The 542,724-nt window shown below is 41.9% G+C and overlaps 7 protein-coding genes, 2 long non-coding RNA genes and 1 other non-coding gene across 24 annotated transcripts; 5 read left to right on the forward strand and 5 right to left on the reverse strand.

The window, feature by feature from the left end:
- Nucleotides 1-44,964: 44,964 nt before the first annotated feature.
- Nucleotides 44,965-133,842, reverse strand: TTC27 (tetratricopeptide repeat domain 27). 3 transcript variants are annotated; one of them, XM_028724278.2, is made up of 20 exons: nucleotides 133,598-133,839; nucleotides 131,319-131,502; nucleotides 129,209-129,338; nucleotides 128,508-128,648; nucleotides 124,328-124,430; nucleotides 121,304-121,468; nucleotides 115,814-115,950; nucleotides 113,467-113,579; nucleotides 112,569-112,635; nucleotides 100,091-100,204; nucleotides 87,865-87,960; nucleotides 85,932-86,054; nucleotides 79,117-79,344; nucleotides 75,106-75,204; nucleotides 72,589-72,641; nucleotides 69,421-69,586; nucleotides 60,106-60,303; nucleotides 51,036-51,147; nucleotides 49,721-49,821; nucleotides 44,965-48,170 (listed from the first exon to the last, which is right to left on the reverse strand). In XM_028724278.2, exons 1-20 carry the CDS (start codon nucleotides 133,686-133,688, stop codon nucleotides 48,048-48,050), a joined length of 2,544 nt encoding a protein of 847 aa, XP_028580111.2. In that variant the 5' UTR covers nucleotides 133,689-133,839; the 3' UTR covers nucleotides 44,965-48,047. The 3 variants fall into 3 exon arrangements, with proteins under 3 accessions (XP_028580111.2, XP_077781817.1, XP_077781816.1); XM_077925691.1 differs by lacking the exon at nucleotides 128,508-128,648 and having other exon boundaries at nucleotides 133,598-133,840; XM_077925690.1 differs by lacking the exons at nucleotides 44,965-48,170; nucleotides 49,721-49,821; nucleotides 51,036-51,147 and adding an exon at nucleotides 58,478-59,547 and having other exon boundaries at nucleotides 133,598-133,842.
- A 118-nt stretch (nucleotides 133,843-133,960) lies between these two features.
- LOC144327235 (uncharacterized) lies at nucleotides 133,961-159,425 on the forward strand. The gene is made up of 3 exons (XR_013392179.1): nucleotides 133,961-134,486; nucleotides 154,558-154,670; nucleotides 159,227-159,425. It is a non-coding gene; the product is annotated as an uncharacterized LOC144327235 (long non-coding RNA).
- Nucleotides 159,426-160,231: 806 nt separating this feature from the next.
- On the reverse strand, nucleotides 160,232-299,696 carry BIRC6 (baculoviral IAP repeat containing 6). 8 transcript variants are annotated; one of them, XM_028724267.2, is made up of 74 exons: nucleotides 299,275-299,696; nucleotides 291,171-291,352; nucleotides 288,321-288,458; nucleotides 286,578-286,771; nucleotides 285,452-285,563; nucleotides 282,873-282,955; nucleotides 281,970-282,192; nucleotides 281,723-281,883; nucleotides 280,572-280,630; nucleotides 277,738-279,132; nucleotides 273,272-273,421; nucleotides 269,743-269,968; nucleotides 269,160-269,320; nucleotides 267,622-267,753; nucleotides 266,014-266,145; nucleotides 265,609-265,787; nucleotides 263,547-263,677; nucleotides 262,729-262,890; nucleotides 262,508-262,639; nucleotides 262,198-262,295; nucleotides 261,591-261,738; nucleotides 259,633-259,766; nucleotides 258,588-258,734; nucleotides 258,005-258,192; nucleotides 256,405-256,719; nucleotides 255,913-256,012; nucleotides 255,280-255,494; nucleotides 254,921-255,129; nucleotides 254,309-254,655; nucleotides 253,224-253,443; nucleotides 252,603-252,736; nucleotides 251,313-251,450; nucleotides 249,674-249,801; nucleotides 248,845-248,976; nucleotides 244,641-244,856; nucleotides 242,183-242,366; nucleotides 240,081-240,236; nucleotides 238,226-238,395; nucleotides 237,480-237,633; nucleotides 236,700-236,816; nucleotides 235,827-235,981; nucleotides 234,771-234,897; nucleotides 234,158-234,268; nucleotides 232,185-232,318; nucleotides 231,499-231,626; nucleotides 230,021-230,583; nucleotides 229,164-229,339; nucleotides 227,273-227,369; nucleotides 226,148-226,342; nucleotides 224,874-225,074; nucleotides 222,833-223,112; nucleotides 221,936-222,192; nucleotides 221,485-221,593; nucleotides 220,343-220,564; nucleotides 219,054-219,834; nucleotides 217,092-217,235; nucleotides 215,688-215,817; nucleotides 214,240-214,371; nucleotides 213,522-213,689; nucleotides 212,861-213,034; nucleotides 211,821-212,017; nucleotides 210,865-211,165; nucleotides 207,874-208,091; nucleotides 204,193-204,351; nucleotides 203,448-203,616; nucleotides 179,380-179,590; nucleotides 177,189-177,334; nucleotides 173,558-173,668; nucleotides 169,638-169,855; nucleotides 168,462-168,623; nucleotides 167,849-167,926; nucleotides 166,502-166,690; nucleotides 162,290-162,424; nucleotides 160,232-160,910 (listed from the first exon to the last, which is right to left on the reverse strand). In XM_028724267.2, the coding sequence occupies exons 1-74, from the start codon at nucleotides 299,519-299,521 to the stop codon at nucleotides 160,731-160,733; spliced, it is 14,607 nt and encodes a 4,868-aa protein (XP_028580100.2). In that variant the 5' UTR covers nucleotides 299,522-299,696; the 3' UTR covers nucleotides 160,232-160,730. The 8 variants fall into 8 exon arrangements, with proteins under 8 accessions (XP_028580100.2, XP_028580105.2, XP_028580103.2 ...); XM_028724272.2 differs by having other exon boundaries at nucleotides 204,193-204,357; nucleotides 258,104-258,192; nucleotides 258,600-258,734; nucleotides 299,275-299,695; XM_028724270.2 differs by having other exon boundaries at nucleotides 204,193-204,357; nucleotides 238,226-238,359; nucleotides 258,600-258,734; nucleotides 299,275-299,695.
- Nucleotides 299,697-302,195: 2,499 nt separating this feature from the next.
- YIPF4 (Yip1 domain family member 4) lies at nucleotides 302,196-312,389 on the reverse strand. 2 transcript variants are annotated; one of them, XM_028724276.2, is made up of 6 exons: nucleotides 312,103-312,385; nucleotides 310,981-311,143; nucleotides 309,359-309,530; nucleotides 307,321-307,398; nucleotides 306,656-306,769; nucleotides 302,196-305,486 (listed from the first exon to the last, which is right to left on the reverse strand). In XM_028724276.2, exons 1-6 carry the CDS (start codon nucleotides 312,206-312,208, stop codon nucleotides 305,349-305,351), a joined length of 771 nt encoding a protein of 256 aa, XP_028580109.1. In that variant the 5' UTR covers nucleotides 312,209-312,385; the 3' UTR covers nucleotides 302,196-305,348. The 2 variants fall into 2 exon arrangements, with proteins under 2 accessions (XP_028580109.1, XP_028580110.1); XM_028724277.2 differs by lacking the exon at nucleotides 307,321-307,398 and having other exon boundaries at nucleotides 312,103-312,389.
- A 2,377-nt stretch (nucleotides 312,390-314,766) lies between these two features.
- On the forward strand, nucleotides 314,767-318,551 carry NLRC4 (NLR family CARD domain containing 4). The gene is given in 5 exon segments (XM_077925693.1): nucleotides 314,767-315,587; nucleotides 315,590-315,710; nucleotides 315,712-315,895; nucleotides 315,897-315,966; nucleotides 315,969-318,551. Coding segments are annotated over 5 exon segments (912 nt in total). The 5' UTR covers nucleotides 314,767-315,415; the 3' UTR covers nucleotides 316,334-318,551.
- Nucleotides 318,552-381,133: 62,582 nt separating this feature from the next.
- CDC42EP3 (CDC42 effector protein 3) lies at nucleotides 381,134-442,651 on the reverse strand. 2 transcript variants are annotated; one of them, XM_077925694.1, is made up of 3 exons: nucleotides 442,534-442,651; nucleotides 386,127-386,183; nucleotides 381,134-383,387 (listed from the first exon to the last, which is right to left on the reverse strand). In XM_077925694.1, exon 3 carries the CDS (start codon nucleotides 383,103-383,105, stop codon nucleotides 382,338-382,340), a length of 768 nt encoding a protein of 255 aa, XP_077781820.1. In that variant the 5' UTR covers nucleotides 383,106-383,387; nucleotides 386,127-386,183; nucleotides 442,534-442,651; the 3' UTR covers nucleotides 381,134-382,337. The 2 variants fall into 2 exon arrangements, with proteins under 2 accessions (XP_077781820.1, XP_028580096.2); XM_028724263.2 differs by lacking the exon at nucleotides 442,534-442,651 and adding an exon at nucleotides 412,529-412,661.
- On the forward strand, nucleotides 412,798-420,145 carry LOC114594497 (uncharacterized). Its single transcript, XR_003705998.2, has 3 exons — nucleotides 412,798-412,899; nucleotides 414,934-415,090; nucleotides 420,017-420,145. It is a non-coding gene; the product is annotated as an uncharacterized LOC114594497 (long non-coding RNA).
- Nucleotides 442,652-476,271: 33,620 nt separating the features above from the next.
- On the forward strand, nucleotides 476,272-502,571 carry RMDN2 (regulator of microtubule dynamics 2). 3 transcript variants are annotated; one of them, XM_028724246.2, is made up of 12 exons: nucleotides 476,281-476,568; nucleotides 477,153-477,301; nucleotides 478,000-478,466; nucleotides 482,224-482,419; nucleotides 482,964-483,066; nucleotides 483,782-483,842; nucleotides 490,550-490,625; nucleotides 491,282-491,359; nucleotides 495,894-495,992; nucleotides 497,093-497,146; nucleotides 497,246-497,326; nucleotides 502,248-502,571. In XM_028724246.2, the coding sequence occupies exons 3-12, from the start codon at nucleotides 478,012-478,014 to the stop codon at nucleotides 502,299-502,301; spliced, it is 1,257 nt and encodes a 418-aa protein (XP_028580079.2). In that variant the 5' UTR covers nucleotides 476,281-476,568; nucleotides 477,153-477,301; nucleotides 478,000-478,011; the 3' UTR covers nucleotides 502,302-502,571. The 3 variants fall into 3 exon arrangements, with proteins under 3 accessions (XP_077781822.1, XP_028580079.2, XP_028580078.2); XM_028724245.2 differs by lacking the exon at nucleotides 477,153-477,301 and having other exon boundaries at nucleotides 476,287-476,568; XM_077925696.1 differs by lacking the exons at nucleotides 477,153-477,301; nucleotides 495,894-495,992 and having other exon boundaries at nucleotides 476,272-476,568.
- LOC144327361 (U6 spliceosomal RNA) lies at nucleotides 484,042-484,148 on the forward strand. The gene has a single exon (XR_013392454.1). It is a non-coding gene; the product is annotated as a U6 spliceosomal RNA (small nuclear RNA).
- Nucleotides 502,572-514,505: 11,934 nt separating the features above from the next.
- CYP1B1 (cytochrome P450 family 1 subfamily B member 1) lies at nucleotides 514,506-525,116 on the reverse strand. Of its 2 annotated transcripts, XM_028724236.2 has the most exons (3): nucleotides 524,359-525,116; nucleotides 519,894-520,889; nucleotides 514,506-518,027 (listed from the first exon to the last, which is right to left on the reverse strand). In XM_028724236.2, exons 1-3 carry the CDS (start codon nucleotides 524,394-524,396, stop codon nucleotides 517,421-517,423), a joined length of 1,641 nt encoding a protein of 546 aa, XP_028580069.2. In that variant the 5' UTR covers nucleotides 524,397-525,116; the 3' UTR covers nucleotides 514,506-517,420. The 2 variants fall into 2 exon arrangements, with proteins under 2 accessions (XP_028580069.2, XP_028580068.2); XM_028724235.2 differs by lacking the exon at nucleotides 524,359-525,116 and having other exon boundaries at nucleotides 519,894-522,094.
- Nucleotides 525,117-542,724: the final 17,608 nt, after the last annotated feature.

The raw sequence follows: 542,724 nt of genomic DNA on the forward strand, positions 1-542,724 counted from the left end.
CTGAAGGTCAGTTTCTCTTCAGGCTAGGTTGCTAAAACAATTTTACTGGTAGTTGAAAAATCTGAGCTTGATAGATCAAAGTAAACTTATCCAGACAGCTTTTCTGTAATCTAGTTTCAATAAGCCTTACAAAACCTGAACTGCTTGTTTTCAGTGTAAGGTTTTGAGATGAGATGGTTGTTAGCTCAGGTATTTCAAGGAGGTCTTGCTAGGCCTTTTAAGAACAAGATGAATGGGGGATGCCATAATCAAAATTAGTTTTGAATCAGAACATTAGGCTGAAATTCACTAACGACACCGAATCATTGAGTTTGTGATTAGAAATATGATTGGAATGAATGCAAATAGTAAACTATATATTGGTTTTACTTTTTTTTTATAATGAGCCAGAGAGCAGGGATTGGGAGTAGGCTAGATATTATTTTGTGCATAAATCTGCATTCATTTAAAAAAAAATGCTATACAGAGCTACACAGGAGCCCGTACTAGGAAAGACAGTGAACTTACTTCTTTATCTAGTGGCTCTACCTGTCCCAACTGCTTTGTCCACTGTCCCAGAAGCTCCAGTGCTTACTGGGTGTCACTGCACATTACCATCCAGAGGGGGCCACTAAGCTCAGAATTATCTATCTGTACCACTGGTTTCAATAGAGAGGCATGCATACATCACTACTAGTCCTCCTCTGGAATGGGTAGTTCTAGTCAAGCCTTTTTCCAGCCTTGCAGTGCTGAGGCTGATGGGAGTCATAATCCAAACCATCTGTTGAGCACCAGGTTGCCTAAAACTAGTCTCCAGCCTCTGTGAGCAAAGAGGATGTAAAGCCCTAGACTGAGGTTGGCTGTGACTCTTGGAGCACTAATAACCCTGGGAGATGACATTTAGGACCTGGCTAACAATTATTTACATATTTATGGAATAAGAAGCTTCATGGGACAGATTTTTATGTGAAATACTGTAGCTTAGGCAGACGGCCCCCAGACTGGAGCTTTGACATTTATGGGGCACACTTGATTATTCATATGCTAAGCCCTATGCTGTGTCCAAAACCAAATTTCAATAGACTGTATAATCCCAGGGAAGATCTTGGAATGTTTTCATAGTTTGATTTTCCAGGACATCTCAAAGAGTGTGAGTTGTGAAGTCTAGCCACTTGTGGCAGATGAATAATACCAAGCTGACCTTTAGTGGAGTGTGATAAGACAAAAAGTACCCTGAGGGATCTTGGTAGAGTTGCATTTTCATATTTCAACTGCCTGGGTTGTGATTTTGAAGATTTGTACGGTTATATGTTTGTGAGCGTTCTGGAGAACGGTTCAGTAACTCGATTGTTTATCTGCATCAGTTATAACAGTTTTATTGGGGTGCTGACAAAAGCATTCTCCTTACATCTGATTCCCATAAGACAGCATTACCCAGCAGCTAAATTTTATATAATGATATGCATTAAAAACAATACCTCATGTTAGCAGGCAGATGTATATAAAGCTTCTGCATGGTTATTTATTGGCACCTTAAAAGCATTTGCTCATTGTATAATTATAATAGCTAATTATACAAAAACCGCTTGATTTGCATCATTTGTAATTTGGAGTGCAGAGCCCAGAGTTGGACATCTGGATAAAGTGCTATTATAGGGGGGGGGGGGGTTCAATGAATTTGGAAAAGATTTGGACAACTAAATTTGGATACTTAGGTTCCCATTATACTCACTAAAAAGCTGTTATACGAATACAATAGAATCTAAATTAGAAAGCCTGTGGAGAGAGTTTCAAAGGAGTTCCTTGATTCAAATGTTCTAAAAAAAACCACCACCCTACTGTGTAATGTGCAAAATAAGCATATGTTTTAAGTTCACATTTCAGTGTATGTCTGGCACTTAAAACCATGGGCAATTATATCTAAATATGAAGTGGGAGAACCTGAAGATAGGAAACTACTTGTTTAAATCCATGCATGCCCACAGTCTCATAGTTCAAAAGTGGTTGAATGTTGGCACTACTGTTAGGAATATAATCAAGGCTAAAAAACTTTGTCTACACCAAATATATACTAAACAATTGCTGTAATGTCTGGAACACAATACGTGCAGTCTCCTTTTTCTCTCCAAAACGTTTAACGAAGACCGGGCCAGATTTAGTTCTACGTGTATGTAAGTTTAAGAAAAATTGCTGAGTGTATTATGTCATTAGGTAATTGGTCCTAGCAGTGACAGAAAACAGTTTGCTTAGAAAAAGAAAAAGAAATGAAGCATAATTAAACCCTCCCTGTGATAATAGAAGACTAACCTCACCAAAATAAGACCAATAAGCAAGGTCAAGAGGCCAACGTACACATGGCCATTTACATATTAGTAGCTTAAAACCCAGTGAAGTCGTTTCCCCTGCTGTGTTTCAAGTCACATTTTTATGTTATATTTTTATGTACATTTTTATGTACACACCAGAGAAGCTTTGGGAAGTCATCACATGATGCACATTACAGTCATACCTCATGTTACGTTTGCTTCATGTTACGTTTTTTCAGGTTGAGTCCCACGGTGACCCGGAAGTACCGGAAAGGGTTACTTCCGGGTTTCGACGCTAGCACATGCACAGACACACAAAATGCTGTCGCGCGCATGCGCAGAAGCGGAGAATCGCAACCCGCAGACGTGCCACTGCGGGTTGCGTTCTTTTCATGTTGCGAATGGGCCTCCGGAACGGATCCTGTTCACAACCAGAGGTACCACTGTACCTGATTTTTCTCCCCACGCCCGCAACTCCCCATAACTCCTGTTCAGTAAAAGGTATCTTCTGCACATGTGCTGGCATCTGTGCCTGCACAACAGCTGTCTCAAATGTACACACCACAGAAGAAGTCACAGCTTTCGTTTTCAAATTGGATGGAAGCCCATTTGAGGGAAATTGCACCAAACACCAGTATTTCTCAAGAAACAACAGGCTACATACATGGATTATGGCTAATGTCGTGTGTAACTGGCTTCAAAAACCAACAGTGGGGGCATACTGGAGATGGAGTAGACAGTAATGCGTACACAGCCTATGTCAGTGGTTGTGTCAATTCAAGGTACCTCCCTGGCAATTAAGTTATTCTGGCAAGGCTTATTCGCCATTCCTTCTTGGGTGACCAGTTATGCATTGCTTTAAAAAAGGGCAAAAGGGAGCACCAATGTGCATAATAATAATAATAATAATAATAATAATAATAATAATAATAATTTATTATTTATACCCCGCCCATCTGGCTGGGTTTCCCCAGCCACTCTGGGCGGCTTCCAACTGAATATTAAAAACAGTACAGCATCAAACATTAAAAACTTCCCTAAAGAGGGCTGCCTTCAGATGACTTTTAAAAGTAAAATAGTTGTTTATTGCTTTGACATCTGCTGGGAGGGCGTTCCACAGGGCAGGAGCCACTACCGAGAAGGCCCTCTGCCTGGTTCCCTGTAACCTTACTTCTCGCAATGAGGGAACCGCCAGAAGGCCCTCGGCGCTGGATCTCAGTGTCCGTGCTGAACGATGGGGGTGGAGACGCTCCTTCAGATATACTGGACCGAGGCCGTTTAGGGCTTTAAAGGTCAGCACCAACACTTTGAATTGTGCTCGGAAACGTACTGGGAGCCAATGCAGATCTCTCAGAACTGGTGTTATGTGGTCCCGGCGGCCACTCCCAGTCACCAGTCTAGCGGCCGCATTCTGGATTAATTGCAGTTTCCGGGTCACCTTCAAAGGTAGCCCCACGTAGAGCGCGTTGCAGTAGTCCAAGCGGGAGATAACTAGAGCATGCACCACTCTGGCAAGACAGTCTGCGGGCAGGTAGGGTCTTAGCCTGCGTACCAGGTGGAGCTGGTAGACAGCTGCCCTGGACACAGAATTAACCTGTGCCTCCATGGACAGCTGTGAGTCCAAAATGACTCCCAGGCTGCGCACCTGGTCCTTCAGGGGCACAGTTACCCCATTCAGGACCAGGGAATCCCCCACACCCGCCCGCCCCCTGTCCCCCAAAAACAGTACTTCTGTCTTGTCAGGATTCAGCCTCAATCTGTTAGCCGCCATCCATCCTCCAACAGCCTCCAGGCACTCACACAGGACCTTCACCGCCTTCACTGGTTCTGATTTAAAGGAGAGGTAGAGCTGGGTGTCATCTGCATACTGATGAACACCCAGCCCAAACCCCCTGATGATCTCTCCCAGCGGCTTCATATAGATATTAAAAAGCATGGGGGAGAGGACGGAACCCTGAGGCACCCCACAAGTGAGAGCCCAGGGGTCTGAACACTCATCCCCCACCACCACTTTCTGGACACGGCCCAGGAGAAAGGAGCGGAACCACCGTATAACAGTGCCCCCAGCTCCCAGCCCCTCTAGACGGTCCAGAAGGATGTTATGGTCGATGGTGTCAAAGGCCGCTGAGAGATCCAGCAGAACTAGGAAACAGCTCTCACCTTTGTCCCTAGCCCGACGGAGATCATCAACCAGCGCGACCAAGGCAGTTTCAGTCCCATGGTGAGGCCTGAATCCCGATTGGAAGGGATCCAAATGGTCCGCATCCTCCAGGCGTGCTTGGAGTTGTCTGGCAACCACCCGCTCAATCACCTTGCCCAAGAATGGTAAATTTGAGACTGGGCGATAATTGGCCAAATTGGCTGGGTCTAAAGATGCTTTTTTAAGAAGCGGTTTAATGACCGCCTCTTTCAGCGGGTCTGGGAAGGCTCCCTCATAGAGGGAAGCATTCACCACCCCGCAGAGCCCATCGCCCAGCCCTTCCCGGCTCGCTTTTATCAGCCAGGATGGGCAAGGATCCAGGAGACAGGTGGTCAGTTTCACTTGTCCAAGCAGCCTGTCCACATCCTCGGAGGTAACAGATTGGAATTGATCCCATGTAACAGGACCAGACAGAACTCTAGCACTCTCCCACCCTGGCCCTGCTCCCACGGTGGAGTCTACCTCCTTCTGAATCTGAGCGACTTTATCTGCAAAAAACTTTGCAAAAGCATTGCAGGAGATCTTGGGGTCCCTACCAGGCCCCGGTGGTGCAGGTGGTTCCGATAGATTGCGAACTACCTGAAAAAGTCTCCTGCTGCTGTTTTCTGCAGATGCAATGGAGGCGGTGAAGAAGGCCCTCTTCGCCGTCGCCATTGCCACTTGGTAGGCTCGACGTTGAGCTCTAGCCCGTGTCCGGTCTGATTCAGAATGAGTTTTCCGCCACCGGCGCTCTAGCCGTCTCAACGATTGTTTCATCACCCTCAGCTCCGGGGGAAACCACGGGGCTGTCCGGGCTCCATGCAATCGGAGAGGGCGCTTCGGAGCCAGACAGTCAATAGCCCTGGTTAACTCCGCATTCCAGCGGGCCACCAGGGAATCAGCTGAAAGGCCATCAACTTGGGATAAAACATCCCCTACCACTCTCTGGAAGCCAATTGGATCCATTAAGTGGCGGGGGCGGACCATCCGAATCGGTCCCACCTCCCTGCAGAGGGGAAGGGTCGCGGAGAAGTCCAGTTGCACCAGGAAGTGATCTGACCATGGCACTTCTTTTGTTTCGCTTTTAGATAATGTCAGATCACCAACATCTGTAGAGGTAAACACCAAGTCTAAGGCATGTCCGTGGCTATGAGTTGGGCCAAACTTATTCAGGGACAGCCCCATGGAGGCCATGCTTTCCACGAAGTCCCGAGCGGCCCCTTGTAAGGTCGTGTCGGCATGGATGTTAAAATCCCCCAGGACAACCAAGCTAGGTGTCTCCAGGAGCATATCCGCCACGACCTGAAGCAGCTCGGGCAGGGAATCCTTGGTGCAGCGGGGAGGTCGGTACACCAATAGGAATCCTGTACTGCCCCTATTGCCCAACTTCCAGAACATGCACTCAGAAAATTGCGTCTTCCCAATAGGACGCCCGGTGCAGACTAATGACTTCCTAAAAATCACTGCAACCCCCCCTCCCCGCCCACATGACCTGGGTTGCTGTGCGTAAGAGAAACCTGGTGGGCAAGCAGCGGCAAGGACAGGCCCATCTGCCTCATCCAACCAGGTCTCTGTCACACATGCCAGGTCAAATCCTCCATCCACAATCAGGTCGTGGATGGCAGTGGTTTTATTCATCATTGACCTGGCATTGCACAGCAACACTTTCAGGTCATGTGGGTTTCCCTTGCTGATTCCAGTATCATAACATTTGTATAGAATGCATATGTATAAATGCAAATTTAAAACTATATATTAATATACCTCACTTTAAATAAAAAGGCCCAGTTAACTTGTGTACCTGCTCAGTCTGCTGCTGCTAACTGTAGAGAGGAGATGGCTGCTTTTCCTTTTTTATGGTTCCTTCTCTTTAATCCAGATTCGGAATCTGTTCCCAAACAGAGGATGCCTCAAATAGGCCTGTCCTTGATAAAGTAGGACCCCTGGCCACTCTTATTCCTTCCTTCTCTGGAGAGCAGAGAAGGGGGGCTGTTTTAGCTTTGGATTGTCCTTCTGGAAGATGTAGAACAATGTTCTCCCTTGCTGAGGTTTTTTTTTTCATTTCCAGAAAGTAAGGTCTACTTGTTCTAGTTAGGATTTGGAAGTGAAATTAATTATGTGGTTTTAATTTCAGCCATTTTATACTGATTTTTTCAATTTAGTTTTGATTAGCTATGTTTTGGTAAGCTGCCTCAAGCAAACTAAAACACTCCCAATGTTGTAACTTTTCCTCATAGGGGAGTTGCCCAAAAACTTTGATCATTTTGGCTGCCCCTTTCTGCACACTGCATTCCAAGTACAGTCGCACCATGGATATGCATAGAGGCGTTATTCTATCAGCTGTTTCTCTCCATGCATACATGCCAAAAAGCAGCAGCTATCAGGTCTTGTACAATAACCTTCAACTGATAAAAGGCTCTGATCCTGACTGAATGGTTCCTTGTGCTGGCCCTTCCTGTATGGTTCCTATGGGCATAGTTGTCAACTTACAGATTTGAAAATAAGGGACCAGCAACCTTGAAAATAAGGGACTAGCAGCCAAAATAAAGGACCTGCAGCCTCACCTGTTCCAGGCACTCCAGTCTTCCTGTCCTCCTGCAGTCTGGTCAAACTCATGCTGGTAGCTTCGAGAACACTGTCCAACCAACTTTGTAACCAGATTCAGAATAGAATCTGAATCACATGCTCCACAAGGCCTATGCAGCCTTAACTTAAGATGGCTCCCCAGCCTCGCTTTGCACTGCAAAGTTTGCAGCAGCACGTGCAACAAAATGGCGTCCAGCATTCAAAAACCTCCTCCGCTTGCATTAACTAGCCACACACAAGGCATGCAAGCTCCACCCCCCCAGTTGTTCTTAGACTTCTTCTTGGGTGAGCAACTCAGCCAAGCAACACAGTTGGAGCCTCCCTCCTCCCTGGCCGGCAGGGAGGCAGGGAGAGGAGCTGCTTCCTTTGAAATTTAAGGGACATCATTTAAGGGACATTTAAGGGACATCCATCAATAAGGGACAGCAGCGGGACATGACGCTGGAATAAGGGACTGTCCCTTCAAATAAGGGACACTTGACAGCTATGCCTATGGGGCTTAGCTGGACTAAAACTTGCAAATTCCCTTAGTCGGAACCATAATTATATAAAGCAATATAGTAATTGCTCATATAGAGCTAAATGTGTATGCAATTTGTTCAACACATAGACAATGTGAAACTCAAATCCAAAGAGCAAGGTTAGACCTTTCTGGCTTACAAACTTTGTGGTTAGCCCAGTCCTCTAATCCACAAAAGTGCTAGAGACCTCAGAGTTGCTTCTTTGCAAATAGCTTTAGTCCCAAAGTAACAAGACCTCGTCAAACAGCAGAATTATCATTTGCAGTTTGAAGGGTGCTACTTTATGGGCCTCCAAACAAATCTGTGAGAAAAAGATGTGGACTGATTTCCCATCCCCCTTGGTAATTAACCATGCCTATGCATAATTTGGGGATGCAGGCCTAGGACTTGCTGATCAGAAGGTCGGCGGTTCGAATCCCCACAACGGGGTGAGCTCCCGTTGCTCAGTCCCTGCTCCTGCCAACCTAGCAGTTCGAAAGCACGTCAAAGTGCAAGTAGATAAATAGGCACCGCTCCGGCGGGAAGGTAAACGGCGTTTCCGTGTGCTGCTTTGGTTCGCCAGAAGCAGCTTAGTCATGCTGGCCACATGACCCGGAAGCTGTACGCCGGCTCCCTTGGCCAATAAAGCGAGATGAGCGCCGGAACCCCAGAGTCGGCCACGACTGGACCTAATGGTCAGGGGTCCTTTTACCCTTTACCTATGCGTAATTTGTTTACTTCATATAAGGTGATAAGAGCCCATAAATATTATTCAACTCTCCAGCAGAACAGGTTTTCTAGCCTTCTAGCTCTATGCTGAGTGACTTGGTCCTAACTAGGCTATATCAAGCCATTCAGCAGTGTTACATGTATCTTCAGCAGTCTATTCAATAGCTTTCTCATTCAGTTCAGTGGAGATTCATCCCCTTCCAGACACAGAATGTCCTCTTCCATTTAAGGGAATGAGGAAGCTCTCCCATACGGGAGTCCTATGTGTGCCTTGGGGTATCTATGCTATGCAGCTTTGAAGCAGTGGCTATGTCTGCAATCCAGACCTATCAATAGCACTTCTCTCAAGAGACAAGCACACACACACACCTGGGGGTTCTCTTTCCATTTTCACTTCAGAGGCTTTGTTTGCCAAGCCACAAACCACTGTTTAAATTTCTCTGGCTTGGCAGTTCAGAAAGGGGAACAGTGGAAGCAAAAAAAGGGGAGAGCCCCACCATGTCGGCCCATGTCTGTGCAGCTCATGCCAGGTCTATTTAAGCTATCAACACAAATGCAAACGCAACACTCTGGCTAATAACTGGTAATGGATATATAATCAATTGAAGAAGCGTCTCCAGCCCCATCGTTCTACCCAGACACTGAGGTCCAGCACCGAGGGCCTTCTGGCGGTTCCCTCACTGCGAGAAGCCAAGTTACAGGGAACCAGGCAGAGGGCCTTCTCAGTAGTGGCGCCTTCCCTATGGAACACCCTCCCACCAGATGTCAAAGAGAACAACAACTACCAGGCTTTTAGAAGACATCTGAAGGCAGCCCTGTTTCGGGAAGCTTTTAATGTTTGATGTATTATAGTATTTTAATATTCTTTTGGAAGCCGCCCAGAGTGGCTGGGGAGGCCCAGCCAGCTGGGCGGGGTATAAATAATAAATTATTATTATTATTATTATTATTACAATGTCATTCAAAATATACTAATATGCCACTTCAAAATAATGTATATATCATACAGTACATCTCACAAAATATACAAGTGACTGTAAGTTGTTGTATATATAAGAGTCAAATGAGGAGTCAAGTCAATGAATGGTGAGGAACGCCAAGCTGTCTCTCAAAGGAAGACGTCCTGTAAAAGTCTCAAAGGAAGACGTCTATCAGAAATGTTAAAAGGAAGTCTCAAGAGGACAGTGTGTCCGGAATAGTTCACTGTTTCGGAATAAAGTCTTCATCAGCAAATAACTATCGATGAAAAATTTTCATACTACAGTCATACCTCGGGTTACAGCCGCTTCAGGTTGCGTTTTTTCCAGGTTACGGACTGCCAAAACCCGGAAGGACCCGAGTTACTTCTGGGTTTTGGCGGTCGCGCATGCGCACAAGTGCTAAATTGTGCTTTGTGCATGCGCAGAAGCACCAAATCGCAACCTGCGCATGCACAGACGTGGGTTGCGAACGTGCATCCCACACGGATCACGTTCGCAACCCGAGCATCCACTGTAGTGGGAATCTTGCTAGTGGATTCAGCAGCAGCTACACTATCCAGTGAGCACTGATCCAGGGAGCAACTATTTTGTTGATTGTTACATTTTGCAACGCTGTGGTTTGTGTTTGTCCACAGGTCTATTTAAGCTGACTGGTGGGACTGCTGAAGCAGCCGCATACTTGGAGCTTGTGGAAAGTCTTAGGGAAGGGGAAGTGTCTGGCACAGCTTCCCACACAGAAGTGACCAGCATAAACCTGCAATTCAGAGCGGTCCTTTTCATTCCCCATCTTACTTGCACAGATGATGGTCCTATCAGAGCAACATCTAATCATGTGTGTGTGCAGTCTCAGGAACTGGAACAGGGACAATCCCAGAGATGCTAAAGTGCCGCATTTTGAATGGAAGTCCCACTGCATGGTAACTGAAAAAGCCTCTCAGCCCATATGAACAAGTTAGAGAACATGTTTATGATTGGTTGCATTATTTTCAGGTTAATGAAATGTTTTTAAAAGATATTAAAGAAAGTGGTTATGCAGAAAAAGACTCAAAGTTTCAAACAGATATAATAAATAATGATTGGAAAATTCTGTCAAAAATGTATAAGATATTGTTGGAATGGCATATGAAAGATGAAGAAGTTAAATCGGTAATGATACAATGGGCCAAAGATTTTGGTTATAATATATAATTTGATGACTGGGAAAAACTATAGAAGGAAAATTTAAGATTTACTGCTTGTACGGCTTTAAAGGAAAATGTTATGAAAATGTTTTATAGATGGTACATCACACCGGTAAAATTAGCAAAAATGTATAAGACATGTAATAAGTGTTGGAAAAGAAGGAACGTTTTGCCATATGTGGTGGGACTGTAAGAAAGTGAAGGGTTTCTGGGAGATAATATATAATGAAATGAAAAAGATGTTAAAATATACATTTGTAAAGAAACCAGAGGCCTTTCTTTTAGGGATTACAGGAAAGGAAATAAGAAGAAAGGATTGCAAACTTTTCCAATACGCAGTTACAGCAGCTAGAATTTTACTGGCCCAGAAATGGAAACAAGAGGAAATACCGACGATAGAAGAATGGAGAATGAAACTGACAGACTATGCAGAACTGGACAAACTAACTGGGAAAATCAGATATCTTCGAGACCAAAAGTTCATCGAGGACTGGGGAAAATTTGTTGAATATCTGAAAAGTGTATGTGATGTGCAAACAACGCTAGTGGGGTTTAAAGAAGCACTGTGAAAGTTGAGATATATTGTTAAAAAGAAATAGATAGTGGGAGGGAAGACTAATGGCAATAAAAAACAGAAGAAATGCGTAATTGAGAGGCAAATACGGAAGATTGTCAGAGAAGCTGAAGGAAGTCCAAACAGAGTTAAATTTGTGAAAATTTGGATAAGATTGTATATTTGTGTTGAAAATTAATAAAAATTATTTAAAAAAAGAAAAGAAAAAGCCTCTCAGCTATTATATTCCTTTGTGCTGGGACTCTTGGGCCAAACTAGACATTATCTGAATTGTGTGATGGGAATTAATGTGTCTAGTTTGTTTGTTTTTAAATTAGCTAATAACTGCTAATCATTGGAATGGTAATCCTCCCGGCCAAAACAAGGGTGTAAATGGAACATTAAGTGAACCTGGCCTCTCCAGGGTACATTTTCAAAATTTATTCTGTGGGAGGGAAATCACCTATACGGTAATTGGAATCTTGCAGCCGGTTCATTCTTGTCTAGCAGTAGGGAGAAACCCCACACTCGCTCTCCAGCCATTTTAAAGCTGTATGCATCACAAACAACCCACACGAGAATATACCAGAGTCAGTACATGGAAACTGTAGACAGGAAGCAGAAAAAGCAGGTCTCTCATACATACAGTGCACACAATCCTAAATATAAAAGGCTATAAATGTGCTGGAGAGTAAATTAGTGAGTGAAACATTTCAAGAAAATGCTAAGGGGAACAATGGAAGAAAAGCAGACCAGCCCACAGGGAATTCTGTTTTACTCAGTCATAAAACACACACACACAACCTCTTCTGGTTTCCCCTGCCTGGAAAAGCTGCTCACAATGCTGGGAACAATATGTGTTTTTTTTGCTTTTGTTTTTTTTAAAGTACTAAACAGCAGATTTCTGTTTAAAAAGATGTAAAAATGCAAAGAATTAAGTGACTGGACAGAACAGGAAAGCTAAGCAAAAAAGGTGCTTGCATTCAGTGGCCTTGTTTGTACTTCACTTTAACCCATAGTTAAATGAAGTGTGGTGTGTGAATTAGGGTGGGGAGGTGTTCAGAGGCTTCAGAGATGTCAGGGGAAGACCTAAAGGGTATCATGTAAGGGGGAAAAAACTCCTCAAAATTTTCAATTAACTTCCCACCCTTAAAGCTAGATTCTAGTCATACACCAGAGCATCTTAAAAAAACCCAACCTATCTCTGACAGAAATATTAAAAAAGAAACATGAAGAAACCTTCAATGGGGACTCAGCTACATTAGTGAATAAAAAGTGTTTTAAATGCATTACAACACTGCGATGGCGCTGTGGAGTTCCATCTTTCAGCAACATGATTTCCCATTATGAGGCTTACCTGTTTCCCTGAAACTTTTTTTGATGTGTCTAGATCCAGCCTGGTTTGCTTTCTCAGAAGTTCTCTACTTTTCTGACTGCTGATCCTTGTGAAACACAAGTACAGCAGCACCATCAACACAAAATAGAGAAGTATTAGCATATGTTCTACCTGGACACTGAGGTCCAGCGCCGAGGGCCCTCTGGCGGTTCCCTCGCTGCGAGAAGCCAAGTTACAGGGAACCAGGCAGAGGGCCTTATCGGTAGTGGCACCTGCCCTGTGGAACGCCTTCCCACCAGATGTCAAAGAGAAAAATAACTACCAAACTTTTAGAAGACATCTGAAGACAGCCCTGTTTAGGGAAGCTTTTAATGTTTAATAGGTTATTGTATTTTAGTGTTTTATTGGAAGCCGCCCAGAGTGGCTGGGGAAACCCAGCCGTTTCCCCAGGGGCGGGGTATAAATTATTTATTTATTATTATTATTATTATTATTATTATTATTATTATATGCAGTGGGCATGAAATGTGACTGGTCAGTGGGTGGAAAAGAGGGAGAATGGAATGGAGCATGCTGGAAAAAGACATGGCTGCCCAGTTAGAACCCTGGAAGGAGCTCTCCATACTGCAACTTTTTGTTGTAGCCCTCCTTATTCCTGACCACAAAATATTTTTCTAATCATTTCCAGGCAAGCTTCAACTAATTATCACTCCTAACCTCTATGTTTCAATCAAGTGTTTACAAGCTGTATACATGGGAGAGCTCTCTGTGATATGTCCTGATTGTTTTCAATATATAGATTGCATGGAAAAAGTATAGGTCAGCTGAGCATGCAAAACTGGAAATCCAATGGCGTCTAAATGAATTCAGACAAAAGTCATTTGTGTCTCATGTAGGCCCATTAAATACATAATGGAAAAGATCAGATGTGTACATATTTTAAATCCTACGGGCAATCCTGCTTTGCATATACTGTATTAAAGGTACCCCTGCCCGTACGGCAGTGGCGTAGCGTGGGGGGTGCAGGGGGGGCCGGCCGCACCGGGCGCAACATCTGGGGTTAGGGCAAATCCATGGGTTAGGGGGCGCAAATTACTTGCCTTGCCCCGGGTGCTGACAACGCACGCTTCGCAACTGCCGTACGGGCCAGTCTTGACAGACTCTAGGGTTGTGCGCCCATCTCACTCAAGAGGCCGGGGACCAGCGCTGTCCGCAGACACTTCCGGGTCACGTGGCCAGCGTGACATCGCTGCTCTGGCGAGCCAGAGCCGCACAAGGAAACACCGTTTACCTTCCCGCTAGTACGCGGTCCCTATTTATCTACTTGCACCCGGGGGTGCTTTCGAACTGCTAGGTTGACAGGCGCTGGGACCAAACGACGGGAGCGCACCCCGCCGCGGGGATTCGAACCGCCAACCTTACGATCGGCAAGCCCTAGGCGCTGAGGCTTTTACCCACAGCGCCACCCGCGTCCCCATATACTGTATTATATAGATTAAAATAAATGAAATCAATTAGTGCTGTCAGTTATAGGGACTTGATGCCCAGCTCAGGGAAGACTGTGGGCAGGATTGTTGTCTTGCAGGGGGTTGGACTAGATGACCCTTGGGTCCCTTCCAACTCTACAATTCTATGGTTTTATGTAAATTGGAATTTACAATAAATAAATAGAAATATGGGCCCAATTTACCCATCTTTCATGGCTACTTTGTGCAAATGCAGCTTTAAATTAGCACAGTGATTACAAGTTCAGCGAAAAATCAATTGTGTTTTTGCTCCAGCTGTACATGTCACAGCAAGAAACTATTAGTGAAACTAATTTTTAACACAGCAAGTATCTCAATATGAGACTTGTGCCCCAGCCAGCTCTGTAAAAGAAATGCAGGAGGTGGGGAGAGGGAGAGAAAAGCATTTATGTACCTGTGTTTGGTTTTATTCATTATGGGTATACTGTAACTCATTAGGGAGGACTTTTAGATAAAAGCATTAATCTGAAATCAAAGCCTGCCCAGTTATGCAAAGCACTCAAACTGTGGCCACATTACGGAGTCTAGAAGCTTCATTGTTGTGGCTGGAAGGGAAGCTGAAAACTACTAAAAATGTTTCAACATAATTTTGGGGAAGATGTAATCTATAGCCTTATTTAAAATTAACCAGCCTCACTTTTTAATTTATGCCCTAAGCAATTTATTCAATGTCATTTACTTGCCTAAAGAAGGAAATTGGAGGAAATGAGCTTTACTCTCTCATGTAAATAAATGGAATATGTAAGTTCTTTAACTTGGGTAGGATCAAGCCCAAATCTGTCTCTTCCACAGGTGATGAAGAGGCAGTAAGAACCATTTCTATGTACAGTTTGTGTGTTGAAAATTAATCCTGTTTTGAAAACCCTGGACATTGCCGATGGAGTACAGTGGTGCCCTGCAAGACGAATGCCTTGCAAGACGAAAAACTCGCTAGACGAAAGAGTTTTCCGTTTTTTGAGTCGTTCCACAAGATGAATTCCACAAGATGTGAGTTCTTGCAAGTTTGTTTCCTTTTTCTTAAAGTCGCTAAGCCGTTAATAGCCGCTAAGCCGCTAATAGCCGTGCTTCGCAAGACGAAAAAACCGCAAGACGAAGAGACTCGCGGAACGGATTAATTTCGTCTTGCGAGGCACCACTGTACTATGGGTTGTGCATTCTCCACTAATTTGGTCAAATGTGTGTGATTTGATGCTTGCACTGTTTTAAATGAGTTATACTGTTAATGTGGAGCTACGCGCATGGCTGCAACAGCATTTATTCACATGGTCACTGGTTGTGCACCTGCAATCTGACCTGGATAGGATCACCTCTTACATATGTAGTTTTCCTGCTGATTCTTGATGGTACTGTGCTGATTTTGTGCAAAATGTTATTAAGATTTAAGCTAGTAACAAAAGTGTTTATGTCAGTCCTTTGTTTATGCTGACCCAAATAAAAATATTTGAAATTTATGATGTTCCAGCCACAAGACATACTCTATTTTACTAGGCTACTCAAATGGGAAAGGGCTGCATTGCATGGTTGCATGAGCAGAGCTCTACGGATGCAATACTGTATTCCTCCACCTGATTCCAAGTGATTACACTGCAGCCCTGTTTAACACAAAAAAACTTTTCAGGAACCCCACCTGACCGTTTGGAAAGGTTTTCTTCAAGGGGTGGTACAGTGGGTTTCAGAGGAAAGCAGGGAAAGACGTCTCAGTTGTGTAATCTGCCTTCCACTTGCACAACCACTGGATACAACCCAAGGTTTTTAATGAAAAAGCAGTAAAATAATGTTTACTTGTAATCACAAGTTTCCGCTGTAACCAAAGATTCTTGGATTACAGAGGCCTCCCCAAATCACTGCTAAACATCATTAAAATCAAATTGTCTATAGCACTGTTTATGGGTTGATCCCAGAGAATTATAGAGGCCAAGCAATCTTTCAGTGGACTCCCACCAAAAGCAGGTGGCCCAGTAAACTAGTTCATCTTACCTTTGTCATTGTGCTTATTAAAACTAATTGGAGAGATAAATTGCCTCCTAGAAAGCCATTACCTCCTAGAAAGCACATTAATTTGAAGCTGAAAGACTTTATTGAAGTTACATTAGACTCTATTCAGCTGCGATCCTAATACTTATGTTCCAATTATCTCCAAGTGATAATCAAATTTTAAAAATCTCATTGGACAGGATTGACATACAATTTTGAAATGGCTCTCTTATGCTTTTTATATTAGCACATTAATAACCTAGAGAGGAGGTTTTGCCATTACATTTTGCTGTAATGTTTTCAAAAGTTAACAACACTGTTCATATGCATAGTCCAAAGGTCCAGGTGCAAAATGCATGTTATATTGAAGGTGTGTTGCATTAATCTTTAATACTTAAGAAAGCACCTGTGGGGTAATCAGGGCTGCAGGCTGTTTGTCTTTCGTTGTTGTTTGAATTGCTATGTATTATATTTTTGATATTGTTTTGCTGTAAGCTGCTCAGGGAATATTTATTGACATGGCCACATACATCTCATAATACTACTAATAAGCAATAATAATAAATAATAATAAAATAATCAATAGTAATAACAACTACTCCCTGGATTGGCTTGCCAGCCCATGAAGCGCAAAGTGCTTTTGCCTTGTGGGAACACACCGGTCCAGCAAATTTTGGCAAGCCAAAGGCCCAGTGCTGTGGCAGGGGGAACGCGTCCTGTTTCCCAGTCTGAGGCAAAATGGGAAGTACTGCTTTGCCCTGCTGCCATCACTGCTCCTACCACCATCTATCTGCTCCCGCTCACGTTGCCTTCTCTGGCACCACTGCATGCTACTGGCGGGGAAGCAGTATTGCCAGTTTGCCCATGATCTTGTCCCAAATCAGTGCCACCAGTGAAGAGGCAGGCGTACCCTGGGAGGCTTCTGCCACTAAAAGCGAGCAGTACATCACCAAATGTAATTTAGAGCAGACAGTCCTAAGAAACTACTGAGCATCAGCAAATAAAATAAGTAACAACGATGCTGCCACCTTTGTGGTTAAGAATCCAGAAACGTAAAGCCAAGCCTCAAATTCACTGCATAATCCATACAGCACAAGGAGCATTGTGAAATAGATGGCCCTCCCCCACCCTGAGTTTCTCATCTGTTTGTAGCAGCTATGAAAAGCCAGCATACTTGTGGGTGGCCTGCTGTGGCCTTCATTCGGTTTTATTCAATTATTCACTTGATTACACTTGAAAGAGCTATAAAAAGGGCATCTTAATTGCTCAGTGTTACTCACAAGCTTTTCAAAGCCAGCAAAGTGCGGCGCATGATTGCGATGTCCCTTTTGTGAATTCACAAATTTATCCCTACTGCAAGCCAATAAATAGATGGAATTACAAGTTTAGCACATATACAACCCCCCCCTCGAAAAAATACCAATTAGTTCTAGACAGGCATTTCTTGTTGGCTCCCCCAATCTGCAGTACTACATTGTGCAGTACAGTACATCCACAGTTTGTCATGGAACCGGGTTTACATCTCAATGTTTTCAACTTTGAACAGGAGATATTGAACAGGAGATGCAGGACAGAACTGGGTACTCAAAGGTTGTAGTAAGATCTGTCTTCTACTTGGTAGGAGAAAGACAGAAAAAATATGGCAATCGTAAGTGATGTAGGTTCAAAGATATGCAGTTTCCTTTTTATTCAGGCTATGACACATGCACCAATGGCCCCTGTTAATCAGAGTCACTCCTTATTTTCTGCGTCCCCCCAGAAACAAAGAACTGGATCTCTGGCTGATTTGCAGTAGATCACCAGGGAATCCTTTATCTCAATGGCTGCTCCCATTAAGCACCTTTCCTCATATTTATTAGTATTATTTTTATATCCAACCAGTGCTAACATTACTGAAAGCATCTACAAATGAAATCTTAAGAGTAATGCTTTCCTCATTATTTTGGTTTCCTTCTGATTTTAAGATACATTTTGAGTCAGTGTGATACCTGTATATCCAATTATAAAGTCAGTTACTATATAGATCTTCCAGATATTAACAGAGATGCCAGAAACTTTAGATAGAAAGGAAAATGCAGCAGTCAAAATTTGGGTGAATGAATCAATTAGTAAAATCTGAAGGGAGAATTTATCAAATCTAGGTGTTGAAAATGTTTCACAACTTCCATGTTAGTAAGACTAATTTTGGAGACAATCTATGGAGATATTTGCTTTAAACCAGAAAAAGCCCCAAGTAGGATTGCTATTCCTGACTGAAAGGTAAGTGGAAAATATATTAGCAGTGGTTTTATTATCTTTCTATGCACATCAGGCAAAAGCTTTAGGAACTTGTGTTAGAGGCTATTTTTGGAATCATTTGATACTGGAGTTACCTGCTTATGTTCCTGCAGGCTTTCAAAACAGTTGTTAAATAGCATAGCCATGGATTTAACCACAGAAAGCGGACCTACCATCACAAAATAGCTTTTTATAAATCTGATCAGCATTATAGGCTACTAAGGGAACACAGATGGAAGCCCAGTTCTCAATCCAGAGAAAGTGTTGTGAGGAATTCCCATGGCATCCCAATACAAGATTATCACTTGGGATACCCCTACTTCCGTATTCTCTGCTAGGGCTAAAAGTTTAGGGCACAATCCACTGAAATGCTCAAGCCTCTTTGAAATTAATGGCACAGTGCAAGAACATGGTGGATTGTGTTTCTATATTTATTATGTTTTGATATTCTGCTGGAAGCCACCCAGAGAAGCTATGGAAACCTAGCCAGATAGGTGGGGTATAAATAATCAAATTATTGTTGTTGGTCCTGGTTTGTGTCTTTTGCTCTTGTGCCCTAAGCCACAAGAAAGGCACCATTCGCCCAAGAGGAAAATGCCTTTCTGCAGCATATTTATTCCAGTAACAGTGGACCAGTACTGGTTGATTCTGGGTCCACAGACAGGCTAAAGTAATGAGCAACAGCTTGGAATAGCTTTATATGCTCAGCAACTTCTTATACAAACTTGAGCAACAACTTCACCTTTGAAACTAGACTAAGCCATGTGACTATAGGGCAAGTCCATTTCATTAATACTGAGGGGGTAGCTTTATAAACTCTAATTTATAAGCTCTATCATTACATGGTAGCATCTATTGTTCTGGTGCAAGGTCTGCTTTCAAGACTGGTGAAAAGTAGACCTTCGTACCAGTACAATTTCACCGTTACAAGGATAAATATAGTTTATGGAACCTTTTGCCAGTGCTGGAAGTCAACAGCACTGGAGTAGCCAACACTTATTTACCCTTAGTTATTTTTTGTTGACAATCTGAATTTTTGTTTTCAAAAAGGAAAATTGTAGAACTTCAGTATAAAATATTCACATCTAAACATCAATACAGTTTAGAACTATGATTCCTCATAAATATATTCAGCTGGGTTTGAATGTTTAGTTTGCAAATTTTATTTACAGGGGGAAAGGATTAGTCAGATGTTTCCAAGTGTTGATGATAAATTGTCTCTCTATTTTATTTCACATTTAATAAATCATTGGGTATCTTATTTCCAATGCAGAATAACAACAACAAAAACAGCCACACTTATTTTCCATGCACAGAAGTCTAAAATAGTTGAACTTTGAAACTTTGGCATATAAATAGGACAAACTGTGGAGCAAACACATGTCTAAGCTTGAAGAAACATTATGGTGGATAAAAATAAGGCCAAAAGCCAATCCAGTCATGCTTACTTGCATGTTCTAAGATTTTTTTTTTTTATGTTCTGGTCTTTTCTGATCTACTTGTCTAGGCTGGAAAATAAAAAGGAGATGGAAGGTGCCCAGAAAATGTTCACAGCTCATTGAGTAGCAAATTACTTATATATTCAATAAGCACAATGTGTGGAATTAAACTAATGAGCCCTATCAGCAGGCCTCTTGAAAGTGAATTATACCATCATAATTTGGGTCTCCCTTAAGAGCAATTGAAGTTGATGGAATTGCATCATATGCTTTGAAGGCTATCGCAAAATAATCTCTTTAACAATGGTCTTTTATTTCTTTCTGGGGGGAAATGTAGCTTTTCAGACTCTTGTGGGCAACTGAAAAATTATATAGAATATTTTATTAATGCGTTAGTTTATTTCAAGGGAATGACTGAGAAGCTCAACTCTCACAGAATGGATCCAATTATTTAAGAAAGGAGGAAGATGAACTTCAAACTCTTCCCCCTTTTACAGCATACATGTTAAAGAAGGGCAAAAAATGGTTGTGGGCAATGATCAGGTCCTGGCACCTTTCCTGAGAGGAAGGACTGAGGATGCTGGTGCTTTAAGCAGTGTTATGCTTAGATAATTTTAGACTGTTGATTTAATGGTCTTTTGCAGGGAGGATTTTTCTTTTTAAAAAAATGTTATGTTAAGGTATGTTATATGGTGCTTTTTAACCCAAAGGCCCTTACAACAGTGAACAGCACATTGAGGGTGGATCTGTCTCAGTTTTGCATGTCTCAGTTTTCCAGTTTTAAATTACGTTCTTCACATTTTGCAATGATTTACAAGATTGTTAAAAAAATCCTCATGAAAATTCACCAGATTTTAGCACGATGGTTTTCCTAACACACACATTTTTATATGCAGTTTTGACTAATGTACACATTTCTGCAAGTAATTTACCCTAATATAATGCACGTTTGTATTTTATTTTCATATTTATGTACAGCTTTCCCTAACATATGCATATATATTTTTTTGTAAAAACTGGTTGGAGAACTGCACTGTGAAATTCAGATGTGCAAATTTCAAAGGACAGCTGTGTTTCAGTTCACATATTGTTTCAAAAAGCGGAAAAAGATTTGCCTTTAAATGTGTACTAAATCAAATTATTTTTCCATCCCTAAGCATATTAATGCAGAATAAAGGTGCAATAAATCAAATTATTTTTCCATCCCCAAGCATACTAATGCAGAATAAAGGTGCAATAGGACAGAAAATAATAATCTTTGCTGCAACAATAAATGAAGAAACCTAAAATTAACCAATTTTTAAGGGTTAAGACAAACCTAATATTAAAGGAGAGCTCACAGTTTGTCCCTGTTTTCCATCTTCAGAACACATATACCTGTCATTTCAGTGAACTGAATACTAGCTCAGTCTTGCCCTTCCCCCATTTCAAAGTGTTGCAAGAATAGTAATGGACATATGCGTTCATTTGTTGCTCTCTCTTACTATAACTGTACATCTATATATGGATGTTTTGCTAAGTGCAAAGCAGGTCTAGGACAGGAGGGCTAGGAAGGCTTCTTGATGACATTTTAGGGGTCCTGCCAGTCAACACCATGAACAGCCAGCATCTACCTAAAACTTGCAGGATGGATTTTCACCCCTGGAAAAGAAATGCACATTTGAACCATGGGTGCTTCCAGAGCCTGGAATTGAAAGCCTAACATTTTCCCATCAGTGTTTTGACCCAGACAAAATGTATGTATATTTCTGTGGGTGATGCGCACGGCTATTCTGAGCACATCCAAGTTTTTGTTTGATTTCTTGGGTTCTTTCTAGAAGAATGTAGCTGAAACCCCCCCGTTTCCATCTCGCTGATCAAAATTTCCATGATTTCCAGTTCTGAAATACCACCCTCTCCCTTAGTCATATTTCAGTTCTGCCACTTACCCTCATATGTGCTCACTTAAATTTAACTCTGCAAGTTGAAAATCATGCTTTGTTTCCACGTGTTTCCCCCCTTTTGGCACTCACTATAACATAGTTGCATGGCAAAGTCACATACAGCCCCATATGTACTCTATTTTGCGAACTGCAAGGAATCTGTTTCAGCCAGTGAAAGAGTAAACTTATTCGAGCAAACTCATGAGGTGAGACAGATCATATAATACAATGATTAGTCATAGGAAAGTATGTGTTCCAGGACCAAACAAATGGCTATCACTTGCACAGATGAGTAGGGAGGAATAATAATCAAGATTTTTTTATTTAAATGTCTATTAATTTACACTAGAGATGGGAGAGAAGTTCGGGGGAGGGGAGGGAGGGAGCGGCCAGGGAAAGGTGGCACCTTACCATTTCATCTCAGGGTGTTGAACTGGGCCAAGCCGGGCCGGTGCACCAGAAGCTGTGCATTCAGTATTGTAGACCAAATTCTGTGGCACTTCTTCCTCGCTGCGATTAGACAAGACGACTCCTTGTTGAACTTCTATTGAACCTTTCTATTTCAGCAGGCAATTTTAAGGACGTTTTCTGTTTTTCTGTTTAATTTCAATTGATAAATCTACTGCAAGCTTTTTAAAAAAAATTTATATACACCACTTAGAAAATTCACTAGGTAAGCAGTATATAAACAGCTTAAATAAACAAAAGCCTGTAAAGCATAGCAATTATTTATAAATTTGCATCTATAGGTAACCCATGCTGTAATCCTTATTAGGAGCAGGGAAGAGGCATTGTAAAAGCCAACAGAGGGCCCATAATCTGACCCCCTCCCCTTTTCTCCACAGTAGTGGAGCATGCTCACTAACTTTTTTCTTGTAGGAGAATTCCGGAAGCCAGCTTGGAGGAGAAGGCAGAGAGCTTGGAAGAGGCCTGGATGTTTTGCCTGCTTCAAGAGTTACAGATTTGTCCAGGTTCCTGCTCTACCATCAGATGTTTTTGGAGAGAGAGTGCCTGTAAGGAACTGTAAGTGTTGCTCTGACTTGGAACTCTGAGGTCATTTCAATTGTTGGATCTACAAATTGCTTTGTTCTTCTTTGGTTCAGTAAAAAGGTAAAGGTAAAGGGCCCCTGGGCAGTTAAGTCCTGTCAAAGGTGACTATGGGGTTGCGGTGCTCATCTCGTTTTTAGGCCGAGGGAGCCGGCGTTTGTCCACACACAGCTTTTCGGGTCATGTGGCCAGCAGGACTAAACCACTTCTGGCGCAGCGGAACACCATGATGGAAGCCAGAGCACACGGAAATGCCGTTTACCTTTCCGCTGTAGCGGTACCTATTTATCTGCTTGCACTGGTGTGCTTTTGAACTGCTAGGTTGGCAGGAGCTGGGGCAGAGCAATGGGAGCTCACCCCATCATGGGGATTCAAACCGCTGACCTTCCGATCTGCAAGCCCAAGAGGCCCAGTGGTTTAGACACAGCGCCACCCATGTCCCTACTGCTGAAGATACTGTACAATCCTGCATGGTATACAATTCAGTGAGCCATAATGGCATATTTGCATATATAAATAAGTATATGTTTACTTTCGTAGATTTTCACGGGTACAGGAATGCAGGTTTTGGTGTCCTCGGGTATATGTTATATTATGTTATATTATATGTTATATTATAAACTAAAGTATATGTTTAGTTTATAATTTATGGCTTGCATTTTATTCATTTGATAGGCTGGTGCAGCCATGGGTGGGAGGTCCATTTTACAGACGGGACAGAATTTGGTTACCATTGGTGAATAGTGGTTACAAAAAAAATTCATATAAATTAGCACATACATTTCCCCCCTTGTTAATCTGTGGCCTCTTTTGGGTGTGTGAGATGCATTTCTCCTTTTTGGGTGGTCATTGTATGAAGTCCACTTGAAGTCCCTTACTTTTCATGATCCAGCAAAGTGTCTCCTTAGTTCTTATAGAGCAGGGTTTCCCACACTTGGTTCTCCAGCTATTTTTGGACTACAGTTCCCATCATCCCTAACAAGAGAGACCAGTGGTCAAGGATGATGGGAATTGTAGTCCAACTGGAGACCCACATTTGGGAAACCTTGTTATAGAATGAGCAGCAGAGAGGAAAGCAATATTATTCCCTAATATTATTCCTTTGTGATACATCAAGCCAGTGTTGGGAAAATCAAGACTATTTTTCTCCCCACTCCGTCCCCCCCATTCCACCCCTTGCCCTCAACTGGCTTTTCTCACAAGGTAATATTGCTCTCTCTTCCCTAAACATGAACCAACGTCAGTAAGCAACAAATCTGGAAATCTCTCTAGGAGCCAAATCCCAGCTGGGACACTAAATCATTTCACAAGAATGTGTCCTATTGAGAGGTATTTGTATCCCAGTCTCATTACGCCATGCAAAAGCGCATTCCTTTTAAATAAAACATGTTTTTTAGTCCACATGGCTAGGCGATCATAAAATTGCTACCAATAACAATCGCGACTGACAGTCTCATAATGATCAGAGAAACATTCTGGGCAGGTCTATCACTTAAAGAATTGCTTTAATGCTCAGGGAGAAAACAGATAATAGCACTTTGTGCAGTCATCTGTGCAGAAAGGAGAACATTAAACACACACACGTGTTTTGAGAAAAAGGCAAGACAGAATTTTTCCTCAGAAATATCAGCCACAGTGTGAACATAGTAAAAAAAAAGCAACAAAAGTATAGAGGAAGGAGATTTCTAAAATAATCATTCACACTATTGGAGAATGATGAAATCACTTGGCATGTTTGCCTATGTTTCCTGAGTGCCAGCCTCAAATCATAGCTTGCTTCAGCCATTTTGTCACTTCAGGGGAACAGTGAAGCTTATTTGCTATTATTGGCTGGGAAATTTAAAAAAAAAATGCATAAAGAGAAAGAGAATTCCCTGGGTACCAAGAACCAGGCTTGGTGCAAGTACTCTTTGGTAAGAGAATGCCAGCAGAGATTTAAAATCACAAAATATGAAGCACAGTAAAGCATGGGAATATAGCCTATTAGACCTTTAAAATATACCTTCCAAAGTTCTCCACTTCCCCTAGCATAGAAAAAGATCACGTTTGATAAGTTAAAAATGGTTTACTTACACTTCTTCCAAGGTCAGATTCATGTGATTTTCCATAGAGCAGTCAGAAAAAAGCAGGCAGCAAAACTTAGGTTAGTTCCAAAGTGGTGAAAGTTCCAAAATTATTTGTATAGGAACATAAGGATGGCTTTGTAAAAAAAAGGGGGGGCATGCAGTGTGAGCTTGGAGCAACCACTAGCTTGCCTGGTATTCTACTATTTCCTAAAACCAGACAAAAATGAATGGATTGGAAATGAATGGATTGGAATATTTTGCCTGCTGAAATAAAATTTCCTCGGCCCTTGTTTTCGGTTATGCAAACATAGACCTGCTATTTAGCATAGAAGTCTCAGATGGTAGAAGTTTACAATCCAAAAGGCTGCTTTCATCAGCCTTCTGGCTTTTCCACAATTTCATAGGGGAGGGGATAAATGGTTACAACACTTGGGGGCATGAGTTGCTTTGGCTATTCAATATTGGAAACCCAAATTTATTGGGGCAGCTTTGCACATGGAAGGAAGCATAAAACAGCAGGGTCATCCTGTCAACTCCCAACCCTTCATTCTCCGCATTCAATGTAACATTTGTTAATATTGGAGGCAAGAGAACTGCACTGTTAACTTGAGCAATAAATGTTCCTTTAACACAAACGCCTGTCTGCACGAACATACTGTTGTAGTTGCTTCTAAACCACCACCTTCTACATATGTTTTTGTGTAGTTGTATACACACAGGGTGCAATTAAGTACAATCTTACTTGCCAAACCCTCCCTCCCTCCAGCTTAGTGGCTTTTGTGAACTGTTGGCAGACACAACAGAAGTACAGGTATTTATGACTACCTTGTGGGATTTATTTAGCAGGTGAAAGACTGCCTGCCACCTGTTTCCATCCTAGCAGCCGTAAAACAAGAATATTTCTAATTTGCATGCAAGGTTGGAAATAACATTTAGGGTTATAGCCATGTTCTGAATAGACCCATTGAAATTAATGGTCCTAGGTTAGTCAGGCGGCAGGGGGAGAGTAAATGGTGGAGGGCTAACCATGTGTCATTCAGACTGTCCTAAGCCAAGCTCTGAACCAGTCGCACTCCCCTAAATCTGTCTCTGCCATGCCCTCCAAGATAGTCCTGTGGCCTCAAGTGTGGTAGAGGTGTTAGTGTAGTCTGAAAACCAACTTGAAATTATCCTTGAATAGTTTTGCCGCTAGCAAGTTTGATCCTAGCAACAAATTTTCTCCCCAGTGACAGACTTCTGTATGAGAAAACCTCTGAAAGTGTGTGCTGGTCACTCTGTCCGGATGGTTGAAGAGCAGAGAGGAAGAATGATTCTCTGTACTGTATATAGTTCTGTTTTATTTTCCTTAGGCCAGTAGTTATACAAGCTATAGTGTTAATTCTTCAATAAATACTTCAAAGCAGAACTGGAATGGGTGAGGTGTTTATTCCCACATGGGAAATCGCCAACAGATGAGCTGAACTGAGAAAGAAGATTCGGGAAGACTTTAGGCTGACTGAAAAAGGAACCCCAAATGATTGGCATAGTGCACTGACAAGAGGTTGATTGATGTCTGTCACACCAGTGTTGAAGAAAAAGGTGACTTCTAGTCCAGGTGACTCTAGTCTGTGGAATTGAAAGGTCACAATCTTGTGAAATGTCTGACTAGCCTTGAGAAGTGTAGTTAGTATGGAAAACAGCAACAACCTTCTCTGTTGTGATGCCTATATTATAGAAAAGTCTCTCAGGAGAGGTTCAGCTAGCCAGCCTCCTATTTGACTATTTTTAAATTGGTTCTTAAGACCATTTTGTTCCTGTTGACATTTTCCACTTAGAGCTTGCAATTATGTATTTATAAACTGTTTGCTGAAAAGTCTTTTTTTAATGCAGTTTTATTTCTGATGTTGGTCTGCTGTTTTATTGTAAATTATTGTACTTTAAATTTGTGATAATACATATATTATTCTTTACTTTGTGAGCAGCTTTTCCCCATATGCTTTGTCCTAGGAAGGCAAAATATATTTAGTTAGTTATTGCCTTGTGAGAAATTTAAAAAAGGCAGAACCCCTCCTTAAAAATAAAAAGGGGTTCAAGCTGGGGTGTGGAAATGTGTCTCTTTTTAGGGATGTTACAGTCACAGATCACTGGCCATGATGTTTCATAGTCACCTTATCCAGATGGAAAATCAGATTTAAGCAACAACCTTGAAGATTAGTACGAGTACGAGGTGGAGGGGGAAGAAGAGGAGAGAACAGCAATGATGGCGAGTCCTTGATGGAGAATGACTTCACCCATTTACCCTTCCCAAAAATTAATATTTGTAAGGAACCACAGGGAGGTCTTGTCCCATTGTGAGGTCTTGTTCTCATAATCACTCAACCTTCATGGAATGCTTATTAGGTTCTCAAAGACACTTGGGCTACATGGATATTTGCCTGATCCTCAAAGCAGTTCTTAGGTAATAATATTTTAGTTATAGGATTTGTATTATTGATTTATCAGTATCTGTAATTAAAGCATAGATCTGTAAAACATAATGTTTAATTGTTTTTTTTTTTAAATAATTGCACTTCTTTCCCTATGTTTTTAGCTGGTTCCATTTTAGGTGTAAGGGGCATTGAGTCCCTGTCAGGGAAAAGTTGGGATAAGTAAATAAATAAATAATCATAATTGATCACAATTGCAAAGTAAAATTCATATTAATGGCCCTACGGCGTGGTCTGAGAGGACCTGATTTGGGTCAGGTTTGGGTCTGGTCAAGGCTTGGATGAGAAACTGCCTGGGAACCAGACAGTATCTATGAGGGAAGAAAGGTGGGATTTAAATGCACCAAATAAATTAATGCAGAGTAATTAGTGATTTTTGTTTGTATTTTTTTTTTAAAAAGAAGTCTAGAAGCCTCCCTGAAAATTCTCCAGCATTTTCATGGAGAATTTCACCTAATAAATACATTTTTGTATGCAATGTTGTCTATTGCACACAGAGCATAAAGACACCATAGTCTCTCCAAAGGAAATATGAACCCTTGGTAAGTGCCTAAACCCCTAGAAACTCGGACCACTCAGAGATTAGGGTGGCGTGTAAGAATATGCTACAAAATGCTGGAAACCAAAGTGAGAGGCATGGCTGATTTACCCATCACTGGCTGTCACTTGGCATCCAAAGAAAACCACTCACAGCTATTCCAGGTTATGGAAGATTCTAAAGGACACATTGCTAATTCTAGAAAAGCATGCTGCCCAAAATTGTCCTGATAGTTGCCTCCCAACCCACCCACCTTTTTCCTTTTTAAAGTTTTGAGCATCTGCTCTGACCATCTTAGCTTCAAGGAGGATTATGTGACCTTTTGTCAATGGACGTTAAAAATAACAGCACCAAGCTGATAGATTTTGCACAGGCTTTGGGTGATGACTTTTTCTACCAGCAAATACGAAAAAGAAGAAGTCAATAATGGGTGGTTAAAACAAAACAAAACAAAACATTTACCCATTCTACCCTGTAGAATAAAACTGGGGAACAATAATTCAAATAATTTTTTAAGAATATTTAAGTATCACGTACCAAATTGCTTCCTTTAACAGTCCTGTCTCATTACAGGGGAGTGGGGATTTATGACAGGACTGTTCATCTATAGCACTTAGATTGTTAAATACCTCCCCCAAAGAGGTCCTTCACTGATTTTTCAGCATGCAACCAGAACCAGACTTTTCTTCAAAAAAAATTCTGCAGTCTTAGAGCAGCTGTTTAAGGAATTTATTTTCAACAGCTGTTGAAATTTTTGCTAATGTTAAAATTTCATTCCATTTTTATTTTATAGTTTTAAATGCACTTTAAAGCTCCTTAATCCTGCCCACCTAGCAGTTCGAAAGCACCCTTAAGCGCAAGTAGATAAATAGGTACCGCTTTATAGCGGGAAGGTAAACGGCGTTTCCGTGTGCTGCTCTGGTGCTGGTTCGCCAGATGCAGCTTGTCACGCTGGCCACATGACCCGGAAGTGTCTTCAGACGGCGCTGGCTCCCGGCCTCTAGAGTGAGATGAGTGCACAACCCTAGAGTCTGCCAAGACTGGCCCGTACCGGCAGGGGTACCTTTACCTTTACCTTTTAAAGCTCCTTAAGCAGTTTACAGAAAAGCAGGGTATAGCTAAGAGTAAACATGGAAATCATGCTTAAGTAAATGAGCCAGCATGTACAGTGATAAAAGACTGGTCTAGTACCAGGGGTGCCAACCTGAGTAAAACTTAGGGCATCAGTGGCGAACCTAGGGCACATCGAGGCCTCACTGGTGGCACATGCGCCATCGGCCCATCCGCACTGTTGTTTTGTTGTTTTTTCCATTTGTGCTCCCACTCCTCCCCATACTACTGTATGCATCCACTGCTTAAACCTGGAACTCCCCCCCCCCCCCTTGCTGGAAGCTGGTGATTGTTTTCAGCGATTGTTCTGTTTTTCAATTGGCTGTGGCAGCGGCTGTTTCTGATTGGGCATAACAGCGTTCATTATTTGACCCTCATGATTTTTCCCCTGCACTTTTTTTGATGCTGCGTGGTAGTTCCCAGCTCCCCCCTCCAAACCAGGCCTTGCCCATTCCCTTCTGCCCCCCCCCCCACCCCGCTCCAATACTCCACAGGCCTGACCTGTCAAAGCCAAGCCTATTCACAGGGTTCTTGTGAGGATAAAACTGGAAGGGGAGATCAACCTTGCCACTCTGATCTCACTGGAGGAAGAATGGTAGAGAAATGGAGTAAATAAGCATCTGAAGCACATGCAACTAAGCTATGGATTTCAGCAGCTCTCCAGATAGATTTTCAGAACTGAATAGCATCCAATGCACTCTATTTTATTTCTAGCAGATGTCATTATTCCTTGTCAGAGAGCACAGTCTCTCTGTTACAGCGTATGAATCTAGTTTCCTACAGTTATGTAAGAACAAAGGATAGTAGCCAGACACAGGCTTTTTCTCTGGAAGGAAGAATTGACTGAAATTGAAGATTTCGAGAGATCACTGTGGTAATTTAACAATGTTCATCAACCTTGGGTTCCCAGATGTCGTTGGGATACGTAATGGTAGTTGTAGTGCAACAACATCTAAGGACCCAAGGTTGAAGAACATCGATTGTGAGTACATTTTCGTTATCATTTTAAACGAAAGTAAATAAAACATCCAGAGCTGAGTATTAAGAAGAGGAAGAGCAGTAAGGGGAAGTTACCGATTCAACAGTTGAGCTGAATAGACTTTTAATCAAAACCATATTATCATGCCTGCATTTGGGCAGAAATATAGTTGAAGAAACATCACAGAGCTACAGCAGGTGTATAGCAAATGATCATTGTTGACACACCCACTGTTACTTTGGGATTTATGATTTAATAGCAATAAATAAAGACCAAAAAAAACCAAAAAATTAAGTTGTAATCAACTCTTCCCTTATGACTACAGAGCATGTGGATTACACAAAATGTGGTGCCATGGTTGGATAACTTGAGAGGCCATTCTATCTGACCTAGGCTTTGACAGTGTCATATATCAACATGGCAAAAAATAACGACTTAATAAACACATTTTCCAGTTTAGTCTCTCTTTAGATCAATAATCCCTGTCAAAACATCTTTATTTATACCTCAGTTATTTCTGTGCTCTAGTTGCATAAGAGATAAAGATGTCAGAACTTTTGGTTTGTATTTAGAGATTCTCTTGGACAGTCAGATTCAAAAGGTTTTCTAAAAGGAAAAGTTAGATCAAAATGCACAATGCAGTTTTTTAAAATAAATCTCATTATTGTCAAATGCCAGTTTATGGGGGAAGGGGGAGAGCAGTCTTCCAGCTGCTATCACTGCTTCTGCCAGAAGTCTACCATAAAGCTAAATCAAATGGCAATAAATTACCGTTAAGCACAAAGTTTAGGAACGCAGTTAGCACAATTTAAATTATTTCAAGCAAGGAAATGTCTTTTGATGGTCACAAAGAAGCAGACGACTCTAAACAAAACTCCGTAAGCTTAGTAAGCTTAGACTCTATACTTAGCTTTTATATTTATGAATTAAAATGCAGAATGTTTTACAAAAGTCAATGAAATGCAGACCATGACATGGAGAAAATAATGCAAAACATAAAACAACAAAAGTAAAATGCACACCAGAACCTTAAAAAATCAGGGTCAAACCAGACAGTATTTTTAAAATGAAATGCAGCCCTTGGAGACTCCCAGTTTAAGTGGAAGAATGGTGTGAGAAAGGGGATACTTAACCCTTCCCCTTCCTGCTATTTTCTCTGCCAAAAATAACCACCTCAAGGGAAGGGGAAAGAATATATAAAAATACAGAATAATTTTATAGGGTAATTCTTCTATAGGGTATACAATAAAAAGGCTTGGATAGTCTGCTTATTTTATTTTAGCAAATCTTCATTCTCTAGTTCCATTTGCAAATCTGCTTCCAAATGAGACATCTCCGCTGATTTGGTGTCCTGAACCCCTGGCCTACCTGGCTGCAAGTTGGTATGTCGAGTCCAAAGTCCAGGGGTGAAGCCACACAAGCAAAGTGCAAAGGTCGGGAAACACAATCCAAGGTCAATCCAGGTAGCTAGGTCTGAAGTCCTGCAGTCAGGATACCATCCAGAGTCAAACCCAAAGCGCAGTCCCATAGAGGTCCAGCAGCATCCAAACCAAGTTCCATTGACAGTGAGCAAACACAGCCCCTCAGCTCTGCTTCCCTTTTGTACTTTGCTGATTGCAGCATCTGGGCTTGATGAGGCAGGTGACCCTCACCTGCTCCAAGTCTACTCCAGCTGAGCAATCACACCCCTCCTCCCAGAGCTAATGAGCCCCGCCTGGCCAACTAAAGAGCTGGGCTGCGGGCCCTTGCCTGTCTCAGCCTCCTAGAGTGCCACTCCTGCTGCTCTCTACACCTCAGAGCCCAGCCTTGTCGACCCCCGACCTAGTGTGATACAGAGCGGGCCCCTTCTTCCCCCAATGGCCATTGATTCCCACTTCAACTATTGGGTAAGATTGATTGGATTCTTCCCCACTTGTTTCTGATGTAGATCTTCACTCTCCCCTTCTTTCTTGACTCAGGGGGTGGGCACCACTTCACTTCAGGTGCCAAAATGTCTTGGGAAGAGTGGCGCTCTCCATCCCTCATTCCAGTCAGATGTGAAATAGGGCCACACAGGAGAGCACCTGTTGATTAACTTTGGTCAGGCCGGGTCATATTAGAGAAGGTATCATGGTCCCAAATTGTGCAGAGCTTTAACAGCCGTAACAATTTCAATGTTTCTATTTTGTTGTCTACTTCTATGTTTTCATTAATCCTCTAGGAGTAACAGGTAGATGTGATTTTGCAACCCATCAGTATTGTTCCAGCTTAATGTCATATCCCTGGCTGGAGAACCAGGGTGCAAAATATCAGAAATGAGGCTTGTGGCATTAAGCTAGCAGGACAGAAACCTAGACCTCTCAACACTTACATTAAATTCTTGGAAAGATTTCTGAAGTTTGTTAAAACCTGCACCACAAAAGGTGTATTTCAAAAATTTTAAATAAATACTGATACCAAATATATATGCTGGGCAGCACTTCTGTAAATAAATTGCTTGACAAGACAAGTACAGTATACATCATTTTTATTTTATTTTTTACGGACAAATCCACAACCTGAGTAACCCAAAGGCTTTTCATTTAAAACGATCTGTTGAAGCCAAAGGGACTGAATTGGCTGAAATCCAAATGCTTCAGGTGAACTGGGTTGTGAATTGGGCTACCCATCAATCAAACAACTATACACAGCCAGTATGAAATAAATCACTTCATTCACTTTTGCAGAGGCTAAATCAGAAACCCACAAAATCCAGTGATACTACTTTTTAAAACACTTCTGTTTTTAATTAACTTAGATGACATGGGTGTGGTGACTATTGGAATTATTGGTCAGTACAGCCAAGCTCTGATTCTTAGTAGAACTGCTGCTTAGCATTCAAATATTCTAAGAAATACCCCTTTTGTAGTGAAATCAGCATAAAATATATAGTGAGATGCTATTGTCCATTTTGTTCGTAAAAGAAAATCCTTGCATTGAAGACTGTGGAAGCTTTAGTGCTTGATTTAGAGAACAAACGAGATGCACCTTGATAAATAATTTTAAATAGGACAAATGTGCAAAGATCTTAACAGATCTATTGAACCAGATACCTGGATATTGAACCTAACATTATGACATATTAGGTTAGATTACTGTAATGTGTTATACATGGGGCTGCCTTTGGAAACTATAGCTATTCAGTAGCCAGCTTCAGGACTGGCCCAAGATATTTGGGGGGTATGGCAACCTGCCCCCCCCCCCAAAACTCATAACAATATTATACCAATTTGGGGTTGACTGTATTGGGTACTGGTTAGTTTCTCAGCACAGTTTAAGAGCAGTTTTTGACCTATAAAACATTTTATGGTTCAAGACCCCAGTAACTCCTGGGCCATCTCTCCCCATATGAACCTGTCTATGGATTTTGTAGTCTTAATCAGAGATCCTCCTTCATGTGCTCAGTTTTAGGGAGGTGCAAAGGGTGACCACAAAACAGCAGATATCTTCAGTGGTGGCCCTGCTCTCCATTTGTGGAATGCTGTCCCCAGGGAAATACATCTAGCGCCATCATTGTTTGTTTTTAGACACCAAGCTAAGCCATTTTTATTTACCAAGGCCTTTGATAGTTAGGTTTTGCTGATATTTTAGTGGTAGTGAGGTAAGACTGGTTGGATGATCATTTTATAAATGTATTGTACATTGTTTTTAAACTTTATGGCTTAAAATTAATTGTATTTGTTTGTATCTTATGATAAATTCCTTTGAGACTTATTTGTATAAAACAACCGACAAATATAAATGGTGGTGGTGGTGGTGGTGGTGATGATGATGATGATAATAATAATAATACAGTGGTACCTCGGTTCTTGAATAGAATCCATTCCTGAAGACTGTTTGACTTCTGAAACGTTTGAAAACTGAGGCGCAAAGGGCTGGCTGCAAGTTCAGTTGGAAAAATTGAAAAACACGCAGCGGAAGCTGTTCCACTTCCAAAGCATGTTCAAAAATGGAAGTAATTACTTCTGGGTTTTCAGCATTTGAAAACCAAAACGTTTGGCTTCCGAGACACTCGAAAACCGAGGTACTACTGTATAGTCGATAAGTCTTGTACCCATGAGGGCAGGAGGAAACATCATAATGGGTGGGAGGCATAATCATGGTGAAATTATGGTTTAAATCAAACTATGACTTAGCATGATATGCAAACCATTTTGTTACTGTAAACGTTTTCTGTGTTCAGCCTTTTTTTTTAGTAATCAAGATGTCTTAGACTATCTGTGTAACCAATGCCAGCTTTCAATGAAAATACCCAAACACTGTATATTATCTTCATCAGTAAGTGGCTCCCAAGTGTCTTGTAAATTATGGGTCAGGAAGAATGGAATGTTATTGATCTTCTGAGTATTTGCATTTTTATTTTACCTAACATCTATGCCAATCTTATTGGAGTATTTTATTATACCACAGTGTATCCAAGTGTGAGCTCAGTTTTCTATGTTTGGTCACTATGGAGTCCTTCTTTAACACACCGTAAATTGTTCCACCAAACCCGTGAAAAAAATAAAGAGAAAAAAGAGAGAGCTGAACTAACAAACAGAATGATTAATAATACAAAGGAATAATTTTAGAGACAAGGTTAACACATAAAATGATGATGTCACACGCAAAACATAGGTGAAGTTGTGGCAACTTAAAGACCAACTTTTTTTTTAATGGTGTAGGTTTTGTGGTCTATACTCCACTTTATCTGAAGCATGTTGTGCAGCCCTGAACTGGCAAGCACAAATACACGTGTAGGGTGTGGCACGTGGAAAAGTGAATTTAGAGGGAAATTAAATGACAACATTTACCTGAAAGTCAAAAAGTTACCCTGACCAGTTAACACAACAGTGCGGTGACCATATAGTGAGGCAGCGTTGGTGATAAAACAAATAACCTGGCATTGGTAAGCCAATAATCACATGCAATGTGATTAAAAACAAAACAATATTGATTCAAGCCACCGGTGACATAACTGAATTGCCTGATAAATTGCAATTAACAGTTTCCTACTGGAGTTTTCTGTTGAAGTATCTGTGTTCTTGTAGGGCCATTTTAAGGTCAGTTACAGAGTGCCCAAGTATGTTAAAATGTTCTCTGGATATTGCTATTTCTGATGTCCTCTTCATGTCCATTCATTGTTTTTGTGGAGGCTGGCTTGTTCTATGCACAGTGCAGATGGGCATTGCTGGCATATGACTGTATGCACCACTGGAAAATGAGCAAGTGAGTAGTGTGGTGTCTGACATTATTAGCTTTGGTAAGAGTGTTTCCCAAGTCGATATGGGGGCAAAGTTGGCATCCTGGTTTGCTGCTGGGCCTGGACCCTGTGTTTGTGTCTGTATTATCTGGCTTTCTGTGGCTAGGAAGTAGCTGTTTTAGATCATTGTGGATGAGAGGGAGGAAGGGCTGCTATATTCTCCTCTAACTGTTGGGTCTTAAAGATTTTGGAGGTGTTTTTAATCTGAAAAAGTATTGATTTTCCCCCCAGTGCACAGATTGATTGATTGATTGATTGATTGAATGAATGTGTTGCAAAGGGGATGGTGAAGCATTTCAAGTTGTGTGAGAAAAACCCATGGGTGGGCCAGCATACAGTTTTTGTGGTAATTTAGTCATAGGGTCAAGTCGTACTGCATGTTCCTCATGAAGACAACCAGTCTGTAAGGGGATAACACATTTTCCTACATTAAATAAATCTCTCAAATTTACTACTTGAATCAACCTTTCGTAAGGAGTCACCAGCCATTGCAGTCATGAGCTGCTCCCACACAGAAGAGAACACACTTGGGCTTCTTCTTTTCTCAGCTAATTTAATTCACACTTCATTTTTCATGCCTTCTTAATTCTTGTCAGAAATGTTGCTTTCAAACAAGCCAACACCCATCTCCTCTGTATTCAGCAACCAGTTAGCCAGTCAAGACTCATGAAGCAGACTGAATTAATAATCACTGAGATTGTCCAAAAATATTGTACCAGGTATATTATGGAAATCTGGAAAGTATGTTCTGCAGTAAATTACTCTATAGAGTAATAAACAAAATTAAATTACTGAGATTCAAGTACAGTAGTTGCTGTCCTGATCAGTTGTAGTGTCTGTTTAAAAAGGAAGGCAATCAGGTCAAATAATCCCAGTAACACAGACCAAAGGAGGTTAAAGTATAGCTTTAATAAGCAGTTATTTGATACAGAGGCCTCTGATTAACTTTCATTCCACACGTCCCTTCCTCCCAGTAGTATGTAAATAAAATGTCTTAATTTGAACACGCTACACCTGGCTAGAGACTGTTTATGTCAGGCTGATCATCCTCCCAGTTGGGTGCAAGTATTTTTAACAGTTCGTGATTAATGATAAATACAGCAGACATAGTGCACCTTATATTTAACTAAGCCAGTTGTTTTCTATACCCAAAGATACACTTGAACATATAGTTGCCTGGAGATGAACACTGTGCAGCCAGACCTATTAACATGCCAGCCACTCCTATCCTTGCATATGCAAATCATTGAGACTTAACGCAGTTTCAGTATTTCCCCATGGTGTAAATATGATATCTAATATTTTAGTATTTATATGTTGTTATTAAAAGATGGCGAGGCAAATTACTGGAGGACAAGGCAATCAAAGGCTACTAGCTGCAATGGCTGTGTTTTACTTGCACTTTCAGAGGTAGTATGTCTCTGAATGCTGGATGCTGGGAGTCACAAGTGGGCAGAATGCCATCGTGCTCAAGTGCTGCTTGCATGTTTCCAACAGTCACCTGGATGGCCACTCTGAGAGCAGAATGCTGGACTTGGTGCGCCATTGGCCGGATCCAGCAAGGCTCTTTTTACATTCTGATGCTGAGGTTGAGACAGAAAACACAGACAAATCCAGACATATCAATGCTACATTACCAATACGTTACCAACACTAGTGGCTTGCGTTGTATCTGGATGTCAGAATCCCTGACTTGTATCCCTGTTTCATCGCACTGTGTTTTATTGTATTTTGTAAACTGCCCTGAAATTCGGCAATGAAGTGTGATATTTCAAATTTTTTATTAGAAAAATGGAGACCAGTAATGGAAAAACCAATACTGGTCACAAAGTGAGATAAATACTCTTATCATTTAATTGACCAAGTTCAAAGGACAAATGCTGCTAATATAGTAAATAACATACAGCTTATGATGTAATGAACAGTAGAAATAAGGATTAATGTATAGAGTATTTTGATTCTGAAACAAGTTTTTTTTTGTAGCAAATTGTAATACAGTAATGTGGTACCTCAGATCACATACGCTTCAGGTTACATACGCTTCAGGTTACAGACTCTGCTAACCCAGAAATAGTGCTTCAGGTTAAGAACTTTGCTTCAGGATGAGAACAGAAATTGTGCTCCGGTGGTGCGGTGGCAGAAGGCCCCATTAGCTAAAGTGGTACTTCAGGTTAAGAACAGTTTCAGGTTAAGAACGGACCTCCGGAACGAATTAAGTACTTAACTGGAGGCACCACTGTAATGTGATTCCTAAACCTGAACTAACAATATGGAGGGGGCCTTACTTTGGACTGTGTGGGAGCCCTCTCCTGTTTTGAGAATATGCCCTCTCTAAAGACCAGAGCTAGACTGCAGTGCCATGATGATCTTGTAACTTTTTTAGAGCAGGGATGGGAAACCTGTGACTCTCCAGATGTGGCTGGAGTACAACTCTCATAATCCATGGCCTTTGCCCATGGTGGCTGGAGCATCTGATGGGAGCTGGAGTGTAACAGCATCTGGAAAGTGACAGGATCTCCACTCTTGCTTTAGAGGCGTCCATGCAGGGACTCAGCTTGTCTTGGTAGCTGTATTGTACGTACCACGCCCTCTGAGAAGCTTAGTAGTGTGGAGACCTGAAACTACTGCAAGAAGCTATCATCTAGCACTTCACAGGCACCTACCTCATCACTGGTTGTTTCCTCTGACTGCCCCCACAAAATAATTGTGAGTGCCCTAAATGTCATCATCATAAAAAAACTCAGGTTTCATCTTAGAAAATATTCAGCATATGAGTATGAAGGTCAGTTAAAGTGAAACCATTCCAAATGTTCTTGTCTTGAAAGTGTCGAGCTCAGTTAGCAGCTGAAGGGAGGACAGGGGTATACATTTCACAAGTCCCTTCGCATTGCACTCTTGGTGTTTACACCAGACTTCAAACAGAAGCTTAGGGAGGATCTTCTGTTTGCCTTTGGGAACAGCGACTATAAATCTTTCCCTGCTGAAGTCAAGGTATGACATTTTAAAATATGGGATAGATGCCTTGGAGTAAAATAATATTGCTATAACTTAGGTGTCAAGCTGATGCTTGCTGGGTGTGATAGATCCATTTTAAGGGCTCTCTGGAAAGGGATTGTATCTGGCCAATTTTTTATGAATAACTTGAGATAAAGGACTGTCAAGAAAAGAGCTCAATGTTAATTTTAAGGCTGCAATCCTGGACACGCTTGTATGGAGTTAAGGCCCTCTGAATGGGCTTACTGTTGAGGAAGTAAATTTAGGATCGGTGGATAGGGTTCTGGATGCAGAAAGTAAAAAAGGGTAGGTAAATGAAGCTGGGAAGAAAGCTTTTTGAAGATCATGCACAGAAGAGGAAGAAGAGTTAACCAAAGAGTGCTTTTCTGTTTTTTGGTATCCTGTAACACTTACTTGAAGAACTATTCAAATCCCCAGCTGGCACACAAAAATTATTACATTCACATTGCACAAAATAATGTTTTCCCCACTATAGGGTGGGGCCACCCTTGTGGGCACCGGATACATGAAGTGGGGAGACGCTAAGATTCGGAACCAGGTGATGCCTCCCTCTCTACACCAGCCATGTTAGAGTTAGGAAAAAGGAGCCTAACAATTTTTGTGATGTAACATTGCATTCTAATGCAGGAAAAACTGTTTTGCTCTGTTGTCTCCTGCATGGTTTGGAATGAGAGATTTGCCCTTTTCATCTATTCTCTGCTACCATATAAGAAGGAAAAGTGAATGTGCCCATTTCCCAATTATCCTTTCCATCTACTCACATCCCACAAGTATACTCAGAGAAAGACCATTCTAAAGCAAACCACAAAGTACCAATTTTCATTTTTATTTTTGTTCTGGAAAAAAAGAGAATGGGGGAAAATTGGGCAGCGGGGCTGATCTGGCAATGTTTTTGGGTTTTTTTCTGGCAGAAGCACTGGCAGATGCTGACAGGTTTTCCAGGCCATGTATGCAAACTGCGACTTCATAGCTGGGGGGTGTTGCCTTAGGTCAACATTTAGGAGAGACTTATGCACAACATCCCAATCCTTGCTCTTCAGCAGTAAAGCACAACTCTCAGAGCTGAACTGAGATCATTGGGGAGGGCAATGAGCACAAACCAGCAAGGCAGGAAATTAAAAAGCAATACTCTTGTCAAGGACATGGTTTGCCAAATGGAAAGGGTAAAATTGGTGGAGACACCCCTTTCATTTTCCATTATGCTGGGCTTCTCTCCCTCCCTCTCTCTCTCTCTCTCTCTCTCCCTCCCTCCCTCCCTCCCTCCCCCCATACACTTTAACTCTGGTAAATGATAACAGTTAAAAGAGTTCTAAACTATTAATAGTCTCAGAAATGAAAATATATTACACTCATTTTGGGATTTCGTTCAAAATCAACAGATCAAAGCGTTGCTTATATACGGCTGTACAGCAGTGTCACATTCAGACACTTACCAGGCCCTCACCTGCCTAACTTAAGAGCTAAAAATACTTAAAAGAGCTGCCATTCTCTTGGGCCTCAAGCATTTTAACTAATCTTTTCTAGTGCATACTATTCATTTATTTAAGACATTTCTAGACCACTTACTGATTTGCATTTCTAATCAGCGTACAACTAATCCATAGAAAGTGGAATAATAAAGATTTATCATAAAAGCAAACTGGGTGAAATTTAATGTAGCGTGCAAGGAATTGGAGTATGTGTGCATGGAACAAGGTTTGCTCATGCAGTGAGACTTCTCCCCTTTTTCTGGGTTCCCCCCAACCCTCCAGAGCAGATTTTAGGGGGCATGGGGGAAGAGACAGGGGAGGTCCTATTGTGTGAGTGGACCTTGTTCCATGCATGCAACAACTTAATTAAATCTCTCCAAATACCGGTACCTTAAAATGCTTGCTGGTAGAAGAAAGTCTTAGCCGTGCTCCTGAAGTTCGTAAAGCTTCGTAGCTGGGCCATTTTTATTGGTTTATATATCAGTTTCACAGAAGTGTTCCTGGTAAAAACTGTAAATGAGCATTGATCTGAATATTCACAAGCAAAAGGAGCAGGTAGTATTGTTGCACAAAACTAGCAAAGGAGTTCATTAAGTGCTTTAATAGGTACTATCCTGTATTGTAGACCAGTATTATCATCTTATTGCCTGTGAAAGGGAAAAACACATGTTGCCTTTAGGCGCCTGAGAGGCAAGATATGAACACAGGACTTCCGGATTCATACTATAGCCACTACAATACACTAGTTTGCACTGTATGTGCTGATGTTTCAAAATTGCTGTAATGTAGCATCTCTGCAGGTTTTTTCATGTTACAGTAATTGGAACATAAAAAGCCTTATTGTCCAAGTCACCCACACTGTCTTTTCACTGCCTTGTCATTCAAAAGCCCCAAACCTCTAATTAATATAGTAAGAAGATCTAACAAAACTGCACCTATATTTGCATTTACTTGGATCACATATATTCCAACACGGTGTGTCCAGGTGCAAAAGATTAGAATACCGTTCACATTTCCTTCCCAGGCTTCTGCAACATGGCAGTAGCTCAGACAACGATTGCGAAGAGTTTACAGATGGCAGCTTTTGTTTACCACAGGTTTTGCTGATTTTGTTCTTTTTCCTTTCTATGAATTTTGTTTTGGCCAGCTTTAATAATTACATTTTTTTGGTCCTACAGAGATTTCTGACCACCGTCACTGCAAGTGGATTCATTTGTGGGATGGGCAATAAAAGCAAAATCCAAGCCAAGTAAAAGAAGAAGAACCACCCCTCCCACTCCTCCAGCTGCTGCCTTCCATCCTAGACAAAGCTGCCAACAGTTTGACCCTTATCTTAAAGGAAAATAAGGTGAAAAATATGTGTGGAGAAGTAAGTCAGACTGACCTGAGTAGAAAGTAAGGGAGTGTCAAAAGCAGGCAGCCCTCCAAAAACAGCGAAGCAGCAAAAGGAAACACATTTGGGTGCATCCCTGTCATTAAGGCTGAAAAAACATAGTATTTGAGCAGATCTGGAAAATGCCAGCCATCCTAGGGTTAATTCCCTGAGTCCCCTGCTAATGATATTAAATTGTTTGTTTTAGTTGTGATGCCTCTAAATATTCCAACTCCCTTTTATATAAGCAAGCACTTTAGCACCATTAATACTGTACTGGCTGTCAGAAAACTTGGCTGCTATTCTTTTGCAGAGATCATTGCATTTGTTTTGGGCCAAGGGATGGTGTAGATCAGGGATGTCCAACCAGTAGATCGTGATCTACTGGTAGATCCCCAGCTGATCCTAGTAGATCACAGGATCCTTATAATGTACAAAAAGTTATGGGGGGAAAGTTTAAAAACTCTGTGCAGTCCTCCCCCCAAAAGCTCAACTCTGGGCACTCCTCTCCTTAAAAAAGCTCAACAATTCTGGGCAATCCACCCACCCCACGCACCAATGGCAATTGGTAGATCACTCCCAGTGTTTTTATACTGGCAGTAGATCACAGTCTCTTGGGAGTTGGATATGCCTGGTGTAGATGACTAAGACTTGCAGGTTACTAGAGTTTACAGTAAGGCAGGAAGAAGGGGGGGGGGGGAGGCTGATAGCAGCCACGAGGAAAATATTTTGCGATGATGCAGGCAAGGAAAATTGCATTCAGGTAACAAGAAACTACAAAACCCACAAAGGGTCTTTTTTAAATATGAGAGCAAGCTTAAAGAGACATTTATACAAAGCAGTTTTCATGAGAAATTATTCAATTTCTTAATAAAGTTTCTTTAAAAACAAACAAACATGAATGCAAGTCAGATAATATCCATATTTAGAACTAGGCCAGAGAACAATCTTATGCGTATACGTGTAATAATGCAAGTACTCCACAGGATTCATTTATCTCTGCACGAGTCTCCAGTGGTCTAGCCTTTCCTAACCTTGTGTCTTCCAGATGCTTTGGACTACAACTTCCATACTGTCTGCCTGTTGTCCATGCTGCCTGGGGCTGATGGGAGCTGTAGTCCCAAACATCTGAAGGTTAGCAACTTCAAAGGCAGCTCTAAGCCACATTAACTGTACTGGAGCAGATCCACATATTATACGCAACAAGGGACTGCCATGGAAGCCAGCATCTTATGGCAAGTTTCCCCCCTCTCCTTTGAAATGTGCAAGATCATTTATATTCAGATGCTCATCTGCAGCTTCAATGCCCCCACCCTCATAACCTGCCATCCCCAGATAATTGGCTGCTGCTGGCAAGGGTGGAGGAAGCACGTAATGTGAGTGACCCCTACCTGTTTGTGGGGATATTTGACATTTGGTTACTTAGTTAAATTTCTAATATTAAAATAATAAACCATAAAAGAGGGGGATCCCAAAACAATGAGCAGCAAGAACAGACATTCTGCAGTAAATCCAGTCATGACTGAGTAACCACTCAAAATGTTTGGGTAAGCAGGTGGGGCTTAGCCTGGTGCTGGAATGTAAATAAAGTTGACTTTGGGACGATGGCATTCAAGAGTTGGGTTACCACCATGAAGAAGGCCCTCTTGTGTCACCACTTAATATACTGTGGTACCTCGGGTTAAGTACTTAATTCGTTCCGGAGGTCCGTTCTTAACCTGAAACTGTTCTTAACCTGAAGCACCACTTTAGCTAATGGGGCCTCCCGCTGCCACCATGCCGCCGGAGCATGATTTCTGTTCTCATCCTGAAGCAAAGTTCTTAACCTGAAGCACTATTTCTGGGTTAGTGGAGTCTGTAACCTGAAGCGTATGTAACCTGAAGCATATGTAACCCGAGGTACCCCTGACAGTAGAATGAGATGGGGTTCTCTCCTATGAACTAAGGACACAGACAGGCTGATAACAGGCTTGGGTGTTCCATTAGCTGCCTAATTCTCAAGTTGCTTAGGGTTTTGTAGATCAACACCTGCACCTTAATTTCAGCCCAGAAATGAAGTTCTTTCAGGATTGGTATTATGTGGTTATGCTGCACTCAGCAGGGGCTTTGTGCTAAGTATGACACCAAGTCCTGCCTGGAGCCAGTGGCAATGGTAATTATGTTGCTACAAATACAATTTATTTACTAAAAAAATTTGGGGGGGTCAAACAGCGTATTCTGAATAGGTATTGGGGAGAAAATGTTCTACAGCTTTAAAAAACCCACATTAATCTCACATGCATGTTAATTATTCTCAACTAGAGAAATGCCTATTCCACAACCATTTTAATGAGATCTCAAGTTAGTTTAAGCTGAATGGAACTTCTTGCTCAAATTTAATACAATTGTTATTAGGCTTAAATAATAGGAGTTGAACTATCTGCAGTCTGGAAGGATCACTCTTTTATTAGCATAGCCGAGGGATTAGCAGAAATGTTTGTCTAATGAATGCTGCTACTATATTTGAGTGCATGCCTGAATGAGCTTCTTGTTGATTGAAACCTATCTATTTATAAGCACTTCTAAACATTTAAGAAAAACCTTCCTGTGTCTCACAGCACTGTTGCTTGGACCGTTATGAGTTCATTGTTTTTCCATTTGTGACAGATGTCCTTTTAGGAGGTTTTAGACATTGTTGAACAATCTGTGTGCCAAATTATAGGTAATCACAGAGAAAATTTACCACATATCCACGTTTGCAGAAATAGAGGAGTGGCAATTTTCACCAATTGGAAGGATGTTACAGCCACTGGGCTTACCAAGTATTTGGATGTGCACTGTGGAATGTTACCACTTGGTAAATAGCAAGCACACTCATTTTCTCCTGCTTTCTTAAGGTGGCTTGGCCGATCTTATTCTTTACCACTCCCGGGATGGAATTCCAGGTTTGAGAACACCTGTGTAGTGCCACTGTCACCTGTTTTCCTTCACAGCTCTCCTCAAAACCTACTGTTCCATGAAGCCCTCACAACCCCCTGCTCTGTCTCAATGTCCAGCCACAAAAAGTACATGTAACTGCATTTGCTCTCATACATTCCTGTTCCCTTGCCGACTCCCCATCCTGAACCTTTCTTGCTCACTTTCAAACTTCAGATTGTGAGAACTTTGGGCAAGGACTGTACATGGATAGTGTTGCATGAATATATCCATATGTATCATTCGAGTCCTATCACACATTAAATTATCTGTATGCCTAATACATTTAATTGCCTTAAAACAGAGGCATGGAATGAATGGCCAGAGTTATGACCTAGCAACACCTGGAGGGCTATGTGTTCCCTTCACTCCTGCCTTATCAGAAAATAAAGCATCAAAACTCTTAGTAGTTATGGCAAAAGTAGCCTTCTAAGCCAAGAAGGGTGGGGAAATGTTCCCTAGGGATTTAGTACTGATTGAAAGCTTTTGCAGTAGCTGAAGTTTAATGTATACCTTGGCACATTAACTGCAGGTTTTGTGATAGGTGTTACTGGCAATTCATTCAACAAAAGGTATAAATGCCATGACACCGGTTCTCAAAAGATGGGCCAAAACCCAAAGTGTGTTTCAAGGACCTTATGATCATCTTACCAAGATACAATCACTCGCATTACAAACCATTCAGATCACCTTACTAGAAAAGTGGGTCAGAAAGACATACCGGTAAGTATTCCTAATAAATTAAATGTTGTGCTATGCTTTTGTAACAGGACGATAGCATCCAAACACTATACATAATGGATAAACAGATTTACTGCTTTAAAAGTTTAAGTGTATCCTCTTTGTACTAGCCCTTCCTTTGTTACAAACACACAAGCACAGTATTTTAAAATAATATTTTCCAGTCACCATAGGCATTTAAAAATGATCTTTGGAACAGGCAGCAGCCAATCTGAGTAATCTTACTGACAAGAATTCCAGATTAGTTAGGCCTGTCCCCAGTTTAATTTTTTCCTAGACACACTCCAGTTTATTTAAGTACTAAGAATCCAAAGTGTGTGCCACTAATCCCTATTTTTTGTTCTCTCATTTGTTCCTTTAACACTATTCGGATCTTGGCAACTGAAGACAGAAATATCACTGATATTTATAATTACTCAGCAAAGCAGAGATTTGTTAATTTCCCAGTATCACAGAACCACATATATTGGAAACCAAAACTTTGAAAAAGGTGGTTTTATTTAAAATGTTTGGAAGATACCCTGATGAAACCATTAAATCTTGATATCAATTCTTTTGTAGGGAAATGATCCAAATGCCTAGAATTTACAATTATCACATTTTTACTTCTCCTCTTCAATCAATATACCATTTTCTGGATGGTGAGTATAAAGAAATCTGAATAATAAAAATCCTAGAACTAAATGTTAATGCTGCTTGGTTTTACAGATAGAAAGATGCAAGAAACTGGCAGAAAGTGTTGTTCAGTGGTATAGCAGATGTTTCCAGGAATTAAACGCCAGGTTCAGTCCTGGGCATCCCTATGTAGCATTGATGATGATTTATTGAATTTATATACCGCCCTATACCTGGGGGGTCTCAGGGTGGTTCACAGAATAGAATCAAGATATAAAACCACAAAATACATAATAAAAACAACAACAACAACAACAAAGCCCCCTCCCCGAAACACATTTTAAGAGTATAGGATATAAATTAGATTGAGGAGATTCCATGTCTGCAACACTGAAGCGCTATTGTCAGTCAGTGTAGGTAGGCAATACTGAGCTAGACAGACCATGGTCAGATTCACTACAAGGCAAATTTCTATGTTCATATCCCCTTGGGAAGGTTGTGTGCACTGACCCTAGGTCAATGTCCTTCCACCATCCCCAGTCCCTGCTGCCCATCTACATTATTTCCACTTGGGACCCTTTATAGGAGCTGTTGAACTTATGAGGTTGAGATCTTTATGAGACTGGGAACAGAAAGAGGAAGAAGTGGGTCAGAAACCATACATTAGTCGCTGGAGTGAGGTATACTACTGGAGTTGGTCCCCCTTTTCAGCCTTCTCAGCACAGCCCTTTAAGTACAAAACGACTCAGCCTAGAAAGTTTTGGTTACTGATTTTTTCTTGTGTGGATCCTGCAACTTTTTACACCAAGTTATGATGGGAGTGGGGGGGATGCACAAACTGATGACAGAGGACTCACTGAACTCTCCTTGGAGTGACTTCACCATCCGTGAACGTTAATTATCATTCCTGGAGAAAGCACCATTCCAAGGATGCTTGCAACCCAGGCCTTATTATAGAACTGTTGCACGAGAAAGGTCATCTGCTGCTATGCTGCAGCTGGACGCTCTACAGCCGGCTTTTGCAGTGTGAATATCCCCTCCCACTTCATCTGTAAGCAGAAAAGGAAACAGCAGGATGCCCTATCATGGCTCCTCTGGGACGTGGAAATAGTGCAACAGGAAAAGGAAAAAAGGCTTTCCAAATTCCAAACGTGGCTCACAATCCAGGCTTCCTCACACACTTGGGGGTTTTTTGGATGTAGACAAAATGTACTGCATTTCCACCTAAAAACGTTAAGTGTGAACGTGAAAAACAAAAGCGGAAAGACGAAAACTTAGTGGTGGAGGTTGTGCTTTGCATGCAAATGGCCCCAGGCTCAATTTGTGGTGTTTCATTGAAATGATCGAGGCCTTGCAGAGACTATACCAGGCCAAGTGGGTAGTTTTTGAGTTAGGCAACTATGTGTTCACTCAAAGGCTACTCTGTCCCCAATGTGGCAGCGTCTTCAAAGGCTCTGTATTCTACTACTGCACCCTTTTCGAAAGTGGGAAGGGAGCTATCTCAGCCTTGAAACGTACATAGGGGTGAGGAAGGAAGTGGGAAGTGTCTCTTTCCCTCTTTTCTCTCCCAATTCTACTAACTTTTCCAGGATGACTTTGGCAGCAAGCAGAGGGAACAATGGTGGGGGAGGATGTGGAGAAGGGAAAGTGTCCTGTAAAAATGTTTATGACAGAAAGTAGAATGTAAGAGTCAGCTGACTTGATTTGATGGGGGAGGAGAGGAAAAGAACGAACAGAGTATTTTTGTGTTTTGCTCTCTGAATGTTGTATTCTCTCAAGACACCAGTGGGAGCTATGTGCATCAACCCACCCACCCACCCCTCATGCATATCCTAGTTTATGAAGTAAGGATATGATTGTGAGAACCAGGTCCTTCAAACAAACTGACGCTAGAAACTTTCACAAAGGATTTGATAAATTCATAGAGTATAGGCTGATGGCAATTAAACCATGACACTAAGACTGACACCTCCACTTTAAAAGGCAATATATGTCATACTAACATCCTGGTGATAAACAAGAGGGATAGTTAAAAGGCTTGGGGCTGGGGCACCTGACTTGTCAATGCTAGAAACAGAATAAATAGCCTTGGTCAGGTTTAGAAAAGGTGGCTCTTGTAGGCACCCATATTTAGGTTAATGAGGAAGGAAAGCTGGAACCCATTTCCAGATCAAGTCCAGTAGCTGCTATTGGTCAAACTTAGGAAAGTGGGACTATGGATTGCCCCATTACATTTGAACCTCAAAGGCTGATAGAAAACCAGAAAAGCAACACACCATTTCCCAGAAAGAAAAGGAAATGGTGGGGATTAGGATGCAAGCTATTGTTTGTGCTGCCTTTGTTGTGTAGCTTTATTGGGAAAGTGCTGCCCATTTTCTGCAAATGCTTAAGCTTTGAAAACCACAAAACCAAAGGATAACACAACTGACACATCCTTCACAATTACATTTGTTTTAAATTCCACAGAAGAGAGCCATTTGGTTTTTTGTTTGGTTTTCTCAATCTTTCTGACCTTCCCCCAATCTCAATTAGAAACAAGAGCAAAGTGCCCCCATCCCTTTTCCCTTCTAACATCAACAGGACTTAATCTCTCCTATCTGCAAAGTGCACATCAGTGGACAGAAGCCAATTACGTGGTGCACTCGAGCAGAACTAATCCTAAATAAAAGGGCCTTCTAAATAAAAACCAGTTAGTTTTGTTCTATAAAACCCAGGCCAACAGAAATCACACAAACACCGAAAATGACAATGAACAGGCCTGACCTTAAAAACACTTTACAGTTCTAGCAATGCTGGCTGCAATTAGAAGCTACGTTATATGGAAAAATATTTATTAGAGAGTGGCTTGGGGTGTCTGATTTACTGCAAACTCATTAGCACAAACTGTAGCCAATGAAGTTTGCCAACTTTGCCCTTCCTTCCTTCCAGGAAACTGGATCTTCTTTTTCTCAGGTCTGATTTCTTAGCTGGTTGCTAAGTTCCTGCAATTCCACTATCAAGTTCTCCATAGCTGCCACTTCTTCAGCTAGGTCACTGGAAACTTCACCACTCACTGTGTCTGCAAAAAGTTGCTGCAGAAGAGGGAAAAAAAGATTTGTAACAGAAAGTTTCTTCTTAACCAAAGACAATAAAATCATCCTAAATGCAGATTAAAAATAAAAAGTACTGCAACATTGTTAAAACACACCAGTGTCACCCTGTGGACAAATTAATGACAGCTCTGTCCGCTTCATCCTTTTTGGACAAGACCTAGAATTACTGATTTGTGCAAGGATACAATCCAATTTTGCAGGAATTCCACAAAGTCAATGCTTGGACCTACTTGTGTGTCACTGGTACTCATCTGCACCTATAAACCCAAGTGGCCAAACAGTGAACATTAGGCTTTCCCCCACCTTTGATTACAGTACTTGTAAAAGCAGCAGGAGTGGCCTAACCCTATTTAGGCTGCAGTCTGATTTGGGGCCTGGGATACTACTGAACATGCCTTGAAGTGAATCATTTCCTCATAAACTAAAACCCATTCTAGTTTTGGAGCAGGTTCTGAAGATCAGACCCTCTCAATCACCACCTTCTCTTTTGATTGACTGGGTGAGGAGGGGTAAGTGTGGCGGGAAAAACTAGACCCTGCTCCAAGTCTTAGCGATGCAATTTCCTTAGTGCTACACCATGACACTTCAGGTCACTTGCACCTGTTGGCTGATATGTACACATTGCAGTATTAAACGTCACAATGGGTGGGTTGTATTGAATGGGCAATTTTCATTCATTCGTGGGAAGACACAATAAAGAAATGTAATAAAGTTGCCCTCCTGTCCTCTTTGGGGAGACAGTGTTACTCCATGCAATTGCCAGCTCACAGCCCAATTTTTGGCAGGTGCAGCAGAACCAGAAGGCTTTTTCCTGAGAGATGGAAGCTTTCACGAAGGATCCTTTGTGACAGCTGTCAATCATGTTGTTGTTTTTTTAAGTTTTTGGCTACCCAATGTGAAGAAGTTGGGGAGGAAGGATGGTGTCTGGCTCAGCTTTCTCTCTCTTATTTGGTATTCATTGAGCTGAAGTCCAAAAGAAGCCTTGCTGAAGCTACAGAGCTCTCTGGGGATTATGGACGATTGTGTGAGAATCTGTACAGCCAGACAAATGGGTGTCATCTGCCCTCCTGGCTTTGATGGAAGAACACTGTTGAGCTACGCTCCTTCTGTACTGTCCTGCTTTTCCAATCAGGGAAAATCATGCTGAGAGATGTCCTGAGGGAGCAATGCCAGTTTCCCCATCTCTCTCTCTCTCTCTCTCTCTCTCTCTCTCTCTCTCACACACACACACACACACACACACACACATAACACTTTCTCCAAAAGTAGACTGTGCCCTGTTCCTTGCACAGAGACAACTGTCGGATATGTCTAGGAAATTAGTCCAGTAAAGTGATCACAGATTAAACATACCAAAAATATCTACTCCATCTCCTTTCCATTACAGTATTTTTCTGGTTAGAATGGAAGAGTTAAAAGTAAAGTGCCTGTAGCAGTACTTGAGAACATAAGCCATGAGACAGGGAGCCCTTTGCTGACCCTGCCTCTCTGTTAAAAGACTATTTTAAGGATGCCCATCTCAGTCTCACCTTTGCTCTGGCTGCCAAGCTACGTAAGTTGAGTCGAGCCGAAGAGAGAATTTGCAGTGCCTCTTGGTGATTAGACTTGGTTTTGCTGCACTTCATTGCCACTGCAAGATGAATTTTAAAAAGGCAAAACAAAAGTCTGGTGATTACTGTGATAACACGGCAGACATAAATTACTACTAAAGCTTTCAGCCAGTTCTCTTCGCGAGGAAGCTCATTAAAAGGAGCATCCATAGAAATGGTAAGGGGGCAGGTATTCTGAACTGCAACATGAATCACTGAAACAACACAGCATTGTTTCTGTAAAAGGAGAATAAAATACCGTAACAAAATATTGCTGTGTGGAGTGCTGCTGAAATCCCACCCTCTTTCCCGCTACTTCATTCCACTCCACCTCTTCAACCCCAGTTAGTTCTTCCTCTTAGGGATTTTCCCTAAAGCTTTTCTGTACTTCTGATATCTTCTCCTCCTTGCATGCAGAGGGCTCTGTTTTGGCGACACACTTTTGAACTTCAGAAATGAGTAAGTGAGGTCTTGAGGCAAAATGGTGTGGGGTGGAGGGAGACTGCCCATGACTGAATGTGTGTTATTATAATATCTCTGTGTTTCTTGCCTCACAGTCACAGTCCATTCCATGGACACTGGGCCCTCATTTTTTTGGTGGTGGGGGGAACGATCCCTCCCTTTGAGGGTTCTCCCCCTAATTATTTGTTGTACTTAGTGCTAACCTTGGGCTTATCTCAAGTTGCCCTATAACTTGTCCATTTTGGACAAATGAATTGGAATGAAAATACTGGCTGATACAAGTGCTGAATGTCAGCGATATACTGATTTAAGGGATTTTATACCCTGCTTTTCGGCCACATGAATGCCACTCCAGGGACAGAGCGTGAACGGAGCCCACACTGCCCGCCCGCCTCCCGGTGCCAAGCAGGGCTGTGCTTTGCTGTGCCCTTGGCAGGCACACTCACACCGCCTTCCAGTCCCGCTTGTGTGTTTGAAAGAGCTTCTGTACAGTGATTAAAATGATCTGTCTCTGATCCTTGCGGATCCAGATGGGTTTCTGAGGGAATTTTCTGCATGTATGGCTGGTGGTCCTGTTGAGACTTTACACTGATCTCTGGAAACGGAAAGCGACTTGGTCATTTAACACAATCTCTCCTGAACATCCTTTTCCCTACTGTAGAACTAAGGCAGCTCTGTTTTTCTGGGGATTTGTTTTTAAGTATTAGCAAGTGTGGCATGTTACAGCCAAATGAACCTTTTAAAGTAACCCACCAATAATGATTTCTGCCAAAAAAATTCATACAGGACATACCATGTGCAAGCTCTAAAGCTCCTTTTACTACGTTCTTAAAAGAGAAAATATCTTTGTCCCAGTCCTTTGACTGGATTTCACATTTGTGTGCTTTGCTGAGATACTGTAGCACCTGTAAAGACAGAAGAGTCAAATTAGAAAAGAACCTTAGTTCGGCTTTATCTTAATATGTAAAGCCAAAGTCACTCTAAAAAAAGAGTTCTGATTGGTAATACGTTAGTTTCTCAGTATTAGTTTTTCAGTCTTCCTCCCCTGCAACTGTATTCTGCAGCTGTAGCACAGATGTTTTTCGCTGTTATTGCCTTTCAAGTATGACAGACATATAAGTAACACGTGTTTAAAAGATAATTTTTTACCTTTAAAAAAAAAATCTGTCTAGACTGATGGATATGACCCATATTTTGCTAGGTCACAATGACTAAATGCACATGAAAGCAGGAAAACACTTGTATTTTAATATTTTAAGCCATTATGCATCTAAGGAATGCAATAAATTGCTCAAATATATACAAAGATTAAGATGCCCGTTTTATTCTGTATTGGTTCCCCAATGTGGAAAAAAGCAAGAAGACGTGGATTCTGCAAAACGGAGAAAATAAAAAGCAATTGCCCAAACCTAAGCAGAAGCAAATGAGCCACAGCAAAAACAAGTGTTAGGAAAGATTTTCCCCCTAAATCCAAATGTTTACTTACCCTTTTTTAAAGTAAAAAAACCTGAGCACTTAAGTCCCATTGGTCTTAATGGAAGAGTTGAAAGAATTGGCTTAATTCTCCAACGAACACCAATGAGAGATCTTTGCTTTCTGAGGTGACCCAAAAGGTGGCTGTTTGATTCTCACCTGGGACTAGTTAGAGAGACCACACAATTGCTATGTACCAAGACTTGCTTCCATATGCTATTTTTTATTTTCTTTCTTCAAAACAAGCCAAGTCAAGCACACCTAATCCACATGAATTCCCCGTCCCACTAATTAAGATCTGCAAAGGGGATTCTGTTGTGCTTGCCATCTTTTAAGGAACCCTATTTTGCGATAACAGAGAATGCCTTTCTCTTGACTAAGCGTGAAGCAGCCAGGCAAGCCATTGCTAGCAACAGGAAATCTTTGAAGTTTGTTGATGTATTGTACAGTGGTACCTTGGAAGTCAAACAGAATCCGTTCCAGAAGTCTGTTCGACTTCCAAAACATTTGGAAACCAAAGCGCAGCTTCTGATTGACTGCAGAGAGCTCCTGTAGCCAATCGGAAGCCCCGTTGGACATTTGGGTTCCAAAGAACATTTGCAAACCAGAACACTCACTTCTGGGTTTGCAGGGTTCGGGAGCCAAAACGACTGAGTACCAAGGCGTTCGGGATCCAAGGTATGACTAATGTGATAGAAAAACGGACTTGTGATATAGCATTTCTAACTAAATGTGAATATCATAAACGAAATAAGGAAGGAAGGGCACCAAATATATTTATTTAATGCTGGGAGTTCATTTATAAATCTATGGAACACAAAATTGCAAGACAACTTCCACCTTCACACTCCCCCCCCCCCCATTTATATGGATTTCTTGATACAGTTAATTAACTGATTGATACAGTTTTATAATTAGGATACACAACAACTATCTCATGGTTTTTTTGTGCCTGATGTGAAATTACTTGCTCTCTTTGTGATAGAGTGCTGCATTTATGGAATCACTTTTCTTGTGAAGAGCCTACTCTCCTTTTCAATTTTAGCAAGTTGCTATATCAGACATTTTGAATATGTTAATACTGCTACGGTTTTATATCATTTTATGGTGTTAGTATTTGCTTTGGGTACTTTTTGGCAGGAAAACTGAGTTAAGCTCACATCTCTGTTGATGCACTGAGAGATTCATGTGGACCTTGAAACATACGGAACATTGGAGAGATGATGCTTCCTACGGTGAAAACCCTTCATAGAGTGCAACACCAGTTCAATTTTAGATATGAAATAAGAGTGTGATACCACTCTTGTCCTCATCACTTTCTCTCTAACAAAGGGGAGACGGAAATGTGGGTGGGGGAGATGACCATATACAGCCACATCTCCTAAACTAGTTTTGTAATCAGAACGTACATTTGAAAGTGTAGTTTTCCACCTCTGAGTTGCTAGGGACAGAAAATCACAAACAATGGCAGTTCTCCCCCCCCTTTTTTTTTTTGCCAGAAGCTTGCCTCTTCAGTCTCTCTCTAGCCTTTCTTAAGTCAACAGAGGAAGACTATTAAGTTTATTACCTGCTGATCTCAGTGTCATCAATATTTGAGGCTGGCACTTTGCGGGGCGGGGAATCACTATTTGAATGGAGCTATAATTGCACATAAATTACACAAAATAACACAACTGAGAATGATTCATACCAGCATTTTACATTATTTCACCTTTGATCAAATATTAAAACAAAGAAGCATACTGTGGCATTCAAATGTCAAGCAAATTACCGGGTTGTAGAGCTAAACTAGAACTTTAAAGGGATAGAATGGTTACAGGTGTTTCCTGGGCAGCAGAATACAAAGTGAAACAAAGTGGTTTTGACTCCTGGGAAATGCTAATTGGAATGGACAGTATAGGATCATAGACCTGTAGAGTTGGAAGGGACCATGAGGGTCATCTAGTCAAATCCCCTGCAATGCATGAATCTTTTTGCCCAATGTTTGGCTTGAACCCACCAACCTGAGATTAAGAGTCCCCTGCTCTACCAACTATCCCAGGTAGATTCCTGCCTTTGCAAAGCACCATGGAGGATTCCATGTGGTGGTCGAGAGATAGCTGGCATGGTTGAATGCTGAGAAGATTACTGAACTGGGGGTATGTTAAATAGCAGTATGGAATACGACGAGTTAAGGGCAGAATAAGTAATCAGAAGGTACAGAATTGTGTTACTTAAAAACGCATTAACTGTTTAAAAAATATATAATGCTAATAATGTCCCTGCCAACCAGCATTACATTTGGGCAATATGAAAAAAAAAGATAAAGGAGGGAGAAACAGTGTTGGTGGCTATTTGCTTTTTGGCACCCAACTGGATCTGCCCCTGGACAAAACCAACAAAGGAAACTCAGGCAAATACCAGGAAAATCTTTATTATGGTTACACAGTTTACCGTACTTTTCGGACCATAACACGCAGTTTTTCCCCACTAAAAGATAAAGGGAAATGTGTGTGCGTGTTATGGAGCGAATGCAGGCGGGAGCAGCCGCTCTTGCTGGCTTTTCTGCAGCCTCTCCTCTTCCTCCGTCACTGGGAGGCAAGCCGCCAACAGCTGAGTGCAGCGTGTCTGCCTGCTTGCCGGCTTGCCTACTCTATGGCTTTTCTGCAGCCTCTCCTCATCCCTCGCTGGGAAGCAAGCCGGCAAAGCTGAGTGCAGCGTGTCTGCCTGCTTGCCGGCTTGCCTACTCTATGGCTTTTCTGCAGCCTCTCCTCATCCCTCGCTGGGAAGCAAGCCGGCAAAGCTGAGTGCAGCGTGTCTGCCTGCTTGCCGGCTTGCCTACTCTATGGCTTTTCTGCAGCCTCTCCTCATCCCTCGCTGGGAAGCAAGCCGGCAAAGCTGAGTGCAGCGTGTCTGCCTGCTTGCCGGCTTGCCTACTCTATGGCTTTTCTGCAGCCTCTCCTCATCCCTCGCTGGGAAGCAAGCCGGCAAAGCTGAGTGCAGCGTGTCTGCCTGCTTGCCGGCTTGCCTACTCTATGGCTTTTCTGCAGCCTCTCCTCATCCCTCGCTGGGAAGCAAGCCGGCAAAGCTGAGTGCAGCGTGTCTGTCTGCTTGCCGGCTTGCCTACTCTATGGCTTTTCTGCAGCCTCTCCTCATCCCTCGCTGGGAAGCAAGCCGGCAAAGCTGAGTGCAGCGTGTCTGTCTGCTTGCCGGCTTGCCTACTCTATGGCTTTTCTGCAGCCTCTCCTCATCCCTCGCTGGGAAGCAAGCCGGCAAAGCGTCGCTGGGAGGCAAGCCGGCAACAGCTGAGCGCATTCAGATTCTCAGTGTCTGCCTGCTCTATGGCTCTCCCTTACACACATGTAAGCAGCTCTACTTTCTTTACAATGAGCCGGAAGGAGGGACAAAGAGGGCATCCCTTTCCGTCCATCCCCCAGCACCTCACCGGTAAATTCAAACAAAGCGGCTTACAAGGCTCGTGTCCCTGTGTCTCCTCCTCCTCTTTTTGCTCCCATTCGAGGCAAGGCAGCTGCACAAATGTGAGTTCCCCCCCCTCTCTCTTCCTTCCCTCCCTCCCTTCCTCTTCCAACTTCAAACAATATTGGGGGGCAGCCAGGTAAGCCCCACCTCACATACCACAATGGGGGGTGGGGGATGACTCCCTCAAATATTCACCGTAATGGGGGGGGGGTGAAGGCACCTAGGCCCATAGGAGTTGGCTGCTTTGCCTAGGAGAAATGTGAGCTCTCCCTCCCTCTTCCAACTTCAATAAAATATTGGGGGGGGGCAGGTACAGGTAAGCCCCATCTCACAGACTGCAATGATCTCAAGACAAAGTGCATGCACACTGGTACCTTATATGAATGGCAATGCCCATTGGCATGGGGGGAGGATGACTCCCTCAAATATTAATGGGGGGGGGGGGTGAAGGCACCTAGGCCCATAGGAGTTGGCTGCTTTGCATAGGAGAAATGTGAGCTCCCCCCCCCTTCCTTCATCACTGTATTGGAGATACCATACATTACTGACAGTTCCTTCATCATTTTCTTGCAGAAAACTGTACTGGTATTTTCTTGCAGAAAACCTCCCCTGTTCTGATAAGCATGATAAAGCAGAGAAGACTAGCATATAAGATTCCTTTTAAACTAGAGGTAGTAAAATATGCTAAGGAGCATGGAAACAGAGCAGCAGAGAGACATTTTGGGCCACCTCCAACAGAAAGAATGATAAGAGATTGGAGGAAACAGGAGGATCAACTGCAAAAAGCAGATAAAAATAAGCACACTTTTCGTGGACATGCTGCAAAGTGGCCACAGTTGGACGTGGCCATGAAAGAATGGATCACACGTCACCGCAATAATGGCTTCACAGTCTCCACAAAAATGATAATATATGAAGCCAAACGCATTGCTTTAGAGAAAGGCATTCATGATTTTACTGGCTCACCATCATGGTGCTACAGATTTATGAAGCGATGTGGCCTTTCTATGCGCACGAAAACTAGAATTGCACAAAAAATGCCAGAAGAATATGAATCTAAGATTCTGTCTTTTCATAAATTTGTAATTGATGCTAGGAAGAGAAATGGATTTGAAATTGGCCAGATTGGGAATATGGATGAGGTCCCGCTAACCTTTGATGTGCCATCTAATAGGACTGTTGATCTGAAAGGTGCCAAAACTATTGCTGTGAAAACCTCCGGACATGAGAAAACCCACTACACGGTTGTGTTGTCTTGCTGTGCAGACGGCACCAAATTGCCACCCATGTTAATTTTCAAAAGGAAAACATTTCCAAAAGAAGTGATTCCACGAGGAATTGTTGTACATGTTCATGAGAAAGGATGGATGGACGAAAATGGAATGAGAGTATGGGTTGAAAAAGTGTGGTCCAAACGTCCTGGAGGGCTTTTGAAAAAACCTGCCTTATTAGTACTGGACCAGTTTAGAGCACATATTAGCGAAACTACAAAAAAGTGCTTTAAAGAAGCGAAGACTCATCTAGCTGTAATTCCTGGAGGTCTTACCAGCCAGTTGCAACCTCTCGACGTTTCCATCAACAAGCCATTTAAGGTATTTATGCGAGAAGAGTGGAACAAATGGATGGCTGCTGGTAATCATGATCTGACACCTACAGGACGAATGAAGAGGCCCACTATCACTCAAGTTTGTGAATGGGTGAAAACATCATGGCACTCGGTGAAGGAGGAAATCGTTGCACAGTCATTCAAAAAATGTGGCATTAGCAATGGTTTGGATGCAAAAGAAGATGAGATTTTATATGAAGATGGCGAAGAAAGTGATGCCAGTGATTGTGAGGAGCTGAACTTCATAGATTCTGACTCTAGCACTGATGAGTTCTTGGGGTTCACAGAAGACTATAAGAGTACTCGAACCTAAAATTCTCTCTTCATTTGTTAATGACAGTGATGATGATTCTTAATGCCACTGTTGACTGCTGTTCACTTTACATGGTTGTAATATGATTCTGATATACTGGTTGTTTATTAAATAGTTTAGTACAACATTTGATTCAGAATATTTTTTTTCTTGTTTTCCTCCTTTAAAAACTAGGTGCGTGTTATGGTCAGGTGCGTGTTATAGAGCGAAAAATACGGTAGGTTGTATGCTATGCTGCTTCATAGAAAAAGAGAGGCTGTATAGGGCACGTTGCTAACATTTAAACACAGACACACCTAACCTAAATGAAGAAATTTCTGGTAACACTCTCAAGGGAGCAAGCTCTTACAGGAAAATGGGTCAGGATAATTTAGCAAGATCTTTCCGTCACAATATTCTACCATGTTTTGAAAGCTGGAAGTATTCATTTTATATTCAGAGTTTGATGCTTCTTTCACACTATGTGGCTCCTTGAAAAATTGCCACCGGGAGTTTGCTTTGATTTAATAGCTGAAGCACACATCTCATAACCTTGGCTACAGCACAAAGATGAAATGCTTGCTTGTAGTTCTTCCAGTTTTCTATAGCAAAATGAAAACAGCAAGCACCGCTACTAGAAAATGTTTCTTTTGTATTATAATGTGTAGGCACAGGGGACAAAAGATGTAAGTCCTGATGACTTCTCTATATTCTCTTACCCCCAAAACTGGCTCTATTACTATGGGCCTACAAACATGGTTCTCGGTTATTAAGACATCCTGGAGCAGTGGTTCCTAAACCATTTTTCACATTGGTCATCTGTAAATGGTTAAGGATCTTTGTGGACCAGAGTGGTTTTTTTGCCTGTTGTAGAAACTGGAATGCACTATGCTTGATGATATGCGATTTTTTAATTGTATTTTACTGCTTTTTAATTTATATTGTATTTTACTGCCTTACCATTATAATTCTATGCAGTTTCTATCTTTTTGATTGTGCCCACGTGATGTTTTCTGTTATTTCCAATACCCACTTCATTGTTAGTCCCCCCCCCCCCCCCCGGAGTCTCCATGTAGTTTAGAAGCTTTGTGACTATGTGGCAGATTTTAAAGCTTTCTTTAGATTCTCTAAATATCTAGAAGATTTCAACAACCTTTTTGGGCCTGTGGGCACATTTGCAAGCACCTGGGATTGATTGATTGATTGATTGACTGATTGATGCTTTTTGTGATGTGTGTGTGTGTGATCTTCTGGAAAACAGAGATAGAGAGGGCAGAGTTAACTCTCCCTTCCTAGCTGAAATCTCAAGGAAGATCACTCTTCCCTCCCCTCTGCAACAGCAAAGCTTGAAAAAAGCCAATAGATTTCCCCCCAAGGCTAATTGCAGGAAGAGGTTTTTTGTGGGGGGTGGGAGGCAGGTGAAGCTGGGAAGGGTTAAGCCTTCCCTCCCCAGCCCGCCTCCCAAACCCCTGCTTAGCTTCAGACCTCAAATGCTCTCACTCCATTTCCTGGGTCCAATGCCAATTTTATAATCTGAAAACGGTACTAAAGTAGGCAGGACAGAAGGTCCCTCAGGAATATACTTAATTTCTAGATGACTCGTTTCAGAAACGCTATTTACTAGCTTCTGCTATTACATCTCAAGGTGTAACATCCCTGGCATTATAAAGGGGAATTCTGTCTCTCTCACTGAGCACAAGAACCAGGGTAATGAGAATTTCCAGCAGCATCTACTCACAGGGGATGCAAAGCTGAGAAAACTGAACTTGCATCTCCTGGTAGAAAGTGGGTGAAGGAAACAAGCCTTGTTGTACGAAAACTCTTTTTCTGAGAGGGAGGGGAAATCTATCTTTTAAAAATAAAATAAAAAAGCCAAAACAAGGGAAGGTTAGAAATAGTTCAAAGACATAGTTGATATGCAATCCAACAGCAGCAGCACTGTAAGAAATGCACAAATCCCTTTAACTTGTCTTTTTGATTCTTCCTGACTAATCTCATGTCAATCTCCTTCACTCTTTTTCCTTTCCAGCTAGTTTTTCTAATCTTGCTGCTTCTCCTTTTCCTCTTCTGCATTCCGCCAAGCTTCTCCTTCCCTCCCTCCTCCTCTCTGGCAGATTCACAAACCTCCTCTCTCGTAACTTCCTTATCTTTGCTACTTTCCCCTATATGCCTGTTAGCTCTCTCCTTGCTCTCCCACTTCACAGTTCATCTATATGTTTGAATCCAGCTTCTTCATATGTTTGCAAGGGAGATGCCACACTTACTCCCACCTGAAGAGCAATATTTATCTGTCAGCAGGTGGTGTTGAAGGAGCAGGCTGACCTTGCAGAACAGCTTAATAGGTGATCCCACGGCTGCAGTACACAGTTGCATGGCACTAGGTTGTAATAGTTTGATGACTGAGAACATTCTTTTCCCCTGAGTGCTGCTGCTGCCTTCAGATAATGCTTTAGCCACCTGAATTCCGTAGAAAAACTGAAAGGTGCAAATCCATTTAGAAAAGTCATATTGCTTAAAATAACCTTTTAGTGCCCCGCTCTGGATTATGCACATTAAATATACAGAACGCAATTCTGAGACAGATACATATGCTTAAGACTGAATTGAACAGAAGTAACCTTCTGTGGATTGTATCCTTAAACTTGACCTATTTCTTAAGTGCATTCTCACAATAAGAATGATGAAAAACAAGATTTCACCTGTCTTGGGTGTTAATCTTTCTTATTCCAGTGCTGCAGCTTGAACATTCTGCATTATCCTCCCTCCCTTTAATGGCCTGCTTTGTTCTTTTTCTTCTTTATCAAGTTAAGCTTGATTTGCTGATTGGCTTGTCAAAGACAGAAGTACCGATGATAAGTGAAATTGGCTTAAACCGATTCCTTTACAATATTTTTATTTTATTTTATTTTGTGAGTTGGGGAAACCAAACAGTCACAAACCAAGCATCATGATCCTAATACCAAAATTTGGGTAGAGAGTAAATTTCCTATATCATTACTAATTTAAAATCACACTCTTACCATTAGCACTTACCTTCTCTGTATCTTCATGGTTATCACTCTGCCCATTCCCATAGAGTCTTGCATATAGTCTCCAGATTTCTCCATCGCTTGTCACTCTAGAAGTCACTCTGCCAAAGAGTCCCTGCAGTTTCCCCTTTAACCCTGTTGCAGTTTCTCCATTACGATCGGTCACTCCATCCATAACTACTTTTACTAGTATCTTTAGCACCTTTGAGAGAAGATAATTTTGGTTATAATTGGACTAACACTACAAGTCAAATTAGTGAATGTGTGCAACATGTGAGTTCAACAGCTGCTTTGATTTTGGGCTTTTTTTTACAATCAAACAGATCTTATACAATAACATAATTTGTAGGAGTCTGAATTATTTTTATGTTATTTATTTATTAAATTTGTATGCCACCCTTCACCCATAGGTCTCAGGGTGGTTCGCAACATAAAAAATACAAGATAAAAAAAAAGATGCATAAAAAAACCCAAACCCACAGAACCAATAATCCCGCTTCCCTTTTCTCCTGGTGCCTAAAGGTGTATAAGGGAAGGCAGCAGCCAAACCTCCCAGGGGAGAACATTCCACAAACAAGAGAAAAAGAGATAAAAATAGCAAGGGAAAAGAAAAACAATGTTCCCCAGTGGTAATAGCAATTCTATGAAAGCTTCTTCTCCAAAATTTGAATAAGGGTTCTATATTACATAATTGGGCACCACTTAAAACTATAATCTAACCAGAAGTTGTTAAGTCCCATTGTTCTTAATAGGGTTTATTCCCATGCAAATGTATAGGATTATTTTATGGAATTAATCTATTAAAATGTAATGTAGCTTTCCTATGTACCATAGATGCAGAAACACCATACTTGTTTAAGAATGCTAGCAACTTATTTTCTTGGAATATAATGAGTTCTTGAAAAACTAATAGAATTTAAACACTTCTAAATGACTTTGCCATTTACTGGTGCTATATCCAGCAGCTAAAAAACTTGTTCTTAAGTTGTCAAATTTATTATCAGTAGGTTACAAAATCAATGTTGTAAGTTATATTACATTTTTCCAGATAACTTAATCATTTAGTGCATCAAATAAAGTTATGCATTCATGCAAGTACATTCAGTTTTTATGCATGTCTCTTAGAGGTCATAGGATCATTACAGAGGATCAAACAACACACCAGTGAAGCCGGTTTGTTGTTCTTCCCCCATAACCTTCCTAGATGTTTTTGTGCCCACAATGACTTTGTCGAAACCTAAACCCCGTATTTCCAAACATCTGAGCTGTAACTAGTTATCACTGTACAGTTACAAAGCCCCTTTGATATAAAATTTCAGCCTGTCAAAACATGTTTCCCAGGCTACCTTGATGCTCAGCAAAGCTGACAGGCTTCACGAGGGGGAAATGGTTTTAGAGATCAGTTCTCACATGATAAGCCATCAGTCTACAGAGTACCACGCTGTAAATGGCTCCCGATGTTACGGCTTAAAAACAAGGAAATGGCCATTAGCAGGTACAGGTGTCTCCTTGAACCTATTAATTCTGCTTCCTCCTCAAGCTCTGAAATCTATTTCTGAAATTGAAGGGACAGAAAAAGTTTTGCTTTTGCCTTTCCAGTAGAAAGGATTCTGGACAGAAAGACATCAGGATCTGGCTGGATGAGGAGGAATGGTGGGAGTCTGCAGCTAGGGAAACAGTGCTGGATTACCGAATAGGCAGTGGTCTGTGGGCCCCACAACTTTTAGGGGCCCTGTGAAAATGGATCAAAGTAACATTGATTGGATCTTGAAAGAAAATTGCAATCTAGCTTTCTTAGTTCAATGTAATCCCACTAGAGCATGCGCATGAGAGGTGCCTAAGGGGTGCTACATGTAGCAGGACAAAAGGCACAGAGAGACCCTCCTTGAAGGAGTTTGTGACTGCTGGGAAGGCTCAGATCCTCAGTTCTGGCGACTGCCTCCTTGGGGTAGTCCCGTCTGTAGAGTTCTCTCTTAGGTTTTGTCTCTCTGAATAAAGCATCAACCTTACTGCTTATCTCTGAGTTTATGTGCTGACAAAAGATGACATAGTGGCGTTTTCTCTGCTGGTGTCTGTCTTCCATTAACTCCTGTTTTGAACACATATGTATATCCTGCTCAAGAAACAAATAAAATTGAGCTGTGCACTGTAGAGTGAAGCAGACTGCTTAAAAAAGCCACAATGCATTTGATGCTTCTGTCATTCTTAGCAAGCCAGCATTAGAGCAACAGCAACTGCTGAGCTTCAACGGTGAGACAGAGGACAATTAGCATTGCTAAAGTAGTGTCTGATCCTCCTTACTCTCTTGGTCAAAGGTGATTGTTGTGAACTGTGACTTAGCTCTTGCCAAAAAATGTTTGGCATATATGGTGTAAATCCTGAAGTTGACAGAAGTAGCAAATTGCACTGCCAGATAAAATCCCACACCACAAATGCAGGACAGTAGCTATCTGCAGTAGTAAAACCTGCACCCAGGGCTGCCAACAGGTACTGAACCATAAGCCAGCAGGGCCCCCCGATTCTTAGCTTCCTTTTCCTCTCTTTTTTTGGAAAAAGACAATGTAATTCAATTAGACATTTCTGCAGAAAGAGCACAAAACACAAAGGCTTCAACACTTGGCAGGCAACAACACTGCTGTAAATATCAGGACTATGGGCTGTTTCTTACTTCTCCACCCAGGAGCTCAAGGTTGCACACATTATCCCCGCCCCCTTTTATCATTGCAATAAAATCCACTCTATTCCTGTAATTATTTGTTTTAAAACTGTTTTTAATAATTTCTAAATTGTTGCAACCCACCCTAGGACCCTACGGGGAAGCATGGGTAAGAAATCCAATAAATAATCATAACAGTGGCAGCCTGGTGTGGTAGGCTAGGCTAAACTAATATATTTACATCCTCAGCAGTTATTGCCAGTAGATTGCTTGAGGGGGGGCTATCCATATGCAATGTACCAGACCCAGGAAATCCTGTGGGCATCCATGCCTGCCTGTGATTTTGCTTTGTTGCATACATTTTGATGTAGCACTTTTTACAAAATTAAGAGCCAGCCACAAGGAGATGCTTTAAAAAATGTGTTTTTATCAAGGGGTACTCGAGAATAACAACAAAGGTACGATTACTGTGTAAACAGTGTGGCACTTATTGTAACAACTTCATGGTGAGTAATGGCACCTAATATTTCTAGGGAAAAAACCCTTATTTATCGGACAACTGAGATAGTCAGCTACATGCAGCTACCATCTGAAAGAGCAACTAGTGAATACAGCAGCAAGGAATCTGTTGAGGAAGGAAACAATCCACATCTAATTTATTTTGTGGGAAAAGACCATTAGACTGTGCCCACAAGCCTGAACTTCTGAAAATCCAACAGCAGATTTTTATAACTGATTTTGAAGTTTCACTGCTCCTTAATGAATTTAAAAAAAAGGAAAATCCCAGTTTGTTCATTCAGATAACATTCCTAAATGCTAAAGGCTAAAACATCCACTGACACTGCCCAGGAATTCAGGCTGAGCAGTAGGACGAAAACACTATTTTAAGGCAGGGAATGTCCACTGGCATCATCATGTTCCAACGTAATATTGTCCCCTGTCACACAAACAGTCTACTACTGATTTCCTACCAGGTTCAGTGTACAGAGAAGGACACTGTAAAGGCTAAATTGCCATGGTTTCCTCCACAAGGACAGAAGTTTCTCCTTATGCTCTTCTGTTTCCATGAACTAAAAATCACCAACAACTGGTTATGCTGGTTGGAGCTAATATGAGCTGTACTCTAGCATCTGGAGGGCACCAAGTTGGCTACTGGGAGCCAGTGTGGTGTAGTGGTTAAGAGCGGTAGACTCGTAATCTGGTGAACGGGGTTTGTGTCTCCGCTCTTCCACATGCAGCTGCTGGGTGACCTTGAGCTAGTCAACCTTCTCTGAAGTCTCTCAGCCCCACTTACCTCACAGAGTGTTTGTTGTGGGGGAAGAAGGGAAAGGAGAACGTTAGCCACTTTGAGACTCCTGAGGGTAGTGATAAAGCGGGATATCAAATCCAAACTCCTCTTCTTCTTCTTGTTGGTGTAAAGCAGAGTTCCGTGCCCAGCGGAAGGATGAGGAGTACGTACTACATACTCAGTATTGCTTTATTTACAGTTCAAAGCAGATATATTACAGAAAGACATCTTGCCTCTGCATCCTCTCTCCTCGACAGCTTGGAGAGAATCACACAGTGAAAAACAGGAAACCAGTGTACGTCACATCCAGTCTCCCTTTCCCGTGAGAAACTCCAACAGTACAGACTGTGGAATGTAAACACCTGTCTCGTGACAAGCCCTTTCGCTGCACAGTGAAGGAAAGCAGAAACCAACATCCTCCCCCTTTCTGTGAACATCACTGGGCAGCGTGTTCGTACAATATCAGTACAAACCCAACTTCTGCACATAGGTACAGTGTTGATCCCTTGATACAACCTTGGACAATACATCAGCAGGAATTTCATTACCTGGCATATAGGACACCGTTATGAGTCCCTTCTGAATACATTCCCTAGCATGCTGCAACTTTAATTGCAAGTGCTTCGTGCTTTGCTTACAACCTTCAGACTTCAGCAAAGCCAAACATGCTTTGTTGTCCTGGTAAACCTGGATTGGACATTTGACAGGAATTTTCATATCTTTGCACAATTGTATCAACCATTCACAATCTTTAAGTGAATAAGACAGTGCATTCAGTTCAGCTTCACAAGTACTTAAGCTAACTGTAGTTTGCTTCTTGCATGACCAATCAAACAGACCCTGATTGTACATGTAGCAAACTCCAGACGTACTTTTCCTGTCTGCAATGTCACTTCCAAAACTTGCATCTGCAAATATCTCAAGACCACCAGACTTCTGATTGTTAAATCTCAGTCTGTAATGCATAGTGCCTTTCAAATACCGCGCTATGCGTTTCAGAGCTTTCCAATCCTTGACACTAGGATTGTTGACTTGTCTGCTCAGCAAATTACAGCTAACAGCAATGTCTGGTCTTGAACATCTGGCAATGAAGTTTAGCTTGCCTAGCACACTTCTGTACAGTGTAGTGTCAGAAAATGCTTCTTCAGTGTCATCTACCTGATAACCTGTTGTCATTGGTGTGTCTACAGGGTTAGCATCCATCAGGTTTAGCTTGCTTAACACATCAGCAATTTTCCGTGACTGGTGTACTAGAATGTTACCATCTTGATCTCTCTCTATTTCCAGAGATAAGTAGTTGTTTACCTCACCAAGATCTTTCATGTCAAAGTGCTCTTTCAGTTGAGCTAGGGCGTTATTGTACATTGCGACATCTTTCCAAAAGAATAATAAATCATCAACATAAAACAAACAGTACAGTTTCTTTTGCCCCTCCTCTTTGACAAATACACATGGATCAGCTTTCCCTTGCTGAAAACCTAGAGAAAACAATACTTCAGTGAGTTTTGTGTGCCAACACCGTGCACTTTGTTTGAGACCATAAAGGGATTTCTTCAGAGCACAAACAAATCCCTGTTTTACCTGTACGCCATCAGGTGGAAGCATATAAAGTGATTCACCTAGAGATCCGTACAGAAAAGCTGTATTAATATCATGGTGACTAATGTGTAGATTTTGCTCTGCAGCTAGCTTGAGCATAAGCCTAATGCTTTCATACCTCACTGTGGGTGAGTATGTCTCGTGATAGTCTTCACCTGGTACCTGTGCAAAACCTCTGGCTACCAATCTGGCTTTGTGTCTGACTATCTTGCCATTTTGATCTGTCTTCGCTTTGAAGACCCATTTGCTTCCAAGCAGTTTCATTCCTGGAACTACTGGAACTAGCTCCCATGTTTTGTTCCTTTCCAAGGAATCAAGCTCAGCCTTCATGGCATTTAACCATGGCTCAGCTTCCTTTGAATCCAAACCCTGGATTTCTTGGAAACTTGAAGGTTCAAATACCTTCTTGGAGCTTTTAACAGCTGTTACTGCTATCGTAGCAAACTCATCAGCAAATCTCTTTGGAGGTTTGCCTTTTGTGGCTCTCTGTGACCTACGAATTAGCCTTAAGTCTTCAACACTCTCCTCTTCCTTCTTGGGAGAAAAACGACCTATTGTGAACAATGGTTCCTCCAATTCTTGATCAGAGCTTTCAGAGGGTCGCATAGAGGCTTTCGCACTCTTGAAATCCTCTGAATCACCTGATTCAGTTTCAGACTCAGACTCAGAACCTTCATCAGTGGGTTGTTGTGGTCGCTTTTGACTATCCTCAGTCTCATCACCATCATCAGGATAACATTGGAAAATTCCCACATTCTCCCCCCACTTTGCATTGTACTCAACACTTCTCGTGAGCTTAATTGTCTTAGAGTCAGTCATCATTATTCTGTAAGACCCTTTCTGATAACCTAGAAAGATACCATGCAATCCACGCTTGTCTAACTTGGAGTTTTGTGGTGAGTGAACCCACATGTCAGAACCAAATATTTTCATGTGTTTGATGTATGGCTTCTTGCCAAACATCTTCTCATAGGGGGTACAACCAATCGCTGAAGATAACCTGCGATTGTAACTGTAAACAAAACACGAGAGAGATTCGGCCCAATAACTCTCTGGAAGATTGGCATCATGCAGCAAGGTTTTTAACCCTTGAAGCAATGTCTGATTTGCCCGTTCCGCAAGTCCATTCTGCCATGGCGAGCGAGGACTAGACAAATCGTGTTGAATTCCTTTCTCAGTCAGAAAAGCTTCAAACTGCTGAGAAGTGAATTCCCCCCCGCGATCACTGAAAAGAGTCTTTATCTTCTTACCATGCACATTTTCCAACCAAGCACAGAATTCCTTGAACCTAGGAAAAGCCTCTGATTTCTGCTTGAGATTGTACACAAAAATATACCTCGAAAATGCGTCAATGAGAACCATGAAGTACCTATTTCCACCCAAAGAGGGCGCTAGTGGTCCAACCAAATCAGCATGAACAATTTGGTATGGTTCCGTAGCTTGCCTACTAGACACCTTACCTTTCGCAGCCATTTTCACCTTGTTTGCTGCGCATGCTTTGCACTTCATGTGGTACCTGCAGGGTTTAATAGTCATACCTTCAACTAAGGCAGGCATTTTAGATACTGCCTCAAAATGCAAATGACCAAATTTTCGATGAAAATCATGAATACATTCTGCATGCAAACTTTTGTTAGAACCTGCAATGCAACAAGTGTCATCCTGCACAACATCATCATAATACAAAACAAACAAACGATCAACATATTCAGCATGCAATTCATAGTCATTTTTCTTTGTGATGATGCACTTCTTGTTCTTGAAGGACACGTCAATGTTCCGCTCATTTAGCTGTCCAACGCTGAGAAGATTATGTTTGGCGTCTGGCACGTAAAGGACATTCTGTATCGATAAGTCCAAACTGTGAAGAACAACAGTTCCGTAGCCTTTACTGGGAATAGTGTGGTCATCCGCCTGGTGAATCGCACCTTCCTGCGGTGTAAAAGACACAAACAGTCTTTTATCGTTGCACATGTGGTGGGTCGCCGCCGAATCAACAACGAAGAAAGATCTAGTCTTCTTCTGGACCTCTGCAACCTTTGGAGTGAAGCGTGAAACCATAGCCTTGTGCTGCGTTGTCCTAGACACCGGACCTTTGCCTTTGCCTCGGCCTTTTCCGCGCGATGAGCTTTCGCTGCGCTGCTCTGTCTTGGCCTTGGGATATCTGCATTCCCTCTTCATATGGCCTAGACGTCCACATGAGTAGCATTTCACTGCCTTCAAAGCTTTGGCGCCATCTGGTGGTTCCACTGCACTATGGGATGACGTCTGTGAAGACTCCCCCTTGCCCATGCAGCTAGCACCCCGGCGATCTGCTTCATTTTGAATCACGGCAGTAACAAAGTTCACTGTCAGCTGAGCTGTTGGCTGCACAGCAATCTGGGTTGCAACAGACTCCCAACCTGAACCCAAAGATTGTAGTATCATGAAAGAATACACAGCCTCTGGAAAGTTGAGTCCTCTCTGTTGCAGCTCATGTCTCAGATTTTGCATCTCCATCAGATGTAAACGCACATCTCCACCTTCTGCAAGAGCCATATTATGCAGCTTGTTAAAGTAAAACATAGTAGATCCAGCTTCTGTCCTTAAGTGAGCCTGTCTCAAAGAATCCCAAATTTCTCTGGCTGAGGTCTTATCACGCAATAGACAGAGCTCTTCTGGGGATACTATCAATGTAAGTGCTCCCCGTGCTTTGGAATCCTTAGTTTTCCATGCATCTGTAACTGGAGCTGGGGGGGTTTCTGTAATCACCTCAAACAAACCCTCTTTCCGCAGAATTGCCTCTGCATACTGAACCCAGTCCGCATAATTTTTCTTGTTGAGCTTAGGAATCCCACAAGCATCCTGAAGGGCCATCATGACTCTGGCATTAGCCTTCAGCGTCATATATTGCTGCTTTAATTCTTGCTGCGTCACTGCTGCAGCTGCTTCATTCCAAAAGCGCTTTTAAAAGTTACTTTCGATTTCCCCAGCATAGTAACTTGTGCCTGGGAGCCTTTTGCGTATTCCCGGCAAAACGGCTTTAAAAGTTCAAAGTCCAGCCATAAAGCCATTAACTAGAAGCTGGCAGGCTGCCCGGAGCAGTAGTACATACCTCATCAATCATGTTTACGCGCAGAGCAGATTCCAATCCGATCTGTCCCTCTGCATTCCGATCCTTTGCCGGCACTCCGATGCGACTTCTGGAGCCCATAACCACGTGTTGGTGTAAAGCAGAGTTCCGTGCCCAGCGGAAGGATGAGGAGTACGTACTACATACTCAGTATTGCTTTATTTACAGTTCAAAGCAGATATATTACAGAAAGACATCTTGCCTCTGCATCCTCTCTCCTCGACAGCTTGGAGAGAATCACACAGTGAAAAACAGGAAACCAGTGTACGTCACATCCAGTCTCCCTTTCCCGTGAGAAACTCCAACAGTACAGACTGTGGAATGTAAACACCTGTCTCGTGACAAGCCCTTTCGCTGCACAGTGAAGGAAAGCAGAAACCAACACTTCTACCCCTGTTCTACTGCAAAGGATTGGAACAGCTGCTGGGCTCATAGTAGAAGGCATTCTCACTGAATGCCATCATGGTCAGGGATGGACTGAATGTGCAACTTCCGTTTAAGTCTTGATTTGGCTTGACATTTTTATAGAAGAAACAGAGGTACCCTACAACTTCGCTATAAGATGGGAGGCTCTTTAATCGCTGTCCTGAGTATGACCTGTTTTCATGAACCATGTTTGAAATCATTAAAACTGGACACTTGAATAAAAAGAGACACAACCCACCTGGACATCTTTATACTTTTCTTGTAAGTCCATAAGCCTGTGATAAGCTTTAATAGCTTCTGAAAACTCTCCAACGTCTGTACTGGTGAGAATGTAATTTTCCCAAATCTGCCAGTGCTCATAATTACACTTGAGAGCTTCCTGAAGGGTCCGGAATGCTTTAATTCTGGTTCAAAATTAAATAAGTTAAAACACACAATGATTTTTGCTTGCCATTCAATTCCCGCCCCCTCACCCCACCCTTATTCACTTCTTTAGAAGGTTTATCATTTTAAAAATTGTATTTAGAAAGAAGACAACAATCTTAAGAGTTGCTTTTCTGATTTGACAAGAGATGGATGATTCCCTTCCCTTTATATATGCTTCATGCCATAACCTTTATTGCTGTTATCTGTTGGCAGGGCTCCCCATCACACATAATCACAGTGACATGAGAGATGCTTCCCTGTTGTGTGATCCCATACAGCTGAGTGCAGCACCTGTCTGCAAAAGAGGCTGCCAATTGCAAAGGAACAATCCACATTATTGTATCATTTGCATTCAGGGCACGACATTGCAGGAGAGAGACTGCTCCACAGGGAAACAACTCTCACGGTGCTGGGCTATATGTGAAGGGGTTCTAGATTTTCCAGTGACACCATTTGAATGTAGTAAAAATCGCTTTCCAACAATTATTTTGCTGTATTCCCCCCACCTTGAAATCTATTATACCAGGGGGGAAACCATACACGTATAAGACAATCCATTTTGTTATTTTTCCGTGAAATATCTGCTAGTCTAGAATTTATGGAAGATTACTACACTTGTCCTTTACAAATAGGCTAAAGCAGATAAACAAGCAGAGAATGTTGCTTGTTTAAAGATGAATATATGTGCTTCTCTCAGCCAGGATGAAAAACAAAAGGTTTTGACATTCTTAAACTATAGTACTCACAGATTTGCTATTTGCCACCTACTATTCTTAATTGCGTTGTTAGAATGTTAAAAATTTTCCATGTTATTTTAATCCCATTGGCATAGACCAGGGGTCAGCAACCTTTTTCAGCCGTGGGCTGGTCAACCATCCCTCAGACCATGTGGTGGGCTGGACTATATTTTGAAAAAAAAATATGAACGAATTCCTATGCCCCACAAACAACCCAGAGATGCATCTTAAATAAAAGGACACATTCTACTCATGTAAAAACATGCTGATTCCTGGACTGTCCGCGGGCTGGACTGAGAAGGCGATTGGGCCGGATCCGGCCCCCGGGCCTTAGGTTGCCTACCCCTGGCATAGACAGTTCCCCTCTTACTTCTTACACTGTATTTTGTAAGTCTTGATTAAATGGTAAGTCATCTTGATTTTGTTTTGCGAATGAGAAATTAAATAGTAGCTTTCAATGACAGAAACTGATCAAGTGTTAAATATGGAACACCATTTTTTGTGCAAATCTCTGCCAGGTGAAATTTCACCACAGCTCTTGCTCTGTGAGCTAATTTATGAGAAGAGATAAGAGACACAAGATGGGGATGTCATTCCAGTTAAGGGAACAATACAGGTACATAAAGAGTCCAGAAATTGCACCATGGCATGTGAAGGGAGAACAAAGGGATCAGATTAATCACTCTCTGGATAAAATAAAATTTACTTGCTGACTTAAAAATTAGCCACCTTAGAAACCTATGTAGCCTCCACAGAGAGATTAAGAAGTTCTAGTCTGATAAATGTTCTAGTCTGATTTTCTTCATTTAGGTAATTGGCTATAAAGTTTCTCGGGGATACTTCTACATACTCTGAAAGTTGCTGAAAAGGACATTTGTCTGAAAAGGACACTTGAACAAACATTTGTATCTCTTTACATCTTTTTTTTTTTTTTTTTTTTTTGCTCCTTGCAGTCTCCGTAGCAACTGCATCTTTCAGTCTGTATGTTCCATAAATATGTCTAAGGGCCTCTTGAACTTATTTATGGCTTTTGGTTCAATGCACTTTCTTGGCAATTTGTTTCCTGTGTCCACAACTTTGTGAACTCCCTGTTCATTTTCTCATTTTCAGTTTGCTTCCAGAAAGCAGATAAATTGTTCACAGTGATGCAAGGGGGTGGGGAGAGAGAGAGGAATCAAGAATTATTTTTTTTAACTCTCATTTTTCTCCCTTGCCTTTTTAAGTTGCATTCTTTTTGGTAGATGATTAATGGGACACAGCCTGAGCAACCAAAAAAATTATCTTGACAACTTACTTACGATACCGAACTTCTGAAAGAACTGCATTATCAAAAAGGTATCTACTCCAGACATCATTACATAAACTGAGCAAGCATACAGAACTAAGAAATCGGGTCCCTTCACAAGATTTATTAATGGCTTCTTCTAGGGAGCAGAAAACAAGTGGCTTATTATGCAGGTTGATACCATCTGCTACCATGAGGCTAGTACTAAAACTGCCAACTTCCCCCTTGATTATGTGACTACAATAGGCATCCTTAGCTATATATTTTTTCCAAAGGGACTGAAATCAGATTTAGATGCCAGCTTGCTTTTTTTTAAAAGTAAGAATACAGTTATGTACATAAATATTTATATGCCCCATTCTCTGCCATTTGCACACCACCTGAAACTGACCAAAAGCAGAATTCACAATAAACCCTGCAACTAACAAGTAATAAAAACAGCCAGCTAAAAATTCCACAGTTAATGACATTACAGTTATTAAGAATACTGAAACGCATTTTGGAAAAGCCAGGTGGGTCAGTGGGAGGGGATATGCACCCCATAGATACAGCACTCTGTAGCGTGGGGGTCCACAATACAGAAAAGCGTGGGCATTTGATTCCGCAGAGCTCTTTTGTATAAAGGGTCAGGATGCAGAGCAGGGCCTCCCTTGCACGATGAAGTCAGTACAGCACTTGTAATTAACAGCCTCCTGTGCAATAAATTCTATACTGCGACACCCAGTTTGGGGAGGAATCTAAACAGTTGCTTTTCCTTTCCAAAGGCTTTTCAATGATATCTCTACCTTTCTAATGCCCCTCGTGGTGGGAGGCTTGTCCTAGAGGTGACCATAAAGTGGATCACGAGGAGGGAAGCATGCCCAGGAGCTGGGAGGAATTGGGGGGAAAGCTGGAGAGGGAGGAAACCAGCACTGTTTACTTTGGAAGCAGCAGTTACTAATCCCTTTGATGTACTTACTTCTGTTTTAATCTGATATATGCAGTTGATAAGTTGTTCCAAGCCTCGGCGTTCTGTGGGGAAAACAAATTCATGAAGGAGAGAGCAAACATACAGGAGTAAGGATACCTATTTAAACACTGAGCACATTAAATTTGTGTTTTTATCGGAAAACACTGATTTGTGTCTCAACATACAGTGGTGCCCCGCAAGACGAAATTAATTCGTTCCGCAAGTTTTGCCGTCTAGCGAATTTTTCGTCTTGCGAATTATTATTTAGACAAAGGAAACAAAGTCGCGAGACGTTTTCGTCTTGCGAAGCAAGCCCATAGGGGAATTCGTCTTGCGAGGCAACTCGAAAACGGAAAAACCTTTCGTCTAGCAAGTTTTTTGTCTTGCAAGGCATTCGTCTTGCGAGGTACCACTGTATTTGACATTCATAAATTTGACCGTTAAATTATAGCACCAATCAATAGGCATAATCGAGCCGGAGCTAGACGTTTTAAAGACCTGCTGATTTTGAGAGAATTTTAAAGCATATGCCACTCAAGGGCTTACCTTTGCTTGATTCACAGCCATTAGGAGTATGGCAAGTTTTAGGATAGTGCCCATATTTTTTAAAAAAAATTAGGTTGTTGCAGTATAAAATTAGTGTAACAGTAGAAACAGTGGCATACCAGGCAGTATTATTTAACCTTAAAAATAGTCTGAGAATTTGGGAGATATTAGAAGAGCACAGAACTGACTAGGCCTGGGCAATATATCAATGTATCACCCAGGGCTGGTATGAGGAGCAGAATGTGATGTCGGTTTCACTCAGCGATATATTGCTGGCGAAACCGCCACCTCTCCTGAGTCCTTCCACTAGCAGCGTCCGCTGGAAGAAGTCAATAGTTCCTTCCTCCAGTGGGTGCTGCTGGTAGAGGGACAGATATATCGCTGAGTGAAATCGCCATCCCACTCTGCCCTCATACGATGGGAGAAACAAGCTGTATCAACGAGGGGCTGATACAGCTTGTTCCTCTCTCTGCATCTTTAAACTGCTCTACTGAGGAGTGTTGCCGCTCTTTGCAGCAAGCAGTCAAAGGAGCCCCGATGCTCCACTGGGGGGGGGGGGGAGTGTTCCCTTCCCCCAGCTGAGCGGTGCAAACAAGCTGCATTGTCCCAGCCTGTAAGCCTGGGTGAAATTGCCTCAGCTCTTGAGGTGAGAGCTGGAGCAGTTTTACCCGGGCAGAGGCCAATGCATCTTGTTTTTTCAACATTGCAGTATATCGCTAAACTGTGATGTTTAGCTGGTGATACCGCAATGTTGAAAAGCTGATATTGCCCAGCCCTAGACCTGACACACTTTCTCAGAATGAGAATGATTATAATTTCATTTGGGGCAATGCTCCAATGTTGAATTACTGATTTCGCCCAGTTTAACATTAAGGAGGATAAACCACAGCAAGCCATGGGTTTTGTGTCCTCTCTCCACAACCCACCAGCTGTGAGGAGGCTGGAAACCTTCACTTCTGTTTTAGATTAACCAGTTTAGTGTTACACCTGAACCATAAGAACATAAGAATAGCCTCAATGGCCCATCTAGTCCAGCATCCTGTTCTCAGTGTGGCCAACCAGGTGCCTGTGAGAAACCAGCAAGCAGAACAGGGGACCAACAGCACACTCCCCTCTTGTAGTTTCCAGCAACTGGTATTTGGAAGTAGCACTCGCCACAAACTGTGGGTGATCTCAACTATGTGATGCAGAAACAAGCCAGCTTCTTAAACTTTGGTTTGCCGTTGTCTCATTTCAACAAGACATAGTTAAAATGAATCACAGCTTGGCAACATGGCAAGCTATAGTTAATATAAAACACAAGGAAAGACTTTGGAACTCCTCTTCACAGCTGCACTGGGTGGGTGGGAAGAATTGAGCAGAGGCTTGCTTTGTCTTGTTCTTGTAACACTAAACTATGGTTACAATCAGGGGAAGAGAAGAGGAGGAATGAAACAGGGCTCTGTGCTGCTCTGACAATCCCTGCATGTTGTGGCAGCTACACCCAACTCAGAAATGGATTGTTGTAGTTGCTGTCTCATAGATAAAAATATTTTTAAATAAACAAGCTTAAAACTTAGTCTACGAAAGCATGACAATGATAACCAATATCTTTTTAATCAAATGCTTTCCTGGGTTTAATCAAAACGCCTTCCTTAAGTATCCTCCTCCCATGACAGAAAGCCGAACAGGAATGGTCTTTTTCTGTGGTGGCTCCATGGCTTTGCAATTCTTTCCCATCAGATCTGTATTAGGGTAAACATGTTGCATGGATTTCAGAAGGCACTGCAAATGTATATTTTTATATTAGCCTTCCAGATGTGGTATTGTTTTACAGGCTAGATTATATAGCTTTATTTTGTTTTTACTGGCTTGTTTATTGATCAGTCTATTTATTATTCAACTCACATTGGATGGGCTTGCCCAGAAAAGTGATTAAAAAAAATACTGTTAAACAGAATCAAAGCAACACCAATGTTACCTTAAACTTATTGTACTTACGTCAGGTTCCAATATCACGCAGCGCTGAAATGCTCTGGCAGCACCTTCATAATCTTCCAAAGCTAAGTAGGCACAGCCCAAGGAAAACCACACACCTAACTGAAAGGTCAGCAAGGGGGAGCATACAAAAACAAAACAACAATTGCAGTGTTTGCCTGGAAAACTGGTTCTGTTTTCTTGTGCAAAAAGGCCACATCACTTTTCTTGGCGTTACCCCAAGGTATGTTATCTAACTAAAGCCATAGGTCTGATGGAGCTTCAAGAGTCAATCTGCAGGTTGGACACTCGACAAAGATACAGCAGCCACTTCTTGGCTGTGATGCCACCATCAGACAGGGCAATAAGGGGATGCAGCTGTGATGATGCAAATAACCCCTGAGAAGCAGCAGATGTCTCCACAGAGACACCAGTTTGTACAATACATTCTTCTTGCAAATGTGATTGTTGTGGAAACTGAAGGAGCAGGATGTAGTGGCAAAACTAACCAAGAATAGGTTCCAACAAAAATCTTGTAAATGACATATTTATGTAAAATTCATTGTGCGGAAATAGCATTTTGCCACTGCCAGCCCACCATAATCACCTTCATTGTTTCATTATTAATACTTTGTCACATAGAGATAATAAAACCGCATTAAATTGATTTTTAAAAGAAGAGCAGGTGTCCCTGAGGGGAAATAATTACCAAAACTAACATTCTGCTTTCAAAAGGGTCTCTTTCTGACACAGCTGACCTGGTCCAACAAACCAAGTTTTGTTTGCTGGGTTACAAGCTCCTGGTCCCTCTTCCCCTCCTGCACCAGCCTCTCTCGGTTTCCTAAATTATAGTTTCCCATGAAATCTTAACCGGGAAATGAGTTTAAAGGTTCAGCTACCCCCCAACTGCAGAGAGCTTCTCTCTAAAACAGCGCCACTTGTAAGCTGGCCCTACAGCGCCATATGCTAGGCTGTGCCTGCATCTTTGCATAGGTCAGAAGAGAGCTATTTTTCAACGGTATCAATGATGAAATACAGAATGGAGTAATCTTAGGCTGTTAAAATTTGAAAGTCCAGATAAAGCAGTATTGGGGGTTTTTCCTGCCAAAAGGAGGCCTGTGTGTGTGTGTGTGTGTGTGTGTGTGTGTGTGTGTGCCTCTGTCTAATTAGAGGCAGCATTGGAATGATTCTATAGAGACACATTTTTCTGAGGAAGAAAGGGTACTGCCACTGAATTGCAGGAAGTATGTTTAAGTCATCTTTGTAGGAGATGGAGGCCTTTAGAGGGCCCAACAGTGAAATAATTGCAAAGAAAAGCTGGAGTGAGAGAAACCATGACTTCCGTAGGCAATTATGTTGGTTGGAATGGGATCTGGCAAATCACTCACAACTGCAAAAAAAACCAAAAAACCCTGAGGCTCTGAATAATCACTAAATGCAGGGGGATGTTTCTGGTAGCAAACTATTTCCCTGAACCGCAGTTGCAAACAAGAGGGAATACAGCATGAGAAACATTTCAAGGGAAATTTTCACCTAGAACAAGCTTCCTACCTTCCTACTTTAAACCCCCCCCCCCCCAAAGTGGCTTATATATTTGCACTACTGATTGCAGAGAATAAGTACTAATTAGTAGCCTCGTTTTGTCAATCTCTTGATTGGTTTTGGTATGCCTTGCATCCTTGTGGCCACTACTTGCCACATGGGTACGGACACTATGAATTTCTATTTGGATTTCATGTTTAAGATACCATATTCTATGTATGGTTCAAGAGTATATTGCTTCTCCACTGCCTAAGCAGTTTGCTAACACAAACTAGAATCACACCTCTTAAATGGGTTCATGTCAGTAGTTCTTCAAATAACTCTTTATCATGTAAGCGAAGGAATTCAAGCTTACAACGTGCAGATGTGTGAAAAAAAGGTCAGAATTAATTCTGCTTTTGAAACTGCTACTTTGATTGAAGTGTTAACTTTGGAACTACACTCAAGAACAAAGCAAATGTTGGCACATGCATCTCACGTTAAAAAAAAGAGCTTTACAATGGCAGTTTGTGGTTTTATTCTTGTTCTTGTGTTTGGTTTTAATATATCTTGTTGTTTCTATTATTACATTGTTAAGTCACTTTGACACATTTTCATGTAAAATAAATGGTGAATGGATATAATAAATAATGATGGAGCCTAGACTAAGCACATTTATTACAAATGCCCAAAGGAAGTGGAAATATTAATTGTTTTATATTATGGCTTATTTATATACCACTCTTTGATCAAAGAGTGACCCATAGCAGTGAATGGTGTATTAATAAAAAAAAAGTCACTTTAAAATGCAACAATTGCACAGTCAAACATCAAAACAGCAGCAACACAATACTTGATAGTGGCCTACTTACAGTGAATTGGCCCAAATGTGATGATGATAGATGTCTCATTTAACCCAGCCACTCCTTTTTGCCTCAACCTTTAATTTAGGGTCTAATTAAGTAGATTTCAAACTCAAATTTTCAGTTGCTGACCTTCAATGCATCATAATAGTGGTTTCCCCAACAGCAGAAACGTGCAAACATGGGTTGCATGAAAATATTATGTAAGGCTGTTTGCACAGCATGGATTTCCTACCCAGTCCTTCCTAATATAGCTGCCTAAGAAGCCTCTCCCAGAGGGCTGAATCATAGAGATAGAAGGACCCACAAGGGTCATCTACTCCAACCCCCTGCAATGCAGGAATCTTTTGTCAAATATGTGGCTCATACCCATGACTCTGAGATTAAGAGTCTCATGCTCTACTGACTGAGATATCCCAGTAACATGGAAGGCCTCTGATGTAGGTATGGGAAGCTGCAATGCAACGGGGCAGGGATCTCTGAAAACTAGGTGGTGGCAGCTGCACAAATGAGAATATCTGAATGAAACGTTTTGCCTATACTGTACTTGAAAAAAATAAATTCATGATTAGACCACTACTTCTTCAAAGTGATGGAAAATATTTTTATTAGTTACCAACTGCTCTTTACGTAGCTTTGAATGAATCACCTTACATAACGGGCCCAGCTCACACGTCACAGTAAACCACAGTTAATGGTTTACTATGAAGTGCCAAGCTGGGCTGGCTGTCTCCTCCCCACTAGCATGTGGAGGAAACAAACCAGGATCCGTAGCTCAGCATTACATCCAGACCAGAGACTGCGGTTTGCTTTGCTCCAACAAACTATATTTTATGACTTCTGCCATGAAGTTCTGTGGGTGGTTTAAATAAAGAAGTCCAAAATAACCAAAATACAAAGCAAACCATAGAACCATTAATCTTTTTAGCTACTGGTGATTTTAATAAGCTTCTGAAAATTTTAAATATCTGTTTTTAATTGCTTTTAATTGACAATTTTAATGTTTCATTTTATATTTTTGTAAGCCACTTAAAGGTGTTCTGACAATTCAAGTGATATATAAATTTTGTTAAATAGATAGATAGATAAATAAATAAATAAATAAATAAGGGGAAAAACTTATTCAAACACAACAGAGCATTAAAAACAGAGTGCCAGGTTACCAAAGTCATCTAAAGAAAGCCACAAATACGGTGACAGACAATCCTCCCTGGGAAGGCTATTCCATATCCAGGGTGCTACTACTGAAAAGGTCCTATCCCTGGTGGTTGCCCACCTCGCTTCATTTGGTGGGCCCAACTAGAACAGGGTATCTGAAGAGGATTTTAAGGTTTAGGTAAGTACATATTGGAGAAGGAAGTCTTTTAGGTAACCATGTCCTAAGACTTTTAGGACTTTAAAAGGATATATATGGCAGGAGATGTGACACTTAAGACACACACCATTATTATTATTATTATTATTATTATTATTATTATTATTATTATTACCCCGCCATCTGGTTGGGTTTCCCCAGCCACACTGGGCACCTTACAGCATATCTAAAAACAAAGCGTTGAGAAGAGGGCTGCCTTCAGATGTCTTCTAAAAGTTGTGTAATTCTTCAGAAGCCAGCACACAAATATATTGTAAAAAGTTCTTATTGTCTTACCTGCATGGGGTTAATCTGCACGGATTGCTCAAAGCACTCTATACATTCCTTGAAGTTCCTGTTGCGAAGGTGGAGAAGGCCTTTGGAGCGCTGAGCCCGGGCACTTCGGTGCTTTGACAATTCCCAAGCTTTGTCGTAGTAATAATGGTCTTTAAGGACATCTCCAAGCAAGCAATATAAACTCGGTGTTTCTTTCTTCTCTATCTCCCGCCTCAAAATTTCTTCTGCCTATGGAAAGAAAGCACCATTTTTAACACCGCTTTCAGAGAGAGGATCACTTGGTTCACCTTGGTTAGCTGCCAGGTGTGTGAGGTAGAAGGTAGTCTTCCAGAAGCCCAGAAAAGGCTATAATTATATTGGACAGGTGTGTGTGTTGTTTTCATTTTCTACAAGAACTTGATTCAGAAATGTCAGCATGCACAATACTCTTTAGCAGTATTGGCTTCAGATTTTGAGGGCCCCTGGGCAGGCTGACTTCAGTGGGTTCCCCAAGGCACTGACCACCCCTCACGCCTCTGATTCATAATGCTATACAACAGGGGTTGTCAACCAATGTGCCACGGCACCCTGGGGTGCCTTGAATGATGGTCAGGGGTGCTGTGGGCAACACTGGCCTCTGTCCCTCTTCCCTTCCTCCTCTGATGCCCTCTTGTGTCCCTGCCTCACCAAGGTTTGCACAGCCATTTAGTGCAGCAGCCCTGGCTATAAGCTCCACAGGCGAATGGCGCCACTGGGAGGCAGATCTCTTTAGCGCGGAGGGTGGGGGTGGCTTCCCAGAGGCCTCCCAAGAAGAGGGGAGAGAAGGCTGAGGGGACACTCCACAAGGGAGGGCGTTCGAAAAGGGGTGAGGGGTTGCCAGCTCTGCAGGCAAGGGGTGACACAACTGGGCTCCTGAGCCCCACAGGGGTGCCGCAGAAAGAATGTAGATGTTGAAGGGAGCAGTGGACTCAAAAAGGTTGAAAGCCTCTGCTATACAATTTGGCACCTGGGCCTATATCCTGCTTCCCTATAAGTTCTACTGAATTCAAGCAATATTTGTTGTCATTAGGGAGTTGGTTTCAGACTTGTGTCCATTCTGAAACATATTTTGCAACCAAGAGCAATGCACATGGGGGGGAGGACTTCTTACGTTTTGCAAGAAAAATACAAGACTGAATCAAATCAAAGGTGAAAATGGCATGATTGCTGCAAAACCTGCTTGTCGAGAATTATTAAGGCTGCACAATAAGTTTTCTAAAGGAACAAGAAACAGCTTGAGTTAGAGAGCAGCCATGGTGAGGCAGTTAAAGATCCAGGCAATTCTTTCTCCCCCCCCCCCTCTCTCTTTGGAGCAACAGTCTACAGTGTGAATAAACATCTCTGAGGTGAAAAGTGCACAGCGACCTGCTCCTTTCCCTCATCCTTGCATAAGACTCTCTCAAATCCAGGTCACTGAGTGGTAGTGCCTAGTACTGTATGCTAGATATGCAGGCCAGCCATTCAGTAATATTAAACATTCTAGTTCACAAAATTGTACCTCTGAGCAGGCCTGGACTAAATCTGTAGTGAATTCTTTTTCCTATCTGAAGTGGAGGGGTACAGTTCAGTGATATGCCTAGCTTCAAACCCTGGCAACTCCAAGCAAAAGATGGTGCAAGACTGAGTTAAGCCAAGCAAACACAAGACCTAATTTTCAAGCCTACTCTGTGGTAGTGATGACCTCAAGGTGACAATACTACTTTGTCACCATCGTATCTACTCAGTGGTGTCCATTGGAGTCCCCCCCCCCCAAAAAAAAACTATTCAAGGTCTTCTCTAGCTTGGTCTGCAGAGTGATGTAAAGAAGTGTCCCAGTAGTCTGTTGCAACTTATTTGCTAGGCATTTGGGGGATAAAGTTGCTCATATCCGCCTAAACTCGTATGCCACTAATTCTACTGTTAAGTCTTTGGATGTGTCCAGTAAAATGTTTTGCCCTGTTTTATTTAACAAGTTCCACTCGTGGAGGCCTGGTGATGTGGACGAGATCTTGGTGGGGTGAGGCTATCACTCATTTGCATAACCCTTGCCCTTTTTGTCTTCTAATATTCAGCAGCACTAGAATGACAAGCAGAGTCCAGGAAATAATTAATGCCTCCTTATGAGAAGCAATTAGGAGACGGCTCCTAAAAGATTTTAACACCCATGCCACGGTTGATCATAAATATCTACTTTTGAGGAATGTTAACTGGATGGTTGCTGTGCAGCTCCAGACACCATTGTTTTCAGTTACCAGATCTGAGCTGAACTCAGAGACCTCTCACACAAAAGCCCACTCCTGCTTAGCTTTCTTCACTTCAGCAGACTAATTTACTTGGAAAAAGTAATTTTGCTGTTGCTATTATTAAACCATTGGAAGTCAGAAACCCTTGCTGATCTACTGCAAATCACCCAGAGGTCCACCAGCAGATCCCAAAGTACCTTCTCCCTACCATACAGTATCAGTAATAAATGCAAGTTGCCTACTATGTCTACATTACTGACTTTTTGTAATCTCCTGGCCACCAAATTATTCCAAGGAAACAATGCTGGAATCCTACCCTGGCCATGTACTGATCATATCCAAATATTTCCCTCTTGTCCCCCCCCCCCCCCCCGCTTAGTGACATGCTGCTTTTTATAGAAAGTTGTTTTTATAAGTTGGTTTGAGTTCATTTTTTTTGAAAGAAGTGACTAATAAATAAAACAAATAAAAACAAAATAAAATACTACTCTGACCACTGAAAAAACAATTTAAAGAAGAATCACTACGTAATGGTGATAACTATCTGTTTGATTTTTAAAAGGAAAATAATGAACTTTAACAGAAGCTCTTCATTTCAAAAAGTTCTTCTGACTAAGCACAAATTAAAGGTAAAGGTAAAGGGACCCCTGACCATTAGGTCCAGTCGCGGACAACTCTGGGGTTGCGGTGCTCATCTTGCTTTATTGGCCAAGGGAGCCGGCGTACAGCTTATCTACTTGCACTTTGACATGCTTTTGAACTCTAGGTGGGCAGGAGTTGAGACCAAGCAACAGGAGCTCACCCTGTTGCGGGAATTCGAACCACCGACCTTCTGATCGGCAAGCCCTAGGTTCTGTGGTTTAGACCACAGCGCCACCCGTGTCCCTCTAAGCACAAATTAAATTGCCCTTAAAGCTTACAGATAAAGAGCTCCCAGTTGTGTTTCACACAGAACTTGAAGCCTTGTTCCCAGTATTCTAAAGTCTTATCGCAGAATTAGTTGAATGTATTTTCAAAAATTACGCAATTGCCAATTATGAAATATTTTAATCCAGATGCCTTCCTTATCCACTCTCCAAATACTGTTTTCCTATCTCTTGACACAAATGGAAAATATTGGCCTAAACTTTTATTCTTGATAGGATTCTCATATTGCTCTGGCACAAGCAAGGAGCCCAACAGAATTTGGCACCAAGACACATACTTGTTCATTTTGTAATTACCAGATTTAGATATTTACTCAGAATAGTATGCAAAGCATGGGAGAAATTCCATATTATTTATATCAGTCATTATTTATATTTTTGCAGTTTGGGCTGCAATCCTAATACCATTTACCTGGGAGTAAGCCCCATTGAATCCAGTAGGGTATTTCTGAGTATATAGGGTTAGAGATTTCTATCCAAAATCCTTCAATCTATTGTTTAACTGCAGCCTCTACACCTATGCAACTAAATATCTATGGGCAGGGGAAGATGAAGTGAAGATAGTGGAATATGTATTTCTGAAAAATGAAAATCACAACAGAGTCTAATGTTCTAGTCTCTGCAAGTATAACTTCCTTTTAAATAGTTTTGTTGAAGAACTGCTGTTGCCTTTGTGACACAAGATGTAAGGAAATTCATGAAAATATGTAATTACAGTGGTACCTCGGGTTAAGTACTTAATTCGTTCCAGAGGTCCGTTCTTAACCTGAAACTGTTCTTAACCTGAAGCACCACTTTAGCTAATGGGGCCTCCTGCTGCCGTCGCGCCGCCGAAGCACAATTTCTGTTCTCTTCCTGAAGCAAAGTTCTTAACCCAAGGTAATACTTCTGGGTTAGCAGAGCCTGTAACCTGAAGCGTATGTAACCCGAGGTACCACTGTATTAGCTTATAAAAGAATGACCCTCCACACACACACACACACACACACACACACACACCCCAGCTCTCTAGAGCATCAGAAATTGCAAACACTAGACACAGTATGCTGGGTATACTGGACATTTGTCAAGACACAGAACCAACAAGATGTCTGAGAAACCCAATGTCTGAAAAATTAAAATACACACTAGTCAGTCTACATATCCAGCTGTTAGGGAAGCAAATATGTGGATACAGATGGCAATTAATAAATGTAGACACTGGATGGTTTCCCCAGAACATCCTGTCTGGTTTCCAAGCTCATGCATTTTTTTGGAATTCACACTAAGAAACGCTTTTCTGTGATGTTTTACAGAGCAGGATTGCTATTTCTGGGCCAAAATTCATGGACAAGCCCCTCCTCATATGTGGTGTGTGTGTGTGTATGTGTGTGTGTGTGTGTGTGTAGAGATGAGCTAAAATCCATGCAACAACATCAACATAAATTTTAAGCAAAATAAAACAAATCCTTCCAGTAGCACCTTAGAGACCAACTAAGTTTGTTATTGGTATAAGCTTTTGTGTGTATCTGAAGAAGTGTGCATGCACATGAAAGCTCATACCAGTAACAAACGTAAGGTGCTACTGGAAGGATTTTTTTTATTTTGTTTTGACTACGGCAGACCAACACGGCTACCTACCTGTAACTGTAAATTTTAAGGTTCTGTTTCCCCAGACTTCTTTGCCCCCATACAGAAAATCCAGAGACTAAGAATGCAACATAGTGGGTTTCCAAGATGCCCTAAGTGCCACTCAGCACAGTATAGACTAGCTGGTTGGAAAGTGGCAGTGAGAGAAACATTGTGCTTAAGAAGCTAGTGGGCCACCTGTGTAAAGGTTTGTGGAATTCCTGCATTATAGACAACTTTGTTACAGGAATGCTTGGTTCAATTGGAACTCTGCATGCATCCCAGAATTGTTTGTCTGTTTTGGCTCTGCTGCGAGCAACGAGTGAAACACCACTGCAAATCAATCAGAGGAAGCTGTGGCCATTCAAGCAAAGTATATTTCTATCAGGAAAAGTTCTAGTGATTCCTGCCAAATAACCTCTCCATAGTAGTTGATGTGCAGGAAAATTTCCTCACCGTAACCAGTGTGCATAATGACGATACGTCCAAGCTTAATTAGTCCCTCTGTCATATCTAGTGCAGACAGATGCCCTTATTTAGCACTATTTAGTTCCTAAGGCAATGACAGTAAGGTATCCTTTTAGCAAGCATCTTCCAGTGGGGTAAGTGGATCATTCCTAAATTGCCTGGGAAATGCCTTTTCCTTCCCCCACACCTCATTCATCTGGCTGCAAGTTCTGATTGGTCAGAGATCCTTTGTGATCTCCCAGACACAACTTGGTGGGGAATTCATATTGTGATGTTTAATGGCATCATACTACTGGTATTCTTTGCCATGCAATGACCCTTGCACCCCAGTCCTGTCCTTAATGAGATCACAACCATTAGGCAATCCCGTTCCTATAACAGGGCACCACTTCGTTCAGCCTTCTGCCCAGGAGACTGCTTCAAGGCACTCTTCAAACCTGCGCCAGCCCTGCAGATTCCTGTAGGTGCAAGACCTCTACTTCATTTCCACTCTTATCCCCAATCTTCCCCACTCTCTTTCCCTTCAGCATTTCCCCATTTGTCTTTTTCTATGAACAAACGGCTGATGTAGACATCAAGATTGAGGCTGCAGAATTCTGAGGTGGAAGAATGAACTAGCCTTTGTGGGTACCATTTTTAAAAATGCTCTTCTATGTAAGTTGCCAGCAAATACATGAAGGAGACATATTGCAAAGAACTCCCTCCCTTTGTGCTAGTTTATTATTGGCATGGATTTTTTTAATTTTTATTTTTACCCTCTACCAGTGGTGGTCTGAAATGGAACAACCTGTTCAGTTCTTCACCTCAGTTCTCTGCCACCTCATTCTGTTGTTTTCATAGGCAATTCTTGTGTTGTTGGAGGTTAAATTAGCCTTGCCGCCTTAGCCAGTTCCTTTTGTATGCCAGACTTGACCCTGTGGGAAGGGGATACTTGCAGAAGTGGGAAGATATGGATGGCTTTGGTACTAAGCACTCTTTCAATTTCTAGGGAGGATCTTAACAGTAGCCCTGGGACCATGGGAGGAAGGAAGAAGAGGAGAGGAAAGCATGAGAGAAAGAAGGTCACAGGCAAGAAAGTCAGGAGCCCCAAAACCTCTAATCAGAGAGACCAGAAGGAAGTCCTTTGCCTCTCTGTCATTTTGTAGAGTTTTTACAATGAGTTTTCGCAATGACAAATATCATCCGACCTGGCTCATTTGCTTCAGCTATCTGGAATTGCCTCCCACTCATTCACTCCTGCTCTCTGTTTACAAGAACATTGTGGTACAGATCTTGGCTCAACTTAGTAGTTGCACTTCATGATCTTCTGGTACTTTTCAGTTCTGGGATTCTAGGGAAGACCTTTCATGCAAGTCCATTACATTAGTCTTTGCAGCAGTACATAAATACTGTTCTGAATAATTTTATAAAAATTTATGGGAAGCAGTTTTCCTTCTCATAATGACCCTTACCATGTGTTCCAGTGAAAGGAAGTTGCTTCCTGCAGGGCGCTGATGTGCATGTACTTGTGCATGTACGCAACTCTGGCGTACATTATGTATAAACACAGTGAAAATAAGTAGATGTACTCTACCTTTCCATGCTGTCCTGCTCTTTCATAGCAGATAACTACATCCTCCCACATTTCAAGCTTTTCAAAGATCTGCAGAGCTGAACTGGTACATCCAAGGTCAAATAGTAAGCTTGCAAGCTGCCGCTGCAAAAGAAGATAGTGAAAAATTCAAATCCAGAATTTCCCCCTAGAAAGCCATTTAGCAGAATATATATAAGGTGGAAAATAATTTTAAGTGTTTCAAGTTGAGCTTAGAAGGGCATGGGAATTCAAAAAAATAAGTCTTTAATATACGATAGCTAAAGAAATCAAGCATAAAAATCTACTGAGTTACCACTGATAATCTTTTAAAATCAACACAAGCAGAGATTAGGCACAGGTCTTACAATCTTAATTCACTAAGAACTAAATCATAAACACAGTCAGCAGCTCCCTCCTCTCCACAGTATTTTTCTAGACCTGCATTTCCGAAACTTTGGTCTCCAGCTGTTTTTGGACTACAACTCCCATCATCCCTAGCTAGCAGGACCAGTGGTCAGGGATGATGGAGCTACCAGATGTGGGCTACAACTCCCATCTGCTGCAGCCGGCATGGCCAACCGTCAGGAATGATGGGAGGCATAGTTCAGTAACATCTGTAGGGCCACAGGTTCCTCACTTCTCTTCTAGACTGTGCTTTGATAATGGAACTGGATGGAGAAATGTCCCTATCAGCCAAGTTGCTGCACAGATGACCAGCAACCATTCCTAGTTGAGACTATGGCTGGCCATTGTTGACTTCCTCTGCCTTGAGTCTGGGTCATACTGGCGCTTCTCCGTATGCAGTTGGGTTAAGGTGTAACACTGACTGCTGGGAATTCTATCAGCATGTTACCTACTGCCTTGTAGATCAGCCACTTTCATTTAACCTACCTCCCGCTGACACGGAGAAGCAACAAAGTTGACTGGGGACTTAACCAGGATCAAGGAAAAGCAAATAGGTAGGAAACAGGCAGGCTGACAATATAGGATTCAGGGAGATAGAACAAACAAAAGAATGGGTGAGATGTTGGAACGCAGCAAAAGAGCCCCTAAGAGTGAAGTGATGACAAATGCATCACAAGTCTCTTCCCATTTCCTTTTACACGGGTTTCTGGGAGTGAAAGAGAGGAAAGCAGCTTGTGGCCTCAGGTGACCTTGCATTCTACGGAAGGCCAGGATGGAGGAGTTACGATTCCTGACACATGTATGATTTACATGCAATAGTTCTTAGGTTAAGTATGGGAGAAATGTATGAAATGGGCAGTGCTACTTAGGAAAATATTGCAACCACTGTAAATAATAAATCACCAATATACCTCTCAGTAGGACTCGGAATATTGGTTTGGCCAGAAAAGCTAGAAATTAAAACCACACTGGGTTTTTTGTGAACTGGAAGGTTAAAAAAAAAATTTAAAGGGGGAAAATCCTAGGGGGAAATGTTAAAATGGTTTCTACTGTGTCAGAGAAATACAAACAGATTGCAAATCTAAGTTAGAAGCTGAAAGAAGTCTCTTGACCACAGTATCTTAACTATTAAGCTGGATTTTAAAGCTCTCAATTTGTGGTTATGTGTGTCCCCACTGATAATATGTTAAGACAGTTTAAAAGCGGGGTGGGGAGACAGTTTAATTTCTTTCCTGGATCATGACTTATTGAACATTTGTGAAAGTATTATTCTTTAAGCTAAATCATTATGTTTGTTTGGGGAGGGAGAAGAGACTGTTAACAAACAATTCAATACTGGAGGAGAAATCAAAAGCTGGGGGAAATATATTTAAAACGGAGAGAAATCTGTAACATTCTTCATGTTAACAAAACAAGCAATCATTTCCCCAGTGCAATATCTCAGCTGGGACATTTCAAAAAGGAAATGCTTAAAAATCAAATGTAATGTGAATTCTAACTAAAACATTATGCACCAGTTATTCTGTACCTGGATAGCCCAATGTGGAGGAACTTGGCAACTGTAGAATAGTTTCATACGTTCACAAATTGATGTTTTCTTGTCTTCAAATTGGTCTGCAAGAGCCTGAGAATACAAAACACTATGTATATAAATGGAAGTTTAACAGTATTTACAATTCTGTCTAGGACTGAAACAAAACTACAACAGCACAGCTCTTAAGGCTGCTATTCTAAGCACTCAAACAAGGAAGTAAGTCCCATTGGACACAGTACACTGGAAAAATGAATGGGATGGTACTGTAAATGTCAACATGCCATAAAATTTATGAAATAAACCACTTCTTACACAGGGAGACAGCCAAAGTTGAAGAGCTTGTAGTCTCAGTGGTCAGCAAAGGAGGCAACAGCAACAGGAGATAACAGAAGGGCAACACAGCTATCATGGCCTATCACATAAACCACTGATGGACTCCACATTATAATTTCACTTAACAAAGCACACCTCTCTCATTTTTTTAGATTCCCATGTTTCACATTTGAAGCGAACATATCCTCAACTTTATAATCACACTAGTTCTACTTGGTGATGCTATCTCATGTTCCTACTCAAAGTTGGCTGCTGCACTAGCTAATAAAGACAGGAGTGTTTCGATTTTACAGTTTTAGAGAATGCGGTTTTTGCTATGGACACACTAGTCCCATTCAGAAGTAATTCTCATACAATGATTCAAGGTGTGAGTGGGGCTGCGCCAATGAGCCCCACCTCTGACTTTACGCACACTGACTTGCCCACTGTCAAATGCGTATGTGTTCGGTATAAACGTTTGCAGCGAGGGAGGATTCATGAATACATGAAGTGTATTTATAGAGGTGCTGAGGATCAAGATCCCAACTTCAAGCTGAGACTTGATGCCCATGTTCATCCATGAGGGGACAAGGAGATTGTTCCCATTTATTACCTGAAAATGACTTTTTGATTCTGTCAACTTCACCACTCTGAAGCCCAATTCAGAAGTATACACAAAGGCATTATCACCCACTAAAGTTGGTGCCAGGAGTGGGTCAAAGCAGCATGCATAACTGAAAGTTGGGCTAGTTGGTGAGGTTCTGCTCCACTCCCTGCTAATGTGTTGAAACACACAAACTTTTCTTCTGAATAGGGCTGCTTAGTGTTCAAGTGTGTAAATCGAAGATGAATTGAAGAAAGGCAAGAGGTGTCATGTGTTCCAAGTTCCAGGAGGTGGGAAGATAGCCTGTTCCACACAGGGCTGCATTTTTCTGGAAAAAAACAGGTCTGTATCTTGGGAGTTGTCACTGAAGGATCAGGTGGCCTTAGTGGCTGGGAGCACATATTTCAAATTCAGGCCAGCCACTTTTAGACTTGGTCACTGTACTCCATACTCTGTTAGCACCTAGATTAAAATATTGCAATGCTTCAACTTGTCCAAATTCAACAGCCAGATTACTGGCTGGAGTTCTATTCATAAATCATATAATACCATGTTAAAACAGCTGCAGTGGCTGCCAGTTTGTTTCCAGGCACAATTCAAGGTGCTTACATTAGTGTTTAAAGCCCTAAACAACTTAGGCCCCAAATATGTGAAAGGCAACTCATTCCCTACAGACCCTCATATTTAGGGGCACATCCACGGGAGGAGGAGAGGGGGGAAAGTTCCATTGTCCAAGTGGAAATCCTTAGTGCTGCTTTGGATACAAGCCATTCACTACCAGTTCAAACCCCATGTGTATAAATGAGCATTTTGCCCTAATGTGCATTAATTTACATTTGTTTGCATTCACTTGCACGTGCCATTTTAATGCCCATTTGCAGTTTTTAGAGAGATGCTTTCGGAGCTCCTATGCATTGCATTTTTGTTTTAACCACCCTAAACAATTTTGTGTCATCAGCAAACTTGACCACCTCACTGCTCACCTCTAGCTCTACGTAATTTATGAGCAAGTTGAAAAGCACAGGTCCCAATACAGATCATGGTTGCATGGATCCTGGCCTAAGATTTGCTGTACCAGCGTTATGTATTTTGAGTACACCATCAACTGGCTTTCAAATATATATGTCTAAAGATAGCAAGGTGACTTTCAGAAGTAAAAAAAACACACACAGCAGATATCACCAACACTATTACAAGATTATAACTCAGGCCTAAACACTTTTAAAAGGAATGCATGAACCACAATTCTCAACATATATATAGCCTCAACAGATTCAGCTGAAAAATTCTTGTGCATGCTGTGTAACTTTAAATATCTTTATTGCCATAAACAAACATCCACCTCATGAAGGCAATCACACATTTTTGCTAGTCATTAATCAGCTATCTGATCAGAGAAGATAGCTAATAAATTATAGCAGCAGATTGATTATATTCATTCATCCGACACCAGTATACTGTACCGTATCTATGGTTACAGCTGAACTGCAGAGTGTGGATAAGCCTTATTTTGATTCCTAGCCTCAAAACAGACCAATCCACCCATATAACAGGGTCATTTTAAACAATACTTTAAAGGATCTTCTTTGCCATATTTCAGAAATTGATGATTCGCTGTTTTTATAGAGAAAACAGTGATTTAACTGTTTGGATCAGAGTACCACTCACGGAAATAGGTAACTTAGTAGGTAGGCCCTTTACGTACATCAGAAAACCCCACAAACATCAGTTGTTGACTTGTATCTAACACCTATGATTTCAAAGTAGGGAACCCCATGGAGGAGGACATGAGTGAAGGAAGGATACTTTGAGCAGTTGACACTCTAGACTCCCAAGAAGACACTTGCTACACTGAGAAAGGTAAGGACTGATACCCCACTGATTGCCAGATTGATGTGTCAATGACTACTAGCTAAAGCTGTGTCAGAGCATTCAACTTGCTGCTGACACTGGCAACACTTGGCTATTGTACCAAGGCATGAGGAAAGAATCAACAGTCAGGAAAACTGCATTGCTGAAAAGCTTGTCGGGAGGGATAATCACAGACCACAGCAAGCAGATGAAGCAATGTGCAGAGCACTATCAAGAACTGTACTTGCAGGGAAACATGGTCCTTGACACAGCAATCAACAGAATCCAGAGTCTGCCTGCCTTGGAAGAGCTGGATGTCCCCCCCTCTTTGATAAGCTGAAGAACGCCATCAACTCTCAGGCATGTGGCAAAGCCCCAGAAAAGGACGGAATCCCAAGAGAAGTGCTGAAAGCTGGCTTCAATTCCTCCCTCATGACAAAATTCCTCCCTCTTGCATTGTTGGGAACCAAGGATCTCTGCAGCACCGAAGTGACCTCTCTGAGGCGGAAGCGTGAGCAGTGAGTATGGAGGTCCTGGGCTGCCCAGAAAAGACCTCCCTCTCAGCCTCGCTGATGTGGTCCATGGGAAAGCAAAGCAATACATTTTGTACCAGCTTGGCTGCAGAAGTTGCCAGAAAGAAGCATGCATATAAAACACAAACCAAGACCAAAACGATGCAGGAAATTGGTGGTGAAGTTGCCAAGAACTAGAGCATCAAGCCTATGCACCAGAAAAATATATGGAAGCACAAACAACATGTGCTGAATAAACTTTCAGGATGAAAATAAGGCAAACTGGGGTATCACATGTATAAGGGAACATTCTTAAGAAGTATGATAGAATGGGTGCTATGACCTCACGGAATGGCTACTGGGTAAGTCCTGGTTCCTCATTTGGAGTAGTCCTGATTCAGCCTTCCTGGGTTCAAAAACTAAGTATTAGTTTTAGGCTGTTTTCTTGTAATGGATAAACCTGTTCAATCCTCACCCAGGCACGATATATGTTAAATTCAATATTTGCACCCTATATCTTTGCATAAGATTTTGTTTCTTTCCTACTGCTCTGTGGTCACAAAAATGTAAAAGGTAAGGAACAGATTCTGCTTTTAACACTGTAAAGCAAGCAGTTAGGGAAAACAGTGCCGTGAATTATGTGCTGTCTAATCAATTTATATTAAGTTTCAATACTGTGATGCTATTTAGCTACACAAGGAATTTACTTAGATTTAGCCAGCTTAAAAGCCACATCATCTGGCTCCTCAGATGAAATTTTGGTCTGGGTAACTAAAAACAGCTTTAGGAAAATAACATTGGAGCAATGGATGGACTGTTACAAAACTAACAATGCTGTTTGCAAAACCAAGTAGCAACTGTATTTTGCCTCTTCTGCAGTTAATACATTGCAACACATGCAAGCAAATGGAGATTAAAGGCTCCCTTGCTAAAAATGAATTTAATAGACCAGAGGTGTCACTGCAACATACAGATGAAGTACTTTCAAGGGTGTTGTGGGAGCTACAGATCTGTTACAGATAAGTATGTTGGCAAGCTGAGAATAATAATCCCTTGTAGATAGCTGGACCATGAATTCCTAATAATGCAACTGAATTTTAAAAAGACTGTAGTTTTGTATGCATCCCGAGAAATGTAGCTTCATTTCACTGATTGCTTCAAAGCTTCTGATTTGAATTTACTGCAAATACTGTCGAGGGCATACAGAGTTTAACAATATAGAATTTTGCATACAAGTAGGTGCAGAACGATCTTCTTTCCATAACCATGAATAAGGTACGTGATTCTATTCCAGTGGGTACATCTCTGAGCTGCCACAAATTTAATCTCTGTGGTCACTAAAAGAAGAAGAGGCTCTCAAAGATGCAAAATGAACTGGAGTGCTTGAGGTTGTGTGCCCACCGCAACCACCAACTTGTAGCGTTGACACAGGACACTACAGTGGGGCTAGGAAGAGAAGCAACAGGTTTGGGCTAGCAAACAAGCAAGCTGGCAATCTGGATTTTAATGTGTGGAGACACTGGGCATACAGAACAGGTGTTCCTGTGCTTGTCAAAGGGAAAGTATTGAGACAATACAAGCGTGGATTTTGGCAAAAAGAAATTCTGTTTCTACAATCCCACAGGATTCTTTTATTTTGCTTCTAACGTGGCTCACTAGCCCAGGTCTTTCATTTGTGGGAGCATCTCACACACACCCCAGTGCCAATCCTTGGTATGTACATGGATTAAGGCTAGTGTGCAAGATAGGGTAATTCCTTCACTCCATCTTCCCCACAAGGGAAAACACACATTTGGTTAGGAAATAAAGCTTTGACCTTTCTGATCTTCTTGTTTATCCTGGTATTATTATTAGTAGCATTAGTATTAGGAGAAATTCTTATACTCTTCCCATCTGACAGGGTTGCTCCGGCCACTTGGGGCGGCTTCCAACAAAATTACAGGAAAAACAAGCATCATCATCATCATCATCATCATCATCAAACACTGAAAGCTTCCTGAAACAGGGCTGCCTTCAGATGCCTACAAAAAACTATATAGCTGTCTAACTCTTTGACATCTGCCAGGTGGGCAGTCCACAGGGTGGAGGCGACCACCGAAAAGGTCTTCTGTCTGGTTCCCTGTAGTTTCACTTCTCGCTGTGAGGGACCCTTGTGGTCCCCTTGCAAAGGAAGAAACCTGGCTGGGTGCATCTCAAGCCTGATCAGCTTGTCTGTCTGTCTGTCTGTCTGTCTGTCTGTCTCTCTCTCTCTCTCTCTCTCTCTCACACACACACACACCAAGGTTGTTTCAAGTTCACTTTCCAGTTCTACCTCAAACTGGGTTGTGACAGCATGCCATGCCTGGAAACACCATAGTGGTGGAAATGGTTACACTGGATCCAGCTAACAATGCGCAGAGTGAAAAACTGGGGCCAATAATGACCTGCTAAATACAGATAAGGCATCAAGAAATATGTGAGTGCATATCAGTACTTACACCAGTCCTCATACGGGAAGTTGTAGTGACATTTTAAGGAAATCTTGATGGAGCACAGAAAATAATAATTCAGCTTTCCAATTCAAACCCCTCCTGCCTGCCTCTGTATTAAATCACAGGCAAGTTGCATATGGTACATTATTTGGGATCTTGTCTGTTGATGTTAAACTGCTCCTATTTTGAAACATTACTTAAAGCTCTTCACTTAAAAAAAAAAAAGCTATGGATTCCTGAGGTCACAAGGAAACATTTAGCATAACTGGCCGACCCCAGAGGTCCTCTAATCAAGGCAGTCAGGGGGAAGAAAAGACATAACCAGACTTAAAAATTCACTGGAGGCCAAAATATTGAATTTTTCTGGCTCTCCCCCAATGAAATGGAATAACAATATGATAAGAGGGAGGATACGACCGCACAGTGCTATTTTGTTAATGGGTGGGATCTAATTCCTGGCTGATAACATGTGGATACAATAGAAAAGATGATGAAAACTGCATAGAATAGATCACACAATCGCTTTATGAAAGTTAAAAAATGTATCTCATTCTCTTACCAGCGCATGCATCTATTAGAATGAAAAATCTCTAAAATCTCCAAATAACTTATTTTGATTAATATTAAAATTAATCATTTTCTTACAAACATTTAAAGAAAGCCAAACCTCACCATCTGCTCCTTCCTTTCCCAGTTAAATCTCTGCATTTTAATGCAGTGCTTTAATACTTAAGTGATAAAATTCTGCAACAAAGCAAGTACAAAGCTTCAAGCACAATTCCTACATCTGGGGTTAGGCACGGAGAACCACCTTTCTCTAATTAACAGGGGAGGATGTAAGACACTGTGTGCTGTTGACAACTATTATTACAGACAGGGTGACTCATACGCAACGCCAATGTCATCCAACATTAAGAGACCCTAACATTCCGCAGGTATGGCAAGGTGAACAAAACACAGGCTTTCCAAACCAGCAAAGGTTATACATATTGCCTGCATAAGAGACTACAATTGGAGTTAATTAAGGAACACCTCTGTTCTTCCTATGAGCATGACTGACTTGCTTCCTGATCTTTGAATTTGGGGGGTGGGGTGGGGAGAGGTCACCTGGTTGCATCCTCACCATTCATTCTTCCATACAGCTGTGGCATTTAGTATGCAAACTAAATTTAACTGGGACCTTCCTCCAAAAGGTCACCACATGGTATTCCATAAATCAGATGAGCTAATGCTATCTGCTGCTTTCACAGTGATGTTTTATGAAAAGAGCATTGCTGAAATCCATTAAGCTACAGAGCTGAATTGCACGGACCACCTACTAGGAAAATGGTAATAGGTATGAGATGAAGCCAGAAAACATTTTAAACGCTGCATGCTAAGCTGTGGGGGTGGGGAGACTGTCTGGGTGCAGCGGTTAGGTGAGCTTTCCTAAGGAGGTGTATTAACCTCAACCAACTTTGAACTCAATAACAGAGAGGCATGCAAAATATACTCATGGCCAATGATAAAATACTTTTGAAAACAAAATGGAAATGTGCACCAGTATGCAGCTTTTGGCTTAAACAAAGAGAATTAAACAAAAACAAAAAGCCTACCTATTTATTTTAAACAAGACAGGCGAAACAACATGTACTGGAAGTCTAACTCAACCTTTTTATGGTGTCAGGAACTGCAATTTGCTGAGTGCAAGAGAAGATCAGGCTGGAATGGTTTAAATCACGGCAATGTATAAATCACTGAGGCAACTGATCTCAATTGAGAAACTCAATTTGAATAATTCTGAAATATATTACCTGAAAGAACAATCTCTTGAATGTAGTTCGGTGCTATTAACCAGGGAAATGTAATTGTTTACCACTACCTGGAATTTATATAGCCTAAAGCAAAATTACAAAACTCTGGCCATACAATCAACATTTATTAGCACTGCAGAATTCTATCTTCTGAGAGAACAGAGACAGGTTTCTGGATCCTATGAACACTTATTTGGATGCAAGTCCTATTAAGCAAAATGGAGATTTACTTCCAATTAAAAATGCATAGGATCAGACTGTAAACAAATGTCCAGACCTTTGCAGAAGCAATGACTGACAGTTAATGGGCAAAATAGAGTTTCTTAAATCATAGAATTGTAGAACTGTAGAGTTGGAAGGGACCACAAGAATCATCTAGTACAATCCCTGCAATGAAGGAATCTTTTATCCAACGTGGGGCTCGAACCCATGACCCCACTATCCAATGTAACAGAGTAGTTCCATGGTGTAGTATTTTGAGATGGTTTTTTATTGTCTTGTTGTGGCTTTTTTTTTTTTAAGATGTAACTCTGGGAACTTAAGGTGAAGGGCAGTTAAGAAATGTAATAAATTAATAACAATGTCTAATTAGATAACATAAAGTAGAAGTTCATTTATATGGGCTCCAAGGATAATCCTAATGCAGCTCAGTTTAGCAAAGTACAACACAAAGGCTTGCCAGGCCAGGCCCACCATGGGTGTGTGTGTGTGTGTGTGAAGCAACCACCTTGGTTGGCAGAAGCCCTTGTGGCTGCACCCTGGGGGGGCACCCTGCCCACCCAACCTTCCCAGAAATCGGTGTTGATGCTGGCATTGCTTCTCCTCCAGTAGGGCAGTGGCAGGGCGGCACTTCCCATTTCACCTCAAGCGGCTCAAGGGGACATGCTGGCCCTGATGGCTGCAATCTTATCTATACAGTGGTACCTCGGGTTAAGTACTTAATTCGTTCCGGAGGTCCATTCTTAACCTGAAACTGTTCTTAACCTGAAGCACCACTTTAGCTAATGGGGCCTTTTGCTGCTGCTGCGCTGCCTGAGCACGATTTCTTTTCTCATCCTGAAGCAAAGTTCTTAACCCGAGGTAATATTTCTGGGTTAGCGGAGTCTGTAACCTGAAGCGTATGTAACCCAAGGTACCACTGTATTTACTTGGGAATAAGCTCTATTAAATGGATAGGATTGCACTGTGCATGTTAAAAGAGTGCTTAACCACAGAAGTCACAGATTTCCCTCCCTCCATGATCCTTGCATTTAGATACTTTAGGGAGGGCAGGGGTGGTCAACTCCCAAGAGACTGCGATCTACTTACAGAATTAAAAACTTGCAGTGATCTACCCGTTTTTTGGGAGTTCAGGTCAAAGTTGTTGAGGGAAAAGAGGAACAGCCACTCACCAACAAATTGCTGGGGAAACAAACAGCCTCACTGAGTAAACACCGTCTTCTGTTCTGGAGGGTGGGGCGAGGGGGTGGGGCCGGATTTGATTTAAGGAAAGGGACTCAGCGATCAACCGCGATCTACAAAAATCTCCTGGGGATCTACCAGTAGATCGTGGTCAACCTGTTGGACATCCCTGCTTTAGGGGACACTTCCAACAGCTTACATTTTGAATCCCCTGGCATTTCTAGGGTCTGCTGAAGGAGTTAAACAAATGGGCTTGGGAGAAAGACTCTTGCTTTGCAGGGTGTTGGGAAGAAATGATACTCACGATTCCTTCCAACTCTATGATTCTATGAATATTGGAAGCCTAGAAACATGGCTCATTTACGAAGACCTCCATGTGCTTTTACTTCATTTTATCTTGTTTCCATCAATTTCCAGTGCAAACTATGAGATAAAAGATTCTGTGTACAAAAGTAATATTTATTGGTTACCTCTATAGAATGCAGAGGGAACCAATTTAGTGATTGCTAAAAAAGCGTTTTAAATTAAGATCACTGTATTTTAAAATATAACATTCCATTCTTGTTTACCCATATGAGGATGTGATTACCACATAAAGTGAAAAGGGTTTATGACACTCACAGGATTTTAGGCCCCTCTGCTGAAATAAGACCACTTTTTATATTAGGAATACAGTCAACATAAAAACAAAGAGCTCAAAGTTTCATTCTGTCGAACACACATTTCCAATGAATCTTTTGAACTATTCAGTGATGATAAATTATACCGTAACTTGTTTTAATTGCCAACATTGCTTCTCTTTTGAAGAAACCACAAAAAAGTAACAGCTGCAGCTGATTAAAAAAAACACCCCAAACTTGCTAGTCTAATGTTGCAAAACCTTAAGCTACTGGAATTCTCTTAGAACTATCCAGAATTTTATAGGAGCCAGAAGACAGCAAAACTATCTGTCAAGGAAGAACTTCTGAATTTCTAGTTTTCATTTATTTGAGGATATGCAAGGGAAGCATGCTTTGGGGGGCTGGAGAGCACATGACACTGGTCTTGAAAGACCTACATTGGCTCCCAGTACGTTTACGAGCAAAATTCAAAGTGTTGGTGTTGAATTTTAAAAAGCCCTAAACGACCTCGGCCCAGTATACCTGAAGGAGCGTCTCCACCCCATCGTTCTGCCCGGACACTGAGGTCCAGCACTGAGGACCTTCTGGTGGTTCCCTCATTGCGAGAAGCAAAGCTACAGGGAACCAGGCAGAGGGCCTTCTCGGTAGTGGCACCCGCCCTCCCACCAGATGTCAAAGAGAACAACAACTACCAGACTTTTAGAAGACATCTGAAGGCAGCCCTGTTTAGGGAAGTTTTTAATGTGTGACATTTTAATGTATTTTAAATCTTTGTTGGAAGCTGCCCAGAGTGGCTGGGGAGACCCAGCCAAATGAGCGGGCTACTACTACTACTACTAATAATAATAATAATAACAAATAATAATAATAATAATAATAATAATAATAATAATAATAATAATAGGAACCCCCAGTTTTCAGGAATGGCTTTTCTAATGGTGGGGTTTGCGACAGGAGAGAGGGCTGCAAGTCTTCTTTCTGATCCTGAGAGAGCAGCAATGGGTGGGAGACAGCACTCCAGCACTCCTGTTACAAACATCACCATCAACATCATCATTTATTTGTATGCCACCTTTCCACAGTTAAAACAATGCTCAAGGCGGCTTACAATATGAAAAGCTTTACATAATTACAAATATAGCAAAGTAGTCATACAAATAAAACACATTAAAAACTACGTAACCAAACCGAACAATGTCCACTTAAAATTAAGATACAAAAACACCACTAACAACAAATTAATTCAATTGAATCAAATGTTCAAGAAATGCTTTTCGGGAAGAATTTTGGCCAGATTCACTACAATAGTGACTGGACAGCCACACTTATTCTTAACCAAATAAGTGGCAAATCGTTGCTCCCCTTTTTGCCCCCTATACAAAGTGATAATTATTGCAGAAAATGACACTAAAAGAGACCATTTTTAGTAATGAATTACCATTTGACACAAGCTACCACAACCACATCTGTGTTTGATTAAGGGGGGAAAATAGTCTTGGGTGACCTTTCAGTCTTAAAGACAGACAGCCCTACCCATTAGAATACCAGTTTGCTTGCTAAGCAATTTTTAAAGGCACCTTTGGTATGACACACCACTTGCCTCCTTAATAGGAAAATTGTTTAGCTGTGAATGAAACACATACAAGAAATCCTAAATAGGAAAATTTCCATGATTCAGCAGCAAAGAAAATATAAAACTATCGAATGCTAACAGGCACAATAACTGCATTATAAAAGCAAAGATATGATTAGGTGGGAACAGTGTTGGCTGCACGAGATTCTTGTGTAATAATCATACAGATCAAAACTTGTATCTGCTTGTAATTCCCACGAAGACAGGCAATGACAGATTTCTGACAGGTAACTAAAACTACAGCATTATCACTTTAGGCAGCCTGAAAAGTAACAAATCAACAAATTCCTTAACATGGCTTTGAATGAGACTTCAATATTTTTTTAAAAAAAACTTGCCTTAAAATCCTTAGCCTGGTTCAAGAAAATAGCATGTGTACACCAAAATAAAGGCAATATATTTTCATAACAATATTAATCTGTCAGCATTTTTTGGATTTTGCATTAAACATTGCAGAAACCTTACTAGCGATATCAACTATTGCTCAATCCTGTATGTTCACCCAGAAATTCCACAGAGCTTGATGGAACTTTTCCCCTAAGTAAATGTCCATAGGCCTGCAGCTGTAATCAGTAAAAATACTTCAGCAGTTTTTCAAAAGATATTTTTGACATTTCAGTTTGTTCTCTACACTTCTAATATCTTTTGATCTTCCTGAACATTTTGTCCTTGTGCTTGCTACCAGTAGCTATTTGGCCAATACTGTACAGAGGCAGAACATCATCTGCCACAATCTAATAATGGTGATCCAAGCAGAAACAGGTTTCCATCCCTGGGTATCCTTCACCAAGACTGCAGAAAAGCTTCAGCTCTAAATAGCCTACAGAAAATTTTTGTTCGCTGCATTTAGAAATAACTAAAGTATGCAAGTAATTCAAGTGTTATGAAAAGCCCTGAATATTTATATTGTTTCTTTATTTGAAAGAAGAATAAAGAAAGCACTTCAAATAGCAAGAGTAGAAAATTGGAAGAGAGATTTAACTATATACCAAAAAACCCTATATACCAAAAAAACCCTCTTACCTGAGTCTGTTTCATTGCCCGTTCTACTCGACGAATGCTTCCTCTCTCAAGTTTCGTTCGGAGAAGCAGAGCAGAAGTTTGAATTGCCCAGAATTTTGGTTGTGAAAGCAGATACTGGGGAAAACGGAAAGAAAAAGGACGAAGCATTTATTTTTAGGAAGTGGAAGATGAGACATCTTACTGTGTGGTACCCCAGGATACTTGAGTTACAGTAGGTAGTCAACTATAACCAATATCTGACAATTAATATGACTCTTGATATCTAACTGGCGATTCAAAGATCTATACCAATACAACAAAGTCAGCATTAATTTATTGTAGCATTATAACTACATACTGGAGATTATTTGTTGTGTATTATGTTGCTCCTGCCAACCTAGCAGTTCGAAAGCACATCAAGTGCAAGTAGATAAATAGGTACCGCTTTGGCAGGAAGGTAAACGGCGTTTCCGTGTGCTGCTCTGGTTCGCCAGAACCGGCTTAGTCATGCTGGCCACATGACCTGGAAGCTGTACGCCGGCTCCCTCGGCCAATAAAGCGAGATGAGCGCCACAACCCCAGAGTTGGCCACGACTAGACCTAATGGTCAGGGGTCCCTTTACCTTTATTATGTCGCTGGTATCAATGCATTTCAAAATAGCATTTCATGCATTTATGTGGCACAAAAGGAACCATTAAATGACTGTACTCTTTCTTAGTAGAAGATAATTTGCCATTTTTAGCTGAGTAAGGCTAATTGCTTAAATTGCGGGTAGAAAAAAATAGCAAAAAAGAGGTAACATTTCCATTTGCCACTGAAGGAAACCATCAAATGCTAAACAAAAGGCTGTATCAAATTTGAATGGTTTGGATCTAACAGCACTATGTGCAAGCGTAAATGTACTTCCATTCATATAAGGTACCCCCTTCCAGAGGTTCCCCACTGTGCTATACCCTACACCAGAGCTTTCCAAACTGTGTGTCGTGACACATTAGTGTGATGCCTACAGTATGTAGGTGTGTCGCGCAAATGCTCACTGTGCTCCTGTCGGGGCTGGAAAGGGGTTAGTTTAACCTCCGGTTTGCTAGTAAAACTGAATTACTGTGTCGCGAAATGATGCACGTCTAAAAAGCGTGTCACCAACATGAAAAGTTTGGAAAGCTCTGGCCTACACTATTCAGGGGCTGCGTTGAAGAGGAAAGGGAGGGAAACTTTACTGTGGAACTGTAGTTCAGTTTGCACGTCTCAGGATCCAAGCCAATTATTCGAGACATACTTCTGTGTCCACACAATTCTTGACTTCAAAAGCTAATAAGAGATTGTTTCAATGGCCCAGTTACGTGGAAGCTTTTCTTTCACTGGCTGCTATCTTGACAATGTGGTGAAGCGACCATCATAAATGAGAGTTGCCGGATGATGAAAATTTGAAATGCTATTGAATAATCCTTGCCACCACGGCAGTAATAGCATGACTATTGTATGATTGTCCCAGACCCAGTATTTAATGGACTGCAGTTACCTAAAGCAGCTCAAGACTTTTTACACACTGTTGGTTTTATTCTGCTAATTTTACAGTTAAGAGGCGTTTTTAAGAGTTATGGAGCACGACGCTTTATTGCCTTGCCTCCAATATCTTGATGCACTGGATAGGAAGGCCTTGAACAATTATTTCAACCAGGAAACTTTTCAAAGGGGGAGACTATCTGGTCAGACTTTGAAATTGGTTACTGTATCTAATGATCTTTGCGAGACGCGACACAGAAGGAAGGGAAGAGGATAGCAGCAAAATGGATTAACTTTAGTAACAGAATGACAACATGAGTCAATGCGTAAATGGCAGGAGCACAAGCACAGCTACTGAAAGCCAAACAAGCTGAAGAACAGGCTATGAGTCATTATGGCACTTGAAGAGGGAGTCATCTCCATGAGCAAGCACCAAGCACCTACATTGTAGAGAGAATCCCAAAGCTAAATCCACCAAACATGAGATGACAATTCTGCAATCATCAGCATGCTCTGCTGCTCGACTAAAAGATTTTTCTTTCTTATATATATCTATTACCTCTTAGTTATTGTCTATAATGCAATCTTTTTAACTACAGTGGTACCTCGGGTTACATACACTTCAGGTTACATACGCTTCAGGTTACAGACTCCGCTAACCCAGAAATATTGCTTCATGTTAAGAACTTTGCTTCAGGATGAGAACAGAAATTGTGCTCTGGCGGCGCGGCGGCAGCAGGAGGCCCCATTAGCTAAAGTGGTGCTTCAGGTTAAGTACGGACCTCCGGAACGAATTAAGTACTTAACTCGAGGTACCACTGTATTGGGCAACTCTGGTTCTTCGTTTTGTCCTGTAAGTCTCTTTTCTATTGCATTCTCAAACTTTTAGTATCTAAGCTTTTGCCAACAACGATTTTAGAATATGGTAGCCAGAGCCAAACACAATACTCTTTGTTTTTTGTTAGGTTTTTAAAAGAAACAAACACACATTTCTAAAGTATACAGTGCAATGGAACTTTCCCTCCCTCTCTTCCCTTGTGCACTGCTCACACCTCCCCAATCTTCTCTGGGGGGTTGTAGAGAACCCAAAGCAGATCTGGCAGAATGCAGGGACACACAAGGAGAGAGGGGGGGGAGTCAAATTGCCTGAGTGGAGAGATTAGAGAGGCCCTACCTGCTTACCCTTTTCCAACAGCCACCTTAGCACCCTTTTATAGAAGGCTGCAGTCAAGCTATGATTTGGCTAGTTTGGGGGATGGGGCTACCTTTCCCCTACCATAATTCAAGCACTGCCTATAGTCCCTTATAAAGCGGAGCTTCTGGAGACACTGAAAAGCAACAAGAGTCACCTCTCCCATTTCCAAGTACGTTCCGTCCCAACAAAGGAATCACTTATAGATACTGCTGTGTCCCTCCAAATCACGATATGCAAATCCATTATTGCTGTATTCAGATTGTTCACATCCCATCAGTCCGGCAAAGCATCGCAAAACAGATCACAAAATGTAGTCCAGGAAAACAATAATACTGAGTCCCAGTCATATTTGTCCAAATGGTTCTCGGTGTCTTATCAAAACTGTATTAAAATCCACTGGGGAGTAATGTGGTGTCCAAAGCCTGACAGACACTTGCGTGGCAATCAACCCAAATGCATATGCTGGACCCAGATGGACGTCGCAGCAACATACACAATGCACTACAGCTGGTATCTTTTGACTGATTTGGCACCTACGGGCAGCCTCTTTCCAGCTACTATGCTCTTTGTGTCACGTGAATGGCAAAACAAGCTAGGATTCAAAAGAAGCCAAAATGTGAAACCATTGTATGATGGCTTCCTATCTTGGCTTGTCTGGAAACAATTAACCAGTTTATGAATTTGTAGATAATGGGAAGCCATGGTGAACTGTTGGATCCTGTTTCTGCAATGCAGTGCTGCTTGTGCATTGGGAAAAGCCAAGTGACAGGAATGGGGCAGCCAGTGTGTGTCCAGTGGGATTATCGAGTTCCTCACATTCTACCGGCAGTCTTACAAACCATGCCACACATTTGTTTTGAAACTGCCCTCAGTTTTAAAAGATGGGTTGCCACATGTGATGGGAAACTGCTGTTTCAGAAACACATCCGAGAAATTGGTTTATGTAGCTGCTTTGATCCAGGCTGACATACTTAACTGTGCCCAGTATCTTAGCTTCCAAAGCTGCATTTGATAATTTACTTTAGAACAGGTAGCTTTAGATAGCATTTCAGCTGATTGGTTGGCCAATCATTTAGAAGAAAGGCATCTAAGTGTTATAAAATATTCAAGTGCCTTGGAGAGTAATATTCTACATCAGGGTAGCCACTGTGATGCCCTCCAGAATGGTGAGCTATAATGGGACATGTAGTCTAACAACACTCAGGCGGGGCACCTTGTTGGCTATCCTCATTTCATATATAAAATTCATACTTAGTAATGCCAACATTTTTGCATCTGCCTACACCTTTTAGTGCAGATTATTCTTGATAGGTCAATAGCCTCTAGGATTTTTCTTGCAATACCTTTTATAACAGAGACTTACATCCTGTTCATGGGCAACGTTAGGAGATGAGCAAGCTATTGTGGTATAGCTGGCATCAACTATTCTTGGTTTTAATTTGCTGCAAAGCAGTGCCAAAGTTTTACAGCCAAGACCAGGGAAATTTCTTCAAACTCCTACAGCTCTTATTGGGAATCTTAATTCATTTTTGACAGGGTTTCAATACACATTTCAGTTCTGGAATATGCTTTTCATCAGAAGAGACTTGCAATTAACCTTTTTTTCATGCGAGGAAAATGAGTCCGTTCACTATTTTGTTTAAAGAATTGGTTTTCAATAATGAGTGAAGGCTAAAGCTACACAAGGCGTGGATTCCATTTGCACTTCAAGTGGAGCTGAGCCATTTTACCAACATGTACCTTACTCCAAACATATCATTTATTCTGTGTTAGGCTGAAAGCCACTTTAGCCATGTTTGACTGCAACACTGTCTTCCCACCCCAACTAGATGTTTAGATTGGACCAGCTCCTGAAACCAAGCAAGCGCAGCCTTCCATACCACATCATAGTGCATCAGTATGTATTTCTGAAGGCCCAATCTCAACAGCAATAAATCAGGAATTTGGATTTCTATGAAAAGGGTTTAACTTTTCAATGCCAGAGTTCAAGGATTTTCATAGACAATAGCTAACAGTACAACAGGAATTCCTAAATGAATGCAGTGCATGCTAATATTGTACTTAATCCCTGGGGAATACGGAGTTGGAAATGAAGAGGTCTTCGAGCGAGTCATTTAGAAAGAAAATGTGTGAATTAATTTCTGTCTTACACCTTTTAAAAACAGTTTTAACATTTCTCTAATATTAAATAGACTGTTCTAATGTTATTTATTTTAGACAGTGAACTGGAACAAAGCATGTATTATTTCAAGAAGGTCAGCCATGCTTCAGATTCAATCAGTACTTGCAATATTTCAGTGCAAGCCATTTCTCCTTTTAATTTTTTTAAAAATTACTCCACCCCCTCCCCCGCTAGCTGGTCTGCCATTGCCGGGCACCCAGAACACCAAACAAGTCAGAGCCAACACAAATTGAGACTTGTGTCAAATACTTCCCCTGGGGGTGTTCCTGCAACTTCAGAGTTAGGAGGAGGCCTAGGAATCATGCTGGCCAGAGGCTCTCTTGGTACTCACCATGGTAAGCAAAACTGTGGATCCCCCATGTATGAACAAATCCATTCTCCCAGTACACCAAAATCATTTGCCCAACAAAACTTAATAAAAAGGAAAGTTGATAGACTACATATGTAAAAGTTCTTTAAAAGTGTTTCCTCAGGCCTCTCCAGTATACATGAGCCACCAATAATCAAGTGGGGGAAAAGAATTGTCTTAAGAAAAATTCCTAAGATGTCATTTGAAACTTCAGTTTTAAGACAGAACATAAAAGCACCTCTTATGGTTACACCAGAGACTGGGGTAAACCAGGATGAAAGGTTGGAAAAGTGAGACATTTTAAAGAACGAACTGTTTCAGCATTCTAAAACACTATGCCAGATCAAACAGCACTCTGTTGTAATCCTGTTTTCATGCTATAAAGAAGTCAAAGTCTTTCCTGACCAAATGACTCACAGAAGATACAGCTGGCCAAAGACAAACGAGAGGGAGAAGATCTTTAGGTACACACCAGGCCAGTTGTCTACCAGGCTGCCAGAGAAAATAGTGACATAGGGAAAGAAAGCATGAAGAAACAAGAGAGCTTTGTCAGGGGAAGCCTAATTTCACACACAGTACCAGCATTTTACATTGCTAAGGTTTCGGGAATAGAAGACCGCCACAAATTAACTGGCGTGACATAAAAGCACAAAGACAGAATGGAGAGAGAAAAAGTTTAACAGAAGGGAGAAAGGACAGCCAATGTTTTCATGTGAGATCTTCACCAAGCTCATTTCACTAGAATTATTTGTATTATAACACCTGTAGAGAGGGGACAGAATGCTTCTCCAAATAATGTTGCCTAACCTAAAACCTCTGTAGTGGTGCTTTTACAATCTTCTAGTCAAGACAAATGGGTTTGAACATATAGGTTATTCTTAGCAGGTGTACAAAAAGTGAACTGCATTGGGGAAGGCACATTCAGTAACAGCAATCAGTAGTGCTCATGTCACAGCCACTGGCGGTTGGCGAGTTTGGGACTCCAGCTCACAGGACCAAAACAGCTCTTTGAAAGGCTTCAGTCTGGAGCAATTCATAACACTGAAGAGCTGTTAGGTAAGGCAAGAAGCAAGAAAGGACACCGGGCTCAGCTAGGCAGTTCTCTGCTAAACTCCCATTAGAACCAGAGATGTGGCTGTTTGTTCTGATGTGCCACTAGGACACTTCCTCCTGCCTTGCATTACAGCCGATTGGCAAACACCACAGCCCTATTCTGGCATTACTCACCATGGGTACAAGCAGGGCTTCAAGGCTATGCTTTTATTTAGCCTGCCCAAATTATCACCCAGTTCTTCCCAGATCCTCTTGTGTTTGATACCCGAGGATGCTACCCCCACAATTAAAAACCCCTGGGAAATCAGGGTGTCTCTGCTGTAAACATTCACCTTAAATGCACATGGAGAGGGAAGGGGAATCCCAGCAACATCAGGGGCAAAACCAAGCATACAACTCAGTGGCCTCTGTTTAAATAGCACTGATGAGAGATGATAGTTCTGTTCTACACCTGTCAGTGCTGCAAGTTAAAAAAACTATCAGTGTGTTCTTGGATGGGAACCACAGTGTTACTTAAAAAGAAGAGATTTTGTGCCCATAGAAATTAGATCTACCTGCATTTGAATTTATTCATTTTGGATACAAAAGTGCCTGTCTATATATGGAAGATGTCCTACTCACTGAAAGGCTGTTTCATATCTTATGCTAGAGCCTTTTGTAAGAAAATATGTTCTTCTATTTCCAAAACCTCTCCACCAAACAGTAGCATGGAAACTACAGGGATCACATAATATGCAACTAAGTCTTAGGCGAGGTTTTGCAAGAAATATTAGTTAATATTTTCCTTCTTTTCATGTTTCTTTGGAGCCAACCCACTTTTTAAAAAAATTAACAACACACCCCTGTTAATTCACCCTATATAATACAATAGTTGCTAAGAGAGATTCTTTAAAAATGGAGTCTCTGGGGAAATTATGAAATGTATCCAGACTAGAGGAGGTGCAGAGGTGAGAAAAAGTATGTATGGATCTTTTTCCTTCCCATATGTCAACAGGATTTGAACATTTATGAAAAATAAGGATCAACGAGGTGGAATGCAGAGCTATTTTCACCATCTGGTTCACCTTTGAACCAGACAATATTCTATCAGTTTTGACAGCTCTCTCGTCCCCTTGATCTTACCCCTTTTAATACCGTTATCTGATTTTTAAAATGTTTTCCTATGTTTCACCAAGCAAGTGGAGGCAAGCAGCAGAAACAGAACATAAAGACAAAAAGTTTAAACTGTAATACTATTAAAAGTCTCCCGTATAAATTAGAAATATTTGAACAAAGAACACGGGCTAGTGTTCTAGCCCAAATTTATATACTTTGGAGAAAAACAGTGACTTGCTCTATATACTTTTAAGATATTAAAATTGAGTTTATCAAAAGCACAATTGTTTTCATCGCTGGGTCCTCAAGCATGGCCAAATGTAATAAAACGAGAAGGACAAACTGATTTAAGTTTATTTCTATTTAAGTTGACAATATAAAAATAGATACAAGATCAGCATTACAATTGTATTTTTGCTTCAATTGTTTTTAAAATTATTTCCTTAAAAACTGCTCTTAATGGTTTCCTAGGGCATTAATCCATTCATATTAAGGCGCCAGTTTCAATCTCAAAAGAATTGATAAAAGCTCAGTAGGGCAGATTTATCTTTAAAAACACAATTATATGGAAAATTTCAGACTGTTTTAGAAACTGTATGTAATTTGATTTTTCATTAAAAACCAATTTTGACTCTGGCTTTGTTCCTCAATTGCCCTCACAATATTCTGCTTTCAGCATATGCTAAAGACGTTTGTATCGGTCATTGTGAAAAGTACTAAACTGCATCCTGTGTCCTTTATATGCCATTTTCTATTGCACATTTTATCCTTTACATAATACTTTGGAATTTTTAAATGTTGAGAGGTTTACAAGAACTCTAAACAAAGAATAATTAAACAAACACACTTGAGGAAGATCCTATGGACCAGCAGAGCTCTTTGTGCTGTGAAGGAAAATGCTCGTTCCAATTTACCCCATACAACCCGTTATGCTGTTTTGAAAAGGTCTTTCCAATCCCTCACAGCAGATTTTTCGGCAGCGCTGAGTGGCAGCTGGGGGGTGGGGGAGTCTGTAATGAGCAACTATCCACAAAACAAGAATCCATACAAGCCTTTCCACATCACAGATAAAATTGCTTTTGAAGCTCAAGGAATTTCAAGAGCAATTTGTGGCAGAGGATTCTGCTGTAGATCAAAGCAACTCCTGCCTACAGTACAACACCACCTCATTGGATTGTGGATGAAGTATGAAAAATCTATTTACCTAGGTGTGGGTCTGTATCAATACTGTCTCTAGAGTATGGAGTGGAAATTTTCTGGCATGAAGGCTTCAACAGGCCTCCCCACTTAGCCCCTGAGGGCAAAGCCACACCCATCTTCCCTACACCTGATGTCACAGCAAATGGCTGATAAGAGCCAGACTTGGCTGAAAGGGTGTTGGAAGGCAGTGCCAATGGGTGACTTCTTCAGAAGCTCCACTCAAAAGTGCTATCTAGCCCTGCGCTTTGAACGGGGCTTCTGTCAGATCTTCAGAAGTTCCTCTTCTAAGTGCTATGAAAGGGGCTTTGGAAGACTCCCGATGGCAAAAGAAAAGGCCACTTGATGTTATTGCAGTGTCAAGTGATTGACAGGTGGGCAGCAGCGCCCACCTTTCAAACCTGGCCTGAGGTCACCACAGTCTAGTTTGCTGGACTAGAGAAGTTCCCCACTACTGTTGCACAGCAAGAACTGCAATTATATATTTTGTTTTCAGCAGGGAGCATGAGGCAGTTCACATGCAACAGAACCACATAATGGATAAAAAAAATATGATTAGGTATGCTTCTATCCCATTATTTATTTATTTTAAAAAAACCTTTGCTTCTGAATGTTGCAATATTATTCACCTTTTTGTAGTTAGAAGCCACCTGGAACAGGAGATACAAATGTCTGAAATAAATAAAGTACCAGATATGCTGCCTCTAAGGCACTGTCTGTGAATGCCTCCCGTCTTCAGCCCATTTGGGCCTTGTGGCCAAGAAGAAACATGGCCGGGCTGGAAGTTGGCTGAAAGGATGGGGATGGAAATATAGGCCTCCCCCACCCTTATGAGGAGACTCAGGTGAACAGCAAAAGGGGAAGCAACAGCCATACAGTTGGGAATTGTTACCAATTATTGTGGAAGGAAAGCTAAATGAAAGAGATAAGTATTCCAGATGGAGGAGACTGTGAGTTATGGATTGCCACAGCTCTGATGGAGTGCAAGGAGGGAGGGAATAAGAGAAATCAAGTGTATATTGAATGAAGTGGCCAACCAATATAATTTGAAACTTAAGGTTCCTGATGAGAAAAGACTGGGACTTCCTCTAGTGATAACAGCCAGCTCAACTCAAAAACCCTGAGAAAGACTACGGGTATGGAAGGAACATAGGCTGCTGAAAGTTAAGTTGGACCTCTCTTGAAGCAGCAGCAACAACAACAATTACCCATCCTTCACTGTTTCCCCTGGCCTTTTGTTCAAATGCAGGTGTTCGATACACAAAAAAAGTCATTGGGTTCATCAAAACATCACCAACCTTGATCTGGATTTTTGTGTGCTGACAGATCAACATGGTTACTGGGATTCTGAGCTACAATGCCCACAATGAAGTGGTGACTCACGACTCACTTTAAAAAGAGCTGTATGGATGCTGATGCTTCAAGGTATCTTGAAACGTCTCATATTTAAGTAGATATCAGATGTATGTATGACAACCATCTAACCAGCCTGCAGATTTAGGAATCCACATGTAGGCTGAGAAGATGCCTGCTCACACATACACACAACAGTGTATATGATGTTAGAGGAGCTAGGATCAAACATCAATCTTGGCTTTACTGAAAAACTCTCTTTCTGTAATTATTATTTTTTGCATAAACCAAGAAGATGCTTATGGTGTTGGCAAATATAATTGGAGGCTTCTAACCAAAAGCACCTGAGAACTAGAAACTTTCATTTTATTTTTCCACAACTTCCTGAAGTACAGTGAAGGTTAGAGACTTAGCGCAAAAGAAAGATGCTTTGAGAAGGTTCTTCCCCCATGGCCAATTTCTGCATCAACGAATTGACAAATAATATGATCAGTATTAACACTAGCAATAAGTATAATGGCTGACAACAGGCAATACATCGTTCACGGGCAGCAAAAGTTTCCTTGAAATTTCCTTCACAGAGCGACTGAAGGGGCACTGATGCACTTGTATTCAAATAATCAGCCACTAGATGGCACAGTAGTAATAACTTTCAGAGGGGCAGCCTTGCTAGCCATTTGCAGACAAAACGAGTATAGTGGCACCTTAAAGTCTACACAATGTATTTTGGAATAAGCTTCTCTAGACTTGTTTCAGTATACATGTTCCCTACATGAAGACTTTGCCCAAAATAAGAGCTTCATTACTTCAAGACACACAAATAAAACTGGGTATGAAAAATACCATATATACAAGCCTACACTTCTGCTACAAGTGGCTATTATTGTCCGTTTTCTCCCCATTATTATCTCAAATGCAGTATTCAGTAAAAGCTTTAGTAGGCATAGGAACAAAGCAATTCATAAAGCCAACCTCTTAATCAAGCCTTTCTGGTTTCATAATTTTAAAACAGCTAGAATAGAAATCAAGGAAACCAGAATGCACTCATTCAGTTCACTTGGGGGAGAATTCCTGTATTTTTCCTGTAATGAAACGGTGCACAAAGCAAAATACAAATATAGATGGGAATTCTTATGGATATAAAGGAGCTTCTAAATACTGTAACATTTTATTCTATTTCAACCATGAGAAGAATACTTCTTTGATAAATGTGCTCATTAAGGTAGTATCATACCAAAAGCTGGAAGCTAGCCACATTTCCAGCTTCCCCCAAGTCTCCCACCATCAGCCCCCAAAGCCTGTCGAACTGATCCCAGAAACAACTTTGAACTCTGAACAGCTTTTGGACATGTATTTGAACTTGTCAAAATACTAGGTAATCTCTGTCACCGAACACCACTCCTGGTCAGTGGGGATTGAGCATGTAAAGCAATTTGTCCAAGACAATTTTGTCAGGCAATTACTCCAAGTGTAACACTTAGCTCGCGGGATTAGATTGCTTTCCCATACAACTATTAGGAATGTGACTACATGCCACACACAAACTGAAGATGGCACTTTAGACAAACAGCATACTGCATGGATGGGGGACCCTTCTTCCTCAGGGCCACATTCTCTTCTGGCCGCTTGCTAGCGATGGCTGGAGCAACATATGTACATTTTACTTTTGTACAGCAGGCTAGTTTTTAAAAACTTGCACACCCCTCAGTGCTGCTGCTGACCTTTAAAGCCCTAAATGGCCTCGGCCCAGTATACCTGAAAGAGCGTCTCTACCCCCATCGTTCTGCCCAGACACCTTCTGGCGGTTCCCTCCCTGCAAGAAGTGAGGTTACAGTGAACCAGGCAGAGGGCCTTCTCGGTAGTGGCGCCCGCCCTGTGGAACGTCCTCCCACCAGATGTCAAGGAAATAAACAACTATCTGACTTTTAGAAAACATCTGAAGGCAGCCCTGTTTATGGAAGTTTTTAATGTTTGATGCTTTATTGTGTTTTTAATATTCTGTTGGAAGCCGCCCAGAGTGGCTGGAGAGGCCTGGCCAGATGGGCGGGGTGTAAGTAATAAATGATGATGATGGTTGTTATTATTGCCAGAAAAGAGGCATTGTCAGTGCTCAAGGGCACATCCCAGCCAGGCAAATACATTGAGGTGCAGAGCAGGGTCAGGGAAGGGGGCTGCCTGGGGAAGAGTTCAAAGAGCCAGACAGAAGGGCTTGCTTGGAGGGCCACAATTTCACACATAGGACTGAGGTTCCCAATACCTGATAGAGAGCCATGAACAGTTTGCGATGCAAATGAAAAGTGGTTTAGGAAATACTTTTGCATAATCTATACAGATCCCTGCACACAACTGTGAAACTTAATCACCCAGGATTTCCAGCTGTGCACAAGGGCCTCTGTGTGTTCAACAATATGGGCACAGAATGCATTTTCAGACCATCCCATGAACAAGAGGAGACTGACGGAGGCAGGACCACCAAGGCCCAATCTGGCTGCTCCTTCTACTATGTGCAGAGGGAGAAGCGATTAAACAATGTTTAAACACAATGCAAGTGGAGATAGGTAAGTGTCTTACTGATGAAAAAGCAAGCAGCTCCTCTTCTGTGAGCTTATGAACCGGGTTGTTCTTCTGAAAGTCTATGCTGCGTAGAAGGGGGGGAAATCACATTCTGAGCCTTACTGGTTTTTGCATTTTATATCGTTAATCACATCAGGCAACTTTGGATGAAGATTTTGGGTACAGCTAAAATAAAATTATTGCTAATCAATTAAATGCATTAAGTTGTCTGACAATTACAATACAGTATTAAAAATACAATACACAATAGTCAACAACATTTTCAGCTGGATTTAACATATAATTAAGATGTCCAGCTGAAGAAAAAGGAGAGATGCCCAGAGAATAACCTCCAAAGAGGGATTAATGAAATTAATCCAACACCTGCCAATCAGTCAAATTTTACTGTCTGTTAAATATAAACATTCTGAAATTCATTTTCAAAACTTGTGAGGCAGCTATAAATATCATGTACAAAACTTTCAGATTATCAGATCAGATATATTTTATAATACACCAAGCTGTTAAAGCGAAAGAGCAGTCAAATCACATGAAATTCAATGTCACTCTAAGCAGAACATTTCATCTGCACAAACATTTCTGCTTTCTAGATGGTATAATCTTCCTTCTCTTCTCCCAAGCAGATTATGGGGGAGAAGTTCCATTGCACTATGGGACTCATTGCATTGACTTCCAATAGCTCCACAACTGAGTTTAACCTGGCCCTTAGTCTCCTGCTTTGTGTGAAGAAGGTACAAATAGAAGGAATCTTCAACCAGCCCTACAGGCAAGTGCATGTGTGGATCTAACCTCATCCCCAAAAGTACTTCACCAACAAGTTATTATGGAATCATCATTTTGCTGCAGCCATACACTTGAGAGAGTGACGAAGTGGAACCAAGGGATATCATCTTACCAAATTCCAAGGATAACAGCAAGCTCTTCTGCACATAAGTCAGGCATCTGGTTCTGATGAGATTCTGCAAACTTTATTTCATTTAACACTGTGTCATCATTTAAATCATAATTCTGTTGGGTGGGGGAAAAAATCACATAAGTGATCATTCACATTAAAATTGCTCAGCTATTTGAAAATTACAATTAAAAAAACCCTTAACAGCAGCATTGGTGTTGAACTCTGCCAAAAATATAAATTCTCATATTGACTTATCAGTAAAAAGAAAAGTATTCTCTTTCCTAATAGAAGAACAACTATATTGAAGATGATTTATTTTAATAATGCAGGGCTACTGAAGGAGCTGTAGAACCATGAATGGAAAACATAATTAACACACACAGGTTCTGCAATGGTTACTAAAGGGTTTTTCAGTAAAGCTGATGTGGATAATTATTCATGAGAATATAAAGTTAGAAAACCACTGTGCTAGACTGATTAATATTATTGATATCTAATGACTTAGCTTTTAAATGTACATGTACACCAAGTGGCATTTTTTAAACATGTCACACTGGATCCTAGTTAATGGCTTGCTGTGAATGTGGCAATCTGGGCTGCTTTGCTCCTCTTTGCAAGCATGTGAAGGAAATAACAACCCCCAGTTTATCATTATATCTAATCAGAAAACTATGAACAAACCTTAAGAGACAGATCACATCTAGAGCAAAACAAACCAGTATCCCTTGTTCAGACTTAATGCTAAGCCATGTGCAAGTGTGGAGGAACACATGGGCCATAAAGCAGAGAGCTGCATGTCTACCTCAGCATGCTGCTCCAGGTTGCAATACAAGCTGCTGTGAACTTTCCCTGTACTCTGTATGGCCTACACATATGTTACTGGAGATAGCGCTAAGGCAAACATTCTGACAGCACGATGATTTATTCCTGTACAATGAAACGTTCTCTCCCTCTCCTCCCTGCATGCACCCCTAAATTTGTTCTGAGTTTCCCCGCAACCCTCCAAAGCAGGTTGAGGATGGTGCAACAGCATAAGAATATCACTGCACTAGTAGCAATGCTTGCATGCAGAGACGGAGCAACCTGCTCCGGGACCTGGAGCTGTGCGCATCCCGGGAGGCGTGGTGTGCCGTCTGTGGGGTGTGTGGCGTGCGTTGGGGGTGCACAGCAAGCACCCTAGGAGGTGCCGCCGATTGGGGGTCGGCATTTTGTCACCCCCCCCCCTGGAATGGCACCTGGGGCGGACGCCCTTCCCCGCCCAGAACACCCCCTGCTTGCATGCATGCAACTATTTCATTGAATACTGCCCTAGAATAGCAAAGGCTATTCACTGAAACTGCTGCTTTCAACAACAAATCCATGGTAACACAGGATACTGTTTCCACATCTTCCCGCAGTAGTCTGAATCTAGTTTGAGTCACTGCTAGTGAAAGGCAAACAACCATACTGGCAATGCTTATCAGTAGAGCACCAGCCCAAACACAATGCTCCTGAACAGGAAACTGCCTCTGTAAACAAACAAGTGAGCACACATGCATGCTGGCACTCTCCCTTGCTCCTCTCTGATTTAAGGTGGCAGCAGTTTCTAAGGATGTTGCACCAAATATATATTTGAAACCACACAGCAGTATGAAAGAATTTTTTGTGTGTGTATCATTAGGCTCCAGGAAAGTTCTTGCTAAAATGGCCAAAGCTTTGTGGATTTATCCACCACACTGGCCTTGGTCCAGTATATCTGAAGGAGCGTCTCCACCCCCATCGTTCTGCCCGGACACTGAGGTCCAGCTCCGAGGGCCTTCTGGCGGTTCCCTCACTACGAGAGGTCAAGTTACAGGGAACCAGGCAGAGGGCCTTCTCGGTAGTGGCGCCCGTCCTGTGGAACGCCCTCCCATCAGATGTCAAAGCGATAAACAACTACCTGACATTCAGAAGACATCTGAAGGCAGCCCTGTTCAGGGAAGTTTTTAATATGTGACATTTTAGTGTATTTTTTATCTTTGTTGGAAGCCGCCCAGAGTGGCTGGGGAAACCCAGCCAGATGGGCGGGGTACAAATAATAAATTATTATTATTATTATTATTATAAGTACATACATACATAAATATATACATACATGCTGTATATATAAAATCTGCCATTACCATTTTACAGCACACAATGAGGTAAGATTTATACATTATAAAAGAAATGCTACTATAACTGTACCTTTCATACACATTATGCAGTCTTAATTTCTATTGGCCTTCAAAATCCCCTTTATTCTTTTTTTATAAGACATACACAGGCAAGCATGGCAATCTACTTATTTTGAACAACACATTACATTTCAAAAGAAAAATTCCTATACCTTTGTTAAATCTTCAAGTGGGGAAGGTGCTGGACTAAGCTCACGGTGAGGAAGGAGGATGCCATCTTCCCTTTGAACATCTAATATGAGCTGTGCTACATATTTTTCCTGAAATCTTGTCCTTTTTCCCAGGGCACCTGCAGAAAGTTAGCCATCAAGAGGAAACAGAAATTCTAGTTACATATATCGAAGTTACACTTTAAGAGACACATATACATATTTCACAGAGTATGAGGGTATGTTCTCAAGGTACAAGATGTGACATCTTTGCCGATAGATTATGCAGGTGTGAGTCTGGTCAGTGCCTGGAAGGGAAATGGACTAGAAACAGCATGTATGCCATCCTGAGTTCCCTACAGAGCAAAGAACGGGTATAAATGTCATAGTAGATAAATAAAATTTACAACAAAGCACAAATACATATTAGTACCCCTCCCCACCTTCTCACTATATAGAAGGATCTGGCAACTTCTGTTTCAGTGTATCTGAAGAAGTGTGCATGCACACGAAAGCTCATACCAAGAACTAACTTAGTTGGTCTTTAAGGTGCTACTGGAAGGAATTTTGTTTTGTTTTGACTATGGCAGACCAACACGGCTACCTATCTGTAACCTTCTGTGGTAGTTACAGACTTCCTAGAGGCAGGTTCCAGGAAGCAGTACTGAGGAAACCTGTGGCCTTCCAGGTGTTGTTGGTCTATAGTTCCCATTGATCCTGTCCACTGGCCATGCTGGCTGGGGTTGATGGGATTTGGAGTCCTACAACATCTGCAAGGCCATCCCTGCCTTATGGGGTCCAATATGGTTTCATTTTAGCTTCTACCCCATTTAGCACTACATGAAACCACTGGGAGAGATTGTCAGGCAACCGGAATGTGCTCTCCTCAATTATACTGCCTTAGGGACTTATAAGCAGCAGCCCTGGATAATATATTGACTGCAGCAACAGTTTCCAGAGATTCTGATAGTGGCCAGATAGAATCAGAGCCTTGACAGTTCAGATTTCAAATAAAATACAGAATTATGTATGTGGAGCTGTAACTTATATAGTAATTAGAATTAAATTATAATAAAACAATTAGGAATAATTATTCTTCCAAAATGTATCCCAAGTGGAATTACAATTTCACAAACATAGCTAAGTACAAAATTAATAAGTCATTTATCATATTTAATCATACTCGAGAAACTATGCAAAGCACTTGGGGGGGCTATTTTTACCATGCAGTTTCAAAGAGATGCTATAGTTTTGGCCACTTTATAAGGCAAGCTTCTCTAATTATAGCACGGTGGCACCACTAAATTATGGATCATCGCTACTCCAGCTTGAGCCCTGTTGAGTACAGATTTATAGCTAACTCATAAAATATTCAGTCTGACAATGCTCATTTAAAACCCAAACAGAATGGAAACAGAAAATACTTTTCTCCTTTCCGTTGGCAGAAAAATATGCTTTTGAAAAACACTAAATTTGTGTTCATTCAAGTTACAGCAAGTCAGACCACAAAGCCTCAAAAGCAGCTGTTTACCTCTCTAGTAAATCAGCATGTAAAGTGGGTCAAAACAAAATCTATCAGCTCTTAACATATTGCATTAACATCTTCTATTGTTACAAATTTGGATGCCACCACTCTCCCTACTGATGGGTCCAAACTCAGCTGAAAGAAATCCATTCAGACTTGCCTGGACTTAGTTTTGCTTTTTACTGACATGACACCACTGTGATAAAATACAGCCTTTCCCCTTCACCCTCAGCACTAAAGCACTTACGAGAGACCTTCATTAGCTCACACTGAGGCCACAGCAACAGATCTTCTCTTTGACATTGGCAAGTCCCACTTAACTTCACTAATCTGGGTACTGACACCCAAATAACCTATTCCTTCACTCTGACCATAAATAAATGCACACGTTTTGGATCTTTACTCAGCTTCCTCCTATGCTACTGATTTAAACAGAGTGTATTGCATTTAAGGGCAGACTGTCATGATATATTTTTGGACCACCATAACAATGTGAAATGTCCTCAAAAATGTGTTAACAGGAGTTTCCACTGAGCAGGCTTCTTTCTAGCCAAGAACACCCAATGTTGCCTTCACGGTGCATAAAGGAGCAGTACTACTGACGTGTTACTCATGATTATCCAAAGGAAGGCCAACTGGGGGTAACATAAAATGCATATTTGCATTTAAAAAAACAAGCATGTTAATGTAAATATGATCAGGCAGACTTAATTATTGAGATAACGTGTGGAATGGCAATTTAACCTCCGCCCCTGCAATGGTCCTTCTCCTTCATTGGGAGAAAATTCCCCATTAACACCATCAGTCACTAATTTACATTACAAAAAAATGTGTACCTCAAATGCCAAGATGCGTTTGGTGCCACGTCCAGTTTGGCCCCAACTTTCAATAGCTCTTGACCAACCTGAACCAGTTCCAAACTTTAGAAGTACCCAAAAATATAACAACTGTTGGTTTTCAACGTATGCTTATTAGGCTCTAAACTGACACAGAATAAATCAGCTTTGGACTGTGCAAGAGCTGTACCGTGTTAACTTAGCTTATGGCACCCTTGGGAAGTTGTGCGTAACTTGCCAATTGACATCAACACACTAAATAATTTAAAGTACAGCAGGTGCTACATGCTCTTTAAAATTAAACTGTACAATTCTTCTTCCACTCTTTTCTGGCACGAATTCACAGGAAACTTCTGTGAGGACAATTATATTAAGACAAATGTCCTTGTAGTTGAAAACTCGGCAAGTTTCAATCAATCAGAGTTGATTATTTGTTGATTTTTTCACCCTGTTACGAGTTCCACTTGGCCTGCTCATTAAGGCACGGATAAAGGCCAAGTATAGTTTGAAACCTTGATTATTTTAAATTCAACTGAAAAATAGGCATTTACTTCTAAGGCATTATCTTGCAGCATAAAACCTATGCTAACCTGAGCATGTAGTCAAACAGAACCTGGATTCTAGCTCTGTAAGACAATCATGAATACTTACAAGTTTATCCATAGATGCAAATAAATTCATGAGTTGTGTGCAGATAGGCAGAACTAGCCCAAATAAGAGCAAAGATTAGGCGCAACAAACAGGACAGAAGAATGGCTCATGAACCAGCTATGTCCTAATCCTGATTTAAGTATTCATTGTAATTAATCTTGAGAATTTTATGCCCCTAGAATCACAGCAACGCCTGTCATAACATACTTGGTAGGTGCTCTCTGATGCATTTCTGAGAATATAAAGAGGTGACAGCTCTCTTAAGCAAAGTCAGGCAATTGGTCCATCTAGGCCAGTTCAGTTTATCCTTACTGACATGGTTCTGCAAAGTCTTGCACACAGAGTCCTTTCCCAGCCCTACCTCTGAAATTTTCTTAATAGAAGGAGCTGGAAATTGAACCTAAATGAAAAAATATGTGCTATGACTCTTCTCCCCAATGGTATATAATGCTGGTGCTCCTGATGCTGTGTGTGATAGGTGCTTCCTCAACAAGATGTGTCAGGTCAGCAGATCACTAATAGCTTTGTACATTATTAACAGGTAAAAGCAGTAACTCAGTGTTGCCTCTTGGTCAAGCTTACATTCCTAAAGGATGAGAAGCCAACACTTTCTTGTTGCAAAAAGCCCCAATTATTTTTTTTATTGTATTGTTGTACCTTGCAACTGATAAACGAGTAATTTCATTCACCATTATTAAACTGTGTGCTTGTCACTTGCAAACGAAGATCTCTGTTCTCTTCCAGGATTGTACATGACATCCTCACACTTCACAACTTACTTAGGCTCAATGACATTAAAATTGGAAAGAGCAAGGCAGAGATCAAAGCAAGCAGACTCCCAACTGAGTCATGTTTATACAAACCACAGCTGTATTTTGATGTGCTAATACTTACTCTAAATGCTCCCAACTCCAGTATTCCTTTTTCACCCAAAGCTTACCAGCTGCAAGTCGTAAACCCATCCCACAATATTGGCAATTCCTCCAGATCATACAGCTTTTTACAGAACATGCCAGTTAAAAGATAAAACAAGAGAAGGCAGTGGGGAGTGGGGAGAGAAATAAGGCAAAGCAGAACCAGCACCAAAACAATTAGCTGAAAAAGACAGAGAACCACCAAATAGTCAATTATCATGGAAGAATCCTAGAATTGTAGAATTGGAAGGTACCCCGCGGGTCATCTAGTCCAACCCCCTGCAATGCAGGAATCTTTTGCCCAACATGGGTCTCAAATCCACGACCCTCAGATTAAGAGCCTCATGCTCTACCAACTGAGACAGGGGTTTATTTTTAGAGGCAATGAATGGTGAGATAGTTCATGCACCAAGTTCCTAAAGACATATAAGCCTTCTGAACTGAAGAGGGGATTTCTGTCCATTTCCCACTTCCCTCTGTGCCAGCAACCAGTATTCAAGGAAACATATGCAATCTAATGAACAGGCATCCTACGCAGAAAACTAAAAGAAGCACCAAGTTCAGAAAAGGGCAATCAAAATGATCAAGGGGTTGGAGCTACTCCTCCATGAGGTAAGGTTGCAGCATTTGGGACTTTTACTTGAGAGAAAAGGTGAAGATGAGGTCATGTGATGTAAGTTTGTAAAATCACACATGGCATGAGAAAGTGGAAAAAAAGTTTCTCTCATTCACAACACTAGAACTTGGGGATATCAATGAAGCTGAATGAACATTAGAAGGTTCAGGGTAGATGAAAGGACATAGTTTTCCCCCACACAGGACACATTTAGACTATGAAACTTGCTTCCACGGAAGGCAGTGATGACCACCAACTTAGAAGGTTTTGAAAGATTAGGCAAATTCATGGAGGATATGGCTACCAGTGGCTTCTAGCCACAATGGCCACCTCAGCTGTTAAGAGGCAATATGCACCTGAATTCCAGTTGTGGGAATCACAGGAAGAGGGAGTGTTCTTGAGCTCTGATCTTGCATACTGCCTTGTAGGTTTCCCACAAAGATCTGGTTAGCCACTGTGAGAATAAGCCAATGTGTTAAACAAGATGGGCCACTGGAATGATCCAGTAGGTATAACAACAACAACAACAACAACAATTATTTATTATTTATACCCCCCCACCCATCTGGCTGGGCTTTCCCAGCCACTCTGGGCGGCTTCCAACAAAATATTAAAATACGGTAATGCATCAAACATTAAAAGCTTCCCTAAACATACTTCTTATGTTAGAAATTATACTTGTAGAACGAAACCAAAAATTTTAGTTGAGATTCCTGCATTGAAGGAAGGTTGGATTAGATGATTCTCGGGGTCTCTTGCAACTCTACTATTCTATAATTTTATTCTGTGGTTCTAGGATTTCATCGAAGGTAATTCCCAAATAAAGCACCACAGAAACAGGTTAGCACTCTTGAACACTTTCTCTATTATCTTCCTTTTCCAACTTTCAAGTAACACAAAACCTAGTTAGTGTTAAATATTAATGTTCAAGATGTGGGAAAAGAAACATACCTGTTAAATTAATCTGTAGCTTGGTTATGTCTTTGGCTGCAAGAAAGTGTTCTTTGGCTTTTTTATACTCATAGTAATGCAAAAACGTGTAAGCGCACTCCAGGTGGAACTGAACAGCAAGATGCCAGCACTCGTCATCAGTAAATAAAGTTTCAATTTCAGACACTGCAAAACAAAACAAAAAAGGGTGTTGAGGCGACTAGGAAATGGGACTGAGAAGGAAACAAAAAATGAGAAGCAGAGGAAAAACACCTTGTGTATTGCCACCCAATACAAGACAACACCAACATCAGTTTTTTAAATTTAAAGTGGCTCCTTTGTCCTCTAGGTTTTCACACACTTTGGATAGCAATATAATAAGTAGCAGCAGTAGTAGTACTCCACTGTAATCAAATTTAGAAAAGCAGGGGTGGGGGATATGCAAGAAAGAAAGGGAGGGCAAAGGTAAACCTGAGTTCATGGGCCATTCCCATCTCAACCATGATCAAAATGACTGGGAATCATGCCTGCAATGGGAAAAACAGTGCCAGCCTTGAAAAACAAGTCTAGGATTATTAGAAGTCAGGGACCACATGCAAGGTTATAGTCCTTAAATGGTACCAAGCATTTCATCCAAATATCAATTTCTGAAAATACCGGATTATTTTCTAGTGCAGTTTATTAAATAAGCTGCCAAACTATTTACAAGAATGGATCGATCTCATGCATATATACATCCCAAACAGCCCCATTTTCCCATAATGAAAGCACTTTATAAAGGTTTACATTCTTAGAAGCTGGTCAAGGTTGTAGACCAGACAGAGCAGTAATATAATCCTACCACAGTAACAGAATAGTAAGTATGCAATAATGCTTTGCCTTTATATCCTGGATATTTATAGATTTGGCATCAAGAAGCTGGACTGGGGTGTGTGTGTGTGTGTGTGTGTGTGTGTGTGTGTTTAAGTAAAAAATTACTGCTCTGCACTTATGAATTGAATGATAGCTCTAGTAAAGATTTTCTATTTAAGAAACTGGCTGAGCTCCATGGTACATTTTTTAAAAAAGAAAAAGTTACAAGATATTAGTAATAGCCGAATGATGTAATTTTTTATAAAAAGATGCTTAGCGTACCTGCCAAGTATAATTTATTTCAACATACTGCTTTCAAGTATGAAAAATCTTGGTATCAAACCAGAATATGTTGTCATATAAAGCTAATTTGTTTTATCTTCCAATTAATCTTCACAGTCATCACTAACCACATCCTATTTCAAACAGAGGTTGTTGTTAAAGCCGAAAAACATGAAGCCGTATCTTTATCTGCCCCACTGATATCAGCAACTGAGATCATAATACTTTGCTGTTATCCACAAAGCTGAGATGGGTACATTAAACAGAAAGAGAAAACACCCAAGTTTATCTATCTGCCAGCAAAACAGACCTGCACTCTCACAATGGGACTTTCCCATGCTCTCCTCCCATTGCATCTCCCTGCATGCCCCCATAATCTGCTCCAGTCAAGTTTTATCTTGCTTCCTACACAAATGATAAAGAAACTTACAAAGCTAAGAACATTTCTAGAAATCATTTACAGCTGATTGAATAAGTACCTGTCAGATTACAAGACTGTACACATCTTTTCAATTAATTCCTAATATTGCTGTTAGCTGGCTGCTATTTAAAGACAACCTTTTTAAGAAGAATAGGTAACTCAGGAGATTTATGGGGAATTTGAGCTTGTATTTGAAAAGCATTTCAAGCTTTCAAGGGTTACAAAACATCCGTCCAGGAAGAAGAGAAGGATAAAATATACCCAACCACACAACGAGGTCACAAAGACTGCAACACTTACTGGCTTGGTATGACAGAATCATCTACATCATTACAATCATTACAGCATCTCTACTCTTGACTTGGAATGGCTAGGAGCCCGCCCACCTGCTCCCAGGGCGGCCAACATCCTTTACTGCTCTGGGCGGCCAACATCTCCTTGCCAATGGCACAAAGGATGGGTTGAGGCACCAATATGGCTCCTTGCCAAGGACGCAAAGGAGCCTAGATATGCCTCTGTTCCAGGTGGTTACTGTGGGAAATAGTATGATGAAATATGCGAGTCTTTGATCTCATCAAGCAGGGTTCTTGTGTTCAGTGGGATTTTATTCTAACTAATCATTAACACTATCATCCCCCTCTTTTCTGAAAAGAGTTCCTAGAGATCATTTTGTTTTTATTTCTTCAATCCTGCATATACTTACATATACATATACTTGAACAAAGTGTGACTTACTTCCAAATCAAAATGGACCAATATCCATAAAAACTGTGTGGTAACCACTGTACAGCGCTGCCTGCAGTGAGGTTAAATGCCATTGGATGGACATCTAATTAATCTTTTCTCTAAAGAATCTTCTTTCTATTCCTACAATTACTATGTTAATAATAGCCTTCCTTGTCAGGCTGCTTCAGGATGAAGGAGAACATTGCTTTGTATTGCTCACTGAAAGCAACTTTCCAATTATACACTGATGTTTAGGGCATTAATTGCATCCATTAAAATCACGCCATTTCAAATGCAAATTTAATTGAATACAGAAGGTGCATAGATCCTAGTAACGCTCAACCTGACGTTTTTTTTAATGCCATTTTTACATGTGTTTAGAGCAGGGATCGTCAGATCCTCCAGAGGAGATTATGCATGGGGAGGGAAGAAGAAGAAGAAGGGGAATTCCCCTTGGCAGATCTTTCCACATGCAGTGTTGAATATAATCCTAAAGTATAGTGTGACATCAAAATACAGCCAGTGAGCAAATGTCTTACAAATAAATAGCAGGGTCCATGGAAATTCATTTGTTTTCATAGTTCTCTCAGGTTATGAGAGAAGTCCTAAAAAATTGTTCCCATGAAACTTTTTATGATTGGCTTTCTGGACTAAGCAATCAAACAAACCCACAAATAACCCCAAAAATAAGAAAAGAATGGTCATCCAAATAGAATGCAACATGTGATTCTCCCACTAATATCCAATGTCAATTTTAAGTATACCTTGTTGTATACAGGCCTGGGCAATATCAAAGAGTTCAGGTGATCTTTCTTCTAACAACTGCTGATGGATATTCACACACCGTAGAGTCCACCAAGGCAATGTCTAAAAATGGCAACGAAGAATATTGTAAACATTAAATCCACTTGGTTTCAAATCCCCACGTTTCTATTTTATTATGAGCACATCCACATGTCAATTGTACCTTATCACACAGCCAATTCATCGTAACAGTGAGATCATCTGACCTGGAAAAATATATTCTACAAAGATCACAGGGTTCATATTCCTAGAAAGGGAACTTGTATAGGGGGATAGGAAGGAAAGGGTGCAATTCAGTGGTAGATGATATATGGAAGGTCCTAAGGAGGGCTATGAATTACTCCTGTCTGAAATCTCAGGAAGCCAATGCCAGTCAGCACAGACGTAGAAAAACTAATGATCTGAATCAATCTAAGGCAGTTTCCTATGAGAATCTAGTTCAAGAATGGAAACTGTAGAGAAAGAAACAACAATATAGCTAGTATAGGAAAACAGAGGCCCAGAGGAATGACAGAAATTGCAAACCTTGGAATATTCTGAAAACTGTTAATGTCACTGAAATAAGACAACAGAGGTTCTTATGGAGTGACAGAATACCATTTTTAGAGCATCTAATGGGAAATTTAGTTAGCCATCGAGTCTTGATTTTGCCACTTCTGCTCAGTGCAAGACAATTATGGTATAACACGCCTGCAATCGGCATCATAAGGACTGCATGATTTGAGGGCAAAAATATCTCAAGGAACAGTCACATGCTGTTTATTAAAACTGTTCTAGAAACACCTGTCAGGCTGGATATTGTATTGTCTCACACAGGACACAATGAAATATGACTTATGCTATCAAGCTGAATAAAATAAGATACTTATTCAGGAGACACTGTTAGAGAGGTCAGCTCTTACATTTTGACACTTTATTCAGGAACCTACAAGGCAGTTTATGTTAAGACTGTAAATGCTGTTTGCCACCCTGCAGTTAATGCTACAAACAGTTTTCCACAGGGATTCAAAAAAGCAGTGTTTTGTTAGCCAAAGCTTGCAATACAAAAAACATGCCTTGAGGAAAATTGTACACACAACCCAGATAAAAAACACTTGTTTTTTAAAAGTACCTTTTGGCCTCTTTTGGATGTTCACTAATATTTCGGCTTTTCATTTATCAAGCATCACTATGTGAACACAATAAAAACAAACGACTATGTATTGCAGCCCAATATGGAATTTTTTTAAGACTGTGACTGATATTTAAACAACTCCCAACACCCAGAACAACAAGGTCACAAAACCAGTTTATTATGGACAGGCCTGAAAGCAATGTGGTGCTAGGAGTCATTGGACTAGAACTCCCATCATCCCTGACCATTTGGCCATTCTGGTTTGTTCAAACCACACAATGTACAACAAGGTTTGGTGGTTCAATTCACTTGGACTGAATTATTCAAACCACAGTTTGAAAAATAGGAAACCACAAATGGAAGGTTTAAACTTCCTCTTCTCATCTGCGGAGGAGTGTACAAACTCATTCCTGCTCTTCCTCATAACACTACACCATGTTTTATTATCATTTCTGTATTAAGGCCGTAGATTTACTCTGGCTTTGGTTGGAAAGATAAGTAAAAGAAAGTGGCTATTAGTAAAAGGGGGGTGGGAATCCTGAACTTCCCAGTCCACCTAGTCCAGCATCCTGTTCTCGTAGTAGCTAACCAGATGCCTTTGGGAAATTCGCAAGGAGGACCTGAGTATAACAGCACTCTCCACTCCTGTGGTCTCCAGCAACTCGCATTCGCAAGCGTTACTGCCTCCAATCATGTAGGCAGCCATTTTGGCTAGCAGTGATAGTCATCTCCTTGAATATGTCTAGTTCAGCTCCTGCCTTCTGTGATGCCTGTGTCGGTGATCAGGCAGAAAATGCAAGACCCCTGGGTGTAACAGGGATTAGTTCCTCAAGGGAATATGACTCAGCTGATGCCATCTTGTGGGGTGTGGGTATGCGTCTGGCTCTGCCCATGTTAGTGCTAGGGCCTGGGTTCAGCACCCTTGCTGTTTGCCCTGCTGGTCTTCATGATCCTCTGTGTCAGAGTCCTGACTGCTGATAAGTAGCAAAAATATTTCCAGGGGCTTCCACTTCCTTCTCTGTGGGAAGCGTTCATGAGATCATGCTTTCAGAAAGTGCCCTTGGTCACTTAATATAAAATACAATATTAGGATCCACATGAGACTGTGATTTTTTTTTAAGTTGTGCATAAGAAATTGAAACAACAGATATACCATTATAAGAACAATGACTGTGCATATGCTGCCAAACTGCAGTTGAGGACATAAGGAACTCCATCTTATACTTCCTACCATGTAAACCCCCCTAGAGATTATTTTCAGTCGGGACTCTATTGCAGTCTGCTGGGATTTACAGACTGAAAAGATATGCTCCATGCTGTCCAATCAGAAGAAATTTGTCACTTAAAATTTATAATCTGCACTTCACCAAATGGTCTTAGAGCAGGAATATATATCATTAAAGTACAGCACAGAAAAAATACATAGAGTACTGTAAAAATTATCATTAAAATAAACAGAATCAACAATACACTGAAAAGGCAAAGAATATTCACAGCTGAATGGCTGATTTTGTCTGAAGACATAATGTCCTGCAATTACCATAAGGGTGATATTGGTTTGCTACTGTATTTGCAGAAGTATTTCCCTTTTCTGAGCACAGACCGGAAAGAGTTTTGTTATGACTTGGTTGAAAGAAATACAGTAATAGAATTGCATTTAAAGCATTTCACCTATTCCATGGTGGCATTTAGAGGCCCAAGGCAAGAAATGAATGTTCATAAATGCACAATGAGTGGAACAGCAATGTGTTACCAGTGAAGGGGGGAAAATAGGTTTTAATATTGTGCATCAGGGATCCTTCACAGTACTTTGCCACAACTCACAAGTGCTTCACAGTACTCTGTCACAGCCCACAGAACTAGCCCAGCACAGGAATATAAGACAGAGCCTCCTTCAGGCACTAAGGAGCACAGATCCAACCATCTCCAGGTTGATTGTTCACAAGGTAAAAATACTGCAGAATAGCCTACTCAAAATGCCAAAGCTATCTGGGACATTATACTGCTTTATTAGTTTTGGGTTGCATTTTTGTTAACTCATTTTCTTTTTCTTTTTACAAGTTGTACAAAATTATACATTTTTTTAGTATGTATTTTAAAAGTAGTATTAAAATTATAGAATTTTTAAAAAACATGAAGCAGTTTAGAAACACTTTTAAATGAATGAATGAAGAGTTCAGAGCCTGTGACTGGACACCAGGAACAGCATCATGTAAATCATCATCAACCACTGTGTAGCTGAACTTGGGGGAAGAAGCCAGGTGCTAACTAATGAGGTTTTGAGTCACTCTGAGAAAGCACACCAAGTGGGGTCAGAGAGCCAGACAGTAAATATGAGTGGCTGCCTCAGGAACAATAAGCAAGGAAGCCTTGTTCCTGCAGCTACCACAGAAGCTACTACAACTGAGGATTTGCTTGCTTTCTGCTTCCTCCCAACTTGCTCCCAGGCTACAACTCAGTACAGTGGTGCCTCGCAAGACGAAAAGAATCCGTTCCGAGAGTCTCTTCGTCTTGCGGTTTTTTCGTCTTGCGAAGCAAGCCCATTAGTGGCTTAGCGGATTAGCGCTATTAGCGGCTTAGCGGATCAGCTGATCAGCTGTTAAGCGGCTTAGCGGATCAGCTGTTTAGCGGCTTAGCGGATCAGCTGATAAGCGGCTTAGCGGCTTGGGAAAAAGGGGGACGGGAACCCTGCAGGAACTCACAAGACATTTTCGTCTTGCGAAGCAAGCCCATAGGAAATTCGTTTTGCGAAGCACCTCCAAAACGGAAAACCCTTTCGTCTAGCGGGTTTTCCGTCTTGCGAGGCATTCGTCTTGCGGGGCACCACTGTACCCACTCACTAATTTGACCCTGCATGCCATACCCTTTCACTACGCTGTGCCTTTGAACCTCCAAGTCTTAGTCCTATTTCCCCCAGTTACTCAAGAAACGCATATGGTACAAGGAACAATATGAATAATATAAGCCCACTGATAGCTGGAAACAAACATAAGTATTTCCTTGTGTGTCCCCCCCCCCCCCCTTACCTGTATAGCTTCTAGCTTATGCTTTGAATTCACAAGCACTGCTCTAGCTAGCATCAGCAAGACACTATGGGAAGTCAGGCTATAGATCGATTCACCATCTAGAACCAGCAGACTCAGCACAGCTGTAGACAATGTACTGGGCTGGAAGGAGAAAACAAGAAACTCACTTTAGGCAACTTCAAATTAATCTTCAAGAGGTAGCAAAATTTGCGTGCCGCACAGACCAATTTACCTTAGCCCATTCACCTCAAAATGTTTTTATACAATACAGAAATTCAAACACAGGTGAAAGTTCACATTGCAAATGGTGCTTTGAAACCATGAGTCCTTCCTCTCACCTCTCATTGTCAATAATTCCTGAACTTATACATGGCATGCTGTATGCAAATTGCCCATTAAAATCAAAGCAAAATGGATTCTTCCACTGCAGGTTTAAGGTTTCTCTCTAATGTACACCTAAGCTGAGCACAATCTCTATACATCTTTAACTTCTGTGACGATGCCGAACCATTTCTGAGGAGCAGTTTCAGCATGAGGAAAATAAAAGATCACCTGCAGCAATTCTCCCCATTTTTTTTTCTTCACCTAGCAAGATAAGATCAGCATGATGTGCATATCAATATTTTTCCACTAAAAGACGGTGACTACACTATTGTCCTGGGGAGTTGGGTGGTGGTGGTAGAGAGAGAAGAGAACAGTACCTCGTCGTATTGTTCTAGTAACACAGTTTGCAAAAAGTCCTGAGGTTGCAATTCAACAGGAGGCCCAGTCCAGTTGCTCTGTACAAACAACTGCAGGCTCCCCACACCAAGTAGAAACACCACACTTTGCCTGCAAGACAATAAACAATTCCATTTTTATTGATACGGTCATACATATATAAATAAATAGTAGGTAGAAACTGTCCTGTTCCTTCTATACAAGTCTTTAGTTTACAAATCTGCATGAAAAAATATCCATCTGAAGAACATTTAACTCAATTGTTCAAGGAAGGCTGTAAGATTTTATTTTCCTGATGTGCTTCAAGTACTGAACTGACTTATTAATTATTATTTTTTTGCTGACAGATAAAAATGGTTTCCAAACTTAGCAGAAGCAATGGAGGAATCCTCTACCCTTTTCCCAAACCAGAAGGAGGGCAGGAAATCTCCCTCAAACTGAGAAAATAAAATTATCTCTGGATTTATCAGAGGTTGTTGCATGGCTAGATGCATAAGGCGATGGAACATAAAAGGCCGAAATTGCCTGTACACATTCTAAAACATGTAGGGCAGCACAGAGTCAGCTATGCTCATTCACCCAATGCACCAAACAAATCTTATTGTGCACCTAACCTCTTAAAATAGGAATGCCATCAATGAGAAGCACCGTCCTGCCCCATCTGCACAGGTTGTCAGTTTAGATAGGCCATGGAAAAGCAATCTGTGCATCACAACAGTTGCCAATTATAACAATCAAGACCAAGACATAAAAATAATGAGTTTGATCCCAATAACCAGACGCATATTTATTCCTCAGATGGGGCTATTGCACATGACTCCACCTGGGTGAGACCCAAATGTGGCAGCCTGCTTACACAATGGAAATCTGCTTGTGCAATAGAACTTGTAGTATCTCTCCTCCCGCATGCACAGCTTTAAAATCTGCTCTGTGGGGTCCCCAACCCTCCTGTGCAAATTCTGGGGGTGCTTGGGGAGCTGTGAGTGGGGAGAAGAGGAAGGAGAAGCCCAGTTGTGCAAGTGGATGTCCACTCAGGATACATTGGATCTCACTCATTATGCTTCCATTGGTCTCTTATTTATCTTCACAGCTCTTCATTTCTGTTTTTCTGCTTCTGTTCTCTGCCTTTGTTTATGCCTCCCTTAAATACCAGGGAAGCCTTAAAAAAAACAACCCACTTTGAAATCTCAACATTAAAGTTCTTAGCAATTGCAATGCAAACAGCAGCAACAACGACGCAAGAAGCATACTTAAGATTTGAATTAAGAAGCAGCTTGGTTTTTCATGAATACAACTGATTGCAGTAGAACTTTTTAATAAGCCCAACTATGTGCACACATACTTCTTTGTTAGACTGTTGTCACAGAGGACAAATAGAGCTGTTCAGTTTTGATTCAGAATATTTCAATGTGTTCTCCCATGTGGTCGCCCACCAAGAACTAGGAAATCATAACAAATCAGCCCCAATATATGGCTAAAAAACCACGATACAAACCAAAAGGCTCAAGAGGTACACATAGGAAAATGGTACAAAGTGCCTCATATGTAAGTCTCATAGTCATAGTAAATCCTTGCAGTTTTCTTACGGCAGATGTACAGTTACTAGGGTTACTGAAAATATGTTGCAGGATTTGCAGATTTGCATTGATCCTACAAATTATTTTCATAATTCATGTTGTTTTTTTTAAACCCTCTGTCAACAGGTAAGGTGAAACATGAGACGTTAAACTATGACAGCTCTGAAAAAAATAAAACTTTTGTTTTATAATTAACTCCATAATTCCATGTTCAAGGCAGGCCTCAACAATAACTGGCCATTGCCTTGTGACGTGTTAACCCCTCCCCATTAATTTAGTAGGGTGGAAACAATGTTTTTTGTTCTTACAGGTTTTGGGGTCAGTTCTGCCCCACTGGTATGCCTGAGAAACTGAAAAATCTGAACACTAAATATTCAAAAGATTTAACAACCCATAATTTCTTAGATAGTACACTAGGATGTGTTCAGAATAGCTGTTTTATTTTGAGATTGTTATTAATTTTTATACCGTCAAGTATGAAAAATAAATTTCTTCTTCAAATAATTATTTTTACCTTTCCATAGGATCCGTATCTGCAGAAGAACAGTCCAGATAATCTTGAATCTGCTTTTCTAAGTAGCTGGCAATGGTATCCTCTTCTGTTACTTCAGGTGTTGTGAAAATATCCTGAACTGCTTTACTTAGTAAAACGGCCTCATAATTCCCTTCCAACAACAACTGCAACAAGGACCCACTCTCTAAAATAAAACACAATGAAAGTCTTAGGAATCCTATCTTGTTTAATGTATACTTGAGGCAAGCGTAACTTACTTCAAAGAGACTTAATCCTATACAAATATAGTGTTGCATTCTAAGACATCTCATATCAAAGGAAAATAATTTTGGATGCTTTAAAAAAATACTCATTGGCATTTACTAAATTAAAACAGCATTCATACTGGACTCTTATGGTGTGCTTACAACAAAGATTTTAAAGAGACTGAAATTTGTAAACAAGAACCAGCTGTCCAGACATTAGGTTTCTAATCATTTGCTCTTAACCCTCAAACATTCTTTGCAAGCAGCAGTGCAGCTAGGTAATTTTAGATTCTGGACTTGAAGGTCCTACAAGGCCCTCTTTCAGACAGCAATGTGTATTATATCTAACTATCGTTACTATATGCTGTCCTTCCCTGAAGACCCCGGAGTGGCTAACCACACACACAGCATCACAGAACAGTCATTTAAAACATTGACTGATTAGGAACAACCTTTAAGACACAAAGTGGTGGACAAAAAAACGCCCTCTGTTAAAACATGCAGCTAGCTACCAAAACCCTGGAAAAATAAATATGTTTTATGTTGGCATCTAAATATACAGGTGACAAATGAATCTTCGTTCAGAGGGAGTGCCATAGCCCAAAAGGGGAGGGCATCGTGCTTGAAGGCACTCCTTCACGTACTTGGGCCCAAGGATGTCAACTTGAATACAATATTTGGAAGATAAGCCCTACTCACATAATTGATCACAGTACACTGTGCACTCACTCTATTTGAATGGCAATGTTCATCAACTTTGGGGGCCCCTGGCCCCCTCAAATATTTTATTTTGGGAGGGGCAAAGGGACCTTGGCCCTTAGGAGTTGGCTCCTATGCAGAGTTCCCCAGCTTGGATGCAGCAGGGAACTGTAGTATAGGACAGTAGCTACAGAACTGGATTTCACACAGAAGCCAGTGTGCAATGGGAGAAGGGAAGAGGCAGGGAAAGAGTGCTTGGGCCAAATGCTCATTCACAGGCTCATAAACCAAGGTTTCTGAAACCTTGAATGATAATCCAAACTGGGCCTCTATGTTAGAAATCCAACCTGATATCTACTGTCACCTTTACAGACTTCTAATAACCAAAGTTAAGGAATAACTTTCTGGCACCTCTCAAGTTACAGCCATTGCCATTCTAAAGAGAATGAGAGAGGTGCTCGTGGTGGGTTCTGGCCCCTCTTTTTCTAGAAAAACAGCACTGCTCAAAACACCAGTTAAAAGCAACTTGTCATGCAAGCGCATCTCATGAGGAGATTTACAAAATATTGCACTGTTAATACGTGGCTATTGCATTCCATGATCAGGAAAATTCTGAACTGGAAACAGTCTCTGTGGCAACAACAGTATTGAGAGGAGGATCACTAAAGGCTTTTGCGACTTCACGGAGCCTATCTGTAATGGTCAGACAGTAAGCATGAAATAGCATGACGTACTTAAGTTATTTAGCAAAAGCTTGTCAGATCAATCATTTGCAAAGCAACGCAGTTACCCAGCATCCCGGGGCAGTCTATATCATAACGAGCGACATTCGTACCCACTACTGAAGCTCAAATACGTGAAACCTCCATTTTATTTTTCGGGGGAGAGGAGAAAAAGTGACAATGCTATCTACTGATTGTTGGGTGTCAGACTCACTGCCTCTCCACGCCCCCATGACTCCCTGTCTCCTATCCATCCCGGAACACAAGCAGGCAGCACTGACAACCGCCTCTTAGATGGGTTAAGCTTGATGTCTTAGGTTCAGCCGGATCTCACCGAGCCCTATACCCTTCGCACTTCCAACGACTGCCAGGGCTGCAGCAGCCCCGCAAAGAAATAACTCCCTTTGGGAGACACACGCGGACACGCCGCCCGCTGTTCCCACTTCCCACTCAAGGAGGTACCAGGGCAAGGGGAGGCAGGATGGAGGAAAGGGAGCCCCGCCGGCAGGTGAAGCGCCGCTTTGACAGGGCTCCCACCCGGCTGCCAGGGCGAGAGGCAACGCGCGCCTGAGGATAAGCGACGAAGGCTGGCTCTGGCTCGCCGAAGCCTTACCTTCAGCCGAAGCCGCCTCGTTCTGCTTCCACCGCGGCGACTCCGCAGCGCTGGGGAAGCCCCTCAGCAACACACGCTCCAACGCCCGCATTTTCTTAGCGCGCTCCTGCTCTGCAGACGAGACGGAGGAGAAACCGCTTCCTTTACTTTCCCTTTTTTTTTTTTTTTTTGACGCGTGGCTAGTCTAACCCATGTGCACTAAGCGGCCTTAGGGAGCCGCCATGCTAGTCGCGCGAAGCAACCTGGGAGAGGTGGGCGGGTCGGTCGGTGGGAGAGAGCGCAGCAACGCATGCGCAATCACGCCGTTCGGCGTCAGGTGCTGGCGGAAAACCTCTTCCAGGGCCGGGAGATATGGGTGGGAGGGAAAGGGTTGCGCGCGCACGCCGCACGTGGAAAGGAACGCGGAGCCCTGTGCGGCTCGAGCTGGCACGTGTTGGTTGCGCGGGGAGACTCCCAAGCAGCGTGTAGACGCGCGCGAGGGATGTTGGCGCGGCAACTCGACCAGAGCCCTAAACCCGCTTATTGCAAGCGAGGCTTCCTCCATAGCTGCATCACGAGTTGTAGGTGCTTGCATTAGTTTTTCTCACTAAGAGGCGTATGAGTTCAAGGTGTCTGCAATCAGTGCCTGGTTTTTTTCCTAGAAAAGGAGGTGCCAGAACTCACCATGAACACCTGTTCTCTCAGACTGGCAATGGCTCCCACCTGAGAGGTCCTGGAATTGAGTTCTCGTGAGTTCCCAATATCTGTGTCTGCCTACCAGTGTAGAGGGGAGCAAAGAGGACGTAGGCAGAGTCGGCCCTACCATTGGCCTGAGCAAGGTGGCTTCTCCGGCAGGAGGTGCTGAGGGATGAGGAGCTGTACACAGGCCTTTTAGAGCACTAAGCTGCAGGTGGGTTCCTTCTTTAAGTCGGACTGCCTTCCTTCAAGGCAGGATAAAGTGTCCCCTCCCCAGTGCTAAATCAAAATTAAACTGCTACTCCAGTTGGCTTCTATATGGGGAAAGAGAGTGGGAGGCAGCATTTTGTCCTTTGCTATTTATTGGACCAGCCTTGGACGGAAGGGTGTGTTTAATATGGGTTTTTATTTGCTGCTTTGAGAGGATTCTTTCCCCCACTTTTTTAAAAAAGTAGTGTGTGTGTATCTCTGTGTATGTGTATATATGTGTGTGTGTGTGTGTGTGTGTGTGTGTGTGTGTAGAAATTAAATAATATGTGTTCAGGTGAGGCAAGTGTTTTGCTCTTGGAGTCTGCATAAGGCAACTTTGGCACTTTCCCTTCCTAAGGATGAACACTTTGCAAAGAGGAAGAGGGTGGTAGGACATCCTTGCCTGGTGTTGAAGCACACACCTCTCATACACACTGTCCGCAATCCAATCAAAATATGCCTATCCTTTTTGCAATCAGTGAACTTAAGTGTGTAATTCTGTTGGGTTGCTGCTTTGCTTTTTGGTAGCAGCTCCAGAGCCACGGAATAGAAAGTCCATCGCTCTCCCAGATTGTCACTGGGGCAGTGCAAGCAGTTGTGTGGCTGGGGGTGGTTAGTGGCTCTGCTTCTCTCCAGTTCTCCTTGTGGCACCACTGTCATCTTCTCCCCTGCCCACCCATTCCTTCTCGTTGACTTTTTTTTTTTGGCCACCACCATATTAGCAGTGGCACCAATGGTTTATTCAGTACTCCCTCCACCACCTCGTTATTGCTTTGCTCTGAGGAAGGGCCAAGTGAGTCCCTCCTCAGAGGGAAGAGGTGGAAAGGGCACTTCTTGCCTCACCAAGTCAGTGGGTGATGGCACTGGCAGCACCAGCAGCATTGGTGGCCGATAGTGATATGAGTGAAGGGCCAAGGCGTGTGCCAATTTGCCACTTCTCTCTCCCCCACCCCCCCGCCATCTCCCACCCAGCCATCTAAGTGGTCTCATTACCTCTCATGATTGGGTCAGCCCTGTGCAGTTCTCTTATTTTTATTGGAGACACATCAAAGCCACAGAACAGAGCAGAGTGGACAGTAGAGGAGCAGGTTATGACTCCAAGAACATTCATGTGGACAAGGCTTAGGAGAGCAATGCATGTAAACACCTTACTGGAAACTCAACCAGATTATAATGTCTTGTTTCCAGTTCTAGGGTTTTCCTGCATTTCCTCTTCCACCACCCAAACTCCTTATTGCAGCCACAAGGACTAGAAAGTTTAATTGATTAAGATAGTATACTTAAACAGGTATTATTAGAGTGGCTTTCACACAAATATATATATAACAATAGCAAGCTAAAACAAATAATTCATTAAATAAGTAAATAAGCAACCTGACAGAATTGAAACAACAATCCAAAAGACATGGGGAAATAAAAGTGCACATCACAGCAGTTCTGCTGCTGCTCATGGGAAAAGTTGGTACTGACGAACACGTTCTGTTTCTAAAATCATTTTTCAGCCTGTCCTAAGATTTCAGAGCCATTTACACTATACCTGGAGATAAACCTTATTCTGGTGTTGAGAAAATAGGATGGCGTATTAATGGCACCGTGACATGTTTTGATGTTGTACCCTAATTATCACAGTTACAGATGGGTAGCCGTGTTGGTCTGCCATAGTCAAAACAAAAAAAATTCCTTGCAGTAGCACCTTAAAGACCAACTAAGTTAGTTCTTGGTATGAGCTTTCGTGTGCATGCACACTTCTTCAGATACCCTGATGGACTTCCATTTCATGCGGCTCAATGTGGTGCCTTCCATAGTTCCAGTTACAGATGGGTAGCCGTGTTGGTCTGCCATAGTCAAAACAAAAAAAATTCCTTGCAGTAGCACCTTAAAGACCAACTAAGTTAGTTCTTGGTATGAGCTTTCGTGTGCATGCACACTTCTTCAGATACCATGGTATCTGAAGAAGTGTGCATGCACACGAAAGCTCATACCAAGAACTAACTTAGTTGGTCTTTAAGGTGCTACTGCAAGGAATTTTTTTTGTTTTGCCTAATTATCACAGTGAGAGTTGCACCAAACAATTGTCACAGTTGTTTCAAGAGCTTTTCCATAAGTGTGGTGTCCCCACTCCAGTATCTGTGTGTGTGTGTGTGTGTGTGTGTGTGTGTGTGTGTGGTGAGGCATAGCCAACCTCCTGACAGTGGTGTGACAGCTGTTTACTTGAACATGGTTGGAACGGTTGAACCGCCCTGAGACCTGAGGGTATAGAGCGGTATATAAATTTAAATAATAATAATAAATAACAGGGCAGTGGCGAGATCATGGTCATGTGATTGCATCAGTAGGATCACCGCCAATCTTGTGTTCTCACTGGTGTACCGTCACAGCCCCAACCTGACTACCATTCAGCCCTGTCCTGCTAAGCAGCATTGGGGGAAGTGTTGGAAGGGCAGCTCCACCCCACCTGTGTGCTACTACTCCTCTGCCACCTGCCTTTTCACTCATTGATATTTAATGTGGCAGAGCTCCCTTCTGGTGTCTGATACTGGTACAGCAACATCAAAATACTCTGCTGAACCATTGAAACACCATTGGGGCCAGTCCTGCATTTCTGTTTTGTAAGCAGTTCATAATATCCAGTCATTAACATCATACTGCCACACCAGTGAATGTATTTCACAAGCACCTCTAGAATTTTTCTTCTGCTGCTGAACAGACAACCCCTTTGGAAGTAGGTGGTGATAATCCAACTTTTGTAGGATTTATATGGAAAATAACTTTTTGGAATATGTGTCACAAGCATATCATCCAATCACAACATAGTGACTATGTGCAAAACGTAGCTTATAAGGCTTTTATAAACAGCATAATAGGGAATCAGTCCGCATGAATAATAGTAAGATAAGTAATGGAATATTCTAATTAAACCATTTACAGTTAAATGAAATGCCCAACTGAATACTCTTTCATTGGAGCATGTATGGGTTTCCTGCTCTATAAAAATAATAGTGTGGCCTCTGGCTCTCCTAAAGAGAAGGGAATAAGAAGATTCTAATTTAAGGGATAATTTAAAAATCAAAATAGGTAGTCATTCAAGTACAATCAAGAGTACTTACTGTTCAATGTACTTTTAAAAGATCCCTAACCTATACTTAGTGCTGGTTCCATGTTTTAGTACTCCCCTTACATCCACTGGAGCCCCTTGATAGCTTACATATGCATGTGCCTGTTGAAGACTTTCCTCTTTCAATAAGCTTTACAAGTGGAGATTTTTGCTCCAATCTTTATCTGTATTGTATTTGAACTTTTAAAAAATATATGTATTTTTAAACTTTTATTGTAATCCCCCCCCCCGTATGCATTCTTTTCTATATGTTTTAATGTATTGGGCCATCACTTTGAGATGCTTCAAAGGAAATTATTTATAAATTAAATAAATCATAATGATTTGCACATCTCTGTGTTTGCAACCGAAGCAGGCAGGTTACTATCTTGCATGGACATCTTTGGTTCTAGGGTTTAGGCCATATGGTAGTAAGGTATCAAGACTAGGTCTCCATAAGTTTTCTCTTACTTCCAGTGGTTTTGAATCAGGTGGTATCTCTGTTGCAGAGACAACTCAGTGGTGGTCATCTGAATTGAACTGCTTTGCAAGTTATTGTTCCAATTTTTCATTAAGACTGTAGATTTGTGCTTCCTAAAATACGTGTGTAGATCAGTTGTCGTTTTACACACATACTGAACATGTCACCATAGACATTTCCACTCAGCGATGTAAATTACATTGCAGGACCTGCAAGTGATGTTTTGTTTGATATAGTAAGGTCTTCCAGTCATAATATGCTTGAAGGTAACTGTCTCCCTCAGATAAACATAGGTGATAACCAATTTGCAAAGATGTGATCCAGGATTGCTGATTTGTGGTTTAAGTACAGTTATTGATAGTATGCATTGATTTTGAGCCTATGGAATACTATAGCAGAAGGCTTGCTGACTGATTTAAAAAGACATTCCAGTTGCCTGAGAATGTGTTGTTATCTCTGTTTGCCAGGGTGTGTGGGTGTATTGATCATATATCCAGCCTCTTTATTCTATTTCCCTTTCCCACTCAGTTGTCATTCCCTCACTCTCCAGTCTCTCAACATTCCTTGGAGTTATGCATGGAATTATTTTGGAGTTCCCATTTTCATTTTCACCCTTGCACTGTACATTTTCACCCCTGTACTTGTGTGTACCTCAGCATTACCTTGAGTCTTCTGTACTTTTGTGCACCAGTGCTCCGGTTTTGGCTACATAAGCACAAGCACAAGACAGCTCAAATTGGTACATCGATTATTTCCTTTAGGATTATGAAATTTGTCTTAAAATCATGAAGATGGCTGAGGCAGAACCACTTGTTATTTATCTTCAGTCTTTAGTTATTTAGCAGCTCTTTCACAGAGAATTTCAAAACTTTTGGCTGAAGAGCAAGTCCTTGATGGATTGTCATTCTCTGGCAATCCAGAGATTTCATGCAAAAGCACGCCTGGCAATGTGACCTTTTTCTGTTTTGTGAAGACCCAAGCTTGGATTTCAAGCTATAGACAAAGAAAGCCTGCTTTAGTGTATATGGTTTGTTCTCCTTGGATCAGGACCTGTGTCTCCTGCCAACTTCTTGTCTGAAACACAAGTTACTTGAGGAATGAGGGCTACAAATTATAATCACTGGCAGGAAGCCAGCTTTATTGACATTCAGCCAACCCCATCAATCAATCTAAATCTTTATTTTCCCTTTTTGATGGACCAGAGGAGGGCAGGAAGATGTCAAGGGCCTCCTTCTGTTGACAGTTTTGACTCCATATTAAATGAGTGCATCTCAAGGTTGGCTGTCTTATAACATTGACTAATGAGCCATATATTCATTGGGGGCGGGGAAAGAAAAAATCTTGAACACAAAGGAGGTCACCGTCTCTTTTCCAAGACAGTCCTTCATAAAGGTTGTCAAGGTCTTTGGTAAACGAGGAGAGCTGAATGTCCTTTCTGCTATTAGACATGATTACAACTTGGCTGGGATCGCTTGCTGTTTTAATATTGAGCTCTATGACTCTTTATTAATGTTAATTGCTATTGGTGTTTTGTCCAAGAGGCAGTCGTGTACTGCATTCTTGGACAAATTGTGCACTATTATTTCTTTAAAAAAATGTATAATAGCCAATTTTAGAATGCAGTAATTTTTTGACATGCTTCCACATTTGAACAGAATCTTACAGGGAGGCAAAGGTCATGACTTTCTGTCATCCGTGATGTGGACAGATTGTACTCTAACACCATTTGTTCGTTTCTGAAACAAAATAAGGGTCATTTCTATTTAAATCTCATTCGCAGGTTGTTAATATATTACTTGTGAAAATACTAAGCAATGGAAATGAGAAGAGAGACTATGTTTCTTTCTGCAAAAACAATTTCTCACTTTAAATGGAAAACAGTGGCATCTAGAGCTGTATCGCTCTGATGTGGTAGAAAAGAGGTGCTGCCAGGAATGGGGAAAGAAATTAAATTCAGTTTACATTTAAAGGTGAACCTACCAAATGTACACTTTCCAAATCAATAATCAAACCAAAACACAGCCAGTCATCCTTTGAAATTTACACTTCTCTGAATTTTGAAACGTAGTTCTCCAGTCAAGTAATGTGTATACTGGTGTACATAAAAGTTGCAAATAGTAGCATACACACACACACACACACACACAATTTGCATTATATATGTTTTTCAAAAATTGGTACGTTGGCAAAAATTGCATACAAATTGTGTGTATTAGGAGAAATTTGCACTAAAATACAGATGAATTTTCATGAGAAATTTCTTTAAAAAGAATTCACAAACTGATGTGGAAATGCGGGGAACTGAACTGAAGATGGGGAAAAGTGAGAAACCAAAATTGCCAAATAGATCCCATCCCTAGGTCCCATCCAAATCTTTCTCCATAATACTTAGGTTTGACTTCTGTGAAACTTAAGCACATCACACCCTAGCTACTTTTGCACTAAGCCACACTACTTAATTTTGTCTCCAACATTGCCCCTAATAGCAGCATCATTCTATTTCTAAACAGAACTAAGCTTGTGATTCCAAACCCACTTATTATGGACAGAGGTATTACTGAAGAGGGAGACTTGTTTTGGAGTAAAGATGGTGATACTTGCACAGCACAACTATTTTAAATTAATGTAGCTAATATAGTATTTTTTCAAAGAATAGTTGACCAATACAGGGGTACCTTGGGTTACATATGCTTCAGGTTACAGACGCTTCAGGTTACAGACTCCGCTAACCCAGAAATAGTACCTCAGGTTAAGAACTTTGCTTCATGATGAGAACAGAAATCGTGCTCTGGCAGCGCGGCGGCAGCAGGAGGCCCCATTAGCTAAAGTGCTGTTTCAGGTTAAGAACAGTTTCAGGTTAAGAACGGACCTCCGGAACGAATTAAGTACTTAACCCGAGGTACCACTGTAGTAACAATACATCTAGGTAGCTCATATGTATCTTAAGTTGCAGGTCATAGAGCCAGGAAGAAGATCTATATCAGTTCTTCAGAGACACTTAACTTGTCAAAGCCTCATTAGGTTTAGTAAAAAAAAAAAAAAAAAAGACAAAAGCAAAGGGGAGACACCTCAGAGTTGGATGATCAGCTAAATCTGCAGGAGGCTATCAGTATAGGGGCTACTACTGAAACTGCAGATTGGAGGAGACCCACAAAGTATATATAGAGGAGATGGCTAGCCTGCTACCTGAGACAGAAAGTAGGAAGGTGGCTCATTTCCTGACTTACCGTTACAAACCCCCAAGGCTTGACATCAGCTGGTCAAAGCACCTGCAGATTTATTCATGTATTTATTTCCATTTATTAATTGCTTCCTAGGAAACCTCCCAAAGTGATTTAACAATAAACGTAATGATAATTAAAAGCAACCCTGGTTTTCTTCTCCAACTAGCCATCATGGCAGTTCAGGGAGTAAGAAACTGATGCCACAGGAAATTATAATATTGTTGCACACCACCCCAATCACCAAGCAGTGTGAGATTCCAGGGGTTCCAGGCGCTTACCCAGTATTTGGTTTCCTTGGAACGAGGGTAAGCTTTGAGGACTTTGCCCATCCCTGGTACCAAACCTAATCTTCTGCATTAGGGTGTTTGATTTTCATCGTCTTGCATCTAAAACTGTGGACTCCTCAACCGAGTTTGGAGGACCTGTTTATGTTTTCTGCAGTGATGCTTCTTAACACCTTTCACTCATTTTAGGAGATGAAAGAATAAGAGATAACTAGGCAAGAACTTAAATATTCTCGATAGCCAGATGCTCCTTCATTTTGCATGCAGGGAGCTTCCAAGCCCTGTCAACTTGACAAATGAACTTAGTTCTAAATGTGTCCCTTGTTTACTTTAACAACAGAGTGTTCCAGTATTCCAAAGTGTGTGTTCCCTGGCTGCACTAAAAACTAAGATCTGCTATCAAAAAGACTGTATATTTATTCATTGCATATATACTATTTCTGCTTTATTGCTCTCTGAAATTGTTGAAATGATTGCCATAAATCATGACATCACTGTTGTAGCTTTCCTTGCCCTGCCTTTTGCATTCACAATCTTCTGAACCAGTTTTAAATAGGGCATTGATTCAGTGTACCAGGATGGAACCATAGTATTCCTCCCATATTCTCCCATAGCCTCTAACTGACATACGTATTGGAATCAATGGCAGCAACATAGATCCCAGGAAGAGAAAAGGGAAAATTCTGTACTACCATCCAATCTATCCTATTGTGGTGGTCCTGAAGGGGCTCTGGATATGGTCATTTATCCATCTTCAGTTTTCTCTCACCCTTACAAGGGAGTAATTAAGGCTTAAAGGTAAAGGTACCCCTGCCCGTACGGGCCAGTCTTGCCAGATTCTAGGGTTGTGCGCTCATCTCACTCTATAGGCTGGGAGCCAGCGCTGTCCGCAGACACTTCCGGGTCACGTGGCCAGCGTGACAAGCTGCATCTGGCGAGCCAGCGCAGCACACGGAACGCCGTTTACCTTCCCGCTGGTAAGCGGTCCCTATTTATCTACTTGCACCTGGGGGTGCTTTCGAACTGCTAGGTTGGCAGGCGCTGGGACCGAATGACGGGAGCGCACCCCGCCGCGGGGATTCGAACCGCCGACCATGCGATCGGCAAGTCCTAGGCGCTGAGGTTTTACCCACAGCGCCACCCACGTCCCTACAGCGCCACCCGCCAGAAGTAAGGCTTACTTCTGAATAAACATTCTTAGGATTGTGTGCTTAAGTTACATGTAAAATGCAAATATGAATCATGCAGTTTTCCTGTGTGTCTCTCTCTTTGTGTCACCAACCCTAATTAAATCTGGTTAGGGGGTGAGAAGGAGGTCCATGCAGATCACTCACCTTTTGACAGTCGCAGCTCAGTTCTGGTCAACCCAATTCAACCTGGGGCAATTTGAGGTTGCCTTAACCCAACCCGACTGTAGTACAATTGTATATTGGCTTTACATTGTGCTTTAGAGAGAAACAAGCCACAAGTGCTAATCCAGACATCATGCTAAGCCAACCTTTGCCAACCTGGAATGCCCTACACATGCTGTTGTAGTACAACTCTCAGCAGCATGGCTGGCTGGTTGTAGTTCAACAATAACTGGAGGGCACCAGGTTGTTGAAAAAGTAGCGAGAGGGAGCGAAGCAATCAGAGTGAGTGGTGCTTTCAAAATTCCAAAGATTGGTGACCGCTAAAGTAACATTTCTCACCTCCGTCCTGGGCATCCACAGTGCATGATAATGAGCACAGCTGCTCATGTGCAAGAGTACATAATTGTTTGAACCTTCCTTCTAACTATCGAAAATCCGATATGCTTGAAATTCAGATTCCATGCTACTGTATGTGAGGATCCCTAGATCAAAACCAATGTCTATTACAGAATTCTTTGGGTGTTTATCCAAAGGTCTGTAATTCCAGAGGCCTGTTTTGTGTAACAGCTTGTAAAAACAAATATGTAAAGCTCTATAAAACTGTTATCAATGATCTGTGAAAATGATCAGTATAAAATATGAGGCATTAAGTACAATAATTACATTATCATTATACTCACTGATTAAATAATGCCCTGTAAGGAGGAATCTCATAGGGCCAAGCACAGCCCAAATCTCTGCCAAGGCACAATCTGGAAAGGAGCCATTTCATCTCCAGGAAATGATCCTGCCAAGGGCTTGGACTCTTGACAGAGGGGCGAGGGCTCTCTTCCTAAATAAATAGCTTTCACAATCCATTTCACTAGCACAAATTCATAAAACTGGATTGGCTCCACATTCCAAAGCACATAACATTTCTGTATCAGTAATTCCTCCTTGTTGAAGGCAGCAAAGAGGAATGAACGGAAAAACTCCAACAGGAATGTGTGGAATTTCTTCAAGTTCAACTTCATGGAGGATGAAGCTTCCAGCAATGGCCAAATGCTACTTCCAAGACCAGAGACACCGTGTCTCTGATATCAGTCACTGAGGTACAACAGTGGGAGAAGGCTGTCATGCTGAAGTTCTGTTTGTGGTCTTAGCATAGGCTTCTGTTTGGCCACTGTGGGAAAGGGGGTTATGGACTAGATATGTCTTTAATTTTGAGTCACCAGTGCTCTTCTTGTGAGCTACCATATGGCTCACTTCATACTGTTAGGTTTGCTCCTCTTCCTGGTGAGAAGTTACGTGAGTAGAGTACTTGCCCTGGTTTGGTTTCATTGGGAAAGAGATCACTGGCAGTTTATGGCCTTTTGTAAAACTTGAATTTATTTACCAATGTACAGGTTGAGCGTAAGTGAATGCAGAGCTTAAAACACTCCAATAGACAGTCACATCAGATCTTAAGAGAGATCTGATTCAACACAGTACATCTCTAGAGACAGAAAGCTTTCTGTGAAGACACTTTCCTGCATGTACAGAACACAGAATTCTGTCCCTATCTCAACTGTTCCTTCTCTCTCTCTCTCTTTCTCTCTCTCTCTCACACACAAATACAAATCTAGGTTACAACATCCTAAGTGTGTGGGGTGAGAGAAGGTGAGATATAGTTTTTCCAGTTCAGTACATCCCAGATTGGTCCTGTATCAAGAAGCAAATCTCTAACAACTATCTCCCATGGAAACACATCACCTTTTAATTTTGGAAATTTTTTGTTTGTTACTCCAATATGTGAAAATTATCTGTAACCTAATGGCAAAATCAATATAGTTCTTGAGGTCATTTTTGTTCCAGACACTTTGTGTACATTTTTTGCATACAGAAAGAAAATTTAATGACAAGTGTTTGAAATGTGGGGACATGGTTTACTACTCTGCAGGTATCATAGAAGGACTATATTCAAGGTCTTTTCTGTGTAGAATCTGCATCCAAAAGTGCACTGCATTAAAATGTCACTCCTAAGGTTTGTGGCCAGTGTTCGAAACTCCCATTGTTCTAGGCGCATATTGCGACAGAGAATTTCATTAGTGCGAGCAGTATCTGAGCTCTGGACGCAGTACTGCGCCAAAGATTTCAGATTAAAACTGCAGAGTGGAAGGAAAGGAGGACCTTTTCCTGCCTCCCCACTTTCAGCTACTCTCTGAAGACTGGAGAAGAGTTATTTTAAAAAGCACGCCTAGACATTCCATTGTTGCTCCCATAACTAGGTTTAAGGTGCCATTTAGCTCCTAGTTTTCATATCTCCATTTCTAACACTTTATGTCAGTTCCAAGGCTCTGGCCAGGGATTGTGTTAAGACCAACCCACAGTGATCATCCTCTTCACAGAAATATGATAGTAAACCCAAGGCAAGATGGCTTAACCAGAAATGGGGAGTCTGTGGCCCTCCAGATGTTGTTATACTAAAGTTCTGTATAGAATGCAACTGCCAAAGTTCTGTTGGAGGTGAGGTGGTTAACATATGCAACACATTTATTATAACAGCTGCACTGGTTATTGGCGTGTTTCCAGAACTAGTTCAAAGTGCTGGTTTTGAACTTGTAAAACCCAAATGGATTGAGTTCAAGCTTTTTTAACTAGACTGCCTGTACCCCTATTTCCTGCACTCTTAAGATCTGTTTTGATGGTTCTCCTAGTTTGCTCACCCACTAGGTCAGTCAGGTGTGGGGCACAAGGGAGAAGAAGTACTGTATCGTGGTTCCATGGCCATGGAACTCTTCCCCACTCGTCTTGTGCCAGCTTTTTATGCTGTAGGTGGTTTTCTGCATCACAAGTGTGATACTCATTTGCCCATCTTCTTCTGTTCCTTTACCAAGTAGCACTTGAAGATAGCCCTCAGAGCCTTCATTGTAGCCTGGTCAAGAGGAAAGACCTATGAAGAAGTCCTCCTGGGGGGTTTGCTTGGCATCCCTTTTCTTTCCTTTGATGCTCACTGAGAAGCAACCAAAGAAGCAGCAGAGGAGGGGGCCAGAGTCGTATCATAAGAACAATACTATTATTTGACTCCCATGGAGGGCTGTATTTTCTTCAGTCTAGTTTTTTGCATCATGAAGGTACCTTTTGTATTTCCTGCCTCTCCCTGGGAAGGGCAATAACAAGCAAAGGAAATGAATTTGGAGTGGGCTTGCTCTTGCAATGCCTGGCTGCTTGGCAGTTAATACAATGTAAAAAAAACCTGTGCTGAGTATTATCAAAACTTCTAAGCTGTGGTAGGGTGTTTGAAAGTTGTTTGAACAAGATGTCCACCTTCTGGAACCTTCCGTCTTTAATTATACTTACATTTCACCAGCAAATAAAAAGAGATTGGCGAATTCTCTTGACTGTACTAGCTTGACTCACGCAAAAAGGATCAGTGCCTACAAATATTAATCCTTAGATACTTACACAAATAGATTGCATAATTTCTTTGGGCGTGAGTGAATTCCAAACATCTGTAAGCTTCATGGGTTTGAGAACAAAATGAGGTAAAATTAGATTGAACTTTAAATAAAGCTAATGTTATTTCTCCCTCAGCTAATATTGCAGTGTTTCCCTCCCCTCCCACTTAATGTGGAGAAATAGATTAGTAAAGTATATGCCCTTGAAAAAAAATCTATATTGCCATGACTTCATCTAAAACTCTACTACTTTTCAGAAGCTCTTCTTAAAAAAACTATTCATCAGAAAGTTGCTAAAAAATTAAGGATGCTTTCCAGAGAAGCTCTAATCTCCAGAGAAAGTTTTTTCGTATTTACCTTTCTGAGGAGAATCTACTAAGTGGAAAGAAAGCAGGCATTAACGGTCCCCCAGATGTAACTACACCTCGACGCTGCTTCTTGCCAGCCAGCTTCAAATTTCAAACACTTCTACTCTCTACCTGATCTTGGGAGGAAGACTTTTAGTTACATCTCCTGGTAGAACAGTGGTGTCCTTACCTAGTGAGAACAAGGCTGTACCCATATTTCAGTGTCTTTAGCTAGTGAAGTCATAGCAATGACTGGCATTTAGGAAAGCAGATAAGAATGTAGGAACATAAGAGCCTGCTGGATCAGGCCAATGGTCCTTATAGTCCAGCATCTGTTCTCAGAGTGGCCAACTAGATGTCTGTGGGAAACCCTCAAGCAGGATTCAAGCCAAAGAGCACTCTCCCCTCTAGTGGTCTCCAGACGCTGGTATTCAGACGCATTACTGCCTTCGGTTGTGGAGGCAGAGTATAGCCATCATGACTAGCAGCCATTGATCGCTTTCTCCTCCATGAATTTGTCCAGTCGTCTTTTAAAGCCATCTAAGTTGGTGGCCTCTTGTGCAAGAGAGTTTCTTAGTTTAACTGTGTGCTGCATGGAGAAGTACTTGCTTTTTATCTGTCCTGAAACTTCTGTCATGTTGCCTGTTAGTCAGCTTTTTTTCTAAACTTAAAAGTCCTAAATGTTGCAACCCTTTTTCTTAGGGGAGTCGCTCCATCTAGTTCTAGTATTATGAGACAGGGAGAAAAACTTTTCTCTTATCCGCTTCATTCAATGCATTGTTATCTTTCTAACATATTCTCTCTGTGTGGTTTTCTTCTGATTTTGCAAACATTTTAAAAATTACATTTAAAAAACGTCAGTGCAGGTAAAGTCCACCATTGTACCTATATTGCAGGAATGCAGCTGAGACTCTGTAGGTACTTACATGAGTCCTTCAAAGTAACCAGGTGTGTTTTTTTTTCCTGAAGGAAGGGGGAAGGCAGTGTATGACAATCCCAAAGTGTAGTTCAGTGTTGTTAACCTAGAAAGCGCAGTCAGAAGGCTGTGAAGATGATCGTAGCAGCATTGCTATTAATTAAGGGCTGGAGGAGGTAAAAGGAGCCAGAGGAAGAAGGAAGGGTTCCAGCAATGAGTGGAAAGACATTATCTGGATGCCATGTCCAACCATAGGTGGACAGCAGGTCTACCCACTTGGGAACCAATAGAGGAGTAGGCCTGGAATACATTTTTTTCCAGAGACCCAGTCTACTGGGCCTACCTGGTCTCCATGAGTTACATATGTTTATTTAGATTATTTACTGCCCTGCCTTTCAGAAAATATCCACCTATAAAGAGAAACTGAATAGTAAGGGAGAATGACCCATAAGAGGCAATGTGACAGAACTGTACTTTGGAATTCTTAACACCTGCAAATTTCAAAATGGGGAACATCTGAATAACTCTGCATGAGTGACTTCGATAGTAGACCATGCAGAACACCACCACCAGTGTTCTGGGCCAGATTCTGTCAGTGGAAGAACTGGGGAAGGATTTCTGCTTGTGCAATGCAACTTTCCTCCCTGTGCACCCCTGAAATTGGCTTGCTGGGATCGGGAGAACCCCAGAACCAGCAAATGAGTGGAGGGGGGAATTGTTCTCTCTGGCAAGCTGGACAGATGGGAATGTTTGTTCATTGAATTCCACCTAATACGTCTGAACATCACCAATAGTTGCCAGTTCAGCTTTTCCACTGAAATCTCTAGGAAAGGTGACCCCATGATTTGCTTAAGCAGTTGACTCCATTGCTGAACTGCTTACAGAAACAATGTTTTTGTCTTGATGATTAACCTATCTTCCTGTAGTTTAATTTTCGTAGGTTTTTTGCTTTTTGTCCTATCCTGAGTGGCTGCAATTAGCAATTTGTACCACTTCCTTCTCTCTTCTTTTTTGAGATCCATTTAGATCTGTGAAAACTGCCAGCATATGCCTCCTTTAATCTTCTTTTCTCCAGGGTAAACAGACCCAGTTCCTTCAGCTTGTCTTGACACAACTTGCCTTGGAGACCTGTTCCTCTTGTGACACTCTCCTGAATCCATTCCAGCTTGTCTGCAGTCTTTCTCTGCAGATGCAAATTTATACAATTTTTCTCCAGACTGGTTTTATGTTTTTCCCTGGCTGAACTTCAGTGCATTTGACAGAAAAATGTTTAAAATGAGATTCGGAGAGGGGGAGTGAATAAAAAATAGTTCCAGCTTGTAGAATGTAGAAGAAACTAGGGAAATGTTTCCTACAGCTGTGTTTATTTGCTTTAAAATAATTTGCCAGATTTCTACTGCTGTAGTAAATAGTGATGGGGCTTCATGTGAAGCCTGTCACTTTTTGTCACCATCAAGAACAAAAGCTTGCAGATGCAATTGTTAATCAAAATAGAAGAAAGAAAAACATTTCAAACAGTACAGGACTGCTGCAACTTTCTCTAAAAATTGATTTATTGCAGTTACTCTGTGATGGGAGGGGGTTTGGTCTGAATGATATCTCTAGGAACGACCCCTCCCCCCAAAAAAATTCTCATCGTAAAGGCTTATTTGTTTTTTATAATCACAGAATAAAAGTTTACTGACAACCCCAGCAATACTATTAAGTAGCCCAGTAGAACATTAGTCAAGAGTGAAGATTTCTTTGTTTTTTGCAGGCACATCTTGAGGCCATCCAAAAGTGCCACCGGGTGTGACTGAACTCTAGAGCATTAACCCTCTTCGTCCCATCTGTCTTTGGTGCTGCTTAGGGTATCGGGACCTGTAGCCCTTCAGATGTTATTTGACTACAACTCCCATCATTCCTAACCATGGGCTACATTGGCCAGGACTGATAGGAGTTAGAGTCTAACAACATGTGAAGGGCCACAGGTTGCCCAGTACCTAATGTAAAACGACTCAGATGAGATCTAGTCTTTGCTAGTATGTAAGTATAATTTGCAACTGCTTTTCTTCTGCTTCAAACCTTTAAACTTTGTCATGATCTCACCAAATGTTTGATTTCCCATTAACTGCTCATTCAGTAGGCTTGAGCAGGAGCAGAAAGGAGTGGATTTTTGCTCTTAGATTGAAACAGAGTTTTGTTGTTGTTGTTGTTATTATTATTATTATTATTATTATTAATAATAATAATAATAATAAAGAGTGCATCTCGTTCCAGGTCTTAGGTTGTGACTTTTCCCATTCAGACTCTCATATGTGCGCCACCCATCTTGATAAACCTTGGAAATATAATTTTTGCAGAAATTAAAGCATGTAGCTCTTGCCAGCAACTGGCACAAAACATTCCCATCCTAACTAACCTTCAAAACATACAGTGTTCCCATACAAGGAATTTATAAGCATGTCTATTTAGGTGATCTGACATCAGACTGGACAATAAAGTGATTTAAATGGAACAATCTATTGCTACTGCTTTTAGACAAAATGAGTTTGTGGTGATTAATTGCTTTACTGTAAGGATAAAAGGTGCTTGGACGTAGTTGGTCACTTAAATGTGCTCTGTTCTTTATAAATTCACCCCGCTTCTCCCCTTTAATTAATTCAAGAAATAACCTATTTTAATATAAGATACGTGAAGGATGTTTTAAAATGAAGAGAGGCTTTACAACCTAATTGAGGGAGTGGTGTGTGTGTGTGTGTGTAACAATCCTGTGTCCTTTCAAACTTGTAGTAGATTTAAGCAAGCTTTTTCTTCTTCTCCCTCTTTCCTAAGCTCATGGCAAGCTCTTCAGGCTGCTTCAGCCAATACAAAAGAACAATTTAATTAATGCCCTAAAGACTTGGGCTTGTCTTTCTCAAACAGCAGCTCTTCATAACATAAGGCAAACCCATTTGAGCAAGAGGTATTGTCAGGTTTGAGGGGGGCTGGTCAAGGTGACCACCCACTTCCCAGTGCTTACCTATCTGCTCATCCATGCTTTATTTCCTTGCCACTAATGCACCACTTTTCCCACAATGCCCTCATGCTCTCAGTTCTCCTATCTTATTTTCTCTTTCCCTAGCAAGCTCGTCCCAGAAGCCTGCCTACTAGCTCCTAAAAACATGAGGTAACCACATCACTGCTTGATGAGCCTGCCAGGCCAAGTGCACCTTCTCCTCACCGTTGCTTTGAGATTTGGATGTACCTGTTTTCTTTAATGTAGCAAATAAATCCCTGTAAGGCAGAGCTGCAGCAGCAGCAGCAGCAGCAACAACCCAAGACAGAGACATGCTCTGTTTGTGGAGAAGAGTCCCTTTAGCCATTTTTAGAAGTGGTTGTATAGCAAGCTAGAATTCAGCACATCAAAACTTTGGGAAATGCATCTGTTTTGAAGGGGAAGCTAAGCTGAAACCCATTGGTGAACCCCTCTCTGGGAGCAGGTATGGAAAATATATTCTCCTCCCGAAGTTGCCTGACCCCGTTGCTCATTTTGGCTGGGTTAAAGGGCTTTGGGATTCCAACCAACATCTGGAGAGCCACAAGAGTCTCACCCCTGAGATAAGTGAACAACTGAGTTGCGCCTTCCATCTTACAAAGATAGCAATATCAATCCTTCAGAGATAGACTCTACCCTGGAGAAAGAGGTGTTGTTGTTGTTGTTGTTGTTGTTGTTGTTGTGGCTGTTGTTATTATATTTGTATACTGCCCTTCATCCAAAGATCACAGCGTGGTTCACAATATAAAAATACAAAATACCACTGCAAAAAGCCCTGTTTCTTGTGTTGCCGCCTTTTACCCCTCCCATGGGGGCGGCACACAAAGATGGGCCTCAGATAATGATTGCAGGGTCCGGGTCTGTTCATATGGGGAGAAGTGGTCCTTGAGGTGCAATCCTGAGCCAATTAAGGCTTTATAGGTCAAAACCAGCACTTTGAATTGGAAACTAATTGGTAGCCAGTGCAGTTGGACCAGGGTTGGCATTATATGCTCAAACCATCTTGCCCCAGTGAGCAACTTGGCTGCTGAATTCTGCACAACGTGAAGTTTCTGAACTGTCTTCAGAGGCAGCCCCACATATAACGTGTTGCAGTAATCTAACTCAGAGGTTGTCAGAGCATAGACGACAGAAATTAGACTATCCCTGCCCAGATGTGGCGCAGCTGGGCCACCAGCCAAAGCTGATAGAAGGCACTCTGCACCACTGAGGCCACCTGAGCCTCAAATGATAGCAAGACCCAGAAGTACCCCCAAGCTGTGTACCTGCTCCTTCAGAGGGAGTGTAACCCCATCAAGAGCAGGCAACCTCCCACCCATCTGGTCTAGGGAACCACCCACTAATAGTGCCTCAGTCTTATCTGGATTGAGCTTCAGTTTGTTGGCTCTCATCCAATTGATTTCCGAGGCAAGACAAAGGTCCAGCACATCTACTGCCACTCTGGAAGATGTAAAGGAGAAGCATATTTCTGACAATGTGCTCTAAAACTTTGGATGACCCCGCTCAGCGGTTTCATGTAGATGTTACATACAGGATAGATTGGCACCCTAAGGAATGTCCAAGCTAACATTTTAATGTTGCAAGTGTTACCTCAAAGCTAATGAAGAGTGACAGCAACCACACTTTTCTCCCTCCCTCCTCCTCTCCGTCTTGCAGGCAGGCAAGTTGGCAAGTCTGCTAGCCCACACTCTCTGCAAATTGCTGTCCTAGCAAGCTCCGTTGAGGCTTCAGCTGCCTAGCATTTTAATTTTAAATATTGCTAGAGCCAGGGGCGAAAGTAGCAGTGAATTCTACCATTCAGGTACCAGCTTTAGGGTTGTGGGGTCAATGAGAATACCGGAGCAGCAAGCCTTCTCAACCTGCCCTGTTGCTGGTTTCATTGGCCCTGCAATACCAAAGGTTGTGTTTGATTGGCTTAGCTTCCTGCCAGTGTTGCCTTGAGAGTAATTTTTAACCTTAGCTGTGGATGCATTCATTTCTTTCATTGTGCACTGAGGAATCTTAGGGGTTGTTTGGCGTTCTGTTGGGCTGCACCGCACCCTGGCCCTATACCCAGTAGCCCAGAAAGTGTGCTCATAGTGGCCAGGTAACAGAAACTGAGACTGCCCTAATCATCTGCTTGCCATGGAAAGAGCTGAAGATTGTGTCTAATTTTTGCTTACCTACCTAAGCAGTTCATCAGTAGCGATAGGGGGATTTTAAAATAACAAAAAACCAGCTAAGAATGTGAACCCCTGACTGTTGGATTGGGGTAAGGTGCAGTGTGTGTGTGGCCCCTAGCTGGGTTGGGACATCTGATCTTAGACATCATTGCTTTTCTTTTAGGAGAATTAAAAAAATGGACTTCCCAAGTGAAATTAATATTTTGTGCACATATTGATAAATAAGAGCAGATCTTTATGAGGTGATGAGGTTCAGGGCCAGATGGAGGATCATAATGTCCCAGACAAGGGGAAGTACCTCTTCACATAACAATGAATGCTTTGTGACATGCTTTGTTTTAATTCATAACTAATTATCTAGAGATGTACAACCCTACATTTTTCTTGGGAACCAGGATAGCATTTAAGGATTTGTTAATTCTGGAGAATGTGGAAAACTAAAATGCTGCAACTAACGAAAACGAATAGGGGAAAATCTCATTTATTTATATAATACTGATTAAAGAAAGAAGTTTTGACTATTGCCATCACGATGTTCATGTCCTTGACTGCTACCATAACATGACAATTATTTTAAACCCTGGAGGACTGGAATATAAATCTAGTTAATATAATTTATGATAAAAGCATAAGCTAACAACCCAAGGATTTTGTCTCTTTCAATTTATTCAGTTCAGAAATCCAGATCAGGCTGTTTGTTTTCTCTTTCAGAAGACGAACATAAATTAAGAAGATTTAGAAAGAGAAACAAAATAAATGTCCCATTCATTTAAGTACTTAAAAAACAACATATTTCTTTCTGGACATGTCTGTTACTTGGAGCTTTGCCATTAGTACAAAATGAAGCATGCATGTTCATTAAAGAAAAAGTAATGTGAAAATATACTTTTTAATATATCTTTGGTTCTGACTTAAGTTTTGTTTTCATTAAGCATTTAAACAATATTTTTCTTCACCGGCCTAGATTTCATGTTTCATGTGACACACATAAAAACCTCTCCAGGCATCCAGTTTCAAAGGGCCAAGGGACCAAGCACAAGATAAGTCTGGCCTCCTTGATGGTGAATAATACCTGACACACATTTCCCAACCAGCCTTAGTCTGGCTGCCTTATTCATGGGTAGGGTTTCCAAGATGGGAAACCGAAATGTTGGTCAATCAAGGAAGCTTTCCCAGGAAAGCTCTACACAGAGGCAAAGCAGCCACCTTCAGAATAATGTCAAATACAGTGGTACCTCGAGTTACATACGCTTCAGGTTACATACGTTTCAGGTTACAGACTCCGCTAACCCAGAAATAGTGCTTCAGGTTAATAACTTTGCTTCAGAATGAGAACAGAAATTGTGCTCTGGCGGTGCAGCGGTGGCAGCGGGAGGCCCCATTAGCTAAAGTGGTGCTTCAGGTTAAGAACAGTTTCAGGTTAAGTACGGACCTCCAGAACGAATTAAGTACTTAACCTGAGGTACCACTGTATGCTTTACAGTTTTTTTCAGAGATGGAATACTGAAACATGTTATTATGGTAGCGCTTCACAAATGCAACTCCATGCATGGCAAAATACCACAATGGTGGGGGTGGGAAACGAACTAAGGACTATGATAGAGGCATGTATAAAGCTAGTCCCCCCCCCCCCCCCGAATCTACTTTATCTTGTGTACACATTCTGCTTGGAAGAGCAACTAAGTCACTACGACCTGAGAGATGGTGCATCATTGTGTAACTATCTTAATTTGTCACTTTTCAGAAAATCAGATGAGGAAAAAAAGAATGGCAGCATTCATCCCATAAAAACCAAGATTTCACAAACTGATGTGTTTTGGCTGTTAACTTTTACCTTCCTGTCTCAGCTAGAAACAGGTAAGAATTAAATGGTATTTCTGTAGGAACTGCTTTTAAAGCTCAGAACTTTTATCTTAAACTCACATCTTGAAGCGATGACATGTCACCACAGTTGAGATATTGAGATGCTAACTGAAACTAAAAAACTTTGAGAATGAAAGCCATGGTAGGAAGAAAAGGAAGGATGGCAAATTAAAACTGTAGGCTAATACGCATTTTGTGCATTTGTGAGTGGTTGTGTTTAAATAATCAGAAATGGCTACAACTAGCAAATTGGAATTAAGAGTGCTGGATATGGCCATAAGAATATAAATGTATGATAAATTAATCATGTAAACCTAGCCAGATCCCATCTTCTACACCAGACATGATTAATTTGTAATGGGCAACATCCATCTAGACATGACTATGTAATAATTTAACAGTTCAATTACCGTGTATAAGAGATTGACTTGAGTGACAGTGTCTGCCACAGAGTTTACGGGGTGAAAAGTTCAGGGCTTGGTTGAATGCAGTTATTCTGGTACCTGCAGCTCTTCAGACCTGTAGTATGATTATTGCTGCACTCCTCTCTCATAGCATCCCTGTTTAGTCAGCTGATTATGGGGATGCAAAGATCTTGTAAAAAACCAAATGCATTCCTTAGCTCGCTATAACACAGAAGCCAGAGGCAAAGTAACACATTGTGTGGCTAGCATACACAACAGGGTTTAAAATGGGGAGGGGGGAGAACCCCTTCTAGATGCAGGTGAGCATTTTAATCATGGCTACATGGCACATAGGAGTTTTAAACCTTCCCAGACACAGTACTGACAAAAATCCCCTCCTCCAGGCTGCAGTTAGCCTTAGGGGAAAAGTTCTCATTAGTGCAATGGGAGCTCTTTTCAAGGGCTAACTATAAATGCATGGAGTTTTTATTTTTTAGGACTACAGCTAGGGAGGGAACAAATAAACTTCCTCTCCCTGCATGTTGCAGTCCCATGAAAACCAGGCTTTATTTTCCTGATATGACTGACCTAAGAGATTGTGCAGTGAAGCAGAACTCAGGTTCAAATTCTGCCTTTCCCATGAAATCTGTAGGGCGCCTTAAGCAGAACCTCATCTACACCCCCTCAATTGCAATTCGTGGTTAATACAGGCAGCTTTTACAGGTTATATTTTAAGGTTACTGAGAAAGTGTGTGTGATGGCTTGAACATACGGGTGGATTTTGTGCTAACCCAATCAAGACACGATGAACATGCATCTCAGAGGGACTTGCACCCTTATTACTTCATAAAAGCTTGGCAGAGGGACATGCCTATATTGTCCCTGTCAGGGTAGTAATTGCCTAAAATCTAGAGCTTGTCTTGCCACTTCTACTTAGGGTGTCCTACTAAAGGCCTTTGCAAACTACCGTATGCAGAGAAACATGCCTCCATAGAAGAAAGTGCACTAAGCAAATTTCTGTGTCAGTCAAAACCACTGTGCCGCATCTCTCCACATTCCTTGAGCTGAGGCTACTTCACTCCTAACATCCATAAAACCATGAGTATTGAGTGACATATCCCCTGTATTAACTTTTAATAATTAAAATGCTTGGCAAGTATCCTTTGTCCCAATTTCCAATTATGTCATGGAAATTCCTAGACAATTACTAACCTGCATTTGAAATGTATGGTAGCACGTTTTTGGCTTCAGTGAACAATGAACGATGGCTGTGTGGGGGCTGTAGCTATATAAGGAAGATGTTTTAAAAACCAACACTTTGCTTGAACAAGCTTTTTACATGTTGCAATACCTTAAGCAACCACACTTAAACAGTTAGCTCTAACAATTAGTGATAAAAGCCTCTTGTCTTTCTCTGCCCCCTAGAAACATTAAGAACAAAAGATCCCTGCTGGATCAAACCAAACCTGGATCTAGTCCTGCATCCTGTTTCCCCACAGCAGCCAATCAGTTGCCTGTGGGAAGCAAATAAGCAAGACATGAGCGCAGTAGCTCCGCTCTATTCATAGAATGGTAGAGTTGGAAGGTATTGGCAAAACCTATTTGGTATTTCGCAACTTTCTGACTAGTTGCAGGACCTTAGCCAGACCTAGCAGAGTAAACGCAGAATCCACGGAAGCAATTGACTTGGCTGCAGACAGGATAGACAAAGCAGGAACTAGGAACTTGTAGTTAGGTGTTTATTATATACAGTGGACTATTTACAGGAACAGAACAGAACACGGATCTTTAACTGACTCTGTCATACACGACTCACAACTCTCAACCTCCAGCTCCTACACTGACACTCGTACTAGTTAGTAGGCCATTAATCATTATTCCCGTGAGAGAGCTTGACCAACCATGGAGCTGTCTCCATGCCTCTGTATCACCAGGCAGACTTACTCCTTCACATGACCTTTTGGCTGTCTGCCAAACCTTAATTGACTCTGTGTGAGTAGCTGCACGTATTCAGATTCCCAACAGAAGGAACCCCCAAGAGTCATCTGGTCCACCCCTCTGCATTGCAGGAATCCTGCCCACTATTGTCCTTGGGTGGGCTTGAACCATCAACCTTCTGGTTGTTTCCTAGAGGCTATTAAGAGGCATGTTTCCCCTGATCCTGGAGACAGAACATTACTAGTAGCAACTGATAGCCTTATTCTCTAGGAATTGTCTAATCTTTTAAATATTTCTGGGTTGGTGGCCATCACCACACCTTGTAAAAGTGAATTCTGTATATGCTTTGTGAAGTACTTGGCTTTTCCTGTTGTCTGTGTTGAATATCCTACCATTCAGTTTCATTGGATCACCCCAGGTTCTAGTATCACGAGAGGCAGAAACACTTCTATGTACTTTCTCTATATCATGCACAATTTTATAAATCTCTAGCATGTCGTTCCAAACTTGTCCCCCCCCCCCTTAAACTTAAAAGACCCAAACACTGTAACCTTGGCATATAAGTCTCCTGATCATTTTGATTTCCCTTTTTCTGCACTCGCCCCAGTTCTACAATACCCCTTTTCAGATGCAGAGGCTAGAATTCTAACTGGCATTCCAAATGGGCATTATGAAGGCATGATGATATTGGCAGGGTTTTTAAATACCTTTTACTAATGAATCCACGCCTTCCACTGCTGTTGCATACTGGGTCACCATTTTCATTGAGCTATCCATCAGAATTCAATATTTCCTTCCTGTATAGCTAGTGCTAGCTTAGAATCCATCAGTATAAATGAGAAGTTTGGCTTTTTTGCCCCAGTGTACACTATTTTTATTCACATTAACACACATTTGTTTTTTAACTCAGTTTGGAGAGAATGTTTTGGAGTTATTAATGATGCTTTTTTGTTTTTAGTAACCTAAATAATTTGATGTCATCAGCAAACTTGGCCTCCACACTGTTCACCCATAACTCTAGGTCATTTTTGAACAAGTTAAAAAGCAGACGAGTCATTACAGATCTTTGGGGACTCCACTTTTTATATAATTGTGAGAACAGTCTATTTAGTCTTACTCTATTTTCTTCTGTCCATTTATTCTTAAATTCATTATTGATCCTTAATAGACTGTCATCTGTGATCCTTAATAGGCTGTCATTTTATATTGAGCTTGTCAAATATGTGTCTCAGTGGATGCCATTGGGTTCCAGCTCCCATTAGCCCATGGCCAGGGGCCAGGGGCCAGGGATGATGGGACATGACCCAGATACTTTTGGAGAGGATCTTCACTGAAAGCTTTGTGAAAGTCTGAGTAGGCAGTGTCTACAGACTCACCACTAGGACATGCTTATTAAGACTCTCTCAAAAGGTTATACAGATAGAGCATGCTCTTGTAGAAGCCATGCTGGCTCTTCTTCAGCAATACTTGTTCTTCTAAATATGTATTAAATAATGTTTCCCACCAATTTACATGGAACAAAAGGCCTGCTACTTCCAGGATTGCCTTTTAAAAATTGGAATTATATTGGCGACTTTCCCATGTTTGGATATAGCAGCTGATCTTAGGGCAACACATATTTTGTAAAACCTCAGCGCCTAGGACTTGCTAATCGTCAGGTCAGCGGTTCGAATCCCCACGGCGGGGTGCGCTCCCGTTGCTCGGTCCCAGCGCTTGCCAACCTAGCAGTTCGAAAGCACCCCCGGTTGCAAGTAGATAAATAGGGACCGCTTACTAGCGGGAAGGTAAACGGCGTTTCTGTGTGCTGCGCTGGCTCGCCAGATGCAGCTTGTCACGCTGGCCACGTGACCCGGAAGTGTCTGCGCTGGCTCCCGGCCTCTTAAGCGAGATGGGCGCGCAACCCCAGAGTCGGACACGACTGGCCCGTACGGGCAGGGGTACCTTTACCTTTTATTAGCATTTTCACTTTTCCATCCAACTGTAGATGGATGAAATTACTTGTTAACTTTTGTTAGTAATGCCTTCACATGTCACCACTCTGCCTCGGTTCTTGAAACTCCATACACTTACTTGAACTTAAAACCTAAGCTGAATTTACAGTGACATGGAAAAAGCTAATCCTACAGTTGTTATAAGCTAGCTGACTTTCCCTCTTGCTAGGTCTGAACTGTGTATAACTATATTACTTTCTGCCCCATTTCTGTCTAGGTTAACTGCAACCGCTCAAGGCTTCCCTGATAAAGGAGAGCAGCATGAACTGTAAGTTTCTACAGAATTACCTCCTCTAAGTTTCAGGTCTTGAACGGTTTAGGATACCACACCACACCCCGCTTGCAATTTAGCTCCTGGCATACACAGTGTCATTTGCTGTGTCCTTATTTCAGTTTCAATTGATTAATTAAAAAATGAGTAGCACCTACCTTCTGCTTGCATTTGTGTTTAATTCGCCCATGTGCATAACAGTTTACCTCAGTGCTTCATCACTAGGGCTAACGTGCTTTGCCAGCTGCGGTTTCCCAAGTGCTCACAGAGTATATGACACAGGTCTAGAGAACTGGTGGCCCTCCAGAAGTTGATGAGCTCCAGTTAGCCCAAGCCAGCACGGCCAGTGATAAGCGATGACTGACCAACAATGTTCTTGTGGCCTTAAGTGCCACAGGAAGAGATATTACTGAAAATTAGAGACTCTTTGGCTGCTGCTTTTATCTTGAAGCCACAACACACCTGGCCCGATCCTTTGAACTAGATAAGAAACCTTCAAAATTATTCAGTATGCAATATTGCGTCTGCCAGAAACTGCTTAAAAATTGACAGATAGCTCTGGAAACATAATATGTAACTAACACAATTGCTCCACAACTAGACTATTATGTTTTAATGGTGTTAGTCATTAGGAAGGACCAGAAGGTAACAACTTCCACTGGGGTTTCCTCATGTAAAATTACTTAATGAATTCATTGTCATAACATCCTTTTGCTCTTCTTGAGCAGAAGTCACCCAGCTGTTAATAAAGAGTTATGAAAGATGAATCCAGCAGTCCACATTTTGGCTGAGGTAAAACCATGTGCATTTATTTTATCCGCATTTTTAGAATTAGTTAAGCATAAAATTAAATATGTTGACTGTAATAAATTCAGTCATACAAGTGCAAGTCTCCAACTATAATGAATGGCAGATTATTTTAAAAAAGGTACCAGTAAATCATAAGAGGGAGCATGTCCATTTGACCTTTATTGAAGTATACAGGAGGTTCTTTTTAGAAATCAAATATGAGAATGGAGATATGGCCAAACGTAAAATCTATCAAATTCAGTGAAAACTGTCCGACTTTAAATAGTAGCTGTAAGAATGACCAATATATATTCTTTGTTACAACCGCCCTCACTCTACAAGTAAAAAAAAAATTATAAACATTCAGTAAACATTCTTTCCTAAGGTAGCTTCCCTTATATAGCAGTGATTTATCCATTCTTGTATACATAACTTTTTAAACATACCAATCAGTGGTTCTCACAATTGGAAATAAAAGCACAAAAAAGTTTACACTCTTGTACAGGTAAATAAAAGATCATCTTGAATTAATCTGTATATCCTGAAGGGCATAGTATAGTTTCATTACCTATTACATAATTAGCTTCTTAGATACAAATATTGACATATTTGGCTTGTGCTTCAAAGCCTCGTGTGTCTATCAAGTCCATGTCAACGCAGCTCATAATTTGAAGTCACTTGGGAGGTCTTTACTGCTGCTCGGTTTGACTTGCTCGTGCAAGAGAGCATCCTCAGCACTTGTCATGGCACTGCATTTCTCAGCTGAATCATCAGCATCTGGGTCCAGGCCTTCGGGACAGGGGAGTTTCTGAAGCTCTTCCCGCAGTTGAGCTGTGTGACGCTGTGCACATACAAATTCATAGTGAGGAAAGGGGCTCACTCACAGCAATTTAGGTGCAGTCATACTGCAATACTTTCACAGACAAAATGAGAAACTGCTGCAATAAAAGCTTTGGAGTCTTCATGTGGTGATACGGTAGTTGTTATTTTTGCTTTTCCCTACTACTAGTGGGAGCTGCAGGAAGATTATTAATTAAGAGTAATTAATAATCAGCAGGTCTTTGTGCTCATATCATAAAGCAAGAACCAGTTCTGAAAGCAGCACAGGGGATTTTCAGTAGAACCCACTTTGAACCTTTAGACCTTCCGGGTCAATGCAACCAACTCGTGGGTGGGGATGTCGGGTTGGGTTCACCACGTAGGCACAGCAGCACCACATGAGCTATTTAAGCCCAGTTCTAATAATGCTTGAACAGGGTTATAGACTCTTAGCGTATAGGTGTGCCTGCAATGTGCAGAACTATGCCATTGGTTTTCTACAAACCTTGCCTGTTGTATTTAAACCACACACAAAGTGAATTAGGGTACGTCTTAGTGAAGCCATTGCATGCCATATACCTCGATGACTGGGCAGCCGACATTCACACTTGCAGACATCAAAGTGATGCCAAGATCGCATAAGGCTATGCAGGGGGATGGGACTCCTATGGCCCTCCAGATATTGTTAGACTACAATTTCCATCACCTTTGACCTTTGCCCATGCTGGCTGGGGCTGATGGTAGTTGGAGTCCAACAACCTCTGCAGACCATAGATTCCTCGTGCTATAGGCAAGGATTTACAAGTGCAACAATGTTTTATTTAAATGGCTTTGGTGGACAGTTGCAAATATTAATATAGAAAATATAACCAGACCAACAATGAAAGCTAGTAGTTTGTGATTTGGCCAACCTGTTGTTGAAAGTAGCAGGCCCCACAGCTGCCTCTCTTACCCTTTGAAACATTTAGTAAGGCAAAGTGTGTGACATGACACTGGGTTGTGAGCTTCCACATCCCTGCTCCTCTCCACTGGCTGCTGTTGGCAGGAATGGGAAAACTTAGTTGTGCCTTATTAATCACTAATGGAGGCAAGATGGAGGGGACACATAGCTACCATTCTCCCCTGACACAGATGAACTCCTTTTTTATTTAACTGCTTTAAATAAAAATGGGTGCAAGTTAGTTGATGCATTCCAGTATGTTCTAATTACAAGAAAGGCATATGGTGGTGGGAGGAGCAAGAAAAATGTGGACGCAAATTATTTACTTTTTTTGTAAAGTGCCATCATCTTTAGAGTGTGTGCAGTGAATGCTTTTAACAGCTCTTATGACTGAAGTTAGTAGTCAGGCATCAAAAAGGTTTTACTGAATCATGGGCAGTAATCTCATCTGTGAACCTTACCTTTAGAGCGGCAGCGTGATGAGACATAGTCCTGCCTACCCGTTTATCGCTGCTGTACTGTTGTATATCTGCTATCCACTCCTCACACTGAGCCATGATTTCTACTCTCTTCAAGTAGAAGTGTTTGTGTATAACCTGTAAAAAGGCAGATTGAAGGTTAAAAAGATAGTGGTACAAATTACAGAACTGTAACAACATTTTAATTGTGCGCTCTCCCCTAACAGACAAGCTTTGAATGTATTATTCTACTGCTGCGTGAATCTGAAGTTAAAGCACCATATTTAGATACCAGAAATGGCCAACTATATGATGCCAAAGTAACAACTGTTTAGACTGTTGTATCATAATATACCTGGAGAATGTCCTCATTTCTTTGCCACGTTTCCTTCTTTTGTGGGAAAAGCCATATATATATCTGAACAGACTGAAATAATGTGCTTAATATGCACATAAGCAAAGATGCCTCTGGGTGATGTCTCTTGGGACACCTTGAGATTGTGGGATCAAATGGGTTACTATCCAGGGTTTTGTAAAAGTAGAAATTCCCTTAACTGCAAACCCAATTGGCTTCTGCCAATTTTCATAAAAATCAATATTTATCATGAATAAATGGTATCTTCACTTGAATACCAAAGGGGTGATTTATAACTACAGATTAATGAGAGCTAGATTAAAATTTGGCATTTTGCCAAAACTAGATCAGAAATCCAAATATGCACCCAACACAGAAATATAAAATATCAGCAAAATTCTCTAATACAAACAATACTTTTGAAAATAATTTCAATATTTAAAAATTAGCAGACAATTCAACATTTTTGTCCTCTTCTTAAGGGCAAACATATCCGCAAATGAATAAAGAAATCTTCTGTTAGCATACTTATTGTACGTATTGGCTCTTTGGTATAATATTTAGTAAGTAATACTAATTTCATTGGGCAGACTGATATTTGTGCAGTAAGTTCCCCATTATGATTAGTTATATTTAACAAATACAACAGTGTCCCAAAGTTGTACTTTTACACACTTTGTAAAGGTAAAGGGAAGCTGTACCTCAGTTTATATATTTTAACTGATATTTGTGTGTGTGTTTGTGACATTATATCAAATTACCTAATCTGTTCAACAAATTATTTTTAAAATTCCATTTAAACAAAAGCATGGAATAGCTTCACATAGTGTTTCTGCATTTAACACATATTTGATAATCAATTTGGTAAACGAGCTTTTGATTTTAATCAATAAATTTATTACTGGTTTAAATCTCCATTTTGTCTGAAATAAAACAGGTGCTTATTCTGATTTACCTCTATGGCAGTGTATGTGTGCGCACTGACTCATAACTAAAAAGCAATTTAGAGCAGAACACAAGATCAAGTGCAACCCTACTACTTGTTCCACGGTGGTGTGAATTCCTTTTGCCTTTCGACAGGGTTAAACTTGCACTAGCACCGACTTTAACAATGGCTAAAAACAGCTGCTTTCAAAATCCTCATATTAACAATGAACTTTATGATCATGTGGCACAATCCACATCCCTGAACTGCAATTTGCATGTACTTGGTCTATTTATTTCCATTAGGTTAATGTCTGAAACTGGACAATTTGCATGGTAAGGCAGTTTACATACCTGCAGCCTCCAGAAAGCTAAGATAATATGCATTATTGTACCCAGTACAATTATGTACTGCATAATATGTACATATATACAAATGTGCCTGCATTGTGTGGGTGCTAGAATTAAGACTGCTATACAGAAATATCTACTGTAACAATGGGGGCCTCTTGGATTTCACACCCCCTTTACATAATTGCGTATGTGGCTGGCAAATGGATGATGGGAGGCAAGAGAGTTTGTGTTGTGGGACTTGAAGAAATCCAAGGCAGTGTATTATCAACTCCTGCCCCAGATGCAAGCCTGCAAGGTCACTTCCAAGTCTGGCAATAAGCCAAGAAGAATGGGAACCTACATCTAATACAGAGAAAGGGCCAAGTATGTATTTTATTAGAGTGTCTTAAGTGCTTCATACCCTTAAAAAGCAGAAGCTAGTGCTCTGGCTTGTCCTTGCCACGCTGTAAAGGGTCAAAGGCATTTTCAGTGTAGCACTGAGTCTGAGACTCTTCGTTATTTTACTTACAGCAAGTGAAGTGCAAAGGGAGGAAATCACAAGGGAGCGCCTGTGAGTAGGGTTTAATTACTTCTTCAGCAAAAAGCATTACTGGCATTCTTATGGTGCCCCCTGACCATAAAAGAAGTTAAGATTTTTCACTGCAATCGCTATCTACTAGTCATGAACGCTAATCTTGTTGCAGGACAGGACAGGAGGGGTATTGCTCAGGCCTAGGATATTATTATGTGTACCTATGGCCAATATATTGTGTGCACCACTCAAGTTTTCATAACCTGTAACCTGTTCATAAAATGCAAAAAGTCCTGTTGGCTATGAACAAAACATATTTTTTTATAATTCAAATTTATAGCTCAATTTTGTATGTAAGTGGTTTAAAAATTAGGTAAAAGTATGTGGGAAGACATGCTGCAACTATAGCATGAGACTGGCTCCCCCCACCCCAATATAATTTTCCAGGCATGTCTGTATCACCGTTATTGCATTAATCACCCTTGGTCCAATTTCCTTGGATGCTAGGCAAGGTACTAAATTCCCTACTGCAAAATAACCTTAATTTTTGACATATACACCTTTATAGTCAATTAGAGGCATGAAATTATCAAGGAAAATTTATGACAAATGTCAGAACTCTCGCTTGGCTACATTATTAGCCAATTTATTAGCAGTATCAAATATCATTGGGGAGGAAGTAGATCACAGCCTGATGGCATCTTAATTAAAATACTGAAATAAAAGGGAATCTAGATGATTTACTACTAGCGATAGAAACTATTTTTCTTCAGACTCAGGTTTTGTCCATCCTCCCCCCCCCCCCAAACCAAACAGAGAAGTTCCCTGTGGCCATTTTCACATCAAGGGGAAAAGGGAGAAACACTACATACCAACATTAGAAAGAAAATTAAGCCATTCAGCTGTTCATATTAGTCAGCTATTTCCATTTGCCACACAATCCTCACTTTAAGCACACCAATATGGGATGGATTCACAGTTTGAGATGCAAGTAGTATTTTTTTTCCTGCTCAAACATTTTTTTGGTTAAAGTTGATAGGCAGAATAAGTATTTTAAGATGGAAGCAGTTATCCTGACCAAAACAGGTTTTGCAGAGGTATATAAGGGCTGTATGTGAACTCATGCATTTGACATTACTTCAAATTGCACCTACCTGACTATTCAAAATTTGGCTCTGGCAATGTGGCACACAGTGGCAGACCACATTCAATTCTAACTGTGAGACAATTATTGATATGTTTTCCTGTAACACAGAACTCCTGAGAAACTGATGACCAGGGTGGGGGCCCACAAATACCAGGTTTGCTTACAACCCAGGCTTTATTTGTCCTTGCTACCAACAGGCCTTCTGGGATTGCTCAAATGACTTTAAGACGACGTATGGATACAGAAGCTTGAGGAAGGCAAGAAATAGAAGGAAACGCTCCTGCTGTGTCTTCCTTCCTCTCATGTGCTGGAAGATGTGGATAAGCAAGATTTTCTTCTGCTATTTCTACCATTCTCCATACATCTGCCTCTGAAGAGCCTTCTGCAGTTGCTAAAAGTCTTTGGAGTCATGGGATCTCTTTTCACTTGTGCAGCAATTTTGGAGAAGGGAAGAAAGAGCAGGGGAAACTCCTGTTACTTCTTTCCTTTTCCTAACTGGAAAACAAGCGGAGTCTGTCACAGGCTACTGGGAGACCTCGCAGGCAAAGGCAAACTCTGGCCCTCCGGACGTTTGGGACTACAATTCCCACCATCCCTAGCTCACAGGACCAGTGGTCAGGGATGATGGGAATTGTAGTCCCAAACGTCTGGAGGGACGGAGTTTGCCTATGCCTGCCTAAGGGACAAATACACCTTCCTACATGTTCTGCTTTTGGGCTTCCCAGAGACATCTAGTTGGTCAATGTGAGAAACTGGATTGGTTCTTATCCTGACTTTTTGACTAAAACCAATGCAGCCCAATTGCCACAATAAACCTGAATTTATGCTATTATCCCTATCCCTGTTATCAAGGTAACAGACGTTTCTCAGGATTCTACATTTAAAATGGATGGATCATAAGCAGGTATGGCACAAAGCACTAACCTCTTTAAAACACGGTGAAGGATTTCTGATTTGTTCAAGCATAGCCCATTTGACTGTTGCTTGCCGTATATTTCCATCGTATTCTCTGGAACTCTGTGTGCCGCTTGGAGTCCCTCTCGATCTTTCGTATCCTGGTTCATTGAAATAGGGCTCTGCAACTAATATGAGGGATTGCACAGACACCAATACCTATGGACAGACACAGTTGGATGAGTTTGCAAGCAGTAAAAAGAACAAAACAGACCATTGCCAAGGTCAGAATAAAAACAACAACCTAAACCTGTCCTCTTATTGTCATACTTTAGCATAGATTGACCCAATGGTGGCAATGCTTTGCACCTGCCATTTGCAGTGCCAAAGAAGGATCTATTTGTTTCAATGGATTCTCTTTAATAATATAATGGACCATTAGAGAGAGAGAGAGAGTGAGTGTGTGTGTGTATGTATATATATAAAACATACATTCATTTTCAATGAGTAATTACGCTATGGCTGTTGAACAATGGCTCTTGCCATTTGCTAATGTTAATCAATACTAGGTTAAAGTCTGGAAAAGCCAATCTTAGTCCCTTAAGGTTTTGCTCTTGAGGTCTTGACAAATTCATTTAAATGCTTTATTTGCTAGGAGTGCGCTTGATAAATATAATTATATGATTACAAGCATATTAATATTAATATGACACCACATATAAATATTAATATGGAACTTAACTGCAGCAGCCAAGTTGAATAAGGGAATATTTACATAAAGTAAATTAATATTGGGGAAGCATGATTCAGTGGTGGATATTTAGTGTACATTAATATGAGCAGTTAATACAGTTTGGAGTTATCATCACAACATCAATATAAAAAGAAAATTAGGTCATCAGATCGCAATTTTACAACAGTAAGCTGAATATATTTAAGGCATATTCTAGACATGACAACATTCATTACAAAAACACTTCATTTTAACTTGAACACACATACTAATTCTTCTTGTTGGAAAGTATATTTCTATTGATTTTTTGAGCTATTTCAATATATAGACTGGGATCTCATAATTCTCAAACATACTTTCCAAAGTGCACCTTGAGCTGCACCAAGACTCCCCAATTTTCAGGATTTTTTTTTTGTACTGCTGCATAAAAAGTGCATAAAAAGTGACTGCACTGAAGTAAATACAAGATCATCGAATGATAATTTAGATTGTCCCACGTTTATTTATTTGAAATGATATCAGAGAACAAGGTGCAGTGCTGGAAATACATTGGCTTTTGAGGCTTTTGTCTTGCAGAAAAAAACTGTTTTCTGAATTATTTACACACCCACCCTCCAGCTTCCACACTGAAGAAAGCCACATACTTGTAAAAAGCTTGATGTCTGGGGATTCCACTTCTCTTCTGGTCTTCCATGCCAGGTGTTAAGAATACTTAAGCAAACCTGAAGATAAAGGTTTTGAACAGTTATATATATAAATATCATGGTTGCACTTTATACATTGTTCTAATCCACAGATTTTATATGATTTTCATATATGAGTTGACTGGTGCTGTCTAATTCAACATCGTCATCCCTATTCTCTCTTCAGTAGAGCAGGATCCCTCTTTCATTACTACAGTACAGTTTGCTTCCAGAAAGGCAATCCATACATGGATTCCTGCATCCATTCACTGACAGGCTTTTGTGAGACACTGCCAAGCAACTGGACTATATCCTAGAGTAAAGCAGACAGGCTTCTTGAAAAAAAGAAATCAACGTGTTACCGTATGTACTCAAGCATAATGTGCCATCAAATCTAATGTGCACCTTAATTTTCGCAACATAATTTGGCCAAAAAAGGTAAGCATAAGATTCAAGTAAATAGGGTATATGGTTACCCATGTAAGTTAAGCTATCCATAGGTACCTATTTACTCAGAATGACTAGAAATTGTTTCAACCACATTAGCCTGCAATAAAATAGGAAAACTATTTACCTTGCCATCATTGTAAAGATTTGGATTGAATCTCACACTGTGTCCTCCAGTTGTTTCCAGATTTACAAGTGGAGGTGAATTAGGATAGTCTTGCGGAAAATACACATCAAATTCAAAACAGCCATTTGCATAAGGTGTGTCTGCTGGGCCAGTTATCAAAACCTATTGAAAAAGACAAATAATGTTATAGCAACCAGTTTGGGAAACTAGTATATCATATACAACACTTTAGAACTAGGGTTGGACAAATCCTGTCAGTTTGTTTCTCTCAGCTTCTCATTTTTCCATTCTTGCATCCACTTTGCCCCATTTCTGAATTACTTTGTGATTTTTGAAAAAGAAAAGTCTGCACAAAAATCTATGTGTTTTTTGCAAGGAATTGGGTATTATAAGCATTTTTTGTGCTCTCTTTTGCTTGTGGATTTTGAAGGATAGCTGTATTTGGTTTGCAGATTTGTTTTGGGAAGTGCAAATTAAGTGGTTCTGCATTTTTAATATGAACCAAACACATTTTCCCTCTGTCTCTAATTAGAACTGCAAGTGCTCACTGGACCAGGTCTTATTCAAGAGAAATATCATTGACAAGTCCAATGCTATCTTGCATGTTTACTCCCTCAATGAAGACATAGCCCCTCTCCCCATAAGCCACATGATCTCCTCCAGGACGCCCACTTCTTATAGGATTCTAGTGTCACACCTGCACATCTTTCCCTCTCTCCTCCAACTTCGTTTCCTTGAATCAAAGAGTAGTAAACATCTAGCAAAGGGGGATAAGTATCAGGCAGCCAGTGGGCCAAATCTCACCTGCATACCTGTCAGCCAAGAAGTAAAAATAAAATAAAAGGCACAACAGAAACAGCAACTGTTGCAAGAAGACTTAGCAATAGGCTAATTTGGTAGGAAAGTTTATGTCCCTCCATCCCCACCCCAGCTAAAGAGAACTTCTGGCAAAAAATAGGTGCTGACCAGGCTTTTAGGAAGATGCACTTTTTCAAATTTATCATCAATGCCCTGGAAGTTTCTGAAGTGGAGGCGAGCAGGAGCAGTACATTAAAAAGTTCCCTCTCCTTCTCCAAGTCCCGTAGAAGCAGAATAAACCATGCAAAATAAGCATTAACGTGATTTAGACACATCAGAGACCTCTGCTGTTTTTGGAAAACAAGTGATTTTTTTTACCTTCATGATGTCTAGTCTCTCCTCATCACAGCGGACAAAGACACTGGATGAAGAGGAAAGAGGCAGCGATGTAGAAAGTGTCACAGCTTCTTGAGCAAGACGTCTGGCTCTGGCAGCACTGTTTGCATCACTAGCATTTTTCACCTGTGACATGTAGTGGTAATTTACTTTAAACACCAGTTTTCCATCGTCATCTTCTGAAACCATCTCAAAGGTATCTAAAGGAGTGAAAAGTAACATTTTAATTTATTAGAATATAATTAAATTGTACGAAGTATCAAAATTAATGGAAAAATCAGTCTGTATATAAATATTTCATTTCCCCCCTCCCCATAGCAACAAGCAATTCAATACAGTAAGATAAATAGGCAGACCCAAATACCTTCCCATTGTTAAAAAGATATGTAAGATACCTTGCTAGTCTTGCTAATACACACTATTATACTAAAATTATTCTAATTGGGCATCATTAAAGAGTCACTTGACAATAGTGTGAAACTGCATTATTGATAAATGATCATAGGAGAAAACAAAATTAACACATTATACTTTATGGACCAAAAGTACATCTCTAGGTCTCCTGAACTTATTTTCTGTCTCATTAGCAGAATTCAGCTTACCCGCTTGGCAGGTATTTATGCAGTTTAACTGCAAACATCACTACTCTTCCTTACCCCAAATATACAAGCAAGATTTTTTACACAACACAAACCAAGCAGCATCTAACAGAGACCAAGCTGATATATGTGGAACATCTGAATACTCTAAAGGGGGGGAAATGTATCAGTTCTAAGCATCAGTATTATCATTAGCCATATGGAGCTTGTACAAGACAGGAAACGTACCCAAGCAGAGGACTTTCAGAAATAGGGTTACAAAACAAGGCTAGTTTAATTGCCACACAAACAATTGTTTACTTTCATTATTGTCCTTAGTTAATGTGAAAAAAGAAGAACTGAAGAAAAATTAAAAATCAAGTTTTCACTAGCTGAAGCTAATATCATGATCCTTCTTAGAGATTAACTAGTATCTTGGATAAACTCTAAAATACTATCACTGGCTGATACATCTAGGACCTCCCAAAGCTACTGATAAATGCTGATTTTTAAACATTCTCTCCTTGAGAAAGACAGCCACAGCATGACAAATCTGATGGATTATTTGAAGATTATCTCCAGCATCTATGGATTGGCTGCTACGTTTCCTCATAAATGACAGAGAGCAGTCTTACTGCAAAAACCAGGAAAAATTTACACATACTGACTTATTAACATGTTCTTCTTGGATCATAAATTACTTGTGCATTCTCTTTCAGCTTCAGGCTACGTAGAAAAATTGCTGATAATTTCCTAGAGATGTTAAGTGTCTTTGTTCTGTTTTCTAAGCAAGAATTAAGACTGCATACTACTTAACCTTCAAATAGTAAGTACTGGTTCTGTCTGGTTTGCCAGCTACAGCCATTCCTGGACAGAGATAGCTTGACCTGTAGTCCATGTAGGGGTAATCTCAAGACTGGATTAGTGCAATGTCTTCTATGTGGGGTTGGTTCAGAAGCCCAACTGGGGCAAAATGCAGCGGCCAGACTTCTGATTTGGGGAGGGGGGCACACGGCTGGCAACATGTGACACCATTGTTAAAACATTTGCACTGGCTTCCCATCTACTGCTGAGCCAGGTTTAAGGTTCTTATATTATAGGGTTGCCAGAGGCTGAAATAGAACCTGGGCCTGGGTTACCCGACCTGCCATATTCACACCTTTTTTTTAAACCCCAGAAACCCAGACATTTGCTTGAAATTGTAAAGATTCCCCCAAATGGGCATGTAGACCTCTCTCGCCCTGACCTAGCCACTGTGATCCACGCGACGGTCACCTCCAGACTGGATTATTGTAACTCGCTCTACGTGGGGCTGCCCTTGAGACTGACCCAGAAACTCCAGCGGGTGCAGAATGCTGCAGCGAGACTCCTTACGAGGTCTTCGCTGCGAGATCACATTCATCCGGTGCTATACCAGCTGCACTGGCTCCCAGTGGAGTACAGGATCAGGTTTAAGGTGCTGGTTTTAACCTTTAAAGCCCTATATGGCCTAGGACCCTCGTACCTACAGGACCGCCTCTCCTGGTATGCCCCACAGAGAAACTTACGGTCTTCAAATAAAAACATCTTGAAGGTCCCAGGCCACAGAGAAGTTAGGCTGGCCTCAACTAGAGCCAGGGCTTTTTCGGCTGTGGCTCCGATCTGGTGGAACACTCTGTCACAAGAGACCAGGGCCCTGCGGGACTTGACATCTTTCCGCAGGGCCTGCAAGACAGAGCTGTTCCACCAGGCCTTTGGCCAGGGCACAGCCTGACTCCCTCCCTCGGCAATCTTCGCGGAACTCTGGCCCAATGGTTGCTAGTGCCTTGAATTAATTAATTTTTATAATGAATGATTTTAGAATGTTGTTTATGTTGTACTTTTGTACTGTTTTATTGTTGTTAGCCGCCCTGAGCCCGGCTTCGGCTGGGGAGGGCGGGATATAAATAAAATTTATTATTATTATTATTATTATTATTATTATTATTATTATTATTATTATATGTCCAGGATTTCCCAGATGTATGGCAACCCTACTATGCAAGCACTGAATTACTTAGGTCCAGTGTACCTTAAAAGGTAAAGGTATCCCTGACCGTTAGGTCCAGTCGCGGACAAATCTGGGGTTGCGGCGCTCATCTCGCTCTAGGCTGAGGGAGCCGGCGTTTGTCCGCAGACAGCTTCCGGGTCGTGTGGCCTGCATGACTAAGCCACTTCTAGCAAAACCAGAGCAGCGCACGGAAACGCCGTTTACCTTCTCCCTGGAGCGATACCTATTTATCTACTTGCACTTTGACATGCTTTCAAACTGCTAAGTTGGCAGGAGCAGGGACCAAGCAATGGGAGCTCACCCTGTTGCAGGGATTTGAACCGCCAACCTTCCGATCAGCAAGCCCTAGGCTCTGTGGTTTAGACCACAGCGCCACCAGCGTACCTTAAGGACTGCCTAAACTTTTATCCCCGGCTTGATCACAGAGACCATCTGCAGAGCTTTGCTGGTTATTGCTTAAAGTTGGCAAGGCATATCTGACAGCAACAAGCAATTGAGCCTTTAGTTCCTTCGGCCAATTCCTGTGAAATGCTCTGCCAATAGAGATTCAGCAGGTGCCTCTGTTTTAACCTTAAATGCCTGCTAAGAACTTTTCTATGCCACCAAGCTTATGCAGGTAATTAAGAAAACATATTTCTGTAGTTTATGGTGGTTGATGTTTTCTGATGTTATATTTTATAATTTTACATGGTTTCAATATATATAGGTATTCTTGTTGTAAACAGCTTTGATTATTAAAGATTATATAATAAATATATAAATAAATAATTGATCCACTAGCTTTCCAGAGATTTTGTACAGTGGAGTTACTAACACTTTTATGTTTAGATACATTTACATTCCTCTAGCTCCACAAACCTGGGGCCTCCTCTTCACTCAGAAGATGTTGTAGAACTCCAACTCCCACCAGTCCTAGCAAGCATGACCAATGGCCAGGAATGAGGGGAGGTATCGTTCAAAAACATATGAGGGTACTACATTGGCTAACCCTGGTCTAATTTGGCTTCTGAACCTAAGCAAATGTAACCAACAAATTTCTCTCTATTTGCTCTGCCTCCACTTTTTCTCATTTTTCATTCATCTGTACTTCATCCCCTGTGTAAAATTCTAAATTGTAAGCTTCCTAGGAAGGGAATCCATCTTCGTGTGTTCATATGCACACTGAAGGCATATAATATCTTCAATCTCTTACTCATGTTCATACACATAGATATGCAGGTTTTCCATTGTGACTTTGACCCCAGACATGCATTTTGTGTTTCAATACAGAAGGTTCAGACTGATTTTCAACTTACCAAACTGGAGCTTTTTCATTACAACCACATATTTTTCTTCAAGGGATCTTAAAACCGACAAGGGCTTGGGCTTCACGGCAGCTTTTTTAGAGTATTCAGCCAATTTTTTCTCTGTGTAAGAAAAAAATCATATTAAAGAAACCGCATAAGCCAAAACTGATTTATATGAAATTTATCTCACATGTTTCCCTTTGGTCAGGGGTTGGGAACCTCTGGCCTATGAGCAAATACTGGCTTGCCAAGGGTTTTATTTGACACATGAGGCTGTTTTTGCCAAACTATCTCTATCTGCCCACCGGCTGATGTTACTGATGATTGTCAGCTGATTGGGAGCATGGAGGGCAGGGTTTAATCCTGCACTGAATATGTTCCTGCTCCCAGCAGGGAACACAAATGTGCAGCCAAGGAAGCAATCTTTTCTGTCCCCACTCATCAGCTAATGAGCAGGTGTTAAAGCCCTTTGCAAAAGTGCTCTCTGAAATAGCTCTGTGCTTCTCTTTTAAGGAAGCAGGTGGTAGGGGAGAGGAGAAAACAGCCTGTGCAAATAGGCCTTTCCCCCCTCTTCCTGACACCCACTTAAAGGAGAAGTGCAGGGCTGCTTCAGAGAGTACTTTGGCTAAGGGCTTTAAAACAGCCCCCCCCCCACGCTTTTGCAAAGGAGTTTCTGTTCCTTTCCAAGCACAATTCAAAGTGTTGGTGCTGACCTTTAAAGCCCTAAACAGCCTCGGCCCAGTATACAGTGGTGCCTCGCAAGACGAAAATAATCCGTTCCGCGAGTCTCTTCGTCTAGCGGTTTTTTCGTCTTGCGAAGCAACCCTATTAGCGGCTTAGCGGATTAGCGCTATTAGTGGCTTAGTGGCTATTAAAGGCTTAGCGGCTTAAAGGCTATTAGCGGCTTAGAAAAGGGGGGGGGGAGCGGAAAAAAATCGCAAGACTCGCAAGACGCAAGTCTTGCGAAGCAACTCAAAAACGGAAAACCCTTTCGTCTAGCGGGTTTTTCGTCTTGCGAGGCATTCATCTTGCGGGGCACCACTGTACCTGAAGGAGCGTCTCCACCCCCATCGTTCTGCCTGGACACTGAGGTCCAGCGCTGAGGGCCTTCTGGTGGTTCCCTCGCTACAAGAAGCCAAGTTACAGGGAACCAGGCAGAGGACCTTCTCGGTAGTGGCGCCCTCCCTGTGGAACGCCCTCCCACCAGATGTCAAAGAGAAAAATAACTACCAATCTTTTAGAAGACATCTGAAGGCAGCCCTGTTTAGGGAAGCTTTTCATGTTTAATAGGTTATTGTATTTTAGTGTTCTGTTGGAAGCCGCCCAGAGTGGCTGGGGAAACCCAGCCAGATTTGGGGGGGGGGGGTATAAACAATAAATAATAATTATTATTATTATTATTATTATTATTATTATTATTATTATTATTATTATTATTCCTCTTTCAGCCTATAGAGGCTCAAGCAGGAGCTGTTTTAAAGCTCTTCACAAACAGCAAGAGGGCCTTGAAGCCACTGTGGGTTCCCAAGGTCCCTCCCACCTTCATAGTTGGCTCACAATGCCAATCCTGTAAATGTGTAACCACACCTGTGGAGCAAAATCAAGATCTGACAACTTAACCTTATACCATGCTTAATTTGGATCCAACCTATTTTTGGTTTAGTTCCAGTCCTACCATCAAAGTATTGATGAGGATGTTTTATAAGGAAAGGTTGTATGTGTCATTGACAAAAGCGTTTACAAGTTTTGCCTCAATTGCATTATTCACCTTGGTATTGCCCTGTGGAACTTCCTACTGTGGTAGCCCTGCTCGATGGTGGGAATTATAATTATACTGATATTTTTAAAGTAGTATAAATATTAAGAAACCAGTAGTTTTATCCATTTGCTTATATGTTTATTCTTGATGTGCCTCTTCCGCAAGAGGTCTAGAGAGCAGCAGCATGAGAACAAGCCTTTTTTTGTGGGGCCTCCCTGTTTGTTGAATGCTCTTCCCAGGGAGGTTTGCCTGGTGCCTTTGTTAAGTATCTTTTGGTGCCAGGCAAAAACATTCCTCTTCTCCTAGGCCTTTGGCTAATTAAACAAACGACGGCCTTTTAAACTGTGTGTGGTGGGGTTATTGCTTTTGTTTGTTACTATTTGTTACCATCGACCATAACATCCTTCTGGAACGTCTTGAGGGGCTGGGAGCTGGGGGCACTGTCATACAGTGGTTCCGCTCCTTCCTCCTGGGTCGTGTACAGAAAGTGGTGGGGGGGGGGATGAGTGTTCAGACCCCTGGGCTCTCACTTGTGGGGTGCCTCAGGGTTCTGTCCTCTCCCCCATGCTTTTCAACATTTACATGCAGCCGCTGGGAGAGATCATCAGGAGGTTTGGGCTGGGTGTTCATCAGTATGCAGATGATACCCAGCTCTACCTCTCTTTTAAATCAGAACCAGTGAAGGCGGTGAAGGTCCTGTGTGAGTGTCTGGAGGCGGTTGGAGGATGGATGGTGGCTAACAGATTGAGATTGAATCCTGACAAGACAGGAGTACTGTTTTTGGGGGACAGGAGGCGGGCAGGTGTGGAGGATTCCCTGGTCCTGAATAGGGTAACTGTGCCCCTGAAGGACCAGGTGCGCAGCCTGGGAGTCATTTTGGACTCACAGCTGTCCATGGAGGCACAGGTCAAATCTGTGTCCAGGGCAGCTGTTTACCAGCTCCATCTGGTACGTAGGCTGAGACCCTATCTGCCTGCGGACTGTCTCGCCAGAGTGGTGCATGCTCTGGTTATCTCCTGCTTGGACTACTGCAATGTGCTCTACGTGGGGCTACCTTTGAAGGTGACTCGGAAACTACAACTAATCCAGAATGCGGCAGCTAGACTGGTGACTGGGGGCGGCCGCCGAGACCACATAACACCAGTCTTGAAAGACCTACATTGGCTCCCAGTACGTTTCCGAGCACAATTCAAAGTGTTGGTGCTGACCTTTAAAGCCCTAAACAGCCTCGGTCTGGTATACCTGAAGGAGCGTCTCCTCCCCCATCGTTCTGCCCGGACGCTGAGGTCCAGCTCCGAAGGCCTTCTGGCAGTTCCCTCATTGCGAGAAGCAAAGCTACAGGGAAGCAGGCAGAAGGCCTTCTCGGTAGTGGCGCCCGCCCTGTGGAACGCCCTCCCACGAGATGTCAAAGCGATAAACAACTACCTGACATTCAGAAGACATCTTAAGGCAGCCCTGTTCAGGGAAGTTTTTAACGTGTGATATTTTAGTGTATTTTTGGTTTCTATGGAAGCCGCCCAGAGTGGCTGGGGAGGCCCAGCCAGATGGGCGGGGTATAAATAAATTATTATTATTATTATTGTTGTTGTTGTTTTTGTTGTTGTTGTTGTTGTTTCATATTGTAAACAGCTATGTGATCCTTGGATGAAGGTCAGTATAGAGGAGGAGGAAGAGGAGCAGCAGTAGTAGTAGTTGTTGTTAATGCCCCTAATTAACCATTCTTATATCCTTTTGTTTAAAGTCAGGTTGTTTTTACAGTTTATGTATATGTACATTTAGAGATTATTGTAATTAAGTGGTGTATATAAATTGGTCAGGTAAATAAATAAATAAATACTCCAGGTAGGTCTGCAGCAAAGATGTGCTGCTGACATTGTTTACCTTGGTTTGCCTGGCGCAAACTTGTTGTAGCAGCATAAACTATCTCAGCAGTCCTTTGGATATCTGGTACCAAAAGCGTCAGTCCCTCTGGCTCTTGATCTGAAGTATCTGACTTCACTCCAGTTTTAGTCTTGTCCTTTTTAGACCTACAAAATAAGAAATGACTAGGGTTTTAGGGAAAACTGTAAATGGAAATGCAGATTCCCTCTACTACCAATTGCTGTGTATTTGCCATTAAATATATAAAAAAATTAAAATTGTCCAGTAGTACCTTAGAGACCAACTAAGTTTGTTCATTAAATATAATGACTTCCCAGGTCAGCAAAAGTGTGTTTAATGTTAAGGGAATGGTGGAAAGTATAATGCCAATAGAAGAAATCCTGCCAAAATATGAAAACCATACAGAAGATTTTGAACTTGGAGAATTTGGTTCAAGGTTCCTACTTAATCATCCTGGACAACTCAGAAGCCTCATTTACAATGTAGCAAGGTGCATATGCACAAGTGACTAGTCTTCTGGTATATCAAGGGAAACTAAAAAAAGAACCTGGTATGTGTCTAAAAAGGAAATAAAAACTAAAACAAAATTATGTCTCACAAATTCTAGAAAAGTCAACCAGAATTTATAAAATGAAAACATTCTATAGCCAGCCAACAACATCCATTACATACAAACTTATAATCCATTAAATTTTATTAGGTGCTCAATGAAACAATATTATTGTCTTGTTTGTTATTATATTATGCATTTTTGTGTCTTTATATTCTAAACGGCCCTGTGATCCTTGGCTGACGGGTGATATAGAACATATTGGAATTATAATGGTAAAATGCTTAGAACCTCCTTTTTTACATTCAGCTCAAAGCATGCTGCTTTTGATTTCAAATGGACAGCTTCTTTTTCAGTTTACCTAAGCAGACTAAAACAGAACAAGCCCAACAGATTCTCCTCTAACCAAGCAGTTCCTAACCAAGTTGAACTTTAGGATACCCTATTCAAATTTCAGCTTTTAAAGCTGGAATGGGAAACCTTTTTGGCTATGTGAGCCTGATCTTTATCACATGTAGCCTTGCAGGTCAAATTTGATGGGTGAGGCCACCCACCTGTCAATAATTTGACATCACAATGACATTACAATACATGGAATTTTTTACTGCAAAAAAAATGTTGCTGGGACCTCTGGAGAAATCTCCAGTTTCTCAGTGGAAGACGTGTCTGGAAAATGGAGTGCAACTATAATTCTGCTGTTGCCAGGCACGTCTTCCATCAAGAAATGGTCTCAGATCAACAGTGTCAACCTTTGTCAACAGACCTAACAGCAAAATTGTGCATGTGTTATTTCAAAAGCCTGGCAGACCTTAGGTGTTTCTCATTTTACCATTTTATATATGAACTAGTAAGAAGCTATGCACTTGCTGCTCAGCTTCGAGGCTCATAGTCATAGAAGATCTGGCTGCAGAGATTTACACGAGAGATTTACTGTACTTGGCCGGTCTGCAAGCAAACTTGGTGACTGCCAACTCTGGAAACCAAGGTATCAGGCAGAAGGGGCCTCTGGAATTACCTTCTAGTTAATAGTTGATAGTAAACACAACTTCCTGTCCAAGAGACTGGCAGATTCTGAGAGGGCAAGGAACTCCTCTGGTCTAAAAACTCCAGTCTTCTAAACAAGAGGTGCTGTATCCTTGGTTAAATGCTGTCTTCTCAAACCTGGTACCCTATAGGTGTTGTTGGACTCCAGTTCCCATCTGCCCAGGCAGCATGAATAATAAACTGGGACGATGAGAGTTGGGAGTCCAATAATACCTGGAGAGTGCCAGGATGAGGAAGACTGGTTAAAAGACTGTCAGATGCTGACAGCTGTGAGAGAATTTTTGTTAAAGATATGCTTTTTTTTTTTTTTTTTTTTTGCATTTAATCTACAATACACCCCAGTAAATACATACTGCAACCTGTGTTTAAGATAGGAAATAAACAATATATAGTTTAGTTGACAACGATGTGGTAAACCTGTGTCTTATCTATGTACAGGGAATTATTTTCCAAAAACAAGCATTTAATTCTGAGAATCCTAACTTGCAGTCAGAAGTGGTACAGCACAGATACAAGTTTCTAACCTTAGTGAGAACAGTTCTGAGTGAAAATGGGAACACATGGTATTCTTAAAATGCTACGAGGTTAAGAAAATACCTCAGTCGGTTAGTATAAGTATCAACACACGTCTTCATTTTAGCCAACAGAGTTCCAACTGAAGTCTGGGACTCCAGTTGCTCTTCATCCTCTTCTCCATTTTCCCCAGACAGAGGCAGCAACAATGGCACCATAGATGTGCATGAAGCAATAGCTCGGAGAAGCTCTAACAGAGCTCTGTATAGGGGAACATGCCTGGCCATATCTAAAACTAGGAAAGAGGAAAAACAACATGGTTAAAATTCCAACCAACTAAATAAATCCTATGCAGCAGAAATAGTTACCTATCATTATCTAAATTTATTTCCTGCCCTTTTTCCCCAAAGGAACCTGGGGCAGCAAGTAACAAAATAACAAAGCAATATATTTAAAAATAGAATCATATCTAGAAGTACCAGGAAAATTTGAAAACATTTAAAACCATTAAGAGCATCCAAACATTTTGAGAACCTTAGTTCAAGGGTGCTTGCAAGTTGAATAGGCAATAGGTAAAGTGGCCTAGATCACAGGTAGCCACCAGAGTGCTCTCCAGATGACTACAACTCCAATCCTCCCTGACTATTGGCCATGCTGATAGGAGTTGGGAGTACACATAGCCAGAGGGCACCACCCTGGACTACAGTCCAGAGAAAACACAAGGACCAGCTTGAAGAACTGGATGTTCTCAAGTAGAGAGAAGTGATGATTAAGAAATGCAACGCTGGACAATACTGAACTATTTCCATTTAAAGAACAGAAGTGGCCATGCAGCTTTAGGATAAACATCAGGAAGCAATTCTCACGAAACTGTCTTCTATCAGAACATGCTGCTTAGGGACATTACAGAATTTTCTTCCTTGGAAATTCCCAAGATCAGGCTGGCCACACATGTACTATGCATTTGAGAACATAGGATGAAGTTAACAAGCAACAATTTTGGGAGTTCCTAACACAATCTTTGCTTCTAAATGAAATCCAGTTCAGGAACACACACCCCAAAAAATTATCACAGTGAGTGGCAATATTTCCCTCTGCAGATGACAGAGTATAATCAAGACAAGGTAAGATAAAACAAAACAAAAGCAGTGGTCTTGGCCTAGAAACAAACAGTTCAAAGGGGTGAATGCCCAAATGAGATGGTAGAATCATATGCTCCCAGAAAAGGCAAGCATGACAAACTAAAGAACGACCAGAGAGGGGGCTTGTTTCTCCTATCCAGCTATCTTCCAATCAAGCCTGAGCATGAAACTATTTGGTAGAATGGAGCAGCCAAGTTACGCATGGGCTTTCTGGCCCTCAAACACCATGAAGTGATCCAACACTTTGCTTCTGCACAAGGAGAACAGGCCTGGTTTTCTTATTCTGTTGTTCTTTTTGGTTAAAATATTTTGAGGGATTGTTCAGTTGGGTTAACTATGGTCAACAACAAATCATGGCTTTACACTGTACTCTGCTGCCAGAAAACACATTTTCTGGCAACAAGTCATGGTTTGTTGTTGACTTCTGACCCATGGTTTCTTTTAATTATGGCTTGGAATTTTGTCTGAACCTAACAGCCTTGTTTAACCATGGCTTGTTTGGCCACCCCACCCTACCCTTACCATGGGAAGAACATCTGAAAACAAAACTATGGAGAAAGAATTCATGGCTTGCTTGCTGATCTGTATGTTTGTGGTTTATTAAACAAACTACACTTAAAATAACCCATGGCTTAGTGTTATGTGGAAACATAATATGTATTCATGTTTTGGTTACTTTTTAAAAAAACAGAATACTACAGAAATATTATTTTGTTTTTTACTATTTAAAACAATATATTGCCAATATCATATCACATCACGCAGCAGGGATGGTGCATTATTCCTAACTATTGGCCATACTGGCTGGCTGAGACTGACAGAAGTTGGAGTCATACAATATCTGGAGAGCAGCTTCTTAGCTACTCATATCCTAAAGGCAAATGGTGCTCATTAGAAGACAATAAAATAATTTAAAATGACTATGAATCCCAATCTATCCATGTGCATGTACAATTTCCTAAACCTTTACATGCCAGTGGAAGCAATGACCCTGTATCTACAGAAAGTATGAATAGTTACAATAGGACTGTTACTTCACATGGAATAACCCACAGCTTCACACAAATAAGCTTTGTGAAAACATCTTAGAAGCAAACACACTGTTACATGAAACCTAGTTTTGCTAGATCTACAGCCACATTACTTACGTAAATACCAATTAAAATTAAGGTTAGCAGTATTAAATATGAAATAAAGTACAAGGCATTGCAACATACAAAATTTTAAAAAGCAGATTAAACTTTATGTGAACAAAGAATCGCCAGTAATTTGAAGGGGTTGACAAAAACTGTAGTTAATATACTGTATTCAGAAATTAGAAAGTCTTCTATATCCCTAGAGAAAGGCAATGATCAAATTCAAAATATGGAAAGGTAAATTAGTTCCTAACACCATTTTTTAGCTGGACAGAAAAGCCTAACCACCTCCATTTTCAAGAAGGGCTGAATCCGTCAGTAGCACTTCCTATTTTATTAGTACATTTGATCTTGAAGTCATCTTCTGTTTCACTATGAAACGGGTTGGCAATTTTTTTGGACCAGTGTGCACATTTCAAACTTCAAGACAGCATTGTTGGCACCAATAGCTGCCATGGGGACATAACACAACATTTCACTTAGACACAGAACAGGAATTGGTACATGGATATAGCTTGTCTGGTGTCATGACCTGTGCAGTACCCTCTGCTGAAGAGACTACAAGTCAAGGTGTTTCTTCTTCTTTGTTTATAAAAACACATAAACAAATGAAATTTAGCAGAGAAAGCACTTGAACCGGCAATTCAAACACTGGTAATTTTAAAAAGCAATGGATCTCGACCTAATGCTAAATTCTCTTTACGTGCAATCTAAGGTAAATGGTCTCTGATGAACAAAGTCTCCTAAGAACGAGGACAAAGCAGAGTTGCTCACTAGAATTAATTTTTCTATTTTGTGTTACTTTGGGGGGGGGGGAAATCATCATCATCATCATTTTATTTGTATGCCACCTATTCATAGTTGAAACTATGCTCAAGGCGGCTTACAACAGGACAAGATTTACATAATTACAAACATAACAGAAGTCATAAACAATAAATAAAACACATCAAAAAGTGCACAACCAAATGTAAACAATTTCCACATAAATCATAAGATGTAAAACTAAAGATACAACAATAATATCAGTTAACACCCACAAGCTCTCTCAACCGCCCATAAACAACACTCCAGCCCAAGAATCTGTTCAGCAGCCTCAGCTTTTGTAGCTGGAGTCAGTCAGCACTCCACTCTCCCAAGCTAGATGGGAAAAGGCCAGCAAGGCAGGGTGCAGGTCTTCCAGGGATCACAGCCAAGATGCTCTCATTTAAAACAACACAGATAAAAATTTAAAACAATTTAAAAGAGGAGCCCTCTCTGCTGAGCAGCCACCACAGTCCTTGTGAAGCCTATCAAGCCCTGTCCCAAGCCAGGTGGAGAGAGGCAAGGACAGGGCCCTTCATGCCCTCAGCAGGCAGTCCTCCTGGGCAGCAGCAGCAAGAGCGGCAGTCCTTAAGAGCCTTCCGGTGATGTAGGTTAGAGAATGACTGGCCAAAGCTCACCCATGAACCTTCATCTCTGAGTGGGGATTTGAACCTAAGTCTCCCAGGCCTTGTCGAGCACTCCAGTCACTGCACCACATTGCCTTGTTGAGTGAAATGGTTGAAGTAAATGCACAGGAAAGCTGCCCATAAACGTGCAATTTTCTAGAAATAAAGTTCTAGAAAGCATTAAAACTAGGCAAATCTTACTCCTTGTTGAAAGTTCTTCCTGTCACTAAAAAGGAAAAGGACCCCTGACAAGTCCAGCCGCAGACGACTCTGGGGTTGTGGCGCTCATCTCGCTTTACTGGCCAAGGAAGCCGACGTTTGTCTGCAGTTTTTCCGGGTCATGTGGCCAGCATGACTAAACCGCTTCTGGTGAAACCAGAGCAGCGCACAGAAATGCCGTTTATCTTCCCGCCGGAGCGGTACCTATTTATCTACTTGCACTTTTGGCGTGCTTTTGAACTGCTAGGTTGGCAGGAGCAGGGACTGAGCAATGGGAGCTCACCCCATCGCAGGGATTCGAACCACCGACCTTCTGATCGGCAAACCCAAGAGACTCCGTGGTTTAGTGCCACTCACATCCCTAGGACACCTTTATTTGGCATTATGAAATCTGTCTTCATTTTCTTTATACTTGCCCTTGAAAGAAGAAAACACATTGTGACTACAGTTGATAGCCTGCTGTGTGCTGCTTCATGCCCTTTGGAAACGGGTAAGTCCTTCTAAACTTTTTTTCATTCTATTTACATGTGATTTATTATACATTTTAAATTACATGAGGCTGTTCATTTCCAAGATACTGTTTCTGTTTGAATCATTATTGCTAACTGACAGCTCCCTAAGATAAACATAGCATCCCTGTCCACATCTGTTGCTTGCTAATCTGTCTCCTCCTTCACGGTTCAGCCTTGCTACACCAGCAAATGTCATAATGAAAACCGTGCTGGATTGATACTCAGGCTTCAGAAGCAAGACAGCTCTCAAGAACTCAGGGTTCTCAATGTCAATTCTGCCGTGATCCAGATTTCACAGTCACCTTTCTCGCTTCCTGCTTTTAGACTATTTAATTGATGCTGATTTATGGCACAAAATCTGGCCTTTAGATACACATTCATTTGAGGTGCATAATTAGAATGCTATGTGAAAGCAACTCTTTATTAAATCCAGTTACAAAATTCAGGAGGCACAAACTAAATATATATTAAAAAAAACTTTAAGGCACATAAAACATACTTAATTTTAAAAACACCACATCACTCAAGCCCTAACACTAAGTGGTGCTTATTTTATTAACTTTTACCTGCTTACACAGGGGAAGCAGTGATTGTGGCTCAGCACATAGTGGGCACTAAATAAATGGCAAGAACTAGTACCAAACTAGTGTTTAACATTGGTCTTTTTGTCCAATAAGGGGGCTTTTTGTCACATGGGGCTGGTTTGCACAATTTGTAGTACATAATGCTGCAGCATGGTTGATGACATGCGACACCCCGTCAGCATATAACACCTCTGCTCAGAGATCTGCACAGGTTGCAAATTTGCTATTGTTGGTATATAAAGCCCTCAATGGCTTCAGACTTTCCCAGTTAGATTTAGGAATGACTCAAATGACATTCCTAGATTCTTCAAGATTAAAACTAGGGCCTGTATCCAATAAAGTGATCACATTCATGCAATAGCTTCTGTTTACGCAAGGGACATTCTGTCCCTTTCCTTGCTCTATGTGTCCTTGCAAATCTGTCCTGGATTTCTCCAGAAGCCTCCAGAACATTTTTTTTTTTTTGGGGGGGGGGTATGTCTGTGCAGAGGGATGAGTCCCATTGTTCAAGCAGAAGTTCTTCCACAAGAAGAAGAAGAAGAGTTTGGATTTGATATCCCGCTTTATCACTACCCGAAGGAGTCTCAAAGCGGCTAACATTCTCCTTTCCCTTCCTCCCCCACAACAAACACTCTGTGAGGTGAGTGGGGTTGAGAGACTTCAAAGAAGTGTGACTGGCCCAAGGTCACCCAGCAGCTGCATGTGGAGGAGCGGAGACGCGAACCCAGTTCCCCAGATTACGGGACTACCGCTCTTAACCACTACACCACACTGGAAAGCACAAGGGCTTTCCTGGATACAAGCTGATCGTTTCCTAAAACTTCATATGTAAAGTAGTCCAAAAACCAGGAAGTAAGCTGCTGCCAGAAACATGGGAAATTATTCATATTCTATGCAGTGATATACCTTGAATGAAGCCAGACAAATTTTGCTTGGAACTACCAAAAATCTCAATCAGTGGGCTTGTCTGTATGTGTCTTTCCATAAGGAGAGACCCTGGTGGCAGAGCTGGTTAATGTGAAAGGATGTCAGCCATAAGAATGTGCCTTCTTTTCTGACCTGTGTCAGCTTTAGTAGAATGCTGCATTGCTTATTTCACACAAACACATCTCAGCTATATCCATATGCCTGAATATGCAAAGCAAGCAAAAATCAGTGCCTGTGAATACTACTGTTGTTATTTATTACCCGCCCTAAGGTCCCAGGGCAGGTTACAACAATTAAAACACAACATTAATATTAAAACACAATACAGTGGTACCTCGGGTTAAGAACTTAATTCGTTCCGGAGGTCCATTCTTAACCTGAAACTGTTCTTAACCTGAAGCACCACTTTAGCTAATGGGGCCTCCTGCTGCCGCCGCACCGCCACTGCACGATTTCTGTTCTCATTCTGAAGCAAAGTTCTTAACCTGAGGTACTATTTCTGGGTTAGCGGAGTCTATAACCTGAAGAATCTGCAACCTGAAACGTTTGTAACCCGAGGTATCACTGTATTTAAAACTGTTTAAAACAACATAAATTTACAAAAATGAGGTGGGTCCTAAAAATACACATCTCAAGTGTCAAAAGCCAGGGTGATCAGGTGCCATCTTCAACAACAGCTGAAAGCTGTATAATGGAATTGCAAGGTGCACCTCTGTAGGAAGGGAGTTCCACAACTCAGTTGTTCTAGCACTGCTACACAGAATCCAAGCCCACACGAAACACAGCATTCATTGAAAAACAGCACATTCATTCATATCATGGAATTTTATTCTCTCTAAAGTCTAACAATTTAGCTGGAGGGATGGAGGAAGAGGTTGGAAAACAGCCTTAACCAATACAAAATAAAAATCTGAACAGCCTGTCTGCTGGAAAAAAATTATCTAGATGGTAGATATAGCAGTTCATGCAAATGGCTCCTTTCTTGTCCTCCATATCAGTTTTACAAACTTCAGTTTAACTCCCATCATGAGGCATCCGTGTACATAGTATTTTTATTTCACTATAGAAATATATATATATTTAAAGAGCTTTAGTATCTTACAAAGCTTACATTCAGGAACTGAAGATAATAAAGAAGTTGGGCCGAAGCTACACATTACCTGATATAATAAAAATAGTTTGTACACAGTTATTTCCTCATTCACTGTGGGATTGACAGTACATTTAATCTTGGATATTTATACTAGTTTTGACAAAAGTATATTAAAGATATCAGTAAGAACAGGAACAGTGCTTTCAACAATACATCAAAAGAAGACATCTCTAAACATAACTATTCTTTTGCTCTCCTGAACATTCCAGGAGACTCCAAACTAAGAATAACCAAGCCTAATGGACCATGAAATAGATAATATTGAGCAGCTCTAAATTCTTTTTCCAAACCATTTAACATAGCTTAATTGGCTACAGATGACAATAAAAAACCCTTTTATACCACTGAAATGTATATTCTCAAAGAACAGGATGAACAGAGCATATGGAACCAAAATGGAAAATAAGACAAACAATGGCTATCATGCAGTATCACCTATTATACTAAAAAAACCCAAAAAAATCCAAAAACAAACAACAACAACAAACAAACAAAAAAACATACAAGAGACAGAATTGATGGAAAGTTAAGTCTAAAAAATAATTCTCACACCTTCTAGCAGCTACACTGGGTGTTAAAACCTGTTTTCCTGAACTTCCTTGCTCCAACTACATGTAACTGTAATAACTGGCTGTGGATGTTTTATAAATGAAAAAAAATTAAAAAAAAATGACTTCACAACACAAGGCAAGTTGGGACTATGGGGTACCATTTCCAGTGGCAGCCCGTATACATTCACTGTAATGTCAAGTTTGACGTAAAGAGTGTAAAGTGAATTCTTCCTGCGATGAATGCATTGTTCCCCATCTTTTTATTTTTTTAACTCAATCCAGTTCCTGTACCACATACCACATTATGAAGTGTCGCTATTTATTCATGCAGATTTAATTCCCACCTTTTTATCATTTAGCTATTGAAGGCAACTTTGAAACAAGTTAAATGAAGTTTGCAGTCTCAGCAAGGGAGAGAGATTCCAAGGCCAAACATCCACCCTAGAACAATGCAACACACTTCCCCACCCTACACCCAGGTTCTGGTCCCCTTGGCTAATGTAGCCTCCTCCTGTGTGGATTCTAATAGTCATCGGGTTAGCTTTCTGAGGGAAGAGATGTGGCGCAAAAGCAGCCCTGTCCTCCTGACCTGGATGCTGTCGCCTGCTCTGGCTCCAGGATGAGTGCCAGGAGGGGCTGCTATTTGTCAAGGGTCACCCAGAACTGCCAATATTTGCTGCTCTTCTAGGTGGCCAGAAATCTACATGAACAGAACTATATAGCTGCTCCCTCCTATTTCTTTTTCCTTGTTTTGTCACATCTTTAGATTGTGAGCCCAAGAACGGGGGCCACCCCAGTATTGATTTTTCTAAGCGGCTCTGAGAGCCTTTTTGCATAAAGGTATAAAAGAGCTGGATATAAATGTCATAAATAAAAGCAAAAAACACTTAAGTGCTACCCACCCACCCAATAAAATCCAGAGCCGCTAATAATCTGGGGTCAGGTTTCATGGCTGCTCCTGAATTTCAGTCAAAGCAGCAGGCATCACACAGGGATGTTTTGAAAAATCCCCACACCGCATTTTGAAAAATCGCGGCTGGTTTTCGCAATACAAAAGCACCCCAGAAACGTTGAGGTGTGCTATTTCTGAGAATTTCGGGAGAACTGGTTGACATTAGAGGCACTCTTTATGCCTCAATTGTGTATACTGTCAGTGTGTTGGAAGAGGTTTGAAAGAGCAGATGGGGAACCTGGTCAAGTGCCCTAATTCACTCTTTCATAGTCTTTCCAGCTTGTACTGTCAAGCCTGCACAGGGAAATCTTTGGGGAGGAAATTCAGGGCGCAAAGGAAGTTTAGAAATTTACACCCACCTATGAAATTTACAGAACCACCACTTTTGTGGAGAAGTAAAAGGCCTCCCAGAATTGGGGGTGGGGTTAACCTTGGAAGGTCACTAGATTCTACAGAACTCATACAACTATAGCAAACAGTCACCTATCCAACACAAGGCAATGCTTTGGATGAGGCTTTTAAACAGAAAAAAATTCTCAAAAACCTGAATGCTGTTTAAGGGAATGTTGCACATCTCCGTCAACATTGCTCTAAGAATAATACAACTAGCCTCATCTGAAAACCATTTTTGAGTGAATGAAGTATGAAATGAAAAGAGATTGGTGTCTTTGTAAGTCTCTGTTCCTCAAGTGCCAAAAGGCATAAGCATCACAATCCATGCTTACCAAAGCAAACAAAACAAAAATTAAGTTAGACATTCATTCCTAATACTACAAAAATACAAAAAAATGTGCTATGCAGCACAAAGCAAAGAAAATCTCCAAAGAGCATCTTTCTGGAGCAACTGTGCCATCCACTGAATACTATGTGATAACTTCAGTCATTCTTGAGGACTTCATAGTCATGAACCAATAATGCTAATGAGCCTGAAACCTTTAGAGTCTGTTAGCTAATTAGATCCCTGAAAATCCCATTAACACGCCAAAGATTTAAAATAGTGACCATAGTACTTAAAAAGGAAAGACAGCACAGTTTTCGTTATTTTATTAAAGTGTTTAATAGCAATCTTGTTCTATAGGAACAGCCAAATATTTAGCACTTCAGAAAATACGTTTCTTAACAAATGTCAAGCTTCTGTTTCCTGTTTCCAAATAATTCAGAATTGCAGCCTTTCCTGATTTCTGCTTCCTTACTGCACCTTTTCAAACATACGATATATGAACACAGTCTAAGCTAGAGGCTATAGTGTCAGTTCCAAATACTTCACGCTCTACTGCCTTTTGCTTTTTCTATTTAAGCAACAACCGGAGGCTAGTCTTTTATGAAATGTCTAATTAACACTCTATAGTCCTGTTGCTTTTGAAAGAAGAGCTTGCCTAGAGAACTCTGTACAAGATAGGTGTGGCATCATTTATCTAATAGAGAAAAAGGAAAAAGAAAGAAGGAAACATGTTCGTTCTTTTCAGATAGCTTAGCAGCTCTATCTGTGCCAAAAAATGCCACTATATTCCAATTTTAATATCAAAACGTTGAGTAAAAAGCTAGGTGAGGTAAATGCACTTCTGCCATCATTAGCAAGGACTCCGGAACCATTTAATAAGACAAAGCTGCAATCACTTTATATTCCTTTAAAAACTTCAATTAAGAATGCTGGTAAAGTAAAGTAAACTTGGTGCTGTAACCAAAGTCTCTACAGTTTCTAGAAAAATATAGTACTATAGATGTGTGTCTTTTTACTACTGATTATTTTAACAATTGCTCGATTCTGAAAATGGCATCAAATCATTGTTTGCAAGAAAACAACTGGGACTTGTTAGTTTCAAAGGCATGGCTAGCATTCTGTTTATTAGGTTTGTGTAAATTATCATTTCCCTATTTTGCACAATTCATTCTGCAATGTCATAGAAAAGGGAAGGGGCATGGAAACACTTCTTCCCAACTACCAAAATTCTTATTTGGTAATTCCTCTGGTTTTTTGAGATTTCAGCAGCCCTTGTCCACATACTTTCAAGCAACCATAGGGACTTGAAACTTGTTTATTTTCCCCCAAAAATGAGAGTAATGATTCACTGAAAGCAGAAGTCTACTTTCAATACCACATTCTGTGCTCCCATGGAACAGCAGTACATTCACAGCCCTGCCTATTGGCATTTGTGCAATTATTCTTTTTAATTCCATTTTTTTTAATTCACTGTTTCTCATCAAGTTTATCTAAATCACCCTTTATGCTTCTTTAAAAAACAGGCATTCAATAATTCTCTTCAGTAAGGTATAATTAGATCTAAAGTACAAAAAGTATTAGAAAATTTGCCATGGATTATTGCAACAATGAGGTTATTGGCAAGTGGTTATTTAAGGCGGCAGATTGGCAAGAGCACTGTAATCATTTGAACTGTGATGAGTGGTCGCCCAGACAGATTTAAGGTGAGCAATGAAAGTGTAAGAATAACTATGCCTTATTTATGCCTTCATTGTTTCCTGTGTGATTTACAGAGACACAGAAAACTAAGCTATCTAGATAGAAGATATTTTAATGATAGGGTTGGGAATTTGTATTGCAGTCTAAAGTTTGTTGCTACAATGTTATAGTGTGTTTTAGTTCTTCAGGTAAAATATTTTAAAACCAGATTCTGTTCTCTTACCATACTGCACTTGGTTGGACCCTACAAATTTTGGCACACTGTTACCCATGTCAGTGCTGAATTCCAACTGCTTAATTTTCCCAACACAAGAAAATGTGCAATGTCTGCACAGTCCACTCTTATGTAAAATAATCCTTAGAATATTCATATTTCCCAACATACACTGTTCATGATGTAAATTTATCACTCCTCAAATCATGTAATGAAATCCATTTGATTGGATGTAAATATGCCATGAAATATTGCCTGAAGTTCTGGAAATATCCGATTTTATACAGAAGCTAACAAATGTTCTTAGGATCTATAGAAGGTTAAAATGACATAAAGAACTAAAACTGGACAAATACCATAGTAATAAATGGTCTGCTGGATGTTGAGAAACGTGTGATTTACTTGTAAAACAACAAAACAAATGTTTGGATGGGGGTTGACTGTATTTACAAAAATATTTCCTTTGTCTATCGTAGAATGTATTTCACCAGAGTTTTAATGGTATCAAAATTGTCACAAGAATACAGCTCCAGCTGTTATTTAAGATGGGGGTTACTTGCTACCTTAGTTGCATAATGCTGCTTTAGCTGCTTTGTAGATAATTGATTGGCTTCATTCAATACCACTGCACAAGATTTAACCTGTAATCTTGGACTCTCATGAATTAAAACGAGGTCACAATGTTAAAAGTCCTTCAATAGGCTGTTATAGCTAAATAGCTGTTGCACATTGAACTATTTCATTAGCCAGCAACCAGATGAATTCTTAAATGCAAGGTTGTCGTCATCATTGTGGGTTTTCCCCTCCAATGCTGTAAGCCATGTTGGATGGCGTTGCCCAGAAAAGCAACTTAAAAGCATTGCTAAATAAATAAATAAATAAATAAATAAATAAATATTCCCAAGTGCATTGTCCTTGGGCCTTTAGCAACTTAGAAGATGGAACGATGGGTTGCAGCATGATCCAAGGTGAGTCACAACAGGAGCACTACCACCATGCAAGTATATGGTAAAAGGTTAAAAAATGGCTCGCCAAATGCACATTTGGTTTGTCAATACCTGCTCTAGAAAAGAGGAGAGAGTCTTGTGGCTCAAAAAAAAGGGGGGTGAAAGAGCTTATATTTGGAGAAGTGTTGTTGTTTTTATTTAAAAAGTAACAAACTGATGTACTGATGGTGTTGACATGTTAATCTAAATTACACTCATATGCTCTCCCTCCTGATTTTCATTAAACGCACTTTATCATGCCATTCAAACGATAAACTGTGGCTAATGCTAAGTTAAGTCACAGTTTGAAGTGAACTTCTTTCACACATTAATCATACTATGACTTGGGTAACAGAACAAGCTGTGGCTAAGCAAAACCAGAAACATAACTTGTGCTGGGGCAGGAAGGGGGAAAGTGTGGGGCTTGCAGCGACTTATTTTTGTCACGCTAAGTTTAGTGTGACTTCTGAAATCTTATTGTGTTATATCTGAAATATAGAAATGGGAGGCTAAAATCAGTAATAGATTGCCTTTTCCTTCTGTAAACAAGCCTGTATGAGATGCTGTTGTTGATGTCAGCAGTCCCTTCACACAGAAAAGTTGTGGAGTATGGTGGGTAGGAAGATGTGCTCAATTTAAGAAGAGAAAACGTCAAACAATTCTCATTCAGGATAACCACTGCCAACAGAGGCTATGGGAGGGGGGTAGAATCACTTAAGTATTTCTTAATTCAGTAATAGTAAATAACATTAGTTATTAATTGAGCAGTGGGAGATGCAGAGCTACCAATATCGGCAGCTTAGCTGATAAGCCACCTCCACCCCTCATCAATTGTCACCTGGCACTCCATCAAGCTGCAGCAGAGCAGGGAAGAAAAAGGATTCAGGGCCAGACCCGAAACTTTTGGCTCCTGTTCTCCTTGAACTGTTAAAATTCCAGCAGATTGTGCAAGATACTGGCACCCAAGAACTGGTACTTAAATTTGCTTATTTCCTTCTCTTTTCCAATCCATTTGCCTTTTGTGCTGTATCTTTTCCGATTGCAAGCTTGAGGGCAGGGATTGTCTGTTTTTATAGCTCTGCATGCTGCTTCAGGAGTTCAGGAGCAAATATTATTTACCTAAATGTTAGACATGTACATTTAACTTGAACAATATTGATATCTGACTTTACTACCAATAGTAAATTGATTGTTTTGATCAACCACGCACATTTTTGGATTCCAGAGAACTCAGATATACGGCTGAAGACAGATTAGTATAAATATAGTGGGGTTTTTGTTTTTACCAGTAAATCCACTTAAAATAGATAAAGAATAGAGGCATTCAGGTCTGGAAATTCAAGCTTCATATTAGCACATGGAGACTTCTTTGCTATTGCACATCGATTTGTATTACAGAACAGGATGCTGACTGATTTATTATAAGGATATTACTTAAATTCTTTCCAAAATGAAATATTATTTCTAGCCAATAAACATATATACCAGACAACTGTTGATAATTCCTTACATGCATTTAAATTCCATGTATTTTTAAAGCTTATTTTAAAGAGGATTGTTTTGCAGGAATCAATCACATACAGATCAACATATGGACTCTGTTTTAGTACTCATGCTTGAACATGCACCCTCTTTTTAAAATAGGAATAGGATATATGATTGAACTCATGTCATGTAAACAATAACACATGTCTAAATACCATTTCCCCAGTTGCTTTTGAACATGAAAATGTCTTAAGATTCTTCATGTCAAGCTTAGTTAATATTAAGAATCTCAGTTATATAAAAAAATGTGTTGCTTTACATTGAAGAAGGCCATACTATTAGTACTGCAGTTTTAGAATATGTTTCCATTTTATTGCGGACTCTGCTACATATCAAGTTTTAAACAGCAACACTATTCTTTTGTTCTGCATACACCTTTTGAGGCTTTTAATTCCTTTAAAAGGAAAATCACAGAAACCACAAGGTTTTCCTAGGAGGAGCCCCTCCTAAAAAAATGTTCACCGAAAAACACATCTGTAGACAAGGAAAGCCAGTTGTACATCACACAGACGCTGCATGCAAGCAAACACAGTTTTCATTCAATAGCATTCTCCATGTATCTGTTAATGAATAAATACTGAAATGCCTTCCGTGAGACAGCCACCTACAAAAGTTAACTATAAATACTCAAAAAAAATACTGAACAAGTATTACACACAAATCTCACACACCAGCCTGAAAAACACTAAGATCTAGAATTCATACATCAAATTATTTCAAGTTAATGCTTCCTACCACAATAGATGGCGAACATTTTCTTTTGTAAATTGTATTATGTTGACAACGTTCACACTGACCTGTATTCTTCGGGTAGAGCACAGGAGAGGAATGAATGCACATTAAAAGGAAATTCCATCCCAAAACAATAGCCTACAAGAAGCAGAAGGAAAGGGACCAAAAAAACAACAGCACCCAGGCAGTCTGTTTCAGCATGAATGCCGTAATGTCATCTATTTGTAACAGAGCACATTGTCAGAAAACCCTGACACACAGCTAACTTGGCTTTATTCTACACAGTACACTTTCACAGTTGTTACTGGATTAAAATGTGACTGGCCTGACAATGAAACAGCAGAACCACCGTGTATTGTTATGCAATTCACTGTCTGCAAGGGTGACTTGTAGCTTGTTCTTTATTCAGCAAGTGCCAACTGCATGTTTAATCAATGTCACCACTCACTACAGCATGCAACTGAAGCCACTGTCATTCCACTCCTCAGATTTGACTGGCTGCTAAGTTATGCAATGCTCCGAAGAATGCCTTGGAATTATTTGTTAGATGCTTTGAATGCAGGTGTGCAACACTCCTAACCCCAGAGGAAACAAGAAACTTCCTTCCTTCTGGACAAAAATGTAAACAGACTAATATCTGCTACATTTGGATTTACAACTCAGCTACACGAGAGAAACATATCCAGAGAGTTATCCACATCGAGAAGATGTCAAATGACCATTCCATTGGAATGTCTTGGGGAACAGCTACATATACAGGACAAGAAGTGGGAGATTAACTGGAGCCTTAATGCTATAATCACTGTTTGCACAGAAAATGTTTCATCTTATGGAAGATTTCAATATTTAAACAGGGAAGAAACATACAACCTGGATATGCAGAGCAGAGGTTTCTTTACTAACAGCGCATCGTTTCAGTGGATAACCAAAAGAATGCCTACATTTCTCGGAAGATTTTGTAATATTATCGCATCCACAGATTAATCTATCAAGAAACTGTTCATGCATGCATATGATTTCTGCTTTGAGTGAAAAGAACAGCCCTCCATGAAGATAAGGCTGTTTCTCCACTGCAGTGAGGAGTAAGCAGCATGTCTGATGAGATTTTATTCCTGATGCAATGTAGGGTAAGAGAGGCTTTTAAAAATCTTTATTCAAAAATGAATTTATTTATTTTGATTGCTACCAGCATTTTACCTTTAAATGCAAGGGTAATAATAAAAAGATCCATGAGACTTCAGGAGAAGCCAAGACCATTGTAACATAGAATGTCTTTCTGAATGTTAAGTGTGTAAACAGGCACAACCATTAGGCATAACATTCTGACCACACTAACAAAAATTTTCAACAGTAACATTTAAAGGCAACAGACAGCAAATAAGTAAAATTGCACACTTGATACCAAAACACATTAAGATTATAGGCAGAACTATGCAGCTAAAAGCTTTAACTACAGCACAGTCACATACTCAGAAGAAAGCCCTACTGAGTTCAGGGGGCTTCAGGTAAATGTGTACAGGATGCAGCTTAAATGTATTTCAGTATCACAGAAAACAGACAATTTACCAAATGGCTGATATTCCACACGAGACACACACTTTCCAAACCTTTCTAACGCTGTAACGTATGAAAACATGTATGAAAATCACGTGAAAACATCTTTACGATGTATTTTTCTTTCAGGGGGATTGCATGCATTCTGTATTTTGTGTTTGTTCGAGAAGCACACAATTGTGGGGATTTATAAAGCCTATTAAAACTAGCCTACTTTTTCACAAGGAAGACTAACCACACTTACCATTTCTACATTAGGAAATTTGCACTTCAGTATCCCATCATAAAGATATATAAACACCTGGCTATTTCCAGTGATTGGGCTATCAGTGGAGAGACAACTGATAACAACTTTCTTAAAATAGGAAGTACAGCTGTATTAAAGCAGAGAAGGTACAGGTTCCTAATTTAAATCATCCTGCATTTCCCATTCTCTATTGTGAAAAACAAAATACCACACTATAACAGTATAGACACACAGAGAGACTGAGGAGGGGAGGGGGCAAATGACCAAGGGTGTGTGGAAGAGAGAGTGAGTGTGAACCAATTCCAAGTTACTATGTGGAGTAATTTTTCCTTCTCCCTTTTAGCCAGCTGTAGGAACACTGGTGAAGACATTTGCAGGGAAAATGAGGAGCTCTGCCATCACAACACTAGAAGACGTAAAAAGGCAAGAAGAGAGTGAGGAAAAGGAGGAATCTGTTTTAGCTCTCCTGGGAATCATCGGAACAGTGCTTAATCTATTTGTAATTGTTTTTGTTTACATCTACACAACACTCTGATGGTTTTCTAAGCAACTCGGAGCAGCACATAGTGCAAAAAGACCAGCAATGGCAAGCAAGGTTGGTGAACACTACCCAACAGGAAACAGAGTCTATCAAACACATTCCAGTGAGAAGTGCCTATTTAGAGGCACAAGACCAGTGACTGCAAAACACGTCTGTGAACCCAGTTAAGACTATTAAATTATAGAAATGACAGATATTCAACTTCTCACTGATGACTGCGGAAGCTCAAATACTGGAGGTGCGTATGGCATTCTACTGCCAATGAATATGCAAGGCATATAAAGCAGGTAAAAAAAAAAAAAAAGATAATGGTGCCATACAACCTTCCTCCAAGATGTTTTATTTACTTGACCCGATTATGCTTTTGGATATGTGACTATGTACCTCTGTGTAGGTGGACAACCAGGGTGGGAGGAGTCCAGTTCGTTTTAAAACTATCATTATGTGCTAAAATTTACACAACTATATATGAAGTGTAGAAAAAAGAGCACTGTAAAGTACTGTATTATGAGAAAATAAAATTTTAAATGACTATTCTTCAGCAATACTTTTAATCATTATACAGCTGTCAATCATGTCAATATATTTGCCTTTGGGTATCAATTTTTCACCCATGCCTGTGAGAGATGTTCTATACAAAAGAGAACATTTAAAAATATTTGTACTACAAAACATAGTTTGCATTTCTTTGGAAAGGTTCAACCATTTTTTAAAAATGACCTCAATTTTTTTTAAGGCTCTCTCAAAGCTTAAAGTGAACAAAGTGTTTGAAAGAAGCTACAGAAATTCTTAATTCAGCTAGATTCAGAAAACAAATACAATGAGCTGGAACTTGTGTTACGTGAACTTTGTTTTCCACTGAAATCAATGTGGCAAGTTCCATTTATTTAAATAGGACTGAAGTCCAACTAATTTAGTTGGGATTAAACTTGATTAATTGGAATTTTGAGTTGGATGTAAGTAACCAAACCAGAAAGCTTCTTTCTCCAAGTTGCATACTGCCTATGGCCTGGGTTAACATACTTAAAATTCCATCGAAGAAATCAAAGGAAGTTATTGTAGAGTTTGGAAGGATACAAACTTAAGCTGCAATCAAATTCACACTTACTTGGGACTAATCTACATTGAACCCATTGGGTTTGCCTTCTAACAGGCATAGGGCTGTGCTGTTGGGCCACTATTATTTCTGAAGGAAAATGTACATACAATTCCATTTTTTCACATTCTACTTTCAAACCAAACCAATTCTTTAAAAGGACCATCTTCATAGTGCTGCCAGGCCATCCTCTGAATAAAGCTTTTAAAATTCAGAATAATTCGGAAACCAGGGCTCCATGCTTCTAGTTCCAGTATGCTATCTTTGGTGGGGGGAGCAATTTATTAAATGAGAGATATAGATACACACACACACACACTTTTTAAAAATAAAATATTTATAATAAGAGTAGATATAGAACAAGGCTGTTGCCATCTATTGCTATTTAATCTTTTACATAATGCTCATTCCTAAAGCACCATGAAGGTCACTTTATAGGTGGGGAACTGGGGCCTAGAGATAGGTGGGTTGATCTCATTCCTCCCAGGAACCAAATTCTCTACCCAGTGAAAGCACTGATTCCTTAATCTAAATTAAACCATGTTTATTGTGAACATCTAAACTAATGCATGGGAGACTAGCCAAGTACTCAGAGATATAAAAAGGATTTTAGGAGCACAGAGGAGCTTTATTTCTCTGGCATGCAACAGGGAGGCCATATTTGGGATCAGAAAGAAAGAAGTGGGCCATGAATAAAGGCAAGATGATACAAGCAGAAGCTGGACACATAGTTATAGTTTTAAGTGGAATAAGCCATATTACAATGCTAAACAATGTTTCCTTGATTTACTTCTAAGCTCAAACTACAGCATCATGAAGGATATTGTACCAAAGACTATACATCAAATGCAAAGCACAAGTAACCATGTTTGTTTGTGTAAATAGATGTTAATAGCCTTCATCAACCCAACCTTCCATAATTCTCACAGCAGCCACAATTAAAACACTGCCCACATTCACCACTTCCCCTAAGCCATACAATTAGGATACAACAGGAGGATACACCCCCCCACCTATTTTTAAACAAACAAGAGGTGAATTCCAATGTTGGGTGAAAAGAATGAGGTTTCACCTCCCTCTCCTCCCTCTGCAGCCCCCTGTAGAGTGATTTCAGGGGCATATGGGGGAAAGAGAGGAAGGTGAAATCCAAACCATGAATAGCTGTCCTGCTCATGCATGCATGAATATCACTAGATTTTACCCTAGACATAGAGAAAACAAGTAATCACCCCTCCATATAAACAACATTAGTAAAAATGTGTGACTATTTGTAACTGTGCCAGTCCGATAAGCAGCAATTACCACAGCATGTTTTTGTAACATTTTAATTGAATGAGCAGGTCTAAACCAATCAACAAAGCATATACAATGCAAGGGGAAAATGCAAAGAGAAGGGCTTAGTATTAGGAGCTATCTGAAGGTATTTTAGAACGATTTCAATTATGATTTAAGATACAGGGTTTGAGTGATTCATCAGTACAAGAAATTGATTAAGCTATTAAGCCTGGCCCATCACTTAAGTAGGTAGGAATTTCATTATTGCTGCAGCAAATTGATGCCATCTACAGACCAAACACATTGAAAATGCAACCACATTTTGGACTCTTATGTGGGAGCACATTTCATCATGGCTGGGGAACCTCAGGCCCATGGTCTGAATGAGCCCTCCATGCATCTGTTTGCCCTCAGACAAGCCTCTCCCAAGCCACCCCCCTCATTGGTCCTGCTTGGCATTTCAAGTGTTTTTGCCTACCTGGAATGTGTCCTGATAATGCCTCTTGCTTGTCTGGATAGAGAATACAGAGGGTGTGTGGGTGTGTAAACCAGCTTACCGTACAAAGGCAACATTGGCACAAGCTACTCTCTCCACCATTGGTGTATGGCCCCCAGAGGGCTGCCCAGAAGGGAATGCAGCCCTCAAGCTGAAATACATTCCCCACTCCTTTCAAATCTAACCAGCTACATATTGGACATGGGTTTCCCCCCCCTCCCGTTTTCATTCTGAAGCTCACTAACAGTATAGATCTGGGACTGGTGTTATTAATTGGCCAAGCTAACTAGGATGCATAGCATTCTACAAACAATGTGTTGTGGGTTTGCAATATGTATGTTTGTGTTGTTTTCCTAATTTAAATGATGCCTCTGTTGGAAGCCAGAAACTTAACTGGCTAAAACAGCTGGCAACTATAAGTTGGCAACTATAAATGCATTATTATATAGGAGATCCAAAAAGGGATGCTTTGTTTCACTTTTGTTCAAAATACTGTATTGGGCAGGGACTGTGGCTTACTCAGGGCAAGAAAGGACAGGGCAGCCACAAACCACAAGGAGACAATTAGGCGGCTTCAGGGAGCTGTGTACATGAACTGCTCTGTACTTGAATTGTGGAGCTTGTGAATGCTGTTGTCCATGTAACCAAAACAGCACCACCCATGCACAAAAAAGAGATAGCTGCAGGCTTGGAAGAATCCCAAAGTTTGCAGAAGTACAAAAATGTTTAGGGGAAAACCCTGTGAGGATCCCCAAAACAGCCACATGAAGACTTAGCATGCTCAGTGGACACAGAATATTGACTGGCTGCTGTGGGGCAGAATGAAAAACCAGGTGGGAAAACACAGAATGGAGCACTGTGGAAAGTGTGTTTAGCTAGCTGGAACAGTGAACAGGAACCCTCCACACTGCAAACAAGTCTCCCCGTTTTCCATCCACCAAGTTCAGTATTCCCATGACTGGTTCCTGCCACTTGCTTGGCTGATAGGCGATCTTTTATGGCTTCCTAGTTTTCCAGCCAGCCCACTCTTCTACACTTCCGCTGTAGACACATGCATCCTTCAGACAGTGTGGAGCAGTGGCTGCTGTGGTCAACTTGGGTTTATCAATCCCAAGTTCAAATTTCTCATTGAGCAATGAAGCTCCCTGGGTTATCTGGGTCAGACACTATCACTTTGCTTAAGGTACTACACAGGGTGGCTGCAATGATAAAATGGCAGACATTTCAGTTGGCATGCCGCCCTGAGCTCCTTAGAGGGTATGCAGAATGAAAAGGAAACAAATCAGTGCACTGGGATCTTGTAGTAGACCAACTCGTTCATTTGCCACATTTACAGAATAAGCCTCTTAAAGTAAAATAAGTCTAATGTATGAATGCATAGTTTTTACTGTGAGCTGCCTTGAAAGGACCTCAGTCCTGAAAAAACAGCATTAAGATATTTTAAATATGCAGCTTAGTTACAACTGAATGTATTTTAAAGACTTTTGGTGTAGCTGGAGAGTGGCACTAGGCATAACACTTGAATGAGTGTTAATCATATTAATGAGAAAATAATGGCAAATATTGGGGAGAAACACATTATTTTCATCAACAACAGCAATATAATTTCCTTCATCCCATTCAAAAAGCAAGGAGTTGCTTTTCTTTCCAGCAGACCTTGTTCTGGCACTGATATAGTTCGTGTAAGAGGGAGGATGGCCTTCATATCAAGGTTTTTAAAAATCTAACACTGGGAAATGGAATAAAGATATGCTTGCCAATGTTAATCATTCTCAATTTCTTATGCCTCACAATCCTCCAAATTGTCTAAAATACAGAACTTATGCACCTTGCCCAACACTGAAATGAAACAGTTAACCCCACAATGAAGGAAGGCAAGAAAGATAATGGGGAGTTTGACAGGAGGCTCAAGGCAACCGTGCTTCCCATTCGCTATCAAAATCCAAACAGCCAAGCCATCTGCTGTGATTCAGCTCAAGTGTTTAACAGAAATAGGTCAGACCACCTAATTATGCTGAGTGATATCCATTCAAGTCATACTCAGAGAAAACCCATCTAAAACAATGGATTCATTTGAGTGGGTTTATTCTGAGTAGAACACATTAGAACACATTACCACTTTAAGGAAAGCCCAGCTGGATCAGAAGAGAGACCCATTTAGTCCAACTCTGTGCTCCCCACAGCGGCCAACCAGATACTGGATGTGGACCTCAGGGCAATAGCTGCTCCCTATTAACTGCTTCTATGTCCATAACTATTGGTTTAAATGTAGGTTGCTTCCTCTGTTAGTCTATAAATGGTCAAATGGCATTTCAAGATGCACACCTGTGTCATGTTGACCTAAGCTGGGCTAACACCAGTAGCAATACCACCAGTTCATCAGTTTTCACTTGTGTATTTTTCTAAGAAGACAAAAGTATAAACTGTATAAATTTATACAGTGGATTTAGATATCTATATCTGGATGAAAAGTGGGTTCTCTTGGGCTAACTGGATGCTTGGTTTTTAAAAGGTTCAAGACTCCTGCTTCTATCTGCTTATTTCAACAAAGCATGGAAAGATCTGAATTTGTGTAGAACTGCTTCATTTGAGATCATGGCATTAACAATTCGAGTCACATGCTTAGAAATAGGAGACAATAAACCTTAAATGAGACTCCATGGGATCCATAATACAGTGGTACCTTGGTTTACGAACTTAATCCGTTCCGGAGGTCTGTTCTTAAACCGAAACCATTCTTAAACGGAGGCACACTTTCCCTAATGAGGCCTCCCGCCGCTGGTGCCCTTCCACCATTCCAATTCCATTCTTAGACTACAGTAAAGTTCTCAAAACAAGACACTATTTCCGGTTTTACAGAGTTTGTAAACCAAATCGTTCTTAAACCAAGGTACAATTGTACAGGGAAAGGGAACCTGTGGCCCTCCACTTATTCTTTGATTCCCAACTTCCATCAGCCCCAGCCAGCATGGCCAGTGGTCAGAGATAATGAGTCTGAGTACAACATCTGAAGAGTCACAGGTTCCCCATCCCTGGCAATATAAATGCTAACCTACTGATACCTTATGAACCACTGGATAATCTTGTTTGGCAGGGCAAAAAGATGACGTCTGCAACCCTAAGCATACTTATGGAAGCAGTTGCATGAAAATTGACAGTACTGACTGACTTCTAAGTAGATATGATCAGAATCTGGGTTAAAATTAACCAGAAACTTGAAAATGTATAGATAATATTGATATAGAATGTAGATATAAAAAAAATTTTTTTGTAATAGGAAATGCGTATTGCTAAGGAGCTAGCTACAGAAACGGCTGGCAAAATATACTACCGAGTACTCTGGAAAGATCATATGGGAAGTATAGTGAGTACTCATGCAACATACAAGAATTAATTTTAAAAGGCCAGTGAACCTGACAAAGCATTTGGGCAATGGCAAAAAAAAAACTTGCAAGAGCCTTATTAATGAAATTAAACTTCAAATCACAGTAACTCTCATCATGAAGAAAAAGCAGTAGAGTGCAAGTCAAGTCCAAAAACACCTATGGGGTGGTATTCAACTAAATAATTGTGCAAGTCTATGCAATGGGACTTTCTCTCAACTCCCTCTTTGCTATCCACAAATCTGCTCCACAAGGCTGAGAGAACCGATTTAGGTTTCATTCAGGGAGAGGACAGGGAGAGAAAGTTCCATTGCACAGGAAGAAATCCTTGCACTGACAGAATATTTGCTATAGCACTACACTGAATTTGAACCTTAGTTCAGCAGTTGTAGGATTATCGAATTGTGCTCAAATAGGGCTGGGATCTTTCCTTATGGCCGAACAAACAGAATTCAACTAATTCAAAAACCCTACACTAAAGTGCTTTAATGTGCACACAGGGCAAGTCCTCTTTCCACTTTTGACAAATTCCTCGTGCTTAATTGCACTTCAGCAAGAGCTTCAAAGGTCAACAGAAGCAGCTTTGCAGAAAGCAAGGATGCACACACCCAACAGGAAGAGGAACTATATATATTTGGTAACTGCTGACATTGGAATGAGACATAACATGCTGACAGACTCTCAACCTGCAACAATTCTGAGTCCTACTGCCAAAAGATAGCATTGTATAGTGTTTGTGGAAGCTTCTAGTGCTTATCACTGCAGTACTTGCATATAGACGGTGGACATGAAAGTTAAATAGTACACATTTACATAAGAAAATAGGAATAAGAAGTGGGAAATATGGACTGGCAACACAAAATACCTCGCAGCCAAACTGCACTTCTACTTGCTTCTAGACTAATTATGTTCAGCTTCAAGCCACTAATTTCTCACACATTACCCAAACTTCAAATGCTACATTTGAATTTGGTATCTAAAGCAACTTTTATAAAAACCTGAAATGTATTTACCAGACTAGAACACGGTGTTTTTAAAAACAAAGAGCAGTACATTACCTGAATCATTGCGGAGATAAGATGACATTGCTGGAATAAGACATGATTGACTAAGTAGTTCTAGCAGAACTGACGGAAGGGCATTGCTGTTTTGTCCTCTACTTTCGTGGCTGGACTGGACATCTCCATTTGATGTGCTGCCTGCAGGATTTATGTAGCTAGCCAAAACCTGAGCAGTTTAAAAAGACCGAGTCAAAATTAGATTAATAACAGTAGAACATGTCATATAGAATGTGAGCTGAAAGATAACAATTAGACTCTTATTAAACTGAGTATGTCATATATCTGATGAATAAGAAATCCAATATTATAAACTTTTTATTACTAGGCAGACAAAAAAATATATATTTAGAACAAAAAAGTTCAGAATTCTTTATGATTTTAAAACGGCAATTTTAATGGGGAATTTAAGAACTCCCATTACAAACACCACCTTAAAAAATGTCAGATTTCATTCCCTCCTCCCAAAGAAGGGAGGAGCTACAAATGTGCTGCAAATAATATTTTTCAAACATCCAAGTGTTTTAAAAGGTTCATTATGCAACACAGTGTCTGAAAGGAAGAGAGGAATAATGAAGCTCAGTTTCATGCCCAAGAATTAGACAGAAGGTTCTCTGAATTGCGGACAGGGTCTTTTGACCATGCAAGTGGATAATGCACTAAAGCACAACTAAACAGCCAATACACGTAAGAAACCAAATGGTATTTTTTGGCAATGTATGAATGTTGTGCTGTTCTCCAGTACCTGTAAGAGACACGTGACGTGTTCTTCTTCCAGTCTTTGTTTAGTTAAAGCTTGTTCCACATCCCATCCAGAAGCAGTAGAACCAGTTCCAAACCCAGTCCCTTTAGCCCAGTAAAGCTGCTGTTCTTCTGTGGTTGCACTGTTATGTGTGCTTGACACCTGTGGCTAGTAAAAAGAAAAATAAATCACCCTACTATTTAGAATCACTTCGTTTCATCTTCAGGAATCAGAAGCCAAATAATATCCTAGTAAATGCTAGATTCTCTTTATTCTGATTCTTTGAGCATGGGTTGTTAAAAGTCCCTCTTAACCCTGATTCGAAGCAGCTTTGGTAAGTGGCTTTCATCCTCAGAATCTATGCTATAGGATGTGTGCGTGCTAGAAGAGATGAGATCACAAACTGTGAAACAAACCAACTGCAAAGACTTTAAGGTTTGAAATTGAGATAAGACTTCATTCAGTGAAAAAGACGGGAGGGGGGGAGGCAAGCCCATGGTTTCTTCATTTAAAGTTTTCTTCTCTACATTTATGATTCAGTAACCCTCCCCTGAATGTTAGTTCAAATTATATTTGTAAAAGCGAGGATGGAAGAAATTGGATTATAAACGTGGAATATAACATCAAATGGAACTGTGTGCATAAAAAAAAAAGGAAAAAGGGAGGGAAGCTATTTTGCAAAAGGTTTACGATGGAAACCTAGAGCTGACTCTTCTCCATCCTTTATTATTTACAAAGTGAACTGAATAACGCTAAGAGGACTTGGAATTTAATTTAACTGGAAGTATAATTGCTCATATTATCTTCAGTTGGAAGAAAGGATGAAAAAAGTCTTTGAACTGCCAAGGAACTGATAAGGTTCTTTATTAAGTCATCTGCAGTTCAAGACCGCTCTTCTTCCCAGGCTGAGAGAAAAATGGTGACAACAGGTTATTTACTGGGACAGAGTGACTTTTGCAACTGTTGTTAAAGCACGGGATGGAGCGATAGAGAAATTTCGGGAACAACAATGGGATATCAGCTCCACCCAAGGCATAACAGCAACAACTGGCGGAAAGAAAGACATAACATCTTACAAGGACAGGTAGAAACACCACGGACAGAATAATTGCCACACACAGAAAGATCAAGGATATTGTTTGAGCTCCTCACCTGTAGTTTTATAAATCATTTAATGTGTCAACATAAATAGAAGTTATTAATATTGCAGGTCTTGTATAAGGAATTTTTATTATATTTTATATGACTGGAATGTAATTAAAATTAGTAAGATTTTGGAATGCAAAAATAAAGAAAATCACCAAACCATCAAATCTAGCATGCAGGAGGCCACTTAATATAAATTATATAATTCGGTATTTGAATGATTGGTATTAATAATTGCATTATATATTGGTATTGTTATAATGAGGCCATTATTGGACTGTAATTGAAAACTAATAGAAATTATTATATAAAAAAAACAAACAAAAATATGTTACCGACTTGAGCACAGAACAATGTTAGTTACTCAGAATATCAAAACTACCTGGTGACTGACACACTATTGTGTATGTTATGTAGCAATTTCTAATGGATTCCCCCACCTACTGACAATTTTAATTGCTCTCAGATAGCAATCTTATAAGACAATGTTCAGGTTGCAATACAACAATAAAGTGTCTTACATAAGGATGCTTCAACTTTAATGAAATCTTATGGACTTTAAATCTCCTAGGTCTTACTGGAACATAAGCATCTTGATTTTCTAATGCACTTAGACATATAAGGTTACCTCTATGGACATCAGAGCATTGCTTATTATTTAAAATAACACTTGTTTTGTTTAATGGCCCAGAAGAATCACACAGCATAGAAAAGATGATACAGCAATCACTTTACACAGTAGTGTTCTCACTAGAGGATCATTTTGCCAAATGAAGCTGTCAGCAGGAAGCATTCTCAGCAGGTTCTTTGAACCTTATCACAACTCTCATTGTATCCCTTGTCACTGTATATGGTCAAGTCATCTACCATGTCCTGAAATGCCTGTTCCAAATTCCTTAAATCTCTCTAATGAAGGTTATTTGTCCAATGTAAAGAGAAGATCGGTGTGGCTGCAATATTTGTAGATGAAGCTTGCTTAGGCATTATGGATTTTGTAGCATGTTCAGTGGCCTGGAACTAGTTGACTAGATGCCAGCTTTGGCTACACTTTAAAAAACTACAATCAGTCCAAATAAGTTTATTCTAAGGAGCCACATACAGTATCTCCTATTGCGAGTTTTTGTGGTCTATGACTGCATAGTGGCATGCTGCATACATCAGGAACCCTAACCTGAGCCCGGCCTTGGCTGGGGTATAAATAAAAATTATTATTATTATTATTATTATTATTATTATTATTATTATTATTATTATTACCTCCAAATTGTGGTCTGTAAAGCTAATTAAAACTACTCTAATCTCTTGCTAGATGTATATTATAACCCTTTTCAAAAAGCATTTTAATATGGCCTCCCCACAAAATCCATTTTGTGCTGTGGAAGCAGTCATTTAAACCCTGTGTTCATACTGTTTATACGTATTAGGGAGAAAGACTGGCATAATGTGGTGGATGATCAAACCCTGGAACATGTTAGAGTCAGATCTCTAACAGTTAATTTATTTATAAAAATATGTATATGCCGCTAATTCATAAATAAAATACAGTTCCCAACAACTGTATGTAAAACCTATACAATAAAAGGCACATAAAAAGTTAAAATCAGAACTCAAATGACTATTGCGTAAAGATGCATTCTTAACTGTCTGCGTAAACCTAATGGAACAGAAATGTTTTCAGCAGGTGTTTAAAAGTTGGAACAGAAGAAACCTGCTGAATCCCTATTAGTAGAGTACTCCACAAGTCTGGCCAATGACCCTCAAGGTTTGGTTCCCTGTTGTTGTCAAATGAGCATCTCCAACTTGGGGTACGACTAACAAGGTTCCAACATATTATCTCAGTGACTGAGCTGGAATGTAAGGGTTCAAGCAGTTCCTGAATTATGTGGATCCCAAGTTGTTCAGGGATCTGTAGATTAATACAAGAACCTCAAACCTGACAGATGCTTTAACTATGGTGACACATGTTGTTGGCCAGATGCCCTCATCAAAAATCTTGCCTCCTGCACCTGCTGGAGCTTCCAAACCAGGCCAGAGGGCACTTCCGCACAAAGCACATTACAGCAGTTTAGCTGCAAGGTTATCAGCGCATGGACCACAGCGTTCTTCCTATCCCTGTACAGGAACAGTCGTAGCTGGAGAACCCGACAAAACAGATGAAAGGCGCTCCGAGCCACACTTGGACTTTTGATGACAAAGATGCATCAAGGAATACCCCCAAGCTAAGTTGCTTTGCTGTAAGGGTAACAGGTATGCTTTGTAAACAACTTATGGTTTGGAGAAACCATTTCTGACCATAAATATTAACCACCTCTTTGATATTAGATACTGTCATGTTTCAATATGTCAGCTATAGACATGCCACTTCCTAGTATGACATCATAACAATTGAATCAAAAGTTACACATTTTATATCTATGGAAGCAAGTACAGATTTGACCATTATTCTGAATACATGGAAGAAAGGATAAGTTGGCTTAACCCCCCCCTCCAAATCCCATCTTTATATTTCTGATCCTATTATTCTGAAGCAAAACTGACCTCCGTCTGGTTAGAACTAGAATTGGGGACTCTTGGAGCATGGTGGCTAAGAGCAGACAGACAGGCAAGGATAAGATGTATTGCCCCAATTTCTAATGCCATTCGCCTGAGGAGTACTCCATCATCAGTAGTCAAAGGTGTGGTGCTGAACAAGCTGCGCAGCACATGAAACGGAAGGGTTGGAAGCACATTAGCGGAAGGAGACTGCAGAATATGACCTAGATGGAGAGAGAAAACAAGTGTTAACATTTCTGTCAGCACACGGCATTAAGCTTAAAGCATATTACAGGTATTTCATTAAGTTTTAAAATACTATTTCTTGTTTGTTATTTCTAAACAATTGTAAGTGACTGTGGGAACTGGAGAAGGACAGAAAGAGGAAAATGCGATCATACTGTCATTATGAAGTAGGTATAGAACGTAATATTAATTTTCTTGAAAGTGGCACAAGGAAAGAAGGTATCTGGTAAATAACAAGGCTGGACTCTACTGGGCTGAGTAAACTTAGTCCTTAGCCTTCATGAAACATGGTTGGACTAAGTGTTGCTCACTTTGCATAGGATTATCATGTGGATAATATGTGTTAGAGATTTTAGAGTGCTTCTGCATGAAAGAATTCCTTAGTGCAGGAAGCTAGATTCTTGTAGACATAGATTAATTTAACAAAAAATTAAACAGCATTGCCATTTTTTCTGAATCTACATTTAGCCCTATTACACAAAATTTGCTCCACATCTGAGAGTAATATTATGACATTACTGTGAAGTGTTGCAAGACTGCATATGAGGAACATTTTGTAATGTGGGAATATCAATGTTCTTTAAGTCCAGGCGTACAGATTAGATCTGAGAAATCCCAGAACACGCCACCTGATTAAACATTTGCTTGAAACTGTTCTGCCATTAAGTCCCAGTGTGTATGAAACATTTCTCCACCTCTTTACCACTGTTAAGAGACATGAAACAAATGGCAGGCTCAGATGTTCCTTTTCTCCTACAGGAATGAACTATGGCATGTCATGACACCTGTTTTAGGATGGTTAGCATCAATAATGCTACAACACAACACTAAAAGGGATGGTAGAACATGCGCCTCAGGCTCTAGTCTAGTGTTCTCTTTGCTACAATAACAAGTTTGCAAAACATTATAGCTGCGCTGGGTTTTACCATTTGAATTTTGGATATTTTATTTTTCTGCAGCACTGATGCTAATCTATTTTTCTTTAAATGTATGAATCTAGCAACGTTTATATTGGTCAGAATGGTGTGATCTAAGTTTGCAGCTTGGGGCTACTCCTGGATCTGGCTGGGGCTTAGTTACATCATAACTGGATGGATTACTGCAGTGCACTATATGAGGCTGTCTTTAAAAGCAGTCTGGAAACTTCAGCTGGCCTGGAATGCTAAGGCCACGTTGTTGACTGGGGGTCCCAACATCAGAAGCATGTTACTTCTTCAGAGCAACTTCACAGCCTTTCAGCTTATTTCTGGACCCAATTTAAAGTTCTGGTTAACAACCTTTCAAGCCCTCCATGACTTGGGATATATAAGGGAAGTTCTACGCTATTTAAGTTCTTCTACAGAGACTATTCTCTGTGGCCATACCAACATCTGAATTGCATTTGGTTGGGAAGAAGGAAAAGGTATTTTTCTGTAGTTGCATCAAGACACTGTAACTGTTTGCCAAGCAGGCTGCATCACCTTCCTGACAGCTTTTCACCACTGCACAAACATCTTTTTCTTAAATGCGTCTGGCATGCTAGTTCCCCACCTCTTCCTGCCTTATTTATGTGCTTTATTTGGTAGCCTCTGCCTTTAGTTGTGAATGTTTTGTATGTTGTATCGTTATTTTAATTGATTTTTCATTATGCAAGCAGTCTTGACTACACTTCAGTGGAAAAGTGAGGCAACAGCTTTCAACAAATAAATTAGTAGTGTGTCTCTAGTAACAAATGAAAACAACATATCCTATGTGAAGCATTTGAAATGCTTTGATACTTTGAGTACTTTGATGGTACTCATGAGTATTAACTTCTACAGCTCTTTTTATCAGACAGTGAAGTGTTAATGTGTTGAAACTCAGGGTTTCTCTGCTGTAGCTGCAGTCTACTAAAACTATCAAACATCTCTAAATACACACAACCAACTAATGAAAATACAGAGAAAATACTGCCATGTGGAGGAAATGAAGTACGAGACCATTGCCATTAGAGACAGTGCATCAGAACAATCAGTGAGAAAACAGAAACAGAAAAAGTTTGGAATTACAATGAGCATCAACATTTTCAGACCATATGAAAGGAGGAGATAAGCAACAAGCAGAATGACAGTGGTCAAGAAGCGAGGGAAATAGGTGATTTATAATCAAGTATGTTTTCGCACACCAATTGGAGGGAATATCTACACAGAAACTTTCTGGTAACCTTGGTTCATATTGTCTCCCACCCTGTGCATAACATAATAAAAGTTGCAACACAAACCTAGGGAAAGGGAAGCAAAAGCAGAAAATCAAGGTGCCAGTTAAGATTATTTTGCCCTTTCTTATTACTTACGACAACCTGTCTACATTTGGATGGATCCAAACGAGAGCAGAAATAAGCGTCAGATAAAAAACTAGGCCAATGTCTAGATATTTTAACTTTACAAGGCCATCAAAATCTGGTTTATTTAACATGAAAGGACAGAGATTTCCTGAAATTAAGTTGAACAGTTATTGCTCTTAATCAAGTTTCCATTAGAGGCCCTGTTAAAAAATAAAATAAAATTCTATTAGCTCTGACCAATTTTTCTGTGCAATGAAGGTTAAAAAAAAAAACCCAAATCTGCACTTCAGGACCGATTTTGACTCTCATATACTTTTGTTCCAAAGCCAGAAGAGATATGGAATTTCACAAAAGCCAGTTTTATCTCTTTCAAATACTTGTAAACTTGTACAGTCAAGAGAAATCTTTAGCAGTAGTCCCCAAATATATTTAGTAGTTACAGTACATACTTCCTTCACCATCATCTGTAACTCCCAACACCAATCTAAGCAGACACTGGGCATGTTTCCTCTCTTTAAGTAGCACCTCAGCATAGCCTGGGAGGCGAAGAAATAATCCAAAAGCAGCCAAAGAATGAGCAGGTATGGGAGACATAGTTTGAACTGTTGATTTGATTGGTGGAGGTTCTGCAGCAATTGTTTCTGGGGCTTCATAAACCAGCTCTCCCGATTGTTCAATGGTAACCCATTCAAACTGATCACTGTCCTTCTGCTTCTCCTGGGTGGTGGATGTAACCACTGGAGCACTCACCTTCAGAAAGAAAAGAAGAGGCTTAATACTATCCTCTGAAGCAGCTACTTAAGAACATTTTCTGATGCAAACAACAACATTAGAAAATCCCTAGACTAATTCAGTTAGGATAATGAAATTACACCAATGTAAAATAAAATCAGCGCAGGTGGCGCTGTGGGTTAAAGCCTCAGCACCTAGGACTTGCCGATCGAAAGGTCGGCAGTTCGAATCCCTGCGGCGGGGTGCGCTCCCATTGCTCGGTCCCAGCGCCTGCCAACCTAGCAGTTCGAAAGCACACCCGGGTGCAAGTAGATAAATAGGGACCGCTTACCAGCAGAAAGGTAAACAGCATTCTGTGTGTGCTGCGCTGGCTCGCCAGATGCAGCTTGTCACGCTGGCCACGTGACTTGGAAGTGTCTGCAGACAGCGCTGGCCCCTGGCCTATAGAGTGAGATGGGCGCACAACCCTAGAGTCTGGCAAGACTGGCCCATACGGGCAGGGGTACCTTTACTAAAATAAAATCAAAGATTTCCCAACTGCTATCAGAAATGAAAACCGTAGCCTTATGCAGACTGTGAACAGGTCTACAGCATATTTAATTATAAAACACAAGTAAGAACTTCTCTGCTTATTAAAGGAAGGCAAAATACAAGTAGTAAGGATTTGACTTACTTGCTGAATTACATCTGGGTAAAGCATAGGAAGCCTTTCTGCGATGAGGGCCAGGCCACCCATACCAGCAAAAACTTGCAATGGAGACTGAATGGGACACACTTCAAGAAAGGATTCATCCAGCACAGCATCCATGCACTCTTCCCCTGGTGTGACTGCTTCATCTTCGGTGCAAGGCCCCAACAAATCTGCATGTTCTATATACACACAGATTTTTAAAAAGGCAATTGTTCAGTGAAATTATATTATTAAATAAAAGGCCCTTGCACAGACACTGTTAATCTGGAATACCCAGTAAATTTTGGAACACAGGCTAAAGCAATCTGGAAAAAAAAAGCTTGCACAGTTTATTCTATTTTTAGGGTAGGGGCATGTGGCTCCTCTTTCAGTTAAATAGCAGTTATCCATCTCTGAAGAAGTAGGCAAAAAATGAAGTGACTTTTGAATAAAAGAATCAGTGGGCAAAAGATATGGGTGACTAGAATACTTTGCCCATATGAATTATAATATCTATAAATCAATGTTTTTAATATAATGTCATCTATGTATATTGCACAAAGAACAGGTATGACGGAGGGGAAAAGAGAGGCATGCTTACACACTGAAGGGAAGGAGCGAAAAGGCAGAGGGGTTGATAATGTGGAGGAGAGGATGGGTAACAACAGGGGAGATTGTCAGAAAGGGGCAGTATCAAAGGAGCATGTGCAGGGGTTAGATGAGAATAACAAGCTTGCGATTGTGACAGGAGAGAAGGCAGAAAGGGTAGGAGGAGGTGCGAGAGGAGGGAGAGGTGGAAGAGAGAGCCAGAGACACCAGAGCAGGTGGCTTCAATTTTAGCACCGAAGGGGTCAAAATCTTAAGCAGAGAAAGAAGGGGGAAGAGGAGTTCTTAGCAGGGCATCAAAGGTAGAGAAGAGCCACTTGGCAATTCCCAGAATTCAGATGGATGAGAGGTGTTGATTAACTAGGCTGACTGCAGAGGAGAAAGAGCGGAATGAGAAGTTAGGAAAACATGATGAAAACAGATAATTCAGTGGATACCTTTTTCAGTGTGGAGGCGCTTGAACGAGTCTGTTTTTGAAAGGCTTGGATCTGAGATCACCTTGGAGCCCAGCTTAACTGCCAAGTCTATGGATCGGTATCCTTGAGGGAGTTTGCGGTCATACAGCAGAGTCAGAAGCTGGGCAAGGGTCATCTCGGGCGGCAGTGGCTGACCTATAGAACATTAACTAGTTAACAAACAACTTTAAAGAATGGTTTGTACGTTTAGAAGTTCAAATGATGCTTTGGATGCTCAAATGTGCTTAATGCAAACCATGGTTTTGGTGTGATGCGCTTTTGTCATTTCAAGCTTTCACATTTTTATTTCTTATAGTATTGACAATGCTTAGACTTTGGACTCTTTCCTCAGATTTTCAGCTAATTTTGAGAAACTTCTGGATTATAAAGCAAACACATTATTTTTCTGGATAAATATTTAGATGCTACAATACTGCCTTCATTTGTTTGTTTACTTGAAGATGCATATAGCACAACCTCCTGGGCAACAACCGCACACCAGCAGCTTACATAATACGGAATCCCAACCAGCAATATAAAACATAAGGACAGAACAAAAACTATTTATAATGCCACCATTTGGGTGAATGGATAGATCCAGGACTTTATATGACTCAGAATGCTGGAAAATATGGAACATTACCTGGTAGCAGTTTATGGTACAGGTGAAAAACAGGAACACTAATAGTTTTGCTGGAAGTGTCGCCTCCAGTGGAGGAGTTGCCTACTTTATCTGCCATCACTCTCCCTCGTCTTGAGGGGGGGCGAGGGGGGGTAGAGGATACAGCCCTTTTCGACTGAGACTTCAAACCTGTAACAGAAATGAAGTAGCGTTCTAAAGGCGTATATAACAACACAGCTTGAATAAATGAGATTCTACCTGCATGAGAAATGCCCACAAATCATTCCACATGGCACCATCTCATGTTTGAAGAACTTTTAACCTGTGTGGCAGACCTATGAATGCACTGCTTGCATGCCAAGGCAATTCTACCTGGAAGGCAGAGGGCTGTATGCATGGGAGCTGGTGTGAGGATTTAGAAACCTTTAAAACTAATGCAGAAACATGTGGAACCTTCCACAGCTACGTGTCACACCCAGTGTCCTATTCAATTCAGTTCCAATTGTTTAACAGATACTACAATCTTTATTTCAGTGTGTTTACGCCTGTGTTGGCCAAGGAGTACAAAGGGACTGACATTATATATTTTTAAACAACTTGGGAGTACTTATATTTAACTTGTTGCTGTTTTGAACTGAGCAACAATGACTACATTGTGGTGTGCTCTCAGCCCCTTTCTCCACCCCATCCCAAGCATACCCGATAACTTTACATCAACGCTGAACAAGTAAACACATACCGGAGGCAACAACAACACTGTAATTGTCCTGAAACCCATTTTCTGCTTTAACTTTTTCTTTCTCTTCGTAGTTCTTTTTCTCCTTATCTTCTTTTTGTTCACTGATTAATTTTGCGGTTATGCTTGGGGTATCTGAAAAATAAAGATTACTGTATATGAAGAAATGTTAACCAGGATTTTCATTAGCTGACTACCTGTTCACTCAAGAGCAATTATCTGGTTTTCCCTTCTCTCATGGCTTCAAGTACTGAATGCCCCCAAAACGTTCCTATGAACTGTTCAATCCATATGTGCCTTTGGATATATGGAGTGTACCAGTATGCCCTACAATGGCCTGACATTCACATTCTGTGTGCACTGGAGCATATGTATGGAGAGGAGTGTCTAATGCACTTTAAACTGTTCTGTGTTATCTCCACATTTGTCCAATATCTACATGCACTAGGATCTACACGTGTGAAGGCAAAGTAGGGTGTGAACATGCACGAGAGGAGCAAGGTGGGCTGGTGTGATCTGAACTGATCTAACAATTGCAGCAACATCAATCATCATCAATGGAGGTCTGCTCCCAAATAAATGGGTATAGCATTGCAGCCTAAGGTATTTCCTCCCTGAATGCATCTCAGATGTTTTACATTTTAATTTTTAAAAAGATTGTAAATCACTGAGGATTTCAATTGAAAGTTTTAATACAGTTTGTACACTGTACGTTTTATTGTTGTAAGCCATGTTGAGACCTACATGGTGAAAAATGGAATATAATTTTAAAAATAAAAAATAAGGAATTCAACATCATGCTAGGGTAAGCATTCGAGCTTGCCAGACTGAATTATCCCGCTTCTCCCCCAAGTGCTGCTCCAGGGCTTTTTAGGGGTTGCAGGGCAGCACAAGGGGGACAGCCCTGTTCTGCCAGCGGAAGTCCTTGCATAGGGCTTTCACTGACAGACTCATTAGTTGAATCATAGAATGATAGAGTTGGAAGGTGCCGCAAGGGTCATCTGCTCCAACCCCCCTGAAATGCAGGAAGCTTTTGCCCAACATGGGGCATACATTTAGACCATGTTTCAACGCCATCAACTATATTCATTTTCTGCCCCTACATATATCGTTAAATATCAAATCAAAATGTTTTTGTTTACTCAGGCTTTTGGTTTGTAATTTGTTTCACCCCAAGAGAGTTGATTGGCATTTTTGCTGCTGCTCAGTTGTGTGTTAATGGAACGTAACAATTTTATGTTCACTTATTTTAGATGGCTGTTTTAAGTATTTCTGATATTAAATCCCCCCATGGTTTGGACTGGAGAAAGGGTCGAGTATAAGACATCTAACAGATAATAAGTAAAGTGTATGAAACTTACTTTCATTGGTATGGTTGAAATCTAGGTCTAAAATTTCATTAAATACAACAAAAAGGACATTAAAAAAATTAAGAATAATAAGCAACTTGCCTGACACTCGATCAAGAACCTCTGCCAGTGTTGTTGAGACTGGTAAAAGAAGAGTGCGGAACTTGTGTCCTGCCCCATACATTGGATGCTGAATTACATGGCTGGTTGCATTAATTCTACCTTTGTACAACTAGAAGACAGAAAACATAAAATTTTATCAAGCATTTAGAAATAAAACATAAATATAAGTTTCAAGATGCTATACATAAACGTTTCTCGCTGGCAGCGATATAGGGTGGCACCCCAGTAAGGTTTCTTAGAGGAGACCCACTGAAATAAAAAATATGACAAAGTTAGGGCCATCCATTTCAATGGGTCTATTCCAAGTAAATCTTAGCTGCCTGCCACCCAAAATAGCCTTTATTGCAATACAGTGGTACCTCTGGATGCGAATGGGATCTGTTCTGGAGCCCCGTTCGCATCCTGAAGCAAATGCAACCCGCGTCTGCGCATGCCGCGATTCGCCGCTTCCACGCGTGATGTCATTTTGAGCGTCTGCGCACGCACGAGCGGCGAAACCCAGAAGTAACGTGCTCCATTACTTCCGGGTCGCCGCAGAGCGTAACCTGAAAACACTCAACCTGAAGCACATTTAACCCATGACTGTACCAATGCTTTATAGGATGTGAGATTCAGGGTGATTTTAACAGCTTAGAAAACCTTTTTTCACTGTCAACTACAAAATAATTTTCATTGCGATATTATTCAAATACTTTATTTTGAATGGATACTTCCAAGAAACCTGTACTACAGTTGAAGGACTGTTTATCTGAAAGTGAGAAGGTGGCATCAGGATCTGCCCGCCGAAAAAGAAACAAGCCACCGGGCCAAATAGGTCAAGTAATTAAAACAGAATGGAATTAATCAGTAACTGTGCTACAGCTAATGTTAAAAGACATTAGCATTTTGGCCTCATGAGGAGCTGGGTAACCAAGAGTCCCCTTGTAGTGTTTCTTTCAAATACTCAAACACCTTCTGCTGTAGGTCTATGAATCATTCTTGGTAACTGACACATATGCAGACACATAGTAGTAAGGTTTTCAAAATACTTCCCACTCATTTTTTAAAAATAACCAGTGCTTCTGTTAAAAACGCTTATAGCACAGAATTTCTAATAAAGCAAAAAGCATAAACGCATGCAATACACCAGACTAAAAAGAAGAAAATCATCCCAGGGTTATTTTCATTATAATCAACATCAACCTACTATTATAAAAAGATATTAGTTTTTAAAAAGTGCATCACTGTCTCTACGTCTTTGGGGCTGGAAAAACACTGCACATGTTTTGACACCGACTCCCACGGGGGGGGGGGGGTGATATCAAACCATTGAAAAGCATCCAATATCTAGTTACATACAGATTGTTCCAGTCCGAGGTGGGGGCGCAGAGAGAAGTAACTTACTGGACAAGGTGACTGAAGGAACATTGTGACTTTTTCATCCTCTAGCATCAACTGCAAAAACAGCCTTCTAATGAATCCTGAAATATTTCCTGATGTTGGGAGGTTGCTTCTTTGAGGAGAGGAGTGGAAGAGTTCACAGAGAACCTAAGAAGGGAGGGGAGGAATCATTTGTTTATTAGAATACCAGAACATGTGAACAATACTTGTGCTCTTATTAACTGGCAAAACAACTTTCCCCTCCATTTGTCTTAAAGCTCACAGGGCTTCTACAGCTGCTAAAATGACACTAAGTATTTAAATGAAACACTTGGGGGCAGCAAACAGGTTTTTATGTTACAAAGACTAAGAACCAATTTATTTGTACAGTCGTACCTTGGATCCCGAGCGCCCTGGAACTCAGACGTTTTGGCTCCCAAACGCCGCAAACCCAGAAGTGATTGTTCCGGTTTGTGAACATTCTTTTGGAACTAGAATGTCTGACAGGGCTTCCATAGCTTCTGATTGGCTGCAGGAGCTTCCTGCAGCCAATCAGAAGCTGCGCTTTGGTTTCCAAACGTTTTGGAAGTCGAAGGACTTATGGAACGGATTCCGTTCAACTTCCAAGGTACGATTCTACATACATGCCTTAACCTGAGGTTTAACAACTGGCGGCCATGGATGGGCATCATCTGCTGCCCCAGAGTCCACAGCCATTCATCCTTGACTCAAGAGTGCATGGAAGGGAGTGAGCAGAGTGTTCCAAGTCGGAATGAGTCAGAGAGCCCCAAAGAATGCACTCTCTTCATTTCACATACTCAGCCCACTGGACTTAAAAGACCAATGTGATATTATTCACGCTTCTTCTTGCCTGGTTGGTATACTGTGAAAAATGAAGTGAGCCCTAGATGATGACTCTGGATTTCATTCCAAATTTTGTACAAGACAGCAAACAGCCAGACAAAAAACAAAGTCGCCTGCCCTGCAAGTGGTGCAGTGAGATAATTCTGAGGCACACTTCAACTTTGCAAGCCATTCCCCTCCAGTCTGCATCTTCTTTTGATGTATATCAGGAAAAAGGGGGATACTGGCAGAGAAGATGATGAGGAATCATCCTTCTCCACCACCTGATATCGCCTATAAAGAATGGCTCACAGGCAACATTGTCAAATGGACCCTTAACCATTTGGCTAATAGTCAATACAAATGTTATTTTCTTCGTTAATACAAATGTTATATTCTTTGTTATCCTACTTGCTTCACTAAGTTGTGGGCAGCTTACAAAATACAAGAATGACACACTATAATTAGAATAAAGTTTAAACATTAAAATCCCTTCCAGTGTCTGCCTGATCAGGAATGCATTGCATCACCTTCAGAATGCCAGTGAATCTCTGAAGTGAAACGATTCCAAACTGTTGGGGCCACCAAAGAAAAGACTGGGTGTCAGGTCTTGCATTGACCGCACTCACCAAGCAAAAGGAGGTATTTCCCCATTTGCATGTAATAACAAACAGGCTCACGAGGAAGCTATCTTCGCAATGGCATCAGAAATCGCTGCTATCATGGAAGCTGTGTGTGCTGGGAGGAATCCATATTGCGAGGGACTTCCATGTTATAGTCCCCTATTACAGCAACCCTTGGCATGATGATTATAATGTCTGAACATTACATCAATGTCTAGGTTTTAACTTTCTCTGGGGTTGTGGCTTGAAAGAGTTGCAGATTTTTGATGGGGGCAGCATCACACATTATCCAGCAGCAAAGGCATATAAACCCCAGCAAATCCAGTAGCTTTATTTTGAAAAGGAATCTAGTCAGTTCTGCAACACACCCTAAAGACTCTGCTCTTATCATAGGCAACACACAAAAGGAGGTCTGGGGAGCCTCAGTCGCAGCCCCCACATGCTCAGCCAGTCCTTCAAATCCAGCTAAACTGATCTTTTAATAAATATCAACTACTCAACATGTGAATTTGTTGATTACCTGAGCCATCAACCTCTGGTTATTAGGATGGCAAGAGATGCACTGCAAGAAGAACGCAACTGTGGCATTTTCAACTGCGGTCCTTTGCTGAGTCGTCAGTCCTGTTCCAGAAGCTGAAGAAAGTAAAGTTGACCTAGCACTAGTCTGCTGAGTCACCCCACCATGTCCACCAGAAGTAGCACCAGAATGGCAAAGGAGAAACAAAAGTGCTGTCCACAGTGGGTTGACTTCAGAGCTGCCCAGCCAGTCCTTCATAAGGTTGCTGTTTCCAACGTCTGTCAAAAACCTGAGAACAGGAGCAACTAAGTCGGCTGTGATGGGCATCTTGTTAAAGTGCTGCGGGACGTGGTGTCTTCTGAGCTTGTCTTGGGAACTGTCCGTTGACTGAGTGTTGCAGTCATAGGCAGAGGTATGGTTAAAGCAGAAACTCGCAAGGCTTCTTACAAGAAGAGAGGGCAAACCTGAGTCCAACAGCTGTTTAATAGCTTCAGGAGACTGAGACGAGGCAGCAAGGGTGGCCAGGTGAGACTCTGTTAGTGCAAGAGGTGCTTGTGCATTTTTAGAGTCATCTGTTAAAGATGAACTGAGGTCCTGCTTTTTGCTGTCATCTGTCATAGACAGTCTGTGTTGCAACTGCACAGGGGGAGGAGTAATACCCATCCAGCCCATGAGTAAGGAAAAATAGTTTGGGTGAATGTGGCACATTGAACAAAGCAGACTGTCAACAGCTTTCTTCAAAACCATATTGCAGGGAAGAGACATGGACCAATTAAAGAGAGACCTAAGGAAGAAGGGGAAAGTAATTAGAATTTAACATGCACTCAATTCCCCTAGTTAACAAAAAAGAATCCTAAATATCACCCTGTTCAATATGGCAGACAGAAGCAGATATCGTCGGTCTCTAACTCCCATCGGCCCCAGCAGCATGGCCAATAGTCCAGAATGATGAGCATTATATATAGCTCACCAACTAAAAGTGCTCCCCATCCCCGATTTAAAACTTCCAATACAAGAAATGTATGAAATTAGCTGTCAAAGTCACTTAAAACATCTCATATAAAAAGAAGGAAGGTGAAAAGTGATAATCAGTAGATCTGATTTCCTTTGTAGAATCTATTTTTGAAGAAGAAAGTCTTGCATCATGTTAGTAGTATATAACCATGCACTGGTTTCTTAAGTACAAATGGAAAAAAAATGCGGTTCACTGTTGCTCTGTAGGACTAAAGCTTAAAGGTTTTTGAAAGAAATATAGTTTGGAGATAGCGCAGGTGTTTAGTTAAGCTACTTACTCAAAGAGCTCTCTGTTCAGCAATGCTGGCAAGTCGTACTCTACAAGCAATTCATAGCTGTGCCATAAAATTGCTGCTACACAGTGCAAATGAGAAGGAGATGGCATCAGAAGACCATACTCTCTTGTAGAGCTGTTTGGACAGATGTAGTTAATTCGGCCACTTTTTTTCATAGCAGCTACTCTTGCCGAATCACTGACCCACTTCAATAGGGCTTGAATTCTAGAAGATGGACACACATAATTTCAAGGTTAAACTTAGTCACATATTACACAGGCTCAAGGTACAAGGAATAATGTGCTATGGAACAGAGAGAAAATGAAATGAATGGTAGGTGTGCATACTGAATATCAACCAGCAGACAAACTAAAAATAATTCCAACATGTCAGTCTAAGATCAAATGGGCAGTATTTTAGCAAATCTCAGGTGACACCTACCAGTTACGCAGCATTCAAGCACTCATTTTAGTAAAACTAGCTTCATGAGCCCAGAGTCAAAATAAATCAGACACTGACAATTCAGTATTTTCCCAGGGGGTCTGATTAACAGACATGGCAACTGCAAGTCATTAGCATAGGCATTTTTCTAAGGTAGATGTGCCTAAATTAACTGCAAATAATTTGTCAATGGCTTGACTTATAGCATTAACAGGGGAAGTATTTGCAAATATCAAATATTCTGTCTTGTATGGCCATTTCATTTCCCTTCCAACTATAAACAGAAGCTGTGCAAGGGGAAAAGGAGTGCAGGAATGGCTTAAGTCTGAAAAAAGCAATTGCAACCTCACACACATCTAAAAGGCAGTTTGCTCTGGCTTCTGTTGGTTGGCTACCTTGGACTCTCAAAGATTTACACACTCATGTCCCTCTACGGCATGTATATATAACACTAGTGTTGTGGAATTTAGTTGTATGCTTTATCTCATATACAAGGAAAACATCAGGCCGCTAGCACTGCCCCTACTTCCAAACACCTTTTACCAGTCTCCACTGATATGCCTACAAACTGGTAGTGTCCAGATTACCCAGATCTGCATTTGTGGTCCCTTCGAGGGCATCGCTGTAATAATCCCTGCAATCCATGACCCCCACATTTTGTGTGTGTGTGCTTGTGTGTATTAGAAACAATGCACATTGTTTACCTATCTTTCGTTCCAGGGTCCTGAGTAGTCCCAAGCTGATAGAGGATGTCAATGGTAGAGTCAGATGACAGGCCATTTAATCTCCCAAAAAGTAAGGGGCTATTCAAATCTTCTCACATAAAAGAAAAGTAGATTTGTTAATGTCTTGAGGAACATGCAATTCACTAGCTAACTAAGTGTTGTTTAACGGACTGAATAATAAAACAAACCTTAAACTTTTATCTTAACTATAGTAGTATAATTATCATCGATACAAAGAAAGGTAGCTGGACAACTTAACTGCAAATTATCTTACACTGTTGAGAACTTTAAAATCACTTATGTTTAAACTACTAAACTAAATGCTTTTCATTATTCTGATACAGTTATTCATTTCTTTAAACAAGGAAAGGCTGTAAGACTCTTTATCAAGTCACCAGATTATTAAAACAGGAAACAGCCCCATTCTTACCTGTAGGATCACTCCCTGATGCAGAACAGTTTCTTAAAAGAATGTCTATCAGTTTCAGGCCTATTCTGGTAGACTGAAGTCCAATTTTTACAAGCACTGCCTCAATGTTTGGAGAATGCATGCCACAGTATGGAGACATCAGTAGAGCAGCACATGTCTGCAACAGGTTGGCAGTGGGTGCAGCGGCACTTGCCATCATTCCTTCTAAATCACTTATGTGAGTGAGGCAATGGTGCAACAACCTTAGCCATCCAATGCTGGGAAAGCAGAAAAACCAAAACTTAATTAAAACAAGCTTAAAAATGGAAGGAAGGGTACTGTCAACTTCAGTGCTAACAGTGGAGAAGCTTTGCAATGCAGAAAACGACAACATAGATTCAAGAAAGCATACTAATTCCATGTAAGCCAATAATAGACCAAAATAGAAAAATGAAAAGTACTTTATCCCTAGGACTGTGATAGGCAGAGGCTTTGCTTTTTGAATAGGAAATTGATTTTAAACATATATATGCATAGATATTACATAAATTATTTTGCTGAGGTTGGTGTTTTAATTCAACAAAGAAAAACACAAGTGAAATCTATGGAGTTGCAAAGCAGCTGAAAGTAGCTTCTATGTGTTTCTGGCCTACAACATTGCTGACATCTCATAACCTGGTGCATAATGGAGGAAACGCAAGGATACTGACCATACAGAGGGCCTTCTCGGTAGTGGCACCTACCCTGTGGAATGCCCTCCCATCAGATGTTAATGAGATGAGTAATTATATAACATTTAGGAAACATCTGAAGGCAGCCCTGTATAGGGAAGCTTTTTAAAGGTTTAATGTTTGATTATGTTTTTATATATGCTGAAAGATGGGCAGGGTACAAACAAGTTGTTGTTATTATACATACCTCGTTTTGGATACCTGGTCTTCAGAAGGAAGGAATGGATTGTTGACGGTTGCAGATGAAGTGTTACCAAAGGCAGTGAGCCCAAGTAATTTAATCTGAGATAGTCCTAACGTGCTAGCATCTCGTGGGCGGTGAAGGCGAAGACAAACGGCGGAGGCAACTTCAGCTTTTACAAGCTGTATTTTTATGTACGTAAGACCACTTGTGATAACAGGCGTAGACAAAGGTAACATGTTCACCCCATCTGCGCTAATTTCAACAGATACTGACGAAGGACATGCTGCAGACAGAGGCAGGAAAACCATACAGTTACTTAGATTTGTGTTATAAACTTGAAGGCATCAAATTCGTTACTTTTAAATGTTAAGTAAAATTATTCAACATGTAAAACAATGTATGCTGCACACACTAGCACTACCTAAATAGTTGGTCAAATAACCAAAGAGAGGCAACCCTGGACTTAATAAGAAGTGGCATCCAGGACCTGGTGCAAAAGAGACCATTTGATTCTTACCTGTGAAAGAGATTTCTTAATGCATGTAGGAGATTGTTTTAAAATGGGAGTTCTTTATTAAAAAAATAAAAATAAAATGGGCATTCTTGCTCCAGCTAGTGGTGCCAGGCTGTAATTTTGCCTGTTACCACTAGGTGGAGCAAGAATACTGATTTTGAGATCATCTCCACAAGCATCCGTGAACATTAGTGTTGAACTGATTGGAAACAGGGACGACAGTGCTATCAAATTCAACAAATGGTTAAGTGAGCAATCGTCAAGGGAGTCCAACGTCAAAAGAAAAAAAGTACGAAAAAGAAGTGGGCTAGTGAAAATGATGAAAGGAAAAACAAAGAAGCCAAAGAAGCCAAAGAAGCCAAATAAATAAATAAATAAATAAATAAATAAATAAATAAATAAATAAATAAATGTCAAATCTCTGCAGAAAGCATGAGGATTATTCAAAACTACAATCAACAGATGGTCAGCTAGAATGTATACTGCAGATCAGGAAAGCTACCACCAAGATTAAGAAAACCAAAAGGACTATGTTCCAATGTTATCTAGTAAAGCTGATTGGTGGGATAGTCAGAACATATGGAAGGAAGCACTTTTCTCATGGCACATCTATGAAATTCACTGCCATTTATCCATTTATATGGCTTTTAATGGGAAATAGCCTTATCCTCAGTCCACAGATTTGTGCATCAAGGGGTAAGTGTCCAGTTTGCTACATGCTACCTCCAGGTTCAGAGGAACTATGTCTCTGAATAGCTGTGCCAAGCAACAAGTCCTGCTTGTAGGCGTTACATGGGCATCTGGCTGCCCACTGTGGGAAGCAGGATGCTGGGTGAGACAGGCCTTTGGTCTGATGCAGGAAGGCTTTTCTTATGTCATTTAACAATCCTGCTTAACAAATGGTAGCATGTCACCCATTAAGTAAAACATTTCTACAAGGCACAGGCATTCTGTAGTGAACTACAGCACAGGTCTTGGCCAAACTGCAAAGGTAACTGGTGTATCGAAAAGATCATCTAGTTGGTACAACATGCGACTTGCCGTTTTCTTTGCAACTGCTGCATTCATTCATTGGGGTCATGCACATTGTACCCCCTTAGCATGAAGCTTTGTACCAACAAAGTTAAGGCCTGTGTGATACGCTGAATAATTGGTTAGTGGAGGGAAAGGAAAGTGAGACTGAGATGCAGACTGATATTAAAAGTTATAAAAAGCAATATGTTACAGTATTGGACAGAGAGAGCAAAGTGACTGTATCAGATATACTTGCCAACTAGCCTTTTCTCAAATCTAAACAAATAGCTTCAAAAACAAGGAATTCTATATTGGATTCAAGATACCATAAAACACAAACTGTAGTTACATGGGCCAACACAAATTTATTAAACCAAGATGTGAACTGTTTGACTCATGTGAATATTGCCTTTGTGGACAGCATTCTTATTTACTGAAATAATTGATAATTAAATATTTAATTAAAAACACCCCCTTTATCCTACAAGATAAATTGTGTTCTCAAAATATACTTACTTGCAAGAGATGCAAGATGAGGCTGAATGTGTATTTCTTTTAACAATACTGCAGCTGGAAGATGAATTGTAAGGTCGCACCAAGCTTCCTCAGGCAAAAAGATGTAAGACCAGGCAGCAGACCGAGCTCTTCTGTGGGGAGGAGTCGCTTGCAGCAACACTTCGGCAGGCTGGGCTGTAGGACTGCTTGATGTGATTGAACCTTTAACAAATGAATGGCACAAATGTGTGAATGATTTCAAAATAAGAGATGACAGAAACATACCAGTGTCAAGCTAAACTAGTACAGTATTATACATAATCTTTTTATAAGTAATTTTAATTTCAGTCACTATTATATATATAAAAAAATTACTCTTTGAATCAGCTGGGGATTCAGAATATACCACCTTCTACACCTGATTAACCATAGGCATATCGTATTTACTAGTAAAATACTTAAAACAAAATGCGGAAATGTGGAGTGATCCTGCTCAGGACTTCAGCCCATAACATTTCAGTTATCTTCCCCTTGGGTTTCTCAGCCAGCATTCCATAGCCATTGAGCAAGCCTCCAGCAGTCCCTCTCCTCTCCACCTCATTCCCTGAACAGGTTTTCCACTGGATGTGCTCATTCACCTCTCCTTTCTTGGAGGTTTTTAAGCAGATGTTGGAAGACCATCTATCAGGGATGCTTTAATTGAGATTCCTGCATTGCATGGAGTTGACTAGATGACCGTTGGGGTACTTTCCAACTCATATTCTATGATATGCTTTGGGATTTTTCTTCTTATTCTAGGATGGGTGGACCCTGTTGTGCCTGATTCCAGCTACAATAAAATCTGAAGATTTCTCTACAGATTTCTCAGGACAGCTCTCACTTCTTCACCCACAGGGACATTTATATATAGCTTCACTGTGAACTAAGAAATGACTTATCCTGAAAAAATGAGATGATTCTCTATATGCTTTTATATTTATATGTCCCTGCCTTTACCTGCCTTTTCCAGTCAATCGCTGGAGAGGGGCTTTCTCCCTACCACCTGGATTGTAGCTTTCCCCCCTCTTAGTTAATTCACATCCCACGATCCCAATGGATTGTTTGGGTTCTTTTGTACTGTTATCTGTTGATACCTGCCCCTTGTGTGGGGGTGGTGCTATTTTGGCTACATTTGCAGGAGAACATGAACACTTGAATCAGAAACAGAGGAGGTTGTTATTACTATAGCATCTGCAATGTCACTGAAAAACTCAGGGGGCTTCAACATGGCAGTCTTAAAATGGCACATAACATACCCAATGGTGCAAAGTTGTGGATTCCTTCTGCATTATCGGGTTCAGAAGCTAGCACTCTTGCTTTCAAACTACTGTCTGTTGCCTTGCTAGGGCCTGAGTCTAGAAATTTCATAATAGTTGAAACCATGCTTCTTGCTGTGTTTACTATGGCTCTGGTACTTGTCACCATGTTATTGCAAATAAGCTGAACTCCTCCTATAATAAAACAGAAAGTTAATGAAGGTTACAGCAAGTGACATGAAGCAAACAACAACAAAAACCCAAGTCCCCTCTTTTTAAACAAGCAAGACACAACACTGCAAATTTGGTCCTTTAACTGGTTGTTATTGATGGAGTTCAAACACAATTCCAATTGCAATTACCCATACTATTGTTTCACTGAGAACCTAGAAATTAAGAAATTGTGGTGCACACACAAAGTGAAGTAAAGTAAAAGTAAAGGACCTCTGGACGGTTAAGTCCAGTCAAAGGCGACTCTGGGGTTGCGGCGCTCATCTTGCTTTCAGGCCAAGGGAGCTGGCATTTGTCCACAGACAGCTTTCCAGGTCATGTGGCCAGCATGACTAAACCGCTACTGGCGCACGGAGGACCGTGATGAATGCCAGAGTGCACGGAAACGCCGTTTACCTTCCCGCTGCAGCGGCACCTATTTATCTACTTGCACTGGCATGCTTTCGAACTGCAAGGTTGGCAGCAGCTGGGAAAGAGCAACGGGAGCTGACTCCGTAGCAGGGATGTAAACCGCCGACCTTCTGATCAGCAAGCCCAAGAGGCTCAATGGTTTACACATAGTTGTAGGCCAATATTGATATGTAAAATCAGATTCCATGTATGTAACCTGTATTTATATGTAAAGTGTAAAATCAGATGTAAGTCAGATTCCAAACAGTCATGCGTCCATGTATGCATACTGGGACCAACACAAGTGCCACAGCAGTCTCTTGAACCACACCCCCAAAAGTAACTCCTGATGGTCAGGGAACCTCTTCAACAGCATATGTTACTCTGTAGAGTTCCACAGACTGAGAGAGGGAGGGGAGAGAGTGAAGATTCTCACACACAAGGCTGTTTTTATCCCAACCTTAGTATTCTTCCAGACAGATTTTCCCAGGCAAAAAGACTCACCCATATCATGAAATGCTTTCAGTGCCTCGCTGGTATCCAGCACTCTTAAGATGAACCACAGTAGTGGCTCGGACAACTGGCAAGTGGCAAGAGAACCCTGGTGGAAATACAAAAAATCATATAGTTTTAAATAAACATGATTATACTATTTTGATTTTTTTTTTGACAGAAATTGCTTCCAAATGATCAGACTTTTATGGTTTATTTCTTCATACTAAAAGGGAACAATGCATGCCGCCCACTTTTTTCAAACCAAACATTAAGGAATAGGTGATGGAACATTCAATTGTAATGCCTGACCAATATACTAATGAGATGAGAAAATTACGACCAATTATTTGACTAGAACTGCAGCAGAAGTGAAACAAAGAAATCTAATAATACCTGTAATGAAAAAGCATGTAAAAAATCTACTAATGAAGTAAAATTATTTAATAAAACCAAAAGCAAATCCAAAAACTAGTTAATACTTGCATGTTGATCCAGGATTTAGGGAGTTCTCCATTTTTAATCACAAAGATTAACAGAGATTCCAAAAATCACTATCAGCTGCCAGATTAGCCAAGCTAATCAGTCATCCAAATATTTAGATAGTTTTACTTTTATTGACTACGCCACGTCTGGGGGAACCCAGTCAGATGTGCAGCAAATAAATATTATTTTTTAAAAGAAATCGTAAGGAAATTTAAAAACAATGTTAAAACAGAACAAAATACTACTAAAACTGGCATGAGCTAATGTAAGAAAACCCCCGCTGTAAACAGGCCATTAAAAGCAGAAGAATAGCTATCCATCAACCCATATCCCCAACGGATCAAATTACGTAATATGGACTCCAGTGCATCACAAGCAGATAAAAGGTGCTTGCAGAACAGCTTTAGAATATTCAGGTAGATCTAGTCCTGCCACATGTTGCACAGAAGGCAAAAAGCCGAAAATGGCCATAGACCAATCAATCTGTTTCAGGTTTTAGAGAAAATTCCTTTGCACTCTCAATATGATGCTCAGTCATGCACATGAGCAGTAGAAATCCAACGAGTCATCCAAAAACACTTTTTACAGTGCAGCACCACACTACTAATAAACTGCTATTAGTTGTGGGTCTTCTTCTGCTTCCTCTGGTCCATTAAGATTAGATAGGGAAGTCCCTCCACAGAGCTTGAAATGGCTTCATGCAGCACAGTGTAAAATAATTAAGTCAACGAACATGTAGAGGAAAACCAAAAAATATACAATATCCCATTTCACCAGAGCTTGCTTAAAGGATTATCAGCGCTTCCCTATCTCTACTAGAACTACTACTCACACATCCAAGGATTGCATTCGCTCACTTTGTAGCCATTTGAAACTACATTCTGCAGCATGTTCAAAGCTGTTCTGGTAGCAGCATCCTGAGCCCACACAAAAGTTATGAAGAAGACACATTTGTCTCCATCTAAATTGGCCTCAATCTAGTGATCTTCAGGACATGGAAGGAGAATTATCAGTTGGCAACACAGCTGGTCTTGACACAGCCTGCTGCACAAGAACACACACTGTATGCCACAGGAGGGAAGGGCTCCACAAGCAGCACACTCAGGAGCCTGGATTCAATTGTCAACAACCTTGCATAGGAAATGCAAAAGACACTCAGGCCATTGGTCCATCTAACTCAGTATTGTCTACCATGACTGGAAGCAGCTCTCCAGGATTATAGACTGATTCTCTCCCAGCCCAACCTAGAGGTCTTGGGTATTGAACCTGGAACTTTTGACACTCAGAGCATGTGCAATGACACTCTAAGTTGCATATGATATTGTACAATTGTATATACAGAGTTTCCAAATGCCTTAGGCAGGGACCGGATCAGGCCCATTCAACGCAATTACAAAGTAATATTTGAAACACTTACTTGTCTCCCCATATACCCACAGGCCATGTAGGTAAGAATTGGCTGAAGCATCACCTGCACCGTAGTGGCTTTTTTACTGAGTGTTGTTAGTATGGTAAACAATCCATCTCCAACCGAAATGGCATCCAATCCACCGTGAAAATTCTCGTGTTTTGTAAGATGTAAACCACTTGCACCTAGGAGCAATTAAATATTTCTATCAGCTTGAGGGACTAAAACAACCCTTGCTAAACAGTGAAGATAAGCTTTGCCCCCACTTAATCTTGGGTGCCCTTTAAACTATTGCGAATAGAATATATACTGTAAAATCTATTCCCCAAGAAGTGCATATCATATAAATAACCCTCTGACAGCATAATATTAACAAATCATGTAATTCTGTTGAGACTTTGGGTGCATTTGAAAGCAAGAAAGGGGTTATTTGGCCTTATCTAGAGATATATTTGGGGTTTACACCCCCTCCCCCAAATTAGGAGACTAATTTTAATTCAGAAAAATTAAGCTACTGACAGAAGGATGATGCACTGAGAAATTGATGAGGTGAGTTTAACACTGGGATTTAAGGGCCCAAGTACTCACGTGAGTGCTCATGTACCAGATACTTATTTAGGATACAATAATTTTAATATAGGCCACTCCGTGCTGTGTTAAAATATTACAAATTAAATCAAACAAATCAAATTAAAGCCTTTAAATTAGAAGCCCAGAGCCACTAGGCTCTACAAATACAAGCAGGATCTGGTCCTATAATATGCTAGCATGAGAAACTGTCTAAGAACTGAGTGTACAACTGCTTTAAGCTTTTTAGCAAACAAGCTAGATATAAAAATAAGTACATTCACTGTTAAAATACCTACCAATTATCATTGCCATAGCACTGCTGTTACACTGGCCCAGAGCAGAAAGAATCTGGCTCATAATCTGCTGGTTAGCTAAGACTAGGTCAGCCACATATGCTGTTGAGCCTTGAGTACTGCCACTGTTTCCATTGCTATCTTTTCCACCTGAAACCTTTTCTTCATCGGAAACGCTGTCCGTAGTGCTGCTGGCCATTTGAGCCCGAGCGCTATATTCTCTGTTGCTTGAAAGTGGCAGCTGCACTAGGATGTTGACCAGCTTGAGCAAATCGAACATGAGCTGATCCCTCGTCATCTCTCCACAGACTGCTTTGGCATCCCCTGGCCGGATGATATTAGCAAAAAGCCCTCCAAAACATGCTCTAGCACCCACTGAACTGTCGGACCCACTGCGAGACATAACTTTGTCAGCACACGTAATGTAATGGTGCACAAGAAATGTGATGGATTCAATAACAGCAGAAATGGTGCTCACTGAGACAACTTCAAAATTCTGCTCAAGGGTAAATTCCAGAAGCTTCACTTGTGCATCCAGAGGCCCCTGGCCAGCCTGGAAAGCACCTCTAGAAGGGAAGGAAATTCAAATTAGGATTATTTTCGCTCATGAAAACCAACAATTTACGCACATTGAAATTGTGCATGTAACAAATGGTTGCCCGCTCTTCCTGTTTGCTTTTCCAATTCCTATGGTTGTATTTTTTTATTACTTCAGAATCTTTCTAGAGATTAGAAGGTAGGGTATACATTTTTACATCGGTAAAAATAGTAAGTGCAACTCCTGATCAGAAGAAGAAGAAGAGAAGAGTTTGGATTTGATATCCCACCTTTCACTCCCTTTAAGGAGTCTCAAAGCAGCTAACGTTCTCCTTTTTCTTCCTCCCCCACAACAAACACTCTGTGAGATGAGTGGGGCTGAGAGACTTCAGAGAAGTATGACTGGCCCAAGGTCACCCAGCAGCTGCATGTGGAGGAGGAACTGATCACATGCAGTTCATGCTGCTCTCTCCTTCTAGGGCCAGTAACAGTGGTTGAGAGTGTTGGATTAGGTACTGAGAGACCAGGGTCCAAATCCTAACTAGCCAGGAAGCTTTCTGGGTAATCTTGAAGCCGTGTCACCATCTTTCAACCTAACCTACCTCAAAAGGTTGACCTCATTGGAGGCAAGGTGTGATATTATTGTAATAATAAGTAAAAAGAAAGAGCATAGTCCCTTCCACCTCTACAATTCCGTGAAATGCTGAAAATCTGACAGTAAAAAATTATCTTGTTTCTTTTTATAAATTTAGATTTCAACTAGAGATGCGAAGGCTTGGAAAAAAACCTGGGGAAAATGTGTGTGTGTTGGGGGGACGGACCTGGAAAAATTGGGACAACAGAGTGGGGGGTGGGGAATCCAATCCACCCCCGACCTTCACACCTTTAATTTTAACCCAACTTTGAACCTTAAATAAAAGTATTTATAATAATCAAAAGTTTACCTCTCCGTTGAAAGAATATGTATTAATTTTAATAAAAATTCACTGAACATCTGAGGGCACGTTGAAGAAAGGTGCACTTGTAAACGAGTAAGAAATTCTTGCATAGCTTGAGTAGCTGTTGGACCAACCTAGGGGGAGGGAAAGATTTAAAAAGGTATTTTGATTATGTTCTGAAGAATGGCATTTTCTGAAACAGTTCCCAAGCCCTTGTCATTATAGATGGCTGGATAAAGAGTCTTACAAGCTCAATCAGAACTGAGGCTGGTGACAATGCTATCCCACTTTCAGTGGAACATGCACTCTATGCTCCACATGACTAATAACGTGTGATGAGATAGTGGAGTACATGAGAAATCCTTTCCCACTGTGTCTTCGAGAAAAGGCCTGAAGGGAGGGGGGGGGGGGGAGCCTGCCAAATGTTCATAGGCAGTCCTTGAGAGCTGGAACCCTGCACATGCTAACTCCTTCTTAAGATTCACATGTACATGGTGGAAGGCAGTAAATAGTTTTATACTATTGACAAAGCTGGTACACAGTCATTATGATTAAGAAACAGACAAGTAGAGAATGCTGACAGGAAGCAATCAGTCTTCAATCATTCAGTGTTATTTCACACACAAGCTTTTCACCATCCTTAGGTGAGCTGAATGCCACCAACATTTGTTTACAGCAAATAAAAATAATACCTGTGGACTATGTTGATTTGTTCCATGAGGGTTGGTTCCCGAAAGAAACTTCACTAAAACATGAATGAGGTTGGAATCTGACACCAACAGTTGGGCAGTACTTTCCTGAGATGTAATGGCACTGCTGGGACCAGCTGTAAGACAAAGTTTTTAAAAAGTAAAATTCCCAAATAGCTACACTGTTTCATCCAGTATAGAAAAGGCCGTGTCTTATAGCACCAGACAAAGGTTTAGTCAAAGTTTCTGTGGAAATGTTTACCCAAAAACTGTTTAGATTTTGTTGTCGTTCTAACTCATGTTGCTGAGCCTGTGAGTGTTCCAACCTTTCCTGTTTCATCCTTTATTTTGAGCTTTTGAATAATAAATTTTCATTTCGTTTCTCTTTCATACTCTATTTTTGTAAGGAAAAATGCTGCTGGGCTGCAGTTTGCATGGCCGCCGATACGAGCTGCAGGGTGACTACAGAACTACAGGCAGATGCCTCAGGCAGCCAAGTGGGAGCAAGAAGGAGGTAACCAGCGGCAGGCAGGTGGGTAAATCAGCACAGTGTGGCTTTGCAAACCTTTCTGTTCTCCCTCTGTTGCTGGCTGGTTTGGGAGACAGGGTGCAAGGGAGCAGGCAACGGAGGAAGGGGGCAGGCAAGTGGCCAAGACACGCCTTCCCATGCCCTTCCAGTCTCCCCTTTGTCTGCCCCTTACTTACAGAAGGAAAAGTGCATTTAAAAATGCACACTTTCTTCCGGCCGTGGCGCAAGAGCAGTGAAGGGCAGAAATACTTCCACATCTTCATTCCCCTCCTCATCACCCAGTGGCAGCAGTGACAGGGGGATCTTCGGATTGGGGGTGGGCTGGGGGGGGGAGTTTTGAGCGAACTGTGAGGGGATGGAGATTGGCAATGGGGTGGCGGCTTTGGTTGGTAAGCTGCAATGGAAGAATTAGGGTGGGTTAAAGGAAGCAGTGAGGGGGTGGGAGCTGAAGGGAGCGGGGGGGGGGCTGGCCATGGTACAAAGGTAGGCAGCGTTGGCAAGGGGTGAGTGGGTTGGCAACCAAAGCAAACAGGAGCAGAGGCCCCCAGTTAATAAATTTCCAATTAGCCTAAATTAATTTGAACTTCCCTATTTTTGAGCCCAAGGTGCTATCTGGCAGTTTCTAAATGCCAAGGGGTGATACTATGAATTGCGTTCTTCTACATTTAGAAGAATATTAAGGCTGTGTACTTTTGGCTGTTCTGGTGAAGGCAGTGGCTCTCACACATGCAGTCAAAGACTCTTGTCAAGAAGCTACTGGACCCATATCACGCCCCTGTTCACTCTTGGGCACAGATCCTGCCTGCAAGTCAACCTCTACAACTTTCAGAGCCAAAGAAAGGTCCATCAGCAAAGAAGATGAAGCTGCAGCTCTGTTGCTACTTATAGCCAAGCTGGTCCCAGGAGGAACAACAAATGCAATTAAGTAGGAAACTAGAAATTCCGTTACGGAACTTGAAGTGGCCATTTTCAGGCTTGCAATTTGGTATGAGCTTCTGAGGCTGATATCTGCTACCCAGAGAAAATGAGTTAAATGAGTAACTCGGTGAAGATCTCTGTGCAAATGCAGCCTCTCCATCCACTTAAACAGCATGTTACGATCCCTGTATCTTCTTTGCACAAGGAAAAAAACCACCAAGTTTTTCATAATATAAAACATGGTTCCTTAAGTATTTAAATATTTAACTCAAACACCCCATGATACCCCATGAAGGCTTTTATTTTAAATTTGCTATTACTTATACTGCTACATAATGGACTGATAATGCTAGATAAGAGCCTCCTTGTTAAGTTTTTATTGACTTAGAACAGATGTGCTGGCATGTCTATCACTTACATTCAAACTAAATCAAACCAATTTAAAGATTTAGTATTTTTAAAAAATAAATAAATCAAAATTATATTTTTAACATAGGCTTTAGAAGTGCAACATTCCAGAGGAACTTACAGTTGAATTGCATGTTCGTCATGAGGGTTAGACTATGGAGTACAAGGCACCATGTTCTCAGTAAGGTATTAGGATACCATGCCAGGACAGTCAGGAAGCTAGTTACTGATGCTGTAATAAATACACAGTTCAAAACACAACATATCACAACAGATAGTTGAAGGGGTTTTTTTAATTACTGGAAACTTCAGTTATGGGGGGAGAGGAGAATGAAAATATCACTTTTTATAAAGGCAAAAGCTGGCAAATATCTGGATCTCTCAAACTGGAGAATGCACTGAACAACCAATTTGAGTAATAAGCACATGGGTAGGAGATTAAACTGATGTGAGCAAGGCCAGATAAGAAATTTCACAGGTTCACCAGCACCCAAGAACAAAAATTAACTGCAGAACTCATCCACAGCAGAGAGCTGCCTAGCCTCAACTTTGCCATTTCTTTGCAGAATAAATTAAGGCGAAGATTATGATTTTTTTGGAACCTTGCCTAGAGGACAAGAGGGGCCCAAGTGGTGGGAAGCTGCTGCAGACCTTCACAAGTACATCACTACACCAATCGTGTAAAAATGCTGTCTTACACTGTGAAGAAATACACACACACTGATGCTGCTTACCTTGATTTAAGGGAATGACAGGTGTCCGGTTGGCATTATACAAGAAAACATCAGTGCAGTTGTCTTTAGTCCCAGTGGACCCTGAATTCAGGCTTAATGTGAGCCATAACTGTAGAAGGGATTCGAGCTAGAGGATAATGGATAATCAGTTGTCATTTTCCAAACATATTTAGGAAAAGGTTATGGAACTCGGAAGTCAGGGATGTGTAATAAAAAGTCAAGAAGTCCAACATTAATTTGTCTCCTATGCTCTCTTGTGACACACTACTACTATTGTAGGATGTCTTTACTGCATTCCATGTCATTTTGATCTTAAGTAAGCCAACAAGCATATGGTTGGCAAAAGGCAAAGAAAGAAGAGTCGTCTCACTGATGTAACAGTAACTATAACAACCAGTTCAGTTTCTGGAAACTTAGTATTGTTTTTTAAATAATAAAAAATCCAGCATTAGCAAGTTTCACTCTTCCAATGTTGTAAGCAAACCTATACAAACACCAGTTGAACAAGCTGCATTGCACTATTAAGCTAAAGAGCCTATCTGAAATTGCCTCAGCATCTGCAGACACAGCACACGTATTTTAGAAACACAAATTGCTTTTATAGTTTGCCACTGCAGGCATAAGCACACTGTCCAAAATGATAAAGCTTAGTTTCTCTAAGGTTTTTCTAATATTGTGACCTCAAAGTGCAACAGTTATTGTTCAAAAATTATTTTTATATGCCTGTAATATAACAGCACTACAGTGGAAACTAAGCTCTGGATCAATTCTTCGCCCAACAGGAAACCTGCCAGCTCTGCACTATATTGCTTGCTCTAAGATGGAACAGTACAGCTATAAAAAGGTGTACCAAAGAGCAAGACCACCTAGCTATAAGGATCTGGAAATACACCTGAGGCAATTTTTGTGTGTGTAAGTTAAACCAACATGTGATCAGACATACCGCCCTAACACCAGCAGAGAAGAATTAACTTACTAAAGGTATTGCACCCGTTAATGCATGTATGTCATTCTCAGAGGCCAACAAAGTAAAACTCTCTACAAACAATTACATACCTGAACATGATGGACTTGTAGCATAGAGAACAGTTTGTTGAAGCATGCACTTAACATTGGTATGGAGGACAGCTGGATAATAAACTGGTTGTTCTGATTTGATGCATGCAGCCCCTGTAACAATGAATCATCTGTTCCACTCGGAGACTGAGTTACTGAAAGAAAACACACGCACCAAGGTAAGTTATTTTTAAATGAAAAAGAGAAACTGCATCTTTATCTTTGTCACCAAATACATTAATTTACTCTTTCACAATATGCAGAACAATTCCCCACAATACAAATTGAATACAGTAATAAGATCTTTAAAAGGACAGCACATGAAGATACTTTGGGTTACACAACAGCTGTGGAAACAGAAGGCTACTTGCACAATGGGGCTTTCCCACCCCAGCCTCACTACCACAGCCCCCTGACCCACTACTAAGGGTCAGATGATTCTCAGAAATGGCCTGGCATGTGGCACACTGGCTGCAATGGAAGGCAGAACCCAAGAAAATCAAGCAGAAGCAGCTTTCACAAGTACAGTTCATGCAAATAGCTATTTTGGTCTTTGCCCTCTTTAAGGTGTGAGGGTGTGTATGCAACTGCTTATTTCCATATGACTAAAAAACCTCAACAAATTAATCAGATAATTAATCCCACTCACTTCTGAAAAATCACAGATAGTTAAAGGGCACAGGCCTGGTTATAGAGGAGTTTTCTCCCCTGGTGCCTAAAGATATGTTGTTCATGCGTCCTCAGCTAGTAAGGGTAGTTAAAGTGCTTTGCATTCTAGCTAGCTACCAGATAACTGAGCTTTTAGCATGTTGGTTAGCGAGAAAAGATTACCGCAACATTCAGAGATGTTTATTTTTAACTGTGCAAATTTACATGTAGGAGATGTGTTGGTTAATGCCTGCAGAATGGAATCAGCTTCCAGAGTAGACATCATTTTCAGCATCAGTTCTGCTTGTTGTTCAAGTCCAACCTCTAAGCGCGCATCTAAAGCTTTGGAAAGCAGCATAATGTCAGCATTTAAATTACAAATTTGTGACCTATTACACATTTAAACAGTAAACATTTTATCGTAAAATGTTTAGGCCTATGGTACTGACTGTTTCTGTTGCTAGATATGGGGCTTGGTGTATGAACTATGGTGTATGAAAAAAGTAGGACACATAATGCAGATAAGTAAAAGCAGGTTTTAAGTAAATCCAGAGACTTAGGTCAACAAAGTCAGGTGTCTGCCCTCAACCTACAACTGTTATTTTCGGGAGCAAGATTCAGTTCAATAATTTTTGGAACAAATACCAACTGAATGGGCCTTTTTACTGAACACAACTGGGTTTTTACACTGTAGTCACAATACAGAGAACCACATGTCTAGCAGGACACTGGACTTTCCCGAACCACCCCCTTTCCTCAATAATCCACAGGGCTTCTGGGAACTGGGGAACCTTCCAGTTTTCACTGTGTCACAGGTATGCCAAATATAGCTCTTTGGAAACATGCATTTGTATACCTTTAATTATATCTCAAAAGTCTGGCATAGAACACTGCATAATTCAAATATCTAAATAATCATATTGTGACTGTCACATTAGCAAAAGCAACAGCAGCTCCTCCAACAAGCCAAAAAGTACACAAGGTAAAATTATGGCTATTGCTTACCTTGAGAGACTGATACGCTCACAGTTTGTGACCCATTCTTCTCTGTTGTAACTGGTGGTTTTGCCACAGAGATTCCAACACCTCCAATGTAAGGGTTGTAATTATATGTACCGTAGTCAGCACCCCAGTAATCATACCACGTGCTGCTTATAGGCTTTATAAAATAAAATGAGATACAAATTTATTATTCAGATTATTTCTATTTAAAAAACCTACTTTTTTCTACTGCTACATTTTGAAGTAGGATTATAAATGGTACTTTAGAAGTTATAATAAATTGGAATAGCGACATGTTTTGCTAGGCATTGCAGAGAAGCAAATGACAGTAGTATCCTCTAAAGTGTTTTCAAATTAAGCCACAGTACAGAAGAAGAGGAGGAGGAGGAGGAGGAGGAGGAGGAGAAGAAGAAGAAGAAGAAGAAGAAGAAGAAGAAGAAAGCACCCAAATACATCATGATGAGAGGCTATGTTTCCAAATGCTGATGAATTTTTATTAAAAAGCCCAATGCATTTGAGCATTGAAGGAGGTATTTTCCAGGTATCTCTGAAAGTAGATGAAACTCCGAAAGACAGCCTTTTGGCGGAAACACCATGGGCATTTAATAAAAATTCACCAGCATCTTGAGACTTTCTCTTTATCTGGCAGTTCATTCTGTATCACACGTACAAGACTAAGGGGATAACTTTGGAAAAAATTGCACTGTGTTAAAGATATAAGCTTTTTTGAAAGCTCATGCATGCCATACCTTGAAGACTTTCGCTGCCAGGGGATCTTTCTCTAAGTCAATATCTAAAGGATCAATATCGACTTCCATCAGGTCTTGTAGTAACTCAAGATCAATGTCTTTATCTTTTTCCAAAGATGATAGAGGTGGAGTACCTTTAGGTGATTCAAAGAGCTTAATACCACCATGCTCTGTAAAGGTTCATAACAGACAAAACTGGCAAAAGGCTGTGTAACTTAATGGTCAACCAGTCTACCTAGCCCAGAACTCACATGAATGATTTCTAGAAGGTTTAACAGGCTCTGGTTTTCTACCCATCCTCTGTCACTATAGCTAGTGCACCAACCCCGCCCCCCACAACCTTTGTTTCATCAAGGGGCATAAACTCTGAACTTGTTATTTACTCTAGAGATCTGGTGTACCACTGCAGCTGCCATGGGCAGGATCAAGTTATCAAATATTTAAGACTGTATTAAAGAACCAAACAGTGTTTGAAACTCCCATTGTTCTAGGCGCATTTTGCGACAGGGAATTTCATTAGTGCAAGCAGTTTCTGAGCTCTGGGTGCAGTACTGTGCTTAAGATTTCAGTTTAAAACAGCAGAGTGGAAGGAAAGGAAGACCTTTTTCTGCCTCCCCACTTCCAGCTACTTTCTGAAGACTGGAGAAGAGACCCTGTGTGTGTGTGTGTAGTGTAGTTAAGAATATTAGGGGAGTGGGCAGGGGAAGGACTAGACCATGTGAAAAATGAACATAATATTTTAGCTGCAGTTCATTCATTTTTAGCTTTGTTATTCTTGTTATAAAAAAAAGCACGCCTAGACATTCTGTTGCTGCGCCCATAACCTAGGTTTAAGGTGCCATTTAGCTCCTAGCTTTCATATCTCAGTTTCTAACACTGGAACCAGACTAGTAAAAGGGCATTTTTTGGACCTGCTATTTAAAACATAGCAATATTCCAATACACAGAGTGTTAAAGGTAAAGGTAAAGGTACCCCTGCCCGTACGGGCCAGTCTTGACAGACTCTAGGGTTGTGCGCCCATCTCACTCAAGAGGCCGGGGGCCAGCGCTGTCTGCAGACACTTCCAGGTCACGTGGCCAGCGTGACATCGCTGCTCTGGCGAGCCAGAGCCACACACGGAAACGCCGTTTACCTTCCCGCTAGTAAGCGGTCCCTATTTATCTACTTGCACCCGGAGGTGCTTTCGAACTGCTAGGTTGGCAGGCGCTGGGACCGAACAACAGGAGCGCACCCCGCCGCGGGGATTCGAACCGCCGACCTTTCGATCGGCAAGCCCTAGGCGCTGAGGCTTTTAACCACAGCGCCACCCGCGTCCCTACACAGAGTGTTAGGCATCTGTAAAACATCTGTCTCACAATGAATAACTTTGTTAATTTAAGTTACAGGTAATGATGTCCCGCTTGGGACATTGGCATGTCTTCTTGAACAATATGAGAAGAGACACAGGAGGCTGATGGGGGAAAGAGAGAATTGCCCTGGCTGATTTTGGGCGAGTCTACCACCCTCTGCACCTATTCCCATAAAGTCTAGAAGAGTCACATGACACTCTGGAGAGGCTTTCTGGGGATGCATGTGAGTCAGAAAACTTTACTTCCAGGAACCTCCTTAAGTTTATTTATAAGATCTAAGCCAATGCTTTTCATCTTTATTTGAATCACTGCAAACACTGTTTTAACTAAAAACACACACACAAACACTATTATTGACAGAACCAGTTTAGTTATTTGTTACCCTTTTTAAAATTCTGATTTTTTAAACTGCTTCTGAAATGGTGGTAAATCTATTGGTTAGATGGCAAAACTGTAGCAACAGCTTGGAAAAGGCTCATTACCCCTCTGCAAAGTATATATTTACCTGTGATGTCATGTGTCAAAGGCTCATCAATAGTTTCTACTAACTGAACTGCAGACTGCTGAAGAGCATCATCCGAGTCTGCAGCTGAAGCGCCTGCCTCTTCTCCCATTGCAGCTTCCTCCATGGCTTCAGCAGCTATAGGAGCCAACAATTCTCCTGAATATGCCAGAGCACAATTAATTTACTGAAGTGATCAAAGAAAAACAATCTGGTGCATATTGCTTGAATACTAGCATTACTCAATTCCATGTTCTGAACTAATAATAATAATAAATAATAATAAATTTTATTTATATCCCGCCCTCCCCAGCCGAAGCCGGGCTCAGGGCGGCTAACAACACTAAAACAGTACAACATTATAAATACATTCTAAAAATTAATTAAAATACAAATTGATGGCAACCATAGACTAAAGCTTTGTAGAGATTGCCAAAGGAGGGAGTCAGGCTGCGCCCTGACCAAAGGCCTGGTGGAACAGCTCTGTCTTACAGGCCCTGCGAAAAGATGTCAAGTCCTGCAGGGCCCTTGTCTCTTGCGACAGGGCGTTCCACCAGGTTGGAGCCGCAGCCGAAAAAGCTCTGGCTCTAGTTGAGGCCAGCCTAACCTCTCTGTGGCCTGGGACCTTCAAGATGTTTTTATTTGAAGACCATAAGTTCCTCTGTGGGGCATACCAGGAGAGGCGGTCCCGTAGGTACGAGGGTCCTAGGCCGTATAGGGCTTTGAAGGTTAAAACCAGCACCTTAAACCTGATCCTGTACTCCACCGGGAGCCAGTGCAGCTGGTATAGCACCGGATGAATGTGATCTCGCAGCGAAGACCCCATAAGGAGTCTCGCTGCGGCATTCTGCACCCGCTGGAGTTTCTGGGTCAGTCTCAAGGGCAGCCCCACGTAGAACGAGTTACAATAATCCAGTCTGGAGGTGACCGTCGCGTGGATCACAGTGGCTAGGTCAGGGCGAGAGAGGTAAGGAGCCAACTGCTTAGCCTGGCGGAGATGAAAAAATGCCGCCTTTGTTATAGCTGCAATCTGCGCCTCCATGGAGAGGGAGGTATCGAAGATTACACCCAAACTCTTAACGGACGGTGCTGGCATTAATTGCACCCCCGCAAGAGAAGGGAGTTGCCCCCTCAATCTCATATCGTCCCGTCCCAGCCAGAGGACCTCTGTCTTTGAAGGATTTAACTTCAACCGGCTCCCACGTAACCATCCAGCCACAGCTTCCAAGCATCTGATCAGTGTGTCTGGGGCCGAGTCAGGATGGCCATCCATCAACAGATAGAGTTGGGTGTCATCAGCATACTGATGGCAGCCCAGCCCAAAACTCCGGACAAGCTGGGCAAGGGGGCGCATAAAGATGTTAAAAAGCATCGGGGAGAGAATCGCACCCTGAGGCACTCCACACACCAAGGAGTGGCGGGATGACAATTCCCCCCCAAGCGCCACCCTCTGTCCCCGACCAGAGAGAAACGAGCGCAGCCATTGAAGGGCTGTGCCCTGGATCCCCATGTCGGCAAGGCGGTGGTCCAGGAGTTCGTGATCGACCATGTCGAAGGCTGCTGACAGGTCTAGAAGACTAAGAAGGTTATCATTTCAACATAGACCAGAGAGCACAATAGCACTCAAAACTGACCATACAAGTTGCATTTGCTTTTATGCCCAATCTAACCTTTCCAGAAAACTTGCAAGAAAACGTACATACCTCAATAATTCTGTCTACGCAGGACAACCCCAACAAGATCAGACCACATGGTCAAGCAGGAATCTTATTTCTAAATGTTGATGTGGAGGGTGGAAGACCTAGAATATCTCACAGCTGGAGACACAGACCACCCTTCTCCAAACCATCTTTGGGCCTCAGCATTGTCTGTCACTATCTGCTCCCCTCCCACTGTTTTCTACACCAGACAGGCTAGTTGCCATTTACTGAGGCAGCTGGATGCTACCACATGAGGGTCCTGCCAAACTGCTGGAAGTCAACTAGTCAATAAAGTTGTGGCTCATATTCACCCCATGTTAGTATGTTGGCTATTACATCTTCCATGCTCCCCACTGTATGCACTACTATCATTCTGCTTAATAAGTGTCTGGAGTTTCAACAAACCTGCTAGGATGTCTTGCAGCATACACGTCAGAGAATACTGAGCCCATGCTCCTCCCCAAGAGATATCGCCTCTGTTAAAGTCTGTCCCAACCAGAAGCAACAGTAGCCTTTCCAGCTGAGCTTCGTTCACAATTTCACACAAATGAATTGTAGGTCTTGTAGCATTGGCAATTCTAGCAAGAACCTGGAATGGAATTTCAGAAATGAAAGGTTGCATGCATAATTCTACCTGCAGATGTTTGCTTACAACCATTTATTTATTATGCCTAATTTATAATCCACTTTTCTTCTCTGAAGGGAGCCAAGGGCAGCTATGGGGTATAACATTTCTACAAAAGTAAGACCTGAATGACTATAATGGATGGAGCCTCAGGTATACAGCCTAGTATAACTCAAAGGGACTCTCTCGCTGGAAATCTATGCAACAGCTTCAAGACAGGTAAACAGTCAATATCAGGAATGGCTTACCCAATTATGTTTGTCATAAAAATAAACGTTGCTATTAGTCTTGTATCTTGGAAAATGTATGATTTAAGAAATACACAAGTATTGCATAAACTAGAAAATATGGTCATATATATTATAGTGGAAGATGCATTCAGCAGAGTAAGCTGTACAGGATAAATGCATAACACTTCTGGCATGACATCTCATGAAGATGCCCTCCTTCCCTCCTAGTTGGAGCTAGGTGTGAGGAAAGAAGTCTCTGTCCTAAGGGAGCCCTCCTTTCTATTTCTGAATATCCATTATTTTCCATTTTATCTCGGGAGCAGTTTTTAGGAGAAGATGGGTCTTAAGTAGGTATGGAAGGATTGGCAAATGACTTAGCTCAGTGGGTAGAGCACAAGACTCTTAATCTCACAGCCCTGGGTTCAAGCCCCACATTGGGCAAGATTCCTACACTGCAGAGGGTTGCACTGGTTGACCCTCGTGGTCCCTTCCAACTCTACAATTCTATGATTCTATGACTAAGACTTGCATGAATGAAAGCCTTTCCACTAAGGCAAAGCCACAATCTGATATAACCCATTGTTTTTCCTTTCAGCATGAGTGCAGAGAGAAAAATGAAATGTTTGTTTTTACATGGACATATCAGGAAAAGGAGCAATGACACACACTTAGTTGAAGATTCACCATGTTTGAAAAACATGTCTCCCAGATATCTTCCTTCTGTCATATAAAACATGCGCAGGCAATGGGCAATACCTAATTATGCCCACCCACAAGGAAAACAGATTTCCATGACAAAAGGAGACTTTCCCTCCCTCCCTCCCACCCTCCCTTCCTTGGATGACTATGCTATCAAGTAGGAAATAGCTCCTATTATTATTATTATTATTATTATTATTATTATTATTACTATTCCGTCCTATACCCAGGGGTCTCAGGGCGGTTCACAGAACAAACACCTAGTGTTTGAAGGCCAAAAACACAGAGGACTTGTGGAAGTAGGTTGCTCTCCTCTTCCTCAAGCTTCAGTTAGTTCCCTGCCTTTGTCCAGAGCAGACAGGAACATAGGAAGCTGCCTTACATAGCTCTGGGCTGCTCTGATTTGCAGTAGGATTGTACAGGTAGTACAAAGGAGGATTCTTCATGAGTTACTCTTTCTGTTATAAGGAAGCAGCTGCTGTGGCCTGGTTTCTTTTCTTCTATATGTTGCCTGTCTGATGCCAACGAGAGATGCTTTCCTGGCTTTGACATTAAGTGAACTGAAGCCTGAGGGAGTGGGGAAACACCAACTCCCTTCCAAGGAGAAATTCCCTTCAGGCGAGACCAACAGTCCCTTCCTCTGCAGTCTCCCATGTACCCTAAACTCTTTTCTGAAGGGTTGGGGGACCCTCCAAAGCAGATGTGGGGCTGCAGTGGGGTTGTGCAAGCAGACATCCACTCACGCAGCACTGGATACCAACCTATTATTTTACACCATGGGATTTGTCTTTGGAAGATCATGCAATTGCAACAAAATGTGTAGGACACCAAGTTTAGTGTTTGAAACCTTAGTTTGTCCATCAAATTATTTTCCTTTTGTTCTAAGGGGCTCGTGACAGTAAATGTTAGCCAATGTTATCTCCACGGTAACTTTGCAATGGAGATTAGGCTAGGAGGTGATAAACTTTATGGCCAAAACAAGAAGGGGACAAGAACCCAAGTCTCCCAACACATATCCACTACACTGGTTCTCGAAAATCATAGGTAAATATAAAAAGCGTAGCTTGCTGAAACGAAGGCTTCAGGACTTGATATACAGGTGGCAACCATTTGACATGGGAGTTCCATTCCCGGCCCCCACGTGCATCAGCAGAGCATACTGTGTATGTGTGCCCCATCCTGCCCCCGCCTCCATTCTGCCTTCTTCCGCACGTTGGTGTTGAGCATCAATTGGACGCGCCTAAAATGATCACCGCCTGTACTGGTCTTCCCCTTACCGCACAGGATAATCATGTAATATATTGCATACCTTACACACAAACAGCAGTAGATCAGCATGACAAGTAAAATCCATCGACAAAAGAAAAAGTGCCAACTTTTGCACAACTGAAATACAGCGTTCATGTGCCAACGTAAATGGAAGGGGTTCAATTTCTGGAGTTTCTTTTGCAGTTGATACTTCGGTGTCTAATGTAGAACGAGGCCACTCTGCGGTCCGACGTAAACGAATCAGATCCTTAAAGTGCTGTGTGAGTCAAAAGCACAGAATGTGTTTGCAATTATCCAACTATTTTTTTATTAAACAGAAGTTAATATGTTAACATGAAACAATACATAACGAGTTGAATCCAGACTGTCAGCTCCATGAAATGGAAGGGCTCCTTCTGTTCACAGAAGTTAACTTCAGTATAGGAGGCGACTCCCAATGGAGAAGAGGGGGAAGGAGATTTTGACCTTTCCCTACAGCTGCAGGCATCACTCACATGCTGTTCCAGAAGACCCTGCAACATACACCACTGGGAAGCCTGGGGTGTTTTCCCCCCCACAAAAAAATCACTGATGATTGCTTCTTTCTACTTCTACCTAAAGGAGCATCCAGTTCCATTGCTGGCAAGTCTGAATCCAGTCCGTTATTTAACAATTTCAAATATAATAATATACTTCTAAGAATACAAAACCTCTCTTATTTCACTATTATAGTACTTCTAATAATAACAATAATAATAGAACATTACTTTTAATTTATCATTAAGGATGAATAAGGCACTATCTTCAAACTTTTGTCAAAAGGAAATAAAGTGATTGTTATTCCACAAGGTAATTTTCATGGATCTACCTTCTCATACCTTCTCATATAGTCATTTCAGTTTAGAAATGAACACTATGACTCATATTCCATAACATTAACAGGCTAATCATATTTTCCATTGTGATTCAACCGGCCATCAAGCAATCAGTAGCCATTCCTATATCTGTATTCTCAAATCTATCCATTTAAGTCGCTGAGGAGAACTTGAAAAGGAAGCTACAGGACCACATATCCCTAAATATGTTAAAGACTAAAATGCCAGAACTTTCTTTCCCAAGTGCCATTAGAATAGATATGTGATTCCTCACACTGCCAACACTTGTCCTGCACCAGATTCAAAACAGACTTTTGTTGAGTGAGGCATCATTGAGGTGGTACCTTAAAAGTAATTCTGTTTCAAATGCTCTGCTATAGGTTTCTTATCTATCCTCTTGCCAAGTCATTATCTTTGCTTGGTATGTCCCAATTTCTTCACTGGCAGTTTGCATTTTTTGGTGCAGAAGGTATTGATCTGATGTGTAGAGATCCTTCCTATTCTAATTGATTCAAGAGGGTTCTGGAAGCTTCTCTGTGCGTTACAAGCTGGAAGTTTAAAGCTAACAAGCAAGCTTCTATTCTGGCCTTCAGAGAAGCTGAACAGCTGGTTTAAAATGGTTCTGTTATCTCTTTCACTCAAGTTGATGCTGAATATAAGAACAGGCCAGAAGAAGCTTGAGTTTTACTTTCTGTCTTTCCTTCTGGTGTGGTGTTCCTTGTGGTGTGGTGTTCTGTACATGCTTAGGTGTTAAGGTTTTAACTTATTAAAACTTATATATTTAAGTATGATTTCTTATGGACTGTGCCGATCCTGAAGATGTATTAGATTTGTGACCATTAAGCTCATTTGTCTTCAGTAGTAAAACTCTGCTGGACGAAGCTAATTGCCTCTGGTCTATTTTCTGGGAATCCTGCAACGTGTTACTCTGCTAACTATACGCTGGGATCTGCTCTGGATCAATATGAGAACAATTCATGACATTTACCATTTTTTTCTGATATGGCAGCAGACCATCAAGTTTGAATGCTAAGAAGGAATGTATTAAGGGGCGGGGGCGGGATGAGTAACTTATAGGCCTCCATCCATTGCTAAATCTAATCAGCAATGACCAGGATGCCAAAGGTTTAGGAATCATGGAAGCTGTTATCTAAAAGCATATGGAGGGCCACAGGTTAGTTCCCCTGGTATGCATTTACCATATTATCCTTCACTGGCCAAAATAGGAAGAATAACTTCTCTATTAGTTGGTGTTCTAACTAGGCCATGCTTCATGGTTAATACAACATCATCATCATGTAAAAATATCCAAACAGACTAGGGGTTGCATCCAAAGGTGCCAGTCATCCAATAGTGTATCAGATAGTAAAACTTCTCTCAGCGTAACAGGAGTGGAAGTAATTTTCAACTATTCTCTTTATCCCCTGCAGCCCCTCTGCACCCCATCTAAATCTTCTCTGGGAGGTCCACCAATCCTCCTGAGTACTGAAAGGGTGTCAGGGGGCTGTAAGGGGGAGGGTTGACTCCCTTCATGGTCTGCTGACAGAGACCTTACCAGCAGCTGAGTGACACTGCTGGATAGAGCACTATGAGTGTGCTGGTTCACCTTCACTACAACTTATGCATAAAGTGGTATCAACCTCCAATTCTTTCAAAAGGTCTTACTTTTTCATCTAGACAGATTGCCCAATACGCCTATTATGTTAACCTGATAGTATATGCCAGGCATGTCCAACTCTATAGAGACTGCGATCTACTCCCAGTATAAGAAAACTGGCAGTGATCTACCTATTGTCATTGCACATAGTTGTTGGCGTTTTTTTAGGGGGAGAGGCCAGAGTTGTTGAACTTTTTTGGGGGGACGGGTTTAATTATATCACTCATCCAACAGTCTGAACCCCTCCCTTCTTCCCCCACCCTGCAGCAGACAAAGGGAGAAAAAATCTTTAACAGCGCCGATGGGACATAGTGCTGGGGGCGGGGTGTGTCATGAACACTCAGGAGCAACCAGGCAATCTCTTTTTTAACTACCGCGATCGACCTGGAGAACCCTGCAGATCTACCTGTCGATCGCAGTTGACTGGTTGGACATTGCTGGTATAGACTGTAGAGATGGATATTCACCTTTCTGCTTCATCTTGTTTCAGCCATGTAGGGCAGACCCAGTCTCTCATAACTGCCAAACTAGAAGTGTCTAAAATAGGGAAGCTAACTTCTCCAGGTATTTAGGGCCTCCTTGGCATTGTAAGGGCAACTGTTGGCAGTTTTCTCCTCCTGTGTTAAGTTTCTACAAAGTATCTGCCAGTACTTTAAAGCACACTTCCCAACTCACAAGGGGATAGAAAGAATCCTTCAATTCTTCATTTTCCACAAACACTGCATTAGCAAAATAAAAGTACACCCTAGATCTGAAGAACATACAGTGCATGGAGACAGCAGAAATCCATGAAGTCTGTAGCTTGCATAACCCTTCAGGTGACTAAGTTATAACTGAACTACCTACTTCATGTGAAAGAATCCAATATGTCAGCAGCAGCAGGGAGATTTGCAGGTTGGAGAATTTTTTTGTTAATATACGGTTTAGGCGCTACTCGTAAATTTACAGAATTACTTACTACAGATAAGTTCTTAGTATTTCCCAGGTGATGCTGAAGCTGCTAATTTAGGCACATCCAAGAGATTAAAAGCTGCACCTCCTGAAATTGTGAGTGTATTCCTTTGAACAGCATACTTCTATGCTATATCACAACTGCTTTTGAAAGTCCCCCTCAGTTTCAAAAGCAGTTTGCTATGCAAACCAGGAAGGGAGGGGCCTGCTGTTTGAGATACGCAAAGCCAAACCCACGTTAGGCCACAATACACTGGGTTTTAATAGAATGTTTGAAATCATCTTTGGCTTATTAATATTCTACAGCCTTTTAAATGTGTCTGTGGAAAAGGGGTGTTATTGTTTTGTTGCTTTGTTTTAATTATCTACTTGTTTTTATCCTCTATTTTATTCTTTGAACTGCCCTGAAATATTATGATGAAGGGAGGTATATAAATTTAACAAATAATTTAAAAATAACATTTAAATGCATCTAATCTTTGCATTATTCTATAAGCAGATTCATAAGTAGTGCTGCAGGTTATTTATCATAGACCAACACCGTACTAGGTAAGTCTCCAAAATAGTTTTTATCATGAGGAACTAACAGGTGCCTATGTAAGAATTAAATGAGGAGCAGTTCCAAAACCAGATATACATCAGGTGATTGAATTAGCAAGCAGATTGGGCCTTAAGAGGCATAATGGAATGATTTTTGTAAAAAATGAACCTAGAACATATTTGAATTTGCAGAAACAGTTCTTTCTGCACAAGACAATAAGTATAATTGCAGAACATCATACCTTTGACGTGGCCTGTTTTAGTTTTGCCTGTTCTACTAAAAGTTTATAGGATGATCCTTTGTTGCTTTGTATTTTCTCTTTTTCCATCTGTTCCACCAAAGCCTTCTGTTTTGCTTTTAGTAAGTTAAGTTGCTAAAAGAAAATGTTAACAGACGTAATATGAAAATGTAAGCAATAAGATGCAAGATAGATATGCACTTTCATATGATGGTCAAGTTAAAGTTTTTAATTTTTAGTTTTTATATTTCCAAAACTTTAACAGACTGCCAACAGAACTGAACTATAAAACCAGTTCAAACAGCAGCTTTAAAGCTACAGAAACTGGTGAGCCTTCACTGACTGCAAAAAGCAGTGAGTATTTGCCATATACTTCTCTGTCCTCAAGGCCTAGAATTTTAGATGGCTGGACAGGGAATAGTTAAATAATTGCCATATGTAAACCAGTGGTTTCTAAACGTTTTTACCACATTCCTCCCACCAAAGTTTCAGACTCATGTGAGCTCCTGTTCTCCCCAAGTGGTGGAAATCTACTCCACCCTGCAGAGCACACATAGGATCTCCTCAGGTCCCTTGTCTGCAATTATTGTATTGTCAATATTTGCCACACTTGCACAACTTTCAGATAGGTTCATGGTTGCTGTGGGAAAGCCAGGCACCTGGAATTTCCTCCAACTTGTCCCTTTGCCTCAGTGATCTCCGGCTATATGTTTGCTCACTTGCAAAACCCTACCCCACGGTGTACAAAATCAGGAAATCACGCCTCAAAATCAAAACAGGGTTATCAATCATAACAGAAATCTCAAAAGCACTACTATGAACTGGAAGTTACCTGTTTGTGATGAACAAGCTGCTTTCTGATCTTTCTGGAATATAATCTATCTAAGCTACTGTTGCCTTTTGAAGACCTATTGAGGCTTTGTGTGTGTAGATTATTATTAATGAAACTCCACTGATTGCCTACAAGAAAAGAGTATGTTATTTAACAGTTGACAGAAAAAGCAAGATTTTTGACACGTACAAACCAAACACCCATTATGCATGTCTAGGACAGCAAAGATAACCTGTAATTTTCAGATTCTTTAACAAAATGAGATCTATTATATATTATGCACATAAAAAAAGTGTTAAGATTAATCTACATAGACAACAGACCTAATCCAAAGCCTCCCACCCACCAACAGCATGATGAATCCCCACCTATAACATACGATAGATTTCCAGAGTGCATAATGGAGCCTTCAACTGCTGATCCTCAGACAGGTACACCACAAAGCACACAGTCATTTCTTCCAACAGAACAGTCGTAAGCACAAGTAACCTGCATGCACAACACTAGAAGGAACAGGGTCATGGGATCTACATATGCAGGTGGCATTCCCACTGGAACAAATGGTTGCATGTGCCATCAGAATCAGCTGTGCACATAGGTGCCAGCTCCGTAGGGCCCTGGGTGCCCTAGCACCCAGAAAATTCCTCATGAAGGGGCCAGGCACCCACAAATTTCAGTGCCGGGGCCATGCACACTGCATGCCACCCACGGCCCCGGGCATGCACAGTCGCAGGGCCAAGCTGGCACTCCTGCTTGTGTATAGCTAAGGGCTGCCAAGAAAGGCGGTGGTAAGGACTCCAATATGTCCTACAGAGACTCACCCTGCACATATTCCAAATTCTTCTATTTTTCTTCTAGGGGTGGTATCCAACCAAGTACTTCTGCTAGCGCAAGGATTTCACTTGTGCAACTGAACCTTCCCTCCCTCTTCTCTCTCCATGCACCCTCTGCAAATCTGCTCTGGAGGGCTGGGGGAACCCCCAGAACATATTTAGGGGGCACAGGGGGTGCACATGGAAAGGAGAGGGAAGGCAAGCTCTGTTACCCAGCCAGAAGTCCTTGCGGTAGAAGAATTCCTTTGTTGAAGGGTCTTTTCCTGGGGCTCAGAATTATCCTTAAAAATAAAGGACTCATCCCAGGATTTTCTTGTCTGATGGGATGCCTTTCTCCTCCACAGACCAGGAGTAGCAATAAAGCACACTTATAAAATTATTGTGCTACTTCTAGTTTAAAGTTGACCACCACTTGCACAAGTAAACAGGCAGGAAGGAACTGAAGGGGGTCATCCTCCACGGGGTGAGATAAGTACACTTCATTTACATAATCCTGCCTAGTGGAGTGAGTGGTTCCATCCTCCACTGCAGAAAATGGAAGGTGAATGCAAAGTACTGTCAGATTGCCTTGTGCATGGCGAACAGCTGCCAAGAAAGATGGTTGTAACGGCTCCTTTATGCCCTATGGGGATTCTCCCTGCATGTATCCAGTATTGTTTATTCCCATTTTCAAAGTTGCTTAAAAGTACAGCATATGGACCTTTTACAACACTCTGCCTTTTACAAATTGCACATTTAAACTAAGTTATCTAATCTCAGATAATTAACAAGCAAGCTTTGCCATATTAAGTATATATATATTGCACCTGTCAAGAATCTGTCTCTCTCTTTTCCATTCAAAGGCTTCTTAGCTGTAGCTGCTTCATCTTCCACAGTTGCCACATAGTCTAAGAGTCTGGATACCAGCATTACAACCCAGCTAATCATAGGAATGTCTAGAACACCTTTAAAATAAGACAATTTGATTAAGTGATTCAGTATAAAAAACTTCAGCTAAGAAAAAGAGTGATGGAAAGGGGCATGGCTCATTAGTAGAGCATCTGCTTTGCATACAGAAGGTTCCAGGTTGAATCCACAACATTTCCAGGTAGGGCTTAGAACAGAGCTTTCCAAACTGTGTGTCGTGACACGTTAGTGTGTTGGCTGCAGTGTGTTGCGCAAACACTCCCTGCGCTCCTCCTGGGACTGGAAAGGGATTAGTTTAACCTCTGGCTAGTAAAACTGAATTAGTGTGTCATGAAATGATGCATGTCTAAAAAGTGTGTCACCAACATGAAAGGTTAGAAAATCTCTGGCTTAGAATGTCCCCTCTCTGAAAGCCTGGTGAGCTGTTGCCAGTATGTCAACAGGACTGAGGTAGAATCACTATAAGGCAGTTTCCTATGCCCCTATGGAAACAGAGTAAAGGATGTTTCCACAACCAATTCAACAACAGTTTATGTTTCCCTATGCATTGTAAGCCTTGAAGTATGTAGAAAAGGTGCACATTCAAACAGGTTAGGCAAAGCATTCTTATATCCAGAATGAGTATTTTGACCTTAGGACCAGGGCCTAGTGATCTGTGCATGCACAGAAGTTTTCCAGACACACTTTGTACCGCAGTACCTTGTACTCCTCCCAATCCTCCCATTTAGGGGACCTCCTAGAAGAGCAATCAGTGAGGCTGCAGGAGGTGGGGCGGAATGGCCAATCCCTTTTTCTGTGATCAGACTGAAGCACAGGCCGCTTAAGCCAAGCTATGGCACTGTGCACCCTTGAATGGCTATTTAAACCAAAATGCAACAAAACAAATCCAAAGCATTAAATGTCAGACCAAAAATGAATCATTTACTTCTATCACATGTCATTACCACAAAGTCATTTAAAGGTATTTTAAACCCTATTCAAAATACATCAAAAAAGTAGCCAACGAGTAGAATAGATCATTCTCTCTCTCTCTTTTTCTCCCCACACTGCAGGCAAAGCACAACACTTTGCATCAATTAAACTTTCACCTGACCTGCAAAAATAATCAAAGTAGCAGCCAGAGATAGTGTTTTAAATACCAAAGTTGGTGAGGAAATATATTTCATGAAAACTACATAAATCTATATTACCTTCTGTGCATCTGTGGGTGGGTAGCTGAGGTTGAAGAGGGGACAACAGGTTATCCAACAGATTCAGCAAACTTTCTAAGACACCAGTATTGCTGAGTGATCTTTGGCCAATGCAAGAAAGTAACATGAAGACCCTAAATATATACATAAAAAGTATTTTTTTAAAAAAAATTTTAATACCCTTTGAGATGCAACTCAAATTCATAAGCAAAGTAATAGTATCCAATCTGACAAAACTTCATTGCTGCATTTGGAAAGAGAAAGACAACCAGAGGAAAACACTGTTAGAGTCGACCAAATAACTAACTAAATTAACCGTTTCCTCTTCTTCTAGTTCCTCATGAGTAAAGATCAAAATCAATGTGCAACTACTTGTTAGAGAGTATTTAGAGCCACTAACAAGATAATGGAAACATCCTAGGCCAAATCAACCAATATATAGACTCATACTCCAAAATAAATATGGTTACGACAGCTATAAGGGTGTCAATTAGATCTGATGTGTTGGTGGGTGGATGTAACATCCTTCAAGCTTTTTGCCTATTCTACCTAATTTCCTGTGATAAATCTTTCCAAGTACTGTTTAACTGAAAAGTAAAAACAAGACATCTTATAAAGTACCTGTCCTGTGGAAAAATGAGAAGTTGCTCTGAATTATACAATTCTTGAAGGACGTTTGAAAGGAACTGCCCCCACCACCTTTCGCCGCCACACAGCTGAACAAGCAGAAGGCCTGCATGCAGGCGTATCTTTGGAGTCCCACTGATGCACAAGTGCTTGAACAATTCTTCACAAGCCTGAGCATGAAACGTACTTTGCAGAACCACAGGAACAGAGTGACCTTTAAAGAAATCAACAAAAATTCAATGGCAAGTAGTATTCTTTGCACAATAAAAGTTATCTAAAGGTCGCTTCTAAAATTTAATATAAACTACATAATTCTGCCGAAAATGCATCAACTTCAATGAGGTCCCCCCCAGCTCCCTTAGATGTGAGAAAGAACACAAACGCTTGCCCAGAAAGCTTCTGCCATGGAAGCTTATCATTCAGATAAATAAGCACAAAAGATATTGTAAACTGAGAACTTATGTGAATTCTCCTACATTTTTGCCAGGCAGTGGTTCAGACACTGTACGCTTTCTCCACTCATCAGCAGGTGGACATTTTAAAGACAGACTTGACCACAAGGCAACTCCTATTTCCCCATTTGAACTGGTTATTACTCAGAGTACAGTAACCGAGCACCTATCCTTTATGCATACTGGGAACATGATGGTTCTAAACAGGTGAGGTCCCTTTGGACCGGAGGCAGGCAAATGCTGTCTCCATCATCGTGGCAGTAGGTTTCTTAGGGACACAAGAAACCCTCATTTTGCACACATTCAAAATACATGCGACCATGCACACACAGGTCGTTTTTGGATCTGGAAGAGGGTGGGACAGGCTAATGGGTTTTCCACTGATGCACATGACAACCAGGAACGCAGCCCCCCCCCCCCATGGAGTTTGTCTGTACACTTTTGTCTCATTCATTTAACTTGAAATGTTTATCTGCTGTGTGAGAGAAATACCAGAGTGTTCCACATAGCCCCCAGCCCACCAATAGTACTGTAGGAAGCATACGCGTACATGTCCAGCACTGACAATGAATTAACAAGCAAGCTTAGAATTCCATACTTGTCAATAAATATAATTAAGCTACCAACCATTGGAAGAATGGAGCAAACTAAGTAAAGTATCCAACAGGTATCGGATAATAGTGCGCAACTGCTCCGTGGAGGACATCTGAATCAGCTCTTTGGGATCACTTTGTTCCTTGAGAATCTTCCTGCTTGCACCTAGAGCTACTTTGAGCCTCTGCACAGCGTGATGAGCCAAATTTAGCTGTAGCTGTAGCTGTATGCAGTCTTGATAAGCAGAAAATACTCGACTGTCTTCCTCTACTGCTTTATCTGGCTTTCGTAGAAAATACTGAGCATTGTTAGCACTGTTCAACGGAGGAAGATCAATGCTTTGCAGAAGTGTTTCAAGCCTATGGCAGGCTAAATTATACCTGTAAGAGTGGGGACAGGGGGCAAAAGACACCTTTAAATTAAAATTCATTATTAAGAAACACACCCCACCTAAGAACTAAAAGGAACAACATATTTTAACTTCACATACTCATGCCTCAACGCTTTAGTTTAAACAAAGCAATGAACATGAGGCTATATCTGTATCTATCTGGTGTGTGTGTGTGTGTGTGTGTGTGTGTAGACGCACGCTGTTACAATTTTAAAATTAACCCTGAAGAATACATTTCCAACACCTCATCTTACCTGCACTGTATGTCTTCCTGCAACGCAACCATCATGGCTAAGTGTTGATCAATTTCTGGCTGGTTTGCAGATTCAACTTCTCCTCGTAAAGGATCATGCATAATCTTCAGCTCACTTTCCAGTGGCAAAATATATGTGTGCCCATAGTAAAACCCTAAAGGAATTTTGGCTCTAGCATTTGTACTTCCATAACGACCAATGACTGTAATCTAAAATGAAACGAAAGACAGTGAGACCTTCAGTGTAGTTTCATAGTTTTGAAACATAAGAAACATGCAACAACTGGGCATTAACTACATGTAAGAACATTTATAAATCCATCTGATAAGAGACAGCATTTTTAATTGAATTTTTTTTACCTTCATGAACCTGCAAACGGGTGGTGGTATTAAATCATGCAGAATGAGAGAATGGGTGCTAATATCTGTAGCAACCACTAGCCTCCTTCCATCAACTTCTTCACCAAGTGTCCAGATATCAATTGACAAGGAAGCAAGATCACCACAAGTTGGAATCAATACATCTGTCAATAAAATGGGTCTGCCAAAATCCAACGTCACAAACCTCCTTGCACCTTTAAAAAAAAGTTAGGTTTGATGTCAACACTTAATAGATACAATGAGCTCAAAGTGCCAATGCTAAAAAGGTAGTCTCAATCAAAACACAAACCAAGAACACAAGAAACAAAAATGCACTTCTAAAGCTATCTAAAGATTTTTAAGCTCACTGAAGAAGTTACTTTTCTAGTAGCTATCATTGGCATAATTTGGACAATCCTTCAAACTATGGTTAGGTGAATTATGAACAAGCTGCAGGCTTGAACACTCTTAATTTCATATGACAAAGCAATCTGCTTTTAAATAGAAGAGTTCAAAATTAGGCAGTTCTAAACCATGGCTATGCCCAAAGTAGCTCTGGGCTATTAATTCCCAGTAGCCTAGAAAATATGAACTTTGAACATTTTTGCATTAAAGGAAGATAACAGCATTTACCTGAATGCATTCGCTCTATAATGATGGACTGATGAGGTGGAGGCTGAAGAAAATGTGAAGCATGTGATATTGCCAGAGCAAGGCCAGTCCCAAGTGGATTCTGAAAAAGGGGAAATTAACCAATATATCAATCACTACATTTTCTATTAGTCATTACCTAAAGCTCATGCAAAAGTAAAGGGAGGCAAGCTTTTGGAAACTCAAACTTGAAAACCTCAACAGTTAACACTGCATATGGATTAGTTTATTAGCACACCAATGGAAAAGATTCAAAGCATTAACGAGTTATCTATTTACACTGAAGCTTCATTATGAAGAGTTTTAGCTTAATAGATGTGGGGCTATTATATATAAAGGACTTTTAACAGTACTAGCTCTCAAAACATACTGACTACACCTTGAAAAATAGGCAAACTAGCAATCACTCAAAGTAGTTCCTATCATTAACATTAGTTAGACTGGAATTTCATGAAAGCTCTTCTGTTTAGTTACCGTTCTGGACTTGTTTGCATTTTTGTTGTGTGCAGAAAGGTTAACTGGTGGAGGATCAATGACTGAGCCCGGGAAAAGCTGTGCAAGCTCTGCATTGATAACAGCAGAAACTGCCTCATTAGGTGGTGTTAGAGGCGGAGTCATGAACAGGGGGGTTGTTTTAGGAGTGGGCGGGATGACATCCGACGGGTGAATGAAGAACCCTGGGGCTGCTACTGAGTTGGAAGGCACAGAGTTGTGAACAGGACCAACTGCTGATGCTGCTGCAGCAGCTGCTGCTGTTGTCTGATGTAGTTTTGCTTCCAGCTTTGCTTTCTGCAGGGAAAATAAAAGCAGCATATGTACAGTAGGGCCAGTGCTGCCTCTATGAAGGCACTAGCAATAAAAGCATTAGCAACAAGCAGCATGAACAGAACAAACAAAAAAGCAAATAGCCTCAGCTTTTGTTTAAACTCATACCAAAGGTTACTACCAAAAAAGATGCAAAGTAGCACAAAAAGGGGATAAACAATGCAAGGGGGGAAAACGGAATTTATAAGAACTAACATTTAAAAATTCACCTAAATTCAATTCAGCATGTGGGTTAGAGAGACAGACTCATGTACCAACCATATCAACTGAAGCAGTCCATTTCAGAAGTGATGGCCCAATTCAGCGATATGCATTTAGTCCAAATGTATTAATTGGAATTTTGCTTAGGATTCAAGGCTTAAATCCAAATGGAGTAAGAATGATTACAAGGTGGCTCATACATTCATATATAAAGGAATCCAATATGTACTGTGAGACACCAAGTGGATACTTCCCCACTGTGCATACAACCTAACATTCATATATACATATGTACTAAAACGCTAGACTCTGTGACACATCAGAGAACCTTGAAGGAGGCACACACCTGAAAACGCATCATATATACAAGATTCTCAGACAGATGTGTGTGTGAAAACATTTTAAGAGTACACTGCCTCAGTTTGCACACTTGGAAGTAAATTCTACTGAAATCAATAAACTTATCACAAAAATGCACTTAAAATGGTGGTCAGTCTTAATGTACTTTTGTTTAATTGGGCTGTGTACAGCTCTAAGAAATGCAAACTGTAAAATTTGACCATCAATAGGATTACTGGCTGAAACAGTACAAAGTAATATGGCACAATTGGATTTTAGCTAAAGCAGACATTTGTAGGAACAGTACATCTTTCCGCATCTTTCCTCTTTGTTAATCCTGTAAGATTCATGTTGCATAGCTCTTACTAAACAGAGGCCTGGGTGTTTTGTACGGAAAGAAATCTAACTGTATTTTCCACCTTTATCTCAGATTAGAAAGAAAAATCTGGAAAGACCTATGTGTAAATTAATGTTAAGATGCAAAATTCCTATACGTGTGGAATACCTTTTTGTTTAGGGATTCAAGAACAACTCATGTGCACTTTGTATTTTTGTACTGATTTGAAGTGGCTTCTAAGCTATCCTCTGGAGATGTACTCTTGCTGAAAATTTTTGATTTTTTTTTTAAGAGAGAGACTTTTTGTAACTATGGTAACTACTCTCTCAGCTTTTGAAGTTTAGAGACATCATGAAAGAGATGGCCTCCAACCTGTTGCTGAAGCTTCAAAAGCTGCTGCTGTTTCTCTTGAAGCACTTGGAGCTGTTGCTCGGCTGAGGCCATTGCATGAGAGAGAGACTGCAAAGCTACCTGGGCCGCTGAACTCAGTGCTGTCGAGGCTTCCCCAACTGTCCCAGATGAGAGGCCACCAACTGCTGGGGTAACCCCGAAGGTACTCACTGGCATGAAACAAAGAAACAAAAAAACATGTATGTAGAAAAGCAGCACACCAAGCATTCTTCTAAATATGCATTCCAGTAGTATAAATACTAAAAATGAAAGCAAGCTCGAAAGAAAGAAGGAAAGGGGGGGGGGGGAGCCAGTCGCCAGAGAACATTTACCTTTCATCACAAGATTTACCATTTTATGCAGCTTTTATTCAAAATTAAGTTTGCAAAAGCAAGCAGGGAAATCAAAATACTGATATACCCAAATGCACACATTTTTCTCATCACATACACTTTGGTCTGGTTTTAAAAACTGATATGGGGGCTCAAGTTAACCACTGCATTCTAGGAATCTTTTAATCGGTCTAGTGTGGCTGGTTAAGAAAGTAGTAATAAAATGTATATACCAGTAAACGTACTTGCATCGTCCCTTTCTATTCTTGTTCCATCACTAGTCGAGACGCAAGTAAAGTGCAGAGGTTCAACTTCCAGGAGACCAGTGAGGGAAGTAAAACTACCTTCAGCTGCTGCACAGCTACTGATCTTTCCATTTCCTGAATTAAAAAAGCAATTATTGTTTAATTTAGTTTCGAAATTACTAGAAATAAGACCGTAATAATCAATGTGGGCTATCGACACCCCAACAAATGCACATGGAAAGTTATTCAGTGCTGTAGTATTCAATGTGTTGCCCCATATCCTGTCTGATGCCGACATCCAGTATACTAGGCTCAAGTTAAGGAGATTCCAGATGTTTCCCCCTTCAAGCATGCAAGGTACAATTCTACAAACTTGGATAGGACCCTAACGACCATGAGTGGACTTGCACTCAAAAAATCAGGCTTTTCTGGACTTCCTTTCCTTGTGCAAAATTGCTCCTGAGAGCAGAGGGGCCCTTCAGAATGCTGCAGGACATGGCACAGAAGTCCCAAGCAGGAAGGGAGAAATTGAATGAAAATCGGCAACCCACAAAAAACATCCTTATATGAGCTGGAGTACCTTCTGCTCATGCAATGCCATCTTTGTATCCAAGCCATTAAAAACCAATGTGATAAAAGCAAGAATTTGATCTACCTATTTAGATATCTTGAAGGAACATTCTCTGAAAAATAGTCAACTACCAGAGGTTATACATTTGAATCTTAAGTAAAACTGGCCTTTTGGCAGAAATATGAGAACAACAGTGCTTACCCGCTGCCATTTTCCCCATATAAACCCCATTCAACTAAACTATTTTCAGCTCTGCAACTTCTCTTCTCTTTTGCAGCCACACTTTACACTTATTTTTATTTTCATGCCCATGCCTTCCCCTCCTTCTGTTCAGTGACAACACTGCACAAGGAAGGTTATGTAAATGTAAAGAAGTTATTGCAAAAGAAGAGTACAACATTGATTTTGAAGCTCTCCCAGCTATATCAGAAGCAGATAGTACCATATGATCTATGTGCGTACCTGAGAGAACATCAGATAAGTCAATCTCATCTGACTGTACACCAATGCTGCTGTTATAGATATTCTTACAAGAAGAGCCACTCATTTCCAAATCGAAGAGCACCGGATCAAAAGGTGAACTATACAATCCATATCTGGAAAGAGAAAGACAATTCGGCCTCTTAACTGATGTGAAGAGGTGCATATTTGATTTATGGGATATAACTGACAAACTTAAGGTTCACAGGACTTCCAAACTGGATCACAGTTGAGTACTGGATTTCTTCCACATCTTCCAGATTGTTGTTTCAGGAAATAAGGAACTAATTGGTTCATTGCATCAGTGAAAATGTTTCACAGAACCATACTGGTGCAAACAAAAATTATGAGGCATGTTAATTGCTTTGAAATATAAGGGAGCAGAGCTTCCATAATGCAATGCCGCTGCTCCTTCAATCTGTCAGCAGATTCTTGTTAATTTTGCCCAAGAGGAGGCAACACCTCTCTTGATTATGCTGCTGCTGTTATTAATATTTTTTAATTTCATTTCTGAATTGCTTCTCATGAAACACCCCAAAGAGATTATTACATATTAGCACCTACTTTATTAACCCCTTAGACTTGCTCCCAACTAAAACCATGTGCTGATACGTTTAGAGAATATCTGATTCTGTTTCCTGGTTCCATTGCTCTCTCTGCCCCATTCCACCTACTCTGTGAGGAAGGGACCTCATGAACCAAACTGCAAATGCTACTGCTGAAGATGCCTAGAAAACACAACTAAAGCAGATTAGCAGAAGAATGTATGCTATTAATTGCCTTCCTCTCCTCGCTCGGTTGTTTCCTACATACCACCCAAAATCTCCAAAGAAGATTGGGAGGGATGTGGCAGGAGGGCTGATACGATGCTAAGATGTCACCCTTACTTTAAAAGCTGCTACTGTGATCAATTTAACATATAAATTTTAATACTAATGCCTTTTGTTGGTATTTTTGTGCTATGGATTAGTGAAAAGGCTTGTTCATAGAATCACAGAATTGTAGAGCTACAAGGGCCATCTAGTCCAACCCCCTGCAATGCAGGAATCTTTTGCCCAAAGTAGGACTCAAACCCATGACCCTGAAATTAAGAGTCTCATGCTCTACTGACTGAGCTATTAAGTTAGTTTTGTGAATTGTTATTAATTTATGAAATAAGTTTCTATGTTTAGGAGAATCTCATAGAATGTAGCTATAAACAAACTTAGGAATTGTGTTAAATTCTTATAAGATAACTAGCATATACATACATCTGTATACTCATTCAGTTTCCTTGCTTTTGCATCACTTTCCCCACCCCATATTCCAAAAAATAATCCAAGACAGTTGATGTCTCCCATCAAGATAAAACTGTAAAAATTCAGTTAACAAAATCTAAGCACCACAGAACAGTGGGGAGGAAATCTGTAAAAGTGTCAGAAGGAAACAAAAACAGCTAGAACTAGCACCTCATCACACCCTCCTAAAAAGGAAGATTATTTGCCATGTGTCGGAATGCTGTAAGAGGGGAGGGTGGTGGTGAGAGGAATTTCAGTCAGGAAGCAGCTCCAGAGCCTTGATGCAACTACAAAAAAGGTCACAGTGAGGTGGGCTTTGGGGGATAATCTGTTGACGGTCTTAATGAGTGGCCAGCTTCATACAGGAGAAAGCGGTTCTTCACATATCCTTGTCATAAAACATACAGCAAATCTGAATTGGTTCTGCAAATAAATTTGAAGCCAGTTTCCTTCTTACTTTCCTTTCTCAGAAGGGAAAATATAGCCCTGATCCTGACAAAGGGAAAATCCACACTCCTGTTACTGAAGTAGGAAGAACAAAAATAGCACAAGGACAAGCACATTTACACACACACTGAAAATAGAGCAATGAAAAATAAAACAAGAGCTATTAACATGTTCATTTTTTCAAAACGTGCTTGGTATACAGATACTTTCAGCTACCTTGTCTGCAGTAATGCTTCCATGGGTGTTAACCGGTCCTGTAACTGTCTGGACACGGCAGTTAGCAGGGATGCACAAGCTGTACTGCAGCCAGCTAAATCTTCATCCTTTACATAGTTCAACAATACAAAATACCAATAGACAGATCCTAGAGGGAGAAACCCACCAACAATCAAGTTTAGTAACTAATCATCATCATCTCCATCTTCACCACAACCAAAACTGTGTTTAAACATATGTTTATGGGAAAATGACCCATTAGGTTAGCAAATAAAATATTCTCTGTTATGTAAGGTTTTCTTTAGCTTGCAAATATTTGATGTTTGTCTTCAGAGAGCATTCTATGAGGTCATAACAAATCATGAGTGTATAGTTAGGTTTTAACTACTTAATAATTGGAGCCTAAATTAGCATACGGATGCTGCATCAGGAAAAGAAGCCTGGAACACAGTGCTAAAGTTGATGCTATTGCCTGCATGAACTGGCAGCTTATTAAAGAGGGGAAATAAAACATGGAATCAGATCCAGAAACTAAGTCCACCAGGCAAAAACTTAATCCAAAAAAATGACAAAGTATGCATGCACAAAAATAAAAAATGAAGCTCACCTCCAGTTGCAGCTGCAGGTAAATAAGATATATTGCCAAGCAAAGCCTTCAGAAGGATCGAGCCAAATCCTTGTTGACTTGGCTCAAATTTCCCATTGCTGCAAAAATATAAATTTCATTTTATTATTTTGCTTTAGTACAGAGCACATACTGCTACGGATTCTATGGGTGTTATTGCTTAAATGTGTTTCTGAGGGGAGGAGAGGCTCTGTAGAGAACCAAAGAAAATTCTACTTTCCAGTTCTATTAAGGGGAATAATTAGAATCATTAATATAGAGAAAGTATGCAAACAAAAGTCGTATTACCAACCTTATGCAAAGAGCTAGAAAACGTGCACATTTGTGTGCTATGCTTCGACCTGCTTCAAAGAAGCACACACGCACTATGTCAAAGAGACACATCCTTGCTTTAGACAGTAAGCTCTCATTTGCTTCTTTTGAACTGGAAAAAAAAACCAAAGCAAAACAAACTTTAAACCAAAGCACTTACAATTTAAAATGTTTCCTAAGACAAAAGTGAAGTTCTTCTACCTGCCCGGTCCATTAGACTGAACTCCTGCCAGCCAACATAAGATATCTAACACAAGACTTTGAGCATGCTCCGTCACAACTCCATCTTCCGCCTTTTTGCAGAGGGTGTTCAGAAGTCTTTCATGGAATTCTGAAAACTGCAACATAGCACACCGCTGAACTCTGTGGAGGGAGAGAAAGACAATCCACAGTTGTAAACTACTGAAGTGAAAGTTGCTGACATTAAACGTCATTATTTAAAGATTACAATGCTCAGGTCCATTCCCTAAGCCTAAGGAAACGAAAACACATAGGGGTTTTTTTTGTTTTCGTTTCCCTCTCATTAGCTCCCCTTACAGAAGTCTAGAAGTTTACCCCTTGAATTTAAAAAGCACAACTGCTTTAGGCAAAAAAAAAAAAAAAAAAAAAAAAAAAAAAGTTACTCTAAGAGCTACTGTAGAGTTGCCCTGACTACATAAGCATAAGGCAGCTATGGCCATATGTGCTGGTGGCTATGTATAGTCCATATGGCAGGGAGAGGCGCAAGAACCCAGGTCTGTGCACTAATAGTGACAGAAGTGGCAAAGGCCCATTTTCTGAAACATATTATTTTTCTACCAAGCCATTCCCATGCACACTTGTACTGAAATAATACAACAAATACAACATATGACTGAAAAGCTTCTCTGCTTTTACAGAATGGAGTTTGGATTTACAGTTTTGTGAATTCTTATTTGAACCAGCATAAAAATGAGAAAAAATAACAAAATTCTTTTGAAAAAGAATTTTGAACACGCATCACTGTATAAAAAGGTTGAATTCCTAAATAACAAACGCACCTTTCCTTTGAAACAGATGTTTTTTTAAATCTTCTAATTGTTACAGAAACTTCTTGAAGCAAGTCGCACCCACGGAGGTTGTCAGATTTCCGTGATGAATTGCTGACTTCTGTTTTATTAGAGGACTTGTCCTATAATTTTTAAAAATATATAAAAGAACCACAGACATTTCAAAAGTAATATTCCACATGCTCACAATCATTTCCCCCCTACTCCTAATTGGGAAGTTCATATGAAAACAATGGCAGTCATTAAACCAAAATCACATGCTTTTCAAACATTAAAATGGCCATTTTTTAAAACAATGCAATTATTTTCTTGACAGAATGGAAGTATACAGTTCTAATGCCAGAAAGCAAGTAAGTTCAGATTTGTGTCTATTTATTTAGTTTGCAGCTTCCTTTTAACAGCTATTACCGAGGGAGAGGTTTAAAAAAATATAAAACAATATTTACTGAAGTCATCATACACCACAGATAAGGAACCTCAGGTTTGGGGTCTTTGGGATTCTTACCACCCATGCCCCCACCATCACCACATTCCTCAGTGGCCGTACTTGAATGCATTTATCTGGCTAGAACCGCTTCAATTGTGATAATGCCTCTTGCATGGATGAAAGATAGAAAGGCGTTTGTGTGTACAGGTGCGCTCCCACTTACGTGTGACTGACTCTCGTGCAACCGTGTATATGTGTAGCACCAGGAAATTAAAAAAAAATAATTCAATTCAAACCCCGAAATGGCAGGAGAGAGTTGCAGAGTCCTTGTAGCTTGCGAGGAGACCCTCCCAGGAACCCCCAAAAAATGTCAGTGATGTCAGAGGAAGTCTAAAGAGACTGGAGGTGCAGCAGGGCTTTATTTACATTGCTCAGCCTCCCCACCTAACAGCTGATGTGCAGCTGATGTGTTGTGGATATTTTGGGATACAGTATTTTTAGTATGGATTGAAGAGAGCATGACAGAGGTTGTTTAAAGAGTGGGTGCTCCCTACTTTACATGATTTCACAGATGCACACAGGGGCCCGGACTGTAACCCCCACATAAATGGGGGGGGGGGGTGCCTATATATAAAAACCTCTGGTTAGAATGGAGCCTACTGTGCGGAGGTAGCTGTCACATCCATTCTTCTGCCCACTTCTGCCTATGGCTCCTCCTACCACTAGCATCTCTCCTCTTGAACCTTGCCTGCAAAGGAATTAGGCCCTCTGGCACTCTCTAATGTCTTATTCAAGCGAAGGCAGGAATGAACTGGCTGGTCAGAGTGAGGGTTCCAGAAACTTCCTTCAAAACAACCAACGTTCCTCTCCAAGCACACGGGGAGACCCAGCCAGATTGGCCACATCAACTACAATCATAGCCAATAGTATCAAATCTGCAAATACTGTTGATTCCTTTTTGTTTAGTGTTCTTGCAGATAAAGAACAGTATGTGAAGTGGGGGGGGGGGGGTAAGGTAAAAAGGTAAAGGATCCCTGGACGGTAAAGTCCAGTCAAAGGTGACTATGGAGTGTGGCACTCATCTCGCTCCAGGCCAAGGGAAACAGCGTTTGTCCACAGATAGCTTTCTGGGTCATGTGGCCAGCATGACTAAACCACTTCTGGCGCAACAGAACACCGCGAGGGAAACCAGAGCACACGGAAATGCAGTTTACCTTACCACTGCAGCGGTACCCATTTATCTACTTGCACTGGCGTTCTTTCGAACTGCTAGGCTGGCAGAAGCTGGGACAGAGCAACGGGAGCTCCCCCCATTGGGCAGATTCGAACCGCTGACCTTCCGATCAGCAAGCCCAAGAGGCTCAGTAGTTTAGACCACAACGCCACCTGTTCCCCCATCCAGGGGAATACTGAACAAAACAACACACATTTTCTGAATTCCATATGTGGATTCTACCCACCTACAGAATTCTAAAGGTTCCATGTTTTACTCTTACCACCTCTATGTTAGTTTAAATATAAATTACACAGTTGATGCTTCAGTTCTAACAGATGGACTTTCAGCAACTGGCTGGTTGAGCAGCAGCAGCTTTTTGACCATGCTTTCTCTATATGTTATTTAAATACCTTGCCTGCTGCAACTTTTGCCAGAAGTGAGGCAAGTGAATGACCCTTGCTATTCTGAGGTTTTAGAGATGGTATCCTTACAACAGGCCAGATTCCACCATTGCAGATCTCTTCTGTTCCTCTGTCATTCACTGCTTTCACATGAATTAAAAAAGAACGGTATTTTCCACCTGCCATACCTAGAATAAGACAAACAGACTATGAGCATAATCAACCAACTCTTTAAGACTTATTTTACACGTATATTTTTCCTAGCAGGGACCAATTAACACTTTGTTAAAGGTTTTCCCAGAAATGAAGAGACAATTAGTCTTCGATTCTAAGGGTAACTGGGGATTATCTGTTAATTTCCAGAAAACTCACATTTTTCAGCTTCATTCCAAAATATTCTAGCAAAAAAATTACCTTTAACAAGCTTTGGACTTGTTAGTGTCAACATTCCAGCATGCCCTGACAGATCAAGACCAGTAGCCAACCATACAGGACCACACAAAATATCTTCTTTATGATCCTCTAAAAAGGGACACAGTCGGGGGCCTTTTGGGGGGGAAAAAAGTTCAAAAATAAGCCGTCTGTTCAAAAGAATACACAACTTGTTCAAAAAGGATAATGACACTTAATTATTAGCTAAATAATAACCTGGTTCAGACATAATGAGGAACTATGATTTCCAATTACAGAATGCAATGGTGTAAGCCTTGGACTCATGCACAAGAAGAAACATAGAACTTTAAACAGTTTGCAGTAGCAAGAGCTTCCCATTACATCAGAACTCATGGTACTGTTATGCATTCTACCTGTAGTTAATTAAAACAAATAAGAATAAAATCAGGGTTCGATATTCTGATTTATTAACAAACCACAGTTTACAATAAACTATAGTTTTTGATTCAGATATAATGGGGGGGGGGCTGGCAGTATATATTATATATTCAGCTTTCAATCTCCTCCCCTTGTGCATGGAAGAAAGGAGGTGGTGGAATGCATAAGCCTAAGCTTTGCTGCAGCATACTCTCATAACAAAAAACCATGGCCACTGAACCAGGCCACTGTGTTTTCCTGTAGTGTATTAAGGTCTCAAAATCCCATATATATATATATATATATATATATATAATTATTATTATTATTAATATTGTCATCGTCATCATATTTTTTATCTGCCCTTCACCATGAGTTCCTAGCGTGGGTTACAACAATTTAAAAATACTGACTTCAGCTGAATTTCAGAACATCTGATCGACAATTGAAAACTAAAATTCTTTATATTTTCTTATATATTTCTCTTTATCCTGGACTTTGAAACCTGAGATATTTTAGAAACCTTCCCCATCTACTTGCTTTCAACACACTTATGCAGGTGTTTTTGGTTCCCATGTACATCAACACAAGAACAATGAGTTGAGCCACATCCATCAACACTATTCCCCTTATGTTGACTTGCTCCATGTAGTCCTTGCCCAGATATCCATGCGTATAGGTCAACTCTCCACAGGGAAGGGGCCTTGTCTCTAGGGTCTGTAGGGAAGGATGTAATTATACATCCAAAGCTTTTCACAGGAACTGTAACAGGCCTTGGAGATTTATTATTTATTATGTTAGTGCTTTTCTACTGTTGGTCTTTCAATGCACTATTTTTGCTATCTGCTTTTACATTTGTATTGCTTTAGTCTGTCAATATTGTTTTTCTATAATGCTGTCATTATTTTTAGATAATGTTGTGTTTTAGATATTATGTTTCTTTTTAGGGATACTTTTGATTATCTGTAAGGATTATGATGTTTTCTGCTCTTTTCCTGTGCTGTTCCTTCTGGTTATTAATAATATTTGTCTAACAAATGGGTTACTCTGATACATCAACAAAGGGAGATAAAAAGCCAACAAATATAAAGAGAGTAGTGTCAGCATTTTACAAGTTCCAATTAATGAGAATTGACTCTAAAACTTACAGAATACATTCACCCAACCTGTACATGGCAAATACATTTTAAATGGGCACTGTATGTAACTTACATTGTGTCTCCTCCACATCCATATTCTGCATTTCTTCATTCAAATCATCCAGTCCTTGTTTTCCATTCCTTTCAATTTCAATATTATGAGCTGGTGACAGAGGGAAAGCTATCTGTCTATCTACAGCTGCTTCTGGAGAATCAAAGACATTTTAAAAACAGGACTCACAACTATAGTTTTGCTTAAAGCCTTAACATTCCTGTTTATTGATTCTACTTGGAATTTCTTTTGGAATACAAATTAACACCAACTTCATAACTATACCAAGAGGCAACTGTATTTTGAAATATATTCATTGTTAGAGGCCTTCTAATTCCTAGGCAGAATCAACTGTTTCAAAATCAATATTAAACATTTAGATATCTGGTCTCTGCACTGATGGAGAAAAAGTGTTCAATCCGTTCAGCACTACCACTAAATTTTAGGTTCCAATAAATACTCAGGCAATGTTCCCCACTACTGCTGCCTTCAGTTATTGTCCATTCACTCGCAGATACTTCTAAGTGAGACTATACCAACTTAGACTCTTAACAATTAACGTACATGTAGCCATTTCTCTCTTTAGAATTCTTCAAAGGTTACCCAGGAGATACATAAGTGTGCAAGTGACTTCCAGCAGTAAGAAAATGGTACTAACAAATTTATCTCTGTTGCCTTTATGGTAATATAAGGGATGTCTGGCTTGCAGGGAGGAATTATTTTGAAGGCTTAACCTGACAAGAGATAAATAACCACACTACTGTAACCTTTTGCATCATGGCATTAAGGTAAAAAGCCAGAAGTTTTTTTTAAAAATACCCAGCTTATGTTAAATAAGGGAAATATATTCAGAGCAGCACACAATACTGTATCATCATTTTCCCCACTCCCCAGACAGGGTAAAAGAGATGTGTACTCTATTGCAAGTGTGGTGGACACTGCTGCCCACTAAGGTTGCTTACCATTAAGTTTTGTTCCATCAATGGAATTAATGTATGATGATCAGCAACCGAACCTTTCTTTAAACATAATGACTGATTTTAACAGGAGAAGGGACCATTGGTCGTACCTGAAAGGAATTTCTCTTGCATGTAAAGGTGGTCATAGGTCATTTTAAGTTTATGCCTGGCTCAAGCAGTTGATAAATCAGCAACGATAACAAGAACTAGCTTCAGCAACAGCTTGAGTCAAGCAGGAACTTAAAACCACCTGAGACCATCTTATGTGCACAGGAGGAACAAAGGGTAGTTCTGTTACCATAAGGACTTCTGGCTGTGAAATATAAAATTCCCTCTCACTCCTTTCTCTGTGGGCCCCCTAAATTTGTTATTGGGGGGCTTCCCCAACCCTCCAAAGAATATCTGGGGAGGATGCATTGAGTGCACAAACAGAGGAGGGGGGATGTTTCACTGCACAGCCAGAGTCTTTGAATTAACAAAACTGCTTCATTGGATACCACTCAAAAGTGCTTTGGCAGTTGAATCATCTTTTAGCAGTGCTACCTTTAAATCCCTAAGTATTAATAAATTAAGCAAGGTATTCATCCACTCTTGGCTTACCACTGACTTTCCCCAAGCCTGGAGCTTTGTTTTTCAATAAAGTCACTTGAATCTGTGGAATGTTTGTGATGTTTGAATTCAAAACAAATTTGAAGTTCACATGTCCAACCATACAGGCTTTTGGCAAGACCAATTCAAAAACATGTTCATCCCAGCTGTTGCTACAAAGGGAGAAGGGAGGAAAATCAGGAATTAAATGTGCACATAATAAGAGAAAAATAAACAGCTCTATTTTGCTTTTGTACATATTACTGCTCTATAGAAGCAATGAATGTTTGGGCTGTACCCTTATAAGAGCATCTGCTTAACTGCATGCTGCTTTTCCACAATATTGTGCCCAAAGCAGCTTACAACTTATGACTGACATTTACAGTATGAACCATATTTGAAGAGACTAGCTAAAGCAACAATTGAAGGTACATTCCACATCTGAAATGAAGGGTTTCCCGAGTGATTTATCTGGAAGCCTGCCTCATGCTTAGGATCCTTGACTCATCACATATGGCCTCTGCATCAGGGAGATCCAATGTTCAATGAGAAAATCCTTTGGTACAGCCATGATTTATATCATTACTTATTTTACCTATCTGTTTGCAATTTCCAAGTCCGAGTATGCTGAGCTGCATCTCCATGATGCTGCTGGTGCAAGTGTTGCGGGTGCCGCCTTTGCTGCTGTTCCTGCTGAACCTCTACCCAACAAGGAGGAACAGTGGCAGAAAATCGGGGTGTCAAAGTCTCAAAGCGAGTCAGCTCTACTAAAGATGTTAATGTTTCAAGGGAAAATGGCTGGTCCACCAGAAGATCAACTCCTGTTTATATGAGAAAGGTACAGGAGACTCAAAATACAAAATGACTATTCAGTTAATAGTTAACACAAGGATCAGAAACACAGCATTTTAACTTTAACTCTTTAGAACAGCTATAAAACCAGAAAGATATCAATTTCATCAAAACGTAGCAAGACTCCCAGGCTGCAGACCTGGTCCTTCAGGGGCACAGTTATCCTATTCAGGACCAGGGAGTCCTCCACACCAGCCCACCCCCTGTCCCCCAAAAACAGTACTTCTGTCTTGTCAGGATTCAACTTCAATCCATTAGCCGCCATCCATCCTCCAACCACCTCCAGGCACTCACACAGGACCTTCACCGCCTTCACTGGTTCTGATTTGAAAGAGAGGTAGAGCTGGGTATCATCTGCGTATTGATGGACACCCAGTCCAAACCCCCTGATGATCTCTCCCAGCGGCTTCATATAGGTGTTAAAAAGCATGGGGGAGAGGACGGAACCCTGAGGCACCCCACAAGTGAGGGCCCAAGGGTCTGAATACTCATTCCCCACTTTCTGAACATGGCCCAGGAGGAAGGAGCGAAACCACTGTATAACAGTGCCCCCAGCTCCCAGCCCCTCCAGATGGTCCAGAAGGATGTTATGGTCGATTGTATCAAAGGCCGCTGAGAGATCCAGGAGAACTAGGAAACAACTCTCACCTTTGTCCCTAGCTCGCCGGAGATCATCAACCAGTGCGACCAAGGCAGTTTCAGTCCCATGATGAGGCCTGAATCCCGATTGGAAGGGATCCAAATGGTCCGCATCCTCCAGGCGTGCCTGGAGTTGTTCAGCAACCACATGCTCAATCACCTTGCCCAAGAATGGAAAATTTGAGACTGGGCGATAGTTGGCCATACTGGCCAGGTCTAAAGATGGTTTTTTAAGAAGCAGTTTAATGACCGCCTCTTTCAGCGGATCTGGGAATGTTCCATCACAGAGGGAAGCATTCACCACACCACAGAGCCCATCGCCCAGCCCTTCCCGGCTTGCTTTTATTAGCCAGGATGGACAAGGATCAAGGAGACAGGTGGTTGGTTTCACGCGTCCAAGCAGCCTGTCCACATCCTCGGGGGTAACGGATTGAAATTGATTCCATGCAACTTGACCAGACAGGGCTCTAGCACTCTCCCGCCCCAGCCCTGCTCCCACGGTGGTGTCTAGCTCCTTCCAAATATGAGTGATTTTATCTGCAAAAAACTTTGCGAAATCGTTGCAGGAGATCTTGGGGTCTTTACAAGGCCCCGGTGGCAAAGGTGGTTCCATTAAATTGCAGACCACCTGAAAGAGTCTCCTGCTACTATTTTCTGCAGATGGAATAGAGGCGGTGAAGAAAGTCTTCTTCGCCGTCGCTATCGCCACTTGGTAGGCTCGACGTTGAGCTCTAACCTGTGTCCAGTCAGATTCGGAGTGAGTTTTCTGCCACCGACGCTCTAGCCATCTCAGCGATTGTTTCATCGCCCTCAGCTCCGAAGAAAACCACGGCGCTGTCCGGGCTCCATGCAATCGGAGAGGGCGCTTCGGAGCCAGACAGTCGATAGCCCTGGTTAACTCCGCATTCCAGCGGGCCACCCGGGAATCAGCTGAAAGGCCATCAACATGGGATAAAGCATCGCCTACCACTCTCTGGAAACCATTTGGATCCATTAAGTGGCGGGGGTGGACCATCCGAATTGGTCCCGCCTCCCTGCAGAGGGGAAGGGTCGCGGAGAAGTCCAGTTGCACCAGGAAGTGATCTGACCATGGCACTTCTTTTGTTTCACTTTTACTTAGTGTCAGATCACCCACGTCACTAGAGGTGAACACCAGGTCTAAGGCATGCCCGTGACTATGAGTTGGGCCCAACTTATTCAGGGACAGCCCCATGGAGGCCATGCTTTTCACGAAGTCCCGAGCGGCCCCTTGTAAGGTCGTGTCGGCATGGATGTTAAAATCCCCTAGGACAACCAAACTAGGTGTCTCCAGGAGAACATCCGCCACGACCTGAAGCGGCTCGGACAGGGAATCCTAGGTGGGAGTCATTTTGGACTCACAGCTGTCCATGGAGGCGCAGGTCAATTCTGTATCCAGGGCAGCTGTCTACCAACTCCACCTGGTACGCAGGCTGAGACCCTACCTGCCCGCGGACTGTCTCGCCAGAGTGGTGCATGCTCTAGTTATCTCCCGCTTGGACTAATGCAATGCGCTCTACGTGGGGCTACCTTTGAAGGTGACTAGGAAACTACAACTAATCCAGAATGCGGCAACTAGACTGGTGACTGGGGGCGGCCGCCGAGACCACTTAACACCGGTCTTGAAAGACCTACATTGGCTCCCAGTACGTTTCTGAGCACAATTCAAAGTGTTGGTGTTGACCTTTAAAGCCCTAAACAGCCTCGGCCCAGTATACCTGAAGGAGCGTCTCCACCCCCATCGTTCTGCCCAGACGCTGAGGTCCAGTGCCGAGGGCCTTCTGGCGGTTCCCTCATTGTGAGAAGCAAAGCTACAGGGAACCAGGCAAAGGGCCTTCTCGGTAGTGGCGCCTGCCCTGTGGAACGCCCTCCCACAAGATGTCAAAGCGATAAACAACTACCTGACATTCAGAAGACATCTTAAGGCAGCCCTGTTCAGGGAAGTTTTTAACATGTGATATTTTAGTGTATTTTTGGTTTCTATGGAAGCCGCCCAGAGTGGCTGGGGAAAACCCAGCCAGATGGGCGGGGTACAAATAAATAATAATTATTATTATTATTATTATGTTGTTGTTGTTGTTGTTGTTAATGGCTTTTAAGAAAACCAATACCTTTGCATTTAGGATTATCTTTTATCCTCCCTCTCTTTTATCATCATCATTAGATACCACCCAGAACGGTTTTTTCAGGTTGTTAATTTTCAACCCTTCGGTGCCCTGTGCCCTCCTAAATCTGTATCAGAAGACTGGAGGATGCCCCAGAGCAGATTTGGGCCATTCAGGGAGAGGCAGATGCAAAAAAATTGGTTCCCTCCTCATTCCACTGACGGATTGCTTTCATCGGTGGATGGTTACCAATGGATACCACCCTTGTTAAAAACAAACCTGACTTGACACAGTTCTACAAAATAATCACACAAAATAGCTTAATTTAGACAGACTTCAAGAGTGTGTTTGTGTACACAATGCAGAAGTGAATTTAGTTTGATGGTTAACATTTGCAAAATGCACCATTAAAGCATGCTTCAAATAAAACCCCTTACTAAATACTTATTTCATAAAATTTATATACTGCTTGTTGGTAAACAACAACAACAACATCTCAAAATGGTTTACCTGTAATGCCTGGACTGGAAGGATTAGATAAAGGTTTTGTGCCTTCTGTTAACTGCTCTGCCACTTTAGAGAGAGATGCATCCACAAGTATATCCGCTTCATCAACATCATCACAAGTCCCTCCAATCTGGAGGAAATGAAGTTCTCCACCTGAGAACAGTTGTCAATTAAAACACAAGTTAAGATACATTTATTTAGCATAACACTACTCTCAACTGCAAACTCACTAATAACATTAAAATTCTTTTCTAAATATATCTGCAAATTGCACTTAATATTTTAATTTATTTTTAGACACCCTTTGCCTAATTTTAGAAGACATACAAGGCAGCTTAAAATTCACAACACAAACAAAATCAAATTCCCATTAAAATCACCAATACTGACAAATCACAAATGTTAACACGAAAGTCCAGCCTCCAAAGCAAAAACCAAAATAGCATTGAAAGGAAGACAGCAAAGATAAACCAGCAAAGAGAGAACAAAATGCTTTTTGAAACAGACTAGTTTTTAGCAGTCACCTAGAACACCACAGTGATCCAGTCGCTCTGTTATGAAAAAAGTACTGGTGGCTATTAGCTTCAGTGACTTTTTAAGAATTAGGTAAATTCATGGATGGTGGAGTTTTCAACCAGTATTGGCCACGGTAGCTAAAGAGAATCTCTGAGTTGCTGATTTTTCAAATTGTTTTTACTGAATTTCCAAGTATTGACAAATACAAAAAGGGAAAAAAACAAGTTTCTCAAGCACAGAACCTCTGAGTTCAGAGAAGATATACTTCCACTTGCCAGAACTACAGTCAAGCAGGGAAAAGATACCATTACTTGCCCTGCTGTTACACTTCCATAAGACAGAGATCAGGAATATATGACCCACAGGTCTAATTTAGTCCATTAGGTATCTTAATTTGGCCTGCAAGGCTGCTTCACCACAGTCATGCTCACCTATCCCACACCTGACATTATATGACTTCAAGTGTGAAGCAGGTCAAGTTGCCTTGACTGTTCCTCTGTCATAAAGCAAGGTGGCCGTCAGCACTAAATTTAGTATTAGAAACTGAGATATGAAAGCTAGGAGCTAAATGGCACCTTAAACCTAGGTTATGGGCACAAGAACGAAATGTCTAGGAACTTTTTTATAACAAGAATACAAAGCTGAAAATGAATGAACGGCAGCTAAAACATTATGTTCATTTTTCACATGGTCCAGTTGTTCCCCTGCCCACCCCCTGATATTCTTAAGAGGGGCTCATCTCCAGTCTTCAGAGAGTAGCTGGAAGTGGGGAGGCAGAAAAAGGTCCTCCTTTCCTTCCACTCTGCAGTTTTAATCTGAAATCTTAGGCGCAATACTGCGCCCAGAGCTCAGAAACTGCTCGCACTAATGAAATTCCCTGTCACAAAATGCACCTAGAACAATGGGAGTTTCATACACTGACTTAATGTAAATTCAGTGCCAAGTGCAAGCCCCACTGAGTTCATAAGCCCCACTAAGGAGTTCCCAGGGTTTGCAGCTGTGATGAATGTAAATTTAGTACCCACTGCAAGCCCTGCTTTCAGCATGGATCTTTTCAGCTGTGGCTTAACTTCAAGTCACAGCCGCAAAGATACTTCCTTTGTTGCATACCTAGTTCTCCACCTTGGCCCCAAGTCATCTGGTTGGCCACAGAGTTCTTAACTAAATAGATCTGTGGTAAAATACAGCAAGCAAGGTATTTCTAGCAGCTGTGGAGCAATAAAGGGAACACAAACACCAGGGTTCTTAAAATACTGGTGATGAAAAAATGAAAATGAAACTTTTGTCATACTGAACACCTACCTCACTTGTGCTATTATGAACTACTTATCAGAATAACCTTCAAAGCTAGACATAACAACTCAGTTAAAGTTTTGTTTCTGGTGATAAGCCATTCCCCATAATAAAGGTATTGAAACTTCATTCACCTGTTTACTTCTCTCTGCTCTGTGATATCCTCCTTGAGATGAAGTTACCAGAATGGCTTAGTACTTTAAACATTACAGATTTATGAAGTGGCATCAATTCTCCTATTCAGTTCCCTCCCATATGATTTTTAATGAAGAAGTTCCTATTTTTGCTCTTACAATACCCTTAATAGATGTCCTCAGTGAGGCAGGGGGAATGGGAACAACACATTAGAACACAGTACTCTTCCTTTTGAAGGCTAACGCTAGGGATTTTACTATTTCCCTTGCTCAGGATCCTTTCAAAGCTGGTGATGTACCAACTCCCTAACCTGTCAACCTTGCAACAGTTGCTTCGACTCTCAAGTCTGGCATAATCAAGTATTCTGATTATTAAACTGGAAGCAACTGGTATCAGTTATAAGAAATTCTTCATTGTTCTGCAGCATTTACACACACAAACACACAATTAAGAAAGGTATATTTCAAGTGGGATTGATTTGCCAAAAGCAAGCAAATTAGAAAAGCATTAGAAATCTCTGTATACATTCAAAATGTTACTATAAAATAAACAATAAAGCAATTAATCAATTGGGTGGAAATTTAAGAACTTTGGGGAGGGGCAGGGAATTGTGAAGTCTCTATTACAAGTCAGAATTTCAGCCAAAAATGGAGAACAAATCACCAAGCATCTATTTCCTGCTTCACAGCTCTGCAGCTTACCAGAAAAATCAGGTTAGCAAATATACTTAAGCTTTGAAATACTATAAAGGGGCAAGAGCCTCTTAGATTAAGCTTAGGGTTGCACACATAATACAACGGGCAGAAATGTAGTTTTATAGACTGACAGTATTCTGCTTATTAAAAAAAACTCCCTACAAATTCAAAGGACCATGCAATGCAGCCTTATCTTTGTTGTACCTTCAACATTCTATTTGCAAACACTAAGAAGAAATCGTTAGTGTGTTCTTGTCAGTGTTTTCCCATTTCATTTTGCAAAATATTTCCTCTTATGTCCTACTAACTCACTTCGTTTGAAGCTAAGATTGCTTGCTATTTGGATAACCATATCTCATCTTAAGAAGCTAAGATATAATTGAGCCTTGTATACTTGCATGGAGCCACTTCTCCCTTTGCACAAATGGGGAGAGAAGCCTACAAGTCTTCATGTAATTATAGTCTCTCATTATGTCCAAATCAGGAAACCATAGTTAATGACTTCTGAACAAGCTAGGATACTAATCTATGGTTTCAAATCAAAATGGGAATCTCTTGTTAACTGAAGACTTCCCAGTATGTTTCCATGCTTGCACGAAAGGAGTGGCAAACCGTGAGGTCTTGTTCATCATATCTCAGCTTAAGACACGCTCACTGTGGGGAGAATACCAGCTTTTCCGTCTAGATAATTATGGATCCATTTTCGTGGTACATGTCAGGAAAACCCCATTTAAAAATTTATGGTTTGGATCAAGCGTTAGGCATATGCAAAGAGGCTGGCAGAAACTTATTTCATAGCCATTCCCTTCCATGACAGCCCCTCAGAAATACTCTATTAAGAGCCAAGGTACCTTGCTGTACGGGTAGGCTGTGGCCTATGAGTAGAACCCTCGCTATCAATAGTTTTCTCTGGGAATAATTCCTGTGGATCCTTCTTCCCCTCAGAACACCATGCCACAGCCCATCCATTCATCTGGGTCCCCCAGCCGCATGGGAGGGGAACTGAAATCACCCCTTCTGTCAGCCCTGCTACACACACAACTATGTATACAACCCCCTAGTAATAAAAAACCACTATCCAAATGTTTCCTGCTAAACTGCTAACCCAGTGCATTAACCATTTAGAAAGCAAGAAATTCAATTCTGCATGACCTCAAATTGAACTTCAAAACACTTACTCATCCAAATAATAACTAATAACTACTTTTCATGCCGGGGTAGTCAACATGGTACCCCCCCCCCCTCAGTGTTTTGGCCTACAACTCCCATTGTTGTCTACCATTGTGTCCCCACTGTGGAAGGACGTGTGGATCCAGAATTGGCCTCCACAGTCACTTACGGACTCATTGTTAAAATCGTGTTTATGGAAGACAATCTTACTCGGCTACAAGTGATCTCCAAAGAAGAAGACATACAAATCTACAACAGTAAAAGATTACAGATTAATGGAGATGTCATGACAAAGGAACCTAACTATAGTAGGGCATGTCTAAATTGGCAAACCATACATGCTCCACTTTTGGACTCCAGTGCATCTAGAGAACTGGACTGATGAGCAGAGGGAAAGAGAAAGAAAGCAATTCTAAGGCACGAATTATCAATATATTTTGGGAGCTCAAACCAGAGTTTGGGATCTAATCAAAGGTTAGTAGAAACTGATGTCGGAATTGGGCCTCAGTCTTTTAAAAGAATGATTAACAACATAGCAGGGAGATGATGGACGCCTATTAGAAGCCCTTTAAATGTAAATAAGGAACATAGTACCCCAGCACATTATGTGTTGCATTCTGACTTTACAGATTTGATTAGAGAACTGAATAAAGATCTTACCTTTGGTGCATGCACAGAGTCTATCTGTACCCGAGCAGTATATTACAGAGACAAATTTATCTGGTTCCTCGGTACCCTCCTTTTTAGGCGGCTCCACTTTGGCCAGAATTTCAAAGTTTGAAAGATCTAATATTTTTACATATCCTCCCTGAGTGGTTATTACCAGATGCCCAAGAGTAGAAATTTCTGATCTTTTCTCTCTCTCGCTGCCATTCTTAGAAGTTATTTGTATTTCCTCTGTGGGCTCCTCACAGTCATCTTCTCGATTATCCAAAATGTCTGGTGGGAGCAAAATCAATGAGGTAATGGTATCCTGTGGGTCTTTGATATGTTGGATTTTTATGGGTTCCTCTTCAAGAGTCACAATCCGAGTGGCATAGTTCATTTTGTAAAGTACTAGGTAACCACCACTAGCATTCCGCTGCTCTGGTTGAATTATTAAAGGCGTCTGAACATCTGCTGGTGACTCATTCTGGATCATACCAATATTTGCACCGTTCACTACAGCAAGGCTGGATTCTAGCTCTCCTTTTCTTCTATTACATAGTGCCGAGTTTAATTTATTTAAATTATTCAAGGCCTCTACTTGATTTATTGCACTCAGGGATTCAACAGGGCATGCCCGCAGTCCTATTAACAAATGAACTCCATCTGCACAAGGAGTGATTGAATCTACACAAAAGTTCTCCTCCTCTGCAAACTTTGGCAGCCGTAGGCACTGAACCAAAGTCCCAGGCTTAGGAACCATAGAGCTCCACTTGTCAGAGTCTGGAGAAGTTAGGCTAGCTGTTGCATCTGCAAACTGCTGAATATATGTCACAGGAGGATCCTGCAACAGCAATTGCTCCTGACTATCCAGCTCCATCTCTATGATCTGTGGAACTGTAAAACCATCATCATGTAAACTTTTACTCATGATATTGTTCATCTGTGAAAAGATTTTTCCTGCTTTTTCATCAGATTCCTTAATGCTGTAAAGCAGCAATATAGGTAAAGTCCTCCTTACCAGAGGAGAATTCAGTTCTGAATTAGTACAGGATTCATTGTCAGTTGATCCCTGGTCTGATACACTACCACCTTGAGTCCTGCTTAAATCTTCCAGTGACCTCTGAGAATGACTACTAACAGGAGAGGTAGCAGGTGATTTGTATGTTAATAAACCTCCAGCTAACAAACAAGGAAAGGGAATGTTGTGGTGTTCCAAATGCTTTTCCTTCATCTTTTCACTCTTACAGTTACTTAGGCAAGGATTTGCCCCAAGTTCTTCTAAGTCTTTCACTGTATCTTCAAGTGCATTTGCAACTATTTCCCACTGAAGTTTCTCAGGCTGCTGAAGAATGCTGAGGGCTGTTATATCAAGGCTCACTTCCATGGTTTCCTTTTGTGATGTATGTCCTTTGGGATAAAGAAACCAGTGTTAGACAAAAATAAAAATTTATAGCTACATGAGAAATTATGAAAATCCTATCATAAAGCCTAGCAGAATCAATTATCTGGCATCTTCAATCAATGACAAGATTTCTTACGGAAATCAGTCAAAATAGCATATTTTAAGACTATTTCACAGACCTCAGGAGCAAACCCTGGGCTGCTCCCAGCAGTATACTCAACAGCAAAGGTCAGCAACCTAAGGCCTATGGGCCACAAGCGGCCCACAGGGGTCATTTTACCGGCCCCGATCCAAGCCGCCTGCTCAGCAAGCCCCCGTGTGCTAAACCAGCACAGCACGATGGGGGATTTGCTTTTGTGGCGCCGGAAATTGCATCTGCGCAGACGTTGGAAATCGCGGGCATGCGCCCGTGATCCAGCCCATGGAGGGGGCTCTGCGGCAATGAGCCTTGTCAACCCCTACTGAACAGGGTGTCGCATCTAAGCCTAGTTCCCTGGAAATTTGCCTGTATGATACACATTTTTATAGAACAAATATAGGCCCCGTTCAGATGTAACAACAATGCTGTGGTTTGTTTTGACCAAAATGAGCCAGCACTAGTCTCATGCTTACACATTCAACACCTCTTTGCAAATATAGGGAGAAGACTCCCTGTAGCTTTTAAATCTTTTAAATCTGATTAGCATTTCCCCCCACCTCCAATACATTAAGATGGGACAAGCATGCAAATATCGGTAGTATTACTGTCTCTACTGCCAAAACGAGATGTGTGGGGGCTATTTCAGGGGTCTCACTTGTAAAGGGAGCAAGGTAAGACAGTTTGCCTCTCTCACCATAAATAAAACAGTAAGGTTTACAATGGCCCTCTGCTTCCCCCACCTGCAGCAGTGGAGGTTGGATATTTTGCATAATTTGTCAGAGAAAAACATGTAACTTAGGCTGGGAGAAAGATCCTTTCAGCAGCTTTGGAGACTGCTCTTCCACTGCTGAAAGGATCATCCTTCATCTGAGCCCAATTCATCCACAACATTTTACAACTTGTTAAATGTAAATTCAAATGGCTTTTCCAGACTGTCACTATTTTGCATGTGAAATCATGTGCAATAAGCCTCCTTCGTTTTAAATTTTTATTTTTGCAGGAAGGTAGGTGAAAGGAAAATACACAGGAAGATGAGGGATAACAATTGCTTCACATGACACCAGGATCAGCCCACAAATCATAATGAATATTTAATAAATAATAGATGTCTTATAATCTCCCTGACAACTTTGTCCAAACAAATTAAGACGAATGTTCAGTAAGTTGTTTGGAAGAAACCAAAATATTTTACTACGAAAAGCAGTATACGATATTCTAGCCATTTACTGACTTAAGTATACTTAAATCACTCACTGCTAGTGATCCTACATTCCGCAGTGTACCAAAGAGATATTGTATGCCTACCAGTCACTGATTCTGATCTGGAATGCTCTTCACTGTCTGAATCCTCCAGTAAATCATCACTAAAGACAAGACAAAGATCGCAGAGATGGTGAAGCCAAAGCAGCAATTTAATGTATTAACATTGTACTTAGCGCTAAACTTCTTTAAAAAAACTTTCACAACGTTTTCAAAATTAATGTTTATTAATTGTGTAAAAGAGAAGGCTATAAATCATAAATAACGAACACGGGAGAGAAACTCCCAGGGGAACAGAATAATCAGGGAAGGATTTAGTTACGAGAAAGAAGTAGACTCCACTCAGGGCTCTTTGGGAGACTTAGCCTTGAGAGTAAAAATGTATGGGTGGGGGTGGGGAGTGTGTTATGGGAAAGGAAAACATCTGGACAGTGGGGTAGGAGAGACAAAGAAGTATCACAGGAGATAATAGTCAGAATGCGGAAAGAAGGGGATGATTGCTTTCCTCCCACTCGTTTCAGAGCAGTTCCTCTGTCTATATAGGGCCAAACTGATATTGGATTGAAGGGGGGTTGCAGTAGAAACCTTTTCCTGTAGACATTACATTTTTCTTTGCCAATCAGAAAATGAAAACAGTTAAAAACAAAAGCTTCATGTTCCCAAGAAAGGATGTATTAGAAGGATCTCTCAATGTTCCAAAATCCACTCTCATTTTCAGGCAAATAAGTACACACAGGTCCCATTTTCCAAACAAAATGTGTTCCGAGGCAAACATTCACATAAGGAGCTGATGATTTCCATTATTTCCTATGGGAATGTTTCTAATCTGTGATTTTCCTCTTCTCTCTCCCTCCTGCCCAAAATTGCTCTAGCCAAACAAAGGAAAAACTGATTTATCCAATCTCTCCTGCTAGCCGATTTGTCAATTCCTCTCCCTCCCTCAGTGGTTTCTGCCCAAAATGGCTGCCACCAGCCAGCAAAACACAAACAAGTAAGAAAGTGGGCAAACTCTGGCTGTTGGGATATCTGAATCAGATGTTTGTGTAGCAAGATTTGGGTATAATTATTTGTGCCGAGATTTCTGATAATGAGCATTCTTATAGAAGGACCTGTGTATACTGCATACCAATAACAAACTTTGAACAGCATTTCCTTTGTGCATAACCAGGGCTAAGAAGAGGCAAATTTTAGCATACCTATCTCCTTCCAATTTTGGTATATCCGAACAGCTAGATGAATCTTCTATCCATGCTATTGTTGGTCTCCTTGAGTCGACCCCTGAGCTCTGCTCTCCAGACAACACAAGCTGTTGTACAATTACTGGATCATAAGCATTGATCTCAAATTTTAAGTGCACCTAAGCAAATCCAAAAACATAATGTGATTTAGAAAGACATCCCCATCTAGCAAAATTAGCATTAGAACTCTTAAAATATGAGATACCTTCATAAGTTTTGAAACATCCCATATACAGATCTTTCCTCGTTTTGTTGCAGCAGCTAAAAAGTGAGGACAGCTCCCCGATCCAAAGCAGACTATTCTGTCCGTGCCATCTGTACAAGGAAACTGCGCTGGACTTGTTGCCAGCGTGACCGAGAGGGGCACATTTTGCGTGTGCTCGCCTTTCACAAATGGGCAGTTTGGGGAATGTCTTTCATGTTCAGACCTTAATGGATTAGAAAAATAAGTGTTTAAATGCAATAGCATAAGCTTGTCTCATCAACTTTTTGATGTACACAGGCTAGGATCCTTAGCACCTTAACACACAAAGTATATTAACATACATAAATTGGAAGCACTTGTCTAATTTGAGAAAACACTGTTCTTAAAATGGCTACAATTTTCACTACAATAATTACTGTAGAATGAGTACTGCTGGCAAATGACTGTTTTCCCATTTTAAAAGTTTGTTGTATATTTATTATTTATTTAATGTATATACTACTCTTTGCTCAAACCACAGAGTGGTTTACAACAGGTATGTAAGATAAAAACCCACGAACAAGACAATACTTAGAAAACATGTACCACTAAAAACCAATTACTAATAGTAGCAGCAATGAGATCTCTTCTCCCAATGCCTGCCCTAGCCTTCCTAAAACTATAAACATATGTGAACGATGCACCTCAATAGGGAGATACTTTTTATTAACATAAAAAACACAAATAACAAATAATGGGTATTGCTCACCAGATGCAAAGCTACATTTTAAGATTTTTATCCGTTTTACGTTTTTTTACCTGCTGGACTGGCTAAAGATCTACATAGACCAAATATAGTTTCCTATCTAAAATACTGTATTGTAATTGAAAGCAAAAAGCGTATCTCAAATATTTTATTCTCACCAAGGTTCATCTGTTGGCTCCCAGCACACCAAACACACACTACACGTAAAACACATGGCTCTGTCATCTCCTGATGAGGCAGGCTGTCAGGAGCGGGGAGGGAGAGAGAGAGAAAATACTAAGTTATAAGAAGACATCAACATTGTAATGAGCTACCTAGGCCATTTAGTATATAAACTGAATTGGGAGTAAGCCGCATGGAAGTGGTATTATTACTTCCAAGTAAACATACACGGGATTGTACTATGTAACACACTCGTTAACCAGGTTCCCGAAAAATGGCACAAATAATCCTATGTTCTCAAGGATGCAGCATGGCAAACCACCTTTAAATATGAGATCCAAAAGCAATTTCGCATATGGCATGTGAGCCTGTTTCAAGAGGCGGAAGATCAAATATATCCCACGGCATGTGTCAAGACCTAGGAAACAATTAACTCATGAGTAGCCAATGTGATGTCATCTAATACCCCAGATCATTGTCATGCTGACAGTTGGAGAACAAGAACATCCATGCTGGGTAAAAGGTAAAGGTAAAGGTACCCCTGCCCGTGCGGCCAGTCTTGCCAGACTCTAGGGTTGTGCGCCCATCTCACTCTATAGGCCGGGGGCCAGCGCTGTCCGAAGACACTTCCGGGTCACGTGGCCAGCATGACAAAGCTGCATCTGGCGAGCCAGCGCAGCACACGGAAATGCCGTTTACCTTCCTGCCAGTAAGCGGTCCCTATTTATCTACTTGCACCCGGGGGTGCTTTCGAACTGCTAGGTTGGCAGGCGCTGGGACCGAGCAGCGGGAGCGCACCCCGCCGCGGGGATTCGAACCGCCGACCTTTCGATCGGCAAGCCCTAGGCACTGAGGCTTTTACCCACAGCGCCACCCGCGTCCCTTCCATGCTGGGTAGCCTGCTTTAAATCTTCAAATCACAACTCTACCTCAATAATGTTAACCTAAGGATTTTCTGGCTTTCTATTATCAAGATACCCTTCCACATGATTTTCTCTTTCTAAAGGGACCCTGTACATCCAGCATGCAACTTCTGCATATTAGAGATAATTTGGGGTGAGAGTACCCTTAAAATGCATTGTAAATATTAATGCATTGTAAATATTAATATTCTGCAAACCAGGGGAGGGTCTTTTCAATGGTGGTGCCCCAGATGAGGAACACCCTCCCCTCAAAGGTATGTCTGATGCAGACATGAGTTTTTGGTACCTGATGAAGGGATACCTGTTCCCTCAGGTGTCTGCTGGACACTAGTGCCTGTTATTATTCTAGTAGTTTCTTTTGGCTGTTGGGGATGTCATAATCATAGAAAATCAACTGAAACCAATGAACTTAAATAGTTTAAATCCATTTATTTTAATGGTTACTCTCCATGACTTTGTTAGATATCATAGAATCATAGAACTGTAGAGTTGGAAGGCACAACGAGGGTCATCTAGTCCAGCCCCCTGCAGTGCAAGGATCTTTTACTCAACATGGGGCTCAAACCCATGACCCCGAGATTAAGAGTCTCATGCTCTGCCAACCGAGCTATCTTTTATTATGTGCACTGTATTTTATGCCTGTTGCTTTGGGTTTGCCGTTCCATGAAGAGAGGGTAATATTTTAAATAAAATGAAAATAATGTTGCTGGTGGAAGACAGCCATCTTTCTGGTAGATCTGTTTGCTATTACTCATCTTCTCTTTGGAAACAACTCACAGGTTTCCTTGGAAGATAATTCAAAAACCACTGCTATAGCTCAACATCGTTTTGGTCTGTCTCATTCAAGAACAGTAATTAAAGTTTTAAGAATAGCATGTTGTTCTTGGCTGGAGCCAAAGAAAACAGTTCCAAATACTATACTTCTAAACAGAGGCTGGAAATAAGTATTTCACAACTTTTGCTCCCCTATATACAGTATTTTATTTTTATTATTTTTATTAGATTTGTATACCACCCTTCATTCAAAGATCACAGAGTGGTTCACAACATAAAAATACAGAAAGAGAACAATAATACATAAAAAACAACCATCAACTCCCCTCCCACAAAAAACATTTAAAGGGCCATAGAATGTTAATCAACCAAAGACCTGGTTATAGAGAAATGTTTTCACTTGGCACATAAAGATATGTAAAGAAGGCACCAGGTGAGCCTCCCTGGGGAGAGCATTCTACAAATAGGGAGCCACTGCAGAAGAGGCCTGTTCTTGTGTTGCCACCCTCAGAACAAAGAGCCTCAGTTGATGAACACAGGATTTGGTTTGGTTCCTATAGGGAGAGGTGGTCCAGTATTTTGATGCAATTGCCTTTCAAAAATAATTGCAAAAATAATAATATATGGAAAGTTCAAATAATTACTTTACAAGAGTCATCATGTAACAATTTCTCCATCTTTCTATTTTGTGAGCTCTTGCAACAGCAACCAAATAGTTACAATTTCACTTTATAGGTCCAAATAAAACAACAATCTAAACCAGCAGACACCTAGCAAATTGTCTCCCACAGTTATCATATTTGAACATTCAGCATCAAGAATATAATACTACATAATTGCAAATAATGGCCATTTATAAAAGGTGCCAAAAATTTTACCTGATGGTAGAACCCAGCTTGAGCCATGGGATCTGGCTGTGCCCACCTATAACCTACATGAGGCCATGAAGTGAATGTTTCCCGTCTGTTAGCCTCACTATACATCAAAGACCTTTAAAAACAGAAAGCAGAAATTGCAAGTTTAGGTGTGATAAGAGGCTGCTTAATTTTTGCAACACCCCACCCATCTTAGTTCTGCTGTCCCAAAGAAGAAATATTATTCACTACTGTATTTGCACCTTGTTCACACAACCAGAGATCACTAACATAACTGCCTGCCTCCCATTCCCTGATTCAAAGAGTTTCCTACCCATATATTAATTCCACCACCCATATTCTAACTTTCCACAATAAAAACAAACAACCTCTTCCATCCTTGGGCACCTTTGCCTGCCACTAAAAGGCATTTCCCAAAATGGAGATTTAGCATGTTAGGTCACAAGTCATGCAGGCTTGCTGTATTGTGTTACCAGTGGAGAGATTGATAAAGAGTACCACTCCACAAAAGCCTAGATACATACAACCTACCAACTGCTCTAGGAATCTTCCTTGTGTATCCAAAGGGCGGGCAGGTGTTAATGTATGGGGCTTTCATCTTGATTGTGCTTTGCAATCAAGTTTCTGGTCCTCATATAAGATGGATACATGACAAATGCTTGGTAATGCAGCCCATAGTCATACATAATGGTCCAAAAGGACTTCGTCCAGCAGAACTTTCTGCTCAGGCCCTCTGGGAGTGCAAACCTACTGGGACTGTCAAGTCATCTGAAAAACGACAGCACGTGGCTAATGTCTCTATTTGGCTTGGCAGCTTACAGGTTATAAACGGGTCTACCCCCATTCATAAACATTTGTGTTGCAACTGAATACACACTAGCAAGTTGTACTTTTCCCTTCTTCTAACCATCCTACCATCAACAAATTCATTCCTCTTTTAGAGTCAGGAACCTCTTCTTCAAGCCATCTAGAGAAATAAGGATAAAATGGCACCTTAAAATCCTCTCACCCTCCCACTTACATTATTTCTTCTATTCAAATTAATTCCAAATGTGTTTACATTGGAAACTCCTGAAAGTCACATGCACAAAAGCAACAGATTGCAACAGATAAATTATCTTTTCCATACCTATCTACTGATCGGCCAGGCCCCACACCAAGTTCAGGTCGTGCACTGGGCAAGAGGTACGATAATCTATCCATCACAGATGAGGCTACAGGTAAGGCAGCAATATTTTGATTTATCTTCTTGAGTTCATTTACAATGGCACTGGCGACAGACTTCAATACATGATGCGGGAGATGGAACATAACCGTTGCCCACTACAAAGAGAAAATGCAATGTAATATGTATATGTGTGTGTATACATATATATAAACACAATATTGGACATGTGCATCAGGCCTATATGGAGATCCTCAAAATCTGTCAGTACGGACCATTTAAACAGCAATGATTCCACTGCTTTGAGATGTGGAAAGAACTGGCATTACAGATTGTGACTAATCAGACCTTTGAAGTTTCACATAGTATAGGACAAACTAGGGAATGTGAAAAGCATAAAAAAACATTGAAAATTAACAATAGTTTGATTCCTACTTCTAAGAATACAGTGGTACCTTGGTTTGCGAACATAATGCGTTCAAAAACCAAAGCGTCCTGCAGCCAATCAGAAGCCACAGAAGCTGCACTTCCAAAAATCATTCAAAAACCGGAACACTCACTTCCGGGTTTCGATCGTTCGGGAGCCAAGGCGTTCAACTTCCAACGTACGAGTGTACTGGGAAAGGGACCTCCCTGATTTTCAGAATCAAACATTCCATTGTGGGAGTTTCCCCAACCCTCGGAAGATACTTTTCCTCACGCACAAAGTGGTGTAGCTGAAAGTGGTTTACTCAGTTCAGGCCACTTTCTGTAGCCCTCCCATCTTGCTACTGTATCTTACACTGGGATTCAGGGAAACTCAAAGACCAGAGCAGAAATTGGGTCAGTTTCACCAATTAATCCAAAATACAAAGAATTATGCTAACACTTGGTAAAGGTCATTCCTCAAAAACAGTGCAAATATACACCCACGTAGACTTAACACAGCTGATCGAGAGAAACAAGCCTTTTACAAACTGATTAAAACACTTTTTCCATTTTTCCTTTCCAAAATTTAAAGCGAGTAGCTTTAAGGTAAACAAGAAAGATTGGTAAACTTCCTTCTTTTAAGATTAAGCCAGACACATGTCATAGGTGGATTTAAGCAATAAGAAAATTACCCAAGTGGTAGCTGACTCCCAGAAAAGTCCCCTGCATGGATTTATGGCATGACTGAGCCTCATATGGTTAAGGGGAACAAGGTTGTGCCCCTGGTCCCACCAAGACACTACCCCTGCCTGCCCAGCTCTCACAAACCAGATCTACTGTGCATTAAAGCAAAGGTCTACATGGGGAGCCAGCTATATTTGTGGAAACTTCTTCATGCGATCAGGAGACCCAAGCACAAAGAGGTGCCTTCCCAAGTACACCCAGCTCCCTTGTCAGATCTTTTCTCAACATACTGAGGTTTAGAGGCAGAGCTGCCAAGAAGGCACAATGTCAGGACATGGCCAGAGCCACAGCTCCACCTCCCTTTAATCATGGAGTCTCTTCACATAATAAATGTGGGGAGAAGGCAAAAACACAAAAACGTGCATTGAGTTCTCTATCCTTTACATGTTATTGTGGCATGCAATTCTGTACATTATTCATGTTTAAGCCCTGAAAGATAAATTAATTGCATATGACAACAAAAACCTGTAACGATACTTCCAACAACACGCAACAGAAACAGCCAAGAGGTTATCCTTCTAGAATTTGAAAGATTTGAGTGGATAAATCTCTTACCTTTGCAACTTTGTGGTTTGCTGCTGTTTCATGTGAGGTATTTTTTAAGCCATCTTTCAATTGTGCGAGAAACAAATCATACCCCTCTGTGCTTGACACATCTACCTTCTCGATGCATGCAGATAACAGTTGTTGAGCCTAAGATGTGCGAAATATGTTAGAAATGTCTAAGACAACATCAAAAGATCAGTCCTCGTTCAGTGTTATTTATTTAATTTCCTACATCCCTACAAGTCTTACAAACCAACGTATTAGATACCCGTTCATTATCAAAGTTCTTTTTTTAATATTCAAAGGCTTATCAAAGCTTTCCAGATGCTAGTTATAGGTTTAAATTCAATGCAGCAAACTTTAAGAAATATATTCTACGCTGTACAAACATTAAATCTAGATAGCTCTGAGGCACACACTACTAATTTATTACTATTTATTGCATTTGTATCCCACCTTTCCTCCAAGGACCTCAAGGTCATATACATGACTCTTCCCCATTTTTACTTCCCAGAGTTGACCTGAGATACTAGTTTCTCAGACCCCAAGTCTATTCAGGCCTTGCTGCTGCTCAGTCACTATATTTACCAGAAATGTTCTCAGATGCTATTTATATTTATTAATTTGGAGCATTTACTTCTCCCACCCCAGAAATATTCCTGTGGATATTCATGGATCTAACTCCAAGTAACTAAGAGATAGATAATCCAAAAGGAACTCCATTAACAGTATAAATATGAACAATTTCTGACATCTACTGAGCTGCCAGCCACCTGAAATCCCAAAGGCAGAATTAGGCCTTGAGTTATCCACCAGCAAATTCCAATCAGGAAGGAGATCCAGCCAGAGGCACAAAGGGCACCCAGCAGAAGAGAAAACAATTTACTACCACTTCCAAAAGCTTGCCTGACCTTTGATATTAACGAAAATTACTCATTCGTGGCGGAAGAACATTGATATTAGAGGGAAAACATTGAGCTACAGTTTGAACATTAGAAAAGAGCAAGGTAATAGTAGGCGGCTAATGGTTTCATTTATTCATTTCAATTTGTAGCCAATTTTTCCCTCTAACTCAGTATTATATACACAAAGTGGCAGCTGCTCTCTAGGATTTCAGACAGCAACATTTCTCAATCTTACCAGGAGATACTACAGATCAAACCTGGGATCTTCTGCATTTGGAGCATGGGTACTACTGACCTACACCATTCACCATTCCTCCTGCTAAACTCAACTGAAGCCCCACCAGTGTGCCATGATATCAACAGATATATTGTGAGCAAGCTTTTGTGGGCTAGAGCCCACTTCAGACCCTTCAAATGTTAGTTGGCAGCTATGCAGATACATAGTTACAGAGTGGGGGAAATGTACACAGTGGGACTAAGTGACCATGAAGAGCAAGAAGCATAGTGTCTGATTATTGTACGTAAAGTTTAAAATGTATGCAAGATAAGCATAATGACTATTCAGCAGTAGTGGGTCATAATACAGTCTTCCTAGCTTTGCTATGCCAACATACAGTGGTGCCTCGCAAGACGAAATTAATCCGTTCCACGAGTCTCTTCGTCTTGCGAAGCACGGCTATTAGTGGCTTAGCGGCTATTAACGGCTTAGCGGCTTTAAGAAAAAGGAAACAAACTCGCAAAAACTCGCAAGACGTTTCGTCTTGCGAAGCAAGCCCATAGGGAAATTCGTCTTGCGCAACGACTCAAAAAATGGAAAACTCTTTCGTCTAGCGGGCACCACTAGAGTTTTTCTAGTGTTTTTCGTCTTGCGGGGCACCACTGTATAACATTTAACATATAACATTTAACGGGAGGTGAAACTATACTTGATCTAAACTTAAATTATTTTTAAACAAATAAATTCAAGCTCATGATAACACTGGTAACCAGGTTTATGCAAATATACACTTTCAAAATGTTATAGTAAAACACACAGCGACCCCTGGTATTTCTGTTGATTCTTACATAGTGTCCTCACAGCATGCATCTCAACTCATTGGGGACACATTAAGAAATGGGGGAGGGCAGGGAAGTCAAGAACCTATTCCTATACAGTTTACAAAAAAGCCACTTAGCATCTTCAAGCAATTCTTACTCATATCAGCCCAGACAGGCAAGCATCTATTTAAATACATTCTCATCCACTAGTTATTTATTGGCGTACTCAAGAAAGGTTCACCTAATTCTACCAAATCCAGCAGCAGCTAGAAATTTTTAAACTGAATATTTTCCAAATAGCCAATATAGACTTTAAAATAAAGGAAAAGCTATGGATGGGTATTTTCATGAACACAAATGATTTAAACATCAATCTTTCTCCAAAACAGGCAGAACATAAAGAGATTACAATATATGATCTCAATGATCAGGAATGTATGTATGGGAGAAGGGACTTCAAAAGCACCCTAGATCAAAACTATACAGGGTTTTAAAAGGGAAAAAAAGGATATTAAAAATAGCCTGGAAACAAAGTGACAACCAATAGTGCTCTTGCTCTATTGGTGTTATATGCTCCTAGACTCTAAATGCTAACACTCCACAGCAACACTAACATATTCTGGAACAACTGAAGTTTCCAAACTGCTTCATGGTTGCTCTATGTATAATACATTATACAGTCCAGTTGACAGTTTACCAGGGCATGTACAAACTGAACACATATAGATAAGGAGCAACTACAGTCTTGCACCCTACAGCAGCAGCAGCAACCCTACAATGTATTCTAAAATAATGAATATGTATTACTGCTCTGATACAGACACCTGTAAAATGTTATCCATTAGGTGCACAGTTTAAGCAAAACTAGGAGCCAAGAAAAAATACTGCAGTGATAGTAACAGCTCTAACTACTTACCTCTGTCACTGGCAATTCAAGCTGAACCACATCATCTTGCTTAGAAACAGGTGTTTGCAGAGCTGTGTCTAACAGCAAGATACCATTCAGATCTTTCCTACATCCAACTGCATAATCATCCACAAAGATTACTTTATCCACAGCAGAAATGTACTGACATTTCACCCGTCCACCTGGCTTAGCTGTAAAGAGTAAAAAGAGAACTATGTTAAAACAATTATTCTTCAAATCTTATTAGTAGCTTTGGAGGAGAAATAATAACCACCCTGGCTTTTTAAAATCAAAAGCAATTAATCCTGTTGATGTCTTGGCTAATTGGAATTAGACTTATGGTCATACTTTACCAGCAGGGTAGGAGAGAGATTCTACTAGCTCCAATTCCAACAACTGTGTATGACTCTCTGCTTCCTAGCCGCCTCCTCCCAATAGTAGATTCTATGAAGTCTTAAAAATCAAACTAAAAACTTGGAACATCTTCAGAAACATCCTGAAGTGGAACACAAGGTAATGCTATCCAAAAAAGAGATACACCATCACACATGTCTTTTACATAAGCCTAAAGTGGATCTTTGGATAAGAACCACTATTTTTTTAGATAGTAATTACTATGTATTGCGTGACTCTATGATGTTGCATTCTTCGCACCAACAGAAGATTTTGGATCTTCGAACAACAACCAACTTTTTTCACAAGTGCACCAGGCTCACCATTTGAGAACACCACTTTGTGCTATATAATACATATGCAGCCCCAAACACCTTAAATAAGTTTTGCTATCAGTCCACAAACACTTTCTGCCTGCGCTACTTATAATTCCACAATGACTGTGTTTTAAAGTTTCCAGCAGCCTCAAAACTTAATCATATTGCTACTTTATCTTATTCAACCTTCAAATTAAATTTCACAAATTGCACACAAAAATCTTACAAAGATTCATGGAACACATCTTCATCTGTATAAAGTTCCACAACCCTCCAGGATCTTTGGAACACCCCATTATCTAGTCAAAGTACTAAAGAGCTCAGCAATTCTCAGCTCTATCCATCCAGTGAAAATCAGGTAGGGGAAGAGAGTGTACATTATGAAACTGCTGCCCATCTCCTGGACCCCTCCTCCACTAATCGATGCTGACAGTTGCACTGCAAGGGGGGGGGGAGTCATATGATAAGCCATGTTCATTAGGATGCTGGACCCAAACTGGGATTCACTGGTTAAAACTAAAACTTCAAACTGTATGTGGAGGATGGTTGATGGGCTCACAGTTGCCACAGAATAATCAGAATACGATACAGATATTCACGCCCCCTTCTAGCCGCCTGATTGGCCGTCTGCCCATGGGCGTGGTGCGCCAGCCAGGTGAGTGGGCGTGGTGCGCCAGCCAGGTGAGGCTTGGATCGGATCCCGCCCACAACCACTCCCCTCTCTTGAAGGAGGAGAGTCTTTGCCACAGAATAATCGGAATACGATACAGAATAATCAGAACCCAACAATGGGAGGTTGGGAGTGTTCCTTCAACTGGAGGTTTTTATGCAGAGGTTGGACGGCCATCTGTCATGAAAGCTTTAGTTGACTAGATGACTATTGGAGTCCCTTCCAACTCTACAATTCCATGATTCTATGATTCTCAAAAAGCAGGCTGTGACATCTTACCAGCTGAAGCTTCTGGACATTTTGAATGGGAATGCCCCTTGCACAGTGCACTGCAACAGCCGATCCCTCGATTACAAAAACATGAAAAATGGCAAGCCAGTGTTTTCTAGGGTGGCCCAGCCAGCATAAAAATTATAAGAGATAAAAGGTGCTCAAACAACAGCTGTCCCCTTATTCCATAAATGATGATGGTTCAGAAGCACTCCAAGTTATGAACCAGATCCAACAAACAACTCCAAATATGACAAACTCACCCCTCAAAGAAAGCTTCCAAATCCCCACTAAATACTATTCCCATCTTACCTACATTTAGTTTCAGCTTACTTTTCCACAACTGGCACAATGGGATGGCTGTGAGCACTGAAACCATTGCTCCTGGATCCATTAACACTTGTAAAGCTCAATACTATCAGCATGCTACGCTTCACTGCAAATTTCTATCAGACTGTACAATTACCAGCATTGAATGAAAAATAATTCCTTTCAAAAGGGTTTGTGTGCAGCAATGTCTACACACGTTAGTGTTTCATGTAAGTGATATTTGCTACATGATAGCATTAAAACCTCCTATTTGTATCATAATGAGTGACCAGAAACAATTCTTCTTGGTTGTGTCAAATACTGAGGAACATGCATAGATTTCTCCACACCATCAACAGCAAAACAAATGAAGGACATCATCACACTGCTAATTCTGTGTTCAGAAAAGAGCACAGGCAATCTGGCTTTAAATGCACATGAATTAGGCTTGCATGCCTGAAGGCAAAATTTGGCCACCACTGTTAATACTTGGCATGACAGGACTAACACAAAGTCGCGCAGCAGCCTTCATGAACCTGGTGCTCCTCCATATGTTTTGGGCTACAACTCCAATCAGCCCCTGTTAGCTGATTGCTCACTGGAATTGTTGTAGTCCAAAATATCTGAAGGGTACCAGGTTGGCAAACACTGATTAAACAAGACAGAATGATCAAATTCAGCTCAATTATGTATAAAGACCACTCCTTAAGATGGGTTGTAGTTGCAATTATTCCTAGACAGAATTATTATTCCTGGAAAGCATATAAAGTTCACCTGAAACTCAAAGTCAACATCTTTACTCGATAGGTATAAGGGTGTTGCTTACAAGGTCAAGCTCATCTACAAAAAAGAAAATAGTAAAAGTGTTCAGCCAAAAGAAGGAATGGTAATAACCCTTTTCCATCTAAGCTTTTCTTAGAAGTGAACCAAAAATACTATTTTCCTCAGGTGAAGCCCCTTCCTAACATCAACAGTCTGAAAGCCTACATCAAATCACATCTGTCCAACTGCATCACAATCCCCAGATTAGACTGGATGAATTCTGGAAGTTAATAAATTACTACTGATATGAGAAAACAGAACTCAAGACTACCTTATTTTTTGTTATATTATTGTATTATTAACAACACTACTAAAAAATTGAAGAAACACTCTCTTAAAACATATATGACTGAATACATATGAATGCAAAAGAACTAAAATTATACTTAGGAATATAACCGCTTACACTGCTGAAGTTCCACAGAAGTCAATGGGACCAGTACACCAGTGTAAAGGGCAATCCTGAAGATAGGCTCAAATGCAGGCCAAATGTTAATGTATGGTGAAGAACCAACTGTCAGGGACATGTGACTCATGACCATGACCTGTATATAAAGTTTAGGACAAAATTAATCCTAAATAGTCGTACTTTAAGAACAGAAAGGCATTCCCATGCACAAAGAATGTTGGTGACATCCTCAAATAACATGATTTAAGTATTTTCATATTCTTTACACATTAACTAAAATCCATACCTCTACTTGACTTTAACTACCTTCTGGATTTTAATTCCTATTGCAAAGAGATCAGATATCACAACAAATTCAAGTAAAAAGCTACACTACATTTATGATGTAAACTATTTTAAGGAAGTAGATCTTCAATAAGAATTGAAGACTTGTTTAGATATGAAGCTTCTTGACTTTTGCAGTTGTTGTCAGTACTGGTTCCCCATTTTTATTCCAGAATTTATTTTTAGTACTTGCCAATCATCTTCTAAATATACTTTGAAAAGCCAGGCAATTTCACAGGCTGAATATGTACACATCTATGCTTTTATAAAGAAATGTGGCAGGTGATTTCAAAGGTCACAAACAAAAATAAGTGAGCTATCACACAGCCCTCTCATCCGCCTTGCTACACCCCACTCTACAGAAGGAGCTTAACCAAGCTAATTTGCTCATCAGGTCAACTTTTCATCTTTCCTGATGAATAGAGATAAACTCAAGATTTGTTTTAATTTTAAGTACTGATTTCATACTAACATTTAGCCAGTAATTCTGCTCACAAAGAGCTGAACCCAAGCTTGCCTGCAGGAGAATTAGCCATTTCCACTACTGATTTTTGGTGATTATTATTATTTGTATACATCCAAATTGGTTCATCCGAAGGTCACAGGGTGGTTCAGAACATAAAAATACGAAATCAGAAGTTGAACACATGTAGATGCCAAACAGCACCAGGGATAAAATTGAACCCTAAGAAACCACACATTGAAGGCTCCACAGGGCCGAAGAACACTCCCTAAGTCAGGGGTCCCCAAATTTTTTTAACAGGGGGCCGGTTCACTGTCCCTCAGACACTGTCAAGGGCTGGACTATAGTTTTTTAAAAAATTTAAATATAAAACCAGATCCCAACTTTCAGAGCATGTAAATCACATGGGTGGGAGGGGGGGCACAAAACACCCTCACAGAGACCAGGGACGTTGCCCTGAGACTCTCCAAGCAAAACCTCTCCCTCTGCCAATCAGTGCACGCGAGGAGAGGCAAAGTTACTGACCCAGCTTTCCCAGCCTGGATCGCTCTCTCTCTCTTTTCCAAGGGTGGCCCCAAGTCAAACGCCCCGGCTCATTTGCATGCCCTGATAGGGTGTCCACATGTAAACGCCGGGAGACGTTGGCAGGATAACTGCAGCCCGGGGAGCATTTTTGCCCCTCAGAGCGGCAGCGCCGTGTGGGGAGAGGGAGGAGCAGGGACGAAGGGATCCGGCCGGGCAGAGGGGCTGCAAGTGCCCGGGTGGACGAGGAGGGTGAAGCAGTGGAAGCAGCACCACCGCCCTGAGGATTTGACTGCTGGAGTTACACTTACCGCAGGTTCCCCACAGGGCAGCCAGAGGAGCAGAGAAGCAAGGGAGCAGAGCGAGGAGGAGGAAGAGGATTGAAGGTTGCTTCTCCTGTTCCCCCTGTTGGATTTGTTTCTTTGCAGGGATCTGGAAGAGCTCGCTGGGGAGCACCAGACTTTCGGCGGCAGCTGCAGCTCAGCTTTGTGATATATGGAGGTTGGAGGGAAAGGAGTTTGCCTAAGCGCAGCGCGGGGACTGGGATTGGCTGCAGGAGCTTTCTGCAGCCAATCTGAAGCAGCGGCAACGTTGCAGAAGTCAGTCCCCTTGCGCGGGGACTGACCAAGCAGGTGGCAGGGTCCATGGGCCAGATTAACGAGTCTGGTGGGCTGGATCCGGCCCCCGGACCGTAGTTTGAAGATGCCTGCCCTAAGCATTACCCTCTGGAAATGTCCATCCAAGTAGGACTGGAATCACTACAAAGCATTGTCACCCACCCCTAACTTGGACAGTCACAACAGAAGAATACCATGGTCATGGCATTGAAAGCCACTGAGTGGTTGAGGAGAATTAACAGTGACACATTTTTCCCGTCTCTCTCCCAACAGAGGTAGTTGTACAGGGTGACCCAAGCAGTTTCTGTGCCAAAACCAGGCTAAAACCCCGATTTAAATAGATCAAGAAACTCCATTTCCTCCAAGAGCACCTGCATTACATCCATGACCGTCTGCAAGAACCTTGCCCAAGAAGAAGAGACTGGCAACTGGCTGGTAGTCACTTAGGTTTGCCTAATCCAGGGAGGGTTTCATGAGGAGTGGTTTTACCATTGCCTCTTTCAAGCAAGCAGGGACCACCCCATCTCACAGAGAGGCATTAATAACCTCCCTGGCCTAGGCAGCTGTCCCGCCCCCCCCCCCCAGCTAGTTTTCATCAGCCGAGAGGGGAAAGGGAACAGAGGGGAAATGGTTGCCCTTACCAATCCAAGCACCTTGTTCACATCCTTGAGCCTTACCTAACTGAAACTCATCCCACACAACAGAACTAGATAGTGATGTGAACAGCCCTTGGGGTCATCTGCTGTAACAGTGATGTCAAGATCCCGGTGGATGCAAGTGACTTTATCCTCAAAAAGCTTTGCAAACAAGTCACCGCAAGCTACCGTTGGTTCTGCCACCTCCTTCAGGCCAGACTGTAGAGGCCCTGCACTACCCAGAAAAGCTCTGCCAGACGACACAATGAGGATGCAATGGAGGCTGCAAAGTATCTCTTCTTTGCTGCCTTCAATGCATTAGGTAGGCTCAATGATGAGCCCTTACCAGTGCAATTGCATTTGACCAGTTTTCCTACAGACTACAGCAACTCCCCACAAGTCTGCCCTCATGCTGCCCCAAGTACCAAGTTGAGCACAGGTGTGTGAGAACAACTCTACTCTGCTCACCAACTCAGGTCTCAGTGATACAGACCATATTGGCCTCCTCAGCCATAATCAGATCAAAAATGAGGGAGGGCTTACTAGAATGGACCTGGCATTCAGCAAGAGCAGCCACTGACCCAGGGGCCTGGCTGACAGGACAACCACAAATACCCAGGTTGGAATTTCTCACACCAACCCACCATTGCCGCCTAACACTCAAATATCTGTTCCAGGGAGTTGAGGGACTAAACAAAACAGAATGGGAAGTGGTACTGAGGGCTGTAGTAGGAAAGGGGAAAGCAGCACAAGTTATCTCTCCATCCATCTTCCTCCAGCGGAAGCCCTCACTAGATCGGAAACTCTTTTCCTAACGGAGGTCCTTCTGTTCACAGATCAGAAACTCTGGATGAAGCATAAAGTGCAGACAAATATCCAGTGTACACAGTGGGCAATCTATGGTCGGTTAGGAAAACTTCTATGTGAATATCAGTAGAGGAAAAAGAAAATCAGTGCACTGGCTATGATGGTCTAGGATTGCACAGCTGAGCATGGATTTGAGTAGTTCAACATTAGCTACAAGACCATGGTGGCTTTTTATAGGCAGTATCATTTAACCTTCTTGTATTCTAAAATATTATTCTATGTATGCACTCTTGTTCCTGACAATTTTCAGTACTATCCTAGATATCTTTGGTTGTCTCCTATTTTGCATGAAATCGAACAACCCAAACCTTATGTGAACCGTCCTGAGACCCCAGTGTATAGGGCGGTATATAATTTCAATTAATAATAATAATACACAAAACACAAAGTGTGGTGCACAAATAATATACAAATCTTACATTTTCACCCCTTCTTCAGTAACACGTGCTATTTTATTTTCTATATATTTACATCATTTAGATTATATGATATAAAACTGTCAAAGGGCTTAAGACGAATATCTTTAAAATACCATGTTTCTGTACAACTGTTTTCATCAACAAAGAATGTTCAAAACATCAAAAGATTGATTTTGCTATAACACCATAAGCCATAATATATCAGAAGCAGAAGAGTAGCTTTTCCATACTACTATCTTTATTTTAAAACTTGGTATTTCCAAGTCAATGTATCCAAGAAATAAACCTGATTTAATTCCTACACGAGATCCTAAATGGAAGTGCTTTTGGTATCCTTAACTGAGTACAATCCGAACACAGATTACAACATCCATTTTGCCACGCACAGAAACACAACACAGAGAAACCACAGCCAATCCTGGCTGGCTAACACATACAAAGGCAGCCAAACACATGCATGTGTGTCACAAGCAATGATCTTCTATTTCCTACAGAAAAGAGCTTTAAGCTTCCACCTTTTTGTAAAGAGAAAAACCCTGCTCCCCACCCCAACCCCGTAGGTACAGGCTCTGTCTTTAGAGACTTGCCTGGGAAGCAAGAGCGGGAATAACCGAGATTTTAAAGCGAGAGATTTACAGGGGGAGGAAAAGAGAAAGCGCTTAAAAGAGAAAGGAAACCCTTTGGGAAGGCCCGGATGACGACAGGCAACTTCGCGGACTCCCAAAGCCACCGACCTCCCTCCCTTCCCACCCACTCGCTTTAACAGCCCCGGCCGGCTCCTCGTCCCTCTTCTGACTTCCTCGAAAGTAGGGAAGGAGAACGGAAGGGTGGGCACAAAGACGCCGGCTCACCTTCGCGCTATGTCAGCTGAGGAAAGGGACTTCCAGGCCCAAGAGCCCAACCGCCACATTAGCAACCCAGCCAGGAGGGGGGGGGGCATGGGCGCCTCAGCGGCGTCTCCTCCCGCCGCCGCCCCCCCCCCGCCCGGCTTCCCTCTCCTTCACCCTCCCTCCCCCCTCCCCTCCCGGCCGCCGGGCCCGGTTTCGAGGCCTGACCCGGCCTCCTCGCCCCCTCACCGCTGAGCGCCGACGCCTGCAGCGTCGCCCCTGAGGTGCCGTCGATGACTTTGATGGCGCCGTGGGCGGTCACGGCCAGGATGGCGTTCAGCGCAGGGTGGTAACAGAGGCTGCAGAGCCCGTCGGCGTCGCAACGCAGGCAGCCGTCCCGCAGCAGGAGCCACTCGCAGAGGCCCGGCCCGGGGCCCGTCGACACCGGCCCCGGCGCCGAGGAACAAGACGCTCCCCCGGCCTCCTCCGCCGCCATCGCGCAGGACAAGAGGCCCGGCGGAGCCGCTCAGTGACAGTCCCGAAAGGAGCCGCCGCCACCACCACCAGTCAGCATCCGGGTCCGGAGAAGGGGGGGAGGGAAAAGGGAGAGGGGGAAAGAGAGACAGAGAGAGAGAGAGAAAGGGAGCGAGCCGAACGTCGGCGCCGGCAGGAAGTGACGTTGTCACGCCGGATGCGGAATGCCGACAAAAGAGAACCGGCTTCGCGAACCGGAATTGGAGCGAAGGGGTTAATTAAGAAAAAAAAGGAAAAAGAAAACCCCCACCCACCACCTGAGTGGCCAAAGGGACGCTTCTCGAGCGACGTCACTGGCTCAGTTGACTCCGCCCCAATTTCGTCTTGTTACGCATTCTTTCCCGACAGGCACCGCGCGGCCAGCAGTATAAACAGTAGCTGAGCTGCTTGTGCGGTGCTAGGAAATGGTGCGCTTGTGTTTTGCTGTAGGGAAAAAAGGAAGAAAAGAAAAGCAGGGCGGGTCTCTATTAAAAGGAAGGTTGTCGTAGAAAAAATATCCGGGTTTCTGCTTCAGGATTTATTTATTTATTGCTTGTACACATTTCTTCGTGCTGGGCTTGGCAGCTGCGTTTTGAGCGCTGTTTTCACGAACCCCCCCCCCCCCCCGAGCCTCCGGGAATGAAATATTGGCTTACTTATAAGGGCAGCCGAGCATCAGAGAGGATCGTCACAAAAAAAGCCAGGGCAGAAACACTCGCCGCGTGGGTTTCCTTTATTTTCATAAGTGGCCCGGGATTGTGTGTGGCGGGAACACAATGCCTAATCCAGGTGGGATGGGAGTTAACAGAAAACCGCACCTCGTTTAATATGGACTCACTTACTTTGGTATCCTTTCCACACCTGTTTCCAGATACCCCCATACCGCTTCATCCTTTCCTGTTCCACTGCAGGCGGAATAATACTGAAATGAGGTTTAATGAACATTCACAGGAAGTCCTAGTCTTACTTTTGAGCTTAGAGCATGTTCCACACATTCTTATTTAGGCTTTTGGTTTCTGGGTTATCATGAAGTTGTAGTTTTTCCTGTGAGGTTTGCCTAGCTATTCAAAATCAAAATTTTGTACGTGGCCTATAATTTTGCCCTTGATTTATAAACAGTGACATATGACTGAGCCTGCAGCTGTTTTCTAAACTCATTATGGCATGCTGTCAGGGCTGAATTGTGCCTAACATCAAGTTTCCAAACACTGGTTTTTCTTCTCTTCAGTAATGGAAATTTATCTGCTTTGATGCATTTTGATTGCCTGTGTAGATAAAATAGCAATCCTGAATTTTGCACGAATTGCAGAATACAAAATTATATAGTACTTCATTTTCAAACAACCTGATACAGACTCTGTTTCTCCTAATCCCATGTAAACGTTGCGTTGCTGTGCTTATTCAGTTGTGGAAAAAACCACACTAGTTCTTACAAGGCTGAACAGAAAATTAGGATAAGCCTAGAAAATAAGTTCTAGGAAGGAAAACAAATATGCACACTTAACATAAACACAATGGTGAATATGTTAACAAATTTAATTATTTCATTCATCTGAAACACTGATCGTGATAGTGAAGTTTACAAGTTATTAAATCAGTCTTATCTCCAACCTAGTTTTCAGTTTTATGTTACAACCAGTCTTGCCTCTCAGGAACCCCTTTCCAACCACGTCCCACTATTTCTAGATATATTTATTACTAATAAAACATGAACAATACAGTACAATTGTTGTCCCCTTTCCTTTCTTACCACCCAAGTCAGAGTGACCTTTTATAATGTAACAAAAGGAAGTATTCCCAATGCTTGTTTTGAGCTTCTGAAGTCCAGTCTATAGTGATATTCACTTGACCTTTCTAATATGCATTCTCAGTATGTGAGAATTTTTTACAGAATCCTGGTGCACAGCTGTAGCATATTTTTGATGAGTGTATCAACACAAAATGGACTGTCTAATTTTGTATTAAGGGAAAAGGGTTTCTCTTGTGCTGCTGGGCACACTTAAAACACTGCTATCAATTGCTAAGGGCTCCTGACTGCAATATAGACTGTAGCAAAATGCCAGGATATGTACAATTAAAAGTGGACTTGTTTCAGTTGCTTGTGAATTTGTATTTAGCTGATACTACCAATTATTATAAACTTTAGCAATGTATGCTTTAAAAGACCAAAAAGCAATCATCAGATTTTTCTGGTATATAGGAAAGTAAAAATAGCACATGAAAAAATTAGCTTCCTGAATTCAAAAATAAAGTTTCGGCATCTTCACCTTAAAACAGTCATGTATCTAAAAGTATGAGGGGAATTGTGTTTGTAAACTGGAATTGTCCCCCCCCCCCCCAAGGACAAAATATTTAATATGAAAGCAAAGCAGGTTTTATCAAACTCCAGTCACGGATAAATACCCACATCCATCAACAGTGAAAAGAAGTTCATGGCAGAACTGTTCCGAGGTGATGTCAAACAGAAATGTTACATATTTTCAGGTATAACAAAAGCTTGTGTTATCCATAGTCTTATAAAAATAAGTTTCTTTTTAGAAATGCACAAGTTTAAACAGGATAGGTATGGAGATCTTGGAGGACTGAATTGGGAAGACTGGATCAGGGGGAAAATGCTGTTGTTGGGAGGTTTAATGAGTACAAATAAGCTTCATACATATTGTGCAAACAAGTTTAATTCCAAATTTTATAAAATACATTTACTGTATTTACATATATGCCTAGCCTAAAAATAGTAATCAAATGTAACGAAAAAGGTTCATTTGTTATAAACTGTTAGAACCATTAAATAACCCAACCATTTCTTTGCATAGCATATGCAGAGGTGAAATATCTTTTGAAACATTATGCAATTCTGCTCATGTGTATAAAAACTGATGTTAAATCCAAATACACACTACAAATATACACTTTAATCCAAACTGAGCACAGTATTCAATGTTAGCCATACCTAGAATAGACCCATTGAAATTGATGGATATTACTAACTTAGTTGGATATCACACTACGTCTTCTAGGCTACAAGTTTAAGAACGCAGCAGCAACAGCATTAAGGAGCTAAATATTATACCAAGTCTATATTACTGTTCTTACGTGAGTTCAGAAAGACTGGGCTATTGCATTTTATCTTTCCCCGTTAGTCAAGAGTGTCATACTGTTGTTCTGTACTGTATATTCCCTGTACTGTAAACTAGAAAAATGAACTTCAGTCCTTGTCCTTGGGCTCCAATATTAGTAATTAAAATGGTTATTAAAAGTTGCCGTGCTAGTATTTACATTTTAAACAGCAGCAATATTTTTTGTACTTCCATTTGTATATACGGTTCTCATAAAAAATGCCAATTGATTGTCGCTAGGCCATTTAATCATACATGGTTCTAAAAAGACCACAGGATTATTGAGGTGAGCATATGCTAATTGGAACTATTAGCATATACTTTCAGAAAATTTATAATTAGATGCATCACTTATACATGGGTCATTCTAAGATTCTTACATAAACATCTTCATGGAATGCACCTATGAAGCTTTCATAAAAGCCTTCCCATGTTCTTGGTTCTGCTGATGGGGTGAGTTGCAAGAGCAACTTGAGAAAATTGAAACAGAAAATTCTAATACAGGAAGTGACTCTACTAAAGTTACGATCTACTGAAATTAGGTAATATTTTAGATTAAGGGCTAAACCTTTAGCAACATCTCAATAAAGTACTCATTATAGAATACATTCTTGACATAATTAACACAGTACATACAAACTAGGAATTAACCCAGGAGTTATTTTTTCAGTAATAATTTGGGCCTAGTTGAATAATGAACACAGCCTACAGGCAAAGTGATTCATACAATAGTGGCTTGCTTCACATAGTTTGCCTAACAAAGAGGATAACCACAATTTTTCCTAAAGATGATCAAACTATGGATTGTTTCTCCATTTATTTTCCAGCTCTTCTTGGCCTTGTGCCTTTGCAGGTTGGTGAGCATCTGGGGTGAAGTGGGCAAACAAACCAAAGTTAACCAAGCCAATCCATGTTTAAAAGAAAGCAAGGTTTGTAAGCCAACAAAAAGCAATTAAAAGCCATTGTTAAGCTGCTAGACACAATTCACACATAACACACTGTCATGGCTCAATAAGCCATGGTTTAGTGCAAGATTCAGACTAGAAACTTGCTATCATAAAAAGCACTGCTCAGTTGTTTAATTTGATTGAATTCGATTTAAACAGAATAAATACTTCAAGAGTTACTTAAAACTGAACCCAGTTTAAAGAAATTTTAGGCTGATCGGCTGCTAAATTAGCTCCTTTTTTGTTATTTTTCTAACCAAGAAAACAATTTGGTAATATACTAGCAGTTTCGCAAGGTTCATTTTTTAATCCCAATTGTCAAGAGCTCTGATCCAGCTCATTTCTTTTAAAAAGGGGGAGAAGACACTGGGCAATGTCCAACCAAGTAACTCAGAGCAGATCTATTGAAACCAATGGATTCAATATCCATTGATTTCAATCGGGCTACTCCAAGTATGAGTAACAACCGACATCACCTACTAGCACATGACTGCTTACGCAAGAATGTGGGTGGGGATATGCATCCAAAGCTGAATCTGATTCAAAGGCATACATGTGCTAAAAGCATCCCTATTCAGATGTGCATCTGAATAGTGCCTGGGGTTCCCAATCCAGCAGGTGATACACATAATTAGTCTGCTTATGGGCACAGAGCTCCATAGGTGGCATGGAGCAAGGGTGTACTTTGGAAATGCTAAAACATATTAAGTAAGTCCTTGTAGTTAAGACTATAATTTCAAGTTTTATTGGTGGGGAAAAGTTAATCTTGGGCCAATATTAAACAGCCATTTCCATAATATTCTTAAGCCACGTCAAAAATTATCCTGGTCATCACAACACAAGTTTAATTCTGTTGCTAATCAAAGTCTAACTGCTGCCATTCTTCATCAGGTATCATCTCATATTAAGGAGTGCCATTTTACCATAAAAAGTAGTACATTACCCCACTCTGAACAGTAATAGGTCAAAACAGCAAAACAAGGTGTTATAAAAACAAGTACAGTTTTGGAGAAGCACTGTTTATTCCATTATAAGATTTGGTTCAGAACTGTAAGATTTATTTAAACCTTTCTCCCCATTTATCACCACTATCATAAAGATTTCCAAATCAACACTGTAAAAATGTTCTATGGCATACACACAATTTTATCAAAAAACAGTGACTGATTCAAACATTTGGATGCTCAAATTGTTATGCATCTATAATCCTGCTTCAACAAGGAAATAACCTAAACCTACATACGGATGCACATAAAACACTTTCAAGAGTCAGAATTTGTAATGGCCAAATCAAGAGTGTGCAAGGCACCACATTAAGGGTCATGTCTTGGTTACAGGCTAGTCTGAACAATCGGGACCGATTCATAAATATATCTACAGAATATGCTGTGTTGAAAGTAATAAATGAACTATTAACAGTAATCAGAATTCCACTTCAATTTAATGTACTAATCATATGGTCCTTGTGCATTTGGCACAAGTAACAAACTTTTATTCTGAAATTTCAGGCTATAAACACAATGTTCTTACCTTGTTCAATAAAAATCTTATAAGTCTTCAACCTAAAACTCTGTTATAAATCTCTAATGTAACTAAAACTGCTTAAATAATATACAGATATAGTTGGATTACCACTAAAACCTTGACAGCCAGATATGACAGTCATTTGTATTTTCAATCAGGCAACATTTCATCAGTCCTCATGGCAAGCTAAGACATTGTTCCTGTCCAAAGCCAACACTGCAGGTCACACCCCAGTATATAAGGACAAAAAATAGATGTACAATAAGAAGATGGGGTAGATTAGGAGGGGCTTCTTGGTCTTAAATTCTTCTCCAACTAATAACGAAGCAGCACTGTATGCAGCCCAAAATACTCCAAAAAGCTGAGAAAAACAAGAAAATGAAATGTTAACATAGCATGAAACCCCCCTCAAACTCCCCCAGAAGCAATATTTATATCTAGAACAAGCAGAACCAGTTGTGACCAAGCACAGGACTTAAAAATCAGGGCCTATTGAAAATCAGTGGAGCCAAGAAACTATTCACAAAGGCATTCCAAGTTGTTGTTTTTCTTGTTGCCTTTTAGTGACTGAAATGACAGATCAGTTCACATGGGCGCTTCAGCCAGCTGTCCCATTCAATTAAGAAAGCGGCGTTAGAAAATTTGTGAGCTTCCACAGCTAATGTGAATGTTGCAGTGTCATCAGATGAAATAATTGCTCACTGGAATGGTGCCATCCTGTGGATGGAAGCAATATTGTAAATCAAGTTCCTCTAATATTTAAATTTTTGAATATTGTCCTTCCACATTACTGTACTGAAGGCAATTTACAAGCCACATAAATGGCAAAATATGCAAGTTTTTGAATTGCAGACATGTTCAACCGGTCGACTGCAATTGACAGGTAGATCCCCTGGTGTTCCTTGTCGATTGTGAGATCCCTATTGAGCGCGGGATTAAAAAAACTGCAGAATGAATGTCTCCGCCCCTCGCCCCTCCCTCCATAGCGTCAAGTGGGTGGTCTTTGGTGTTTTAGCTTGGCGATGGGGAATACAAAGATTTAGCGGTGTGTGCGTTTGTTCGCAGGGGAGTTTGAGGTGAGCAATTTATGTCATTCCCCCTGAAAAAAAGCTTATCAACTGTGGTGAATGCCCTCCCAAAAAGCTCAACATCTCTGGTCAATCCTCGATGGCAATGGGTAGACCACTGCCAGTTTTTTTATACTGGGAGTAAATCGCAGTCTCTTAGGAGTTGAACGGGCATGCTATAGGGTAACAGACCAACAAAATTCAGAATCCGTTTTGCATATACTATTATAAGGTAACAAAATATGAACAGAACAAAACCTGAACTCCAATACTCATGGGCAGCTTATCTATAAAACTTAAGCACTCTAATCTGTTGCCCATTTGCCATAAAGGATTTCAAACAATGTTTTACTGACATGGACTAGCTGAGTAGTCATATTTATTGCTTATAAACTGTAGAAAAATGAACTGGCATATTTTTCAGTCAGCTTTGCCATTCTGCCAAACAAAATAGTGAACTTACTTTTATTAGCGTAGAAACAACATCAAATGATCCAACCACCAGAAGTACAGGTGCTATTACAATAAGAGGAAGTAAAGAATATCCAATCACACCGAGAACTTGGCCATATGCAACCTGCAAATTTGAAATAAACGAAGTTACCAACTTCCTTCCAGTAATCTTTCAGCTTCAACAAGAGATTCAGATGACTGCTCAACCTGAGCCCAAGAGGTCAACATTTTGTTATATGGAAACTCCCCCAAACCCTCTTCTTCAGCTAGTCTAGAGATGGGGAACCTCTGGCCCTCCAGGTGTTGCTTTTATTCCCAACACTTTCTCCATCCTTAATCCAGTCCTTTTCTGACCTATCACATTATCTGCACTGTTATTCCACCTCATAAATCTTCAATCAATCCCTTTTGCCACCCTGTATGCTTGGTCTTATCAGCCAAAAGTCAGATCTAAGCCCCCAGAGGAAAGAATCAACTCCCTTCTCTATTCTGCATTCTAGGTTGCTGTGTTAATGTTGAAATGGAAACAATAGTGACCAAGTACTATTTTTAAATGAGTCTCAGATCAGAAATTATTACGCAATGTAACACTGAAAACACAAATGATTAGAACCAATTTTGAGGTAATTCATGTTTGACATTCAGTGACCAAGTCCACTATCACAAGGTTCTTACCTCGCCTCCGAGAACCCTGGCCAACAGGAATATTGTCAAGGATCCAAATATCCAAATAGTTATAATCCATGATACCACCTTAAGAAATGTTTAAAAGAGTCTCGTCAATACTCTTCTTTCATCAATACCAACTAATTTTGAAAGAACAGAGCTCAGCTAACTTCTTTAAGTTATTAGCAGGTATCCTCCTCTTTTGAAACCATTGAAGGAAGAAGGTTTACCACTGTGGCATCAGGGGTTCCTGATTTCTCTTATGGTTTAAAAGCTGCAGCTAAACATATGAACCCCACAGGATCAGACCCAGCTCACATCTCATCTAGCAACCTGTTCTCACAGTGGCCAACCAAATGTCTAGGGGAAACCTATATGTTATACATAACCACAACAGAACTCTCCCCACTCATGTTCCTCAGCAGCTGGTATTTGGAGGAATGCCGCCTCTGATACTGGAGGTTGGATACAGCCATCATGACTAATGGCCATGGATAGCCTTTTCCTCCGTGAGTTTGTCTAGTCCACTTTTAAAGTATCACTGCAACTTGTGGTTGTGAATTCCATAGTTTAACTATGCATTGTGTGGAGAAGTATCGTATTTTTTTGCTCTATAAGACTCACCTTTCCCCCTCCAAAAATTAATGGGAAATATGTGTGCGTCTTATGGTGTGAATGCAGGCTCCTTGGCTTCAGCGATAGCAATGCGAAGCCTCGGAAGCGCAGAGGGAGCGCTCCCTCCGCGCTGCTTTCGCTGAAGCCTGGAGAGCAAGAGGGGACAGTGCGCACCGACCCCTCTCACTCTCCAGGCTTCAGGGATAGCCGCCTGAAGCCTCCGGAGTGCAGCAGGAACTCCCGCTGCGTTCCGGAGGCTGCGGGTTATCTTCAGTGAGGCCAGGAGAGCAAGACTCTCCTGGCTTCAGAAAAAGGAACCTGAAGCCTCCGGAGCGCAGCGGGAACTCCCTGTGCAGCGCCCCTTCAGTGAAGCGGGAGGAGAAATGGAAGGGGCTCCGTTTCTCCTGCCGCTTTGCTGATGGGGCGCTGAGCAGAGAGGGGGAGATTTTTTTTTTCTTGTTCTCCCCCTCTAAAACAAGGTGCGTCCTATAGTCGGGTGCGTCCTACAGAGCGAAAAATACAGTATTTCCTGAAGCTTCCAGCATTCAGCTTCATTGGGTGGCCCTGGTTTCTACTTATCAAAAGAGACAAATTTATCTCTCTGCTCTTCTTCCAATCCTATACACAATTTATGCACCTTTATCATGCCCTCCCTTTTATGTCTTTTTCAAAATTAGAAAGTGTTAAATGTTATAAGCTTTCATTGGGTGGTGCTGGTACTCCAGAGCTATGTAGCAACAGAAACATAAAGAGTTACGGTTGCTGTTCCTTCCTTCCTTCCTCCCAAGAGCGCCTCTGAAAATACACTGATGTAACTCTCAGCAGCACTGTGTGAAGGAAGGATGGCAATAGTCATCAGAGCTCTACTGCAATTCCTGGTAGAGCTTTTAAATTACAAATAAAGAGAAGCCCCACCTTTGTGCACTGTAATAATTGCACCCAAAATAGGGGTGGTGAATAAGGGTTGCTCATTTCTTTTCTGACTTAGTGTGTTCAAAAGATCACTTAATTCTTCAGTCTGGAATATTGCATTCACATCAGACTCTATCTATTGGCTAGAATTCTGAGTGTTCAGGAGTTTTTGTCCTCAATGATGTCCCTATGGTTGCATGCACATGACTGCATGGCTAGATAAAGAACCACTAGGGGAAGGAGAGCAAGGGAGGAATAGCATTCCAACATTCTTTTCCAGAAAGAATTTACCTCTGGTTGTATGTCAAGTTGTATAAAAGATACTGTGGCACAATGGGCCAGTGTGTCTGGCTGTTAACCAGAAGGTTGGTGGTTCAAGCCCACCATTCTATGATTCTAAGAACTGTGCATTTCTTTCAAACCATGGCACAAGAAAAATGCTTTTCAATGGACATTTGCCTAAGACCATGTGATATCTCAGTTACCTTTATTGTTATTTAAGATAAAGGCCTTTACACACCTTGAATTGTCCATATAATGAGATCATTGAGAAGAACAGGACAACTGCTAGAGGGCCCCAGAAGTCAGGATTATCTCTTACTACTTGTCTGTTAAATCCAAGAGAAGGCATCGGCATCAAGACACATCGGATTTTGTAGTATATGTCCTTTAGATCAATGTCTAGCTCCTCCCTAAAGTTATATTAAAAATACAACTTTCAAAATATGCTTCTGAAATTATTTAAGTACCAGAAAACAAAGTAGCTCAAAGATTTATAGAATATCCATACATGTTCATGTAAACTATTGAGAATATATGTTTTGGTTTAGGTCAGGGGTCTGCAACCTTTAAGACAAAAAGAGCCACTTGGACCCGTTTCCGAAGAAAAAAAAGCCGGGAGCCGCAAAACTCATCATTATAAAAATAACTTTTTTGTCACTTTTTTAAATTATTTCTTTGTTTGACCCCTCAGAATTACTCCTCCTCATAGAAATAAACATTAAATTAACAAGTTACCTTTTTGTGTGTGTGTGTGTTCTTCACTCCCCTTCAAAACAGTGACCAGGATACATGCCCCCTTTCAATGCAGTGACCAGCGTACATGCCCCTTACAATGTAGCGAGCAGGCGGGCGGGAAGGTGACGCCGGGACGGTGTGTGACTAACGCACGCACCGCCCCCATGCGATGTCACAGCCAGTACAGTGGGGAGTGTCGGGGCGCACAATGCGCCTCCTCCCCTCGCTAGTATCCACTCCGCAGCCGCGGCAAAGGTGTAAAAGAGCCACATGGGGCTCAGGAGCCGCGGGTTGCAGACCCCTGGTTTAGGTTTAGTAAAATGTTGTATTATAACTGTATTATGTTTTGAATTTAATTATATATACAATGAATATTTTTATATATTTGCATTCTAGTCAGCTTCTGAAATGAAAAGCATAGTAATTACTTTCTAATACATTTTTAGTCTGCCCTTTATCATCATCAATCTCAGGAAAGAACCTATTGACTCCTTACTCTGCTCTTAGCCCTCAGGAAAGAAGACACCTTAGCAGGAAACCTAAGGAGGCAAGGCAACAAACAGCCCACAACCATGGTGCTAACAAAAACAGAGGTGCTTTCATTAAGACAGAGGCAAAAGTGTAAAATTATGGTTAGATTTAACAAGCCACCTTCAGCTACATTTTGAAGTTGGCTTCTTTGAAATTAAGGCAGATTAGAGTTAGGCACAGTTTCTTCCTCACAGAACATGGCAAATCAGTTATGGAAAAGCAAGAACTTCTGAAGTCCTTTTCCCAGCCAAGAAGAAGAGGATAGGGGAGTGCAGAAGCCAAAGATTCATTGCTGCTTGTTCCTGCTCATGCATATCACAGTAAACTACAGTTTAGTGTAATGGGAGAATGTGTCCACTATGAACAGTGATGAATTGTCTTGAATTCTAACCTTTACTTATAATGCAAAAAAAATCTCTTGAATGAGACACAAATAATCTGTGTTTACACTTTATTCAAGGGTCTGTAGTTAATGAAGAGTTAATGATTTTCCTATTGCATCCTTGTTCACCATTTACACACAATACTGACCTAAAGCAAGTAACCGCTTCAAATACAAAATTAAACTAAGACTCTCGGAGTAATGTTACTTACAAAAGAGGTTTATTATCTTCAGGGTCATCATCTTCTACTTCCAAAAGCCAGCCATATCCTCTCTGCCTCAGGAATGTAGTTGCAGTAGATTCTTTGATAAATTCCCCATTTCCTCCACCAAGGTTGAGCTTCACATCTGCAGAGGCTATTGAACCACTCAGATCTTGACAGGGAAAATGACACATTTATGAGAAAGCTACCAAAAATACAGAATAGGTGGTTATGCATGAGTTTCGATGCATATATTCCACAAAAGTGGAATATACTAAAATTATAGAAAAGATTATTATAAGAGATCATTGAATTATCCAGGATCTAACATTTTGTCTCTGCTCCCCGCAACCCAACAAAGTGGCACATTGGCTAACGCGCTGCATATTGGTTTTTTCTGCTGGTCTTAAGGACCCCTGTCAAGACTGTACTGCCTACTGTGCCACAATCCCAATCAACAAAGGAGGTTGATGTGGGCAGCTAAATCAGATACGCTTCATAGTGCTATCTGGGCACCAAAGAATTTGGCAGACCACTGTCTAAATAGCACAGTGGTTCTTGAAAATACAGAAGTCGGCCTTCTCAGATAAGACAGGATGTGTGAAATGTGCTGCAATATAGTCGTCCACGCACACCTAATCCATTTCTCCCCAGCACAAAACTGGTCATTCCCAAAGCACAAGTTTCCATGGCAGGATTTGCCCGCTCCAGACAATCCTGTGTGCAGGGTGAGGCAACCAAAAGCAGGTAAAAGGAAGAAGCCTCGAAGATGTGGGTGGCCTGTCAATCTCACATACCTATTTTATTTAGCCCTCCATTCATTTGCCATTCAAAAGCTTGCATGCACCCCCACCAGAAAACTCCCTCGCCATCTGCATCTGCTTCTTTTTTTAAGCGGGTCAAACACGCCCCATCTGCACGCAGGTGCCTTTTGCCACGCAAACCCTGTGACGGGGGCCAGAAGGCGGAGTATTTGCACTGGATCACATTCCCACACCCAAACAGCAGAAAGAAGCACGACGGCACCCGCTTATTCAGCCTGGCAGCCCCAGGTATGCGGCTGCCGCCCCTGACGCAGCTCCGGGAAGGGGCGCCCTTTTCCTTCCCACTGCAAGACCCCCCCATTCCTACCTTCGGCGTCGGCCGAAGAGACGAAAGTGAAGTCCCCGTTGTTGGGCGCGTAAAGGGGCGGAGGCGGCGGGGGCCGTGGGGGCTGCTGGGGGCCCGGAGGCTGCATCACCCCGCCCGCTTAAAGCCTCGAAAGCCGGGCCCGTCGAGCGAGCGACACCACCGGGAAGCCCGTCGGCAGCAACCCGGAGAAGCAGAGCCGAGCCAAAGCTGCTGCTGCTGCTGCTGCTGCCACCGCAGCCTCCTCCGCCTCTTCCTGACTGAGGGACAAAACAACAGTGAGGCCGCCCTTCCGAGTGGGCCTCAGTAAGGCCCTCTCCGATTGGCCGGGATGAAAAGCGCTTCCTCGTTGCCGTCGCCTCGCCCACCTCTGCGGCAAATCTCATTGGTGCGCGGGGCCACCGAGCCCAGTGATTGGCTGAATGGGAGCTCGCGATGAGGAAGGGGGAAATAGATTCGATGTGGACGATTGCGAAGAGGGAGGGGAGGATGCGAGCGCATCCGGCCACGGGAGGCCTAACTCCGCCTTCCTCGGGCTCCCGCCCCTATAGCCCTGCAACTCGCGCGTCATTGGCCACGCCCACGCCTTGCATTGGAAAACGCCTGACGCCAAGTCAGACCAGCACAGCTAGCTCAGTGGGGTCTACGGCGCGCTGACTGGCAGCCGCTCTCCAGGGTTTCTGGGGATTGCCCTACCTGGATATGCCTAGGAATGAGCCTGAGGTTTTGTTGGAAGCCGCCCAGAGTGGCTGGGGAAGCCCAGCCAGATGGGCGGGGTAAAAACAAATTATTATTATTATTATTATTATTATTATTATTATTATTATTATGTCTTCCTTCTGCATACAAAGCAGATATTCTGCCACTGAGGTACAACGGCAGGCTATGTTTTCTACCTTTGAGTATCCTAGGTTCTCTTTCACACCTGGGCTGTACTTTATACTTCAGCCTTTGAAGCCTTGTACTCAGCAAAAACATCATCACATATGTGAAAAGGGAAAAAGGTGGGGGGGGACCAGCCACACACGGTCACATAAGTGTGTCCACAATGGAGTAGCATGCAAATTTATATTGGTTCTCCCCCCCCTTTCCTAATGGATTTTCCACAAACAGGGGAAATCCAGTTTGATTGGGGTGGATTCTGCCACTTAGATAAGGACAGACGTGAAAAACGTGCATACATGGGATGCATCCAGTCCACTCCAAAATGATGTGTGTACACACATCCTCTCTTTGCTCCCAGCTGGGTGTTTATAGTGGGATTGGTGCTCATGCATGCAAGTTCTTTCCTGCATCTATACTATGTTGTTGGCATCAACACTCCCCAACTTAATCAGAATTTAGCCCTTTATGAGGGAAATCCAGTAAGTAAAAATAACTTGCTAACAACACATTTGCAATTTAGGGTGCTGCTACAATCTGGAAGCTCTCCCCCACCCCCCACTACACAAACAACATGAGTCTATTTCGGTCTAAACCCTGTACACAGCAGGGGACAGGTGGAAATTGCAGAGTTATGAGAAACTTAAAAATAAGGTGCGGGATTGGTTACACTATTTTCAAATAAGAGAGGCCTTTAATTTGGACAGGAAAAATGGCTTCCAGGTGGAAAAATCAAAGTTGGAAACAGAATTGTTAGAACCCAATGCTAAGATATTGTCAAGAATGTATGATTTGCTGTTGAAATGGAATACTGAGGATGAAACGGTTAAATCGGCTATGATAAAATGGGCACAAGACATTGGTCATAACATTATGTTTGCTGACTGGGAACGGTTGTGGACCACCGGTATGAAATTTACGGCATGCAGTGCCTTAAGAGAAAATATTATGAAAATGATTTATAGGTGGTACATGACACCAGTCAAGCTTGCAAAAATTTATCATCTGCCCGATAACAAGTGTTGGAAATGTAAAGAAACTGAAGGAACATTCTTTCACCTTTGGTGGACGTGCCCAAGGATTAAGGCGTTCTGGGAAATGATCTATAATGAACTGAAAAAAGTATTTAAGTATACTTTCTTGAAGAAACCAGAGGCCTTTCTCCTGGGCTTAGTCGGCCAATTGGTGTCAAAGAAGGATAGAATTTTTTTTATGTATGCCACAGCAGCAGCAAGAATACTTATTGCAAAGCATTGGAAGACGCAAGATCTACCCACTCTGGAAGAATGGCAGATGCAAGTAATAGACTATATGGAACTGGCTGAAATGACCGGCAGAATCCGAGATCAAGGAGAGGAGCAGGTGGAAGAGGATTGGAAGAAGTTTAAAGTTTATCTACAAAAACATTGTAAAATCTATGAATGCTGAGGGCATTAAAAATGAAATGATGGGGTTTAAGTGGCCAAGATAAATAGATTATAAAGAGAAGGATAAAGGCTTAAGATGAATAGTTAATGATCTTGCTGAACTAATTTTTAAATTGGAATACAAGAAGGGAAGGCGGGTGGAAGTAAATGAGAATAAGGTATTGAAAGTTATCAAAATGAAAGAGTGTTCTTTTTATACTAAATTTTTTTGTTGTTGTATTTTTCTTTTTCTTGGGTGTTTTTTCTATTGAGATTTTTTGATGTTTGCTGTTGTTTTTCTTGTGGTTTTCTTTGTTGGGTTGTTAACTTTTTTGGAAATCTTTAATAAACATTATTTTTAAAAAAATAAATAAACCCTGTACACAGTGACTTGATAATAAGCACATTTAATTCACTGGGACTTAATTCCGAATAGGCATGCTTAGGATTGTATTGTATTTTATTTTATTCAAGTTGGCACCCTTGATTGGAGCTGAGAGTCCAGCAACATGGTTAGTTTATATTCTTGCAATTTAGCTATCAAATAGCAAAGTTCATCACCATTGTATTAAGATGTTCCTGCAATTGTTATTTTTCAGGTGCTGCTTGACAAATGTCTCAAGAACACCTTGATTGCTTGGTTCAGGATTTAGCTGACTTTTATAAGAATCCATTATTTTAAAATTTTCACCTACTGCGTGAATAAATTGACATCATTTTTTATTTTACAACTACTTATACAGATACTTTGCTTTGGAGGCTAGGACAGCTGTCTTTAAATGCCCTTTTAGATGAACTAGAAGATGGCTCATTAGGGCTGCCATACATCCGTAATTTCCCGGACATAGCTGGGATTCGTCTGCCAAAAGTAGCGTCTGGGTGGAATTTTCTAAAATCAGTTAAAATGTCTGGCATATGGCAGCTCATCTCGGAAGTCTTGATTTTTTTGGTGAATTTTCTTTAAAAACCTTGGGTTTTTTTGGGAGATTTTGCAAAACAAAAACAAAAACTCAACAACTTTTTGAAATATGGCAACCTGTATAATAGAGGGAGAAGCTGGCAAAGGAAAAACAACTCTCCTCAAAAGGATTGCCTGGTTGTGGGCTAATGGAAACCAACCTTCGATGAGAAAATTCAAGCTTGTTTTCTTTATCAGTCTGAGCAGTACTCAGGCTGGACTGTATGAAACAGTGTGTGAGCAACCTCTTACGAGCAACCTCTTACGAGATGGGCAAACAGGAGTTTTCTGTTTGATGGATATGATGAATTCAAACCCCAGAGATGCACAGAAATAGAATCACTGATCAAAGACATTTGTAAATTAAAAAACAGTCGTTGTTACTACAAAGACTGAGTTAATTAGAAGTTTGAGGCTTTTTGGGTCGCTGATTTATGAGACAGGTGATCTGGCTGAGGAAAGTGCAAAACAGCTAGTTAGAAATGTATTGAAAGGCCAGTTAGCAGAGGGCTTGTTGTCTCAACTGGATACAACAGATTCTTTTTTTCAGAAATCAGGTCAAGAACCATATGAAGACCCCTTTGTTTGTAATTATTGCTTGTGCCATCCAAGTGGGGGAAACTACTTTAAATCCACAAAACAAAACATTCTCTTCTCTACAATACATGATTTGCTGGCGGGGGGAAACAAGCACAAGAGCAGAGGGATTTGTGAAGACCATTTTCGCCTAAGCATAAACCCCTGTGGAGATTTAGCACTAGAGGGAGTATTTGACCACAAATTTGATTTTCAGCCTGAGGATTTCTCCAGTGTGAAAGAACAAGTCCTGCTAGCTATAGTCCTCATGAATAAATACACAGCTCAGAGACTAAAGCCGGTATCTTGAATTTTTCATAAGTCTTTCCAGGAATACACTTGGAGACTTTCCAAGTTATTAACATCCAATTGGGATAAGGAGGCGGCCAGAGGGCATAGTTACCTTCTATGAATGAATAGCATCTCAGATATTATTACTACATTACCACAGTTTACTTCTTTTTCTTTCTTTCTTTTTCTGTATACTTATAGATTATAAACTGAAGCCACCAGAAAATTATCAGGCACCTATCAGCCATTCATCAGCAAGACGGTCTTTTTGGATTGCCATCTTCCCATGATCTGTCATCAAAAATAGAATCCATGAAAAAGGAAGGAAATTATCAAGTGGAAAAAGCGCTAGTTGCAGTTCTTGGAAACTCATTTGTGGAGTGTGCCATTAGTAGAATAACAAGGCATTTGAAATGCACAAGGGACAGAAACATTTCCAGTATGACCTGTAAAAAAAAAAGTGCAACAATAACCGAAACACTAAATAGCCTCATCCTTACTTTATTGTACAGTACATCATATTGTGTACTTGCATTATATGTTCAAATAATGAGAATTAGGTAGATTTGTATTTAAATGCAAACTGAATCAAATTGCTGTTCTATCCCAAATTATAACTGAGTGGTAGGGCATATGTTCTGCATGTAGAAGGTGCCAGGGTCAATTCTTGGCATATCCAGATAGGGCTGGCAAAGATTAGTGCCTGAAACTCTGCAGAGTTGCTGACAATCAGTGTCAACAATAAGCTGAAGAAATAGCTCAGTTGGTTAGAGCGTGGTCCTCATAAAGTTGAGGTCACAGGTTCAGTTCCTGTATGGGACAATGGCATATTTCTGCATTGCAGGGGGTTGAACTACAAGATCCTCAGGGTTCCTCCTAACTACAATTCTATGATTCTATAATGCAGGTAGGCCATTGGTCAGACTGGGTGGAAAATAGCCTCCTAAAGATAACAAAAAACTTTGGAGACTGTCAGACTCTTAGTATCTGAAGTTCCACATTAATGCGGACTGCCGTGTGATCTTTGGATGAAGGGCGAGGTACAAATTTAATAAATAAAATAAATAATAAAAACAAATATTTGTGCAAAGTTGTAGAAAAATATATTGGGGCCAGCTGTAAAACCAGCTGTAGTTATAGTACTCATTACTAGGCTGATAAAATGTGAGCAAGCGGAACCAGGCCAGCCCCAAACATTTTGCTGCTTGAGGCAGATTAGCAAACGCTGCCTCATCCCCCCCCCCCCCATGTCAAGGTACATTGTACACAAAACCAGCCTGGTTATTTGAATATTTGAAGCAGAAGATCCCGCAAGGACCCCTTCTTTTCCTGGCTGTAAAAACAGAACAGTAAATTAAATAACATAACAATTTGCTGCCCTTTTATGATATCCAAAATTTGCCGCCTGAGGTGCCTACTTCTCTGCCTAATAGTAGGGCTGGTTTTGGATGGAGACAACTTCATGGATAAAGCTTTCTGTAATGCCTTTAAGGCAATTGTGCATCTATGACGTTGCACTCAATGAAGTTCTCCAGGAACAAGTCATTTCAAAATTAGCTTCAGATAGCTTTCCGAGTTTTGTTTCATTTGGAGTCCCATCAGTTATAAAGTACTGGCTTTGCCTAGAGATAAGCAGCTTTAGGGTTCATTTTAGTTGGACTATTTCCCACAAGTGTAATAAAAGTGTTCTTAATGCTCCTTAGAGGCTTGTTAATAAGATTAGAAGAAGGATTGTAATATTTGTAGTAGATGACTATCCGATAAATGTCTAATCTCCTTTTTAGGAGAAAGAGGATTGTTAAAGAAACAGCCTTTTGGTATAAATCCCAAACAGTAGCAATTGTTAACTTTCAGCAGCTTATGAGCATTACCAGGCTGTTGCTAATTAAAATTCTTACACAGAAAAGTCATGTCACCCTGGCCTTAACCTGCCCCATATGATTTCAGCAGTTGCCCTGAATCAGTGGAGACTTGGAATGTGTTGATCACCTTCATCACTTAATTTATTGGGCGAGCAAATGGCCGGAACATTAATTGTCTTCACACTTTATAGCATGCAAATATAATCACTAGGTGACCTTGGACCAGTCACTGTCTCTCAGACTAACCTACCTCACAGGGTTGTTGTGGGGCTAAGATAGGGAGGGGCAGAGTCATGTATGCCACTTGGAAGAAATTTTACAATAAATAAAATGATATCAATGCCCTTTAACTCAGTGCTGGTTTTTGTTTAATAATAATAATAATAATAATAATAATAATAATAATAATAATAATAATTTTATTTGTATCCTGCCCTCCCTGGCCAAGGAGGTTTAGTTCCGGTGACCACTCATGGACCATCCATCACAATTTGTCCCATGGAAGAGGCTGACTATAATGACATGAACAAGAAAGAATATTCAGGAATTCTAAAAACTAAAAATGAGCGATATGGCAAATACATTTAAATAATACAAAAGTGATCTGAACTGTCAGTTTTTGTCTGTCCAAACCAGTGTAGATTGTAAATGTAAAAATGTAAAGTGAGACTAATATACTTAGGGGAGCAACACAAGGATGTGCACACCCTGTTGTGAGTGTGTGTGTGTGCAGGAAAATGTTTAGTGCTCTAGTGTCTTCCTCTAGTGTAGGCTAGTGGTTAACAGTGCAATCCTTATCATGTCTATTCAGCAGTGCTACTGAATTCAGAAAGGCCTACTCCCAGGTAAGTGGAGTTAGGATTGCAGCTTAAGTGTGTGAACTAGGAACCAGGAAACCCTTGCTTTAAATATCAAAGTTAGATTACTGCAATGCGTTATACGTGGGGCCACTTCTGAAGATGGTTGAAAAATTTCAGCTGGTGCAGAATTTGGCAGCCAGGTTGCTCACCAAAGCAAGACAGTTTGAGCATGTAACACCAATCTTGGCCCAACTGCACTGGCTGCTGATTAGCTTCCAGGCCCAATTAAAAGTACTGGTTTTGACCTATAGTCTTAAATGGCTCAGGACTGCAATGCTCCATATGAATCGACCCAGACCCTGCCCTCATTATCCATGGCCCTTCTTTAAGTGCCCTCCCCACAAGAGGTCCAGAGAGTGGCAACACAACAATGGTCTTTTTCTGCAATGGATCCCCATTTGTGCAATGCTCCCCACAGGGAGGCTTGTCTGGTCTCTTCATTACATATCTTTAGGCAACAGGTGAAAACGTTTCTCCCCGGCCTTTGGCTAATTAAACAATCTATGGCCTTTTAAACTGAAGGAGGGTTCTTGTTTTTGTTTGTTACTATATTATGTATTTTTCTGTTTTTATATTGTAAACTGCTCTGTGATTATTGGCTGAAGGGCAGTACAGAAATTTACTTCTTATTTATTTTAGTATTATCGGTCCCAAATTATTATTTTCTGTGTGGATGTGTGTGTGTGTCTTTGTAGTCAAACAAGCTGTTATATAGTAGCTCAGTCTTCCTCTTCATGGAACAACCCAGTTGGAATTATTGCAAGAATTACTTAGGGCTGCTTCAAAGTGTATGGGAAAAACCTCCGGGGCACAGGCTATTGGACATAACAAGATACCTTGCCACTTTAAAAAAAAGTTTACTATTTTAGTTATGTCATTTGGTTTTAATTATAATGTGTTTTGTATTTGTTTGTTTTCCCTCCACCTTTTTTCATTGTAATTATACATGTGGTTCCCACCCCCTCCTATAAAGTCGTTTTGGAAAATTATTTTTTAAAGTCCAGAATTTTATTCTGATTTCTGTTTCTAGCCACTGGGTGTCACTGTTTCTCTATGACTATAATCCAGAGAAAAATCAGAAAGAAACAAAAAAAATTCAAGTAACCCAATAACATCTTTGGAATAGAACTGTAACTCGTTTTATACCAGGCTAAGAGAATTCAAGAGCAGATTGGGGCTTGTCCACATCTGAACATTAGTTGTTTAGTCATGTCCGACTCTTGGTGACCCCATGGACCAGAGCACATCAGGCACTCCTGTCTTCCATTGCCTCCCACAGTTTGGTCAAACTCATGCTGGTAGCTTCGAGAACACTGTCCAACCATCTCGTCCTCTGTCATTCCCTTCTCCTTGTGCTCCCAATCTTTCCCAACATCAGGGTCTTTTCCAGGGAGTCTTCTCTTCTCATGAGGTGGCCAAAGTATTGGAGCCTCAGCTTCAGGATCTGTCCTCCCAGTGAGCACTCAGGGCTGATTTCCTTAAGAATGGATAGGTTTGATCTTCTTGCAGTCCATGGGACTCTCAAGAGTCTCCTCCAGCACCATAATTCAAAAGCATTAATTCTTTGGCCATCAGCCTTCTTTATGGTCCAGCTCTCACTTCCATTATTAAACCCTTTGGACATCCCCAGGTATCTTAAATGGGAGACTCCACGCCCTCACCCCACTTGGCAGTCATCCATGAAGGAGATCTGAACATTATCAAGCTGTTAATCCACTCCCCCCCATTCAGATTAGACAGTAGTAGTTCACACCAGCAGGTATTTGAATTTGCATATAAAGAGCAACTTTGGTCTTTCCCATTCATACTAGTGGACAGCGTGCAAACTTGAATAAAATATGGGGGGGGGGGCTAAGTAAGCCCTGTCCCACATAATAAATCACATGACGGGGTCACGAACACCATTTGAATAGCAAATGGGGGGGGGGGTCCTCAAATATTTTAGGGGGGGGCAGAGGGACCCCAACCCCTAGGAGTTGACTCCTGTGCCAGTGGATGTTCTCTTTTGTCCCTGCCTTCTAATTTGTCAATTCTGTCATGTCAATAAAGTACCAAAGATAGCACACAGACTTTGGGTTGTTGGTTTTTTTATATATAAAAAAATCCTGCCCAGAAAAGCAGTTAGGCAGTTGTAAATTCTCAACACACTTCAGATTACTGTTCAATATCTGTTGTAGAAACTTCTGATGTGGTTTGCTTGTGCAGTTTTCTGGTTTTGTGCAAATCGGAGGGATCAAATGCGAGAGAGAAAATAAAACTACACTCCTCCATTCAGGAGCCTGGAGGAAACAGTTACAGGCACAGCCAGAATAACAGCATTGAGGAACAGATAGGTAGCCGTGTTGGTCTGCCATAGTCAAAACAAAAAAAATTCCTTCCAGTAGCACCTTAAAGACCAACTAAGTTAGTTCTTGGTATGAGCTTTCATGTACATGCACACTTCTTCAGCATTGAGGAAGTAGTGGCCATGCAAAGGGGAATAGCAGAAAGTGATGGTTGATCCACCTACCCAAAAACACAAACACAAATTGTCTGCGAGCCCAAATGCATGATTTAGAACAGGGATCAGCAAACTTTTTTAGTAGGGGGCAGTCCACTGTCCCTCAGACCTTGGGGGGGGCTATATTTGGGGGGGGGATTAACAAATTCCTAGGCCCCACAAATAACCCAGAGATGCATTTTAAATAAAAGGACACATTCTACTCATGTAAAAACATGCTGATTCCCGGACCGTCCATGGGCCGGATTTAGAAGGTGATTGGGCCAGATTTGGGCCTTAGTTTGCCTACCCATGATTTAGAACCTGGAGGAGTTTCTTTCTTCCACAGCTCCCTCAATGAGGGAATCTCCCTTCAGCTTTTCAGTGAGCCCTAGGCCAAAAGGACTTTGAGTCCTGGCAGGTTCCCAACTCTACCCACACACTACACCCCAGGATCACTCTGTTTTGGGTGCAAAGTGTCAATCTAGGCAGCCTTATCTAAGCATACTTTCTAACAGGAACAACACAGGGAAGAAAATATCTGTATCTGCTGAGAGGATAATGCAGCAACACTTTGCTCATCCATCTTCTGTGTGTCAGAGTACAAAATGCACGATACCACTTTTCTGTTCTTATAGTATTATACTTCCCACATTTGCCATGACAGATGTGACATTTCTATTGACACACCGCATGTATTGCCTACATATCATCTCATGGCCTTCAGGCTATAGGACAAAGTGCCACCTCACGTGAAGAAAATCTTTCTGACATCTGTGGCAAGCAACTGTTTATTTCTAGTTGCCTGAGGATGTAAATCCAGCCTGGAATCATATAAAAGTGTTTTCTTAGCTTTTTGTGTGATGTTAAAAGCAACTGGGGAAAAAGAAGGCCACAACAACAGCTAAAGATCTAGCAGAAAAGCAAACACTGTTTAAAAGCTCCCCCCCCCACACACAACCGAATAGATTTCTAATTTTGTGGAGCTCTTGAGTACAATGAAACTTTATTTTCTGAATGACCAGAAATATGTTAAACATATTTGTTTACTTTGGAGTTCAGATAAACAAGACTATTTGCATATATATTTGGGGTTATCAGGCAAGCTGATGGAGGAAAGCTTCTTCTTTTCCCTTGTGCCTCCCCCCCCCCCCCCAGTTTGACCCATGAAAACTATTCATCCTCAGCAATGTATATATGATAGTGTCTGTCAAATAGATAATGGCTACATTATGATAGTAAGCCATAGCATGGGAACACTGGTTCTGGTCCTGCAAGAAAAAATGGATCTCTGATCTTTCAATAAATAAAGTTATGCGAGTTGCTGGCCAGCAGATCAGCAAGTGAACTATCTGGTGTTCAACAAAACCTACATTGCTGGCATATTTTCAAATTCTTCCCGTAGAAGGGAATTCAGTAGCTATCCAAATCCCAGATTCGTCATTCGGGGAACAGGTTGGATGGGTCAGGGGTCATCCTGTGTCTCAACCAGAACAGTTCTGCCAGCCTCTGCTCACAAAATGACACCAACATTGCTTTGCTACAGTCGTGTTTCCTGTTCCATCCACTAAAAATTCAGACAGGCAGAATGTGGGCATCCTTGATATGGTAGCCCTCATTATTCTACTGAATAATACAATAAAGTACAATATATAATAAATAAAAGCCGCAACAAAAATAATTAAATATCTTGTATCATCTAGCACAGCACATTACAAATTCTACAGCAGATAGAAAAATCTGCCAAGACCCTCAGAAGTTTAAAGTGGCCTATTAGGGATGGAGATTGAGAACCACTGACATAGACACATGTAACTGTAGCCTGATGGGCTTTTTAAATGCAAGAAACCTCATTTGGGAACAAAGAGAGATCAGAAGTTGGGAAAGGGTCAGTTGACCCCCCACCCCTTGCTATCATGGCCATTTGTATGTATTGCAGTTTGGCCTTATATAAACACAACACCACTGTATAAGGACAGAAGCTTTCACAGCTGGAGGAGACACAGCAACCTATTAATATGAGACATGACTCATTGAAGCCTCAGAAGGATAGCTAAAGGCTTGTTTAAATAATGCAGTCCTCACACGGAGGCACTGAAAAATATTTACCACTGTTGGAACTTGAGAGAAAAACTTTGTGGTCACGAGTGGCATACCCTCCATTTCGGACTGCTCGTAGCAAGTGTTGTTCTTTTCACCTCAGTCAATGTCTACTGTTATGACACCTAAAATGTAAGAAAACATAATGAAATTCAGCTTGCATTTATGAAATGGCACACTTCATTCAGTAATAAATATTCAATATGTTTTGTACAGCTAAATGGCTTTGTATTTTACAGGTTACACTTGCAGAAAGAAATTGAAAATGTGGGTTCTTGTTGGTGCATGTACTGAACTGGAAATGAATATGTTGTTACCACCATCATCATTTAGTTATTGGCCAGCATTCCAGTTGTCTACCTGAGCATGTTTTTTTCAGCCTACTTTCTGTTGTGTATGTTCCATGATAAACCTCTAGTGAGCCTCTGCTATCACTATGTAAATTTATTAGTTCAACAATACTGGCAGTTTATTTTTTGGGAGGATCACAGGGCACAATGTACTTGCTCAAGGCAGTGAATGTAGGCCAGTCTTCTGCCATATTGTCAAAAGGGTCCATATACTTGCTTTCTGATCCCACTTGTACAGTTTTAATCTTTGTGGAGTGGTTACTCTGTCACATCACATAGTAGTAGCTTTAAGTAACCATAGACTCTGCACTTAATGGCCTAAAGGGGTGGGAGGAGTTCTTTAGATTGGGGGTTTCCAAAGTGCGGTCTGCAAGCTTCATTGAGGTGTCTTCATTCAGGGGGTCAGGATTGGCTGAGGGTGTAGCCAGATAAAACATTTGAAGCACAGCAGTGAGTACTAGGAAGAACCCTAGCCAGGCTGTAGGAGAGCCTAGGTAGCACAACAGGAACTGGAGAGCAGAGAAGCACAAGTACTTGAGCCAGGCCAGTGTAGAGCTCTTCTGAGGCCCAGGGTGGTAGCCTTGTTGGGATAAAGTTATAAGCTCAAACAAAAAGCATCTGGTTCTTGGCAGTGGCCCCTGGCCAGCTTAGCCCTTCGAGGCCCAGGGCAAATGTACCCGGCTGGCCCCTACCCCTGCATGGACCTGACTCGAGCTCCAGGCCACAAGAACTGTCTGCTACTCACTTCTGATAATATATAACAGCAAAAGACTTACCTGGAAGTATTTATAGCCAAGCCCTACCAGGGGTTGGGGATGGTGTTATATTGGGACCTAGGAAAACGAACCTTCTTCCTCCACTTTGCAATTTCCTGGGACTTGCTGAAAGGCGCATGAATACACAAGCCAGGAAAGTTGGCCCTGAAAAGTGTATAAATGATATGTCCACTAAGTGAAGCTCTGACATGGCGGATTTAGGGGATCGCAACCTGGGGGTGGAGATTTGGGGGCACCACAGGGGGAACCACAACTATGATGTAGAATGGAAGGTGAGAGGTAGGGTCATCCATTTTTGCCATTGCACAGGGTGCTGTTGAAATTTGAGACCCCAGGGTCCACCACAATTTCTGCTATACTGTTTAAAGTGGCCCGAGTTATTCCATATTGGACTAAGCAATCAGAGATCCCCAGTAATCTATATAGGTTGTTAAGGAGAAAAGCTGAGCTTACCCCTAAATATTGGCTCTCCAGGAGGTGTGATGAAATGACAGCAAATGGGTCAGTCTAATATTGCTCAGGGCTCTTGTTGACCATGCCATATAACTGAATGCCAGCAAGAAAACCCTGGCCTAACACACCTTTTCTTTCTCATTTACTTAGGCTGGTTTTGGGTTGTTACATATAATGCCTGTGTTTTAGGATGCTGTATATTTAGTATTTTCCATGTTAACTAACCTAGCCTAAAATATTCCCAAAGAGGAACAATAATAATAAAGATGGACTCTAGGGTAATAAGGAAAACAATAATGCTTTAAATAACAGCATTTGCAGCGGGTACTGTCATTCTTGGGCTTCTTGTCCTGATGGCCTCTACTGTTCTCTTTTTAGCATTCTATCTCTGGGCTGGAACTGCAGAAGTCAACAGGATAAATGTGCTGCAAGAAATATATACTTTCATCCAGTGGTTCAAAGCCCCACATAAAAATGGTACAGCCTTATCTGTCCACAGTGAATTGTGGCAGGAGACAGCTTGGATCGAGTCTCAGCATGAGTCCTGGCTGTGCGTGCTGCTAAGTTTAGGGAGCATGAATAAAGGTATTTATTCCTAGGCAGAGAGAAAATACGAGACCAATTATTTTCTATGGAAACTGGAAAATAAACACCCAAACTGGCAGCAAAACATCTCCCTTCTGTTTAAGAAAAAGACCAAGTGAAAGGTTACTTTGTAATCTTCACTGCTAAAGTGTTTATTCAGTTAAATTCCATATTAGCTTTTTCTCGGACAAACAGAGCTTGATACAACTCTCTCTGAAGTCAAAGGAAAGAGTCCCTTTGACTTCGGTGGAAGCTAAGCCACGTGACCATAGGGACACATTCATCTGTGGGTCAGTCAGCCCTAGCCACAACTCATTTAAGTCAAACCAATGTTCTGCCTTTAAAGTCAGTAGAACTCAATTTGCCTAAACGTAAAGGTTTGTGGATTGGCCTGTGTTTAAAACGAGGTGATGTGCTAGTGGTTTTTAGGGAATGCTATGTACCTCCTTCCCTGCAGGTGACTCCCCAACATAACTGATTACCATCTGAGTCTGAGCTAGCAGAAAAAATTCCCAATAAGCTTCTTTTTCTAACCCTTTGCCATTAAATTTTCGTTTACAGTAATTTTGGTTTAGCAAATTTTTGTCCAAAATGGCGAAAAGAAAAAGATACTGTATTAAAATTGTAAAATTTATCACCTGTAGGCATATATGAAATCATCTAATATTCAAAGGGAGGGTATTTCAATGAGTAGGTACCACAAGCCTAAAGGCCAAATTCCTACATTGTGTGGAACAAGCGTCCTGATAAGATGGTACCTGCCGGATGCTCTCACCTGCAGACCAAAGGGCTCAATTTGGTATGTTAGGGTTGAGAGGATCCTTCAGGTATATTTCAGTACATTAGTGTCAGAGCTGGCTCCAGGTCCCAGCTCACAGAGGACCAACGCTAGCCGGCAGTAATGTACAAAAGTCTTTATTGAAGTACAGTTTCCATTTCCAAACCGGAGCGCCCCAGCTCTACGTCTTAGAGGCTAGACCGGCGAAGCTCCATCTGAGTCTCCGCCCCCTGTACACCAGTTTAAGACTCTAACCTTACTCCACCTCTTCCGTCTCTCCTTTCTCCTCTGGGTCCTTCTACCCCCCGGGGTCCCTTCCGTCCTGGACTCTTCTGACGCTGACGCTGACCCCCCTGAGTCTCCTCCCTCCTTTCGGCGGGCTTTAGGACCTGGCTCCCTATCCGGGCTGCCCACTGCGCCGCCCTCTTGTACATTTGAACTTGGCGCGCGCGCCCAGTCTCCGACCTTCCTTTTGACCGTTTCCTCGCTCTCCGATGGAGGTGTGGCCAATCCTGACTCATGTCCTCCCACTGGCGGTGCGCCGCCTGATCCCGATGCCTGGGACTCCTCCCCCCTACTGCGCTCTGGTGGAGAAGCTGGTCCTGATTTCCAACTGCTGCTCTCTGAGTCCCCTCTTGCCCCTTCTTCCTGGGGTGTCCCCCTAGGCACCCCCCTTGCTCTGACCATGGGAGCCCCTTTCTGTGAATCCTCCGAGTCGCTGGAGAGACTCAGAGACCTCGGACGGCTGTCATCGCTAACATTTCCTTCAGATTCCTCCCCCTCGGTCTCTATTTCCTCCCTCTCCTGTGCCTCTGCTCCTGAGCCCCTGACAATTAGTATATATGATTATAGCACCAACTTTCTAAACATTAGTATTTTAAATATCAAACAAACACTAAGGAAAATAACAGGGTCCATTTTATACGAGCTATGAGCTGCAGAGACAGTTGAGCTTGCACCGGTGGCTAGAACAAAGGACACTTGATGCTATGGTATAGATGCTATAAAACAAATGGCAAAACAGACTGCAGGAGCTGGAAAATACTGCCCACCCAAAGCTGTTTTCCCTATTATTCTCTCCCCCCCCCCCAGCTTAATTGCACTCATGTCTTTGCCACTGTCTTTTTCAGTGAGATGACAGGGATTTGCAAATCCCTTCCTCCTTTCCATTGAATTCAGAGTATAAGTATTTAATTTTCTAACCGGTGTTTTGATGCCTTGAGCTCCTTTCTTTCCATAACAGAAAACACATTCTGAAATGTGTATTTACTAAGAGTTCACAGGGTAGCAAGTGTTGCTGGTGAAGTAATCTGTTTGTCTAGGGTAGTGTGGTGTATCAGTCAAGTGTCCTTTGGCCCAGCCACCAGTACGAGCTCTGCTGTCTGTGGCTCTCAGCACCTGTCAAAAGGCTGTTGCTAGAGCAACTGGATTCTCTCACGAGACAGACTTTTGGTTGCGAGGCAACTGGCCGTTAAAGTTTATCTGCAGTGGCTATTTTTCATGAGGCTAACAAGTAACTTCTTATTGGGGTCTTCACATTATGAAGCATAGCCAAACATCATCAAGAGCGCCCTAATGAGATTGTCAGTGAGGTAACAGAGAATCAGCCTCATCAACCAGGCCACTGCCGTGTTTGGTGACTCTACTTTTGTGTTCCTTCCTCTGGGAAGCTAAGCTGAGCTCTGGACAGGAAACTAAGGCCTCCTGCTAATGCTTATTTTCTTTTATTGCCCCTGTGCTAAGTACACCATGGAGTCTGCAGACCAACTCCACAGGATACAGGCTGGGGTTTGCGACGGTCTCCTATGCAGTCACTCTTTTAAGATCACATTAATATATGTTTAAAACAATACTCCTGACCGCAGTACTCGGGTGCAGTTGTAAAACGCAGAAAATAGCAAAACCGTTCAAACAGCTCATCATAAAGGAAAAGCCCACTGGACAAAGAAGGACGCAAGGGCATGATCTGCTTTAGCCAAAGCGTTGCTATAAATGCATATTTTGGAACTGGCACTTTTACAGTGCCACATAATATTCATTCCATACTTGCAAGTGATATTTCAGTGTGATATCACCTGAACTTTGGAATTCCCTGCGCATTGATATTAGGCGGGCGCCTTTGCCTTTGCTGGATGGTTTTTGGCACCTGCTAAAAGTTTTTGTTTCGTTTAATCTAGTCTACCCAGACATGTATATTTGACATGCATTTTAATATGTCATATTACAGTGTATGATAGGGACACGGGTGGCGCTGTGGGTTAAACAAAAGAGCCTAGGACTTTCCAATCAGAAGGTCGGCAGTTTGAATCCCCGCAACGGGGTGAGCTCCCATTGCTCGGTCCCTGCTCCTGCCAACCTAGCAGTTCAAAAGCACGTCAAAGTGCAAGTAGATAAATAGGTACTGCTCCGACGGGAAGGTAAACGGCGTTTCCGTGAGCTGCTCTGGTTCGCCAGAAGCGGCTTAGTCATGCTGGCCACATGACCTGGAAGCTATACGCCGGCTCCCTCGGCCAATAAAGCGAGATGAGCACTGCAACCCCAGAGTCGGCCACGACTGGACCTAATGGTCAGGGGTCCCTTTACCTTTTTACAGTGTATATTTTTGAAATTACTGATTTATTTTGAAATTTTTTAGGCTAACTTGTTTTAAATATCTGGGTTTCTTGATAATTTTAATTTATTTTTAAATAATATATGTAAAGCGCTTAGATGTTTTTGTAATTAAGTGGTATCTAAATCCTGCTAAATAAATAAAAGTGGAGCATTTACCCCTCTTCAAACAGGTACTATTTTAAACAGGAGAACATTGGCATGGCATGGCCTGCTGCACTGGTTTAGGCTCTCATAGGATAAGGGCATTATTTCATTTTTTGACTCCATGAATGTATATGCAAGCAGAGTCTGCACATATCAGCAGGATGACTGGAAAATGAGCTAATAAATAATTCAGCTTGCCATCAGTTGTATAGTATAGGCTATATTTAGGAAGAATATAAATTTTGAATAAACTAATTGAAGGATTTCTGCTCACACACAGTGCAATCCATAATCTATTTACCTTGGAATGGTACCATTAAGTCACTGGACTGCTCTGGAGTAAGTGGGTTGTGGACTACACATCTTATTCATTACCGTACAATGTCTTATTCATTTTACCAAAGGCTTTATCCGGATGTCTATTCATTCAGTCTTTTTTTTTTTTTACTTGGGGTTGTGTCTAGCCTGAAATTTATTAAGCAAGGGTCAGCTGTTTCTCAAAGGAAGTATGAAGGCAGAGAGAGAGATATAAATATATGAGCTGCAGTGCAGCATATGCATAGAGCTGAAGTAGCAGTTGGCCATTTATGCAGAACATTTTTCTTTCCTGAGACCACATGAGACAAGGAAGGTACTTTTTGTTACGAGACGCTTCCATGTCTTTGCAAGTAAAAACTGGACTGCTCAGTACGAGAGACAGAAGTTAGGGCATTTCTGTGGTGATCATAGTGTTTCTTTCAGATGATTGGCATGTTGGCATTCCTAAACCTGTAATCCAGACGTCAACCCTACTAATCCCCATGCTGACCGTTGCTAGCAGAATTAACATGGATGCGTGTATACAGGGAACAGCCATTGTACAAGCCCACCATTGGCAGATCCAAACCATTCTAATACAGATATGTCTTATATGATATAGGTAAAGGTAAAGGTCCAGTCGTGGCCGACACTGGGGTTGCGGCGCTCATCTCGCTTTATTGGCCAAGGGAGCTGGAGTACAGCTTCCAGGTCATGTGGTCAGCATGACTAAGCCGCTTCTGGCGAACCAGAACAGCGCACAGAAACACCGTTTACCTTCCCGCCGGAGTGGTACCTATTTATCTACTTGCACTTTGACGTGCTTTCGAAGTGCTAGGTTGGCAGGAGCAGGCACCGAGCAACGGGAGCTCACCCCGTCGCGGGGATTCGAACCGCCGACCTTCTGATCGGCAAGTCCTAGGCTCTGTGGTTTAACCCATAGCGCCACTTCCTTTTTAATTACTGGGTCTTGGACTAAGGTTGCTGGAGGAAATTATATCTGGAAAAACCCTTGCCTGGGAGAAAAACTTGTGGAAGAAGTGGGGGAGGTTTTAATTTCTGGTTTCCTTTTAAAATTAGTTTTTAAATTATTTTTATTTTTTAACTGAGCTATTTCAATATTTAAAAAATGGCTGGAATTCAACACAGCACTAATGAGATTGTTCCATTACTGCAAGCATTTTTTCTTGCCCAATGAAACGATCTCCCCTCTACCCCCTCCACACTACTCTAGGGGATTTGCCAACCTTTCAAGATGGCAGGGGAGCCCTGTTGTATTAGTAAGAGTCCTTGGGCTGGTTTCCTCTAGCAGGATGGGGTAGTTGAATCTGGCCCAGTATAAGGAAAACAGTAATTCTGTCCTAAGGAGAGAAACTGGGCTTATTACAGTGCAGTTATTTGGCTATTCATCATGAATCCCCAGCCTAGATAAGCAGGAAGCAATAAAACAGGCTGGACCTGCAAACAGGAGATGTTTTATTAAAGGCATAGGAGCCCTGGAAGTCTTCAACAGCGCACTGTTAGTACAACCTTGGGAGACCAGTGCTTCAATTGCATTTTGTTTTGGGGAAAAACCACACACCAATTGTAGTGGTTTGGAGTTACTCGTGCGTAACCCGACCCCGTTTGGGTGCTTGGTTGCCTGGTTAAACCCTTCGGACTGCACAGCCCATCTCCGCTTGACTGCCTCAGTCACTGGCAGAATCTGTCTGTGGGCGTTTCTTAAACCTCTGCCAGCATAAAAGCTGTTTGACACCTAATCGTCTCCGCCTCTCATTGCGCGGGAGTCTCCTGCGCAGGGTGGGCGTGGGTAGTGGAGTGCTTGGGCTCTCTTCACTGACTTCCAGGGAAGAATCCCGGAGCCCTTCCACCTCCTCTTCCCCTTGCTCTCCTGGACTCTTGGTGTCACGCGTATTTCCTTCCCCTTCCACCAAGCTGAGTCTCCCCCTTGTGCTAGGACCTTCACCTGCAGAATCTGAGACCCTCTCCTTCTCCCGCGTCTCTGATGTCAGTTCCCTGACACCAATATTTTATTGGGGTGGGGGGCTGAAGGTACCTCGGCCCCTAGAAGTTGGCTCCTGTGATGGGAGCATAACATATAAAATATTGTATTGTGGTTCGAGGACCCGACCCCCGCGATGTGAAATAAATACACAAGGACACGTGATATAAGGTTAATGGGCAAGAAAAGGCCACAACTTTATTGATTACAGCAGTGAAAAGGTATTGGCTTAGGCATTGGATGTCTAAAACAAGGGGGTTTATTCACCAGTAGGTGGAGCCTGTTGATGCTAATCCAACTATAGGCTCTCCCCTGATGTCACCGGGGGTCGTGCCATGGCCTCTCGCCAAGCAGGCATCGGACAGAGTACACGACCGCCAGATTCCTTTAACGGAATACCCAAAAATTGAAGGCATAGGCAATGGCCACACCCAGCCCTTCGACACACCACAACACATTATTCCAATGCCTAACCTACCCACCAATACCACAAAAAGTTGTGACGATTGCTACGAGGTAGGCGAAAAAACCAAAAAACCTAATGCCAAATGGAAAAATTCCTACCGGGCCCCCTAGACAACCAGGGCGACCAACCTAAGGTCCATAGCAAGGCCAAAGAACAAAGACCCTGAGCTAAAAGGGAGTGGAGGGTGGATGACTCGCGACGAGAGGACGGAGAAGAATGAGGCCGAGGAGAGGCTGGCGCCGCCGCAAAAGGCTGCTGAACACGCCCCCTCGAAGGCACCTGGTTGGATGCCTGCCAAGGGGGCGTGGGCGCCAGCCAGGTGAGAGGAGGAGGCAGGGGGCTAATGCCCTCTGCTAGGGGCGGTGCTCGGGGTCCCGCCCACAACCACTCCCCTCTCTTCCACGGAGGAGAGTCTTTATAACCATTTGACCACATGAGCTTCCAGACTGGAGCTTTACATCACAAAAAGGTCATTTGGATCTAATATTTCCTTGAGCATGGTTGATACATTAGCTTCCATACATTCTGCCCCATGCCAAGGCTAGATATTCCTCGCTATTCTGCTGCATGGTATCCACGTCAGTGAGAAGAGATTGATGGAATGTATACAGGATAGTTATGGGTCCTTCCTCTCATCCACTCTTCTCTCATCGTTCCGTACCTTTTTCTGTCCTGGGTATTTTTGTACCTGAATGCACGGACACAAATATAATCCCAGTAAGTGTGTAGGAGTTCAAGAGCAATTACCAGCCTTTACTTATCATGTTCCACAATGAACAACATGGATACTTGTGCTCTTGGTGGTGTGTGCATGTGCACACAGTATCCATTTCTAGTTTGTTTGTTTTTAATTTGCAATACTGAGGTCTTGCACAAGAGAGATGTTTAGGTATCTCAATCTGCTGTTTGATTTGGCATGGCTGGAGTGGGTATCAGCATCTCAAAATATTAGGAATGCCCCAAACACCCAGTAAATGTTAATCACATAACCATGCATTCCCCCCCCCCCACACACACACTAAAAAAACCCCTCAGAAATAATGAAATACCAAAATAATGATAAAGAGGTTTTGTGCAACATATCTATCTATCTATCTATCTATCTATCTATCTATCTATCTATCTATCATCTATCTATCTATCTACCTACCTACCTACCTATCTCCAGTGTAGGACTGCAACAATAGTATCCAGAGTAAAACCACATAATTTACTCTATGAAGACCTTGAGAGAATAACTCCTTTGAACAGGGTACGCCTTTGGTCTGTGGCAGCTGGTGAAAATACAATGGTACCTTGGGTTAAGAACTTAATTCGTTCTTAACTTGAGCTACCACTTTAGCTAATGGGGCCTCCCGCCACCGCCGCATGATTTCTGTTCTCATCCTGAAGCAAAGTTCTTAACCCGAGGTACTATTTCTGGGTTACTGGATTCTGTAACCTGAAGTGTCTGTAACCCAAGGTACCACTGTAGGTGCCTTTTGTTTGGTAGGCAGGTGATGAGCAAAGAGAAGTAGGGGCACCGTGATAGCAACCATCCACTAACACATCAGCACACGTGACAAATTGCCAACACTAAAAAATGTGTTAAGGAGGCTTCACATCAGCAATGACTGCAGTTTATCCACAGCTGCACACAAGAACACATCCACAAGAACAAACATCAAAATTACAAGAGATAAAATGTAAGAACATTAGAAGAGCCCCAACACATCTTATCACACTTTGTATCAAATTGCTCCACTGGCCGGATGTGGCTTGCGGACTGCCAGTTGACCATTTTTGATATAAATGATTCATGTTTCTGCTTACTTCTGCATCATGTGCCACTCAATGCTGCAGTATTTTTAGCTTTCTCAAGCTAAGCAGATCAATATGTGGATGAGAATCTTTCAAAGGAAATCTAATGAGTAACAGCTAAGTTTGTAACTGGCTATACAAAAGGTCACCTTGTCATCTGGATTAGTAGGAGCTGCAGGAAGGCAAGTGGAGACCTGCAACAAAATGTTCCAGTCTCTCCTCAGACCTCAACAGGTCTGCTCTTGCTCAGCTCTCCAGCCAGCCTGGAGCAGGACCCTTGGGGTGTTGTTTAGAGTTCAGGAGAAGGGGGGAATTTCAGGAGGAGGAAAGGAGGGGGGGGGGGGAGAATGACAACTAAATGTGCAAAACCAATGAAAAAGCAGAAGATGAGCTTAGAGAAGCCATTACTTCAGAAAAGAAAAATACATGTGGAGAACTTATTATTCAGCTTTGTGATATCGAGCCTTTCTCGTGCTTCCGTTATATTTTCAGCAAACAGGAGGGCCAAACATTTTCTTCAAAAGGAAAGCTGAAAAAACAATACACAATCAGCAGCATCTTCAGCCATGGGATGCATATGTTTTTCTCCTGGCTACTTAGTCCTTGTATAAATTTTCTACAGGAGGAAATACCAAAGAATTCCTTTAGTATAAAATTATTGCAATTTGGATTTATTATTCATCTCCATTTCATCATGCCAGAGAGCACACATTTGGTATACATTTTACATGAACATTTTATTAATATAGTAGTGGGCTGAGCACAATGATAAAGCAAGGTCATAAACATAGCTGCAGAGAGGGCAGAATGCCAGCAGATAACATGAGCAGCTTGTATGGCTGTAGGACTTTAAGGTCAGCTCCCACATGGGCAAACATTAATGCTGTCACTACATGGATCCACTCCAGGAATTCACAAAAGTCACTCTCTTACGTGCTGGCTTTTATCCAGCAGCTGAGCAGCACAACTGCAGCCAGGATATTCCTGCTCTTGGCTAAGGAATGGCTTGCTGTTCTCATTGACACTGAGACCTTGGTTGTATGCTTAGTTTTCAAGACTGGGTCATCATCTGCAGCAACCTTCCTTCTGTTTAACATCCATGTGAATGTTTGCTGATACTGGTAGGATGTATCCACACATTGTAGAAATGGCTTACTAGTGTGTAAAATGCTGCCTGCCTCAAGTACCTTTTATCACAAATTGGAATCTGGCATCAATTTTGCCTGGTCTGTACAGCTAATTCGTTTTTGAGAAGCAGTTCCTTTTGCTCGTTAAATGAATATCCTTATTTTAATGCCACCAACATACTGTTCAAAAATAGGTTGGAACAGTGAATGGTTACAGTCTACATCTTGGCCCTTACTGTTTTGTGGAAAGAGACATTGTCATTTTCAACTCTCCCAAGCCCAGATATCCAATAGCCTTTCTATATAAAAACAGCAAAAAATATATATATTTGGAGTGAACTATGAACCTTGAAAGAGCCAAGCAACCAATAGTTCAAGCCCCTAGCATACTTCAAGAATATCTTCATAGGGTAGGTAGAGGGAACAGTAGACTGCTGCAGGCGAAAGGGTGGGGGAAGATGAAGTCACTTTCCTGATATGTTGTTAAGTTTGTGATACAGATGTAGATATTCCAAAGCTGAAGGGAATGATTACCAGTGTGAGTGTGTGTGTGTGTGTGTTTGGTAAAAAAAACCTCACACTAGAAAAAGTTCATGAAAGAACAGTCCAGTGTCATGAGAGAGGGAACAGGATTATGGGATTCACCAGGGTTTAAAAGGAAAACTCTATAATTTGCATTTTCACTGGACTAGGGAGTGTTCACACAGCAAAATACAGAAAGCTTACATTTCTTTTCATTTCTTCAGAAAGTGAAGGAATCCCACTGTTTCAATTTCCTTCAGAATAACTTCACAAAATTATGAGCCAGTCCTATAAACCACTCATATACTGGTTTATAAGGAGAATATACTGCCCCTGCACCAGCGGAGCGGCTCCTACATCCACCCAGCCTAGGAGGGGAGCGGAGAACACACAACCCATTAAAAAAGCAAGCAAACGAAAGGAACAATAAAGGTAGACATTCCCAGAGCATTCCAGTGTTAGCCCAAGTGCCAGAGATGGTGCTGGCACTGCCACCTACATATACAGCCCACACAGGGAGGAAGTCAATGAACTCACGATACCAAGAACTACTCTGCATCACAATACGCACAACATTCAAAACATCCATTTAAAGTTTTCAGCTCCCAAGGCCCGCTTTCTCTTTCTGGTGCAACCGTGGCAAACTTCTCCATTTCACCCACTGTAATTTCATACTTGGATCTGAAACGAGGAACCACTTGGCCATAAATGCCTCACTGTTGAACCTACTTATTACCTTTCATTCCCAAAGGTGTTTTCTGTCTTTAAAATTACTCAGGCAGACAGGGATGTGGACAAAATCATGGCTGGGCCAGCCCCTCTCACAGCAGGTCATCATGCTCTATTTGCTTGTATTACTGATTATATTCTGGATGACATTTTATTTTAAAATATATATGTGCTAGCACTGTGATACTTTAATTGAAATACAAAAGGACAAAGGCCTTCTCTGTGAAAGCTTATAAATTGATTTTCTTGGACACATCTAAGCACTTGGCATTAAGCTAAGGTAAGGACCTTTACTTGCACGTTTGGGCTATATTTAACACACAGCTTATGATTTACACCCAGCCGATCTTTATTCTGCCACAGTATTTCCAAAACAAAACCAAGGGACGTTATCTTGATGTCACTAGTAAAGCAAAGCTGTCTTGTTAAACTTTTGAAATATGCATACATTTGCTTGCTCCTAAAAAAAGTAATTCAGAATATAGATAACTTTTTGTATTGGGCCTTTTTAAAGTTAGAACTCTGCCAGACAGGAGTTTTCCCAGAAAGGATCTTTCTTGATAAAGCTGTGTACCCGTGCAGAATGCTTACCTGAGAGCAGGCTGCCAAAAGCATTGTTGGTCCAAGACATTTAGGGGCCTGAGGCCAGTGTCAGATCCTAATGCATATGCGTTTGCACTGACATTATTTTTTTTTAAAAAGCTAATGATTTTATTCTCTGCTGCTGGAGTTTTTTATGTTGCATTTGTGAGTGTGCGTAGTTTGTTTAACATTGTATCTTAATTTTTTATTGTCTTTGCAAGCTGCCTGGATAACTTTTTTTTTGAGTTGGTATTATAAGCACCATTAATATATAAATAAAATAAACCCCTAACATCTCACTCAAAAGATGAAACAGGGACAGAATGGGAACAGAGACAAATCCTTAAAATACTGAACAACTGGAGCATATCTATTACTGTCAGTGGCACATTATGCAACACATTGTGCAACATGCGCTGTGAGGACCAGCATCAAGACTATGATTGGGCATTATCCAAGGCCTCACACCCTAAAGGGCATTCACTGCCAAGAGCTCTTTGAAGCTGCTGCTTACCTTCATCATTGCAACCTGTTTGGTTGTTCTGTGCCTTTTGCTATGGCCCAGGCAGTAGCAGAAACGAGAAGGAGAAGCAGCAATGCCAAGGCTGCTTGCTCATTAGCTCTCTGCCTGGCAAGCAATGCAGTGATGAAGAGAAGGAGGAGCTTTTCATAATTCCAATGAGGCGGTCACGGAAGGTGTCTTGTCCAAGGTCCCTCCCAAACCTGAATTTGTCACTGCACTATTTTTGCATTGCATCTCCTACAGCTGCGCAGATGACATGCTGAGGCATCTTTAAACACCTGCACTGACCCTGGCTCAACCAGGGTATGCTGCTAAACTTTGGCATGCACATTTACAGTCTCTACACAGCAAGTCAAGGGGCAGGGTTCTCAACTTTTTCTAGCAGGGGTCCATTAGCAGTTGGGTGGAAAGCAGAAACTGTACACTGTAAGCTTAATCTCCTTGATTTCTGCTTCCCTGCAGATGCAAGAAGCCAAACAAAAGAAAGTTGCTGATCCTACAGCTGGCCCATGCCATAGACGTTAAAAAACTCCAAACAAAAAGTTACTAAATCAACTAGTTGTGAAAGAGCCAAGCCACACATATACCACAGAGTGTATTTAGCTCACCTGAAAGATTGCCAGAACCACACCCAGACTTGCCTCTCTCTCTCAAAGTTTCATAGCACTTAGTTGGTATGTGGCTACAATTCTTCCTATTTCACTGCTCCACTGGCCCTATAGGGCACCCCTCCTTTTCTGCCCCCTACATAGCTATCAGGAAAGCAGAATGTGCATTTGTTACACACACTCTAAGGCGCTGTTGAAGAAGCAGCCTGTGTCTCCAGATGAGGCTTAATTTTACATTGACTTAACCTATATTCCAGTCACTAGCATGTTTAAATGAAATATTCTGATCAAATGTCCTATTTGTTTAGGTGGGTTTGGGGATGGAAAGAAGCCCCTAAATTATTGACCTGAAAAGCAAATGAAGTAATTTTCAAGGAACCTGTGAGTCCTGTTGCTGCTTTCATTCAACTGCAGCAAACAAATGTCCAATTAATAGAGCAGAGAGGAGTTGGTTTCTATTCCCTGCTCTGGGAAATGCATTTGACTGCAAGTGAGCCAAGATACAGGAGCTGGAAAGACACCTGAACCTCAAATGACTCAAAAGCTGATATTTATATCAGAAAGGAGGACAAAACTACATCTATCACTATAGGAATTGTGTGCGCCAGGTAGTGAAATAGACTTATTTGACCAGACAAACCCTGAAGTGCTAATAAAATGCTGGAGGAAGGAAATGCTTCAAGATCAGATTCTGTAGAAGCCATTACTGTAATCTGTATCTATAGTTTCCTAGCAACAGCTGATCCAGCAGACTCATGTGAATAGCCCCCTGGGTCCAGTGCCACATATCACAAATGACATTGTCGGGCAGGTAATGCATGTTTGATGGCTTGCAGGACCGGGACCAAAAAATGTTAACATATATAGTGTAAAATGCAAACCTTACAACTGCAAACATAGCCTTCCTTTAATTATAGACCTCTTGGGGAAACAACCTCAGGAATAATATATGACCCTGGAACAATATTTTTAGTACACATATAACAAGAGAGGGATTTCTAAACTTTGAAACAACTTTTCAAATGTGGCAGATTTAAAGGCTGTTTAAGGAAAGCTCCAAGGCTTGATTTAAATGGTAAAATAAATTGCTGAAAAGTTGAGAAATTTTTCCTTTCCCCCTAGAAACACTGTTGATGAATTATATTTACTTACGTTCAACCTACTTGCATTGGGATTATTTATGAAAAGCTATATAAGGGGGAGGGAATGCAAGATTCTTCGATACTGCTCCAGCCTATTCCAACAAAATTCTACAGCAAGAATCCAAAACATGAATAGGCAAATGTAGAAAAGAATAATGAGTGCACCCGGAGCTTTCATTTCTGTTCTCACTGCTCCTGCCTGAACTAAACGCAGGGCAGGTGGTTTTTTTTTTTTTTTAACTGTTTAGTTTGCTCACAACAGCAAAGGCAGGAACAATGCACATCTCTGCAAATTTCAAGTGGCAGCATCACTGACTGTAGCAGTTCAAGTCCAGCACTGCTGACTTTTGCTGGCAGAGAAATGGATCAGATGAGGAGGGCTGGGTTGTTCCAACCACTGGTGGGTCAAGGGGAATCCACAAACACTTATGTTTTGAGGAGGCAGGGAAACATGAAGCGGGGGAGGGTTGCCTGATACATCTTAAGTGGTATGACAGATGCATTGCTTTATCTGCAATTGCCATCTTGGATAGAATAAACCCTGTTCCAAAATGTAAATGTAAAACAGCAAAACAGTTTTTTAAAAAGTATGTTTCAGCAAGGCCTTGTAGTACTTAACTGAAGAAAAGTTTTCAGCATGTTAACATGTTGGCTGGGGTCTCTGCCCATTTGCTCAGGCATTCTAATCCTAGTCGGTCCAACTGCTTTACAGCTTGGATTGGGGTGGGTGCAATCTCTTTGGAAAAGGTGATGACTGATCACATGCAATATAGCTGAATTCCAAAAGATAGGCATGCAAAAACTTAACACCATAACTCGTTTAGTGTTAAGCTACTCATAAACGCTCAGTAGAAGACCTGCTCAGTAGTACCTTGAGTGATTGTTCCTAGCACAGAGTTCTGAAACTCATTTGGCCCTAAATGAATTTGACTTGGCGCCTAATTAGAGGTGATAGTGGCATGATCTCTGTGTTAAAATGAACAGGTATAAAATGTGTTTGTCAGGGTGGAGGTAGGAATTTCGTGGAGCAAGGGGTAGGGAAAAGCTTCCTGAACTAACTGGTTGTTGGTGCCTATTGGGACTAATGGGGCGCAAGGCAGGGAGACCAACATTAAGATGACCCATTAAGATGACCCACAGCCAATCCCAGGCAGAGCCTATCCTTCTCTCTGCTGAGTTCTTCAAGTATAGCACTAAATTAGAAGACAGAGTTGGCTGAGGGAAGACTAAGGTTGGTGGTTCATTGCCCTCTTTGTCCTAATGAACCAGCCTCCTTCTTCTCATACTCCATGCACCACTGTCTCTCCAGCTACCTTTTTCCCAGTGCAGATTTTCTGGCAACTCTTGTTCTGGCGACTGTTGTTCTGATCAATCCATAGCAGACACCCATGAGGAAAGGCAGCACCATGGAAAGCTCCAAGTGAGCCACTTGTTCTGACAAAGGCTGGCAGTGAACTGAGTCTCCCCATCCAGGTCTTCCTTCCACCTGCTCCCTTCCTTTGTGCCCAAAGAGTGTGAATTCTTAAATGGCCAACCCCAGCCTGAAGGCAAGCACTCCACTTATTTTCTGTGGTATCCCACCTGGAACCCCCCTAGCGCTGTTGAGCAGGTGCAGTGATGTGGAGATACTTCGGCAAGGGCAGTAGCTCAGTGGTAAATCACTTGCTTTGCCTGTAGAGAGTCCCAGGTTACATCCCTGGCATTCTCACATAGAGATGGGAAGAGTCCCTGTCTGAAACCACAGACAGCCACTGCCAGTCAGTGAGCTAAATGGACCATTGGTCTGAGTCAGTATAAGGATGCTTCCTATGTTCCTATGATTCTTCAGGCAAATAGAATTTGGGTTCTTGTCTCAGATTCATTAGGCTTCTGACCACCAGCTTCCTGCTTAGTATCAGGAAACTTCTCCAGTTCCTCAGCCAGTGGCATAACAGCCCCAGACTAAGCCAGCTCATCGTCTTCTGACTCTGAGATTAAAGCCTCTCTCTCACACACCCCTTGTGCTTTGTATCTGTTCAGCAGTGAGCTGCATTCTGAAAAATGAGTCTCTTGCTGTTATGCCTCAAGTGCACAGGAAGCTTATGGCCTTGGCAATAGGGCTACAGAGCTCCTGAACTCTTATCATGAGATTTAACCACAACACCATGTTTTTCTGAAAGACAATCAAACAGCAAGAGTCCTGTAGTTTGAGGTAATTAATGTGTCACAGATAAATGCATTCTTATGTCCCAGCTTTCATAGACTCTGAAGGCTACACTGGACATGCCTAGCTGCAGTACAAGAGGGGGATTTTTGTTTTGGGGGAATCTTCCATTTCCACACATTTCCAGTGAACATCACCCTTGTACCTTAAAGAAGAAAAGAAAAATCACAACCTGTAGTTAGTCCCTACATCCAAGGTTTGCATGTTTACTTGTAGATTACATTTTAAAAAGCAGTTGCAGCTGCCTGAAATGCCTTTTGTATTAAGTTTATTGCATAGGTTTTTACAAGGGTTGGGAGAACTCCCCCAGCTCAGTTTGAAACTGGGTCAGCATTTGCAAGTTTTCTCAGCGAGCATTCAGAAAATTCATCTGCTTTCATAGTTCTCTCTTAGCTTGAAATGATGGCCATATGCACCTGCACCTGCTCACTGGGAATTGTAGTTCCAAGCATTAGCCACAGCAGACAAAGGATTCAACCACTGCCACACTACACACAAACAAATTTATACATTGCTTTGTTATAGAAAACCTCAGTGTTTTAAATTTTTTTAAAAAAAACACTAAGAAAAATAACAATAATTTAATACATTTGAAAAGTTAAAATAACAATAGAATAAAAACAGATTAAGATTCACATCAACATTCTAAACATCTGGGTAAAGGTAAATGTAAAGGGACTCCTGACCATTAGGTCCAGTCATGGCCGACTCTGGGGTTGCGGCGTTCATCTCGCTTTATTGGCTGAGGGAGCCAGCGTTTGTCCGCAGACAGCTTCCGGTTGTTGTTGTTGTTTAGTCGTTTAGTCATGTCCGACTCTTCGTGACCTCATGGACCAGAGCACGCCAGGCACCTCTGTCCTCCACTACCTCCCGCAGTTTGGTCAAACTCATGCTGGTAACCCCAAAAACACTATCAAGCCATCTCGTCCTCTGTCTCCCCCTTCTCCTTGTGTCCTCCATCTTTCCCAGCATCAGTGTCTTCTCCAGGGAGTCTTCTCTTCTCATGAGGTGGCCAAAGTACTGGAGCCTCAGCTTCACGATCTGTCCTTCCAGTGAGCACTCAGGGCTGATTTCCTTTAGAATGGATGCGTTTGATCTTCTTGCAGTCCATGGGACTCTCAAGAGTCTTCTCCAGCACCATAATTCAAAAGCATCAATTCTTCGGCAATCAGCCTTCTTTATGGTCCAGCTCTCACTTCCATACATCACTGAGAGCTTCCGGTAGGCTTGTCTAAATATATATATGTTTTTAGCAGGCACTGAAAAGAGTACAGTAAAGGTGCCTGCCTGATATCAATAAGCAAGATATATTCCAAAGTATAAGTGCTGCCACACTAAAGATCAAGTTCTTAGAAATGCAGAACAGGTTTTATGTGGCACCTGTAATAGTGCCAGTTCTGCTGCTTGACATGGTTGAGTGAGGACAAACAGGATAAAGTGGTGTCATATGCAAATTGATCCCAAGTTGTTAAGGGCTTTATAAAACTAATAGCAACATCTTGAACTTGCCCTGGTAGCAAATCAGCAACAAGTGCAGATCTCCGAGCACAGCTGTTCTATGCTGACAATGTGTCGCCCCTGTCAGCAATCATGCTGCAGCATTCTGCACTAACTGCTTCCAGAATGAAAAACATGAAACTGTGTATATAATGGACAGTCAGAGAAACAATGAGACAAACAAAGCAGTCCTTTCCCTGACTTATACCGACTTGGTCCTTGGTGGCGGCCAAAGATACGCCACAAACATACCAGCACTGGATGCATAAAACATCAGTTTTATATGCGTGGAAATATATTAAATACTTTCTATCTGTAGTATAATGTATGACACGAGCCAAAAACTGAAGGGGGGCAGATATTTAATGTCTTTATTGTGGAAAAAATTGCTGTCATATTTTTCATAAATACAGAATAAGGCCCCAGATAACTGGGATAATTAAAAACCCAGTAAGAATGACATATATCTAGCCAGATGGGACATTTTAAACCCTGGCAGAACTTCCATAGTGCATGGTGTTAAACCACTTCCATTAAAATCTCTCTCCCAAATTGCTCTATACAGTTGGACACCTGTGGTTCACACGCTGCTGCATTAAATATTGAATCCTGAGTGAAAATAGCGCTTTGTCAGCCAAAGGTACTCACAAGAATTCCCCAAAAGGCTTAACAACACACTGGCTAATGGGAGATTAATCTTTTAGAACTAGAAGTTGACATATGCAGTCAGCATGTAGCATGCTGTATAGGCCTAAGAGTATGGTGAGGCGAGGATTTCTGCAGAGCTTTGCACATTTTTTAAAAAGAGCTGTTTCTTTCATGGGGCAACTCTCCAGCTTGGCCGTCAAATAAGCCAATGAAATATAATACAGTTGACCTCTCAGAGCAAATTAATTGTTGATCGCCCCCTGTACAACAAAGTCTGAAAATGCCAGTGTTGGATGCTGTAGTTAAAGGGTGCTTTGGGTAAATTATGTAAAGGGCTGAAATTCCAAGCTGTATTTACCATATGGCTCTTATTTCTTCCCATATTTAAAGAGATCTCTTTCAGTGGGGTCCTTACCAGATTTATTAACAAATTGAAGGGTTTATCTGCAATATAGACAGAAACTAACTGTCATTCTTTTACGTAAGTAATTCCTCCAGTTCTGTGAGGAAAGGAACCTCTAACAAACAGTTTTCAGCACCCTGATTCAGAGCCAAGCTAAACAGTGATTAGCTACCCATTTTAAAGTAAAAATAAATAAATAAATGTTTTAGTATTTTAACGTTTATATGCTTTAAAGTAGGGTTGTAATTTTTTCTTGATTTTATTTTTTTCTTGTTTGTAAACTACATTGAGGTTTTTTGTTGTTTTTTTCAATCAAGCGGTGCATAAATTTTTTGAAAAAAGGGGGGGGGGTTGCGTTTACACTAATTGCCAGCATGGAGGGCCCAATCCAGACTGACGCCAGCTGGGAAGGGGGGATGTCAAGAGACTTTAACCCTTGGTCACCTGCCAGATGAGCGCGCATACACACACCTGCATTCTAGGGGGGAAAGCCTCCATTGAAGTTAATGCAACCTTCCTCCCAATTCAACTTGCAGGTGTGGAAGGCCTGATCTGGATCCAGTGGGGGTCAAAGTGTGAAAGCCTCCTATTACCACCACCACTGGGGTCCCAATCCAGGCTAAGACCCCCACACTGTCAGTCTGTGGAGAAGGGAAAATGCCTGCTCTTAAAGGCACAGGTGCTTAATGTCTGGTCCTCAGAGGGATGCCATGACAGTGAAACTGCCTCAAAACTGACGCAGATTTGTGGTGTACATATACCCTTGAAGAATCCCACCACTTCCTTTTGTTTTCTTTTTGCATCCAATCTGCAAAAAAAAAAAAAACCTCACCGTGTTGTGAAGCTCTGTCCCAGAAAATTGAGGTTACACAAGGACTCACACCCAATATCACTCTAAGGGAGTAAGCAGGTTCAGTTTGATTTCCCTGGTGAGAGGCTGGATCAAAATAGCAGTACAAATAAATGCAACAACATCTTGTCGATATTAGCCATTCTTGTAGAGAAATCTAAAAGGGAGGCAGTTAACAAATCCCATAAAATAAACTTCCAGTTAGGCCCTGCTGGGCTGGATTCTGAGGTACATCTGCTCCCAGACAACTGGATTCCCACCCTTCCACATAGTGTAATGTCAGACTGCTCAGCCACCTAGTGGAGAAATGTTAGGTTCCAGTTACTTTGCAGCAAGTTTTTAAACTGAGGGTTACATTTTCGTACAGCTTCCTTTTTTCAAACAAGGGTTGATGACAGGCAAATCTATCCTGCTTCTAACTGGCCTTCAATCCATGCAGAAAAACCTCAATCCAGATCCCAGCCTCTCTTTACAGCGCTCTTCTTGGATGCTTCTGTCAGGTTCATGCCAAACTCCTGATCTCTTCCGTATACTTGGCAGATATCTCAAAAAAGGGTGGATATTTGTTGGCAAACCTATTTAGTCTAAAACACTTGAGGAACCACTGAAATAATACTAATTCTTCTCCTGTCGCATTTCCCAGACACAGCTTCCAGGAGTATTTCCAGGAGTATTTCCCATGCAACATGACTTACTTCCCAATGAACCTTGACTCCCAGAGTGTGCAGCACATGTGTTTCATGGGTGGAAAAACATGTGAGCATCTCACACACACATAGTAAAATTGTGTCTATGTAAGAACAACATGAACACTGCCTGCTGAATATAAGGATATGCTCAAATGGCAGTTCCTCACTGTAGGCTCTCATTGTAATGCTTGGCACTACTACACTGAAAGTGGAGGAAGCATCCCAGTAATGGCAGGTATGTCTCTTTCAGTGGGCCTCCCGCTTTGGACCCCAAAATCTGCAAAGCCAATGCTAGTCCCACGATGACCCACATCTGTGATATGGGCTGGCCTGAATGGGGGACAGGGGAAAGGGCTTGGTTCCTGCCACCATTGCCATTTAGATTAGATTCTTCTCTGACCCAGGAGGGTGATCAACTGCTGTATAGGTCAGAGAGCAAGATTTCCTCCAGAACAAGATTGCTGTCCAAGCAGATTATGCAATGCTGAGATGTTGCATCAACAATGCGGCATCAGCAGGGCATATATCCAGGGCATGTATGGGCTGTAGTTTCTTGCTGTTGAAGAGGGATCAGGGGAGGTAGGCCTTGAAATTCCAAAAAGCCTTCAGGTGTGGACCTCTGCTCAGACCCACACACTGCTGCCTGTGCTTCTGGTGCCAATTTTGTAGAAGAACAACTTGGGACAAGTCAGGATGTATTGGGAGCCCTGAATCTCTCACTTTTCCAAGTGATGCTCTTCTATGAGTGGTGATCTCAGAAAGTTTCTCCATTTCCAGTGGCTCCCCATGACCCTCAGACTCACTAACACTAGCAATGGGGGTCTTCCGCCTCTGATGAAGCCTCCCGACTCCGGCTTTTGTCCTGGTAAATGAAGCTGCTTGGTGCATCTGCTCCACTCTTGGATTGTTACAAGGATACAATCTAACTGGATAACTTGCCTTTGGAAGTTCAACAACAATAGTCTCTGCCCCTTTCTTCCAAAAGACTTCACTGTATCAACTAGGCTACTTTGTACTATTATAATTGAAGTTGTCATGAGTCATATCCAATGGCCTTTGTTTAGTTTTTCTGAGGAACTAGGAGTGATGGTTTGCTATCCATAGAAGGTTAAAAAATGTACTTCAATAGCCGGTTGGATTTCAGTTAGCTGGTTCTTGGCATCTCTCATGGCTGATTAATGATGCTAAGAACAAAGTAATCAGAGGAGCCAAGAGTAACGCAACTGTGAACAAATGAAGTAGGCCAGAAAATGTTTCAGATTCTAAGGACTTCTATTTGCTTTTTTCCTTCATTGTCATAATCAGCCAGCTTCTTGTGTGATGTATACAAATAATGAGTTTCCTTTGATATAAACAAAGTCTGATGTAAACAAAAACCAAATTAAAAAGAGCTTAGCCAAAATGAGGAGGATGAGTTGTGATACAGATAAAGACGTTCATACACTAAAAATGAAAGTTGTTATTTCTGTAAACAGGGAGCTTGGTGAATGAATTACGGACATGAAAAGAGATGTTATGGAAAGGAAACTTTAAATCTGTGATTCCAAGGACAAGCATTTGTGTCCTAAAGCTGTCAGGGAAAGAAAGATGTGCCCTGAATTTTCTGAAGAATTAGCAGGGACTCTTTATTAGGGAATGCTGACTGCCATGAAGCGGCCTATATTAACAGATTACTAAATAAAAGCAAGCTGTGCTCTATTTCTATACAAATGTAAATTTCTCTGGAAATACAGCTCTCTAATTTGAAAGTCCTTCCTCTAATCCCTGATGGGCGAGAATTCCCTGTAGATATCGGCTGGTGACAAAAATGTGCTCTGTGTGTCTCCAAAGGAATTTAATATATTTTTATGTGAGGTATTCTAGCAGGAGGCCATGGAAACAACTTAGGCCCTAAATGCAAGGCTATATACTCCATGTAACAGCTTGCCATGGTGCAGGATGCTGTGTCCACCCAACACTTATGTGGATTGAGACAACTAAGGACCTTCTTATTCCTGACCAGATGGTCTGAAGGAGAATGGAGCTAAGATGGGAATTTATACATCAACAAAAAAGAGAACTAGAGGAGACATATAAACATACTAGATGCGAATCTTTATTTAATCTAATTACTTCACCTTACTGAAGGCTGTTTCTAGATGATGTGTGTGGCTGTTCAGTCTGCAGTCTTCCCATAGGATCTTTGGCTGCATTCCTCTACCCACTCCCGAGAGTTCTAGTGTTGCAGAAGAGAGAGAAGTGTATCTCCACTATGGATAGACCTCCCCAAAGCTTCATTTAAAATAGGGGAGAGAGAGAGAGAGAGAGAGAGAGAGAGAACATCAACCCTCTCCCCACCATCTTTCACCTTCTCGGTAGTGGCACCCACCCTGTGGAACGCCCTTCCACCAGATGTCAAAGAGAAAAACAACTACCAAACTTTTAGAAGACATCTGAAGGCAGCCCTGTTTAGGGAAGCTTTTAATGTTTAATGTTTAATTAGGCTATTGTATTTCAATATTCTGTTGGAAGCCGCCCAGAGTGGCTGAGGAAAACCCAGCCAGATGGGCGGGGTATAAATAATAAGTTGTTGTTGTTGTTGCTGCTGCTGCTGCTGCTGCTACTTGCAGAGAAAATGTCTCACCCCTTCAGTTATTTTAATTCTCTTTTTGTTTATTTTTCAACTCCATGAAGTTCTAGTTTCAGATGTAGTAACAATGCACACCCATCAAGGAAATGTGGTCAGGATCTCTCTATATCCTAGTCAATTCCTCAGTAATCTTTTGCAGTAAAGCCGAGAGAGTCATTTCCAGTTGCATTTGCAATCTGAAGGTTTGCTGGCCCCATAAGCACAATTCCTCACTATATGAGAATTCCTTCTCATCCCTTTCCTATTGCTTGGCTCTGACAATATATTATTTTTTTCATCTTTTTCTGGGTTTTATAGCATATGCTGAGCCCAAATTCTGTCCTTCCTTGCTGTCCACATGCACAAATGATGAAAGATGTCAGGTTTTCTTCTATTTCCCCCCTTTTCCTTTTCCTAACATTCTTGATGTATGAGACATTAAAAGGTAAAGGTACCCCTGCCCGTACGGGCCAGTCTTGCCAGACTCTAGGGTTGTGCGCTCATCTCACTCTATAGGCCGGGAGCCAGCGCTGTCCGCAGACACTTCCGGGTCACGTGGCCAGCATGACAAGCTGCATCTGGCGAGCCAGCGCAGCACACGGAACGCCGTTTACCTTCCCGCTGGTAAGCGGTCCCTATTTATCTATTTGCACCCGAAGGTGCTTTCAAACTGCTAGGTTGGCAGGCGCTGGGACCAAACGACGGGAGCGCACCCCGCCCCAGGGATTCGAACCGCCGACCTTTCGATTGGCAAGTCCTAGGTGCTGAGGCTTTAACCCACAGCGCCACCCGTGTCCCTGTATGAGACATTAGGTGTACCCAATTCTTTTCCAAGAGAATCAAGGCCCCTCCAGGTGTCCTTTTTATTGTGCATTCGTGATAATTTGTGGTCATCAGGTGGTTATACGCAGTCCACTTCTGATAATGTTTGTGCTTGCGAACGTTTTGTTGTGATCGTAATGTTCCAGATTACTTTTTGTCCTGCTTTTGTGATGGCCCTCCCAGTGGCAACAATGCATTAACATTAAGGAAGCATCACATTCAGGAAGCAACTAATGGCATGGAAGTGGAATGACGTGCGGATGGTCCAGTACATATCTGCCACAAATGCACTAATATGACATGTTGCAGAACACAACCACAAAAATTTAAAGAACTCACAACTTTAATTCCAGGAAAGAATAATCATCAATCCTGCATTTGCAGAATAGGAAGTGAGGCTAAGACTGTGTACTCATTACTGGATTAAAACACAGTGAGCTCATTATTTTTATCAATTTGGATTGAAGCTGTTTTATGAGAAAGCGCATCAAAGTGCAATATTTCTCAAAGAACAACAAGACAGGGACAGGATAGATATGAATCGTGGCTAATTTATGTACACGGCTTCCCAAATCAGCAGTGGGAGGGCAGCGGTTGCAGTGTATATAGGAGTGCGTACACAGTCTATGAAGAGGTAGTGCATTGCCTGGGGTTATCCAGGGATCAAATTTAGAACTATTTGCTCTAAGTCCTAAATGACAACTACCAGATGATGGGGTTTCATGGAGAATTGATATTGGATCACATATTGATCCCACTTGGACTACATTTATATGTTAAGGAGGAAAGAAAAAAGAAAATAATGGAAAGTAATTTAATTAATGACCACTCCACTTAACTGCTTAGAAATGCACAGAAATACTGCACCCTTTGTATCACTTGATGCAAAAAGAAAAAAGTAACAGTTTGGTTTATTCAAACTTTTAAATCCCTGCTTGCATCAATTATTTGTAAGTGCTGAATAAGGACCTAAATCCACCAATATTAACAAGGGACAAGCAAACATTATTCTGACATATTGGCTGTGTAATGTCATCCGCCCAGCAAGACCATACATTTTTTAAAGATGCCTGTAATCTCTAATGTGTTAATGTATTATTTGCTTTGGTGTCTACCCAAATCCCATTATGGAGGCTTTAATATGTTCATTCACTGCTAATTACTCCCAGTAGTGCCTGATAACAAAATGGAACCATAACCACTATTTCCCTTCACGATACTTGAATAAGTAAAATAAATATTACTGTACATTTAAATGGATCTGTGGAAATATTTATGAACTGTGCACAGACATATTCAGTCGCAGGTTATTTTAGACTGTAATCCTGATCACGACTCAACCCTCTCTCAATTCTCCTTCTGTTATTCTTTGTTCTTGTTCCAATGGGAACATTAGAGGTTATACTAGAATTGAACACAAGCTTCTACCCAGTGTTTGCAATAAGAACACCAGGCATATTCTCTCTCTCTCTCTCTCTCTCTCCATACCCTCATGCACTACAACAAAGGCTATGTACACATCATATATTTAAAGCATACAACTTGCCCCAAATAATTTTGGGAGCTGTAGTTTACCCGTCACAGTTACAATTCCCAGAACCCTTAAATCCCTTAACAAATTACAGTCCCCAGATTTGGGGGAAGTCATGTGCTTGAAATGTATGGTGCATAGGCAGCCATAGTTTCAGGCCAAAGGGATACCTATTGGAAAAGGCAGGTACATTATGCAAATGTATATCCCCAAGGAATGAGAGAACAGGGGAAAGTCCAGCTTCCTTTTTTAGAGTAAAAAAACAACCCAGACAAACCCTACTTCAACCTTCTCCATCCCGGTGCTGTCCAGATATTTGTGGCCACAACTCCCATCTGAACTTTAGTCCAGGGCATGCCCTACATAATCACCTTACCTCTTGCTCTGGAGATACATTTGGAGAAGTGGAGAAGGCCAAAGGCAGGAACAAATAACATGTAATTTATGCTACAACGAAGGCATGCTTTCCCTTCCACCTTCTGCCTGTGTTTTGTTGCTGCAGGAAGAAAAATTGTATTACCAGCAGTTCTGGGGTTGGTCAGAGGGCAGTGTTATACAGTATAAGCTACATGAAAAGGGGAAATTCTTTTGTGGAAGCTGTACTGGGCAAGAAAAGTGCCCCAATCTTGGCTGCTGCGCTTATGTGAACTGTTTAGTCAGGCTAGGAGGGAGTTAAACACCTGTGTACAACTGGGATCCAATTGTGAGGATTACAGCTGCCAAAAAAGGAAGAGAATCTTCAGCAAAAGCAGCCTGCTTGGGCAAGCATCACTTACTGACATAAGTAAAGACCTGCTGAATCAGGCCAAGGCCTATCTATTCTCCAGCAATCTGTTTTCACAGTGGCCAACCAATTCCCATGGGAAGCCCATAAGCTAGGCATCAGGGAGAAAGCAATCTCCACAGCTGGGATTCACAGCAACTGGTATTCAGGGAAATACTGTCCCCAACAGTGGAGACTGATCATTGGCGTATTGGCTAGCAGTCATTGGTAGCCTTATCTTGCATATAACTTGTACAGCTGCTTGTGAATTACAAATAATTCTTTCCTAGTTGGTACTTTGGCAGAATTGAACTGTATTTTGTTCCTGTGGAGTCCAACGCCCATCTTTCCCCTTATTAGGGGTGCGAGCACAGCCCATACAGCAGAACATAACCCCATTGTGTCATCAGAGGACAATCCATGAAACATTACTGTACTTATGGATTTATGAATAAGTGTGAATACGTCGTATAACCTTCTCTCCTAACTCAATTGCTTTAGACTGGGAAGATTTTTTGTTGTTACTGCATTACACTGAGGGAAACACATGGACATGCAGGCTTTAAACTAATAACTTTTTACATTTTTCTCAAAGCTGGGTCTCTCTGGAATATCTCTTGTGTAACTATTTCATGAAAGCAGTTTTATGACTGTTTATAAATAATAGATTCTGAATAAAACTATCTGTTCCCTGATGAAAAGAAAAGAATGGGAAAAATTAAATAAGGAGTGCATTCCTAGCATATATCAATATTATTTATTAGAAGACCTTTCAAAAAGTTTTCCCAGTTTGTCTGAATGAGGACAGAAAGCTTTAAATCTGTGATGTAAGGAGTGTGTATTTTAATGATATTATCTCTAAAGTGATTAGCAAGTTTATGGGATAGGAAATATGAGGAAAGTTCCTTGGTTTTTGAGTATAAATCACATTTAGCACTTGCTCCTCTGTACCCTGGTGCTAGAACTGAACAAGATTGTCCTATTTAATATGTCTGATAAATCTAAACTGGAACAGTTATACAATCTTGAATCTATATTCTGATTTGTTAGCTTTTTGTGCTGGGGGTGAAATCAATATTGAAAATACATCGCTGCATTTTGTTGGCACTCTGGTATTTTTCCAAGCAATTTTAAACAATAAAAAGGAACCAACAGTTAATTTGAAAACTGAATGTATAGAGTGTGATTTGTACTGACAAAATAATGACCTTATAGACTGGAAGACTATGTACAGTAATGGAAAAGACCACAAACTTATCCATATGATTGTGCAGAGAACCCTAATACAGAGCTGGTTTTGTCTTTCTGATGAACACCTCAGTGTATGTTCATCCACAGAACTAGCAGGCCTTCTTTTTGTGCATACTTGGCTGAGAACATCCCATATGCAATATCCCGCCTGCCAGAATAGTGGTAGCATATCTCCAACTCCAATGTAATTGACATATGAGATTGTTCTACCTATTGCCTAACCAAAAAGATAATAGAGAGACCTGCCTTGGAAATTATAATGATGGGGAGTGTATGTGTGTTGGGGGGGGGGGTCAATATTAACCACCACATGTATGTCACAAAGTAAACTTGATAAGCAGATTTGTATTTAAATTAAGAACAAGGCAAAGAGAAAGGATTTCTCTTAGCAACAGAGCAAATATGAAGCATTGGAAAAAATATTCCTTCAGTCCAAAAGAAACATATTTTAAATAAAAGCAATGCAATTTTGACAACCACCATCAAATACCACAGGGTTAAATGATCCTGAAGCTAAAGTTCACCTGGAAGCAATATGAACGGCCTCACCCTTTGCCAAATTCAATTTTGCTGCTTCAGAAACCTGCTGGCCAGCCAACTGCACATTTCTCAACAACACTGCAATGGTACCTAAGGGATACATTTCAAATAGCAAGCTGAGTGTTTTTGGCACTCTGCTGAGAACTTGCATTGTGCAGGCAAATCGCTATCCAAGAGGCAGCAGGCAGGATCAAGAGGCACAATTAAAAAGAAATAGGCAGGCACCTGAGAAAAAGTGCTGAAGGCCACAACCTGGCTGTATCCCAGCAAACAGAAAAAAAACTGGAACTATATCTACAAAAAAGAATGGTAAGTGCTTATTGCAAAGCGGCAAGAAAATATGCCTTGTATTGTGCTTATCACTAGCCATTGGTATCTTTTAGAAAGTAATCTGTGATGACCAGTTGAAGAAAAGCATGTCCACATGGTGGTGAGTTATGGGGCCATAAAGACTTATTTTAGGCCTTCTGGTACCTGCAGACCATATGGGAACGATACAGCAGCTAACTGGTCTCTTGCTGGTCCAACAGACCTAGTTCCAGGTGGTAGGGTATCCTACACACAATTTGGAGAAGCAGAACCCTTTGGCTATAGACAATAAACACTAATTAAGGACCTAACTGAACATTACATTAGCGCTGTGACTAGCCGTCACATCAAATGTTTTTAAAAATAAAATACCGGGCCAGAGTGAAATGGGAGGGCATAGCTATCGGCACTGCAACACATGAGTCTCTCCTCCCCACCCCCCATACTAAATGATCACAGATGGCGAAGGAAGATGTAAAGTGTCCCTTCCAGGGCACTTTGGGCCCAGTGGCTACTGTGGCAACGATCACCAGTAAATGCACTTGGCATTTTATTTTTTAAGCCTATGATGTGATTGCTGATCATATTGTTAATGTAACATGATCAACACACTTTGTGTAGAAGTCCATGTCTCTCAGAGTGCCTTGTTTTGTCTAGGAAAATGTATACGATCAGGATGGCTAAACTATGGCTGCAAGGGTTTTTTTTAAAAAAAAATCGAGAATGATTTAGTTAAAATAATATCTATTAATAATACCTTTTTAAAGAATTTTTCTCCAGACATTTCAGTGAAATAGGCATTTCTCTGTTATCTGTCTGAATGAAAGAAGGAACCGAGACATAATGTTAAATGTGACTTTGTGCAGAATGTGCCTCCTTAGAAATTCTAATTTAAAAGCAATTAGTATCTGCTGGGGGGTGGAGTACACCTAGGGCTGCCATACGTCTGGAATTTCAACAGCCTTTGTGTCCGGATTTTCACTTTTTTAAATATGGCAACCCTATGTGTATCAATACTTATCAGGATAGCAGCAGGCATCACTAGGGTACTTCTCCAATGCAAATAATTTTTGTAAACCACTTTGAGGTGTGTTTCCTTTGTTTATTACTCAAGTGGTACATAAAATTTGCAAAATAAATAAAATAATAAATAGCAGATTTTGAGAAATGGGAAGGATCATGGCTCAGTTTTCATGCTTTTCATGCAAAAAGATCCCAGGTTTCATCTCTGGTGTCTGCAAGTACAACTGAGAAAGACTCCCTACGTATTACCTTGAAAGAAGAGCCTCTGTCTGTCAGCGTCAACAGTACTAAACTAGAGGGACAAATTGTGGGAATGTTCATGGAGGCAGGAGAGGCTATATTGTTTATTAATATCCTTCCTAACTTGCACTAGCAAGTTCTATAACTTAGCAGAGTTTTACATTCCACTTTTGAGAGCCAGTGTGGTGTAGTGGTTAAGAGCGGTAGTCTCATAATCTGGGAAACCAGGTTCGCGTCTCCGCTCCTCCACATGCAGCTGCTGGGTGACCTTGGGCCAGTCACACTTCTCTGAAGTCTCTCAGCCCCACTCACCTCACAGAGTGTTTGTTGTGGGGGAGGAAGGGAAAGGAGATTGTTAGCCGCTTTGAGACTCCTGAAGGGGAGTGAAAGGCGGGATATCAAATCCAAACTCTTCTTCTCTTCTTTTAAACACACAGCAGGTACCTGGTCGCAGGCTTGTTTAAGCATCTCAATATTAGATTCCTGGGAGTTCCCTTATATCCCTCTTAAAAGAATAAACACGCCACAAACTTGTGTAAAGTATACTGTATAAAAGAATTTTACTCACATCATCTGTTCACAGTTGGATCCCTGAAGGCAGACTTAGTTACAAAGTAGATACATGTGGATCTATCCCATATGGATATAGATCCTGTGTACTCTGTTGGCTGAGAACCAACAGAGCAATTCTAGCTAAAAGCTGCTGCTCCAATGACGGAGGAAGTCAAAAAGAGAGAGATGGCTGCTTGCCTTGTCCTTTTGTGTTACCTGGACAGGTAAGGTCACACCCACATCTAGTCACATGCAAAGGAAGTATGTCCCAGCCAGGAGGAAACAGGAAGTTTTTGACTGGCTGGACCTAACATTCCCTTGCATGTCCACTCTAGGAAAACAAGGAATGTTGTATTTGACTGCTACTTATGTAGCACATCCCACACAAATGGTATGACTTGGTACAAGTAAGCTTCCTAGGTCCCTATGATTTTCCTCAGAACTGAAGCAGGAAAAGAAAGGGTTAAATCCCTCTCTTGGTCTGCTGTGATTCCCTGGCCCCTGCCAGCAGATGCACTTTTGCACTGGCTCTACACATTCTGTAGAAGGCAACCAGCATCTAGTTGGGTCCTAATATTCTATTTCAGGCAAGCTATTGTGGCTTTAAGGACGAAGGAAGGAAGGAAGGAAGGAAGGAAGGAAGGAAGGAAGGAAGGAAAAGTTCTACAATGATGCTGTTATGCATCATTTCTCTCAGCAGGCTTGGAATAGCAGAGTGGGGAGCTGCCAAGGCACAGGAAAATCCAAACTGTCCAACAGCAATGAACGTTGGAAGACAAACATCAGGTGAAAACAGATAAGCACCTGTCATTGTTATCCGTTTATTTGTCACTTTTCCAACAAAACTAATGTTCACAAAATTATCTAGTGGTACTTCCCACAGTATAACCATTTGATTAATTATCCAGTTGTCAGGTTTGAACCAAAAATACATAAGGTGGTTACATGAACGCAGGTAAATGGCATCTGTACTCATCCACATAGTTCTGGATAATAACTGGGATGTCAGAAAACAGAGGTTTTGTTCCACTTATGTTTCTGAGTGAGTGTGCTCATGCATTAAAAGTCTTCAGATTTGGGAACACTCTGAAATTTGAATAATTTCACCCTTTCAATAAAAACCTTTCCACATTCCTGCCAAAGAAGGGAGTCTTCTCTAGAACATAAAGTATCCTTGGCTTGACTGTGATCTTGATGACAGCTGACCTCTCCATACATGAGCAGGGGAGTTTGTTTCATTGCCTGGAATCTTCCCACTTATTTTGAAGTTTGTATGTTTTATGTCAGTACTGTAGGAGCTTATTAGAATAGCCTAGATAATCAAAGCCAGTCTTTGATCGTTGGAAGGACCACATTGTGGTTTGTTGGGTCTAATATTAATGAGTAATTAGAATAAAAGCATCCTGACTTTTTTAATGTAATAATAATAGGCTACAATTTTACCTAGGTCAAAAGTAAGTTATCTTGTTAACATCTTTATTTGTGTAGATCCCTGACCAAATGTGTGTTAAATTTCTTTACCAGCTAATCTAAATGACCTCAAAGTAGTTTCATGACAGCTATCCAGTTAAAGAAGAGCAGCATTATATAATAACAATCTTATTTATTGGGGAAGCCAGAGAGATACAGTTTAATAAGAAATTTATAAAATACAGTGTCATTTGCAAAAGATTATATAGGTATATAGAAAGAACCTAAAGAAAGCACCATGTAGATCTGGAAAGCTGGGATTTTCATGTAACCAATATTATTATTATTTATTTAATCCCAGTTATGAATCGCTTCCTGTGATACATCTTAAAGTGAATTAACATACAGCTCTATTTCTCCATAACATTTGAATCACAAATGATTAAGCATGATCTGGACCGTCATGTGGATGCAGTGATGGACTGGATGAGTGCCAATCAACTGAGTTGGAACCGTGGGAATAGGGAGGCACTATGTGATAAGTAACAGGAGGAAATTTCAGAGGGTAGCTGCAGCCAGACCACTTAAATTCAAATGGAAAGGCATTGTTTCATTGATTCAATTTATATTTTGGTTGCATCAGTTTTGAACTTTCACTTTTCTAGCATTTTATTTTATTTTATGTATGTATGTGTATATATATATGCACCCTGCTAACTTGACACTGAATTCATTCTCGTTAGCATTTTCCTATCTCTGCAATATTTTATTTTGTTTTCCCCCACATATAATAAACATAATTTAAAATAGCTGCTCCTGTTGTTTATTGCAGATTTTGTCATGTCAACTGTGAGTTGGTTTCAAAAGTCGGCTACAGTGGTACCTCGCAAGACGAATGCCTCGCAAGAAGGAAAACCCACTAGACGAAAGGGTTTTCCGTTTTGGAGGCGCTTCGCAAGACGAATTTCCCTATGGGCTTGCTTCGCAAGACGAGAGCCCATAGGGAAATATCCGGGACAGCGGGGAAGCGCAGCGCGTCTTCCCCACTGTCCTCGGACCTCCTCCGAAGCCTGGCGGCGGGGCGGGAACACCTCCTCCCGCCGCCGCCGGGCTTCGGAAGGCTCCTCCTGGACCTCTTCTGAAGGCGGGCGGGGGGCGAAAGTCTTTGCTCCCCCCTGCCTGCCTTCCCGGGAGAGCGGAGAAACACGCTGTGTTTCTCCGCTGTCCCGGACGGCTTTTGAAGGCAGGCGGGGGGGAGCAAAGACTTTCGCCCCCCGCCCACCTTCAGAAGAGGTCCAGGACCTCTTCTGAAGGCTGGCGGGGGGCAAAAGTCTTTGTCCCCCCTGCCTGCCTTCCCAGGGGCTTTTAAATCGCCCCGGACAGCGGAGAAGTCCTCCGCTGTCCCGGGGCGATTTTAAAATGCCACCCGCCAGCATTTTAAGATCGCCCCGGACAGCGGAGAAGTCCTCCGCTGTCCCGGGGTTTTTTAAAATGCTGGGGGTGGGAAGAAAAGCCCTTGTCCCCCCCCCCCCAGCCTTCAGAAGAGGTCCGGGGACAGACTGTCCCCGGACCTGGTCTGAAGGCGGTTTCCCTAGGAACGCATTAATTGATTTTCAATGCATTCCTATGGGAAACCGTGCATCGCAAGACGAAAAACTCGCAAGACGAAGAGACTCGCGGAACGAATTAATTTCGTCTTGCGAGGCACCACTGTATATATATCCACACTCTACCAATTAACTAATAATACTGTGAAAGGGGCAAACCTGTACACACTTGCAGTACAAGTGTGTGTATACAAGTGTCTGCTCAAAAGCAAGTCCACTGCATTGAGTAGGACTTCAACTGTATGTATAGTATGTCTCAGTGGGCAAAATGGCCTTCATTGGCATGCATAGCAGCAGACAACAAAAATAAATTTTAAAAATGAAAAACCATTGTTGACAACAAAATGTGGCATTTAGCTAGACCTACTGAAAGTAATAGACCTAACTTAACTATGTTCATTAGTTTCAGTGGGGATACTCTGAGTAAAACTTAGTTGGACACCACCCAATGAGTCCATTTTCAGAGCAGTAATTTGTCCACCCACTCAGTAAGATTCAAAATGTTCATTATCTATAAACCAAAAGTACTCAGCAGTTATAGTTACAGGGCAACCCTATGCCTGTTTACTAAGAAGAAAGTCCCACTGACTTCAGGTAAATATGTACAGTGGTACCTCGGGTTACAGATGCTTCAGGTTACAGACTCCACTAACCCAGAAATAGTACCTCGGATTAAGAACTTTGCTTCAGGATGAGAACAGAAATTGCGTGACAGCAGCGGAAGGCCCCATTAGCTAAAGTGGTACCTCAGGTTAAGAACAGTTTCAGGTTAAGAACGGACCTCTGGAAGAAATTAAGTTCTTAACCAGAGGTACCACTGTATAAGGAATGCAGCCCTAATCTCATTGCAGTCAAGAAAACTTTAAGGACTCTATCAAGGTCACACATCAATTCAGCATGAGCAGTGTATTCCAGAAATATTGATATTGGTTTATGATGGCAGTCCTTCTCAAAAGACTCATGGCCTGCTTAGGCACCAGCTAGTATTGAAGATGAAACTAAGGAGACATTGATCTTTCCACCCATTTTTAAGATTTGAAAAGATCTTTGGTGTCTTCATAAACTGAGGAATTGATTTCCCTACTATTTTCATGAGACATGCAGGAAGATGGAGCCATTAGCTTTGCGCATTAGAAGGGGAGTTCAATCAATATAACTGGGGTGATATGAGTGGAAAGAGGAGACTTCCTAGTGAGAAAGACAATGCTGGTTTAAGAAAGGGATTGCCTGTAAAAGAGCTGAGAAATTGTTTTCAATTCTTAAATGGGAGTGCATGTTTGCCTAAGTCTCTGATAACCATCGAACCATAATAAACTCGAAAGATAGACTCCATACAGTTGCTAAGACACAGTCAGGTTTATTATGTTAAATGCTTCCATTTCATGTCTCTCTCTAGTTTTTCAAGTAATAAGCCTTACTTTCCATTTATTTCACATGCAGTTACTAAAGCAACACCAGCAAACTGCCTTTGTTAAAAAAATTAGAAATATGGGAAAGAACACTGTATTTTAAACAGAGATTGAACTTCAGGCCTTTAAGCCTGGCCTTTCGTAGAACCAGAAAAGTGCTAATGAACTGGGCATTGACAACTGACACATTTGGCAAGCTGAAAAATAGAGCAGTGGCCTGCATATAGAAAGAATGACATTGGGTTTCAAGCTGCATTACGTCCTTTACTGTGCCCACATTTCTCTCTTCCTTTGAAAAAACATCGGTACTTTCCTGTGCTTCTATAAATACGAGTTTTAGAAATGTGTATGTTTTTTGCAACTGCTGAGAGCTGCAGCTGCAGGTAATTATTAAACGCAATCCCTTCCCACTTAATTTATATGTCCTTAATCGGGCCATATGTTTCATTGAATCAACCCCTAGAGAACATATCTATAATAATAAAAGGGTAATGACTCCTACTTCACTGGAAAAGAAGGGAGGGAAATTATTTATCTCTATCTATAGATGTTAAGAACGTGTGTGTGTGTGTGTGTGTGTGTGTGTGAAATTGAATTATTGCTTGTAGATGCTATTTAACTGTGCCTCAAACGTGTTTCTTTCACATTATTCTCTAAAGCACTGGTTCCCAATTAGCTAAGTACTATGTACTTTCAAAAGCCAAGACATGGACCCCCTACTTTTGAGAATATTTATAGCTCTATGGTAGTATTTGTTATCCAAATGGTGCAGGTGGTCTGCGTAACACCAACTGGGAACTACTGCTCTAAACCAATGACAGTAGTTAAAGCTTAAAACTGAGTCTGGACATTTTTGTGGCAATGTGAAGCGATCCCTAGCCCTTTCTGCTTGTATGTGCCCATAACGTTACACACAAGGTTACACAGCTAAGCTGTGGCTCCATGGCTGCCCTACTGGTTAAATCTAGGATTGCTACCTCTCTCTCTCTCTCTCTCTCTCTCTCTCTCTCTCTCTCTCTCTCTCTCTCTGGGTGTGTGGGTGTGTGGGTGTGTGGGTGTGTGTGTGGCAGGCCTCTTGTGCTACTACCCTGGCCTATGAAAAATGAATTGGGAACTATAAATAAGTAGGTTAAGTGCCTTGCAGCAAGGCAACAATCCAACATAGAGTTAAGCATTATGTACCCCATTGAAACCAAAGGTGTTAAAAGTCTAATTCTGTATTGGAATATGGCAAGTGCCCACAACAAACCCACAGCTAGATATGTTGTGGTGTGTTCAGAGAGCCTAGGCTAAGCTGTGGGTAGCTATCCAGCGTCTATGTGGAATAGCAAAAAGTCTGTTATGGTTAATCCTTTGCACTAGGAAGCGGAGACCCTCAGGCCCCTCTTTGGTCCATAATCCCTCACCAGGCTACACCAGTCTGCCCTATACCCTCACTGAGTGCTTTTGACTGGCTGGTAGGTGTCCCTGACCTGTTGCTTGCCTGTGTAGAATATTGCTTGCCTGTTTTCCCTTAACTGCGGAAAAAAGAGCTAGAGATGTCCTTAAAGATATCTGAAAGTTCAAGGTAAAAACCTGGAACAGTCCATGAAACACTCATCAGCAAGTGCAATCTAGAACATTGTTAAATGCTAAAGCCCTATTGATGTCAAAGGGAGTTAGACATCCGTACCATCTCCAGCAACCTGTCCAATGGATTATGTGATTCACCACCACTAGTGATTTGGGTAAGGGGCACAGTTGCTTAAACAAAAGTTATATGGCTAATAATGTAAATAATGGGGATTTATGGGACACGAGGGTGTTCCATCAATCAGAGTAATAGCATGTTGCACCGCACTCTGCAGGCAAGCCCTTTCAAATGAAAATACACTCAGCAGGGTTTTGTTTGATAAGGGTCATAAATATAGGAATGCTGTTATCTTAAAACTTTATAGAAACATTTCCTGTGCTAAAAAAATAACAATGCATGTGTCCAATGGAATAAAATTATTCTCAATTCTCTGTTTTCATAAGATGTAGAGAATTTCAAAACCTTGTTGTATTTGGGTATTTGTGGGGGGGGGGGGGGCAATGCTGAATCTTCGTTCATTTTAAATCCTTTAAACAACTTGAAGTATGTACTGCGTTTCAAAAATTAACTCTCCAAAAGTCATGGATGTCAAATTAAAGATCAAGGTTAATGTCAGATTTTGCCATTTCTGCCAAAGTTAGAAGGGCCTGGAGAAAAAGAAATGATTAACTGGATCTGCAGTGTTAACACTCTCAGAAGTATCCCCTGAATAAAGTCCTTGAAACTCTAAGAAAACCATTGAAAATTAATTGCCTCATTCTTTTTAGTTTAGTATAAAATGTGGATTCATGAAACACTATCCAGACATGCCTTCCCCTTGTCTCCCACCAGAGAATGATGCCTAACAGTGATAGGTATATTTGAAAAATGAAATAGCTTCTAGCAAATTAGCCCTTGACCTATCAAAAGTTCATATGAGTGCCTCCATACTCTACTAAAAGAACATTAGGTCACCCTTATCTAATGTGGAAAAATGAGAGCAGGGGGAAGCTAGAGCTGGGAGTTTTCTTCCCAGTTTTTTACCCAACTCTTCTGTGGTTTTATCCACACCCAAACAAAAACACACAGGTCTATGTGACACACACAATAGCGTGCCACAGATACATGTTGATTATTAACCACAAAAATTATTTACCACTATTTACCATGTGGATCGAGAACTCCCAGAAGTGCAAGCTGGATTTAGAAGAGGCAGAGGAACCAGAGACCAAATTGCAAACATGCGCTGGATTATGGAGAAAGCTAGAGAGTTCCAGAAAGACATCTACTTCTGCTTCATTAACTATGCAAAAGCCTTTTATTGAGGGTGAAAGAGGAGAGTGCAAAATATGGTCTGAAGCTCAACATCAAAAAAACGAAGATCATGGCCACTGGTCCCATCACCTCCTGGCAAATAGAAGGGGAAGAAATGGAGGCAGTAAGAGATTTTACTTTCTTGGGCTCCATGATCACTGCAGATGGTGACAGCAGTCACGAAATTAAAAGACGCCTGCTTCTTGGGAGAAAAGCAATGACAAACCTAGACAGCATCTTAAAAAGTAGAGACATCACCTTGCCAACAAAGGTCCGTATAGTAAAAGCTATGGTTTTCCCAGTGGTGATGTATGGAAGTGAGAGCTGGACCATAAAGAAGGCTGGTCGCCGAAGAATTGATGCTTTTGAATTATGGTGCTGGAGGAGACTCTTGAGAGTCCCATGATCAAACCTCTCCATTCTTAAGGAAATTAGCCCTGAGTGCTCACTGGAAGGACAGATTGTGAAGCTGAGGCTCCAATACTTTGGCCACCTCATGAGAAGAGAAGACTCCCTGTAAAAGACCCTGATGTTGGGAAAGATGGAGGGCACAAGGAGAAGGGGACGACAGAGGATGAGATGGTTGGATGGTGTTCTTGAAGCTACCAGCATGAGTTTGATCAAACTGCGGGAGGCAGTGGAAGACAGAAGTGCCTGGCGTGCTCTGGTCCATGGGGTCACGTAGAGTCGGACACAACTAAACGACTAAACAACAGCAACAAACCATGTCCTAGTAAGAATAGAATGTAATTATATAGGGCTTGTCATTTACTAAAGGTAAAACAATACATATTTCTAACTCGTGTGTTAGCCCATGTGTTAGCCTAGTACAGTCCTGTTTCTAGCATTTGTTAAGCCTCAGACTTCTGTATACAAAACGTGGAGGTATGTGAACTTGTGCTCTTCATGCTATGCCTAATTTCCTGTGATATGGAACTGTCACAAGTCACTTTGACAGCCTGGAGCCTGACCTCAAATAGCGCATAATGAAAGGGTACTCAGCTCAGAAGCTTACATTACTACATAGCTAGAGAACCTATCATTTAAGCATTCAGAGATGTTAGCCAGCATCCACTTGGCACATCTCTGCCTAATATACTGTAATAATGAAGAATAATCCAGCCCTTCTACATGAAAGAAAATGGACTGGTGAGCAAATTGCTGGGCTTTGTCTGCAAAGCATCCCTGGAAGGGGCTTAAATTTAACTGAAATCACCGAGCATGTGCTCTCAAATGCTGCTCTCACTAGCAACAAACACCTCTGGGATTAAGTGCTTTGTGCAGTCTGGAAGCCACTATATGACTAAAGCCAGATAGAGGATGCTATCCTATGCAAACTTACTTGGGAGCAAGTCCCATTGAACGTAAGAGGACTCAACTTCAGTGTGAACATGTGTAGGACTGGCTGCATAGGGCAAGCTTTATGATTCTTTCAGTAAACAAGATGTGTAGTTTATAGGCAATTCATGCTGCTTTTTAGTTGTGCTTCTAGATGCTGAGCCCATTGTGCAAAAAATTGTGCCATGTGTAGAACTCAGCACAAACCAGCCTCATGAAAACTGTTTAAAACAACAACAGTGGCTCATTCCACATGAGTCCATTGTACACAGGCCACGTTGCAAGCTTGGGATATGGCTACAGAGCAGCTGAAAGTCACCACCCATTGAATAGAAACCGAAGTTGCCATGAATTAAGCAGTTTGTGAGAACTGTCCGCAAACGTGAGCAGTTGCATGGCTATACAGTGGTACCTTGGGTTACATACGCTTCAGGTTACATACGCTTCAGGTTACAGACTCCGCTAACCCAGAAATAGTACCTCGGGTTAAGAACTTTGCTTCAGGATGAGAACAGAAATTGTGCTCCGGCGGCATGGCAGCAGCAGGAGGCCCCGTTAGCTAAAGTGGTGCTTCAGGTTAAGAACAGTTTCAGGTTAAGAACGGACCTCCAGAACGAATTAAGTACTTAACCTGAGGTACCACTATACTGTACAATGGTCCTTCCTCCATGAGATGAAATCCAGGGCTGAATTAAATGTAATGTGGGGAGAAACATGATGATCATCCACAGTTTTCCCTTTTTAAAAAAAGCAGCTGTAGAGCACCTGAACTAGACAGGGTGCTGGCTGGAGGTGTCTATCTGCCCAGTCATGCCAGATAGTCTCCTCCAGCTTCTGCCTGTGGACTGATACTAGTGTTGCTCCATTGGTGCAGAGCTCTCTGTTCTGCCTACCAAATGGGTGAGTAGAAGTGTTCCCTGTGGGCAGCAGCTAGCAGAAAATTCTGAAATGGGGCATTCATGTGACAGCACCAGGCCTGATTTGGGCTCAATTGCTGTGCATGCTGCAGGTTGTTCCTGAGTCACTCCCCTCTACTTTCCACCCTGGCTTGTATGCACAAAAAGGTGACAGATTTGGCAGTGGCCCTGTGGTTCTGTTAAGCCCTACTGGGCAGTGGCCAGATTTAGGATTGTACCCTGGCCTCTTGATAAAGAATACAAAAGAGCCAATGTGCATATCAGATTTTACTCATGATGGCAAAATCCTTATGAATGCATTTTTGGGTGCTTTAGTAGCTGTGTGAACTACCCTTTCTATGGTCAAACTCCCCATTCACTTCCTGTGGCTGTCGGTGCCTCTGTGAAAGATTTGCTCATCTCACAAAACGATGGAGTGAACCATATTATTGGTATGTAATGATTTTCACAAGAAAGCTAATTTGCCACTGATTGCAATTGTTAAAATAGCCAGCGAGGAATACTGAATGACGATGTTTATATTGCAGCTTTAATATCAACCAACTGCCTATTCTTCAATATTTCTAATTACTATTCAACAGGAGAGCATTTTAGTATTTACAAAAAGTAATAAACTGCAGGTTAATCTTGTGTGTTCATTACTTGTTGAAAGAAAGTCAATGGCATACAGCAGAGAATAGATCTAGATTTGGTATTCTCAGTGCATTTATAATATGGTGTATTACTATTTACATTTTTTCCTCTTATATATAATCCTTTATTCTCACAGTACTGTGAGGTAAATTAGACTGAAATATAACAACTGTCCCTGATAATCCAGTAAGATGTTTGGTTTACTGGATTTGAATCCATTTCTCACTGGTGTAAATCCAACACTCTTAACTGCGGTGTTCCTTAATTAATAATAAGCAGGCCAGAGAAGTTGAACAAGAAATAGATTTATTAAAGAACTATGTACAACAGGTCTTCTCTCCTTTAGCTGCTTTCTCTCTCTAGCTTCTAGCCTTGCTTCCTGCTTGGGTCTAATCTCTTAAACTAGATGTGGGAGGTGCTCTTAAAGTTTAAGATGGAATTCTAAACACTGCGCTACTACAATTGTTACATCAGTGCAAGCATTTCAGCTTACCTGATGGAATAATCTACCCTCTCGTCCCCTGCATCATATTCTGGGGGTTCTCCTCAACCCCCCAACAGCCAATTTGAGGGGAGATACAGGGGCATATAGGCAGGATAAAGAGCAAGTCGCATTACACTAGGGGGACTTGTTGCACTGGCTCCCGCACTGGGTTGAGAATGCAATTAGAAGAAATATATCCTATGTTGAAAATATCCAGGAAAATGTCATCCTTTGGAAGTGAAAATCTGGCCAGTGATTGATGGGCAGCAGCACAGTAATGTGTGTGGTGGGAGAGGGGAGAAAATACCCATGCTACTTTAGTGTAGGTTTTGCTAGTCACAAGAACTTAAGTCAATGGATATCTGGCTCATAAGTGCTCTTCCACATTTTTATTTCTTAATTGCGCATTCATCCTGATTCGTTTGCAGGAAAATTGGACAACACTGGCTATTTCACAAGCATTCATTTTGATTTGTTTGCAGGTAGGTTAGAAGACATTGCATAAATTGCAAGTGTTATCCCTCACTTTCCAGTTAATTCCCCATCACTTTCCTTACTGCAGCTTCCTATGGAAGTGAAAATCTGACGAGTGATTGATGGCCAGTCCAACTTTTTGCAGCCACAGGAAGTGGGCTTGTTAGGCAAAACGACCACCAATCAACTATAATTCCACAACCTGGATTTGCTTGTACATGGTTGAACCCCACCCCAAAACAGCAACAGTGTGGAAGCGCCCTAAAATAGTATATGACATACAGTGAGCCACTGAATGAAACAAGATGCTGGAGGAGATAGACCTCTCATCTCATCCAACAGGAGCCTTCCTACATTAGGCTGGGATAAACAGAGCCAGTAAATTTTCACCTGAGAGCTGGAAGGATTGTGGGCCTCCCACTTTATCACTGTATTTTGGAAAGCCTTGGTCTGGGTTCCCAGTAGAAATTGCTAGTAAGCGGTAGAGCAGATGCAACTGATTTTACTGTCTCTGAGAGCATGCATTGTCAGAGGAGTCTTTAAAGAACTGACACCTGCATGTAACACTGACAAGTGTCTAATCCCATTGCCAGCTGCTTCCTATGACTGGCAGCAGAATATGCAGTGGTGATATTTCTTCCCTGCCTATGGCCTGCCAGAAAGAATTGGTCAAGGGGATGATCTTACACAGAGGAACCAAAAAAGTACAACGCAAGGAATACTTTGCAGAAAGTCAATATAAAGTGCACATCTGTGCAAGATTACTTAGCAGGCCTAAGGCACTCAAATCCATACTCTGGCGTCAGCGCTGGTCATTTTAGTTGACAAGCCTTGCAATTTTCCAGACTCTTCTACCTTATAGCTGCTCATTAATTACCTTCATTTGTCAGCTGGCAGTGCAAACAGGGTACAAATGTTTAGTCTGCATCTTGGGTTAATATCTGGGAGCAGCAGCAGTGGATGGAAGGCTTCCAGAACTCTGCTACATAACTGCCTTCTGCTCAGATTTGCTTAGCTCTGAAACCAAGCAGCCACCTCAACATGTTTTCCCTTCTTAATAATGTGCCAGCTGAACTTTCTTTGAAGTTGTTGCAATAGCATTCCTGTTGGCATTCATAAATAATATTTTAGAAAAACCACACCGCCCCAACACTTTTATTACTAATGGAGTTTGTTTTGTTCACAAAGTCATTCTAGCACTCAGTTTGGGAGCAGTGTTGTGAGCTGGAGAGAGAGCGCTTCTTGGCAGATGAATATTCAAGGCCTCTTCCCAGTTCCACCTGAATTGCCAGTAGCAGTAGGGGAAGGCAGATTCTCTCTCCCCTGCCCCAACTGCTTATTTGTAGCTGTTACAAACACATGCCTTTCCTGCCCTTCTTGGAAGGAATTCAGACTGAATCCAGTATTCATCCTCATAACCCTGTGAGGCATGCTAAGCGGAGCAACAGAAACCTATGCATGGTCACCAGAGAGATACTTCACACCGTATGAGACAACTGGGTTCCACCAGCTGTTCCCATGCCAAACACATTTGTCCCTAAATATGATTACAAGCATGCTGTGCATCACAACCAGTTGTGGCTCTCCAGTGTCCTTTCCTGGCTTGCCCCTTGCCAAAAGTTTAGAGTTAGGCCTCCCTGTCACCCTTGTTTGTTTACATACAGTGGTACCTTGGTTTAAGAACAGTCCGGTTTAAGAAGATTTGGTTTACAAACTCTGCAAACTGGAAACAGTGTCTTGGTTTGAGAACTTTACCTTGGTCTAAGAATGGAATCTCAATGGTAGAAGGGAACCAGAGATGGGAGGCCTCATTAGGGAAAGCGCACCTCTGTTTAAGAAGAGTTTTGGTTTAAGAACGGACTTCCGGAATGGATTAAGTTCATAAACCAAGGTACCACTGTACTATGGAAAATGTCAGGTAAAGTGGGAGCAGAATTAGCTGGTGCTAGATACAATTCCATGATAAAGATCTAGGTAGGAAATTAGTGAAACCAAACTAGATTTCTCTCATTATTTTGACTCTCAGACCCTTTGCTTGAAGGTACAGTACACTGCTTAAACATTTTCTCCCTTTCCCCCTGATCTTCCAAAGTTTAATTAGGAATACTGATCACATTTAAATCAATGCATCCTGGAATGGGAACTTCCTCATCTTTCATCTTGATCAGAACAAATACCCAGAATAACTCATGTCAGTGAAAAACAATAACAGTTACATATGTTAAATGTAATGGGAGCACTTTCCATAATTAATTCACTAGTTAAGAATGGCCTATTTCACTCTAACTCAAATTGGGACAGACAAAGGTTCGGCTCCATTTTCTCTGCAGTTCCTTACAATGAAAGTTTGCTTTCTCTCATTTCTTTGTCTAATATGAATAATGGTCTACAAGAGATGGCCTATTTGTGGAACTCTATATTCCATAAACCTGGGAGGAAAGTGCTGAAAATCTATTATATTGTCACTCAGCACTATCACTAATGAATTCTGGCTCGTTCCCACTTCATTACTCAACTTACAGTGAATGAAGGTGTTTTTTAATTATTCAGTAATCTCTGCCCTGTTTTAAACAATGTACTATTGGCATATTAGGCAGCCCAATCCTACAGCCTGGTACGAAAGGGTCAGATAAGAATGAGCAAAAGGCGTCCTTCCTCAATGGCTCAAACAGGGTCAAATTCAGCAACCTGGCCTAGGAGAACCCCTCAGTTGTTCACAACTGAGAGAAAAAAATGAAACCCTGTATTATCACTAGAAGGGGGAGAAATTTGTCAATTTATTTTCTCTTAATTTCTCATTTTTCTAAGCTTAAATCCAGTTATCCACATTTCCACATTAAAAAAAAAAAATCTTATGAAAATTCATCTGCATTTCCCTGTGGATTTCTCTTAATGTAACACATTTGTATACAGGCAACTCCCAATTTACGCAGGCCTGACGTTCCGAGGCATTGCACGGTGTCAGCGAAATTGCATCATTTGAAATACCATTAGAAAAAGCTTGCAAACAATCTTTAAACCTCTGGAAACCCTTTTAAAAAGCCCAGCAGCACTTACCAATCACCAAACTCTGCCATAACCACTCCCTCCAAAACTCCCTGCTCAAATTCAACTCTCCACAGGCCTCAATGGTCAGTGCAAGGGCTCCTGGGATTGCATTTGCAAAGGCTCCTGGGATTGCTAGGTGCTGTTTTCATGTTGGTTTTGCTCTTTCTGGGCTCTTTTAGGGCTGTTTCAAAAGTCACTTCTGGGTTCTGCGTGGTCGCATGTTGATTGGTCGTTTCCTGTATGCAGTTCTGCCTAATATACACATTTGTGCAAACCTATCTCCCCTAATGGAACACACTAGGGTTCCCATACAACTGGCATTTCACGGTAGCAGTGTCTGTGCAGAAATTGGTAAAATGCGGCTTTCGCCATGCCCACACCTAAAAAAAGCTCAACAGCTTTCCTGTCTGGATTTTCGTGGTTTGAAAAATGGCAACCCTAATTTAGCAAGCCACTTAACTTACTATTAATTTCAGAATCTGCATTGTGAAGCAATGCCTCCTCGCAACATACTAGCCTCACAGAGAGTTAAGGGAGGTTTGTGAAGACCTTAAAGCTTATCTGTTCCACGTGCCAGTTTAATGTCTCTTGATCAGAAAGGAAAGATCGCCCAACAGCAAGCACTGCTAACTTGGCTTAACCAGGCAGTAAATTTCATGGTGGTCTTGAGGCACCTGTTCACACTTAATTGAATTGCCCTTAATTTGACCTTCCCCTGACATCTGTTTTTGTGTAACAGCCAAGTAAAGTATGACACAGTTTCAAATAGACCAGTGTCTGGCACCTGTTATTTTATTATTTATCACTGAGATTGTGTCAGCGTTCACTTCCATGTGCTCACTGCTGTCCAAACATGGAAAGATGATCTGCTCTTTCCCCCAAAATATCTTTTTAAAAAGCTGAAATATAAATATATTGGAGTGCCTAGCAATAGTTTAAGAAAATAGTCACTTTCTCCAAGCTCAACACACTCACCCCATCTGAAGGGATTTAAAACCAAAAATATAAACAGGATCACTGGCTAAGATCTTTACCTACAGGAAAAGGACTGCCTGCGCACACACTCACACACAGCTTCAGCAGTTTCTCTGTTTCTTGTCTTGCAAAATAGATTCAGGAATATTGCTGGAATAGGAAAAAGCAGAATCAAATAAAGTATCCAAAGCTTTATTAGGATAACTGCTGAGGCAGAGCAAGAGACTGACATGAAGGCAGGCAAGGAATTATAGCAAGGAGCTAAGCTGTAGTAACTACAGGTAGGGCAATAGTGACCTTGCAGCTGTCAGACTTTAACTGCAAATCTTCTAAATAGCTGTGGCAAGTTAACTTTTTCTTTACACGTGGAGAACCAGCCCTTGTTTGTGTGCCCAGGCAGAGACCCCCCAAAGCCAGGCAACACCTGAGTGGAATAATGACTCATGACAACGTGTTATGGGATTAAAATTGGCCACAACTTTATTAAACCAAGGAAGACCTTGGCTTAGGCATTGGACGTTTATCCCTCCCAATGGGGATCTGGGGCACATCAGGGTTAACCAATCTGTCTGGGGATTGGGCTGGCTCTGGAAGATGCATGTTTAAGCAGAGAGCCCGCCCCCCATTTCACCGCAACACAGGGGAGTGCACTGACAACCTATCGGCGTATGGCCAATGACTCCCCTCAAAACAACCCCTTTAATGGGGAACCTGTGTCACCACTTCACCCCCCCCCCCCATTTAGGGAAGATAGACTAAAGGATTCTGCCCAAGGCCTAAAACAGCCAAAGTTGTGACATTTTGCTACGGGGCAGGCGAAACCTGCCAATGCAGGGAAAATTTCTTCCCGGTCCTTTAACAGGAACCATCGTAAGACCGTAGCAGCGCCTGCATACCTGTAAAGAAGAAGTTAGCCTGCAATAAAAGGCCTAAACTAAGGGAGGGGAGGGCAGGTGAAACTCTGGAGCCGACTGAGAGCTCCCAGGTAGACTCCACCCCCTTTTATGCTTAAAGAGCGGACCCTACCCTTACCTGGGCCGCTCCCCTGGCTCTGCCTCCCCAGTCGCGATTGGTTATTTAAACTGAGGTTTGGCGGGAACCTCAAGGTTCGCGACTTGGGGAGGTGGTCCAGGAGCACTCTGCCGGGAATCACATAGGGTTGGGGGTGCTGCACGCAGGCACGCAAAGGGCGCCCTCCGTTTGATGTGGTCATTACCACAAATAAAGGTGCTAGTAAACAGTATCGTATAGGTAGGTATTTGGTGGCAGCAGTTAACTATAACTCAGTAGCTGTGGTATTTTATACATGGTACAAAACCAGCCAGACACACTTTTATAATTAAATAAAAGTAGCAATATATTTTTATTATTTATTATAAAGATGTGATAAGGTAAATACTATGCTTTAGTCAATTACTGTTTATTTAAGACTGATGCTTTACTGTGGTAAGCTTGCATTATCTTTAAATAACAGTTACAGAAGTTTACTTCTTTAAAAAATTTATGGTTTTATTCTTTTTGTAAACTGTTTTGAGATTTTATTACAGACAAGTAGTGTATAAATCTTGTGAAATAAATAAAAGTAAGTAATAAACACATTTTAAAAGGTGATCCCTCCCCCAGTAGCTGAAAGAACTTGCACTGTGCTGTCTTTTTCCCCTACTGTTCAGAAACTGGGACAACTTGCCAAAGTGAATTAAATAAAGTAAGCAAATGACATCATCAAAGCTTTTAAGTTAAAACTCAGGTTTTCAAAGGAGTTAATTACTTTTTTAAAAAAAGGTTTAAGGGCTCACACCTGCCTGAAATGTGCCTGCTGACTTCTCTTTTTGGCCCAGTTTAAATGAGGCACTGGCAAAGGGCTTGCCCACGTAGGCAGATGTGGTCATGTTTAATGGCATTTGATCCTGTGCGCAGACCAACGTGAGCGTAGTGTCTGCCTGCTGCTGCAGCATCTGCTGAGCCTGCAGTTCATTGGGTGTCAAATTATGGGGTAGCTGCACACGGGAAAATCACTTTTTTTTAATGTTATGCCAATCGCAATAACTGCCCACACAAATAAACATTTTTGCCCTGCTAATGTCTCATTTAAATCATGCCTTCCTTCATCCCAGATGTTTACTCAACACTGAGGAAACTTCACTCAATATACACTCAGTGGTGATGCCTCCTCCTCCATTATTATTAGCTCACCTGTTCAAGAGTTGTGCCTTGGGCACTGAAAATAGACCCCGGGGCTGAGCTTTGATGACACCAGGCTTAAAATAGTCCTTCAGTACACATTAAGAAAACAAAACAAAACAGAATCTTCAAGAGGTAAATTTGGACTGCGAGGGCTCCTTGCTGCCTGTGCATTTCGCATGCAGCTTAGCTACTTTTTAAGCATTAAAGCTCTGCTGTGAGAGCTGCTTTTTCTGTGAACTCAGCCCATGGCATTCCTGTAAGACTGAAAGGTCCTCGAACCAAGGTGGTGGCAGGGCCAGTCACATAGGTCATTGACAAGAAATCAGCCTACAGCCAGGGTAGGGAGAGAGGATTTTCTGTTAAGGATCCACCTGATTACAGATCTTTAAACTTTATGGGAGGAATGGGGAAAGTGTGACCGGGTTCCATCAGCCTCAGACAGCCTGGCCAGTGGTGAGGGGGAGGGTTGTAAGGAGGCAATGATTTCTATCCTGTGCTCATCACAGTAAGCACTTCTGCAAAAAGCTACATTGTTGTAGTGTTGTAGTGTAGTGGTGATGACCTTTAAAGTCCTAAATGGCCTCGGTCCAGTATACCTGAAGGAGCATATCCACCCCCATCATTCTGCCTGGACACTGAGGTCCAGTGCCGAGGGCCTTCTGGTGGTTCCCTTGAAGCCTTGATTACTGTCCCTTCACCCTCACTGCGAGAAGCCAAGTTACAGGGAACCAGGCAGAGGGCCTTCTTGGTAGTGGCACCCACCCTGTGGAACACCCTCCCACCAGATGTCAAAGAGAAAAATAACTACCAGACTTTCAGAAGACATCTGAAGGCAGCCCTGTTTAGGGAAACTTTTAATGTTTAATAGGTTATTGTATTTTAATATTCTGTTGGAATATTACTTTAATATTCTGTTGGAAACTGCTCAGAGTGGCTGGGGAAGCCCAGCCAGATGGGCGGGGTATAAATAATAAATTATTATGATGATGATGATGAGTCTCACTATCTGCAATGGCTGACAGTCGACTTCAATGCATTTCAATGAAAGGCAAATGTCAAAAACAATAGTGAATATCACTTGTATTCACTTCCATGATTTCCATGGTCAGGACCTTGGACAAATATGCTACCGGTAATTGCAGCCATTTTCACTTTTGTTTTGGACAGAATTCTCCTGCATCCTTAGTGAGGGGTGAAGGGAATTGGAGTCCAGCAACGCCTGGAGGCAGACAGCTTCCACACTTCTGCTGTCACAGCAGACTTCCCCAACCTGGTACCTTCCAGATGTTTCGGACTTCAACTCCCATCAACCCCACCCAGCCAAAAACTGGGATGAAACCAGGAAAAGTGCCCCCCCCCCCCCCGTTGTGCATTTGCAATATTTCAAAGGTGCCTCAGCTGTGCAACCTCTGTGTACACAGCTCTCAAATGTATCCAAGCTTACGGACTGTCTGGTTGCTTTGGATGAGCCCCAGGCTGTTTAGATAAGTGAGGGATGTACTGTACACATATTTGATTCATGCGCTGGAATAGCGCTATTCATTTCAGCAGAGTTCTATGTCTAGTTTTAGTGAAACTGTCTCCCTGAAACCCTTTGCTGGCTGTTTCTTCCAGTGTTCACAGCTGCTGACTGTTTTATAAATGTTTGGGTCTGGTCAGCACTAGTGTTCCTAACTGTTGTCAGTACCAGTGGAACTGCTGCAACAAAGAGAGATTCTCAAACCTGGTGGAAGAGGAGCACTTATTTGAGAAATATCTATCATTGAAGCGTGCCGTGTGAAAAATGGCAGAGCTTTCTTTGTAGTGGCACCACTGTTGAAATAGAACTTCAACATGTTGTAACCATAGAATTATATAATTGTAGGAAGGGGCCTAGGGGTCATCTAGCCCAACTCCCTGCAATGCAGGAATCTCAACTAAAGCTTCCATGATAGATGGCCATCCAACCTCTGCTTAAAAATCTCCAAGGAAGGGGAGTCCACAACCCACCGAGGGAGACTGTTCCACTGTTGAGCAGCTCTTACTGTCAGAACGTTTTTCCATGTTTAATCAGAAATCTCCTTTCTTGTAGCTTGAAGCCATTGGTTCAAGTCCTACCCTCTAGAGCAGGAGAAAACTAAATTATACTCAGGACAGACCCATTGAAAACAATAGGACTAACAATGGATATAACCCTTAGTGGTAGGCATATGATTAAACCCTTTGGATATCCCCAGGTACCTTAAATGGGAGACTCTCCCCCACCCCACTTGAGATAGGGATGCTTAAAAAAAATGCTACTGATACTTAACTTTACATTTGTTTCATACTGCTTTCCTATTTTGGGGACTTGATTTACTGCAAATCACCTTGAGCATCTTTTGACCAGGGCCAGCTCTGCCATTAGGCAGAGTGAGGCAGTTGCCCAAGGCAGTAGATAGGAGGGGGCATCAGCAGAAGCCGCCTTGCCTATTCTTCCTGAACCCCCTGGCCATTCCACTATGCTACAGATCAGAGCCACACACTGTCATGCAGATAGAGAGGCTTTGGGGGCCTCATTGGCCACTGAGCTTAAGGCTAACCATCCCTCTTCTACCCTAAACAAAGATGCTGGTTCTTTTGTTAAGTGTGCCACATACAAATCCTTGCATACAAACTGATGCTGTGTGAGAGGATTCGTGGAATTAGCTTGTAATGCTGGCAGTGTAGGGTTATTAAAGGTAAAGGTACCCCTGCCCGTACGGGCCAGTCTTGACAGACTCTAGGGTTGTACGCCCATCTCACTCAAGAGGCCGGGGGCCAGCGCTGTCCGGAGACACTTCCGGGTCACGTGGCCAGCGTGACATCACTGCTCTGGCGAGCCAGAGCCACACACGGAAACGCCGTTTACCTTCCCGCTAGTAAGCGGTCCCTATTTATCTACTTGCACCCGGGAGTGCTTTCGAACTGCTAGGTTTGCAGGCGCTGGGACCGAACAACGGGAGCGCACCCCGCCGCGGGGATTCGAACCACCGACCTTTCGATCGGCAAGCCCTAGGCACTGAGGCTTTTACCCACAGCGCCACCCGCGTCCCTGTAGGGTTATTAGCTATCTCTTAAAAACTGCACGCAAGTAAATATGAGAACAATGTAGCCACTCTTCCTGAACTTCCTTTTCCCTAAATTGCATTGGGATGTTTATCCCAGCATATATGTGAGACTCCTCTGTCTAGGGAAATTCAGCCCTTCAACTATTGAAGCTGAAGGAGGAGAAAAGCACCACGTGTTTCAGGATCCTATTCCTCCTTAGGACCCTACTGCCTTCCAGGTGCTCCACAACCCCACCCAGATGCATGCTGCACGGTTTGAGAACCACTGGATTATAAGTGTTATAAATGTTTTTAAAAGAAAGTGTTAACAGAAAGTGAACATTCAGATATGGTTGAAAATAAAAGTCAGCGAAACAACCAGGGACATAGAACTTATGAATGCTTTTGCCAAGAGTGGCAATAAATTATTTCAAAGTAATTTAGGTTTTCTGCAGCAAACATAATGCAATGTAGAAGAGCAGGGTCAGAATGCAGATATCTCCTTTAAAACTCCTACTGGTTATCTATGGTTAGCAGCTAGACTTGTTATAGCTCAGTTTTGGAAAGACTTGAAAGGTGCACCCTTATCGAATGGTCTTAAAAGTGTTTGGCAATTGGCCCTGATAGCGAAATAGACCAACAAAATATCACTCCAGAAAGGAAAAAGATACAAAGACTAATTTCCAACTGACTGATACTGTTTTTACTGATTGCATGAATAAGAAAAACCACCCTGAACTCTCACTAACATCCAGGCTTTTTTCTTTTTTTCTTTGGTCTAGGTTAAATGATATTCTATGCTTTAGATTGCTGTGTTGTTTTTATAATGTTAGCTGCTCTGAGCCCTGCCTCAGCCAGGGAGGGTGGGATACAAATTATTATTATTATTATTATTATTATTATTATTAATGCATTTTCAGTATTTTTTGTTTGTTTTGGGGGGAAAACAACCCTAATAATGTTATTAAATATATATATATATATATATGTTATTTTTTTAAAAAAGAAGATCAGGGGCACACCTACTGCCCATGTCCATCCCCCCCCTGCCCTCTGTCTGCCATCCATGTATTGAGGGAAGATGTGAATAGGGTTGTGTGCACTACATGTGTAGGGTCCCCGTACTGGGCATGTGGGGGGAAGGGGATACAATGACAGGGATGGAGTTGAAATAGAGTGAATAGAGCTGAATGCCCAGATAACATGATTGCATGGATACATTTCTGTATTCTTATTCTGTTACCACTTACAGCCTTTCTGTATCGCAGCACATCGTTCAACTATGGAACTCTCTGCCACAGGTGGCAGTAGTAGCCACTGATTTGGATGGCTTTAAAAGAGGATTAGACAAATCCATGGAGGAGATGGCTATTGAATGCTACCAGGGGGGCAGAGTGCTCTTGTGTCCGACTTCTGCTTGCAGGTTTCTCTGGCTGGCCACTGTGAGAACAGGATGCTGAACTGGATGGGCTGTTGACCTGATCCAACAGGGTCTTCTTATGGTTTCATGTGCTATGCAACCTGGTCCTATGCAGAGTTACCTGGAGTTGTCTTACTAAGCTCAGTGGCATTTACTCTCAGTGAGGTGTGAACAGGATTGCCGTCCTAACATTTCCCCATCTTTCCTCTTTAGAGTTCCCTACAGTGAATCCCAGAGAATGTGCCCTGCTTAGTTTTGCCTCCTGTTTAATTTAGTGACACACTGGGCCAGAGTCTGGAATTTAATGGGATGGTGGGTGCCGCCACTATTCAACCCGAGCTGCTACAACTTATATAGTTTCCCTCTCTGCTTTCTTTCCTCTGTCCCTTCCTTCTGAGTTTCCCCATGGAAGAGAGAAGCGAGTAACCCAAGCTTGCCATCCATCATAAAGTGTCAGTGGGATTCTCAATAGAGCCTGTGGCAATAGAATGATGGAAAGTGGTGTCATGCAAATTGTCCAATTAATTGTCTAATGAAAACCATGCACCCTTCTCTAACTCTCTCAGTTTAACTATATTTAGTTCAAGTTGCACGTAGCACAACTGAATGACTCTCTGTTATTCTTCTAGTGGAATTGTTTACGCAGTACACTGAGGACTGCTTCCTATCTTGGTGATTTTCTACTTACGGCAATAACAAGTAAGTAAGTCGCATATTAAAACTCAGTCTTCACCAAATATTTACCAGATGATGTGTACTCTTAAATCAGCAAAAGGATCTTTTTACACAACCAAAATTAATCCAGGACCAGCTGTGGGGTAGCACTAGGATCACTATTGTGATGCTGGTATTCAGCAATATTATAATTCATTATTGCCTATTCACTACCATATCACCTTTTAAGTTTTTTAAAAAGGAGGCATTAGGAGTGGGATCCTGATGCCAGCTCATCGTCAAAAATGACTGAGCCACTTAATACGACATTGTCCACTTTACATTTTGACGAGCTAGATTTAGATTTGGTCCTAGATATGCCCCGTATCAGGGATTCCAGAAATGCTTTTGAGGGACTGGAGGAGGTCCAATATTAAATTTAAAATAAAATTCAAAATAGGGTCCAAACAGTTCAGTATTGTTTTAGAATGATAGAAGTACCGGCACACTGTTCAGGGCCCAGCCTCTTCACCCCCAACCTCATCTCCCCCTCTCTTCCCACACGTTAATTCTTAGAGCTATTGTGGTGTAGTGGTTAAGAGCAGTGGACTCGTAATCTGGTGAACCAGGTTTGATTCCCTGCTCCTCCACATGCAGCTGCTGGGTGACCTTGGGCTAGTCACACTTCTTTGAAGTCTCTCAGCCCCACTCACCTCATAGAGTGTTTGTTGTGGGGGAGGAAGGGAAAGGAGAATGTTAGCCGCTTTGAGACTCCTTCGGGTAGTGATAAAGCAGGATATCAAATCCAAACTCTTTTCTTCTTCTTCAGCTCTGTTGGACTCCTCCCTCTACAGCAAAAGCTCAGTGCCCAGGGCACAGCAAACCAAGTCCTGCAGTGGTTCCTGCATGCTAGAAAACAGGCTGCACCTCCCTCTTTCATCAGTTAACCTTCAATACAACAGTTATCTTTCCCTTGATCATCTGTAACAGGGAGCACTAGTCCCCGCCCCTCCTCTTACTTGTGTCCCTGACCTTGATTAAATTAACTGCACAGTGTTAACCATGTGGAAATGCAGAAAACCTCTTTTCTTTTTGTGATATCTCTCAATTCAGGGGAAAAAAAGATTTGATCATCACAGTTTAGAAATAAGTTTTTATTGAGACATATTAATTTTTGGAAAAAAACACAAAACAGACTTTTAACAGTTCTGAGTGCTGGGTGGAAACCTCCAAAATGGTGCCAATGTAAGATGTGCTTATCAGAGCTCCATGGATTCCTTTTTTAAATCTTTTAATTACATGGCGAGGATTGCTTGCTGGCTCCCCCCCCCCTTTTATCGGAGGCAAGGTTGTTTTAAGTGCTCCAGCAACCTCAAGGAATTTGTATCACAGAACTTTGTGAAGCCGGTGTTGTAAATTAGTTTTAATGAAGCCAAACAGCCTTACAGCCACCGCCCTAGCGTCATGGCGGTTATATCTGCACATTATAAAAAAATTATTTTAAGTTCTGATTGCTCAAAATATCCATCTACCCCCAGAACCAAATAAACAACTTTTTTATATATATAAAAAGGGAGTGGAAGGAAAAGGATACAAATTAAGTGAGGCAAGTAGGAAGAGTACAGAAAACAGGAGAGATTTCTGATTCCAGTAGGTCCAAAAATTCAGATCAGATACAAATAAATGTAGTGCTTGTATACACCTGTTCAATGTTGTTCAACACTGGTTAAATGTTCCTTGTCCTTGTGATTGCCAGTTGTTGAAGATCCTCAGTCCAAGATCCAAGATGTGGTTGAGTCGATGCTTTCCAGTGCCAAGTAATATAGAAGTACCATGCCATTTTTATGGAAAGTGCTGAGCATTAAATTTGGGCATCAGAGTATTGTGGCTGAACCAGGACATTCTGATATGAATGCTGGAATGGGGCAATAATGGGACAATACTATAACATAGGGGCTGAAGTTCCTTCAGGTGCCATATTTCTCCAGCAGGGTTTTGATTTGTAAATCACAATTGATGAAATCTATCCAGGGCCCAAAAAAACATGCAAGACAATATTCTTGCAGTCTGAGGAGGAACATAAGATGGACTAAAATAGAGTTCTACTGTGATGATTTGTGCCTATAGTCCTATTCCTACTGAAGGAAAAATATAAGATACTGTGTGCCTGTATAAGCTTTTCTAAGGATTTCAAATTGTGGAGGAAACATTAGGAACGTCAGATAAAGCCAAAGCTCCAGAGTTAAGTTTAGCACTGAAGCAATAGCACAACTGCAGATATTGACAAAATGCTGAGATGGGTAACTTTAATTCCAATTTTTAATTCTCAAAAGGTTTAAAAGTACTATCACTATCTTTGGGACAAAGACTCAATATTCCACTAGAACCAGGTATCCCAAGTTATCACATATATTTTAAACCGTTCTTTATAATCATCATCTGTGATAATTTCTGGGTTACCAAAAGTGAATCTCCGTGTGAACCAAGTTTAAAAATCACAAAACCTAGTGAGGGTCTCAAGTTCTTTCATATCTCACGTTGCTCTAGATCTGAATGTTAAAATAGACACATTCCCTGGTCTGATGTTAAAAAGTCAAAGTTCTGCATTTTAAAACTCCATTGATTTTAATGGGGGAGGTCTAAGCTTGCGTTCCACTTTCTCGCTGAAACCGATGTGTTATAAGCGTGCTTCATTTCGGTTGGACTGTGCCCCATATGTTATGCCAGAAAACCTTGAAAGGGATGTTTGTATTAGCAAATGAGCTTTATCATAAACTTTCTCCCTATCTTGTGGTTTTAAAACAGCACTTTCTATTGAGAATTTTCCCTGGAATAGTCTACTGCTGTGAAAATGGCCAGGATCTCATAAAGTCAGCATTCTGATTTGATGAGCTCAAGCAGGAGAGATTACTATTTAAACAACAATCTTCGCTGTCCAGTGAAGTGGCAAGGGGAATAATCAAAGAACACAAAACACAGAAGGATATTATCTTAATTGTAAGATTAGCTGATATATTTCCCTAGTGGGAGATCTCTTTCAAAAGAATAGCGTTTTCTTAAAGGTAACTTAAGAGACTGACTCTAACTCAGAAAGCTTAATTCAGCCAAAAACATCAGACTTCTGGTCAGCACAGGTCCTGGAAAATTGCACTTTCTGGTTCCACTAAAGTGTTGCCCTTACTAGAAAGTGAGTAGTCCTGCCAAAGATGAAACCATTTTCTCATACCCCCAACACCTTCCAAACATATATTTGCTGACTTGACAGAAGGTGGAAAGTTCACGGTTATTGAATTCATCTGTGCTAATACTTGGTCCTTCCTTTCTGCTCTCTGGTAATCAGAACCGCTGGTAGCACCAAGCAGGGAAAGATACAAGAGAACACCTTTCCTTAACCTTGGGTATACTTCTTTAATTCCATATAAGAAAATATGGCCCAGTTCAAACATTTGCTTACTCCACTTGTGAGGAAGTTCACAGAAAAGCTCCATCAGCTCACTATAACACACATGGGGCTCCAAATTAGGCTGAATGAATTTTGCAAAATCTGTGTGGGCAAGTTGTGGAACAGAGCAATAATCTTAATTAAAGTACGAAAGTTATTTTCCTCTTGGCACTACTGAAGCACAGGACTAGTAAAACGTAATGGGAATGTAAGGTAAGTGGGTTTCAACTGCATCTTGAAATAAGCCTCTTCTTCACGAAAGTGTAATTCAGATACAGAAACATGATTTTCCACATTGATTCTTTACTCTTTATTGTATTGCACAAAGTATTAAAACAATGCAGGGACATCACTATATTCCCTGACGTACCATCTGCTGCAGCACAGTCTCCTTTGAGCTTCCCTCTAAAATCATAAAATAACCCATTGCAAAATTTCAAAGATTTGTGTGTCAATGTCAGTAACTGAAAGGAACAAAGCTAAAGGATCAAATACGTATTTTCCATAAATGCACACAAATATACAGTTTATACAATGGCTCTCCAAAAAAATGCCAAGCAACAGCTCACTGGTGCAATTGTGTGTGTGTGTGTGTGTGTGTGTGTGTGTGTGTAGAATCAGATGTGAATGTGCATAAAAACAGATTTCAGCTCATAAAATAATGCAGTGAGTGTAATTCATCTCTTTAAAAATTGGATTGTCTAAGATTGAATACGTATTGGCATAAGAGCTCACATAAGAGGCTCCAGTAACTTCAATGGCACCAGTTTGTATTGGCTACATATATTTCCCATAACAGTTGAACAGAAGAAAGCCATTCCCATTTGAACACAGAGCTATGCATTAATACTCAACAATAACAGTGCAGCCAGAATGAAAAACATTGCTAATAAAAAAAAAAAAAACACCCTACTATCATTCTGGGAAAGAGTTACATATTAAGTAATGCTGAACTAATTAACATTTAACCTTCACTTCATAAATCTTCTGCCTGGCACACACAGGGTCCTTGAGAACCAAAGGGTTCCTGAAAATGAATTAATTGTCCTAACTTGCAGAATCAATCCAAATATTATGTTGACGACAACTCTTGGCTCTTAGAAAACAGTTTAATTGGCTGAAAATTGTGTTGTTAAAATACCTCCTCTTGTTATCTGACATTTGCCATGTTAAAAAAATCATGGAAATTAAGTAAAAAAATAGTTTAAAGTCATTTGTTTTAGAAAAATTGTCTACTGCAAAGAGAGTTGGTTTTGTATATATACACGCAAATCACAATCCATCTAAAGTTAAGCACACTTAAATCCCATTCATCCTCAAAAGGTGCACCCAATGCTTTACTGAGAAGTAAGGCTCACTGAGTTCAATGAGGCTTATTCCCAAAGAAGTGTGCAGAGGATTGCAGCCTCAATTGCTTAACCTTAGCTGGATGGCGCCTGTACATTTCAGTTGTGTTTGTATGAATGACTGAGGCAAAAAAGCAGCAAGTTCTATGTTTTGTTTTTGTCCATTACGTTGAGCACTTCATCCAAAAGTGATGGCCCGAGGTCAAGTTGCAAAGAAAGAAGAGGCTCTGCCAGATCTGAAAGGGAGTCTTCTGATTTAGGCTGAGTCTTGGTTAGATCACATGAAAGATGGCCATTGTCAAATAACTCCTCTGTTTGCCATTCAGCGTATTGCTCCGAAAGGCTGGATGAATGACTGTCTCTCCCATTAGTATAATGCGATGTTGGGACGTTCCGCTCCCATGTGATGTCATCTTTGTATATTTTCCCATTCTCCAAGTGTTTGCTCTTCCCCTGCAACTTTTCTTCCATTACGGGCTCGCAGCTATGCCTGGGATTCCTTAAAGGCCCCAGAGAGTCCTGCTTTGAATTAAACGTCACCGGTGACAACAAGGGCAGCGTGAGGGCTTGAGAACCACCAATGGCAGGAAGTGATATGGCATTTTTGAGGACCGGAGAAGGCGTTTCGGCAAACACAGAGTCAGAGGTGCTGTTTGCCCTGAGGAACTCATTGTGGCCTTCGCACTGGCTGGCTGTCTCTCCCTCGTTCCCAGGTAAGAGCTCATAATTCCCTTGCAGGAAGGAGATGTCTCCAAAAACATCGTGCTGTCCTTCTTTCCCGATATGAATTGTGTGGCGAAAATCACCGAGAGGTGGGCTGATCATGTCAGGAGACAAAATGTCCCTCAGCTTGAATTTCTTCCCTTTCTTATTGTTGCCGGCTTTCAGGTAGATGGGTGTCTTGGCTGGCATCTTTTAGCAGTGTTTGAGCGGCGGCAGGGGGGATTTTTGGTACAAAGGAAGGAATAAAAATAGTCAGCAAGAAATAGCTCTTCTCCAGCAAATCCTTCTTGTTATCTATGCCATATTATTGACTCTGGCATTGGTTATGAACAGGCAATCACACGCCACCACTGCTGCCTTTCCCACCTTCCAAAATTCTGTGCCCCAGGACGTCAGTGTAAGCTTCCCTCCTCAAAGTGACACTTCGCTAGGCTGGCAAGAATGCTCACTTTCCTCCAGGACTTCAGCAACCTGCATGAGAAATAAAAGAGGTTATTATTAACTTGCTCTTCATGGTTCATTCAATCTGATATTTGCACAAAAAACCCCCAAAACAAAGCAGTAACATAATTAATAGCACTCTTGACAGCTCCAGCATGGAGATTAGCTGTATGAAGTTGCTTCCCTTCATTAAGCAGGATAAAAGGATTCCTCTAACGAGAGGCTAACCAACCTTTCCCTGACTTTGTACATTTTGAAAGCCAGAACTCCTTAGACGTGGTTGCCAAATCCAGCTCTCTTAATAAACTTACTATATTGGTTTCTCTTGGTTTTCTTAATTTGTCAATCATCTTCCATCTTAGTGCCAGGCAAAGCCCACACCTTTGAGCATTCCAGAGGCACTTCTAAACCTCTGTACCAAAAAGTTCCTTCCTCACAAAAAAAACCAGAGGTTTATAAACATAGCTTTGTGGGCCTTTGAAACTGAAGCTGGAATATCTTTGTATGTGTAGTTTGAAAGATCAAAGCTGAAATTGTTTTAACAGATGCCTACAAATTTTAGGGTTTATCTGGGCAATCAGTTCAAAGAATGCCCTTCCTTGCCCCTCAGTTTCAGTTGCATAATATGACAAGGGTTGATTCACAGGCTAAATAGTATGATATCTAGGCTACTCATAATGGATTGGGGTTGGAATGACCTCGCTACAATGACTAGGCTACTGCCACATTTATTTACCTTTTAAACTGTAGGGGGTTATTGTTATTGTTTTTGTTTGTTATTATGTTATGTATTTTTGTGTTTTTTATATTGTAAACTGCCCTGTGATCCTTGGATGAAGGGTAGTTTGGAATTTAATAAATAAATGATGATGATAACATTTTTTTAAAGGCTATATTGTATACACCCTTGTGCATCCCAGGTGAAAAGCAGGGACCTGCACAGGTGTTCAAATTGTAGTCTCAGTTTTCACTGCATCAAAACCAACAAGTTTACTAGTTTCAAACTTGCTCTTTGCAGGCTGAGTTGTGGTGGATTTATTTAAGTATGCTGTAGTTTAGGGTACAATCCTATACACACATACCTGTAAGTAAAGCCTGTTGAACTCAATAGAACTTACTCCTAAATAAACATGAATAGGATTGGATTTAAGGAATAATCAGGAAAAAAGGGTTCATTTAAATTTGCATTCTCTTTGCTAGCGCAATGACATGTGATTTCAAAATGGTAAAGCTGATTTTGATTAAGGATTCCATCAGCTTTACCATTATGAAATTTAATTTATTTCCTAACAGGTATGCATATTAACTGGTTGCTATAATAATTAATACAGAGATATTGGGGGGGGGGGGAACATCAATCAATAAACACATAAATATAAAAGGCAGGGTAAAAAGAACAACAACACTATAAATGATTTTATATTACAAACTATGTTCAACCGGGAACACAGAAATAGAATCAGTATACAAATGAAATCAATGTAGTTCCCAAGACCATTAAAGCTGAAGTCTGATTTTTTAGGGAACTATATTCCCAGTAATTTTGCTGACTAGGATTTATAAACTACAAAGTTTATAATATAGCAAAGCTTAAAAAGAAGTTTATCAAATACATTCACACATAAACAGTTCCAAATGAATATACAGAAAGAATAAATATAACATAACAGCAATATATTTTAAACTTTCTTGTTTCAATATATAGGTCAATTTACTACAGGCTTCCACAAACTCGGCCCTCTAGATGTTTTTGGCCTACAACTCCCATGATCCCTAGCTAGCAGGAACAGTGGTCAGGGATGATGGGAATTGTAGTCTCAAAACATCTGGAGGGCTGAGGTTGAGGAAGCCTGATTTACTATATAAAAGCCATCATACTTAAACACTTGTTGCAAGAATAATCATAGTTAGGAGGAGAAAAAAGATAATGGGAAGTACAGTACCTTCCACCATGCAACCTGAATTTACCAGTATGTGATCCCACCCGAAATAACAGTGCCAACCTTAAAAGCTGCGCCAGTTTCTCAGAAGCAAGATATTTTCTCTGGTAGTTTTACTTTACACAGGAAAGTAGCCTTTAATTTGCTTTATGTTCATAAACATAAAGCTATGTTTATAAGAAGATTTCTATTTCTTTCTTTCTTACATTTATATCCCGCCTTTCCTCTGATGAGCTCAAGGTGGCATATATGGTTTTCTTCCTCCCCATTTTATCCTTACAACAACCCAGTGTGAGAGCCAGTGTGGTGTAGTGGTTAAGAGCGGTAGACACGTAATCTGGTGAACCGGGTTCATGTCTACACTCCTCCACATGCAGCTGCTGAGTGACCTTGGGCTAGTCACGCTTCTTTGAAGTCTTTCAGCCCCACTCACCTCACAGAGTGTTTGTTGTTGGGGAGGAAGGGAAAGGAGATTGTTAGCTGCTTTGAGACTCCTTCAGGTAGTGATAAAGCGGGATATCAAATCCAAACTCTTCCAAATCCTATGAGGTAGGTTAGGCTGAAACTGTAACTGACCCAAACTCACCAAGTTCTAGTCCAACACTCTTACTACTTTTACTACTACACCACACTGGCTAATTTTGGCTGTTCTTTTTTTTTTAAAAGATGCTTCCTATCATTATTATTTTATTTTATTTTAAGATGGTGAAAGCATGAAGTGACGAGAGCTATATCACTTGCTAGTGTTATTATAGACACTATTCAATGTTTCAATTAATTTACCAAATAAAAAGAAAAGACATATGTAGCAAAAAAAACAACAACTTACCTTCAATTATCGTTGTAATCCTGTGGAAAATTCTGTAGCTGTGGCAGAGTGTAGTTTCTGGAAAAGAAGAGCGGAGGAGAATGAATGTTGCCTGAAAACACTCTCTTTTATACTTCTGAAATCCCATCATGCCCCTCAACTAGTCAGTTATGATTGGGTGGCTCCCGTCGTTGGCTTATCTGTAAACATCCTGCCTGGAATTCTTGAAATGCTCCCTGAAAGAATGTGCATCAAAGTAACTTCATTTGATTGTATTAAAGCACTAACCCCCCCCCCCACACTTTCACTGACTTAATCACCCTATAGATTGAATTACTGAGACTTCACACCTCAGTTCAGTAACTTCAAATAATCCTATAATGTCACAAAATACTCAATGTGGACTTTTGTTTCTGAAACAGAATTTTCAAGCCTAAGGAATTTTGTACACATTCCTCGGGGCATATATTTTTCAATATTCTGTTTTCCACCTAACATCTTAGTTACTGTCTAACCTGACAGTAATTTTTTTTGGTTGATTTTTAAAAAAATATTTCTGTAATCTGCCTTGTTTGAAGTGTCTTCTCCCCTCAGCACCACAGTCATATGATTTATCATTAAATCTGATGTCTCAGCCACAGCCTATGTTGGAAGAAGAAGACATTTTAATCCACCTCTCTATTGAGAGTAGTTAAATGTTGCAAAATAAAAATGTTTGCTAAAAGAGTTCAGATGTTGCACTGTCAGGCCACTTCACATAGTCATCTGTGAGACCATCATGTGAGAGGGGCACCATGAGCTATTTCAGTAAATTTTAATTTGATTTTAGTAAAGATTTTACATTACATCCAACCAGCAAAACACTGTTTGGGGTACAAAGTAAAGCTGAACAAGTCCAGCACTAGCTGTCCTCGAGTGTAGGCACTTGGTGAGTGTCAAGCTTATCACTTTAAAATACTGACTATAAAATTATGACAGCCATTTTAGCAGTGTTAATAAATTCCTTGAAGAATAAATAAAAAAGGATCAAACAAGATTCATGGCAGGTGGATAATTGTCATAAATTGTATGCAAATTGATCAATTTAATAAAGGTGAAACAGAAGCAAAACACACCTTTATTCTTTTAGTTTGTAGATACAGTACAGAAAAAGCATTTGACTCTATAGAATGGAGGCCTATGCTTTAAAATGTTGAAGAAATTTGAACCAGGACTAAGACTTCTGCAATTTTGTTGAAGCAATATATACAAAATTGTGGATAATTTTGATTAATGGAATCATGCATAATACATAATACTTATTGCAAAGATGTGTCAGACAGTGTTTGTATTGTAAAAATTATTAAATAAAAAAAAAAGATGTGTCAGACAGGAATGCACTTTCTCATCATTATTGTTTAATTTACATTTTGAAATTTTAGCACAACAAATCAGGGACAACAAAAACATGAAAGAGATTTCCCTACCATGATACAAATTAAAATTTTGGTATTTGCATTGCAATGATGTATAGATGTCAGTTAAATTTGATAAAGTATCTTCTAGCTATGAAATCAATGCAGAAAAATCAGAAATTACTTATGAATGCTAAAGAACAATATAAAGCTGATACTGAATTTTCAACAGTTTCTAGATACAAGTTAAGAAGTTCTAGATCAGTGATACCCTAACTAGCCACCCCAAACCGCTTGAAAATTGTTGATATGGTGTGCTAGATGCTTTATTTTTTAAATTATATTTTGATTATATTTTATTTCTTTTATATTTTACTGTATTCCATGGGATTCATATTGTAATACAATAAAACACAATACAAGAAATAAGAGAAGCAACTAAAATACAATTAACATCAATACATATTTAATGTGATGGATGTACCATCTCCTGTCTTCAACCAGAAATCCAGACATGCTGCAGACCTGAATGAGCCACTTGGACTGTGGTTTGGGAACCTACATTCATAGTACATGGTAATACTGTTTACAGATGATAAAGCTGCTTGCTGCTTGCTCCAATTCAGTGGTAAAACATGGATTTTCTCTGGGGAAGGCACCGTGACAAAAAATATGCGATCAGAAATGGAGCTTTAAATTCCTGGCCTGTGCCTAGAAAAGCAGCACAAAAGGAAGTCTGAATGAGCCCTTAAATAAAGATAGTTTGGAGAAATTTAAGCACGGTGTGAGAAAGAATGCCAAGCTACCATTATCATGGCTAAGAAGAACGGTGGTCCTAAAGAGAGAGAAAAATACCTAAATTGGCATTTCTTTTTCTAACACTACCTATAAGGATTATACAAAAATTACACAGCAAAATCCAATCTAAAATTAAAAAGTATATACAGTGGTAAAAAGGTAAAGGTAAAGGGACCCCTGACCATTAGGTCCAGTCGTGGCCGACTCTGGGGTTACAGCGCTCATCTCGCTTTATTGGCCGAGGGAGCTGGCATACAGCTTCCGGGTCATGTGGCCAGCATGACTAAGCCGCTTCTGGCGAACCAGAGCAGTGCACAGAAACGCTGTTTACCTTCCTGCCGGAGCGGTACCTATTTATCTACTTGCACTTTGAGGTGCTTTTGAACTGCTAGGTTGGCAGGAGCAGGGACTGAGCAACGGGAGCTCACCCCGTCGCAGGGATTCGAACCTCCAACCTTCTGATTGGCAAGTCCTGGGCTCTGTGGTTTAACTCACAGCGCCACCTGTGTCCATATACAGTGGTACCTCGGGTTAAGTACTTAATTCGTTTTGGAGGTCTGTTAACCTGAAACTGTTCTTAACCTGAAGCACCACTTTAGCTAATGGGGCCTCCTGCTGCTGCCGCGCCGCCGCACAATTTCTGTTCTCCTCCTGAAGCAAAGTTCTTAACCCGAGGTAATATTTCTGGGTTAGCAGAGTCTGTAACCTGAAGCGTATGTAACCTGAAGCGTATGTAACCCGAGGTACCACTGTATTAAGAATATATGGAAGTTCAGATAGGGAGACTACATTCTCTGGGGGTACTCCCAGATCCATCTGTGTCACTCGAGCCTTAAGTAGCCTCAGTGGCTAGGAGGACCTTTTATGGCTGATACACCAAGTGCAGCTGTTTTTGGACAGGAATAGCCTGGCCATAGTGATTCATGCATTGGGAACCTCAAGACCTGATTACTGCAATGCATTCTATGTGGGCCTTGGGCCTGGTTTGGAAGCTCCAACTGGTGCAAAATTCTGCAGCAAGACATTTGCTGGGAGCAGACTACTGCCCTTAACAACATGGGTCCAGCATACCTTAAGGGCTGTCTGATCCCTTATATCTCTGCCCAATCATAGAACTTTTGGAGGAGTCTCTGTTAGAGGTCTCTCATGGCTCAGATGCCATGTATCTACCAGAAGCTGTGCATTCAGTATTGTGGCCCCAAGTCTGTAGAACTCCCAGCTGAAATTAGGCAGGCCTTCTCCCTACTGAACTTCATATACTTGTCAAACATTTATTGCAGCAAGCATTACAAGGAAGTTACAGTATCACCCTCCTCTGTGTAATACAGAGAACATGTTCTCACTTCAATCAGGCTTGGTTCCAGTGTGACGTCCTAGTTAGCTCTGGTCTGCTTAATGTCCTCATGTGCATCCTTTCAGTCTCAGGTAAAAACCGCTCTCTTCTCCCAGGCATCTGACAGATAATGATGGATGTTCTGTTGTTTATTGATAACTGTTTTCTGCTGCTGAAGTTTTATTGTGTCTGTTTATAGATCCTAGTAATGGTTTTATTGTAATGTATTCTTTTTTGTTTTTATGCTATGCAATTGGATCTTTTGGCCACCTCATGAGAAGAGAAGACTCCCTGGAAAAGACCCTGATGTTGGGAAAGATGGAGGGCACAAGGAGAAGGGGACGACAGAGGACGAGATGGTTGGATAGTGTTCACGAAGCTACCAGCATGAATTTGACCAGACTGCGGGAGGCAGTGGAAGACAGAAGTGCCTGGCGTGCTCTGGTCCATGGGGTCACGAAGAGTCGGACAGGACACGACTAAACAACAACAACAACAACATTTGGATCTTAATTTTCTTTTCTGTTACATTGCTCAAAGGCTCTTTTGCAGTGAATGGCTAAGTAAAAAAAAAAGCACAAATAAATAAATAAGAGTATCTAAGTAGGACTGAGGAGACTTGGGTTCAAATCTTCACTCTGCCATAAAGCACGCTGAGCAGCCGTGGACTAATTAGGCTATGCTGAGAGAGACTGTATCACAGTGTGGGTGAGATGATAAAATAGATTTATTCATCTCAGCAGTGAGATTCATAAGAAGTACCATGGTATATATTTTTAAAAATAATGTTTAGATCACATTTACACCCAGACATATTCTTCAAGTGTGGGTTCTCTGAAAACAAGTCAGTCAATCTACTACATCTGTTTTGATTTTGCCTTTGCATCTAGTATGAAGTAGGATGGTGGATTACGGTAAGTTGGTTCTGTCAGCCTGCATAAATTTTGCTTTCAACCATCTCATTTTTGGAATAGAGCAACTCTAGCGGCAAAACATATTGTTCTACAATCCTGGATATCGCTTAAAAAATAAAGACAAAAGGACACGTTACATTTAGGAAAAAAATGGGGGGAAAGTGAATGCAATTATCATAAATCCCGAATAAGCACGAATAAACCTGGGAGAAATTTTGGGCGTTATTTGAAGAGACCAAAGCTGTTGACTCATTGTTCCAGCCTCAAGCTTTGATGTTGATTTATCAGCACATATGCCTTTCTTACCTCCCCATCTTCACTTTTCTATCTTTTTTTCTTTCTTTTAAAAAATGTGGATAATGGGCTGCTGACTCAAGCTGGGCAAGGAAAGCACAGAGCAGATTTGACCTCTGTATTTAGGATTTATAGTTGCTTTACTCTGCTGCCATTTTGAAAATAAAGTCTGCAAACAGAAAGAGAGATTACCCTTGAGTCTGGATTTCCAACATTCAAACTCAGGGTAAGCCAATGTGATGCCCCTCAGATGTTTTTGGACTACAGGTCCCATCATCTTGGACTCTTGGTCACGTTGCCTGGGTCTGATGGTAGTTCAACAACATCTGGAGGGCACCACGTTGGCTATCCCTGCCCTAACTATTCTACCACACCGACTCTTAAATGACTGAGTATTTATACAGCGCTTTTTCCTAACTGCTCAAAGTGCTTCATATACCTTATCTCGGTAATCTTCACAAGCCTCCCTGTAAGACCAGTATGATTAGTTCCCAGCAAGTTTGTGGCCAAGCCAGGATTTGAACTTCTGACTTCTGTTCATAGCTCATACTCTTAAATGCTATGCTAAATGAACCCCATCTTAGTCATGGACCAGATACTGAAATTCCTACTATTTAAACAGTTACTGCAGTTCACAGATACTACTAGAATTATTCTTTTCAGCTGTATTTGCTATTTTTGTTGGAAACAGGAGAAATGCAAGAAATGTGTTTTTGATGCTGAAAAAGGCGCAGCAGAGCTTTAGTCGTGTTTCCAAGCAAAGGTTTATGTCTCTCTTTCTTTTTTCAAATGAGCAATTTTTAAGCACCATGGCCCTGGAGAGGATAGATGCTATTTATTTTATAAGCTGTAAATATAAGACAATGAATATGCTACAAAAGGAACCTCTGGATATTGGTCATAATGACGTTTTTGAGCATTTTTGCATTATGCTGACTTTGAAATTTAAATGTTCACAAGTCAAGTCATGTAATGGCATTCTTCTTTCAGATACCAAACTGGTCAAAATGAAAGGTGTGAAATGCTTTAATCAGTTCTCAGATAATTTTGTTTGGATAGGATACACTCAAGATTTTCAGAACAAAAGAGGGTGTGTGAGCATGCAAGGATCTGAGTCATAGATGAGTCATTGATAGTGTTAAGATAAGCATTCAAGAAGAAAACAGAGCTGTTTTGGATTAAATACTTTAGGAAGGATATTGAATTCCAAAAAGACCATAGGGATCACAAGATGCGTGGATCAAAAGCCATAGGTTCTATTCAATGTAACACTAAGCTATGTTTCCATTCTTCCCCTTTCTTCCCCCTACACAACTCCTAAGTCTCTTCTGGACTTTCCCCTAACCCTTTGAAGCAGATCTGAGGACTATGTGGAGTTTACCACTGTATAGTGGTACCTTGGTTTAAGAACTTAATTCGTTCTGGAGGTCTGTTCTTAACTTGAGGTACCACTTTAGCTAATGGGGCCTCCTGCTGTCGCTGCACCGGCGGAGCACGATTTTTGTTCTCATCCTGAAGCAAAGTTCTTAACCCAAGGTACTATTTCTGGGTTAGCAGAGTCTGGAACCTGAAGCGTCTGTAACCTGAGGTACCACTGTACTAGTGGTGATCCTTGCATGTATGAGCACAACTATTTTGCCGAATACTGCCCTATGTATTTATTTATGAGATTTAAATCCCACCCTGCAAAACTTTTCCTAAAGTGGTTGTTTAAGGAAGAATCTAAGAACTAGGATCAGACAAAATCTAATTTTACCTCACAGGGTCCAATGGGCTGGGGACCACTTCTCCTATAATGTTCCTCAACCAGCTTGTATTTCTGTGATTACCAGTGGTTTTTAGAAAATAAATTTGACTAAGAACTTGGTATGTTAAATCTAGAAATATAAGTCTTAAAAGGAGGAGATCATAGTGGTCATTTAAATACTTTTATTGCACGCTTTGAGCAAAGCTAAGCATTTAAAATTCCATTAATTTCAGTACTTGAGAACATTTGGATTCTGTTCTCACGGTGGCCCATTAGGTATTCAGAGACATAAAACCTCTGACACTGGAGGTAACACGTAAACATTATTACTAGTTGCTATTGATAACCTTATCCTCTTTCAAGGTAGCTATGGTGAGAGTAGCTTTCAACATATCTCCCACTGCAACCAATGGAACTGAAAAATCATTAACTTTGCCTGGATCATACCCTTAATGCTGTTAGAAGGAAGAGAGCGAATGATTGTTTGATTGATCCAACAAGAATAAGCTGAGAAACAAGGAGGTTGAGTTATAATAAAATTTAGGCAAAATGTCTATGAACACTGAAGCAAGTGACTGAACCAGAAGGCCAATTGTATGACTTCTTACTCCACATTTTGTGTCCCAAGTGAAACAGAACAATAGTATATGGCAGATATATCATATACTTTGCTTCTAATGTATTTAAAAGTGTCAGTTATCCATGCTATCGTCCTTAAGCTTTTTACAACACCCCCCCCACACACATATACCATGGAATTTTCTATAAGCAAAGATGAATGGCATGAAATAGGATGTATCAAATAGAATGTATGAACTGTTCTCTTGCATATATCTCATTGAAAGATTTGTGTGCAATTAATACATACATTGGTAGGATGTTTTTTAAAATGTGGGTTATGGATATGAAAAATAAACAGGAGCAAAACGTCTTATAAATGCTTTTTTGGGTGGGGGGGGTTATTTTTTTCAGTGGGCATGTGTGTTTTCATACATCCAAGTTCAAATTCAGTCTTGGGTTAAACCTGGAAAATATGGATTTGTGATTCCTACTGATCCAACGGTAATATTTGTTCCTCCAATAAATCACTATAAATGGTTACATAATGGTTACTAACAGCCCATTAGTAAAGATGGACAGGAGACTAATACTCTGGGAGTGTTGTGTAAATCTGTTTGGATGTAATTTCCCAGAAGCTTTTGCATAAATGCTCAGTGTGGTGCATGAATGAAGCATGAAATCAGTCTTTGTACCATACTAAAACTGCAAACAGAAGAAATTAAAGCACACCAGATCCATAGCACTGTTGAAGGCTAATGACTAGTCACACATGCATGCAGCTTACTTGATTTCTCTATACTTGATGTCTGGCAACAGAATAGTGTGGCCTTTTAGATAAGGCAGTGTAAAATTTATCTCACTGGGGTTTGATATGTGATGGTCATGGGTGATCTTAGGTACTGGGAATCAACAATAACAATGTTAATACAGTATGAGACAGTGTGGAAAACTGCACACACATGGGGCACTGCTGGTGCATGGCTTGTCTGAAGCGGCAAGGAACATAGGAATTGTTCTCTCTTTAACACTGCATAGTGCCAAACCTGCCAACTAAAATGTTTCCATACAGGTTTTGGATGTAGTGATGCAGCATAGTCCATCTTTGCAACTGCACAGGTGCCGGTCTACACAGTAGATACGGGAAATCATAACATCAGTGTGGATGGATCACACAGTGCAGTAAAATGTTGTGTGTATAGATAAAAATGGTGCCCGTCCCCAATTGTTGTTGTTTAGTCGTTTAGTCATGTCCGACTCTTCGTGACCCCATGGACCAGAGCACGCCAGGCACTCCTGTCTTCCACTGCCTCCTGCAGTTTGGTCAAACTCATGCTGGTAGCTTCAAGAACACTGTCCAACAATCTCGTCCTCTGTCATCCCCTTCTCCTTGTGCCCTCAATCTTTCCCAGCATCAGGGTCTTTTCCAGGGAGTCTTCTCTTCTCATGAGGTGGCCAAAGTATTGGAGCCTCAGCTTCACGATCTGTCCTTCCAGTGAGCACTCAGGGCTGATTTCTTTAAGAATGGAGAGGTTTGATCTTCTTGCAGTCCATGGGACTCTCAAGAGTCTCCTCCAGCACCATAATTCAAAAGCATCAATTCTTCAGCGATCAGCCTTCTTTATGGTCCAGCTCTCACTTCCATACATCACTACTGGGAAAACTATAGCTTTCACTATACGGACCTTTGTTGGCCTGTCCCCAATACTTATTCTCAAATTTCTGACAGCACCTTAACCAAATCTAGCATACTGGTCTTTAGTTCTCTTCAAGGGTTCAAAGAACTTGTGGGGGCTTAAAGTCAGGAGAAGATACACACGCAAGCTTTGTCCTTAACATTCCCATATGGGCTTTTCTTGTTCAACTATGAAGAAAGTGCTTAAACATCTGAATCCCTTAAATGTAGGAAGTTTAATGGAATGGGGATAAGCCATCTAGCTTTATCTTCAGGAGAGGTAAGAATTTTGCAAAACGATATGTGGCAACATTTTCAAACAAGCGATACCACAAATGAATCGTAAGGTGGTATGAGGTCTCCACCATATGCCCTCTTGAATGTTTGAATAGGCTTTTGGTAACTTTGGGGATGTTCTGTGGGAGCACAGATTTCTGGACATGAATGTTGGGAATCGTCCCTGAAAGCATCATTACATGACCCATGAATTAAGGATGTCCTAAACCCATTGCTGTGATAGCTTACACAATATACCTCCCAGTGGCCTTTGAATGATTCCCCCCATGTGCTACTGGAGCGATCTTCCTGATTTTGAGAAGCCCGCCCCAAAGCAAAGCTTTGCACAAAAATACTAAAACTCCATTTAAGTTTGCTAACCCCTAACGATACAAATAGGCATGATATTTATGGCCAACCTCTTCCTACTGTCATGTTAATGTTACTCAAACAATCTTAACAATTATGTACTGTAGTAAGAGCAGCTCTACTTTCTGCTGTGGCATTTTCCTATCAGTAAGCTGAAGGGAAGTCCTAGGTGGCAATGACATTCTGCAGTCTTACGCATAGCTTTCGCCTCTGACTAGGAAAGACATGCCAAGACTTGCTTCAACCTCCCTTCTAGAATCCTACTGCACATTTAACCCTCCTTGAGGCCATCTGTGCATTAAGGGCCATATTTTTTTTTTACCTTATTGCCTTGGCTCTTGTCTAGTGTAACAGGAAAACAAATGACTGTGTGTAATGTAGAACTGTGCATGGCTTTAGTTAAAAGGGAATCCTAGGAAATGCTGGATGTGGTTTGTGAAATTTGCTGGACAGCAACAATATTTGTTACGTTGCTCTCTCTGGGTCTACATGGGAATCGCTGACTACAATTCTCAAGTCATGTGCATCGGTGCAGCCCCACTAAGTCAACTGAAACAGGTGGAGTTGTATTGTGACTTATGTTTAAGTCAACATTAGGCAGTAATAGCCACTCATTATATCCATAAGCAGGGTAGAAACAACCACACAGTTTGCCTGTTCTACAAGTTTTGGCCTGGTGTCATTTATATCAAAAGCAAAGTAAGAACACTTATATTTCAGCAGTGATGTAATTTAAGGCTTTACTTGAAAGCAAGTCCCATTGATTTTAACTAAAATACTTTTAAATAAGTATATTTAGAAGTCCTTGCAAATGAACATCCAGAAGAAAATAGGCTCCCTTCTTTCCCTCTCCCAAAGTCTGCACACTGACTAGCTAAAAAGGGGCGGGGGGGGGATTAATCAGCTGTTCTAGTTTAGGAAGGCTTCCTTCTCCAGTTCATAGCCCGAGGGTGGGGTAGTTTTTACTTACCACAGGTAATCAGATGAGTTGCTATTTATAAAATGGGTTTTAGGATTTACATAGCCTCCTTCAACTGAAAAGGACATTTTCCAAAATAAGAAAAAGTGCTGGTGTGATAAATTCATTAACCTTTAAATATTTCACACACAATCTTAGTTTTCAGATGGCGGTATAATTAGGAGAAATGGTCTGTTGAAAAAGAGTTGTGTATTAAAATAGATGTTTTGCAGAGTGTCATCTGATCTAAGGGCACCAGCTCTGATATCATTTTAGGGCAAGGCAAAGGCCTATTTATTTGCCTGGGTTTTTGAACTGAAAGCTTAACTGTGGTTTCATGCATTCCATTGTATTTTATGGTTGGTTTTTAACTGTTTGACGATTTCTGTTTTCTGCTGTTTGTTGATTGTGCAGTATGATTATTGCTGCTGGTTTTATTTGTTGTTGTTATACCTCTGTGTTGTTGCTGCTGGCATCCCTCTATCTCGGGAGACAACAGATTATTCCCTGGTAACTCAACCTGAAAGTTTCATTGAAGGGCCACATAGAAATATTTTAAATACAAATCAATACAAAAGCCAGCAATGCAGTGGGTTGTAGAAAGTGAAAAATCTTAGTGCAGTGCTTCCTTATACATGTATAAAATTATGGCTGATTGGGAGGTCTTACACAACAGATCTCCTTCCTCCTGTCCCAAATCTTTGGAGTTGGGATCTGAAGTTTTAGACTCTTTTTGAAGCATAAGAAGAGTCCTGTCTCCCACTTTCTAGCAGGCCTTTGCGTAAGAGTTAATCACACAGATGTCATGTTGCACCTACATCCAGCAGATAAGGAGTGGGGACCTCTGTCCTGCCAAGGGATTTCTTCAAGGGTTCTGCTGGGGGTTGTAGGCCAGTAGTGGATGGGACCAAAGTCTGTGTGGGCAGTACTAGAGCCAAAAGTGTATGTTCCCCTTTTCAGTGTGACCAGAAACAAGTGCGAGGGCTGCCCCTTTTCTTTCTTTCTTTCTTTCTTTCTTTCTTTCTTCCTGCCATATTGTTTTTTCTGTCTACCAAACCCTTTCCGTTCTTTTTTCTGTTCCTTCCACCCACAGGAAACTAGGCTGCCCACCCCTGCAGTAGATACATATCTACATATTACAAACACCCCCTATTTTAGGAAAATGAGACAAGCTGGGATATTGTTCTCTTTGATGTGTAACTTAATACTATCTTTCAAGCTATGCAGATGGTTCTCTCTGCCTACTGTAGGTGTGGGCTCTGCCTAACTACAACTGCCTTACTCCATTCAGCAGACTAAAATAAACAGTAATTAGACCGTGTTTCAGTCACAACATCTAAAATTGTTTTCTAGACCTCCATTTTATACAGTGTGGGGGGCAATACAGAGAAAAGGCATTACCGTATTTTTTGCTCTATAAGATGCACCAGACCACAAGACGCACCTAGTTTTTGGAGGAGGAAAACAAGAAAAAAAATATTCTGAATCTCAGAAGCCAGAACAGCAAGAGGGATCGCTGCGCAGTGAAAGCAGCAATCCCTCTTGCTGTTCTGGCTTCTGGGATAGCTGCGCAGCCTGCATTCGCTCCATAAGACGCACACACATTTCCCCTTACTTTTTAGGAAGGAAAAAGTGAGTCTTATAGAGTAAAAAATACGGTAAGTGATTGACTGAACAGTGTTCTTCATCCTACTACCCTTTCAGAAGCTGATTTTCAGGAGATAGTTTGCTTGACAACTCTAAAGCAGCAGTCACAGTCCAAGAGAAGGGGTGTCCACTCCATCCCCAAACACATGGGGGGCTTCCAGTCTTCAGCACCAATACTGCATACCTTGCGTCAATATCTGCATGTTCTGTTGGATGTCTAGAAGCACAGCCCAAACCCTGATCATGTGGAGTGTTTGAAGGCAGATATTGAGGGTACAGAAGTGGACTGAGCAAACACCACAGAATTAGTAATTAAGTTTTAATCTACTAGCTGAAATGGTTTGTCTTAGATTGTAGTCCTGAACATACTTACTTGTGAATAACCCCCTTGAATTCAATGGCACTAAGTTCCAAATAAATATGCATATGATTGCACTTCATGCCAATGTAGCTGACTACACAAAAGTATGGATATTTCTATGCATAGAAGCAGGGTTTTCTGAGGGAAATTATTTCAGTTTTTGTCTGATCTCATCTGAATAACATTTTCCTTTTCACGGATTTGATCTTATCTACGGACTTTCCCAACAATGATCTAGCTGGCATGCAACACTAAACCATGGCTCAACATTACAAGGGTGAGCAACAGTGAGCCTGGTTCCACATGCCTCTCTCTGTCCTCCAGCACTTCTGCAATGGCACTGGAAGCTTTGCTTCAGATTATCCACACATCCAAATCCTAAACTGTAGTTAATCATAACTATGCTTTGTTGAAACAAGTCATCTTCATACACTTCATACATACATGGAGTGTAAAGTGTGTTGGATTTGGACAACGTGGCAAGCTCTGACTAATCTATAACAGAAACCAAAGCTTCTGAACTCTTATTTGTGGCCTACTGTAGGAGAAAGGAGTTTGCCTAGGCCTGTTCTCATCTCACTAAACCATGGTTTAGCATTATATCCGAACCTGCACAATATGATCAAAAGAACATTAAATTTCTAATACTGGAAACATTCACAAGCAACAAGGTATATCCAATCAAATATTTGATCTTGGGTGTGTCAGGCCAGGGATTCCATGACAAATAGATATAACTGCCATGTTTTGGTAGATTCCCAAATGCAAAAGACTTTGCTTTAGTCTTAAGCCAAACTAAACAAGAGAGCAAACGACGCTGCAGGATTTTAGGCTCAGACACTATCAACTGACAAAACACCAAATTGATTTGGCATTTAATTCCCATAGCTAATGTCTCAGGACTGGATTTATGCTGGTTAATTGAGTTGATTTTCCATGGTAAATTAAGAAAAGGTTCCTCCCATATCTATATTTTTTGACCACTAGCTACATGCAAGGGCTGATGTAAAAAGCCTGAGTGAAAGCATATGATTTAAACATTTTTAATGTATTTTAAATTAGCTGAGGTTAACTGAGTTGAAATTAAAGCTCTTCCAGTGACCCCTGTGGAACTGCAATTTATCTCGATGCCAACAATCCCATATATTTAGCTTAAAGAAACTCCACACTCCTCAAAGTATTCGAGACTCATTATTTTCATCAGATATTACCCAAAGAATTAGTCCCTGAGAAAGTATAAAATTGATAAACTAGTAAGGGACAAATCCATGGACAAATTCTTCTGCACATGCACCATGAAGAAGAATCAGAGTAGTTCAAGAACATTTTTGCTTCTTCGTGGATTATATCCAACTTTTTTCTACTCAGTGTTAGGTCTGAGACCATCCCATGGAGTGGGCTTTTAGGAGTAAGTTGTGTAGAAATACATAGCTTTACCTCTTTTGCAAGCTATGAAATCCATATATCTAAAAGGCCCCATTGCAGATTTAGAACCAGGAAAGCCTTCCTGAAGAGAACATTCCACAGAGTGAATGTCACGATTAAGAAAATTCTTTTTCCAGGTAAACATCACTCTAAGGCAGAGCCATACTGTAGGAACCCCTTAACATAGTCAGGCAAGGTGATGCTGCCTCCCACAGCTGCTGCTACCCTACTCCTGTCCTTAGCATACTTAACACTGAGGCAAGTATTTTCGAATGCCATTTGAAGTATGGAATTATCATAGAATCTTAGAATTGGAAGGGAACCAAGGGTCATCTAGTCCAACCCCCTACAATGCAGGAATTATTATTACTGTCCATTCTTACTGTGAAAACATTATCAAAGCAAATGCTGAAATGCGTCTATCATGTATTGCATATCTTTATGGGATACGATTCTCCTACATCCTTACTATTCTGTCACATTTTAGAGCAACTCCTTTTAAAATATACAAAATTTTCTACCACCATGCAATGGGATTGGATATAATTATAGTCAGATGTTTGCATAATTGACATGTCACATTGTTATATTATTCTTATCATCATTGCCTCCACAGAATTAGGATCATTGTGCACAAGGCACATTTTTTTCTAGCACTTACATGGTTAATCATCAGTCTCTGCCCCCACAGAGCTCCATGTGCTCAGCGAAACCTCTATGAAACTTGAGACCACAGCCATCATCTGTAAAAGGTAAAGGACCCCTGGACGGTTAAGTCCAGTCAAAGGCTCATCTCAATTTCAGGCCGAGGGAGCCGGTGTTTGTCCACAGACAGCTTTCCGGATCATGTGGCCAGCATGACTAAACCACTTCTGGAGCAATGGAACACTGTGACGGAAACCAGAGCGCACGGAAACCCCGTTTACCTTCCTGCTGCAGCGGTACCTATTTATCTACTTGCACTGGAATGCTTTCGAACTGCTAGGTTGGCAGGTGCTGGGACAGAGCAATGGGGTTGTGGGGATTCGAACTGCCAACCTTCTGACTGGCAAGCCCAAGAGGCTCAGTGGTTTAGACGACAGTGCCACCTGTGTCCCTCTAGCCATCATCTGTAGAAGCATATTGTCACAACCACCTCCCTTACAGTGGCCACAAGGCATACTAACTTTGTCCTGCTGGCCGCATGCACAGTGAGGGTCACTGAAGGCCAATGCTATGCAAAAAAACAACAACATCTTATGGTTTTTGCACACTACTCTTGAGCGCTTAACAAGCCATACCAGCAGCCTGTCAATGCAAACTCAACGTCAACGAGGATGAAGCCATGCCATTGGCCTTCATGTGGTCATGCCTGCATGTGGAAGTCAGTTCATGCGGCAGCTGCCATAGTCGATATGGCTTTGAGAATGGGCCGGAATGGGAACTGATCACCACTACCTACAAAGTTATTAGCAGAACTGAATAGAATTTTATTGGGGGGGTGAGAATATAGTAACCAAAGCCCCACAATGGAGTGTTTGCCCAAAATAGAGCTCATTATCAGAATTTGAAAATGTAAATGGCAAGAAAATAGAAGAGTATCTAAAGAAGAAAGAAGTGCAGAAAATAACTGATAGCGACAGACTTAAATTGAATGAACCGATTGAAATAGAGGAAATTAATATGGCTATAAAAGAATTGAAAAGTGGGAAGACACCAGGCCCAGATGGATTCAGCGCAAGATATTATAAAGAGATGAAACATATACTGCTTGCACCAATAAAAGAAGTGATGAATAATATACTAATAAGAGCTGAAATTCTGGAAACATGGAAAGAAGCTTATATAACTTTTATCCCAAAACAGGATTCGGATTTGACTCAAGTTAAGAATTATAGGCCGATTTCATTGTTGAATAATGACTATAAAATATTTGCAAGCATCCTAGCAAGTAGATTGAAAAAGATTTTAAATAAGATGATACACAAAGATCAGGCAGGTTTCCTTCCTGGTAGACAGATGAAAGATAGCATAAGAAATATAATTAATATTATGGAGTATCTGAACAACAGGAAGGATAAACAGGCGATGTTGATATTTGTGGATGCAGAAAAGGCCTTTGATAATGTTTTTTGGGAATTTATGTTAGAGAATTTTGAATTAATGGAAATGCACCAATCTTTCCTAAATGGTGTAAAGTCAATCTATTTGGAACAAAGAGCAAGATTAATTGTTATGTCTTTGTTGGTTGAAAGAATGGATGAAGTTAGAAAATAATGAATTATTGGATTTAGAAGGTTATGATAATAGATTCGGTTGGCACGCGTATTTATGGTATGATGAAAAAAGAATACATAAAGGGTTTGAAAACCACATCTTTAGAGGATCTTTGATTGGAGTTTGGAACAGGTATAAAAATGTATTAGAACCAAAGATTCCACATTGGTTATCACCATTAGAGGTTATGAGTATTAAAAAGATAAATATGAGCGGGAGATGGATAACATATGAGAAACTATTAAAAAAGGAAGGAAATAAGTGGAAATTGAAACCATATGAAGAAGTAAAAGAATATGTTAAGGATTGGCTGCATTATTTTCAGTTAAATGAAATGTTTAAAAAAGAGGTTTTAGAGAGGGGATATTCTGAAAAAGAATCTAGATTTCAACAAGAAATCTTAAACAATGAAGTGAAAATTTTATCTAAAATGTATAAAATATTGTTGGAATGGAATACTGTGGACGAAGAGGTTAAATCTGTTATGATTAGTTGGGCTAGAGATTTCGGATATAATATTGAATTTGAGAAATGGACTAAATTATGGAAGGATGGGTTAAAGTTTACAGCTTGTACAACGATTAAGAAAAATGTTATGAAGATTTTATATAGATGGTATACAACACCAGTAAAACTGGGTAAAATGTATAAAGTGTGTAATAAATGTTGGAAGTGTAAGGAGACAGAAGGAACATTTTACCATATGTGGTGGGAATGTAAGAAGGTAAAAAGCTTCTGGGAGATGATCTATAATGAGTTAAAGAAAATGTTGAAATATACTTTTGTTAAAAAACCAGAAGCTTTCTTGTTGGGAATACTGGATAATGAAATTAGTAAAAAAGATGTGAAATTAGTTTTGTATGCAGTAACAGCAGCCAGAATTTTGCTGGCACAGAAATGGAAACAGGAAGAGATGCCCACGAAAGAAGAATGGAGGATGAAACTGATGGAATACGCAGAAATGGACAGATTGACGGGGAGAATTAGGAACCAACGTGGCCAGAGATTCTCCGAGGACTGGAAGAAATTTACAGAGTATATCAAAAATTTCTGTGATGAGCAAATAACGTTCGTTGGCTTTCAAGAAGCTCTGTGAAATTACTGTTAGAAATATTGTTTAAAAAATATGATGTGATTAAGAGTATTTGCGTACAATATAAGGATAAAAAATAAACGGAAAATTATCAGACAAGCTGAGGGAAGTTCTGGAAAAAAGGGTTTAAGTTAAAAATGTATAGTTTTGTAAAAATGTTTTTTTTTATGGAAAATCTAATAAAAAATATTTATTTTTTAAAAAAAGAAAATGGTAATGGTAATCCGACAGCAAAGACAACTCCCTACTGGGAATTTATCATTAGTAACACTGGCAGCAGGCATTCTAGACATCCTAAGATTACTCAGCTCTTGGTATCTCTAACTGAAAACAGACCCTTCACTGTGTATATGGAATGTGCATCCTGAAAAACATAGACAAAATAATAGTATATGTCTCTTGTCTTCCACAACATCCCAGCTCTAGCTTGTTCACCTCAGAGAATAAATTGAATTAAAGGGAGTTTAGGAATCTAAGTTAAACCATATTATCCTCAACAGTTAATTTGATTTTATAGCAAAGCTAGAGGGGGTTATATCAAATGCAAAATGATAGTCAATGACTAATTGTGGTAGGCAATTTAAAGCGATTTTAGTCTAAATTAACTCTGGCCTAGATGAGAAGATCCAGTTACTCCCATACAAACAATATGTGAAACATGCATGAAGAGAGAGAAAAATTTGCCTCTTCTGTAAAACATAATATAGTTTACAAAACGCATGTAAAATGCCAGCTTGGTAATAGAGAGTGACATTTGAGAATTCCTTTTAAGAGCCAAATATCCAGATGTGTCTGGATATGTGTATCAGATATATGTCAGACTCTGTTCCAAAATCAGAATTCTAGCGCTGGTTTGTATCTGAAGTTCAGACAGCATAACTCCCTGAACGGAGAGGTGCATTCTTCCATGCCTACCAGCAAGAGGGTGGGGGAGACACATTGTGCCACAGCTGCTGCCTGTAGGATAAAGAATAGGTTTAGGAAAATAAACCCTTTCAAGCAATTTGCCACATGCAGGGATCGCCAGGGTTCAATGAAAGAATATATTTGCAATACGAGGCAGGGAATATGCTAAGTATAAACGCCAAGCCTCTGAGTATGTAGAGAATTCTTTCCCTTACCACCAAGGAACCACAGCCTGTCTGCACATCCGTAGGATTGAGAATCAGGACTTCCATGACAGGTGGGCATAAAAGCCTAAAATCGATTTCCTTCACTTAAGACAGTGATGGCCAAACTCGGCCCTCCAGCTGTTTTGGGACTACAATTCCCATCATCCCTGACTGGTCCTGTTAGCTAGGGATGATGGGAGTTGTAGTCCCAAAACAGCTGGAGGGCCAAGTTTGGCCATCACTGACTTAAGATAATAAGCACTAGCCACATCCCAAAGGCAGGGAGGGGGACCCCTGGAAGCAGTTTATTTGTTTGGGTACCTAGCCACATTTCTCCTCTCTAGTAGAGCATCAGCCCAAACAAATCAACCTTCCAGCGATTCAACATGGCACCTGGACTCGGATTTTGATGGGCTTTAAAGGGGACAGATTTTTACAATTACAGAGCAGCCACGTGCAATGCATCTCTATGTGCCCTTGCTGACTGAAGCTGGCACATGAATGGTACCGTCAAGAAGGTGCAGGAGGTTGATCTGAAAAGTTGGGATGGAAGCAAGGAACAAACAAATGGTGTGGTGAGCACTGAAACCTATTAAGATTTTATAGGGCACCTTATGCCTAGAAGCCAAAAAGGAGCCAATGCAGATTTGGTTCCTCCCCATTTCCAGACTGGGTGGTTGGTAGCCATAATCTGAAATGCAACTTTATGCCATACACATCAACAGTATTTATACCAGTTTAATTGTCACATCTTGCCTCAGGGAATCCTGGAAAATGAAGTTATTTGAGGCTGCTTGTAAGTCTTTGCAATTCCTTGAGCAGAGGAAACTAAGACAATTGAATAGGTTCTAACTTATCAGAAAAGATATACAGTAAACCCATCAAAAGTGATAGCTAATATGTAATACGAATATTCAATTAGTTTCCATTTTGAGGTAACAGCTTGAATCAACAAGGGGATGGTAGCAGTTTCATACTTTTCTGGTTATGAACTTATATTATAGCATATGTGAAATCATCCTTAGCATGAATATAAATTGTATCCAAGAAATCCTCTGAAGAGAAAGGTATCTTAGCACCAATGGTACTTTCTGATACCCCATTTTTACTTTTTGTGGTTGATGTCTCTCAGTCTCTTCCCACAAAGATAAACTACTCTGAGGTGAAATTTCTCACCACAGGGTAGCTTTGTCATCTATATCATCCTGCTGAGCAGCATGAAGAATTTTACTATCCCTCAAATGCAGATGTGTGACAATCTGGAAGCAATTTCTACTGAAATTAGTGAGACTCGCATCAAATCACTGAAGAAAGGAAGACAACACCACAATCCCAGGCACACTTTCTTGGAAGGAAAACCTCTGAAATCAATGGACTTACTCATTTCACGGAAACATGCTTAGAATCAAGATGGAAATAATATTAGGGAAACAATAATTATCTACCTACAGTAGGCCATGATGGAGGCATCAGATTAAAACTTATTATATCCACTCCATTTCCGTTGTTTAGCTGGGGTATATCATCACTTCATCTTCTGTACTGTTCTTTTTGAATAACTTGTTTGTTTGTTTGTTTGTTTGTTTGTTTGTTTGTTTGTTTGTTGTTACCAGAGCAGGTGAAATGCTGCCTGTCTCTTAAACATGATTAAACAGGGCCACTAAATTGTACATTGTGTGAGGATACCAGAAATAAACAGGCAAGACGCAAGGTGTGAGTTCAAACACATACCACTTTATTAATGACAAGTTGTAAACTTATGATACTCAGAGGGGATGGAAGCCAATTCGTGGGAAATATTCCATATTATTTATCAGTCTGGTAGGAATATTACGATTGGGTGAGCCTGTGCTGCAGGGAAAAAAGTTGGCCTTAATATTGCGTCTCCACTGCACTCGACTCCTTCAGCTGAAGAAGGAGGGTTTCCTGGCTCACACCCCCTTAGACCCCACAACTCCAAATAGGTTATCCTCAAAACTAATCTATAACCTGCCCCATGAATCACACAACCTGAAAAGTGATAGTCTTTGGAATAACTATACACCCAAAAAGCGCCTCAGGGTGCTCTTTGTGCCAGCCTCTTCCCTTTCTCACATGCGCTTGACAAGTGACCAAACCAATGAAGCTATTTATTCAGCTCCCACCTCTAAGTGCTCCAACCATGTTCTTCTACAGTATGGAGTAGGCAAAAAAAAAAGTAGTGACTGGCAATCAATCACAGCTGATCAAAAAATCCCTACTCACCCCCATCACAACAATCAGCTAATCCCAGTCTGTAAATGGGGAAGGCAGGCGGGGCACTAGTTCTAAGACCAGGAGGAGGGAGCGAATGGGTGGGGCGGCCTTTTACATTCCCACCCACTCCTCCTAAGCACTTGAATGTGTCTGCTGGTGCGCAATAAGAGGCCTTTTTGCCCTGGCTCCATCACAAATGTGCCCCCACCTAGACCACTTTAGAGGACAGATGGAGGAGTGGTGTTTCCTCACTGGGAAAATTCCTCTCCCCTGCCATAACTACAATAAATGGCTATAAGAGCACTGACATGAAACACATTTAATGCAAGTTAGGCATCCTGCTTCACCAGGATTTAAAATCTGGCTTTGTAGCTGGTTAACAAACCCTGCTCAAGAGGGAACCTGGTTAGCTTCAACCATGGTTAACAGGGGCACTCTTGCTGTGCCCTTTAGCTGTGATTTAGGCAGGATGAAGGATTTGGTCCATATGAGGAAGAAGCTAAAGGGGGAAAGGGCAATGAAATCCTAATTTTCCAGCTGGCTGGTTGAGAGAGAGCCAGTATCGCATCTGCACCAGCCCTGAGCAAGAGGTTTTAAATGCACAACCCAATAGTTATCCCTACTTCAAGAATCTGCTATCCTAATTTAGGACAAGGATTGTTAAACAAAACTCAAGTAGATACACTTGGAACAAGAAAAGAAATTGACCGTAAAATCATCTAAGGCTGTCATCCCAACTACACTTATTTTAAAAGGATGTTCCATTTAGATGAGCAGGGCTTACCTACAAGTTAATGTTTTTAAATTCATGTTAATTGCTTTGCCTACTGCTATAATTGATAGTACCTCCCAAGCTTTAAAATGACTGTAAACTCCTTTGCCTTTCATCTCCTGTTGTAATAGACCCTGTCATATGAAAATGATGAAGAGTCATGGAAGGAGTCACCTTCCCCCTAGCACTGAATATACAGCATAACTAGAATGAAGAAAACATTTTCATCCCTGAAACTAATCCACTTTACCCAGTGGCAAAAAAGGGCATTTTTGACCCAGTTGTCTGGCTTTCTCATCACGAGTGTTGCAAACATGATCTTGTGATCTGATCTACAATACTAGCATGCAGGATCTGGTGTAAGAGTCCACAAAAGTTATTTGCCTGTAATATATTTTACTAGCCTGCCTGCTAAGAGCTTGCTAGCATCCTGGATTTCCATGGATCCCTTTCCTCCACATCCAGCATGAAAATCCAGGTCAATGGCTTCTTAACAGGCTAGTCAAACAGAAAGAAAGCAAAAGGTGTATTCTCCCAAGTGAGCTGGCAGAGAAGGGACTGCACTGAGGGGTTCACTTTCCTTCCTTGCTCAACCAAGCAACCCGGAGGAGGAAAATGGAGTACCATGTCTTGCCAGCTCATTCAGAGCTTGTGCAGAATTCCTGGTGGCCTCTGGCTAGCAGATGAGTTGTTAAATAAAAAGGCTGTCTCCCAGGCTGAGTGCAAACTTTCCTCCTTGTTCCAAAAAGCGCATAAAATTCAATCCGTGCCCCACTTGACCTCAGCTTTATGATCTTGACCTTCCTTTATGGAGGTTCTGGGCTCATCCCAAGATTCCTAGTAGGAGTGGGATTACTATGAAAGTAGGGCAGAGCAGGGTGGTTCTACCTCCACTTTTGCATAGCATAAGATGATTTGTGTAGTGCCGCCTTCACCAATTGGGCGCTCTCCAGATGTTCTGGCCTACAACTCCCACCAGCCCTAGCCAAAGTCCAAAACATCAGGAGGGCACAGGCTGGTGAAGGTTGCCGTAGTGTGTGAGTTTTGGACCACCTGTACATTGCTTGACGTATTTCAAAGAATCCAGCTTCCTGGAGGGAGCAGAAATATGATGAAGTTTGCTGATCGAAGAGGTTGTTCAATTAATAATGCTGGCCATATGTGCACTACAGTCTCGAGAAAGCTCTGGGAATTGTAGTACTGTGTGGGAACCTCCTTCCTGTACTTCCCGGCACACACACTGAGCTACAGTTGCCAAGATTCTTTGGGGGAAGTAACGATACTTAAGACATCTATAAGCTTGTAGTGTAGAGATATGCTCCAGTTCTTCTGGCTTCACACAGAGCATTTGCCATACATTCCTAGCTTTACAACTGCTACTCCTCTCCTGCTTTTTATATGTTACACTTGCAGAAAGGTATGCAGGAAGGCAGCTTGTGGTTATTATTGCAACATGTCTCAATAACTGCAAATTGTATGAACCTCCTGGTTTTCTAACAGCGGTGTGCTGTATTCAAAATTGCAACATGAGAATACTACACACAGCATCTTGTGAGGGGCTGATGACCTCTATTCCAAGCAAATGTTGTTTAGGATCAAAGCGTAAAAAAGACTGGGAGTTGGTGAGAACAAGTAATCCAAATGGCATCAATTTAGAGTACTAGACAATAATCAGTGAAAGTCACACAGACAATGATAGCCTTCCCTGCTGAAGCAGCAAGAAACTAAGAGACTTCTTAAAGCTTCTTATTGTTCTCTGTGAACAATATCCTGTTTCCTTGTACAGTGGACAATTATGAATTTTGGACAAATGGGTACAACAAATGACTCCAGTTTTTACACACTTCCTGCCCAAGTATTCCTTTAAAAGCCCATTTCTAGCTGAGTCTAACTGAATGCCACTCCCTGATTGCACCAGATATATTTGCCATCTCTCTATAAATGGAAGCCCTACTAGTAGAGTGTGAAGAATAGAGAGTGAATGTAGGAAAACTGCCAAAGGGAATGGAATGAATGAAATTAACACACACTCTGACAAGATGACACCCTGACAACTTACTAGCTGTATCCCAACTGTAATTAACATAGTAAAGCACACTGCATCTAAAAGGAGCTATATATTTGTGGAGAGAATGAGGCTAAACCTAGTTTTAAGGGAAATCACAATTTTCACATGTGACACTAAAAAGGACTAATAAAGGGAAATAAGTACTCCGCCGCAACCCATAGTTAACTTACAGGATTCACTAAGTGGTCAGGGCCCCACAAACCTAGGAAACTATCTGCAGTGTTAGGTCCTACCCTGTCCTCCAAGACCAATCAGGAACTCTCTCTAAAATACAAAGTGCCAAACTGGGCCTACAAGAGTCACACTAAGGCATGCCACACAACTTTGAGATTGTGAAGCTCACCAAACTCTGAGCTGAAGTGGTGTAAGATTGAAAGCTTTATTCAAATTGGGTTTGGGTGGACAGGGATATGGATGAATAAATTACATTAATATAATTATTGACGCTTGAGTCCTTGGGATTGGCTGGGCTCTAAATCCAGCAAACAAACAAGCTAGAGTGATGCTATGGTGGCCACCAGCTTAATATTTCTAAAGGTAAAGGGACCCCTGACTGTTAGGTCCAGTTGCGGATGACTCTGGGGTTGCGGCGCTCATCTCGCTTTACTGGCCGAGGGAGCCGGTGTACAGCTTCCGGGTCATGTGGCCAGCATGACTAAGTTGCTTCTGGCAAACCAGAGAAGCACACGGAAACGCCGTTTACCTTCCCGCCAGAGTGGTACCTATTTATCTACTTGCACTTTGACATGCTTTCAAACTGCTAGGTGTGCAGGAGCAGGGACCGACCAACGGGAGCTCACCCCATCGCGGGGATTTGAACTGCCGACCTTCTCATCGGCAAGCCCTAGGCTCTGTGGTTTAGACCACAGGGCCACCCGCATCCCAATTTAGCATGCTAATATTTCTAAAGGAGCCCACAAATCCATGGGGGGAGATGTCTATCAATGGCTATTATACCCAACAGCCAAACAGAAACTGGGATCAAACAGTAGAGACCATCTTGCCCTCTTGGTGAGATTCCCAGGAACATCTGGCTGGCTGCTGTTGAAGACTGAATACAGTGCTTCTGCTCTGATCCAGAAAGGCACTACTTAAGTTTTATGAGTCCTTCAGTACTATTTGTATACCACATACAAATGCTGTTATTCCGTCCTACATTAAGGAAGGTAAATCAAGTGTACATTATAGCTAATGTTTTACATTAATATTAGAGGCCAATTTAAGCACAACCTGATTTAAGCTTCAGATGCAAAAACGCCCATAAACTACAGCTGACAGAACAGCAAACAGGGAAGCAAAGACCTAATTAAGGATTCTATGAAAAGGGCAGAGCAAGCACAGCAGAGTTAAGGTAACACCCCTTTCCATTTAACATGTCCTCTCAAATTAATGTCCACCTCCACAGCATGGCTGGAAAAATAAATGTCAGCTGATTTAACAGAAATATGGTAGTTGCGCATGTGTAAGGGCTACTTCTAGCCTATCTTCCAGGATTTGTGCACTCACTCCAGGTTTTCTGTTCTGTATCTCCTTTAAGGCAATTAAGGTCACAGCTGCTTGACTATGCAGTAATTCAGTAAGAGAGCAACCTTTTATTTTAAATTGGTTCGTCCAAAAGTGCACAATTGAAAATATTGATTTTTTTATAAAAAAGAAAGAAAAGAAAATACAACGGACTCCTGAAGCAAAGACTTGCAATTTACATTTGGATACGGTTCAGAGAAAACAAAATCCGCAGGGTTTTAAAATAATTGAAAAAGAAACAACCAGCATACACATTAGTTTTACTACCATGAAAGAAGCCAGGTCCCTGTTTGAGCTCCTCCTCTAACGTGTACGCTAATGAATGACAACATTGGTGCATGAAAATGGGTTGCATGCCTGCCCGCCTGGCTTTTGCTAAAGAGGGATCTGCACATTGATTTTTATTCATTCGATGAATGTAAAAGCTTACAAAACAGGGCAGCTACTGGTCAATGTACCTGGTATCAAGCTTGATGATGTGAACTGTCACAACATTAAAAAATAATAATCAGAAAAGCAAAACTGGCATAGTGGTGGTTAGAATGTCAGCTGAGGACTAGCAAGAACTAGGTTCAAATCCATACCAAGCCCTGAAATACTGTAATACATAAGTACACTGTAATACATAAGTACCCTTTGACAGTGCACCACCATCCTTCAGCCTAAACTACCTTGCAGGATTGTTGTGAGGATAAAAGGAGAGGGACAAGAGAACCATGTACATCTTCCTGGGCTCTTTAGAGGAAGAGTGGTATGAGAAGTGTAATAAATAATCATGCAGTGTGTGGGTATCAGTAAATCAGCTTTAGAATTTCATATCTGGTTATGCACCGATTCTGCTCACCGACAGCAGGCACAATTCACTGTAAAGCTCCGCCTGGAAATTACAGACAATTTCTACACAGGACAGAATTTGTAAGAAGGTGGCTTGGGAGATTTCCTGCCCGTTAACACACAAAAGACACAGATACACAACCCCAGATCTCTTCCCCTCATTCTCAAAAACGCCGCATTAAAATTATGTGCAGATCGCGCACAATCTCTCCCTAGAGGGCCCCCTATTTGCATTGCGATACGGGGGTGTCCATTCTGCGAGGCTATCCAGGCTGGACTGCGCCTGTTCTCTGCGTTGCAGCCGCTACACGCGCTTCAGAGCCTGCCCTGCCAGTGGCTCTTGTGTCACCTTAACAGCCCTCCCCCCCTTTACCTCTCCCCACCATTCGCAAAACCCTCCCGTTATATCTCCGACTCCGCTCTTCACTGACATCACACACAAAGCAGGAGCCATCCTACAGCGCTTGGCGGCTCCCCGCGCAATCCTCACTCCCCGTTGCCTGAGCCAAAAAGAAAAGACCAAACGCAGCGGGGGGCTGCGCGTGTGTCGAAGCCGAGAGCAGCCGGTCGTCGTCGCCGTGGCCTCGCGACAGCCCCTTCCGCGACTCCAGCCCGGGCCGATCCAAGCCCGCATGCAACGCGCCGCTCCTGCCCTCCCCGCGATTTCACGGGGCGAGGAGATGCAAAATAAAACAATAAGTAAGCAGATCGCCGCGGCTGCAGCGCCAGCCGTTCCCTTGCTCGTGTTGCAAACAGCGGCTCGCAGGAGCAGCAACTTACTGGTTTCTGCCAGGCGCGAGTCTCTCTCCCCGGCTCCCTCGCGCGCAGCTGCTCGGCTCGTGCTGCCGTCCCTGCACGCGCCGCCTCGGAAGAGCTGCCCTTGGCTGGCGGCTGAAGCAGCAGCAGCAGCGCGCAGGGTGGAGGGAGGGGAGCAGCGGCGGCAGCTGGTTGGGGCGCGGAGGCGCCTCTCATCCGACTCAAGAGGCGGCCGCGGCACCTGTGACCGCCTGTCACCCATAGCACCCGCCCCTCCGTGCTGCCGCCGCCTCCTCCTCCTCACGTCGCCCCCTGACGGGAAAATGCTGCCTCTTCCAGCACAACGCCAGCCAGGCGAGGACGAAAGGGAGGCAGCCAGCAGCAAGCGGGCGACGGTGAGTGGCTCTTCCAGCCCCGTCAGCAGCAGCTTTGGCACCGCCAGCCCGAAGGGACCCGGAAGACTTCCCGCTCAGAGGCTTGCCTGAGCAGGTTGAGCCTCTTTTCAGGGCTCCCCCCCCCCCATGCACAAAGCAGCCGCCGCCTCTGAGGGGCGACGGGAGGTCCTGCGTGTGTGTCAGGGGCAAGGGGCGCAGCGCGCCAATGCCTCCGTGGGCAAATGGGATGGTGTCATTGGCCACGCAGCTGTGGGCTAGCGACGTCATTCGTTCCTGGCGAATGGTAAATCCAAGCACTTGTGGGCAATGCGACAGTGAGGGCAAAACCTGCCACCTACCTCTAGGAATGAGTAGTTGTGGCCTTGCTAAGAAGGGTATCAGAATCATAGAATTGTAGAGTTGGAAGGAGACCCCCTGAGGGTCATCTAGTAAAATCCCTTGCAACGCTGGAACCTCAACTAAAGGTTCCATGACAGTTGGTCGCCCATCTTGTAGGGCCTACATGTTGCGCAGGTTAAGTGAAATCTGTCTTCTGGATTTTCTGCACATCTGATAAGATCTGAATCAGTGGATTTCTTAGGTTTCATAAGCCCATCCATTCTGCCATTTGCTATTTGATAGCATTGAACAACTATAGCCAGATGTTGACGAACTACAATTCCCATCAGCCCCAGCAAGCATGGCCCATGACCCGGAATGATAGAGTTCAGCAACATGTGGGGGGCACACCTTGCTCCTAGGCTTGCTCCTAGGCTTATATGCCACACAATAAGCAAAGTGTCTAGAACAATACAGTACACTCATAAAACAGCAAAAAATATTTAGCATCTTGACAATAATACACAATAAACAATAGTTGTGCTATAGCACAGAAAAGCTCTGTACAAACTGAGGCATCCTAAGCAGGCATCTGAACAACGTTCTAGTTGTACTTGCTTAACAGTATTTGGCCAAAACTTAGACATAGACACAATAAATGCCCTCTGTCTTGTTCTCAAGGTGAACATATGTGACACCCTTTTAATAGTGCTACTCTGACCTGAACGTAAACATCAAGCAGATATTATTGCTATTATTTATTGCATTTATTAACCACTTTTTACCAAAACGTTTCGAAGTGTCTTGCAGTACCAAAAAATACATCTAAAATCAGTTAAAAATCAGGTAACAATGAGAACAAAGTACAATAGACAATATTCCTATAAAGTGCTTATCCAGTCATACTATAAAAAGGGCAAATATAAATTGCACAAGGCAATCCCTTAAGCTGTTGAGAGGTCTATATACCAACAGGTAATATGTAATGAAGTATAGTATTTGAAATTGCTTGATGGGTGACATGTAATTGTGCTTACTGCTTCACACAAGAAGCATGAGATTTTGTTATTGGTGCCCTCTTAAAATGACCAAGAGATGTGAGGTTAATGTCTGATGTTCTACATTTTTCATGTGCTGTAAGCCGCCCAGAGTGGCTGGGGAAACGGACATACCACTTCCTGTTCTGCAGAAGTCTCTTCTTCTGCAGTGATGCAAATTGCAAATTAAAATGGATTAGAGGGAGGGAAAGTTTAGTAAACCTGCTTGTCCTGACACATTATCCCACGACAATTTAAGGATTCCTTCTAGCTGACTCCTGACAATCAAACAGGAATCACAGTCATACAGGAGACTTAGCTTTAAGCATCTTGCTACCGCCCTGTTTCTCCATTTGTATTTGTGTGTGTGAAGCACCTTGAGCCTTTGCACCGACAGTATAAAAATAACCAAAAATGAATAAATAAATAATGGCATGACCCCAGCCATCATTATTTATTTATCAACTTTGCTTTTACTGGGTGCTATTACCAGATGTTGCAAAAAAAGGAAGGAAGGAAGGAAGGAAGGAAGGAAGGAAGGAGAAGGCTACTTCATGAATTACAATTTCCACCTACACAATCTCCAATATAAGGGGGCGGCGAGAAATGCTTATACACTGTGATATTTTAAGTGCGAATGGGGTTTGGTTTTTTGTCTCTTTGCTGCCTCTATATACAGATCAAGCACTTGAGAAAGCTCCGGCTGTCCACTCAGTGAACTCATGGCAAATCCTCGAACAGACTTGTGCTGCCCTTCAGTGTTATTTGCTCTGTTAAACCCACAGAGCCTAGGGCTTGCCGATCAGAAGTGCGGTGGTTTGAATCCCTGAGACGCGGTGAGCTCCCGTTGTTCAGTCCCCGCTCTTGCCAACCTAGCAGTTTGAAAGCACATCAAAGTGCAAGTAGATAAATAGGTACTGCTCCAGCGGGAGGTAAACAGCGTTTCCATGCGCTGCTCTGGTTCGTTAGAAGCGGCTTTGTCATGCTGGCCACATGACCCGGAAGCTGTACGCCAGCTCCCTTGGCCAATAAAGCGAGATGAGCGCTGCAACCCCAGAGTCATCTGCAACTGGACCTAACGGTCAGGGGTCCCTTTACCTTTTATCTTCCTTCCTTCCTTCCTTCCTTCCTTCCTTCCTTCCTTCCTTCCTTCCGGTTTCATAACCAGAGCCAGTGGCATAGCATGGGCAGGGCCACGGGGTGGTTGCCCTGTACACAAAATTCTTAGGGGAGCATATTTTCAAAGAAAGGAAGGAAGGAAGGAAGGAAGGAAGGAAGGAAGGAAGGAAGAAGTAATAATAAATAAAAATAGTGTTCCTTCCTCCTCGCAGAGAAAATCTCCCAATGTTTATGTGGGTGAACTGAGGAGTGGATTTGATGGCCAGTTGCTAGGACACCCTCTGTAGGGCTTTAGAAAGATACCTGTTCCCGACCAATTCTCTGTCCCACTCTCTGCCGGGCTGTCCACTCACGGGGGCTGCCACATGAGTAGGTCAAGCTGTTGCCCCTTCATTCCAACTATTGGTGGGCAGTGCCAAGGATACTTGCCTTGTTTTGGGCGCTGGCCACCCACACAATGCCACTGCCCAGAGCTGAAATCAGCATCCAGCCTTCTTGGGCAGCTGGCAGGGCCTATTATTGCCCTGAGTCCTCTTAAAAATGTTTTCTGTGTCTGGAACTCTCAGTGGAGCTGGACAGCTGAGTCAAACCACCATTTTAATTTCCCACAGTGCCCCAAAAGGACACTACTGGGGGGGAGGGCATTATAGGAAATCAAAATGGTGTTTAGACCCAGGAACCTGGTATTGCTTTCCGTGCTGCCCACCTGCTGTCACCAGGTAAGGCTTCCAGGGCCCACCAAGAGCCTTCTCAAACCTGCAGCTGGCCCTGATTGTGCCCTTACACAATTTTCATGCAATGGGCTCAGGAATCTTGCTCAGGAACAGCAGTTTAGAAATGACAATGGTTCTCTCAAGTAGGTCTCTTTAACAAAGGTCTAACTCAGGGGTCAGCAACCTTTCCCAGCTGTGGGCCGGTCCACCATCCCTCAGACCATGTGGTGGGCCAGACTATATTGGGGAGGGGGGAATGAACGAATTCCTATACCCCACAAATTACCCAGAGATACATTCTAAATAAAAGCACACATTCTACACATGTAAAAACACCAGGCAAGCCCCACAAAAACCCAGAGATGCATTTTAAATAAAGGACACATTCTACTCATGTAAAAACCATGCTGATTCCCAGACCGTCTGTGGGCCAGTTTGAGAAGGCAGTTGGGCCGCATCCGGCCCACGGACCTTAGGTTGCCTACCCCTGGTCTAACTGCTGCTTTCTAGTATGTTTTTGGCTTGTATTGTGGGCAAACGTAGCTCAACAAAAGATATAGCAGGGAAACAGTACTGATGGGGAATTTTAAAACACATTCTCTGTGTTTATTGGAGGCACGCTTTATGAAAAGGCATTCACAAGAGTAATGTAGTTAATGCTGAATCAAGGTTTTGACACATGCGATTCTATAAACATTCTTGTCTCTATGGATATATTTCAGATATATGTCCAAGCCTCCCCCCGCCTTCAAATGCCAAACAAATGAAATGGCCTGTCAATTTAAGGGGAGTAACAATGGTTTTAACTGAACGTTAAAGAACAACAAGAACAGTTGTTGGAAATCTAGCTGGTCAGTGGATAGGAAATCCATAAATAATGTTAGAAACTTTTACAAGTACCATGGATACTTCTAAACCCAGCATTGTTTCTTTCCTTCCAATGACATCCTTTCAGAAGTTTCTGTTGGCAGTCACTTGGACTTAACAGTACACTTTTGACAGTTTTATTAAAGGCTCGCTTTTCAAAATATGTTACATTTGGCACTGATGATAGCCTAGTATCAAATGTAAATGGATTGCAAATATGAAATATGTTACAGACCTTACTTAGACCAACGCATTTTTGATAAATATTTTCACAGAATGTATGTATGCCAAGTGCAAACCTTAAGCAGAAGCACACATGCACATATACACCTTACAGACGTAAAAACAGGTTTTAAATAGGAAGATGCCTTATTCCAAATCGGTTGATCTAGCTTAGCATTGTCTACACTGACTGGCAGTGGCTTTCCAGGGTTTCTGGGGAGATATGATAGCCATCTTCAAATATCTCAAGGGCTGTCACATTGAAGATAGAGCAAGCTTGTTTTCTCTTGTTCTGGAGGGTAGACTCGAACCAATGGCTACAAGTTACAATAAAGAGATTCCAACTAAACATATGGAAAAACGTTCTGACAGTAAGACCTGTTTGTCAGCGGAATGGTCTCCCTTGGGAAGTTGTGGACTCTCCTTCCTTGGAGGTTTTTAAGCAGAGGTTGGATGGCCATCTGTCATGGATGCTTTAGCTGAGATTCCTGCATTGCAGGGGGTTGGACTAGATGACCCTTGGGGTCCCTTCCAACTCTACAATTCTATGAAAGACTCTTTCTCAGCACTACTTGGAGATGTTGGGTATTGAACCTGGGACCTTCTGCATTCAAAGCAGATGTTATATCACAGAGCTATGACCCTTCCCTAAACATACACATTTTTATTTATATATATGTATTGATATATATCCAACCCAAAAAATACAGATTATAAAAAACAACAGTATAACATGTCCCGTTAATATAAAATACACTGGAAAATAAATTATGGTCTTCTAAAATCAGTTCAAACATGTAATACATATTAGGTGCCAAAATGCCCGGCCATCTAACAGCTTAACCACAGCCTGTAAAAATCTTTCCTTCTAAAAGGGAAAGATTAACAACGCCCCCAAAAGACATACTGGGCTTTGATCTTCCTGGAGCAGCCACCAAGAATTCCTCTCTACATGATCTAGTTGTTTTCAGCTGCTGCACAGCTGATAAAACTTTAAGGAAATAGGTTCCTGAATTCATATTGATATGATGTAAGGGAGGAGTCAGTTAGTGAATGTTGAGTTTCAGTCACTAATGATGTTAGAGGTTAAAGGAAAAGAACCTTAAATTGTGCCCGGAGGGTAAAAGTATGGTATTGCAGATAAAGAGGCATGAATGTTATCTTTTTTCAGGTACTTTCCCTCTTCTAAAGACAGTATGCTGTACTTGGTGCCACCTTGAGCTTGCAAATAATCAAAGAACAATTCATCTCTATAATACAAATTCCTTCGTTTCCAGCTAGGGAAATCAGAGAACTTAAGTTGTATGCAAATAATTTTATTGACACACTGTGCTTTACCAGAAATACCAGCAAGCAGATGCATGAGTGCCTCACACTTCCAGTTTATGTATTTTAACAGGGGAAATATGCAAGCTTCAGACTATACGCTTGCCAACTTTGCTGTGCAACTTCCAGAGCAGACATTACTGTGGAGATATAATACATGGAAACTTGAGACACACACTTTGAAATGTTTGTGGTTCCAATAAAACCTACTACCATTTATTTTAAAAAGCCATTTCTGCATATTATAGTACTTGAAAAATGCTCCTCATTACATTAAGAATAATGATGGTCTTCAGCTCATCAGTGCTTCTAATTACCACTCTTGCAGCCCCATAAGAGAATTGGCGTTCTTAAAGTTCCGTGAAAATTAAATAGGTTTTGTAGCCAGTTTAAGTTTGCATTGTAGAGGGCATGCCCTGTAAAGCATATTGCAGTTGCCCAGCCTTATAAGGTAACAAAGCAGTGATTACTGGGGCCACATCTGATAAAAGGGGTTGTAGGCATCATTCTCATAAGATGGAGTTGATTGTTTGGTCTTGGCAGATCCTCAAAAGCTCTCTGCTCTAAATTTCTGCCAAAAGGTTGGGCGATCTAGCCAGATCCCACAAAAGGAGAGATGAATCTGAAAACATGCTGTGAAACAGCCCATGCAGGAGATAGGAAATGACTACTGCCTCTAATAAAGAGTTACACATTGTGGTCATAATTTGTCATCAGGCCTAGCAAAGTTCTTCTCTAGTAAAAGGTTTCATAGCACATTTGAGGCTCACCTCTCTTTTGGTATCTGTTTCTACCTTCTTTGGGTCATCTGCCCATCATTCAGTCTACTCTACACAGCCCAGACCAAGCAAGCAAAGAGCAAGAGGAAGGCAGTTTAGTGATCAGATAACTTGCACATGACTCAAGACCAAGAGTGATATTGACTCATAATTTTTTTAGCTGGCACCTGGAAATCTAAGCTCTGCTTGTGAAACAAGTCAAACTGGGCACTGTAGGGGGAAGACGAAAATTCACCAGGGTTCCATCCAGATTTGACCTGGTGAAAAATTCTTTATCATCCTCAGTTATAGCAACCCTGAGCATGAGAACACCTGAGTTTCCTAAAGGAAATTGCATTGGGATATGGCTTAGAAGCTAACTGGGGGGGAAATATTATTAATTGTTGACCAAGCAGTGTTGAACACTGGCATACGTAGATTGTACGTAAAAGTTGTTATCATTTATCTGAGTGGGAAGTATGTTCCACTGCTTTTCAAAATGAGAAAATTCTAATCTGGATTTCATCTACATTCTTTTAATTTTTGAAATTATTAAATGTGAGTCCAAATAAATGTGGTTAGTTCTGATTATGGTAGTGGGGAACTCTCACAGAGGGATATTAAACTGAATACCTAGAGCACAGCTTGAAAATTTTCTTGGCAGACTATAAACCCAGTTTTAGAATCTCATTATATTGCCATTGATCTCCTGAGACTTTAGTTTTCAGTGATATTATCTTCCTTTTTGTTTCCACAGAGATGGAAGAAGGAGGAAATTTGTAGCTTGCCCAAAAGGAAACTGGCTTTTCTTTTCACATTCAGAGCAACTTAAATGAAAAATATGTTACTGTACAAACATTCTGGCACATTAAATTCTTGGACTTTACCCAGCTGCGGTGTTATATTGCCCCTTTGCAAATAATAGTGCAAGTTGACATGCTGCTTCCTGAACAGCTTTCCATTGCAGGGCAAATAGGTGTGGGATGGTTTGGAGGAGTAGCTTCAAGCAAATGTTGTTCAAAGTAAATGGTTCTGTTGCAGAAGTGATCCTTGGCTATATACGTGCAGTTCCCTTCTGGAATGTAATCATGATTTCCAGAGAATGTGAATGCCCTAAGAATCAACTGCATTTCAGAGACCTAGGCTGTTTCTCTCGCTGCTTTTACAATCACTCTGCTTCCAGAATCTCTTGTATGCATAACAACTACCAAACTCCAAATTGTTTTGGTCCAAAATGAGGAATTAACTTGTAGTGACATTTATCACTAAGCAATTCCAGCTCAAGATTTACCGTATTTATTTTTCTGCTTAGCGACTATGTCAATGAAAGAAAAATGTGCACACTGTCTTCCTGTGAAAGCAACGGTCAGTTGTGTTTTCCTGCAAATACATATACTGGGGAAGCCAAAGCACACTGGGCTGTTTATGGGGGCTCATCCACGCTTATCTTGCTCCACATTTCTAGGCACAGGTCTGGGCTTTGCAGGCCATTTCCAACAGCTTTGGTCTTTGCCCTGGCACTTTTCTGAAAACCCACTCTCTACTGTTGAATCGGAGCAAATGGCAATCCATGGAAAACCTGAATTGCCATTTGTTTTGATTCAGCAGTAGAGAGTGGGTTTTCCTGGGGAAAGTGATGGGACCAAAAAAATTAAAAAGCACTTTGACACCGACTGGGAAAGTGTGGACCTGTGCCTAGAAAATGTGGAACAAAAGTGGGGGATGAGCCCTAGGATGTGGGTCAAACTCAAATAGTAGTTTTCTTAGGAAATTGAATAGATTTGTTTTACTTTTACATGCAGATCCAATTATCGTATTTGGAATTGGGAATACTGTTTTGCCAGGGTACATTGGGCGGTCCTCATTTTAGGGTGTGGGTTACCTCTGTTTTGTCTGTAACCTATAGTATCTGCACGTGTATTGCTACATTTTTGCCCTAGAGGCACCTTTAACATCTTGGTTCCTGCACTTATGGCACAGTGTAGATTCTGAATGGTGTGGATTAATCAGCAGTGTTGTGGAGTAGATAGTCTCTCCTTACCCTTCTTGCCAGCAGTATTAAGAACATAAGAAGAGCCTGCTGGATCAGGTCCATGACCCATCTAGTCCAGCATCATGGTCTCATAGTAGCCAGCGAAATGCCTGTGGGAAGCCTGCAAGCAGGACGCAAGCACATGAGCAGTCCCCATTCCTGCAGTTTCTAGCAACTGGTATTCAGACATATACTGCCTACAACCAGGGAGACAGAGCATAGTCATCAGGCTAGTAGGCACTGGTAGACCTATCCTCCATGAATTTGTCTGATCTTTTAAAGTCAACCAAGTTAGTGCTATTACTGTCTCCTGGGAGAGCAAGCGCCATTGTTTAACTATGCGCTGCATCTGATTACTATTCATTGGAGCCTTGGTGTGCTTTGCCTATCATGCTACATTCCCAGCTTGATTCTGCCTATAACTAGCATTCCAAGTTGATACTCACTTCCACAAAAATGACTGACCGCCTAAGTCATAAGACCAGGGCTAGATTAACCGTTAAGCAAAACAAGCACATGCTTTGGGCTTCAAGGGAAGTGGGGCACCACAGAAACTACAGAAGGTTAGTTTTGAGGATCTGATCAAGTACTTTGCAATTAGAAAAAGTAGGAGGAAATGTTTCAGATATTAATATAGTGGAAGTATGCAAAAACAAACATCGTTTTCCATTTTACTGTGCCTAGGTTTCGTTTCATTTCAAAAAATAGAATTTTATTAATGTTTTATTAATACAGTGGTACCTCGGGTTAAGTACTTAATTTGTTCCGGAGGTCCGTTCTTAACCTGAAACTGTTCTTAACCTGAAGCACCACTTTAGCTAATAGGGCCTCCTGCTGCTGCCGCTCCGCCAGAGCATGATTTCTGTTCTTATCCTGAAGCAAAGTTCTTAACCCGAGGTACTATTTCTGGGTTAGCAAAGTCTGTAACCTGAAGCGTATGTAACCTGAAGCGTATGTAACTCAAGGTACCACTGTAATGTTAATGTTTTATTAGTGTTTAAATTTTGAATTAGATGTGATATATGGGGGCAACAAAACCTTTTAAGTGCTTAGGGCCTCTTAAGTCTTAATCCGGCCGTGCATAAGATGTACTATTTTTGTACATCTTCAAGGAATGTTTGATGCCAGGTTGTTGATTCCTTCCCCAACTCTGCATAAAGGAACAGATCCTTTTACTGAGACACAAGCTAGGACTGCGAACGACATTACAAGCCCCTCTTATATTGGATGGCTCACAGGGGAACTTTACAAACAGTAAACAGACTCTTTTCCTTTGGTTAAGTTTTGAAAGCACAATTTTTAAAAATGCACTCATCTTTAATATGCTGGGGGCCCCAGTTCTACAAGGTGTCGAGAGGAACTTTCAGTATCAACTGATTTCATGGGTAAATTGAAAGCACTCTGTATCTGGAATGAATAATGGGGCTCTTTGCTGTCTTTAATTTGGAATAAAATTATTCTTGGGGTTTAGCCCACAATTATTTATATTAGCTCATTTTTGCTTTCATTGTAAAAACGTAAGAGGAAGCCATTCATGACTTCCAACTCTCTTAATACAGCAGGCAATTCCAGATCTTCATTGCCTGAGTCGGTGAACTTTTTTTAAGAGCTTCCCAAATTCTTGCGGCATCACAGCGAAGGGTGGTTTTACAAACTATTATTGTTATTATTTTTATCCTCCTCCTCCGGCTTGTCAGACATCACAGAGCAAACATGGATTTGCACAGCCCAGAGAAGATGACATAGCTGCTTTATTGGTTCGCTTCTCTCCCATTGTTCTCCGCTGAAGCCAGCAGAGCAGCTTCTGCCCTACATTCCTGGGAAGTGAATAATATCAGCGGAGATTATCATTACCCTCTAGTACCACATCTATTACTAACAGGCCATTATAAAGATTGAGTATAACCTAATTAGGAAATGCTGTAGTCAGCTGGGTGTGGATGTGGGCCGGTGAAGAATCGTTTTACATGTGCTTTGTTTGTTATATATATAAAAGGGTGTTCACAGAGGATACAGGAAAGGTACCTAATGCAGTTCTCAGTGCTGAGCTCAGATTTCACAATCAGGTCTCACATTCCTCATATGAGCGGAGGCTGAGCCAAGGCCAGGGCTGAAGTTTCTGCTGTCTGAAGCCTGACACTGTAAATGCTGCACAAACACAGAGCCTGTGTGAACCAAATTTGGCTATCTGCTTATTTGTTTTAAATTAAGGCATATTAATGGGTAGATTCCAAAGTTTACTGTATGAAGCAGGAGGTACCCTCCATAGGGACACAACCTCCATCATCTACAATTCCATCTGGACTGTCTCAGGGAATCCAGGCGAGAGCAAATGTTTGTTATCCTTACAGAAGGTGAAAAGTTGTCAATTTTCCCACCATTTCTGCTAGGAGGTAAGGCCCGTGATTGGTTGCCTAACACTCTGATAGCCAGTACCAATCATATTCTGATGAAATTAATAAGAACATGAAACTTACCTCACACTCAAGGGTTGACTGAGAGATGGCCTTGAAAGATGCTTGAATTTCCCTAGCTCGTTGGTACCCATAGGGAACCATCAACCATGGCTGCCTTTCACACCACTGCCAGTTTCTCATACAAATTGCTGCCTAATTCCAACTGGCAAATCATTTCATGGCCTTCATAACCATGTAACCACAGCATAAATAGACTTTATAAAGTAACTGAATAATCCCTAATGGAAGGCCCCTATGGATGGGCCTTAAGTCCTGGAACTTTGTCAGTGGTATTTATTAATTTAATTTACATATTAAATTTCTATACCACCCTTAGTTCAAAGATCACAGGGCAGTTAACAGCATAAAAATGTAGTAGCAGCCTGTTGTATGAGGATCAAGGACAAACTACACATTACATGCAAATCGATGCAACAAAGTCCCAACAGGTGTTTCTGTGTGTTTCTTTGAGTGGAGGAATGACATTGGTGCATATCCCAAAAGTGTCCTGGAAAAACCAGGACATCCTGCTTTTTCCTGCAAGAGCATGGCAGCCATTTGGGATGCTGTGATTTCACACTGAGATATTGCCTTGAAGAACGCTCTTTTTGGAGGGCGACGATCTCACGCAATGCCCCAAAACACACATTTTGGGGTGCTGTGAGAGCACAGCCCTGAAAATAGCTTGTTTGTAGGACTCCATGATCACATGATTTACGCAGGAACATGGATGGGAAGACACACATCCCAGTTTTGGGACTCAGCATGTTGGCGGGTATGTTGGTGTCCCACTGGCTGATTTTCCATCCCAATTTGTTCTCAATTTCTCCCCCTGCATCACCTTGACTGGATTAAATCTGTGAATGTACCCTTATAAATAAATATCTGGAAACCTATGGAGAAGAAAGCAGCTTGGAGGCAACAGGAAATAGGAAAAACTCCTGAAGGGGATTCATCTTCCTTGCTGCTCCCTCATTTTTTCGGCCTGCAAATACTCCTTTATATCAAGCCCAGGGATAAGTTTGGGAGGCCTTGGTAAAGCAGTCCACTGGAACTGTGGGCCCAGTCTACTGGCAAGCAGCCCAGCAGGGGCACTGAATGGAGCTCTGGGTCTACATTTCCCCTCAACTTACCTTATCAAGATCTGCATCACAGCCCAAATTTGACTGGTGGGCGGGGCTGCCCAGTGGTCAGTCACCTGACATTACAAGTGATATCGGGGCATTTGGTGCTTTGAAGTTCTGCAAACTCTTTTGCAGTGGGGGGAAGGGCAGAAAATGCAGTGAACTTTTTAACCAGTTGGCTGCTACTGTTAAGGGCAACTCAGAATGCAAGAAAATACCAAGATATATGCAAATCTAGATGATACCATAGCTAGTTAAAAAGTTGGCAGCTCTGTTCTTTTCCTCATCACATATGTCTTTTTGCTTACACATCTCTGTCCCCCCCCCCCAACTTGGTCTTTGTTATCTTTGCCTAGGATGCAGTGCTCTGATTTCTGACAGTGTCACAAGCCATGACATATGGCACTATAAAGGTGCCTGTGCTTTGTTTAAGAGACTGGGCTGGCAGGAAGCCTTCAGGTGATTTGCAAATTAGAAGGGTGTGCCATTTACAGAAAGGTGTGTGTATGTTTATTTATAGAGGAGGCTCCTGCCAAACTAGGTAGTACTGCATGTGGCAGAGACACTGAGCAAAGAGCACAAATCATCTGAACCTTTTCAGTTCTGATCGTGTATGCTCTGATTATTGACGGCCTTCATCTGGAAAGTCAGCCTGAAACAGATGTGCCTGTCTGTAGTCAGCAAACCCTCTTTGTCTATCACTCCCCAGTGCTCAGCCCCATATAGGTTCGCCAATATATCAACACAGCAAGCCATGCTTTGATCACTGTGTGGAAAGCTCCCTGTCCAGGTGTTTGATGGATGGAGTGCAAGCAGGTCATTTCAGTCACTTCGTATCACCAACAACAAATCTGGTTCTGGAAAGGCAGCTCCAAAGCTCAGCTGAACTTGAGTAGTTTTGTGTGCTATTAAAAAAAAACCAACCTCAGTATGGATATTTTTGAAACAACACACACTGCAGTTCCCAGTCAGAGATACAGTGGTACCTCGGATTACATATGCTTCAGGTTACATACACTTCAGGTTCCGCTAACCCAGAAATAGTGCTTCAGGTTAAGAACTTTGCTTAAGGATGAGAACAGAAATCGTGCTCCGGCGGCGCGGCAGCAGCGGGAGGCCCCATTAGCTAAAGTGGTCTTCAGGTTAAGAACAGTTTCAGGTTAAGAATGGACCTCCAGAACAAATTAAGTAGTTAACCACTGTACTAGTGCAGTATTACATAGCCATATAGTGGATGGGGATACATCATTTGTGAGTTCATACAGGCACTGTCCAATTGGTACCCTAACATGCACACTCAGTTTCTGAGTACCGTATTTTTCCGTCTATAAGACGCCCCCATGTATAAGACGTCCCCTATTTTGGGGGACTCCGATTTAAGAAAATGGGGGGAGATGCTATCTGTGTATAAGACGAGCCCATATTTTAAACATTATTTTAGAGTAAAAAAAAACATAGTCTTATACACAGAAAGTACAGTTTGTCTAGATAGGTGTTCTGGTGAGATCAGTGTTCCTCATGCATGCAATTTTTTTTGCACCATCTGCATGGCGTTGTCAGCATGAAAATGCCAGCCGGCATTATTTCCCTGATTTAATCCTGCTTTACCCTTTCCAGTGAAAATCCCACAAGAAACCTGTTGCCAATGACCCATTTACAATATCTCAGTTACCCATTTGCACATTTTTGTTTGTTTGTTTATATTAAATTTGTATACTGCCCTTTATCCATATATCTCAGGGCGGTTCACAACATAAAAATACAATATAAAAACACAAATTAACCCCCACATCTATTGTCTTAGTTCCTGTGGCATCAACTGGGACAGAGCGGGGGATAGTAAGATCTGTCAGAGGAGGAAGAGGAGGAGAAGGCAGAGGTTGGAAGCGGGAAAGTTCAAGTGGTGACTTGGGAGCGGGTTCCACCTCACTGTTGCTGGACAGCACAGAAGAGGGAGGAGGAGCCACCTGAGTCAGTCTCCACTCAAACCTCTGAGAGCAAAGTTTCCATGGTAGCCAGGGAAAGGAAGCTAGTGAGCTGGCAGGACCAGCTGAATTAGAGACAGAAGGAAAGGCCAAGGGTTGGACTCAGGTCCTCTTGCCAAGGAGGTGCCACTGTCTGCACCAATGCAGACAGACTCAGCCATGCATATTCCCACAGGAGTACACGCTTGGGAGCACAGTGTTCTCAATGGGGATAAGAACCATATAGGTGAATGGCCGCACCCTGTTCTTTAAAGGTGGAGTGGGAGAGGTGTGTCAGGTTCTGGGACATCTCAGCTACTTCTTAGCCAGGTACCTTCTCTGTCATAGATTAATCCTGTACTCTGAGGTAATGCTGAGACTGTGCTGATTTCCTGAATAAGACTTTCAGGCTTCCTCAAGCAGAGTGTCTGAGTACTGTGTCCAAGAGTGGACATGGGGCACACGCGCGCGCACACACATTCTCTGTCTATCCTAAAGCAGAACCCCAGGGGCAGATGCACTGAGAGCCTAAATAGTGATGTCAGGTTAAGAAAGGCTCTTTACCAATGTTAAAACTAGAGGCTCAAAAATGAGCCCTTCTAAACACCAAATCCAGTTCTGGCTTTGAAGAACGCTGTGCATGTGACCACAGTGCTCCTGGGAGGAAAAATTAATTATTTTAGAAAATGCCTACCTTGCATTTTGATTCACAAAAAAGCTCCCAACACAAACATACGATAAAAACAATGAGATAAAAACTGGAATAATTAAATAATTAAAACAGCAGCTAGAATGAGGCATAAAGCTGGGTCAGTTTAAAGATACTTTGTCACAACAAGAGATTAAAACATACTAAAGGTGCAGATTTCTTTTTTTTTTAATCCTTTGCAACCCTACTAAGAACATCAGAAAAGTCTACTGCATCAGGCTCAACATCCATGCTCTCCAGCAGTCTGTGCTCACAGTGGCCAACCAGATGCCCGTGGAAAACCTTCAAGCAGACCCTGAGCACAACAGTGCTCTCCCCAGCTGTGATTCCCAACAACTGGTTTCAAACTCAAGAGGGAGGGGGCCAACCAAATATCTATCAGGAAGAAGTTCCAGAATCTCTTGCATTACAAAGAAGGTTCCCTTTGGTGTCCTCACCAAATGCACCTTCAAAGATGGAGCCACAGGTGTTGAATGAAATGCACGGTCAGGTTCCTGTGGGAGTAGGGGGCCCTTCAAATAACCTGGTCTCAAGCCATCTAAGGGTTTAGCAATAATAGCCAGCAGCTCTTGGGATTTTGCCCTTATATGAATCAGAAGCCAATACAAACGACGTTGGTGTGGTATGTTCTGAGAAGCAAACACTAAAAGCCATTCTGGATGCTGCATTTGGACCAGGTGCAATATGAAGATAAAAATATGGACTTACCTTACTGGCCCGTTGAAAAGATTGTTAAGGTAGGATGTGAAACATTTTCAATACTCAACAGTACTATACTAATGCTCAGTATCATTATGTCTTAATCCCATGCAATAAATGAGTAGTGTCTGTGCATTTATTGTACTCTAAGCTGATTGCCTGGAAAGGGTTTTCCTCTAGTGTTCTTAAGAGGCTTATCTCCGTTGTAACCATCTGATGTCTCTAAAAGGCCAACCCTTACCTGGAAGTAATTCGCACTGAGTTCTATTGGACTTGCTCCTCAGTAAGTATGCAGAGGGTTGTTTGCAGCCTAGACTGCCTATCTTTGCTGATGCCCATCTTAGTGGTATGGTAGGGCAGGAATACATATTTTAGCAGGAAGCGCGTGAGTGAAAGGGATTTGCACTAATCCTCAAGTATTAGTCATGCCTCTATATGATATAATATGCATTGCTTAATTGACCACAAAGCATCTCGTTTGGGGCCTGGAACTGTTAATGCCAGGCATTCCCTTAAATGTGGTTTGCTGCTAAGCTATTAACTTTAACAGTGACGTCTCTGAAGCAAAATAGCCCAGACGAGAGAAAGAGAATGTTAATCAATGCTGTTTGTTTAGACTCAGCAATGCTGAGCATCTCGAGTTCTGAAGTTCTTGAAAATGTTGTTTGCTGTTACTGCATCAGGATAAATGTAACAGCCAAGGATTATTGGTGAGTTCAATGGAACTTTTGGGTTTATGATGTCCCGGGAATATTTCAGGATTTGTGTTTCTTTTAAATATATGTGGGTACAATGAGCCTTATTACTCATTGTTTTTCCAGACGGCATGTGATGCACCTTATGTTTGTACAAAAGTGATGGACAGCTGCCTGATATGTGTGACCTCAAATACCGCTTGGATCTGGTCCCATGTTTTCCACCCTATTTCAGCCTTCACCAACCTGGTGCTGTCCATATATTTCGGACTACAACTCCCATCAGCCCCAGTCAGCATGTGCTGCTCAGGCCTGGTGGGAGTTGTAGTTCAAAACATCTGGAGAGCACCAGGCTGGTGAAGGATGCCCTGTTTGCACTTCATGTAGAGCGATCCTATGCATGTTTAGGAAGTGAGTCCTACTGAGCTCACTGGGACTAGCTCCAAGACAAAAGTGTGCATAGTAACCCTAGTCCCATTCCAATGACAGATTCCTGGCTTATGATGTAGATAGAGCTCAGCCACCACATCCCTGCCATTTATAATGGAAGTGAAAAATATTTTTCTTTCTTAAATAAAATCTGTTTGTTTAGGTGCAGAAATACTTGAAGACTGACTCACTTCCATCTTGCTGCAGTCGGTATGTTAATCTGCTGGACCTGAAATTCTAATACTTAATTCTAAGACAGGCAACCTTAAGGATTCAAGAAAGCTTTGCTTCTCATATATAAAAAGTGGGCTGGCTGCATTTTGAAGGGCTAAGACTATCACACCCAGTACAGCTGTCTGTTCCTTTCTGTAATCTTCATTCATTATTTCCCTGCCCCAGTCCATTTGATGTTCAGCAGCACTTAGTGCCATTTCTCTTTGTTCCTTTTTTGTTAATGCCTCTTCCTTTTGGCATCAGTGATTCTACCCAAACTTCTTACCATTGTATTATGTCAATGAAGTACTTCTTTGTGGTCCTGTCTAGACTGGGTAAACAAAACTGCTTGGGTTCACATAATATCTCATGTCCAATGAGGGCATCCTAATTTTTGTGTTGTTTTGTGAATCTGGTGGCTAATTAGATTGCATTTAGTTTATTTAATTTAATCCACCTGCTCTTGCATCAGCTTTTTAAAAAGATGAACCCTTAAGAGTAGTTACACACAGTATAATATATATATGATAATGGCTATTTCTTTATAATGTGAACGTGTGAAAGTTCTTGCATCAGTCGCTATGTGATAATTGGCTTTCATCACCTACAAACTGCTAATCTGCTGAGTGGAGCTGGTAAAATTCCCTCCTCCATCCATGTTGACTCCTATTGATGGATGCTAGTGCTCTCTGGCTATGTTCATGCATCTAAGATAAGAGCACAAGTACACAATTCACAAGCAAATGTACAAAGCATGATAGGTACTCATCACAACCAAATTATAGGGCTTTCTGCATATGATTACTCTCATCTGTTGAAAGAGTTCCGTGATGGTGATAATAAATGCAGCAGAATTCAAATGTCCAAAGCTCTTTATATGCATTGCCTTGGTAATTCTTACAACATCCTCATAAGGGAAGCCAGGTAAGACTCTGGTCTGAAGGTAAAGATGAACAAAACTTGGTCAGTGACAGGATAGGAGACGGTCTGGTAACCCCATGCATGCCACCTTAAGTTTGACTGAAGAAACATGAGATGCAAATGTAATAAATAAACAAACACAATAATAACTGATTGCCAGACTGCTGGTCTGGCAGGAGTGGAGGCAGTAATATATTCATTTATTTAAGGAAGTTTTATCCTAGGTGAAAAGGCTTTCAGGGTGACTTACATAAGCTCAATAAAAACAAGACAGTCCCAACTTTCAGCTGGGTGGAATGGATGTTGGTGACAGCAGAGAAAGGGAGAATCCTACTGGATATGCCTAAAGCCACCTAACAAGTTCATGGCTAAGAGGAGGTGCTTCCCATGTCACTGTGTACACACTTAGCCATGATCCCGCACTTCCTCTCACTTATTAAAAATGGTTGCTAAGAATATTTAATCCAATAATCCTAAACCGGAATTAAACAAAACAAAACTACTTTGGGCTGTTGGAATATTTAAACTGTGTCTCCACCTATGCCCAACCTGTATATTAGTAAATACATGCAAACATTACAAAACACCTATAAGCCTCCTGCCACCTTCTTCCACAAGGAAAAGACCTGCACCCTTGTAACCTTGCACTATTCCAAGAGAAGTACTCACTGCTCAAAGAGCACAACAATATAGTTACATGCCACCCCCCTCTGAGTGATGTGAGATTCTGGGTGTTCCAAGTGCTTACTGAGGGTTCAGGTTTCCTTCAAAAAATGGGCACAGCAGAAACTGGTGTCTTTATGATAAAAGGTAAAGGTAAAGGTACCCCTGCCCGTACGGGCCAGTCTTGACAGACTCTAGGGTTGTGCGCCCATCTCACTTAAGAGGCCAGGGGCCAGCGCTGTCCGGAGACACTTCCGGGTCACGTGGCCAGCATGACAAAGCTGCATCTGGCGAGCCAGCGCAGCACATGGAAACGCCGTTTACCTTCCCGCCAGTAAGCGGTCCCTATTTATCTACTTGCACCCGGGGGTGCTTTCGAACTGCTAGGTTGGCAGGCGCTGGGACCGAGCAACGGGAGCGCACCCCGCCACGGGGATTCGAACCGCCGACCTTTTGATCGGCAAGCCCTAGGCGCTGAGGCTTTTACCCACAGCGCCACCCGCGTCCCTTGTCTTTATGATATATGGTTTTATTTACACATCTGTATACACAACCTGCACCTAGATGGAGGGATTGCAGAGCAATCACATCCCATGAGATCTGGCTTCCCCCTTAAGGACAACATTGAACTCAAAAGACAGCCACCCTGTGTGTCTCTTTGTTCCAGCCTGTCATCCCCAGCTCTCATGGAGTTCTGCCTCTCCTCCTTCTTGCTGCTAACCAACTCCAAGGACTTCCTCCCTGCCTATGGCATTCAGAATTGGAACCCTAATCTTAGCCTTTGCCTCTGCCCACTAGCACCCAGCAAAGAAGGGGTCCCACTCCCCTCCCCTCTGCCTGGCAGTCTTGCCCTCTGATGGTTTCCTTGGTAGGCCATGAAGTGTAGGTGGGTTCCCAAGAGGCAAGACACAGTGATAACAGCAAGAACCTTTATTGAACTACATAACTGGGAAACAGAGGCAAAGCAACTTCTTATATACATTTCTGAAAGCCTGGGCCACTCCCACTCCCAACGTGATTGGCTATCTAAACTTCCAAACTGCAAATCACAACTCAAAGTTCAAGGGCCAATGGCAAAGGCCCAAATCTGGAAATGTTCTGTGATTGAACAATATGTATCAAATCAGAACACAGGAGCTCAGAATCCTTAGTCCAGACTCAAGCTCAGGCAAACACAGACCACTAAATACGTAACAGGCCAGCCATTTGATCCCCTATGGGACAGCTGCATATTTCTGTGTTGGACCAGAAGATCCTCAGGGTCCCTTCCAACTCTACAATTATCCAGCTAGCTCTGCCAAACTGGCTTAGCTTGTTAGCATAATTAAATCCAGAGAGTTTCTGTGTTTGGCAACATTTAATCAAACCTAGATTAATTCTAACTTTTACTAAATCCAGGAATTATGAGGAGGATCTGGCACCCAGAAATTTAGGGAAACATGGCCCCCCACAAAACCATAACAATATTGTGCCATGATACTGCACGGCAACAGAAAAGACTTTTCAGAAATTAGCCTCCACATGTTCAGTGACTGCATAGAAGGGAAGTGTGTCCATTGGCCCCACCCCTTCCCCAAACATGTTGATGCCCACTGGCTGTTTCCCTTGGCCTTCAGCAAAGGTTGAAAGGAAGGATTCAATGTGTTTAGGATCCCCTTCAAACCTTCACTTGATGTGCAGAAGTCAGGTAGGACAGAGCCACTTGATTTCCCCTCTGCACCTTCACCAAACTCAGTTGAATACTTGAAGGGTAATTTCTGAAGAGAACTGCCGTATTTTTCGTTCTATAGGACGCACCAGACCATAGGATGCACCTTGCTTTAGAGGGGGAGAACAAGAAAAAAAATTCTCCCCCTCTCTGCTCAGCACCCCTTCAGCAAAGCAGCAGGAGAAATGGAGCCCCTTCCATTTCCCCTCCCGCTTGGCTGAAGGGGCGCTGCGCATCTCCCCCTCTCTGCTGAAGCCAGGAGAGTCTTGCTGAAGCAAAGGAGCCTGCATTCGCTCCATAGGATGCACACAAATTTCCCCTTAATTTTTGGAGGGGAAAAAGTGCGTCCTATAGAGCGAAAAATATGGTAAATAGCATTCTCACAGGAGCCTGTGCATGAGGGAGAGAGGTAAAACAGAAATGTGCATGAGGGAGAGAGGTAAAAACAGAAAATAGTCCTCCCTGAACTCAATTTGGGGTACCTGTAGCCTATAGTTTCATATTACTTTATGACTTATACTGGCGAGGGAATTAAAAATGAGTCAGAAATGTATCATATTTCATGAGAATGTCCAGTAAACAGTGATTCATGGCATCCAGTAATATATCTACATTGGTCAGGAATATTCACTTTATGTGAATTTGGACTGCTGAGCTGTAAAATACCACCAAATACATGGTTAAAGCAGTACCTTCCACTATCCCCTGATATTGGGATTCTGGGTTTTTTAAACATTGTTTTGTTCTTATCTAGCACCTCTTGTACCTTTTATTTCAGAAAGCACTGGAACTTTTATTCCTCTCTGTGCATAATCTAAAGAGCGAGGTGAAGGTTAGACAAGTTTCATGCTTACAAGTCACACAGTCATTCACACGTTCCTAATACAGTAGCTCAGACAAGTGTAATTGGAAATTTAATAGGTAAGACAGTGTTGCTATTGGTCATAATTGTTGCATGTTCACATTGCCAAAGGAACACTCCAGAAATGTGGTGTGTGTTCAGAAAAGGGTCACAAAGCAGAGGTGTTCTGAAATCTAGGACATCCATGATTTATTTATTCATTTCATTTGTATCTATGTCTCCATGAGAGAATGGAAAGTGGCCTACATAAGGTTCCCGCATGGCCTCCGTTCAAACACTAACCAGATAGAGCAAGGCTGTTGAATCCTGTGCCTTCAGGCCATGCTCTGGAACCATTGTGCTTTGCAGAGCTACCTTTCTGCTTCTGAATTGTTTTGGATAAAGGAGCAATCCTTTAATACACTTGCAATTCCATTTGCAGAGACATACTTGTAGGAATGGCCACAGAATGCGTCCTTTTAGTTTCAAATTGACTGGGTTCATCAAATTGTAGAGCTGAAAGAGATCTTGGAGGTCAATGCAGGATCCCTGATAAATGGTTGTCCCAATTCTTTTTAAATACCTCCAGCAAAGGAGGGCTTAACACTTCCTGAAGCAGCTTGCTCTACTATTGAACAACTCATGCCATTAGGAAGTTTCTCCTATGTTTAGCCAAAGTATGCTTCCCTGCAACTTTCACTCATAAGGTTTTATCCAAGTTCAACTCCAAGTAGACTCTAAATTAGCTATGTCCATTATTTCCAGTGGGTCTACTTTGAGTATGACTAACAGTAGATATAGCCTATTAGAGGCTCTGTCCTCTGAAGGAACAGAGAACAAGTTTGCTCCATCTTCTGTGTGACAGCCACTTAGCTATTTCAAGCCAACTATCATGTCTCTGCTTAATCTTCTGTTCTCCCTAGGCTAAACATATCTTTCAGCCACTCTTCATATGATTTGGTTTCCATGCCCTTCACAATCCTGGTTACCGTCCTCTGGACATTCTCCAGGATGCCAATGTCCTCCTTAAAATGTAGCACCTAGTACTGGACACATTGCTCCAAATGCAGCCTGACCAGCTCAGAATACAGTGGAACTATGACTTCTTGTGATACGGACACTATGCTTTTGTTGATGCAGCCTAAGTCATACCACACATTTAAAGTTGGAAATAGGTCCTGTGCACAGAGAAGTGCTTTTCAAGTGCTTTGCTTTGAGTGCAAACTTTCCACACTGAATTGTCTACTGAGAATCCCTACATGTCTGGGGTTTTTTGTGGGGGGTTGTATGTTCTCAGTTGTATGTTCTGTTTATACAGGACATCAGTCTGCTCTGTAGCCTCTAGCTATAGTAAAACGAGGATGTGTACACATTCAGACTTCCCTGCAGCTGTGGATAGGATGGTGGGCAAGTTGTCTTTCAGGGCAACTTCTCCACCATTGTTGATTAGCTTCTGAGGAATGCCAAGGTAGACCTTTCTGCATCTCCCCAGTCCAGTTTCTCCTTCTCAATCAGACGGGGGCTCCTTTATCTGTTGCCACCAACATTTATGATTGAACTTTTCTCTGATGTTCCATAATGACTAGTAAATTACTGAGTCAGCATCTAAAAGTGCATTGCTTGGCCTTTTTATTTTTATATCTGTTACATTGTTGAAAGAGGCTGTATTTTTTTCCAGAGTGTGTGGAAGTAGAATTTACCTGTAGCACTTATGTTGACTAAAGCCATTTTACCTTAAGTACAATGTTTTTAAATCCGGGAGAGCAAAACTCATAAGAGGAACAGGAAATTCCATGAGTTCCATGTGGTGCAGTTTCCAATAAATTTTGCTGACAGGTTCGTGCTCCAGACTCCAGTAGAACAGACAATCTGAAATGCCTTGTGATGCTATTATCAGTGCCAGGAGGGGGAATGACACATACACAATAGTAGGGCCTTAGCTTCCTACATTGTATTACCTGGGCAGATTATGTGTTACATGAACAATGCAGTACTTTCCTAATGGCACATGCTTACTACCAGGTCACCAAGAGACCATAATTTCAAGGTAGCAGGTTTGAGAGCTCATTCCATTGTCATCTACCAATAGCTTTTCAGAGTCCTAAAAGTTCTCTTGCAGAGCTGTGTATTGTACATGTATGTCATGTGTGTCATCATATTCATTTTTAGTGTAGTCATTGAAACATAGGGCTGTTTCCCCCACCCCATCATATAATTATAAAATTATTTTATAACTGTTTAAAGATTTTATTTGGACACTATGCACCTTGCTTCTCTAACAGTTAAGAGCCCCGGTTGTTGTTTTTTTCGTGTGTGTGTGTGTGTGTGTGTGTGTGTGTATTTAGGCCAATGTATTTCCCCCAGAAGTTATCCCTTAGATATGAGATTGGGAAGACCATAAAGCTGTTTATTATTCATTCTAGTAAATGTCATGATTCAATCGACCTTTGAGAAGCAGCTATAATTAGGAAAATACCATTAATAGGCTTCTCTTGCAACTGCTTCAGCCAAGCTTAGGAACACTGGAAGTTTCCTCAGACCATTGGTCCATCTATCCAGCATCATCTACTGGACAGCAGCTCCAAACTGAAGACATACCCAGCCCTACCTAAAGATGAGGAAATTAAACCTGGGATTTTCTGCATCCAAAGCAGGCAGATGCTCTACCAGTGAGCTATATGACCCTTCACCAATAGTCCTTCCTCATCTATTACCAGCTACCAAGTCTGGTGTCTACCAAGGGAGAAGGAACTCCCACAGTATTGGAGCATTCACAGCCCAACTCTGCATAAAGCTGTGCTTTAACACCCCCTTATTCTCAGTGCTGGAGGTACTAAATGGGCATAAACCCAACATTAAGTGCTTATGAATTTTCAGATGAATCCTGAAAGAAACACAAATTTCATACTGTGTTTCTAACTCATAATGATGACTCCAACTACTGTACTCTGGAGCGTGATCAGCATGAACAAGCATTGCTGTATAGTGGTTAGCAGCTGCAGGCCCGTGGGCAAAATGCAGTCCCCACCCCCTGCTGCCAACCAAGAGATGGAAAATTGAGTGGAGAGGTGAACATTGGAGTGCTAGAACTTGGCAGGAGGATCTTTGGGAGAAAGGGAGTTGGAGACCTAGCCTGCCACTACCCCAGCCAAAGTGGCCTTCCAGCCAAATCAGCTGCTGACCAGGGAATGAAATGGACAAAAATAGTCTATTCATACATTTGTCTTGCTCTAATGAGGTCTTAGAAGAGTTTTTTTGTTTGTCAGCAGTAACCACGTGACCCCAGATTATGTAAACTTGGAAAGACATGGATGTTTTCATTAATAAGGGAGAAAATCAGAGGCAGAATTGATGATTCATTGCTAATGTGTTGATCCAGCTGCTCTCAGAGGACTGGAATTGCTTACTGGGATTCTATGTTCAGCTTTGAGCTATGCAGTTCTCAGCCTTGATGTGCTAGATTAACACTGGGGTTTGAAACATTTGAAGAATTCTTATTAAACTCATAATGAATTCTCTCTGCAGCAACAACTCTTCAGCCAAGTCCAGACCGTTCCACAGTTTGCCAATAAAAGGGGAAGGGAGGAACCCTGAGATTATGGTTTCTATAGTGTATTCATCTTTCAACTTTTCCTTCTTCATTTTCCCTCTACTCCATCTGAATAGGCCACAGTAATTCCAAGCTACCATTGGTGTTTCACTCTTATTCAGGGCCTATGCATCCCGTTTGCCACTTGAGGCAAAACACACCCTCCTGCTTCCTAGCCCCACGGCTTATTCAGTGAGACACATTTCCAGTTTGGGTCTGTCCTTGGCCTGGGCTGCTAGGCAAAACTGTTTCCTCCCTGGGTAGATCTTGAACCCTTCTCACAGGAGAGCTGTGTGTGCTTCCTGCTGGTCCCCTGCTCAGGGAGCTCTGTAGGTGCAGCATTGCATGAGCTCTCTCTCCTCCTCTTTGTGCCTTGAGCTCTGAAAAAGTTCTTGAAAAGATAGGAATTCTAACTCCTACCTATAAGGCATATGTAAGGACTAGCCATAGCAGGGTCATTGCTGGTTGTGCTACTGGGATCGATGGAGCCAGGGCAGCATGTGTTGCTTCTGTGGATGTGTGCTGTGGATGTGTGTAGGGATATGTGCTGGGTGTGTATGTCCCTGTCATCTTGAGTTCATTGGCTCCCTCATTTGTGGGGGACAAATGCCCTGCTTGGTGCCCTGCTTGGTGGGCACTGGCAGTTTCCAGGGCATGGTTGGCCCTAGATATTTTGCTGCGTGAAGCAAAGGACAACATGGTACCAACCCCCTTTTTACATACAGAAGTCAACTGGTCTGCTATCTTCCACCACCCCCGAGGGCAGTCAGTTAGCTTAGGTGATGCAGTAGCTGTAGCACACACAGCTCTGTCCAGCAATACATGGAAACAGCAAGGAGAACTCAGAAGGAGCAGATGGTGAGGCTGTCACCACTGTCCTCTCACCACTCCATCACTTGCCGCCTGAGGCAGCCACCTACCAAATGGTAGGGCTGGCCCTCTTTCCAGGGATGCTGGTTTTTTTTCTCCACTTGTGTATTTTTCTCCTTCTCTCCTGGGCTGAGCATGTATTGAATATGGTGGCTATTTTGCCAGTCGGCGTAGCAGTGGCATATTTCTGATCCCAACATAGTATGAATATCAGATTTCTGTCCCCATGTAGAAGTGGGAGGTAGCTCTCTCTGTCCAACTTTTATAACCAGACATGTGCTTTTCTCATAGCTCAAGATGTCTGTCTGGTATTCAGTGCTCTTTAATTAAAAACAAAAAACCAACCCAAAAAAACCCCAAACTCTTGAAGGAATGAAACAGGCTGCTTCCAAGCTTATCATATTTTACATAATTTATTCTGCTCTGGTTTTTAAAGAATGTGGAACTTTTTGCCATGGGGGAGTAGAATAAGGCACTTGAAGAAGGAGGGAGGTATGGGCAGAGGACTGCAGACAAATTGGTAGCAGCATTAAGCAAGGGGCATCAGTCCCCAAGCAGTCCTTCCTGACATTTCTGGTAGTAAATTGAACTGGTTGCCACTCTTATATCCAGTGCTAGGTATAAAGGGCTCCCAACCATTGGGCCAGATGTCAAAGCAACACTACTCTGCATCCCTAGAAAATCATGTCTGAGTTCTACATTTAAAACCAGAACTTCAGACTGTGTGTGACTCTATTCTTTTCTCATGGAGACAGGGAATTTGCTTTTCCTTTAAAACAAACAAAAAACTCAATTCAGGTAGACTTCTAAATTCTGTACTAGCATTCATCCTCAACCAGAATATGAAAGGGAGAATACATTCTACAGTATGCAAGTAAGTTCAAAGCTGACTGTGTCAGTGACATGGTGCTAGAGCACTGTATGCACACATATGGGTTCTGGGTGTAAGATTTCTTCACTTTCTTCAGAAGGGTGATCTCTAAATGGGAGCTTGAAGGGAACAGGAACTAACTATTCAAAGGGCAATACATCAGTAACAGTGTGACCACACCAAACAGGAAACAATTAGAGGTAAAATGGCAAGGACATCAGCTCTATTTAAAGTTAGAGAGGGCTTTGCAGACTGTGTAACCATTATAACGTGTAAACATTGTAAAAATAATCTCAGCCATGGGGATGAACATTGCTGGATAACAGGACACTATATTAACTGCTGTGTTGATTCTGCTTCCAGTTAAGTCCGGAAAAGCAATGTTTCAGCAGCGTCGAAGATTCTAAATATGGAAGCATCCTAGCAGAAGTTTTTAATAGCTATGAACTAAAATATGAACAGCTTAGTCATACAATGATTACGGATGAAGTGCTATAGCAGCCATAGCTATAAACACTCTGGTGTTTATAGGGCAAATGGTACTCTCAGTGCCTGGGTTCTCTTTCTGTTAGAGAGAATATTAATAAGCTGCTTTAAAGGATTGTTTAACCAGGCTCGACCCTACTTAGCTTCAGCAGGCAGCGGCTACCTAAGCCATTACAACATCCACCTGCTGGTACTTTAAAGGATTGTTATGAAGATGCATTAGAGATACTGTAAACAACCTATTAAGGGCTAGATCAATTATAATAACAAGCAATGCCTACATTGTAACAAAACTTTTTAAAGGTTGGAAGCAATAGTGCAATCTGCAGACATTAACAGATTCCAACGTCTGGACAATACTTAAGAGAATGTAATTCTGCAGTTCCTGCGTAGGCATGGAATGTGCAGCATGGTGGCGTTCTTTATGATCACTCAGTACCCTTCAAACTCCTGTTTCCAAGAGCAAATTCAGTGTCGAATAAGTAGAGCCTAGTCTGCTATCAGAGACCTCACATTTCAGACATATTTTGGGGTCTGATGGTGAACTGGGAATGGAAACATGAAGTAAATAAATATCTGCACAATCCATTCTAATCAGACATCAGAAAAGCAGGAAGATTTTTTCAGCCTCTGAAAAATCTGTTTCACCAACCACTGAAATGAACGGAGATAGTCATATAATCCTGCAGACTTCAAAAGCCTTGAAACAAGGGTTTACTGACTCCATTTTCTCACCCACAAGTTCTCAGACCTCTTTCCATGATGAGAATGTAGATTATAATGAAAGACTAGAAACCGAGAAATAATATCTAACCCCATATCCAATAACAAGAGGATGCTAGCATGCTGAGTACAGATTTCTGCTTTTGTCGCTTAGCAGGCAAGACAGAATTCACAAGTACATTCAAAACATGTGACACATCTTTGCCTAGGGAAAGACATGTAGAGAAGGAATGTTTTATTTTCAATGCTTTTTCCTCCATCAGCTTCCTGATTTCCCCCTCCCCAGCATTACATGTGCTCCATAGTCTCCCAGATTAAGATAACACAGAAAATGTAAGGTGCTCATTTACCTCAAAAATGGCACCTTAATGTGTGATGAGGCACAATACAACTGAAGTTAAGCACCTCTCATCCCACTGATTTCCTTGAAAGCAGTATGCAACACCAGTGTATGAATGTTTACTCTGAAATAAATCACATTAAATTCATCGGGACTTGCTCCTAAGTAAGTGTGCATAGGATTATAGCTTTAATCACATGGATAAATATACAATTGAAACCAATGAACAGAACTGTTTTCTACCCTTGACATCAATAGAACTTAAGTAAGTCAATGGACTATGTTCTAACAGATTTGTCATGGCTTGGGCTTCTGTAAGCACCAGTACAATTCATCAGACTGAACTGTTCTACAATTATTTACCTTGGGCATAGACATACCCTGTGAGTATGCCGTTCTAGGCTGCTCTCTTATTTAGACTGAGCAGGGAGCATGCTCCTTTTGTATATTTTGTACTGTTCCAACCACATTGTCTATGAAAAAATGAATTTAAGTCTAGTTTTTGCCTTCTTGGTAATGCCATCCCTTCATGAGTTCAGAGGATCTACAACTTGCCAGAGAGCTTTCATGGCAATGGTACTTGGTTGTAGAATACCTTTCTCCCTCCTCTGCCCAAAGTTTGGCCAATTCTAAGTATCTTTTGGCATGAGCTGAAGACCTATTCTGCCAGGCATTTAAAGTGGGCTCAGAATTCTTAAACAAGTCTTTTACACCATGCTCCAATCGGCAGGCCTCAAGGTTATAGTAAAGCACACACAAAGACACATACATACAGCAGTAGGTCCTACAGAGCTGAAGTTGGCCCTGCTCTAAAAGGTAAGATTCTGAGCTGTTCAGGACTGTTAATAAAAAACACTATAGGCAAAAGAGGCAGGGTTAGTATTGTTGGTGTTATACCATGTATTTTGTGCTTTTATACTGTACACCACAGGGACGCGGGTGGCGCTGTGGGTTAAACCACACAGCCTAGGAGTTGCCGATCAGAAGGTTGGTGGTTTGAATCCCCACGATGGGGTGAGCTCCCGTTGCTCGGTCCCTGCTCCTGCCAACCTAGCAGTTCGAAAGCACGTCAAAGTGCAAGTAGATAAATAAGTACCGCTCCGGCGGGAAGGTAAACGGCATTTCCATGCGCTGCTCTGGTTTGCCAGAAGCAGCTTAGTCATGCTGGCCACATGACCCAGAAGCTGTACGCCGGCTCCCTTGGCCAGTAAAGCGAGATGAGCGCCGCAACCCGAGAGTCGGCGATGACTGGACCTAATGGTCAGGGGTCCCTTTACCTTTACTGTACACCACCCTGTGATCTTTGAATGAAGAGTGGTGTATAAATTTAATAAACAAGCAAACAATTGGAGGATGTAGGGCTACATTGACACCCCCCCCCTGAAGTGTGTCAGCTGGTCCCCCAGTTGATAAACCAGACACAAGAAACTATCGTGGGAATGGCAGCCCACTTTGGGAGATGACAGACCACCTGCTATCCCTTCTTCAAAGTGGGCCTCCCATAAAGCTAGTTGCCGACCGGGGCTCAAGGTCTTCAGCTATATGAGCAACAAAAGATGCACTGTAAAAGTGGCAGCAAGTCACATACCGGGGCAACATAGGGAAGGGAGATAAACAACATAGGATTGTATCCAATGTTGGTCAAACTCAAAGAAGACCCACTGAAATTAATGGCCATGACTAAATTAGGTCCATAATTACAATGGTTTTAATCTGAGTAAAATGCACTAGGACTCAACCCACATCTGTTTGTCAACACAGGATCTAAAATCTCTACATATCTGTTGTATTAAGGAGACTACCATTATTATCCAAATAAGTTACTGCACAGCTTGGTTTAGAACACTGTAATTCATGGGTGTCACCCTAGACAGAGGGCCCCTGTAACTCTTTACGGCTACAATAAAAGTAAGCAATTGATAATGAGTTATGAAGACTTACCCCTGGCACCATTTTTCATATTGACTGGAGCGGAGCAGGATGAGGGTACATCTGATGATGAAGGGTATTCCAGTCCACTTAGGCCACAATAATAAATGTGTGAGTCTTTACAGTGTGTCAGACCTGTCACTCATGCTGCTGCAGACTAACACAGCTACCTCTCTTGAAGTTGCCATCTGCAATACAGGAATAAGAATCGTGACCTACCTTACAAAGTTGCGATAAGAATGTATACAAAACACTTTGAACATTCCAAAGTGTTATATAAATGCTAAACAGGAGCTTATTATTATTATTATTAGGCTCCAAGTGTTGTACCAAAGCCAATGAATAAAGTGAGGGCCAGTTCATTCAAGCCCAGCCACTTATTTTGGGGACTATTGCTGTTGTCACACTGGAATCTGGTTCTCTAGTGGTAAACCAGTTTTCTGGGTACGCAGCTATGGGCTCACTCTGGCGATCCATTCATGACTCACTCAGATGGTGGAGGCTGGTGCCCATTCAGACTGGAAGATAAAAGGCAGGAAGGTCGACAGTAGGGGGAGATAGCCAATGAAAAATGGAGCTAATTAATTCTGACTTTGTCCATTTCTTTCTCCCTGCTGAGTTTACAAAGGAAACACTGAGACTGAAGAGGAGGAAGCTGACAGCTAGTTCCATGGCCTGGACTGGGTGTAAGTAAGGAGGCAGGCAGGTGGGGGCTGGCTGAGGGCAGCTTGGTAGGGAAGTGCCCCACTTGTGCTAATGGACAAGACTTCATTCACAAGAAACAAACCTGACATGGGTTGCACCTTGGTTCACTGGGCCTGCATAACTTGCAGCATCTGAGCTCCATGAGCATTGGGACTGATGCCAATATCAGCTTGGACAGAAAATTTTAATATAAATTAAGCAGCAAAAGCACCATCATCTTTACTTCTCTTTGATATTTTTTTAAAGACAATGACTTGTGGCGAAATGATATATTGATCTGGCGCGACCCCCGCTAATTGATTTGCGATCCTCCATTAGCTCTTTATGGCCGCCCGACACACTTCCGCTCCGAGCTCTCAGTCGCTCCAGTCACACCAGTAGCAGAGTTGAAACACAGCGGTGAAAAACTGTCACGTCCTTTGACAAACACATACAGAGTCCAGGTTTGTCCATTTCAGTTCTTTATTCCGGCATTCCCCAGGGATCTCCTGGGCTCACCGCACCCATGAGAAAAAACTGCGACTTTCCCCCTCAAAGACCAGAGAGGAAGAGAACAGAAACTCCTCCCAGCTCCTCCCAGCTTCTAAAAGCTGACGTCAGAATGTTGAGGCATCATGGGAACTTCTTAACCTGTTAAGTTCCAAACCTCACACCCCCTCTTGACGAAACCATTCTGACAAGACCCTCTAAGTTCAACACCTTGCCCTTTGCCTTGTGCCACTTCCCGGCATCTTTCCCAGGCACCTGTTGAACCCCTTCAACACTCCCAGAATCACACTGTGCGACACTTTTCCACGCACCTGTGACCTGATACCCTACTGACCCATTAGGGCCAGCAGTTGCGTCTTCTCCGTCAGACTCTTCCCCCTCTGACTTGACAACCCTTCCGTGAGCTTTCTCCATTACGCTTACCGGAGATGAAGCCTCACACCTGGACACTCCTTTCACAACCCTTGGAGATGCCCAAACCTGCCCTGAACCCTGACCCTGGACTTGGTCCCCATCACCGGGTTTTGAACCCTGATTCTGGACCTGATCCCCATCACTGGGTTCAGCCACAGCCTCCCTTCTCCCTTGAGAAGACTTTGCACCCGTCACCTGGTGACGTATTTCCTGTTCCTTGAAAAATTCCTCCAGAGCAGACCCAGTAAACTGTGACCCTCGGTCGCTCTTGAACCCTTGCACCTTGGTGGAAAACCTTAGTTCCACCTCCGCAACCCAATCCTTGATCAGTTGCGCCGCCTCCCCCTGTGATTTGAGAGAGAGACACCAGCCCCCCTGGCTGTGGTCATCTGTCAGCGTCAGCACAAACCTGGCCCCACACAGACTCTCACACCTCATGGGTCCTGACAGATCTGTGTGAACAAGCTCAAAAGCTTCTTTGGCTACCCTCCCAAACCCGGGAAAACCGTGTACCTTTGCACCTTTGCATGCCCTGCACCCTAGGGACCTCCCACATTTCCGGAGTTTACACCCTTTTGTGCACCTGTGCAACTTTTGCACATCTTTGGGAACCTTAGCACACTGCGCCTGTGCTTTTCCAGCATTCCCACCACCCTCCAGAGGTGTCTCCAGAACAAAGAAATTATTCTTGCTCTTCGCCATGTTGACCAGTTGTCGCCCCCCTCTGAAAATGGAACAGGTGTCATTTTCAAAGCATTTTTGAACCCCTGCGTCATTAGAGCAGATAAAAGACAACTATTCAGTCCCGGCACAACGTAGACCTCTAGCTCCTCCTGTAAAGGAGAGAAAAACACGTTAGCCACATCACAGACTGATTTTGTGCTCCGTCTGCGAACATGACAATTGTTCCTGTTGAAACAGCCCTGCAGTTCCGCATTCCGCCTGCAGGCTTGCCTATCAGGTGCTGCCTGATAGTAGAATCCAAAACACCCAGCGTGTCACCGTGTCCTGGCTGGAGTTGTTCTTCACAGTTGCCATAGAAGCAGTGATAAGAAACAACCCTCCCCAGCGTCTGAGACACGTCCTTCCCTTGCGTTCCCACGCTGGCCTCCTCTCCCAGACTGACTCCCCTGGGAACTCAGCTGGTTGACCTTGGGACCTTCCTGCCCAGCTGTCTCCGCTCTCCATGGGCAGCAGCGTCGCAAGCGTCCCGTTGCATTACACGTGTAGCAATGACGAACTCCAGTGGAAAAACACTGCCTTGGGCTCCTCCCAGCTGGCCTCCTTCTCCTTCTTCCGGAAAAGCACTCCTTGCCAGCTCCGCCCCCTCTGAACTTCCACTTCATTCCAGCACGTACAGTGGAAAACTTTTTAAACGTGCCTTTGGAAAAGTCCGCCCCCCCACCTGCTCAGCAGCACTCCTTGTGGCTAAAGCATCAGGGACAGGGGCTCCAGCCGTCTCTAGGCTTTTGTATTCCTTCTCCAGGGCTCTGGCCTTAAGCTTCACAGCAAATGCAGCACATTCCCAGGCAGCCCTTTTAGACTCTGCAAACCTGGCAGCAACAGCAACAGTGCCAATAGTCCCTTCGCCCCCCCTCTGGGGCCCACAGCCCTTCCCAGCTGTGCACCGGCTCTCACGAAGGTGGTCAGCGCCATCTTGCCTTCCTGTTCTGAAGCAGCCATCTCCCGGCCCTTGCTGTCCGCCTCCAGCCTCACAAACTCCCTGGAGCACTAGCCAAACGGCCTCTGGCTTCCTGGCACCCAGAACAGTAGACTTCAGATCAGCAGCCAGGTTGCCCAACTCTTAAAGTGAGCATGGAATGTCCTCCAAGACCTGGCAGCCTGCCATCCTCTTCCGTTCTCCCAAGGGGCCCCAAGCTGTACTTACAGTCGGTTCCAGCTTCTCTGGCTCTCCCTTCCATGGAGAAACGATTCCTCAGCACAGGCAAACACTTTGCGTCTTTCAGCCAGCTGCTTTTAGCTCCGTAGCTCTCCTTGCCTCTTAACACCAGGCAAAAACTCCTGCCAGCGTCTCTGCTTCAGACCGCAAACTTCAAACGCATTCCGGCAGCCTCTTCAGTGACAGTTTTACAAGCGGTAATTAAGTACCCATAACCTGTGGCGAAATGATATATTGATCTGGCGCGACCCCCGCTAATTGATTTGCGATCCTCCATTAGCTCTTTATGGCCGCCCGACACACTTCCGCTCCGAGCTCTCAGTCGCTCCAGTCACACCAGTAGCAGAGTTGAAACACAGCGGTAAAAAACTGTCACGTCCTTGTAGCAAATTGGTATTTTGGGACCCCAGCTAATTGATTTATTGGTCCTCAATTAGCTTTTATGGCAGCCCGGTCCGGCGCGCTTCCCTCAGCTGCGCCACTCAGCTCCGTCGTCCGGTAGTTCTCAATCACACCTTAGCAGAGATAAACACAGCGGTGATGAAACTGTCACGTCCTTCAACAAACACACACACAGAGTCCAGGTTTGTCCATTTCAGCTCTTTATTCCGACATTCCCCCAGGGATCTCCTGGGCTCCTTTCCGCCATTACAGGCTACGTCTTTCTCCCTCAACGACCAGAGGGGAACAGAAAAGAGACTCCTCCCAACTCCTCCCAGCTTCCCAGCTGACGTCAGAATGTGAGGCATCATGGGAACTTCTTAACCAGTTAAGTTCCAAACCTGACACCCCCTCTATGCCGAAATCATTCTGACAAGACCCTTTTGAGTTCAACACCTTGCCCTTTGCCTTGTGCCACTTCCCGGCACCTTTCCCAGGCACCTGTTGAACCCCTTCAACATTCCCAGAATCACACTGTGCGACACTTTTCCACGCACCTGTGACCTGATACCCTACTGACCCATTAAGGCCAGCAGTTGTGTCTTCCCCGTCAGACTCTTCCCCCTCTGACTTGACACCCTGTTTGTGAGCTTTCTCCATTACCGGAGATGAAGCCTCACACCTGGACACTCCTTTCACAACCCTTGGAGATGCCCAAACCTGCCCTGAACCCTGACCCTGGACTTGGTCCCCATCACCGGGTTTTGAACCCTGATTCTGGACCTGATCCTCATCACCGGGCTCAGCCACAGCCTCCCTTCTCCCTTGAGAAGACTTTGCACCCGTCACCTGGTGACGTATTCCCTTTTCCTTGAAAAATTCCTCCAGAGCAGACCCAGTAAACTGTGACCCTCGGTCGCTCTTGAACCCTTGCACCTTGGTGGAGAACCTTAGTTCTACCTCCGCAACCCAATCCTTGATCAGTTGCGCCGCCTCCCCCTGTGATTTGTGAGAGAGACACCACCCAACCTGGCTGTGGCCATCTGTCAGCGATAGCACATACCTGTCCCCACCCAGACTCTCACCTCATGGGTCATGACAGATCTGTGTGAACAAGCTCAAAAGCTTCCTTGGCTACCCTCCCAAACCCGGGAAAACCAAGCACCTGTGCATGCCCTGCACCCTTGGGACCTCCCACATTTCCGGAGTTTGTACCCTTTTGTGCACCTGTGCAACCTTTGCACATCTTTGGGAACCTTAGCACACTGCACCTGTGCTTTTTTCAGCATTCCCACCACCCTCCAGAGGTGACTCCAGAACAAAGAAATTATTCTTGCTCTTCGCCATGTTGATCCGTTGTCGCCCCCCTCTGAAAAGGGAACAGGTATCATTTTCAAAGCACATTTTTGAACCCCTGCTTCGTTAGAGCAGATACAGATAACCGACAACAATTCAGTCCCGGCACAACGCAGACCTCTGGCTCCTCCTGTAAAAGGGAGAGAAAAACACGTTAGCCACACCACAGACTGATTTTCTGTGCTCCGTCTGCGAACATTAACAATTGTTCCTGTTGAAAACAGCCCTGCAGTTCCGCAGTTTGCCTATCAGGTGCTGCCTGATAGCAGAAACCAAAACACCCAGCGTGTCACCGTGTCCTGGCTGGAGTTGTTTTTCACAGTTGCCATAGAAGCAACAAACGTCCCGCTGCCTCTGTCCTTGGCAGCGTCTGAAACCGCAACATCCTGCGTTGCTCTGAAGACTGGACTTATCTCAGAGTTCCCAGACAACTCTGCAGCACGTGTCTCCCGCTGCAGCAGATGGCTGGCCTTGAAGCCTGTAGCTGTGTCCTGTTTCCCAGGCTTCGACTTTCGACGCAAACATCTCTTGGCAGCCTTTGGAAAAAGAGGCTTTTCTGTGCTTTTACTGCTCACCGCCCCCCCACTGCTCCCAGGGCTCCCAGGACGCTTTCCTGCACCCCCAGTGGTAGGTAAAGGGCTCCCAGCAGCTTGCCTCTCTCCAAGCTCCTCACGCAGACACGTTGCATTACACGTGTAGCAATGACGAACTCCAGTGGAAAATCACTGCTTTGGGCTCCTCCCGCTGGCCTCCTTCTCCTTCTCCCGGAACAGCACTCCTTGCCAGCTTTGCCCCCTCTGAACCTCCACTTCGTTCCAGCACGTACAGTGGAAAACTTTAAACGTGCCTTTGGAAAAGTCCGCCCCCCCGCCTGCTCAGCAGCACTCCTTGTGGCTAAAGCATCAGGGACGGGGGCTCCAGCCTTTTTTAGGCTTTTGTATTCCTTCTCCAGGCTCTGGCCTCCTGCTGAAGCTTCACAGCAACAGCACATTCCCAGATAGCCCTTTTAGACTCTGCAAACCTGGCAGCAACAGCAACAGTGCCAATAGTCCCCCCTCTGGGGCCCACAGCCCTTCCCAGCTGTGCACCGGCTCTCACGAAGGTGGTCAGCGCCATCTTGCCTTCTGTTCTGAAGCAGCCATCTCCCGGCCCTTGCTTTCCGCCTCCAGCCTTACAAATTCCCTGGAGCACTAGGCAAACGGCCTCTGGCTTCCTGGCACCCAGAACAGTAGACTTCAGATCAGCAGCCAGGTTGCCCAACTTCTTAAAGTGAGCATGGAATGTCCTCCAAGACCTGGCAGCCTGCCATCCTCTTCCGTTCTCCCATGGGGCCCCAAGCTGTACTTACAGTCAGTTTCAGCTCCTCTGGCACTCCCTTCCGTGGAGAAACGATTTTCCAGCTGCTCTCTTGCTCCGCAGCTCTCCTTGCCTTTTAACACCAGGCAAAAAAAACCCCTCGACATCAGGCAAGACTCACTGAAAGCAGCCTCCGACCTCCGGCCAGCTTCAAACGCATTCCAGCACTCTCTTGAGTGACAGTTTTACAAGCGGTGATTAGTACCCATAACCTGTAGCAAATTGGTATTTTGGGACCCCAGCTAATTGATTTATTGGTCCTCAATTAGCTTTTATGGCAGCCCGGTCCGGCGCGCTTCCCTCAGCTGCGCCACTCAGCTCCGTCGTCCGGTAGTTCTCAATCACACCTTAGCAGAGATAAACACAGCGGTGATGAAACTGTCACGTCCTTCAACAAACACACACAGAGTCCAGGTTTGTCCATTTCAGCTCTTTATTCCGACATTCCCCCAGGGATCTCCTGGGCTCCTTTCCGCCATTACAGGCTACGTCTTTCTCCCTCAACGACCAGAGGGGAACAGAAAAGAGACTCCTCCCAACTCCTCCCAGCTTCCCAGCTGACGTCAGAATGTGAGGCATCATGGGAACTTCTTAACCAGTTAAGTTCCAAACCTGACAGTCCTTTGACAAACACATACAGAGTCCAGGTTTGTCCATTTCAGTTCTTTATTCCGGCATTCCCCAGGGATCTCCTGGGCTCACCGCACCCATGAGGAAAAACTGCGACTTTCCCCCTCAAAGACCAGAGAGGAAGAGAACAGAAACTCCTCCCAGCTCCTCCCAGCTTCTAAAAGCTGACGTCAGAATGTTGAGGCATCATGGGAACTTCTTAACCTGTTAAGTTCCAAACCTCACATGACTCGAATCCCAAATCGCTTTAATAACTGCTCTTTCCCCTCACAAATATTATTTGTTAAATTTATATCCCGCCCTCCCTCCCAAAGGAGCCCAATACTAAATGCAGCTTATTTTATTGCAAGGATCTTAATTTGTTTCCATGTACATTATGACATTCACATTTTACAAACTTAGTAGGTTTAAAGTCTTCCCCTACTGAATGAAATACAGTGGTTGGCATTTGCATTTGAAAATCCAGTAAATGTTTCCAGATTGCATTCCAACTTGTCTGGTAAAGTTTGCCAGACTGAATATAGTGTATCTTTGTGTGGTGTTAATGTGTTGAGCTTCTGGATTAGAAAATGCTTTCTGACAAATGAGTGCTTTTAGCAGAATGTTTGTGCTATGAAATGGACAAGAGACAAAACAAATCTAGAATTGGTTTTCGCAATCTGATTATTGCTAAGATTATTTCTGTTCTGGCTGATGAAGAATTCTGTGTAACTCGCAGACCTGCACACAGGGTTTGTGCCATCAATTGTACAACCTTGCTTGCTCAATATTTATGAAGAGATAGATGAAACTGCTGTATCCTTAGTCATATTATTATTATTATTATTATTATTATTATTATTATTATTATTCAGGGCTTTTTTCAGCTGGAACTCACTGGAACTCAGTTCTGGCACCTCTCAGGTGGTTGCCATTGCCATTATTCTGACACCTCCTTTTCTAGAAAAATAGCACTGTTGTTACTGTTGTTAATTTATACCCCCCCCCTTTTCCCTGATACAAGGTAGTTTACAGACAAAACCAAGAACCACTAAAAACACAGAAAAATTAATCATTAAAATACAATTAAACATCGGTGAAATTAAAACTATTTGCATACATAAAATCTAAATGTTCCCCTGGTGCCTGTTTCCCAAAGCCTGGGAAGCTTTTGCTCGGCGTAGGGAGGGAAGCACGATGATCCGACAGTCCAAGAGTCCTTCCACCTTCTTCCAAAAGCACACCCAGCTTGGGGAAAGAGCCAGGAGGACTCCAGGAGTCTGCCAAAAGCCTGGCGTCTCCTTCCCAAAGCCCATGAAGTTTCTGTCTGGCTTAGAGAGGGAGACACAATGCTCACACTCGCGGTACTAGCCCCCCACCAATCGCCCTAACAAGCTGATGCCTCTGGCCCTAACTGTTCCCCTACAAAAAATTTCACCACACACCACTGGAATTACACTACCCACCACAGGCTGAATCCCTGTTCCCTGTTCTGCCTTCTAACTGACCAAGAACACCAGTCTTGTCAAACCACTGGTCCATGTTGTGAAGGATTGTAGCCTCTGACTGGCCGTTGTTGTCAGGAGGATGGGGTAGAACTGGAAATGGTTAGCTCTGCCTGCCATTGGCTATGTTTGCATGTACTGTTGGCTCCTAACAGTCCGAGTGGGCACCAGTCACAGGGTAGAAAACTCTTTTTACTACATTTGGAGCTGAAACTTATTTGTCAATGGATGCCATGCCTTTTCGTCTTGCATGTGGAGAGCTGTTTTGTTGATATTTCGCTACCTGTATCTCTTTAAGAGCAATCTTTCAGTGTCAGGGGAGACCAAAAGTATAAACTTCAACATCTTTTTTTGACTTGCTTTTGACTTTTCTCACATGAGGGAAACAGCTGTCAAAGGCTAGGAACGGCCTGAGATTGACTGTAGGCATTACTTTCTTCTCTTCCTTGAGGCAGCTCCTATTTCATATTTTATTAGATGAAATTCCCCTGTGTATCAAATAATGATCTAGACCCATAGGAAGTAGGAAATGCCACAATAGATGTTTTATAGGTAAGAACAGTAAAGTGGAAGGAGGCCAGGAACAATAAATTCTATTTCTCTCTCTCCTGCAATCAAGTTAACAGGGACACTCACCACCACACACTGCTACTGTACAACTTCCTTTCTTTTCAAGTTATGCAGAACTTGACAAAGAATGCATGGTGTATATCAACTACTGTATGTTTTGGTTCCTTCCTATGCAGGGCTGCCATATTTGCAATCAGGAGACTGAGGTTACAGAGTTAAAACAGGGATGGAGAAGCTGGACTCATTCCAGCCACACAAAGCAGGACTGGCAAAGGGTGTCGCTGGAGAGAGGTATGGCTAGCCAAGTGACCTGGGGGTCCAATAGGGAGATCCCTGGATCTGAGGTTCCCCATCCCCGCTTTAAAATGCTGATCAGAATGAGACACACAGCACCAATGATTCTCCTGCTCAACCCTCCCTGGTTTCTGCCCACTCCAGACACACAACTGCTGTAGTAGGCACACTATGGTGTACACAGGTTTGGACTGAGGGAAATGCTGGGACAGTTCATGCATGTACACACACTACCATTCAATGACTTGCAGCTGAATGTATGAATAGATCCCACTAAAAAGTACTGAGGTGAAGCAAGGCAAACACTCAAAGAAGCATTATGCTAAAGGTATGTAAATATATTAAAAGACTCAGAAGTATCCATTTCTTTTTACAAATGCCTTTACATCCACTGAGGGCCTTCTGGTGGTTCCCTCACTGTGAGATGTGAAGCTACAGGGAATCCGGCAGAGGGCCTTCTCGGTAGTGGTGCCTGTCCTGTGGAATGCCCTCCCATCAGATGTCAAGGAAATAAACTACCTGACTTTTAGAAGACATCTGAAGGCAGCCCCGTTTAGGGAAGTTTCTAATGTTTGATGTTTTATCACATTTTTTTATTATTAATATTCTGTTGGGAGCCACCCAGAGTGGCTGGAGAAACCCAGCCAGATGGGCGGGATATAAATAATAATTATTATTATTAACCATGCAAAAAATGAGAAGAAAAGGTACAATTAAAAGTCCCGGATATAATACTGTAAAGAAAACATCAGGAGAGTAGATTCCACAAAAGATGAAAGGGCAATATGTTCAACCTGTAAACAAATCTGTGTATCTTGAATTCCACAGCAAACCCTCTAAAACCACCTTTGAACTGAGGGAGATAAGTGCTAAACTATCTTCTAAGAGGCGACAGTTAAAAAGGAAAAAGCCAAACATTATCATTGAGCATACACTGCCAAAATATAAAGCTGAGTTTGTTTAGACTGTTGAGTTTGATTTTGTTTCAGCTCTTTGGATCGTCACTAAATCTATATTTGGATTATCAGCCTTTTTACTCTGTGGTGGGTAGAGGCCTGCAGATGTTGAAGAAACCATTTCAAAAATGAGTTTTTCTCTGAAGCAAGCATTTGACTGACCAATGGAAGTCAATTACACCATTTGATTACCAGTTGAGGGGACAAATCCTGCCACATTAAAACCCTGAGAGATCTGAACTCTCTTCAACAAATATGTTTGTTTCCAGATTTAGACTTCAATGAAAATGTTTGAACCAGACTGGTTTTTACACTTAAAATGCTGTTCCATTCCTGCTTAGGAAATACTTTTCCATTTTACCATAAACCATTACATGTTCAGGAAACAATTGATACTTGAAACTGTATTACACAGAATTAAGTTCTTTTCCTACCTGGCTACAGGTAAAACAAACAAGCAAACTTGAACAAAACACCTGATCCTAAGAATATTTACACAAAAGTAAATTCCCCTGAGGGAAAGAGTCATCGAGAGAAAACTGGCCGGTGTACAATGTGAACATTGAAGCCAAGAAATTTATCCAGTGTCAGCAAGCCTCTACTCCCTTGTAAATAATCTTTATAAAAACAAGAACAGTTTCCAAAGTTTCCAAATAATCTTTCCATCTGAATGTATTTTATGTATAAAAAGATGAATTTAAAGAATTTGTGTTGCCGGTTGCATGCTCTGGTAGACAAGAGGAGGGGGAGAACACCATATGGCCACCATGTTGAACTCAAACATTTCTGGCACTTTATCTTCAGGGAAGTGTTTTCTTACCTACCCACACAGGGCAGAACAGCCTTTGAATGGGTCTACTGTGTTGGCTTTCTCCTCTGCCAGTATCTTCCCTATTTCTCTTTTGCTGATTTAAAGGGCTGGAAATCAGAAGATCTGGTGTGTCTTCTTCATTACAGGCAATGGTCCTTTTTATCACCTGAGGGCCATATGAAAACTCAGCTGTGTTTCCAGCGCTTTCTGTGTCATGCTGAGCCTCACACTGGAGCACAAGAAAGAGACAGTCAGCATCTGGTTACAAAGCTCACAGCCACCACTGAGAAATGCAGGCTGTGTTTTAGTTCTTTAGTGGCCTGTGCTTCCTTGGCACGAGCAGATGAGTCTATGTTTAGGGGCTTTCATTTAGATACTACTCAAAAGAAATGTCGGTTTAGAGGTTTGGCTCAGCTTGTGTCCATATCTAAATCTTATCCACTCAACCCCCTCCCCCACTCCCTCCACAAACCTCTCTCTGAAATGCAGCTGTCTAGCCAGCTGCTCCCACTAGTCCCCTTGCCTAGCTTATATTTGTCCTATCCCCCTCAATGCAACCTTTTCATCATGTGCAAGCGGTGTTTGTCAGCAGGGAGGGGGCCCAGTTGTACTACTTGTATACAAATGTCCTCAGGGTTTCCCCAGACGAACAATCCATGTCCACCTCCCCCCCCCCCATTGCATTGCATTTGTGGTGCAATACTCCTCCATTTCTTCATTAATGCATTACTGATGTAGGTCAGGCGTGCAGACAAACGCCACCCGCCAATCGTGGATGGTGCTGATGACCCACCAGCATCTCAGCAAACCTCTTCTTTTCTGAGGAAAAAACAGAAGCATCAAGCACTTTGCAGGCTACAATTCATTGCTTGGTGAATATTAAGTCATGCAGGCCTGTTTTATGGCTGTGTACTGTAGTACACACAGCCACCAGGAGAGTCTGAGGTAGAAGCTGAAGCAGCTGCCTCAGAGTTGCCTTTCCCGGAGAAAGCAAACCCATGGCCCTCCAGATGTTGTTGAATGACAACTTCCATCAGACCCAGCCAGATGTAGTAAGAAGAATGCAAGAAGTGCCTAGATAGATTTATTATTCATTTAAGGTGTTTATATACCATTTAATCATTAGGATTTCTAAGTGATGTGCATAAAAATAAACCACACCAAGGATTAAACAGTAAAAACTCAACATAAAACCAAACACTACTGTTATGTACTGAGTTGAATAGGATCCAAAATGCAGCAGTCTGATTGGTCCTAGAACAATAGGATCCAAAATGCAGCAGTCTGATTGGTCCTAGACCAATAGGATTCAGAATGCAGCAGTCTGATTGGTTCTAGAACAACGCAGCAGTAGATTGGTCTGCAGGAGCCACCCAATCCAGCTCCAGATGGAAGTGAATCCACAACCTGATTGGCCTACAGGAGAATCCCAGAATTAGCCAATCACGTGCAGCCCATTGCATAAATAATGTATATAAAGCAGATACTTTGGGGGAACTTTCATACCTCCTCCCACTCTGAGCTGAATAAAGAGCATGAAATCCACTCTCGATTCCGAATATATTTCAACTACCTTAAAATACCTGATGGAATAATAAAGTCTTTGTCGTGCACCTGATGTTCAACAAGGAGGGTGCCTGCCTAATCTCAGTCATGAGGGAGTTCCACAGGTTTGGACCCAGTCTATGAAATGCCTTTAGGTAAGGGCTACTGTCTGACACCACTATCGCTTCCCTGCAGAAGAAATTAAACTTAAACCTACATTCATCATTGAAAAGGGCTCCAGTCAACGAGACCACATCAGGTTCAAAGGGGCCATATGAATCACTCTGCCTTCAGGAGGCAACTTGCTCTTTTTACTATTAAGGAATGTTCCAAAATATCCTTATCTCATCCTGCCTATAACCCTGTGATGTCAGCCAGGCTACGCAAGCAACCGTGGTTTGCATAAGCAGAGATTTCCATCTGGTTTTCCAAACCTAACTCTAGCGACTGCGTGACGCTGGCCAAGGAAAAGCATCAAGCTGAGTTGTTATTTTTTTATTTTCACTCTGGGTGAATTAACCTGGAATGAATCACTTTCCATTTTTGTTTCTATAATAATTAATGTAGATTAGAGCAACCACTCCAAGTTTTAAGATCACTTTCAAGACATTGTTTTTAAAATGTATGTTCAAGGAGGCAACTGAATATAAAAGCATGTGTGCACAGGTTTTGTTTATATCTCCCCGCTGTTTATTTTTTAACAAATATCTTGTCAGTGAGAACAGGATTTTTAAAAAACTCAGAGAGTATTCTCAAAAGGACTTATCACAGATTAGTTAGTCTTTAACATGCTTTACTGCCATCTGTTCCCACAAAGTGTGCCAATAGAGTTCCTCTCCTCAGCTCTTATAAAGGGTGCTTAAAGCAAGGAGTGAGCTTTCTAAGCCACGTACTTTTTCTCACAAAGAGATAAAAAGTCAGAATTTTGAGGCATGCTGTATATTAAATGCTATGTATCTTGTAGTATTTGAATAGGAGTGTTTCCAGGTTTGGTTACATGGATTAGGAAACAATTGGGAGGCTGTTTTTTTCTGACTTTGAAAATAGAAAGGGATGGTGACTCACTGCTAGTTACTGAGATGAGGTATGTGAACCTCTGAAGATTTTAGAGCAGGAGTTGCCAACGTAGTGCCCTACAAATATTTTGGACTTGAACTCCCATAATCCCTGACCATTGGCCTTGCTCGCTGGGGCTGATGGGAGTTGGAGTCCCCTGTTCTAACGCCCAGCTGGGGAATCTGTGGGCTTCCAGATGTTGATGGACTCCACCTGCCAGCCTGCCCAATGGTCAATATGATGTAGCTCAGCAACATCCAGAGGGTCACAGGTTTCCCACTGCTGCTCTAAAGCCTCATATACATTCTAAGAACTGCTACAGAATCCAACCTATCACAGAGATCAGGGGAGCTCATCCCTAATATGTTTCAGAAGTATGACGAAAGTTCCTTGCTGCTTTGCTTTAAACTATACAAAAGGAATTCATCCGATACTCAAGCAGTCTTCTTACACCTGCTGCTCAGAGAGGTCATTTTTTTGCCAGTACCACACATGCATGCATGCAGCGGAAAGGAGTAGCCAAACCATTTTTCTTGGCACATGTTGTTGGCCACATGGATATTTTCCCAACTTTATTAATACAAGTAAGATGTTTTCCTAAAATAAATTTGCAATGAATGCAGCCATAAGAAAAATGCAAAGCCTGAAGCTTGCACACACACGCCACCAGACTGTGATGATTGCTAGGAATTTCTAAACGAAGAGGTATAGGACCACTTAACTAAATAATAAGGCTGTCTGCATTGTGGAGGTGATGAGGTGCAATACACTCCTCCATACACACAACCAGTCCGTGTGGTATACAGTGGTACCTCGGGTTAAGAACTTAATTCATTCTGGAGGTCAGTTCTTAACCTCAAACTGTTCTTAACCTGAGGTACCACTTTAGCTAATGGAGCCTCCCACTGCTACCGCCATGCAATTTCTATTCTCATCCTGAAGCAAAGTTCTTAACCCGAGGTACTATTTCTGAGTTAGCGGAGTCTGTAAGCGGAAGCGTCTGTAACCTGAAGCGTCTGTAACCCGAGGTACTACTGTAATGGTTAGAGTGCAAGAGAGTGCAACATGGGAGACCAGGGTTCAAATCCACACTCAGCCATGAAGCTCACTGGTTGACCTTGGGCCAGTCACTCACACTTAGCTTATCCTACCTCACAAGGTTGTTGTGATAATTTAATTTGGAGGAGGAGAACTATGTACAGCACATTGAGCTTCTTGGAAGAAAGATGGGATGTAAATGCAATCAAAAATAAATGACATGTAACATGAAAGCTCTCTACATTCCATCATTTTCCCACTTCTGTAATAAACAAGCCATTCATGCCTGCCATCAAAATACATTTGCTTTCAAGAAATAAAATTCCTGCCGCTTTCAAAATGCCACATTGATTCCCAAAACATCCAACAATAATGAGTTCACTCAACAGCTTCCTGTTAAGGAAGAGACATGCAAAATCAAAGATTGCATGAATCAATGATCACAGCTCTCTGACTTAAGAGAAAAGAGACAATCTTGAAAGGTGCTTCAGAAAACGGGAATGGGAGAGTAAGTTTAAATAAAGTACAAGGTTGGGCAGACCCACAAGAAATGTTTAACATTCCAGGCTCTCCACAAAGGGCAGGTCAAGGAAAAGGGAATGAGTGGTTAGGATAGAGCACATGCCACAGATATTTTAAAAGCGCTGTTGAGCAGAGTCCATCTGATCACACTGTAAACAGCCACAAGAAATAGAATGAGATTGGTTTAGAATGTGGTGAACACTTTGAGTAAGTGCACATTGGCAAGACTGGATCAAACAATGGAAGGCAAGGAAGTTGAAATAACAGATGTTTGTTGAATACACAGTCTCAGATAGCAGGGAAAGCTGTGTGTGTCCTCATGATCTCCAGATGTTTCAAAAATGACTAGCTTTCATTCCAGGTGAAATTCAGTCAAAACAAGAAACATGGGTTTATCATCATGTGCAGTTGTATGCACAGATCCTGAAACAAATTGTTTTTAAAAACTGAATAAAACAGCAATATATTTTGTACCCGATTTATTATGGATTACATTTTGCTAGTAACCAACCCAGCTAAAGCTGGACACCCTGAATGTACAGATGCTGCCTTACTTCAAACCAAGTTCTCCCAAAATTTCATATGAATAGCAATGGGAGCCAGATGCTCTCTTGGACCTCACAGGCCGGGAAGTATTGACCATTCAAGACTGGTCTGCACTCTTGCCAAGTATCTATCACCATCACACATATTGTTGTTGTTGTTGTTTAGTCATTTAGTCATGTCCGACTCTTCATGACCCTATGGACCAGAGCACGCCAGGCACTCCTGTCTTCCACTGCCTCCCGCAGTTTGGTCAAACTATCACACGTATATAATAGCCAATTTCTCGGTTCTGTCTCTTTGTCACATGCTGGCATGACAGGAGGACTGTGTGGTGCTCACCTACAAATCTAAAGTCACAACAAGCCAATAGCTGTGCTGATATATACATATACAAATGCACATGCATTTAAAGAGAGAGCAGTAGAGGTAACCGCTCTCAAAGAGTGATAAATCATTAATACATGTTAGGACATTAGACAGGAAAAAGCAAATTACCAGGAATGACAGCTGGTTACAGATGAGGCTCCTTTGATCTTTGCAGAAATGGTTATTAACTCACAGGGTCAGCTGCCAGACGTCTTTTGGCGACTGTGCCCACTCAGCCACCCACATAATAAATGGCCATTAAGCCACTTTGCTTACTAACCCTATTGGAAGAAACGTTCAAAAGAAATTTAAGTTCAAAGCAGCCTTCTGTTCCATTGAAGTCATGGACAAGCTTCTTCAAGTTAATGGAGGCAGAAATGCTGGTTTTGAACCAGTTCAACACGCCTCACTTCTGTCCACACTGCAGAACAAAGTGATCTGTCAAATGTCTTGGGAAGCATCTTTATACCAACTGCGTTGCTTACACCAACTCAATGGTTATTGCAGGCCGGCAGACTAAAACGGAAGGAAAGGTTTGAGCCCAACACTGCTATATCCAATAGCAAAATCAATGCAAAGTAAATATGAAGATGTAAAATTCACTTTCCCTCAGCTGGAGGGGGGGGGGGAACTACTACTGTCAAATGACCTATAAGAGAAGGGCTTCCCAAATTGTGGTCCATGGGACAATTTGTTCAGGTGGTCCGTAGTGTGTCTGTAAAAATACAACTGAAAATCATGAATCATCTATCACAGCACATTACAATTGCTACAACAGGCAAAGGAATTATTAAGTTGTCCATCATGCCCCTCAGCAATTTTCAAGCGGTCTGGCAGGGGAGCTTTGGGAACCACTACTATACAGCAGAGTTTCAGTAAAAAATTAAGGATGAGGATGGGATTAGATTTATATCACAGCTTTCCTCCAGGGGGCTCAAGGTGGCACGCACCCTTTCTCTCCATTTTAACCACCCTACGAGGTAGGCTAAGCTAAGAGACAGTGATTAGCCCAAGCTGAGCCCTAGTCTTCAGGCCCTGTTCCAGCCCTCTAACCACCGCGTCACACTGGTTTCTGGTTTAACAACTCTCTGTACCCTTGGAAAACCATTTAGGCAACAAGAATACAGTGTTCCTTCTAAGCTTGCCACTATGCAGCATGAGGCCTCATCTACACTTTGCTTGCCCCACCACTTTCCACCAGGAAAACCTGCCTTGTTACTGCTGAATCAGAGCAAACCTCAAAAGGGGTTTTCTCCAGATTGACATTTGCTCAGATTTAGCACTAAAAAGCGAGTTTTCTGGGGGAAAGTGGCAAGACAAAACCATTTGGACCCATGCCTCAGACCCGTGCTTTCTAGGCATGGGGCAAGAAGAACGGAGGAGCCCCATGACTAAACCCTTTTTGAACCAGAAGCTTCCAGTGTGGTGTAGTGGTTAAGAGCAGTAGATTCGTAATCTGGGGAACCGGGTTCGCATCTCCGCTCCTCCACATGCAGCTGCTGGGTGACCTTGGGCCAGTCACACTTCTCTAAAGTCTCTCAGCCCCACTCACCTCACAGAGTGTTTGTTGTGGGGGAGGAAGGGAAAGGAGAATGTTAGCCGCTTTGAGACTGCTTCGGGTAGTGATAAAGCAGGATATCAAATCCAGTAATAGTGTCAGTTCCACAACATCAGCCTATAGTTTCAGAATGGTACCTGCCCAGACATGAAGTTCATGTGACCCTGGACCAGTTGCTAGCTCTCAGACTTACCTACCTCACCTGGTTGTTCTGAGGACAAAATACATGGGATGAGAACTATATATGCTGCTTTGAGCTCCTTAGAGTTTATTTGTGCACCGCTCTTTCACATAGTTGTAAATGTAATAAATAAGTGAAATAAATGCTGCTGCTACTTGGCAAGGGACGAGAGCATTAGGCAGCAGGTGGCAATGCTAGCAGTTCACTGAACCCATGAGCTCCTCAACCCAAAATATACATCTGATCTAAACCTGAACACTTTGACCTCTTCAGTTTGGATAGGTTGTGGCTTTAAAATTCTAGGGTAGAATCATATTTGCAGTCATTTGGGTGTAACAGCTAAGGCCATGCATGCCTAACCCTACACAGTCATAATTTGATGGTAAAGGTTCTTTTGTAGCCGAACAGTCATGAATTTCAATTATACACACACCTGTTAAATTGCTATATACAATCTGATCCAAAATAAGCCAGGCTGAAACACTGTATTCTGAATGGGATATTTAAGCAATCTGGGCAAGCAATATTGCTTACTTTAACATTGACACTTTCCAAAACTTTATCCGGCAATGGAACAGCTTCAACTGCCTGCAGAAATATTTATGGCAGAGTGGAGAATATATGAGAGGAAGGAAGCAGAATTGCAGAAGGCATAGCCCAATACCACGCAACCCTTCTCAGAAGTCAGTCACGCAGATATTTAGTGGCGCTCACTCCCAAGTATGTGCGCATATGCAAAAGGCCTGCTTCTTTATTATTATTCAAAAGATGTGTTTGCAGTTGGTCATAAAGTGGCTGTCTCGCTATTGTGATAAGGATCAAGACAGTGTGTACAGTATTTGGAAAAATACATATTTAAAAACCACAGACCTCTGCAGCCTGCAATTACTTTACAGCCTCTATGAAGAATCAAGTTACTCGTTATCTCCATTTTCAAGTCCTGGTCTGCCATTGTCAAATAACTTGCTAGTGTTGAAACCGTTTACAGAAAATACGCTGATAAATATTCTGTCCTTCTGAAAAGGGTGATGGTTTTAGCAAGACGTCAGTCCTCCAGGTCACCGAAGATTCTTCGGTGAGAATGATTTTTTAAAGAAAGCACTGCTTTATATCTTGATCCAGTAAGATAAGCAAACATGCATCTAGTCTGTTCAATAGGTGAATAATCCTATAATTTAGCTGGGGTGACTCACTGGTTTCATGGCGGGTAACAACTGGAACCTTAAGGCAAAGGCTCTTCAACTGAACGTGCTTTCAAATGAAGTCTGGTATATGTTCCATTCCTTAGACTGCCATCTCTCTCTTTCTTACCCCCACCCACTCACATTCCTTCTGCATGTCACTCTGTACTTTTTATTTTTGAACTCTCACAAAGAGTAGGGAAAAATCAAGCTAAGACATAGAGCTGTCATGTTCAGTATTTGCAATAGCAGTTCTACACTGTTGTTAGACGATGGTCTTGCTGGAGCTCTGGCAGTATAAAAACATTTGAGACTGAGTACATGTCTACACCACAGGTATTTAAACGGGTTTAACAAATGTTCCCTCTCCCCAAGAAATTGTCATTTAATGAGGGTCTCAAGGGAATCCTTGACACCCTAATCAGATTACAGTTCCCAGAATTCCTTGGGTTAGCCACAAAATGGCTGCCCCTTCCCATGACAGGCCCTTGTCTCATGCCTACTGCAAAGTTGTTCTGAAGATGGAAGACCATCTAGAACTGCAAGCTAAGCAGTGCAGACAGCTCAAGGTGCATTTAGAAGGGGAAATCACAGACAACCTCCTTGTGAAAGTATAAAACACTCCTGCTTGAGCTACGGCCTCTCTGCATCCAAACCAGCTTGTTTGTGTGATGTACTTTACAATCCTCTTGCATCACCATTCCAACACCCTAACGATCCTTTCCATTTTAAAGATGTTTACATGAAGTCTGAGGACTAAAAGGGCTTCCTAGAGCCAAAGAAGGGCCTTGATGGATCAGGCTGATGGCCCACGTAGTTCAGCATCCTGTTCTTACAGAGGCCAACCAGCTGCCTATGGGAGGCGTGCAAGCAGGACCTAAGTGAAACAGTGAACTCCCCACCTGTGGTGCCCAGCATAATGCCTCCAACAATGGAGGCAGAACATAGCTATCATGGCTAGTAGCCACTGATAGTCTTCTCCTATATGACTGCATTCTGATCTCTTGCTTCTTAGAGATTTAATTCAACACCCAGCATGGTGTCTGCCAATGGTAACATATCTATGATGTGCAGATCCTTTTCCTTTGTACATCGACCATTTCCAGAATATGTGCTTCTGTTGTCTTTTCAGTGCATCTGAGGCAGAAAGGGCTAAAGGTGGACGGACCTCTCTCATGATCAACTTGCTATAGTGAGAGAACCAAGCATACTGTCAACATCCATTTGACAGAGTCCTAGTTTTAGTGGGCAGCATATGATGGTTACTCTGTGGCTGAGCTATACCACTTCTGACTACAATTGAGGTTTGCACCTCACAGCCCCAATACCCCAATTAATATTTCAATTAATAGAAAATTGGCATGACAGGGGAAAGGCCAGCCTAGAATAATTCTTCCCAACATCTATCTTTCTGTGTGTAGGGATTTATTATTTTTTTTTTCAGAAGAGCATTCCATCATTTGAACTGCAACTGAACTATGATGTGGTAACGTCCCAACATAGGCTTATCACTCCATTTGCTGCTTGCAAGAACTAAATTAAAAGTGGAGTAAGACTACAATCATACAGTCAGGGACCATGTCTGCCTAGATCAGGACCCATTCCAAGGTTGAAAGATAAACCTAAATCAGATAAAATTCACATTGGGCAAAAAGCCAGGACACCACACCAGGCCTCAATGGATTATGCCAAAGGCAGACAAATTAAGTGCATGTACCAGAAAAAAATGGAACAGATAAGACCAGGGGTGCTGAAGATTAGACTAGAAACAGGAAGACAAATATTCCAGTGTCTTGGGCAGCTAGCCAATAGTCCTGCTGGTTGTTTGGACATATTAAGCATACATAGTGCCAAGACTTACCTGCTGGCCAAAGAAAAGAAAAGCATGCACTGGACAGTGTGATAGCCATACTGCCGTGCTCCTTCTTTAGCGTTAAAAGCAAATAGAGGCTTTAAGCCATTCTCACTAGTGACACTTAAACCAGGGTGGTGGGTGGTGGGTTTTGTGTATGCATGCCTGGTGTCCATAACTCAAATGTAAAAACTACATTTCCTGAAATATATATTTTAAAAATGTGTTGTTCTGATTTCTGTCTTGCACTAAGGACATCACAGGCAAATGCATTTCAGGTTCAAAACAGCCTCCTTGCAGCTGTTTGAGTACAGACAGTGAGAGACCCAATTGCTTTATTTTTAATTAAAATTAATGGGGAAGAGGAAAAAACAAAACAATCGCAAAGTAACAACAGAAAGCTGAGCGGGAGAAGATAGACCTTTCACATGAACCAATAGCTAGCCAAGGTGGGCAGGTTCACTATAGTACCTGTCTATATTGGCTATGTAGGGCAGCTGTGAGTTCCTTATTCTTCATTGGCTATGTAGGGCAGCTGTGAGTTCCTTATTCTAGGTGTGGTTTTGAAGTCTGACACTAATGACCCAATTTGCATTTTTAAATTATTAGACAAAGACAAATTGGGTTCCTCAATGACAACAAATTGCACAGAAACACCAGCATACATATATAAAATGGACAGCTTTAAATACAAGAAAACAACCCAAAATGTCACCATACTGAAATGTGAGCAAGACTGTTCTACATCTACCATAAAACTCACCCTGCAAAAGTCTCATTGAAGCTTGTTGTTTTGTTACCAGCTAGTAGAGTGATGAGGCAGCTATGGCCCTCCAGATGCTGAACTACAGCTGCCATTATCCCTATGCATTGGCTATGCTGGTTGGGGTGGCTGGGAATTGTGGTTCAACAACATCTGAAGGGCCACCGGTTCCCCATTCCTTATCTAGCACCATAATTATCAAGAATATTACAAGCAGAATTCAGAAACAAATCCTCAAGGACATTTCATGGCATCCTTTGTTTCATGATGTCTAAACAGGGAATAATTACACACTTTCAAATTGAACAAACAAACACAAAAACCCAGGGTAGTTCAGGATATTTTTCTTCTTCTCTGAAGAATTCTAAGTATCACTATATATCCACATACAAAATCTGTGATGAACTGTGGCTTCTTGGGTTTTGATATGTGTGCACTCTGAACATTTACAAGCACCACCCAGAACTATTTTAGTTTCTGAAAAGCTAACCCTGTGATTATCTACTGCCTGTGCAAGTCATAACAGCAGGGCAAACTCAACACATGTGCAAATAAAGGGATGCAATAATGAAACTATTCTCTCTCTCTATATATATATATACCCTTGACAGGTTTATCAATTGTTTGGAAAGTCAGAAAATTAAGTTTCAGTGCAAAAAAAAAATATGAAAAAATGAAGCCCAGCAAACATACAAAAAGAAAAAAAAATTAAACTGAAGCTGATTGATTTACTCTTCCACTCATCATTCTCATAAAATGAGATCATGTTTAAATGGTGACAAATTCTTCATGTTTAGAGCATGTTCTTCAAGCTTGCTTAACAGCAACTGGGGATGAGAAACCTGGGGCTCTCCAGATGTTGCTGAACTCCAGTTCCCATCAGCCCCAGGCAGTGTGACCAATGGCCAGGGACGATGGTTGTGAATTTTTCTGGGTTTTATTGTCTTATCTTTTTGTGAACCGCTTTGAGGCTTTTTTTTTACAGTCATGCGGGTGTATATCTTATGAAATAAACAATAAAAATAGTAAAACTGCACCAGTTACCAATTTGCTACTGAGCCAAATTTCAGATTCTTTTCTAGAAGTACAGAATCCTAAACAACCTAGGACTGGATACTCGAAGGAAGGCCTTCTTATGTGTAAACCAGTCTGTATGCAAAGATCCTTTGATGGGACCCTCCTGCTTGTGCCACAGCCTGCTTCAGTCTGGCTTGTGACAATCCAGAGGAAGGCCAATTCCATTACAGAACAAATAAATAACATTTGGGGGCACGGAGGACCCAAACAAAATATCACATATAATATCTTTACACAGAAGCATCTATTTTCAATATTTCTACATGAGCAAAGGAAGATCGTTTCTCATCTTGTTTGCTCAACTGATGGAAAACACACTGCACATTTCAGCCACAAGCCTCTCTTGAGGGGGACAGAATTTATTCCAAACTAAAAAGCTGTTGCTTTTAAATCCTTGGAATCGTCCTGGAAGATTGTCTCCATAAGGTCTATTATAGACACAAGATCTATTTTCCTGGAAAATCTTAGTCGTAAAGTTTATGAAGCTGAAGACCCTTTTAACAATTTAGTTTACATAGATTTCATTTATGAGGCAAGCGGCTCGTAATGAAGAATTATCTAAACTGACTTTAAAATTACCTACTCTCTTAAAAATACCTCGCTTGTAATTAAATTGCCCAAACAAGTTTAGGCTGACTGGACTGTGGTTGACTATAAAGCCTTACTTTTAAACCTCGTGCTTTGGCTGATTTACAGCTTTCAACACAACATTACAGATTTATTTAATTGTATCTCCTCCAAAAATTATCCTTTGTGCACATTTTTTCTACTACTCAGGAATGGCAGAGGTCAAAAAAATGGAGGGCTGGACAGAGATGACCCTACACATTTTAATGCCTCAGGCAGAAGGTTCAAGGGAGCTTTCTCAGTGGTGGTAAAACATATAATAAACTCAATAATTGATAATTTGCTGGCCTTTGATGGTAGCCTGAGATCTGCCACCTGAGGTGGGAACCTCAGTCTGCTTAATAGTAGGAGCTGCCCCGAGGCCTGACGTTAGAAGAAACAAAGAAGCAGTGCATCCCAATGGGAAGAAACAGATAATGAATCATATGTGATGGTGAGTGAGGAGTTGAAGGAGGGACAGTAGCTCCTCATTTGGGCTTCGGTGCCAGCATTCACTGAGGGTCCACCACACTAACCTTTGCTCTGTGCTTTCTAGGTACAGGTCCAAGCTTTCCAGGCACGTGACAGAGCCATGGTCCGCCCGCAACACTTTCCCTGGGGAACACATGAATAGGAGCAAACGGCAATTCATGGAAAATCTGACTGCTGATTGAACTACCATTGGCTATCCTCACCTGGTTTAGCTGGCCAGTCAAAGCCATTCCTGGGGTGTGGCCTCTGTCTCATGTTGACAGCTTCTAGGCGCCACAGATGAGAGCTGAGTGCGGACCAAAGGTGGACATACTACCCCAGAAGGAGCACAACATGCCCCCCACTCCTGCCCTAACACCCCATACAGTCCAGCCACACCTGGAGGGAAACACATTGACTTTCTGCTCTGTTCTTTGTAGATATGGTTAACAAATGATTACTCAAACTCCTTCAATCCAATTTCCTCCAAATGTTTTGAACTATACAGCCAATGGGCAGGGATGATGGAGGCTGTAGTCCTACAACATATGGAGGGTATTCGGTTAGGGAAGGCTGTGATTACTGAATTTTAGATAACGTTTTGCTTGCCAATGACATATTAATGCAAGCCCAACATTGCCAAAAGTGGAGGGAAGCCCCCATCCTTCAACTCATAAAATTCAGATTACATCTATTCCACCCGCCATTCATAAACAACTATTCTACATAGCATACTGGAGCAATACCCATGTCTTTCCCTGCAGAAAATCTTATTGTTTCCGGTAAGTTATTCTCTGCTTTCCCCCACTTACCCAGAGGTAAGGGATCTACACACCACTCATTCTGCATTGAAGAGACATTAAGAAAAGAAAGAAATCCATAACACAGGTGTCATTTCAGGCACATTTCCAATGTTTTGAACATTTGAGACATTAATCTTAAAACTCATGCACTGAAGTTCTAGACAGAAGTAAAGGGAGTCAAAGTCTGCAGAAAAGTTAGTTTTGGCAAAATTAGAAATGAAAACAAAATGTTAACAAAATGCAGATGGGTTCATCTGTCAATATAAAAGAAATTGCAGGAGGTTTCCCCCCCTACTTCTAATATGATGTGGGGGGTGACCCACTGCACTGTGGCATGAACACTTCATCAAAACTCAATGACCAGGAATTATGTGTTTAATGCATTGCTGTGATGTAAATCTAGATGTAGCATATAATGAAAATAGTTGTGATCTCAACGCAGCCACACATATTGAATGTAATACTTGTTAGCAAATTGGTATGAACATTTCAAAAACTCTAGGATCAGATTGCAAACATGTACACAGAACTATTATCTGAAGCATTATAGCAAAATTAAAATGTGGTTGGCATAATGCACTACAGATACAAATCACACCTCGTATGTAAACAAGGTCAGGGACTTGTTTAATGTGTGTGGGTAGAAGAATGTAGTTTTATTTATTTTTTCCCCATACTGTTGTGTGTTGCCTTAAGCACAGTATGGAAATGTGATGAAGAAGACTGCAATCCTGTATCTTGGAGCAAGTCCCATTGAGATTCTGAGTAGACATTTATAGGATTTAGATTTCATGCATTTTCTTATTTAACAAGTTTTCAAAACACCTTTCAGAAAAATTAACTTTCCAAGGTGGTTTACGAAAATAAATAAAGTAGGCAAAAAAAGTAGTCAAGTAGTAAGATTTTTACCATAGTAAAATAACAAAAACAAAATATTAAAATATTAAAATGATAGCAGCAAATAAAACTATCAGCAACAGGTAAAACAGCTAGATTAAAATAGCAGCAGCAGAGGGAGGGAAATGAAAACACAGCACCCTAAATCATCCACATGTCCGCGGCAAAAAAAAAGGTCTCTAGAGCCTCCTGAAGGCCAAAAAAGAGGAAGCCCTGGGAAGAGTATTTAGCAGACGTTGGGCAGCTAAGATCTGACTTATCTAATCAAGGCTGCAGTTGTGAAGCTGCCATAGTTGGTAAACTGCACTCCTGGCCACTGAACACCTATGACTCCACAGGGAGCACAGAGTCCAGGAATTCTCCCCAGCTGCATTCTTGCCCCTTTAGGGCTAGGGTGGAGAACTGGATTTGGATGGTGGGTTGGATCCAGAACTTCTCCACCTTTGTGGAACACTTCTGACAGGTGGACAGGGTTGCCCACCTGTTGATCACCCGAGTTGCATGACCTCAGATGATTCAACTTCAAAGGAAGGAATTGAGAGCACAAACAAGGGTTTCTCCTTACACCTGGAGGAGGCTACGGAATTGCAGGAAGTGAGAAATTCCTGCTAACATGCAGAACCAGAGATGCTGTCACAATACCATTTTAGCGGTTTGAATGCAAAGAGGTTGTTTCCCGCTGCTTCAAGTCTTTTTCTGACATCCCTATACACGCCAGAAGGAGGATGGGTATGTCTTCACCTGATTTGCTCCTCAAACAACAATTCACTGAGGCTGTCATCTGCACATGCTCAATGGCTGTCTTTAATGTGTATACCTCAGCTTGACCATGGCTTCTGTTTTCCAACAGGATGGAAGCTGGTTTCAGAGACGACATAGGAGAGAGGGAGAGAGACTCAGGAAACTAAGTGCAGGGGAGGGGTATTAAAGTAAGAAGGTGCAAATTGGAAAAAGCCTGGGAGGAAACAGCAGAGTAGCAGGGAGACTTCCCATATACTTTTCAAAATCCTGCAGATGTGTCAGGTTGCTACACAGCTGTGAGGTGAACATCTTCCTATTGCAAATATGAATATTGCACAGCTTAAAGTGACTAGATGCATAAAAACTGACTCCTTTTGGAAATAAAGCATTGTCAAGGCCTATAAGTTTAATTAAAGCATATACTTCAACACCTTGGCCTTTGCAAAATTCCATTTGGTTCCTGCTTATTTTGTTATTGTCTGATGTGTATATTTTGGATTTTCCCTTTTATTCAGCCTGAAAATCTGTGGACCAGATTTTCTGCTTTCCATGTTTATATGTGGGCAAGGGGGGGGGGAATACTACAGCAGGCCTACCTTCTAGTCTTCTTTATCTCTCAGCATCTGGAAAGCAGGAAGGACTTGGTCAAATGTCAGTGAAAGGAAAGCTTCTTGAGGGGACACTGTCAGATCAAGTATATCCTGGTCTCCATTTTTAAAAAGAAAGAAAGAAAGCTTAAAGATGTGCACAAAACATTTCATACGGGAAGCAGTGAGTCCAACACACATTTCCTTTTCACTGATTTTTAAACAAAATAAAAGCAGGAGTTGAGGGATTCCCAGAAGACTCATCTGCAACCGTCTCAGAGCCCAGAATCCGAGCTTCCTGCAAGGCTCTAAGAAAACCAAGATTTGTATCTAGAGTTCCAGATTTGAGTCCATATTTGGCAGGGAAGGAATAACATGCTGGCTGCACACTGCAAAAAACAAGTGAGAGAGTAAGGAAAGCAAGTACTTGCTTGAAAGAAACATGTTGCAAGGCATGTGAAACAAGGGCAGATTGTATAGCCTTCAGCAGCATCTGTAAATTACAAAAACAAACACTTTTCAGGTTAGAGACTTGACTATTAGAGCAGGCAAAAGGTACATATACCAGTTTGGGCTATTGATTTATAACTGTATTGACATTTTTGTGGATTTATTATCTCTTGATGCATGCTATATTTTCAGAGTTGATTTGTTATCAAACCTGAGACCTTCAATAATGTTGCAGGCAAAAGAGAAATCTACATACATAAATAAATGTTTAAATGGGTATGAATGATCTGTCAGATATCCAACTTTTGCCTAAAAATGCATTGAATTCAGGGGGATTCCAGGCAGCTATTTATTGAGCCACTGGTGCTCAATTATTGCAGTGTCCAAACAATGCCATTATCATTAAAATGCAAACCCATATTTTTTGCCTCTATTTAATCCAGATTTAACCTTTCCAGCAAAGATATGAGAAGTTTTTAAAAAATCAATCAATCAATCAATCTGGAAGCAACCTATGATAATCAAGGGTTTGAATTATCAAGGTTCGTGTAAGAATATATTTAACATTTTAAACTCAATTAATCTACAGCAGTAAGTTGAGTTTACGTTCTGGCTGGTTTACATTCCGGTCAATATAAATGCCATTCTAATATAAGTGCCACTCTCAAATAGTACTAATTATCCCACATAGATGATTCTAGGAGATGTAAAGTGGCATTTTCTGGGCGTATAAGTCTTTATGGTTAGGAAGGCAAGGAGTCTCCTTCTGACTGCCTACACACCATGTTTTCATGGGATATGAAGTTGCTGGTCAAGGAACCTGCTCCACCCAGTGAAACTGCAGAGATTGATTTGGCACTCATGCCAAAGATGGCTGTGAAACCAGCTTCAAATCATCATTTATAAGTCTGTTTTCTAGTTCTACCTGTGCCGCTAATGCTCTCTAGAGGTGCCAGTCTCTTCGACTGATAACATTGGTAGTTAGAGTCTAACTCTAACTTTTTAACTTGCTCTATTTGGCAGTACAAAATATTGGCTTCCTCAAGACGAAATTGTGTGTGAGTGGGTTCTACTGCAGGGTAGATGAGAGGAAGGGAAAGCTCAGTTGCACATACAGAGGTCTGTTGCTCAAATGGAAAATCAGAGTTGGATACAACCCAGTATCTCTTTCTCACAGGTTGATACACATGAGATGTGCTCCACGACAGATGGTGTGTTTGAACCCCCCATTTCCCCGTAACTTACTTATGAGGACTTCCTCAGCCAGAGGATGGCAAGTCACATTAGACTGAGCAGCCATTTCAGTGAATCTTGGGTTCCACTTCCAAATGGCACCAAGATCTCAATAGGGAAGTGCTTCTCAAGGTCTCTAGATGGCTACCACCAGCATTACATGGAATCGAAACCAGATGCTTATCCCCACTGCCTGAGGTGTAATGGGTGGCTAGCAAACAAACAAACAAACAAACAAACAAACAAACTGCTTTTGGGATGGTGGCACCCTGACTGTGGAACCCTCTTGCCAGAGATGCCTGCCTAGTGCCTCCTTTGTCATGTCAGGAATGGGCAAAGAATGCTAAAACAAAACAAAAAAATCTCAGGTCTTTCCCGGAAATTTACTATTCATTCTTGCTGATGAACCTTACCTTGCTCTCTTAAGAATTTTGTTGCTTTACAAAAAGTATTTGTGCCTTAAGGCACCCTGAAATATTTTAAGCCTGGGGTAGAAATACCTGTAATAAACACTGCCAATCAGTGTATATAGTACTGAGCTGGATGGCAACTTCTTATGTTTCGCAAATTACTCTAAAAGCCATTGAAGCAAACAGTGTAAATATGTTGTTAGTGCTCCTCTGTCTCTACTGATGTGTCAAAAAGTTACTGTAGTTTGGTGGGTTGAATGGTGTTTTGTAAAAGAGGCAAGTGGGACACAGTCATAGCCTATGCATACCGCAAGATGCTACAATCTGAACCAAACCACCACATATATGGTAACTACAAATTATGTTTCATATTACGTAAATGAGCATAAAAGTTCTCCTCCTGAAAGCCAATAGGACAAAGGCAAACTTTTATTTCATTCTCCCTAGCCAAATGCCACAGGATGTCTGTGCTTTGTAATTTTAGTTTATTGCTCATTCCTGCCCTTTCCTCATCTTTCCCTAATTAGACAGCATCTTTCCTTAATTAGACAGCTCTGAATATCGGCATTAGCAAACTATTGCCAATAGGATATAGTGTGACTTAATTATTCTAAAGCCAAGTGGTGACATTTCCTTGGCAATGGTCCTCTGCCATAAGGTACACACAAAGGGTGCCACCAGGATGGTTTTAGTTGGAAAGGGGTGCAGCTCTTCTGAATGGAAAGCTAAACGTATTTGAGCAGGAAACAAAAGGCAGGGAAATCAGGCCAACTCCTGATGGTCACACAGAGGTAAAAGACACACTGCACATTTCAAGCACATGGCTTCCCCCAGAGAATCCTGGGAATTGTAGTTTGTTAAGGGTACTGGGGATTATAGTTCTGTGAGTTCCCAGGATTCCTTCGGGAAGTCATTAGAAACTGGCACCACTGGAACTTTTACTCCTAATGCTGTCATATGTGGGCAGATTTTTTTAAAACCAAAATTGTAGAACAAAACAAAAAGCAATATAGGCACAAGGTATGCAAACAACAAAAGATCTAGCCTCACATGGTTTTGAAATTCCAAATCTTTCTATGAATCCCTTGCCCCCCCCCATCTCCTCCCTAAAAGTTCTCTCCAATTCCACTTAAATACACAAGATATAAGAAATGAACATTAAACTATAGCAGAACAATTAAAACCCTGGTAAAGCAAGTGTCAATTTGAAACCTCTCTAAGTGGCATTGGCAGGTCTGGAATCTAAACATTAGCTACATAAAGCAATTTAAAGTTGTATATTGCCAACAGTGATTTCTGCAAAGGCACAAGTCCTATCTAGAGTGTGAGAGTAATGGGCATATTTGAAGAGTGTTCTCAGTACTATCCATTAGAAATATCTGAATTAAGAGCAGAGTAAAAGAGGACACCATGAAGCACACTATATTCAGAATGAAAACATAACACTATTAAAAGCTGCAGCAAGGGTGCCCCTGTGTGGACACAACAAAATACTCTGATCTGTAAAAACGGGACCTTTGGTGAAGGTCTATTCAAAACGTCTTTAAAGAAAACTTTCTGCCCTAATTAACAGATTATATACAGTGGTACCTCGGGTTAAGTACTTAATTCATTCTGAAACTGTTCTTAACCTGAAGCACCACTTTAGCTAACGGGGCCTCCTGCTGCTGCCGTGCCGCCAGAGCACGATTTCTGTTCTCATCCTGACGCAAAGTTCTTAACCCGAGGTACTATTTCTGGGTTAGCAGAGTCTGTAACCTGAAGCGTATGTGACCTGAAGCGTATGTAACCCGAGGTACCACTGTATAAGTAAAAGCAGCTATGATATATTTCAAGAAAGAAACCCACTTCATGGTTTATTCTACTTCTTCCCAAAATGTTTTGTAACTGATACCTGTCTGGTAATAAATCACACTAACATGTCCTACAAGTTTTTCTAAGTGTGTATATTGTGAATAGCATAATTAATTAAGCAAGATCTGAATGTGTGTGTATAGATAGATGATAGAGATATCAGAGAGAATAGTACTATTATTGTGACAATGACAACACTCACTATATTTGCATCAAAAATATCCTAATAATCTTAGAGTATCTATTGCTATTTAGGATGTAACAAAAGCATAACAATTCCAAACTGCAAATCACTGGCAGCTCCCAGTTTTACCTTTGACCAAACTACACCTTACATTAGACATACAGTCTAATGTACAGTCTAGGTACTGTAGAATTCTTTCTAAAAAATTTCAGAGCAGCTATAAGGGGCCTCCATTGCACAAAATGGGGGCTAATTCCTCTTCTCATACCATAGTCCTGATGAAACCACACACCCATAGCTTCTATTTGGCATGGGAGTGAAGCAGCCATTCTCGGACTGATAAATCAAAAACTTTGTTGAGGAATAGCAGGAAAATCAAATGCCCTATAAGACTGGGAGTGAAAAAGGCAAGCGTGCTCCAAGTTCCGACCAATTTTGCAGAAAAAGTCACCACATTTTGGGGACTTTTCCACATGCTGAAATTACATATCCAATGAACCTTCAGGATTGGTGATGGTATTGTTATTGTGCTTTCTTAAATTCAGTGCCAGAAGTAGATCTCCTTGCAATACAAGAGAGGAACAGTAGGCTGCAGAAGATAGCCACTGGTGAGATGTTTCAAGAGTGTATTGCAGTGTTTACCTGAGTTCAGTCTCCTTTGGAATGAGGTCACTGAATGTGGACTACACGATTCTCCCTGTCCCCATTTCATCATTGCAACAACCCTATGAGGTGGATTAGACTGAATGAGATTGATGGGCCTAAGTCCACCCAGTGAGCTTCATGGCTGAGTAAAGGTTTGAACCAGGCATAGGCAAACTCCGGCCCTTCAGATGTTTGGGACTACAATTCCCATCATACCCTAGCTAACAGGACCAGTGGTCAGGGATGATGGGAATTGTAGTCCTGAACATCTGGAGGGCCAGAGTTTGCCTATGCCTATGTCTGAACTTGAACCCTGATCTCCTAGGTCTCTCCAAGGCTAAACTCCCCCACCAGTCCTGCTCTCCACTCTCTTTTAGGGCTTTTGCCTGGCTGGAATGTGTCCTTCAACAGTAATAATGCCTCTTTCTTGCCTGGCTGAAGGATGGTAGGGCTGTGTAAGAAATGTTCTAGTTCACTTGAGAATAACTTTGGGATATCTTCAAGGACAAGACAAAAGGTCATTTTCCAAGGAGCGAGTACATGATAACTATAAACCGAGTCGCTTCAGAAATGATTAGAAATAAAATGCAGCCAGTGCCTCCGAGACAGACTGCACAATCCTCCTCAGTTGCATTTTCTTAACTTATCGCATGGATTTGAGAATCCATGCGATAAGTTAACACAGCCTTATGTATATGTGGTGCCCAAGTACATAAAGTAGATCTTTATCATTATTTACTAGACTGCTCATTGTATTCTGAACTAAGGACAAAGTTTATCGTGAAATTGTTAAGTAAGATACCTGATGATGATCCAGCAAAAATTGCATAGTTGTTGTCCAAGTGTGACAAATTTGTGACAGAGTTAGAAGATTTGCAGTGGCAGCCCAAAAGCTGAGGAGAAATTTTATCGAGGCTAATACGGTAAATGCAATTATTTAACTGGATGATTTAATTTAGAAAGTTATCTGGATGCTTTAAAATGTATTAAGTTTGCTTAACCACTTGTATTTTGATATAGATTTTCTTTTATTCTTTTTTAACCTTTGCATATTATTGGTATTATTATATTATGTTGTTATTGGTATTTTGACATATTTTAATATAAAGGAATACTTTGGTGCACACTGCTCTTCAAGATTTTATCAGTTTATATTATTTTCCTTGTCTTTGGTTGATATGACCAAGGTGGTCGAAATAACAATCGATCCCGTGTAGGTCTACTCGGAAGGAAGTCCCTCGAAGTTCAACGGGGCTTACTCTCAGGTAAGTGGGCACAGGTTACCTGGGAGTTAGCCTCATTGAACATGGGGGAAATTGCTCTGAATAGACCTGCACAGGATCAGACCTCTGAACAAGACGCAGAAGAGCGCAAAAGGATGATCTCGCTGGCAACTCACCCTGAGCACAGTTTTCTCAAGGCAACTCCCGGCAGCAAAAATAGGGGAAATGCTTAACCCAGGACACTGACAAAACAACAACACCACAAAACAGCGGCTGCATCTGCGGGGACTGGATCCAATACATTGTCTGGTGCGGACAAGTTTCTCCAATATTTGGACTCCAACTCCCATCAGCCGCAGCCAGCACGGCCAATGGCCATGGACGATGGGAGTTGTAGTCTAGTGAACATCTGGCGGGCCGCTGCTTTCCTGGGACTAACTCTGTGGGAAAACCTTCACGAACCGAACCGGAAGGATAGGCTACTTGTGACCACCATACCCGCCATTTCTCCCGCCCTCCAGCTGGGAGGCAAGCAGAAAGTCGCGCGCCCCGCGCCGCCCCCCACGCGGGGAAGCAGGCAAGCAGGTAGGGCGCCCGCCCACCAATATCCGGGTCTCGGCATCTGGGGCCGCCCACTGAGCTGCGGACGCCGCCTCTTTTCTGTGACGGCTCGGGAGCGAAGGAGGTTGAGGCAGCAACTTGGAAGCAGCTGAAACAGCCTCGCGGGGGGCTGCCTTGGCGCGGAAGAAGAGCTGACGCTGCAAACCCCTCCGCAGGTGCCCGCGGCGCTCCAAGGAGGAACTGGGTGTGTGGGGCACCTGAGGGTCATTCTCCCCAGCTTCCTCTGGGGCTCGGTTCAGGTCCTGCCTGTTTGCCGGCTGCTTGCTCAAGGGAGGCGAAGCGACTGCCCAGGTCAGTTCTTACTTCCTAGCTAGGGCTGCTTGTATTGCAAGAAGGCTGCATGCGCCCCCCCCCCCCGGGTTTGAAGCACATCTCCCTCCCGCACGCCCCCCCCCGTGCCAGATTTACGTATAAGCTATAGCTTAGGGCCCCACTCTCTTGGGGCCCCACTAAAAATTTTCCACTATTAATAAACTTCTTAATTGTATTTCAGTTCAACAATTACTTTGATAAAATGCATATTTTGTCATGTGCAAATGGCTTTAGGTCCATAAATTGCCATATAGCATATATTCAACACAAAAAACAGGGACAATTTGTTGTTGACAAAGGACAGCGGGACATATAAAGGGCCCCATTACCTTAAGTAGCTTAGGGTCTCATCAAACCTAAATCCAGCCCTGACGCCGCACCCTCCCCACCCCAAAAATGTTTTGGGGGAACTATAGTTTTCCTAGCCCAGAGCTACAGTCCCCAGCACCCTTTAGAAACTACAGTTCTCAGGATTTGTGTGTGGTTTAAATGGGTGCTGTGCGTGCAAGTATCCCCATTAGCTGTTATCATTTCACTCCTCATCAACAATCATTTACTTCCAGAGTTTGCTGAAACTGCGCAACTGCTATCTAGTTACAGAGGTCAGCCTTCACAGTTGCCCAGTTTCTCCAATGCCAGCTGCCTCTGTGACTCTCCCAAATAAAAACCAGAGTTTACTGGAAGTAGATTTCATCGGTTTCCAACAAAATTGGTACGTAGAAGACGGGACCGTTCAGTTGTCGTGTTTTTCTCGGTCGTGCTGAGCCTTGGGTTCCCTCTGACTTTTCAATTATATATTAGTTTTGTAGCAGACTGCATCCCAAAGGCTCTGGGCAGAGAATGCAGGTATTAAAAGACAATAGAAACGCGAGCCACACTTCTGAGCAAAATTAAGTGCACTTAATCATGTTGCCTGGTGCTCACCAATTATACTATTGATTTTCTCGTCCGTTTGCTAGCTGAACTCTGAAAGCCAACCAGAATGGCACATGTCTTTAATATGGAACTAGAATAATTGCTAGTTTGGGCGTGGATCGGGAGTGATGATGAAATTGATGAGGATGATGCAAAACAAATACTAAAGATATGCTGAGCTTGGTAGTACCATGCAGTGATAAGGGCAAAGTTCGAATGGATTGTTCTTCAAAACCCGGATTGGTTTCGAACAATACAAACATTGCTTAGAATGCAAAACAGCCCCATTATGCAATTGTCATATGAAGCTGTCCCACATTTATTTCTATGCAAGCATGTTCGGGGTTGTGACCTAAATGCCTCTTAACCAAGAATCCCTGTATAACTGGTTTGTAAATGAAGCTGTCATCTCTCTATAGCCTACATTGCAGTAGCCAGGAGTTTCGCATGCAACGTTGTAAACCCAGTTTTCTTATGGCTTTTATATCATTTCAGAAGAGAAAAGTCATGCCTTATCCCGAAAGCAAAAAAATATTATTTGGCCTAATGGCCGGGGCTGCTGGAATAACCTTGGGCCTCATTTGGTATCGAAAGACACAGAAATGCAGTAAAGCCATGTACTTGCCTACCTTTTTGAATTCAGAGGGCAGTTTTGACTTGGTAAATTTTCCACATGAAACTCATAACGAACAAGGAACCGTGATGCTACTGCAAGGAAGGCAGCTTCAGGTACTGGAAAAAATGAATGGTTTAATAGCAACTGTGGAAGAACTTAAGAGAGAAGTAGCATTTCTGAAAGAAGCAATTCCAAAGTTGGAAGAACTTGTCCGGGATGAACTCCAGGGGAGAACAGATTCTCGCAGGAGCAGCCCTTTGCACAGAGGAACAAAGAAGAGGAAGACTGAGATTGGCAAAGCTGTGTCAGATACCAACAGTTCTGAAGAAGCAGAAAGTGAAGGCGGGTAGGTATTTATGAATTATTTCAGGTCCATCCCAACCTCTAATAATATATTATTACATATTTATTAATCACTATTTTGAGTGTAAGTAATTTGCAAATCCACTCTCTAGATCATGGCTTGTTAGAGCTTTACCTGTAGTTATCCAAACAGCAGCTCCTGGTTCAGTTATAATGGCAATTTGCCATTGGAAACAGAAGCAAATGTTTCTGATCTCTGTGGCATTGCTGAAGGAAAAAGGGAGTGGGGTACGAGTCTGAGGCTCAGTCGCTTCAGGTGAAGCTGTGGTGGGAAGTGCTTAGTTTTAAACCTGAGCTAGCTGCCCACCCCAGGGCAGGGGGGAAGCAATATTGGAAATCAGTGGCAGGTAAGCTGCATTCTCAACATTTTATTAGTACTATTATTATTTATTACATTTGTTAGTTGCTTTATCTTGCCCAAGGCAACTCGGAGCAACCCAAAAATCCAGCCAGTTTGCATTGCATGAAGTAGCCCAAAATCTTTCAAATATCAGTATATTTTAGGAAAGCCTATGGCAAAGGGATGTATTGCCTTCGCTCTTGCAAACGCGCCCTCAGTTTGGCTTTTATGTGGTTGTTTTCAAATATTACGCACTAGTTGTGCTCCTTGGTTTGCTTCAACTCCAGAAACCTTTAGCATTGCAGCTGAATAGAACTTGTGCTTCTTGCTCTCCTCCCATCTTAAGAGCTGTTAACAATGGAAAATACAATTCCTTTGGTGAAACATTATCCCTTCTGCTTTTGTGTCGGCACTTCTGCCGATAATATCTAATACTGGGTCGCTCCTGTATCACTTTCCAGGGCTGACGTTGCCTGGAAATGGTTTAGTTAATTCCAATTCACTATAAAATCTAAACCTACAGCAGTGTGCTTGTGCCAGAAATTCCACTCAGAAAAATATCCACCAGACTGTCATATCTGGTGTTGTAGGTGCATGCTGATGTACTACGTATTATGTATTTAATAGAAGGCATAAGCTGTGCCTTCCCACCTTGTAAAACCAAGGCAGTTTCCATTGATCAGTACAACTTTAGTAAGAAGGGAAAAGGTAATGAAACATAGCAAAACAAACCCCCAAAAATCATAACAAAGCAGACCCACTTAATAATAACCTCAGGGAGAAGAGATTGCGAAGTAGCTCTTAATTTCAACGGAACACAAAAAAGACAGCCTCAACTTAGATAACAAAGTTTCTGTGCATGCTTATAATTGTATCATAACCAAGCTAATAATATTAGTATTTGCGTAGATACATTATATTGATGTTTCTGTGCAATTATTTATCAAATAAGTGCTAATATTTAATTGAGTACCGAGAGTGGATCACTGAGCTTGTGACAGCTCTAGAAACACATTTGCCAAGACTCCTTATTCTGCCCTCTCTTTGCTGGATTTACTTCAGAGTAAGTGGATTCAATTTACTGTTTGTTTGTTTGTTTGTTTGTTTGTTTGTTTGCTTCCTTCCTTGCTTGCTTGCTTGCTCACTTGCTTCCTTGTTCATTTGTTTGTTCATTCATTCACCTGAGGGTCACAGGGTGGTTTTCAGTATAAAAATACATAACATAATAACAAACCAAACAATATCCCTCACACACAATTTAAAAGGCAATTTTAATTAAATCAGAAAATAGATTAAATTAAATCACAATTTAATCAGCCAAAGGCCTGATTATAGAGAAAAGTTTTTGTTTGGCAGCTAAAGATATGTAATGAAGGTGGCAGGTGAACCTCCCTGGGGAGAGCATTCCACAAACAGGGAGCCACTGCTGAAAAGGCCCATCCTAGTATTGCTGCCCTCTGGACCTTTTTTGAGGGGCCTCAGATTACACACACACACACACACATTTTAATTAGTTTTGTAATATAGCATTTCCAAAAGTCATATAACATAGCTTCTTATCTTATGCAATGTTCTAGACTTTCGTCAACACCTCTGATGATTTTTCATTCTTTGTCACTTATTCTGCATTTCTTAATTTCTCTATTACTCTTAATTGTCATTAACGAATAATTCTCCTTGTACTCTTTCTTGCAATATTTCTAATAGTCCTCCTTACAAAACCTCTTGCAGTCTTGACGTTCTCCTCCAATGCATCATGTTTCAATAGGACCGGTCTGAGAATTGGCCACTAGAGGGCAATCATATGAAGGTCGCTGCTTTTATCTTTGTGGGAGCATTTTTTGCACAGTACACAATACATGGATGAGTGACTGGTGGTGTCAGTTTTTAACTTGCATTACACCAAACAAATATTGGAATGATCCATACAGGTGACAACCTTTAATGATTTATGTATAAATTACAGAAAAGAAAAGCCGGCAACTGAAATGCTGATTGTAAAATGTTTTCCTCAAGTTGCTTGGTTAGTTTTTTAATATATAGTTCAGTCTGTTGGTGTTCCATGCCCTAATTCTTCAGAGCACTGACTAGAATTCAAAGGCAGAGGGAGAAGGAAATGGAGAACTCCCAGCTAACTTCATTCAGTGGCTACATTCCCCTACCGCCCCCCGCCCCCAAAACCCTTTCCCTTCCTCGTGGCTCTCTTGGGATTCCCAGAAGCATTGAGACCCTGCCATACCTGCATAGATGAAAACCAGGCCAAATTCGAGGTGCAGAGGTTTTGGTTTGCCTAGAAGTGTCCTCTTGACATATATGACCTCCCTTTGTTTGTAATCTAAGCTGGGAAGATAAACTATGAATTACACTGTCTTCTCACTTTCCCACTCCCTGTCTTGACTTGATTTTGTCTAGCATTTGCAGAAGCTAAAAAGTGGTACTTATGGCATGCAGGGGGGTGGGGGTGGGACCCCACTCAAAATTCTTGCAAACTTCTAATAAGAACTCCAAGAATAAGTACTCAATGCATCATATGAAAACTTCTTGATGCGTTAATTTTTATTTGTACAGCAAATCTTGTAATATCCATTACAAACTTTTCAACCTTGTGAGAACAAGGCCTTGACACAGAGTGTTTTTGTTTTTTAAGCCTGGAACTGTTTTCGTTGGCAGGAAAGAGATAACTTTCCTCATCTCAAGGTCTTGGTGAGCAACATTGATGGCTATGCCTATAGCCCTTGAAGGGTATTTGATGTGGTGCCGAAAGGCTGCTAGCAGCAAAGTAGATGGTATCATGAAGGAACTTGTAATCCCACATAGTAAATTTTTATCTTTACTATTGCTCAGGGTCTTAAAGCACTTTCAGTTGGTTCAACAAGTGAAATCTCTTTTGCTCTCTAATTTAAAGCATAAACATTGCACCAGAAACAAAAGGAGTGGGTAGTATGCTTTGAAAAATGCTTATCGTTAACATTTCACTGCATTCAGACTTAAGTTTCACTGAATTTGGTCAGTGTCCGAAGTAGTATGCTGTTTTGGCATCGGGAAAATGCTGCTTTAAAAACCCAGTGGGTGCATAGAAGGTAACAATCAAAAATGGGTTTTTAATAGTGGTATACAGTAGAAGCGGACACTTTAGCAGTTAGAAGAATACATTTTAGCAGATTTCACTTAAACATGCAGTGCCTCAGAGCCCAACCCCTGTGTAAATGGGGAGTTGCACAATTGATATTACAAAGTATGGCTTCTTCTCTCTCTCTCTCTTTCTCTAATTTCCATTAACTGAGCAACTTTCTTAAGATGGCATAACTGGTAAAATTGTTAAAGTTGCTAAGAGTGCTGGCTTTTGTCGCCTTTAGGAGAAGTTAAGCTATTCCCACCCACAAAACCCTTTGTGTTTTAGCTACATTACAGCTCATACTGACACTGAAGGAGAGTCTGAGGAAGAAAAAGGATGGATCAGTTCTTCCACATCCCCTCTGGCACCTGAAGAGAAGATAGAATTATTTAATCTTCTACAGAATGCGGACAGGTTGCATTATGGTTCAGACAATGAGAAAAGGGAGAGCTTCAAACTGCTGCTTGAAAATGAGGAAAAGGTATAAAGGGTCCATGCCATGCAAACATTTCATACTAAAAGCTATAATTCAGGACGCTATATGTCATTCTCTTAAATGTTTATGTAATGTTAAAATTAAAGGAGGTACCGCAGAAAGTGCCACAGGAAATTATTACAACTCAGTCCTTGCTCTGATAGAAGAATTAGATTTTCTCAGCCACAAAATGTTGTGGCTGGAACACTGAACAAATGTGACATTCCTGCAACATAATCTCTACTTCAGCAGAAGGTGCCTGGATTCTGCACAACAAACTAGCAACAACTCTCCATTTTGTTGGAGGGTAACTGGAAAAAAATTATTGATTTGCAGTGGCTGTTTATTTCAAAGCCCTATTTGTTGTTCCTCAGAAGTATCTGGAAAGACCAACAAAAGAAATCAGTGGCTGAATAGAATGAATTAGAATACAGTAAGCTTTAATATGTGCAGAATAAAAAGTGAGGACTAGCATAATAGGCATTTTAATTATGGCAAAAGAAATATGTGGTGAAGGCAATCTAATGTATCAAATTCTGTTTACCTGCAGTATAGAAATCATACTGGCTTTCTTTGGAGGCTTGCCCGAGCTTATGGAGACATGTTTGCAATAACCACAGAGGCTGAAGAAAAAAAGGACTATGCTACCAAAGGTCAGCTGAGTTATGTACTGAGTTTATAATACCAAGAGGATTAGGTTCCCCTGCTCCAGCCCTGTGTTTCACTTGGGGGATACTGGAGCCAGCAGAAGGGCGGAGCACCAATCCTTTTAAAAAACTATCATGATAGGAGTTTTCTCTTCATACCTGGGTTGTTTTTCAGTTACTAGACAAAGTTCTAGGCATGGTTTCCCATGTCCCACTAAAATAACTGAGACTTGTTTCAGGGCAAACATGGTTAAGATTAGTGATAATCGTTTTAAGCCAGTTAACCTTTGAACTGGCTTTATAAAGTTCAACATTGTCCATTAATTATTATTTTATTAAATTTATATACCACCCATCATCTAAAGATCACAGGGTGGCTCACAAACTATAACTAACTACGGTGGAACCATGGAAGACAAACACCTGTAAACTCGAACATTTCGACTCCCGAACGATCGAAAACCGGAAGTGATTGTTCCGGTTTTCAAATGATTTTCAGAAGCCGAATGCCTGGCACGGCTTCCGCAGCTTCTGATTCTGCAGCCAATCAGAAGCCACACCTTGGAAGTCAAATGGAATTCCAGAACGGATTCCGTTTGACTTTGAAGGTATGACTGTATTGTTATCTTTATATTGCATAGCATGTTCTTCAGCTAATTTGGTCAGGTTTATTGTTATATCATGAATAGTACTTTTATGTTCTGTGATGCATCTTTTGCAGGAAAGCTTGTGAGTGAAAATGCTGTAAACCTGGATCCATCGAGTGCTGAGAGTCACCAGTGGTAAGTCTGAAGGACTTGGATCCATCAGATCAAATCTTTGTTGTTACAGCCAATGACCAGTATGAAGAAAGCAAGAAGTAAATAAACACGAACCACGTAGAACACATTATCCAAATGTGTATAATAGGGTAAAATAAAATCAGTAAAAGTAACATAAAATAAACTAAAATAGGCCACACCTAAAGCAATACTCGCTTCGGTGCTCGCTTCGGCAGCACATATACTAAAATTGGAACGATACAGAGAAGATTAGCATGGCCCCTGCGCAAGGATGACACGCAAATTCGTGAAGCATTCCATATTTTTGGGACGCAGGTGGCGCTGTGGGTTAAAGCCTCAGCGCCTAGGACTTGCCGATCGAAAGGTCGGCGGTTTGAATCCCTGCGGCGGGGTGCGCTCCTGCCGTTCGGTCCCAGCGCCTGCCAACCTAGCAGTTCGAAAGCACCTTCGGGTGCAAGTAGATAAATAGGGACCGCTTACTAGTGGGAAGGTAAACGGTGTTCCGTGTGCTGCGCTGGCTTGCCAGAGCAGCGATGTCACGCTGGCCACGTGACCCGGAAGTGTCTGCGGACAGCACTGGCTCCCGGCCTATAGAGTGAGATGAGCGCACAACCCTAGAGTCTGGCAAGACTGGCCCGTACGGGCAGGGGTACCTTTACCTTTACCTTTTAAAGCAATACAGTGGAACCTCTACTTATGATCATAATCCATTCCGGAGGCCCATCCGCTGGGCAAAACCAGACGCTAGTAGAGGCGCCGTTGTGCGCGTGCAGCATGTTTCTGCCCTGCGCATGCGTAGATCATGGCAGCCACTTGTGCGCTCGTGCAGATGGCAGAAGCCACTTCTGCGCATGTGCAAATTGTGGCAAACCCAGTGTTTACTTCCGGGTTTGCCGTGGTCACAACTTGGGACATCCGCGAGAAGAGGCGAATGTAAGTTGAGGTTCCACTGTAGATGCATTTTGATCTGAAAGGAGTTAAAAGGACATAAAATGCATCTGATCATTCTGGGAATTAATAAAAAGGGGTTCAATAGATTTGATCTTTCCAGAGTTATAGGGGCACTTGCATTCAGACTCTCTTCCCATTTAAGCATATCTCCCCCCAAAGACAGCATCTTAAAAAGCAGAGACATCACCTTGCCAACAAAGGTCCGTATAGTTAAAGCTATGGTTTACCCAGTAGTGATGTATGGAAGTGAGAGCTGGACCATAAAGAAGGCTGATCGCCGAAGAATTGATGCTTTTGAATTATGGTGCTGGAGGAGACTTTTGAGAGTCCCATGGACTGCAAGAAGATCAAACCTATCCATTCTTAAGGAAATCAGCCCTGAGTGCTCACTGGAAGGACAGATCCTGAAGCTGAGGCTCCAATACTTTGGCCACCTCATGAGAAGAGAAGACTCCCTGGAAAAGACCCTGATGTTGGGAAAGATGGAGGGCACAAGGAGAAGGGGACGACAGAGGATGAGATGCTTGGATAGTGTTCTCAAAGCTAGCAGCATGAGTTTGACCAAACTGCGGCAGGCAATGGAAGACAGGGGTGCTTGGCGTGCTCTGGTCCATGGGGTCACGAAGAGTCGGATACGACTAAACGACTAAACAACAACAACCCCCAAAATTGCTGAGGGAAGCACATTTAGGCATGCCACTGTGAAGGCTCTGCAATACTTTTGGACCAAGAGACTTGAATTCCTATTGATTGGAACAAATTTCACTCTGTCCTAAAGTGAAAGTGTGGGGAAGGACCTTTGTCCCATGGAGAACACATGTGGGACATTACAGAAGGTCCCAGGTTCAATCTCTGTCATCTCCAGGTAAGACTGGAGAAGATTCCTCCATCTGAAACAATGGAGGCCCACTGCCAGTCAGTGCTAAACTGGATGGGCCAGTGCTCTGACTCTCGTATGAGGCAGTTTCCTATCTTCCATCTTACTGCATTTTGTACATGCAGAGAATGTGTATACACACACATGTGTGGTAGGAGGTCTCAGCCACTCACATCTTCCCAATATATACAGGAAAATATGTGCAGTTATAACACGTGGGATCCACATGTGTTGTGAATGTTCTTACCTACATGGAACTGAAATGCTGCCTGGGTTATACAGCCTGTATAGTGAACGCCTTGTGTTTTCATCTAAACGCAGAGAAGAGGAGGAGGAAGGACAAACTATGTTTCGAACCTCTGTAAGATCAGGGTCAGCCCACAGTGTTTTGGCACCCGAGAAGGGAAATCTAAATGACATCTTGTAGTTAAAACACAGCCCAAAATCAATGGTACCCCAAATCTAATGCTTCACTTTGCCTCCAGCTGTTTCAAAAGTAACGGAAACCTGAGCAGTGGCTTCTGAGTTACTTGCAGATCCCTAGCTGGGCCATTAGGTGGCACTCATGGCCCTTCTTTCTCCCTGGCTTCCTCCTATTTCAGAGCCAAGTTGTTTTTATTGTGATTTCACAGTCCACCAAGGTTGCCCGTGCTGCTGACAGCTACGTGACTTAAGTGGGCAAGAAGTCTCCCTGTTCATGAGGTTGCAGCCCAAATGCATCTTGATGGCATCCATACATCTCCACCCTTCCCTTTAATTTTGTGTCTGGCGCTGCCATCTTTTGTATCTTCCCATGCTGGTAGAAGTCTAGGAATATACCGTATTTTTCGTTCTATAAGACGCACCAGACCACAAGACGCACCTAGTTTTTGGAGGAGGAAAACAAGAAAAAAAATATTCTGATTGCAGTCCTAGAGTTTATTTCAGAGAATGTAGCTGTAATTGATCATGTTAAATCTTCATTTTATGAACATGTTTTGCTTACCAGAAGTTGATTTAGACTTTTGCAAACAATTTTGTTTTTTTTTTGCATGGAGATAGTGCAGAAGTTACTAATCTATTGCACCTAAACTAAATGACTTTCCTCTATTGAAGACCTCAACTGCTGGAAAACCATGCTCTGCCAGCTCTTAGATTTCTTCCTTGAAAGGAAGGGACTAGCTTGTAAGTGCCCTTTTTGCAGTTGTGAGTCATGAAACCCCTCTGGTCTAGAAACACCTTAGTGCTCCTAATCATTGCTCCTTAGCTGTAAGCTAATTGCAATTGACTACCTACATTTCAGGGATGTGCAATGCTTTTTGGTATGCTCAGTTCACTATGTTCTGTCTGCATTGTGAGTGTGGCATAGCCATGTGGGCAAAGTTCCCCTTTCTGCACTTTATTGGTAGTGACACATACACCCTTCTATGTACACTACAGTGCTGCATAGTTTGTGCTCCTCAATGCCATTTTAGCACCCTGTGTTGTGTGTGTGCCTGTGTGTGGTTCTTACAGTTTTTGAAGTAGCGCAATTGCAAAATAAAAATAATTTGCTTTCAAATATTTGCCGCACAGCACCAGATTGCAGCTGAACTTTTATTTGGGTAAACATGATTACAGATCAGTCTGAAGGTCCCTTGGATTTCACCTTAAAAGGCTCGATCTCTGTTGTAGCCAGTTTCACTGGACCTAATCAGGTTTCACAACCTGGTTAGAAAACTTGCCAGCTTGATTTCTCCGTGCTTGTTAGTTGCGCCATTCTACCATAGCTCAATTGCATTCTTAAAAATTAATTAATTATTGCTTGCAGCAAGGTTAGAGGGTTACAGCCAGAACCTACGCATCCTGTGCTTGGAAGTAAGTCATGGTCTTCTTAATGTAATCTATGAATCTAATTACTAACTGAAGCAATTCATTAAGGCTATGAACCAGTAGATCAGGGGTCAGAACTTGATAGTGCAGAGCTTTTGCCCTCTATCTGACCACATCAAATTGTTGTGAAGTATTGTGAAATAGTGGGTGGAAGGTGAGGGGGGTCAATATTGAAAGAATTATAGCGGTTGTCAGTCACAGGCTAAACCAACACAGGCGCTGGTTTTAGTGTTTAAAATCCTATACAGCTTGGGACCAAGATAACTGAGGTTGGATAATCTCACCCCTGGTATACGTAAAGTGATCACTATGCTCTGCAGGTGAGAGTTTCCGGTAATAATAATAATAATAATAATAATAATAATAATAATAATAATAATAATTTATTATTTATAGCCCACCCATCTGACTGGGTTTCCCCAGCACTCTGGGCGACTCCCTGCAGAATATTAAAAACACGATAAAACATCAAACATTAAAAACCTCTCTAAACAAGGCTGCCTTCAGATGTCTTCTAAAAGTCAGATAGTTGTTTATTTCCTTGACATCTGATGGGATGGCGTTCCACAGGGCAGGCACCACTACTGAGAAGGCCCTCTGCCTGGTTCCCTGTAATCTCACCGTGAGGGAACCACCAGAAGGTCCTCAGTGCTGGACCTCAGTGTCCGGGCTGAACGATGGGGGTGGAGACGCTCCTTCAGATATACTGGGCCAAAGCCCTTTAGTATCCTGTAGATACTATCTTATCAGGAGATAATTTCTGCACAATGTAATAGTCGGGACTTTAGTGTTGTAGCACCTACTCTTCGGAATTTCATTCCCTTGCAAAATAGAAAGACCCTGTCTCTAGTGTTTCTTTCAGTGCCTCTTCCAGCAAGTTGCCTGAGCTGAGATCTTTTTCGCTCTGCAACTGTGTTGCAATTTTTAAAAAGAGGTTTTTAACATGTTTTTTCACTTACTGTTTTGCAGCCCTGGGCTCCTTTAGAAAGAAGGGTAGCTTAAAATTTTAATAAAATTTAGGTCTCACCTAAAGACATTTATGTGACATTACTTCTAGCATTAATGCTCAGAAAGGCCCTTTGCTAAAGCCATGTCATTTTCTCTCTCTGTGTGTGTGTGTTTTTAGGGTAAAATTTCTTTTTTAAGTAATTAAAGTTTGTGCCCCTGAAGAACGGCAAAACTCATGTAGCTCTTTAAATGAAAAACTAAGTGAGAAATGCCAGTAATGCTACCATATTCTCTTCCAGTAATGTTCCATTTTTAAGCATAGATCTTTTCTTCTTTTTCTTTGCTCTTCTGTTCCCAAACTCTTTTGGCTCCCTTCCCTGAACCTCCACCTCTCCTACCTGCTCCCCTGGCTAATCTCTTTCCCTGAAATGGAAATGTAGTTTGTTTCTATACTTACCTACTTCCATGCTGCCACATATACAGTGGTACCTCAGGTTACAGACACTTCAGGTTACATACGCTTCAGGTTACAGACTCTGCTAACCCAGAAATAGTGCTTCAGGTTAAGAACTTTGCTTCAGGATGAGAAGAGAAATCGTGCTCTGGCAGCGTGGCGGCAGCAGGAGGCCCCATTAGCTAAAGTCTAAAGTGACTCTTCAGGTCAAGAACAGTTTCAGGTTAAGAACGAACCTCCAGAACGAATTAAGTTATTATCCTGAGGTACCACTATATCTTTGAACTTGCTTTTTATTTACAATGGGGTGTGTGAATGTGCAGCAAATGTATACCTCCCCTTCAAAGGCTTCCTCCCCCCTTTCTTATTGGGGGCAGATACAATTGCAACTAGCGTGACTTTTGCACTAAGAAAAATAAGCAGCTTGTTATTTGTCTAGAAAGGCCTTTACATGTAAAAGTATCACCCTTAACTAGTTTAACCCAGCACCTTTCTTCCCTTGTCACGCACAGACTTGGAGATACTGTGAAAACCTGGGATTAGCTTGTTTGCATTTCATTGTTTTCTTTTCTAGCTGCAATCCGTTTAGCTATGGTATGCTGAGTTTATCTGATTAGCACCTAATGAGCCAAAGGGTTTTGGAGAGAAAATGTTGCCTGCATTTCTGCAAATTATGGGAATTTAAGTTTGTAGTACCCTTTTCTCATCCAAATAGTTGAAATTCCTTTATCTTTCCTGCTTAGGGCTGCCAACACTCTTGATTATTATTATTTGAAAGGCCACTTTTGAAAGATCTTTCATAGCATCACAAATCATCTCTTTTGGGATACCCTGGATTTGTTCTATAAGGAACAAGGAACTGTGTTGCTCTGTCCATGCACTGCTCTATCCATACTGATGAGAAAGATGTGGTCCTCCCTCTTGTTGCAGCTGTCATAAGCCACTTGTGGTATGAACCTTGAATAGTGTATAAAAGCAGCTGGAGTCAAAACTGATTCAAAGCCATGAGGGTCAGGACTGACAATATAAGGATGAACAATTTATACCCCACACTTCTAGTTATTTTGTCTTGGCATATGGGATCTACACATTTACTCACAAGTTATTGATTAATCAGTTAAGGCTATGGTCCAAAGGACACTCAAGCAGTAAGTCCTATTGAACTTAATGGGACTGACTTCTAACTAGTCCACATCCTTCAGATTGCAGTGCACACGAACAAAGCAATTGTTTTGAACAAGAAAGAAACCCTTCTTTGTTTTTAGATTATGCCCTTACAAGTCACAGCAGTCTCTGTGAGAGAGAGGAGAAGGAACACCTCTTCTAAAATGAAACACCACTACTCCTGTATCTTTTGTACTGTAAATTATTGAACAATTACTTTAAAATTCTTTAGTACTTTTGGCCCATCAAAACGCTTAAATGAAATAATAGACTAAACATTGCAGCTTTGCTTAAAAGATTTGGATGGGCTTTAGTCAGTTTTGACTACAAGCTGCACTTAAACTGGTTTTGCCTCCGTGCTTTTCCTCGCATGAGGATCTTAGCCAGGCTGGCATTATTGTGATTAAAATGATCACCAATGTTTTGATATTTCTCTCTCTTTCCTTGCTGCTTCCTGTTCAGGTTTGCAATGATGTGTGGCTACATGTCTCAGTTTGAAAGTGTGCAGAACAAAATCAGGAATGGCTATCTCTTTAAGGTATGTTTTTGGTAGCTTTCTTAAGCTGCTGCTATTATTAAATTACTTCCTCCTGACAGCTTTGAAGACAGTGTTTAGAGTAAAAGTAACTGCCTGGGGGACATGCTTCAGTGCCAGGATTATGCTGAGGAGATGAGATTATTTTTGTATGCTCCTACCAGACATAATGAAGTAGCTTTCAAACTGAAGAAGATTTAAGTATGACTTTGTGAACCAGCCGTTCAATTTTTGTACTGCTCCCAAGTCTGAATTTCCAAAGAACAGCATGAGACGGGCAAAGGAGTGCATAATTATGTGTTTGTATAAAAAAAACACACCCTCATTTACTCTTGGTTTACATTAACACTCTGAGGTCTGCTTGTGTCTGTTGATTCACTGCTGATGGAGTTTAAATGCAGGGCTGCTACTGATTTTAATTAAAGCAGTATTTCACCCTTACTTGGTTATTGATAAGACATTACTTGTTGTATTCTAAACTTTAGAGTCAATAGGCCATGTGTGTTGGATAATGCTTGTTTGAGGCTTCTTCTTGATACAAAGATGACTTTGGACAACTATATTTACAGAGTGCCAGGACAAAAGGGAAATGGTCCGCTTTGTGAACTTGAGCCTATAGCCAGGCAAAGGAAAGTTCATTTTGGTCTTCTTTCTTGCAGGAGCATCTAGACAAAGCTATTGAGCTTAAGCCGCAAGACCCTTTTTTATATTATCTAACTGGAAGATGGTGCTATGAAGTAAGTAATCCTCAAGTCCTTTTACACAACAGAAGCCCTGTGAAGCTTACTTAAAACTGTACCATTGAACAATTTTACTTCTGTTTTTGGAGAGGAGTTGAGTGTGTGAAGCTTTCTGTTAGAGAGCCATGCCACCTAGCCTAGTACGCTCTCCACTGAGTGGCAGCAGAATCCAGACTCTTCCGCATGCAAAGTTCTGCCACTGAGCTCTGTCTATCCTAATGAAGTTTGATGCTGGGATTTGTAGTTCAAAACATCTGAAGACCGCCAGGCTGGGAAAGGCTGGTCTCAAGTTCCCTCCTCTGACCAGTTAGCCCTGCTAGTGTGGCAGGAAGGAACGTTACCTGGTTCATAAGGCTTCTGATTAGATCCCCATGGCACCTGGCGCACTGCAAGACACATGCAGCAGATATGCCAACCAACTTTAAATTCATCCAGGTTTTTAAGAGAGCCAGTGTGGTGTAGTGGGTAAGAGCGGTAGTCTCATAATCTGGGGAACCGGGTTCGCGTCTCCGCTCCTCCACATGCAGCTGCTGGGTGACCTTGGGCTAGTCACGCTTCTCTGAAGTCTCTCAGCCCCACTCACCCCACAGAGTGTTTGTTGTGGGGGAGGAAGGGAAAGGAGAATGTTAGCCGCTTTGAGACTCCTTAAAAAGGGAGTGAAAGGCGGGATATCAAATCCAAACTCTTCTTCTTCTTCTTCTTGTAAAGTGTGCCTGTGGCAGGTGATCTGTTTTATTTTATTTAGAGGATTGATCATTTGCTTTTCAATTCAAAATTCTCAAAGGGACAAAATGGAACACAATATAAAAACAGCAGAATCCAAGCAACCAAGAAAATACAAGGGATCAAGTTGCAACTGCTAGAACAAAACAAAGCAAAACAAAACACAAAGCAGTAGGTGCTAAACATGCACTTGAAGAAGAGGAAGAGGAAGAAGAGTTTGGATTTGATATCCCACTTTATTACTACCCAAAGGAGTCTCAAAGCGGCTAACATTCTCCTTTCCCTTCCTCCCCCACAACAAACACTCTGTGAGGTAAGTGGGGCTGAGAGACTTCAGAGAAGTGTGACTGGCCCAAGGTCACCCAGCAGCTGCATGTGGAGGAGCGGAGACGCGAACCCGGTTCCCCAGATTACGAGTCCACCACTCTTAACCACTACACCACACTGGCTCTCAATAGGCAATAACTGGGGTTCCAAAGCTTAAGGGGTTCCAAAGCTGGGGTTCCAAAGCTTAAGGGCAGGATGCATGATGAGGCTGACAAATATGGGACCAAGACCCCACCGTCCTCCTTGCCCTGGGAAGATGTATGTCTCCCTCTGACGAACGTAAATGAGCCCTAGCTCACCTCTCCACCTGGAAGTTTCAGAGTACTGTGTTTCTAAGCTGCTTTGAGTGCATTCAAAGCCCAGAGCAGCTACTGGGAAGATCGTTGCACCTTCCCCAGCTCCAAACTAGACTGCAGGGCTGAGGTTTAGACTTCTAAAAAGTAGCAGAACAAAACAAAAAAAAGTATCATTAGTATTCTCTTCTTCAAACCCATATTTAGTGTTTGCATATCTTTTCAAAAAAGGATGTAAACTTTAAATCTACCAAGCATACTTCTGCTTGGACATGAAAGCCATTAGTAATAAAGACATAAATATGCCAGACTTTCCTGGTCTTTTCACAAAAGAGAACATGCAATTTATGAGTAGCATCTCTGTTTCATGTTATTTAACTTTACCTTGGACATCACCCTACTTGGAGACTGAAATGGTATCCAAGATAAGAGAACTTCATATCCAAGTTGGAAAGGAGCCAAAACACTGAAGATAATAATCTTACTCTTATCAAGTAATCTAGACAGAATATCTCAAGAGAGAAAATTATACGTGAAGCAAGGAATTAGATGAAATCTGGGATCAATTAAAACTCAGGGAAGCAGAATTCCATACACTATGTTAATTGCATAGGCAGACAACTGATTCAGAGCAGCTATGGAAAAAACTGATTCAGAGACACTAGTGTGGGCTGCAATACATTTGCTTTCATTAGGACACCATGATCACGGTGTTTGGTTTGGATGGGGGCAAATAACCGCTTTATATATAGAGAGTTTATGGGATGGCATTGGGCAAATTGTCCCCAACCTACCTCTCAGAAGTATGGTTAGGTTGCACTGAGTCTAATAGTGGGGGAAATAATGTAATAATAAGGCATTTTCCAGAAAGGACCCAAGTTTGAAAATTGTCTTGGCTACTTTGAGGCCAAGTACAAAATTGTACTACTTGGGAATTTGCATGGGTTTTTTTGGTTTCTGTAAACCCCACTGCCACATCCACCTCTTTGTAGTAGTGGAATAATTTAATGTGTACTTGCACATCACTTGTTCCATCACAGTTTTCACTGGCATCCCCTCAAAGCTCCCTGGATAACCTTGGGTCAGTCACATTCTTTCTTAGCCAAGCTTCCTCCACAGAAGTCTTGTGAGGATAAAATGGGATAATCCTGCCCTGAGCTCCTTGGAGGAACTGCAGGATACAAATGTGACAAAGAAATACAGTGGTACCTCAGGTTACGTACGTTTCAGGTTACATACGCTTCAGGTTACAGACTCCGCTAACCCAGAAATAGTGCTTCAGGTTAAGAACTTTGCTTCAGGATGAGAACAGAAAACGTGCTCCGGCAGCGCAGCAGCAGCAGGAGGCCCCATCAGCTAAAATGGTGCTTCAGGTTAAGAACAGTTTCAGGTTAAGAACGGACCTCCGGAACGAATTAAGTACTTAACCTGAGGTACCACTGTAACATGTACAGCTCTGATATAAAAAGCATTTTTTTTTTTTGTACAATGGCTTTTGTTCTAAAGAGCAAGAAAGGATATTCCTAGACTTTCTATATCTGGCAATATTGTATTAATAATGAAAACCCCAAAAGGCCTGTTTTGAGAAATCTCATTTATAAAGGTATTAGAAATTCTTCTGGACATATTTCCCTTTAACAGGGGCTAGAACAGAAAGTCAAAGCCCTGTATGCAATTGACATCATACATTTTTGGTGTTCCTTTAATTTTGTTGGAGATTATATATAGAAAGGTACTAGAGGCAAGCCAAGCAGTTCCTTTTTTGGGTACGAAGGCTTGTTGAGCAGTGAAAACCAAACCCTAAGCCAGCCAGAAATGAAACTGAAACCCTCAGCGTCAGTTCTTATTAAATTTTGTAAGGAAACCTGTATAGTGCCAGACACATCTCATTCTTCTAAGCTCAAGCCACAGGTTTTAAGCAGCTAATTATAAATTCCACAATGGAAAAATTAGAAGTCCTATGACATCACAGCTGACCCTTGTGTGGGATCCATCAGTGTACAGTATTATGAGTGTATGTATATTGGAATTTGGGTGGTCCACATGAATATTATATAAGCAGTATTTCCCCTCATTTTATTCTTCTGTCAAGCCATATATGCTTCGTCTGGATTAGCTGAAACTGATGCTAATGCGCAAATATTCCTCCACTTCCAAGAGAGCAAATGCTTGCCCACAACTGGCCTTACCAAACAAACCCCCAACTGCTGGAAAAATTATTTTAAAGTTTGAAGTGTCCATTTATTTGGTGTGTTTTTTTTAATAAAAAGGACAGTAACATTTCCCTTGAGAAAGAAAGTAGGAAGAGGCTTTGAGAGTGAGGCAGGGAGGTCTATGTGCTTGCTACTTCCTATGTGATGCTAGTTTTCATCCTAGAAGTATATTTGCAAGTCATTCCACCAACTAACAAAATATGTTTACATAACCTGTTTATAGTTCTAGGGAACTGTATTCTTTGGGGGCGGGAGGAAACCACTAACACATGAAGAATTTGAATGACACATCTACGGTGAAGTTTGAATATGTGTGTTTGTATACACCCAGTATATCATGTTGACCAATGTGAATTCTACTGTCTTCACTGGAACTTCTTAAATGTGGATTCTTGGTGTGCCATGGTGTTGTTTTAAATTCCTGCCTCCCCCCACCCCTTTAGACCAAAAATAAAAGCGTTTTTCTTAGGAGTGTATCCTGAGATACAGTGGTGGCCATCTTGCTTATTTGTGAAAATATTTTATTTATTTATATGCCACTGAATGCCAAGATAGCTTCTCATTGGTTTGCAAAATGTAGACACTATCCATCTGAACAGGTCTGCTAGTGCAGGAACTTTTAACCACCCTTTCCCCTTCCCACATGTCTGCTTATAAATATGCACCAGGGGCTGTTGGGGGAACCCCTGGAACAGATTCAGTGGGTGTTTGGAGAGAGGAGAAGATGCAGATGTTTCATTGCACAACTAAAGGTCCTTGTGCTAGCAATGCTGTTTAGTTGGATATCACCCATAAAAACCAGTTGTACAACTGAGTAGATCCAGTATGGAGCTTTTTTTCCAGGGTTGGTTAATTTGTTTTTCTTGAAGATAGCTTATTATGGTAATTGGCTTGCAAAACAACACTTTGTTTCATTTCCTAAAAGCATCTCTGAAACAACACTCTCTCCACCCCTTCTTCCTGCTGTTTCCAAAGGTGGCTCAGTTGTCTTGGATTGAGAAAAAAGTAGCTGCTGCTCTTTTTGGGACTCCGCCAACTTCAACAATTCATGAAGCTTTGCAGAATTTTCTTAAGGTAGATACTGTTTCCCACTCCCTCATTTCTCTACAAAAGCCCACCTACCAAGTGGCTGGTGTTCAAGAAATTTGCTCAACAAGTTGTTCTCGACAGCTATAAATTCAAAGCTCTTCTAAAGGCCAAAGATTTCTGAAATGATATCTGTAGAGGAGTAACTGCACGCATCTGCCTAAACTAAATTTAATTCATCTGCTGTGTCAGCGTTTGTTGGGATTTGGGCTGCTTAAAGTGTAAAACACCTTAAGGTTCATATGGAGAGCTGTTTATGTGAAAGTTGCACCTGTTAGAGCTTTTGGCTTGTGAATAGGATCCTGTTTGAAAGAAACCTGGCATGATGTATTGTGCAAGTTGCAAGCTGTAATTTGCAGGTTCTGCCCGGAATAGATGGGCAGGACCATCCACCCAGTGCCACGCTGGTCCTGCTTTTTGAGCTGCAAACTGCCTTGTGACCCTCCACCTCATTGAAACTGGGGCCATTTTAATTTCACTTATTCGCCTCCTCAAGTGCCCCCTCACTGGGTCTGTGTCCCCATGGGTCCCACAATGCCAAATGTGGTACCTCAGTGGCGGAGTTCCCTGCCATTCTTTGTTCCACACACTTTGGGTTAGTGGTGGCAAGCAGTTGCAGCCTCAGCTGCTGGGTTCACCATTTCCTACTGTGCTGCATCTTTCTTTCCCCGGCTTGCTATTGCGGCATGCCTGGCAGATATTCCACTACCACCACCAAGTGGTGTAGCCCCTAGGCCTACGTCCAGGGCTAACAGTGCCACTGTTTCTATGTCAGTGTGGTGTAGTGGTTAAGAGCGGTAGTCTCGTTATCTGGGGAACCGGGTTCGCGTCTCCGCTCCTCCACATGCAGCTGCTGGGTGACCTTGGGCCAGTCACACTTCTTTGAAGTCTCTCAGCCCCACTTACCTCACAGAGTGTTTGTTGTGGGGGAGGAAGGGAAAGGAGAATGTTAGCTGCTTTGAGACTCCTTAAAGGGAGTGAAAGGCAGGATATCAAATCCAAACTCTTCTTTGTTCTTTATTATAAATATTCCGTTGACTTTGGTGTTCTTGCTGTCCTGTCCTTCATCTTTTTCTCTTCTTGGTCAGGCTGAAGAACTACAACCTGGATATTCGAAACACAATTATGTCTATTTGGCAAAGGTAAGTGAAACTAGTCTGCTCTCTTCCTCTAATATAATTTAGCGATTTCTATTAACTTAGGTACTTGGTGTGATGTTTTCCCTCCTCTCTCCTGTCCAGTGCTACAAAGATCTTGGCCAGAGGACCAATGCGCTGAAGTTCTGTGACACTGCATCATCAATCCTGTCAGTCACCAAAGATGTGAGTCTGAAGCCCCATTTAAATGTTATTTATTTATTGGACTTGTATATCACCCTTCATCGTAAGATCCCAGAGCAGTTCACAAGATAAAAATGCAAGATACAAAAAAAAAAGCTAAAAGAAAAAACAACAAAGCAACAACCTTCCCCTTCCCACAGACACATTTAAAAGGCTGTAGAATATTATTCAGCCAAAGGCCTTGTTGAAGAGCAACGTTTCGCCTGGCACCTAGAGATATATAATGAAGGCGCCAGATGAACTTCCCTGGGGAGAGCATTCCACAAAAGGGGGATGCCTTCTTTGGAAGCAGTTTCTGCTGCCTCATCAGTCACTTAGGGATGTTATGATACAGTCATGTATCATAGCCTGAATCATTAAGGCCTTTTCCATGCTATTGTTAGTCGTGATGATGAAGTACAGGGTCTGTATGGTGGTACTTGTCTTCTGCAGCTTTCATGTACTTTAAAGAGTGCCTGCAGAGGAGAGCTTCCTGGTACGTTGTACTTTTATTTCTGTAGAGCAGGAATGGGAAAGATTGTGGCCATCTAAATATTTAACTCCCAAACCCTGTCAGCCCCAGCCAGTGGTCAAGTTCTGCTACAGTTGTAGCTCCACTATATCTGGAGGGCCACAAGTCCCCAACCTCCTCTTCCTATAGTGCTCTAGAGGAACAGTTAGAAACAACAAAAAAGAGAGAAGCCCTGGGCCCAAATCGTTATGAAATATGGCAGTTGCATACAAAGTAGAAGGTGGCTTGTGACATCCCCAGTGTGACTGATTGCAGTAACACATGGAAACTGCGTAAATACTAATATGATGAAATTATGTTTAAACAGAGGACTATCATAATAGTGATGCTTATTTTAATGAGGAACCGGGTGGCATGCAGTGTAGTTAGTCACACTGATCAGATGAGCTGTGACTGTCTGATTTTGAAGTTCTGCATTAGCATTGTCATAGGCAATTCAGTAAGCAGTCTGGAGCGTTCCTTAAGGCTACGAAGCCCAACATCGGAGGCCCACCATGCAAAACGTGCTACAAATGCACTTAAATATAAGATGGGTGGTATGTTTTTGCAGGGAGGAGGAAGACTTGATTCAGATAAATTATATCTCATTTACTTACGCAAGAAGTTTGAAATGTGGAATACTGTAGTGCAAGCTTTGGGACCAGTGCTGCAAGCAGGTTCAGGTGGGGAAATTGTCTGGCATCTCTTCCTGTTACTTGACAGTATTTTGGCAAAGATTTGCAATGACTACAATAAATATCTTTCAAGGCACTGATAAATAATTTCTTGGTTTGGTTAGGTTGCCTTAATGTTGTTGAAAGACCTATCAAGCAAAAGCTTGCTGTGGACACATTAATTATGGAGTTGGATAGATTTCTGAATTCTCGGATCTCCAGTCCAGTTCATGCTCCAAGATAAACTGAGAGGTCCTTCACAGCTCTGTCTGCCTAGCTTGAGATTTCATATCCTTCCCAAGTGGCTCATTCTGCTATAGAATTCCTATGAGGTTTCCTAACACTTACCCTAAATCTGTTATGCTGCACTTTAATCCTACAGGGCACATTCCAAAAGTCTCCAAGACTTTAATGTGTCCACAGAGTTGTTAATTCCTAGGGGTTGCCTGGTTTCCCTGTGTATTGCAGGGTGCTCTGCATTTTATCTCTCCAGCTTACCAGGGCTTGTAATATGGTCTTCTCAGTGGTGACCCTCCAGTTGCAGAATGTTCTTCTTGTAAGGCAGGCCAGTATTATTCTCCCCATATTGCAGTGGGGATGGGAGGACCAAGGATGAGTGAAAGTAGCTTACCTAAGGCCATCTCATGATATCATAGTGGAGGTGAGGCTTCAGATAGCAGTTTCCTGGCTAATAGTTGACATTCTTAGCCATTATGGGTCACTGGCTCTCAAATGTAATGAGATTACTCTAACAAACCGTGACTTGTGTGAACATAAGCAATGAGCTTGAACACTCCCTCTTCTTCTCTGCTCAGCTGCAGAGGAGATTTATTTGTTTCTTATATCTCAGTGTTCAATGACATCTGATCCAGTTGTTTTGAACATCCTGTCGACGTCTGAACTAGGCCTATTTCTTCTGTTCCCCTTCTTGTTTTACATTGAGTTAAAAGTAGCACTGGTCAACAACAAATTTGTTGTCTGCATTTTTTCAGCTGATTTAGGACGAATCTGATGCGCTGACTCCAAAAATCACATTGGTTTTGCTCAATCAGGTCAAGTTTTTGAGCTATGGCCACATGTCGTTTTTTTACGTTTTTGTTCACATGTACGCTTGTGTGGAGCATTTTAGAAGAAGTTGGTGGGGGTAAAATGCCATGTCGAATAATTGTCAAGTTAAGTTCAAGTTTATTAAATTTGTGAGGTCCATGCCTTTACACAAAATACCATAAAACATTATTGAAAGATAGACAATAAAATTATAAAAGTAAGCTAAAATTCATGCCATGCTGTCCCAGCAAGGAAACTACCCAAAAAAAATAATTGTTTTGATTGGAAATGATTATTTTAATGATAAGAGGTATTCAGGTCCGATAGTTCTGGGTGATTATGTCGAAAAGGGATCAGTTTGAAGTCATAAAACCTCGAAATCTTCCATAAATTGGTGCGGCAAAGCATAAAGTTGGGGGATCAAAACTAAGTTAATGGGGCTTCGAGTGCCACAGTACGAACCCAAAGATTGGAGACTGTTCATTGACAGCAGCAAGCGATCACTGAAATGTGTTCTGCTACACAACGGCAACCAGTTTGCCTCTACACCCCTGACTCACTTGAGTACACTGAAGGAGAACTATGAAGCGGTGAAGTATGTGCTGGAGAACATTGGTTATGATCAGCATAAGTGGTTTATTTGTGTTGTCCTGAAGATGGTGAACTTTTTGTTGGGACAACAGTCTGGCTTCACCAAGTACCAATGTTTTCTGTGCATGTGGGATAGTAGGGACTGTGCTCAGCATTACACAAAGAAGGACTGGCCTGTGCAGGAGGAACTGGTGCCTTGCAAAAAAAGGAACATCATCAACGACCCTCTGGTGGACAGAGACAGAATACTCTTCCCACCGCTGCACATCAAGCTCGGCTTAAGCAGTTCACCAAGGCTCTGGACAAGGATGGTGACTGCTTCACTTACTTGTGCCAGGCTTTTCCAGGATTGACCATGGAGAAGTTGAAAGCTGGCATCTTTGACGGTCCTCAGATCCGTCAGCTCATCAGAGATCCAGAGTTCGGAAACTCAATGAACGAAGTGGAACTGGAAGCATGGAAGGCATTTGTTCTGGTAGTGAAGAACTTTCTTGGCAACAATAAGGCCAGAAACTACACAGAACTTGTCAACAACATGCTGACTGCTTTCAGAAACCTGGGCTGCAACATGAGCGTCAAGATGCACTACCTATTTTCACATATGGACCGGTTTCCTGAGAACCTGGGTTCAATGAGTGACGAGCAGGGGGAGAGATTCCATCAGGACATGAAAGAGATGGAGACCAGGTATCAGGGTCGCTGGGACGCAGTCATGATGGCTGACTACTGTTGGACTCTGAAGAGAGACCTCCCTGCCGCTGAGCATTCCAGGAGTTCCTAGAAACGGAAGTTCAAGCCCTGAAGTTTGAAAAATGGTGAAGCAACATGCAATTTACGTGTACTTACCTTTATCAATGCCCACCATTCAGTTTACAGTAAACCTGACCTGATGGAGAGAAACGGATGCCATTTCCTGATTCAGCAGTGCAAAAAATACCCTAAATCAGTTGTAGAAATCTAGACAACATTCAAAAAGTAAAAAATTGTTGCCCAGTGTAGTCAATATCTCTTTCCATTGTTTCTTCTTCTTATGACGAAACTACCAAGTTGCTGGAGATTTGCATCAAATAGCATGTTGCCTCTTCTGTGTATCTTTTTTGCTGTTAGCTAGAAATGAACTCACAGTGGGAGTTCAGTTCCTATCATCTTATCTGCTGTTGGCCAGGAAGCTTTCGTCAATGGATCCCGAAATATCAGTGCCCGCTGAGTGTTAACAACATTGCAGAGCTAAACCCTTTCCCAATTATCTTTATGTGTGCCTTGTCCCATCAGTCTGGTGGTTGGGACTGGTGATTCCCAGAGTACAGTGACTGGGAATCAAGCCCAATACACCTTGCATAAAACTGAAGACTAATATACCTGGCTGTGTAGGATACTGCTTAAAATAAAACCAGTTTATTGCAGCTCCAAAAGACCAAGGCAACTGCTCCATGCAAGTGTCTGTGCAGTACTGGTGTCCTCAGCCACAGCATCACTAAATTTGCAGTGGTCAGAAGTGCCTCATGCTGCTATGGAGCCACATCACACAGACAACTTGCGGCTTGGAGATGTAGTGCCCACAGGGTTCCATTTGAAATGGTCATATGCAGACAAATTGAACTTTGCAACTGTAGAGCAGTGACTTTGTGGGAGACACCAAATAAATCAAAATGCAGTGTGATCCAAAACAACCATAACTATTGTAATAGACTATATTTGACTTCTAAATATATGTGTTTGAAGGGCCTAGAAATGATGTTAATGTAAGCCACAAACGTCAAGCCACAGGAATGCCTGGGTTCACTTAAAGTCTTCCAAAAGGTGATGACTGGATGATGAAAACCTTTATTAGTATCTGTTAGAATGTAATGTAATGTAATGTAATGAATACTTCAATGCAGGAGGAAGTTGGAAAGGAAAATCATTGTATCAGGTTAGCCCCCCACCCTTTGTTCAGCTTTCTACTGAGCTATTGCATAATGATTAAAAGGAAGAATGAACTAGTTATGTTTTCCTAGTCCATGAACACTGAAAATAATCCCTTGTTTTGATGCAGAAGTTGGCAGTGGGTATAGAAGCTCTGGGTGGTTCCTCATATGCAATGTCCTTTTTTTCCTTTTAGGATAAAGAGGCTGATGAAGATTTAGAAACATTGCTTCCGTCACTGAAACTGTGAACCAAACAACAACAAGCACTTTTCATTATGTTTTTGAATGATACTGTGAAAGGCATCTGGGAACCCAGATCCGAGTTCTGAAAGCACGCATATGTGGGTTTTGTGGGGTTTATAGCCATGGGAGGCTTAGAATTTGGGGAAACAGGGCTGAGATAATACCAAAGGGTTGTATCTAAGGCTGGCTTTGATCTAATGGAAAGCACTTCCACTTGCACAAGATGATGCACCCAGATTCACCAGTTACCTACTGTTCTGTCCTCTGCCTATCCCATAATAGATAGATAGATAGATAAATTTATTGTCATTGTCCGTATATACACAGTATACACAACAACGAAAATCAAACACCCACCCAAAGACCGGGTTCACATACACATTTGCACGTATCTCCATCACTCTCATCCTATTCAGACATAATCTATAAAAACGTAACATAATCCAGAATATAACATAACCTATTAAAGGCATAACATAACCTAAAACCTATCTCATTCCTTCCTACTCCCTGCTTGCTATTCCTTGCAGCTGGCCCTGAGATCATTATTTAGTGCAATCAGAGCTCTTGGATAGAAACTATTCAGAAGGCGTGTGGTTCGTGTTTTCATTGTCCTATATCTTCTGCCCGAAGGCAACAGTTCAAAGAAGTTGTGAGCAGGATGGGTGGGATCTCTCAGGATATTGTGTGACTTCTTCAAAGTGCGAGACGTGAAGATCTCATCCAGGGTTGGTAGTTGGAGCCCAATAACATTCTGGGCAATTTTAATTATTCTCTGTAAAGCTTTTTTATCCGTTTCAGAGCTGCTCCCATACCACAATAATATACTATAGGTTAAGACACTCTCGATGGTACTGTGATAATAGGACAGAAGTAGGTGCTGAGATAGATTCAGTCCCCTGAGCATTCTCAGGAAATACAACCTCCCCTGCACCTTCCTCACAACCATATTAATATTTGCAGTCCATGAGAGGTCCTCAGAGATATAAATGCCCAGGTATTTAAAACTACCAACCCTCTCCACCTCCTCGCCATTTATGTGCAATGGTAAAAATACACTTTTCTTTCTCCTAAAGTCAATTATGAGTTCTTTGGTTTTTTTGGTGTTAAGCATAAGATTGTTTTCTTATAATGTTTCAGAGGGTTTCCCAACCCACGGGAGCAGCTTTTGAGGAGGCAGGTGGAGGAGTGGGTATGGAACACTGCAGTGGATAGGGGTGGGATAGGCAAAAACCTGGTTTGTGTACAAGCGTTTTCCATTATTACTACAAAGCCACTGCTGGCTACAATCCCAATAATAATCCCAATACAATCCCAATAATAAAGTCAAGGGACGGATGGATCTGTCAATTGCAGTTTTCTAAGCTTCTCATTTTTCCGGTCTTAAATTCAGTTCTCCACATTGTGGCAGCACCCTGCAGGATCCCGCTCCACTTTTAAATACTAAGGGAAGGAGAGTGACAGCATTTTAGTGTGAATTTCTCCTCATAAACACAATTTTGTATGCATAATTTTGACTAACACCCATACCTTTGGAAGCAATTTCCCCCAATACATTTATGTATGTTATTGTTAACCGATACTCATTTCTATGCACCCTTTCTCCTAACATATGCATTTTTGTAAAAACTGTGCAGTTGGGAAACTGCACTGCAAAATTCACAGAATTGCTAATTTTGAAGGATGGCTGTGTTTCAATTCTCCTATTGTTCCAGAAAGTGCAATTTTGGTATGTTCCCCTTTAAATGTGAACTGAATCTAATTTCTTCCCCAACCCTAATGAAGTCTGAAACCCCAGGGGGGAAAAGTCATTGGACTGGATTACTTCAAGCCCATTAAGAATGTAGCAGTTACTCATGTGCAGCAGGTATCATATGCCTGCATTAACACATTTCTTTACAGTAGACACCCATTCAGCCACATATTGTTGGTTATGCTGTAAAAGAATTATCAATCCACCAGTGGAGTCCAATCATGTGAATGCTTACTGAGAAGTATGACCCGTCAGGCTCTTCTTATGTTCTTATGCTAAGCAGGATTGTCTTGAATGCCACCCCAGACTCCTATTCAGATGGGTTTGTTGAGGCATGCCAACACTCCCAGTTCTCCATATGGTGGCTGGTTCACATGAAGCCTTATTTGTGAATGCACAACACCAACTTAAAGCATCGCCATATGTCTCAGGCATTGCCCTGTTTTGACTGGGCTGAAAAAAAGTGCAGCTAACTCTGGAATTGGTTTTAGTTTTAAATGCTGCTTTTTCTCCTTGGCAACATATACTCATGGGCTCTCTGTAGCAGAACACATCCATGATCGCCTTATTCCTTTTACAGTGGTACCTCGGGTTAAGAACTTAATTTGTTCTGCAGGTCAGTTTTTAACCTGAAACTCTTCTTAACCTGAGAGTACCACTTTAGCTAATGGGGCCTCCCACTGCTGCCGCGCCACCACCGTGCAATTTCTGTTCTCATCCTGAAGCAAAGTTCTTAACCCAGGGTACTATTTCTGGGTTAGCGGAGTCTGTAACCTGAAGCGTATGTAACCCGAGGTACCACTGTACAGACTTAATCAGCAATGAATAAGTTGTGCATCGGGGCCCTTAGGTGAATGTCACCAAGGAAATTGGAACATGGAAATCATGCATTTGTCTCTTTAAACACATTTCTACTAATATTAATTTGTAAGACTTTGCTGGGAATCTCCAAACATAAAATCCACTGCTGGCAATGGATGTCTTGATGGTCATTAATCGTCTTGAGAGTGACTAGGAAGCTAGTCTTCGTTGCCTACACAGGCATGAAAGGTTAAATTTATGTGCACTTGTTCTTTTCCTTTTTCTCTTGGAAAGTATGTAAGTTGTGGGAGAATTGCTCTTTAAGGCTGTTATTTTAATCTCTGGATTTTAAATAGAAATATAATATTTTATAAATCATGTATTTACATATGCTGTTCTTGAAACATCTGAAATTGAAATATTAAATGAGATTTGATGGAATTGCCTGCTGTGGTAGTATATTTCTATATGCATAGTGGCAAAGTGAGTTGCTTCAAGGCACTGCTTCTGGTGAACGACTGATCTAATGTAAAATTTATGCCTATTGGAGAAGGAACCTGAACTGAACATGGGCAGCATGTAGAGTCTGGAGAGTTTCAAGTCATAGCAGTGAAGCCTCAGTTGTCCTCACCCCTTCCCAGTTTCCACCTGCCCAAATCCACTTATATAAACAGTTTAATACAGGCAATTTGTTGCAGTCTGGGCATCTGACCAATTCTTGTTGGGATCTATGATTAGATAATCCTTTCAGACTTCACAGCATTAAACTTTGTCTTCCATAGGCAACAACTATCTTACTAAATGAATGCATTTGCATATTTGATATCTTTCAAGAGAAATAGATGGTCCTGATGGCAGCCCTTGTAAATCTTTACTATCCCGTCTGCGGTGGTGTTCCTATAGCGGAGATGGTATTACAACAAAATTGTGCATACTCCAGAACGTCCAAACCTTTTAAATATAGCTTTAAAGACCCATTTTCCCCTTCAGCACTCTGCTTCTTATCCACATTGCTACTGATTGCTTCAGCTTTGGTTTATCATCCAAGCTTGTGTCATGCCTACTGTTTCTGCTTCCTCCCAGTCACCTTCTGAAGGGATGACTGCTTAGAAAGGGAGAATATGGAATATTTTCTTGAATATGCACACTTCCTGTCTCATCTCTTTCTCTAGCTGAATAATCTGTGTACGCACATCCCTACCCCCCCAAAAAAACAACAATCCTGGGAACTGTAGTTTAAGGGTGCTGTGAATGATAGCTCTGATGATTCTTTATGGCAGCTGGAAAACATGCTTTTCAACATGGTGCATACACAGCTGTCTCCTGTAAACTGCCTTTTATCTATAGATCTCAGGGCGGTTCACAACATAAAATTACAACGCTATGTAGGGAAAGTCCACCTTTCCCAGTGCTGACTTGCCTGTCATAGCTGGGGCCGATTTGCATATGTAGCTTGCTAAAGATAGCTTTTACAAATACTGCTCAAAGCCACAAACAATTCAGGCACTGATAGGTTTCATATTTACATAACGCTGAAAATAGTTCCCTATTATATTCTATGCTTAACACAATAATGCTAGTGTTTTCACAGCTAATTGAGACTTGCTACAATAAGCTAGCAAGCATTATTTTCCATACATTCCAGAAGCTTCTGGCATCCATTTTGTGTCGTCTTTCTGTGTGATTTTGCTTCCTGGGAATGATGGCTTAGCCACAAAACACATCTAAAAAGGGGGAGCGGAGGAACGAATCAGCACCATTTCACTTATGCACGTTTAATATGCAGGCTGTACCGCTCTCCTTCCCTTAGGAGCAAAATAATCTGAACCACTTATTTGCTGAGCCACCCAGAAAACACAGTTGTGCTGCCTCCCTGCCATCTTTCTTGCCAAACCTAATGTAATCTTAAACTTGTGAGCTACCCAGCCAAGTTTTGAGCGACTTAGTACGTGGTTTTTATGCCAAGCAGACAGGCAAACCACTCAGCAGTGACCACAAGCTTGTCAGTAAGCTATACCTGACACAGAAGAGTCCCAGGGGCAGGAAGAAGAGCCATGATTCCCAAACTCCAATAGTGTAAAAGTGCTCAAATATCACATTGCACGTGTGTATCTTGCAGTGAAAGGTTGCTTGACTTCCACATCCTTATGTGCTCTGATTACACATATGTTTATATGCATTTGTGCACGTGTGTGTGTATATAGATATAGGTAGATAGAAGATATAAAAAAGTAAAGGGTCTGCATTACTTTTTTCCTTTCATGTTTACTTTATATGGTCAGTTTATTTCCCTATACCATGTGGGCCATGCAAGGGAGCAGATGTTATACATGTGGGGTGAAGTGATGGACATGAGGCAGGAGTTGATAATGCAGGTGAGCTGTGCACAGGTGGGCTGCATGCAAGCTGCCAGCCAGCCCTGTGGAGCCTCCTTTTATTGAGACACATATGCAAACCAGGCAGATACATTTTGGGCTGTGACCTTTACACATCTTCCGGTCCCAAGATAGTTGGGTGGCACAAAGTTATTTTGGCACCTGTTTCCACCGCGTCATTTTCCCCTTGCACAGTGTATGACGAAGGAGACAAAAGCTCTCAGAGACAAAGGTTACAGACAGGGCACCGCAGACCACTGAGACCGCAAAAGGGTAGACAGAGGGAATGATGTTCAGACAGCTGTGGCTTGTGTGTGGGGGGGGTGCCCCGCACCCCAAGGTCACGTGTGCAGGCAGACTGTGGCTGCCTGCTGGTGGGGAGTGTGCTCTCTCCGGACCCCACTCCCCACTCCCCGATCATCCCTACAGTGGGGATTTTGTAGAGTGTTAACAATGCTTACTATACTATATTGATCGTAGGATAAATGCATAGTTCTTGCTGCATGGTATTTGCATAGGCTGTTTTAGCACAGCTCCTCTTGTGACATATTCTGAAGTTGAGTTAGGAACTTGCATAGGCTAAAAGATAGTAAAACAATGGCTATAAATGGCTCTGTTTAAAACTCCCATTATCAGGAAGAGGAGAAACATAATATCACTCTCTAAGGAAACTGGTCTTGTCGTTTGAAATATTTACACTCGATGATGGAAAGCAGACTGCAATAAATTGCAGAAGAAAACCCATTTTGTGCTTTTTAATACTCCCCTGGCAGAAAAAGTTCCTACCATATGATATGGAAGCAATCTACCATGTCAGTCATACAAAGGCATGTGTTAACTGCTCTCACACAGCATTTATGGGTTTGGCAAAATGCATTTCTTACACGTGTCATTTGCCAGTGTTCTATTAATGGAAATAAATATAGCTTAGGGATATTTAGCCATCTTTTTATTTTATGGCTAAAGATTATTTCTTTGTCCAAATCACCACTCAAAGTAACTCATACTGCAGGGTCCAGCAAGGGGAGATCTGTGGGTACTATTGATATTATTACACATTGCAATGTTCACATAGTCCCTATTGATCTTGATAAGTGCATATACTGTAGCTGCATACTCTCCACACATTTAAAATGTGTTCCTTCCCCTGAAAATTCCTGGAATTTGTAGTTTATTCCTCACACTCTCTAAACAAACTGCAGCTTCCCGGCTTCTCAATGGGGAAGCAACATGCTTTAAATGTATGGCCATAATTTATGGCACAGCCATAAAGCTGATAAAAGTACACATTCCCAGGTGCCAACAAATCCAATTGCCAGGGGAACACTGGTGGACCAGCCCTTCTTGTTCTGGTGGGTAATAATGAGGCCTTTAAGTTTTATTGTTGCTTGTTTGTGATGATTAGACTAAATTGAAAGGGTAAGAATCACGTCTGGAGGGATGCGGGTGGCGCTGTGGGTTAAACCACAGAGCCTAGGACTTGCTGATCAGAAGGTCGGCGGTTCGAATCCCCGTGATGGGGTGAGCTCCAGTTGCTCAGTCCCTGCTCCTGCCAACCTAGCACTTCAAAAGCACGTCAAAGTACAAGTAGATAAATAGGTACCACTCCGGCGGGAAGGTAAACGGCGTTTCTGTGTGCTGCTCTGGTTCGCCAGAAGCGGCTTAGTCATGCTGGCCACATAACCTGGAAGCTGTACGCCAGCTCCCTCGGCCAATAAAGCGAGATGAGTGCCGCAACCCCAGAGTCCGTCACGACTGGACCTAATGGTCAGGGGTCCCTTTACCTTTACCTTTAAGAGACACTCTGTAAGAAAGGGGCAGGGAACCTGTGGCCCTCTGGATGTTGATGGGAGTTGGAATCCGAGAAAATCCAGAGGGAGGGATATTCTCCCTCTTTGCTGCAAGATAATACTTATTGAGACTGGGGAAATAAGAGGGCTGTTGCTTTCAGGTTTTTTGTAGTGACTATTGCAAGGGACTAAATGCCAAATTTGAAGAAATTTGAAATAGGAGAAGTTGGATACTTTTTTGAAGGGATTCCTACTTCAGATTAGTAACTTAAACTTTGCAGGTTTGTTTGCATTTTGAACGCTAGCACCAATATGGTAAGGCAGCCCCACTATGGAAAGGACACTAAACACCTTGTCCACTATGATACTACTCCCAGTATTTCCATTTTTATACTAGAGCACAGCGCTACATGAGGAGCACTGCCAGCTGCTGTGTGCACATACTCTAGGAGTGCTATACGAAGAGAGAGTTGTAGAAACATATTCACGCTGAAAAACCTTCAGTCATACTGACTCTGGTCAACACAGGCCGAGACTGTCCCAGGGGTCAAGCCTGCTTTTGGGATCCTGTGCGTAGCTGTGCATTTTTCGTCCTGATTGAACTGGCAATTGCTGTTGAAGGGAGCGCTGGGCCAGCAGTACAGAAGGTTCCCATTAGTGCCGAAAGCAGAAACATGTGGGAATGTCATGAACAACTTGCTGGCTCATTTCAGCCTCAGGGGTGCCTGATTGATCACTTGAGGCTGGCCAGTCCCCTTCATTACGCACGGCAGAAGGGGGCAAATATGCATGAAATAGCCTGAAAGTTGCTCTAAAATAACAGAAGATACAAAAGGGGGAGGTCACATTGCTCTCTATTCTGCCTGTTGCATCTGTTATTGTCATCTGTCTTGGGAGACAACAGAGGAGTGTGCCTTTTGGGGTGAAGTCAAACTGTTGGAGAGTTACACTGCCTGTTATTGCATCATTGATAATAATAATGCACATTTCAGAGGATCAGAGTTCCTAATAGACAATGGCCTGGGTTGCACGTTTAGGAGTAAATGTGCCCCATTCTTGCCTTATGGATCTCCATGCAGCCTATAGCTTATGGTGTTGTACAAAGGCTTTTGGCTTATTTCTAGCTTACCGCTCATAGTTTGATTGAATAGTTTGATTTGGAAATAAACCACAGTTCAGGTTTGGAATGCACCACAAGCTATAGTACTGAGCTGCACAGGGAGGTGGGGGGAGAGGGAGAAGCCATGCAAGAGTTCGTGTGAGCAGATAAAGGCATGTTCACCCTTAAACCATCATTTAGGTAATACTGTGACTTACGGTACATACAATTGCCAGGGTATTTGTACATGCTATATCAACAATACCTTCAACAATCCTGTTAGGTGTGCCAGCCTCACAACAGGTAGCTGGTTGCAGGCTTGTTTAAGCCTCTTACTATTTGGTTCCTGATAAGTCCCACTTATATCCCTCTTAAAGGAATAAACACGACACAATCTTGTGTAAAGTATATAAAAGATTACTCACATCATCAGTTCACATTTGGATCCCTGAAGGCACACTTAGTTACAAAGTATATACATTTGGATGTACCCCATGGGGGGGATAATCCCAGTGACTGCAGACTAGCAGTCACTGCAGCTCACACGAAGAAAGGAAGATGGAGAAGAGTTGAAAAGAAGGGAAGTGTGCTGCGTGCCTTGCCCTTTTGTTACCTGAACAGGTAAGGTCATGCCCACCTCTAGTCACATGCAAGAGGAAGGATGTTCCAGGCCAGGAGGAAACAGGAAGTTTTCGACTGGCTGGACCAAACATTCCCCCGCATGTCTTCTCTAGGAAAACAAGGAATGTTGTACTTGACTGCTACTTATGTATCACATCCCACATGATTCCCATAGGGCAATAGTAGTTTGCTGAAGGCCAGCTATTAATTCATGGTGAAGGAGAGATTTGAACTAGGAACTTCCTAACCACTGGGGTAACATCAGGAAAAGCTTTCAGAAGCAACAGCTTCTTACCTTAACTTACCTAAATGTAACTATTCGGGGGGGGGGGTGCACTGTCATCTGTTTTTTATACTCGTTCCCCCACCCTCCTTTGGTTGGCTTTTTCAGAATGAGTTCCTTCTCCATGTTGTTGTTGTTGTTGTTTAGTCATGTCCAACTCTTCGTGACCCCATGGACCAGAGCACGCCAGGCACTTCTGTCTCCCACTGCCTCCCGCAGTTTGGTCCTTCTCCATAGCAGGGGTGAAAAACCTTCCCTTGGGCATAATCTGTTGGGGGCGCTGGGCGGTGATAGGCAGGGGCTCCCCATTATTTCTTTCTGAGACCTACACCCTCTGATTAAATGTGGTCAAGATAGTAGCTCTAGTGTAGGGATGGATGAACCAGTCTATTTCTGGTATTTAATGTAATTGCATATACAGTGGTACTTCTACTTACACGCACCTCTGGTTACATATCCTTTGGGATACGCACATGGCAAACCCAGAAGTATTTTTCCAGGCTTTGCTGTGCGCGAATGTGCAGAAGCGCTCTACAGAACAGGCACCTCTGGTTGCAAAAACCTTGGGATCTGACCAGAGCTCTGGAACGGATACTGTCTGCAACCGGAGGTACCACTGTACTTTTGAGCCCAGAACCATATTGGGACATTCAAAAAGTGCCAAAGGAAACAGTTAACCCAGAAAGTGTAGATCTAGCTCCTTTGCATCAGATATTTGCGAATCCCCAAACAATTCTGCTTTGAAGTGTCTGCCATTGCCAGATCAGCCTTGCACCATTCGGTAGCCTCAGATATTTTGAATCACAACTCCCATCAGACCTAGCCAGCATGGCCGTGCTAGCTGAGACTGATGGGAATTGTAGTCCAATACATCTGGAGGGCCCCAAGTTGTGGAAGTTTTGTTCTCCCCAAGTTTTGTTCTCCCTGTGCCACTCCATCCTCAGACACAGAGACTTTGTTTACATTTGGCTCTTCCCATTTTCCCTCTACCTGATCCCGCTTAACAATACTGAGACTTAGCTTCTGTTGTAGGTTTCCTTTCCCCCTCCAGAGTGGATTAACTGCTCTGCAAGGGGCTCAGTGTTGCCAGCATCCTTGTCACGCACTTCAGAAGGTACTGTTTGGCATCAACATGCAGGATGTTAGTAGGATACACAAGAGAGACAGAGAATGCATTTAAAACAGAAACAGCTTCAGGGAGGGAAGCTACTTCCCTTTTGTTCTTGCATCACTTGCACCGTTTACCCCACAAGGCACATTGTTCTGGACTGTAGATACAGGTCTGCCTTCTCACCTCTGCCAGAAGACAAGAGGCCAATGCAGTTGTATCTCGCAGCAAGCTGCAACATGAGCCAGGGCTTCAGACTGAAGCTGCTCAACTGAACTGAACCTCAGCAACAGGAAGGAAGCACCGTCTCGCTAGACGCAGGAGAAATCCCCCAAACAAAGCTTCTTTTCCAGTCCAGAGGGTTTCTAGGAAAAGATTTTAATCTTCAGATCTATTGTTTTGCTTGATCAATCATCTCCAGAGACATTCAATCCAAAATCCACAACTGAGGGGAAAACCTGTATTAAAAATTAAAGCTATGTTTATACAAACCCAGAGGCAAGAAACCATGCAAGTTTGATTTGATTTTATTTTAAATGGATGCTTGCAGGATGCAGGCTCCATTTTGGCCCCTGGCATCCTCAGGCAGCTGCCAGAGCTTCAGTGCCCCAGCAAAGCCCACCAGCATTGACTTCTGGACCTTCCCTTCAGGAAGCAGAAGCCCTGGAGCGACACTATATTAGGTGGCCCAGGGTATTGTGGGAAATTAAAATGGAAGCTCCCAACAATCTTTGAAGCATCTTGAGGTTTCCACAATCCCATAGCTTGTAAAGTTACCAGCTTGGAACTAGCTTTTTAATAGCAGCTTGATCTGCAAAGGGGTGTACGGAGCGTTAGGGGAGGGATAGTACCCCTGGAGGGGGGGAAATGTTATGTTCCTTCGTGATAGTTTGTCCACATTTGGTCCTCACCCTGCACCCTGTGGCTCCTGGCAAATGTCAGCAGTTGACAGGGGCCACACCCAGGCTTCAACTGGCTGGCTGGGTGAGGGTAGTCGATGGGTCTCAAACCCTGCTAGGGACTTCCCTGCATGTGAAAATAGGCTCTGGTGGATTGAGTGTACAAGACCAATAGTGGGTCCAACGGCCAAGAAGACAGTTTCTGCACATACTTTAGTGGGAAGTGAGGGGCTGATGGGGCTCGTGAACCTGGGAAGGAGAAGGATAACTCTTATCCTATATTTCCACTGCCTTGTGCGACATCTTCTGGAGAAGAAAAGGCTAAGGGACAAACCCTACACAAATCTAGAGTAAAGTAGGTAAATGGTGTGAAGACTCAAGTGGGGCACAGAAGACAAGCTTAGTTTTCTATGCTTGGAAGCTAGATTCTCAGTACAGGAAATCTCATAGAACAGAGATAGCCAAAGGGGCTATTTCCAGGATGTTTGGACTACAAGTTCCACCAGCCTCAGTCAGCATGACCAATCATAATGGAAGATGGGAACTGTAGTCCACAACACATTGGCTACCCATCCTAAAGCCTGGGCCAACATAGCAAGCAAAACACCAAACCCATGCAAGGAAGTAAACCTCTGCAAGTACAAAGTACCTGCAGTATATAACTGGGTGTTTTGTCTTTACCATGTTGGCGCTGTGGGTTAAACCACAGAGCCTAGGACTTGCCGATCAGAAGGTCAGCGGTTTGAATCCCCGCAACGGGGTGAGCTCCTGTTGCTCAGTCCCAGCTCCTGCCAACCTAGCAGTTCGAAAGCACATCAAAGTGCAAGTAGATAAATAGGTACCGCTCCAGCGGGAAGGTAAACGGCGTTTCTGTGCGCTGCTCTGGTTTGCCAGAAGCGGCTTAGTCATGCTGGCCACATGACCCGGAAGCTGTATGCTGGCTCCCTCGGCCAGTAAAGCGAGATGAGCGCCGCAACCCCAGAGTCGTCCACGACTGGACCTAATGGTCAGGGGTCCCTGTCCCTTTACCTTTACTTTAAGAGCTTTCTACTTCTCCATTGAGGACGATGTTGGGATTAATATATTTCTGTGAGGGGGTGGCAAACTGTTCCTGTTGAAATAACAAGAGAGGTACAACATGAGGATATCATCTTATCTCCTCATAGTTTAAATTGCATGTTATAGCAACAGTGAGCAGGAGTTTGCTCTGAAGCGATGGTGTGATAGAATTTGGAACTGGGCAAGCTTATGCAGCAGTGTAGGCTTGCCAGGGGAGAAATAAAGGAAGACACGTTTAAGGAAAATTTTATGCCTTTTCTTTCCCTTTCATCAATTTGAATACTTAAGACCCTTCACTCTTACAGTGATCTCTTTAGAGAGACTCTTTGGTTTAAGCTTGGATTCACGTATCCTAAGAAATAAATTGCAACTAGACTTTCATATAGTACATCAGAAATTGATTCGCAGTATGTGACACTAGTTGTTTTATTTTAATTTATTTGATTGGTTGTGTGTGGTTGTGTGAAAAGAAAGTTTTCTTTACTCTTTCATTAAAGTAATAATCTATCCTAAAACAACAACAAGAACAACAACCCAGGTCTAATACTTGCTGTCAAACAAACCAAATGTAAAAATACAGTCAATCTGGTAAACCAGGATTTAAAAATCATTACGTAATCAAAATGTAATTACTACCAGCCTGATATATTTTAAAGCTTTTATGAAAAATAAAATAAAATACAAAATTACAATCAGCATGTATTAAAATAAACTCAATGATTCTTGAGTTATTGGGAACTATTATGTTAGGAGCATTTACACTGCCTATAATATACAGATGAATCATATTTACAGACATAGCATTGGAGGGAAATAGTACTATCCTAAATGACAGATCTAATGTAGACCTGAGCATGAAAATGTTTCATGTAGTACAGAGCTTTTCACAGATGCAGGCTAAGTTCTGCAATACCAAATTTTATTTTTATAATCTACAAAGTATCTAAGCATACTACCCTTCTATCGATCTTAACTCTGTTTTTAAATTTCTGCTTTATGTTCTCTAAAACGGTGACGATGGAAGAGCACTAGATAATGCACATTTATTGCTATCTTGTTGACAGATCTTGTTGAGTTTAATGACAATATATGTGTAAGCACTATTGTTTCATTCGGCTACAGAGTTCAGTAATGCATTGCGAATCAAGTAAAACACATTTTCACTTGTAAATCTATTGCTTCAGAGGTAATGCAACCTTTAGAAGGTGAATGTTTCAGCAGGGCTTGGGTCAGAAGTTTCGGAAGCACTGCCAGAAAAGCAACTCAACTACAGACAGATTTTCCTTCTGTTTTCAGATTAAAGCCACCCATTTAGTCCTTGGTCTAGCTCCTGACAGCTGGATGGGGAGACACCCAAGTAATTAACATGATTGACATAAGCTTACAGGACCTTAGCTATGGAGGGGAAAACATAATATTTTTTCATGAGCCACCACATCCCTATGCAGATATGGTTTTAATAGTGGGGGACTGGGATCACGATGACCCATGCCCTCATTTGAATGTCATCAGTATGCTGAGCATCACATTTCAAAAAGGAGCCTACACAAATTGAGACCAGTGCACTCGGGTCTGGTTTGCAACACCTTTAACTCCCAATTTTGAAGGGTAATGACCAAACAGGTTTTCCTATTCAAAGCAATTCAAGTTCAAAGCCTAAGTGGGGATAAAAGAGGCGGGGGTGGGGGGCAAATTGCCACAACTCTAGATTAGGAATTAACTCTATATTGAAGGCAACTGCAATTCTATTTATTTTAAATGGAAGATGGATGAGGTCCTCAGTCCTTTTATCACTCATCGGTGCAGAGCTTGGGTGGGGAACCTGTGGTCTCCCAGATGTTTGGGACTCCCCATCAGACCCAGCCCATCATGGATGGTGGAAGTTGGGAACCCAAGAGCAACTGAGGGACCTCATGTTCCCCACCCCTCGTAGCTGAGCTTGATTCAATTAGAGTGAGAAGCCCAGAACTGATTTAACAGAATCCAATCCTGGAAGGAAACACACTAATTAAGAAGCCTTTTGGCTTCAGCAGCATGCATGAGTGCTTCCAGTTTTTTATTCAAATTGTTTTAAAATGCAGAACCAACCTTAATTAGCACTTTCCATATTATTTATATATATGCATTTATCCAAATTAATAACATCCCTATTTATGAATGTATATCAATGAGTGACACTAAGAGCACTCAACCAATACAACCTAGGTTATCAAATGCAATTCTTTCCCAAATATTACTTTAAAACATTGCCTTACATCGCTATGTGTGATAGTCTGAGGTAAGCAGACGATTTATTCAACATCTTTTAACATCACTGCCTCAATCAAGATTTGTTATAACAGACGCAATGCACAATGAGTGCCTGCTTACTTTAGAAAATGTCAATAATATTTGAGAATGAAATTGTGCTTATATTTAAAATCTCTTCAGACAAAAACATCTGGAATGTCAATGGAGAGCTATTTTATAACCAAGGCATTGAAATACAATTGTCATTCACAGCTACAATCCCAACTTGTACCTTTGGCAGTATGGGGAGTAGCTGTATCAGATGGTAAAGCACCATTTTTATTTTTTATTTAAAAAGGATAAAAAAAATTGTTGCCCAGATAGCTGGGGATAGAAAGGGACTTCACCCCATCATATTTTAAATTTTAGCATTATAGTGCTTGCACACTTTCACTTAAGTGGTATTTCACCAATGTAATAAAAACAGTAACAATAATAGACATAAACCCTTGTAAAGCACTTTAAATGTGCTAATTAAAAAGACTGTAACCGGGATGATAAAATGGTGCCTGCAACCGTAGTGAATTGTGCTGTGTTGATTCAACTGCATCATACGTCAAACTGGTTGTGTCAAAATCCTGCCCTTTCTAAAGTGACGGAAGAGCAGCACAATCTCCACTGGTCTAGAGGTCTTCTTCTGCAAAGTCAGACTTCCTGCGGTCTGAGAAAAGACTGAAGAACTGCAGGAAAATATAGGATAGGATGACAAGGATTGGATGGCACCATCATGTGGATGCTCCATAAAAAAATGAGTAAACGAAGCATGGCAATCCCAAACTAAACACTACTGTGGAAGGAACTTCAGATTTTTAAAACAACTTTGGAGAATGCCCTTTTTGCTTCTGCCTGGCAAGAAATGCAGAGGTAATGAAATATCAATGGTTAAAACCAAATCCATATTTGAAAATTAATGCATTGTTTTACTTCATTTTCATGCTACTACCTCTCCAGAATACATTATATTTCAATGTGTTTCATTTAAATATAAAAAGGCAAAGGCAAATGATCCTTATAAGAGGACTACAGACAGTGTTCCAACTTCAACGTTTACATATCTGGGAGGCAATTTTCAGAATCCTTTTCTGCCTGAAGTCTCTGTACGGTGCTATCCAGCAAATCCATGTTATCTCGAAGTGTGACGTTGAGTTCAAACGGCTTGGGTTTAATAGTCAAGCCATAGGTGAAATCCATTTTCGTGTCTTCCTTTGGATTAGCACTGAAATTGCACTGGTGTACGAAGATGGCAATAAAGAGGAAGAGCTGCACTTTAGATAACTCTTCCCCAATGCACCGACGTTTGCCCAGCGAAAAAATCATCACACTGCTGGTGAGATCTTTGTTAAGGAATCCATTCTCATCCAGGAATCTCAATGGGTTAAACTCCTCTGGGGAAGGCCATTTCACCGGGTCGTGATTTACTGACCACTGGTTGACAAAGACCACGGTATCTTTGGGGATGCGGTAGCCCATTAAGGTGGTATCAGCCACAGTGGAGTGGGGAATGGTAACTGGCACAAAGCTGCTGAAACGCATGGATTCGTAAAGGAAGGCCATGACGTAAGGCAAGTGGGGCTGGTCCTCAGCAGAAGGCAAGCGGTCCCTGCCGACAACTTTATCGATCTCTTCTTGCAGCTTAGCCTGTACCTCTGGGTACCTGGTTTAAAAAAACAACAACACAGTTGGGAAATTTTCTCTCAACTCTTCTGAAAGAAAAGGTTACCTGGGCAAATGTATGTCCCAAACCAATGTATGTCCACTGGTAAAATGTGGGGAGGATGAATTGGCAGGTGGGATGGAAGTGTGACCACCTCTTGTGCCTCCAGGTCCCCCCTGCAATGTACCCCCAGCAGCCTCTCATGCCCTCAGTCTGCTCCAGTGGGTCCCCAACCTCCCAAGCATGTTTCAGGTCAAGGAGAGGAAGGGACGTTCCATTAACACAAGCAGGACAGGCAACTGGATAGCACCCATATCGGCTCTATGAATGTGAAGAGACTAATTTCTTCCCCTTGCAAATTTCTGTTTGGTCTATTTTTATATAACTTCTCACAATAGTACAAAAGCCTGTTTGCCAAAATTGAAGTAAAAATCTATGTTGTTTCTTTACTTGCTCTTAATAGAACAATCTTTGCCTCGTTCCAGGTTGGGGAAGGGATAGTGTCAGTGTTAATTACTGAACTGTTTTTTGTGTTAATCTGCTTGCAAACTGTTTGCAAAATTTCGCTGTTAACCCACCAGAGCCTTGAGATATTTAATCTCATATTTGAGCTTTTACTTCTTGCATTGTTAAACAATGAATCAAAAAATAATATATATTCTGAAACTGTGAGGACTTGCATTCTATCTAAAAACGTTCAACTATCAACATCTGTCTCTTTTCTCCCAATGAATATACTAGGTGTCCAGAAGAGATAATAATTGACTCAATACAGTTTTAATGGCTTCATATCAATAGCTAATACCCAATACTGGGCTAATCTGTACATGGAAATCTATTTAGTGCATTACACATTTTGGCCTCAGGGTAGGATCCAAATTGGTTTTGTTTTGTTATCCTGCAGACACACAAATTGTTTTGAGCAGCTAGGTTAAACTAGGAGCCCTTGACAACAGCATTGGGTTGAAGTAAGAGGGCTGAGCAATGGTTTGGAAAAGGGGCTGATGAACCACTATTTTTTTGCCATATGACCTGTTCTTGTATGTCACATTATGAAAGGAAACATCCAATTAAAGGGGAGGAAAAGATATTTTGGAACAACTTTCAGTTTGCTGAAATTCTATACAGCAAGATGATGCTTCATTGTTCTAAAAGAGCACAATTGCATCTTAATGGAGGATACCAAACTGAAATTCAAGCACAACCCTGGAAAGTAAGAGTTCTGTACCATATTTTGTTAGGCTAATTTGACTCCTAACAGGATCTGGTGGCCATTCATTTTCCAAGGATAGAATGGGGGAACCAAAAGACCCAGATAATCACACAAGTCCAAATTCAATAAGAAATTGGATTTCTCAAAGAATGCGCAGCCAATGGCATGTGCACCTCACCTATCACCTTCAACTTTATGGGACGGTACATTCAGCTTTCTCTACATGGTTGGAGAACCTCAGCTCAAGAGGCAAATATAGGCCTCCAGGCTTCTTTGTCCTTCAGCATTGCACTCTCCTTGAGAGTTTGTGCGCACTCCGATCCATAAAGCCTTTTGCTCACTTGGATGGGGGGGTGGGATGTGCAAGTGTATGTAGAAACTGGCCGAACAATGTACTAAGTTAGAATTCCCATTCCTTGCTCTGCCCCCATTTTAGCCTCATCCCTCCCTACCCGCTTATGCGGCCCTCGGAAAATTGCCCAGTGGGGAATGTGGCCCTCGGGTTGAAAACAATGCTTTTTCACCGCCTCTTGGAGGAGATCAGCTTCTTTTCGGGTCCCCAGTTCCGCTACCTGAGATTCTCCGAGGGTCAAGAGGCGCTTTTGCCTCTCTGCGCCCCCCATCCCACCCCACCCCGCGGCCCAGCAGCTCACCTGATGAGGAAGATCAAGAGCCACTGCAGGGCGGTGGAGAGCGTGTCCTGGCTGGCGCCGAAGATGTCGGTGACGGTGGCGGGCACGTGCTCCAAGGGCAGCGCGGGCTGCGCCTGCTGGAGGCGGAGGAAGGCGTCCATGAGGTCGCGGAGGGCGGCGCCCGGGCGGAGGCTGCTCTGGTGCTGCACGAACTTTTGGCGCACGAAGCTGTAGAACTCGTGGTTGAGGGAGCGGAAGGCGCGGAAGGCGGAGCGCACCGGGTTGGGGAAGCGCTGCAGCCAGGGCAGCACGTCCACCAGGCTGCCCGCGCCCACCGTGCGCCCGAACTGCTCGTTGCGGCCCACCAGGCGCCGGAACTCGGCGTCGGCGTGGCTGTAGCGGCGCCCGAAGCACAGCGCGCTCATGACGTTGGCCACGGCCACCACCAGGCTCCTCGACGGGTCGACGAAGGCGCCACCGGCGCACGCGCGCACCAGCAGCCGCACCACGGCGCGCGCCTCGGCCACCAGGGGCCGCTCCAGCAGGCGGCGCGCCGAGAAAGCGCGCACCGTCGAGTGCGCCAGGCGCCGCTGCAGCTTCCACAGCTCCGAGTAGCCGCCGAAGGCCAAGCTGCGCCCGCCCGACACCAGCTGGAAGGAGGGGAAAGGCGGGCGGCCCGCGAAGGCGGCCCCCTGGCGGATGAGCGCCTCGCGGATGGCGCGCTCGCCGCTCAGCACCACCACGGGCCAGCCGCCCAGGCGCAGCTGGAAGACGTGGCCGTAGGTGGCCGCCAGGCGCCCGAAGGCCAGGTGAGGCGCGCTGCCCAGCTGAGCCGCGTTCCCCAGCAGCGGCCACGGGAACGGGCCCGGCGGCTCCAGCCTCCGCCGCCGCCGCCGCTCTTGCAGCAGGAGCCTGGCCGCGTGGAAGGCGGCCAGCAGCGAGAGCAGCAGCAGCAGCAAGCCCTGCACCGGGGGCACGCCGGCCGGGAGCCCCTCTTCCAAGGCGCGGGGGCGCACGCTGCGGAGAAAAGAGCGGAGGGTTACAAGCAGAGACAGGCGGCACAGCCTGCGGCGGGGAAGCGCCCCCGCCACCCGCGCGTCAGGCCGCAGGTGCATTTTTAAATGCGGCGCCATTGAAAAAGAGGGAAAAACTGTTATGTACCAAAACTTCCTGCACGTGCAGTTTCCTTTGTGTGGAAAGGGATCCCCACCCCCAATTGAGGGCCCTCAGACTTGCAAGCCTGCCATAGACACTCGGCATCCAGCATTCGCAGCCTGTCCTACATAATAATAATACTTGGAGCCCGCGCAAGTTAGTTTTAGGCAGCATGTGCGTGTGTGTCTGAAGGGTAAATACACTGACTTAAACCGACTCTGTGTTTTCTTAACGGAAGTGTATGTTAATTGGTTGCTGTAACAAGTGTATTGGTTTGTAGCTAATAAAGCCTTTTTGCTATCAAGGATCTTAACTCTAATGTTGATGGTGCCCTTAAACGCACTTGCTAAGAAGTAAACCCCAGGAAACAAGGAGATTTAAGTCCAAATAAACAGGTACAGGATTGCACTGTGAACCAAATATTGAAAACAAGGGCTACACTCCAGTATAGAGTGTGTACACTTTTCTAAGTGTATATAGCAAAAATGCTATTTTTGGAGTGAATTTTGAGTAAGCTTTAGCTGTAAGTATCTAGTACTTTACAAAAGCAAGTGTGGTAATTTCTGGGGGAACTTGTTTTTGCATAAGTTGGGAAGTTTATTGCAGAATCAGAAACATTCATAATCAAGTATAATAACACATTCATGATCTCCATGGTTTTCCCCTCCATGTTGGAAAAGCAGGCTTTAATCTAGTGTATGTGAGAGGATCATTGAATGCATGCTTGCATTAAGTACAGGCTTTAGTTTAAACCAAGTTGTGTGTGTGTTTTTTTAAAAAATGATCTGTAATATAGCTAAAGAGTCAACAAATAAAAGAATCAGTTTCCTTAAAATTAAATTTTTTAAAAACATTTTTAAAAAATAAAGACCATCAATTTCCATCCACCCTGCTCTAAACTTCATCTTTGGTTTGTGCTTTTGGAAAGCTTCCCAGAATTCTGCCAGAAAAAAGGCATGAACACTCCATGAAAATTTGCACTTGGAAATGTTATGTGGGAATTCATCATATTTGTGCATATCTATGCACTGTTTCAGGCAGGAACCTAGCAGTGAAGTAAGAAAACTTGCAGTACTTAAACAGCATGTAAGCATCCATCCCATCACTTCAAAAATAAGGTGTTCTGCACAATAAGTTAGATTGAATTCAAGCAGAGCCATGAATTGCTTTCATAATGGTACTTTAAAACAACCCTCTTCTCCTGACCATTAATTGCTTGCCCAAATAAAAAAGGGATTGCAGCTTTTCAAAATGATACTTAGCTTTTGGTCTCACTAGTTTCAATAGGATGTACTATACTCCCAAGTAAGTGCAGAGCGTCACATCCTTACTTGAAACAAAGCCCATTGATTTCACTGGAACTTGTGTGGAAACTTAAGATTACAAGCTAACCTTCAGGTTGCAGTTGTATATCCTGATACTAAACACATAGCAGTTACCCAGTTCAGTGTTTGTTTTGTTGTAAGTGGTAAAGGGACCCCTGACCATTAGGTCCAGTTGTGACGGACTCTGGGGTTGCGGCTCTCATCTCGCTTTATTGGCCGAGGGAGCTGGTGTACAGCTTCTGGGTCATGTGGCCAGCATGACTAAGCCACTTCTGGCAAACCAGAACAGCACACGGAAACGCGTTTACCTTCCCGCCTGAGCGGTACCTATTTATCTACTTGCACTTTGACAGGCTTTCGAACTGCTAGGTTGGCAGGAGCAGGGACCGAGCAACGGGAGCTCACCCCGTTGCGGGGATTCAAATCGCCAACCTTCTGATCAGCAAGTCCTAGGCTCTGTGGTTTAACCTACAGCGCCACCCGTGTCCCTTTCAGTAAGGTTTACTTCCAGGTAAATGTGTATAGGTTTCAGCCTCAAGACCCACCAAAGGCAATGGGAAAAGTAATTTATGATTGATTGTTTGTAGGATTGGGACCAATATGCAGAAATCAAGTCAATGCAATTTACCATTGATAGGACTGGGGTAGACGAATAGTTTGGGGGTAGTGCCAGAATGACTGAGTTCAATGAGACTATCAAGAATGGAAAGTGGAGGTGTGGGATCTTAAGGTGATACCCAATGTTCTTCATAAGCCAATGTTCTTCAATGTTCTTCTGAATCAGTAGAGCCAATGATTTCAGTGGATCTACTCCTGAGTGTGACTTAGTTGGCTGTCACCCTTATGCTGTAGATTGGCCACACTCAAACCAGTAGCCTTAGAAAGCCACTTCTAGAAACTTTCAGAATCTCGGGTTCTGGACTTGTATCCACGGCCATGGTTTTTTAAACCACTCTTTTACCCACACAATTCTGCACTCTAGAATTGTGGGCAGGGGAGTGTCCTTCCCATCCCTCACCCTCAGCATGTGTGCAAAAGGTGGGTTGAAGATGGAAACAAGAAGATGGAAACAAGTCAGCATTCACACTTACAAATGATGCTGCAAGATCCCTTATCCTACTGCAGGTGGAAGGGATATAACAGCAGGGGGCAAATGAGAGCCAAGGACTCTTCTCCACCTATGCTTGCCAACTTAGGGCAACATCTGCATCTGAGACCTCTAGTCCATGGAAGCTGATGCCATAATAGATGCATTCACCCAGGAGTGCCAACTTGAATAAAATATTGGGGAGGGGCTAGGTAAACCTACCACACATAATCGATCACATGACACACTACATGCACACCATTTGAATGGCAATGCCCCTTATCTCGGGGGGCAGCCCCTCAAATATTTTATGGGGAGGATTGAAGCCCCTGGCCCCTAGGAGGTGGCTGCTATGTACAGTGGTACCTCGGGTTAAGAACTTAATTCGTTCTGGAGGTTCGTTCTTAACCTGAAACTGTTCTTAACCTGAAGACCACTTTAGCTAATGGGGTCTCCCGCTGCCGCCACACTGCCACTGCGTTATTTCTGTTCTTATCCTGAAGCAAAGTTCTTAACCCGAAGCACTATTTCTGGGTTAGTGGAGTCTGAAACCTGAAGCGTCTGTAACCTGAAGCATCTGTAACCTGAGGTACCACTGTACAGTATTCGCCTGTGCTGCAGAAGTCTTTGCAGTTTTTGCTGCCACAAGCTAAGGCAGCTACACCTCTTTAAAGCACCCCAGGTTTTCACCCAAAGACTTGGGGACCTAAGCAAACCAACTTATTGGGGTGAGACTCAAAGCAGCTATTTGGGTAAACGCCCTTAAGAAGGGAAGTATATGTTGGAGGGGCACCCCACCCCAGGAGGATCCATTGCCTCAAAAAGGCACGACTGGCCGTTTCCTCGCACAAGCCACCCCCATATTAAAAAGGACGGGACGGGGACGGGAAATTGCTTGTTCGCAGGATCGGGGACTCACCTGTTCACCAAAGCTTCTGCCACATCTCTCTGACTCATCCTGCCTCCGGCCAAGACCCGAGCTCCGCACGCACACAGCAGTCCCTGCCTGGGGTAGGACGAGCGAGCGGTTTCGAAAAGATCCCGGTCGCTCCTCGGCTCTGGGCAGCAGGTCCTTCGCGCCGGCCAATCAGCGCCAGCTTCGGCCCCCGATCCCGGCCGCGCTGCGCTTGCCGCTGCCGCCCACCAGCTCCGCCTGGCGGGGTCTCCCTCGGGCTGCTTCGGGAGGAGCAGCGCCTTGCGACGAGGGGAAGCCCAGGCAACTCTCTTGCTTCCTCGACGAGAGACCTGGCGAGCCGTCTCCTCTTCTCGCTCGCTCCGGGCCCCGCGAGGAAAGTGGAGCTCGCAAGTGCCGTGCAAAAAAGCAGCCCCCAAAGCTTCTCTCGGAGCTGGAGGTAGGGGAAAGCCCTCCTCTGCCCCCGGAGGCTGGAGAAGTTTCCTACCCTCGGCGTGTGTCACCTCCCCGTTGCGTGCGGAGTCCGCCTGGCGTGATCTGCGGCTGATGGGAAGCCTCTGGCCATCTCCTCCCCTCCCCGGGCGCGCACGCGAGATCCGCAGGGAAACGGAGACGGAGGAGAGCGCCGGGCCAAAGGGCCCCCCGCGCTGCTTTCCCAGGACGGAGCTCAGCCCGGTACTTCCCTCGCTCCCTCCCTCGAGTTCTTAGAGAGGCTTCTGTTTCCCAGGCTGGCTTTGCAAGGTGTGTGAGGACTTGCCAGCTTCAGCCACCCCCCGCCCCCGCCGGGGTATCAGAGGGTGAAATTAGAGGGTAGCGTTGGGGGCTTGTTTTGATGCCAAATCCCTTTTTGAAGCTACACTCAGATCTTTGACCACTTGGGCACAGCATGGCCAGAATGCTACCTCTGAAATTGTAGCTGAATCCTAGGAGCTGAGGTCCCTTCAGCCCACCCATCAATAAAATAGTTGAGGGGGCTAGCCCCACCCCAAAGTTGAGGGGAAATCCCATTCAAATCGTGCGTGTGTGCCATGTCATGTGATTGATTATGTGGAGCGGGGCTTACCTGCCCCTCCCCAATATTTTATTCAAGTTGGCACCCTTGCATGCCACACAAGCCCACATGGTTTGTTGCCTCATGCATCTCTCTATCTGGGGTCCATGAATCCCTTCACATGTTGATATTTATTATTTGCTGCATTTATATCCCACCGCTTTTGCCAGGGAGCTCAAGGCAGTGTACATGGTTCTCTCCCTCTTCATTTTATCTGAAAATATGAGACCTGAAAGACAAAGGGCTTTGAAGACCACACTGTGGGAGGTTAAATGATGTGCTGGAGAAATCTAGAGCCCAAAAGATCAGTTGCTATGTATTGTTGGCTACAGACTGCAGATTTCTAAACACCTTGGAACACTGAAACATAGGAAGTTGGCTTATTCAGAGTCAGAGCACTGGTGCCTCAAGGCCAGTGTTGTCTGTACTGACTGACAGCAGCTTTTCAAGCTTTCAGGCAGGAGTCTCTCAGCCCTACCTGGAGATGCCCAGGATTGAACTTGGGACCTTTTGCTTGCAAGGCAGATGCTCTGCCACGGAGCTATGGCCCCTTCCCACTTGATCCAGGCCACCATGTTCAAGTCTAGCAAATGAAGTCCACATCAGCATGTCTGCAAACCACTTAAGTAAGTGAATTGGCCTATAGGGGAAGACAAAAACAGAATCCAAGGGTTCCATAATGAATCTCAACTGTGCAAAAAAATAACCCCCAGTCCTAAATAATCATATTTATCAGATACTGAATGGAGAAAACCAACAACACATTCAGCTTGTTGTCGTCGTCGTTTAGTCGTTTAGTGGTGTCCGACTCTTTGTGACCCCATGGACCAGAGCACGCCAGGCACTTCTGTCTTCCACTGCCTCCCACAGTTTGGTCAAACTCATGCTGGTAGCTTCGAGAACACTATCCAACCATCTCGTCCTCTGTCATCCCCTTCTCCTTGTGCCCTCCATCTTTCCCAACATCAGGGTCTTTTCCAGGGAGCCTTCTCTTCTCATGAGGTGGCCAAAGTATTGGAGCCTCAACTTCACGATCTGTCCTTCCAGTGAGCACTCAGGTCTGATTTCCTTAAGAATGGATGCGTTTGATCTTCTTGCAGTCCATGGGACTCTCAAGAGTCTCCTCCAGCACCATAATTCAAAAGCATCAATTCTTTGGCGATCAGCCTTCTTGATGGTCTCACTTCCATACATCACTACTGGGAAAACCATAGCTTCAACTATACGGAACTTTGTCAGCAAGGTGATGTCTCTGCTTTTTAAAATGCAGAGACTAGCACATTCAGCTAGTCACTCCAAAAAGTCATTCTGTTGGTTATAATTTTGTCATTTATTTGTTTTTCAGAAATGTATTACTCTCTAATAGTGTGGTAGGAGAGCTGGGGAAAAAAAACCCTTACATCTGGCAACCAAGGTGCCCCTTGGGTTTCAGATACTACATGGGTAGAAGAGTCTAAAAAGCCTGGGACACAAATTTTCATGGCCCTCTAGTGGCTATAGTGGCTCATTTGCCATATGTAATGTATTTAGTGTTGTTTCAATAAGTGTGCGGCATACTCAATTCTGACCAAACTAAGCTTCCTGATGAATATTGTGCTCTGGGGGACTTATTATTTCCTTGACTGTGCTTTAAAAATTTTGATTCTTTGAACACTGTGTGCTCCCAGCCCTCATTAGTGAAACATGCTTTGATTTATTTATTTTTAATGACAGCAAACAGTTGCTCATCCTGCTATGACAGCTGTCACTCTTTTGTGTGTGTGGTGGCAGAGGTTATTGTATGGGGGAAAGCCCTAAGGATGTGGATGGTCCATTTTCAGTAGTGTCTGGTGCCTGTTGAGACTGGTAGGAAAGAAAGAAGAGAGGCCAACAGTACATAGAGGCAGAGACAACTCATTCTAGTTTCATCCCCGTCCCCATCCTCTCTGCTGAGTTCTACAGGGGCAACACCAACCCTAAGGTGGAGAAAGCTGACAGTCAGTGCTGATTGAGGTTGGTGGGGCAGCCCTCCATTTGCCTAACAGACAGGCCTCCGCTGTCCATTTCTGCTTGGGACCCTGCGGAAGAGACAGAACATAGCTGGTCTCTTTTCATGAAAAATGGACCTCATACGACATTTCATTTGGTTTATGAAATGTTCATGAGATTTATGGGGTTTAGAAAGAGGAAGTGTATCCAATTCAAGTGTATCCAATTCACAAAGCTCTTTAAATATGCATTTTGTTTTACAGTTCAGCTGTAAAATATACTTTGTGCCCGTCCTTATTATATTTGGGCTTTTTTTTGTTACAAGCCCCATCTTCCCTCAGGGTACGTTTTGACATTTCCCAAACTTCCTCACTTCTGCATTCAGCGCAGAGTGAGGGGAAGGTGGCTTCTGCAGGAGAGCTTATCTGCAGATTGTGTGCTTCTAGGGTCAGCCTAGAAGGTCAGTCAGAAGGGATGCGGGTGGCGCTGTGGGTTAAACCACTGAGCCTAGGGCTTGCCAATCAGAAGGTCGGCGGTTCGAATCCCCGTGACGGGGTGAGCTCCCGTTGCTCGGTCCCTGCTCCTGCCCACCTAGTAGTTCGAAAGCATGTCAAAGTGCAACTAGATAAATAGGTACCGCTCCAGCAGGAAGGTAAACGGCATTTCCGTGCGCTGCTCTGGTTTGCCAGAAGCGGCTTAGTCATGCTGGCCACATGACCGGGAAGCTGTACGCCGGCTCCCTCGGCCAATAAAGCGAGATGAGCGCCGCAACCCCAGAGTCGGCCACAACTGGACCTAATGGTGAGGGGTCCCTTTACCTTTACCTTAGGGTCAGCCTACCCATGAGGCAAGGTAAGGGACTGCCTCAGGCAACAGGGACAGCAAATCAGGTCTCCAAGGAATGCACTGTCCATGGCAGCGACGTCTGTGCCATGCTTGTCTTGGTGAATTGTAGGTTCAGAGCAGGTGGTTGTGCTCACACAGTTCAGGTTCCACCTCCTTGATGGCAATTACACCCCACCTCTCTAATTATGTGGACACAGGCATCCATGTTGAGACAATTCTCAACCATCTCAAGGATTCATCTGCCTGCCTGAAATCGCACAGGGAAGCTCAGAAAGAATCACATTGCACATAGTTTGTGGTTCTAGAGAAAGTGCTACCATGGTTTCAGGTCAGGAGTTTTCCAAGATATCCTGGACTCAGACCACATAAGAGTTGAAAGGGGAATCACTGGCACCTTGAATTGTGCCAAGACTTGACAGCCAGTCAATGCAATCAATATAGTTCTAGAGTATGGTCTTAGAGGCCCACACAGCTGATAGGATAAGATACAACTTGCAAACAGGCATCAAGGTTAGTTCCATGTACAGTGCCAGGCAGTGGTAAGTCCAAACGTCCATAATAATTCTAGTGATGATCCTGCTGTGGAAGTGCACTTACCACATTTTGAGCACATGTACCATCTTCTGGCCCGGATCAAACTTAGGTAGAACTACTTCTCCTTGTTTCCTGCTAAAGTATTATGCTCAGGGCTGATTGGCTGGTTCTTATGCCAGTCATAAAATTAAAAGGTGGAACCTAGCTATAGATTGAGAGCATTTTCCTGTTGGTGAAGCTTTCCTTTGCCAGTCTTTCCTTTGGTCCGCCTTTGAGACTGACAGTCAACAATGGCCACAAAGAAAATATCTCGATGCTGTACTAACTTTCCAGTACCTCTCCTTCACTAATGAATTAACTTTGGTCATGACTAACAGTAAAATTATTAGAACTAATTGCTACCCTTTATTATCCCTTCCTTATCCACTATTTCTGACTGAGTCTCACAGAAGAACTAATGAATAAACCAGGGGTCAGCAAACTTTTTCAGCAGGGGGCCAGTCCACTGTCCCGCAGACCTTGGGGGGGGGGCGGACTATATTTTTTTTGGGGGGAGGGGAAATTCCTATGCCCCATAAATAACCCAGAGATGCATTTTAAATAAAAGGACACATTCTACTCATGTAAAAACACACTGATTCCTGGACCATCTGTGGGCCGGATTGAGAAGGCGATTGGGCCAGATCCGGCCCCCAGGCCTTAGTTTGCCTACCCATGGAATAAACTGTCCCACCCAAATTTTGTTAACGTCACAAATATTTGATATCATCAGAAACAGAATTTATATTTGAACATAATTTATCTCATGTTCTCTTTTTTCAAAGTCATTCACAATTTGGTGTGCCAGAAGACAAGTGATATAAATAAAGTATATTTGAATCAACATGCACCGCGTGCATTTGAGTTACACACTTTTTCATCCTTGAGCAGGATTTCCTGAAATTCATTGTAGAGGCTGCAGACGCCCAGTGTGAGAAGTAAAACTGACCTCTGTGAGATTTATTTCTGAGTAAAACACACACAGAACTGGGCTTTAAGATTGTGTGCCTGACCAAATCACATGGAGAAAGCAACACATGATCCTGCATTAACAAAGCACAGCACGTTGCCATCCCATAGTCTCTGTGCTATTAGGAGCCTGGCTTTTATAACAGTCATTTTTTAAAAAAAAGAGAGAGAGAGAGAGAGAGAGAAAGAAAAGCACTCACAAGGTTAGCTGCTGCAGGGATTGTTAACAAATTGCAACAAATTCTTTCCTAACTTAATATGGTTTAAATTATACATATCTTTTCCTGAGCAGAATGTGTAACTTTGCCTGCGTGCGGAATAAAAGTAAGTTGGTTGCGTGCTTGAAAAGACTAAAAGAGAATGAAATAAAGTTCTGTCACTTTAAAGCCTTCCTCCCCCTTCCAACACCACTATCCACTAATTGCCTGCAGCAAATCTATTGGGGAATTGCGTGCAAACTCTGACATAACCCCAGGCTTAACATAAACTAAACTCTCTCAGGTCATTGGCAAATAACAGGTATATCCGGTTATGCTTTTGTACCTGTCTGCACACAAATTAAAAGTGCATGTAAAGTTACCATAATGAAAGGCAGAAGGGAGCAGGGAGGGAGAACTAATAACCAAGTGGCTCACGCTATTCATTACTCTCGTCACCAGTGTCCTAAAAGGCAGATGGAACAAAGCAACGCCTAAATAGCTGGGTGCAAAAAATTGCACCACAGGATTCTGTTGCACTCCAGTACTGTTGTATTGCAAATTACTTTGGTAGGATTTTTCACAGAGAAACAACAAAGGGATCATGCCATGCACTGCCCAGAGTTGTTATATTAATATTATTTATTATTATTTATTACATTTCTATACTGCCCTTCATCCGACGATTGCAGGATGGTTTACAATATAAAAGCACTAAAATGCATACCGTAATAACAAACAAAAACACACCCAGTTTGGAAAGCCATAGGCTTGGGGGAAAGAAATGTTTTTGCCTGGTGCCTAAAGATATGTAACAATAGGCTTGCCATATTCCTGATATGTCCTGGTGTTTGGGTGTAAAAATGACGAGGGCAAAAATGCCGAATCGGCAAAATGCCAGGGAAAACCTGGGTGTGTGGCTTAAAATCACCATATTGGGGGGAGGAATTTTACTTTTTGAAATTTGGCAACCCTATTAACAAAGGCACCAGGCGAGCCATCTTGTCTTAAGTGTATTCAGGGGAAATGCATCCCCTTGTGGGAAGGAACATATTGCCATTTCTTTTTCCATTTCAGCAGACATGGGAGACTGAATGATACACAGAGGTCTGGATTTTATTCCTAGTTCCATCACGAATCTTCAGAGTGATGCTTGAGAATAACCAAGACTGAAGTCATGAAACCCAACAGCTGATAAGCTTTAACCCCAAATTCGGGAAGCCACCTCCATTATCACAGTTTCTGAAAAGTAGTAAAAATTAAAAGGCCTCTGGGAGTGGTCATTTTTGCATCAAGTTAAAAGCAGATGAACTTTTAAAATGCTGTTATTCCAATATATAACAAAGTAGACTCCCCCCGCCCCCCTTTTCATCTGCAATTTCTGTCTTGTATCCATGGCTCCCAGCCTCAGATGATACTGCAGTTATAACACGGGTGTTATATGAATACCCAAAAGCAAATTAACAATGATAGTAAATGGCAAATGTGTGGGGGTTTTTCTAGTGCAGTGTTTCCCAACCTTTTTTGGGCAAAGGCACACTTGTTTCATGAAAAAAATCTCGAGGCACACCACCATGCCAGATGGGGAAAGGTCACTTTTTACTTACGTAAAAAAAAAAAAAAAATAGTAACAGCATAGAAGGTAATGGTTAGGCTAGCATCCCTCTTCCAAATATGCTAGGTTTTTATTTGCAGGGACTGTTCTACATGGGAAAGCATTCAGCACTGTCATTCTCCCATCTGCCATCTGAATTGGTACTATTCTGGGTCAACTTACTCTGCTGCATGTGTAGATGAAAATGGCACCAAGTGTGGGGGGTTTTGGCCCTCTCTGAAGTGCTTCTCTGCAAGATATGGTAGGATGTGTTACACAAGTAAACACTTGCAGGGTATGATAAAGAGAGCATTCCAAGAGTGACTTGGGATGCTATGAAGATGCTGCAAAAGTGGGCATGTGATTATTGCACGCCTTAAGCTAATGCTGAATACCCAAGAGTGTACAACTGGACTGCTGAATCCTAACTGGGTGTACTGAAAAGATGCTGGATGAGACCCAGACCAATAGTACCTGCAAAAGCAGCGTTATTAAAAGCAGCTTTCCCTTTGAACATCTCTTTGTTCAAAGTGCATCTGAAAGCCTAATGGCCCACTGGTTCCTTAGGAGTGAGCTTTAATGCAAGGATTTTGATGTTAATCCATGGATCAGATGTGTGTGTGGATAATCGCATTGTTGGACAGTCCTTTCTGCCTGTTGGCCGTTAGCCAACGACCCCCTCCTCCGCCTGAATGAAATGTGCCCCGTGGGAGCGTTGGGACATCAGAACCACGAGTTATAGTTATCAGGGGCGCCGACTTATAAAAAATATTGGGGGGTCCTGCCGCTGGTTCGCTCGGGTAGCCGGGAGAACGCAGTTCAAGGTGGCGGTGTTGGGGAGAGACCCTCGCTCAGGGCGCCACGAGACTTGGCGGCCGGCGGCCTATCTGGGGGGTTTTGGAGCATATTTCGGCGGAGCGATTGGGGAGGAGGGGGCTTGTTGCCGGATTCTTCAGCTGGGCCGGAGATCCGCTGCTGGGGGTCCCTGGGCCGAGTTGTGAGCACGGCCTGCTGAAGGGAGATCCAGCCGAATGCGCGACGGGGACGGCCGGGGCTCTCCGGCTAGGGCACGCGGCTGGCTGGCTGGCGAGGGAGCAGGTGGGGAGGAGGCGGGGGTCCTCACTCTCTTAGGAAACACACCCGCGCGCCCGATTGCCACGAAGTCCGAAGGGTGCGTGTGTGGAATTAAAAAGCAAAAACGAGATACGGGCAGGGCAGGCAAAGAGTTTTCCGCAAGAGGATGGAGGGCAGGTTGAAGAGAAAATCACTCAGGATGAGACAGTCAAATCAGCCATGATAAAATGGGCTCAGGATATTGGGTATAACATCATGTTTGAGGACTGGGAAAGGTTATGGACCACCGGAATGAAATTCACGGCATGTAATGCCTTGAAGGAAAATATTATGAAAATGATTTATAGGTGGTACATGACCCCAGTCAAGCTTGCAAAAATATATCACCTGTCTGATAATAAATGTTGGAAATGTAAGGAGGCTGAAGGGAAATTCTTTCACCTCTGGTGGACTTGTCCAAAAGTGAAGGCCTTCTGGGAAATGATCTATAATGAGTTAAAAAAGGTATTTAAGTATACCTTTCCCAAGAAACCAGAGGCCTTCCTCTTGGGCATTGTTGGCCAGAAAGTGTTAAAGAAGGATAGAACTTTCTTTATGTATGCAACTACAGCAGCAAGAATACTTATCGCAAAATATTGGAAGACACAAGATTTGCCCACACTGGAAGAGTGGCAGACGCAATTGATGGACTACATGGAACTGGCTGAAATGACTGGCAGAATCCGAGATTTGGGAGAAGAAACAACGGAAGAGGACTGGAAAAAATTTAAGGACTATTTCCAAAAGCAATATAAGTTGTATGAATGTTAAAAATTTACACGATTCGGAAACTATAGCTTCAGCAATTAGATTTGGGAAACAGGAAATTATATTTTAAGTAAGAAAAGGTCAAAATCTAAGGTAATACTATGTTTAATTTAAGATATAAGTAACTGATGAAAAGTATGTTAAATTTAGAGGTATAGTATTTGAAAAGTACAAAATAAGGTACGAAACAAGGTAATAATTTGCTGATATCTTTATTATAAAGAATGCAGGGTAAGGGAGATGCGAGGAAGTCCAGTTAGTTATATAAAAAATGTGTTGAATGGTTGGTTTTCTTTTCTTCTTTTTCTTTTTTTCTTTTTCTTGTTCTTTTACTTTTTTCTTCAGTGTATGTTTCTAACTTTGTATTTGAAAACTTAATAAAATATTTATATATATAAAAAAGGGGAAATCCTTTCGCTTTTCTGGGGTGCAGGGAAGTCTCAGAGCCGGAGGTTGGGGAAGGGACCCCCTTTGCTCTGCCCTCTTCTCCCGTCTTAGATTCGCAGGGGGGTCCCCGCCCGAGCTTGCCTGGCCACCGGGCCACACAAGGGCCGCGCTCTACGCGGCGCACCTTGCTAGCCGCGCAGCTGTCCTCCGCGGCTGCGGAGCGGCCCTGCGCCGGTGCCCAGCCCCTCTGGGCGCCCGCTGCGCTGCCAATGACAAGCGGGCGACGTCGCGGGCAGGGAAGGCGTCGCTTTCTTTCCCGATCCTTCATCCTCCCAGTCTTCCAGCCCTTTTTTGGGTTGGAAGCTCGTCTCGTTCGCCCTTCTCCTTTCTTCACCCTGCGTGCAATTTTCCTCCCTCGTCTCCCTCCCCATTTCTCCTTCCTTCCTTCCTGACTGACGGGCTCGGGCTTCGGCTCGGGCTCGGGCAGCCACAGCGTCGGCGGTGTTGGCGATCGGCGGCGCGGGGGGATGGCCCTCCCGGGGGAGCCGGCGCTGCTCAATGGGGTTGCCAAGGAGACAGGCCGGCCGCCCCCCTCCCCCGGCCCGGCGCCCCCCGCCGCGCCGGTGCCCGTTATCGAGCTGGTGCGCGCCGGGCGCCCTATAAAAGCCGCGGACACGCCAAGCTCCCTCTCCCGCCGCGCAGGAGCGATGCCTCTCTCTGGCTCTCCCTCCGCGCAGGCTGAGGGAGGGAGGGAGTGGCGCGTGTGACCCGTCTCTGCTGGGAGACCAAACCCAGCGAGGCAGAGTCGCGCGGAGGCGCCCAGGCAGCGCTGCCGGCTGCGAGGAGGAGCGCCAGGCAGCAGCAGGAGGCGCGGCCTCTCCTCGCCGCCGCCGCCCCGCCTCTCGCCGCCGACTCGCCCGCCTCCCTCCAGGCAACATCTCGCGGCACACTAGGCAACGTCTGGCGGCACACTAGTGTGCCGCGGAACACCGGTTGGGAAACACTGTTCTAGTGGGAAGCTCCAGAACAGAATACCAGCTCCTTCATTCAGGCCACCAAAATAGCTTTGTCCCCAAAAGTTAGTAGGGAGGGAAGAGTAGGGCTGCCATATGTCCAGATCTTCCTAGACATTACCAGGATTTCAAAGACGGGATTCCCCGGGGAAGTATGGCAACCCTAGAGGTATCCCTGTGCATTCAGGCTACCATTGTTTGTCAGCAATGTGAAGCTGGTGGTGGGTGGCTCCTTTGCTCCAGGGAGGAAATATTCTGGATGGGGATTTGAGCTCAAGTTGTGTGTGTGTGTGTGTGTGTGAGAGAGAGAGAGAGAGAGAGAGAGAGAGAGAGAGAGAGAGAGAGAGAGTGGTGTAGCGTGGGGGGTGCAGGGGGGGCCGGCCGCACCGGGCGCAACATCTGGGGTTAGGGCAAATCCACAGGTTAGGGGGCGCAAATTACTTGCCTTGCCCCGGGTGCTGACAACCCACGCTATGCCACTGGAGAGAGAGAGAGAGAGAGAGAGAGAGAGAGAGAGAGAGAGAGAGAGAGAAACTGTGTGATTTGTGAGAGAGAGGAAAGATGTATTTGCAGGGTGTGTGTGAAGGAGGGAGGAAGTGATCTCTTATGTTTTCTGTGCATGTGAGAGAAAAGACTGTACGTATGCTAGGTCAGTGAGGGGGGACGTGTACTTGGTCAGAGAGGGATGTATGTATGTGTTTGTGTTAGAGAGGCGTGAGGCATGTATGCATGTGTGTGAGAGTGACGGAAAGATGCACAGGGGCCAGGAAAGAGAGACATATATGTGTATACTGTATGTGAAATTTGCATGTGAGAGCGAGAGAGACAGGCCTGTGTGCATGTGTGAGCATGTGCAAGACAGAATGCAGTTGGCCACTAAGCATGAGGTAAGCATGGGGGCAAGTAGTGATGACTCTCTTCTCTCTCATTTTGTGCTATGCCACACACACCCCGCCATGGCACACACTATGTGCTACACCACACACCTCACAGTGGCCATTTTGTCCCCACCCCCGCCAAATAATTTTTATTGGTTTTCATGTAAATACAGGAACTACATATAACTACAGTAACTTGTCCAGTCGTACTCAGTGGCCATTTTGTGACTGGCACTAGTCTTAGTTTTTAATTCATTATAACTCAAAGTAATAAACATCATCTATAAAATGTCAAACATCTTGATTTTTATTATGTATTTTTGAATATACAACCAACAAGCCAAATATCTCTTGCACTAAAAAATGGTAATGACAATTGAAATGAAAGTTTTGAAGGTAGATGAATCTTGCTGCTTCTACTTCTTCAGCTCGTTCCACATTTTGGATTTCTGCCAGTCACACTGTGGGTGAAGACCAGGAGCTCTGACCTGGGGGCAAGAGGCATATCGCTCAACTTTTGTAAGCTGAAACACAGCTTGGTGAAGCTTGTCATTCCTTGGATCAAACTCATCTAGCATACAGGTGAGCTAAAGGGTCTTTCCCAGTCCTGGGGGACAGTGGAATATCACACCATAGAGGTATTAATTAACAAGATGATCGAATGCATTCAAGAATCGGCAAGATAACTGATCAGAAGGATGGAGGATTTTGATGAAGGATGGAGTGAATTCTCAACTTCCTACAGTACATTCCTTAGAAAGCCGTCCCCGCTGAAGCCAGGCCCCTGGGGGCACCCAAATGTAATTAACACAGGAGATTCACCACTTCCCCTAATAAAGATGACAGGAATAATCTCATAAAGTAAATGAGAGACAGTTCCCCAAGGTGATCATTCTAGACAGAGACGTGTCGCTGCAGTTACAGGGAAGTCTGTAAGCACCTGCCACTAGAGGGTCTTAAGGAACAGGATGCTCCAGTGAGACTTGCAGTGAGTGGGAAGGAGGAACCTCTTGTGAGCTCTCAGAAGAAAGTGACATGATTTACAGTCCACGCCTGAGGCCTGCGCACTGCTGGCACATGTGCCCTAGGGACAATATATTCCCAACAGTAATGGTGTAATAATACAGAATGGTACTATTATTCTGGCACTGCAGGCAGAAAAGGCTGTACTTTCACATCTCTCCATAGCATATTGTAATGCTTAATTTTCAATATATAGTTTCAGGATCACGGTGGTTTTCACAAGCTTAAATTCATATACATTGACACACCTTCTTCCTCTTCCTCTTCTGAAAAACTAAACAAAGAGACGTGCAGAATTAAAAAGCATCTACAGTGGTAGCTCGGGTTAAGTACTTAATTCGTTCTGGAGGTCTGTTCTTAAGCTGAAACTGTTCTTAACCTGAAGCACCAAATTAGCTAATGGGGCCTCCTGCTGCTGCCACGCCACCGGAGCCCGATTTCTGTTCTTATCCTGAAGCAAAGTTTTTAACCTGAAGCACTATTTCTGGGTTAGCGGAGTCTGTAACCTGAAGGGTATGTAACCTGAAGCGTGTGTAACCCGAGGTACCACTGTATACACTATTGATACAACTACAGTAAAAGAATTTAAAACCAAAACATGCAAACTGACAGCAGCACAAAAGTCAAATAAAATCTTAACATTTCAAAGCCTCAGACAGAAAACCTTTAAAAGCATCAAATTTAAAATTGCACACTAAAAGTCCATTGAAACAAAAGAGATATTTAAAAGATGTCTAAAAACCAACAAGGTCCTAATAACATAGGAAGCTGCCTTAGAACAGAGTCAGGCTTATTGGTCCATCTAGTTCAGCACTGCCAACATGGACTGGCAATAGTTTTCCAGGGAGATGCCAGGGATTGAACCTGGTGGGTCTAGAAAAGGGTCTGCTATGCATTCACATTATTATGAAAAAATTATGCATTGCAAACATCCCCTTTCCTCTGTTGCCAACTTTACCCAGGGAACATGAATGGGAATATTGAAATACTGGATAATTCTATGATTAAAAATGCTTGGTGCTGTATTGTTAATATATATTGACTAGTAAACACAGCCTGCATTTTACAAATATACATAAATACCTAGTGGCCATAAAGGAAATTCCTACAGTCATCTAATCTTAAGCTACTGAAATCTGTGAAGGGAAAATGTACGTCCCATCTCTGTGACAGGGCTGGCTCTCATTTGGAAAGTTAGTCACTGGAATGAGAGACAATTATGCATTTCAACTATTAGGTTTTTAAAAAATCATAGTCACCTGTCAGTCACGCCCCAAATTTGCTCTTGCAACAGAAATGTTTAAAATATGGCATAAAGCAGCATCCCAGAGAAGCTCAGAGAGGGGAAAATGAAACTAACTTTTAAAGAAGGAGAAGCACTTGCTAGTTAAAGAGCAGTTGGGCAGTCAAACAATTAACTGCAGTAGGGGGAGAAAAAGGGCTGAGGAGAAGGTAAATGGTGTTAATTGCCCCAGCAGAGCATACCTTGACAATAATAACTCAATACCACATGAGCAGAAAATACGAGCTAAGAGCAACTTATTCATTCCTTGACCCTTAAGGATTGTAACTCTGGGTTAAACCTTCGCCCTACTGCCTACAAAACTATTTAAACTAGAACCAAGGTTTTAAAAACTGAAATTATGGCTCTACTGCAAATTTAGCAGATTTGGGAGATTTGTTTCGTTAAAGCATTACATAATTGCTTCTGGATTATATTATTACGTAAGAGAACTGTGGGATTCATTCTGATTAATTATTCCACAATATACAGCTTGCAGACAGCAAAATAAATACATACGACTGGGTCCCCTCATGTGTCCCGACAACCATACAGTGTCAGTAGGAGGCCTCCAGCTTGAAGATCTGGAACTGTGTACTACAATACGTGGTAGCAGTGCCTAAAAGTTTCATTGGCTTTTCCACCACCCTGCTGTGGGGTGAAACTTCCCTCCTTATGATCACCCTTTAACATACCACATATTATCAGCCCTTGAAATCCCAAGCACAGATTGCTTTGACATGGTTCAGCATATGTTCATTCTAAAGTTTGTGATGGGTGCCATCTTTTAATTATTGCTAAAATGCTTTTCCATATATATCTCTATATCTACCATATATATCTCTATCATCTATCTATCTATCTATCTATCTATCTATCATCTATATCTATCATCTATCTATCTATCTATCTATCTATCTATCTATCTATCTATCTATCTATCATCTATCATCTATCTATCTATCTATATCTATCATCTATCTATCTATCTATATCTATCATCTATCTATCTATCTATCTATCATCTATCATCTATCTATATCTATCTATCTATCTATCTATCATCTATCTATCTATCTATCTATCTATCTATCTATCTATCTATCTATCATCTATCTATCTATCTATCTATCTAATCTTACAGCCAGAGCTATTTTTCTAGAAAAAGAAGTGCTGGAACTCACCATGAACACCTCCCTTGTTCTCTTATAATGGCAATGGCACCTACCTGAGAGGTGCCAGAACTGAGTTGTGGCGAGTTCCGGCTGGGAAAAAAAAAAGCACAACAGCATTATGCCATTATAGTGCTGTATCTTTCTTCCATTTAAACAACCAAGGAAAAGTGTTTTAGAGAAATTCAAAAACAAAAATAGAAACACTGTGATAAAATGGCACTCACCACAATTTTGTGAATGTCTGCTGAGCTGCAAATGTTCCCGCCCACAGCAGCTATGCCATGCCTACTGGTGTGGGCAGAACATTGCAGGATGTACATATAGGGGCGGGGGGTGGGAATGCAACAGGGTAGAAAGCCAATTGCAATTCTACATGTAGATCAGGTAGTACTAGGAGCCCCTCATTTAAAAAACAGCCTAAGTCTAGGATTGACCATGTTGCTGGGGAAAACAAGCAAGGAAGCAGAACTAACAAGGGGCCAAAACAGGAATAGGCAAACTCAGCCTTCCAGATGTTTTCGGACTACAACTCCCATGATCTCTAGCTAACAGGACCAGTGGTCAGGGATGATGGGAGTTGTAGTCCCCAAACATCTGGAGGGCCGAGTTTGCCTACGCCTGGGTCAAAACAAACCTCACTTGTGGGAAGGGTTTTTGTGGAAAGAGGGAGCACCACAGTCTTGTTTGCCACACCTACTGCAACTCATTCTGCAACCTGGATTGCCTGTTCACCCTTTGAGGCACGGTTGCATGTGAATTGCATGTGAGCTTGAAAACAGTGCACACACAGAAGAATATATGTAGGATCTGCAAGCAATAGCTGTAATTACATAAGTATAGTGGAACAAACATTGTCTAACCAGCTAGGATCTGTGAAAGAAAAAAGAAAAAGAAAAGAATGAAATACCTCGGAGCAAAGTTCATTGAAGTAATTTATCTTCATCTTGAGATATACCTGCTGTGGCTTGACTTTGCCTGGAGTTAGATGAAGCCGATATCATCAGACCATCATACGTTGCACGCAGGTTGTGAATAATGCTGGTAAAGGCTAATAAAAATAAAGAGATTAGCAGCCACCCTCCAATAGTACAAAGGTAGTATGTTTCAGAAGCTATGGTTTAAGCAGGAAGCCACAAAAGGTTGAAAGAAAGATATAGAGACACTGACCATAACTAGTAAGAAACATTAAAAATATGGAATGCTTTCTGAATAATTGAGCAAAGGGGGGGGGGGGAGAACCAGTATTATTATTATTATTATTATAGGGTTTAAGAAGAGTTTAAACAGAATTTGACCATTACAACGGAACTGACCTTTTCCACATCAAACTGCATCTTGCACTATGTGCCTGCTTGTGTCTGAACCCCCTGTTGATTGCCCCCCTTTTAAAAAAAGCACCTGAGTAATTATGTGCAAAATTCTACACTAAACATTTGTCTATTATATGTATTATATGTACATACACAAGAGTCAAATCCGTTTGGTTGTGTATTGGTGCAACATGAGTGTATAAGTATTGCTCTGTAAGTATTTTTATACTTGTTACATTTATTTATGTGCTGGTTACCTTAGGAAAAATGGAGTAGTACATGCATATAATATGTATATAATATTATATGTATAGTAGTGCATGTAATATGCTAGAGTTGTTTGTATTTTTTGAGAAATTGGTTTTTTAAAAAATGGCTTCTCATTAAGATCAAGGATATTGATAAGCAAGGCATCAAGGTATTCAGAAAATTCCATCCCTAAATTAGTCCTATCTCCTGTTTTTTAAAAGCCTGGCAACCGGTCGCAAACAACAGGTTATCTGCTGTGCTTATCGGCATAGAATCTGTGGCACCTACCTGCTTCCATGTGAACCAATACAGGCCTTTGTGTTCTCTGAATTTGGCAAGACGGAACCTTTTTATAGAGTCAGTCTAAACTTTTGGCAGCAAAAGCTGGATTCCTTGGTTTCCATAGTCCACGGCAAGACGGGAAGAAGAACTGGCCCGATTTGAAGGAGGAAAGCAGTGGGCCCTGGTGTGTGATTTCCCCCAGTTAACTACATTTACCCTTTTACAAAATAAAAAGGAATAAAGGGGAGTTGCTAACCTTTGTGTGAGAGACTCTTGATGAAAATGAGAGCAAATAAAGATGCCTACAGCTGTGTTCTACATCCCACCACTCATTTATTCTTAATTAATGTTGTTCAACTTTTAAATTTTATTTTATTTTTTTAAATATGGGGCAGGCATCCCAAATGAAGGAAAAAGAAAGTGTTATGCTTAGAAGAAAAAAATTCAGGTGACTATGAGAACCACCATTGAGCACAAGTCTTTCACAGCCTTTCTACCTGATTTAGTTACCATGTATAAGTTACCTTAATACATGCAAATCACATGAGCCCTCACATGTATACACAACACAGGAGCACACTAGGTTATGCCCAGCGGTCATGCCCTTGACCTCAATGTTTTATACACAGACAACCAAGCACCTGTTGACTCCTATGCTTGATCTGCAGCCTTCATTTTTAAAAAAGGATGAATAATGAAAGCCTATGCATAGTTGGGTATGTGCATTGGGTATATTGATGTAAAGGTAAAGGGACCTCTGACCGTTAGGTCCAGTTGCAGACGACTCTGGGTTTGCGGCGCTCATCTCACTTTACTGGCCGAGGGAGCTGGCGTACAGCTTCCAGGTCATGTGGCCAGCATGACTAAGCCGCTTCTGGCAAACCAGAGCAGTGCACGGAAACACTGTTTACCTTCCCACTAGAGCGGTACCTATTTATCTACTTGCACTTTGATGTGCTTTTGAACTGCTATGTTGGCAGGAGCAGGGACTGAGCAACAGGAGCTCACCCCGTTGCCAACCTTCTGATTGGCAAGCCCTAGGGCCTGTGGTTTAGACCTATGTACCTATGTGCATATAAGGCACAGTGGGTGCACCCTGATTCCCTCCATCCCTATCTGCAACCCCACCCGCTCACAAACAGGAATGCCTAAACAGAGCTCTGGGCTATGACTGACCTATGGGGCTGTCCAAAAACTACATGATTCTTCCATTGACAACTGATATATTTTTTGGCTTTAATGCTGATTGACAGCTGAGAACTGGAATTACCCAAGAAAGCCTAAGAGTCACAAATTCACTCCCTGCTTTTCAAAGTGGAGAAATGAAAGGTGTGAAAGTAAATGATTTTCTAATGTAGCTAGAGGCATTCACTTGAAACAATTTGATTTCTTTCCTAGAACATACTAGTTCTGAAAGCTAAACTAGCATCACGGAAACGATAAAGCATATATGGTACTGATGATAGATGCTATATGTAGAATACAGACGCACAATAAACTTGCTAAGTTCAGTGCTATCTTCTTGTATCTTTAATGCTGCAATAAGTAGCAGATGGCATGATGGACTCCCATTGCTCACTTGAACTCTGGGCAGCCATGCCACTGCTGCTTACCTGAAGAAAGAGGTGGAGGGGTGAGGTGGTGGCGAGTACAGCGTGGAGAAGAGGCACTGGCGGGGCCAATCTGGTGCTCCC

The sequence above is a fragment of the Podarcis muralis genome, chromosome 3, assembly GCF_964188315.1.
Source record: "Podarcis muralis chromosome 3, rPodMur119.hap1.1, whole genome shotgun sequence".
NCBI lineage: Eukaryota > Metazoa > Chordata > Lepidosauria > Squamata > Lacertidae > Podarcis > Podarcis muralis.

Excerpts from the sequence above, each read along its gene's own strand:
- TTC27 (XM_028724278.2), bottom strand. The coding sequence starts at position 133,688 with ATGCGGGCGTTGGAGCGTGTGTTGCTGAGGGGCTTCCCCAGCGCTGCG. Across the intron at positions 128,649-129,208 it reads TACTAGAACAATACGACGAG|CCCAGTACATTGTCTACAGC; the intron begins GTACTGTTCTCT and ends TTCTCCTTCCAG. Across the intron at positions 113,580-115,813 it reads CACTTGAAGATTTAACAAAG|AATTATGATTTAAATGATGA; the intron begins GTATAGGAATTT and ends CCCACCCAACAG.
- CDC42EP3 (XM_077925694.1), bottom strand. The coding sequence starts at position 383,105 with ATGCCAGCCAAGACACCCATCTACCTGAAAGCCGGCAACAATAAGAAA.
- RMDN2 (XM_028724246.2), top strand. The coding sequence starts at position 478,012 with ATGCCTTATCCCGAAAGCAAAAAAATATTATTTGGCCTAATGGCCGGG. Across the intron at positions 482,420-482,963 it reads TGCTTGAAAATGAGGAAAAG|TATAGAAATCATACTGGCTT; the intron begins GTATAAAGGGTC and ends GTTTACCTGCAG. Across the intron at positions 497,147-497,245 it reads ATTATGTCTATTTGGCAAAG|TGCTACAAAGATCTTGGCCA; the intron begins GTAAGTGAAACT and ends TCTCCTGTCCAG.
- BIRC6 (XM_028724266.2), bottom strand. The coding sequence starts at position 299,521 with ATGGCGGCGGAGGAGGCCGGGGGAGCGTCTTGTTCCTCGGCGCCGGGG. Across the intron at positions 265,788-266,013 it reads AAGTCCAAAGCTTGTTAAAG|GTATGGCAGGTGGAAAATAC; the intron begins GTAATTTTTTTG and ends GTCTTATTCTAG. Across the intron at positions 252,737-253,223 it reads CTCATTTTTCCACAGGACAG|GGTCTTCATGTTACTTTCTT; the intron begins GTACTTTATAAG and ends GTATATATTTAG.
- CYP1B1 (XM_028724235.2), bottom strand. The coding sequence starts at position 521,005 with ATGGCGCCGCATTTAAAAATGCACCTGCGGCCTGACGCGCGGGTGGCG. Across the intron at positions 518,028-519,893 it reads CTCTTGATCTTCCTCATCAG|GTACCCAGAGGTACAGGCTA; the intron begins GTGAGCTGCTGG and ends TTTTTAAACCAG.
- YIPF4 (XM_028724276.2), bottom strand. The coding sequence starts at position 312,208 with ATGCAGCCTCCGGGCCCCCAGCAGCCCCCACGGCCCCCGCCGCCTCCG. Across the intron at positions 306,770-307,320 it reads CCAGGGTTCTCGGAGGCGAG|GTTGCATATGGCCAAGTTCT; the intron begins GTAAGAACCTTG and ends TCAAATTTGCAG. Across the intron at positions 305,487-306,655 it reads TTGTTTCTACGCTAATAAAA|CTTTTTGGAGTATTTTGGGC; the intron begins GTAAGTTCACTA and ends TGTTTTTCTCAG.